The sequence below is a fragment of the Fusarium falciforme genome, chromosome 5 (assembly GCF_026873545.1).
Source record: "Fusarium falciforme chromosome 5, complete sequence".
Classification (NCBI taxonomy): domain Eukaryota; kingdom Fungi; phylum Ascomycota; class Sordariomycetes; order Hypocreales; family Nectriaceae; genus Fusarium; species Fusarium falciforme.
The window spans coordinates 2,001,857-2,540,675 of record NC_070548.1 but is presented as its reverse complement, the minus strand read 5'-3'; the positions used below and the strand labels follow the sequence as shown (position 1 = coordinate 2,540,675).

The window sequence follows — 538,819 nt, the reverse complement described above, 5'->3', positions numbered from 1 at the left end:
CCCCAAGAATGAGGCCGTCGGCGCGCCAGCGGGCGTGAAGGAAGCGACCGAGGAGGGTGGCGGCCCGGCTGGAGTCGTCGAGGGGTTATCGCCAAGAAAAGAGAATCCCGTGCCATAGTTCTGGCCCTTTTCCGGTGTCGACGGTGCCGGACTGGCGGGAGGGCTCGAGTCGGGAACAACGAATCTGAAGGCCATGATGCGAGGAAGCTAGGCTGCGAGAGCTCCCAGGGCCTCAAATGATGGGGTAGTTTGGCGCAGCGATGGCGGAAAGGTCCGTCATACGTCCAGTCGGTAAGAGCGCTGTTTTCGCATTAACGGTCGTCCTCTTGCGACGCGACGAATGGCGATGTTTGATGAGGCGTTGGATTGACAAAGTTGTCGTTGGCTGCGAGCTGAGACGCGCCTAGGATATTTTTTGGGAGCTATCGCGATAGGCAACGCATGGTCCGGTGTTTATCCGGCACAAGAAACACCTTGCCCCCGTTGTTCCACTCATTATTGTCCACCCCACTTGATCAAGGCGAGCGACAAAATCGTTGATGCATTTACATCTTTTTGGGTATGAAGACAAAAGAAGCAGTCGAAGTGGACACTGGCTGAGCTTATTTGCGACCTCACCTCTTGCTGTATCGTTGGAACGCTTTTCAGGGATGAATACGTCGTAACTCTATGGATCGTTGTTGTTTCTCAGAGGAAAAAGCATTTATGATGAAGCAGTCTGCTTGACGAGCATGACCCTCAAAAGGCCATTGGCCATTGTTCACCTCGAAGATGGGATTTCGGTGACGACTAAACTGGAATGCGAGGGGAGCGCAGAGCATCCATCATCAATGGTTAGCGTAGGCGCGCAGAGTTTTCTTCGGAGAGCCGCTCGTTTCTTCTTACGAAGCCTCATTTCTCCTGATGGAACCTCTTATCTTTAAGGTCCGGAACCGCCTCCGCTTTGCTTCGGTCTTTTGGACCAGCCACTGAGCCAAGCTACATAGTACAACTGAGGTGATCATGAACTTGCCGAATGCCACCGGGAAAAGCGATGGTGCAAGTGGGCACGGCATCAGAGGACGGGCCACGGAACCCCTTCCGACCCCGTGAATGGACAAACTCCATGACACTGCAGCAATGAGAGCGCCTCTGCCTGAGTCACGCCGGGCGTTGCTGATCAAGACCGTCGGTCTCGTCGGTCTCATCTGCCGAAGCCGCAGGACTGCGCCCACTTGCGTGTCTCGCCAGTTACCCATCTTCGGGAAGCGTTTACCTCAGGCCCCGGTGCCATCTTGCAGTTCGCACCAATGGCGCAGCACCTCGGCACGCCCAGCCAACCTCCCCGCACTCTGCTCCCACGCAAATCCAGTTCCGGGAGCAATCACGGTCCAATGGGCGAGGCGCCTCTGGTCGGCACCGCGTCAGTTTTCCTATCGCAGCCGAATTGTGCGTGTGGATTTTCACCTCTATTGCGGGGTAGGTAGCAGCTTTACGGAGTTGCTCGGGGATCGGAATCTGGCGTTGCGGGTTTCCAACCGTCTACATAAACACTTTGCGCACTTGGTCGTAACTGAGAAGAATCATAGAAGCCCATCCCTCCTCCCCAATTGTCTGTCGATTTTTCTTCTCTCCTTCATTGACAGTTCAATCTTCCATCCCAACAAGACACAATGGCTTCTACTGCTGGCAAGGTATGTTTTGCTCCCACCCTATGCTACCCCTCATCTATGCCCAATACCCCACCCTGAGTTGATGGGGATGGAACCTTCGCGATGGGAGAGCTCAAGTTGACCTCATGGCGTAGACCATCACTTGCAAGGCCGCCGTCGCCTGGGAGGCCGGCAAGCCCCTTTCCATTGAGGACATTGAGGTCCTTCCCCCCAGGGCCAACGAGGTCCGTATCCAGATCTACTACACTGGTGTTTGCCACACAGGTTAGTTCTTTTGCATGCCTCGTCATCAAGCTCCGAGCATCCGCTTGGCCTCGTGAGCAGCATGAGCAGTTAGCTGATACTTTTCAGATGCCTACACTCTGTCTGGCAAGGATCCCGAGGGTGCTTTCCCCATCGTCCTCGGACACGAGGGTGCTGGTATCGTCGAGTCCGTTGGTGAGGGCGTCACCAACGTCAAGGTTGGCGACCACGTCGTCGCTCTCTAGTAAGCTCCCATCCTCAATCCCATCTGTCGTAGCATCACCTGACCTTGCCTCACCAACAGCACCCCCGAATGCAGGGAGTGCAAGTTCTGCAAGTCCGGCAAGACCAACCTCTGCGGCAAGATCCGAGCCACCCAGGGTAAGGGTCTGATGCCCGATGGCACCTCTCGATTCCGATGCAAGGGCCAGGATCTGCTCCACTTCATGGGCACTTCCACCTTCTCCCAGTACACTGTCGTCGCCGACATCTCGGTAGTTGCCATTGAGCACGATGCTCCCATGGACCGAACCTGCCTGCTCGGCTGCGGTATCACCACCGGCTACGGTGCTGCTACCATCACCGCCAACGTCCAGGAGGGCGACAACGTTGCCGTCTTCGGTGCCGGCTGTGTCGGTCTGTCCGTAGTCCAGGGTGCCGCCGCTCGCAAGGCTGGCAAGATCATCGTGGTCGATGTCAACCCCTCCAAGAAGGCTTGGGGTGACAAGTTTGGTGCCACTCACTTCGTGAACCCCCTTGACCTTGACGGCCAGACCATCCAGGACAAGCTCATTGAGATGACTGACGGTGGCTGCGACTACACCTTCGACTGCACTGGCAACGTCGGTGTCATGCGCGCTGCCCTCGAGGCTTGCCACAAGGGTTGGGGTGAGAGCATCATCATTGGTGTCGCTGCCGCTGGCCAGGAGATTTCCACCCGACGTAAGTCAATGCCCAACTTGTCAAGATGTGAAGAGACTAACACATTTCGCAGCATTCCAGCTTGTCACTGGCCGTGTGTGGAGGGGATGTGCTTTCGGTGGTGTCAAGGGTCGCTCTCAGTTGAACGGCCTCGTCGCCGACTACAAGAACGGCTCTCTCAAGGTCGACGAGTTCATCACTCACCGCAAGGTGCTTGGCGAGATCAACAACGCCTTCGAGACCATGAAGCAGGGAGACTGCATCCGTGCCGTCGTCGACATGCAAAAGCTTGACCCCAAGATTTAATGACCCAAAATGTAGTATAAATGAATGATAATTGAGTAACAACGAGACTCTTTGACCAAAGTGAAGTGAAGAAGGCGTGGAGCGGCCCTACTTATATGGATCAATCCGGCACATAGCTACCTTGATGGCCACTTCACTCACCCTGTCTTATTCGTACCAGGCAGTGCACAATGCGTACCTGTTTTACACGTGCATCCGTGACGAGTTGTTTCTGGCATTGATTCTTGATCCACGAGAACTGATAAGGTGGAGGTGATTGCTGGCAGCTCATTGACTTCTCGTGACACCACGTTGTGTCGCTGTGCAGCTTACGAAAATTGACTGGGCGTCATGTTTCAAGACTACCTTTATACCTACCTAACCAATTGGTTTTACCGATGAGGCCTCAATAATGAGCGTTATCAATCGCGATGAGTTCGTAGATGTGATTAGTTTTACCCATGACCATCCAGTTCTCACAGGAGTTCTGTTGCTGCCCAGCAACCGAAACCTCCAATAGAATCAACGGATTGGCTGCTTAGAAATTGGTCCCTGGCGGAACGTGCATCGAAATCCGGGGTATCCCCACTGTGGCCGCCGATTCGTCAGAGTGGGGGCCTTTTAACAATGGTTTTGCCACAGGAGACTTGACTCAAGAAACGCGTCTACGATTGAGCTTGATCCGAATATCGACAGCCAGTTTACAGATCACAGCTCCTAAAAATGCGGACCTCCAGGGTATCTAGAGATGCCTCGAAGCTATTCGATCGCGTATCGGACCCAATATCACCACCGAGACGAGTGACGAGATCATCACTTGCCCAATTCGCCTTTGCCTCCTCGGCGAATGAGTCCAAGCCTACGATTCGCGATATTGAGGATATCGCAGCTCCTCCCTCTCGAAAACGAAGGCGTGTCGTTGCCACGAAAATCGAATCATCGATATCTACAAGTTCCGTCAAGGCCAAAGCCGCCGGCCAAACCCTCGATGACATCCCATCGCCGCCAGCCAAGGCACCGCGACGTGCTCGCAAGCCTGCTCGCAAAACGACCAACCCATCGACCGGCGAGACAACTATAGAGCCACCCTCCGACTGGGAGGCCATGTACGACGTGGTGAGGAAAATGCGAGCCCCTGGCGGACGAGCACATGGCGCAGCTGTGGACACAATGGGCTGCGAGCGGCTGGCGGATCGAAGCGCATCGCCCAAAGACCAGAGATTCCACACACTGGTGGCGCTTATGCTGTCGAGTCAGACCAAGGACACGGTGAACGCCGTGGTCATGAAGAGGTTGCAGACTGAGCTACCGCCGTACAAACAAGGGGCGCCGGTCGGACTGAACCTAGAAAACATACTGGCCGTTGAACCGAAGCTGCTGAATGAGTTTATCTGGCAGGTGGGATTTCACAACAACAAGACAAAGTCTGTACCTGCCCGTGAGACGGTTACCACTCGTGAGGATGGTTTGGCTAACCTAGTCCAGGTACATCAAGCAAGCGGCCGAGATTATTCGCGACAAGTGGAACGGTGACATTCCCGACACTATCGAGGGACTGACATCTCTACCAGGGGTCGGTCCCAAGATGGCCTACTTGTGCATGTCGGTCGCGTGGGGTCGCACAGAGGGTATCGGCGTCGACGTGCATGTGCATCGCATCACGAACCTCTGGGGCTGGAACAAGACCAAAAACCCAGAGGAGACGCGCGTAGCACTTCAATCATGGCTACCGAAAGACCGCTGGCACGAGATAAACCACCTGCTGGTCGGTCTGGGCCAGTCAGTATGTCTCCCCGTCGGGCGCAAGTGTGGTGAATGCGACCTGGGAATGGAGGGTCTCTGCAAGGCGGCGGATCGGAAGAAGGTGTTGGAGGGGCGGAAGATCAAGGCGGAGAAGATGGAGCTCGAGGCTCTAGACGGCGCAGCAGTCAAGGTCGAGGTTACACAAGACGTCGTGGTCAAGAAAGAGGAGGGTATCGATGGGATGACAACAGTTGATCCGGCGGGGGAAGCCGCGGCCCCGCCTCCGGAACCAGCCACCCCATAATATATCCCAGCAAATGACAAGGCCCTGGTAGGAAACGATTCGACCACGTCTTTGAGGCCGACGAACGATGGCGCTGAGAGCGGGCGTTCTGAATAGACACTGAAAACGCATCAATGCCCATCGATAGATACCCTGCAAACTGATCAGTTCTCACTGCAAAGCAAACAATCCCGCGGTCCAGACAGTGGGTTCGACCAAGATGGCGCTATTGTATGCGCGGGCCAGAGCCGCTGCTCACGAGATCATTTACGCGCCCGATACGATATCGGAGATAAGACGGCGTCTCGCCCTCGTTCAGCTGGCGTTGGCAACAGGGCCCTTGAATGGAAGCCAGACCAGACCCAGACCCGGGCAGCAGCACCACGTAATCAAGCCAAGGCGACGGATCGTCAGTCCATTCTGAGTCAAGGTCAAAGTCACCGCCTCTGCAATTGTCGGTTGGTTCCGCCAGTTGGCTGCTGCTTCTGGTCTTGATTCGCACGGCTGAATGTGAATGAATGAATACTGGACGGTTCCATTGTTTGATTGTGCGAGGGTGAATCAATTCAAAAGGCTCCCCCGCCGAAATGGGGAATTTGCTATGTCCCCAAAGCCATGCATCCTGTACGCCAACGCAGCATCCTCAACTACCCGAGAATAGAAATGTACACAACGGCGGGCAACGCCTCGCAGGTCCTGTGGATGTAGATTCCACCAAAATAAAAATCAACGAAAGCCAAACCCCATCATTACGTCGTGGCCGTCAAGGATAACGCCTTTCGGTGGGCCGTGGGAGTGACGCCCGTCTCCCGGGCCGGCGCTCGGTGTTTCTTGTTGGTCGTGCTTATACACCCCGGATGACCTGGGTTCGCTCCGACTCGAGTTGCGCAGCGTTGCGTTCGTGAGACTGCTTCTTGCACTGGATGGTTTGTTAGCGAAACTGGCCTTCAAGACAATGGAGTCTGAAACTTACGTCCTCGAGACCAGTGCACTTGTGGTCTTCTAGCAGACGATGCTTGCCGCAGAAGTGCCCTTGGCAGAAGGAGCAGTCGCCGACGATGCGCTGGGCGGGCTCCCGGCATTGGGCGGCGGTGCATCGAATTCGCTTGGGAGGCATGTTTGCGGTTGTTGGTTTGGGGGAGAGTAGATGAAGACGGTGTAGTAGCCGTAGAGATGCGGAGACGGTGAGAGTGCAGATGGAGGAGAGAAAGAGTCGAGAGAGCGGTAAGAAGTGTTCGACGAGACGATATAATAGTCGGAGCCCGGAGCAGGTGAATGCGCCTTTGGAACTCGGTAGAAGAGCGAACCCGGGGGAAGGACGAGATTCACACACACGCAACGAGAGTGAGTGATCAAACAAGGCGTTCACAGAGATAACAGTAACGAACGAGCAGAGGGGGACCCAGGCCGGGCTTTATAAGGAGGCGAGGCGGCTGATGAATGAATCATGCTCGGGTGGAGCCAGCGGTCTGTCTTGTTCGCCTCTAGCTTCGCTCTCACCACATCCACATGCCGTCGACAGGGGAGGAGTACTGTAGGTGACGGACCCCAGGCGAGGCAGCGGCAGCGGCATACAGTACGAAGTAGCACACACGATACCTACCTAGGTACGGAAAGATGAGGAACGAAACAAGCCTGCCAGCCAGAGCAGGGGACCAGCCCAGGCAAGGCAAGCCTTGCAGGTACCTGGTGGTCCAGAATGCAACCCAGATTCTGCTGCTTGCTGCTTGCTGCCGCCGTTTTCCTCCTGGCTTATTAGATTCAGCAACCGCCTGGCTGCATCGACATGTACATCGTTGGCGTACAGTATTCCCATGGAGCCGGGCCTCAGTCTCGGCCGCCAAACCAAAAAACCTAGACACGGCAGAAACCCGTGGAAACACGCCCCCCGGCTCTAGCTAGGTACTCCCCTCCAACTTCTGTACTGTGCTGTATGTACACGGGCACGGGCAACGAGGGTGTTGTTGTTGTGCTGACCAAGGACCGTCCTGGCGAACCCGGACGGGCCACTTTTACCCGCGGGGGCGCTGTCCTCTGGGGGACTGGAATGACCAAGCCGGACCCGGGACTCTAGAGAGAGAGCGAGAGAGGCGAGTTGAAGGGTCACCGCGAGGCTCCGAAAGCGGTGGAGGCGATGCTGCAAAGGACTCCATGGGGCGGGGCCCCCGTACAGTACAGTACAGCACAGACAGAGACAGAGAAAAGCGTACCGTAGGTAGCGTAGCGCCAGCGTGACGTCGATCAGGTGGGCGGATAAACCAAAGCACAATTGAGGCCGACAATGACGGCAGACGGAGACGGGATGGTTTGCAATCTCTTGATTCTCGCCGGATCCTTGCTGACCACGGTGGCAGCACCACTGAAGACTGCACGACCGATGCCAATGGCTTCATCCAGCGTCTTGTGCCTCAAACGACCGCTGCCTCGGCTGGCGCTCCAGAGGGCCGACTCTCTACCTACGCCGTCCGTCCATGGACCTTGGATGGACCCTAGGCTGGCTGCCAACAACTGCTGCTAGCCTGGGCCCGTGGTAGGTGGTCTACGTACTCCAGCTTCCGCCTGTTGACTACCGTGGGCCCCCAGCACGTTCCCAGGGATCCCATCCATGCCGTGGGACATTCTGATGGGCGATAACCGGGGTAGGGGATCCATTTGCAGTCAACCCTGTCAAAAGGCCGCTACCCTGCAGAAAAAGGGCCTTCGTCAAGGTCTCCTCTCTCTCACACGCCCCCCAAACCTGCCTTGAAAGGGAATATGCTTGAATGCATGGGGATCGGCCCCCCAACAAGCAGGTTCGTCGCCTGGTGCGCCGGGAAGCCACTGCATCATGCGGCCAGCCAATCGATTCCGGCGGAGACGGTGTCCCAGTCTCTCCCGGAGTCGGGGGCGAGTCAGGTCTGGATGCGTCTCGATGCCGCGAGCATCCCGTCACCGTCGTCGTCTCTTCGGCGGCAGCGAATTTAGGCGCTTACGGTGTGCTACATACGGGCGGTGGGAGCAAGTGCGCGCGCCAAGCTGGGTACACGGGAGCAGGCATTCATTGACGACCTCTCTGGAATAAGAGTACGAGCCAATCTTGTCAGCCTCGTTAATGCCCCGACGCCTTGTCTTCAAACCCCCACAGCGGGTGGCTTCTTCCCTGTTGTTGAAGGAATGACGCGAGAGCCGTGAATCCACACGTCAAACTTCTCGTCATTTGAGAAAAGTCCACGGGATCCAAGCCACAATATTATCATTAGTGCGAGAACCAACTAGTGAATACTTGCTAGCACTATCTTTAACTACATTCTGGGGCACACATGTTGTTGGGTTGAAAGAAGTCGTCTTCAAACTGGTGAGATTGGTGGGCTGTTTGCCAAGCAAGGTCGTTTAAAAAGACTTGTCATGTCGACTGTTGATAGATCATCAACTGATGCAAAAGTCAGCTCCTGGGACGAGTTTCTCTACTCCTGCTGCATGAGAAATGTAAGGATCTGCTGCCAACGGCATGATGTTATCAATCGTATTTCCCTCATTCCGTGATATGTTCGAGAGCCCCGGTGCTCGAGCCGGCGTCCTCCGTGTCCCATCTGCCCGGCATTCCTCGCTCCGTGCGCCCCGGGGACGCCGGGGCCGGACCTCGAAAGCTGGAATCATGCCGCATACCTGACGTGAGGAAACTGTGTAACACAGTACCGTACCTGCCCCAAAGAATCGAACTTTGTTCTGACAGGCCCTTCTGGAGCTTCCCTTGTGTCTTGGATGTTTCCCTTTGGTTGCCGCTAATTTGAGTCAATCCCGCCACATCCGAAGAGTCGGGTGCTAGTGCAGCTTCCATTGACTCTTAAGTTCTCGGGGTCCCAATCTGTCGACGCCTAGTGCCTCTTGCATACCTACTTATTCGTCTATACTTGATCAATCGATCGAATTCCTGCAACAAGATCTGTGGAAGTGGTCCACTTTCTGCCAACTTGGAGATCGGGCCATGTTCCACCCCCGGCCTATAGACAAAACTAAGCGACAGGGATTATCAAGTAAGGAAAACAAGCCGTCATCGTATAGGGGTTAGTACATCAGTTTGTGGTCAAGTTGAAGCACTGAAAACGCAAGTTCGAGTCTTGCTGACGGCAATCCTTTCTTTTTTGCATTTTCCACCTCTTTTTTCCTCTGCCTCTAAAGACGGAGGCTGTCTTTAAAAGACTCTTTTACATCACCATTCTGCAACAAGGAACAAAAGCCGTCATCGTATAGGGGTTAGTACATCAGTTTGTGGCTCATGTGAAGCACTGAAAACGCAAGTTCGAGTCTTGCTGACGGCAAACCATTTCTTTTTGTTCTTGTCCACAGCTCTTGGGTCGTGATGCTTTCATTTTTGCTGCTTATACGTACTGTGGCCTCTGTCCTGGCGAGTTGCTTGGTACTAGTTGTCCACAGATGCTTGGATCTATCATTGTAGTTTGGTGTCCGCTGCTATTTACATACTTGCTTTCACACGCAAGTGCCAGTTGTTCGAGTTTTCTTGGTACATGCTTTACTACGTACTGCACCATGACCTGTTCTTTGCCCTTTCCTCCATTTCTTTTTCTCATTGTCTGCGTGCTTATAATATGCCATTGGCAATGCTCATCGTGAGAAGATGTGATCTCAGTGCCCAAAGGTGTCGTTGAATCATTACGGCTCTTCACCGGTCCTCGGCTCTCGTCCGGTTGGTGAAAATAACGTGACAGCCCGGCACCCGTATAGTTTGGTTTCTGGTAGCTTTCACTGGTACTGGCCTTATTTAATACTTGTACTTGCTGATATACCCTGATAATCTAATTGGGAGGGTTGCCTGTCGTTGAACAAACGGCTAGTTTATCAGTTATTTGAGATCCCAAACGACAAGCTCCCGGTACTAATTGCCAATAACGGAACGTGGGGTCCATACATGACGTCGACAGCCATTCACCTTTCCCGACGCTCTTTGACTTACAAATACATCGGCCTCGCGTAACTAATCACCCGTTTCTTCTCCTGCAGCTATTTTCGTCTTGCTTCCTTCGACTTTGATAAGATAGCCAGGTCAGGCTGTCGGTCTCCCATCTTTAGTATTCCTCCTATCAAGTGGCGTCTCTTCCCCTCCTCATTGGATCGACCTGTACCTCCGCCATGACATCAACAACCAAAAACCGCGGTATTAGAATTGCCATTGACCGTGGCGGTACTTTTACAGACTGTGTCGGCGAGAGCAATGGAGAGGAAATTATCATCAAGCTCCTCTCAGAGGACCCCGCCAACTACAAGGATGCCCCGCTTGAGGGCATCCGACGCATCATGAGCCATTTCCTGGGTCGAGACATTCCTCGGGGTGAGGCCCTGGACACTTCTCAGATTGACTCCATTCGCATGGGAACCACCGTTGCCACTAATGCCTTGCTCGAACGCAAGGGTGAGAAGATTGCCATGGTGGTGACCAAGGGATTCAAGGATTGCTTGACCATCGGCAACCAGTCAAGACCCAAGATCTTTGACTTGGCTATTCAGAAACCAGACGTTCTGTACGAAAAGGTTGTTGAGATTGAGGAGCGAGTTACACTTGAGGACTACGCAGAAGATCCCGAGAGAACGACCACCAAGGCAGAGGCCCAGGTTGGGACCAAGGAGGTTGAGGGAAAGACTCTGGTCCGTGGCTTGTCGGGTGAGACTGTGAGGATCCTCAAGAGGGCCGAAGAACAAGATGTTCGATCGAAGCTCAAGGAGGTGTACGATCAAGGTATCCGGAGCATTGCCGTTTGTCTGATGCACGGCTACACGTACCCGGACCACGAGGCGTTGATTGGCCGCATAGCCAAGGAGATCGGATTCCAGCACATTTCGTTAAGTCATGAGCTCATGCCCATGATTAAGCTTGTGTCTCGAGCCACATCTGTCTGCGCCGATGCCTATCTCACGCCAGCCATTCGCAAGTACATTGATGGCTTCCAGGCCGGATTTGAAGGCGGCCTTGGCACTCGCAGCGTCAAGGAGGAGAAGGGTGCCAAGGGAGCAAGATGCGAGTTCATGCAAAGTGACGGAGGATTAGTGGACGTGGACAAGTTCACTGGGCTGAAGGCCATTCTCTCCGGCCCAGCAGGAGGTGTTGTTGGATACGCCATCACCTCTTACGACGATGAGACCAAGACACCTGTGATTGGGTTTGATATGGTATGTACAAATTATCGGCCTTGAACCCGTGCTCTACTGACATCGAACAGGGTGGTACTAGCACAGATGTTTCGAGATATGGTGATGGGCGATACGAGCACGTCTTTGAGACTACTACAGCTGGCGTCACCATCCAATCCCCTCAGCTGGACATCAACACTGTGGCAGCAGGTGGTGGTTCACGTCTCTTCTTCAGAAACGGTCTCTTTGTTGTTGGGCCTGAATCCGCTGGCGCTCACCCTGGTCCCGCGTGTTATCGCAAAGGAGGCCCAGCCACCGTCACTGATGCCAACTTGGTCCTGGGTCGTCTTCTACCTGAGTTCTTCCCTAAGATCTTTGGCGAGAATGAGGATCAAGGACTTGATGTTGAGGCTAGCAGAAAGGTCCTCCAAGAGCTGGCTGATCAGGTGAATCAACAGAGCGACAAGAAATTGTTGGTAGATGAGGTGGCGTATGGCTTCTTGACGGTGGCCAACGAGACCATGACCCGACCTATTCGATCTATCACCGAAGCCAAGGGTCACGATTCATCTAAGCACCGGCTCGCGACCTTTGGTGGCGCTGGAGGCCAGCACGCTGTTGCTATCGCCGAGTCATTGGGGATTCAACAAATCCTTGTCCACAGATATTCTTCTGTTCTCTCGGCCTACGGTATGGCATTGGCAGATGTTGTTGACGAACGACAGGAGCCTGAATCAATGGTGTGGAAGGACGATAAGGATGTTGTTGGTGAGCTGCAGAAGAAAATGGGGAAGCTCAAGGACCAGGCAAGACAAGCTCTCAAGGAGCAAGGCTTCCAAGATGACGAGATTGCATTCGAGGAGTATCTTAACATGAGGTACCGTGGTACTGAGTCCGCGCTCATGATTGTCAGACCTAGCCAAGAGGAGGCCAAGGAGAGCTTTGGAGGTAACGACTGGGACTTTGGGCAGGCCTTTGTGAAGCAGCACCGCTACGAGTTTGGATTTACTCTGGATGAACGGGATGTCATTGTCGACGACGTCCGTGTCCGAGGAATTGGCAAGAGTTTCCGCCACAGCGAAGAGACGGTTGACAAGCAGCTCAAGGCCCTGAAGCAGCAGGCTGTCTCTGAAAAGAAGAAGCTCAACAGCCAGCAGGTTTACTTTGAGGGGGGAAGACAGGAAACCCCAGTCTTCAAACTCGAGGATCTGGAAGTTGGTGACTCTATTCCTGGACCAGCCATGCTTGCGGATGGTACGCAGACGATCGTGGTTACGCCAAAGGCAACGGCGGTTATTCTCAAGACCCATGTCGTCATCAACCTTGAGAAGGAGGGTTCAAAGTCTGAGTGAGTGCTTTAATTGCTATTTACTCTGCTGTACTAACACACTTTAGGTCCACCAAGACGACTGCAGACCGTGAAGTTGATCCCATCATGCTCAGCATCTTCGGTCACCGCTTCATGGCTATCGCTGAGCAGATGGGTCGTGCCCTGCAAAAGACAAGCGTTAGTACGAATGTCAAGGAGCGACTTGACTTTTCATGTGCAATCTTCGATGCTACTGGCGGCCTCGTTGCTAATGCTCCTCATCTGCCTGTCCACCTTGGCTCAATGTCGACCTGCGTGCGACGTCAGGCCGAGATTTGGAAGGGAAAGCTGGAGAAGGGAGATGTCATCATCTCAAACCATCCATCATATGGTGGTACTCACCTTCCTGATGTGACTCTCCTGATGCCGGCCTTTGATGAAAAGGGGGAGAACATTCTCTTCTACGCCGCATCGAGAGCGCATCATGCGGATATTGGTGGCATCAGCGCCGGAAGTATGCCTCCTCACTCGCGAGAACTGTTCCAGGAAGGTGCCTCGATCAGGAGCGAGAAGCTGGTGAGCGGCGGCAAGTTCAATGAGAAGAGAGTTGTTGAGCTCTTCTACGAAGAACCCGCCAAGTACCCAGGGTGCAGTGGAACACGTTGTTTGGCCGACAACATCAACGACCTGAGAGCCCAAGTCTCCGCTAACCAGAAGGGTATCTCGTTGATCGAAACTCTGATTGCCGAGTATGGCCAGGAAACCGTTCAGTTCTACATGGTCAACATCCAGAAGAATGCCGAGGATTGTGTCCGCCGACTCCTAAAGGAGGTGCACAAGCGATTCGAAGGCAAGGATCTCTCAGCAGTTGACCACATGGACGACGGATCGCCTATTCGTCTCAAGGTTCATATCGACGCAGAGAAGGGAGAGGCCGAATTCGACTTTGCGGGAACCGGGCCTGAAGTCTATGGAAATGTGAATGCACCGCAAGCCATCACATACAGCGCCATCATCTACTGTCTGCGGTGCCTCATTTCAGAGGATATCCCACTAAACCAGGGATGTCTGAAGCCGATTCACGTCAAGATTCCCCCCAAGTCTATTCTGTCTCCGTCACCAGGTGCGGCAGTTGTTGGCGGAAACGTCCTCACCAGCCAGCGCATCACCGATGTCATCTTCAAGGCCTTCCAGGCCTGTGCAGCCAGTCAAGGCTGTTGTAACAACCTAACCTTTGGCTTCGGTGGTAATCAGAACGGAACGAAGGCCATCAAGGGCTTTGGCTACTACGAGACGATTGCTGGTGGAAGCGGAGCAGGCCCTGACTGGGAGGGCACCAGCGGAGTTCATTGCCACATGACAAACACTCGAATCACGGACTCTGAGATCTTTGAACGGCGGTACCCTGTGCTTCTTCGCGAGTTCTCTATTCGATCGGGCTCAGGAGGACGTGGCCAGCACCGTGGTGGCGATGGTGTGATTCGTGACATCGAGTTCCGCATTCCCCTTCAAGTCTCTATTCTCAGTGAACGCCGCGTCTATCACCCTTACGGTCTGAACGGCGGAGGAGACGGAGAGTGCGGCCTCAACCTCTGGGTTCGCAAGGTGGAAAAGGCAAACTGGGAGTCTTCACTGAAGCAGTTCCATACTCAGGAGGATGCCGCCGAGGTGGAGTATGAGGAGAGGCACATCAACATGGGAGCTAAGAACACTGCTTCGATGAAGGCTGGAGACCGAATCATTGTGTGCACTCCTGGAGGAGGTGGATGGGGAGCTGAAGGGGCAGAGAGCGTAGCGAAGAGAAAGGTCAATCACACTGAGGCATGGCGGAAGGGCAGTGGCAGCGCGCGGGAAGAGACGGCACTCCAGGCTTAGACGGCCAAGAAGAGGAGCTGGCTACCCGTTCGTTTGTGTCTAGAAGCTGGCTGTAGGCTATCTACCGTAGCAAAAGAAAAGTGCCGAATGTATCTTGCGTGAATTACGACTCGTCACATACGTCCACTGCAACCGACATGCCTCCAAAACCAGGCAGAAAAGCCAGGAATGGCCAAGCCCTGTATTCACAGAGCCTCGAATACGTTCCTCAACTTCCACCCTTCCCCAGGGATTCCGCCAAGGGAGATATCCCGGAATAGCAGCGGTATCTGAGTCAGTGTTGGGTCCAGGATTCAAATCAGGAATTGTCTGAGGAGCTGTTCAACGCCACTATCACCGATTGACACAACCGGCCTTGAACCATTGGAGAATTGATACAAGGGAGAGGGGTGGTGTGGGTTTGAGGGGAAAGACACTGCCGTGAACTGGGGACACAGATAGAGTCACCCTGAAACTTGGACAGGATGAGACATTTTGTTCCTTTCCCCGCCGTGAACCGCGTGCGTGATGGATCTACGTAGTTGCTCTTTTCTCATTCTTGACATGTGATGGCTCGCATTATGCAGTGTCTTGGCCAAAACCTTGATCTTGAAGACATCACGGCGACTCTACGGCTGAAGGCTTCATCCTCCCTTACACCCCAAGACGGCTGATTCGTACGAAAAGTGACGAGCTGGTCATCTTCTAGTCGAAGGGATGAAGCCATGATCTGATCGGATAACTATTTTGGGATAGGTGTGAACCCTTCTCTAAGCGAGATGGACGTTGAAGCTATTTTCGTCCCATCTTGAAAGCCTGATCAAGCTTGTTTTTACCCGGACGATAGACGGACCCCAAGAAATGTTTAATTTGGAATGAATTTGGAACGGCTCTAAAGATAGGTAGAGAGCAAGTACGAGTAACTGGTTTATTCTTGGAGAGCGGGATTAGATACTATCCGAGATTGTGTCCTTGGTTAGAATACGAGGACGGCTCAAGTTGAGTGCCTAAGAGAGGAAGGTACCGCCTCCTGCCTCTTTCTCGAAGCGAGCCGTCATCGTCCAAAAAGGCAAGAGCAAACGATGAACGTGAACCTGAGGACGCAATGGGAAGGCGCCAAATGCCAAATACCAAATCCCCCTCACTCTGCCTTTTTCCCCCGTGACAAAACTTGGACCTTTCAACATCCCCGAGAAACGAAACTCGCCCACCCACCACTGACTCAATCTCGCTTCAACCCCACGACGACAACCCCGACAATCTGGATCAATGGCGGCTGCGACCGACTCGCATGCATGTCCAACCTTAGGCAACCAAGATGCTCGCGAATCATGGTGCGACTCCCCCCGCGCGATCCTGGTTCAACTCGGACAAGAGGATTCTCTGCCCCAATCCAGACGGACCGAGCCTCGTTTGTTTACGAGACCAGCGAATCCTAGGGCAACGCCCAATCAGCGTCTGGCTTGTCTGCCACCCTCTTTAACCCTTGTCAGCCCTACGGGAATCAGCAGGGATCCTTGCATGGCCGCGCATTAGCTCGACCAGTGATGGACCGGGGCCGAGACATGTTTGGCCCCCAACCCCTTGGGCTCTTTCAAGCTCAAAGGATCTTCAGTCGCCCCTAGTTGCCCCGTGGACCGCGGCCTTGTTCCAGTCTGACGCGCTGCTCCAGGCTCCAAGCCCTTCTGCCTGAATAGTGCCGGTGTAGCCTGGCTCTCTGCATATCTCACGGCCAATGACGGACTGTCCGCTGCGCCGCGGATTCAGGGATGCATATCGGCGAGTCGAACCTCGCGATTTAGGAGTTTTTCGACTTCGCGACTCACCTGAAGCGATCATGCGGTTTTCAGTTGAAGACAGTGAATTGTCTCAATTCTGGACAAGTCCATTCCCCTAGCGTCTGGCTTGCGGATTGGTTGATGGCATTGACCCTCTTCCCAAGAACCAACTTTGAGTGTATCGTTGTTCCTGTGGTTCGATCTAAACGGGCGAATGTGACAACCACTAACTTGCTTGATTGGCCCATCCAGTCGAGTGCCTGTAAATCAAGAAGGAGGTTGGGAATGTGGTGACTTTGGAGCAAGTCTTCTCACAACTGGATGGCCATATCCACCGTGAAGACGAGTCTGTGGTCATTCTGGACTGCATATCCCACCGGTTTTAACCATCATCCCACAAATAGGGTCCCCATAGGGCTGAATTCAAGGCACCCCAAGGCGTCGCGTTCTGATGGACGTCTCGTGCCTTTGCTTGTACCGTCTTTGTATCTCTTGCGGTTGAGCCAAGCACATTTCAGAAGTTTCTGACCTAGATGTACAACCACTACCTCAGACGCAACGTGCCACCTGGGTTACTCCAACCCACACTTGAGGTCACATTCTCTCGGGATTTCTTTACTTTCCGCTACTTTCCGCGATTCTTCTAGGTACCTTTCACATTCTCGAGCGCCTAGTGGCGCCTCCAGTCTTGATATGGCCCCCTTTACTTGACAATTCGGACGTTTTACCTGAAGGGGTATCTATGCACACTCCGCCGTTTACGACGACGAGGTAATGACAAGACTGCCTTCGGTCGGCCGAATCAAGCTGCGGGTGTTTCTGTACTGGCACTCGTCCAGTATCCACCTGTTGAATTCGCGGCAGACTGGCATGAGTTGCGAGTGGCTCTTGGCCCAGACAGAGGCCGCGAATTGCTTGCTTTGGGGACTTCTGCCTGTGACAGATTCTCCTGGCTGTGTTTTTGTTTCTCGCCTTTGAGTCATACGGATGTCCCAAGGGCGCAGTGTCTGTACAGCTCTCTCAAGATGGTGAAGCTTGCGTCAAGTGTTCAGGTTGCGGCTCTGCTTGTACTGTTCTAAGGCACTGCGTGAGAGCCCAAGCACAGCTCCAGGATCGAAACTATTTAGACCCAGAATCCCGCGGCCTGATGAAGCCTCAGTCACACTCTTCTCTACACTTTCCTCACTACCCAAGGCATCATGATGAGAATAGCGATCGCTGGAGGCTCCGGTCTCGGATATCTCCTCGCCAAAGAACTCTCTGAAGCTGCAAACGCCTACAACGTTGTTGTATTATCACGATTCGTTAGTATCCTTCTTTCCAAGACTACTAGGCTCTTCTAACCAGAAACAGGATCGGTCTGAGTACTATGCGTCACTCGATGTCCAAGTCATGCAAGTCAACTACGATGACTACTCAAGCCTAGCATACGCCTTACACGGCGTCAACCTCGTCATATCCATCGTAAATGGAAACGAACAACTCAACTTGATCAATGCTGCTGCCCAGAGCGGCGTTCAATACTTTGTGCCACGAGAGTTTGAGGGATCCATCGAGAAGCGGCCGGGAGACCCTGACCCTCTTGACCCAACATCAACTTCATCACAAGCAAGGCAACTGTTGCGGAGATGGGCAAGATCATCACCCATGAAATGGACTGTCTTCTCTTGCGGTATCTTCATGGAGAGATTCCTGCCTCAGGGTCTCGGGAGTCTGACGATCGGATATGGTGCCAACCTCGCCGATCCAGGTTCATACTTGCTCGATGTCAACAACTACACAGCTGAGTATGTGGAAAAGAATGCCCAGGGCCGTTCTGTTCGTGTCTGCATGACTTCTGTGTATGATGTCGCCCGGTTTGTCGTTGCAGCGATCGATCTCGGGCCTGCGAACTGGCCTCGGGAGCTCACGATGCGTGGTGATCGGGTGACACTTCGAGATGTTGTTGGTCAGTGCGGAAGGCAACTGAATGGTGAGTATCAGATCCAAAGGCCGTGTCAACACAGAAGCTAACCCATCTATAGCTGCTTTCCAGCTTTCCCAGTGGCAGCTTGCCGATCTACCACAGCTGGTAACCATGTCCTATGAGCAGGGTAACTTTGGAAGAGTTGCCTTCTATCAGCAGCTCCAAGCAACAGTCGAAGGACGATACGACTTTGGACAGACCTCGCTGAATGACATGGTTGATGCCAGCCCGTCCGTCGACGTTCAACCAATGAGATTCCGTGACTGGCTGGCTGTGTACTTCCCTGGGTCCGCCTAGGGGAGTTGTGTTTCATTAGAACTCTCACATTCTTTCTTGTATTACTTAGGAATGGCGGGACACGATATGAGGTTATGTTTATGGGTATGTTGGGATGAACTCTCCTTTTATTTTCATGGCTTGAGACGCTGGTGTTTGGATAACGCTGAGCTCACGCTCGGGTTGGGACTTGGTAGCAATACAATACAATACAATACACTGCGAAGATGGCATCGCAGCTCTTTCGTTGATTCATTTTCATTCTCGTCGTCATTCTCATTATCATATCGTGCATGTATATGACTCCCATGACATGTGCTGCTGTTACACCCAATCATGACGCCTGTTGAACTCCAAGCTGTCAGTGTTGAACATGACCCCCAAAACGCATCTAAAGTGTATCCTGCCGGTGATTTGGCCCTCATGATGCTCGTCTATCACACCCCGTGTTTATGATTCTTGCGCCAACTCGGTCAACTAAGCATCCTCGTTCGCCTTTTCCTCCCCCTCCTCAGGACTGAACTCATCTCCATACTCCTCGACGATCCACAAACAAAACTTTTCCCACTCAACTTGCCATTCCTGTAGCCTCTTGGCCTTGACACTGTCACCAAGGCTGGCTTCCTTAATACCCTTGACCCACTCTGTCTGGTTCTGGTCCTCGAAGGCAGACCATCTGACACTATTCTCGGCAAGACTACCTAGACCAGCGAGGCCGAGGTTCTTCCAGCCCTGAAGCGCCTGGAAGAAGTCGTGGGACATACCCGCAGTATCCTGGCCAAGCATAGCGGGGTCATCGTTGCAGAGACTGCAGGCGACTCCGCGCGCAAGAAGAGCGGGGAGGGGGTGGGCTGTCACAGAGCCGCAGAGCCTGAGAACCTCGTTCGAGATGGGACATGACTCGATGAGGATGCGCTTCTCCTTGACCATGTCGATGAGTAGAGGATGCTTGAAGAGACTGAACCCGTGGCCGATGCGTCGGGTTCCGAGTAAGATTGCATCAAAGAGGTTTCCATCCGTGTCTGTGCCATCTCCCAATGTCTCTCCAGCGTGGAAGAAGAAGGGCAGGTTAACGCCCTCCATAGCACACTGCTTGCGGAACCAGAACAGCTCCGGGAGCAGATCTGAAAGAGGCCGGCCCAGATCTTCAGCTCCGACGAGATCGTAGCCAGCAATCAGGTCGGGGAAGTTGATCTTTGTGGCGATGCAGCAGTCCATGTTTTCGATAATGTCACGGGTGGGTAGTTGGCGGATGGTGGTCCAGATGGTGGTGAGACCCCAGAATCCCTGGCCTTCTGGCGAGCTCTTGAAGCGCGCAACCTCTTCCCGGATGACCTCGAACATGTGTGTATAGTCCTTCTCGGGCTCCTCCTGTTTGTCACGGCAGTAGTCGAGGGGCCATGTGAACCTATCATTCAATGAGATGAGCAAATCGGATACATGTTCGCTGTTGACTCACCGGAGTTCGGCCCAGCTGACGCCGTCTTCCTTGAGCGTCTCCATGAGATGACGCAGGAATACCCGGAACATGGGCTCATAGTGGATAATGGTGGCAACGACAACGAAGCATTTGGCAAACTTGACCCAGATTGCGTCAATGCCGTGATGTTGCTCGTGACTGTCTGTGACTGAGAGGACGCATCTGCCCTTGAGCCACTTGAGGAAACCAGACCTCCCGCCGTTAGGGAAATCATCGGCCACTTTCGTAAGCAGTAGGAAGCTCTCGGGCTCATATGAATCCTCCCAGATGGAGCCGTCAGTTCTCTCCTTGGCTCTGTATCGGAACTTGAGGGCTGCATCCTCCCTCGCGGCCTCGGTGGTGAGGGGCAGGTCACTCGACATGTGCATGCCCGGCATCTTCATAAGTTCTTCGAGGATAAAGTCAAAGTTGACCATGGCGTCCATGTGTGCGTGGAGGAGGGCACCCTTTGGCATGCGGCGGACAATCTTCCACAGATCCGTCCTCTCCATTCGATCCTTGGCGAGCATGAACATCATACCGGGGAAAAGACACTCATTGCCGGCCTGAGAGAGCTCCTCCTCAACCTGGGGCGTCCAGACGGTGGCATTCTCGTGGTCGCGAATGCGGTCGACGATGTCACAGGCACGCTTGGCGATGGGCGACAGAGAGGCTTTGAAGGATGTATCGGAACGGGTCTTTTGCTCCTGGGCTATGAGATTGGATCGGCCGGTGAGATATTGTTGCAGAAAGGGATCAGAGAGCGAGGGTATGTCCTGGGCGACCTCCTCCCACTCCTCGTTGGACATTGTGTGTTCTCCAGCCATGGTTGATATGTGGTTGCAGGTTCACGACGGAAATGAAGGGACCTTTTGATATTGAAGGCGGTGATCTAAAGGTTGCCCCGATTACTTGAAAGGTTTAAGAACAGCAAATATGGACGAAAACAGACGCAGGATATATATGTCGCTCCAACCCGGATATGGCAGGTCGGTGAAACCTGGATATTGCGGGGAGTGGGACAAGTGGAACGGATTGGTGAGCTTGTGATCTCACTCGAGATACAGTGGCCACGTTGTTAAGATAGGAGAATAGGTTCACGATAGGAATAGAGAGTTGAGGGAAAATATAGGTGATATCAGTTTGTGGAGGTACTATGTTTGCAAACGAAACGGTCGTGGGGAATGCATGCGTAACAGACGGTGAAGCTCTCCACACCGCAGTCTGCTAAGGTCCGCCGTCCTTTTCGCGTGCGTGGAGCAGAACAGAGGTCCCCACGTGACCGTGCACATGTCACCACCTGACACCCAACGCCGCGTCTCACCAACGTCTGTCGATCTCTCAGCAACAGACGCTGGTTCGTCGAATGCAGATCCGCTCTTCATCACCTCCAGGATCCCGCATCGTCACATCACCGTCGGCCAATCTGCGATCTGAGACAATGTCTCTGTTGGTTGGTGGCTGAGGGGCAACCCATTCTCACGACTCCTCCGCCCCATTCGATGGACTCTACAGCTGCAACCTTGCAATCTGCCAGACGCTTCCTGCGCTGTGCCTTGCAGATGGCAAATGTCATGAACGACCACGGACGGACCCTCGTCATCAAACGGCCGACCATGGCAGGGAAAAACAGCTCAGGCTCGGGCTCTAGTGCGGCCATCCTGCTAGCTCGCGCCTGTTCCCGAGCCGCCATTCGCTCTGAGTGACTCGTCCTAGACTTCTGCCCTATAAGCGCGAAACCCATGAGGCTCCCAATGAGAATCTCCACGTCCATCACTCCTGATCACTTCTCATCACCTGCACGACCCATCACAGACTCGAGCTTCAAAGTCAAGATCGACGACACCTTTTAGTGATCAATGCCCCTTCACCGCTTGCAATCATTTGCAACCCTTCGTGTCCCATCGTTGCTGAGGGGCTTGCTTTACCCCGGTCCCCATCTGTCACTTGATTCCCAACTAACCCATGGCCCAACAGCATACGCAGGTCTCGGTCTGTTGGATGCCCATTTCACGCAGGAAAGCGCTCATTTGCGCTGATCCCGACGAGTCCGAGCTTGATGTGCGGAGAGACGGGATGATCAAGCCCGTGGTCAGAGAGGTCTGTCAGAGAACTACTTAAAGGTCCATGTCTGTCGTTGTTGGTGATGACTTCTACTTCCTCATCGTGCCTACCCTCACTCGAGCCAAATAAGTTGTCTGACTCTCAGGCAGAGCCTTCTTCTACTCAACTCTTTCATCTCGCTTAAACCTGCCATCTCTGTTCCATCTTACACATCTCCAAAATGCGCTCCTCTGCTCTCCTCTCCCTCTTTTGTTCCTTGGCTCTCGCCGCGGTCATCCCTCGAAACACTGTCTGGGATAATCATTGCTGCTTTACACTACATGACGTTTCCACTGGGGCCACCGTCCAAGAGAATGATGCCAATGGCTACCTGTTCTTCAATGCGGGCCAGACCGACGGCTTCTTCTGCATCGACTTGTCCAATCCGTTGGACCAGTTGAGGGACCATCTCTACAATGCCTGCTTCATCAACCCTCCAGATGGGTCCGTCAAATGTATCGATCCTACCCCCGGCTTCCAGTCGTGGACCCTCAAGAAGGTTGGCAGCGACACTCTGCTTCTTCATGATGGGGACAGCACCTTCAACCATTGCCCCAAGCCCTCAACGAGCGCCAAGGGAACTGTGCTATACAGCAACAATCACCCCAATGTGGCCTCATGCAAGAAGACGACCCTCAAGGCCAAGAACTTTCAGGGCACATGCAAGAACTTCTCTGCTCGCTCCGAGGTAGAATAGACGTCCTCCACGTCGTGCGAGCCCGGAGGGTTTCAAATTAGCCCCACGGACTTTTCGGTTGCTGGGCTGTGGCATTGTGATGCTAGGTCTCTTGCCCGAGAACGCCTGGCTGTCATCTCAGAAGACTCGAGTACCACGTTTCACTTTGAGGTTCCAACATTTTCTGCTCCTTTTGCGTCAAGCCGCATGGCTACATGTGGTCTCTTCTTTCACCTTCCGTTTTGCAGCAACTTGCGTCATGGTTATCCATGTTACGAATGGACAGGAATGATGTTGGAATCCCTGTCCAGCTCGGCTATGGCTTGGGAGCTTGTCAGTAAGGCCGAGGAGTCCACCGACTGGGTTGGTGAGCCGATCGTTGAACCGGTTCCTGGAGACCGCGTGTTGATTGGTACTTTTGACTACACCGGAAGCACATTGGAGAGGCCCGTCCGCTACATGTCTTTTCAAGCAACAGGCGTAAGTGGCTGGAGTCTCAAGTATATCCAAGCAGGTGTGGGAAACAATTGGCAAGACGGGGTTGGGGTATTTGTTCACCTGTGCGCGTGACTGTCCAGATGGCCTCTTATGGGATGATGGAATGGTGTTTTGCTACACTTGGATTGTATTTCTTCTTGTACACACTTTCAACTGGCAGAGAGTCGGTTTCCTTATTGGACTATAATTCTTTCAAACTGACCTAAAGAACCATGACTGTGATCAAAGTTTCGGAGAGATGTCCTTCGCTGTCCCTCCGTAGACAATGCTGATGTCCCGCGCAAGCTGCTCAGCGGGTGAGGCCTTTGCACGCTTCTCAATGAGGGATCTGTTTTCCAAGAATCGATAAAAGATGTCACGCGAAACCTCATCTCCATCACTAGTCGAGTCAACATATAGCAGCACCGACACTAGTAGATCCGCAACAGCCCAGAGGATTTCTCTGGCATCTCCCATCAGATCCTTCAAAGACTCGCGTTCGATTAGGCTTCTCAAGTCTCGCCAAGTTTTCAGCGGATTCCATCCAACAGGTCTTGGCGTCTTGGCCTGGAAGTCAAAGCCATTCTTGATGAAAGTTTCAAGAGCATCTAGGGCATCTCTGCCACCCTTGGGATGCTTCAGCGCGCGGAGAAAGTCGGTGCTCAAGACGTCAGTCGTCCCCTCCCAGATGGGCAGGACGGCACAATCACGGTGGAGGCGGGCGACGTTGAGGTACTCTTGCTCCTCGTTGAGGAGATAGCCTACACCGCCGAGGGACTCCATGCAGGAGAAGAGAAGCTGAACCGAAGCTTTGCAGACGTAGGCCTTTGTCAGCTGGGTGAGGACCCGGATCAGGGGTGCTGCGTCTTTGGCCGACGGCGTCAAGGCTGCAAGAGCGGGTGACAGGCTCGAGTCAACTGGATGCTCTGAAACACCCAGGACATGGGCCGTAAGCATCGTCAGGAGCATGAGGCCTCGGTACTCGGAAGTCATCTTGGCCAATGTCCTCATGTGCAGCGAGCTCTCGGTCAGCTTCATACGAGCGCCCTTGCCGGCGCCAATCTCTCGAACTCGTGCATACGCCCTCGCGATGCCCAAGCCTCGTCCAACGTAGCTCATGGCAGCTACCGAGGAATGGACTCTGGTGAGGGTCAAAACGGTAGAGATCTCGTGAATACCACGGCCCTCCTGACCGATGAGCCATCCTCGCATATCCTCGAGAACCAGTTCGGCGGTAGGGAGAGACTGTGTTCCGGACTTGTTCTTGAGGCGTTGAATACGGACGCCGTTGAGGGCCTCCCCATTTTCTACGGGACGGCCTGTGGATGTGGTTGCTTGAGGGTCATGCTTCCTCATGGGAGCAAGGAATGTTGAAAGTCCACCCTTGGTGGTGCGGGCGAGGAGGACTGTCATTCTCGAATCCGTAGCCGAAGAGAACCACTTGAATCCGTTGATGCTCCAGGGGCCAAGAGGGATATCTTCTGTCTTTGAAGCTAGCTGAACCTTTTGAGTAGGCTCGTAAACTGCCGTGGTTTCGGTCAAGGATACGTCGCTACCACCTGTACGCTCAGTCATCCACTGGCCACTAGTCCAGGCGTAAGCTGGATCTCGTGAGGTCAAGTGACCGAAGGCGTTCTCGAGGACTTTCGTCTGTTCTTCCGTGAGCTTTGCTCTCAGTTCCGGTGTGCGCAAGTGTGTTTGAAGAAGCCGGGCGGCGCCATCCTGCATCGCTGATGGACAAGTGACGTTTGCGCAGGATGCCGTCCAGAGCTGAAGACGGAGGAACTGGTATGCTCTAGAGAAGGGACCGTAAGGAGTATCATATCCAGCGGCGACGAAGCTAACGTATTGTTCAGTATATCGTCTCTTAGACTCGGAAAGGCAACTTACCCATGAGACAGGCCAAAATTCTGAAGGCCGCGCCATCCCTCACCCGTGACTAGATCACCTTTCCACTGACCAAATACATCACGTCCAGAACCTTTGAGATAAGGCTTGTTCAATTCGGCATCGGTGATCCAGGCAAAGACTTGGTCGGAGAGGACCTCATCTCCTAAGGCTGCGACTTCAGCCTCGACCTGGCGCACGATGTGCTGCGGAAGAAAGACTAGGAACATTAGCATCTGGAAAGCCAGGGTATGGGTCTTTTCTCACGTTTAAAGCATCTCTGGTAGGTCGCATCATCATGAAACTGATTCTGCAAAACAGGGGGCTTCTGAAAGAAGCCTTTGTCTGCTCCCGACGCCTCCATGGCCGACTATGAACAATGTCCGCAGCATACTATGATCCCAATTCAAGCCTGACCTGTCGTAGTTAAGTAGGTACCTCAGAACAGTTCAATCACAAGTCGAGGGTTGCATCTCGTTAGGTGAGCCCGGTAATTTGTGGGGTACCGAGGCATGCTCCCCGCCAGGCTTGGAAGGTCACGCGGAAGCAATTCCGTGCGGAATGGCTTCATGGCTGCTGCCAGAGCGGAACGAGTCTGGGGTCATGCGCTGATCTGATATGGAGGTGGGTGACATTGTGAGAAGATGGGGAGGTGGTTGGTTGAGCTGAGCTTCCTGAACTGGGGTCTTGGTCATGCAGTTGAAGCTCGGTTGTAGGGGATCCTGTGTTATTAACTTCCGGATGAGAGAGGCGGCAGATTGGCTTGCTTGTTGTGTTCCACTGTTGGTTGTTGAGTGTTGTTGGCTCGGCCTGGTTGGCAACGACTTCACCCCTGTCTCTTCTCGTATGTCGGTCGGCTTCTTGTTGCACAATGCGCATTATGAAGATGGAATAATAATGTTGGCCACCTACACAGCTGCCAAAAGGGTACCGCCAGGTCACTGCATTGGAGTCGCAAGTCTCTCATGCAACGAGGTTACTGCAGTCTGAGGCCCTCGTCACACTAAGGAAACGGCGCCAAGCATGGAATCAAAAGCATCTTATCGCTTATACCGACAATTATACCTGGGGAAGGGGAAGTGCCGACGCAGGCGGGGCCGTTGATGTTGGATCAATAGATACCTAGTGACTGGCTCACAAGAGAGTTGCCGACGTCAAAACTGGCTCGGCCCAGCCCGATAAGTCTCCTAGGATAACCCAGATCGATGATTCTACAATATGCTAAATTTACAATCCAATGTCCGTTGAATACACAGATGCGTAACCGGTGCTCATGGCCTAGCTTGGTCATGGATAATAGTACCTTGGCGCCGCCGTGAAAGGTCCGTCATGATGCATTCCTATGATCAGTTCAAGACATACAACGGAGACTTTTTGGAGTTTGTGTTGTCTTCAAAATGCCAAGTCTTGGACACCGTCCTTTAAAGAACAGGTCTAGGAATAGTGTAAACGACGAGCGGCACCCCATGACATCAGGTTTTAGGGGTAGGGCTGTAATGCCAACAGTTACAAATTTGTCAAGCAGTGTTATCAGCTAGTTCACCCAACTCGACAATTTGATATGTCAGGAACCATCACTCTCCATAGTGACGTGCTTCGCAGCGCAAGCCAGAACATTCATGCTACAAATCAAGTCGGGTTGAAAGGCCAAGATATGTCGCGACAACTTGGCTCTCGTACGCATTACTTCAGCCAAGATCCGATGCCGGCCACGGCACTTCATGCGTCGGCACTGCTCCCACATCACTGTTACCCACGATCCTTCATTCTAGATCGATCCAGAGGCCTCACATTCGTTAGCGCAAGTCGAAATCTACGCAATCATGATCGTGGCGCAGAAACGCGACAAAAGTCTTGATGCAGGGTCCAAGAAGCGCTGTTCCACTTTGGCTGCGCCGCATGCTACACGTAGGCGGATTGCGAAATGCCCCCATCACCAACTCTTGGCCAGCCAAAAGGATTTGTTTCAAAGAGTTGTAGCAGATCAAACGCCCAGGAAAAAGATCGTCGTCGTCGTCATTATCGTCCAGTTCTTGTTCTTGGACCATGTAAGAGGCTCATGGGTTTAGCTTCTCCTTGGCGTGCAACGCATCCATTTGTCGCATCCGGCACTTGGCTCATGAATGAATCCCAACCAGAGAGTAAAGGATTATCCCTTGGCCTCGGGACGTGATTTGTCTGTCGAGCATTGACAAGAAGTGCGCCGTCGAATCACACGTCGCCTTGTCCTGGTCCGCATGACCTCATCTGGGCAACCCTGACGGGCCACGAGCCACGGCAGACGTGTCGAAGGAGCTTGAAGCTGCCAACCTCGAGGCTGTGGGAGAAGAAAAAAAAACAGGCTTCGTTTTGTTGGGGAGGGCGTCATCGTCATGTGGCATGCTCCTTGGAGGGACGCGTGAGTTGCCGTGTGAGTCGCATGAGATAAATAATCAGTGTGATCCTGTGTTGCAGCTTTTGGAGATCTCAGTGTGTTCCACCAAGAGTAACAATCTGCTGCATTGGGTTGAAAATCTACTGCGGTTAATCCTCCTTTAAGAGAGCTCAGTTAAAGAGCCAGTCACAAATCACTCATCTCACCTTTCACACCCTTTACTACATCTCACAGCCATGGCTATCGATCGCATCGTCAGCCTTGTTCTCCGCGCCGCGGAGCTCGTCTTTGCCGCCATCGTCGCAGGCGTCAACGGCGAGTACCTGCACAAGTCCGAAGGCGCCAGCTCATGGCAACTCGGCCGGTTCATCTACACCGAAGTGGTGGCCGCGCTGGGCATACTGTTCTCTCTCTTGCTGCTCATCCCCTTCTCGAGCACTTTCATCCACTGGCCCTTGGACATTTTCATGAGCATCAACTGGTGGATCGTCTTTGGCCTGCTCGTCGATGTAAGTCACACACCCTCACCCTCACTACACCACTTGAACATCATGATAACTAACTGCCCGCTACAAGTTGATTGGAGACTCTTGCGGTCGCGTGTTCAACTGGGGCAACGTCCACCCTATTCATGGAGATCAGTGCGGCAAGTTCAAGGCCACCATCGCCTTCAGCTTCCTCTCGGCACTTCTCTGGCTCGTCTCTGCCCTCGTCGGCTTCTTCTGGGTTCGCCGCCGTGAGCGCGCCGTCGCCCGCGCCGATGCCGCCCACTACAACCGCCGCAGGCACTGGTTCCGCCGTAGCCATGTCTAAGGGACCGACCGGCTCTAGACAGAGTTTGGGAGTTTCAAGACTATGTCCTGGTTTTTTTTTAATTGGCGGCTACTTGCCGAGCCTTGGCGATACTGTGTTGTAGTTTGGGACATTCCGATTTCCCGCGCTGGGCGCAGACTAATGGGGACATGTGTGTGGCTGTTTCCTTGTTTTCTTTGTCCTTTTGAGTTGGAACTTGTTGGAATTGAGTAACGCAACTTTTGGATACCCTCAAGACGATGGACGAAGCTGTTACCTAGCAATAATGAAAGCATTTCTTATGTGATCTAAACAAACCTGGTCTTGTCTGTCGATTGCGCCTAGTGAGCGAGTATTTGCCTCTTCAAAATCACATCCTGATTATCAGATGCTCCAAATTTGAGCCCTCCTGTTGCCGGTTCGACGTCATCTCTCCAAACTCGTGTAAGATCCTCCAAGATGAAACAGCCGAGACAACTGTCATGATCTGCAACTATGAAAATCAGAATACAGGGTTCTCTGCGGCACAGTAGGTTCCCGCCGTGTTATCAGTCCGTATCACTGTGACACCACGGCCAAGGCTTGCGTCGGGTATTTTCCCAACTAGAGTAACCATTGGGGAGGAAAATCCCAGTCAGCACTTGTTCACAAATTCCGTCTTAAACCCCACAACCATCGAGATTCCCCCCCTCAGGCTAAGGCCACGCTTCTCTCATGTGCTTGTGCAGGGGCACAACCAACCGCCGCGAGGTTGGTTTGGTTGGTGGAACGCAAACGGGCAAGAGGCACAGGAGCAGAAACCTCCGTCATTGTGGAACCCCGTGACCCTGATTTGCAGAGTTCTAGAACGCCCTCAGGGCTCTTGGTCTTGGCCTGAAAGACGGTCTAGTGTTTGTGCCGTGGTTAGGATGCCATGTCGGAAGAAACGGCCACCTGTGGCGTCATAGATTTCGTGGCTTGTGGGCCGTATCCAAGTTTGGAAGTGCGGGGGAAATGGGGAAGCTGACGCCACCACAGCCACAGAACCATCCCGTCGCCACACTTGCCGAGACCCACTTGCGTCACTCTTCCCGCAGAATGCCTCCTTGAGCCTCCTCCGTCATGCTTGCAACTGGCTCCCCGTATTCTCCACAACAAACCGCTTGGCGGCCTGACTGGTCAAGCAAGAATTTCCGTTTGTGATCATACCTCTGCCCTATTTACGAATCGTCAACGTCACTTCCCGTGAGGTATGACGCTACCATTCCCACTGACCGCAGAGCGCAAACCGACCCGTTGCCCAATCGCACGACAAGGACAGGCTCGGCGGCAGAGGCTTGATGGGTAGAGATCTGTGAGATTGGATTGCACTATGACGTGAGATGAGGTCGGCGGAGGGCGACAGCCGTGAGGTTGCAGAAGCCCAGGCATTGCGTGCCTTGGTTTGCGAATGCCAGGTTTGTCAAACGCGATTTCAGGCTTGAAGCAGACATCGAGATGAAGGTTCCCATACGGAGGCATTCAACTATATAAGATGCAAGACATCTCGCTGTCTGCAGATCTGATTCATTATCATCAACAACTACAAAACAACAATCTCAAGATACCCAAAACCTCTTAACTCAACCCCATTACCACAAGGTACCCATTAACTACACAACACACATTAACTACTACACAACACACATCAACCATGTCTGGTCTCATCAACAAGGTCAAGGAAGCCATCCACTCGGACAAGTCCACCGAGCAGCCTGAGGGCACACACGGACCTCACTCCTCCAGAGCCGCCAACACTGCTGATCCCCGAGTTGACTCTGACCGCGATCACCGTGCTGGCCACTCCTCCAACCTCACTGGCACTGGCGACTACTCGACTGGCACCAACTACACCACTGATACCCGCAACACCCGTGGCACCGAAGGCCCTGCCACCAGCACTGATGGCCCTCACAAGTCCAACGTGATGAACAAGATTGACCCTCGAGTCGACTCTGACCGCGACCACAGCCGCAACATGGGAGCCAACCCTCACGGCACCTCTGGTACCGGCGCCTACAACGCCTCTGATTCTACCCGAACCGGTGGTATTGGTGGCACAACTGGCACAACTGGCATTGGCGGCACAACTGGCACGACTGGCATTGGCGGCACAACTGGCACGACTGGCATTGGCGGCACAACTGGCACGACTGGCATTGGCGGCACAACTGGCACGACTGGCATTGGTGGCACAACTGGCACGACTGGCATTGGTGGCACAACTGGCACAACTGGCTACTCCAGCCGTGACACTTCTCTTCCTGAGGGCACTGCCGGCCCCCACGGCTCTCGCATCGCCAACGCCGCCGACCCTCGCGTTGACTCTGATCGTGATGGTAGCCGCACCGCTGGTACTGGTACCTATGGTACTTCTGCCACCGGCCACACTGGCACTCACGGCACTCACGGCACTCATGGCACTCATGGCACTCATGGCACTACCGGTTTCGGAAGCCGTGATACCTCTCTCCCCGAGGGAACTACTGGCCCCCACAGCTCTCGCATTGCCAACGCCGCTGACCCCCGTGTCGACTCTGACCGCGACGGCAGCCGCACCGCTGGTACTGGCACCTATGGCCAGACCACCGTTGGCGGTGGAATCGGCGGTACCACCGGCACCTCTGGCTTCTCCAGCGCCGGTACTGGTGCTCACGGCCCTTCCGGTCACTCTTCCGGTCTTCCTGAGGGTTCCACTGGCCCTCACAACTCTCGCGTTGCCAACGCTGCCGACCCTCGTGTCGACTCTGACCTCGACGGTAGCCGCAATCTTGGCAACCGTGGTGCTGGTGCTGGCACCACCAACTACGGATCTTCCACTGGTACCCACGGTACCCAGGGCACCAGCCTCGGCGGCGCTGGCGGCGCTTACGGCACCGGCCCTGCTCCCAACACTGCCGGTCCTCACAAGTCCGACATGATTAACAAGGCCGATCCCCGCGTGGACAGCGACCTCGACGGCAGCAAGACTGTCGGCCGCGACAAGACTTTCGAGCGCTCGTAAGTCAACACGACCCGGCCGCGAACTTTTCCCCCATCCATAAGAGAAGATCACTCCTTAACACTCTTTTTTTCTCCCTGTTGCAGGAACGACTATGCTGGCAAGGACCCCACAGATGCGGCCCAGGTTCCCCCCTCTGTCCTGCAGAAGCATGTGCCATCCGAGGTCCATCATGAGCACGATGAGCACGACCACACGCGACGACACAGCGTTTCCCACCAGGAGAAGCACCGGGGTCTGTAAGGAGGACGAGGATGAGGATACTGTTATGAGCTATGCATATGTACATTAGTATTTCTTATGATGCTTAATGACTATTACTCTTAAAGCATTGTCCACTTCTGATGCTATGATTGTGAACGCATAACCAATTAGAACAATGAACGAAGTTGTACAACTAATCCGAGTGTCTTGAAAATAATTGACGGACTTTTATAATTGGCTCTGATCAATATTAGCTTTCGTTGGGTCAGGACCACAAGAGTGATCACTTACACGCGATGGTATGGAGTTTACGAGTAATTACCAGGAGTTCACCCAACCATGTATATCTCGAACTTCAAGACCAATGGGGTGATTTAATGGTATCTCTACAGCCCGACATAAATGCGCTCAGACTGTTTTGTGATATTGTAACGTCCATAAGACAGACAGACCATGAGGCACGAGGTTGATCGTTGCTGCCTTATCTAATCACACTCTTCCCCTCCATGAAACCTACCCTAGACAGCTGCCTGGACCCGAAACTGGGCCTTCTTTCAACACCACCACGACATCTACTCACTCGCAGCCTCTCTTCACCGTCATCATCTCACCATGCTCTCGCCATAATGTCTTCCTCTTCACCCATCCCCCAGGCCCTCTGGAACGCCCGCATCCCACTATACGTCACGCACCCCTCATCACCGACCACGCCATTCATCACCAGCGTCCCGCGCTTCAGCTACCTCGCCCTTCTGCTGCCGCGGCTGTCGGCCTTTTTCGGATCTCCCTGCTCCAGCTTCCACTTCGAGGACGTCCAGCTGAGGAACCTGGCCGTGGGGCTGCTCGTCGACCTGTACCGCCCGAGCCTGCCGTGGAGGCTGACTGTCAACGATGGAGTGGGGTGGGATATTGCGGATACGTTTCTTAACTGTGTGAAAGAGGTGAGCTTGATGACATGTTTAGCACGCTTGTATTACCTCGATTCTATCAGTTCCGCTTTGAGATGATATCACGCAGCTGAGTTTTGATGCTCATCTTACTGCCAAGGCCTTGCTCTGACATAACCTCAGGCCGACTTCATCCGCAATGGCAACGCAAACCAAATCATGAAAATGTCCAAAGACAACACGACTCAACTCTGGAACGCAGTCATAGACAACGACTACGCCTCATTCAACCGCATAAACAGCAGTCTTCTCAACGCCCCCACAGCTCTCAAGCACATTCCGTTGCGCATCTACATCCCAACCTCATCAACCAACCCAGACTCATCCCCAACGCCCTCAGAGTCTGGCACCTTCAAAGTCGTTCAGTCGCTCGTACCTGCGTCGGGTTCTGACCGTCGGCCAAAGCTACTAGGGCAAGCGCTCAAGGAGGTGCTCCCAGGCTTGTTCCCGAGCAGTCGAGATCCCATCCTCGCCAGGGTAGTGATGCACGGTGCTGGAGTACCCTTTGCCGCACCCTTGGAGGAGTTGATGCGAGAGGCGGCATATCCTGACGGATGGCTGTGCCTTGTTGTCATCGTGTTATAACGAGTTACCGGATTTGGCTGGCATAGCAGGGCGTATGGAGGCGTTTGGGATGCACCTCGATGCTTACTGGGATATGCGTTTATGACCACACTTCTTGTAGAGCCACATGATGGGCTCATTAGATAATTGCTTTTGGATACACTTTGTTGACGCAAGTCTCTCAACAACCCGCTAACTTATACAGACGCATCGGTCAGGATGTGACAAGAATATCTTACTATGTAAAGGTAATCTTCTTTCCCATGAGACTCTTGTACGCATCGTCAACGGCCTTCCTCTTCTTCCTCCTGACTTCCTCATCCTCTTCAATTTCCTCCTCTTGATCAAAGTCATCAGGACCAGGAATCTGAGGCATCCAAGCCCGAATCTGACCGTCCATGTGGGAGCTGTATATGGCACCGACCGAGTTTCCGCCTCCCATGACGGCACCAACTTGACGCCCGCTACCGCCTGACCCACGCCAGACGATGCTCGTTATGCGATTTCTACCCATCTCTCCTCCTCGTGCACCCACGGGGTTTGTGACACCGGGACTGCGGAGTCGAGTTATCATGTTGCCGTCATGGAGATCGAGGATAAGGATCTCTTGGTCATTCGGCCAGAAGAGAAACTCGTGCCCGGTCGAAAGACTGGACGGAGACACCAACATGCTGACAGTCTTGGCATGCTGGTTCTGAATGAGCGAACCAAAGCTTGCGAGGGTGTTGGCTCCCGTGGCAGCGTCCCAGACTCGAATACGACGGTCTAGGCCAGCTGAGATGATGTATTTACCATCATCTGTCCACTGGAGACCATTTACCGCATCATCATGGGCTTGCGCAGAGGCTCTAAACCGGGGTATTTGATCGCCCATTCCCGCCGCAGCGGCATGATTCATCTTGTGGACAATCCCAAGCGAGTCTTCCTGATCGAGCTGCGCAATAACGCCGCCAGCACGCCGAATATCCCATATCCGCACTTTGCCATCTGCATGCCCACTCGCAAGGACATGCTCGTGTCGTGGACTCCACGCCGTCGACAGCACAGGACCACCATGAGCCACCAAGGCCTGCACCGCAGACCCGGACTTCAAGTCGACGAGGCGCACGTTGGAGTGCTGTGTAGCGCAAGCGACAACGAGGTGGTCCGCAATGGGACTCGTAGAATGAGAGTATATCGTCGCGTTGAGGTCAAAGACGGCCGAGAGGGCGCATCGCTGCGTCGCCCATAGCTTCAGCTTCTTGTCGTACGAGCTCGAGAGGAATGCGTCCGGATCGAACGGATAGAAGGCGAGGTGCGTGATGCCGTGGGTGTGTCCTGGGAATTTCCCGTCGTCCGTGGACCTCGCGATGCTGCTCACGGGACGAAACGTGTGGAGGGCATGAGGATTCGCGCAGGACTCGAGGTCCCAGATCTTGATGCCGCCCTCAGCGCCGCCCGAGAGGAGGATACGGCCATCAAACTTTTCAAGAGCGAGGCTGCTGACGCCTGCGGGATGTGCGCGGATGTTGTGGGCGCGCTCGTCGACGCCAGCCGGGTCCGACCTCGGGGTCCTCTCGCCGTTGAAGCGATGCTGAGGCGCGGGCGCAAACGAGCCCAGAAGCTCTGTCGCGACGGAGCGGGTCAGGTCTCGGGGGCTGAGGTCGCCCGCCTCACGAGCAAGGAGGTTGGACAGCATTCATCTGAAGTGAATCGCGCGCGCGCAAGGAGACGGGACAAAGAGGCTCGAGATGCGACGTGAATATTGAAGGTTTGGAGTTGAGGCTTCCATCGTCTGGGGTTGATGATGTCAGCTAAGTTCTGCAAGGGGACCTGCCTACCACTCGCTACCCCACAATTGACCGCTTCAAACTTTGGCTTCTCAGCCTCAAAACTTGCTCTCTTATTCTATTTCACATTATCACAGGGGATATCGGGTTTTCGGTCCCTGAAGCTCGTCAACAGCGCTGCTAGTCATTCGAGACTCACTTAAACGCCATCTTCAGCTGCAGTTCGAGAATCACAGTGAATCCTGACAGACAATGCTTCACAACCATCGATGTAAAAGTGTCACATACATCACACTTTTACCTTGAAATAAGGAGTCGCTAGATATCCGGATCAAGATTTTCATACCTACCCAGTCGGAGCCATGGAGAGCTCCAGCGGAAGCACACGCGTCGTGCCAATCCTCAAGAGAGACACATCGAATGAGCCAGAGACTCCAGAACCCGAACACACTCTCACCAAGTCATCACGACGTCGACATGCAACCGTCTATGACGCTGTAGCAGGTGATGAAACCCACTCTCACGTACATGACACAAAACTCATAGAAACCAGGCAAAGTCTCATACGAACAGGGCCCGGGGACAGAACCAGAAGAGCCTCAGTACACGCCTCGCCACCCCAAGGCCATCAGATACTCCACCAGGGACACTCCCCTGGCACCCGACGAGGTCCTCTTCCGCCGTAAGGACGCCCCAGAGCGCTACTTGGAGAACGACATCTACTACGCCCACGAGAGGCGCCTCCCTCGCGGCGGCCAGGGCGTTCTTCCAGAGAGCGATCTCCTCAAGGCCATCCACGGTTACGCGAGTGCCTTTTACGGCGCAAAGGACGGCGCAAAGGACGGCGGTCGCAACGGCGGCCCGGATGAGCGGAGCATGGACGAGACAGCGCTCATTGCGTTTGGGATCCTGCTCGAGGAGGCTGGCAGGGAAGTCCTCGGCCGTCGTGGCGATCTAGTCTTCACCGAGGGCCAGGACGACGACGGAGAAGAAACGGCGCGCCAGGATGCCCGCATTGTCGGGCACGATGACGTTGAACTGCGGAGAGGTCCCAAGCGGAGAAAGGTCGATGCCGATGACGAGTGACCTGCCCGTCTCGTCTCGGTTGACGACGGGGCGAGAGAAGATCGCCTTCAGAGTTGAAACTGGCTGGCACGGCTCAAGTGGCAGTATCTGGTACTTTTTCTGCCCCATTCGATAACCACTCACGTTGAGAAGCGAGCCCGTGATCGACATGCCAGACGTCAGGAACCCTGCCTGGTCCGTGATCATACCGCTCCCAATATCTCAGCCTATATTGACGGGCTTCGAATGGCCTGAGATGTTTTTTTTGAAGCACGATTCGGGCGAGAGGCGGTTTTTGAAATCCTGGTCGTAAGCTCAGTGGTGGAAGATATCTCACCGCGCTGACGGTAGACGACTATTCGACGATATTCGAGCTCTCTCCAACGCCAGCTGTCAAGGAACAACGGAACCCGGCATAACGCCTTGGATATGCAGCCATTGGCCCTTCTGAGACGCTGGTTGTCTTATCAGGATCTGCTCTGATATACGCGGAAAAAAGCAGGGGTGCCAACTTGGAGATGCCTTCTTGGCAAGCATCGGAAAGCCACCTGACCGATACATAACAAACGATGCGGAGGAGATCTTCAGGAGGCTGAGTCTCGGCCCAGCCTCAAGTTGTTGTTGTTTTTGCCGCGCTACTTGTGAGCCGCTCGCTTGACCAGGGATTCACCCAACCGCCTTAGTATATAGTCGGCGATGTTGAGACTCGGAGACAAGGCTCCGAGGAAAGACAAGGGCAGGGTCCATCAACAATAAACCCTAGGAGATACTAAGTATGGGCAATAGAGCCTATTTGGCGTATCCGACCTGCTACGCTCTCGGAGGAGTCTGATGATGACGAAATACCCTGTAGTCCATGACAACACAGCGTTGTACGGATAACGGGCGTCGACATGAACCCGACGGTTCATTCAGCTTTGGCCATAGTAGTACCTGGCGCGCAGCCTGGTCCGAACTGCTGGTACCTTGGCTCAAGCCTCAAAAGTTTCTTTGATGAGCGAGGTTCTATTGCCAATAGTTGGCTCTGAAATCATCGAGATAGACTTACACCCCCAAATCAGGCTAAATGCAGCCTAGATGGGGGGATCTTGTTTCAAGAGACCAGCATTGCCCATCTTGAGAATGAAAAGTTGATTGTGCGAAACATGGATCTGGGCCTGTATTGTCGGCCAACCTGCACACCATCAATGGTGATGCCCCATCACGGTGAGCCTTCAGCACGGTGACCAGCTCGACAAGTTCCCACTCTTCCCAGGTACTGGCGTGACGTGTCTTGCATCAACAGCCGTGTAAATATGAAGCTAGCAAGAGAGAGAGAGATAAAAAAAAAAATCATCAGTCAGACGGGAACGGAGCTGCACGCTCAGATCCAGCACCACACGGACTCCATCATCAAACTATAGGCAGAAAACAGGCCACTTGAGTGTCAATTTGAAACATGACCTACCATTGGGCATTGGAGGACGGTAAGAAAAGGGCAAAGAACTAGAAAATTCTCCGCCGCGACGAACAGAGAGGCCCGACATTCTAGGCTCGTTCTCAATCAATCAATCCTCTGCAAGAGAGATCCATGGAACAAGCCACCCTCGACCTTGGCCGCAAGCCTCAGCTGCCGGCACGGACCTCGAGATGACTCTGGCGTGCCCAGTTGATTGCTGGCCATGTCATGGATTGGAAGGAGGCATGACGGTGGGAGTGAGTGAAGACGTACGTCCATCGTCGCATGGAGCAATCGATCGATGGTTGAGTCTCCGCGGAGAGGAGTGAGGATGGGATAGCAGCGTGGTATCGAGGAAACCCCCCATCAGGGTCTTTGAGTTACTATTGAAGTAACGTCGGTAGTCGAATTTGTTCCTTGTGAGGCTGTCGTCAAACCAAGTTAAACTCCACGTCCGCCTTGTGATTCCACACCCCAGTCCCTTTAGTCTCATCCGTCAAGAGTCCTACCAAGTAAGACATTGGCCGCCGCCGGCGCCCTCTAAGGCTCGGCCTCTTCCAGGGCCTCGACGGGCTCGGCTTCATCCATGGCGGCCTGCCTTCTGCATTGGGGGAACGCGTGCGCGCGGCTTTTCTCCAACATCAGCTCACATTTCAAAGCCACTGGACTCGTCCTCTTGCCCACGCCCATCCCATCCCAGGATCGACACCAGTTTTTCCTTTTCCCGCCCATGGAGAAAACGCCACAGGGCGCGGTGGAGAAAGGTCTCGGCTAGCCTGCGTCGACTAGTAAGCCTCGAAGCCATCAACACCATCTTTGAGACATTGCTCCTCCAACTCTGCAGCGAGCGCGTCTTGAAGACGCCCACAGCGGGCACAGAAGAGGGGGAAACGCAGCCATCATATCATGGACTCTGACCCAGTAACCCACAGTCAGAGAAATGGAGACATGGCCTCATATTGAGTGAGGGTTCAAGAATGGGCAACAGCGTCCGTCGACGCGCGCACGGCGACCTCATGGAACCGAGACCCATGTCCATGTACGTGTTGATTGGGTTGAATGTATAGGTGCAACGGCGTCGTCGCTGTAGCGTAGGTAGCTGCTCCTACTCGACACTCTTGTTGCATCCTGAGCCCAAGTGCCTCAGAAGCCGCACGTACGCCTGCGCGCACGCCCGCGCCGTTGCTGCCCTCCCCACACGTTGACGTCGTTTCTCGACTGCGCTCAGACACTGGCATGGATGGGCGAGCGTTAAGTTACTGGCGTCGGCGCGGATGGGGGAACCTGCATCACCAACACGTGTGACGAGTGCAACACCAAACGCCGGCCGCACAACCACAGACAAGACAGGACTGGGCCGTCTCATTGGGGCTCTTCTGGTTGAGTGCGATGCGATGCATTGCACTACGCCCTAGCTTAGACGCGACACAGATGCAGACCCAGATGCCGCTTGTGAGCCTCACATTTGCCCATGTTGCATCGCGAATGGCCTCCTCTTTTTTTCCTTTCTCGCTCGGACTGTTGCAATAGTCCGACTCTGAACTACCCACGCAATACATACATATCCCACGCCGGCGTATGGATACGCCGTGTCTCGCTGCGCGTCTCGGACATCAGCTCGAGGTCATGTGGCCGCTGATCTGTCTGACAGCACGTCCAGCAATCATCAAATCGTCCACCTGCCAGGGATGAGGTCTGTATCCAAATCAACAAACCCCGCTCCTGGCTTCAGTCACTGGAGCCAGCGACACACTCCCCCGCTTCGGCTCTACCCTCTCGTGACTCGAGGCATGATAACGTGATGATGATATGCTTGCCGCTTGACTGGTTTCTGCTCAATCTCGGTAGTGTGGTGAGCGATGCAGCATCCCTCTCTGCAACCATCAGAGCCGTGAGATTCGACATGGGGTCGAGATCGGAACTTCAGGGATGGCCCAGCCTCGACTGCCTGCTTCGTGACCCCCTTCGGCCGCCGGATGCCCATTCTCCATACTCTCTACTTGTGGCTTCGGGTACCTGGGTTGACAGGAGGCACACGGATGACGACATGGTTGTCATGTCATATCATGAAACCGTCAAGGTCGTGGCCAGACCAGGCAGGTAGATAGATATGGGGAGGTCATTCTGGCTGACGTCTCTCCATGCCAAGACCATCACGCCTGGTATCGAATGAATTCCAGAACAGAAGGGCCCAATAACCAGGTAAATGGGCCATAGGCATGCTTCGCCCGAGTGAAATATGACCTCTCATTCACAATCCTCGGTTTTACGACTGCCCAGCCACCCTTTGTGGTTACATCGTATGACCATGGACCATCGATTTCAGCCGCCGAATCCTCTCGCATAAGGGAACTAGGTTCTCTCGGAAACTCAGAGGACCAGGGCGATTAGCCGAGAGGGGGTTTCACGCCTATCATGCTGACAAGGTTGGCGGCCAAATCGATAGGTTGGGTGCCAAAGCCATGGGATCCCTGAAGGGACTGCCAAAGGCGTGTCCAACAATGGACGTGCGAGCGTATTGTACTGTAAGCAGGAAGTTGAAGAAACAGATGCCGAGCTTATGCACATCTAGTCCATGATGCATAGTGACATGGTCGTCTTTGCGGTTGGCTGCCTCTTGGTTGCTTCAACTGCCAACAGGGTAGCCAGAGGCCAGATACCAAGTATCTACCTCCCTAGGCAATGCGACAACTCTGGATACTCGGCTATAGGTGGGTAAACCAGGCACGGAACCTGTTTCAGCATCTCCAAATGTCCTCGAAGAGGCAAGCGGTCTGCAATTTGAGCCGCATTCTTGGGACTTTTGGTCGACGGTGTTGATCTCTGGGATCCCTGTCGTACCCAGGTCGGCCATGATGTGAGCTACGGCCGAGGTTCCGCACACCGAGCAGTATTATGTATGCATTTTGTCAGAGTGACTCGCCCAGCTCTGATGTGCGAAAAGCTTTCCGACGGATTTTCCGATCGTAGTTTCACCATGAGGTGGTCTGAACTCTGACTCTGGGATCCCTTGTCTTGCGACGTGGTTGTTGAGATGTCAGCGACAAGGGACCAAATACTAGTTGGCAACTGTCAAGGCTTTTAGACTATAAGAACCTAGACTATAGGTAAATATGTCGGATCGAAACACTGGCGTTGAACGGGTGTCGAAATGAGATGAAAGACCTTCAGATGCTACGCAGCGAAGAGGAAGGGAAAGAGGCTGGATCCTGATGGCTGCTGGGCGGAGTCGGGCACCACGCCCGACCGTTGGCAACGCGAAAGCGGGTTCTCAAAAGCGACAGGTCATAAACCTTCTCTTCTAGAATAACACGACCAAGTGCTCGGGCTCGGGGCTTCTCGCTCGCTCTGCTGGTGAGGAAGGGAGCTCCCTGAAACCTTGGCCTCAGTGACCTAGCAATACAACGTCGGCAACCTTGCCCGTAGTTGTAGAGACCGGGTGTAAGGGATTTCCCGTGCCATTGAGCTTCCCAACTTAGGTCTCGCCAAGACCTTCCCGGTAGGTGACACAAACGAAATGGTTGGTGTCCCAAGAATGGACGAAAAAATAAAGGAGCAGTCGTCACAGAGACCTGATCAGTCCGTCCAGCTGTGGCTGAACGGCAACCCCGTCAGTCATGATTTTCTGTGCATGAACCGGCGGCTCGGAGGACGTGGGTCAGTCCTCATCAAAGTCGACCTTTTAACCTCATTCGTTTTCTGGCCAATAACTCTGGTTGGTCGGTTTAGTCTGTGTGATTGTCCCGACATGGCAGATTCAAGCTGAAAGGGACGTCATAGCCATCGTTTTCTGGAGGTGGCGATCAAGGGAGGCTGCAACATGCATGCTCAACGACTCAGTATCGTCACCGACGACGTGGACTCGGCTCCTGTAGTGCCTCGATAGGTCAGGGGGAGGCAACACACAAGTGCAAGTTTGCCCACCCCCTGCCGCCTCCGCCGCCGCCTCCTCCGCCTTCTCCGCTGAAGGATGCAGAGGACTTCCTGGGCCATGTACAGAAACAAGAGCCCAAGTGAGACACACGACTCACTTAAAGGGAACAAAAGGAGGCCCAAAGTATTGGTGGCGCTGCCTTCGTCCTGCATTTTGCTGGTGTGCGGCCTTCCATTTGCTGCTGCTCCCCCCTCCCCTGACCGATGCGGGACACTAGAAAACACCAAGAATTCGTAGCCTGGTGGCCCATGCTACCGCCACGTTTTTTTCCTAGATTCAGCTGCTTTTCCATGTGTCTGTCGGCCGCGCCGTCGTCTCCTTTCCAACGACTTAGAGCAACTCACTCGTCGTGGAAAGAAGGATGGGAGGGGCGGATGTCTAATCCACTCGGGACTGCAACGACGATACCCGTCCTTCTAGCGCAGCTTCATCCCTTCTACTCATTTGTGATGGTGTTCAACCTCCACTTGCAATTCTCTTCTAGTTGTTCCATAACAACGTCTGGAGCCAAGATAGTGTACGGAACCTCAAGAAGCCGATTCCGCGTCCGCACCGGCCCGCAAGCGGCGGCAGAAGGGAAGAACCGCGATGAAGCCAGAGCTGACTCGCTGCCTTGGTTTTGCTTTTTTTCGCCCACTCTTGTTTCTTTTTCTCGTTTGTGGGCAATTCCGCTCCAAGGGAGGCATGCAAAGAGGACATGGTTGAGTGTAGGGGCTGGCTCTAAGAGGCCCGTCTGACCCAGTCCCATGTCGTCGGTGCCATCTCGTGGCGGGTGTGGCAGCTCACCGCGACTTTCTCGGGCTGCTCGGTCAGTCAGCGTCTTTGCAAGTCTCCCCCAGAGCCGGGTTTATTGCCAGGTAGATTGCGCCCACGTTTCGTTATCTCAAGCTAGGCTCTTGGGGCACGGCCATGCGCAATCTTTGAAGTTGCTGTGGACCGCCCAGAGTTCAGATGACAACGCCCCCAGAGCAAAGTCCAAGTTGTTATCGTTGTACGCCTGGGCAACCTTAGCGATGGTGCATGCCGCAAAGATGTTCTGCCTTTAGCCAGCCCGGCCGGTGACTTTAATGGCCAATCACATCCCCAGTCACCTCCCAGGATCATCCCCTTGCTACCGTCGCTTCTGGGACGTATGACGAGCCCGTCGTCTCGCAGCCCACGACGCCAATTCACCTAGACAGACAATCTTGGTCCATTAGCGGCGTCCCAGCGATCTGGAAACCTCAGAGACTGACGGCCGCCGTCGCCGGGGTTCCGCATCTGGGCATGTCAGGGAGGGGAGGGCAGGACCAAATTGTGAGCAATCAAAAAAGCAAATGATGCTATCCATGAGCCAGGACAGTGACAAGTACGGAACGGCTGTTGAGAGACGAGACCCAGTCCAGTACCACCGATATGCTGCTCAGATCAGACGGTCGCTATCTTTATCCCCACACCTCTGACGTCGGCAACATTGCCCTTTCTCGGACGTGCGCTAGAAAGGCCTTTGGAAGAACGGGCCACAGTTCGACTTTGGACCCCAACCTGGGAACGTAGCCAATGGTGACGCAGGTCAAGTCACTTGATGCTGCAGCATGGGAATAGGTGGTGTCGTCGAGATGTTCGTGACCGAAACTTTGGTGCTGTAGCGAAAACAAACTGTTGGATAACCACTGCGTTGGTTTATCCAATGGCCTGCGTCTCCTGGGGACACCGGAGCTCGCATGAAACGTAGACGGCGTTAGGGAGCGGGTGCGGCACTTGAGCCTCGGTCTCTGGGCACCCGAGACTTTGGGCTGTGGAGTGGTTCAAGACCCTGCAAGGCTGCAAATCAACTGGACTCTTGAGTCTGATGAGAGGAGTTCTAGCAAGCCTCCATCATCGCGCGTCGATTGCTTGCTGATCGATGCTCTGAAACGTAGCTCTGAACGAGCTCTATCGAATAGACAACCGGCGTGTGCGGGGAATAGGCAAAGATGCGATGCAGCCCAAGATCCGGGCAGAGGGGATGTTGGGCACAAAGCTCTCCATGGCGATCGTCGGCGTTGATGCCAACTCGCTGGGTCCCCGGATCGACGAAACCACTCAGACTTTGTCGATTAAGCGATGTTACAAGCATGCGCTTGGCCAGGGGCGTTGACAAGTACAGTACTGCTGGTCATGTAAGGTACAGGATACAACAGCATCTGGCCGGGGATGGATGGATGGATGGATTTCTTTCGCAAAGTGCGCGCAATTCTCTCGGCCGATTTGAATATCGTGGCCGGGGTTGAGCGACTTTGCATCGTTCGGCGAGTCAGATCGAGCGCAGGTTTGAGGCCGGATGGCCTGCACCACCATGACCCATTCGTTCAATCTCTCACATTCAGTGCCCTGGGCGGATATGACGAGCGAGACATGGGTGTAGTGAGGCTGGGCACATGCATAGTGCCATGAAGATTCTGCTCTGCGCTGCGTGGGAGTCGACCGAAGGCACTATCGCCGGAGGGCGGGTTTCGCGGGCACGACCCGGAGCATCGCATCGCATGGTGCACCCCGACATCCAATGCAAGCAATACATCGGCCCTCTGCAACGGGTCCAGCCCAGCACCAAGGCACCTCTAGACAGGCCTGCCATTGCATCCATCGTACATGCCCCTTCTGGGCACCCTTGAGTCGTTGACAGTCGAGTGGATTTGTTGGCTCTAGCGGAGATGAGGCCATGTTCCAGAAGCCTTTTGGAGCATGGAAGCCGGCCATGGAGAGGCTTGGCGCTCCGAGGGACCTGTGTGTTCATTTGGCGACCAGTTCATGGTCCCTGTCCCTTCAGCGGGAGATGAAGGCTATGGGGATTGCGCAGTGGACCTGGAAAACACTAGCGAGACCGTATCGAGAGCTTGAAATTGACGGACACGGAGCGAGCGTCGTCGACAAATTTTCATCTTGTCCGGTGTCTGGTCATGTGTATCATGATGTGCTCGCCAGCAGACAAGACCCACTCACAGCAGACATTCATCGCCCGTGAGGTTGATAGAGGAAGAGGCGGTGACGGCCAACATGCAAAGTGTTCGGGGTCTGCCTCATTAGCCGGCCTGTAGTTGATGGACCATGTTGAATTGGCTGTCACGCTTTGTCGGTCAGGGCGGGAGTAGTGGCTGAATGAAGTGAAGCGGCGGCAATGGGGAAAATTTTTTGAAAAAAGATTCACAGTGAGAGCAGAGCCAGGAGCGGGTCAAAGCGTTATTGGTGGTCTTCCATGTCTTGCTTTCCATCCATGTTGTGTCTAGCACCCTGCCTGCCCTGTCTGCCATTTTGCTTTGTGATGCAGGCGTCCCGTACGGAATTACCCGCAACATGGCTATTCTTCTCGGACATCGGGTTTCATGAGAATAGCATTGGGAGGCGCGTGCAAATTCTTTTCTGGAGGCGATGGCACCCGGCAGCTGATGCGTAGGAAGCGCTGGCGAAACGGAAAATTGGCGATGCTAGACCCTGTAATCAGAAGAAGAAAAGAAAACGGCCCCGCCCATCCCCGTCGCTGTGTCCCCATGTCCAGCCAGTCGATGTGATGTCGGATGGGTCAAGATTGGAAGCTTGGAAGACCTCGTGGAAGTCGTAGAATGATTGCAATCCTGGCTGACTCGTTGCGATTGGGCCGTTTATCCATGCAGGGCCCACCAAAATCTTGTCAAGTGTTTGCCGTATCGTATCGGGTCGAAGAGAGTGCGGCCAGTGGGTGCACTTTGCCTGTGTCTGTGTGTTTTGGACCGAGATGCTGTTGTCGTCGGCCACTCCAGGAATCCATCAGGGTCTGCTTCCTTTGTAAGCCAGGATCGTGTACACGGAATAGGTCGTCATCGTGACACCGGCACATCGATGCCATCCAGTACAGGGCGTGCCGGGCCGAAAGCTTGTGTAGCAAAGCTGTTGGGCTTAATTTCGGGAGCGAGACCTCCCTCAGGCCTGCTAGGTCCGCCCAGCTGGTAGCGAGCCAACCTCAGCAACCAACCTCGAGGGTCAGTCGTCCGTCAAGGAACGGTGTGGGTGTTGGCCGTGGTAGACTGAATGCAAGCGGTCACGTCTAGGCTGGATCGCTGGCTCGTCGCGTTTCGGAAAGAAGGCAAGCGGCAGTCCGATATCAGACAGAGCTGAGCCGCGCTGGCTGAACCTGCTGCTTCAGGGCCCTAGCGTTTGCCGATTGGACGGTCAGCTCGCATCTGAGGTGCATCGGGAGTTGAAGATCACTTGAGGTATCCCATGTTAGTGAGAGGGATCGACATGGCTGCTTCCTGGGTGGTGTCTAGCGACAATTGGCATCAACTGGGACCTGCGGCTGTTGGGTTGGCCCGCCCTCGGCACCTCACGCCAGGGCAGTTTTCCTTCCCATTCAGTCAGCAGCGTCATGCTCTTGGCGCGGCAATGACTCAGTGCTTACAACGACGGATGCCGCCTCTTTCATTTCGAAGCCCGTTGCATTGTGCGACTTCAGATGACAATATGGAGGGCGCGGCTAGCTAGGGGCTCTGGCCACCAGGTGACCATGGGCCATGGTTGGATTGCCGACCAGCCATTGATAGCCTCCGTCAAGGGTTTGTCGACTTCTGAGGTGACAGTTCTCCTTTTTATTCGGCTGTCTGACTTACGGACCGACAGGATGGATGATGATGACAGCGAGGGAGGATTTGGCCGACTAACATGACGACTTACCCAAGGTTTGGAACACGGGTACCTGGACCATATTCAGCTGGGCGGTCTGGGGCACTGCCTACTTTGACCAACCAGGCGGCCTTGACCAGGCTGAGAGGCAGGATCATGTTGGACCAACCAGAGGCGCGAGAGGACAGTCGAGGCTGCCTGGCGTGCTTTTGTCCTTAGCGACGTTGCTGCTGTCCTCGCTCTCTCGGGCCCGGGCTGCTTGCTGGCCCTCGCACTCCTGCGGACAGCGTCACCTGCAACCTCTCACGTGGCACGGCAGCCTTCAACAAGGTCCAACATCCTTGAGGGATGCGAGCCAGGGGTGAGGGATGTGTACTAAGTGTCTGCGATCAGTAATGCCATCATCGTGATCAATGTCCGTGCAGTTCAGTTCAGTAGGTGGTTTTGTACTGCAGGTTTGTTGACTGGACTGTGCCCAGTTGGCGGACTCTGATCTACGGAGCAATCCCTGGGTAAATCGCGTGTGCAAAGTTGGTCATTGATACGTAGGCACCTTGTTAAACTTGGTGGAGGATCGGATGAAAGAACGGCGATGCCGCCGCATCTTGGGCAGCTTCCGAGAGCGTATTCGATCTCGGAGGGTTTGACCCCTCAAACTGGGCATTAGACATGCGTGCACTTAAGTTGGGTATCGAGATTTCCGTTATCCTTCACCTCTTTCAACGGCCCGTGGTGAGCGAGAACCGGCAAAACCTTCTTCGACATGATCTGCAGAGCGCCAGCCTCCAACTTGCCATATCCGTCCTTGTCCTAGGACCTTATCCGCCAGGATTGACGTGGTCTCCATCAACTGTAAATAGGTGTCCGGGTTCTTTTGCTGCGTCGTACAGAGTACTCCGTACCAGCAATTAATTGTCATCTGCCCGTCTCTTGGACTCGAGGGAGTACCTCCGTATCCACCCACGGTTTCGAAACCTCATCGAAAATCAAAGCCGGTGGAGAGGTTGTCCCTCGTCGCGCGCTACACGACGCTCAAGGTCCTGGGCTAGTACTGGTCTGGCTCCACGCCACGGCCACGGGGCCTCCACCACACGCACCAAAGGCCAGCCCACCATCACTCTCGCTCGACTCACGGGAGCAGGCTCCTCCTCCACAGCTCCCCCTCGTGCGTCCATGTGTGTGCTCCTCCATCTCCCGTTCCCTGCGCCCTCGTTCGGCCGGTTACAAGGCCCGCCGTCGCTGTTGCTGGTGTTGCTACTGCTCTTTCCGCCATCAGCGCCGCCTGGCCATTTGCTTTGGAAGCACACCCGCCACTTTTCACCGTCCATTTCCATCATCGCCCGAGTTGCGGTGTTGAGTTGGCGTGTCGCATCTCGCGCTTGATTGTTATCCGTTGCTTTTGATCTTGGTCTTGCGTGCTCGATTGCGTTCGCGCGATCTCAATCTTGGTCTCCTCCATTGCGTCTCCTCCATACTACAGTATTACCTACCCGACATACGTGCCGCCTCATACGAGCCTGGGCTGTCTGGCCGTCCCGCGCGTTATTGTCCACATTCGGTAGTCACCAGCCGACACGATCCCATCTTTCTCAGCCAGAAGAAAAGAAAGAAAAAGAGAGGGCCCCCGCCTGTGCTTGTACCTGTCACGTCCCGGCACCAGCACGCACCAGCACCAGCACGCACCGCACGACGTTGCGCTCCCTCATCAACCCGCTCCCTCTCCTCTTACGTACGTACGTGCCTCACGGGCCCCAGTACCTGACGGCCCCAGCGCGCGGGCGGTTCCAGGTACAGTGACCTCTGCCCACTCGGTCGGCAGAGTGGGTGCTTAGGGTCTTAGGTGCAGGTGGTGGCAGAAAAAAACGGGCAAGCAGGGGTCGGCCATCGCACGCTCCGCCGACATCATCCCCAGTCTTCGTCAAGCATCCAGGTTCTTCGGCCCCCTGGTTCTGTTAGCCTCCTCCGACTGTCAACTCGGCAGGGTCGGTTCCTCAATTGGCTCTCAGCAGCCTCTCGCCTGGCCCGCCCACCCCGGCAGACCGTCTTTTGTGCCTTGAGCCTTGAGGCTGGTCCCATCGGTCCTAGAATTGCGCTCGTCTCTCGACGGTACGGTCGACATCATACCTACCCAAGACTCCATCCACTCGATCTCGCCAAACTTGCGCCTTTCTTTCTCCCTCTCCCAGCAGCCTCTCGAGCGCGTCCCTCTCGCCTCTCCTCCTCCTGTCGCCTCCCCCCTCGCCTCTCACTCTCGTACCTCGCGCAGCTGTCGCGTCTGTGCCCCACCGTCGCCTGTCTCCAGGGACCGAGAGCTTGTCGAATCTCCATCTCGTCTCTGCCCAACTGCTGATCCCGCCGGGGCCTGGGGCTGGCTGGCTGGACTGGACTTGACTCGGCATCCTCCTGTCTCTCTCAAACCTCCCATCTTGCTGACAGTACGGAGTACTTCGTACATGTCATCATACCCAGTCGTTCCAGACACACCCACCCCCATGCCGTCCTGGTCTCTCGACTGCCACTGCTGAAGGGCCCCAATTATCACCCGCCCCTCCAGCTCCCAAGGAACTGGAAGCTTCACTCCCCCGGGGCTTCCTTTGTTTCGCCTCCGCCAAAACCTACAGTACCTATCCATGGCCACCGCTTCCTCGTGGTCCCTGCTTTTCTCTTCGCCTCGTTCCTGATTATGTGTGCAAGTAGTACCGTACATATATAGCACACACAAGCATGGATCCTGCACCTCCCGATACCAAACGCCCACGCCTCTCTTCGTGGCCGGCCGGCACACCTCAACAAGGAGTATCACTACCGCATCCTCACCCTCATCACGCCCATCCGAACCAGCTTCCACCACCGCCGCCGCCGCCTCCTCCCGGCGCCCTACATCACCCTGGGACGAGCCCGTATCAACATTATCCTCCTCGATCTGCCGAACACTCATCAGCGCCGCCGACGCCTGCTCATACTGCGCCAGCGCAACCGCATCCCGACGCCGATCGTCGCCATCATGAACAAGAGCCTTACCCTCCTGTCCAAGACTATCACCGGCAACAACAGCAGCAGCAACAGCAGCAACATCCGCCTCCGCATCAGCCCCCTCCGTCGCCGGCGCATCCAGCGCATCAGCCGTACCCGCCGTACGGTTCCCGAGATCCTCCCATAAAACGGGATCCTGGTGAGGATCAACGCCGGCCCAACTCGACGGGCCATGCGCCCGAGGGGATGCCATCGACACCACATCTCCCACCGACCTCTCACCCACCACCTCCTCCCCCTCCTGGCAGCTATCCCGACAATCCACCACGACACATGAATTACGAAAGTGCGCCTTCGATGCCCCCGACACCGGGTGGCTATCGTGCTCCTAGCTTCCCCCCGCCGACTCCCGTCCCTCACCAACCATCGTACGAGCAACATGGAGGATATCCCTCCGGCCACGAGCCGTTCTATAGCGTCTACTCGTCATCCGTACCAGCCAAGAAGAAGAACACGCGGGCATCTCAGGTATGAGTCGATTTGTACTCGACGTACGCGCAAACACTAACGAGACGCAGGCGTGTGACAGCTGCAGGCAGCTCAAGGCCAAGTGTGATGAGACCAAGCCATGCAAGACATGCAAGGAAAAGGGTGTGGAGTGCAAATACCGAGATCCGGTACCCAAAGCGTGAGTTATGACACAATTCGCTGGTTTGCCATGGGTTTGGCTAATATCTGGCGATTAGAACGGACAAGGCCCAAGCCGACATTCTGGAGGGGCTCACAGCTGTGCAGAGCTCCCTGAGCACCATTATGAGCCAAATCGGACGATTCGACCAGAGGCTGGTTAAAATGGAATCCCTCTTGCCGAAGCATGCCCCGACATTGGAATTGAAGACCGAACCTGCGACAGATGACGATTTCAAGCGCGCTCCAGCATCCCCTTACGTTTCGAATGGCGCTTCTGCTGAGACCTATTACCCGAATGAACCACACCGTGATCATCCATCAGCGGAGCCCATTCCTCTTCGCATGATGGCTGAGGATGAGATGGAAGTTGAACCTGGTCCACCAGTCCCCCCTGGAGAACCTGCCATTCCGATCAACCACACGACTCTTGCGGGCCTACTCCTGGAATGGCCGTCGATTCGTGAGCTAACAAAGCATCATCTCGAGCAGGAAGGGATTCGGTACATCAGCGAGTATCCTATCAGCCAAGAGCAGAACCGAGGTGTCTTGATCGTATATGGACGCGGCGAAGATTCTCACCCTTCACGGCATATCCGAGAGCCCGCTGACCATGGAAACCTGGATATGGCCGACGATTCATCAGACATGGCGTCTCCTTCTCCAGCGGCTGACTGGGGACAACTCGGTGGCTTGAGCCCCCCCGATCAGGTGGAGTACAAGGGTGGTGTTTTGGCGTTCGATGGAAACCCCGACTTCTCGGAGACGAAGGTGTGGTCATACGTGGAGAGTTTCAAGGACAACATCCTGAACATGCACCCGATCATCCAGCCAAAGCTCCTAGATTACTGGGTTCGACATTTTCTGGATACTCTTCCTGCAGCGCATCCACGATCAGCAAAGCCGCAGACGTCGAAGCCCGCTTTTGCCGTTGGGGGAGGTTCGCAGACGCCCGAGACTACGGGCTCAAAGCGGAAGCGATCGCCAGGGCCGGATGGGTCCGAGCCACCCACACCCGCGCCGCCCCGTGCCGGCCGGCCGGATCGGTCCATCCACAGCGCTTTAGTTCTTACGGTGCTGGCTTTGGGTAAGATCTGTCTGTATCGTGACAACGTGCCCGACGTGGTGCACTCGACAGAACCGCTTCCTCACGGCAGCCCTGCCATCCGTAATGGCGCTGTTCCTCCTTCGCCGAACCAAGGCTCCCCTCCTGGATTCTCGTCGCATTCGCATTCATCAGGACTCCCGTCGCCGAAGGAGCAGGACAGGAATATTCATAGCCGCCGGTCTTCGATTCACGGCGTGAGTGGCTTCCGCTCTGGATTTAGCCTGAAGAAGAACTACGAAGTAATTCCAGGTCTGGAGTATTTTGCCTATGCCACGGATATCCTTGGCAACCACACAGGTGCCTACAACAACATGAAGAATGTGTACGCCAACATTTTTGCGGGGTTGTACCATGGACAGTTGGGAAGGCCCATGGAGAGCTTTGCCTTTATCCACAAGGCGAGCCACAAGCTCCAGGTCATCATGAGACCGAGTCTGGACAAGATGCGACGAATCAAGCGGAATAGCGAGTTCATTCAGGAAACCAAGTACAACCAGCTCGCCCTGACGTTCTGGACCTGTCTCCAGCTTGAGAGTGATCTCATCGCCGAGATGCAGCTTCCGCCATCGGGTCTTCTCTCGTATGAAGACGATATGCCTCATCCTAACATGAGTCTTCTCGAAGGTTATGACCAGCGTATCCTAGACAGCTACCCCGGTCAGCTGTATCTCCGAACACACCTCAACAGCATCCACCGGATGTTCTACGCCCCCGAGGACCCAACCAAGGCCGGCAAGGACAAGTTTAGAAACGTCGGGGTTGTGTCTGACGCCGTCTCGGGGATGCACTGGGTGGCTCCCAGCTTTGCGTTCCGGGAGGATGATCCTCCAGCGGACGACATCCTAGCGGCAAGGCTGCGGGCTAAGTATTGGGGTGCGCAGGTCATCACATATCGACCATTTATCCGACAGATCCTGCAGTTCTCGCACTCGATCAAGAACCATGCATCGAGCCCCAACTTCCCCAACGTCACGTCCGAGTTTCGACAGGATATTACGGCACCCGTGATCCACCCGAAGGCCAGGACACACGGCGATATTGACCCGCAGGTGGTGGAATTGGCTAAGAAGGGCATCAAGGCGCTGATTGAGAGCACACGGGCCTTCCACGGTCTGGGTGAAAAGCGACCCATCATCACCAATGTGTTTGGTACAGCGCATGCGTAAGTGGCAATCGACGGGTTCAATTTTTGAGGTGTGAACTGACACTGTCTTAGGCAATGGGGCAACCTACTGGTTCTGTCGGCGGCATTCAAGGACCCAGTCCTCCATTCGTACGTGGACGAGGAATTGCTGCGAACGCTGTTCCACAAGACGATTCAGTTCCTTCGACAATCGGCAACAGCGACGAGCTCACTGAGGACGGATATGCATATCCTCGAAGGCCTTCAGCGAGACCTCTTTATGTACCCCGACCCGAGGACGACATCGAGCTTCTCGAGTGGCACGAGTGCACCGGGCTACCACACGCCCCGGCCAGTTGCGATGGCTGCACCGCCGCAGGTGCCTCACCACATGAACGACCAGGTTCTTCCACGACCCATGCCTCACCATCTGCAGCAGATGAGTTCATCGCACGGGCAGTGATGACGGACAATGGCCGCTTCGGACGGAGCAGGACGAGACGAGATGAGACGAGACGAGACTGGCGGCAGCGCTGATGACTTTTTTCATTACCATCTAATCATCATGACACGGCGTTAAGGCAACAGCAACAACAACAACAACAACAACAACCTGAGTGACTTATTTGATACACCATAAGAACACGGAGAGTCCCCGTGGTTGGGGGTGAAAGTCGACACCCAGCAAGGTACACACACACGATGGACTTGTCAAAATAGAGCAACAACGCAACACACACACACACACACACAAACAAACACAAACACATACCCGCTCTGCGCACGCACACCAAGGCATTATCTTTGGATACGGTCAACGAGATGTGCAGTGCAGAGCCAGCAGCAAGAGCGAGGGTGCCATTGATCGGTTCTAGCTGATGGAGGGCCCCTGAAGCTCTTGTACTGTACCATCAGCGACGGCGCATGACGAAAGAATAATCCTCCTTGAGGTGCAAACCCAAACAAAACTCGAACATGTCGGCATCCGCCTGTATGTATATACATGGAAATGTCTTTTTTTGATTATTATTATTTAGAGAGGTTATCTTTTGATATTTTGTGTGTTTTTTTTTTGCTTGTCGAATTTACTTGGCTCAAAAGGATTGGATTGCATTGCATGCGTGGCCTGGCATGGCATGGCCGCTTGCTTCAATTTCGTTTTATGGCACATGATTGTCTCGAGCGTCATGGATCCCATTTTCCTTTTTTTTTTCTTTCTGGAGGGACATGGAGGAGATACCACTCATGGATGGTTGCTGAGCATACTACTAGGTACATAGTATAGTACATAGGTATTGGGTGAAGGCGGGAGGGAGGATTTTTGCAAGCTCACAATCGCTATTTATTTAGTTTATATAGGCACTGCTGGTTTTGGGACCTGGGCTAAAAGAGTAACAATACAAGACATTTTGTGTCCAAGTTATGTCCAAGCTGGTGTTGTATGTGATGTGCTTGTCTTGGTAGAACTGAGGATGAGTGTTGACAACCCCCATCTCCATTGTAGATGACGCCACTTGGTATGTACATAAAAAGAAACCCACGTATGTAGACCATGCAAGACCCATCGTGACCCTGCACTCTGCTGCAAGGCAAGGCAAGGCATGGCATTAATAGTATCTATCGCCTGCAGCATCTCCGATGTACAAAAGAGCCTTGAATGCTACCATGACCCCCTCTTTACACCCTGGTAGAGTGGGGGAAGACATCACCCCACCATCTTCCATAATGTCTCTCTCTCTCTCTCTTTTTTTTTTTTCTCTGTCTTAAAAAATTTCCGCGCCATGACCAGATCGGCGTGGCCGTTTTGTGTGTGTTCTAGAAGGCTTCCAAGGGAGGGTGGTCAGGCCTTGCAGCCGGATGTCGTTCCGCGGTGTGTGGTGGCGTTTGGGGGCCAACACTCTTCGGATCCGAGGGAGTGGGTAAAGAGTGAGTGATAAAAAAAAAGGGGGGGTCTGATGATTTTGTATCGAGTGTTGGTTGGTCTATTTGTTTTATCTACTACGTACATGGTTATGTTACGTGGTGGTTACTGTGGGGAGAGAGAGGGAAAAGGGGAGAGTCATCAAGTCTTACGACGTATCTTTCAAAGTGGAACCTTTGTTCGGTCATCTACTGTGGGTAGGTGCTTTATGTGCTGCAACTGTTTACTCTTACCGATTACGAAGGATCGGGCCCCCTCGGAGGATGGTTCGAATCAAGGCGGTATGAGGTGACATGGAGGACAGCCTTACTTTTACTTGTTTGACTGAGTGAGGCGGACAAGGAGGGTGTAGCATCATCTGAGCAAGTACGCTCCAAGATGCAACACAGAGATGGTCTATAGTTGCATCCTGTTCAACCTATCCTCCAACTTTTCGTTTACCTTGACACGCTCTTGGCCGATACCTTGGAACATAGCATTACTACATAGATGCCAGCACCGACTTTTATCTGACTGGCCCAGTACTGAGCGTTCTTTGGGCTACGACAATAACAATGCAGACTGGAATCTCTGGGCTTAGACGATCGCCTTTATCTAGTAAGGCATAGAAAGCCTTGGGCTTGGGAAACCTCTTGGAGACATATTTGTCGGGACCTTTGGATACATCAACTTGTCTAGATCTGAATATGGAGTCTATTGCATGACCTTGCTTACTTGGTTCACGTTGCGAGCCTCCGGGGCGACTAGTTAGCCCTCAAGATCGCCGGATTCCTATCCTACAAAGCGTTATGATGAGATGCTGGAGGTAACACTTTCCCATATACCCTCTCTAATTCTTCAGCCATCTCGTTTCAGGTGCTCATCCTAATATGAAAGAGATACAGGGAGACATCTGGTGGCTTTCAGCATCAACGAGGTTGAAAAGATGCCAATTTGCTCGCTCCCACCAAGTCACATTAAGGCTGTGTGACAAGGAGTGAGGCGTCATGTAAAATAGCCGCGAATGTTCCTCGCTGGACTTGGACATTTCGTCACGGACAAAAGGCTCTGTTTCGAATATTTCGGCCCCGAAGAGAATAAATATCAAGAGTAACAACACGCACGACATATCATGGATTGCACCAATCCACATCCTCATGTAAGTCCACACCCACGACGACGATGTAGTATCAGATCTAAGATTCTCCATGGCCCACGGAGAGCTTTTAGCCAGTGACAGACATCTGGCCCAATATCACCTATAGACGGATCTTGTCGGCCTGCGTACCAGTAGAGGAATATCGTTACGATAGATTGCTATGCTATCTCGAGGTTGTGCAGTGATGGTCAAAGGACACATATTCACACAAGCAGTGACAAACAACTCATACTGTATCAAAGCGTAGAAAATAGATTGCTCATTTAGCTTACGCGCATGTATAAAGAGATCTGCAGACAGTCGATGGGCCATGATCAACAGCAACATCTCATGCGCACCCATTCCACCTCCTCCTCCTCCACTTCGACTTCTCTATACAAAAAAGCCTGATACATTTCCATGACTCCCAAGTTTTAAGCCACCCAAACGCCACGCGTAATGCAAATGAACCCAGCCTCGAGGGGGGGTATAAGACGTATCGTGTTCGCTCCTTTTTCCATCAGAGGGTTCCGACCATCAGGCTCTCTAGCATGCCTCCGGTCTGGCATGCCACTTGGGCTCTCTCCACCTCGGCCTTGACCCTCTTGTGGAGGGTCCGGAAGCCCTCATGCAGTTCCGCCGAGGCACCGACGAATTCTGAGTAGAGGTCTAGGAGGTGGAGGCCGACTTCGACGCATACGCTGACGTATCTGGGGTCGCAGATGTGTCCACAGACCCATTTGAGGATGGGCTGGACCGAGAGCTCGTCTCGAGACTCCAGGGCGTCTTTCAGGGCGCTTCGGTGACGGAGGGCGAGGAGGAGGGTCAAGACGTTGAGGGGTGAATGGTCGGGCGCATGCTTGTCGAGGACCTGGTCCAGAGCGTTGGCATATCGGGCGTGTCGTAGATCGCTCTGCCATGAACGCTCCTTCTTCTTGTACAGGCGAGGCTCGTTGGCGATAACAACATCGGCTCCCTCGCCAACCATATCCAGCCGCTTAGCGGCTGCAACTCTGCGCTTCCGCTTGTTCCTCTTGGCGTCGTGGGCTTCAATTGTTCCCGCCACGAGAGCAGCCATTTCCTTCTCACGCTCGGCCTCCCGATGAGCCTCGAGTCCTGTAAGACGAGTGCGCACACTCAAGACACCAGACTGCATGCCCACAGCCAGGTGACGGTCGACCGAGTCGGGATCATCACTCGAGGGGATGACCTTGACAGACAGTACAGGAGACTGATACTTGGTGCTCGACACGACGTTCCAGCCAGTTGTTTCAAACACCTTGACGTGACCTTCGAGACCAGCGCTAACCAGTCGTCGGCCATTAGATGCCAGGCTGAGCGACGTGACCGTCTTTTGATGGTTGGTGATCAGATGCAGGGGTCGTGCGGCGACAAGATCGAGAACACTGATGGATTCACCAGCCGCCGCGAACACGGTGGTTCCAGAGGGCATGGCCAAGACATCCTCGATAGGAGCCGCATGCTTGAAAGTCATGACAGCACTGTTGCTCCCTGTCCTGGGATCCCAGAGCTTCACGGTCGAATCGTAACTTCCAGACACAATCATGTTGGACATGGTGCCGGGCATAAAGTTTGCACATCGAACATAGTCAGAGTGGCCAACAAAGGTCGTGGTAGATTCGTTGCTAGGCAGATCCCACAGCCGGACCGTCTTGTCGTCGCTCGCACTCAGCAGAGTGGTCAATTCCGTGGGAGAAAACTTTGTCGTCCATACGGGCTGCTTGTGCGTCACCCACGTCTTGAGGATGGCCCTCGAGTTGACGTCAAACACCTGGATCTTTCCCGTGTCGTCACCAGCCACCAGCACCCGGCCATCCTTCCTGATCTCGCCGCTGCGCGCGACGTCGCCGAAGCGCGTGATGGTCTTGACGAGCTTCCGGGTCCGGTTCGAAAAGATCTGCACGCGCGTGCCCGTCGTGACGGCGAAGCTGTCGTTGTTGGATGAGATGTGGACGACGGGGTACGAGGTCGGCGACGGGATCAGCAGCTGGTTCTTGAACGTCTTCCAGTAGCGCTGCTCGGCGGTCACGGGCGTCGGGCCCGAGGGCAGCTTGAGCTGTGGCAGAGGTCCCACCTGAGCTGCCATTGTTAATTGTTGCGATGACGAGCTTTGCGATCGATGGTGGGTGGTGGTAGTGTTGAGCTGCAATGGGAGGTAGCGCTGTGATATTTTTTTCTGCGATAAGATAAAGTATTCAGAAGTCGATGGCTGAGAGGTGAGGGGGGCTAAGCTGTTTTCGGCCTGGTGTCATGTCCCCTGCATCATTGAACGGTACGTACCCATTTGGCGAATGGCAGCATCAACCACAACCACATACATGTAAGTCATCACGCTTTACTTCCAATGCAGGCTCTCCGCAGTCAATTCCAAGTCTAAAAGAGCCCCCGGACTATTCAAATGATGCACAAGTAGTATAAGTATCCCATCAAGTCTGGAGAAGAAGAGCCGGACAGAGCCCAATAGAGTGTACAGCACCCAATATCTATGCTTCATCCCAAGCATCGCACCATGATGACAACAATAAATTCTATTGCAAACGGACTTTCTCCCCTCCCATCACGTAAGGGTCGGTGTCGTCCCCCTTTCGCTGTCTGTTGCCCCAATTCTTCCCTCAATCAATCCCCCCAGAAAACAGTGCCTGACAACAACATCAACAACAGTCCCCTCATACACAACCACGAAAACAGAACACGATGAGACAGTCACCACCAAGCAAGGAACAAGCTGAATGAAATATGATCATCAATTTCTAATGAGTCGTCCAATATTTTCCCTTGGACATGTTCAAAACTCCCACATTTCCCTGATCGTTCCATACCTGCTCCGCACGCTAACGCCAAATCAAACCCCTTGATTGTACAGTACATTCGCTCTAGGTCTCATTACCTTCGTTCATCTATTCAATATCCTCCCCTTCGTCGGGACCTTCCTGACCCGATGTCGATCCTCTGCATTTCTTCCATCAGAGCCAACTCATTACCGGGCCCATTGGCACCGCTCATCATGAGTGGAAGAGGGATCTTGGCTGGGATTGGTGGACCCCCATACACCCCACGGTTCTCGTCTTCGAAATCCCAGGTGCTTGCTCGCGGCAAGCCTCGAAGAGAAGAGTTTCCGTAAGGGGTCCTTTCCTGGTAGTTGTCCTTGGAGATCGGCGCCAAAGGACTGGACGCCGCAGGGGAATTGCCAGCAGAAGCTCTGTTTCGCTTCTGGAGCCGAGCCCGGCCAGTAGGCGCTGGAGGCGTCCGCGGTTCTTCCGAGAATGTGTATGACGATGTGTTCACCGTGGACATGGAGTGACGGCCAGTGCGGCGGGCCCTGCGAGTGCTAGGCGGCATTGGCTGCGCCCCAGACAGTGGAGGTCTCGATCGTGGTTCTGGTGCCGGTTCCTGATTCTTCTTCTCTGGTTCCGGCGCCCAGGTATCCTCGGGAAGATGATCCGAAGGGTCGATTTCTCGCCCATCATAGGTGATGATCTTTGTCGGCTCACCACCCAGATAATCTGGCGGCGTAGGACTGGCCCCATCCTTCGAAGAAACAAGACTCGGGTTCAGGGCATCATAAGAGTCGGGTCCGAAGGGGATCTCGGTTGACCTTCGGTTCTCATCTGGAGGAGGCGCAGGGCTGACCGACTTGCGCTTGATTTTGTGCTGAGGGTTCGGGCTAGTGCGAGTGTTTGGCGAGATAGCTCTAGGCTTGATTATCTGCTGGTCGGCCGCAGAGGTATATGTGATGGCCCGTCTGTATGGCTGGATGGCATAGCTTTGATCATAGCTTTGGTCATAGCCCTGATCATAGCTTTGCTCGGGCGGTGCTTGGTTGTATCCTGACAAGGACTCGTTCCGCTGCCGACCTCGAGTGGGTGTTGAGAGACTTTGCGAATGTGGCCGTCTCTCACGTCGGCGGTCTTCGTAAATCAGATCTGTCAACTCCTGGGATTGGGATGCATCCAACCCTGGCACAAGGGCCGCTGGCATGTTGGGGAGCGCATAGTTGGAGGAGCTCTGAATGTGCTTGGTCTCCAGCTCAGACCCATGACCCGAATGATGGCTTTGGCTGCTGTGGGAGTGGTACGAGTTGTCACCGGGGCTTCTTGAGAAGCTTCGTCGGTGGGAGGAAGTCAATGCGACTTGCCAGTCCTCCGGGTTGTGATATCCATCATCTTGGTTTTGGTATCCACGCGCAGGCTGCGAGGGTGAGTAGTCGTCCCGATAGGGAGAGCCCCCGGTTGATCGCCGCAGAACCAGCGGCGCAGGGCTCGGGTTTTCCTCCAAGGCCAGCTCGTCTGGATACATCCGCGAACTACTCTGCCTGAAGTTGTTGACTGGCGGGCCGCCATTCTCGGGCGCATCCTCGACCGTTGGTTGCATTGACCGATAATGAGGATCGTAGCTGGCGTCATAGGAATTGTGTCTCGGCGCATTATCGTAGCCCATTCCGTTGGAAGACGGGACAGGGTTGGCAGCCGGTGCCGAATCGTACGCGCGAAAGGTTGGGCGCCCCGGGTAAGGTACCAGGGATTGAGACTGCGATTGTGGCTGGGGCTGGGGCTGCGACTGTGATTGTCTTTGAGCCTCATGTCTCAGAACGTCATGTCTCATCTGCGGCATCTTGACCGGTGACGTATCATAGGTGCCCCTGGGCACAAGTTCCTGACCTGTGCCGCTGTGTCGGCTCCGATGGGCAGGTGGTGGCGGTGGACGCTCGTTTTCCATGGGAGAGTACTGCCTGGGATCGTCCATGGGCGCCATTGAAGGCGGCGGCTGGTCGTAAGGATCCTGATGCGGAGAGTAGTGACCCCGGTGATCCATCTGATCCTGCTGAAGCGTATACCTCGGGCTGTAGTCCCGGTCATCATAGTGTCGGGGTGACCCTTCGTACATGGACCTGCGGGATTGGCGAGGGACTTCCGCCCGCGTTGGTGTCACATATTCTTGTTGTACAGGCGCGTGCGCTGACGGAGAATAGTTGTCTGTGTGACGGCTGCGCGTTGATTGTGACGGCGGTGTGTTGTACTCGACTGCCTGCAGAGGAGACTGGGCCTGGATAAAGGCGCCCGAGTGTGAAGTCTGCTTTGCATGTCGTGGAGGAGTGCGGTGATCAGGCCCCGCCGGTGCTGCTGAAGGGAGTGCCGGAGGTGCCGTTGTGGGAGCTGCTGGGGGAGTCGCAACAGGAGCTTCGCCGGTTACAGGATCAGATGGCAACGGCCGTCTCTTGACTGGCGTTCTCTGCTTGACGGATCCTTGCTCTTGCTCTGCGGGGGCAGGCTGCTTCGGTTTCGCCGCGGGCTTGTCGGGCTTGGGACGGGTGTCGTAGAATGTGATTTCCACCCTGATCTCGCCAGCGTATTTGCCCTTGCAGCTTAATGTCTGCCACATGTCGCTCTGTCCACCGCCGGCCACAATGATGCCTCTGAGGTCAATCCATGATTCTCCGACCAGATCTGTCCGCTTGTCGTCGGTAAAGACGGAGATCTTCAGCTGGTAATAATCTGGGCAGTCATGGACTGTGAACCGCAACTCCTGGTCCCTGTTTAAAACCAGTCAGTCCGAACTCGATTTTAGCTCTCAAAATCACTAATGCTCACCATTTGGGCGTTTGCCCGCCTCGGATATCTGTGGTTGTCTTCTTGGCCTCCTTGCCTAGCCGGGCGGCGCAGTAGGGATCTTGCTTGCCGATGGTCTTGCGATTCGGCAAGTTCTTGGCGCGATCGACGATAGCGACCAGAGTTCCAATAATGGGGCCATCAACCGACATGTCGGCAAAGATGCCCGCGGTGTGCGCCGCGCTGAGCGGGTTCTTGACCTTGGTGGCCATGATCGCAGCTCGGTGCGGGGGCGGGGTGCTCGGGATTAAGGTTGCAGGTGAGGAAGAAAGTGCTGGAAAATCGATGCTGTCGGTTTTTGTTTACATGGACGAGGCGCCGCAGTTGACCAAGGGATAGCTTGGTTTCGCCGTAGATCGAGAATAGATTGGTGTCAGGAACCGCAAACAAGGACTAGCCCCAAAAGAAGGCGACAATCGGCAATGAAATCGAGAACCCCGAAACCAAGGACAGAGTGAGAATGAACGAGTCAAGGAACAATGAATAATCCGGAAAAAGTATAGTGGGGGAAATAAAGTTTGAGAAAGGGAAAAGGGATTAGAAAGGCAGAAGTGACGGTACCGCGGATGGGAATGTGAAAGGTGCTAAGGTTTGGACTCGTGGAGGAGGAAGAAGCTGCTGGTGGTGGTGGTGACGGAAAGTAGGTAGGTATGGATGTTGAAGTGTTTGGCGCTAATGGCTGACGCACGCAATGGAGCTGTATGGTTAGTAAATCCGCCAAAGGAGGGTCGGTCGACTCGACTCCCACAAAGAACTGAGGATGAAGGAGGAGGAGAGATGAATGTCAGAGAGAGCAAGCAGTTTCTTCTTCCAAATGAGCTCCTCAGAGCTGGATATCGAAGCGTTGTATAGGACCAGCTTGCGTGTGGTTGGGAGCCGAATGCGGTAGGACTGTGGGCCGTCGTGGGACGGAGTGGACCGCCTGGCGGGAGGCTGGGCTGAAAACGGGGGGCTGGTGCGCCGCTGCAGGGGCTGAATCGAGGCTCCTGGGGCGAGCGAGGAGCCGCCTAGACGCTGCTGTGGCCGCCCATTCGTCCAGCGCCGTCGGGGGATTTGCAGGGAAACCTGCGCCAGGAGACAGGGGGGGCTCTCTAAGGTTTGGGCGCGTCCAGGGGACTGGGATTTGGACCTTGGCGAATTGGACGGGATCCGCATGAAAATTGAAATGGCCAGTCGTCGGAGCGCGTCACCACGAGACGAGTTTGTTTCTTGCTGTCGGATGGTGTCCCGTTTATTCAGGGGATCGCCCAGGAACAGATATTCGCCTAGCCGAGTCTCGGCATTTCAGGATCCAGAGACAGGGAGGGGAGAGTCAGCCCCGGCGGGTTTCAGCGCGACTGGCCTTGGATGTTGAACGCCGTCAGTTGCAATCCGAACGGAGTTCGGATAACTTGAGCATTGGATAAAGTCATCCACCAGTCATGATCGAGACTTCGTATCGTATCTGCACCGCCATGCTGCTTTCGCAACCCGCTTCGCACGCACGCACGCTGCGGGAAGACTTTGGAACGCGTGTGTTTGGCCATGCCAGGTCACAGCCACAGGAGACTTGCGTACCTAGCTCTCTACGCTCTCGGACTGACGATGTGCCAAGCCGTGGGCTGACGTTGACAGTTCCATCCCACCTGTAGAACCTTGTCTTATTACTCGTCGCCTCCCTCCGCGTCCCGAGTCCCTTGGGGCCTTGGATATTCACATCATGGCCCACGTAACTGGCCGTGATCCGTCATTGTGTGGTCTGTGCCGGCCCATAATCGCGTCCATGGGCGGCATCCATGCCACCCGACCTACTTAGCTGCTGTACTCTGATGGCTGGATGTGTCCGGCCTCGCCAGAAGACTGCTAAATTAGGTAGCGATCAAGCAGCTCTCATCCCACAAACTTACATCTCCAGTCTGCGGGGACCTGCAATGCAAACTCAACGACGACCCGAAGCCCGTCCAATGGGCCCCCGATGAAGAACCCCTGCAACGCAATTGATTGAATCTAATCAACCCACCTAACCTCTCAACGTCCAAGCAAGCTCCTGAAGAGTCCGGACTGCTGCCTCTGACCCACCACCTCGATGTCATTCTCATCTTCCTTGGCTGGCTGAGACGCCAAAAACAATCTTTTTTCTGCTCCTCCACCACGGTCCCTCCCAATCAGGTTTTTTGCGTCCAAGTTTCCGGCGGCAGAGGAGTCTTCATGGCGCCCTGTTGCCAGGGAGACAGCCAAAGAATGTCACGCCTCCGATTGTTTGGGGCATGAATTTCGAGCTAATCACTGTTTCCACCCAGCTCCGTCATCCACTGGTTTCGCCCAACGGAGAGATGTCATGCTGTAGCGCCGCGGGTTTCACACACCCGTTTCTAGAATAAGTGGGTGTGGGCAGGTGGGTGTGGAGGAATGCGCAAGCAATGCAGGTTCATCAGTCATCGGTCATCAAATATTCATCGATAGCGGCACAAATGTGAATTATCAGGGAAGTTACCCTTAGGTGTCAGCTTACGGAACGATCAATCCGAGATCAACGGGTTCATATTTGCATTCTACCAGTCACAGCCCTTGGCGAGCAGGGCGGCAAGCTGCTCCAGATGAGCCTTGTCCACCTCGTCGAAACCGTTCAGCTCCGCGCAGTCAATGTCGATGATTGCCACCAACTTTTTGGAACCATCGCCCTGCTCAGCCACGATCGGCACAACAATCTCACTCTTGCTATCTCCGTCGCAGGCGATGTGCCCCGGAAACTTCTCCACGTCGTGGACGAGCTGCGTCTGCTGCGACTCAGCCGCCGCTCCGCACACGCCTTTGCCGAACTGGATTGTCTGGCAGGCGACCTTGCCCTGAAACGGGCCCAGGATGAGCTGCGGGTCTTGAGATGACTTATCAAGGACGTAAAACCCTGTGTGCGAGGATATTTCATCAACATCAATCATGTCCCATCGCGGAGAAGGGCCCGTGACCTACCCGCCCAATTCACATCTTTGCTTGGGGAACCCAGCGACTTGTACGCATGCCAGAGCAACGACGCAGCATTGGCAAGGTTGCTATAAACCCGTCACTAAGCCGCCCATAATAGGGATGTCAACAATAGGTAGGGTTTCACTCACCAGACCTGTGATGGAGACGCCCAAAGATTAGTCAAGTAGTTTCGGTAGTAAGGGAAATATTACAAACCCAGTTGCGCTGGCCGGTAATCAGGCCTTCGGTCTGCCAGAGAACCTGTTCGTAAGCATCTTCTTTGGTGATGCCGTCGGCAAAGTTGGATGCATCAGCGTGAACCTGGTTTGGGCGTGAGTTTAGAGCTTGAAACAACGGTGAAGACTCGGCAGTTGGTTCATCCAAAACGCACCATCTTTTCGACTTGAACGACCTCTCAAACCCTCGGAGCTCTAATATGGGTTTCAAGGATATGCGTCGTGGTATGGAAAATTCAGCACAAAGTTTGTTGATGTTGTGGAGTTGAAAGCTGGAGACTCAGTCATCGATGGATGGTTGCTTCAACTGAGTCCTAGTATGAATTTGGGCTCCCCGCAAAAATGCACATATTGCGTCTCGATGCCATTTTAGCGGTACTGATGCCAACGATTCCCATGCACGGCCGCCAAGGCAAAATAAACGCCAGATTCGTTCAACGTGCATGCAGCATGCAACAGCTTGACCCTTTCGATAGTCCTCATACGACAAAGCCTCCCTAGCTATTCTATTTCGCGATACAAGAGGTCGCACAGTGGTCACGCGACCCGCCCTAGGGCTTAACTGAAGACCTAGTGCAGGATAAGAGAAGTGCACTTAAGTAAACGCTAGTCGGATCAAAGATTAAGATCAACTGCCCCGTGCATAAGATTAGTTCAACGCATTGAGGCTGGGAAAGATACCGTTGCTCAGGAACTAACTAGCTACTATAGAAGTGGCTGGTTAAGGAGCAAGCAAACTCGGACCAACGGCGTCTTGAACTATTGATTCAATCAAGAAGTTCGTCCGAAGTTTGCTATCATCCTTATCGCTCCAGGATCTACAGTAGCCGAGAAACACACTACCACGAAGTAGGACAGCAACGGCCTCCTCTTGATTCTTGGCTCGGTGTTCCTGCAGCTCCAAGAGGTTGGGGTTCCGTCCCTACCTCCTTGTAAAAATCGCCGACCCATGTCCATGTCGGAATTTCAGCTCCAATGAAAACTGGGTTTTGTTAAGCCTACACCTTTCAGGCATCTCTAATTGAAGGGTTCTTGTTTTCCTTTTTCGTCGTGAGATTGCTGCTCACCGCGTTCGCCTCACGTACAAGGTGAAGGCGTCACCGCTCTTTGGAGGATGCGACTATGACAAGGAAGAGATATTAGTAGACTTGGGAGTGGGAAATAGGAGATGACACTTCTCAGTTAACTTGCAGACATTGTCTCTCATTGAACCGGGTGATGAGTGTAATGCTCATTTGGTATGTGCCAAAGAGCACGAGCTCGAACCAAACATTTACGGACACATGTATGTGCAAAGAATCTGTGCGGTATTCATCTTGAGCCATTTATCATCCACTAAAGCAAATATTCTTCAATTGCTAGTATGAAGTCTTGATAGAAAGAATGAAAGAAAGTTTCAATGCTCAACTGTTTGTCACGGTACCTGAAGATTGGCACCGGCCCCGAATCCGCCGACGTCAACGAAACAGACCAATGACGCATCGCCTTTTAGATTTTGAGCTCTTGGCCTTGAAAGCTCATCCTCACCCCAAAAGCCCCGACCTCACCTCCGAAACCCAACCTCTGCCCCCCGGCCATGAGCTCCCGAACGCCATGGCGGCTCTGCGCCTATAGCCAGCGCCGACAGGTCCAATGCCCGCGCCATTGGACCCCTTTCGCAACGTCGTCGACGCCCTGGCAGCAGCAGCGATCCATCCACAATGACGGCCCCAAGAGCTTGAACCCCCTCGTTAACCCCCCCGATGTGACCCGACCACCGCCGCTCACCCTCCCGCGACGCAGGGACTGCGATTCGGCGCCGAAATACTACTTTGAGCTGGGAAAGGGATATCTTCGCTTCTACAAGGACGGTCTCAAGAATGTGTGGGCGAGCCGTCGTCTCCTCCGCGAAAAGCTCCAACGAACCCCCGCCGACGACCGACCCTCGATATTCAGACCATACTATGTCCCCAAGACCTTTTCCAGGGCCGATTGGGTTCTTCTCTGGAGGGTCAGGCACGACATGATACGACTGCCTCTGTTCGGGCTCATGTTGATCGTGATTGGGGAGTTCACCGTACTTGTGGTCGCATACGTCGATAGTGCGGTGCCGTACCCTTGCAGAATACCGACCCAGATCTTTACAGCCCTCGAAAAGGCCGAGCAGCGTCGCAAAGCAGCATTTGATGAATTCGAGGCAAAATACCCTAACGGCGTGCTGAGCCCCCGTGTCACCCAATCCGTTGCGCGCGCCCACGTCCTCAAGAGTCTGCACCTCAGCGGATCGATCTGGGACCGTCTAGGTTTCCTCCCACCCGGCATGTGGCAGGCAAAGGGACGATACCGTATGGCATACTTGGAAGGTGACGACAAGAACATTATTGAGGATGGCGGGCCCATGGGACTTCAGTACGATGAGCTGCGGATCACATGCGCAGAACGCGGAATTGATACTCTCGGGAAGAGTGAGACGGAGCTGAGAGGCTGGCTCGGCGACTGGCTACGGTTGACAGCATCCGATGATATTATAGAGAGGAGGCGACGCATGGCGGTGCTGTTCCTAACCAGGTACGTGGTATCAGAGTCAAATCAGTCAAGGCATGGCGGCTAACACTTTGCTTTAGACCCGAAAACTGGCCCCAGCACCGAGACTTTGGCGTCCCTGAATGGCAGTTGTAGTAAAAAGCAGGCAACCGAAAATGAAGGCAGCATATGGGAGCAAGCGATAGACATGAGCAACGGGAATGGCTTCACCTTAGCTCTCGCACATGTATAACAACACATACAATACCGGCTGGATATCCACTCAGCTCTTGGTGATGTAAGATTAGCTCAGATCCGAGTCAACGGCATTGGGGTCTAGCATGTGTATGCGCAACCAATGACACAGTCTGGTGAGGGCCTTGACAAACATGAGTCTGTCAGTATGTGCAACTGTAACTATCAACAGGTTCATCACATAAGTACGGTATTCTCGCACTGCCAAAGTTCAGCATACCGTTTTGCACGTGAAACACCCAAGCCAAGGCTCCCAAGAGTCGAGGCCTGTCCGTCGTTGGCCTCTGAATGGCTTCGGTGCAGCTGTTTCCGAGCTAGACGAAAAGCACGTGGCCACCATCTGCCGCCAACTGACTCGGCTTCCGACGCATTCGGGGGTACAACTGATCATTACAAGTCGGTCATGCTAATCTCATGTATCTTTTTCATCGTCTCTAGCAAAAACGCGACAATGTCAAGAGATCTGATGCCAGTTGGGACCCGCTTGGGGGGATTGTGGGGAAAGGCTCAGCACATGATGCAACTCCGAGGTTCACATGCAACGATCGGGGCCGACCCCAGAAAAGCCCAACATCCATCGCCGCCGTCGACAAGATCCATGACCTCTCATTCTCTGTAACCCCCCGTCGCCGTTTAAAAACCTCGGTCAATTCCCCCACACTTTTTCTCTTTCTTGCCTCCTTGCATCTTCATCTCGTATCCGTCCTCTCTCCACAGATCTCTTGCTCGCCCGTCAGTTCTCATAAACATCACCAGCAGCCATGTCTCTCAAGAACGGTACGTTGGTAGACACATGCCATAGACGAGAATTAGACCCGAGACTGACCCTGCGACAGACAAGTTCCCTTCCTCGGCCGCTTTTGACGCCATCAGCGCCGCCATCAATGCCAGCGACGCCGACCGCGCGGACGCCATCAAGCAGGGTAACGGCGTGTACGCCTTCGTCCTCAAGAACGCAAGCGGCGAGGAGGCTAGCTGGCACATCGACCTCAAGAAGACGGGTGCTGTCGGCACCGGAGTTGGCACCAAGCCTGATGGTACGTGAAGACAGCATAAACGCGATGCGCTCATCCGGACCCTCCTGCGCATTCTACTACGCGACAGCGCGGCTAACACCACTACTCTAGTCACACTGAGCCTCTCGGAGGAGAACTTTGGCAAGCTCGTCGAGGGCAAGGCCAATGCCCAGCGCCTCTTCATGGGCGGCAAGCTCAAGATCAAGGGCAACGTCATGAAGGCGACCAAGCTGGACCCCGTGCTGAAGAAGGCCCAGACAAAGGCCAAGCTGTAATCGCGAGCAAGGATCACGGTGTTTGATGAGCAGCAGTCTTTTTGTATGATATCAATTTCTTGTTTGCCCCCATTGCCTCGGCGTAGAGGCGACTACTATATAGAGGAGTATATCGCGCTCTGTCAATTGATTGATGACTTTTGTCTTACCTCAGATGGGATGAGTTTCCCTTCATACGTCATCGCGTCAGACGAGACCAGCCGCTCTCTGAAGCGCGGCCTTGGCCTCTTCCCGGACCTCGCGCACAATCTCACCAGCCGGCTGGGCCTTGTTGATGAGACCAACGCCGGTTCCCCTGTTTCGCAATTAGACAAGACGGTAAAATTATCCCGAGACACTTACGCCCAGGTGTTAATGATTTGGGTAGCATCCTCCTGTGAGTAGTCCTCCTTGAGGCTCCGCTGACATTCCTCGAGAGATACGCCAGCAATGAACTTGTTGTGGATAGGTCCGATGATGGCACGGCCGTCGTATAGAGGTCCCCAGAGGGTGCTGTTATTAATACGGTCGTTGAAAGGCGACCTATGCCTCGTAAGCTTAAAGATGCTCTCTGAATGTGAGCTGGACACACTTACTTAAGTGTGGACACTCCGCCATCAACGGCCCCAAGGACAATGTCCTTTCGGAACTGGGGATAGACAGATTCGGTTGCGACAGTGAACTAGGAAATATAAGCTTCCTTTTTCAACCATTGACCAGTAGATGACTTACTCTTGTTCCCATCACGACTCCCTCAGCGCCTGTCTCAAGTCAACATCAGCAACTTGCAACCTTGGAAACACTCACCCAAGGCCAAGGCACCGGCAACACCTCGCCCATCGGCAATGCCTCCAGCAGCCACGATGCTGATATCTTTATCCCCAAACTCCTTCTCCAGCATAGTTCTCACTTCGGGCACAAAGCTCACGATACCCGCGCCTTGACGAAACTGGTGGCCACCAGCATCAACACCTTGAGTCACGAGGACATCAGCGCCGTCAAGCACCGCCTCCCGGGCCGCCGCGACATTGCCGACCTGAACAAACACTACAGGGGGCACGTCCAGGCCCTTGAGCGCGGCGATGATGCTACGGTGCGGCTTGACGTCACCGTCCGGCGCAAACAGCCAAACCGCGGCGGGCCGGTGCTTCGCCAGGAGGGGCAGCGCCGTCTCGGTGAAATGGCCGATGGACTGGTGTCCCGTGATGAAGCTGGTTCCGACCCGGAGCGGGCCGTCCGCCGGTTGGTCGGCGCCGAGCAGGGTGCGGGCCTCTTCGAGATCGCTGGAGAGGGTCTTGATGTGCGCCGAGTTGGGTGAGAGGTCAGCCGTCGATGGGAGAAAGCCTATTAACATCAGCCTCATGGATTCAACATTCATTACATGGAAAAATGGATATTAATACCGAAACCGCCGGCTTTGGTTACCTCGGTCGCCATCTGGGCAGAAGCTGCGCCAAGCATAGGCCCATTGCTGATGAGGGGGCTCTTTGCCCACGGGAAACGGTTCATAAGCTTTGAAGGACTCATTTTTGGGAATGTCGATGACATGAGATGGAGTTGAGAGACACTGTTGGGGAGATTTTCTTTTATATGCTCCAGCTTACATGGATGCCTCCGTCGTATTGCTCAACAAATGAGCGTCACGCACCTAACGCCTAGTCCGATGGATGTACGGATATGGGGCAACGCAATTGTAACTCCTAGGTCTGATTTGTCATGATGCTGCACCGCGGAATAAGGAATCGGAATCATACAGACGTTGAAGCATCTCCGCGGACAATTGAGTGGAATGGTCAACTCGATAATTTTGCCATGTCCCTTGTTTTATTCGTTGTCAAACATAACTTGTTCTTCTCTTGTAATCATTTAGCATCGCCATACAATCTCGAGAGACTTGCTGGTAAGAACCTCGGGCGTCAACTTGTGAACCACGACAACCGTCCCGACATTCCCATCACCTGCTCCGAACTGCTCGCACTCGTTTGTTCCAATCTTAGAACTCCATTGCAGCCGCAAAGGAGGTACCAACCTACTGGTTCCTCAAGTCCTGTTCGATGCAATCGCAGTCCCATTCCATATGCCGCTCAAACGGTCTTCGCTCTATGATGTTGAGAGTACGGTCGTACCGAGCTCCCAGCCCAGTCCAGGTTGGATACTGATTCATATCCATCCACTGTGAGCTTGGTCCTGCCAATGGCCCATTGTCCCAGTCGAGTTGTTCGGCACGGTTCTCCCGGAAAAGGTAGCATGAGTTGGCCGTGGAGGCAACCGGGTCGAGCTGTGGACCAAATGCCGCGTCCTCGCGTTCCTCCAAGGCTATGACAAAGCCTATGACTGTTTCGAGATTCGTGCGAGCCGCTGCCTTGCCATAAATTCGAGTCAAACGTAATAGGTGCACTTAACCCGTCATCCTGGCTAGTGAGGATGATCAAGACGGGCATATAGGAAAGGGGACGACTATCGTAGCATCGAGAATAGACTTTGCCCTGGATGGCAATAGCCATGGCTCTGAATAGAGGTCGAGTTATGTAATACTGCTGTTTCTCGGGCTTTATCGTGGGTATCCTGCTGTCGAAGTTGGAGCAGACAGTACCGTGCATGCTCATAGTCATTTCTACCGCAGCGTCTTCGTCTTGGACTGCTGGCTGGTCTCTAAAGTCGAGGATGTGTGCGATGAACTGGCTATACTCTATCGGTACGGTAGGGGCGGAACCACCGGCGATAGAGGTAGTTGTGGAGGGTAGGCCGAAGCATTTCAGGATAGCCTGCTCTGCCTGCAGGGCCTTTCAGCAGAAAGATCGGGACGGTCTTGTTCCAACAATTCAGCCCCATGATCTCGCCGATATGTGACATATCTTTGAGGAGATGTGTATGGTGAATCTGAAAGGTCTCCAGTTGGTTGCGATGGTGCTCCTCCAGGCTCCCACGGAGGTGGTGTAGAATCTCGTGGCGCTCGAGTTTTGCTTGGCGTCTCCGGACGGTGTCGAGACCATGGCAAACTTCGTACGGCGCAAGCCAAGATGGACCTGCATTTTGTGTTGTAGACATGGACGGGGAAGTATGAAGGGCCTTGCTGGGAATAACAGTGTCGATGAGACGAGTTGGTTCTGGATGGCGCTTGTTTATACACAATGAAAAAACTCATAATATTAATCACAGCATAACAATCTTCAATCTTCAATCAAGATAATTTCTCTAACAATCAACTGTACAATGAACTCATAACAACCCTTCCCTCGACCCCAAGTGTGTGACCGACCAATGATTATCGAGACATGATAGCAAAGAAAGCAAAGAGGATAGTGTCGAGGACAACATCGGGGATAATTTCGATGATAAAGTTGAGAAAACAGCGCTGGACAGCGTCGAAGATGGCGCTATGAAGACAGCGTGACCGAGAGATAATGATCATCGAGGTAGGATACCAATGAAAGCAAAAATGATATTGTTGGGGATAATTTGAAGAATACCTTCGAGGAGAGAGCGATGGACAGCATCGACAATGGCGTAGACATAGCGACTGTCAGCTCCACATGGATCGGTAGAGCTAGTTGCTCTTCTTAGCGCCTTCAGTTGAAAAAAAATCAGGGTCCGGGCGGGTTGGAATAGGTCCCATATCGACGAGGTCCTTGAATCGTTCATGAAGCGGCTCTGGCACTATTGGAAGTTGATCGATTGGTTCGAACGTCAAGAGGTCAGAATATTCTTCGATAGCAGCAGAAACCGGGTCGTTAGTCGATGATAGTTCATCGTCACGCACTATGCCAGGGAAATTGTCGATCCAGTTTGGAGTGGTGCCTCGCTGCACGAGGTCGTTTATGGGAATCGGTCGATCGAGCTCGGTAAACTTGGCAAAAGAGTAGGCAGGCGAAAGGGCGCCAAGTCGCCTGTTTCGAAAATCCTCGGTTTCGGCCCTCGATTTGGCCTTGTGCTCGAGGTTGCCACGAAAATCCGCATCGTACCAGCCCAAGTCCCGCTTCACCTGGTCATGAGCGGCGCAGAGCTGATCTTTGTCCTCTCTATCGGCCCACCATTCATCGATCTTCGCCTCACCAGCGACGAGCTTCGCAGCCGTCGACTTCTTGACATGCGCCAGCAGGGTCTTGATGCTCCCGTGCCAGGGGATGGTGATGCCCGACGGCGCGATGGCGACACAAATCTCGCATCGAGGACCTCTGAGATCCTCCTCCCTGGCTGTCTTCTGTGCTCGACGAATGAACCTCTTGAGGCCAGAATGGAACTCTCCATTCATATGTCGTGGAAGCTTGCTTGGAACCCATAGCTTAGCCTTGGTTTCGGCATCAACGGTGTCGTCCTCCTGACAGCGCGGGCAGAGGACCATCGACCCTTGATTCTGCTTCTGCTTCGTTCCGAACTAAGATTCATCGGTGCCCACCGCGAGCCAGACTTCCATGGCGGCACGAGCTGCCGTGGCGTAATCGACCTTGGAGAGCTCCTCGGAGATGTCGATGGTGTTATCTGAGAGTTCGTCGGGGTATGCGTCGACCGCCTCGCCGCGGTCAATCTGGTCTCGAAACTGGTCCTCGGCGTCCTCTTCGTGTAGGAGCTCTTCATCTTCGGGGAAGTCAAGTTCCAGATTCACACCGACGGCACTCAATGCCCTGTCGCCCTCGCTGCTGTTTGTGTCAGACCCGGTTGCAATGTATTGCTTGGCTTGCTCGAGGACGCGGCGGTTAAACTCCCCGCCCAAGGACTGGAGATCTCTGGCCATGGCCTTACTCTCGTCAGTCGTAATTCGTCGGCGCTGCTCGTCTGCGAGATCCTTCATGACCGACTGAAGCGCAGCGCGTCGAAGGACTCGATCTCGGTTCTTCTGAGCCTTGCTATCCCCATCGTGAGGATATTCATCGTCAATCTCGCGGAGCTCTCGGAACAAGACGTTGAGCATGGGGGAGACGCGGCGCATCTGCTCTTTGTTGAGCCTGGAGAAGGCGAGGCTCCCGTCTAGGGGACGGTTGTCTGCGTCAGCGCCCGCAGCATCACCGATCGCCAGGGTGGTAAGGCCTGGCAGCATTGTTCGATCGGCCGTATAGTACTTCTCCATGACAATGGAGTCTGGATCATGCGCCATAATCGCACGGGTCATTTCTGGCCCTATCTTTTGGGACAATTCCAGAGCGGTCTTGCGCCGCATGCTGTAGAACGTGATCGATTCGGTGAGGCCTGTCTTTGTCCCTCGAAGTTTGAGGTAGTCGGTCAAGGCCCCCGCTGGCATCGGCTCGTTTTCCTGGATAGATAACCCGCGAGGCGCGCCTTTGAGGAGAACAGGCTTGTCCTTGAATTCATCCTTGATGATGATGTTTTTCTCTCGCCCTTTGAAGAGCTCATCGATGGTATTGATGCCCGAGAGAACACCCCGGCGCAAGGCGATCGTTAGGATCCGGTGAGGCGCCGATAACTCGAAGGTCATCTGGCCCTTTGGGCTGTGGAGGGATCTGGAAAGATCCTGTTAGCCCGATTATCGATATCGCTCGAGGGGGAAAAGTCTCACTCACAGGATTAGTGTCTTGTTGTGGACCTCTTTCTCGGGGTCAACCGAGTTCGTTCTGAGGTTTCTGATGGCCATCCGCACGTAAAACATGCCCTCGACGTCCGTTCTCTGGATCTCCAGGTCACCCCAGACAAGGTATGGAAGATGGCGGTCGCCTTGGTGCTTGGGCATTGCGAGAGATCCGGGGCGGACAGCTGCAACTCGACCGATTACCCAGGCTAAGTGATGGCATTCCGCGAGCTCTATACATGGCGTCTCCCGGATGTCGAAGTCCATCATCATCAATAGATCCCAAGTCCCAACATGGCTCCGGTTAAGCCGAGATGATCGCTGACTGCGAATTTTGACCTCCTTCTGCAGCGCTCGCGTGATCTCAGTCATTTTGTCGTGGATCCAGCCTCTCGATGGTGGCTCGATTTGTCTCTCTCGATACTTGCGGACAAGCCAGAACTCCATGCTGCATCGATAGCGGACGAGGGTATGGTAACTGATACAGTTGTCTTCGTTCGATCGAGGCACGCACTTCTTGAGGGCATAGACGAGGAATTGTCGGAGCTGCGATGCTAATTTCTTGAAACCCCCGTCGTCGGTCGGGGACGGGAAGCAGACTTCGTCGATATCATCAGTGTCCGAGGGGCGAAGAGAGACCTTGGCCCAACTTCGATAGAGCTCCAAGTGAGAGTTCTGTTGTAACTGAGTTTTCAAAGCCCCATGCCGAAATCCATTTGCGAGGTCGTCAAGCCGTTTGGCCTCCTGGTCGAGGATAAACAACTCGGATCCTTCAGCGCTAGGGTCATCACCTTCAGCTCGATGAAGGAAATCTTTGAACTTCTCGCTCTTGCGGCCGATCCTGCGCGCCATCGTCGATGGTCGGTGGAAATGTAAATGATGGGAAGGAAGGGTGTGTTAGGCTTGGGTGATGATGCTTGGGTGATGATGGTGATTCACGGTGGGCTCGAAGCAAGGTGTTTCAGGGCCAGAAGTTATCCATTCGACCGTGAGAGTGAAAGATGAGAATGTAAACACGGTGGTTGATGTTGATTGATCTTTGTTATGGCCATGACGGAAAAAAAGCGTTGCCAGTGCCTGACACTGCCTGACACTGCCAGGCACTGCCAACATCACCAACCGGGCTCAGGGCCGCCTCCAATACTGCCAACGCTTGGTGTTTGTTTCTACTCTCTTCTTTTCCCTTCCTTTTCCCTTGTGCCTTTCCCCTTCACCAGAGCGGTTCTACCTCATCGTTCTCCCCTCCACCCCAACTCGCATCATCGTCGACAATCCTCCTCTTCAATACCGATTACAGCCTTCATTTCATCGATTTGATCATCAAGGCACTTTATTCGGCGCCTCAATACGCCGAGAGGTAATCCTGCGGCTCATTACCCATCTTCTCTCATCGTCGAGACTAACTCTTTCTCTGTACAGCGCCCACTTCTCCATGCGCGATGGAATTCCCCGCTCTCGACTCCAAGGGGCTTTCCCAGGCCGCCGTCGATCAAGAATCGTTGAAGAGAATCAAGGAACTGTGGGATGAGCATTCCGCGAAATGGCCTGATGATATTCAGCAAACTATCATCGAGAACCTCAAGCATGTTCGCTGGACCAAGAGTAATAGCACTCAGCCAAGCAGCCACCGCATCTGGAAGGATTTGGAGTGGGACTTTGCCATCTGGGTTCTCATGGTAGGCATTTATGGTAGACCAAAGCTTGGTACCATGAAGTATGCCCTGCGAGACAAATTCCCACACATCAACTTCGACTTGATGGATGGGCCATCGCCGCCTCCAGAGCCTCCAGAGCCTCCAGCGCCTCCAGCGCCCGCGTCACGCACGACGCAGTTCGCCCATGTGAGCCAGCCTCGACGATCGAAAATCCCGTGTTGAAGAAGCTAATCAATCATCCAAGACCAGACAGCCTCGAAAGAAGCGCCGCGTCGCCAGTGCCGTGCCCGATAACCGACGCCTTGCCGGTACCGCTCAGGCACCTCCCATCGATCATCAACGCCAAGATCCTCAAGGTATCATCAGCATTACAGACGATGATAGCCTCCCTGGGGCAGAAAGCCACCACGGCCAGGCTCAAGCTGAAGGTGAGGGTGCTGTCTGCCATCGGCACGTAGCCCCTCCGGCGCAGGTCGAACATCATCGCCCAAGCTTCAAGATCTCTCAAGGCAATATATTGACGCGTGAAAACGCTCAACGGGCACGTTCGAATTCCCGTGGAGCCAACAGAGAGCAGTCGGCTGTTCAACAACCCCCAGTGCATCATCAGCCAGTCCATCAAGCGTCCTCCTTCAGCGAGCCCTTCCGACTGCCACCGACGCATGCCCAAGGAGTTGGTAGTATCGAACAGCCGGTCTATCATCAATCCTCAGTGCATAACCAAGCCCAAGCGACCTTCTTTGATGATGCCCCTCGTTCCATTCCTTCGACCAGCACCGGCGCCCATAGCCTCCCTTCCCAATCCCAGGCACTGCCTCAGCGAAGCGACAGCTACCATTATGGCTCTGACCACCAATTTGATCAATCTTCATCCCCGTATTCGACGAAAGCCAACCCGATGAACGTGAATGCCATGATCAACCAACCCGACCAGAGCGTATATGATCTTCCCTCCTCGTCCTCGCTTCGATCTCAGTCTCATCAGTCTAGCCCACTGGCTTCTTACACACCCCCGTCGGTTGGCCAATCTGCCTTCAACGCTGCTGATCCTTATCTTCGATCTCAGCCTCATCAATCTAGCCCACTAGCTTTTCACATATCGTCGCCGATGAGCCAGGCTCCTACCGAGCCTCTACCTCGATCCCCGACTATGCGCCCTTCGACAACCTTCGAGGCTACGCACACGAGACAGACAAGCGACCATGGTCAATCCAGACGTACCTCTAACGATTTCGAGACTCGCATGGTCGCCCGTCTTCGAAACGCTTTCTTTGGGAAGCTCGAGGCCATGGAGGCGAAGCACTCGAAAGAGATCCAGGCGATGAAGGATGAACATGCAGCCCAGTTTCAGATGTTCCAGAAAAAGGTCAACGATGACCTCGAGAGTGCAGCTATAGCCAGCCGTGAATCTCAGAATCGTCTAGAGGAGAGAATCGCTTTCCTGGAAGATAGCTTCGATTTTCCAGAGTAAGCATGGCTCGAGCATTTTCGAGGCTTAAGGTGCACCGAAGAGCACCAGGGGTGAGACATCATCAATGGTCATCAATTAGAGCCCTTACTGACATCTTCCTCCAGACGATCCCTCACTCGTGGTAAGAATTTCTTTTGGTAGACACTGGACCTGGACAGCGTCGACAGCGATGGGATGGAGGGGATCGGAGGCAATGATAATTTTGGAGGACAAGGGCTGGGGTAAACTTGTCATCCAGGCATGGGATATGCATGGGCATCACCGAGAATACTCTTTGGCGATATGTCCATTACTAAGAATGGTTTATGAACCATCGGTGGAATAGATAATAGTCGATGAATTCAGCTAAATGACAGACATGTGCCATGCCTAGGAAGTTTCTTTAATCTCGAACCTACGTGCCGCCTTATGCTAGGCGGGTCGACTTTCCAATACTCTTGGTTACAGTCCAGTCGACGATCGTTGGCTTTGTGGGATTAATAACCAAAGTTGAACTGACGAGTGTTCTGGTGATGGAGGCGAGACTAGGGTCCTATGTACTCCGTCACGGGGCATGCATGGTGCCTATCATCATCACTCAGGTACTCAAGAGTCACGTCAATAAGCATCGAGCTACGGGCAGTGCTTTCAGAGGCTATGCAGAGCCGAAGACTCTAATCCTCGGGGCGATACGCAACAAACAACATCTCAACCATCCACAGACGTAATCCATCACCTTGCCTTCGGGGCGATGCGCAACAAACAGCCTCTCCATCATCCTCGCCTACTCCTCTTCGATATCTTCAGGCTCGATGGTAATAGCCCGACTGGCTCGGGGCCTATGAGGGGTCTTGGGAGTACGACCGCTCCGAGTCTTTCGTGGGGAGTTGAGGTCAGTTGACTGGCTGCCATCACCTCCACGACTGACATCGGTAGCGAACCCCTCATTCACCGTAGAGGCCTTCTTCGACTTGCCTTTTCCCTTTCTCTTGCTCGCGTTGAATCGACGGCTCATGGCCATGTAGGCCTCCTCGAGCTGCTTCTCTTCGAAGAGCGACAGGTACTCGAGCATCTCGCCTATCAAGGTTAGCGATAGTAATCGAAGGAAGGCTGTAGACTTACTGGCGCGCTGTTCGCCCATGAACCCGGCGAGTTGAACGTTGGCCGCTTCCTTGAAGGCCTGGGAGGAGGCCGGGAGGTTCTTGGTGTGCTTGATCAGAGGGGTTTTGCCAGAGCTCAAAATAAAGCTCTCGAAATACGCATCGATGGTCTCCAGGCCGTCGATAAACTTCGCCAAGGCCACATCGGCTGGATCTTCGTCCTGATCCTCATCCTCGCCGGTAGCGCCACCAATCGAGGAGGTGCGACTGCCGAGCGAGGCACGACGGCTGTTCATTGAAGATCGCCGGCTGGCTTCGCTGGCAGTATCCTCACCCAAAGATCTGAGAATAGATCGAAGATCGGCCTTGATGATGCGATTATCCTCTTCGAGCTTTCTAAAATCTTGTTGAGATCGGAAAGTTAGAGGGGGCAGTGCTATAGACAAACTTGATCCGCTTTGCGTCGTCGAGATGCATTTTCTGGGATGCCTGGATGAGACCGGCGAGCTGATATAATTAGCAGAAGGTCCAGTCCTAGTAATGATAAACGTACTGCTTTCATGTTGTGATGTGTGACAGCTGTTCCAACGTCGAGCAAGGCGCGGTTATGAACAGAAACCCATGGCGTGGTGCGGGTGATATCGATCGATGGGTCTGGTACTGGATTGACTGATTCTGGCTGGTCTCCAGCATCATCAAGGCGAGGATTATCCATCCTCAGAGAAGTCGGTGGTCGATGTGCTTGCGTGAGTGCGATGATGGTGTGTTGATAATGAGAGGATGAGGTTTGTGCCCTCGTTCACCTTTGTGGTCAAGGCGGAAGGAAGAAATACCTAAACAGAAGCAAGTGGAATCTCGAAGAATAATGCACCGGCCGATGGCGTCGACGGTTCATGGGCGTTGATAATTGTCAGTGTTGACAGCTGCTTGACAGCTGCTTCCGCTACGCGTCAATTCCCGGTGGGAGAGATCGCCCACGTCCGAAGACGGTATAAATACATCTCCCTAACTACCTACCCATTGTGATGAGAGTAAACCTCGGGTTATAGCAGTATTATATGATGGTTATCATATTTAGCGAAGAGTTCATTGTAAGTTTCTGTATATGATTGTGTACATTTTATGACTATTTCCTCCTCAGACCATCAATAGACAGAGGTGCCTCCTTGGCATGGTAAACAAGAAGTAGATAACTAAACCTCCCTCTCTCTCTCTCTCTCTCTCTCTCTCACTCTCATCACCCGTTGGTTCCCTGCGTTTTATGACAAACCATCAATTGAATATGCATGGTACTTCTACCCTCACTTACCTATATAGGGAGTATTTTGTTTCACACGTGACATCGAATCCTCACTACAGTGGTTGCTCACAATCACACATCTTCCGTAGTATAGTGGTCAGTATGCAAGCTTGTCACGCTTGAGACCCGGGTTCAATTCCCGGCGGGAGAGATCGCCCACGTCAGGAGACGTGATTCCTTTTTTACTTTTTTGCCCTTTTATAATTTTTTTTGATGGTGGTTGAAGCAGAGTCAGGCCGAATACCACTGTTGTGGTGGTGCGTTCAGAGGTTCACATTCCAACTAAGCGGGCGTGTGACAGGCCTCTGAGTGAGGAACCTGAGTGCAGGCAAACTCCAGATCATCGAGTTAACCGTGTCGGACAGCTTAATATCGAGCCCAATGAAAGTCGAATTAGAGACCTAGGCGTCGGTCTATGTTCGTACTCTATTCACCATAGGGCACGCCGAGATAATGATACTCCTTGAAGGAGAGATCATGGACTACAACCTCAGATCACCGCTACCCTACATCAATCAACAAGTGAACCTCAATGCTATATATATCTACATTGCACATCGGTCTTTATTTGATGATCTATTTTCTTGTCATCTCGATGACCCAATGATTGTCCCAGTAAACAAAGTCGTGGTTGTACCTAGTCACAACTGGTGAACTGCAGACTGCCCCTTTCGCTCCATAGGACATGGACCTACCAACTCCAGTGCCAAGTATCACAGAGCACATATACACCCTGGGATCTGTTGGGACTCTGCCGAAACGAAGCACCCAACAATGATACAGACCTTCTAGCCCATAGGCGAAAGGACCGTTTATGCCTTCGTTTACCGACATGAGGTGTTTCAATTCGCAGGTCCCTGCGTACGAGTACGTAGCATCAATCCAGAGAACCTGGATGATAAGTCATGGTCGTATATCCCCCCCAAAATTCGCGCTTCACCATCGATCCCATCTTCCCCTACCCTAGCTCATAGTGATACTAGCCAGGCACAATCTTAGATCAGGTGCGTCCTATAGGGCGCGTTAGCAGGATGGCGTGTGTCAGATGAAGCCGGCTTCCATTCCCACGCGACTCCCGAGGTCGAGACGGTGTGATGGTTGGTTATGCGTTTTATCCAGCTTCATAACAAGATATTCCAATGGTTCATCGAGCAACGGCCTGGGGAATCCGGCATTGCAATTGGCTGTTGTTGTGCCAAAAAGTCAAATTGGCATCCGCATGCAGCACATGATTGGCCAAAAGGGCCTATGCATGTCTCGTGAGCGCCAAATGACCTAGCCATTCGGAGATTTACCCAATGTTAAATGAGCTTCAAATTTCCGAAAGCGAGCAGCTTGCTCATCTTGATTTCCCGCGGCTGGCATCAGAGGCGCTCAGAGACGGTACTAAAAGCAGGGTGAACACCTATGACGGGGCTCAGTTTGAGTTCGGAAGTCTCAGTGGAATGTCTGATCCCATTGGGGGCTCAATGACTTAGACAAGTGGTCACCCTTGCTAGGCAACGGATGCTGAGAGGCAGGTTCCGGTAGCACGATGGATGACCGTTTCGAGGTGAAGCATCCTCAAGGCATGTTCCCTATGAAATCTGCCCCTAGTAGCGTAGAACAGCGCGTCAACATGACGGAGTCCTCAACATGAATCTTGAGATCGACAGCTAGCAAGCAAGGCAGGCAAGATTCCATCGATGAGGGTGCCCATGCGACCTGGCTAACTGGCCTGCATAAGCAGAGACAATGCAACGTCGGCAGCAAATCCGAATTAGGCCGAGCTGGGGAACAATGTGGCGAGTGCATTAGCCATAACACATGCGTGTACGAGGTGCTTGTGAGACTCGTGCGTTGGCGACGAGCCGTCCAGGACACGCAGCGCCCATTTTAGCCGCCGAGGGGAACGCGATACAGAAAGAGGGAGGTGGACGTTTTCTGCACAAGGGGCAAAGCCAGAGCCGCCTCTAGCGGGGGCCCCTGGCCGAAATATCTCTCTTCTGAGCCGGGTGCTGTTGTTGGGGCCGGGGTAGTAAGCAACCTCGCATCCTCCCGTCCTGGACCATTGGGTAATTGAAGCCTCGTGCCCCGATGGGGATAGATGGCAAATGATGGATCAGGCGATGAGGACAAGGTCTTCGATTGCATCCGTCAAGGAGGGGATTTCCCTGCTCGATACGAAGTTCGTCCTCCAGGGAATCTATAGATGCGAGGTGAGGAACGGATCGGTTGGATGGGAGTGGCTGTCCTGGCTGAAATTGATGGACGGGCACTAGCAACGTCTTGACTCTTCTGGCGCGTTGCTGTGGCTTGTCGAAGGCTGCTTGGTTGCATCCCCGGCCATGGGACGGATCCGACCGCTATGCAAGCTATTCTCGGTAGGTACTGATGCAAGGAATAATGAATCGTTCAAGCGGAGAGGCACCAGAAAAGAGCCTCAGGGCCACGACCTTGGCATTTGCGTTTTGTTGCGGTCAAGACCGCGAGAAAAAAGCATGGCACTTTGTTGGTGCAACGCCGCACAGCTTCGACGTAGCAATGCCTGTGGTTGTAATGCCAAGCACAAGTCCTACCTGCCGATCCATCTGGAATCCATGAAAAAGGGTCTGTCGAGAGGAATTGAATTGGCCCAGATCTGTGCCCTTTCACACCGGTTGCAAGGCGCCCCCCCGATGCTTGCGAGGATAAACCACCCGAAAGAGACTGTCCCCGCTCGACGAGAACCTGAACTCTCACCCTGATTTTAACCTTGAACCCATGCATGCCCGCAGCCTTCCGTCCCCATCACCATCCATCGCAGATGATGGACGGCCCGGGTATGGAGTACCTGGCTAGAGGCTGGGAGATTGCACCGCGGTTGAAGTAGCAATACCCCGGGCCTGCCGTTGGGGACTCCACCGCCGGACGCCTCAGTGGACAACGCCGAGTCAAGAGGAGGACCAGGGGCACACCTCATGGTCCATTGGGGAGGATCCTGTGGGCACAGGCGCGCGCCCGTAGGCGTCTGTCGTCAAGACGAACGGCGCCCCGGTGGGAGATGGGCAAGTCACCGGCTCCTTGACTAAGGCAAGGCCCAAGGGGATATCTCGACTTGAACGGGGCTTGCTGTGACCGGCGACAGCTCACCGATAGATTGGGTTGATGGCTAGGGTTTAAGCCCAACATGTCGGTCCAGGTGACGACATCCACATGTATCTGAGGCGGTAGACTTTTCTTGTTTGTCTCTTGATGATGAAAACTCGCGCGACTCGAGAAAAGTGACAGGATGGATGGATTGCTTTTGCCAGTCAGTGAGAGTCTGGACCAACAGGGGAAACTATCGGATTGCAGAACGAGGTAGGGAGCATGGGGACCAGACCCGGACGGACGACGATAGGTACTTGAGAGGGAGGTAAATCTCCCCAAAGGTTGAGGTTCCCCCTTTCACGGTGCGGAGACAGCCTGTCCTCGCAATGCACACTGTCTGCAGCGTCAAAGCACCTGCATGTTTGGCAGCGGATGGCGCTAAGGCGGATGGCATCTGACCATCTAGCCAGTGCCATCTACAGTGCGTGGCTGAACCCTTCATCTGCCGCCCTCAAGCTTGAGTCCCTGAGGGCAGATACCTCGGCCCCGTGTATCCCCTAGCCTCCTGCACCCGGTTGCCCTCGTCCCAGAGCGGGTTGGCTGGCGGCTGGACTGGGCCCTTTGGAAGCTGGGGCTGGGTCCAGCCAGCTCTGGCAGACAGGCTGGGCGTCCCAATCCCATCCACTGTCGGGTCGGGTTGGTTGGCATCCAGCGTCGGGTGTGTTGGCCTCAGCGCCTTCTCGCTTGTTTCTTGTAGCGGTTGCTCGCTGTAAAGAGACTGGCTGCTGGCCCCAAGGTGCCCGCCTTGCAGTGGCCGGGGGGTTCTCTCGGGCAGTGGAGCTGGGGGTCACTGACTCTGGCTCGGTCGGGGGCCTGGCACGGGCTCTCCCATCCCCTTCTCCAGCGCTGAGGTCTCTTCCCCTTTCCTACATCCATCCCCAATCTCCCCATCAACCTCATCCTTTCCTTCGCTTTTGGGGATTCGCCTTCGACTTCTCTCCCTCGATTCGATCGCCTGCCCGAGCGAGCTGCCACATTGTATCCTTTTGGCATCTCTTCTCTGCTTCAGGTGAGTACCCGATTACACATTTCCATCTTCACACCTGTCGGGGGCAGTGCTGGTGGTCTGTTTTGGCTTCTGGAGCCAGAGAGCTTGGGGCGTGGATATTCGACGGGCTGCTGCTGCATCAACCGGTTGATTCCCTTCTCCTACGACCCGACACCGTTTCGATCGATACATCTTGGATTTGGCCCTGCCCCTTTCGACAGGCTTGATTGCTTTCTTGTCGGCATCGCCATCAGGGGCAAAGTCAGTCGTGGCCAGTGTCGTGCAGGAGCTGCTGCGCCTGCGTCCGCAGTCCTGGGCTGGAAGAGCCTTTTTGCCGCGCCTCCAATCAAGGATCCCAGCACCCGGCAGCAGCCCAGCTTGATCAACCTGTCGCCTCATCCTCCTTTGCTGTCCAACCGCACGCAGCGCCACGCCATCAGTCCCCGACTCTTTCTTGCCCCTTCCGCTCCCCGACCGACATCTTGGAATTCCATCAATTTTCATCAAACACTGACCGCTGGTTTTGGTATTTGTTTACAGGCATCGATTTTTTGCAAGCACGCTTCCATTCCAGACTCGATCCACGCCGTTGCCACGACCGAAACTTTCCGTCTCTCTGCCTAGACATTCTTCAAGGTGGTCCGGTGACCGCCTCTACCGCCGCAATGGCTTCGTCGTCTTCCAACGTGGTTGGAGTTCACTACAGGGTGGGAAAGAAGATTGGTGAGGGTTCGTTTGGTGTGATTTTTGAGGGCACCAATCTTCTCAACAACCAACAAGTTGCTATCAAATTCGTGAGTCGCCCGACGATTTGCATCGTCTGTAATCTCGATGAATCTAACACTGCTTGTTTCTAGGAACCTCGCAAGAGTGATGCTCCTCAGCTGCGAGATGAGTACCGAACTTACAAGATCCTTGTTGGATGCCGTGAGAACCATCTCATTCGAACATATAACTTGCATGATGCTAATTTCTCATTTAGCTGGTATTCCTAATGTGTACTACTTCGGTCAGGAAGGACTTCACAACATCCTCGTGATCGACCTGCTTGGTCCATCTCTTGAGGACCTTTTCGACCATTGTGGTAGGAGATTTTCCATCAAGACGGTCGTCATGGTGGCCAAGCAGATGTTGTCCAGGGTCCAGACAATTCACGAGAAGAACCTCATCTACCGTGATATCAAGCCCGACAACTTCCTCATTGGTCGCCCCGGCACCAAGGCCTCTAGCGTTATCCATGTTGTCGACTTCGGCATGGCCAAGCAGTACCGTGACCCGAAGACGAAACAACACATCCCTTATCGCGAGCGAAAGTCGCTTTCTGGAACTGCTCGATACATGAGTATCAACACTCATCTTGGTCGTGAGCAGTCTCGACGAGACGACCTCGAGGCCCTCGGTCACGTCTTCCTCTACTTCCTCCGTGGAGGACTCCCCTGGCAGGGCCTGAAGGCTGCCACCAACAAGCAAAAGTACGAGAAGATCGGTGAGAAGAAGCAGACGACGGCGATCAAGGACTTGGCCGAGGGCTTCCCTGAGGAGTTCAACAAGTATCTTACCTATGTCCGTAACCTGGGCTTCGAGGATACTCCTGATTACGACTACCTCCGAGAGCTTTTCACCCAGGCCCTGAAGACGACCGGCGAGGTTGAGGATGGCGAGTACGACTGGATGAAGATCTCGAAGGATTCGGGAAAGGGATGGGACTCGAAGAACCACAACGCCGCGTACCTGCACAACCCCAACGTGAGGCCTGGCCCCTCGCAGATGGAGCTGCACAGCGGCCACCGTCCCGGGAATACGAACTCTCACCAACAAGCGCAAAACCTTACTGTCAGCCGTTTAAACGCCGCGCAACCCCCTCCTCCGTCTCCGATCAAGCAGATGGGCAAGCAGAGAGATCGGCCAAGCGCCCCCGGCGCCTTGTCGGCGCAGAGGGGGAGCGGGGTTGGGGGTCTTCGGGACATGGCCACGCCAACTGGCTCAACTCAGGCCCAGTTCCAGAACAGCGCCCAGAACCTGCCTCAGCCGAGGACCTCCCAGCAGGGACCGGCGACGCAGCTCGCCCAGCCTAGCGACCAGCCTGCCAACCCTCAGCCCAGTGGTTTCCAGAAGCTGATGAAGACGCTCTGCTGTGGTTAAATATGGGTGGTTGATGGCTACGGTTTTCTTTCTTTCTTCATTGCTGCGGCGTTGTGCTTCAGGATCTGTGTCTCAATGACAGTCCTGAGCTTGAGGATGATGTCCCCAAACGATCACAAGGGGATGTGGTTGCTGGATAAAAACGCCCACCTGGAGCAAGTCTTGTTACGCTTGCTTCCTGGACCTTGACACCCATGGCGACCCGGCTCGGCGGGTAATGCTCCTACAACGGATGCGGCGACGTCCATTTGCTTGAGTATCGAGACTTGGCTCTGGAACCTGGATCTCCTCAAACTCGGACCGCATCATGTCGCTATCATAGAATCCCTCTGTCTCCTGAACTGATACACCGAGGTATCTTTCTAGGACCGCCCGCCAGGGGAAGCAAATCTGGTCTTGGAGTTGGGAATGGGCTTTCCTTTTTTTTTATTATGTCTGGCATTCCATCACGAAACTATACTAAACCACGTTTAATCTTCCAGCGCAGCACGGCGCAAGGAGATCGAGCAGGGCAGCATTTTGGGTCTGGTTCGGTGTTTCTTAGTCGTATTTCTCATGACGCTGTCTATAATCTCTCTCTGTGCGTAATCACCTACCCAGACGAAAGCCACTCTTGAGCGACCTGAGGGTGGTGAGGCAAAGCGAGACGAGGGCGAGCAAGCGTCTCCAGTCTTGTCTGGTGTAGTTACTAGGGTATGGTATGGTAGGGGAGGGTAGAGTAGGTAGGGGTAGCAAGAAGGAGGTGTGGGGATGATGAGTCTGGTCTTTTTTGTCGTTGTTGTTTACTTTGGAAGAAGCAGCTTGGTGATTTGTCGTGAAATGAAGATAGAGCACTCTAGGGAGTTTTTTTGTCTGAATCTTATAATGGGAAAAAAAGGCGTTGTCGCTCCTTTTTTCAACACACTGGTAGTCTTATCCATTCATTTCTTTGAATAAACTTAAACTGCACACAAGTATAAAGTATCATCACGTATATGTAACATTACACGGCATCATCTAAAGGGAGTTCATTCCCCGTGAACATCTAATGCCAAAATTTTGTTGCCACTATTCCCATCCATGGCTATCCCTTCCACACCCAGCTAGCCAGCTAGACAGACAAGGCTCTAACCTTGCATGAGCTGCAGAACCCAAATTGCACTCCGGAAACGATTAGATTAAGTGAGCTTCTGCTTGATAAAGAAGGATCGGAGATGCGAGAGCTGCCAGGCGCAGGTGACGCCGAGGACGATGAGCTGGATGACGATCCAGCGGATGACACGGGCGTTTGTAGACTCGGACTGATCTCGGAACTCGGCCTCTCGCTCCTGTATATCATGTGGTCAGCTTTCTGGTGCCTCTTCTCGACATAGTCGTATCAACCGACTCAAGGGACACTTGTCACTTACACGCTGGAAGACCTGCTCTCTTCGGATGTCGTTGAGGCGGGCGTTGAGGTCCTTGACACGTGTTGTGATGTCCTGGATCTTTCCCTTGTCGCTGCTCTCAATCTGGTTGGTCTCGCCGATGACGAGGTCGAGGGTCAGCTTGATGCCGCCGTTGGGTTTCGAGGCCGAGAGCCAGCCGGTGCGGCCAGAATTGGACGACGGCGTGAAGCACAGCTTGTGGTCTCCGGCGTCGGCGGCGGAGAAGGTGAAGCGGCCCGAGGCAGCGCCGCGCTGGGAGACGACACGGTGGTCGTTGTCGAAGATTTCCTGGTGATAGTGTGAGCATGGCTGTCATGAAGTATTTGAGGATTGCTTCAAGGAGGCCTTCAACGTACGTCGACATTGATGTAGATGCTGATGCCGTCGTGCTTGACCCAGGCGTTGACCCGATCATCCCACTCCTCAGCAGTGTAGTGTCCCACGACAAGAGTGTCCTTGGGGAGCTCCTCGTAGAAACACTTGGGGGTGACGCCGTCGATGAAGAAGTGCAGCGCATTCGCAGCTGCGCTGAGCGACAGCAGGGGCAGGAGGAACTTCATGATGGGCGGGCTCGTGAACAAGACAATGCGCCAAAAGTCGATCGGGGGGCGCAATTGGAGGGGGAGGCTCGAGAGGGCCGTCGATGTATCGAGTCGAGTCGAGTGTCGTGTGCGAGATGAGGTTGTACCCAAGGAGTCTAACACCTCTCCCCTTGAACTTTTGGCGCCCGCGAAGCTGCCACGTTCGAACATCGGCCTGTCAGGGGGGAAGTCGCTATCACGTGATATTGAATGGACAAGGATGTCTCCACTTGCTAAGGTATCTGATGCTGGCTAAACTTTACCAGACCAACGCCCGCTCTCCAAAACTTGACGCGTCCAACATGTCGATTTCCGCTCCAGCCAAAATTCAACCGAACAATTGATGCACTCGTTCCTTGGCTCGACTAATTCAAGCGCAATATAGAGCGATTAATTTTGATGTTTTTGGTGATGGAAGCCTTTGTCTAGACCCTCCCCCGACCGTCCTGCATATATCCCGACGACAAGCACACACACACACACACACGCCCATCATGACTTCCTCCGACGTCCGCGATGTCCTCAACCTGCCCGACGGGTCTTCTGGTCCCCGGCCAGCCAAGAAGCAAAAGTTCTCGGCCCCGAGGCCGAACCTCAAGGGCCTCGCGCGCGAGGTTCACAACCTGGGCGGCGACAACCCCATCGCCATCGTCCCCGAGGTCACACACTTCAAGAAGCGGCGCTTCGCGAGCCGTAAGCCCGCTGCGCGATGGGAGATGCGGCCATTTAAGAACTCGGCGCGCGGATCCTCAGACCTGACACTGCGACACTGGAGGAGGAAGGACGACAAGCCAGAGGGCGATTCTCAAGATGGACAGGGTGCCGAGGGGGACAGGACGGATCAAACCAAGGAGATGGAAGATTCCGCATTCGCAAAGTACAATGTGCAGGTATCGGTGCCCCAATACAGCGACGGCCAATACCAGCAGTCACTGCAACATGGAGATTGGACCAAGGAGGAGACGGATTATCTGCTCGAGCTGGCACGCGACTTTGACCTTCGATGGCCATTGATCTGGGATCGATACGAGTGGAATCCTCCCGCAACCAATGGAGAAGCCAACGCTGACGGCGATGAGAGCAAGGCTATCGTGCCGGCCACACGCTCACGTACCTTGGAAGACCTCAAGGCCAGGTACTACGAGGTTGCCTCGAAAATGATGGCGGCCCAGAAGCCCGTCCAGTACATGACACAACCCGAGTTTGCACTCCACGAGCTTATGGCCCACTTCAACCCGCAACAGGAGAGACTACGGAAGGAGTTCGCTCTCAACGCCCTGACACGATCTCGCGAGGAAGCCCGGGAGGAGGAGTCGCTCTTGTTGGAGATCAAGCGCATATTGGCACGTAGTGAGCGTTTCAACGACGAACGCCGCGAGTTGTACCACCGCCTCGATTATCCCCGTGCCGACACCGACATCAACGCCTTCAAATCATCCGCTGGTTTGCAGAATCTACTACAGAATCTCATGAGCGCCGACAAGTCAAAGAAACGAAAGTCACTGATGCCCGGCGACGGTGCCAGCCCTGCGCCCCCACAAACTGCAGCAGCAGCAGCCGCGGCCGCGGCGGCCGCCGCTACCCAGGAATCTGGTAGACGGGAGAGCACGGCGGCATCTACTGGCCATCGCGAGTCTATTGGACCTACACCTACGCCCACTGCTCCCAATAACAAGAAGGGTCAGCAACAACAACAAGAACGCCGCAAACTTACAAGCCAAGAAGAGGTGCTGTATGGTGTCACGCACCATGATCGACTTGGCTCTGGGCCGACGTTCCGGACAGAGAGGATCAACAAGCTGTTCTCTCACAAGTCGAACCAGCAACAGATGCGCATCACCAATGTGCTCAACGAACTGGACGTGCCTAGCAAGCTCGCCATGCCCACGGCAGCGACGACGCATCAGTACGAGATGCTTCTTGGAGCTGTCAACAGTCTGCTCGATGCTCGTAAGGTTTCGGATAAGATCGACGCCGAGATCAAGGTCGAGCAGGCAAAGAAGGCAGAGCGGGAAAAGGCCATGGCACCCCCCGAGCCGGAACCGGAATCAGAAAAGGAGAAGGCCGAAGAGAAGAAGGACGAGGATGATGCCGGAAAGGCAGCTGCAGCGAAAAGTGACGCTGCAGATAAACCCAACGGCGAAGACGTCAGATCTGAAACACCCACCAGCAACGAAAAGAAGGACTCTGCAGAAGCAGCTGCCCCCACGACTAAAGGCCCGGAGGCCTCGACCAAGGATGCAAATGAAGCCGACAAGGACGACCGTCCAGGTAGCAGCGGTGCCCCGCAGAAACGCAGTGCGAGTGTTTTGAGCGGTACAAGTGACAAGAGCGCCAAACGACAGAAGAAGTAGGACAATGTATCGTCAAAGTATCTCTATACATGGCTCGACGCGCCAGTGACTTGACGCATGCGAGAGACAGCCGAGAAACGTTCCTGCAGGAGACGCAGGGGTCCCTTCAGACGGAAATGACAACAAGAGGCCGTGCCTAGTCCGGTAGTTGTCGATTTGAGATCCGTCACACAGATGGGCCTAGGGAACGGCGAAACAGGGTCTCACTTGAACCTGTATGCAGTTTCATGTGCAGAGAGATGAATGAGATTTGATTGTGCCACAAATCAAATCTCTCAAGGGATGCCGTACCGTGTAGAAGCGCCGGCCAGTGGGGTACAACTGTGTGACTGTCAAACACCAATGCATCATCGACGTCCGAGACCTGCAATCGAGCTCGACGACAAGCCAGGCTGGAGGGGAGGATTTGAGCCATGGATCACCGGGCATGGGCGCTTCGAGCAGCAAGCAGGTGGGGAAGTGTGAGGTTACCCAGTTCATTTTGCAGGGCGGCAACCAAGGTGCTTGCTTAATAGGCTTAGCCAGGATCGAAAAGTACCACTTGAAACCATCGGGGACTCCGAGTGAGTGAAATGAATGGGCGGTGATGGCGAGGAAGAAATAGACGCTCAGGGGGACGTTGAACGGTGGAGGTGACGTCGTGTTAAAGGAGCTGCACCTCATCCACGACTGCATGGAGGCTATCGCCCAATATAGCAACCTGTTCCTATATTTATCGTTGCACATGTCTGTGGACACCCCGTTTGGGTCAGGACCCTTCAGCAAGGAGGGATGAACTGCCAAGGGGTAACAGGGCGTCTTCCGTCCTCCCGGGACGGGCTGGCCAACGTCTCGCGGCCGGCATGATACCCACTGCCGACATACCGGAATAGGCTCTATGGCGCCAATCGGCTGGTTGAGATCTTTTCAGATAATGCTGCAGCTCTGGGAATATACTCGTGCTTTGGCGCCCGGGGGAAAAGCGCATGTTGCCTGGGTCACAGGAGCCGGCGCTTCGAATCGATGAAGCCATCGCCGCGCTTCTCTCCTCGGCGAGACGCCCGGCGTTGCTGCATGAGAGCTGGTGGAGGAGAGGGGTGTGTGTTGTAGTCGGCGTCTATCGCCATCTAAACCGGACCAGAAAAGGAGACCTGACCACCAGGCCGCAACCCATGTCTTGCAGGAGGACCCCGTGGAGGAAGCGTCTCGACATGCGCGACGGATGCTTTGCATAGAACTACCGGATCTGAGATAAAAATAGCCCTGAGTAGACGCTGGGATCTTGATAGTTCTGGAATAGATGCTGCAAGATGAGCAAGATGGTGGACGACTGGGCGCTTAGCCGGCGGCTATCGAAGCCTTGAAGCTTTGTGATTGGGTGTGATGCCTGTGACAAGCTCAGTAGCAGAACTATAGATCTTGGATATTTTTAGAGCATGAAGAATGTCGTATATGTAGGAGCCAAATCCTGGAGATGGTAGTTACTGAAGGTGGTAAACGGATTCTCTTGTGGTGTTGAGGCTCTGTGATGTGACGTCTGTGTTCCTGGTTCGTTCCTGGGCCTTGTGCAGGCGGCCCGTTATTGGCCACCGTGGCAGATGGAGAGCTTCTCAAACCAACGCCGCGCCGTCATGTGACATGTCTCGCTGAAAGGGGCTTGTCCAAAACGAGTACAGACGCCCCGGAGAGGTAGGAATTGTGCGTGCGCTTGGAGGACGTTGCCTTGATACCACTGAACTGATACGATGCCTCACCCATCTGTGCACCTACCGTCCCGTCGCACCGGAATAGGCGGAGGCCGCGTCGCCCCGCCGAGTCGACGATCAGATGGAAATGGGAGCAAACAAGGCCATGAACCTCGGCATAGAGCACAGCCTAGTGACGGGACGGCTCGGCGAACTGGCTCGGCGAACAGCAACCCTCCCCTGTCGTGGGCACGTTTGGTTTGGTCGAGATTTGGCTCTTGACAGGACCCTTGTCATTCCCTCTTTTCTCCGTCTTGTTTGAGGCAGGGGGTGCCCTATTGCAGGGGCAGCGAATGCGAAGACCACCCAACCAGCACATGGCCATCAAACACACTCCACGCCGCAGCCACGCGAGAGGGACAAAAGAGAGGGTGCCGAAGGGACACAGAAGGCCTGAAGCAGGGGAATTGATGCATGAAGCTGACAGGGGACATGTACTCGACGTCCGACCCGACAGGGCAAGGAATCCGCATGCGCAACCAATTGAACATACCCAACTAATAACCCGGCGTGCCAGCCAACCAACAAGACCACCCATGGCCATGCCAATGCAATGATTAGAACAAACTTTCTGTTCCTTCTGCCGTCCATGAGATGAGGCTTTTCGAGCAAACGAAACAGGGCTGTCGGGGTGCGTCGGGTTCCAGACTCGACCGTTCCCCGTTCGCTAGTGATCCGGGGGTGCAACAGCGGCAAGCTGCCGGCAACCATGACGGCCGGACCTCCGGTGGGCATGTTCTCTTCACAGGCGCTGGGGTTCGAGGAGCAAGACGCCACTTGAGGGTGGAATCGAAGCGCCCAGCCGTGAATGGCCTGAATCAAGGCGGCCACTGGCCAACCACATCGTCTTGTCCTGGAACTCGAACCAGCATCACCAGAACAGACGTCTTTGCATGTTATATTTAGACTGACGCGACGGTGATGCAAATCGGTAGCTCCGTGGTGGATAAAAACACCTGTAACAAAGTCGTCTGCCGGCGACGAACTCAGTGTGATTGTTGGCTGCAGCGTAGCGTCATGAATCGAGTTGCGTGCCATTCCTGTGACAGGCGTAAACGTGTTGCATTGACACCATGATGGCCTTTGGATGCCATTCCTAAAGTCAAAGCCTAGATTAGATGACCCAACAGAATGACCCTTGCCTTCGGCACGTTTTGACCAATAACGCGACCGTGATGTTCTGGATTGTTTTAACCTTTCATGCGCTGGGGCGAGAAACATTGAGTAGGTAGCGGGCGATTTGACTCCAGGTGACGGTTTGCTCTGTTCTGGTGGTTGGCTTCACCAGTTTATTGCCGTATGGAGCAAGCCGGTGATGCTTGATGATGGTCATCCTCCTTGGCACACTTGAGCTGCCAGCTCCGTTTCAAGCCCCATCCTGGCAAGGCTGGGGGGAAAGAGCCCGAAATACCACCCGGAGCAGTGCATCGTTGAGGACTTGAAGCCCCAGAGGGCCCCATCCTGACGGACTGAGTTGAATGCTGCCCACCGCCCCGCGTGGGTCTCCCTTCCCCGCGGACACCCGTCGAGAGACAGCGGAATTCTGGTTAGCAACCACAGAACGATGCAGCGAGGTCGCAATCGATGCGGCGGTGTGCCTGCAAAGACGCATAATGCAGTAATATAGACCCGACTTTTGCCTCGTTGGCTATCGATTTTCCGTCAAAGGCGCTAAACACTTCATCACACGTCCCTCAGGTCTCTTTCATCTGCCGTGACAGTTCTGAATCACCACTACCAGCCCCTTCTCTTCGCTGGGTGGCCAATCACAGGCAGAAGGCCGCCAAGATCCATCACAGGTTAGCAAGGAACCGGCTGGGAGTGCACCCTACCTAGGAGCCACTAAGCCAAGACGCAACCGTCAAAGTCAGAACATACTAATGAAAGCCGTTCGGGTCAGCAGCTGGCGACAATCACATCGCAAGGACGGTAGTAACTGAGGGGATGTGTGTCTGAGCTGCTGAACGTAGAGTGACAGATAAGCTCTCTGCCGTAGACATCAGCTGGCGCAGAGATTATGAAATGAACAAGTACATCCCGAAACGGATGCCAAGCCCTTCGCCATCAAACAGAACCGCCAGGACCTTTGCATGGTTGACCGCCGACGGATCCAACAAGTTGACAAAGGAAAAACCTCGAAACCCATGTCGTCTTGTCAGATTAAACACAACGTGGTTTCTAAAAATGGGGGGATTCGTAATTACCTCATGGTTCATACTCCATCCGAGGAGGCATGTTGGCGGGATATCTCTTTGTTCAAGGACTGTTGGTGCTGCTAAATTCGATGAGAAATGACTGAACCTTCGACCCCTGATGTTCCATAAACAGTCGCCTTGGAAGGTTTCGCCGATCAATTTACGCAAGGGATGTGTAAGGCGAGCAGGGTTCTGTAACATCGAGAGAGGCCGCCAGGCGACGACAGATAGTAAGCGGTTGCCTCCCGACACGCCAGCTCTCAAGTGATTGATGAGAGAAGCGCGATTCAAGCCGGACGCCGCGCCAGCCTGAGCCATAATGCCGGGAACGAGCCAGGATGTGAAGCTGGTCAGATCCATGAGATGCTAGGCCCGTTGCGCGTCACGGCGCACGAGTCTATCTGAACGGCGTTCAGCCTAGTGGGTGGCCGCCGGTCGGACACGGGCGCATGTAAGCTTCCCAGACGCCTCCAAGCGGGCCAAGGAAGGTGCCTGTCCCCCCGGTACGTACCTGATCAGGATGCGCTCGAGGTAGGGCTCCACGTCCTGGCACAGCCGCGGACGGCGGCGGGCGATACGAGACAACAGACTTAGCGTGTTAGACGCGGCGTTAATGGGCGCTGAGCGCAGGCTGTCTCGCCTAAGGTACCTGAACGGCCACATCATCCTTGCCGAGGCCACGGTCTGGTTCTGGAATGCCTTGCGTGATTGGCTGCTGGGGCGAGGAGGCGCACAGTCCCAACACCACATCCGCCAGCTTGCGGTGGACGGTGGGCGGAGGGCGTGTGGGTGGTTGGCTCAAGGGATATTGTTCATTCTCTTTTCGAGTCGTTGCTCAAGTCCACGGGAAGGCGCTCGAGACAGTGATTGTGTTCTCCATCTGTTGCCAAGAGAGATGAGGCCATCGAGACACTGGGATTCCCCAAGAATATGATGTGACCAGCCTGGTCAGAGTAATAACGACTGATCCAAGGTTAGAGTTGACGAGGGCACAGTAGCTGAAAAGCAGCAGAGAAAGAGGAGGGTGGGGTCATGCTGAGCGGAGAGACGGGGATGATTATTTTTTTTTTTCTCCCCAGGACGTGCCTGCCATCGAAGCAAGCTACAGTGCCGCGGCAAGAGCGAACAGGCCGCCGAGGGTTCCCCACCGATGACAAGGAAGGGAAGGAGCCCGTTGAGGCCCCGGAGCTAACACATCCTAGCGTTCCTTGGTTCATTGTTGGTCTTGCGGGAGTGACGAGCGCCATCATTAGACTCGAAACGAGTCGAGGGCACTACCGAGCACGAATCGGTGCCTTGAGTGTAATCAAACCACACTTCACTTGCTTGGTCAAATGCCCAAACATTCTCCGTAAGGCAGCCATGTGTGCCTGAAGGAGCCAAGGAGGAAGACTGTCATGGGCCACATGTACGAGAGAAGGTCATGGAGACAGACACCATTGACGCGACAGGCCAGGTTACGCGCCTCAGCGTCCAAGCTTCTCAGGCGAGCCCTGATGGTAGCACAACACTGTACCAAGTGAGTAACCTGTGTTCTGTGCCTACCTATCTCTAACGGAAACATGTCATCCTGTGCGCTTGATGAATGAGTGCCGCCGCCCGCCTGAACTGCCGCCTTAGAGCCAGGCTAGAATCACAGAGGTGGAATAAGGGCGCAGCATTTCATCGTTTCGCAGGAGCGGAGAGATAAAGTTCGATAACTTCACACAGACGAGATTGCACACCCAAAGGAGGAACGGAGGCGCGCTAAGCTGCCACCTGTCGTGTGGTACGAAGAGCAAGGAGCGTCAGCAATGCTCGGTTAGGTGTTTGGAGAGTCGCGCGACAGGGCACCAGGCGTCAGTTACAGGTGCCCGACACACGAGTCTCGTCTCTGGGACCCTCAGTTGAAGGGCGCATGGGTCGCTTATTGGATCCGGATCATTACCCCAAAGACGATCTTGCGGGTACACGTTGGGATCAACCGCGAAAGGTGGCTTCTCATTTCCCTGTTAATGAGCCAGCTGGAGGTCGAGCGCTGTCAAGATCGGCCGGCAGCGGCTGTCTCGACAGGGTCTGGCGATGGCAGCAACGTGCTGAGTCGTACGGATCGAGTCGAGCATCCATTGTTGAGGCGATCATGGACGTAACATGGCAGCGTCAGTACACAGGTGAGTGGAGTGAAGAGATGGATGGGCATGGGTGATTTGCAGCTGATCCTCGCGGCACAGTCTTTCTCATTGTCGCGCGTGAGATAGACGAGGATGACTCAGACAGACGACCTAACAGGCTTCAGAATTACTTCTCGGACAAGACAAGGTGACAGGCCCCAAAAGAGCCTACGCGGAAAAGTTCTGTGCAGAAGAAGCTCGTGTTTGCCATCGATGGCTCCATCATGTCTGACGCAACCCACCGTGGCAAGGACACAAACGAGAAAAAAAAAAAAAAAAAAGGGCGTTGTTCATGCCAGACATTGTGCCGTTTCTCAAGACTGGAGGACGGCGGCAGCGCAGCAGCGCGTAGTCTACTCTGCGGTCCGTGGTCCGCATCTTGATGGAGACACGCCCTCCCTCTCTGAGTGTGTCTTTCTCTTGGGGCCACTTAGAGACCCTTGCTCGCTTCTGGACTCTAGACTCTGGGCGGCCCAGGGCGCCCCCATCGTCAACTAGGGGTCGCTCAGCCAGTCGCGCGGCCCCCATGGCTGCAAGAAAGACGCCCGGCCAGTTTTGCTCGCGCCAGAGGGACCAAGCAAGAATGTGAGAGGGAGCAAGAGTTGCGGATGAGAGGGGCTAGGAGAGGGCGCCAGCGCCAAAGAAGGGGTGCGCGCGACGTTAGTTTGGACAAGACAGGTGACGAGCGGCGGAGGGGTTCCGTTCGTCGAAGGAGGTACAAGACACAATGGGGCTACTGATCGCTTACCTGCCAGCTGGAGGAGAGCTCCCAAGGTCCAACAGGTGGAAGCAAGCCGAGCCACCAGCTGGAGACTTTTTGTCGCCCAACGCTGAGGGCAAGCCAACAGCAATTCCCTTTTGAGCAATGGCACGGAGCCCTAGGTACGCCGCGCCTTGTTCATCTTGGACCAAATGCTGCACATTCGGGCTCGGGGGACCGATCTGGGCCAATCCCAGATGGTGATGTGATATGCCTGGTCGCAGTTGGGGATGCCGTTGCAGTATCGGGCTTGAGGCTGCTCTCGGCTCTCAGACCTTGGCTCTTGAGACGCGCAAGGTGCATACCAGGGTGGTACTGTGCAGAACGCAGCAGCAGAGGTAGTCCTGACGTACCTCGCCAGCTCCAGGTACTTTGCGGTTGTCGACGAGGTACTTGGCCGAGTGACGCAGTGCGAAGCGCCATGCCGCCCCAAATTGGAGAACTCGGAGGAGATTCTCACGGCCCCGGGCTTAGCATTTGCCTTGGCGATTGAGACTCGACGCCCAGTTGGGGCATGGACAAGGCATGGCACCGGCGAGAAGGGGACGGACGGACCCTGGATTCTGGGTTAGGTTCCTCTGTTGGATCGAGACTGGTCATCTCATTCATGGCTTCTGCGAAGACTGCGCCCATGGTCTTGAGCATGCAATGCATTGGATGCCGCCGCGAACCACCATCCGCCATCCATCCATCCACCATCATCGTCATCACCATCATCTTCGTCGTCAACTGGAAACCCATCCATCGCATAACCGCACTGGAACCCGCTCCCTCCACTCCTTCGGTACCACGGGCGAGCTACCTGCTATACGACCACCACCAACACCAACCGCGCGCCCCGGCCGCTGCCCGCCCACCTTTTGGTTTCCCAGGGTCCCCGGCCCCGGCCTCTATTATTCTCCCACCCCCCCAGTGGTCGCTGGCACCGAATGCTTCACTTTCTTGCTCTCTTCTTCTTGCTGCTGTTTCGGTATCTCTCGACGTTCGAGGCTCACCTCACCTTGGGTTGTCTCGCTGGCCTCTCTGACTGACTCCTGACGGCCTTGTTTCCTGCTCCTGAGCCTGGCTAACACGAGCTGAAACGAAACCGGAGCGAGCGCTTCAGTATCACTCGAGGTGAGCCAGAGACCAGACCGGGGAATTCGAACCCTCCACTACCTAGATTCGCCGGTATCTGGCCATGCTCTTGAGCCTTTTGGTCAATACTGCTGTTGTCGATTGCCGCCGCCCTCTTTTTTAGCTTGAACCTGGCTCTCTCGCTTCTCAGATTCCCTCGTCTCGCTTTTGGTCTCTCCCCTACGCCCATCGCTTGCTTGTCTGCTTGCCTTGCCTGCTCTTCTCTTCTTCCGGCACACCCTCGTCTTGGGATCTCACCCCAATCTCGATCCTTCTTCCTTTTTTCCACTTCCTTTTCTTCCTCGTCCTCTTCTTTTCCCCTCAAATCCCCTCTCGACCAGACCAGGCCTGATCTGAGCTCCCCGCCACGAACCCCCCGCCAATATTTTGGCCGATTACAGACGCAGCATAATCGCGCGTCAAAAAAACCTACCGACGCCCCAAGCGCCGCGAAACTCGCCATTCCCACCACCTCCATCGTACAAACCGCAAACCACCTGCCGACTTGACTTGACTTGCGCCCTCTCGCCTTTCTCTCGTTTTATCCCCCGCGCGCGCATGCAACAGGCTTTCAGGCTATTTCTTGAACCTGATTCTTGGCGTGGACCATCATTATCTAGGCTAGGACCCAGCATTGGCAGAGGAAGGAGCGACTACAGTCCGGCTATTGTCTTGTCTTGTCTTGCCGCCTCAGCGAGACTCACCCGCGCACATTCCTTCAAGTCCCGCCCACTCACCTCATCTGTCAGCTCTCATCTCTCAGCTTTCACCCTTGGATTTCTCTGCGCCACCGACACCTGCGGTTCGCGCTTTATCTTTTAGTCTTGGATCCTCGAGCTTGCGGAGGAAAGGACGCCAAGAGGTGACGCTGCCCTCGCTCGCGGCCTCGAGAGGAAAGTCGGCGCGTTCACGTCGACTGCGGCTCATCTCACAGCCCCGCGCAGATTCTCACAAGTACCACGCATCGCGCCTCTTTCCGCCCACGCCGTGATTCAAGTCTCTCCACAGCTCTCACGGATACCGTCTACGATTTCGTCAATTCCCCTGCTGGGCTCCAAATCGCCAATCGCGTGCCCCGGGGTTTCCAGACAGCCACCCACGGAAGGTCCGGGAGAGAGTCTGATTCCGCCTGGTGCCGGGACGCTTCCAGCTGCTCGATACCGGAAATTCTCAGGCTTCAATCACGGATCTCATTCAATCACGGGTTCGCGCGCTTTCGCGCCCACTTGCAGTTGACACAGTCATGTCGACCTTTACCGCCCTTAATGGGGGCTCGCCTCCTAGGGCTTCTGATCCGCCCACCGTGACTGTTGAAAAGAGCTCCGCCTCAGATGAACGCGCACACAGCACGGCCGCGACTCAGCCTCCGCCCACCCCTGAGCTATCATCGAACCAAAGACCCGCCCAGGATACTGACAGACCATCATTCCAATCGCCCGGCTACCCCGACGTAGAGGGCTCTCACAAGCGCAAGCGCTCCGACTCTCTTGAGCAGCGACGAGATCCTATACCTCAGGATCGGTCTCCGGAAGTAGTGGCAGGCCCTCCCCAACCTGATTCACGCGAGCCCTACGGAACTCCTTCAAGAGATTATCGACATTACGGTGATGAGCACCGGGACAAGGACTCCTGGTATGCGCAGCAGGGACGTGATGAGCGCAGCTATGATTCTCAGCAGAACTCTGCCACCTCAGCCCACGGCCAGACGGAGGAACAGATCAGTGATGCGCTGCGAAGGGCTGCTGGCCAGATGGACCACGGCGACTATTCCAACGCCAGCCCCGAGGGCGATGACCGGTCCATGATGTATGGCGGCCAGTACACGCCCGAGCAAAGGCGCGATGGCGTCTTGCAGCACGACCCCAAGAAACGGAAGAGGAACTTTAGCAATCGAACCAAGACAGGCTGTCTGACCTGTCGTAAACGCAAGAAGAAGTGCGATGAGCAAAAGCCCGAGTGTAAGTCACCACCAACAATGCATGGAACATGGCGCTGACAATCTGATAGGCGGTAACTGTCTCCGTGGTAGTTTTGTTTGTGCTGGCTACCCTCCTCAACGGGGCCCAGGGTGGCAGAAGCCCGACAGCAAGGCCGCAGCAGTTCCCCTCGAGTCCAAGGATCCGACTTATGTGCCACCAGGAGCTTATGGAATGCCACAACCAGGCCCTTACGGTGCCCAGCCGGTGAAGCGTGAACCCCTGCCGCCGTATCGCGGCCAGGCCTTGCGGATTGACCCCCCACAAGGCCGCCCTTTGGTGACCGAGGACGACCGGCCAACGGCATCAACATTGCCCAGCGCGTCCGTCACAAGTCCCGAAAACAAACTCTCTGCCATGCCTTATACTCCCGCAAACGTATTTCCAACTCCAGTCAGCGCAAACCCTCAACCACCACCGCCTTTTGGAGAAAGGATGACCAAGGAATATCAACGCGTGCCTCCCCTGCACGATCTCAGCAGGACGGAGCCCGAGACTCCTCATCCTGGGAACCAGCTCCCGCAGATTAAGGTCTTACAACCGACGAGGACGAATAGTCCGGCTCCTCCTCCGCCTGCACCAACCTCAAATGCTCAGGTCGCAGCGCAACTGGCCCTCTCGCACTCGCAGTTCCCGCAGAGACGGACACAGAAGGAGGAGATGCTATCAGGAAGACACTTCTATCCCTTCGACAAGGAGCTTTGCCTGGAGCGTGAGCGTTGCGCCGCAGCCTGCTGGAGATTCAACAATCTCACCACTCCGCCGACCATCGGCGTGTCTACTGAGGAGCGAGCTCGACTATTTCTCGAGATCCTCAAGCCTCGCGATCCCGTTCGAGTCTCTCCAACGGAGCTCTCACCAGTCACCAACGTGGGTCGCGTGGGTAGTCATGTTACTGTCGAAACTCCCTTCACCTGCGACTACGGATACAACATTACCATCGGACACCATGTGGCAATTGGACGCAATTGCACAATCAATGATGTTGGCGAAGTCAAGATTGGCGACAACTGTGTGATTGGACCCAATGTCAGCATCTTCACGGCCTCGCTGCCCATCGACCCCAAGAAGCGCCAGGGTGGACAGGGTCCCCAGCTTGGAAAGCCCATTATCATTGAGCAGGACTGCTGGATCGGCGGAGGTGCCATGATCCTTCCTGGGCGAACCATTGGCAAGGGTAGCACTGTAGGCGCTGGATCAATTGTGACCAAGGTGAGTCTAGCTGGAAAACATTCTTGAAGCAGCCAAAGCTAACTCGTGTATCAGGATGTTCCTCCCTTCACAATTGTTGCTGGAAACCCAGCAAGGGTTCTCCGCGGCATCGCTTCATAATTATTGTACTCGGCGATGCGCTTCTCTTTCTTCGCTTCATGTCATGATACCCTAGTGTATTCACATGTATAAAGTCAAGATGATTCCTAACCTCCTCCTTTGGTGGCGGTGGAAATAAGGAATTGTCGACGATCACGAATGGAGCCAAGCGTACAAAAGTCTCGGCGTTGCGTCTTGTCTGATTGATTGGTTGATTGATGTTATTGGGAGGATATTTATCTTTACAGGGGTTATAAGTGCAGGGAAAAGCGAGTTTTACAGGAGGCGCTGGTTGTCGGATCTGGGATGCCCAAGACGGGCTTGGGAACTGGCTGAACAGGAGTAGGAGTGTAGGAGGTGGTTGGTACGACAACCTATGGATTGGGTATGATGATGGGACAAGATGGATGGAATGGTATCCAATGGGACAGGGTGGGATGGCAGGGTTCTCTGTGTTTTCTGTTGCATGTGCTATGACTTATGAGAGATAAACAAGCCGGGCGAAAGCCTGCAGTGAGATATCCATATTATTGATTGTTGCTTACAGCAGTTTAGTTGCAGTTGGTCAGAGACGATAGCTGAGAGTTTTGTTCATTGAAGTAGCAAGTCTTGTATGTGTTGTTGGTTCTATATTGATGAACATCCATGCCATCTCGCACTCGACTTGGGGTCAAGGTCAGACTCTAAGCATGTGTTCTAACCAACAGGACTTGAGTCCCAGAAGCTCTTTCAACTTCCTAATCAGGGTCAATGTAAACAAGAGTCAGGCCTCGCTTGGGTTATGCATGTAGTGTAAGTGAACGGTCTGGCCTGTATGGTCACATATGCGACCCATCCCAAGGCCACCCGTGACATCAACAAACAATTGACTTTTTTCTTTTGGCCCAACTTTGAAATCTGTATCTCGTCTCCATGGCGATGACGGATTGTGCCCACACGAGTGCATCCTCGTCAATGCAACCTCGAGGCCGCATCCTTTGTCGCATGAGATGGATGGATTGTTGAGTCGGGGGTAGACCTCGTATAACTCAGTCGAAACCAACATCCCTTCCCGGCATATATTCGGCTGTATCTTGAGGTGGTTGGTTCGTCGGGGGCTATTGGGGTTCATTCACGTTCCCAGATCGGAGATAGTGGTCAATTGATATCTGGAGTTGTCAGTCGAGAGCTTTCGGGATACATGTTTAAATAGGGGGAGGGAAACAAACCCAGTCAAAACCCTCGGCAGAACCGAAGTAGTTTTCCATTGGAAGGAACTCTTGATAATCGATAGAATACTCGGCAATCGAGATCCCGGAAAGATCAGGCATAGCTCCAGAGGTACCGCCATCGATGTAGGCATACTCGGTGCTGGCCGTCTCAAGAGTCCCGGGTTCAGAAATGGTGGTGGCGGCCGGGGCCTCGACGCGGATGAGGATGGCGTGGAGGACTTTTGCGGCATGCCGGGCGTCTTTGGACTTGGCACCGCGCTCGTTCCAGATTGCGTGTGCTCTCTGGAGGAGTTGGATACGGTGCTGGCGATCATATGGACTGGTGGTTGTCAGAAGATGAGCCACGCTTAGATGGCTGGAACTTGCCTTGTATCGGTTGACTCGCAGAGATCAAGGCACAAGATCATGGCGGCAACGAGAAAGTCATGCAGAGTCAGGCTCGAGACCATAAAGCGGTCATGGTACATTCGCCCGCCCTCACGGATGGCCTCATCAAACTCAAGATGGAGGTCCAGTATCCGCTGGGCGGCGGCGCGGCAGATGTCGCGGGACAGTCTGTATCGGGGCTCATCCTTGGCAACGCTGAGGTAGGGCCGGTGCAGCACGCAGAGAGTCTTGCGGTACGAGAGCTCGAGGATCAGGCGGTGCATGATGGTGTGGCCCTGATCCTCGGGGGAGGTGCTGTTGATGGGCCGAATGTTGTAGCAGGGGGGGATGCCGTCGTAGAAGGCCTCCAGCTCCGCCTGGAGTCCCATTGTTTCTTCGTATGGTCGCGGTTCTACCGCGAGAGTGTGTATGAGGACACGGCGGATCAGACGGCACAGATGAGACTTGATACGCCAAGCCAGTAGGGGCGTGGGATAGATTGGTGGTCTTGAAGGTGGCACATCCGTATCTTCGTCAAAGTCGTCATCGGTCAAGTTACGCGGATGATCAGCGTCACAGACTTCCTGGTATATCATGGGCGGCATGCCGAGCTGAAAGGAAAAGAGCAGGTCAGACGTCTGGACCATGAACCAAGTCCGACGACGCATCTCAGCCTCAAAGGGCGTGATGTTTGGAGAGACCCTGGCCGCGTCCAGGTGATACCCCCTGCGCTGAGCTAGACGGACAGCCAAGCCGTAGAGCGACCATATCGTGGCGTCCGAGTCTACCTTTTGGACGTTGCGAGAGTGTGCAAACATCATGAGCGCCTCGACCGAGTACGGCCTCGCGTTGAGGTACTCCCCCGTGATGAGGCACTGCGCCGAGCGGTGCATATAGAAGCTCGGCTCCGCAACCGTTTCCAGCAAGGGGCTCTTGACTTTGGCGATCATGGCGCCCAGGCTGAGGACAGAGAACATGATGCTGAGCCAGAGGAGGTTGGACTCGTGGGGCCTCGACCAGAAGAGCTCGTAACGCCGCCAGAAGTGTCGCTCGTGGGTAAAGGGCACGACGAGGAACTTTGCGTCGAAGTAGGTACGTACGAGGACGTCTGCGTCTTGGCGAGAGGGCATGCTGGATCGAAGCTCGTCGATTGTGACGGGAGTGACGCCTCCAAGGACGATATCCAAGGCAGGCAAGTTCTCGGGTTCCTCTGGCTGTTCCTCCTCCTCTTCAGTGTTGAGAACGCTTTGGATATCATGGATGCTTTGAAACACAGCCTCCCACGATGTCTCCCCATGATACGCAGCGTCCGATCCATCCCTCGGACAACTCTCCACCCTCTTCTGTCCACCAGAGGCCGCGGCGAGGCGCTTGACAATCTCCTCGAGCTTTGCGACCTTGGACTGCATCTCGCGCCTGCTACTATCAGGCGCCTCGCCGTAGACGCATCCCGCCGTCTCATCGCGCCTCCGGCAGGCGCCGCACGAGGGCCTTGCACGGTCGCACCTCGACTTGCGGCGCTGGCAAGCGGTGCACGAGACGGGCTTGCGGTTTCGCGTGATGCGGTGGGCGTCCCTGGTGCGGAAGACGCCCGTGAACTGGGCGATTTCGGGGTCTGGCATGGTCAACTTGAGAACAACTTGAGCTTGCAGGAGCAGCAAGTGAGAAGTGTCTCAAGGTGACTTGTAGAGACAAAGAAGTGATGATGCTTGGTTCAAAGCACGGAACGAGGCTTGCCGAGCCTCTTAAACTTAGATCCCAGCAGATAGACAAACACACCGTCTCTGGGCCAATGAGAACCGCAGACGCCAGACGGCAAGCTGCAGGATTGTTGATGGGATATGGATTTAGTCCAATTCTTGTTTAAACAATAGGCCCCTGTTAAGAAGTGAGGTTAGTTTCTCTGTTTCAGTAATGCTATGGTTGTCTTGGAAATGACGACTTACAGATACCTACCCTCGATATATGTCGAGGTTCAAGATGAGTAGACATCAACTAAACCTGAACTAGTTGTATAGCGTTATTGACTCTATGCATTATTAAGTCCGAAATCCCGTTAAATGCGGGGGTTGATAACCAGGTTTCTTCACACAACTCCAGCTCATCAAAGATAGTCTCTAGGTACATGAAATCTCAACACAGTATGTTCATCAAGCATTTCTTGGCTCGTAATCTCTATTCCCAAAATGACTCCTTGTCCGCTTTTTACCCCGTTCATGCCCTCTCTATCGTACAGGGTTATTTGTCCAAGAGACTTTGTGATATATATATGACGTGATTGATACAATGCCAGCAGCAAGGTCGTGTCGCTGCCCATGACTCAACAACTCCAACCGTGTTATCTTATACAACATTACCGAGCCCGATCCTGCTCCATCCGCCTCTTGTTGGCGTCAATGATCTTCTCCATCGTCTTAAGCGCCCGGGTCTGATCCCGGAGACGCGCAAATGCCTTGAACGTGTGCACGTCGGGCTTGAATCCGGCTGCCTCGAGGTCCTGCAGCGTGCCCACCGTCTGGGACAGGTTCTGCATCGAGGCGTAGCCCTTGGCGAGTGTGTTCCATGTCACAATGTTTGGCTCTAGGCCATGTTCCTGCATGGCCTGGAGTACCTGCTCAGCCAGCATCTTCTCCCCCCTCATTATCAATCCGTGGATGAGAATGCTAAAGGTGAAGAGGTTGGGAGCCGGGTGGACAGGCGCCTCGTCGGCATCCGCCCCTGTTGCCCTGTCCTCTTCCTTTGGTCTCGAGTACAGAGAGGAGCGGAGCATGTCGCCAAACACTTGCAACGCCGGCCGTTGCAGAGATTTCCGCTCGAGCATCACCAGGATCAGCGTGTCATGTATCACGCTCCCCTGATCCTTGACCACCTCCTTAGCCCAATTCCTCTCAGGTCCTTGTTCTTCCAGACGGGATTTGAAGAATGTGTAGAATGTCATCAAGTCATAAGGTCGGTAGAGACTCTTGATATATGCCCGTAGCATAATGGCCAAAGTCTGCGCGTTGGGTTTTTGCCGAGGTCCTCCGCTTGTCTCGAAGAATTCATCAACAACAGGCACGATGGTGCTCTTGAACTCCCAATCTCTCCGAGGACCAGATCTGAACTTTTCAGTACCGTCCACGTTATCCTGTCCTAAGATCAGGGGTAGGGTATCTGGCAACAGCCATTGCAGAGGCTCTAGATCAAACTTCTTGACATAGATTCGGAGCATCTGTCCGAATAGGGGGAGGACCCATGGAGCCGGGTACTTCTTTTCTCGGCATTCCATCTCTGCAAAGAAAAAGATGGAGTGGAGCGTGTTATTGAGCACGTCCACGTAGGGCACCTTTGCCGCTCGGGCGACATCAAGAGCAAGGCGCACGTTGGATGCCTTCAGGCTGTTCTTTGCGCCCCTGAAAACAGTCGTGTAGCATCGAGTATCAAGTTCAGCTCCGTTCTCCACCAGGAGGAGCGGAAGCCTGACAGCCTCGGCGATATCGCCCTGAGAGCAGAGTGACTCGATCAGAGCTGTGAAGCTCACCAGATTGGGAGAGAAGCCCTTTTCTAGAAAGTACTCCATTGCTCGTTGTGGCGAGAAGGTGTCTTCCTCTGTCTTGTTCCACGCTTCTCCTTCTTGCTTTGTGTGTAGCAGTGTCGTAATGACACTCGCCACAGGTGCAGAGTTGAGGTCGTGCCCCCCCTCGGCGATATGACGCAGGATCTCAAAAGCTGTTTCTTTGTGAGCGAGACTTTCTGAAAGCTTGCTCGCGAACTGCAGGAGGGTATAGGAGTGCATCTTGATGCCCGCACGATGTAGAATTTGGTACATCTCAGCTGCCTGCTCGACGGGGAGCCTCTTGGCAATATGGCCAAGGGTATGCTGGCGAAACGGCACATGGCCGCGTGGAAGGTCCTCTGCCAACTTAGCAAACAGCTCAAGCAACTCGTCAGCTTTTGAAACACGGTCTCGATGAACCTTGATATCTTCAAGCTTGAAGTTTGTAATGCAAAAATGTGCCACGTCGGAGGCGGCATACCCGGGAGGGAGAGGATCCAAGGTAGCCTCGAGGACCTGCGGTGCCTTTTCTGGACAAAGATGCATTGTAGACAACATGACTGTCGGCCACTTCTGCCTCCGAGTCTCGACATCGAGCTCCTGCCACGCTTTCTGCATGGCCGAGAAACTCCCCAGCTCGAATAGCCATTTACCGTCATCTCGCCACGGCCACGAGCTCGGGTTTGCGGGTGCCTCGATCAGAAGCATTTTCCGCTTCCAGAAATTGAACCGTGATCTGACAGCCACCAACTCGGAGGCGGGAGTTTGATAGCGTAGGTAGGCCCATTGATCGGCTATCGTCTTTTTTCGCTTCAGCTTCAACTTCATTTTGCGACGCTCCTCAGCCAGCTTCTTTGCCTTCTCCGGATCCCTTTTAGCCCTGCGCTGGAAGAAACTTGGATCTTGAGAGGTCCCAGAAGGGCTATTCTCCTCCCTCAATCCCTCCGTGTGCTCTTCATCATGCGCCTCTGCGTCGTCTCGACCTTGCTCGGGCCTCCATGGTAGTTCTGAATATGCCTCGGACACTAGGGTGGGCTCGGAGGGGTTCGGAGATGCATTACGGGGCCGTAATTGAGCAAGTATTGAAGGTTCGCTATCGGGGAGCGGTAATTGAGCTGTGGCATGATATCTCCGAGCGAATATGGACCGGTCGTGCCCGTAGTTGCGTCGTATTGCGAGGAAGGCCGCTCGTCGTGTCCATGCCTGCGCCGTCACCGAGGACTCGAGCCGCCTCGTGAAGCAGGCGCGGTACATGAGAGCCGTTGGCATTTCCCCCGAGTTGAGTCGGCGTCAACTCGAGGTCAGCCGTTCTTCATAATGATCGCCCAGGCGAGTTTGCTGAGGACGACGTTGAATTGTCGCGGGCTGTCAGAAGTTTCGTCGATTATCGTCTAGGAAGTTATCGGTTTCCGGGAATTTCTTCACTGGACCGTTTCCGAGGTCGCTCCTGTCGCGCTTCAGACCAACATTTTTTTTTTAGGTTAGGTTGCGCTTAGCCCCGGCTGTTTTAGTGGCGCTTGACCCTGCAGCGGCTCTGAGACGCCTTGCCACAGGCGGTTCGATTGACGCGCTCCAGGTACGTATTCACAGCACCTTTAGAGGTATCCATCCTTGAATTTACATTTTACACCCCGCCAACCTCTACCCACGATCTTCAGCCTCGAGCTTCCTCAATTGCGGCAGATCCTGCGCCGTGTTTGCGCGCATTCCCTTCGCTTACCAAATATCACCATGTCTTCGTCACACCTTAACCTCAGCGCTGCCTCGGACGACCGAAAAGCCAGGCTCGCCAAGCTCAAGAACCTCAAGCGAAAGCAACCAGGCGACGAGATCGTCGCGCCAGAGTCAGAGCGAGCCGCGTCTCCCCCCTCAGAACCCGATGTATCTCGATTACACCTCTCCGGACGCAACTACGACCCCGAGACCCGGGGCCCAAAGCTCGGTTTCGAGCAGGATCCAACACTCAACCTCGAGAAGCCTACCCTCGAGGAGCAAGCCGCTGAAGTTGAGGCCGAGATCAAGCAAAAGGCTGCGGAGGAGGCGCAGGACGACAAGGGTATCGATTTGTTCAAGCTGCAGCCGAAGAAGCCTAATTGGGACCTGAAGCGGGAGCTGGATAAGAAGATGGAGGTGCTCAACGTCCGGACTGACAACGCCATCGCGCGCTTGGTTCGCGACCGGATCACGGGGGCGCAAAAGGCTGCCTCCAAGACCAAGTCGGCCGACGGTACCGAAGGCGACGGCGAAGCTGCCGGCATGGACGGTGTGGCCTTAGTCGAGGGACTCAGAGTCAGGGAGAGGGAAGAGGCAGAGGAGGAGCGTCGCGAACGGGAAGAGGAGGCTGCGCTAGGAGCATGATGTGGATGATACTGTACGTTGGCTCTTCCTCGTCCTTTTTATTTGCATTTTGGGGGTCTGGCGCATTGCGCGATCACGGTTACACTATCTTTACAATATACCCAATAATTATCTTCCTCCCATGTTCATAGCCTGGGTCATGGCTAACCGCCTGCTAAAGGGACTCAAACTGCGCTCCCGAGGCTGCTCATTCGGAGGCGGGCCCCTACGGCCGTGTCTCCGTCCATTATGCCCCCCACGAGGATGCCTCTCTCGTCCTGGCCGAGTATCACGTCGATCTGGCCTTTCAAATCGTCGTCCCCTGTGCTCAGGTGACCTCGACTCGCGAGGGTGTTGAGGTCGAGATTCGTAGGATCCCCTGGACTCCGATGAATACCTCCTTTGCCGCCTCGAGTGTCCGTTGTCCTCTCTAGGGGGGATAGGTTCCCGAGATCGGTAGCGGTCTCGGCGGTCGTCCTCAGGGGAGCGACTGTCGCGAGACACAGAGCGCCTGTGCTGGTACTCAACTCGCGGGCTCCGACTGCGACTGCGGCTCAGACTGCGGCTCCTACTCCGACTATCATCCCGGCGTCCGCCGCGCGGCCCAGTGTCTTCATCAGAATAAGGGCTTCGCGAACGTCGAGCAGGTGGAGGTGATCGAGTCCTCTCCCTGACAGGTGAGGGCGACCTCGACGCGCCAGTCGAAATAGTAGAGACCGAGTGCGATGAAACGGATCTCGGGCGCTTGGCAGCAGACTCGATCAACTCATCATCACGCTCCTCGCGCTCACGCTTGCGGGCGCGTTCAGCCTCTGCCTTGGCGAGCTGTTCATCTGCAACACCCTGCCTAAGACTTTGTGAGTATATAGAGCTCAAGGATTCATCAATAAAACACACTTTTTCTCCAGGGGATTCAATATGTCATTGGTGAGCTTGGGGACTAGCTTTGGGTTCCGAAATTGCTGCGAGCGCGACGGGCGCGACACGTATGGCCGCTCCTGGGAAGATGCCTTGCACTCATAAGAGTAGTGGCGTTCTAAGATGGTCAGCACAGGCACTCATTGTAACGTTTCTGGAGTACATATCTCTCTTCAGACACTTTTGGCATTGCACGTTGGTGGGTGTCGACCTGGAAGGGCCGCCACGTCCCCTGTAAGTAAACATATCAGGTGTGATATGGCTTGCGCTCGCAAAATCGCTTTCCAGGGGTGAAGTGGGATGAATCGAAGTGAGACTGATGTATCTTTACTGAATATCGGGAAATATCTGGTCGTTTCAGATAAGTATGGTTGGGATAAAGGTTGATGGTCAGTGAGGCAACAGAGAGCTGAGAATGATTCTTCAGTGATGTCGGTAAGCTGCATCACGTGATTGGGCCAGCCAAGTCGCATTGCGGCTGTCCAAAGGAGCAGATAATGGCATATCAACTTGGTTATTTGGCATCCAATACCTTAAGACCAACATTAGTAACTCTTGATTAGCGTTGATTTCTTCATCTTCTTTCTCAATAGTGGCCTTACACTAGGGCGGAAAGACTCGAGGCAAAGTATGCGCTGAAGTCTGAACTACCTCTTTACTTCGGCCTTCAAATGAGCCTAAATAAAGCCCCTTCGAGTGGCTTATTGATCTAAAGGATTGTCGATCTCGGAAGCTAAGTTGCCTTTGCCGGGATGCAATGTTTAGCATATGCAAGATAATCGTAGTCTGAAAGAGCCAGGCCTCCTTAATACAACAGGCAGAGTATCTACAGGCACACCAGAACCAACCATCATTGGTTGATGACCGAATGAATTAGTTGATTCTCACCCAGACAGACAAGATGGGTCATCAGAAATTCCTCTTCTTGTTCTGCACCCATCACATGACGACGGATCTCTGGTATTTACCACTAGCTTTCACCCTAGAGGTAGGTACTCACTCATCCACGGGCTATCATGCTGCACTTCACAGTGCCAGTTGTTCGCCTTATTTTCACATACACTTGATACCAATCCCAGACTTTCACAGCCATGGCAAGCTATATCTAAGACTCTGGACTCAAACAATCTCGCCGCCGTGATCACCGTTGTTTCTTCCAAAGATCAATGAAAGTAAGAGTCAGATCTTGTGATGAGATGTTGGCGAATGAGGAAACGGACGGTGTGAAACCCGGGCGTCTCTCTGGTTGGTTGCAGCGGATAACTGTTTAACCAGCCCATGGAGACCTTCTCCTATCTCCCGCAGCAATGATCCACGATCTTTGATGGAAAAGAAAGATTTCTCTTGGTCCAGTGTCAAGATGGCGGGTCTGTGCTATTCTGTCGGCGTTCCCACACTGTGCTTAATGACCTCGGTCCGCGATTCTAGGAACACACACATATCCTTATCTTTGTAGGCTGAGACGGAATCGGTCCTGACGGGGTGATGATGTTGCTGCAGGAGAGAATCTGACGCCATGGCCGCAGAAGCGAATGGCCAAGGATTGTTGGCCTCAAGAAGCATGACAAGCATCAACCGAAGCAACATGACACGCCAAAAGCCCTCAAGAATGACAGGCAAGCGTTCCTGTAAAGACCATTTGAAAGGATGGAATTTCATCCACCTCCCAGTCATGATCCGAAACTAGGACTCCAACCCAAGCACATGTCTCCATTGTCAATGTGTTTTCAAGGAGGGATCCATTGTGAGTTGCCTGCCCGCGATTGCATCTCGCGACAGTGGGTAGCGGCCTGCGGCAAGGTTTGTTGTGCTCCGGGACACCAGAGGAATTACGACAGATGTCAGTAGGGCAGCAAGCAGACGAGTCTGGTCGTATCACCTGGAGAGGCGCTTCGAGTGTCCAGCATAATGCAATAGCTGAGAAAACATCCTGGGGAGATCCTGGGCGAAAGTGCTGCAGGAGGTCTGACCAGGCTTGGCTCAGGGTCGGGCTCAAAAATCAAAAAGTGACTGGTTACATAATCATCCTTTCTCTCGTCTCGAGCCTGCATGCACGGAAGGCACCACACAGGAGTCCCTGAACAGGGGCATATTGGAGGTGTACGGATACTCTCAGGAGTATTCCTCCTTTGCTTGGTCTCTTGATGCTTCGCTTGCCCAGAGTTTGTGCTCTCTTCGGCCCGCTTGTGGAAAAGACCAAGCGGTCGGTGTCTATCCCGAGTGTACAAACGCGAATTGTTGCACACTGATTTGCCTGCGCTGTAATTGCAATTGGATGACAGCGGCAGCTGGAGCCATACGCAGAAGAGCACAGTAGGATAATTTTCTTGGTCCCAGCAATAACCTCCACAGTCAAATCCCCCTTTGCTTTGACTGGCCGTCCATCGCATGCCGCTGGAAATCTGCACTTTCTAGTGGCCCAGGCTCCTTCAGCGGTCCTCCACTCCCGCCTTTCAGCGGCCGTCCCGTCTTCAGCGGGTGGTCATCGCTCCGTCCATTGTCAGGGCAGCGCCCGTCCCTGTCCCCTGGGTTCTAGCTCTCACTGTGCGCGGGTCCTCCTTTGTTACCTCCTGCGCTGCTGCTCCCCTCCATCCAAAACCCTTCTTCCACTAATCCTCCGTCATCGCATCGCCCCGTCTTGCGCCCCGGGCCGCCTAGGTTCCATTGTCAGATTGGCCGCCGCGTCTTTTCCTCTCCTTCGTCTTCCGTTTGCCTGATCGATCGCTTTCGCTCGCCTCCATCTCGGCCTTGTCCTCCTCAACCCTCCGCGTGCCCATTCTTCTCCCGCCGTTCGCCTGGCCTTGGGACCCGGGCGTCACAGGGCGTTGCCTCAACCTCCCGATTCCGATCCCGTCTCACTCAGTCACTGCAACTGAACTGCAAAAAAACACAGACAGCACCAGCACCAGCACCAACCGCCCGCGGCCAGAATCAGCCAAAACGGCGTACCACCACCAGCGACCCCTCCTCCTCCTCGGAAACCTCCCCCCCATCAGCTGGAGAACAATGCCTTTTACAACACGACGATGAGCACCGAGACTCCGTTTTCCTTCTGCTGGTCCTCTTCGATCGATTCTGCTTCTTGATTTTTTTTTCTCCCGATCCCGTCCTGTCGTTTCCTTGTTCCTATCCATCGCCTTGTCGTCACCGCCGCAGCCGCAGCCGCAGCCTCAAAAAGTTGCAGCCTCATCTCGCACCTGGTCGACTGCTGCTTTCGTTGTGCCTGTCTCATATCTTCTTGCCTTTCTACCCACCGCGCTCTCTGGGTTGGCTTTATAGCCCCCATCGCCGTCCATCATGGCCACGGCCCAAGTGTCTCCTGATCTTCCAAAACCCTCGTTCGCCAAGGTAGCTTGCCGCCCACTGTCTCGTCTCTCCTCGCTGTACATGGTTCTCCTGTCTCGAGGAGGGAAATCCCGTCACTTGTTTGACACGACTAATTTGTTCTCTGCAACAGGTTGCCGCCTCCGTATCAAAAGATTCCGCGCCTCCTGCGCTGCGACGGATAGCCACACCGTCAAAAGAGTCCCCCATGGCTTCGACATTGCCGCCCACATCTACCGCGCCCGTCATTGTGAATGGCCGATCAGGCAAGGCACCAACTGGGAAGACGCCCTCGCCGCAGCCCCGAGTTACTACCAATACGGTCGAGCAGAGGGGCGGTGTAGATAACGTCGCGGGTTCCTTGAATGACTTGAGCCTCAGAGAAAAGGCGCCCAGTCTTGTTGTCAACGGCAGCGGACCCCTAGCTCCTGAGCGACCGACGATCGTGACTGGCAGGGACAGCGGATCCGACGATTCTCAAAGGGCCGACTCCAGCTCTGAGCTTGGCACCAAACCTCCGAGTCTGGACGGAAAGAGCATCACCTCGGGAACAACCTTTGCACTCGACGAGAAAGAGTCTCTCAGGCCAGACGACAGCGCCAGCGTCAAGGCGGCCGCAGAAGACGACGATGCGTTCTCTATCCGCGGCTCTCTACTTGCCGGCTCACGCATGGGATCCGAGCTGGCTGCCAGGGCGCGAGGCAATCCTCTTGGGGACATCCCAGAGCGTAGGCATCCCCAGCCTGCGCCAGGCGTCGTGGTTCAGGGTGTTTTGACCCCTCAAAGCTCGTCGTCCGAGCAGCCTCCCGGCGCCCCTCTCGGTGTCGGCGGCTCTTCAGATGCCCTCAACGTCATTTATAGACAAGCGCCCGATGAAAAACTGCTTGAAGCCATGGCCTCGCCTAAGGATCGGCTCTTCCTGCTACGATTGGAGAAGCAAGTCATCGATTTTGTTCAGGATTCCAAGTGCGCTCTCATGTCCCACCTCATCTCGAGTAGTACTAACCCCCTCTTCTAGGGAACCCTATATGGACCTCCCGCCGTCCAACTCATTCTGCAGGATGCTAACCCACAAGTTGGCTGATTATTACCATATGACGCATTCCTTTGAGCCTCATGTTGGATCTGTGCGGATTTTCAGAACACCTTTTTGTCGAGTTCCTACGTCACTGGCGCTCATCAATCCGAACCCCAACACGTCCAGCAGCAGCACTCCACCACCGGCCGTGCTGCCCAGGAAGATCATGCGGCGCGGTCAGGATAGTGAGGGCGGCCCAAGTGCTAGTCCCTCTAAGCCAACCTCCGAGACTGGCAGCGACTCCAAGGATAAGCCAGCAGCTGCCAATCAAAAGTTCGTAAATCAACCCAATCCACTATGTACAGTCGAAACTAACCCACGACTACCTAGGTTGACAAGAGAAGAGCGCGAAGAGCTCTACAAGCTAGCTCGAGAACGCATTTTCGGTAGTTCAGAGGAGAATGTCACAGGTAAGGATTGGATTGAATATCATCATGCCAAGAATCGCACTAACTAAAGTCTAGAAAACGATGGCGATAACGGAGTGTCAAGGGCCAGCTCCATGTCCGCCAAAGACAAGTCGAATCTAGGCAAGAGAGGCAAAACCGGCAAGCAGCGACGTGACGATTCCGACAGCTTCGACTCAAGGAATCAGTACACAGCTTACTGGGGCCCTCAGCAACAGACTTGGGTACCGCAACCTCAGTACATGACGCCACCCAACCCTCAATATGGTGCCCAAGGACCGCCACCCGCGCCGTATCAAGGCCAGATGGGTCCCGTCTATGCTCAGCAGGGCCCTGGGTATCCCGCGATGCCGGGTATGGTGCCTAACCAGCCCTATCCTCCATATGCTATGCCTCCGGTATGTTGTCCCAACTTGATGAGACTCGTCGTTTGGGCGTTAACGCCTCTTAGTATGCTCCTCAGGCCAACCAGCCACGCTACCCATCTAATGGAAGTCCTATGACCACGTACGGTGCTCCTGTGCCCCCAACTGGACCACAGCAACCCGCTTGGCAGCCTGGGTTTGCTCCCCCCGCCCAGTATCAACCCCAACCTAGGGGACCTGCCCCAGGCGGGCCTCAAGGACACATGGGGATCCCGTATGCGTTTGGTCAGCTTCCGGCAAACGCCAACCCCAACGACCCCAAGAGCCAGCACCCAATCCCAGGTAGCTACAACCGCAACCACGCCTTCAACCCAAAGACGCAGTCGTTTGTCCCCGGAGGCGGCATGGCTCCTGTTCCGCCTCCACAGCCACCATTCACTGCTCCTGGATCACATCATGGCAGCCCTCAGGTCGGATCGCCTCACCTTGCATACCCTGGCGGCTATCAACAGCCAATGCCCCAGCCATATGGCGGCGGGTATGGCATGGTGAGGCAGGGGTCCAGCAGCTCTATGCCAGCATATCACTCTCCGCATGTGGCCCATGTTCAGCATGCACCTCCACCACCCCCCATGCCACAGAACCCGCAACATATGGCTCCTCCCCAGCCCCTCCCTCACAACCCTCCGGCACATATCCCTAACCGACCCAACATGACACAGGGGCCGAATCAGGCCTTTTCACATCTGCCGACGTACGGCAACCCGGCGACTCTACCTCAGAAGCCAGCCACTGGAATTTGATACTCATACACTACAAAAAAAAAGGAGGGGGAAGCATCACATGGTGTTCAAAGGCGGGAGACCCATTAAGGCGTACACGGCATACTTAGCATCTTGGCGTTATCGGTGGATAGGATGGATGACATGAATTTGTAGGCTGCGGCCCAATTTACTAGATGAGTCAATTCCACTTTGACATAATTCTTCTTGGCAGGGGGGTAGAGGTCATTGATTCATTCATACAGACAGACAGACAGACAGAACTGGGGGAAAAGATAGTTTTATATGACGGTTGAATTCAGTTCTATGGCCCCGGGTGCCATACCTAATTCTCAAGCCTACCGCAACGCCATGATTTTATTGTAACACAATAACCCGTGCCTTCATATCACATGCCTCTCAGGGAGGGATATCCTAGACTTTTTAGTGGTTGTCGTCGGGACATCGCTTTCTTCTACCCTGGGCTCCGATATCTAGAACCTCGACTCGACTCGACTCTTTCCTCTCTCTTCCCTCTTACCCCTTTACTCAGCGGGCTCGCGGGGTTCCCGGGGCTCACGCTGTTGACCTCCGCTGCGACCGCCGCCTCGTCCTCCTCGCTTGCCTCCCCGCTGGCCACCCTTCTCCTCGGACTTGCCCTCACCCTCCTTCTCGGGGCTGGTCAGGTTGGCAACGGCCAGTCGCTGAGAAAGGTCGATCTGGGTGCGGATGGTGTTGGCCAGGTAGCTGACCATGAGAACATCCTGGATGTGGTTGTTGAAGTCGTGCTCGATCTGCTCGGGGTCGACCTTGGGGGCCAGGGACAGGGCGTTCATGAGGTACTGGCCAATAGCGTTGTTGGGCTCCTCATCCTCATCGAGGACGCCGTTGATCCACTCGCTCGCCCGGTCGAGGAGGTTGATTGTCTGCTCGATAGATCGGCCGAGGCCCTCAATGTCGGAGACGAGGGGAGCTGTCCGTGACTCGGCATCCTTGGCGCTGGCAATGGTCTCGAGGGCGCTTCGGTCGGCATCACCGTAGAGGACCTTGTGGGGAACCTGGATGAAGAGGCAGCTGTCGGCAGCCCGCTCGGCGTTGACGGCGACGGGGGCGCTGATGTAGCATCGGGTCTGGATGTCCTCGCCGGGCTCGGTGGAGATGGTCATGTGGATGGCGGGGTGGGGGAAGGTGCCCGTGTCAGGGCTGCCGAAGAAGTTCTGGATGAGGGCGCTGAAGCTGTTGAGCTCGTGCGAGGTGGTGTACCAGCCGAGGAGGTGCTCGCGGGGGGAGGCCTTGAGGGTCAGGGCGAGCATGTTCTTCTGGTACTCGACATCGACCTCGACTTGGTCCTCCTCCTCGGTGTGAGGGATGGCGAAGCAGGAGCGGACCTCGACTTCGGTGCCATCTTCAGAGCGGGTGCCGACGAGGGCGCCGATGACTCGGGTGGATTGGGTGTCTCGGATGTCTCGTCGGACGGCGTGGTCGAGGATGGAGAGGACGGCCTAGAGGACAGACAAAGGTCCAGTTAGCCAAGGCAGTCCCTTGCAGAGGATATCCAGACGGGCTCAGGATGCATATATCGAGGCGCCGAGGCGAGAGGGGTTATCGCAATCGTACCTGAGGCTGGATGTTGACCGTGAGCGGGGCAAGGTTAGTCTGGAGTCCGACGGTATTGGGCGCCAGAGGCCTCGCGAGGTGGATGAAGCTCTCGGTAGCAGCAGCCATACTGGGCAACTGATCTCGGGGCTGGCGGGGGGTGAGGAGGAGGATTGTGGTGTAGGTGGAGAGGAGAGGTAGGAGGTTAAACCACGAGGTTCAGATCAGAGGCCGGGCCGGAGTTTCGCGATGCCGTCCAAATTTTGAAGATTTGCAGGTTGGTTTGGCGGGACGGGCGCTGGGGTTGTGCGCGCTAAGATTAGAGATAAGACCGGGCTTGTGGCGTGTGCCGAGAAGGTGATCCACATTACCCCACCAAATTGTGGCTTGTGATGGCAAGGCTGAGGTAGCCTCACAACTTTTTTTTCTTGCAACCGCGACGGACGCTTTTTGCAAGTCTCAACGGTCGAATTTTGAACCACTTTTCTTTGTTTTAAGGTGATTCGATACTTGGTTAGGCAACATGGCCCCCCGTGGAAGAGGAGGCAACTTCAGAGGCCGTGGAGGTCGGGGGAGAGGTCGAGGCGGTCGAGGCAGAGGAAGAGCAACCAGCCGGTTTGGACCTAATCGACGATTCGATGGAGCTCGACTCGCAGATAATGATGAGTAAGTCTACCAAATACATTACTCTTCTCATGCTTCCGAATAATTCTCATACTAATTCTCTTCTTCCCAGGTCAGAAAGTTCTGGTTCCGAAGCAGAGTCTGCTCCTGAAGACGAAGTGATGGAGGATGTCGATTCAGACGCCGACGACGATGAAGATGAGCAGACATCTTCTAAACCCTACATGGCTCTTCTGCAGAGCTTCACCGAAAGCAACGCACCCAAGGCCAAGCGACGGAAATTGGAACACCAAGAAGCTCAAGGACAGCCTGATGAGTCCTCAGATGACGAGGAGGAGGCCGACGAAGAAGAGGAAGAGAAGGATCTTGACCGAGCCGAGGAAGAGCTTGAGGATCAAGACGCCGAGGAGCAAATAGAAGACGACGACGACGATTCAGAAGATGAGGACAACCTAATGGATCCCTTCGACACGCATTTTGCGCATCCCGACGACGACACGGTCGCAAAGAGAGTCAAGGCAGTACAAAAGGGGGAGTGGGCGACCAAGAGGGCCTTGATACAGAATCTAAGAGCCACCGTCACATATCCCAGCTCGGATGCAGGATCCGAGGTACCCAAACCTATGGCCGGTCTGGACGGGCTCAGCCTGAAGCAGAAGCTCAAGGAGACGGCAGCCCGCAAGATTGGCGAGTTCGATGCTGCGCAGCGCGCGTTCAGCCCATTGCTCTTCAACTATAGCGATGTCTTGCATTGCGACCGCACCGTTCGGAACTCGGATTCCTTGCGAAAGTTGACATGTCTCCATGCCCTCAACCACGTCTTCAAGTAAGTTGCCCAATCACCAAGACTCCGGGCCCAATTGCTAACCCAGACAAGGACACGAGATCGAGTCATCAAGAATAACTACAAGCTGGCCAAGGAAGGACAGGATACGGAACTGGAGCTTCGAGACCAGGGCTTCACCCGTCCGAAGGTGCTCTTCCTCCTCCCCACTCGCAACTCGTGTCTCCGAATTGTCAACATTATTCGTGATCTCTGCGAGCCAGACCAGCAAGAAAACCGCAAACGCTTCGAAGAAGGCTACGTCGACAAGGAGGCCAAGTTTGGCGATGACAGGCCAGCTGACTTTCGAGATCTCTTTGAGGGCAGCGATGACGACATGTTCCGTCTGGGCATGAAGTTTACCCGCAAGACGATCAAGTACTTTTCGCAGTTTTACAACTCGGACATTCTCTTTGCCAGTCCTCTCGGTCTTCGAATGGCCATTGGATCTGAAGAGGACAAGAAGCTTGACTTTGACTTCCTAAGCTCAATTGAGATGGTGGTTGTGGACCAGGCCGATGCTCTCCTCATGCAGAACTGGGAGCACGTCGAGTTCATCTTTGAGCACCTCAACCTTCAGCCCAAGGACGCCCACGGCTGCGACTTTAGCCGTGTGAGGAACTGGTACCTGGAGGACTGGGCAAAGTACTTTAGACAGACCATCGTCCTGTCTGCCTTTAACACGCCCGAGCTCTCCGAGTTGCTTAGACAGCACTGTCATAACTGGGCTGGAAAGGTCCGCCTGCAGCCTGAATACCCCGGGTCACTGTCACAGCTCGGCGTCAAGCTGAAGCAGACCTTTTCGCGGTTCCAGTCTAGCTCGGTTGACAAGGACCCTGATGCCAGGTTTGAGTACTTTACCTCGGCCATTGTGCCTTCGCTGGCCAAGCGGGCAAAGGATGCTACTGGAACTCTTATCTTCATCCCTTCATACCTCGACTTTGTCCGTGTGCGCAACTACTTTGCGACCTCAACTGCTGTCGAGAATGTCACGTTTGGAGCAATCTCAGAGTATGCAGACGTCCCTGAGGCATCTCGTGCACGCTCCCACTTCCTTAACGGCCGCCACCGTGTTCTACTGTACACTGAACGAGCTCACCACTTCAGACGGTATCAGCTCCGCGGCGTGCAGCGTGTCATCTTCTACGGACTACCCGACAATCCCATCTTCTACAATGAGATCGCGGGCGGGTACCTGAGCAAGAGTGAACAGGACATGAGGCTTGAGCCTGGTCAGGGGAGTGTCAAGGTTGTGTTTTCCAAGTATGATGTCATGAAGCTGGAGCGCATCGTGGGCTCCAAGAGAGTGGGCAAGATGATTCAGGAGCGCGGTGATACCTTTGAGTTTATATAGATGGACGTCGGCTGTCCTTGGAGCAGGTAATTTGATAGAGCTCTGACACAGACTGTCGAGGTATTCGTCAATGGATTAAAAGCACAATGTGTCATGATATAGTAATTGGTACAGATTTTGTACAGAGTTTTCATCCCGCTCATCAAATGTTACAACTCAGCTTCATGAGCTCTTTGGTTGTTGTGTCGCCTTCTTGACTGACTCTGGCACAATGCCCGCCGCCATCTCCCTCGCCTTCTCGGCGTTCTTATCCGCCGTCTTCTCGGCCTCGACCTCTGCCAAACTGCTCTCATCTCGGGGCTTGGTGTCGCTGGCGACGTTGTCTCCTTCGACCTTGAGGAGCAGGAACTTTTGTACCATATCCTCAAAAGGCTTCTCGCCGCGGAACTGTGTCACCTTCTTGATGTTGGTCCGGGTGACGGGGGTGTGCTCCTGGCCGAGCATGCGGTCGCGGGCGACCGTCTTGGCCGTCATCATGAAGCGCGAGTCCTTGGGGCCGTCGACGAACTCGAGGATGGCGCTCTCGCCCTGGTCGTAGGTGTTCTTGGACTCTGTGCGGACGACACGGGTGTAGCCTCCCTCACGAGTGAGATATCGGTTCCTTAGCTCTCCCATAAGCTTAGGAAGGAGGGTGTGTGGTGTCTACAACGGAGATTGTCCTATCAGCATCATGTCCCTCGCAATTGATCCGACAAGAACGACCCCTCCAGTCGACGTACGTATAGGATGCCCTGTGCTGATCTCCGCGAGGGCTCATTGTCCCTCTTGGCCAGGGTAATCAGCTTCTCCGCCATGCGCTGGGCCTCCTTTGCCTTTGCATAAGTGGTGTGGATGTGTTCATATTTGACGAGCTGGGTGACGAGACCGCGCAACAGGGCCATTCGAGCCGCAGAGTTGCGGCTCAGATGCCGGTACTTGACGAGCCCACCAGCCATTGTAGCGGATGGCTAGAAGTGCAGGGCCGTAGAGGTAAACTTCGGTTCGATGCGATTGCAATTCGAAAGGATCGGGGGCCGACTTTCAACTTGTCGTGGTTGTGCACGTGGGCGGCTCCTCCGATATGGCGCTTCTCTTGGTGGTGGTGGTGGTCGTTTTGGTGGTTTGCAGTGGAAATTTTTGGCTTGGAATTTTCGGAGCCGGCACGTCTCGTCTGCCGAGAACGGCAAAGAGGGCCTTGAGATCCAATGGAAGCTACGTCAACCCACCACCAACCTTACAACATCCCCCTCCAAGGGAATTAATTGCACGCGATCCTGGGGGCAATTGAGCTCGGGCGCGCTATGAGACGTTGCATCTAGGCCTTGATCGACCATCTTGCAACGAATTGGCCAGTCTCGCGATACCTGAGCAACCCGCAAATTGCCGCATCATCCATCTCGGTCTACCGGGCACAGACAAAGCTCTAACCATGGGCTTCACCACCGGCTTTGTACGCGATTCAATTCATTTAAACAACTGGCGATTGAATGCTGACTTCTATGCAAGACCGGCGGTGTCACCCTCACCCTCTCCCTCGCCTACCTCTCAGTTCTCGCCCACCAGCGCACCCGCGAGCAACAAGGTCAGGCCCTCCGATCCCAGGCCCTCGCCATCCAGGGCCTGATCGATCCCTTCCCGCCGCTGCCACCCCCTACACGGTCCGAAGTCGCCGCCGCCCAGCGGGCCAACGCCGTCGAGGTCGCAAAGGAGCGATGGAACACCGAAGTCATGAACGCCGTGCATTGGGTGCAGCGCACCGACTGGGTTGAGGTGCGCGAGGGTCTCGAGGATACGGCGTCGCGGCTGTGGAGCCGAGCCTTTGGCAACCCTTCAGAGGGAGCCGAATCTACTATCAAGCCTATTGTGAAGGAGGAGGCTGCTAAGTTGGGCGAGGCCAGCGGCAAGGTCGCTGCGGCTGCGAAGAGTGCCTTCCAAAAGGTCAAGGCTGAGAGCAAGGAGTTTGCCCACGCGGCCCTGGATCACAGCAAGGACAAGGAGAATGTGGACATTGCGCAGGAGGACGGCAGTGTGGCGGTGCCGGTGCTATCACCCGTGGAGAGGGCGCTCCAGCAGCGCTTCGTCAAGCCCGAGGCCGAGCCAAAGCAGACAGTGGAGGAGGTGCTCAAGGAGAGATACACGCCCATGGACAAGAGGGATAACACGCAGCTGAGGGGGGTGTAGGTGCGTTTGCATGCGTGCGTGTGTGTGTTGCTGACGAGCTGGTTTGCCTGATGATGAGTGGGCGTGATGCCATGTGGAAAAAAAGTGTTGCTCGTTGTACATTGCTTGTGTACCACCATTCCCTAGAGTCACCCAAATAGAGACCAAGCTTTCATGGACGTGAAAAGCTTGGTATGAACAACCCAACGAACCCAGGCGCAGCATCACATCACGTTTGTGCCCGGGAGGCAGCTGATAACGGTCTCTAGTCATTTTCTCACATCATGGACTATATGTCGGGCAGTCTCGTCGTCAGTGAGGCTCCTTTGCATCTGCTGCAAACAAATATAGTTTCCGATACTTCTGAAAACCCCGAGGAACGCCCGTCCCTTCAACAAGACAACATCATGCCCGACAAGATGACCAAGCTCAAGATGTCGAAAAAGCCCAAGGAGAAGGAGCCGGACGAGGTCAAGGCAAGAGGTGAAGAGAAGGAGAAGAAGCAGAAGAAGAGACACTCGCAACAACCGCCGCCATCGGCACCGCCGTGGATCTGGTGGTTGGCGGGGGGCCCCAACCAGAGAAAGAAAAGGTCGAGCCATAAGTCCAGCAAGGAGAAGAGCAGCAGCAAGAAGCATTCCACGAAAGAGCGTTCCACGGACAAGAAGAAGACGACCACGACCACGACGAGGAGGAAGAAGCACAGGGAAGACGAAAGCGAGAACGAGGATGACATCGACGAAATGAACAGCGCAGCTGGTGATCTTGGGGTGGACGACGGTGAGAACGATTACGGAATGATGCTGGGTCAAGCTAAACAGAGCAACAAGAACCACACATGGATTGATGAGCACCATTCCGGTGTGGGTAGCGATCGTACAAACTACCCCATGCCCGCGCGCGACAGGACCCCATTACAGTCTTCTGGCGACACCGGCTTTACACATACTAACGGGGAGAGGGAGCTTACGACGAGGCATCAGGGGGGCCATCCCCAAACATCTCGTAGGCAAGACGATTTCCAATCTCCTACTGTGCAGGACGACGACGAAACAACCAATCGTCGGAACATTAGCCAGTCTAGCCCTACCAGTACCGCTCATCAGCAGTCTCCTGCTCCACAGAACGACTTCACAACGACTAGCCAGGAGAACTGCACGGATAATATCGATGCAGACCACGGTGCCCTGCCTACAATTCAGGAGGAAACCCCTAAGTCCACGAGCCATCAAAGTAACACCAAACATACTGAACAAGAACAAAACACTACCACAGCTGGCCGTGATACCGCCACTAGCCCGGGTGACGGGTGCGGTGTCATGGACATGGGGGGAGATAAACAAGAGTCGAAGGAGTCAGCTAGTCCACAGGCGGGTGAGGATAAGTCCAAGATACCAGAATCAACACACACGACCTCCAAGAAGGGGGAGGATCTCCAGGTCAAGGAGCAAGCTGTCGAGCCGATTGGCGAGCAGGAACATCAGCAACAGTCACGGGAGTCAGATAAATCACGAGCCAATGAGAATGAATCAACAGAGTCAGTTCAATCGTCAAATTGCACCGTAACGTAACCGGCCTCCCAGTCTTTATAGGGCGGGATCACGGTTCTGATGAGTTAGAAGACGTTGCCATCCAAAAGCCCTAGTTCAAGGGCATGCATGAGAAATGGAGAGTTGACTTGGTACTATCACAGTTTGGTGATTCAGCAGCGGACATCTGTGGAAGGCTGTGTCCTCTCTTGAACCGCCCAATGTAAATTCAGTACTCCAGGGTAAATAATAGACAGTAACTGCTATGGAGTGACAGTTCTGCATTGTGTCAATGCAGATGCTTGTGATTATTGACCCAAGGAAAGTATGTGCTCTCCTATGTCATGGAGTCAACTAGTGATGTCCATGGTAGTTCTGTGCTTGGCTCATTTCGCGATGATCTGCAACCCGTATGCATCGTGTAAGTGGCATAACCTTGACCAGCAGCTCAAGTTGACCAGATTTCCTTCTGGTAGGACTAGATATCAGCAAGAGATCGAAACGATCTGTTTAGTCGAATCGCGTTACTAGCACCAACCACAGACGAATCAATGCTGTGCTTTGGGGTTGCTGATGCAGATGCTGTGGCTGTGACTCGGGGACTTCTCTGCTTCGCGCGTCGACCAACGTGGGAGCTGATGCTTGGTTTAAAAGAAAGAACGACGCATAAGATTCACGTACTTGGATATTCGACTGAAGTGAAGATTGGAAATTGAGACTACGGCCGTTTGACAAACCTTCCACAGGCATACCTGGGTAGGTTAGGTAGCCTGCGTTATTGTCGCCTGTGAATTTGTTGAACTTGCGGAACTGGTCAGCACCACCTGGACATCAGCATGGCCAAAACGGCAGTATCTGGCTTTTGACTCATATCTCAATGCCCATACACGTGATATGAATACAAATTATTGATTCGGCATGGGCAGATTCGCACCGTGGTTGTTATAGATGGGTGGATGGGTGCCTAATCACTTATGTACTTGGCCTCAACTCTGCATAAGTGAGACAAGCACTCTTCGTCTATTCATCAACATCATGCTCTTTTCAAGCCGGCCATCAGGCCTCGAAGCCTTGATAAACAGACCGCGTCCGACCAAATGGCAAGAGTTTTGGTCCGGCCCGTGCAAGTTTATAGCACACTACATTTACACGCACCGCCGCATCGCCTACGAGACCTTGGCAAACCCGGTGTCGATTGTGTGCATATCGGACACGCACAATGCCCATTTCGACTTGCCTCCTGGCGATGTGTTGATACACGCTGGCGACCTCACACAGTCGGGCTCTCTCAAGGAGCTCCAGGAGACCATATCATGGCTTTCATCCCAGCCTCATCCCCACAAGATCGTTATTGCAGGAAACCACGATATATTACTCGATCAAGCCTGTGATCGTTCCGAAAAGGACGCGGAAGAAAGAGCGAAGCTTGACTGGGGGAGCTGCACTTATCTCGAAAACGAGATGATAACCATCACCTGTGCTAACGGCCGGCGCTTGAGGATATATGGGAGTCCTCTATCACCACGCCATGGCAACTGGGCCTTTCAATATCCTCGGCCGGAGGACATTTGGTCAAGTACTGTCCCAGAAAATACCGATATCCTTGTCACTCACGGTCCACCGTTAGGTCATCTTGATCTTATGAGGCTTGGATGCCGTCATCTTTTGCGAGAGCTCTGGCGTGTCCGTCCACTGCTGCATGTGTTTGGACACGTACATGAAGGGTACGGGCATGAAAGGGTGCAGTTTGATCGGTTACAAGACACTTACGAGCTGACTGTGTCTGAGGACGGTGGCATCTTGAACACGTTGGCGGTTATCAAGGAGGGTTTACTGTCGCTCTGCAGGGCTGAGAGGGTGGCAAAGTGTCAGCTTGTCAACCCCGCCATGGTTGGAGGGCTTCGAGATGACCAGAGGAGAAAGCCAGTGACCGTTCTGGTGTAGATAAACAGCCAAGGGCGGCCATGGAATTTCAAATGCCCAACCTGAGTTGTTGGGAAGAAACGATGTCGACTTTGTGCGCAAGCCACATCCTCACAGGCAAGACATTCTCGGCAACCGAATACGACAAACCCCATGTCTCACATACCTAGTCTGATAGCGGGGGGAACGATAAAGTAAGCAGCTCCCGGCCGAGGAGATGCGTGCAATGGGATCATTCGATAAACAACTGCTCCGTAATAGAGCATCTCCTACTCCTCCGGAAATGCTCGAATCCAACCCGTCCGTGAATGCCGTGCGGTCCTCCATCCCCACCTGTTCCACCGTCCGGCAACCGGCAGCGGCCGGCAACAAAGGCGAGAGAGGAGCGGGCGAGGAGGCGGGCACACGACCACACCAACAATTAGAAAGTCTGGGGCCGTGATTGGTCTGCGGGGACGGCAGGTTCTGACTGCTGCATGAGGGAAAAAAAGCCTGCACGTTGTGAGGGGCAGAAATAAGAGAGACAGCCTAGGAGGTGACTCCCAACACAAAACGTCTCAGTATTTATCTCAACCCCGTCCATATTTTTTCATCCCCTGTCTCAAGGGTCTCGCTCGCCTGTTACAATTGCCCAATCTGGCCTGGATGCGCGCCGGTACTCGCCGGTGCAGCGGTTTTTCCAACAGATTCCTCAGCGGAGACCTTCAGTGGCAAGCGACAGCGATTGGAGGGCGCCATGGGCGCGGTGGGTGATCTCGGCCCCTGATTGGCTGGACGCCGGACATCCCGAGGTTGACCGATCTTGTGCCGGAAAGGCGTTTCCGCCGCGCCTTCCATGGAGCGCACATGTGCAAGGAAGGAAGTCGCAGACGGAACCTGAGGAAGGCTTATGGCGACTCTGTCATTGGCAATTGCAAATCAATCCCGATCCTGGGCTGAGTCGCATCCATCCATCCCATCCCTCGGAGTTCATTTTTCACCATCCTCCTCCCTCTTCCTCCCTCACCGTTTTCTTTCCTCCTTCTCTCCCCATTCCCAGATCCTCAATTGCGTCGTGTGTCGTTCTTGCACTGTTTCGTCTCGTTCAAGAGATTCGTTCTCCGCCATTCATCCGGGCGATTCCGCTATCAGAGGCCCCTCCTGCCAAAGCTGAAAATTGGCCACCTGCCCTGCCCGCATCGTGTCATTGCTACCGTTCTTCCCCCACGCCGAAGAAAAAACCGTCTTTTTCCGACCGTCAACCTTCTTCCTCACTCAGCAATCTCTCCAATTGACACCGCCATCATGTCCTTCTCCAGCCTTGTTCAGGACCTCAGCCTCCGCGACACCAATGCCGCTCGCCGCCCTCAGATTCCAGGCCCACGCTCCTCCGTCTCCACTCTTGACGACCGAGCATCGCACATCTCGCGGGCCATGTCCTACGCCAGCACCGCCGCGACCAGCGTCAGCATCTCGGGCGACATCTCGAGCCAACTTCATGGCGGATACTTCCACCCTCTGGCCCGCTCGTGGCAGGCCGAGCGTCAACTCACCAAGGTAAGCGTTGCAATTGGAACCCGAGACAAGACATTCGCAAGGGAGAAAACCCGCTAACTTGGTGCTTCTAGTCGATGCTCATCTACCCCATCTTTGTCACCGATGGCGAAGGCGACATGATCCTCGTTCCCTCTCTCCCTGGCCAGCACCAGCTTAGCGTCGACAAGCTGATCCCCTTCCTCGAGCCTCTCGTCCACAAGGGCCTGCGCTCAGTTATGCTCTTTGGTGTCCCCATGCGAAATGGCACCAAGGACGCTCTGGGCACCGCCGCCGATGACCCCGAGGGCCCTGTCATCAAGGCCATCCAGCTTATCCGTCGACGTTTCCCCCAGCTCTTCATCTGCTGCGATGTCTGCCTCTGCGAGTACACTTCCCACGGCCACTGCGGTATCCTGCGCGATGACGGCAGCCTCAACAACCAGCTGTCTGTTGACCGTATTTCGGATGTCGCTATTGCCTACGCCAAGGCTGGAGCTCACTGCGTTGCTCCCTCAGACATGAACGATGGTCGCATTCGCGCCATCAAGCTCAAGTTGATTGAGGAGGGCATTGCACACAAGACTGTGCTCATGTCATACTCGGCCAAGTTCTCTGGTTGCTTGTACGGTCCTTTCCGAGACGCTGCTGGATCTGCGCCCTCATTTGGTGACCGCAAGTGCTACCAGCTCCCCCCTGGTGGCCGTGGTCTTGCCCGACGAGCTCTTGTTCGAGACATCAACGAGGGTGCTGACATTATTATGGTCAAGCCTGCAAGCCAGTACCTCGACATTATCAGTGACGCCAAGGAGCTGGGCAAGGATCTCCCCGTGGCCGCCTACCAGGTCAGCGGTGAGTACGCCATGATCCACGCTGGAGCCAAGGCGGGTGTGTTTGACCTCAAGGCCATGGCATTTGAGTCGACCGAGGGTATCCTTCGAGCGGGAGCCACGATCGTGGTCAGCTACTTCACCCCCGACTTCCTGGACTGGCTCGAGAACTAAGCACGACGAACAACATATATACCATGGGCCACGGACTGCAGTGAACTGGTCGTTAAAGGCGTTGGGGGTGTTTTACTGAAAAACTTGGATGATTAAATAAGCCGGGAGCCATGGATTGATTTACAGCAAGGGATTACGGGTAATGGGGTTCGTTATCGCTCTTTTTTATGACCGGCCCTCGTGGAGAGGAGCCTTGTAAAACAAAACAAGTAGTTGAGTTTAGACGGCTACAACAACGCTCAAGCCGATAGAAGGCAAAACATGAAATGCAAAAGAATTATTCACATTCATGGGAGGCCTCAGGAGAAGTCGCGGATAGCTGCTGCTGTGTAATTTTGCGTGTTGAGTTTTGAGATGCTTGGCCTCTGGGGCCCGGTTGCGACGGTAAGGTCGGCAGACCAGATGTTTGAGATCTCAGGTTGATGCCAAGGATGTGTTTCAACTGTCGGAGACTTACGCTTCTCATCGAGGACGGCCGAATGACGCGATGAGGATGTTGATATCTTATCAGTGGTGCCAAGGAGAACCTAGAAGATTGTGACGGGAGTTGGTGAAGCATAATTCAGGTGAATGGCATGATGAAACTTGTCGTGGGATTGAGCGATGCGCACAAACAGGAACGACGGGGAGGGCCATGGAATAATGGGCATCAATGATATATAAGGCATGCTCACTCAGCTTGATGACAGAGCTATGAGGGGTATAAATAGAAGTCATGAGCCGGCAGAGGACGTGGACAGGGGATGAATGGCTTCAGTTGTGGAGGTGGCTTGTATGCACGCACACCATCAAGACCTAGGATCAATGGGCGATACATGGATCACACAGCACGGTAGTGAAACCCGGGCGACGGCACTGTATGAATGTCATCAAGAAATCTGGGTCCGTCGGCGTCGTCAGCTCAAAGAAGCCGCCAGAGTCGTCGAGCTTCCCCTCCAACCGGAGGCTCCATGGCTCCAGCTGTCTTGTCGTGTGCCCGCCATGTGGGTAACAGGGCGAAGGGGTAGGGAGACAGCGCGACAGCCGCCGTATCATGGGGGGCAAGGGGAGAAGGCTAAGCTTTTCTGTCTCTGTGCTTGTGCCTCTTTGTGTTGATGGCGTGGTTGGGCTGATGGGTCCTTGGCTGGGGGAACCTCGAGGGTGATGCAGTAGCCGCCTATTAAGACTGTTAAAGGTGGGAATGTCCCCATTGATGTTCTTCCTGACAGAGGGATTCGGCCGTGTGGTTGTAGACCAAAAGGAGAAGGCCGTCTCCCATGGGATAATACCCATAAAATTTCGGCTCAGGGCGGTGGAAGTGGTGGAAGTTCGAGATGTCAATAATCATCCCTTGGCAAGGGTTGAACTAGGTACTTATCTGTACAGACGAATTGAGGCTTTTGGCTGAGCTGAACAAGGGACTTTGGGTTCAGCTGAAGGATGTGCACTTTGTTTTCAGCCTCACCGTGTGTCAACACCACTTCCGTGGTGGGTTTCGATAGTGGCTGGGGGAAACATAAACATTCACAACATTCAACACCATGAATTAGACATGACGACGCAAAAAGTGGTAACTTGCATACTCGGACTTGAAAACTTGGAAGTGCGCGCAGATCACCAAGAGTACGAACAATCCAGATGACGATGGACGTTGGGATCATCAGGGCGGCTACCCGTCCGTGTCCTCTGTGACGAACCAACAACGCAGAGCAGGGATGAGATCTGGGTGGCAGATGAAGCGCGGGTATCCAGTTGACTGTTTCTGGGAACCAAATTCATGGCATGATCGCTGTCTTTGGTCGGCCTTCTGGACAGTATAGGGAAAAAAGGGGACCTGGACTTCCCTGTACGCGCGTTCCTCCTGGGTCCAAGGTTGGAAAAAGAATGGAACCCCATGTCGGAAATAACTGGGGGTGGTGTGGGAGGACATCATGGACCAAAACAAAGAGCTTCATGGGTGGTTTTTGGGTCATTGGTGGAGAAGTAGACGTCAGTGCAAGACAGAGGCGGTATATGACGAACGATGAATATTTCAGAATCAGGTTTAAGAGATGTTCAACTGAAGCCATCGTCTGGTTATCCAATGCAAACAACTGATACAGAAACTTTGCAAGTCTATGCCAGATGAAACTCCATGTAACTCTCTCTAAACCCCCGGTCAATGGTCAGAACCGAATCAGGGACACCCACTCACCCCCAAAAAGTCTATTGCCCAGGATGCAGACTTGGCGTTCTTGGCCAATGCTTGTCTTTGCCGCCCGGCGTCCTTGTCCTTTTCTGTACACACGGCCCGGGTTCCTGGGAACTACAGGGCACGGGGCAAAACCACCACAACCACGCATAATATCAAGCCGCCTTTGCTCTGTTACAGGTCTCATAACTTGAAGCAGTTTCTATTTTATGAAACATTCATGATCGGTTATCGGCATCTCGATGCCCTCAGCTGTATGATCTGCTCCGTGTATGCGACGCAAGTCTGGAAAAAGCTGGGTTTGATGCCCACTGAGCTGCTGAAGATCGCCGCAGTCCCGCGACCGTCGCCGCAGACCGCAATCCATCCCCTGGCTAGCCCCATCCGATGGGACCCTCTACTGCGGCGCTAGGGCTCGCGGATGGGCCAGCGACAGCATCCAAGGCGTGGTGGTGGGTGGATTCGTGGTGGGTATTATCCCCCTGTGGTGGTGGTGGTGGGGAGAGACGGCACGTAGAGTTGAACCACGGCGTGTAAGAGGAGAGACAAACACAGAAGCAAGAGATCGAGACGAAACCCCGTCTCGAGTGGAAAATAGCATGTCACTTTCCGTTGTTGAGGCGCCGGGCGTGAGCTGAGAGCCAGCCATTTGATTCATGACCTGGCGGCCACCTGCATGGCACCGTCACTGGTCGGGCACTGTGATGTACTGTATATTCATCACTTGATTCATGCAGGACCTCCTCATCGTTCATTGTGTTCTTCTATACTGTCTCTTTCTTTTCAGCATAATCGATACAGCTGTGCTCCCCGCCTTGAAATACATCAAAAGCCCAGCAGAGGTTCCCCTGGCGGTCATCTCTTGGCATCTCTCCTCCTCCTCCTCTCGCTCACATCACGACTTCTTTTTTCGATGGTGGTTCAAAACATCATCCATTTGATCTATTTTGGGCCCTAGTCATTCATTTTTTGAACCGGCATCTGATCCATCTCATGAGATATCGGTTGTCCCAGTCATAGAAGCGTGGCGATCCCCAACCTCTCCTTCCTCCTTTCCATTTCCTTGCTTGCTTGGTTCCTTCCTTCCTTCCCTCGTTCAACATTTTTGCTCAGATACTTGACCGTCTCCTTCCCTCTTTCATTGGAGACCTCCCTCCCCTCTTCTCCTTCAATCTCATCTCCTCTTGGCCGATTCTGCTGGAACAATGAACGGCCACTCTCCTACACACTACAGGTCGCCCTCGGAGGAAGAGAAGATGGGCTTGCTCGACGACAGATCCATCTCTGATGTTGATAGCGACAGCGGACGGAATGACCTAGAACACAGATTCCTCCTCACAAAATGGGCCGGTCCCATCCTCGCTCCTGTCGACTACCTCCGATCAACACCCTGGAGGGTCTTCCTCGTCCGCCTCGCCTGGTTCTTCGTCCCCAGCTTCCTCCAGGGCCGCCATGCTCGTGAGCAGATCCGACCCGCCAAGCTCGCCCCTACGGCATATCTTGATGGCATGCGAGGCGTTGCTGCCCTTGTCGTCTTGTTCTGCCACTTCTTCTACCAAGCCTTTGTCATTGCCAAGGGCTGGGGCTGCAACGACTCTCACTATTATATCCTCAAGCTTCCCATCCTACGACTATGGTTTCAAGGACCACCCGCTGTCTGTCTTTTCTTTGTCATCTCGGGCTATGCCCTCTCCTATCGACCCCTGAAGCTCATCCGGAGCCGAAGCAGCCAGGACTTCTCCACTGCTATGAGCTCTCTGGTGTTTCGACGAGGCATCCGTCTCTATCTACCTACTGCAATCTCTACTTTGATGATCGTTGCTCTTATCCGTTCAGGAGCGTATGAAGGGACTCGGGCATTTGCTTTGGACCGCACTTACATGAGAAACGTCATCGAGCCTCACCCCACCAGGCTCAAGACAAACTATGCTCAATTGGCGGATTGGGCAAAGGACATGTTTAAATTCGTCCATGTCTTTGGCTGGAAGACTCATGGTGGAAGTACCAGTAAGTACTTTCAATGCTTTCTATATTTTTTCCATGTGGCTGACCCTTTCCAGACTATGACCAACACCTTTGGACAATTCCCGTCGAATTCCGTTGCTCCCTGTATCTGTTCCTCACCCTCCTAGGCACTGCACGACTTCGGACCCAGTATCGATTCCTCACCGTTGGCGGTATCATGCTCTTCACCTACCGGAACTCTCAGTGGGAGTTTCTCATGTTCCTTTGCGGCATGGTCCTTGCCGAGATGGATCATATTAGAGGTGCCCACGTCTCGGCCCCCGCCCTACCCATCGAGGAAAAGACTCAACCCCCTCGCCGCCGGACACTCCAGGGCATTTTATGGGCTCTCCTTAGCATCCTGGGCCTTTACTTCATGAGCCAACCTGACCAGGGAGGCGATACCACCCCAGGATGGATCTACCTCACGTCGTTAATTCCTAAGTGGTGGACGGCCGAGAAGTATCGATACTGGCAGTGTACGGGCGCTGTCATATTCGTACTTTCTGTGAGCCGCTCGGCTAACTGGCAGCGAGTTTTCAACTCGGCTTTCGTCCAATACCTGGGCAAGATCTCTTACGCCCTTTATCTAATGCATGGACCTGTCATCCATGCTGTCGGATATCGGTTTGAGATGTGGGCTTATGGCCTGACAGGCATTGAGGGCAACTGGTTCACAGCTGGCTTTGTCCTGAGCTCGTTCTTTGTCATCCCAACCGTTTTCTGGTGGGCCGACATCTTTTGGCGAGCCGTCGACATTCCCACGGTCAAGTTTGCCAAGTGGTGGGAAAGCAAGCTTATTGTCAAGGCCGAGTAGGGGCGGCCAACTTAAAGTACACTGGTTATGACATGTGGTTTTTGGCGTTTAGCGGTACACAGGTTGCGACATGCGCAGAAGGTGGGCTCCAGGATGCGAGACCCAGCACACGGCGTTCTAGGTGGATGAATTTATCATGTTGCGGGATAGAGGACAGGAAAGTCCCCGGACTTTGTCCCGGCGTAGCCTCTTCGGCTCCATTTCCTTAGTCTTGGTCGCGAGGGCGACTACACTAGATAGCGACAACGTGGAAACATTGTCAGAGATTGAGGGTGAATCTTGTGTGTATGTCGGGGCAGTCAAGGAGAGCTCAGTTCAATCAGAATGCTAAGAATCAATGGAAGCAGATTGAAACAAGATGTCGTATTTTGATCTCCAATGATCTAGCCTTTATACGTGTTTAAATACCCTGAACTCCTGATTTTCCTGGCTGATGTCTTCCAACATGTTATTCCGAACTGGGGCGCTTGTAGACTCTCTTGCCTGCCACCCATGTCTCTCTCACCTTGAGAGTTCGCAAATCTTCAATGTCCACCTCCTCAATAGGATGATCCAGAACAACCCAGTCGGCCAAGGCGCCCTCACGAATGACACCAGCACGGCCATCAAGAAAGGCTCCATAAGCAGGGGCGCCGGAGAAACCCCATAGAGCCTGATCCAGACTTAGAGCCTCTTCTGTATGCCAGCCATCAGGGCTATCATCAGTGCCATGGCCTGTGTGCGGATTCCGGCGGGCCACGGCAGCATAGATGCCCTGGAAGGGGTTCGGGGGCTCAACGGGAAAGTCACTACCCAGGATGGGCCGGGCAGGCAGGAGAGAGCGCATGCGATAGGCGGAGGAAGAGAGACGGTCTGAACCGAGGCGAGAAAGGGCGTACTTCATGTCTGATGTGGCATGAGTGGGCTGGATTGAGGGGAGGATTCCGATGGAGTGGATGCGACGTTGATCGTCTGGATGAATGATCTGGGCGTGTTCGATGCGGAAGCGGTGGCGGGATTGGCAAGTAGCGAGCGCTTTGGCTTGATCTTGAGCGATGGCATCATCTGATGCTGAAGGGGAGGCATCTTGTGCAGTGGCCTCGTTGAGACACTGCTGAACGAGTGCGGCCTCGAGGGCGTCGATGGCATTTCGGTTGGCGAGATCGCCTATAGCGTGGATGTTGACCTGATATCCATCAGCAGCCCAGCGCTTTGCAACGTCTGTGAGGGCTGAGGCGTTGATGAGGAGGGTGCCCGATGTCCAGGGGTGATCCGAGTAGGGCTCAAGCATGGCGCTTCCCCAGCTACCGAGGGCACCGTCTTTCTAAGAGTCAGTATTTATGGATTGATGACGACTAAGGGCTAGACTTACCAGCAAAGAGCTTGACGCTCTGGACTGCGAAGCGGTCGTCGTCACGGGCAAACTTGACGGCCTCGTCGGGACAATACGAGTTGCGCTGGGGACACTCGAGCATGGCGTAGACACGGACAGACCAGTCATCATCCGACGAGAGCTCATTGTAGAGTGTCAGAGTCTCTGGAGTAGCACCGGCATCGTGCATACCCACGAGGCCGACCTCGTTGAGACGCTTCATGGCGGTCTTGACAGCTCGGGTCTTGAAGTCGGTTCCGGGCTTTGGCCAGATGGAAAGAACAAGGTCCATGGCATTGTCACAGAAGACGCCCAGGCCTGGTTCACGGACAATCTCGCCGCCGGGGACTGTCTCAGGGAGGTCTGAAGGGAGGAGGTCGAGGACGGGTTGGGATACCCAGGTGCAGTGGACATCGATACGGTCGAGCATGAGATAGATGTCCTTGAGTTCTGGGTCCTCTGCAATATCGGCCTGTATGGGGTTTGTAAGGGTTTCCCAGTAGATGAGATGATATATAGGTAGTTAACTTACAGCTGTGGGCATACGGCCATAGAACGTCTGGTCCCAACCGACACCACGAACCCAGTTATCCTTGGACCCAGCTCCAGGGTTATCAGCAAGATACTTCTTAATCCTAGACCGCACCTCATCCAGAGTCTGAGCACCAAACAAGTCGACAGAGTGAAGAAACTCTCCATACTGAAGCAAGTGCCCGTGTCCGTCCCACAGACCCGGAATCACGTAGCCATCAGTCTGATTGTGCAGTTGGTCATCTACCTCCTTGTTCCATACAGCGGTGAAGACACCGTCGACGACAGAGAAACACTGGGCAGAGGGGAGCTCTGAATCATGTGTACGCACGCCTGTATAGCAGAACGTGGCTGAATTGGCCTTGTTGAGAGGCTGCTGGAGGCGGTATGCGACTGCGAGAGCGACGACAATGATGGGGAGGCCCCATCTGAGGAAGGGGACAGCCATTGTCTGTCTCCCGGATTGGCAACGGGTATCAATGAGCTTACTAAATGGATATTAGAGTGGTGGTGAGGAAGTAGAGAGGATCATCGACTGGCGGTGATAGTCATGGCAGCGAGGTCGGAGATGTTATCGATAAGGGATATTTTTGGTTTATTATTTTTGGTGGGGGAACGCCATTTCAACAAAGTCTTGGGGAAGGAAGCATCGAGTTGATCAATTGGATCATTTTTGTCCGATCTCGGTTCTCTTTGCATGTCTTCCCACTGCTAAACATGTTCTTACATACCTACGTTCTAGATGCCTCTTAGGCATCAACTGTCTCCAGGTTGAATGGAACAGTCTGACCACTAACCTATACGAACCCCACGATCCATCAAGCTTGTTCCTGGAATGACGGGGCAATTCTGCCATGTGGCCGCCCATCCCGTCCCTGCCGAAAACTCAACCCCAGGCTAGCTCTGGATCTATTTTCAACCCCCCTAGCTAATGTCACGAGCTGAAGCTGAAGCTGTTGAGCTGTTCCTTTGATGCCTAGACCATCTATAAGCTCTAGCGGAGATGCGGGGCAATTAAGAACTCCGTCCCTAACTAGGAGGGGAATGAGAGCGAGATACGATGAGCTGCTGAGCAGTTCGGGGACTAAGTTAATGACCATGTTGCACAAACGGATCTGTATTGAGGGATGCGTATCCGACGGCGTTTTGAATATCGGCCGCCTACCTGCTTATGCGACTATAAAACTATCAGCACCCGTCTGTATAGCTCATCTCTACTCAGCCCACATCCAAACGTCACTATTCTTCCACTCTACACCTCCCAAAAACCTTGAGAAACCAAAAACAATATGACCCTCTCGCGCGCAGACCTCGAAGCCCTCGCGGCAACCCACGTCCGCGACGCCATCCCCTCGGAGCCCCTCGCCGCCGCGCTATCATCCCCGCCCTTCATCCCGACCCGCTCCCTCGTCAACGTCCGCGACCTCGGCGCCGTGCCGGGAAGCGCCATCCGCCCCGGCCGCATTTTCCGCTCGGGGATGCTCGACGCCGCCGCCGCCGACCCAGAGGCACTCGCCTGGTTGGCCGCCAACGTCAGTACCGTCTTTGACTTGCGCAGTGAGCGCGAGCGCGCTGGATACCCGAGCCCTGAAGTTCCTGGTGTCAAGTTTATCTTTTATGAGCGTGATGGCTCATATCCTGGATCGCCTGACCCTGCTGTTTTCGCTGTTGATGATGGGAGCACTGCTTGGAGAGAGCAGTTGCTGGCTGTTGCGAGGGCGTACAAGCCAACCATCCGCGCTGTCCTAGAGCACGTGAGAGATAAGCCCCAGGAGCCTTTTCTCTTCCACTGCACAGGTAAGTACACCTCCTATTTGAAATACAAGTAGACAGGCACTCATGTATCACAGCTGGCCGAGATCGCACAGGTGTAGTCGCCGGTCTCCTCCAGACCCTCGCCGGCACGGAGCAGCCCGACGTGGTTTTTGACTACATGCTCTCCCGGATCGGCACGGAACAAGCTCGTGACCGGCTCGTCGTCTTCATCAAGACAGCCCTCGGCGTAGACGACCCCGAGACGCCCGGGTTCTGGAACATGGCGAGCCTGCGGCCGACCTTCTGGAAAGCCTTTGTCGAGGGGGTTGATGCCGAGTTTGGTGGGTGGGATGGCTACGTCACCAAGGCCTTGGGGTTCTCGGCTGATGATTTGGAGACGATCAAGAAGAACCTGAGGGAGTGATACCAGAAGCGACAGGGTGTTGGTTATTTTTGGATCGTTGTGGTTGATGCCATCAGCCAAGGCTTTCTCAGTTGGATTACCTCGCAAACTCAAGTGATACCAGGCGTAGCAATACCAACCCATGCATTGCCGTGAAACATCTTTTCTTGCTTCCAAAACTTACGCAACATCATCGAGCCTTTCAATCTTGGATCTTGACGTTTCACCATCTCGATGCAGTTAATCCTCCTGTTCCTCCAACCTGCGATCTCCCCTCCACCATCAAACCCCCAGCCCTATGACATCATCCCCACTTCGGACCCTGCATCTCGGTCCCCACTGAACCTCCCACCAATGAAACCACAATCCCCTCCTCCTCCAAAACGTCAAACCCGCCACCCTCAACTCCGTCCCGTTTTCAACTTCCAAGTTTCTCCTGTACAACCGTTCAAGCAGGGTCCCTTTTTCCTCAATACCGCAGATCCTTTTGCAAACCAGGGTCTTGGTATGGCATCAGAGGGCGTAATCTGTGATGCAATATCCTCAAAAACTTGCAATTCTATAGCTGTCAATCGTGTATATAACATGCTCAACTCCTCCCATAGCAGCCACTTTTAAGACAATCAAGATCAATATCACAAGCCACACAAAGCACAAGCACAATCAAACTACACCGTATTTCTTTTCCAATAAAGACAGCCCAACATGCCTCTCACAAGAACTCACCGCCATACTACCCCTCGCCGCTCCATCTTTAGCACCCGCCGTCGTGCTCCGGCTCGCTCCCACCACACTGTCACAACCACTACAACCGCCACCAGAAAGCCTCGTCGCGGCTTCTTGGGCGGCGGACGCCGTACCCATGCTGCTCCCGTTCATCATCAGCAGCGCAGGCCTTCCATGAAGGACAAGGTCAGCGGAGCCCTTCTTAAGCTCAAGGGTAGCCTTACTCGTCGACCTGGTGTCAAGGTATGTTTCCTCTACAATAAATGTCTTGCCTATAGCAACCACTGACTGATTTATCAACAGGCTGCTGGAACTCGGCGCATGCATGGCACCGATGGCCGCGGCTCTCATCGCCGTGCCCGTCGCTTCTAAACCGCCAAGAACAAGAATCAGTAGAGGATGCTAAGCATCTCAAGAGCAGGACGTGTCCATAACACACATGATGTACGATTATGATAAACGATACCCTCAGTCATGTTGAGAGAAGAACTGTATTATTATGCCGCATATCAAGCAGCTTAAATCTTTTGAACTTTCAGTCGCCAGCGACTTATCTGTTACAACTTGCAGTCAATCGAGACTACCATATCATAATTCCTAGCACTCGTGTCTTTCCCATCAAAATTCGTACAAATCACTCGTGCTCCTGGGGTGACCAAGCCGCCCAGTCTGTGCAACAAATCCTCTCATCCTTGACCATTCCTTGCCTCCGCCCCCTGATCCTCTTGGTCCCGCTCACTGCAACTCATCCACGTCATGAGGGGAAAAGCCTGGTGGGCGATAAGGCGGTGCCAGTCGAATATCTCGGTGCAACTTGAGTGGATTCTCTGATGTCAATTGAACTCGTGTCAACGGCACCATCGACGGCGAAGACCCTCTGCGGCGGTGTGTCTTCCCAAGTGGTAGTCCTGCCACGTCGTCGATGTTGGAGATCGACAGACGGTTCCAACTTCGCCTTTTCTTTTCGTAAGGCTTCATAGAAGGACTCGTAGACATGAAGCTAGTCGCAAGTTCGTCCAGGTCATCGATACTGGCTCCAGAAACCTTGAGGTCCGTATACTTTCGAAAGGCCATCTCCAAACTTTCCAATGCTTCCTTGCTGGGAGATGGATGTTTCTTCACCCTCTTAGACCCGAAAGCATCCGTTTCTCCCATTGCCTTCTCCCAGCCCTTTCGAGCCTCGTTCACAGATTCAACTAGGGTTCTCTTTCCAGAGTCAGGTCGAGCGTGCTTTGAGTGGTACGTTCCTACAAGCTCTCTTTGCCCATGGCTCAGTGACGTGCCAGCCGGTCGTAAACTGGTCTGCTTTTGTATGAGCTTTGGAGCTTGCAACGTAGGGCTTTGATCGGAGCTTGATGCCGAGACTCGCTCAACTCGAATTCGAGGTGTCGACGATCCAACTGGTGTAGTGCTCAAGATCCTATCCTTAATGTTGTCGTCGAATTCCTTCTCGGACTCAAAGGGGTTATGCGGCAGAGGAGGGATGACACTCTGATCGTTGTCCGGACCCTTCTTCAGCCGACTTTCAAAGCTTGTCGGAGTCCGCCAGCCACCACCTTCAGAAAATGGGTCGTCCAAGGACTTTCCGCTCCTTAGTGATTTGCCGTCATCTGCAACAGGCTTGCGAGAGACCTGGCCACCGACAATCCGCTGGACCTTTCTCTTGTTGAGATTGTCCCCTTCATTCAAGCGGATCTCGATCGTGCTAATTGGAGACATGTTGCTGGGTGATGATGTAAGTCCACTCTCCAGCCTGTCCGACTTGTCGTAGTCTTGTCCACTATGTGACTTTTTCCCCGGGGTCCCTGTTTCTTGGGGTGAAGATTTCGCATGTAGGCGGTCCCACGCATTCGAAACCTTGGCAAAGACTTTTGCTGGGACCATTCGAGTGAGCTTGGAAGCAGAACTGTTGGCCCGTCGAGGTGGCGAGGGCTTCAAGGCATCAGTGGCGGCTAGCATAGCGTGGAGTTTCTGGTTGATATCATCCGGGCTGTTAGGCTCCGTAGGCTCCTCAGGAACGACTGCGTTTTTCTGATCCTTCGTGAGACGGCGTCGGACGTTACCGTCAACAGTAGATAGCGGCACAGATGCTGGGGCCTTCAGGTTGTCTGTTGGGTGGAACTTTAAGGGGTCAAGGGATAGCGTCCTGGTAGGACCGAGGGATCGCTGCAAGCTCCTTTCCTTTCGCTTCTGGAGTGCATCTCTGGGTGTTCGAGCCGTGGCAGCCCGTCTTGGAGTTTCTCTGAGTCTCTTTGGCGAATGTTTGCCAACTCGCAACTGTCTAGTATGCGGCTCGGCAGGGGGTGGAGGCTGTTCAAGCGGGGAGGGTAGTTCAAGTGGCGATATAGCAGGTTCGCTTCCAGCGGGGAATGTGACGCTTGGGGTAGTAGCCCGACGTTTGTTTGGGGATGAATCTTCGCCGCGGGCTTGTAGGGGGAGAGTCGAATCATCTAGTAGTCGGCTTGCCATCTCTTCAATACTTTGCGGTTCTCCGATGGTTCTCTTCCGTGATGTTCGTCGAGGTGTGTTGCTAGCAGCAGCAGCAGCTGAAGATATGGGTGAGTCTTTATGAGTCAGTTTTTGTTCCGCCAGGCAGATTGCGAGGATATTACTTGATTTTCTTCGTGACACCGACTCCCCCAGGTACCTTTGGCGACGACGTGACCCCAGAGACCTTAACAGGCCCTTCTTCCCGTAGGTGACTGTGGCAGATGGCATATTGAGCTTTGCGTTGTAGGTGACTAACAAACAAACAAAATAAAGGAGTGAATGTGTGTTGGGCCGACAGTTGTTCACAGAGTGCCTGGATCAACTGCGGTTGATCAGCGACCTGTGCCAAAACGAATCAAAAGCGGGAGATGTCGCCCCGGAGAGGAATAACCACGAAAGCCGTCGATGACTGAGGAAATGGAATCTTCTCTGATGTTCACCAGGTGAACTCCATATCCCAGTTGAGAGCAGACTCGCAGAGGTCTGAGGCTCAGGTCAAAGTGAGGAGCGATGTGAGGAGAGCAGAGATGGTGATGACAGATGAGGGGGAGACGAGAAGGAAGGAACTCACACGTTCCGTAGGTTTTATCATTCGTGGAAGGTAATAGGCTCACCTCTCAACTTTTTTTTAGCCATCAAGGGAAAAACGGAAGGTAGGCACGCTGTAATCTTCAGGCGGCCGGTGCGATATCGGCTGGCATTTTCTACAGAGGCCTGCCAGTGCCGGGAAAGAGCTCTGGAGTGTCACTAGGCCAATATGAAATGCAACTGCAAGGCGCCTAAAGAAAGAAGATCCTAGTGCCCTTTGTTTTCCATGCCAGTATCTGTGTCTCCCTTGCAAGGGTCAAGTTGAATGCCCGTCTCAACAACACCTCTGCAGCACAAACACACAATTCTGCTGTCCTACCTCAGATCTCCTCTTCCATCTACTGGAAGAGAAGCGCCTCCTCGCTCTGTTCCGTCGCCATACCGAACTCAGCATCACATTGATCGTTGCACCGCAGTTCATGTTCCAGGTCGACTTTTCCCTTGTCGTCTCTCTGCTGTGGTCCTGTCTCCTCTGGTATACGCCGGGCGAGGTATCAACGTTGCAAATTGCGACCACGTTCCAGCCATTGACTCAAACAGGGAACGATATTGTTTTGATAGGCCTCCGACATGACGACTTGGGAGCTGAGAGCTTGGCGTGTTTCTACAACCTGGGCGAGCGAGTAAACTTTCGTATATCGTTTAAACATCTGCACATACGCATGTACTAAAATGATGGTCGTTTCGCATTTGCGGCCCATAGCAATCCTACCCAATTGCTGCAGCATATGTATCGAACTCATCGAGGGGTTCAAGTTCCCAACAAACGAATCACCCCTGCTCCCCATAAACGTCACCTGCATGCATTGATTGCAGCGAGCAGCAACCTTGGAAGTGCAGCTCTGAATGGTCTATTACACGAACTGCACAATTGGAGAGTTCCAGCTTGAGACAAGACACCTCTTGGTTCGGTGTGACCTGGTATCTACCTACATGTTGGTAAAGGGACACGACCCGAGACTTTAATCAGCCTCGAGCGCCATCGCCGTCGCATCTCAAACAATAACGCAAGTCGAGAGAATCTGAGACAATGTCTTGAAGACGTGGCACAGCAGGTATCACTTGCTGCGAACTTGTGCTTGGTGACCTTGGCATCCATCAGGGCCAACTGTAGTTGATGAGAGCCGCACGTGATGGAGGGCGCCACAGTCTGATGTGGCTCAGCATCGGCTCGTAACGGAACATCGGTCGGAGATGCAGAAGCCAGTGTGGCGCGATTTTACATCATGGTGAGCGTTCGCCGCTCGACGGTTGCCCAAAAATTTCCCCTTCTGAACGAGAACGAGCCCACGAACGACAGGGGAACGAATTGCCCTTTACGACTACGATTCCAGGAGTCACGATGCTATAGTAATGAGACTGGCTGCCCTTCTGCCTCTCCACGAATCCCAGAAAGCGACACTTTAGATCCGAAAGTCCCGGCAACTTTGACTTATTCGCCCCTCTCGTCCGTCCGGTCTCCGAGGTCGCATCACGAATTTCTCGAATACGCCCACTTCGTCAGGAACGGCTGAGAAGGATATCGGCCTGTGCCTTTAGCTGGACTTCAGCGCTCTGCGAGAAGCAAGTCTCTTTTAGAATAATGTTGCGACAACCTCTCCGCGGCGTGCGCGCGCCGCTTCGAACCTTTGACCAGGCAGCCTGGAAGGGCGCCTGGAGGAAGTTCTTCACCTCGCAGACGGGAGACAAGGCCTCCCGTCAGCTCTGGCGGTTAAAGACGGCTTCGTGGGAGAGCATGCTGGCGCGGCTGCGAAGCACCCGGTTCGGAACTGGCTCAACGACAACGCCAGGCATGATGCAAGGCCTTCTGAGGCGCGGGTTCCGGTTCACGGCGCGCCGCAAGGGAGCCAAGGGCCCAGTCGCCAGCGACGCCGAGAAGCCCATGACGCTGACCGCCCGGCTCAAGAAGCTCACCAAGGACTACGGCTGGGCAACGGTTGGCGTCTACCTGGGGCTGAGCGTTTTGGATTTCCCCTTTTGCTTCCTGTTCGTTAGGATCGTGGGGGCAGAGACGATCGGTGAGAGAAAACTTGCTGCCACAGACTCACGTTTTACCCGCTGAGGCGTGCGTGGGCGTGCGTGTTGTGTTGTTGAACCAGATGGCTAACGTGCGCCGACTGATTTAGGCAAGGTCGAGCATTACGTCGTGTCGTCGGTCAAGGCCATGATTCCCGACTCAGTTCGGGAGACATGGCACGAGTACTGGCAGTCGTTCAAGAAGGCCGAGGTGCAGGCGCTTGGCGATGACGATATTAGCGACAAGATGGAGATGGCTACCTGGAGCGTCGAGAAGGCCCAGGAGCGGAATCGCGCCGCCGATGCTAGTGAGTATTCCCCCCTCCCTTCTTCTTCCTGTTCCTGGGCGCTTGGGGGAGTGAAGGATACGGCTCCTTGTTGAGTGGAGATGAAGAGCGCTTGGAAGAGACTTCGTTCCAAAGGCTAACGACTCGATTTCCTCCGGTAGGCCTAGCGACTCAGCTGGCGCTGGCCTACGCCATCCACAAGAGTTTTATCGTCTTCCGGGTGCCGCTGACGGCAGCCGTCACGCCCAAGGTCGTCAAGGTGCTTCGGTCATGGGGCTGGAAGATAGGAAAGAAGAGCGGTTAGACTAAGAGAAGGTTGGAAGTCAGGTCGATTTAGAAGTCTGAAACTAGAAGCCGACCAAGCTTGCCCCAGTAGCACTTGGTTGAAACACCCCACACATTACCGCACCATTTCCCACCTACCCTATGGCTCCTTTACGAGTCTTGTATTTCTAGCTGTTACCTTAGTTTAGATTTCCAGAGTGTTCACTGCAGTGGTACGGAGTAGACTCGTTGTACGATATTGGATGATCCCACAGTTGCTCAAGCCGCTCGCCTCAGCACCGGAAAGTGAAAATGTGACTTGCGGTAAAACGGACCACCTCGTCTATTTTGAGCAGGTCTCGGGACATCAGACCACCAGTATCGCGAGGCTTTTATTCCCACAGCTTGGCTGCATTCGCGAGGTCAGCGGCAGCCGAAGCGACGAGGCGACCCAGCGACCCAGCTACCATGGATGAATGGATCCTTCGGCTGGAATGGGACGAAGCAATTCACATGCGAGGACCCCCGATCCAGCGGCTAACCGAGCAATAGCGCAGATCAGTCCCCCTGAGCAGAATGCACCTAAAGGGAGCTCACCGATTGATTGAGGCCAGCCACTGTTAATCTGCAACGTTTGGCTGGATGGAATGTCCCCGACTACCCCCCCTGCTTCTCACCACGGTCTCAGTTGGCGGCTGAAACCCTCAACTCAGCCTCGAAAAGCCAAGACCTTCACCGACAGGGGTAGGATACAACGTCGGGCGTAGAAGGTGTGTAAAAGCCGTTTTAGAAAGGGGAGGATGCGACACGGCGTGACTCCATAGAAGCTCCGGGAGAAGGGGATTATCCTTTGGCCTTAGACGGACGGACGACTCATGTTTGCGCTTCGGGCTGGGGACCGAGATGGAACTTTACGGTCCCGTCCCTGTTCGGTCGGGGCTCTGGAAAGGACTGGAAGGAAACCCGTCCGTCGAAGGAAGTGGAGACGGGATAGGATTGGCTCGAGATCATCCAGCCTAGGCATTTCACTTGGCCCCGGCCCCGGACGTTCTGGCTTCCGTCACTGCCTGCCCTGTCTTGTCCACTCAAGAACCGAGGGTTCTATCCCGTCCTGGCATCGGGCTTATCAGTCGGGAATAACGGCCCAAGTTTTGGATCCTAGGATCCCATGTTTCGAAGGGGGCGCCTGGCGAGGTGGAGACTTGGAAGGAAGGGGTATCATCCATCCCATCCCATCCCATCCCATCCATGCCATGCGCTGCTCGCCGCTCTGACCCATCGAGGCGAAGCATCCATGCAAAGCATTGGCCAGATTGGAAATACGGATACAGATTCACAAACTTGATCATGACCACGAGGGAAATCGACGCCAAAAGGCGGCTCCGCGAGTCCACAAGGGGTTGAGTGGGCTCCGCTCCATTGCAAGAGGGGTCAAACGCACGCGAGTCATCGTGTTGTTCATCATGACTTTTTTCTGTCTTTTTTTTTTCTTTTGCTTCTCAGGCCCGTCGTGCCGTTTAGACTTCCAAGGATCGCACGAGGTCCCCGAGGGCTGAGACGTTGAAAGCGTGCTACTGTGCATGGTAACGACAAGGGCGTCGGCCGACCCTAACTGCGGTCGGCTTTAACGAGCGAGTAGAAGTTTCGATGGGCTTGACCGGTTCAACGGCACAAGAAAAAGGTTGAGGCGACAATAGGACAAAAGGCTTGGCAACGTGCTGGAAAAAAGCATAACTGATTTTTCTTCTTCTTTTACTTTTTCTTCATTTTGGCTTCTTTTGTTTGCTCTAGTTTTGGACTGTCGATGACGAGTTTGCCCCAGAGCAACATTCGTTGGCGCGTGAGAATAGAGTTTCGAGATGAAGCGGCGGCGGACAGGCCTGGGCATTGGCGGACGGTTCGTGGAAATTGCGACTAGACGTTAGGAACTAAAAAGAGCGTCAGACTCAAGGATCAGGCCAAGAGACCATGTGGGAAGTGGGAGCCTACCTAGTCAGGTCAGCATCCCATCCGGACTCACCTAGCTAGCTGGGCAGCCAGTGGTAACGTCGTCAAGACCAGGCGGACGAGATGAGTGAGCCCCATGGCCGGCCATGGTCAAAGAGTCCGGGTTCCTCTCCGTTCGGCCAGCAATTGCAAGCATGGGCATAAATGACGCCGCCATGTAATCAATTCTGCCTCAATCAGCATGAGGTGTCACTTGTCAAGTCTCCCTCCCGTTGCCTCAGCCGCAGAGCGACCCGACCGGTGAGGTCGGCTTGCGACGTTGGCGTTTTTAGACATGGTCTATGTGCTGTGATGTGTTGTGCTGTGCAATAGGACCTCACCTAAGTTACGCGGCATGCCGCTTGCTCTTGATGGATGCCCACCGTCCCGGGCTTCCAGGTTGGCATTGACTGTTTCGTGACTTTGACACCTTGACACCTTGACAATCATCAGCATGGATTATTATCGACTACAGCAGTCGCTGCATGAGCGCACCGGCCAGCCGACAAGCATCCCCACACGCAATTCGCAGGAACTCGACTGTTTGTCCAATCGGGTTAAAGACTGGATTCGAGGGCGGAATGGGTCACCGCGGAGCGGCCAAGCAGCAAGCAAGCGATGAATACATGTGCATATGTAGGTGTAGATGTATGCGTCCATCCGCATCGGCGAACGAAAAACGATCAACACATGCCGATCTGCGGTGATTTCCCTGGCGTGATACTAATCATTATGCACACGTCGTTGTTGGTCGCCTCGCGGGTCAGCAACGGAGGGTCGCGTGTGATATGGGATGGGATACCTGGCCAGGCATGGAGATGGAAATGGAAATAGTGCCAGATGGCGACGGTCGGTGGCCCAAGGCCTTGGCGCTGAGGCACAAGTGGGTGCTCTCCTGCAAGTCACCACCACAGGCACACACTCCCGGCTTCACGGAGTCTGGAGATGTCCCCACGTGCAAAGTACACGACAAGGTTGATAGTGTGATTGCCATGATTGAACCCTGGGCGGCAACAATACCAAGCGAGGTGGGCCAGCGCAGCAGCAACGGGATAGGACCGGATACGACCAGCCCGCAACTGTGCCTCGACTGTACCCAAAAAGCTGGGAATCCTGCCCGGGGGGAGATGGGTCCCAGTATCATGGTGTTGACTTGACGATGGGGACCAAGCGAGCTCAAGATTCAGACCCGAAACAGGTACAGGTCAGGTTCGCTCGCGGCAAACAGGCGGTAAGTGATGCCGTTCGTGGAGCCTCAAGAACCTAGAAGCCCCCGGGCCCCTGAGTGAGCCCTTAGGCCGGTCGTTCGTTGGACTGTCCCAAGACAAGACTGGGTCAGGGAGAACGACTCGGGAGGCTTTGGAACACGTACAGAACCAGCGGCTAAATCGACCCTAGATGCCTCGTGGAAGAAATGGTCGAACGGGTCCAATGCCGCCTGAACTGGGTCCGGCGCGGGACGTTTTTCTGACTCTTGGGGATCATGACGTGGGGCTGACTCGAACGACGAGAAGCAAATCACCGACCAAGTATGGATAGAGAGAGTCGCAGGTAACTACTTAGCCACCTAATTACCACCAGGGCCTGTAGTTCGATATAGCACCAGGCTAGGTGGGCAAGCGCCCATATCGTCGAGGAGGCCGCGTGACCGAGACGCCGACAAAAAGGAAGGCAACAATCGAGTCGGTGAGACAATGTGCTAGACAAACAACCAAGTCAAGTCGTGCGTGAATGGAGATGATGGGGGAAACAAAGACGTGTTCGACCAGTTGTGGTGGATGACTGAGATTTAGACTTTGAGGCGAAACACGTTTGGTCTGTTGGACGGTAGAACACGAGTAGAAGTGCAGACGACTACACCCGTTGTAGGCCGCCGCGTCGGACGGAGGGTCGGAGCGTGCGAGTCTAATGAATCGGAGTCCCGGCGCAAATCGGTTTTGAATTCCGGCCGGTCAACAATACGGCCCCAGTCTTCAACACCAAAAGCAAGACAATATGCATGCATGTATGTCGCAAACAGGGGCAGAGTGCAAAGCGCCGAGTTTATTTCTGCACTGTCCCGCGAGCCAACAGTTCGGCGCATTCTTCTGCTCAATCAACCGGCTTTAGCCCCATTTCGGGTTGTGATGGAGACCCGTCACCGGAGGGCCCCAGAAGACTCCGGCATCAGGGCCGGCAGGTGGTCTGCGTTGGCCGGCTGTCTGTCTGTCTGTCTGTCTGTCTGTCTGTCTGTCTGTCTCTCTGTCTGTCTCTCTGTCTGTCTCTCTGTCTGTTTCTCTGTCTGTGCAGGGAGACAGACTTTTTTTTTTATGAACGGTCGTGACTCTCCGGGCTACAGGCGCCTGCGTCAGAGGGTTGCATTGCATTTCCGCGGTCATCATCGGGCATGCACATGGGAAAGAGCTTGTCAAGCTGCCAATGTCCACGATGTCTCTGATAGGCATGGCTGGCACCGCAATCCCGTCTTCGTTTCCACGTCGATTCGGCCTGACGTGACTATCCAGGGCTCTCCAAATCAGTACCCTTGAACGTCTGGGGTGATACGAGACCGGGGTGCTATGTATAATCGGTAGAATCGGGAAACCTCTTCATGTTGGGTGCCGGTTGATTGTTGGGTGTATAATTGGTCGAGAATAGAAGCTTGAAATATCACCTTGAGAATAGTGGAGGTCAGGAATGGTATCAATAAGAGAAGGCACTCAAAGTGAGCCACAGCTCAGAACGGCATGGGGAATATGGGGCCAGAAAGAAGCCAGAAGCATTGTAGTCATTGGGCTTGTCGCCAAAGGACGCCCACAAGACATATTCGAGGGTCTGGTGGCCGTTGTGAATAGGGCCGCCCTTGGGCATGGGCCATCTCGAGATGGAGAATTGAGGAGGAGCAGGGCGGTTGGATGCTTGTGTCCTCGACCAACAGATCCGCAGGCGTCCGGAAGAAGCAGGAAGGCCGTGATGTCGAGTCCGAGGGTGCTTCACAAAACAGGAGGCGTCATCCAGGCCAGCTTGGAACACGACGCCGGAGACCTGAATCTGGCGTACGAGGCTCTCACGAGACGCAACCTCTAGGGCTTTGTTGCGCCCGCTCCTCAGCCTAGGCCCCGTCTGCGGTGTCGGCCACAGATTGAATAATGACACAAAAGGCGCACACAACAAAAAGCGTTGCCGCCAAAGCGAAGAACGAGATGGAGGACAGCCGAGGCCGCCCCCAGGCCGCTCCAGTAATGGAAAATCAAAGGGAGCATCCTGCCTGACGGAGGTGAGGGACCCAGGTGGTACCAAAGTCTATCGCGGTCGACCAGGGCGGCCACTGCGCTGGCGTCGCTCCTTCAGGCCGTGTGGTTCGCTCCTTCTGAGATGCACCGGTCGGTGCACAAAGTTGGAAGCAGCGGCCTATTCACAGTTATCCACTATTCACACCTCTGTGTGCTCTCTGTGCGTGTGCATGTGCGTATGCGTGTGCGTGTACGTGCGCCTGCGCCTGCGCTTTGCGAGTTCTGAGGTGCCCATACCTGCCCTGCCCTGCTGCGCTGCAGACTTATGAGGAAGGCGTGATTGGCCCCATCGCTGTGAGGCTGTCGGCATCCCGCTCTTCTGCCGCGATGGATCCCACTCCTTCTCCCGACTTCTCTCTTTCTGCCCCACGGGGACTATCTGATTCAGGCAACGTCAGAATCCAACGCAAAAGGTTCGAAGAAGAAAAAAACCAGCGCACAGCACACAGAAAGCTTCCACAGGATGGGACCTGAGACATTGCTCGCATTTCTCGGCGACTCTCATCCTTGCTCTGCCTGTCTGACTAGCATGTCCTCCGGACCATTATACGGAACAAGCAGTCTCCGGCCTCCACCATCTCCGTGTTGGACCTCCGAACCACACATCAAAGCTCTCGCGTTCAAACGTTAATGTTAGATGGAGCCTGGCACGGGGAGCGACACAATGCCGTCGTCATCCTGCTCCATGCCGCCACAACTGTCATGGCGGCTGCTTTCTGCTTGTCGACAGCCCGTGTCACCAAAAGAGGAACCAGTGACTGCTTTATCGAGATATCCCAGGCGGGTCAGAGATGCGAAGCGTGTTGTTTCGCGCCACCGTTTCCCCCTTCAGATCCCGAGCAGATCTACCCCGACCAGGGGGGGGGGGCTTTGCTGTTCGTTTCGCACCCTTTCTTTCATGTGCTGGACCGACCACAAAGAATGCCTCACAGGACCGGGTCAGGCCGGACCAAACCAGGGCTCATCTCATGGGGGGCCAAGCTTGAAGCTTGTTGATCTGGCCGCCCGGTGCAAATAGACTTTGGCATCGTCGCTTTTCCCTCTCACTGGGCCCGCCCTCTTGTTGCGCGCGTACATACGGTACGGAGCAGAGTCTTGTGGTGTAGGCCTTGTTTGGCTGGCCCAATACCCTTTCTAGGCCCCACGGGCTGTTGGTGACACTCCCTTTACGCCCGAAGGAGAAATCCAAACTCAAAAACAGACCAAAACTGTCCATCATACACCCAAAGTTCCCCGACACTTGTACTCACGACCTTGGGCCTGTGAATTTGACTTTGGGTCGCACCCCCTGGTTTGATTTGATTGTGGTCCCTGTTTTTTCTATTCTCTCCCATTCTCCATCCTGCTGCCCCCTCTGCGCCATTCCGCTTTGCACCACTTTTGGCGAGAGAGCGTCTATTCACACACAGGCGCGTACACACACACACGCCCCTGCGGTCAAACCTCGCGCCCCGGGGCGGCGATGGCGATGACCTATGGCGGCGGAGGCGGCGGCTCAGGAGAAAAAAAAAAGTGGAAAAGCCAGCGGCATAGGGCCAGAGACTCTACGCTGGCGACGCGGTGAAGGGTGGACGAAGAGAGAGGAAGAGGCAAGAGGTAGACGACAAAGTAAGTTGTTTTGTGCCGGCACTACAAGCTCGACGGTTGGGAGCTTGCCGGTCCTGAAGTCGAGACCCCGTTCCGTCATGCTGGTTCTTGGGTCAGTCGTTATGCTGGGTATAAAGGAAAGCCGTTTGCTCCGAACTCCTGGGTCAGCGCTGGCTTGAGCTATCCTCATCACCTTCGACCAACATCAGCATCAGCATCAGCATCAGCATCAGCATCAGCATTGCATAGCATCTTCACCAGTGCTTGCTCGTCCTTTTCTGCTGCGCAATTGATCTGCATCGTTCCCCGGCATCCTTGTCATTTGGAAACATTTTGGACTTTTTTGTTTACATCATCTGCCCAACGACAATCATCAACCTCTGGCTACACTACACACATACACACACACATACGGATATACACGCACACACAAAACGACCCGCTCGTACAAAAAGCTCCATCCCTGCTGCCCCTCGTCACCAATCAACCAGACGAGAAAGGAAAAAGACACCCAGAACAGAGCAAGGGCAAGGCCTTGAACCAGGGCTACAGAGAAATCGACCAGGATCAACGACCGGGACCAGAACCAGGACCAGGATCAGGACCCTCGTCCTCCAAGCCCCAAGCCTCCAAAGCATCGCCATCCTATCCTCATTTTGGTGCGCTGGTGTCGGTGTAAGACATCCGCCAACTCAAAATCCCCGAGCCGGACAGAGCCCGCCCATCCAAATTATCCTTTTCCCTCATGCCCCCTGTCGCCCTTCGATCCACTTGAGACGTTGTCCCAGATCTCGAGCAGGCATCATCATCATCATCACAGCCTGTCAACCCACCCGAGCCACTCGCCGCCCCTCCCCTTCCCCATCCTCCCATCCTGTCTCCCCACTTCTTTTGCACGGCTCTATTTCCAGCTCCTAGCCTGGAAATCTCGCTGATACATGCGCGACTCGCCTGCATCAACCCCAACCCCATCCTCCTCGCCGGCTTATATTAGACATACAAGTCCTACCATGTTGTCCATCGCCCCCCAGGAATTCCAGTCCCAGCAGCCTTACTACTATATGCCCTACCGTTCCGACTCTTCGCCACGACAGCACCCTCACCCCGAGATCCCCTACTTCAACTTTGCCAACATCAGCCCTCCGCCAACCCTCGACTCGGCCACCACCGCTGCCATGGCCGCCGCTGCCGCCGTCAACGCCCGCTCCCAGCAGGATGCCAGTGTCGCCCAGGCCCTCGAGATTGCCCGCGAGAGCCCCGACGGCTCCTCAGACCCAACCATCAGCAAGATCCTCGAGGCCGCCCTCGCCCAGATCTGGGCCAAGGTCCAGGCCCATCCCGACTCGTACGTCATGACCAGAGACGAGTTTGCCGTCTTCAACTTCTTCCAGCACCGGTTTACCGGTGATAAGACGGCGGTGAAGGCCCGGAAGCGATACTGGGACAACACCCACGCTTGATCGCCCGCTAGGATCCCGTCTACACATGGCAACCCTCCCCATCCCGTGCGCTACTGCGCTCCCTTTTCACGAACTTGTTCTTGCATAACCGGCCCATTTTGAGGACCCAAAACGATTCAACCTGCTTTTTTTTCTTGTTGCTCAACCATATGACGCCCCGGCCTTCTATATCACCCGCCACATGCACCTGTTATACACCAACGTCGCCAACTCAACCACCACCCTGCTCGCCTCCGCCGCCACAAGCCATCCAGTCCAACCTCCCTAGGAATTCATGCCCGACTTTCCGGTTGCCTGCCACGTCCACAATGGCCAAGAAGCGATAGCTGAAACCCAAGGGCTCAAGCTAGTTTCACCGCAGGCCGCAGACAAAAAGCAACCCCCACTATGGAGGATGAGGATAGTGGGCTGCCAAGACAACAAAACGCAGAACAGAGGATATCCGCGGCAATAGGACGGAACAGACACGTCTGGTCTGTTACTAATTTGCGCGCCAACCTCTCATGACTTATTACACAGCACTACCAAGTCATGCGGAGCGGAGTCATGGCACTGTAGCGCGTAGTGTGAGAGAGCACCGCCAGAAAGAACCCTGTTTGATGCTCTCTCTACTCCGCGGCTACTGAACTTACTGTCTTGTCCTGGACCCTCCCCCCCCTCCTTCAACCAAGCACTTGCACTTGCACGGCAGACCCCCGGTTCCCGGGCCCGTTCGTTGAGTGGGGCTGCCACCGCATCATCCGCATGGCGCCCCGCCGTCCGTGTCGTGTGGCCCCAGTCCCAAGCGTCCCTGACGACATTTGCCTTTTTTGGAGGGACAGGGGTGCCCTCGCTTTTGGGTTGGTTTTGGTTTTGGGGGCCCTTTTCCTGCCCTGGTCCCGATGGCTGATTACTTTTTCCTGCGGCTCCCTTCCTTCAATCTCTCACAGGGCTGGGCTGCGAAACCACGGGTTCCTCGGTCGTGTCGTCTCACGGACCCTCAGACGGGGGTCTCCCCTTGAAGAGAAAGCTGGAGGCTGATCATGTTGCCCCTGGGCTTTTTGTTTCCTCGACTGGACGGAGACACAGCGAATGACTGTCTCGGTTGCTCGTCAGGACTCTCCGCCTGCCCCACGCCTTCTTGACTCGTGGCCGTGTCGTCGCATCGTCCCAAGGTTTCTTGCGACGGCGCTGTTGGCCATGAGCCTGGGCGCACATCATGCCCCCGCCCTCACTTCACACTTCACCTTCACCTTCAGCCCTGAGGGGGATCCTTGACCTTGACTTGGCTTGACCGGTTGCTGGTGCTGGTTCTCACGCATCACATACTGTACATCCGACTTGCCACTATATCACACCTTGCTATCATCACACGGCGAAGCATGTTCAACTTACCTCACGATACTACTCTGAGACATTCCATCAAGCCGAAGCCGCGACGACTCATTTATCGTCACATGGCCTCTGCGCTGGACCGATGGACCGACTCTCTGGCCGCTGCCGGCAGCCGCCTTTGCCTTGACAAAATCATGCTACCAAAGGAAAAAAAAATACGCGTCCCCATCAACTCTCGGCGGTACCAGACTTCGTTTTTGCTTACCAAGTTCTGACCATTGACACGAGATGGGGCCCAACGGCATTCTCCGCCCACAGGCAGAAAGCAGGAAACGCTTCTTGATTCCCCCTTTGTCATTTTTCTCTTTTTTAACTCATCTTTTTTTTTTTCGCCTGCCGCATCACATGGGGCCTGGGGCTACCGTACGAGGCGAGGCATTGATGAGTCGAAATTGTAGTAATCTTGTCTCTTCTTCTTTCACCCCCTTGTCATCACGATTATGATTTTTTTTTTTTTTTTTTTGGCTTCTCTCTGGGAACTACCTCTTTTGGCTTAGCTCACGACTTGCATGGCCTCTTGGGCTGTCTCTCCCATACAGCGCCACTTCACTTCACATCACCCCTTTTATTTACCAAGAATCGTTGTATTATAGAAATACCACAGAGCGTTGTTTTGGCATTTGTTTTACATTATTAGCACTGCATCACATATAGAGAAATACATGAAAGCATATGACATATATGCCCATGCTTTGAATCCTGCTAGTGATGGATGTCATTGCATGATGGCTTGATCTACCCTTGGGTATGCTATGAGGTTAAGTTACTTTTCAATGGTGAATGCCATGGTGAATGCGATTCCAGCCGTTAGACTTGGGACTGTTTCTGCCTCAGGTGACCCTGCTCGCTCTTTGACTACCAACCTTTGTCTTTTGACTTTATTGAGATGCCATATTTGACATGATTGGTAGGGTGAGGCGGGTTGGGCATCACACTCTAACAACACGTGACAACTGTCTATCTCAAGTTTACTTCTCAATTCGTTTCAGACATTCCAAGAATGGGTTTACACATCATGTCAAATCCGCACAATGACGTGTATCTTGCGATATTTCCACCACGAGGCCTCGTTACAATTGTCATTGTGAGCAATTGCAACCCACCTGGCACTATCATCAACGTCCAAGTGTAAGCCCCCTCGACCGAATCCGGACAGTTGCCTAACTTTACACCACATCACCGTCGCATCGCATTGATCGACATGGACTTTGGCAGTAAACAGGCCCCCCTCTCTAGACACTTGCTTCTTTGGAGGCGTTTGCTCGTGCGCACACCACAAGCTGAAATCCGGTCCTCCTCCGAGGACTGACCCCCGAACCTTGGGCTCCGGCCGAGTCCACATCGGCGGCGGCAGCCCCGCCGTTGCGCCGCCCCCGTTCATCACGGGACCCGGGGCCCGCCCAACTCTAAGTCACGTCTTGGAACGTGTCTAGAACACCCACGGCACCGAAAAATCGGGTGATTCTGAGCAGAACACAGAAAGCGGCACCGGCCAAACAATTTGGTCTGCGAAGCTTTCCAGACGTCCCATCTCGCTTACAGGAGCCCTCGGGGCTTTTGCGCCTGATAGCCGCTGAAGGAGGGTCGATGGCACCGGGCTGGAACGTTGTAGACTCGCAGCTCGGACCCGAGATGACCGCAGATGCACATCGCGGCAGATGCAGACAGCTGTCACATGTGCCTGCATATCATGGCAATAGCTTCGCCACGGGTAATGCTCTTATGGAATAATCGCGGTGATCATAGCGGGGGATCTGCACGGTCTCGAGAGGAATGGGATGCCGGTAGAGCGTTTGATATCGAGTGCGGCGTGCCTCGTATGTGTTTTGACCTAACCGACGGCTCGGTCTCTTCCACAAGTGTTGATCATTTCCCATTGCCCTCAGCAATAGGACAGCCAGAAGCCTAGACGAGGCACTACCTCGACTATCGCCAGCCAAGGCGTCGACAAGCCTTTCGAAGGGCAACTAGGAGCTTCCTCTAGTCGCCGCTGCTACTGGCCAGAAGGCACTGGTTAAACACAGCGCCGTCTCCAATAACGTCCCGCCACCGTCACGGCCTCGTTCAGAGGGAGCGACGCATCATAGCTTCATGTTGCACAAATCGCGGCCCTTGTGTCAGCATCATGCGGCAATAGCACCCCGAATAGGGAGTTGTGCTTGGACCAGCACCCCTCTCGAGACCCTGTTTTGGACGCAAGGGAAACAGATAGAGTTTGTGGGCGAGCCGCTGATGCAAATGCTTGATGACAGCCCCTTATCACAAATGCCCAAACAGCATCCTTGAGTCGGAGAAAGGACGTTGAGGGCGCCTGCGCCTGAAAGTTTATATCCAGGCCATGGGAGGAGCGAAGACCAAAAGGGCCATCATGCGTCGCGGCAGGGTTTCGCTCATCATGACGGTCACCGTCAATGGTTCCTCTTTTGGACAATCACGGGGCGTCGTGCATTGCAGGTTCCTGGATTGCCGCGGCAAGAGACTGGCCCAAACTTTGAAACGATGGGCTCATGCAGGAAGGCTTTGGGATTTGGTCACCGCACGCCCCCAAGTTTAGAATCAACGACAATAGCAGCAGAGGCGTTACGGGATGGGTTCGATTATTGACCGTTTGGCCGGGCCTAGAGTCGACTCTCCCTTTGTGTTCCACATGGAAATGGGGAGAGGTTGCCTCTTTGGGTACGTCTCATGATGCCGTCGACCAAACGGGCAGCGCCAGCTCTGCCATTTCTCTGTTGCCTTGCCTGTTGTAGCAGCCTTAAAGCGCTTTGGTCTTCCCCGAGGCTTGGTAAGGCCGTCGTTACGGCGACGTTGCAACATGAAACACGGCAGCGAACGGCCTCGATCTCCATCTCTCCTGATTTCCTGAGTGTGACGCCATTCCCAACAGACACAGGACCCTCTCTGCGCGATCCAGAACCGGGTTCTTGGACCCCTGTGCCAACTTGAACTGGCGGTGACTCTTTTGGGTAGCCCAGAAAGTCGGTAAGTTGAACATGTTGAAACTCAAATAGGTGGAGAGGCGTGCAATATCTTGCAATCAGGTGTGGAAGGTCGTTGGCTTCTAGAACACTGCCGGATGAGGCATCGTAAGTCACCTCATTAGGCAAGGCCGGTGGTGCCACTTCCCGAAGCATTGTCCAAAAGGGCACGGCGAAAGGCGAAGGCGAAAGCGAAGAAGGGCGTGGGCAAATAGCGTTTCGCTAGACAAACATTGTTCGGTTCACGGCGTCGTTGGGTCGATCGCCGAGAGATTGGCGCAGAGGGTGTGCACCGAGAAGTGCCCAAGTATCAGGTACATGGCATACGAGGCACCAAACAGGGCGGAAAAGAGGCTCGGAGGGTTAGGGAAGGGCGTAACCTTGGCTAAAAAGGCTTCACAGCTTAGGTTTGCGCCCAGCATGGTGGAGATGAGCGTGAATATTCCGACTCTCTGGGAGCGAGGACCCGACGGGGTGGACTGCCTCGTGTTGGCGATTCTGTCGACAGCCATTGGTTTCCTGGCAAAGGGGACCTTGAACAGAGTTTGAGCAAGAGCCGGTGGCTCGGTACGTGGAAAGCGTTCCCGCTTGGGGTCTTGTTGAGAAGCGGTGAAGAGTGACGTCGGTGTTTATGAAGTGTTTGATCATGTAAGAAGTTGTCGTGATGTTGATTCTGTAAGACATTTCGACATTGACGTTACATCCCTTGTAATTAATGAGGCTCTTCAACACCCCTGTCCATCACTGACAGCGGATCTATCCAGCAACTCCGATTTCGAGCGGGAACGAGATGACACTGACAGCTGCAACAAGGGTCATCATGTCCAATGGGGCTCAGGAGCGGTGAGCACTGCACCCTCTGGAGATGTGGGATGCGGCATCTCAAAGAGGAGACGAGGATGGTGTGGGTAAGGCATGGCGCCCAGACAGATCACCGGCGTTGCCCATGTCAGTCATGGAGCCGTCATTGTCTCTGCCAAATCGAGCTGGGCGTGTCTTCTGACATTGCCTTGTCTAGCCACAATGAGAATTCGCAGACCGACATTTCTGTGAAACCGTCTCTTGCAATCCTTCACCGCATCCCCATTCTCGGGGTCAAGTTTGATCCCGGCCTAGTATCGGTATCACGACCCGGCAGACGGGACACAATCAAGATGTCGATCCCCGAGTCGAATTGCGGCCTGTGGCAACGACACAAAGGACTCGTTGCAGCGTTCCTGACTCGAGTGACGGGCACATGGTTTCAAATGCTTGACCTTGGGATCTGTTGTTTCGACTGCCAAGCTGGGGCAAATCAGCCGTGACAGGAATTTGAGACTGGCGCAACCCGAGCTGGGGGACAGCAATAAGGTTGACTGGGCGAGCTCCGGCCGACCCGGCAGACGAACCATCCAGCACATACACCAAAGCCTAATCATCTTGACAGGCGCCTTCAGCTGGGGATGGGAAAGTTAGAGCCAAAGTCTCCTGGAAAGTGCGGCACCGTCGCTGGATGCCCTGAAGCTTGTTGACTTGACAGCTGCAGGCAATGACACGGAAACTCTCGAGTTGAGCGAGGCTTGCGTGTGTCAAGCACACGCAACACACCCGGAGCCGACGGGGCGGGAGGCAAGTTCCGTCTAGACGGATTCGTTCCTCTCATGGAAGTTTAACGTGAGAAGCGAACCAGGGATCCGGGAGAGTTTGCGATGTGACACGGGATCGTGAGAATTGGATGCCATAGGGCCTCATTGGTGGGGGAGGCTTGGGGCTGTGCCATTTCAACCCCATTCCATTGACGACAATTCTCGACCCGGCCGAGTCGAGACATGGCACTGGTAGGGCCAGAGTTTCTGGCGCCTGTTAGGGCTGGGAGCCGCGGAGATGTCGACAAGGTGATTGGAAGAGAAAGTTGAGGACAGCAGGAACAGTAGACAGGCAGGTATGCAGGTATGTATGGTTACACAGGGCAGAAGCTGTCCGTGGGCTCGACGAAACCCAGCGAGATGGATGGCGCACGGCAGTTGGCGAGTTTGGTGCCTCTTCCGGGGGAGGGAGCAATTCGATTCAGTGGATTTACGGCGGGGCGCCGGCGACGGCCGTGCGAGAGCATTTGGCGAATGCTTGACCAAGGCTTGATCAAGCCTTGCGAAGCCCTCTAGAAGATGGACGATGAGGAATGTAGCCAAGTTGTTGGGATGAAGGTTCAAGTTCCATGGAGAAGGAGGTCACGGGATCGATGGCATACTTGCAGGGGGAGGGGGCTTCTGTGTACGGGCGGAGGAGGAGGAACCCAGAGGGACGGGACCCTTGTTGCTGGTGCGGTGCAGGGCAGGAGCGGGCGGCTTCAGCAAGCGCCGTCATTGTCATTCCCGGGGTTTGGCTGGTCCACCTGCCAACGCAATCCAGAGAGGGCAGGAGTGTGGAGGGGCACATGGGCACATCAACTCATGTCAAATCTCAGGCAATGGCTCAGCAGCTTGCGCGGCGAATGCGAATGCGCGCGCGGTTACGAGAGGGAAGCATGCATAGACGTTCACCAAGTAACGGCAGCCTATCATTGCATTGCCGAGGAGCACTCCTGTTGTTTTTGTCAACGGACATGCGGCCTGTGGTCGGCCTTTGTGCTGTTTGGCCACGCAAGACAACTGAGGCCATCCCGAGTCAACTGGAACCTCTCTTCAGAACAAAAAATCAAGATGGAGAAACAAAGACTGTTTTAGAATGCGCCTGATCGAAAGAGTTCCAGAGAGGGGCTTTTTTAATGAGTGCAGGGAAAGCGAAGCCAGGCGTTATAAAAGAGTAGTCGTGGTCGCGGGTCTAATCAACCCCTCCACTTTCTGACCCTGGCTCAACTGCCATTTTAAGCTATCCACGGTTGCTCAGGCAATGCGCAGGCGCTCAACCACGATCCCATCGCCAACAAGTCATTTACCAGTCCCAAATCCCATCATCCCGTTAAACCATCTCCACATTCATCCTTCAATCGAGTCGCAGCCTCACTAGCTACATCGTCATCTTTTCTCGGGAGCTCCTCCATCACAGTCAATTGTTATAGCTTGCTGTCGATCATCACCAGCTTCACCAACGTCATCGCTCGCCCACCACATCTACACACCACCGAAACGACCACGTCAAAGTGACCCCGTCGCTTTCGAATTCCTGCAGCCCCTAAACTCTGGCAGCCCCAGTGCTGCCGTTGCCATCTTGTCAGCTCCCTTTATAGCTTGCGAACCCGCTAGCCGTTGCCCATCATGCGGTACAACCTCGTCAAGATGATCCTTCGCGGATTCGAGCTACTTATAACACTCCTCCTGACAGCTGTGACCGGCAACGTAATCGCATCCAACATCGATGCCGCTGGCACAGCGACCGCCGCCGTCAACTTTGTCATGTTCGTCGCTGCTGTCTGTTGGATTGTCTCTATTATTGGACTCGGCTCATTCTTTGCTTCGGTCCTCGATAAGCCTGTCGCACAACTGGTCCTTGACGGCAGTGTCGTTCTCTTCACGTTTATTGCCGCCATTGTTCTTGCAGCAAAACTGCGTGTTGTGGACTGCGGAGACATCAACCCCAAGGCTTTGCCAGGCGACTGGATCGCGTGGGGTTCTGGCAGCGACGAGAAGCGTTGTCGTGAGCTCCAGGCCAGCACCGTCTTCATGTGGTTCCTCTTCGGATCCTTCTGTGGCAGCCTGTTCCTCACCGTTAGGGACGTTCGCAACACCTATGGCTCCATCCGTGGCTCAAGGCCAAGCATGTCCCAGATCGGTGTCTAAGCCAACAACATGGATGGCTCAACACCAGCCAAACAACAATACAGTGATGCGCCGCCAAGAACATACATGCGCATTCTCTAGCGGGCATGGATGCTTGACGCGTCCATCATCGATCAGCTTAATTAGCTAGGGAGCGACATGCCTGCAGGCACTCGGCGACACTGGTCCGGGGTTGCTCGGAACGGGCATGTACGCCCACTACAGGATAGATGAGCAGGACCACTCATCATGATGGACGAGAGATGGATCGCGCCATGCATGCCAGAAGCAGCGAGGCCTTTTGGATGTGCCTCATTATAGCAGGAATCTTTACATGTTGATAATTTTTGTAACAAAAGCCGGGAGAGAAGCATGCACAGCCTAGGAGTTGGACGATGGGTAATGATTATGTAGTAAATTTGACTTCATGACTGCTTTCACGTGTCACCATCCGGCATAGGATGTCATCATCCGTATTGATATCCGCATCAAGGCCATGATAGATAGCCCTTGACCATTCCCTGAGCTTCGTGCAATGCCATGGTCAACGGATGTAGAGTTCCGAATCATCTATTTGTTAAACCGCACCCATATCAACCAATACCTAAACACCGTGTCGAAGCCATGCATGTTCCAAACAAGGCGAGAATTACTTTGAAACCGCCCAGCGCAGGCCCTCATCTTTTAAGGTCTCATGTCGTCTATAACGTGGCCGCCGTTTCAACAACTCCCGCCGCCTTGAAGGCCTTCTTATTTGTCCATCGGATGTCGACATTGTGCACCCACTCCATGTATCGCGACCAACCTAGGAAGAACTTCATTAGTGATCTTATTCATCGGCGTCGTAGAAGTCATCGGGGACCTACTCCAGTATGCAAACTTCCGGCCAAAGTACTTGCCCATCCAAGGGACGACCAGCATGGTCAGGATGAGTTGCAGCTGCTCAAGACTGCGCTCCCACTCTGCTTGAGCATCCGAGTCGGATGTGTCAGAGTAGATGTCGCTTGTGGATATAGATGGGAGAGAGTCGAGATCATCCTTGTCCTCCATGATGGACGCATCATGGAGGTCGACGAGGGATTCGGTGGAGGGCATGTTGGCGGTTGTGGTCCGAGATGAGGGAGAGATCGTATCGAGTATGTCCGAAGATCGACGCAAGGGAGGATTGTGGTCGAAGGAATGAAGATGTCAAGGCCGTGTCGAGGTGAGCTACGATGGTTGAGGGTGGGCGGGCTTTCGGATCACGGGTTGCTTCGGACGATGGTAGCTTGCTAGCTCCTTGGTCATGAGCCAAGCAAAGCTACAGGGAAGCAACTTTGCGGGGGGTGCCGTTTCAAACAAAGCTGGTACGAGTCCCGAAATGCTTGAAACACGACGAAACGAGAACTTGGAAGGTATTGCGCAAAGAGATGCCCGTGTCACAGCCGAGGAGTCGTCAACGGCCGGAGTCGCATCGGGGCCGGAGCTAGCTGGAGGAGCTGCCAGTAGTACCTCACTGAGGTGATTGGCTCCGAAGTCCGATATCACGTGACATAGCGCGTGACACTATCGCCAGCCGACCTGCTTGCGCCTCGCTGGAGATAGGTACTAAGATATCTGGCTCACTCGGCCCGCCCATGACGTTCGACTCACTTCCCTTTGCACTCATAAACCCGCAACAAGCTTCACCCAAGACGCTCTGAGCGACGGCAGCGACGGCGCGCAACAAGTCAGCGATCAGACTACACTCGTGACAATCGCTCAAATCCACGATCTGAACCAGGCCAGGCCAGGCCAGAAAGGAACAAGACCGGCTGCGACAACCACCACAACCGCAACCACAACCACAACCAAAAATCCGGAACAACTGCCGCCAGCCGCAGAAGCAGCACAGGAGCGCGCAGCAGGCTCACGCAACCATGGATGGCGAGGTGGTGAGTTACAACCCCCATATCCTTCCAGTTCCATCCATGCAAGCCCCAGCACCCGAGTCAAAGCCCCGAGGGCTGTCCTCTCTGGGCTTTCTACCCCTCCAAAAAAAAAACCCAGCGCCCTATCAGCTTTACCCCACCGTCACTGCGCTCTGCGTTTTGCTGCCCACTCACTGCAACTGCACACACCAAGTGCGAAAGTACCTCCGTACTGTTCTGCACCAATTTCTGGGGGGAGAGCCGGCGGGTTGACATTGACATTTATGACTTGATTCCACTGAGTCACATTTTCAAAACCGCCACTCCCCACCAACCTTTGTCTTCCACCACGACACAACCAAACCTCACCACATCCACTCTCCACCTCCACCGCGATCTATACTAACGTGAATTCTCCTTCTCTTGCTTTACAGGCTCTTCCCGAACGCAAATCCCGCAAATCAGTCGCCTTTACCGACGAACAAGTCGTAGTCGACGCTGACGGCTCAGTGACCATGGTCAACGCTACCGACGAAACGAAGGACACGGCCCAGTCCCACACGCCTCGTACGCCGCCGCTCTCTGCCGCCCTTGAATCCTTTACTGATTCCCAACCCCCAGCCGCCGAGGAGCTCCCCCCGGCCGAGGACGGTGGCCTCGACCTCTCCCTGCTCAAGAAGAAGAAGAAGAAGAAGGTCAAGGCCGAGGACGACGCCGCCCCCGCCGCCGAGGATGATGCCGTCCCCGCCGAGGATGGCGGTCTCGACCTGACCCTCAAGAAGAAGAAGAAGAAGAAGAGCTCCAAGGTCGAGAAGGACAAGTTCACCGAGCAGCTCGAGGCTCTCGAGAAGGAGGACGACGAGCCCACCGAGGAGGTGGAGGAGGGTGACATGAACGAGGGCACCGGCATCTGGGCCCACGACGAGACCAAGTCGATTGGCTACAGCATGCTGCTCCAGCGCTTCTTCAGCCAGCTCGCCCAGAAGAACCCCGACCACGCCCTCAGCGGTACCAAGAGCTACAAGATCCCCCCTCCCCAGTGCATGCGCGAAGGCAACCGAAAAACCGTCTTTGCCAACATTGCCGATATCTGCAAGCGCATGAAGCGAACCGAGGAGCACGTCACCGCCTACCTGTTTGCTGAGTTGGGTACCAGCGGTTCCGTCGACGGTAGCCGAAGACTGGTTATCAAGGGTCGTTTCCAACAGAAGCAGATTGAGAACGTTGTCCGAAAATACATCAGTAAGTCTATGAGCCTTCTCACTTTTGTGGTCCATTGCTCACATGCTCTCCAGTCGAATACGTCACTTGCAAGACCTGCAAGTCCCCCGACACAGAGCTCAACAAGGGAGAGAACCGTCTGTACTTCATCACCTGCAACAACTGCGGTTCCCGACGAAGTGTCACTGCCATCAAGACTGGTTTCTCCGCCCAGGTCGGCAAGCGAAGAAAGATGCAGGGTTAAGCAGCCCCGCGTTTCTTCGTTTCCCTTCCTTTCTGCCCCACCCGCGCTCGACAGGCTGTCCTCTGCCCTGTGGGCGCGGACGGCTACGTGCGAATCTTGGCGGTGCTATATCGCGGCTGCGTAGCTGGAGCCCATCTCTGTGTCTCCCCCGGCCGAGCTGGCTCCGGTTTGTGGCCGAATGAGGATGAGTATGAATTTCGGGTTTTTGGATTGGGCATCGCCTGCAGAGCTGCCTCCCTCCCTCCCCGCATGATATGGTCTTGGCTGGGGGTTCAAAAGGAGTGATGTCGGACCCGATACAAGATGGAATCGGGTGCCGGGGTTATGATGTGGCGTATGGGTTATGTACATAATGCCGAAATGATCAAGATTGCATCAAGTGCTGTCACTGAATATGTTGTCCATCGAGTCTCCACGTGATGTTCAAATTCAGTCTCTAACCGTCCTATGCCACAACAATCACTGAAACCAAAGGAATGGATAAAATAGTTGAACCCGCATGCCAACAGCCAGCATGCTCAGCGTGAATCTCTTTTTATTATAAACACAGCGAGAGAAAAACCGCTTTCCTTTCTCACCCCAAGGAGGCGAGTGAAGCCAGTAAACCCCTACCCCCCATTCCCAAAATCAAAAAGAAAACGATGGATGCTACCATTCAACCTCCCCCTTCCCGCAAGACTTTAACATGAAAGAAGAAAAAAAAGGATCAAAGTTAACAAGACATATGCCTTCCCCCTCCCTGAACGCAGAAAGACCATACCACTTTGTTTCTCCCCGCCAATCCAAAATACCCCTTTTTTTTTTCTGCACACGTGTATGTTTGCTTGTAGCTTGTGTTCAAGGTCCAGGAGGAGTAGGTCCGAAAGTGATATGAGTGTACGCCTGTTGTGCTGATGTCGTGGGCAGCCCGCCTCGGGTTCGTGGGCGCCGTTGGTTTATAGTACACGCCGTGAATAGTTGTAGAAAATGAGACAAGGGAATGAAATGCCACCTCTCTGAGGTCGAGTCTAGGCAAAGATGGAGGTTCCTCCGGCCAGTCCGTTGGGCTTGCCAGCGTTCTCAAAGAGAGAGCCAGCCTTGGAGTCACCCTCGAGAACCAGAGGAGCGGCTGCACTCTTGGTTGCGTCGTCCATGTTACTGTCGACTTCGGCCCGGGCAGCCTCAAGGGTGGTGCGAGCCCATTCGTTAAGCCTGTTCTTCTCGATGTACTGATGAAGGAGCTTATCCTCATACTTCATAGCATCAATCAGCTTCGCCCGGAACGAAGTATCAAAGTCACGGAACCGGCGGTCCAGGTTCTCAGTAAAGGAACCCAGGGCCTCCTGGGGCGACAGAGACCGGAAGGGCTCTCGTGCATCCTCTGTGTATAGGTTAGTAACAATTCTATATCTAGAATCAAGGTATTCGACTTACGGAAATTGATGCAGTCCACGAACATGGCATACAGCTCGGTATCTGCTAGCCTCTCCACCACCTCGCGGTCATCCTTTAGCTGGGTATCATTGATCTTGGCCCAGTCGTCACGGATAAACAACCGCCTCCAGATGAGCCTCTTGGCCTCCTTGACCTCGTCACGGTGGCAGCTGCTCTCAGCCACCTTGAGGGCCAGCCAGAACGGATGAGCAGTCTCCTCTCGCGACTCGGGCCTGAGTGAGACCAGGGTGAGCAAGTCGATGAGGGTCATGGCATCCAGAGCCTCGTGCTTGAGGAGGCGCTTGATGCCGTCCTCAAAGATCTGATGCTGTGCCTTCTGACGGCGGGGAATGTTCATGCTATGAACCTCCATCGCAAAGTTGAGGGCAGCAGCATCATCCACGGCATCATACGTGCTGGGAAGAATCTGGTTATAGAGTTGATCCTGAATCTTGATAGCGATCAACTCCTTGTCAACCTTCTTGAGCTTCTCGTCAACACGCGCCTCGTCAGAGTTGACCTTGAAGGTGTTGTTGCTGAGCTCCTTCTGTTCCATCTCGGCCAGAAGAGCCAGCTTTCCAAGACTCAACTCGATCTTCTTGTTCCACACCTGTTGCTCCTTGGTGAGAGCCAGGTCCACAAGAGTATCGGCGCCGTGACCAACATCGTGCTCCTGGGTCACGTCATTGATCCATGAGATTCGTGCCAGCTCTGGCTTGCTGCGGAGGAACTGTGTCTTGAAGCCCAGTTTATCCAGATCGAACTCCAGAACAGACTCAACACCGTGCTTCTGAAGAAGGAATTCGTACGCTGGGAAGGCAAATGCCTGGCCATAGTTGGAAAAGCTGCTTTCCAGCTTGGCCTTCTTGCTCTCCCTAAGCCGCTTAAGGTTTTGCGCTTCCAACAAAGAAATTCCAGGCTCAGCGAGTCGAGCTTCGAGTTCTTGAATGTGATCCAGCAGAATGACCGACAGTGCGCGAAGGCATTCGTGCTTCTCTGCGATAGTCGCACCCTCTTCCCACTTTCCTGATCGCGCCAAGGCAAGGGGCTTTTCGAATCGGTCTGTCTGATAGACCTTGACGAAGTGCTGGGACATGGTCTTCTGGTCGGGAGTTGTCGAAGCCCAACGGGCATATTCCAGCACAGAGGTGAGCATTCCATCGGTGACGGTAGGGAGTTCCTCAAAGATCTTGGCGATGATCTTGGGGTCTGGCTGGTTTGATCCCTTGGCAGACTCGTCTGCGCCCAGGTGCTTCATAACCCATTGGTCCGAGAGATCAACGAGGCGCTTGAGGTTGTTTGCGACATAGTGGCAGCCAGTCCAAGGCTCAGGAAGATCCTCGTAACCGTCGCGTAGAATACCCATGCGGAGTTCTTCGAATCCTAGTCCGTAGAAACTGAGGTTGTTCTTTCGGAAATCGAGAGCCGCGACGTGCGTGCAGGTGTTGACCTGGATAGCTTCGTAAATCATGACATTGACCTTGGCATCGTCGAGCAGGTGGTCCTTGTACAGGGTCTTGATCACCTCGTATGCCCAAGCAACAAAGAGTTCGAGACGGAAGACATCGTTGATGAACCAGTGGCGGACTCGGTCAACCTCGCCAATCTTAGCAACGGGGTTGTGCTTCTGGTCCTGGTGAATAAACTCGACTATCGAGCCGATGAGACTCTTCTTGTCTTGTGGAGGACGAGCTGCAGTGAAAGCTTCGTGACGCTTCCAGAGCAGAATAGCCACATGCATCTTCTCAGCATTGTAGAGCAGATTCCATCGCGTCTTACGGTCAAGGTCTGCCCCAAAGATTCTGAGCTGAGACATCAGCCTCTCGAGCGCATTCGATCTGGCGCGTAGGTTGTCCTCCAGGGAAGCCGGTAGGGTTGAGATAAATGGTGTGCTTGAGCTCAGGATCTCGTGGCTGATCTCAAGAGCAGCTTGGGCAACCTCCTCGTTGGAGAACTTGATTTCCTGTCGGCCGTCGAAGATCAGAGGGTTGTCTTGCTTCACGCCGAAGAAGACTGCCTGCTCAAGCTTGCTCTTTGCTGACACCTTTGGTGGCTGGTCACTAGCAAACTTGTCCACATCAGTCGTCACAATTCGAACCACACCAGCGCCCCGAACCATCAGAACCACAGCCGGGTTCTTGGTCTTGGGACGATGTAGTCGGTTGTCGTCGTGGCTCGACACCGCAGCCATCTCCTCGAATCCAGAGCCAATGATTTCGTGTACATCGTCTTCGCGGAAGTCGACAACGTCTTCGAAGGATGCAGGGAGCACGTGGCTGTCGGATTGAAGCTGGGAGTCGGGGGATTGTGGTGGGATAGCGATGGATGCAATGACGGTTGCGCGGTCAAAGACAACGAAGGCGACCAGCGCCGGGCGAGGGAGATATAGACGGGGTCGTGTCGCAGGTGTGATGTCGGAGAATGATATCGGTGAAGTGTAGGAGGTGATAGGACGGACCATGCCGATTTGGCAATCTCTAGGGGTCAGAATAGCTTCAACCAGGGCATAGCGGGCCGTGCTTCGTTGGGTTAGGCTGACGAGGATCAGAAGATGTTGCACCGAAGTGTCGTCAGTTGCCATGGCCTCGCTCAATCGGCTCAAGTCATGATACTTGGCCTCCAGACCCTTCGGGATGTAGGTGCAGTCAATCGCCTCGAAAGACTCTTCAGGGAACTCTCGAGAGGCGGGGTCGGTTTCGTGGAGCGCATCGATAATGCTCTCGCGTACATCTGCCTCCCCGATGATTTCGTTGTGTCCTCCTCGGTGGACTCTCCAGGCGTGAAGACGTCCCTTTCCGGTCAGCGCCACAATATTCCTCTCGCCCATGCGCGCAGATCGGTCGGCGCGGACTGCCGCAATGTCTCCCTTAAGTGACAGGTGCGAAAAGGCATGTCGGATGCTGCCAAAAATTCCACTCGACGTGGGCGAGAGGCTGCTGCGCAAGAACTGGACCGAGATGGATGGTCGTCCATAGCTGTCGCGCACGTTCATGTACGCGAGGCGTCCAGAATTAAAGGTAAGGATGAAGCCGGCGGATTCGGCGTTGGTAATGGCGACGACCGTTTCTCCGGATTGCATTCCCGAAATTGTGTACTCGACACCAGAACGATCCTTCTTGATAAAGGCAAAGGTAGCTGCGCTCGAGATGGACTCCCAATAGACGACCTTGCCGCTCCCGGCCATGACCACGACCAGGCCGGGTTCCGTCGACGCGGCGGAGGGTGACACCAGGCATCCTACAGGAAGGGGATCGTTCGGTCTAGATGCTGAAGGTAGTTGAAATGTAAAGGTTTCGGGGGATTGCGACGTCGAGGTGTAGGGCCAAACGAGGGCATGGGCAGGGTAAAGGCTAAGGGCATATCCAGAGGAAAAGATGTCGGCGGTTTGGTTTCCTATGACGACGAGAGTGAGCAGATTACTTGAGCAAGGTGCTGGCGATGCAAAAACCTACCTGACCAGTCACCGCGCGTTTTATCAGGAAGAGCTGGAAGCTTGCTGACTATATATGCATTTGTACTTGTCTAGACGGGATGATCAGCTTGGGGGCGTCAAGAGAACAATAGTCTGGCCCTTACCAAAACAAGACTGCCATCGCCTTTGTTGGCAGCACGGTCGCCATGCTTGGCCTTTTTGGCACGGACATTCAATTCCTTGCGCAGGACGGGGCTGAGGCTCTCAGCGGGTTCGATGTTGTTGTTTTTCGTAGGCAGAGTCGCGACCTTGTCGGTCTTGACCTCGATCATCTCCTGCTGCTGCTGCGGGACGTCAGGATTGACAAAAGTCTGCTCCGTCAGCGGAATCCGCGGTCGCTTCGCCTTTGGCTGCTGTGCGAGATTCTCAGAGCTCAAGGGGCGCTGGCGGCGGCGTGAACGAGTCGCCGTCGCCGGGCCACCTTCGGCGACAGACGGGGAAAACATTTTGGGCGGATCGCGAACAGGGTCTTCGTCTATAGGTGAGTATTGATGTCGTGAAAGGAGGATGTCGCGGTTGAGTGCGGCGCGGGACGTTTCGAGGGAGATGGCGATGGAATCAGCCTCGTGATCATAGAGGCATTTCGCCGCGTAAGGATGACCGTGACGAGGACCGTGATCGTTGTGAGCGGTGACTTTGAATGATGGGGAGCTAAAAAGTCGATGGAAAACTGGGATGAGCCTGAGAAGGCACTGCAGTGACGAAGCGTGCACCAGGAGCCAATCGAATAGCAACCCAGTACGGGGGTAGGACAGGGCGGTCGCCTAGCTACAGTGAGGTCTGGCGCGCTCTGATTGGCCGGAAGTGGTCTTGGGTGCCTCCTGGGGAGGTGCTAGAGATGCTGCGCTGAGCTGGCAATGCCTGGAAGCCCCTTGAAAGCTCCCGTTGCTCAGTCGCGCACGTACCAACCAGAGCCAGTATCTTTCAGCCTCTGCCCCACCTCAGATCGCGTGGTGAAGAGCCTCTGTGCGGAGGTACCTCTGAGCTTGCGGTACCTTGCCTTAGTCGGAGCTGAGGCTGGGTAAGGCTTCTGGTTGACAGATCCCTGCGTACTTTCGGCTCATCGATACCTCAAGTCAGCGACAGAACCGACAAGCCGTCAGCGATTGATTCATCGAGTGCATTCACTTGAGATCGAGAGGCAACTCTTGCTGGACATTGGCTTGACTACTTCTTTCTTTTCAGATTTGTACTGATGTCTAGGGCAGGCTGAATTACCTACCTATTCCTGTGACTGTCCCTTGGACCCTCGGATTAATTGTCCGACCTTGGCCTAGACACAATCTATGATGTATGCCGCCGCATTCAAGATCTGATAACCTCGGGCCTATATTTCACGATATCAGCCAGTTACAACGCTCGATACTTCATTCGCCTCACAACTTCAAGTCGACAACTCCGATCAACGCCCACTCTCCTCCTGGACTCGTCACCAATTGAATTGACTAACCGCCCTCTTGTTCCTGATTTCCCAATCCGGATCTAACCGATCACGTTTTCGGAGGGGGTTCCGGGACCCCCAAGCCATGTCTACCTTGGCCAGGCAAACCGCAGATCAAATAGCTCACCTCTGACAAAACCGGCGTTGAAACATGAGGCGCTTCTCAACCGCCGTCGTTATCACTGATCCGCTGGTCAAGTATCAGACTCGCGTGGCGGCTGGTCTCTACGCCCCGGACCCGGCTCAGCATCGTCTCGCCTGGCACTTACAAAAGATCTACCACCGCATCAAGGACTACTCACCTCAGGCTGAGTACCGTCAGAGACTAAGAGAGGTGGCTCGTCTCACTGAGCCGGAAAATGCCCAAGATGAAGACGACGGCAACATTCTCGCGCTCCGGAATCACTCAATATGGCGCAACCCGCTCTTCAAGCATCTCCTAGCAACGCCAGAGGGGAGAGAGAGCCTGGCGTTGACTCGGGTTCTCACCAACCATGAGACTGCTATTGAGATTGACTCTCCCAAGGGATTGTTTCTTTCGGGCGAAGTAGGCACTGGAAAGTCGATGCTTCTCGACTTGCTTGCCGATGGCCTCCCCACGGAGCGAAAGCGGAGATGGCACTTCAACACCTTTATGCTCTACATCATTTCGCAGCTCGAACACCATCGGAAATCACACTTCGGGAATACAAATAGCGAGAGCGATTATTCTATCTTGTGGGTGGCCAAGAAACTCGTCGACGAATCTCCCATCCTGTTCCTCGACGAGTTCCAACTCCCAGATAGGGCCGCCAGCAAGATTCTCAACCACCTCTTTATTGCATTTTTCCAGTTGGGCGGCGTCCTCATCGCATCTTCGAACCGTATGCCAGAAGAGCTTCAGAACGCTACTGGTGTTGACTATACGCCTGCCCCGTCCAAGGGCCTCATTCGCAAGTTCTTTGGGGCTTCGGTCCGGGCCCGAGGCGAGCTGTACGGGTCAACCAGCGACTTTGCCAACTTCCTCGAGGTATTGAAAGCCAGGTGTGACTTTTGGCAGATGGAGGGGGCTCGAGACTGGCGGAGAAGAGAGGAGACCGAAGCGCCTGTGACTTTGGCCGGAGATGTGATCGAGGGTGAGGTGGCGGCAGTGGAGGAGGTCGTTCAAGACAAGCCCGACCAAGCCATCAAGAAACCGGTCAACTACTACCTGTCGACTGACGAAGATGGCTCTTGGCAGCAGCGGATACAAGCAGCACTTGTGTGGTCTGGACCTGAGCCACTGCCCTGGGAGCCATCGAGCGTGGTCGTGTACGGCAGAGAGATCAAGACTCCCCAGCATTACAATGGATATGTATACTGGGATTTCGAGAGGCTCGCTGAGTCCTTTGGGCCTGCCGACTACATCACAATGGCTTCCACATACCACACATTCATCATCGACAACGTTCCGATTCTGACACACGAGAAGAAGAACGAAGCCAGGCGGTTCATCACACTCTTAGATGCCTTGTACGAGGCTCGGTGCAAGCTTATCATCAGGGCTCGGAACCCACCAGACACTCTATTCTTCCCCAAGAAGAAGAGCTCGGCATCTGGAAAACCTGGGAACTCTGATGAGCCTGATGATCTATACTCTGAGACCATTGCCGAAGTCTACCAGGACCAGATGTCTCCCTTCCGACCCAACGTCGCTTACTACGATACCAAATCGAGCACATCATCCTACGACCCGGACCAAGACTCGGACTTTGGGTTGCAGAAGAAGCCCGTCAACTTCAGCAACACGAGTGCTTTTACCGGAGAAGACGAGCGCTTCGCATACAAGCGCGCCATCTCTCGCCTGTGGGAGTTGTGTAGCGCACAATGGCACGCGAGGACGGGAGAATGGTGGCAGCCTCTCCCCGTCGACGCTCGGCACTGGGAGGGCGGTCCTGTCTCTCAGCGCATTGATCACCAGATTGGTGCCAGCAGGCTCAGCATGGGCGAGGGAATGGGGGAGAGCCTGGAGGTTGACGAGATGGCTGGCTTGTCGAAATGGAGCGTGGAGCAGTTAAAGTCTGAGAACGGTAAGAGCCCGTAGAACGACTCAACATCTCGTGGTCTAAGGGCGTATATGAGAGAAGCAAGTTGGATACATATAACACGACATATATAGTGCAAGCCATGCAAGAAAAGCAACAGAGATGTATAAAGAGTTCTCAAAGTAACATACTGCCCACACATGCATGATGATCTCTAGGTAGTCTATGACCGGATATCCCACCATGGTATACTCCAAACGCCATGCCTCCCATTGTATTTGTGGTCTACTCATACGCCGTCTTAACGTCGACTCAAAGACTCGTCACGCCAGGTGTCCAGCCTTCTCCTATCCTCTTCATGTCCTCTGCAAACTTGCGACTCGTAATCTTCCTGCCCCCTCGTCCACCTAGGGGCGCGTGCTCGTCCGGGTCGTAGAAGGGGTTCTGCAACAGACGCACGTAGGCGCTCTGCATGGCACGGAAGACAGGCTTAAGCTCGGCGTCGCGCAGGCCAGCGGCCGCGGCACCCCGTGAGGCTGCGGCCACGGGTGCGCTCCCATCGACGCGGCGGCCGCGCATGTCGACGACGCAGACCATGCGGACGCCCGTGTTGGTCTCGAAGCCGTAGGCGGCGAGGCGGTCGTCGACGGCGTGCAGCAGGCCAAAGTCGCCCGAGAGGCCGACGCCCGATACGGCGTTGTTGCGGGCGCGCAGGTCAAAGACGTCGATGGTGGACGAGAGGAGGAGGGAGAACTGGAGCGGGGTGCGGATCGGGGTGAAGTTGTTTGTGGCCGGGTCGTGCGAGGGGAAGATGGAGATGTGGAGGGGGTTGTTCTGGGAGAACGAAGTCAGTTGACAGTGCATATTTGCTTCTGGGGGAGTCTCTCACATTACGGCCGATGACGCCGAGGCAGGCGATTGAAGGTATCGCGGTAGACATGGTTGCGGGGTGCGATGTCGGAGGTCGGATGTTGAGAGAGGTGAAGCCTGAGAGTTGGAGCTTGCTTGGTGTGAAGCTGGCAGCTTTAGTTGGCGATGCCCATATCCATCCAACCTCATGGCTCGTCTATGCGCAACCCCACTTACACATGCTCGGCCACCGATGGACGCAAATAAATTCACCGTTTGCGAGATGTATCTTATTATTTGCGTATGTAGGTATTTACTTGGTATCTGAATTTCAAGGTCTGAAGTCGGAAATGTCTCTGTTTAGCTCCCTTGGAAGGCTGAAACCGAACATTGAGGCGGGACCCTCATTCATCACTACCCGTAACCATAACCATACCATGACCGTCTCTACCTCGATAATTGGGAGGATAACCTGATCCATAAAGATGTTATAAAAGTGCTTCGTCAATGATCCCGCCAGTTGCGTATTTTGCACGCAGCCTTTCCCTAGCGTACACCCAGAAACCAAACCCCAAAATCATGCCAAAGCCTCCCGTTGTTCGGGCCCGGTCCCAATACCTCATGAAAACGCTCCAGACTCGTACACTATCCCCGGACGTTTTGTTTTATACGTCCTTTTTACTCTGAATATTCGTCATCTTCCATGATGCCAGCAGTGTCTTCTAATCCCTTTAGAACCTCTTCTACTTCTGAAGGGTCTGTAATCGCCCATACGCCTCCTCCCTTTACTAGATCTTTACCGCGCATACCCACCTCCTTTCCGACGAGGTTGCGCCCGACCTTGCCAGGCCCCACGCCTACCCAGCGTCGAATCCGTCCCTCTTGATCGAGGTACCTGATGCTCTCCCACCAACGCACCGTGTCGAGGCAGCCTCGGGCTAACAGGTCCTTGAAGTCGGCCTTGCAGCATACGGGCCGCGCAGACACATTGCTCACTATTGGTAGCCGGCCAGGAAATGTCACCATGTCCTCGTTCTCGCGACCCTTGACCCGGCTACCCTCGTTGAGCAGGTTTCGCATCACGGTTACGGCCGGCTTCATGATCGGGCTGTGGAAAGGGCTGTCGGCCTTGAGGCGGACGGCACGGGGATCGTAGCCCAAAAACTGGCGGAGGTGGGCGATGAGGGTCTTGATGCGCTCGATGTTGCCGCTCAAGACGATCTGATTCTTGCTGTTGATGTTTGCAATCAGCACTTGTTCGATGGGCGGCACATCGTCCATGTCCTCGGCTGAGACGCCGACAAACTGGCGAATAGCCTTGATGAGGTTTTCCATGTGCTCTGGGTGCGAAATGACGGCCACCATGCCGTACTCGCCGCCGTACTGCTCGATGGCCTGACGCGTCGCCTCCGACATAGCCTCGGCCCGCTTGCGCACCAGGTACAGGCTGTCCTGGAAGGAAATGTACCCGCCGGCAACGACAGCGGCGAATTCACCGAGGGAGTGGCCCAGTGTGACGTCGAAGTGGTCTGTGACCTTGAAGCCGAACTCGCGCTCGAGGATGCGGAGGATGAAGATGGAGGTGGCCATGATGGCGGGCTGGGCGTTGGGGGTTTCGGTGAGGAGCTTGGAGGGCCCATTCTGGATGATGTCGGAGAGCTTGTAGCCCATATACTCGTCGATCTCATCGCGGAGCTGCGAGGCCGTCGAGGGGAACGCCTCGAGCCATGGCGTTAGCATGCCCACCCGTTGGACGCCCTGGCCTGGGAAGAAGAGAGCGGTCCTGGTGCCGCCTCGATGTGTAGACCTCCATCTCCGTGGTTGCGGCTGTCGCAGGAGCGGCTGTGATAGTAGCGACGGTCTCGTGCCTGTGAGAGGGCGACGGCACCGCATCGAAGTCGTCGCGAGCCGTTCCATGGCCGTCTAACGGCGTTGGGGACGGCGGGTTAGAGGTCAAGACGCACGGGTTGACGCTCTCATTCTGGGGAAGCCCGCCGTCGTGATCCAATTCCCTGAGCGGCTGAGGGATGGGAAGAGAAAGGAAGGGGAAAGAGGAAAAGGCAAGTCACGAGAGAGCCCGCTCAACAAAAGGGAATGGAAACCGAAACCCTGGGTCTGGGGTTCCGGGACCTTCCAGTTTGCGTGACGTCGGGGTCACTTACAAGTTGCACTCGCGCGCCACTAACAGCAACCAGAGGGAAGGAGCACTCTCGGCATTGGGATTGGGGGTTGACGGCAGGAGCAGGGGGGGGACCGAGGGGTGCTCCTCTCTCTTTCGGATCCTCTCTTCAACCCCCAAAATCAAAATGGAACCTCGTTGACCTCATGGAATTCATCGGAATCGGGGGCCCGGTCCCTTTTGTCCAGCGCATGTTTTGCAACGCACAGCGTCCAATAGCAAAGCCAGCGCAAGCCGCAAGCCGTTGACGCACCTCGAGGCAGTTTCCCCCCGGCCGCTGGAGATGTACCAGCAGCGAGCGGTCGGATGTCTCGCCCCACACTTAGAGCCGATGCCCCGACCTCGTGCGGCTTCGGATCTCCGTCGCTCCTTGGCGCCTCCTCCGAGATCCATTTCCACGGCGCGCCATGGGCCAACGGCTGTTTAACATTATGTGAACGAATCTACCACGGCTGCTTTTTGCTTTGCTGGCATTGGGTCACTCCTTTTCTTCCGTCTTCCTCGGAGACTAGTCCGTTCTATTCATGCAGCATGGGGGCATTCTGCTTTCTTTTTGTCTCGTGCTCATGACACCCTCTCTAGGTGCCGCCATTGGCCCGCATCCGCATGTTTCTACCGGCGGCGCTCTCCTCAACATCATGAGCCCATGCCATGCCATGTCATGCTCCACGACGCCGATGCTCCTCCGTCCCGTCTGCTGCCGCCTGCAGCACCGCCGCCTAGCACCGTATCTCCACTCCTCCCTTGCTCACTGTCAAGTACTTGACCCCCTTGTACGGTTTGACGCTCTCTCCCAGTCCCCTACTCTTGCGCGTATCGAGAAGGATGCTCTCTACCTTCAACCCGCTCGCCAACCATCCCTTGACGGAAAAGCTCACTGATGCCGACGTCGGCATCAGGATCTTGTTCTGCGCAATCTTCTTGACGTCCCTATCATCACTGGCGCCCTCTTTGTCCTTCGCCGTCTTGGCCACCGGCACGCTCTGGTAAGGTCCGTCAAACGTGTAGTCGGTCCCAAAGCCAAAACCGTTGGGGTCGAATCCGTCCTCATCCTCGCCTGTGATCGGCCCCACGACGGTACACCGGAGCCCGAAGTAGCACGTCCCTCCCGAGAGCTCCTTTGCCGGAATGTGCCACTCTAGGAACTTCTCCCCCGGGTTGAAGCTAGCGTCGCCCTTGCTAGGTCGGATTTCCGACAAGTTCCTAACGTCTGTCGGTAGTGGGATCGTGACGGTGAGATCGTCAATCAGCGGCGCTCCTGGTGATCCTGGATGTGGTCCTCCCAGTCGGCCACCACTTCCGCCTCTTCCAAATTGACCTGATGAGGACGGAGAAGGTGCACCGAGAATCTTGTTGACTTGTAACCGAACCTCGAAATCGGATCCTGTGGCCCCGAGCCCAGTCTTTACCTCCATATTGACTGGCAGTTTGAGGTTATTAGAGCTTAGGCTTCCGCTCTTCCCACTAGTAAAGGGTAGCAAGTCCACCTCGTAGCCCGCCAGGATAAATCTTCCGTCGGGTGGGATAAAGCTCAGCTCTCCTGGCCTTTCCTTCCATCGGTTTAGCCGTACGCAAGGGTGAAAGACTGGTAACTCCATGATGCCTCCGAGATTGTGCTTTCCAGACGGGCTCGTCAGAGTCAGGGTGATATCCGGGACGCCTGACACCTTTGATGTAAAGGCAATAGTGCCGTTGGCAAAGGCGGCCAGTGGCCTTCCTGAGGGCGCGAGCGTTACCGACAGAGTCTCAACGACATCGGCATACATCTCGTTGGACGTGTGTCGCACGTTGGCTCGTCTCCATGGCAAGGCGGGCGTATTCGAAGGGATCACGGATGGCGAGCTCGAGTTTGAAAAGTTAGCGCTCAGAGGCGCTTTCCTGGTAGCTTGTCAGTGTTGGGCTCTGCTTGGCGTAGATTCGGCACACGAACCCAGGGAGGTTGATGCTTCCTAGTAGTTTACCAACCCATCCCTCCTGTTCCACAACTTCTCGCAGGGCATTGGGCTCTGTCGTGCTAATAGTGCCAGAGTCGCACATCTCAGTTAATATCTGGGCGACTATGTCATAATTATTCTCGATCTTGACGGCCAGGAGCGGCGCGCCAAGGAAGTCCTCGAAGGCATCGATTACGCGGTGTAGGAACTCGAAGACGAGGAGCGGCTCGATCTCGGTCGACGAAGTGACGAGGAACAAGAGGTTCGCATGGGTCAGACTAAATACGAGGGTCGGAGGACTTGTGTTGGCGAGGTAGATGAGATTCGGCCGCGGTGAGGGATGTTCTAGGTAGAGGGGTAGAAGATGTGTTGCCGAGAGCGGCCTCCCTGCGTAGGTATGAGATAGGATAGGATTACTGGACAGAGTTAGCTAGAAGGATAAAAGCGAGACTGTAGAAGACATACCGGTTGTCATCGTAAATGTGCAGCGCCTCAATAACGCCGTTCATGGTGTCGACCAACACCTCCCTCAGGCGTTGGCTGGCACGATAAGCATGAGCTAGAGCTACTGATGTGTGTTTGCGCCAGCGCGGGACGGACAATGACGAAACTGGTTGGGACCCCGGCCCTGGATTACTCAGCCATCGGAAGGTCAAATCATCCAATCAACGTTGCTCATCACGCAACTCTCAAAAGTTGAAGCTTGTGATAACTTCCATCGCCAAAGCCAACCCCCCCCTCGATTTCAACAACAAACCTCCAAAATGGCAGGGGACGACAAGATTCCGACGGTCCAGGCTCTGGAGAGACCAGAGAAGCTCGAGGACATCCTGCGCCAGGACCGAGGCGACGACTGCCTGCCCTGCAAAGTCATTGGTCAGTTCTTTGCCATCGGCCCTCACGCCCCGACTCCTCAGCGGCCGGGACACTGGACTAACACCGTCGTAGGCAGCGGAGCGTTCTTTGGCCTCGCTGCCTACAGCTACTTCTCGGGCATGTCGCAGCTCGAGAGGCAAAAGGCCCTGATCCTCCAGAGCAAGTCCCCCTTTGGCATGAGGAGCCGGAAACTCGGCATCACCACCATCTCCCTCGGTCTCGTATGGATGGGACTGTGGAGGGCACTCAAGTGATGTTGAAACGATCTCGAAACGACTCGAAACGAACTCTACTCCGTCTGAATTAGCATGTATATTATGTCTGGCATCTCTGCGAGCAGCTCTTGCAGCGGCATTCTCTCGAGCTCATGGGCCATTGGTGGCCAGAAACCGGTGCTGGCCGAGATTTTCGATGTATCAAAAGCATTTTCTGGTTGCATAGAAGGCGTTCAGAGGTGTGGGCTGAAACGGTCTAAAGAGGTGTGGTATCTCATTTCATGTTATGTGAACCATGAAGCTACCAATCCTTGACCATTTGATCTTGAGAAAACACCACCTTTCCCAAGTCAACATTAGTTTTAACTCTTATATGAATGTTCTAGTGAATGCCTCTTGATGGCGATGGCTGATAGGTTGTAAAGCCTCTGTGATTTTAGCAGTGGTGAGCTGAGACGTTAGGAATGGATGAGGATGTCATGGATGCCAATCATAGGCAGACTGTAACAACGCACATAAGGGTGTTTATAAAAAAAATTCTAAATTCGCTATCTAAGTTATAGTTCTATATTGGCAATTGGGTATCAATTTTCTTGGGACATATTTGCTGTTATTTGTCCCTTAAGTTGCTGGCTCTCATGTGAAGCTCTTATTCCAAGCCGTTCAGCAAAGACTAAAATCTCAACCTAGAGGACCCACCTTGAACCTTTAACAAACTCATCAACCACCGACGGCACGACAGCAACAACTAAAACTGACGACGGACTACACCAGGAGATTATCATCCTGTGCTTTTGAGATCTAGATACTGAGAGTATATCTACGGTCATCTACTGGCTAAGCGGCCAGAGCAGCTGAACCTCAGCACTCCCTCTCATCTCAAAATGCCCATCACAATCCTCAAGCCTCAGCCTCCCGCGCCTCAAAGGCCACAGGCAGCGGCCAATTCAGACTCTGACTCTGATTCTGAGGGCGGCGCGGACGTTGGCGGCGATGGCATCCTCACACCAGGCAGCGTGATAACGTCGAATCCCCAGTGGATGCGGTAAGCCTTTCCATCTTCAAATCTCATCTGATACTGACCTCTTCACAAAGCGGACACGGCACCTACATCCCTTCTGGCTCATCATCAATCACATCCTCCCTCGCTGGAACCCTCACAAAGACAAACAAGCTCCTCTCGGTGCGTCCCCTGCGCGCCCGCTACACCCCCGAGATTGGAGACCTCGTCGTCGGCCGCATCGTCGAGGTCCAGGCCAAGCGCTGGCGCGTCGACGTGGCCGCCTCACAGCTCGCCATCCTCCAGATCTCGGCCATCAACCTCCCCGGCGGTATCCTCCGCAAGCGCACCGAGACGGACGAGCTGCAAATTCGCAGCTTTTTCGCCGAGGGTGACCTCGTCGTCGCGGAGGTCCAGCAGCTGCACCAGGACGGCGCTGCTAGTCTGCACACCCGTAGTCTCAAGTACGGCAAGCTCCGCAACGGTGTCTTTGTCTCCGTCACGGGCACTGGCGGAGGCGGCGGTGTCGTCCGCGCCAAGAGGCAGGTCTGGACCATGGACGTGGCCAACGCCGGCGGAAAGGTCGACGTGCTGCTCGGCGTCAACGGGTACATCTGGATCAGCAAGCACATTGAGAGCGACGTCGCTGCTGAGGCCGCCGGCATCAACCGCATGGAAGAGAGCGTCAGCAGCAAGGTCTACTCGAGCCAGAACGACCCCATGGAGGTGTCAACTATGCGTGAGATTGCGAGGATCCGCAGTGTCATCCTCGCTCTCGTCGAGAACGGGCTTAAGGTCGATGAGGATATGGTTACAAGGGGCTACAGCGAAGCCGTGGATCTGGCAAGGGAATCTACAGACGACGACCTGTATCTGGGTGGCGACAAGGGACGCCGTCTGGCAGCAACTTTGACTGGTCACTAAAACATGTTGGACTACGAGGTGGGACAAAAGGATTAAATGCAACCAAAGATACCTAGCTTTTCAACTTCTCATTTGTAGTGCCCTCCCCTGCTCGGCCAGACATCCACCAGCCTGCGTGTTATACTATAAACTTGGGGAGGACAATTTGCCGCTATTATACAACGAAACTGTACAGGTACCAACAATGAACTCGATAGCCATCGGGACAAGTGTTCGCAAAAAGAAAAAAAGTACACGGCAAAGCTCTCGTTCAACATTTTGCTTTACTCGGACGAATTGCAGAAATCAGAAATCAACTAAATCACGATCGTGTGAGCAACTGGCTCACAGTGCCTTTCTTAACTTCCAGGATCGCAGCCAATGCTACGAGGATAGCCCACCTTAACAGAGCGCCCTTTGTCTTGTTTGATCCAAGGCCGAAGGTCAGGGCGAGGATATACTTGAGACCCTTGGTCTTGTTGCCGTTGCGGTCAAAGTTGGGCTTTGGGGTGAAAGCGTTGAATCGGTTCAGGTGTGGCCACGAGTAGGGCATGTAGCGCACACGGAGAAGGAAGTCGGCCCAATACGGCACCTGGGCGATGACACGCTGATGGCTGAAGGTCTTGAACGAGTAGAAGCCGTGGTAGTGGCCCATTCCGGACTGGCCAACACCGCCCAAGGGGGACTGGGGGATCTGGCTGTGGAAGAAGGAATCGTTACAGGTGGCGCCTCCCGAGGTAACGTTTTCCAGGACTAGAAACGGTTAGTTGAGTGTTCTGCTAAATGATGAGCAGGAGGTTCATACCCTTGTTGTTCTCGGCATCAGACCCAAAGGTGTTGAGAGAAAGGGGTGTCGGGTCGACCTGGTTAGCGATCTGGATAGCCTGGTCGAGAGAGTCGAATGCCATGATAGAGAAGATGGGGCCAAAAGACTCCTCCACCATCATGCTATCCTCGATATCATCGACCAGGACAGCTGTCGGCTCCATGAAGAGCTCAGACTCATCCATAGAACCGCCCAGGACGATCTTGCCCTTTGACGAGTCAAGCATCTTCTTGAGGCGGTTGAAGTGGCCGATGTTGACGATACGGGTGTAGTCTGGGCTGTTCTTGACGCCCTTGGGGAAGAAGGAGCGCAGCTGGCCATTGAGCTCACCGAGGAACGATGACAGAACGCTCCTCTCGACAAGGATGTAGTTGTGAGACATGCAGACCTGGCCAGCACATAGAACCTTTTGCCAGAGCAATCGTCTAGCAGCAAGCTTGAGGTTGGCGTTCTTGGTGACAAAAGCCGGGTTCTGGCCACCAAGCTCGAGGAGGACCGGAGTCAAGGTCTCTGCGGCCTTCTTGGCGATGATCTTGCCGACTGTCTTGCCGCCAGTGAAGGCGATCTTGTCAAACTTTTCCTCGAGGAGACGCTGGGTCTCGGGGAGAGAACCGTTGACGTAGGTGTAGCACTCTGGGTCCAGGGAATCGTCAAAGATCTTCTTGAGGGCCATGGCGCAGTTGGGGGAAGACTCTGAAGCCTTGAGGACAACACAGTTTCCAGCGGCGATGGCGCCAATGACAGCGGGGAGGTTGAGCTGGAACGGGAAGTTGAAGGAGCCAATGTTGAGGACGATTCCCAGGGGCTCATGGCGGATGCGATGCTTCATGGCGCGGAACTCGAGGGGCACGTTGACGACGGGCTCGTCGCGGGCCCATTTCTGTATGTTCTTGATGGTATCGAGGCACTCCCGCTTGCACCAGTCAATCTCGGAGAAGTTTGCCTCGAACCTGCACTTGCGGAGGTCCTTGAGGAGGGCATCCTGCATGAGAGTGGTGTTGTCGACCAGGGCCCAGTAGAGCTTGCGCAGCTGGACGAGGCGGAACTCGAGAGGCTTGGTGCGGCCGGCCTTGAAGGACTTTCTGAGGCGATCGACCTTGGCAGGGATGTCCTCCAATGCCGTGTGCTCCAGCGGAGGAATCACAGAGGTCGGGGTGTTGTCAGCCATTGTGATTGTGGTGGATGATGTTGAGATGTGGTTGGTTGAGAGGATGATTACGGCGACAGTTCAGCTGGCAGGGGCGCGCCTCGTGGGTCCAGATAGGAAAGATGTATAAGAAAAGTAACAAATAGGATAGGGTATACGGACAGTAAAGAAAAGAAGTGTCGCAAAGGAAAGGAAAGGATCGTAGGTGATGAATCTGATGATACGAGAAGCGTGCGTGTCTCCTAATCAAGCGGCACAGTCGGAGAGTGTCGTCGCGTACAGTACAGTGAGTACGCTAACGAAAAATTACCGAATCGAAAGGATTTAGAACAAGCTTCCCCAGACCGACCGATCGATCGGGACAGATACACTTATATAATATTAAAGCCGTCGTTCGCGGGGGGGATTCACAGCAAAAGGAGGAAAGAGGGAGAAGATGAGATGAGGGGTCGAGACATGACACGGACGAACTCTTGTCCCCATGTTCGTCCGAAATAGTACTCCGTGTCCTTGTCCCTTGGGTCTCATCCTGGGATGGAACCTACTCCCGCCTCGGCAGGCGTCCACGTGTTTGAGACGTGCCGAGGCACGGGGTCCACGGGCGCCCGAGAAGATGGATGCGACTTTCAATTGTCGGTCACTTTCTGACTTGGAGGTAGTAATAGTTGAGAACGAGGAGAGAGGATAAGATTGACAGGCTGGAGTACAGTCATTGGCTGATCGCAGCAGACGCATCACAAGCAACACTTTGCCCCATTATACAGTTGCTAGAGCATCAACGCTTGGCAATGTATTCAACATTTTATATCATCAGTCAATTAAAAACCCATATTGCAGTTGCTCACTGTTCAGTCTCAATGCGATTGGATAGATACATTGGTGCAGTCAAGGTCCATCTCACTAACAAATAGCTCCCACCCGAGTAATGGCCCTTTATGCCTCTCACCCTAGTACCATCGCTCTCACACTCACCCCAGCAATTGATCAAGTTTCTTCCTTGCTCAAATGGACCTGAAATCGGTTGCATCTGAGTATGGAAATAGTCCAGCTGCATTCACTGTCAAGCAATGCGTCCAGATTAGTCGACAATTCCCACAAGCCAAATTAAGCTGACAAGCAACAGCCCTTCCAGGACCCAGCCGAAGCAAGTTTCACACAATAATGCCAATATTAAAGCTAATGAGCAAGATTAAAGTGAGCCAGAACTGCAAGAGTTGCTGATATCAAATAGGTAACCTAGGTAATAAGTCGTTCTGTGCCAACCATGGGAATAGCTTCCACCTCAGCGTCATCATGCTGACAACCGAACTTTTGAGAGCTTAGCGAGTTGCCTCCACCACTCTTCAAACACACAAACTATTACCTCTTCAAACTCTCCCCATACTTAGTGCTTCCCAACTCCCTTCCTCTCCAACACCCTCGCCGCCAACTCCTCCACCACGTCCTTCACCCCATCCCCCCAAAGTGCCGACGCAACCCCAAACTTGGCCCCCAACTGCACAGCCAGCTCCCTGCCCCCCTTGACACCCTCATCCCACCCCTCCGACGCCGCGCCGTCGGCCTTGCTCGCCACGACTGCCGTGGGCGGGACGTCGGAGCCTAGGTGCGGCGCCAGGACTTCAAGCCGGATACGCCGCAGCTCCTCAAGACCCTCCGCGGAGGATCCGGCGTACAGTAGGATCAGGGCGTCGGCCTCGGATGCGATTCGTTTGGCTTCAGGTGCCGAGCGAATAAAAGTCGACGGGATGCGCTCGAGATTGATGTTGGTTGGAATACCCGAGATGAGGGCAAGGCGACTGTCGCCGGATGATTCGGTAAGGGGATCATAGAGGTCCGTGAAGACGTCCATGCAGTACTGCATATATAATGTCAGCAGCTGAATTTCTTGCAGGTTTCGAATGGTGCCCGAGTAAACTCTCGTCTTGTCATGTCAACTCACCCGTCGTATCAGACTCTTCTTGCCCGCGGCAGGGGCCCCCAAGATGATGATGTTGACAGTCTGTTCGGCCTTCATTATGCGTATATTTCCATTCGATTATTCCTCCTCCCTTGTGAGTAAGTTATCTTGTGTCAGTTTCGTGAGAGCTAGGTTTACATGGAAGGTAATAAATCATGTGCTTCACTGAGTTCATTGTCATGATGACTCTTAGTCAGCAGTTGCTTGAAAGTCAGATCATCATGAGTTCTGGCCGAAGCTTCTATTTCCCTCGATTGTGCACCAGATTTCCTGTTTACTTGAGTTTTGAAGGCGTTGATTCGATTCAACGATCATGAACCATTGTCATGGGTAGTACAAGACTAGCTGGTGTCCAAATCAAGCTGAGATCGACCTGCCCAAACTCAGCTGCTTCAGTTTCTCAATTGCAAGGTTGCCTCGTTTGTTCCCCGAGTCACATCATCAATATCCAGAGTGGACCAGTCGTTACTCGTCATGGCTCAATGTACATGCATATCTTGTCAAATGCCCACTTAAACCTTACATCGTACAAAGCTCAACTCCCTGTACATGTCCCCGCCCAGATCTAGCGTGACTATAATACAACGTCATCCCTCGCGGGGGGACTACCCCTTACCTCCTCGCTCGGCTGCCGCCGGCGCTCTTCACGGGCGCGGCGACGAGCTCGGCAACCTTTTGCTTCTTCTGGTCCTCCAGGGTCTTCTTCATCAGGTAGTCGTCGATGGCCTGGGTGCCGTCCACCAGCAGCCCACCCTCGGCCCGCTTCACGTCCTCGATGGCCGCACGCTGGCGATACTCGTCGAGCTCCTTGCGGCGCTCGGACGACATGCGCCACTCCTTGGGGAAGCGCGGCTTAGGCTTGAACTCGTGGTGCCGGGTGTCGAGGGGAATATCCTCGAACGTTTCCTTGGGGTCCTTGGCCGCGGCGATGAGGTCGTCCACCAGGTTCGACAGGTAACGCTTGTTCTGCGCCTGGTGCTCGAAGCTCTCGCAGCTCATCTTGATGATCTCCGTCTCCGGGTTGTACCTGGGCCCGGCCAGCTTCTTGAGCTTCTCAGTTTGCACGGGCGTAAGCTTCAGATCGTCGGGGGCGAACTGCACCACCACCTTCTTCTCGGCGGGGTGGAATTCACCCATGTAGGATGTGTACCTCCATCGGAGGACCTGATTATCGGTAGGAGGGACGAATGGCTTGGCGAGTTCTAGATGGCATCAGTATTCCCAGGTCTCATACTCCGGAATCAATTCACTCACTTGAGAGGAGGGGCAACTCCCAGACAGCCAATCTGTCGTATTGTCGCATCTCTCGGATCTGATCGAGCTTTCCGTGCGCCATGGAAGTAATGTCGTCCTCATCAAACTCCTCCAGCTCCTCGGTGTTGGTCTCGGGATCCTCTTCATCGAACCAGAATGACTGCCTGTTCGGCCTCTCTCCCCTGTCATCCTTCATTATCTCATCCTGCAGCGATCTGTCTTCCGAGGCCCAACCGGGCCTACGCTCCAGCTCGGTCTCCAGGTACTCGTCGATCGTGTTGTAGCCGTTCTCCTTGGCAAGTTCATCCAACTGCTTCATGCCCTCCGGGGTAGCGGCTTCTGCAATCGCAGCCTCGAGCTTCTTGAGCTCAATTGGTCCGAGATCCTCCTCCTCCTCCTCGCCCTCCTGCTCCTGCTGCTCCCGCTCACGCGCCCATCGTATCGTCGAGGTGCCGAATGCCCGGTGGGGGACGGATCTTTGCCGAATGATCTGCTGGGAGCGGGGAATCTGTTGAAGCCGGGGCGCCCTGCGGCACGCCAAAACACATAGCCTTGCGGCAGCCGAAGCTGAAGCCATTGCGAGTCGTTCGAGGGGAGCAATGGCGGCGCCGAATTGTCGTCCGTCTGGGGAATTGGGTGGGCAAGCTTTCAAAAATTTGGAGCGCAGGCATTGGCGGGTTGCCGAAGTTTCGCCATCCCACTTTCTGGCGGCTCTTCACCTCTTCACCGTGGAAAAGCTTCGGTTAACACCGAGATAACCTCTCTCCCTCTTACACCACTTGCACTCTCATCAACTTCACATTTCCTTCACCGGGAAGTACTTTCTTCATTCAAAATCGAGCCTATGACTTCAGACTCAAATCCCACTGGCCGGTTCTGCCTGGTCACGGTCGGCGCCACCGTCGGCTTCAGGAAACTCACCGAGGCCGCCCTCGATTCCACCTTCTGGAAGTACTTGGTCTCGCAGGGCTTCACCGAGCTGCACGTACAGTGCGGACCAGATGCTGCTTGGGCAAGCAAAGAGTTGATTGCCCGCAAGGATGATGCTCCTCGAGGTCTCAATATTGACATCTTTGACATGAGAAAAAATCTCATGAAAGAGGAGATGACGCTGTGCAAGCCTCTAGACGGGAAGCGGCAGCTTGGTCTCGTCATCTCACATGCGGGTACGTTTCACAGGCGTTGTTGATATTGGGAATGTGGCAACTCACAATCTTAGGAACTGGAACTATCCTTGACGCCTGGAAGCTGGGACTTCCCATCATCGTGGTGCCCAATACGCAGCTCTTGAATGATCACCAAACCGAGATGGCAAAGCATCTGTCAAAGGAGGGGTATGCCATCATGAGCACTGGCAGGTATGCAAACGCTTCCGTCTAGCCCCTCAGAACAAACATCACCTTACAATAAAACAGTGTGGACGATCTACAGGAAGCAATGCATAAGGTGGAGCTCCTGTGGGAGGACAACAAGGCTCGCTGGCCCCCCAACAAGGTGCCGTCGGCGGGAAACGACAGACGGCGTCTCTGGGATCTTGCCCCTCATGAGGTCGCCAAGGAACAAAATGCGACCATGGCTCACGACTAGGCGTTTTGGCTTTTGAGACGCATTCTCGGCATCTAAAGTGCAGCACGGCGAAGGCGGCCAGTATGTTTATATATATACTCTCTGGGTGGCATGTTTTTGGAGTTGGGGCGTTACCCCTAAAACGGATCTTTATCAAAAGCTATATTCATCTCAAGTTAACTCCGGCTTCCCTCTGCTCATGGAAGTCAAGCGATCTAGTCTAGGGGTTTATAGACCTCAAGGCAAATTCTGGACGTTCCAGATCTTCACGTTTGCATCTCCTCCAGCACTGGCAAGCCTGCCGCCCTCGACCCAGGTAACACCGTTGACGCCATCCTTGTGAGCATTGGCAGCCTTGATTCGCTTTCCCTGGTTCCTCTTCTCCAGGCACCAAACAAAGATGTTGGTGTCGAGACTACCGCTCGCGGCATAGGCACCCGTGTCGTCCCAGGCGATGGAGGTCACCCTCGCAGTGTGGGCCGACCAGCGGTCCGTCACGAGGTCCCAGCTATCACTGTTGTAGACATAAATCTTGCCAACGCTGTTTCCGGCAGCCAGATGAGAGCCGTCCTTGGAGAAGGCCAGGGCAGTAATGGTTCCAGTAGGGTTGGTCAGGGTCTTGACCGGCTCAAGTGCACCACCAGATCCAGCTGTGTAGATGCGCACCGAGTTTTGGTCAGCTCCAATGGCAACCAGGGAGCCAGATGCCGCGATGGCACCCGGGGTGAAGTCCAAGCTCTGCTCCTTCACCAGCTTCTCGCCAGAGTAGACCGAAACACCAGAGTAGGTTGCGACGTAAACGAGACCGTTGGACGCACTCACGCCCTTTGGCTGCGCCGGCAGCTTGACCGAAGTTCCCAGGAACGTCTTGGCTGACTCGTCAACGATTCGCAGGGTATCATCCCAACCAGCACTGAAAGCCTTGCCATCAATGGTCGCAACCTGGGCGACTTGGTTTGTATGTGTCTGGCCATCAACCACACTCGCAATGCCTGACTTGACGTCCCAATGGTATACCCGGCCATCGACACTGCCAGACCAAATATCAGAGCCCCGGCCGTTAGACCCACTGGCCAGGGCAGTGATGCTCTTGCTGTGGCCATAGACAACCCGAATTGGTTCCGACTTGCCCTCGGCAAGATATGTGAGGTGACCCTCAAGGTTCAGGCTGATAATAAGTCCATCAGTCCGGCCGTGGACAAAGACGACACCGACTTGCTGGTCACCAACACTGGCATCCTCACCAAACTTCCAGCTCTGGATGACGCTGCCCGCCTCAACATCCCACAGCTTGACGGTCTGGTCGGCACTGGCCGTCACGAACTTCTTGCTATCCTGCGACCATGACACAGAAAAGATGCTTCCTGTGTGCTCACCCTGACCAATCTCCTTGGTAGGCTCACCCGTCTTGCCGTCGTAGAGCTGTATCCGCTTGTCGGCTCCAACAGTGACCAGGGTAGTTCCGTCGGGGGAGTAGGCAGCGCCGAGAACGAAGCCAGTGTGCTGAGCACTCTTGTTGTTGAACTTGTATGGGGCTCCGTGGTAGAAGACCATGTTGCCATCGTCGCCAACGGTGGCAGCACGGAATGGTCGCTGGGGCTTCATAGCAACGGCATTGACGGACTTGGAGTGACCAATGATCTCACCGACAGAGTTTCCACTGTCAGCGGTGATGCAGCGTCCAAACTGCTCGCGACCATCACCAACAGCAATGACACGCTGCGACTCGCCGTCCCAGGCAATGTCATTTAGGCGGCCCGAGATGATGCCGTACTCTCCCCTTGTGCTATCGATGGACGCGGGCTCCCACACCTTGAGCACGCCAGTGGCATCACCGCTGGCAACCTTGAAGCCATTGGGAGAAAATCTAGCGACGGTGGTCGGGGCGGTGTGGCCGGTGTACTCTTGACAGTCTGAAGGGTCGTCGATGGAGCGGACAAAGATGGACTTGGCGCACTAGATGGGCGAAGAGGAGCAGTCAGCGACAAATCTCATAGTCGTAGACCAGCTGGATATAGATTGAGCTTACGGGATAAGCTATCCGTTGACCCTTGGAGTCGGTCGAGAGCTGAGTTGGCTGGCCACGGTTGGTGACGGGAACAGCGGCGAGGATGCGGTCGAGGGTGATTGAGGGAGAAGCCATGACGGCAGCGGCGGTTGCGGCGGGATACGGGGAGTATGGTTGCAGAAGAAAGACAGTATGCAGATGCGTGAGTGTTGGAGTGGGTTAGGGGATGTCGTCAGCGTCTTGTTGTTTAGGTGGTGTTGGTGGTTATTGTGAAACGTGGGGAGTTTGCTTGGTTTGGAGGGGCAGGTTCTTAGCTACTGCGGGGCACTCTTCGTCACAGCTTGAAGCTCCCTGACACGGACTTGGGTAAAGCAGACAAGACACTGCAAGCCCGATGGTAAAAATAGCTATTCTCTATCCTATTTTGCTAACAGTTATGTATCAAATCTTTCCTGTCTGCCTGCGTGAAAAGTAGCTGCCTGGTGGATAGTGGAGGATTAGGCATCATGATGCGAACCGTTAGGCTACCTACCTACTCACCTAACCTAGAATCGGGACCGTTCCCGATCATGTCCTCACCTACCTATCCTATACTATGCCTGATCACGTCAGTTCAACACGGCTTCATGATGTACTGTGGTGATGAAACGTCTCTGTTGATGGTATCTGCTGGTAATGCTTTTGTCTAGACCTCTTCCGTCCACTGTCTTGGTGTCACCATACCTCTTTCAGCTGCATGAGGCATCGGTGGCACAACCCGATGCAGATGGATGTTTACACACCACATCACCAATATGATGCATCACGACCTGCGGGTTCATTCTGGGCGGCCCAAGTTGCGCCGGCGACGGGAGCCATGAACCAATACCAGATGCAGCAGAAGAAAAAGGCGTCGTCATCTGGCTAGATCTACAGCACACTACCGCCACCGACTCCGACGTGATGGAAGTGATGCCTTTGGGGGAGGGAACGCCGTTGCCGCGGCTCCAGTGTTCTGTAAGCCGGGCTATGGCCTGTACTTTATTTGGATACGATGAGAGAGGTTGGCTTGGCTGTCACGCTGCCGGTTTGTTGTTGGCCACCCTCCACATTCGATTCGATTGACGGGTGCATGAGCCGCAGGATCTGTCAATACGAAGTTGGCCTCCGAGGCAACCAAGATGGTGATGCAGGATACTTTGACTGTAACACAGACAACAGAAAGATTTGGCTTTTGGCCCGCGTCTGCGCGAAACCGCCCGGTCGATCAGTCAACAATGTTCCACCAAAGGAACCCCAAGCCTTTTCCACACTGCACGGGACAGCAAATGGATGGATCCATGACCGGCCAGACACGGCAGCGTGATACAGGGTGCCATGGTAATCTTCTTTTTTCTCTCTCTGTGTGATGCTTTTCAGCTTCAGCCACGTCCTGGGTTCTCACATCATCATCATCTCCCAGAGACGGTAGACTCAACACTTGGACCACCACGAGAGGAGAGGAGAGATTAGCTGATTTAGCCTCTTCCCCGTGATTGCAACGCTCGTCGGACCACGCAGGGTCCCATCCCATCACATCACCAGGTTCTGGATGGGGCCAGTGGCCAGTCGTCGACCCGCTCTCTCAAGGAAAAGATCCATGAATCTTTTCACATTGAGTGAGCACGGTATTATCAGGGGACGCGACGAGCCGGGGGACCAACAAAAGAATGGATACCCACCTGAGTTGTCGCGCCTCCCGGACCAAAAAAATGGAACGCAGGCTAATGCAATGCACTGTTACTGCGACGCATCCTAGCTGCAGCCTCGATAATAGTGCAACCTTTTGTTTTTATACGAACATGCTTTGTGATGGTGGATGGAGACATTGTCCACTTTGTGTAAACTCACCAGATTTTCACTCTCGAAACACCCGTTTATGCTATCAAGTCTGTTTAATCACGGCTAAAGAATGTAGGCAAATAAAAGAAAACACAAGAAAAAAAAACAAATAATAAACAAGCCACGCTCAAGCCTCAAACCACCAATAAACGGCAACTTGCATCTGGCGCCGCCCCCTTTGATCTCAGCCCGCCAGATTCACACAGAGGTTCAACAATCCAGACTTCCACTGGCTGGCCGGTCCCTGACTTGACCACCAAGCCCCCTGCAACCCATCCGTCCATCCCATGGGCCGTTTCCCGGGGGTGGCACGGCAAACTCGCCCGCTGCTGCATAACTGGCCCAACTAGAGTCAAGATGCTAAAACAAGTCCCTGTTGCTAATATCCCCCATCCCGTCCCCGTGCGTGCCCTCGCTCCGTCCTGGTATAATTACAACTTGACCTCCCACCCCCGTCTCCCTTTACTTTCTCCCCAGATCCATCTCTCTCGACTTCATTCCATTCTTCTCCAGCCTTCTCCCATACATCTTCACCAACGCCTCTAATCCCTTAATCAACAAACCAACCACAACCGTCAACATGAAGTTCGTCTGGTCCCTCGCCCTCCTCGCCGCTGCCGGCGCCTCCGCCCAGTCTTCCGAGACGGTCGCCGAGACCGCTGCCGCTCCTTCTGCTTCTTCCGAGTGCGAGGCCGAGTACATTGTGAAGCGATGCCTCGAGACCGAGAACGCCAAGGTACGATGGGCCCCCTAGAACGAGTTACACGCACAGCACACTAACAGTATCCTTCACAGGCCGAGGACTGCAAGGGTGACGATTGGGACTGCCTCTGCGCCGCCTACGAGGCCATCGCCACGTAAGAAATACCCCTGAAACTTTCCTCCGCATCACCGTCCAGACTAACATGACGCTGCACAGCTGCTTCAACAACTGCCCTGATGACTCCCGTGCCTCCAGCGCCCAGAGCCAGGTCCAGATCTACTGCCAGCAGGCCTCACTCTACGGCACCCGAACCAAGACCACCAAGACGGCCACCGCCGAGACCGAGAGCACCGGTACCGCCGAGGCCACTGCCACCGGTGCCGGCTCCTCTGAGGAGACTGCTTCCTCCACCGAGTCCTCCAGCCCCGAGAGCACCAACAACGCTGCCGACCTTGCCCGCAACACCGGTGGGGTCCTCCTCGCCGTTGCTGGTGTTGTTGCTGCTATGCTCTAAGGGACAAACTAAGATAGCTCGCTCGGTCGCGTCAATTGGTGGAGTTTCAGCTGGTTCAAAGCTTGGGTCAAAAGCGCGTACATCTTGGGATTTTTAGAGTAAATATATTACACGCTAATTCATTAATAAACATTGGATTTGAAGCCATCTACTGTATCATGCACTTGAACGGATACTGAGATCCGATTCTTGAACTCAAAAACGGACCCCAAAGTCAATTGCCCAGGAACGCAGCTAATGTGCAGCAGCTACTGTAGCTAAGCCCAAGCTTTACCCCCTGAAGTAACGCCACTGACGATCATGCACCCTCCCTCGGCTCCTTCAACGGCCTGAGCATGGCCGAGCATGGCCGTGCCCTTCATCACCACCATCACAAACATTCACGAGGCCTTGGGTCTCTGTTTCACCTGTTGCTCAATATTGAGCTTCTCTTGTCTTTCGTATTCAGCCTACCCACGAGCCACCTCAAATACTATGATACAAATAAGGTGACCTGAGGGCTCTCTTAACTTAACCCCATCATCATACAGCAGACGTCCACCTTCTTCTGGGGGAGCCATGTCGTTGAGCAAAGCAGCAGCTGCGAAACGGAATTGAGAACCAAGCAAAAAACACAGAACCCCAATCTCAGGAATCCCCCATCTCCCCTAGCGCCGAAGTGTAATAATCATGCATCTCTAAACGGAATCAAAACAATAACAAAACGTCTCTCAAATTCGGTAAACCCGCATGGCGCCTCAGTCCCCCCGTATTTTTCGTTCCTGGACGTACTGAAACCAGGCAGCCGTCCTTGCTCCAGCTTTCAGTCCCCAGGATGTCATCATAAAGTGTCGAATAAAAGAATATGGTTGAAAGGTGGTGGTTCAAGAAGAGAGGTGAATCCAATAAGTTTTTGGGTATTTGTGCGTGGCAATAATAACCGTGTGTGGGTGGTGTGCGCGTGCTTGCGAGTTGAGAACGCCATGTGAACCTCGTTTTCCAGAGTTTTCAAGTCAGCCTAGACTTTGCGACGTCGGTCCCGGGCGGTGTTGTTCTTGACGGGAGTCATCAGGGTGACATGTTTAGGATCGTCCTTGCCAAGCCTAACAGCACCAGACACGCCGCTTGAACCCCGACGCAGTGATCGAGGGTCTTGGTCATCGTCCAGTGTGATCTCAGCCACATCAGAGACCGACTCGGTTTCCAGGTTGTCGCTGGCGCCAGAGACAGAGGAGCCGTCGTCTGTATCGTCGTACTCTCCGTCGTCACTGACCAGGGAGGGCGCGTTGTTGCTGACCATGGTGTGAGGACTCATATCAGCATCCTCCATATCCAAATCTTCGTCTGAGAGCTCGTGCTTCGGTCCGAGATCGGAGCCCAAGTTCGCCTGCGTCTTGAAAGCAATCGGAGGGACACGACCTTTGCTGCTCGCAGGACGAGCTGACGTGTTCACCATGGTTGGATGTTGTGTGGCCTTAGCAGGCACACGCATAACGACAGGTGTCCGCACGACTGAATCCTTTCCAACATGGCCTTCAATAGGGGTCTCAGTCATCTCTGATTCTTCCCCAGAAGCGAAGTCGTCCAGTGGCATCTTGGTCTTTGCGTCTGCGGCCAATTCACGCAGGTTGCCGTCGAACTTCCGACTTTGTAGGAGACGAGAGAGGTGAGGCATATCTGGAGCTCCCTCCAGAGAAGCCGCCTTCTTATCTTTACGACCGGGAGCCTCGCTGGACAGAGAAGGAATGCTAGTCACACCAGGCAGCTTGCCTTGATGGTAGAGCTTGAGGGATTCCGAGATCCTCGACTGAAGTGCAACATAGGCTTGCTGCTCAGTCATGTCGGGTCGGGCGAGAGGATGCACAGAGGCAGAGGTCGAGCTCGGTGCCGCGGGCGCCGGAGCCTTTTCTTCTCCTACAACTCCACCTCCTTCCGTCACCTCGATAGGATGCCCACTGTGAACAGCTGCTTCTTCATGGCTCTTAAAGTCGCGTTTGTGAGCGATGCGACAGTGGTTGATGAAGCCCTGCGTGCTTGAGAAGTTCTCACGGTTACAATCCAAGCAAACCAGCTTGACTGTCTTACCATCGGCTCGCTTCAGGATACATGGACCAGCCTTGTCCTTCGGTTGGGGATAACCACTCGACAAGGATTGCAGCTTCTGGCCAGCAACCCCACGAGCGGAGCGACCCTTGAATGAGCTTCCAGATTCGGTGAAGCCATTCCTTGTCGTGCGTCCTTCGGTGAATGAAGCTCTTGCACGAGCAGCTTCCGGTGTGAACTGCCACTCAGGTTGCATGCCGTCGAAGGAAGGGTCAGGAATAAGCCACTTGGCATAGTGTCTGGCGTATGGACCGTCGACAACACCAAATGGAGGCGCCCATCTGGGTACCGCTTCTCCAGGGCGAGATTGTATAGCAGGGCCTTTCCCGGCACTGACTTTGAGCATCTCCTCGGGAGTCGGACAATTCACAGGATACGGAATGAGATGGCAGCGACGCAGCTGTTCCAGCGCGACTTGGCACTTGGCGAGTTCCTGGTTAATGAGCCTCAACTCATCATGCTTTAGTAGAATCTCAAGGCCGAACTGGTGGCGGATCTCGTCCCGGGCACTCTCCAGATCAGGGGTCGCAGGGATGGGCTCAGATGTCGAGTCGCATGCCGACGGAACACCTTGACTAGGGTCGGCATCGGTTTTCAAGCGCTTGGCAGGCGCGGCCAGATCGGGCGACGCATCTGAGCCGTCGCAGCTCTGCCGCCTCCGTTTGGGCGGCTGCACGGTGGACGATGCTATCGTCGTGGTGTTGCCGGGGAGCAGATGCGGCTGGAGTGGTTTTACAAGATCCACGATCGGCTGTGGCGCCTGGAGCGTCTTGTCACTTCCCCGAGGTTCGGATGCCCAGAATCGAAACATGAGCAGACCTTGACGAGGTGTCAAGGGGAAGAGGACAGAGGAGTTGCGAATGCGGTTCGCAACGAGGTTTTGAGGCAATGTGACAGGCAGCGAGCGCACGGCCACAGGCGCCGACGAGACGGGTGTGAAAGTTGGTGAGGATTACCACAGTGGAGCCTGAGGTTGGTGAAGAGGTGGCGCAGGCAGGGCTGACGTAACCAGGCTTGCTTGCAGGTCGGACGATCGGAGTCGGGCGCGGGCGCGCCAGGCAAAGGGGGTGATGATGTGGCCCCTCAAAACAGGCCAGAATTGGGGGAGTTCGGGTCAGCCAGCGACAGCAGCGACAAGGGCTCAAGTCGAAGAGATGAGGCAGAAGAGAGGGAAAGAAGAAGTTATCGAGCGCTAACAAAAGCCTCGACTCGTGAATCTCTGGGCGACAGCCAACAGAGCAGTCTTTTTTGCAGAGAGGGAGAGTGTGTGTACGAGAGAGATGAGGGAGCGTGTAAGAGGGAAGAGAGAGAGGCAGCGAAGGGAGAGAGGAAATGGGGGTGCAAGCACAAAGGAAGGTGCGAAAGGGAAGTCGAGACGGGGAGGGGGGAAGGTGCGTCGAGGGGGGTTTGAAGGAAGGAGGGAGCGAGCGAGGTGGATTGCAGTCTGACTGACGGACGCCGCGTCAAGGAGGACGGGATAAAGTCAAACCCAGGCTCAGGAAGGGAAAGCAAAGGGGAAGGGGAAGCAAGTGGCACTTGCAACGTGAGAGGGTGACGCTCGGTGCTGGGTTTCGCTCCCTGATTGATTGAGTGATTGACCTGATTGAGTGATTGATTGACGAAACGCAGACCTGAGGCGAAGCCTGTTGGGCCGACCGGCGGGCGGGCTAAAGCAAGCTCGGGGGCGCTGGCAGGCTAGAGGTAGAGGCTGGCAGGCTGTTGGCGGGCGCGCCGGGGGGGAGATTTGTTGTTTTGGGGGGGTGGACCACCAGCCAAGCTTGGGAGCATCCACTCTAGCACACCATCCATGAATTACGAACGGGGAGACCAGGCTCCAGAGCAGGGCAGCCATCCAGGTCCGCATCCCGTCAGCGGCCTGGCAGAGGGAGAGTCCTCCCCAGAAGGCCCCAGCACCCACTTCTTGATACTGGAACACGCTGCGACGGACCAATCCCGAGAGGGTCAAGGATGTCGTCGCTCCAGCGCATTCCATGAACATGAGGCGAGAGTGGCACTCGTCTCGCAGTTGGCACCCGCCGGGGCAACAGCATCAAGGCAAGGCAGGCATCCATCCATTATCACCTTATCAGCGCCTTTCCTGTTTGCCGAGGCGCAGTGGGCAGCCAGCAGCCTGCCCGACCGGTTAATGTTCCCATCAATGCCGATATTCACGGTAACGAATCTCGCAGGTCGCCTGCTTACAGCGCACGAGTCCTAGATGAGCAGGGGTGTGCCACCACCGTTCCCCTGCTTACAGGTCGATAACTAACGGGTGCCAAATGCCGTCAAGGATACGGCAGGAGATCCGTTAACTAATGAATGGATCCAGCTTATCGGCGACTTGCTCCGAGCCCGTGCGCCCATCTCATCCATGGCATCCATATCAAAAGTGCGACTCTCACGGATGCGAAATGAGGACGTGAGAGCTATGTTTTTTTTTTTTTTTTCTAGTCTCAGACAAGAGTCAGTCGCCTGCCGTGAGGGTGCTCACAAGAGTAGGATGCGCCGTCTCTGGCGCCTTTTTGCCATGACCCAATGACTTCCGGCAAACCATGTTTCCCTCTAAAACGTGGATGTAAAAGCATAAACAGAGGAGGAGGTGCGGGACCAGATCCATGTCACCAATTCAACCCATTCCACCATGGCTCTGATTTGGCTAATCTACAGTGCTGTACCTAAGATGATAAGTTGTGCTCAACAACAACGAGAAACATCTCGGTGTGCCTCGCCTCTACTCTCCCGTCTGACACCAACCTCGCTTCCAATTTGTCTCACGCTTCGATGCTGCCATCACATGTTTCTTCCTGCTTGTCAATCCTTCCTCTTGTTGGACTCAGGGACGAGGTACGTCTGACAGTGCAACCATCTCAGACGTAGCTGAGATAGAATGGATGTGTGGGACGTGGGGCTCCCACTCCGAGTTGCTGCAGCCACTTCCAACCAGCTCAAGGCTTGGCCCACTTGGCCCTGGACCAAGGTCAAGTTGTTAATGCGGTACAGTACCTTAACAAGACGCCAGGCTCTCATCTCCAATCCTTCTGAAGCGTGGCATCCAGCTGGGCGCCCTAAAGGCAGCAAGCCTCTCGAGGCCCAAGCTCCTTTGCTCTCGACCTGGGCACTAACATCTGGCCTGTTTCGTATCTCACTATCACTGATAGACCATGTGTCGCAGGTGAGGTACAGTGGCTAACACCCGGGGAACGAACCGGGAGGCATCTTAGCCTCAGCACATCAACTCTCGTCCAAGCTACGACATGCAAGCCCAAGGGGGAGCTTCCATCTGAGCTGGGCTGAAATGCTTCCAGCGGAACCACTCCCCGCCCCACTGATTCTCGCCCAAGTCGTCATACATGACATACGTAGAAGATAGCTCAGATCGGTTGCGAGAGGACGAGTTTTTGCAGGACCGGTGACAGAGGAAAGCCCAGTCACGGACAGGAGGAATGAAGTGATCATATCTCAAGTTAGTCGGGTCCGGGACCGAAGCCAAGAGTCATGCGCGCCATGATATGCTTCGTCCTCATCGACTCAGGCTGAGGCATGCTCAGGATTCCGAGCCACTAGCGCCGAGACATGCAGCAGCCACAATCACCCTGTCCCAATTTCAGGCCCAAGTCACATGACCGTGGCTTGGGTCCCACGTGCACTCATTCAGAGCCTCATACTTGGAAGAGAATCAATATCAGATTGGACCTTGAGATGGATCCATGCCTGCCAGGTGAGCATTAGTGAAAGCAGTGCATCAAGGCCAAATGCGATGTTCGGCCGTCGTTCTTCTTTTTATTCGTAGCGTAGCACTAGACGATACCACCTTATACTATTGTTAGTAGAGAGCAACTTACCTAACCCATTGAGATAAATACATCGAAATGGTCTCCTTGTTATTGATGAAGAGAGCAGGAAGAGTTTCCACTCGCCTCCTAACACACGCAATAGCCAGTTATTTAACTGATGATCTATTCTGTGTAGTCAAGATTCCCTTACAACAGTCCATTTAACATCCTCCCGTAAGACGACCGACTTCGGCTGGCTATGTAGCCAGTCACAACCCTCCCCCCAAGCCCCACCCAAAAATTATCCACGCTCTCAAGCTATTAACAACATCGTACACAGAACAACCCGTGTAGTACAGAGCGTCCATTCAACCTGTTTTACTAACCCACTGGTCAATTGAGATCGCCTTTGATAGAACTATGTTCTCTGCTACTTCTGGGGCGGTGCGCATCAGCGCCCGCCGCATTGCCCCCCAAGCGACCTCGGGAAACACCTACATCTCCCAGGGCCGTTTTCTCTCTTCTACAGGGCTTCTGTCATATGCTATCAACACAAACCCGAATCCGCCATTGGGTAAAAAGAATGCTTCCAACGATGTACCATCCCGGGTTGGCCTCATTGGAGCCCGCGGCTACACAGGCCAAGCCCTGATTGATCTTCTCAACGAGCACCCCAATATGGACCTTCGACATGTATCCTCTCGGGAACTCTGCGGCCAGGAGCTCAAAGGATACAGCAAGCGGAAGATCATCTATGAGAACCTCTCCCCTGAGGAAGTAGCCCAACTGGACCAAGACGGCAAGGTCGACTGCTGGGTTATGGCGCTTCCCAACGGTGTCTGTCAGCCGTTCGTGGAGGCTCTCGGTCAGAGTTCGAACTTGATCGTTGATCTTTCCGCCGACTATCGTTTTGATGGCACTTGGGCTTACGGCCTGCCTGAACTGGTGCAACGAAGCAAGATTGCTCAATCAACTCGCATCAGCAACCCTGGGTGCTATGCGACAGGGTCGCAATTGGCCTTGTCGCCCATTCTGGAACATTTGGGAGGCATGCCAACGGTCTTTGGAGCTTCGGGTTATAGCGGAGCTGGCACGAAGCCTTCCCCAAAGAACGACGTCAAGCTTCTCCATGATAATCTTATTCCTTGTAAGAACTCAGAATTCAGTTACAAGCAAATAGGAAGCTAACATTCGACAGACAGCTTGACTGGGCATGTGCATGAGCGAGAGATCAGCCATCACCTTGGTGTGCCGACATCATTTATTCCGCATGTGTATGTCATGTCTCTTTTCCCTCTTTATGTCTCGAGACTGACAACAATTTAGCGCCTCCTGGTTCCGCGGCATTCACCTGACCGTCAATATCCCCTTGAACAAGACGTTGACTTCTCGAGATATCCGTCAGATCTATCAAGACCGATATGCTGGTGAAAAGCTTGTAAAGGTTGTTGGTGAAGCCCCGCTTGTGAAGTCGATTCAGAACAAGCACGGAGTTGAGATTGGAGGCTTCGCCGTTGACAAGACCGGAAAGCGTGTCGTTGTGTAAGTATCCCATCTATGGGTTTGATCCTTGAAGGTGCTTCGGTTAATATTGGATAGTTGTGCCACGATTGACAACCTCAACAAGGGCGCTGCCACGCAATGCTTGCGTAAGTCTCTTTGATGAACGATAGCATTTCTATTTTGGCTAACAACTATAATCAGAGAACATGAACCTCGCGCTCGGGTATGATGAGTATCAGGGAATTCCTATCGAATGATCGAGCCGATCTAGAAGGACTACAGAGTTTGAGTATCCCTCCATTCCGCAACGATGCGATATCCATCACCTCAAAGAGGGGCGAAGCCTCCCTTTCGCATTAGAGAGAAAGGATGCGCCAATCTAGAGGCGGTCCCAGGAAAGGCAACGCAAGTATGTACTGTGCGACAATTTGCAGGGGGCGATAAAAGATGAACAGTCCGGTGTCCCCGTATGTTGCTATGCTAACTGCGAAAGAGGAAAACGCCGGGGGTAGTTTATCATATATCACAGCCTGTACTGAAGAGATGTATTTAGCATATAGACTTAAGCAGGATAGTTAATACCTCCTGCAACGTCTTTTGTTTCAAGCACAGCTTAGTCCAAGAATCGTACGGCAAGACTTTGTTTTTAGTCAGTTACCGGAACCTATACTCGATTCCAACTTACACTTGAGAGACGTTGGGAGGTTGCTGGGGTTGTCGGGTGCTTACGTAAGGCAGCTTGCAGTAGATTTCGTTTGGCCGAGTCTGGGTGGGTTTCCTCACCGAAGCAAAGCTCCATCATGGATGCCAGTATGCACCCATGATAATTGATTTTTGTATTTCCTGCTAGAACCGGTGCTTAATTGAGCTAAGCACGCCCTATAGGCAGTTATCCCGAAAACTCGAACCCGGGATCTCTCTGAGCCCCGTTCGTGATCGGAGCCCTCAAGTTGGCAGACGCAGTCTTTCGTCGCCGCCAAGCCAGACTCCAGACTCACGGACCGCAACTTTTCCGCCCGCCACTTTCATTCATCCTCGAGAATCGAATCTCCTTCATCCAATTCCCTCCCACACAACCATGTCCGCCCCAAGACATGGCATTGGCAAGAGGAAGCCAGATGCAACCATTTCTAAGGATGTCGGTCCTCAAAAGCGAGCCCGGAACCAGGCTCCACAATCGCCAACATCGGCCCTCATAGCTCCCCACGAAGCCATACTCGCTGAGCTCAGATCCAAGCACGAAGTCCTCGCCGCCTCCGTCATTTCGTCCACCAAGATCATCAAGCGCGTTACATCCGTCCTTCGTCACCTACTTGAAGAAAGCGAACGACCGCGACTGGTGATGCTGCACGCGCGAACCGCAGACGTCTGCAAGCTCATCACGGTGGTGGAAAAATGCAAAAAGGTCCTAGGCGAGGAGGGCAAGGCATACTACCAATACAATCAACTTTTCGACTTGCCGGAGAAGCCAAAGAAGCGAGACCTGGTCGAGGAAACGGTACTTGAAAAGGGCGCGGAGCAAAGCGACGATTCCGACAGCGACGACTTCGAGGTCATGCACAGCCGGTTTGAAGATGCCGTGCTGCCCCGTCCCTCGACACGCTCGGTCAAATCCCTGCGGGTCTTTCTCTCGATCGCGCCCATAATGGAGCTCAAGTCGAAAAAGGGAATCACTATCCAGTCTAGCGCGCAAAAACAGGCGTAAATATCCACACTTCTCGGTCAACGACTTCGGATAGTTGAACATTGGGGCGACTCAATTGGAGGGAACATGAATTTTACTCGGCGTCTGGAGGCAAGGATTCGGCATGGTTATGGAAATGCCACACATGTTTGTACGAGATACCCAAGAGGATCTAGTATCCTAACTTTTTACTTGTATTGATTCGGTCCTACGATCCAACCCAGTACCCAAACTAGACCACCGGCTTAAACGCCAAATTCACCAACAGTCCTCCAAAGAATCTATTCAACCCTATTCGGCCCCTCCCTTCCTCGATCGTTTCCTCTACAGCCCTCCATGCTGCCTTGTTGCCTCTGCTCTCGCTATCCCCGACTTAGTTGTTACCATGCTTGCTGGGCTGGTCGGTGATTCGGAGGACAAAGTTGACAATGACGGCCAAGAGCAGGATAATGGCCAGAACAGTAGGACCGAAGCGGTCGTCGAAGCCGGCCTGGCCCCTCATTCGTATAGACTTGGCTCGCCAGTGGTATGTCACCAAGGCGTACAGCATGGTCAACATGGCGACGCCGGTGAAGAGGAACGCCGAAATGAAGGCGACGCGGTCACCAAAGTTGAGCATACCAATGGCCAGGGCGCCAAGGATAACGGTGAAGTTGAGCCATGACAGGAAGGTTCGCTCGTTGGCAAAGAAGACCTTGGGCTCGACGCGGGTCGGCAGGGCGATGCGCTTGCCTATCGACAGTATTAGAAATGCGCGGCACAGGTGCGGAAATTTCTCGAGAGGCCCAAGAAGCTATGGCGATGGGTGTTCGTACCAGGAGTGGTCTGGAGAAGAGGCTGAGAAGACATGGTGAAGTTCCGCGATAAGGTCGTCCAAGGTGGTTGGGAGGTGTTAAGCTATAGCTGATGGTTGTTGCTGGGTCAAGACTGCGCTTGAATAATTATTAATACTGCCGTCAATTGAGAGCGCGGCTATCTCTGATGTAAGCAATTGGCGCCTCGAGCACTTTCGCAAAGGTCTGAGGGGATTCAAAAACAAGGTTGGGTTGTGAAGTCCAAGAGGAAAGCTTCAGCGTCTCAGAAGATGCTCGTTACGACAGTGGCTCGGTCAAGGGAGGAGGAAAGGCCCCACTTCCTTGCTTCGCAGGACCCGCAAGGGAAGGGCACGTGGGCCGATTGGTTGGCGGCCATATGCAAGGGTCACGTGCACACCCTCAGATCGCGTCGCCTGGGCGGAATGCGCTTCCGGCAGAATGCCCGAAAGGGAAAGACAATCCAGGTACGTGGGAATCCAAACAACGACAGCAGATTATTTATCAACTGCGCTGCGCTGCACGTCGAGCAACGGGCGCGTTGGAGCTGCACGTGAGTAAAGTATTGCATCGTCTCTTGTGCATGATGTAGAAGAAATTTGATACCTACGTGTTTATGATGCTAACTGGTGGTTTGTGCTTGTTAAGCCCGGATTATTCTGTTAACGACGTGACGAACTGAACGCTGTGACGCTGTTTTGTTTACCGACTCTTACTTTTCCTTATCCTTATCCTTTTCCTCCACCACGCCATCAACACAAGCGCCAAACCTCCCCCTCTCAACTACGCACCTACCTCAAACTTCAAAATGGCCACTCCTGTACGCGCATCAGGTTAACGACCCTCTATCGGTGCAGACTTGTGCTGACAGCTCTTTCCAGCCTATTCCCTTCAACCGCCTCAAGCAGATTGCTACCGATGTGCGTTGTCCCTCACGTTCCTTACCGCCAATGTCGATGGCAACCATCATCATCAGCACGCGTACTGACACCGACTCTTGCAGGCCTGCAACAGCGCCATCGGCAGCGCCGAGTTCTACGATCATGCAAAGACTGAGCAATGGAACTCGACCATCATCGTGAGTGGAACACGCCCGCAACCATCTCCTGGCCGTGTCCGCTAACCCATTCCCAGAGCTCCGTGCTGAAGGCCGTCATTTCCGAGTCGACTCCCCAGGGCGCCTCTGCTCCCTCGTTCAAGTTCGCCTGCAACAGCACCATCGTCCAGCACCTCGTCCCCACATCCGCCCTTAACAAGCCCCGTGGAGGCACCGAGACCCAAGCTGAGGAGCCTCACATTTCCACCAGCTCCGAGGCCACTGCCACCGATGGCAAGCCCCACGTCGGTCGACGAGGAATGCACAGCGCGACCGGCGCGTACTGGGATGAGAAGAAGGACGGCATGTGGACCTTCAAGTACGATGGCGGCGAGGGCAAGGGCCTGGACGTTGTTGTCATGCTCATCTGGATCGCCATCTGAGCTCCAGACGTGGCGACTGAGCAGTCTGGAAACGCCATCTGCTCCGAACTACGCGCATTTCCCCCGGGGCGTTGATGGCACTCTGATCCAGCAATGGCGTTGAGGAACCTGGGAAGCGTGACATTGGGAATACAACGGGTATGATCGAGCTTCCGGCTAAGCTATCTGCCACCGACTTTGGTGTTCTTGCAGGCCTTGGATGTACAAATGTGCTGGAATTGATAATACGAACCAGGTAGCTGGCTTCTGCCAGTGTTCTCTGAACGGTGTAGTGGACTACCTGAGATTGATACCGGAAGGACATAACTGGCGGAATAATAAAGTGTCTCTACCCTTGACGGTGCATTTCTTGGCTCGAACTACCTGGCTCGAGGACTAGGAGGGTTCATCTTATGTTGCAGTTGATCAATGGCAGATGAGACAGCCATCAGGACTGATCCCCCTTGTTTGCATCCACCGACCCCTGGGAATATGTGGGTGACGGGGAGATGACAAGACCATGGACTCGATCATGAACCTACTCCGTAGGTCGCTTGCCCATTGTAATCGTGCCTGGAGGCCCATTTCTGCTACATATTGAGGCCGCTGCTATCTATCGGTCTTTCAGTATGTGTCATGATGGCCGCTAAAGAGTACTGATAGTAGAGCCTTTGGCCTACTAGGCCACCAAGCTCAAGAGCTACCGTGATTCCCATTTTCAGATTTCAGTAAAGAATCGAACATTGTTTCAAGTCAAACTCACCACACTCGTCAATGTGATTGCCAAAGATTGGCAACAGTTCAAGTCCGCCGAGTCTCATGCCATGGTATAGGGTAGCCGTCTCCAAGTGTATAAGACAGCTTGGTTTACAATCTTCCAACATCGATATCCAGATTTCATATTTTGAGCTAGGGTCTTTTTACAGTTGATGTTAACCTTAGTGTGGCTAGTGTTATGAATTTTGATCTTTGCTGCTATGGCTGCTCCCTTCCAGCTCCCCCCTTCCACCGAGATGGGAAGTGTCAACATCATCTACACCAACACAACCGTAACCGTGTAGGCGTGAGATTAACGACTTTGGGCCAACTGGGTACTCTACCGTGAGAGATCCACGGGGTATGGTAACTCACGTGGTCTCGCCATGATCCCTTCCATAATCTTACAGGCTGTGAGTTACTACACCCGCAATAGCCACTCACGAGACAAGAATCATGGACATGGACATGGACACTCATGAACATGGATCCAGTCGTCATTGCCTACACATGAAGGAGTCCTGCCTTGGCGTGCTGTAACTCCGAATGTGTCATGAATATTATCAGCGTGGGGTATCATCCAAGGAACGACATCCAGATCCTCGGTTAGATGATCGGTAAGGTAGCACCAGAAGAAGCGTATGACCTCCATCACAACAACACAGGTACAGGGGAAGCACCCGAACCTACATGGAGAGGTAGCATATCATCTATCATCTACACTACCACATGTAAGTGTACCCGATGGCCAAGACGGCGTTTTGAGGTCGTCCGGGGTTGGATGCATAGCTAACCAAGCTGTGGGAATCAGATCATACAACGCCCGCCAATAAAGAAAAGAATCACACTGATACCGTACCCTACCCAGGAAAGCCTGTCACTTGAAGTGAGGCGATCACGAGAACAGAGCGCCCCAGTCGATCCTATTGGTTCCCAGTTTCAAGAGGAGCAGTACAAGCACAGCAGCAAACGATGACTAGGCAGCCCCGGATTCCATCGCATACGGTTGTTGACGGAATTTGTCGGATCTCCTCACTGAATCCTATAGCTATCCTGATTAGAATCATGACGCCCACGGACAACGAAGGCCATGCTGTTGTTATCATCCCACCATCTTCACCTAGATGTTACAGTGTGGCTGATCCGTCGGCATGTCACGACGAGGAACGGGATCTTGAACGCCTGATGGCACTGCCCAACTCGGTATTCCGCAAAAAGCCCCCGATGCAAGCCATCTCCGCTGCATATGAGGAGGTTGTGCCATCAACAGGCGGTCAATCTGGCGGAGCTACCTATTGTAGACATATGGCAACAATTCCATCTTGCGACGGACTGCCTCTATCCATGTAGAATGAGGCCATGGGAATTGACGCCCGTGAAGCCATACACGAGTTCTCATCTGGGGCTCATTGGTGGAAGGAAGGCGCGATAAGCAGAGTAGTTGCTTGGCACATAGCATCAGGAGATGTGGCCCACGTGACGCCAACACGAGATAGCAACCAAGCTTCAACTGACAACTGAACGACGACATACCTCTCTCTCCTTGTCCCATCCTCCATTACCCCCCTTGAGCCACATACCGGCCAACAAAGCAGATGGTGACGAAGCTTGGCGCTTGTTTCGCCCATGACTCTCTCCACCACAGCTGCATATTGGGCGTCAGTCCGCTGAAGCCATGCCCTGGCACAACACGCATGAGCCGCAGCGATGCATATACATGCCACAATCAAGGACAGATGCATGGAGGCGCCGCCAAGTTGTAAGAGAACCAAGGACTCGCATCTTTGTCTGGTCCCGACAGTTCGTCGGGTTACACGCCTACATGAAGCAGCCTGCAGGTGCCCCCTTTCACTTGCACGTGCGGCGATATACGGAGACTTGGAAACATCGACACCACCATTGATGCTCTTGCAGATTCTCTGAGGGATCTCGAATCATGCAAGTTGCTTCAAGCGTTGGACGGCTGTGCCCGTGGGGGTCTCGACCCATTCACCCCGTTATCTCATCGGATCCGAGTCGCGGGGCAGCTTGAGAAGAGAAAGGTGCAACGCGCAATCCAGGCTAGGTTCGGCACGGTCGATGCAACGTGCATATGCACATGCGACAACGGCAGCGGTTGACGGGATGGCATGGCTTGTTGATGGTGACATGTGGGCGAGAGCAGTGTGACGGATGGATGGTTGAGTTGACGAGAAAGCAGAGCAGCGGAACGGCATCTCAACAGCCTTCTTAACTGGTCCCGCAAGCCTCGCTGCAAGGCCAGGCCGCTGCGTCTAAATTCGGACTCCCGAAAAGAAGTCGGAGAAACCGATGACCTGACTAACCCCAGGTTTGGGCTGAGGGTGCAACCTGATTCGTGCTCAGAGTTTTCACTCCTGGCTCAGGGTCCAACCTATGCGCGTGCTTCCAACTGACAGCGAGCCCAGACCCAGACTCGCAGGTAGATAGTCGATAGCATCCCTCACCTTGTTGATCTCTTGCTAGGATGGGGGATGGAAACCATCTAGTTGAGCCCGCTGGACGACGACCCTGACTGGAGATCATGCCCGCTCTGGGCGGGGCTCGCCGTCCCTTTCTTTCACTGAGCGCGGTGAGGGGACTCTGCATGGCCTCCACAATGACGTTGAGCGCCGGCTTTGGTCGTTGACAACGGCCGTGGAAACGTTCGGGAACCTGAAGGCAGATCGGGACTCGCCGTTGCACAACGGAGCATTGTGTCACTCTCTTGCTGACGGATCGACTGCTTGTCAGGCTGAGCCTTGGTGTTGTGTCATTGAACGGAAACGCCCGGCGAATACGTATGTGAATTTGATACGGAGCCGAAGCTTGGAAAAGGCTCTGGAAAACGGCTGTCAGACTGGATTTGGAGGGATGTTCCCCCACATGACCGGCCACGACATCACAATCATCCGGGGAAGACGCCATATGGCCTCGCTTCTTCCCGTCATACGATGCCCATGCCCATAATGGCTTCCCGGGCCGGGGAGTCGATTTCAGGCTGTTGCAAAGCAGGTCATCCAGATAGCTCTGATCACCAGGCCCACCGGCTCCGGAGTTCCTCGTCCCTGAACATGGGTTTGCTCCGGGTTGCTCTCTGGAGTCTTGCCACCGTCACTCAAGGGTCGATCGAGTCAAGGCCCCGGCATGCGCGGCAATAGGGCCCGAGCCTGGGTACCGCGGTGCGGGCTTCGGCGTCACCACGCTTGCAGTGTCAGATGGACAACAGGGGGACCGTGCTTGAGAGGCTGAGAGCCACAGAAAGAGTGGGCGGCACACATCTCGTCCTGTGCCTCACGCTAGCGTTAGCTTATCATGGCTTTTCTTGGAGCCTTGGACGCCTTGGCCTCGAGGGACCCAACCCCTGGAGACAGAATCACAGATCTGGAATTGGCTCACGATGGGCCCGGGACCCATCACACCACCCACGGCATCCACCGCCCTCGGATTCCGACCGGCTCTTGTCTTGTCTCAGAGACTGACTGACCTGGGCGTCTCTCCATCGGCGTCAAGTTCTTTATAACCCACACAGGTCGCCACTCCTCAAGCCTTGCTTTGGCTTTGATCAACGACCGGCCATCAGCTTATACCCCCCCGACTGCTCATGAACGCGCTAGTGAGGAATTCACCTCACCAACATTCTACCAAGAGACGCCGGTATAACATTGTCAACGTAACCTAGCAACCCAATCTCAGCTTGATCACATTTCCACCTCGGTCTACGTCTCAAGCCTGAAACACATCTCAACAACACTGAACCCCTGCAAACGACTACTAGCTTCGAGATATACACGAATCTGGATTTGCAGGTCACGTCACTCTATCAATTCGACTTGACATAAACAACACCACCCCAGTCAACCAACCCACCATGGTTCAAGTGCTTCCAGACCCAGCCTTTTCCCCCGCCGGAACCCCGGCGCACGAGGGCATCGATGGCCCTCTTGCAAAGCGACCTGGTTTCGGCAGGACAGACTCTTCGGGGTCAATGTCCCGGGAGGAACATGCCCGACGCATGCAGGAACTAAACAAGAAGCGAGCGATGAGGGTTCCCAGGCGAGGATGGTCAATGACCGACTACCAGGGCGACCATGACGCCTCGCAGCCCGGACAATCGAGCTCTTCTCAAATTGACCGGCAAGCGTCTATTCCTGAAAATGGGCCCCTCCCTGCCACGGAACACTACCACTACCAACATCACCAGCATCACCAATACCAACACCAACAGCATCAGGAGCCTGAAGCTCCGGTCCAAGACAAAACGACCGAGCTTCCTCGTCGGCCCAAGCTGCCTCCTCCCCGCCGCTCGTACTCTGTCATGGACTACGAGCCCGTTCCTCAGACTCAGCCCCAGCCACCAAAGGATTACACATTGCTGGACCTCCCCGTAGAGCTTCACTATACCATCTTTGACTACCTCGACCCCATCGACAGCGTTTGCTTCGGACTCACAAACTCCAACTTTTACGAAATCCATCGACGACTGCACGGAACTGTTCCTCTCTCCAGCCGCTACTCGGGACCCAACGACATGGAGTGGGCATGGCGAGGGGCCGGCCCTCTTGTCCATCGCCATGAGCGAAGCGGCCACAAGGATGGCCCCATGGAGCAGATGCGCGTCAAGGGACAGGTCTACTGCAGGAAGTGCGGTATCTCCCGCTGCGAGCTTCACCGTCACCTGAAGGAGTGGATGGGCGAAGGCTACGAATACTGCTCCATCAAGGAGGTGTTTGGCAAGCCCGCCGGAGAGGATGCCAAGGCTTACTGCTACATGAAGTCGCCCAAGAATCCTTCGCGATGCGGACGTCACGGAGGAAAGAAGATTGCACTACAGGAAAAGATCTAGACCCAAGATGATTCTAGACACGATAGAAGGATACAGAAGAAAGCGATGGATGGGGGAACACACAAAGAGACCATGACGAAACGAGAGCGAAGATCGGGCAACAAAAAAAGAAGGTGTTGAGATATCCACGGAGTGCAATGACGCACATGCCGTACCTTTTTTCCTTTTCGACTGGGTTTAATTAATCCATGTATTAGCACATCATCTACTGGGAACTTTTTTATTATTTTATTTATTTATGAGCGCGGCTAACAGGGGGGATTATGGATATCCCAGGGTTTATGGGTGGGATCATGATGGAACACATGAGAGGAAAAGGAGAACTTACTCCGGTAATATGACGCAATATGACAATGCCACAACATTCCAGAGAATCTGCTGCCTTTTCTTGCCTTGCACAACACGACAGATAAAAACATGTGGATAAAATGGGTGATCAGAAGTTAATGATTTATAGGCTAAACTGGGCCTGGTAAAAGCTATGATGCAATAACAGAGGGGGCCATGCCACGCATGGGGCAACTCGCTTTGGTGTTGCAACGTCATGGGGTCTGGGTCTTTGACGAAGAGAAGCTTATCGCAGTGACAAACCTACAGTAGACAAGCGCTGGCACTTTCGGGACGGATCGTTTAAATGCACGTCTTCCCGCTGAAGATAAAGCTTAAAGCGCTCGAGTGCCATTCATCAAGTATGTGATATGATATGGCGTCACAATGCAAAAAGGAAGCAAGATGAAGTAATCTTTTTTTGCCATTCTCGTTGTCTTGTACACTCTCTTGTGATTCCTCCTCCTCATCTTTAGAAAGAAATCTTGATGCTGATTTATGGTGTATCCCCGAGGCCCTGACGTGTATCATGCTGGTATAACCTCTTCCCCGTCTGTCTGTACAACAACGGCAACAACAAAGCAAAATCCAACCACCCTGGCTGTGATCCTAAACATGCCACTTGGGCAAAGACCGCCCCAATCCGAAACACCGGAAGAAACATAGAAATAAATGTGTAAAAAAGGACTCGTCCCACAAGATGTCCTCACTCTATCCTGGTGTACAAGTTACCCAAATAACCGAAACGCCGTTTTGAAAAAGCAACACTCCCACATCCAAGTCGAAGGAGTGATTATGTAGGAATGTTCGTTATGTACCGTCAGATCAGATCAGGTCTGATCTGGCTTAGCTGGGGATCTTCCACTTGGGCTCACACTCGCCCTTTGCCGTGATCCAGTCGTTGATGCCCTGGACAAACCAACCGCTGACGGCCTTGTCCTCGGGTTTGGCCTCCTTGTGAGGCTTGCCCTGCTTGAAGCTCTTGGCGATACAGCAGATGCCCTTCTGGTAACGCCACTGGAAGCACTTGCGGGCACCATGGAAGTCTTTCTCGTTCCTGCGCTCCTCATACTTCTTTCTGATGAGGGCGGCGCGAAGTCCGTCGTTTTCGAGACCCATGAACTCCTCTTCATTGATGTCGAGTCCATCAGCCTCGCAGACCTTGGAGCAGAGCTCCTCAGACTGGTGAGCACGTCGCTGCACGGCCGTCTTCTCAGCTTCCTTCCTCTGCCGTCCCTTCTGTCGGTCCGTGGCCTTGGCCTGAGCATCGGGTTCGGGTCCGATGAAACAGGTGTCGTCAGACAAGTTGTCCCACTCGTCCCTCTTATCCTTGAGGTTGGGAGCAAAGAATGTTTCATACATCTCCCTGATTTGGATAGGACCCTTTGTTACAAGTCAGCGCACGCACTCCATAATTGCTTGGTCACAACATACCGTCTTCTCTCGTGTCTTCTCATACTGCCACACCGAGCTGACCTCCTCCGGGTCCATGTGATGCATGGTGATGAGGGGCTCACACCAATGGTTGTTTCCAAAGGGCAGAGTTACGGGCTTCTCTCCGTTAAACATGGGATGAGCCTGTCTGACCTTCTTGCCAGTCTCGTTGACAGCGAGCGCCATGAGATAGTCGCCACAGCATTCGTGGGTAGCCATCATGTCGTACTTGTGAGCCAGGTCCGGAATCTCTACCATCTTCCTGACCGTGTCGCCGTAAATGACATAGCCGCTGCCTCCGTGAGCAAAGGGTGTGCCCTTGAGCATGGCCACGCTTCCGACATATGGAGTCTCGGTTGCGTTGACCTTGTTGTTTAGGAACCAGATCAAGTTTGGCCAGAAGATGTAGCTGTCGGCTTCAGCAAACACGTACCACCTCTGGTGGGGGCGCATCTGCCAGGCGCGCTCGATCATATGGAGGAACTTGTACTTGTCGAGATCCCAGCCGCCCTTCATATCGGCTGTGCAGTACTTCTGAGGGATGGGGCAGTTCTTCTGGGCCTTGTAGAGGTCAAACTCCTTGCGACCCTTTTGGACATCCTCCTTAACATTGTCGAGGACGTCAATGATGTGGTGGCTTCCAATTTGTTGCTCCTGCACGTTTCTGTTAGTTACAAACTTATCAGTAGACTGCAAGGGACGGGCGGTCTCACCAAGTCAGAGAAAATCAACACGTCTTTAACACACTGCAGGCTCGTCAAAAGGTGGGCGGGGAGCTTCGAGAAAGCCTCAGTAGCGCCAGTCTTCATAACTAGAGTGATGCCATTCAGGTTGGGGAATCCGGCACAGATATCATTCGGGTTTGGTGGGTTGGAGGGGAACTCGATGGCCGCTGGTTCCGTGGGCTTGTCGCCAGGATTGGGGGTCTCTTGCTTGTCCTTGTTATCTTCGTTGCCCTTGTTATCGTTATTCTCGTGGTTGTCATGGTTCTCCTTCTCCTTCTCTTTATCGTTCTCCTTGGCCGGGGTTGGAGCGGGGGGCTTATGGCTCGTCGTCGTGGGCTTGGGGTCGGGGTGGACGATGAATTTGGGCGGTTTGACGGGTTGGACTTCGTCTTCATCTTCGCTGCCACCGTCGTCGTTGTTCTCGTTGTCTTCCGGGTTGCCCTGGTTCGTCTCGAGCTTCTCGCCCTCCTGAATTGGACCACCTACGCCCTGGCCGTTGTTGTTATCGCCGCCCTCAGCCTGGGGCTTGTTGTCGCCGGTCGCATTCTCGTCGCCCTGCACCTGCTGGCCCTCAACCGGCTTGCCGTCGGTGTTTTGGGCCTCCTTGCCATCCTCGCCGATGGCCTGAGCTTCATGCGCACCGCCAGGTTGTTGGCCGGTAGATCCGTTCTCGACTCCGTTCGGCTTCCCGCCAACCACCTGTTCGGTCTCGGTCTCGTTGAGGTTTGCGATGAAGCCGTCTTCGACGTCGTAGACGGTGCCTTCGTGCTTGAGATATTTGGATACTTGGTTGTAGACGCCGGGTGAGTCGCTGCTCAGCTGATGGAGGGGCACCACGAGTAGCAGGGTTAGAGCAAAGAGGGTGAGGGAAATCATCCTCCAGCCTCGAGGCGTGCTCCATGAGGAGCCCAGTTTGAGGCCCATGTTGGCAAAACTGGTATCAAAAGACCAAGAACCAAGAAGAACAATAGACAAGAATTACAAGAAAAGAGAAATAATACAAGATTGAGTGAGGGTGAGGGGACCAAGTGTTGGGGGAAGGGAAAGGAAAGGAAGGATTCCGCAGGGAGGGAAGCTGAGCGAGCGATACGAACGAATGTGAGGGCTGCCCAGATTCTTCAACCACGAGAGATGGAACTCAGCCAGCGCCAGGATCACGTTTTGTGGACGATCTCTCCCAAGAAAAAGCCTCCTCCGTTCAAAGACGGGCGACGTGTCGATAGGTAAGATACCCACATCAGCTTGCCCCTACTTCCTTGCCCTTAACTCCTTGCGATCAGTACGTCAGTCAGTAATGTGCCCGACTTTTTTTCCAGCGCGGCGCCGCGCGACACAGACTGTCCTTGGCTTGCAAGAGGCGTCCACAAAGAACGGACGAACCGATAGACAGAGTCTCCGCAGACAGCGTCAAGACGGAAGCTGAGTGGATACTCGCAGGGCTTACGACTCAGGGGTGGTGCCGCCGCAACAGATTGAGAGCCTTTGGCGGCCTTTCGAAACCCTTGAACGGTCCCCGGCGGCGAGCAAACTCGGACCACCATCAAGATCCCTCGATACCACCAGCAAGCGCCCGCCTGCCCGCCGCATTCATTCACACTGTCATCCATTCCAGTTACCATCCCATCTTGTCCTGTTCAGGCCGTTGGCTGGCGATTCTATCTGATTCAAGCCATCGTCGTCGTCCCAAGCTTGTTCCTGGAACGCAGGTACGCGGAGCTTCTGCAACCAGGCCCGCGCCGGCTTGGAATTCAATCCTCTGCAAACGGCGCAGATGGCTGACCATGTATGCTGTGGCTGACAAGAAGCTTGCTGCATTCCCCAAAACGGCCAATTTTAACATTGCTGCTTCTGCAGCATCCCATAGTCCTGTCTCCCCCTTTCCAGAACCGACTTGCCGTGTAAGCGGGCGCTCTTCAGAGCAAAGAAAAAAAAAATCAAAGCCCAATTCCAGACTTCAATAGTCTGGGTCGACCTATTGTTTCGTTTGGAGCTGACGGCATCTCTAGCCGTCGATAGTTCCCTCTAGAGTCGAGCGCCAAAAAGCCAAGCATCAGCTCAAGTGGGGGCGGCCCGTGTCTTCTCCTTTCCAGCTGCTGGTGCTGATGGCGATTGGTGGGCTCTGGCTCTGACAATCAGCCCTCTCGCGGAGATTCCCCATCCCGCGTAGCGAGCGAGGGAGACCGTCATCTCCTCGACTCGACGCGTGGAAACCGCCATATCTTTGTCGCACCCCTGAGTCTTGCAGCATCCTCCTGCACCAGATTGTCTTGGCTGACGCTAGGGAGATGCTCGTGTCGAACGAGCTAGCCGCTGGCCTGGAGCTCAAGCTAATCATGATAGAACAAAGGTCGTGATATTCGTCAGCACTTTCCTGATCTGCCGTTGCAAAGGAATGCACGTTTCAGACGGGTCTGAAACTCAAAATCTCCCACAGCCGCTCGTCAATCCGTCACGAACCCTTGTCTTGTCTTGTCTTGTCTTGTCCATCCCACCCATCCATCACAAGAGGATCCTTCAGCATGGACCCGCCGAGCGAAGTCTGGGCATACGTAGCAAGCTGCCATCTGACAAGAAGGGTGCTTCTTTGACAGACACACTTGGTTTTCTGCTTCCACATCCAGTGTAAGCATCATGCTCAACCGTCACCCCATCTTTGCAGAGGCGACGAGACCTTGATGCCACATTTTGACAAGCCGATCCGTGCCAGTGCCGGTGTGGCAGTACGTGGCTGGCTTGTAATGTGACGATGACATGCCACGATCCATGAATACCGCACATGAGTTGTGTAGTGTACTCCGTACCATGACCATTGATTGTGCCGCGGCCGCGTACTCCCGTCGTCTATTTGTGCTGGATGCTGATCCTCTGCAAGGGCGAGGTTTTGACACTGATCAACGCTCTGATGAGACATTGCGCGCTGCACAAAGTATCCCTTGTTGGGTATGCTTGTTACGACGCATCGACATGTTGCGCGTGGTAATACGACGTTGACGTTGAGGTTGGTGATGCCTGATGCCTGTCGATGCCGTGAGATTGCGCTGTCAGAGGTGAAGGTCGCATTTCTTGGGAATGCCATGTGACCCGTAGAAGATGCGGGTAACAGGCGATTGGCGAGGTTTTCGTCAATGCATATATATCGCACTCCGGAACATTCATGGTTGATTTAATCATTTGTTGAGGTTCGGGGAGACGACGAGGTGACGAGGTGAGGATCAACGAGAAAGTGAGTTTAGCGGGCAGATTAAATTTGAACCCCACGCTCCTTCCTTGAAAACCCCCTGTAAAGGCTGTATCTTTCTCCATAAAGCGTTTATTGTTTTGGCTGTTGCTACCTGGGATGCTCCTTCCTCCTCTGAACGCCAATGGCTGATATGAAAGATACTCCAATGATAAGGAGCACCGGGCCGTCAGTCAAAATAGGAGATAGACCCTTGGGCAAATAAACAGACACACACAAACGCAGGGTCCATGACGATGATGCAAGCAAGCCCATCAGCAACCATTGGGGAAGGAACGACAGAGGTTCTGGAACCTCCAAAGGCTGCCTTCTCCAACGCCACGTGCGTGTTGAACCCTCCAAACCGCCATTCGCAGGATGGGGAAGGTGCGGGTTGACAGGTACGTACTCTGCCATTTTCGCAGCCATATATCCGTGTTGTACTTCAAAAGTCGCTCTTGAACTTGGCCATCAACAATTCGTCCAAGACGGGAAGCGAAGCGCATCAAACCTCTCGCATGCTTCAGCTTGAGCCATCCAGTCATGTCTTCACCAATCCACCACCAGCATCATTTACATGTCCCGAGATAACCGCTGGCCGAGCCAAGCCTCCAAGTCTTGGTCGACTCGATCCGTGGAACTTGTCTAACATGCGGCACAAGCTAAGGATGAGGTTTACTCAGCACGGCATTCGATCGTACCGCTTGCGCCATTCCCCCAAGTGGTCCCGAACCGAGTCTGCGTTCTCTGGTTCGTCCATGGCTTCTCATTCAAGGGATCATAGACTAGAAACTCGCACAAAAAAACCCCGCCCCCGCCGCGCAAGGAGCAGCAGCGGCAGCAACCCGAGGCACCTCTCGGGGCCGCCGTTGCGCCGTGAACGGCTCGATGTTTGGCCCGAGCCTTGCGATCAGATTGATACCTGAGAATCGAGTCCAACGAGTTCGGTCGACAGACGAGGAAGTCAATTACGTCCAAGACCTGAGAAGGACCAATCTAATATCTCGCTTCTTGACTCAACCGCCGGTGACAAGAGTGGGATATGTCGGAACTCCGGATAGTCTCGGTCTCCTTATCGCACCCACTTGATTCCGCGACCATGGCCAGATCGGGCTGCTGGACTCGGTCGCAATCGATGGCACAACCAATTGGACAGGGATATGCCGCCATCTTTCCCCCAGATCTCGGATTCCAAACGTAAGCTGTCCATGACTCTGGCAAGGATCGGGCTGCATCTTAAAGACGACACCCGCCTTTCAATCTCAATTATATATGGTCCTCTTCGCCGAAGCCCGCGCTGTTCATTTGACTGCTGGTACTCCGCCAAGTCGCCAGGTCTTTGGTGGCATCGGATTTGATTCCCGAGACCATTGCGGCTTTCTTTTCGCTGCTACACAAGTTTTGTGGCTGCAACCTGCAACGACGGAACCAGCTGCTCAAACACGAGAAGCCGATGATCGGGAGCTACAGAATACTTACTTGCCAGCCAACTCGAATCGTCAGCCAACAACATTTTGGAGCGTCTAGTGGTTGTCCCGAAAACGGTGCAGGTGCACAGGTTTTGACTTTTTGCTGCTAGTCGCCACCGTGAAACCCCCAAAATTCGAAAAACCACTTGCATCTGCGCCTCAGGAGCTTCAACGACATGGCAGGCTTGCCACAATCCGGCCATGGGCCAGTACAGACGAGTGCGGTGGTTGTACTCGGGGCATCTCAATGCCCTGCGATACCACCTCCATCGCCTCCAACGCCCTCTGCTTCGCCGCCAGGCAACACATTCTGCGAACCCATTGATCCATTGAGCCTGGACCGAGAACTTCGGGGAGAATGCCAGCTCAGAAACCAACGGTTACTGGATGGGATTCACGTGCTAAACACAGAAGCCTTAGCATTGAGGAGTCTCACACGGCTTTACGAGACAGACTCTGTTGCCCGTGATGGCTTCAACCAATCAGTGGAGGCCATAACCCGACTGCAAGAGACAACAGGGAAGCTTGTCATTATCGGTGTCGGCAAGTCAGGACATATAGGCCAGAAACTGGTCGCGACCTTCAAAAGTCTCGCCATACAGGCTGTCTTTCTCCATCCCACGGAAGCCCTGCACGGAGATCTGGGCATCATTGGACCTGATGATACCCTCATGTTCATCACGTACTCAGGCAAGACGCAAGAGCTCCTTCTCATGCTGCCTCACCTGGACGAATCTCTTCCAGTTATCCTTCTCACGTCTCATACTTCCCACGAGACATGCGAATTCATCAAGCATCGCCCCGACACGATCCTCCTTCCGGCTCCGATCCCTGAGCCGGAGAAGACTTCGTTCGGTGTCTCGGCGCCTACCACGTCGACAACCGTTGCGCTCGCACTCGGCGATGCGCTTGCGGTGGCAGCTTCTAAGGAAATGCATGCGAGTGTAGCATCCGTCTTTGCGAGGAACCACCCAGGGGGCGCCATCGGTGCTGCCGCTCGACAGCCTCGAACTATCAAGGACATCTCTATCAGCTGGTGCGATATACCTGTAGCGCCTGAACTTGACAACGAAAGCCCTGGAGTTGACCTACTCCGTGCCGGTTTCGACTCTCCAACCGGATGGGTGAGGGTTCAGGATCGGATTGCGTCGCCCAGTACAATACGGGGCATCGACAAGCACGATCTCAGCAAGAGTCTCGGGGAACTCCCTGACGCTCTGGTGTCCAAGATATCAATGCTCTCACTCTACTCGGACACGACTATCCGTCAGGCGCAAGATATCTTGAACAATATGCAGTCATCACCCCTCGATGAGGACGTTGCGTGTGGACCGGAGGCGATTGTTGCAGTAATGGAAAATGGCGAGGTTTCTGGTGTCCTGGAGGTCGGCACAGTCTTGAATCACAAGTGTTGACGGGCCTCTCATTTGGAAGACTATCTGCAAAGAAGGCGTCTGGGTTCCGGTCAGGGTGGCCTGGATCATGCCTGGCAGGGCCAGGCAGGGGAATGATGACATTGCATTGGTGGTTATGGCCAGGGATAACAAATTGCTACTCGGTCAGTGGCATATTGATGCATTTTGGCGTTTATGGACTGGAACAGAGCATTGAACTCACAGGCACGGAGTTGCCCATATTGGAGCATTCATGGGTGTTATGTTTGCCAACTATATCGTGTACCACGTGACTGCCGTTGAAACTCTCAGTGTGTTGCGTTCCTTGGCATTTGGTTGGCGAAACTTCCACAAGAGACTTGAGGAAGCCCAGCCATGCCTTGGACTTGTTTGAGTGAGTCGAGGTAGGGTTGTCAATGTTGATCCTCCATCTGGCCAATGCCATACGAAGGTGAACCATTTACAACACAAAAACTAAGCACTTGACTGGCCTATGAAATTTGGGCTTAGACGCTGGATGCCCAGGCTATTCTAGATTGCATGTGCCGCCGGCTCGCGGTCTTGCTTTCCTCGCAGGGCGCATATGCATGTGTTTCTCTGATAGACAAGTGATAGATACTCGTCCTTCCCATATATTCGCCCGCTGTCTAGGAGTGGGGGTTGCGCAAGACCATTAGGTTGTTGGACAGCATCGGATTTCATACTCTCCTTCGCTAGCAACTCGATCCATATGAGAGGGGGTGGGGGGACTCGGGATCAGCAATGCAAGGTCATGCAAGTCTCTCGAGGTGCGGCAATGACTATATCCACTTGTTTGGGGTAGTCCCTTTGGGTTGCAATGCGCGGATACTCCCTGTGTCGTTGATAGTCTGCCATATCCGCATGAGACTCGTCCAATAAGTGGTCGTACAAGCACAAACCTCGACCGGTCAAGCACGGGACGTTTTTGACCGAGACCTCGGGAAAGATAGGTGCTATTATGAACATGGCAGGTGGCATCGCCATGTCTCGGAAGGGCGCCTATCATCCGTATTGGTCATTTTCCATGGTCACGCACTGTAGGTTGTTGATGTATCAACTCGACCATGCCATGGGTGCTGGCCAGCCCCCAAGTACAATCGCACGAGCCATCATTAGTCAAGGATATGCCGGCAGTTGGTGGATGGGTGTGCGTGTGTGTGTGGCCATCTCGGAGTGTCATCTGTAGATGCAGACTCGGGCAGTGGTGTTCAAGCAGGTGGGTAGCCACACCAGGGCCATATGCGAGTAGCCGTCGCTGATCTTGTGTTAGGGTAGCCACAACCCAGCCATTTAGCTTGCCCCAGGTTAGTCCTGTGCCCAATGACGGAACTTGCGTATGTGACCTCTTTTACTTCTTGTGATGACCTCCCTGGTCAAAATAGTAGCGGCAAGAAGTATAGTTCATGGTTCATGGGGTAGGGCGACACTCTGCAATCGGTATAGTGAAGAGACACAGATCTTGGGTTGCAAGTATAGGGAGTAAATAGGAAGTCTTAACATGTCAATGGTAAGTCAAGGCAGGGCACTTGAGGACTTGGCCTGTATCCAGATTCATCATGTGCAGGGATTGTGATGTTATCCCGCTCTGTGACGGCTCTGCTGCACAACAAGCCGCGTCATTACAGCCACTGAAGGCGCATGTTTGAACTGCTGGGTTGCGACACAGCACGCACCATATCGATAATGCTACCCGACACTGACCTCGCACGCTGATGAGACCCTAGGGGAACACATGTAGATCCACCAGAGAAAGTCGAGTTGAGGTGATATTGGACTGTACGCGGATAACAGTTACCCTAGGCCAATGCCGAGGCACGCCTAGGTTCTCTGCAGCCAGGATAAGTTGGATGCGAATCGACCAATGCTGATAGTGCGTCGAAAACCAGCAGGAATAGGCTGGAATTGTGTTGGAAATTAAAGATGGGGAACGAGGCAGTGCTGCTACCCCTTGTCTCAGTACGGTTCGGTGGTGACCCGTGTGTCAGATACACCTGGGTCGTCACAAAGGAAGCCTTGTCTCGTTGGCCGCTGTTGATCAAGCTTGATTCAACAAAAGTTCTGATTGGCAATTAGACTATACCTTGTCCTGATTAAAAGGTTCCATTGCGAGGAGCCTGAGGTACATGGCCATGTTTCACACCTCGTGTTGAGCTGCATGGAAGACGGGAGAGTATCGGACGTAGTGGCTCCCTCATCTGCACAAGGCTGCTTTGGGAATCACGGAGAATTTATGCTGAGCCTCGAGCTCGAGCTGGGGCTGTCATGATCTGCCAGGGCCCCTCTCGTCCTGACCGCGGCTGTTGTATCTATCGCCCGAGATTGTGCTACAACAGACATGGAAGCGATGCATGTGGTCGCGTGACCTGATGCCCGGCTCAGAGGGATCAGCACGGGCTAGGAGGCTAGGGAGCAGGGCGTTTGAACAGGGGTATCAAGCCTCGAGTCAGGGGTGACACAGCCAGAAAGGCTTGTTCTGTTGTAGCATGGGTCAGCTGAGGACCCCGGGTGTTGGTTCGCTGCCCTCTCGAGTTTCTGCCAGCGGACGCACATGAGTTGAAGCTTGTTCTACCGGCCGCCAACAACGTTACTTGTCACATCGAGGCCGAGTTATAGTACCGACTACAGGCCGCTTTATCCGCCGCGCCCCGTTCGAATGACTGCAGTGCAGATAGAGCCCAGTCCCAGTCCCAGCCCTGTTCAGCCCCGGTTGCAAAGGCCGATCTCGCAGAGGTGTGTGCGTGACCGATTGCCGGATTTGGAACGCGTATTCTCGCAACTTAGAGCCAAGCCCACGGCCCGTGGTTGACGGCACGGCATGTCGGCGCCTGCAGAACCTATCCGTGTCTGTGCAGCGGATATCTTACCAAGACTGTGTCCTCGGTGGGCCTGCATCAACTTCCTTCGGTCTTCGGCCCCTGGAGGAGAGGGCCTCGACGGTGGCGAGCTACCTGGAGCCCAGAAGAGGGCTGAGGAAGGAATCGATCCCAGGGTTCTGGAGCACCGTGATGAGACCAGCAAGTTTTGCAGCGAGATGATGGGCGTGTTGTGGATCTGGGTACAGGACGGGGATGCCCTCAAGACAGGCATCTGAACAGGCAGGGCTTAACGAGCATGAGGGGCAGGCCTGACAAAATGCAGTTTTCCAGACCGAGATCCCAATTTGGCATATCCGCATCGAGATTTACGTACAGATAGTTAGCCACCGCAATGGGTCGACCAATCGTCTGTGACGAGTCGTTTCGACGACATGTACCGTAGTCAGGTCCAGATACTGGAAGGAGAAAAGCTTGCCACTTCGTATTTTCCGTCCCCATCTCGAGGGGGTCCCTAGGACCCTTTGAACTTGGGAAAAAAAGACCCTTTGCGCGTGTAGTTGAAAGTTAGTTGCCGGTCCGACGGTTTGCGGTTCAAGTTGGTATGGTCAAGTGGATTCTGGGGCCAGTTGGAGCCGCAAACGATGGGGCACGAGATAATCTAGTCTCTCGGGTGCGCTCCGTATTTGCTTATCGGCTAACCGTTGTCGTTGCCCACCCATCCTTGGCTGTTTTGGCGGTTAAACTTGAAGCCATCTGGACCGATCCATGCGGCGACGCGTCTTCGCTCTCATCTCGAGACGAATAAGTGTCATCTCAGACTCCGCCCTGGGGCTCCGCAGCGGGGGAGCAACGCAGCAGTAAGAGTTTTCGACATAGGGCGTCTCTGCGAGGCATGGGCCATGGTTCCTGGCGTTGGTTGCTGTGATTCAAAAGCTGGTGGATGGGACGGAGAGTGGATTCATTGGGCTCACTCTCTTGTTTAACCCGGACTCCACTGGAGCGCCTCCAACCGACAAACCAGAGAAAACCTCTTCGGGCCTCTGTCACCCCCTAGCTGCTCACAGGCTGGGCATTGAGCGGGACCCTGCCAAGCTTTCCTGTCTTGGGTGCTCGGTGACCCAGAGCCAGTCAATCCAGCACATGGCCCATGCAGCCACGGGGAGTGGAGGACCTGACACGCTAAAATTCCCCGGTATAAGCAAGATGACGGAGAGCGAGATGCAGAGCCAGGTCGACGGCTGAAGACCAAGAATCAATCGATGCCTTCTTGCTGGGGTGATGAGCAGAGAACAGCTCATAATCCGGGATTAAAGACACTCGATGGGACTCTGAATCTGTACGATGATGGCAAGGACTCGGTTGATCCGGAGCAAGTAGCCGGAGAGGGCTGCCCAGACTCCCCAAGTAAACCCCAGCCCATGAAGCCATGGAGGCATGGGTCCATATACCCGTCATCCGTGGGACCCATCTGGACCCTTCTCGTCTAGGATCTCGGGGATGTTGCGGACTGGGGCCGGGCCAACTTTTGTCGAGCCGAAGCAAAGGAACGAAGAGGGGACGACGATGGAGGCTGAAAATTTCAAACCGATGCCTCGGAATAGTCAGGCTTGAGAGTAGCGCCGGGACTCGCAAGCGGTCTTCATAGGACAGGTTGCCATGTGTGCCCAGCTCTCTGACCCTGGTTGGCTGGTGGATGCTGGCTGCTGACAAAGGCTTGGAGATGGCTTCAATTCCTCCCTTCGATTGGGTTCTCCCACGATGGCTGGTCGTTGGTCTGCAACGGAGCCGTTTTGAGTGTACCGACTGCCAGTGTTTTGAGCTTGTTACGGCATGGTTATTGTCAATGACAACGGATCCGACCAAGGGCGGGCTACGTACTTGGTTGTAGTCGTGACACTCTCTGATGACTCCGGAGGTTCGGAGATGCTCGTCATACCGAAGACTGACTTGCATCTACTGAAGCCGTCGCCGGCTTTCGAGGGGGGCAGTGAGTCGTATGTAGGGTCTGGGCCATTCCTTGCAGGACGTCTCGCTGCTCATCTCTGGCCCTCTTCGCCTGGGTCGGGGTGTTTTCCATGAGCTGAGCTGCAGAGCGTAAACCGTTGGTGCTAGTTGCTTCGAAAACCTTCTGTGTGCGTACCATGTACTGTAGGTGTGTATGTTTGGCTTGCTCAAGCTCAGGCACCAGGTCCTTTCTGTCTCGGTTCGAAAAGCAACCAGCCACAGGGTTGCAGTTGATAAGAGTCAACTTCAACGACCGAATTAGCGACGGGACAGCGATGATGCATGCTCTGCTGTTGTGCTGTGCAGCTGAGGCGCTTGGCCGTGTACTGATGGGTCTGGCATGTCATGCCAGGGCCTGCCTGTGTTACACAGCATTGGATGCAGCGGATGGATGCGAGTGTCTGTGACAGAGACCAGACCCAGCGGCGTGGATCCCTTGATGAACTTTTGGATGCTGCGACACTGCAGCGCAGTATGGCATGAGTGAGGAAGGAATCACGACATTGCTCTTTCCATTCGACTCGGAACATGACAGCATCCACACATCACTCGGCCGGGCATCGGCACTTGACCCCTCATCGTATCGAAACAAGCTCACACCCTCCGACTCGCCTTCCCGTATCGGTGTGTGTACTGGGCTTGTGCTTGCCAGTGTTGTAAGCCAGCCATGAAGTGCAATCGTGGAAGGGGCGTTTTCTGCGCACGGTAGTTGGCTCGGCTGGCTTGTTTGGGTGGAAGCCATGTCATGTCACTCCTTCCCTTTTATCAGCCATTTCTCAAGTACCTACCTACACCGCAGTATCAACCACTAAAGGTAGAAGTCCCAATGGCGAAGCTTAACCTTGACATCGACGTTCGACTCGTCCCCCCTCCCACGAGATAACTGTGCTGAAGACAACCACGAGGGAGCTTTGACGCCGGGCATTATCTGGACCCAGCAGAGTGTAGAGCGTCATCTAGCGCTGGGCCGGTGCCAGGCTAGCCCGCTCCAGTTACCCATCAGGTGCAGGCGGTCGAGTGAGTTCCCTTCTTCCAGCGGATCGCTAACCCGCCTTGAGAGAGTTGCATTTACAGTTTCACCACCAGCGCAAGTTAGAGCTCAGCCAGTTGGTTGAGCTCAGCGCAGTCGAGAGCAGATGCTTGCTATCTGCTAGCAAGCAGGCCTTATCCTAGCCCTTGTACACACCTCATACCTCCTTCCGATGCAGGCGGTTGCACTTGTACCGAGGCTCAACGCAATTGAACGATCTAGACGTCTACATGCTGTGCACGCCGCAGGCATGCACCGACCGTACAGCGGGATCCTCGACGATCTCTCCGAGTCTCCAATTGTCCAATGTTACGCGAGAGAGACCACACAAGACCAATTCTTTCCAAGGGACCCTTGACACTCTCGCCCTCTCCAGAGCCCACCCGCCCCATCCGACCAGGCCCAGGCCCAGGCGTGTCAGGCTAGGCTAACCGGGGTGGCGGAAGCAAGCTGCTTTTAGCGGATGCACATGGTGCAGCAGTGCATCATGGCCACCATGTTTCTTTCTTGGTGTGGGTGCAGCCGATGCAGGCCCAGCGCGAGCTGGTGAGTGGTCGACCTGGACGAGACAGGAAAAGAGGCGGATGGTGTATGACTGAATGGCTGGGCCTTGGTTCGGATATAACTTGAAAAGCTTCCCTTCCCACGCGGCCTCTTTTTATTTTTTCCTTTTCGTCTCGAGCTTGTTTGGTTCAAGCCCTCTTGTCGAGACCGTCACGACAATCAGCCTCACGCAGCATCTTGTCAAAGATTGAAGCCAGAGAGATTGACTCTTGTTTCTGGAACCAGGAGGAGTGTCAATCGCCAATCTAAAAGACACGCCCACCTACACTCAGACACCCTTTCCGCCACACACCGTTTGTCCTGTTGACGCTGCTTTTGCTTGCTTGGAATCTCGAGGGTTCATTCCGTCTCGACTTCTTTTGCCTGCCCGCATCTCATCTCATCGCATCACACGCGTTGCATCGCCGTTGGTGTCGCGACTATCTGATAAACCAAGATTCTGCCTGAAACGGTAAAATCTCCCGAGACAATACCACAGCATCAAATCTGTGTCTGGCGCCCCATCTGGTGTGGTGAATCTTGACCGTCTCTGCGCTGCCTCTTATCTTTCCCCGGACTTGCTTCTTTGTCTGGAGCATCCATCTATCGATCGGTATCTCCATATCAGCAACTAGCCATCCTTGTCAGAGGAGAGGATTGAGTTCCTACCTACATACATATCCATTTTCTATCATCTATCCCCAGACGGATCAAGCAGTTGTTGATAAGGGACGCCATCTGTGCAGCTCCCCAAGCCAGCCAAGACAAGCCAAGACAAGCCAAGACAAGCCAAGACAACGCCCGCACGCAGGGATCTCTTGTGTTTTTGACCAATTCAAGCCGGCTTCAGCTGGCCCTCTCCACAAGCACAGACTCCCTCTCCCCCGGTCCTGCTGAGGCGGCCTCTTTACGACACCTAAAAAGTTGCTTTTGGGACCTGCCCGGCGCCCCATCGGCCGTCCTACCGGCTATCCCATCCAACCCAGTCGCCATCGTCAGGATCAGGCCTTAATCTATAAATCTCGAGGTGGGCTGTGTCTCGACCCGAGCAGGGGAAAGCAATCGGGTACGTACGTCATTCCCCTTCTCTTCCAGTTCCCTTCCAGTTTCGCATGGGCCTCAGTTGAACTCGGACGCCTTCGTTCCTTTCATCCCCTGCCTGGTCTCTCATTTTTTCCTCGCCAACCAGCCAATTGTCAACCCAATCCGCTTTCTATTTGTGCTCCTGTTTTCACCTTCGAAACAAGAGCCTATTTTACCGATCTTGTCTTGTTTTCCATCCACCGTCCATTCCGCTCACGACTCGTTATTTCTATATAGAGTATAAGAAGCAACCTCGCGCCGCCCCAGCACTCGCAGTTTGGCCCGGTGTTGAGCAGCAGACCTTCCGCTCGCTCCTCCCGCTGATCCCGACTCGATTCTCCCTCTGCGAGCTCCTCTCCGACCTCCCTAGCGCGTCGCATCCTCCTGCGATTGGATTGGGGGGCAACGATTGCGAGTAGCTTGAGGGAGACGATTTCGATCGTCCATTCGTTTATTCGAATACACCGACCCCAATTGGCCCCGACGCCTCTTGGCTTATACTGGTCCAAACATGAAGTTTGGTCAGCATCTTGAGCGGGAATCCGTTCCCGAATGGAGTCTTCGTACGTCCCCGATGTCGGCCCTGCTGTGCTTCATTTTCTAACATCGAATTCTCCCATCAGACAACCTCGACTACAACTCGCTCAAGCATGAGATCAAAGTACATACGACCCGCGACCAGGCCACCGCCATGGCCATCCCCGGCCACAAGGACGAGACCCTGACGCGATTCGAGGATGGATTGTACATGGAGCTTGGTCGGCAGCATGAGCGCCTGCATCTTTTCGTCTGCAGCAAGGCCGACGAGATCTCCCGGCGGTTAGGTATGCCCAATTGCCACCTTGTGCCATGTCTCAATGGCACGCGATCACATGCCCCAAGCTGACAGCCAACGCCAGAACACCTTGCCAAGAGCATCAACCGATGGGCCTCCAAGCCCCAAGACCAAATGACGGAGGATTCGGCCATTAAGCACCAGAGGAGATTTGCCAAGTACGAACGGGAGCTGCTTCGTTGCGGAGGCGACATCCAGGCCCTGGAGCGTTTCGTCAAGGCCCAGACTGTCGCGTTCCGCAAAATAACCAAGAAGTACAAGGTATGGCATCATCGACTGCGCCCCATGCTTCGTTTGACTTGTACTGACTTGGCTGAAGAAATGGACCGGCTCTACGACCCTCGGCGCCCGCCTATACGAGAATATCCTCTCGGACCCCAAGAGTTTTACTCGCCGCGACTTTTCTCCCCTCCAACAGCGCTATGACGAGATTACATGCACTCTTCACGCCGCCGCCCCCGTCCTGAGCGAGCCCAGCTCCCCTGAATCCTTGGCCCAATCCTATCGCCGCAACTCGCTGGCGGCCTCTTACGACTCGAACACCTATCCTTCAGAACGCCCGTCTAGCCGGCCTCGCCCCGAATTTGATGTCTTGCCGCCTCCCCAAATACCAGAGCGGGTCAAGTACTGGAACGAATATGACGATGGCAGCGAATGCGCAGGCGATGATGATGGATATGCAATTTATATTAACCCAGACGACGATACGAGCTTTCCGGGATTCGACTATTTACACAATATCTTCAAGGGCCCCCTCGAAAAGGCCAAGGGTTGGTTCAAATCCAACCGGCATGGAGAGCGACAGTCCCTCCTTGGTGCCAACCACTCGCCGAACCAGTACTCCAGTACCGCCTTCAGCAGCGAATCCGACGAGGAAGGGGGATACGCCAGCTCGGACGGGTTCCCTACGGCTGGTTACGCTACCCACTACGCCCTCCCCAGCCTCGGTCAACAGGAGGCGAGCAGATATCGCGAAAAGACCTTGTTCTGGGGCACCGTCTGCTCCTTCGCCGTATCCTATCTCCTACTCCTCATCGCCGGCACCCTTATCTCCACGGGCCGGCATAGGCTTCGTGTCGAGGTTGATGCTGGCGTCACTGTTGGTGTGGTTGCCAGCCTGTTCTCTGCGTGCAGCGCTCTGGGTATGACACTTTATCGACGTGACCCGCTATCACTCCCTTATCAGCTGCTGGTCTGGGTCGCTTTTATCTCAGCCTGTCTCCTCAATGGCATCCTGCTGATTCTTGTCGTGGGGAACGCCCCCTGACGTCGTGCTGACGTTGCGGCATAACCTTATTTCTCTTTTCTCGTCCGTTGTTGATACCGGTGCTAGAAGACTGCACCATGATTTATATACTTATGTGGACTCATTGAGTTGGTGTTTGGCGTTGAGCGCATGCCACGTGGAAAGCGTGGTTGTTGTTGATCCGTTCGAGTTCTGAACGGATTGTGCAAAAGCAGCATGCATGGGTTGTTGATGATACGAGCGTTGTTGTTTTGGCTGATGCATCGCTTTTGTTTTGTGTTGGACGAGATTTGATGGCGGAGAATAGACTGTGATGAAACCTCGCGGTGGTTGAGCGGCTAGCGGAGCGATGATGAGCCTCAGGGCGTAGCTTTAGTTGAGTTGTTGAATATCAGCGATTTGCGTGCCCATTCTCTTGGTAACTTGTGCAACAGTGAACCGCGCAAGCATGAAGGGAGAGAGCGAAAGACCGTGATGTGCGTCCGTTCAGCTATTATCAATTTAGCATATGGATGGATATAGATGTAGTTCATCTCGAGGCTGTAACTCACTCATTCAGGAAGCACCACTGAGCGCCATCGGCTTCTGCGAGGAAGAGCTCAACCTTTCTGACAAGTTGCCCTAAATAACATGGTTAGATGCTGATCTTCACGTTACTGATAAGTAGCTAGTTCTCACCTGCAACGCCCCATCTCTTGGCAAAAAAGTGCAACGACGAATAGATGTTGTGGAACCTGGTGTCAGCCTCCGGGATGAGATGCTCAAAGTGGCTGAGGACCATGAGGCAGTGGAAAGCTGAGTAAGGAGTGACAGGAGAACAGGGGCCTAGGAGGTGCGGGCGGCGGGCGAGCTGGTCGTTGAGATCGGTCGTAGTGTCGGCAATGATACGGATGGTGAAGTTGAGGCCAGCGATGGCCTTAGGGGCGATGTCGTCTGCGGCCGCAGAAGGAGAAAAGGGGGTGGCGGCGGACATGGTGTTGGCGGCACGCAGCTGACGACAATAAAGGAAGAGGAGGAGGCTTTTCAGTGGAAAGAGGGTTTTGTTAGTGTGATGTGGCGAGGACGAGGAAGCCATCGTCGGTCTGAGGCAGGCGACTTCAGGGGTAAGTGAACAAGCTTACCAAGTACAGGTCGCAAAGCACTCATAAAAGTCTCCCCAGCGAGATTGCTGCATGACCATGGCCTCGACGAGGGCACGAGTTGAGATGTCAAGCTCAACGAAGTCGTCGAGCAGGGCATCAGCGGCACCCGGCTGACTGGGGGAGAAGGCCTTGGAATAGAGCATGGCGCACTGGCAATTCCTCTGGAAGGGGCCCAGGGGCACTGAGGGCGCAACATTCGCGGGGTGGCGCTGAATGACGCGAGCGGGCTGCTGGCTTTGATTGTTCCAGACAAGGTTGGTCGTCGGGAGAAGATCATCAGCGGCCGGAGAGGGCACCTGAAGCGGCATGCGGGTGAGGGAGCAGTCGACGTGGATGAGACGGTCGAGAACGAGGAGGCTCCAGTAAACGCAGCGACGCTCCTCCTCATCGTAGGGGACATGGGCGTCCTGCTCGGCCTCGATATACTTTCCGGGGCTGATGCGCAAGGCAAGAGCCATGGTGTTTGCATCGCCGATGGTGACATAGGCTCGCAGCACGTCGCCGTGACCAAACTCGAAAAGGGCGAGCAGGATGGTGCACTGGACAAGCTCGATGCTAGGAGCAGAAAGGCCACGCAGGACGCTGAGGACGCGCTTTGCGGCACGGTAGGCAGGCATCTCCATCATATCCTTGCCTTCATTGACGCTGGTACTGGCAGCAGCGGCCTCGTCGTCGTACTGAGAGACGAGCTGCATGCAGACAATGAGGAGGGCGACGGCCGGGTCCCGGGGTCCCGCATCGGCGTTGGAGCTCGGGCCAGCCCCGGAGCCGGAGCCGGAACCAATGGCATCAGCGCGCAAAGCGAAGAGCTCCGGGTGGACGACAGAGAGCCAGGGGTTCATGGTCTGAAAGTAACGCTCAGTGGCCTCGCGCCAAGCAATGTTGCGCGAGGACAGAAGTGACATGATCATAGTGCTAGATACATCAAAGGCCGGGTCAAAGACACCAGGGCCGTAGGTATCCTTGGATCCCAGGAGATAACCCGGGTCTACGACGGCGGTTGTCGGTGCCGTGTAGATGAAATCATAGGAGCACGTGGTGGTGAGCCTATTGAATGGGTCGGGTCAGTACGGGATTCCAGAAGTGAGAGAGAGTACAGCAGAGGAGAATTGAGCGGAACAGGACAGGTCTACGCACCTGGTACAACGGGAGCATGCAGGTAATGCCTTGTCGCACTTCTTTTTGGTGCGAGTGCACTTTTCACAGGCTCGATGAGCACGTTCGGGCTCCATTGGAGATTCGGAGCCCCGTGAAGAAGACACGGAGCGAGACATGATGTTTCTCGTTTTTCGATCCGTGGTGAAGGATGAGTGACCCGTGTAGGCGGGTATAGATATGGTTCTTTGGTATGGAGGTAAAGTACCTGGACTTGGCTGGGTGTAAGTGCTGACGGGGTCTGACAGGGCGGCAGGATTATGTCAGACAAGGAGGCAGTTGATGAGATATAAGGTGGCAATATGTATAATCAGCGGTGATATATATATATTGTGAGTACAGAAGATTTGGAATCGATAGATGGATGGATGAGTGGATGAGTGGTGAACACGAGAAGGGAAGCCATGGGGACGGGGGAGGCGAGGGCTATTTGAAATATCTCGACGGGAGTCTGAGGGATGAGGCAAATCAAGGAAGGCCGGTCCCCAAGATGCCGTCTGTCGATATCGTCGAGGACGGGACCCCAGGGCCTGGCACCGCGATGGAGATTCCCCGTCCGCTGCAGATGGGATGCCAGCCCGGGAGATGGACGCCCAGGGCTCCAGCTGCCAGGACGGTACTCCGTAGTGGAGGCCAGACCAGGCCAGGCCAGGCCGGGTCCCGGGGAAGTGATTGACAGGGACGGGAATGACGTCTAATGGGTTAGTCAGCTGCTGACGGTCGATCACAAGTCGAGGCTGAGTGTGGATTTGGAAGGATGAGGTAAACAGTTTTTGGAGAGTGAAAGAAGGAATTCGTGACGACAGATAGCAGGAGAAGGAGATGGGCAGGGGTGGAATAAAAAATAGAGGTCAGGCTAGGAAGAATATGGAATAAGTTGGAAGGGGGAGAGGGATAAAAAGAAGAAAAAAAAGGGAAAATTGCAAAACAGAGGGAAAATTAATTGCAGGATAGGTACCTAGGTCAGTTAGTAGGTAAGCGGAGAGGGAAGGCTGCCACTGCATGCCGTACCAAAGGTACTTAGTGTGCGGCGATTAGGTAGGAAAGGGAAAGAGTATGGGGAGATGCGCAGCAGGCTCAGAAAGGAAGGAAGGCAGGCCACGAGATGAGGTGGAAAAAAAAAAGATATTACCCAAAACGAGCTAGAACGGTGGTCGAATCCAGCCTGATTGATGATGATGGCAGCTCTGTCGCGATAGCTAGAGCCGATTAGTTAGAGCGGTATAAGCATGGCATCATCCGACAGGATTAAGCACTTGCAGCCATAAACCCAGGAATACGGATAGCTAGTACTGTATGTAGAAGAGTCGGGTTGCAATCCATGGATTTGATGGACCACCCGCTACGCTGAGCTGCAAGAGCACGCACACGCGGTCCGAGCCAAGCAAGGTTCCGGCTCCTCCTCCCTCGTTCTCCCTGATTCCTTTTTTTCCCTTTTCCAGCAAATGGATTGCGTTTTCCCCATCCATCGATCTAACATTCCCCGGGGGTTGGGTTTGGAGGGTGGAGAGGCCTGGGTTGGCCATTGAGGTGACGGCCTCTCAGCCCAGTGAGGCCATGGGTGGATGCAAACCACTCAAGTGGGACTGGCCCTATGGCAGATGGATACGCGTAGCGAATGTGAGTGTGAGCCCAGAAGCGTGATGGATAATCATGCCTAAGCACCATGTATCCCGGCCAGGGCGACTGACAAGCTGATGACAAGATAAACCACCCACGGCCACGGCGATCGCGATCTGTGACTGTAACGGTGATCTGCATCTCGACACGTTCATTTTCAAAGCACTTATCAAGCATCCTCAAACATGACGATGTTATTCCCACGTCTTCCCCAGGTTTCGCCTGTTTCTTGTCAGAACCTTCTAATTCTTACCAGGTCGTCGGGTGCTTATGGCATGCTTGCATCATGGAAGGCGTCCGCTCTTTCGGGGGAAGCAAGCGAAAGCAGATATTAGCCCACTCATCACTGGCTACTGCACGCATGAGACGACCTCATTGTTCCTTAATCAAATAGCGACGATCAATGCATAGTCGGGTTCCGACCTTGCTTCAATTTCTCGGTTCCATCGAGTGTGTTGGCGTCTTTTTTCAGGAACGAGTACGAGCCAAACTTGATTTCATTCAAACAAAAAAAAAAAAAAAAAATCACTCTTTTTCCTTATTAGCGCATCACGTACCTATTCCACCAAACGAAAACCCTCGCTTCTTTTCTCAGCCACAAGGATTCCTACCACGATAGACCCCATGATCTTGGCATCCGGGCCGTTTTTTTACGAGCCGAGATGCGGGAAACCTCGTTTTTTTGACTCAATTATCTCCACTTGATGGAAGCGACATGACAAAGACTTCAAGATACGGGATCAACTGACGGTAAGTTCCTTGGAAACGTCAAGCTACTGTCTCGTAAAATGCAAGCTCCCTCTATTTTTATCCATTGGCCAATTGGGCTGAGTTGAGTTGCAGGAGGCTCTATCTCGATGGCTGTGTAACCATTGCGGCTGAGTCTCAATGGTACGTAACAACGATGAAACTCCATGATTAGCAGCTGAAACTTGGACTTCGAGTCAAGAGGATAGTTGTCCTCAATCATCGACAACTTTCAATTGTTTGAATTGAGTATCTCCCATTCTTCCACTTCAAAGAACTTGTGTATATTCCCTTCCTACAATATGCATCTCACACCGTTGACTCACCCGGTGAGAATCCCATCCAATTCTGGCAGGTGACAGTGGAGGCCAATCACCATCATCAACCAACCAAACCAACCGCACTCTTTTTTTGTATTCTAAATCCATCCATAGAAAAGAGAAGACGCCTTCCCGCAACTCAATTGATGGTCTAGAAGCCAATTGATTGAACTCAAGCTTTCTGACATCCATTCCAAAGACCAGCTTGTTAGCGTGACGGACGCCTCATCTTTGCAATTGCACGCGTTTCCATGCATAATATGATTATTGATCTCACACCTAGGAACTGATCAACTCATAACACGCATCTCGCAAAACAAACTCGGCTTGGTGGTTTGTGCGCGCAAAGACTCATCTACTTCCTCCAAAACCGCCCTCGAGGATATTATACAGAAACAACGCCTCGTGAGCTCTTGGCCAAGCGCTGCCCCAACCCCTCAACACCATAAATCGACGCCTCAGACCATCACCAACTCCACCCGCCAAGATGCCCTCAACGTACTGTATCCGCCCCGGAACATTCTCCGACGTCGATGACGCCGCCGTGCTCTACACCCAGAGCTTTGCAAACGAGGCCCTTCTCGACTACATGTTTCCCGACCGTGCCGTCGACCCGACCGCCTTCCACACCTGGATCTCCCGCCGCTTCTGGATGCGCTACTGGACGCCCGAGTATGTCCTCACCATACTCGATGCTTCCGACGGGAAAGGAAAGGTCAGGCCTGTGGGTTTTTCCTGGTGGCACCGCCCAACTGAATCCCTTTCTTTTCGCGAGCGGTGGCTATCTCCTTGTATGTATCGCCACTTCTCCTCCCACTCATTGACTTAAACACCGCTAACTCAACTCCACAAAGACGCATGGCTTGCTCCCTTCATGCAGTCTCTGCTCAACCTTCAGTCGTACATTGCTCCAATCCCCGGGCTCGACCATCACCGTGTCACCATCTACGACCGTGTCTTCGCCACCCTTGAGCCCACCATTCTGCACTCTCCTCGCCGTCGCTCCGCCTGGTATCTCTCCAGTCTGGGTGTTTCGCCCGAATTGCAGGGCAGTGGCTATGGTTCCCTGCTGCTCCGTGCCGGCCTGCAAGAGGCCGACCGTGCCGGCGTCGCCACCTGGCTCGTGGGCTTGCGTGGCCTGGATGATTTTTACTCCCGTTTCGGCTATGTCGAAGTTGCGAGGGCCAATGTTGGAGAATTGAAAGATTGGGATGGTGGCGTTATCATGTTCAGGGGAGAGTGAACCAAGTAAAGGGCCGCTTGGCCAGGCCCCGGGGACATCACACTAGAAGGCAACATGTACCTAGGTAGTTATCGACCGCTGACACCAAGATAATTCAGTTGCACACTTTTGACCTTTCAGGCGCTGAGAACCCGACTATCAATCCTAACCGAAGCTCTACCTCTACCTCGCCCCCATAGCAATTGGTATTGTCCCTGATCCTCTCCATCATCGGAAGCCCCTGCAAGTTCAGGGACGAACTACCATGCGAATTCCAGAGACCCCCTCAACTCCATTACCATCCATACCAGTCCCTTCCTTTACAGCCTTTCCGTTGTTCCATTGTAACCATCCATTAATTCATTGACCGTCATTCATGCGCTGAAGTGAGTCGAATACACAAAGCCGAAATGCAGAAACCGGACCCCTGACAGAGACCGCGCGAGTGCTGAATGAAAACCGTTTCCCCTTAATCATACAATTCTTAGAAATCAAAGTCTCTAGGTGGCCGAAGTGCAGAGAAAAAACCAGTTCCCTGTCGTAAGCCATGCCGGCAACCGGCTGCAGCGAGAACAAAGCAGCATGCCGTGAAATCCCGTGCCAAGTCGTGGTCGAGATGCTGTTCAAAATGCTCTCTTGCCGAGTTTCCGGGTGCCATATCAAATGTAGTATTACTCATTGTCGCCAATCGGTTCGTCTGGCTGGTAGCCAGAATGATGGCCGCGGGAATGGTTGTCGTCAAATCCGGCCATGCCACGATGCTTAAGATGGCAACCAGGGCTGTGAGAGACAGTCGCCTCTCGGCCAGGCGAGTAATGTCCCGAGCGTTGACGCAAGCTGGGAGACCCATCCTCATAGCCGTGGGCCGCAGACTGCCACGGAGCCTGGTTCACGGTGCGGCCGGCGCTGACGTTCGATCCAGCTTCGCCATGGTACCAGGCAAGATCCTGAGCCTCAAGAGGCTGCTGGTAAGCAGTCGACGGCTCTTCGGAAATCGACAAGAGCAGCAAAGCATCCTGATCTACCGCGCTTACCCGAGAGCGGGGGGGTAATGGCTCACGGTAGTACCGTTCATCCTCTTGAGCCCGTGCCGGGGCAACTCGCTGAGGGTGGTTGAAGTAGATAGGCGGGGTCTGGTATTCACCTGGTGTACCATACAGGCCATGGGCTTCACGAGTGCCAAGGTTACCGTAGCTTTCGGGATGCATCTCGTAGCCTCCCTGTGGCATTATTTCCGAAGTGTTCAAATAGCTGGAGGGTCTATCAATCAGCACAAAATCAGTTGGGCCACGTTGGCCGCCACCTGTATAGGTGCCCGGAGCATGAAACATGCTATCGTGTGATCCTCGGGGATCGCTCGCTGGAGCCTGCAGTTGATAATTAATACCGAAGTGATTCAGTGAGGGTTGTGTTGGGTTCTGACTGTCATAATAGGGGACGCTACCGCGTCTATCGGCGAACGCAGTCATGCCAGGGTCGACAAGGGGGGATCTGGCTCCGAACGCGTAGTTGGCCGTGTGGCTGTGTGCATCGTCGGCCTGCTGCTGGTTGTGATGGCCAGGCCTAAGCCCGTACTGGCGATCGTCAAAAGTTGCGGGGGGAGTGGGCGAAGAAAAGGCCTCGCTGCTGCGCTCGCTCATGGACCCTTCCTCTTGGACGGGTTCGAGGGGTGAAGAGTCCTTGACAAAAGAGATGGGAGACTCTGTAGCCTCTCCAAGCTGCCCCAGGCGGCCAGACCGGTTGATGGCTGACACGTCAACCTCATTGGAACTCTCGCGGTTGATGTGAGTGGAGAGCTGGGCAGGAACATTGGTGTAGGCGTCGACAACTTCGGGAAGAAACTCGACAGGGGGGACATCCTTCAGGATACCTTGTTGAATTTCATGGTGTAGACGTTCGACAATATCGAGGATCTCGTCATGAGTCTTTCCATCTCCGAGGCTCTGAACAATCCATCGAGGAACAAGGTCCCGCCCGTTGGTGTCAACGAGACGCTTAAGCTCCCGCTTGCGGATTGAAAATGTCCAGGATCGAATGGTAATGGCCTCTTGGTTGACTCTGTTGGCGCTTTCCAAACCTCGGCTCCAGAAGATCATGCGAACAATCTGCTCATAGACCATCCCGATCTGCGTCACGCTGAAGTCTGCACCCTTTCGATACCGCATTCGCTGGTAATGCTTGCGGCACATGCAAACCCAGACCCGTTCAGGGATGCGGCGAGTGCAGACCTTGTTGCGACCAAAAAGATGGGAAATGACCTTTCGTGGGACGGAACCTGTGGTACAGTTCTCGACTGCCATGCAAATATCGCCTCCTTCGAGAGGCTTGTTCACCTCCACCTTTCTGAAGCGGCGGCAAGCCGTGAGGACGCGATCGTTGGGGCCAGCTTGAGGCATAGCGCCGCGAGAAGCAGCTTGACGGAGTTAGTCGAGTCTCGAGAACACAGAAGTGGGAGAGCACGCACCTTGAATGTCGTTGGCGGACATGGCTCTCTCGTTATCGTGAATCTCACGTGAAGGAGACCTCGTGGCCATACTAGCAGCTGGCGAGATCTCTTCTAGGCGGCACCACTGATTGTGTTCAGAACCTGCACGTTGATGGGCGATGCTGAGGCGAGGCGATGGCGATAATGTTGCCTCGAAATGCCCGGTTGCGAGCGACGGCAAAGTCGTAGGGATGCGGGTGAAAGCTGAAGCAGAGCTTTGAGGGGGGTTGGGTGCAGATATGGTACGCTTATGGACGCGGTCCAAAGAATGCAAGAAGTGGTCTCTGGGCTTGAAGTTGCTGGAGGAAAGAAGTCAGCATGTGCTCGAGGACTCGATTTATGGTGGAGGATCGAGAGCAGACGGAGCGCCAATGAGAGGGTTTGAAAAGGGCAAACAGCAGAGCAACTGAGTTCTGTTTGGTGAGGAAGACGTTTGCTCAAAAGGGTTTCACAATAGAGGACGGTGGCAGTCATCAGGGGGTGATAAACAGCCTTCGGTTTTCCGAGGACGGCTTGTGGCAGTGATGCACAGACGAGAGTTCCCTTTCTAGCCATGCAGCTTTGACAACCCCAACTGCCAGCCCTTTACGGCAGCGCTGCAGCAGGCAGCTATTGTTCTCGTGGCAATAGAAAATAGCCCCATTCGCGATTCACTGACGTCAATAGCGGCATGTGAGGGCCAGCGGACGGTCGAGACCACTGATATGGAATTCCCGTACCTTCGACGCGAAAAAATGCCTCTCCTGCCTATTCACGGAGCATAACATCGGACGGGCCCCTCATAGCTGGGTTGTTTGAGATGGGATAAGGGGGGCGGTGTGGTCGCACGATTCTGAAAAACAGCGAGAAAACAACTCACCTTTGGTCTTGAGATAAATGGCCACGCCTACGCTTCATCATCCGAGCCTCCAAGAGTGAGTCAGATGGGCTGCTGGAGGATATTGTCCCAGCGGAAGTTGCTCCAACAGCTCGGGGCAACTGGGCTTCTGGCTTGGGAGAAGGTGTAGGGGCGGCTGGTGGCGGAGGTGCTGTCAGTCTCGGGAGACGTTCCAGTTTAGCCTCCAAGTCGGCGATTCCAGAGCCCAAGTGGTGGCTCCCATTGATGGTTGAGATAGAAGAGATCCTCGAGTGCCCAGCGGAGAAGGTCGATGAACAGCAAGACGAGAAGCTGCTACGACTATCCGAGACCTTGTGGTTTCCTGTACCAGGGGTTACGCTGTAATCGGTCCAAACACTGGATCTTTACCAGCATTAGCATACGGAAGCTCAAAGAAGGGCAGGACTTAAAAGGTTAAATAGAGGGGGACGAGAGGAAAGGCCCAAGATTATTGAGATCGCAGGTACTAAAAAGAGAAGGAAAGATACTGACCTTCTTGCGTGATGTGAAGGGCGGACTTCACTGTGATGGTCGATCTGTCAGACAAGACTACGAAATACAACGAGGGACTTCGGCCAAGACTGGCCTAAATGAAGGACATGGAACCTACTGCGTTGAAGTCCATGAATCCTGCTGAACATCTGGAATGGAATGCATCCTGAGTAACATCATATCAGATTCCATAATGTGTGGTAATAGTATCGATGGGAAGTTGCTGCGTACCGAACTGGTAAAGAGTAAGGCGTTGCGACGCCGGGAGACACTGCAGTTGTTGACGTTTCCACAGACATCCGTCGGGAGTGATAATTGGAATCATTTGATGCATCAGTAGGTCTCACAGTGTCCCTATGGTCTCTCGGTGAGAGAAAAGCGAAGGACGATCGCGAGGAAGTGTTTGAGCTGGGTTCTCTGGGTAGAGAGTAGCCGCCTGCATCCCAGGGAGTCCGGGTTCGACTGTCTGGCTGTCCACTGGCTGTTTTAGAGGGTGCACATTCTGGGGAAGGAGTTGGCAGCGAGAAGTAAGGCCCCTCTGGGCCATTCTTCGGACCAGATGGCGATGTTCTGTCCCCTTTGCTGTCCGCTCCAGGCCCTAGCCCCGTGGACTGGTTGAGGATCGATTCGATCTTCATGGCTGAAGACGATGTCGAAGTATGTTTAAAGAATAATGGATTAAGATAGAGTTGTGAGATTCTGGGGGTGTTAGGCGTGGGTGCTGTTTCCAGTTGATTAGGAACGTAACTGACACAAGAAGTCGACAAGATGACTGTAGTGTCGAGCGAGGTCTGGTTCCGTCGTAAGGGATAGTGGTGAGATGGTACAAACGATTATTGTCTCATGATAATAGCTGAAGCGTGCTAAAAACGGTTCGATCTCGTCCCGGGGTAATTATTGATTAGGTTAACAAGCACTCCATTGAACCGGGAGGCTGATCGGACGGAGAGGAATAGAGATCGATGGATGCTTGGGGATTCGATCTGAAGAGCTCCAAGGGGGTCGTCCGTTCTTGTATGCTGTCCTCGAGACTGGGATGCTGGCTCGTCGCTGGACAATGTGAAACTTGGCAGACGGGTCTCTTTCGTATTTCGATGCGGGAGTGAAGGATGGTAAAGGCGGCAGGAGCGTCAGATAAATAGAATCTGACCCGCTTGAATCGAAGAAGTCGGCTGTCGATCTGTTCAAGGGCCAGGGACTTTCAGCTCCGTACGTGTTGGATATGGTCCCCGAAGCTCTAGATCGTCGGAGCCGTTCCGTCTCGAAGATATCGACTTTAATTAAAGACGGAGTCTGACAGGGAAGAAGCCCAGAGATGAGTTGCGGATACAGAAGCGAGCAACATTCAACGGCTTTGGTTCAGGAAGAAAAAAGAAAGAGATGAGACGAATCTGCCACGACAGGAAGGCAAGTCGCCAGACGCTATGACTAGATGGACAACGCATGAAGTGGTCGGTAGGGTTCGAAGACGGTAGTCGTTTGGGGTTGGGGTTGGGGGGGGGTCGAGAACAGAGGGCTGAATGGGTGTGGATCAAGAAGACAAGGAATCGCCCAGGATCAGGGTCTTCCACAAGACGTATGGAAAAAGCTAGACTGCCTAGGGCCTGTGTTTTCAGCAAGAGGAAAAGTCGCGATCGCAATCCTGGGATGTAGGGGTCAGGAAGACCAAAGCGTTGGCCTGCAGCGGGAACCAGCATCATCATTGTAACGGGCCAGACTAAGACTGCGGCAGTCGGTCCTGTCCCGGTAGCACAGACACGGCGCCGCAGTGCATAAAGTGTCGATGGCCAGAGGAATGCCATTCTGGGGCCATCTGGTCAGCTTCTTCAGCGTGCTCTCGGGCAGCCGTTGAGCCATGGGTCGACTCGCCCTACTAGGTAAGACAGCGCCGGGACAGCCCTAGTATCGTGGCGCTAAGGAAAGACCGCAATGGAGAACTCAAGAAGCAGCCGAGCCAAGCGAGGGCCACCCAAGATTGACTACCTATTGTTTTGCCGGCAGTTTCGAGTGACGGAGCACCCTTGTTGGTTAAGCATGACGGGTCGTAGATCATGGCGTTGAAAGCCCCGTCCGAACCATGATCTCCACAAGGGAATAAATTGTCCGGACAGGGTCAAGGAGTCAAAACGAGGGAAGGGCCAACTCGGCCAGGGCCACACCCAAGCCGGGCGGGCTATTGGGCTGAAGGAATCAAAAGATGGATATCCCACATCAGCGCAGCGACAGCACCCCTTTTCCAAAGCTGCTGCACTCGGAGAGGGTCACCGAGAGGCGCAGCCGCCTATCCACCTGCAAGCCGATACGTGCTCTGATGCGTGAAACTTTTCCCAGGGGTCCTGGGTGCCTCAAAGTGTTCTAAAAGTGGTTGTGTGCCACAGGGCCGGAGTCTGGGGATGCAATCCATGTCACCAGAAGAAAGGACTGACAGGCACACGACCGCTGCAACATCACAGACAGGCCTGGGTGCCCGCTGTAGAGGACGCCCATGTACTAGTCGACAGCTGGTCGGGAGATACCGAGACTGGGCGTTGGGGATGGCTCTTGGTGGCATCTTGCGACCCGGCGGATCATCTAGGTTAATGAAGACGCGGTAGCGGGAAGCTGCACGGCAGAGCATGGGCAGCCGCTCCGCGCAGCCGTCGGCCGCGGCGGCCAGGCTTTCGGCCATTGTCTTGATGTGATCGGCTGCCGCGTCCTATGCCATGACTCCGGCAAGCGTAGGCGCATTACCCGCTCAGCTACCGTCTCCTCATGGCATGATGATGAAGACAGTTCTGACCAAGTTGAAGCGGCCCATCTAAGCATGGCATTCGAGGTAATGGTTGAATTGTGTTGAAAACGCCAAGAATAGCAATGGAGCTGTGCAAACAGCCACGCCTCCCACACACCGGTCTGGCAGGCCGGGCGAAGGCATTGCCTGTCTGGGACCAGTAGCAGAAAGCCGCAACGCCTAGGGCGGCTGTCATAGATCTGGGGGACAAATAAGGTGATGGGATGATGCCGGTTGACTTAATTTCCGTAACTCGATCGCGTTACATTGCACACCGCAGTGTGGGCTTCTTCCGGCTGGTCGAAGCTTCAGGTGACAACTAGGCCAAAGAAGTGTTCTTGGTAAGTGCCCATCACCATGGCGTCGATTAGCCAGCCGGACTGGAGAACTAGGGCTGATTGGGCCAGGCTGAGAGACTCGAAGACAACCGTGGGCCTCATCGATGTGGACCGCATCGCAGGTAGGTATGGACGAAGTACGAAGTATGGAGCACGAAACTAGGCTCGACGTTGGCAAACAATGCCAATGGTGTTGAAAATGGGAATGACGGGGGGTCGCAAGCTGCACCGGGTCGGGATAGCATGCCCCACGCCTCATGCGCGAGGTGTCGCAGGCCAGGATCCAGGACGATGCCGCCGGAGAGGTGTCAGGGATGTCATGGTAGAGATAGCAAAGGTTCGGCTTGTGGGAGAGGCTCAATGGTTGAGCAGGTTCCTGGGTCCCAGCCAAGGGCGAGGCTAGGCAAGTTTCAGCCGAGTCAGCGGCAGCAACAGGCGGTGGCGCGCAAGGATAATTCATGCGCGTGCTTGAGCTGGATTTAGCCTCTGCCTTGTCGTGCAAACGGCTCAGGTGGCTGAGAACGGGGCGGAAGGTGTGTGCTGTCTGTGTAATCCTGTCTAGGGCCGTCGTTACACGTCAGGCAGGTGAAGGAGGGCTGCCCTGGGCCTTGAGCCTTGAAGTGAGACCTCCAGGGTGAGGAGGATTCAAGGCCGTTGGTTCCTGCAGGAAATGAGCGTCGACCGTTTGGCACGAGCGCAGGCACATGTGAGATTCGTTCGTATCTGTGAGTACAGGGACAGACAGACAGATAGATGAACAGCAAGGTACATCATGTCTTGATGTCGTTGGTGTTGTCTGTAAGTGACGTTCCATTTGGCGGGGAGACGAAAATTGGTATGGATGAAAGCTTGGGACTCTGAATGATTAAGCGGAGAGCAGGGGGTAAGGACCACCTGCCAACCAGCATCATCATCCAACGGCAAGTTCCAGAAGATGATCAAGGAAGGAAGCAGCCAGCCCTAGCTACTTGCCTAACCTGACTAGCTAGCTACTGTACCTACGGAGGGAAAGAGCAGGCGGCGCTCAGCCCGGAAGTGTAAGAGCTAGAGTTCCTCGCAACAGACCCAGCAAACCTTCAATCTCTCCTCCCACATCACGAACTCATTCCCCAGACCGACCAAGACCAGGCCTCCATCTCCAAAGCTTCTTGGTGTGTGATGCAGGCGCGCCAGTCACTAGCGGGAACCAGGGCGGGACTGACTCCTAGCACGGATAGGTGCTGATACACGCTCCGACTCATTTTAGATCCGCGCGTTGATCCAACTGGCAAGTTTCGTCTCATGTGTGTCAACTTGAGTCTCGGGGCTCTTCACCGCATGCTGCTGTCGTCAGGGGTGCTGCATCATCAAGTGTCCAACACCAACTTCTCAAACACGGGCACCCCTCCCCGGTACCTGTTCGATCACGGAGGAACAACCGGAAATAGAATAACTCATGAGGTGCCTAGGGCCGGGACGAAGGACGAAACGCCGCCAGAAGCGCGGTAGACTGCGACTAGAAGTCTTCGCGGCGACACTTGTTTGATCATCACCCGTCCCATCAATCCTACCACTCCACCACGGCGACGCTATCGGCAATGCGATGCGATGGGATGTTCAAGTCCCAAACAGAGTTCCTGTGCGACACCTATGGCTTGGGCTAGCTCCTCGCAAGAATTACTTACTGCTGCTCACCCAGCTGAGTCGCTCGCACTAACGGCAGCATCATTCTTCTCGAAACGCCCCTGACACTTCTCTGGAAGTCGATCCGATGGGGGGGAGCCCTGCATGCAGCAGATTTGACGAGGATAAACAGCCATTGGCTTGAGCCCTCCCCCCCTTGTGCGCTGTCGACCCGTCCCAGCAAGGCATATCCTCATGATGGTTGATTTTTTTGCAAGGTGCATGGCCGAAACAGAGGTCAACGGTCTTGTCTGTCATGGTTCAGCCCGTTTGACAGGCGAGATCCCTTTCTTTTTCCTGCGCATCATTCGCAGATCCTCCAATCTCCCGGCCCTCCCACCTCGACAACATTCCGCCTCTGTTTTTAGAAACACCCCGGCATATCCACCCCGGCCAACCTTCCCTTCGAATCCCTGAGTTTCTGGATTCCTGGATTCCTGGATCTTGTTGACGGACCGAAGTCTAGTGTACCTCGACCACTACCACGACTTGCTTGGAGCAGGGGGCATGCTTGAAAGTGCTTCACACGCTGGTGGACCTCAACGCTCGCCAGCCGAGCCAGCCTTTCCAAAACACCCAATCGACGCCCATGGACAGCATTGTTCTCGGCCCCCCCAATCCGCCAGTTTGCAAGACGCCATTTGCCCATCGTGACTCGACCTGACACTAGTGCAGGTCCATCCATCCACCGTCCTGGGCGTTCCCGGCTCCGCGCCCCGGGGGCTCGGCTGCGTCAAACAAAATGCTTTTCTACGCCGACGGGCGACGGACACTGCGCTAGTCTGGCACCTGCAGACGAATGAAGAAATTGTTTCAGGTCAGTCTATGGAGGGAAGAGTACGAGAAGGTGAGAGGCATGTGCTACTCCAAAATAGCAGGTGTGCCACCTTCGGGCAGAGGGAGAGGGGAATGAATCCAGCTTGGTACGCATCGAGGATCGAGGCAGCAGCAAGCATCACCACCACCACCACCACTACCACCACCGGCCGGGAACCTCGAGGTGGATCGATGAGGTCAAAGAGTAAAAAATAACCACCGGTGGATCCCAGAGGCTAGACTCAATGCCCAAGGTAAGCATGCAGGCCTGATATTCATGTGGCCAGAATGCACTCCCAGGTCAGGGAGCTGAGTGAGGTTCAATCGAGACCGTGATGGAGTATCGGGATGATCAAGGTGAGGGCATATTGCTCTCGTCGGTCAGAGGTCGAGTTGCTAAATTCATACAGGACTCCAGTCTTTCGCATTGCTGTTCGCTGTTGGGTTTGGATGATATCAGCGCTCGCTGCCAACGAACCCTTGACCCCGGAGACCTGTTTCATGCGGGGGCTACCGAAAATTGCAGAGCATCATTAGATGTTATACCGCCCCTTGCCTATAACTGAGGACCCGAACTACCGTTAAGCTGTGTCTAGCCACCGCACTTAAACAAGGTCTGTAGGGTAATGCTTAGTTGAAGCCGCGGCGCATTAGATGGATGACACTTGACCCGTCCCCTTGGATCCCTATCTTTTGCATGGAGCAAGCATCGTCAAAGGAGAGAGAAGAGGCAATACTCTACCGCCAGCATAAAGTCGGTGAAGCAGACTCGAGTTGCTGCCATGGTATAACATGATAGCCTTCATGGTGGTCAGCGAGCCGCTCAACCTGAAGGACGTGCGGCATGAGGAAACAGAGCCAATTCGTTAACTCTCTGCACCCAAGCGCAAACTAACACACGGCTTGGGATGTGCAGAGACAGATGCAGAGTTAGTGCGTTGTTCAGAAGGGAGTTTGCCTGAGGGATGCGGCTTCAAGGCCTCGCAACCTCCAGGAACTCAGCCGGCTCGCAAGAAGAATCTTTCTCAACAGCCAAGGAAGGGAAGAATCTACTTGGAGACGGCTATACAGATGATGACTTTCGGGTGAGAACCGATAACAAACCGTCTCCTTGCCTAGGTAGATCGGCTCTCTCATGTCAGAGCGAAGGCTCAATCTCTGAGCCCCCACTGGGGGGTTTGACGCACAAAAGAGCCTACTGCCCAGGATGCATAGGGTAACTACAGAGGCCGAGGGCTTCAGCTTGCAGGAGGTGGCGAGATAGAGGAGGGGCCCGGTTAAGTGTCCCGTCGGTTGAGCAGATTGTCTGATCCGAGCTTCGGTGCTCAAGACGCGGCTGCAGCGGCCTCTGACGGATACCTAACTACAGTTACACAAATGGTGGTGACTTGACCTGGAACGAGAAGCCGCTGGTTGCCGCTCAGATTCGCCATTGTCTGTGTTCTGGATTCAGGGCGTTATCCCTGTCTCTTGATTTTATCTTGTTGAGAACGGATGGCCGTGTGTTGCTCTGAGACGCGTGTCCCGCCAGCTCGCAATACAACAAACAGATTGAGCTGCGCCCGGATCGGATCAAAGAGAGGGAAGCCTCACTCATAACCTAGTCGCATTGAAATCGTCTGTTGGCAATCGTCCAGCCTTTCATCTGGCATTCATCCCATCCCATCGTCAGCATCCTGCAACCAACCTCCAACTCGCCATGGATCTCCACTCCCGTGGAGCGTGAGCAGGCATCCATCCATCCAACCAACCAACCCCTCAGCACCGCCGCAGCGCAACACCAACAGGTGGCATCCAAGCATAACGCTCCCATTAAGAGGCAGCCTTCTTCATGCTGGGCGAGCCGCCCTCGGGCACCGTGCCACGTCCAGTCATCCCATTGACCCTCCGGCACCTGAAGGGCTCCCCTGTGTGCGCGAGGAGGCTTAAGAGCAGTATATTATGCAGAAAAGGGGCCCTCTTTAAGCGGTGTGACGCTGATTGGAAGACGTGTCATATATACAAGGATGGCTTCAGCGAGATAAGCGCTCTTGCGGATTGAAATGGAATATTGTTGGTTCATCGAACGCCAGCGAAGGGAAGAGAAGACGAATGTGAGTCAAGGCGATCGAGGCCGTATAGATGATGGCAGGGCTTACACGCCTGGCTATTATCACCTTCTGGCAGCCTTCTGATATAGCCTTGCCATCTCTTAGTGGGGGTGCCTATATTTCTTTTCTGTGTTGTTGATCAGGAACGTGGACGAAACATGTCAGAGAAACCAAGCCTTTGAGGGATCAACACGTGCACTTGAGTTGTCTCTAGACCATTGTTGCTGTTTCACTGACCGAGGCTGAAGGACAACAACTTGTCGCTTCCAAGCCGAGGCAGCAGCCAGGGGGGAGGTGCATGGCAGAGTGTTGAACTGATCTGCCCACACATGCCCCGTCACCGACCTTGTGCCCATTTCGCAGCCTGATTTCCACCACCGTGACGGATAGAAGAGAGTATAGGATCATCCAAACTAAATTGTAGAATCTCGCTTACAGTTCTGGGCGCTTCCCACGGCACAGCACGCATAGCCGAGGAGCTGTTACCCCCGCAAGCACATGCAGAAGAGGTCTCGCACACCGTTTCCTCACCTGAGTTTTCTCTGTGACAGCTCAGATGGTGGTATTGAAAGACCCGGCAGAGTTGACGGTTACAAGAGGGGCACAGACCGAGTCTCTCTTTTTAGTACTGAGCATGCGCCAAGTTGAGTTGCTTAACGCACAGTAACTCGGCACTTACTGGGCAGACATCGTGAGAAGCAAAAAGATGGGGCAAAAAACATACAACACCGGGCATTCGCCGGTCGTCACCGACCCGACTACTACTCCAGCGGTCGCCAGTTTGACTAAGGGAGAGCGGACGGGATCCCGTATTCTCTAACGCCTATGGTCGTATGTGCTTGGTTTGGTGCCGAGAGGTTCTATAGGGTTGTGTGTGGATGGAGTTGAAAACTAGGGCTGTATAGGACAAGCTATGACTTGGGTATCTGAAGTCTATGAACTCCGAGAGTTGTGGAAGACGATGGCGAGGATGATGCCCTGTGGAATAGACTCTAACTTGGTTGTCGTACGCAACTCTATATATCCGGCAAGTAACTCTCCCTCTCCCGGCATACTATAAGGCCGGCTGACAGCTTGAGGTTTTCTAGTTGACTTGCACACAACTATTCTCTCCTGTCAAGACACTCCCCAATCGCATGCAACGGTCCAAACTTGTCCATCCAACTCGACATCCCACACTGGCTGACCGACCTCGACAACATTTCCGACAGTAACAGCCGCCCTCTGTCCAAGTCCCGTCAATCTCCCCTCTCCCGCGAGCAGGAACCTCCTCGCCAGCGCAGCACCGTCATCGCCCGCCCGGCCCGTGACCAAGTACATCCGGCGCCCCGGCCGAACCTCTTCCACAACCACCTTGACGACAGACACGGCGGCGGCGGCAGACGGGACCGTGCCCTCCCAGCCCTTCACCTCCGAGAGCCACCCCTGCAGCCCGGCGGCAAGCCCGCCTGCCACATATTTTGCGCCCCGGCGCTGGGGGGAAAAGGCCGCGGGGAGGCCTTCGACCGTGGGGTCGACCTCTGCTGGTTTGAAACGCGGCGGCGGGCGAAAGGTTGGCTGTTGGGGTGCCCTGGCCTCGTCGTGTGTTGGGATGGCGTCTTGCAGACTCTCTACCGAACTCTGCGTAGGCGTGTGCTCCCTCTCTTCCGTATCTTGGAGGTTGTTGTCGTTTAGATAGTGGCGTTCGCCAAGAGGGCTTGACTCTGGCATTGGTGAGATTGAGACTCTTCGCCGCTTGGGCTCTCTCTCTTCCAAGGGAGATGTGTCATGAGGCAGATTTAATAGTTCGGGCGATTCACGTTCGATAGACCTCCGAGGCATCTCTTCCTCGTCATCTTCGGAGATGCTGATGCCGACACTACCATCCCGCGAAGCCGTTACATCATCATCTTCGACTTCGATGGAGTCGTTGAGGGGAGCATGCTTCCTCGTTTCAAGTCCTTCATCGTCTGTATTCGAAGAACTCTCCTCGACGAGATCATCAACTTCTTCTACATCCTCAATGTCGACGATAGTGCGACTCTGCGTCGGCCTAGGAACAGATGAAGAGCCAAAGCGGGGAGTCGACTGAAATCTCGGAGGACCTGTAGGAGTCTGCGACGACTGAGTGGCGCCGCGTTTCGCAAGAAGAAACCTCCTCGGCGTAGGCGTCTAAAATTTGCATCAGAAGAAAGTTCCTTCAATATGGAGCGAATGAGCATCTCACACTTGGAGGAGGGCTCATGGTCTTGTGTGAGCGTGCATGGCGGCTGCACCACGACAATGTGAGGAGCCCGTGTGTGGCTTGAATCTCGACGACGGGTTACCGCTTGCTAGTGAAAGCTGCTCCATGCGGGATCCATGCTCGATAGAGGATGCTAAGAATGATGATGTTGCTTGAGCGTGATGTGAATAGAGTGAGTGACGTTGACGATGGAATTGTGATGGAGCGGCAAAATGTCGGGTCTCACCCACGACGTAAGCAAGCTCCCATCTCAACCTCCAGTTGGACACTAACACCATCACAGCAATGAACCAACAAGCGCGACATTATTCTCCGTGCCCATCTACCGAGAATCTCACCCCAAGTACCATGTTTCGAATACACACTATACGGCAGACGCTGTTTGATCAAAAGTGACACGTGGAGCTTTCATTTCAAGGGACCATCTATCTCTATCCCTCTCCTCCCTGTATGTCTTGTGTGTCTCTTACACTTGGTACATACATTATGCAAAAAACCGACAATGGATCCCAACTCCCGCAAAACGCCCGGCTGTGCATCTCTTATTTCTCTCCCTTTCCTTTCTAGAACGCGATGCGACAGTATCTTCCACAATCATAGTACAATGTCATCCCCTGGTAGAACCGTCATTAGGGAGGGTCCAACAAGACCCTTGTGCAAGATGGTAACAAGAAGATCACGAATCATATGGCGCCTGAAAATCAGCCATAGGCCAGCTCAAAGGTGGTCTCATGGCCCTCTGAGGTTGGCTCGGTGTTCTTGACCTGGTGTAGCATGATCGGGGGCAAGCATGGGCGGCCATGCCTCTCCTCCCACTCTCGGCCACCAATACCAGTATCAACCCAGCCCATCCAGTTGTTGTATAGTCGGTTCGGGGGTATGGCTCTGTAGTACCAAGTTGAACCGATATATCTTCGCTCGCGTCCCCAGCCCATAGGACTGCCGCGGCCACCGCATTCGCCTTTTTCGCCAGGGTTGAACCACTTGTTGAGGAACTTTCCGTTCCAGTCTCGATCCATAAAGACAGGATGGGGAGCATACACTGCCTTGAGACCATGCAAAAGGGCAACTGTCTGTGGCGTCATCTCAGACGCCACATGGTTTCCGCGGAGGTTCTCGACGTGCATGATGTTGAGGAGGCGCTTGGAGACTCGAGACTGTGTGACGATCGTGGTTCGTCGGGGGACATCCTGGGATCGGTGTGTCGAATCATTGTAGCCCCAGACTTGGTTAGCAATGACCCAGTTGCTACCGACAGGGTTGAACATGGGCGAGACGGTAATCATGTCGGCTTCCTCGCCGACTCCCCATTCATAGTTGTCTTGTGAAGGGCTTGAGACCGGAGGCTTGGGCCCGATGGGGTTGATGAAGGGCAGGTTCGGGGGGCCCCAGATGGTATCATCGCCGTATCGGCCCTCGACGTCCTTGCGGAAAGCCGTGTCATAGTCGCCGTGGAACAACGGAATGTACCACCTCTCATTCCTTTCCCATAGCAACTTTCGAGGCTGAGCCTTGGCGAACTCCCCGAGCTTGTCCAGAAGGTGATAGTGGTGGCCAGTGAAGCGGAAGTCCATTTCCCAGTTCCAGACATAGTCAAACTGGGGGTAGTCTTGGCTGAACTTTTGTACAGAGAGCCACTGCGCTGTGTGGACATTTCGTGATTCCTCGTCGGTCAACTTCGGGTAGAGGTTCCAGACAACTTCATCATTCCAAAGGATCGTCATGCTGCGGAACTCAGCTGGAACACTCTGTGACAGAACCGACTGGTAAATTTCATCATCGTCGAAGATGCGGAGATTGTTGTCCTTGACCTGGACCAGCAAGAAGACCTCGTACTGGCCGCCAGTCTTGAGAGACAGCTCAGAAACAAGGGCACGGATCACCTGCTTGTCGTTCTCGGTGTAGTCCTTGCCGGTGTAGGAACGCAGAAGAATAGCAGTTCGGGCCTCTGAAACAAAGCCGGTTGTGGGGTTCTTGGTGCTTCTGCCAACACGAATATGTTTGTCCAAGGACTCGTCGAAGCTGTTCAATGGCTTGTTGGAAGTTTCATCCGCATTTTCATCACGAGAGTCGCTGAAAGACTCATCGTGAGACTCATTGGAGGACCCATCAGGAGATTCGGTTGACGACGCAGTGCTAGGCTCGCTGGAGGACTCGTTGCGAGGTGCATTAACATTTCCATCACGAGGATCGACTGACGGCTCTTCGCGAGACCGGTCCGGGGACTCGTTGGAAGCGTTGTTAGAATCCTCCTTTGATGTGGTTTCGTCGACATTGGGTGCTTGCAGCGTGACTTCGATTTGTCGCTTCATGAGGTTTGGCCGATCAGCTTGACCAGCCGGCACAACAGGGGCGACTGGAGCAACGGGCGCAACTGGAACACCGGGGGCAGCTTGCTCAGCTGGCGCACCGGGCAAAACCGGCGCAATTTGCCCAGGGACATCGGGTTGCTCAGGCAGCTGGGGTCCAATGACAGTCTCTGGGTACACATTGAGGTACTCGTTGACACGCTCTCTGTTCATGTCGAAACGTTGGGCGTTTCTGTGAAGACAGGCCCGTTGAAGATCACCCCAGTTGACAGTATCCCAGTTCAGAGGCTGCGGCTCGCCACCGACCTTCTTGTACTGACGGTGCAGACCATAGGGACCAAGTCGCGTCTCACGCTCCCAGCAGAGGTTGGGATCCATATTCAAAGCGTCGAAGCTACCAAAGCGAGGGAGCGGCCACTCGCGCGGTCGTCCCTTGAAGACGAGAAGGTCCTCGACAACCTCTCCATTGGCTCCCTTGCAGGGGAAGTACTGGGCGTAGCCAGCCTCCTTCCAGGCGGCGCTGTTGTATGAGGGATAGGGGTCGTAGCGAACTGGCTTCTCGGCACTGTACTCGACGTCGGCATCAGCGTCGAATCGCAAGTCTTTGCTAAAGTCGTCGGACCGCTGTTCCTGGAACTCGAGGTTGGCCAGCGTCTTTCCGTAAATGAGGTTCGAATTGGGGAAGCTGGAGCAGGCGCAGTTAGCTTGGAGTTGGAGTGCGTAGAGGTCATGAGTACTTACTTGGAGGTGACGGAATAAGCGTGTCTCCATTCCTTTCTCATATCCTTCTCATGTTGCAGCTTGCCGAGATCTCCGAAGCCTCTCTCCTTTCCATCAGTCTCGTAGCCAGGCTCAACATCATTGGGGTCCTCGTTGTCGGTAGGATCCCACCAATCCTTTAGATCTTGAGCTGTCAGCTCCCACAGTTCTCGTTGAATGCTAGAGTATTGATCCTCGGTCTGTTCGTTGGGTTGAGGATTGGCGCCGTTGCCATTGCCGCTCGCAGGTTGGGCCTTGGGGTCGAAGGGGACAACTTGAATGTTGGGACTTCCGCTGAACAGGAGAAAGTAGGCCGACACCATGGCAAAGGTGATTATCACCATGGACCTAGGCCGAAGCTTGACGCCAATCATGCGCCGCCCATGAGGATGCCATTTCTTCATGGTGGGCAAAAATATTCGACAGGATGGCCGATAGAGAAGACAGTGAGGGTGTGTAGTTCAGAATCGGTAGAGGTCGTCGCAATCGAAAATGAGGTAGTGGACGCGTTGAACAACGATCAGTAGCGCATCATTCGGAAGACGACGAGGTGATTGCTTTCGTTTGGTGCGACGCGAGGGATGAATGTCGACGAAAGGGAGCCGAACCGAGTCGTTCAAGGCCAAGGATCGTATGCCTCTTTTTTAGTTGGTCGCAAAATGCAAGTCCCTTTCGATTCGGAGCCGAGATCTTCTTGCAAAGGAGTGGCGCGGCCTCTGTCAAAGAAGGCCAGCAAGCAAGATGGGACGCAGAAACAGAGGACTACGTTGCAAGAAGAAGAAAAAAACCAGGCCAGACGCTACGTCTTGAGAGGACGAATGCGAATGGCAGAGAAAAAGGGAGGGACCAAGTTCTCAAGGGAGGGTGAGATGGATGGGATAGGATGGAATGGGGTGCGGATGACGAAGCGCAGATGGATTGGACAGCACATGGACCGCCGACTCTGATTAGGGGGGATATGGGTGTGCGGGCGGGCAGGAGGTGGCGCGACACTGGCGCGTACGGCGCCGTTAGTGGAGGGGACTCTAAACTCCAGCACTCCAGCTCTCTGTACATGCGCCAGGTCCATCGCTTCAACCTATCCTGAGCCGTTGGGGATCTTGTGAATTCCAAAGAACCGTCAAGATGGAATGGAAATTGAATACGGCATCCTCCCCTTAACACGAGGGCATCTCCATTGACCCTCCTGGCTGCGGAATCACCTCGCCAAGACACAAGCTGGGGTTCACATGATTAGAGCTATTGGATGGATAGACATTGCCCGCCCTTGCTGCAACGACCTTGCTTGACGAACCAGAGGCATTCGATGACTCTCTGCTCTTTACAGAGTACACATCTATCAATGGATATCAATCTGACATGAGAGCACTGCCATCAAAGGCTGAGTATCAAACAAGTCAACCTCGAATATTTCACTCCCGCGACAACCCCGAGGGGCCGGGTTCCACCTACCACTTCTCACCACAGCCAAGTTCCCCAGGCTCTCATCCAGAGGCCAAGCCTTTCCGCACAGCGCTGATCGTCCTACTTTTAGAATCCGCTTCGCTTCTCCATAACCAGAACCTTTTAGCGCAGCGTGCCCCTGCCCCCCAGTGGGAAAAAACCCTTAAGGTCGAGGCGCGTCTTTGGGCTGGACGCCAAGAATCCCTAGCTCCCGTTGCAACGGGATCGTCTCCACGCTTCATTACGGAGATTTTGGAATTTGCTTCTTCTTCTAACCCACAATCAGGACATCTTTATTTTTTTTTTCTGCCTCGGTTGATAGTTTCTAGTGGGTTATGTGCTGTCAGAGACGACTGGCCTCGGTCAGGTATGATGAAGGAGAACAGGGTCAAACTCAGTCAGTTATCAGCTATATGGAAAGTCACGAGCAATACCCTTGACTCTACCGCTTATCTCCAGGAGACGATCACGGAGAACAAGACCAAGGGAGTGTTAGAAGATCTATACACGACCAGGAAGCTCGCTTCAAACTTTAAAGTCGCCCAGAAGAGAATCACCTCCCTCGCCAATGTCTTTCTGCATTATCCGAGGAAACTAAAAGGTCAGAGGCTTGACATTATTAGGCGTCAATAATTCCTCCGGCTCCGATTTTGTCGCCTCCCTTACCCCTGAATAACGGCCGAGGGCGTCGCGTGGGAAAATGTCCAGATAAAGCAAGCCACAGCGGGACCTTGAACGACAAGCACTCTGCTCAGGGGTGCAAATTCATCCTCGCTTGACAGGCCCCAATTAGACATTTAATATCCAGTCATTGCAAGGGGGCCAGCATATCGAGAACCGCAATCCTGGTAAGAATATCAAAAGTAGTCTCAACTATAATTCAATTAGGGAGACGTCAAGTCTGTACTCATCACAATGCTATGCCGCCGAGGCCTATCCTGCCCAATGCTCATCCTGTACTCCAAATCTCCCCCATGATTGCTAGCAACGGATCATACCCATAAATCAGGACAAGAAAGCCGCCCGCACTGATGCTCAAAGCAGGTCCGAGAGGATCTCTCAATACAAAACAGTGCTTCGGGGAAGGGTTCGAAAACAATGGGGGGTATAATAACGACAAAAACGTCCACATGCCAGCTCAACTCCCCGCACAAAAACCAGCAAAAGCAGACAGAGTTATAGTATTCGCGTCCTGGACGCGTCAAAGATCAATATTACAAGACAAGGTAGTGTTCCATATAGCGTCGTAGCGTTCGAAGCATATGAGGCGAAGTATACATCAGGTCGTTACATCATGCCAAGGCGAGTGTTGCGCTTGTTCATCCGGGGTCGGGGGCCAGGGGGGCCGAGAGGTCCGGGTGCAAGGCGGTGGCCTGGCGGCGGCATGCCATACGGAGGTCGCGGGAGACCCATGCCAGGGCCGAGCCGTTGCGCGGGATGGCTGGGGAGGCCAACCATGCCGTTCGGGGGTCGGGATCCGGACGCTGACCGAGCTGGTGGTCCCTTCATAGGCCCGTTGGGGTCCATAGGCGGTCCATTGGTAGAGATCCAAGGTTGTTGGACTCGTCGCCAGGCATCCCGTTCACAGTATGACTTGCCATCCACCTCAAAGTAGCCTTCGGAAAGCGATCGGCCGCAGTCAAGGCATCGGAAGCAGCCAACGTGATACTTGATGGCAAACTCGTCCTCCAGGTATTGTCCTTCGATACCGTTCGCGCAGCTTCCGCAGAGACTGCCGTTGAGCTTGTGATAGTGGTGCTCGCAGTAAGGCTTGTCGTCGAGGACGTAGAACTCGGCCGACGTAAAAGGCTGGGTGCATGTTGTGCAGACAAAGCAGGCCTTGTGGTATTTTCCTGTCAATCTTCCATCCGCTGAAGAGATACTCTTTCCTGTAATAGCAAGTCCGCAAGCCTTGCAGTTGCCCCTAGACCTCGCAGGATCTTGGGAACCCTTTCGCATGGGAGGTGCCAGAGGGGAGGGGATGTTGTTGGCCCCACGCCCTGATTGCGCGACGGGATCGTGATGGTATGGGTCTTGCGGCGAGGATCCATAGGTTGGGAACAAATTCTGCTCGCTTGGTCGTTCCCGGGTCTCGACCTGAGGTCCATTTTGAGTGGTAAAGTCCGGTTTGTGGTCTTTCGGAGAAATTTCCAGGGGCGACTCCGAAAGGGGTGACTTGCTCCGAGAAGGGACCTGTAGTGGAGCAGGGTCCTTGGAACCCAAGCTCTCCATTGAGGTTTCCAGGTCAGTCATCAAACCATCCATAGTCGATGCATCTGAATGGTCGCGGCGAGCTTGAGATCTCGCCTGGCTAGTCTGGGAGCTCCCTCGGCTCTGATGGCTAAAAGTCGAGTAGCCGGATGACGTTGAGTCGGAAGGGGTGTGGTAGGGATTGTTGATGCCGAATTCAGCAGCAAGATCGACCGATGCTGAAATCTTGCCGGGATGTTGCGGGCGAAGCAAACTCTTCCGTGGGGGAGGTGGTCTTGATGTGTCTGGTCCCATAGATGGCCTTGATACATGACCGCGGCCATCCTCGGCCTTGACCCGCTCAGGCTTCGTTCCTGGTGCTGAAGGCGTCCTCAGGGGTGGCTCCGGTCTAAATGATGACTTGGGGAATGTATCGGAGCGGTTTATAAGTCCCAGAGGCTGAGGTTGAAGCTGGTCATCTGAATCATAAGGGTTCCCAATCCCTTCGTAGTCGTCCCTCGACGGCCGCCGCGGCGGTATAGCGTTGTTGTTGCTGTTGTTGTTGCTGTTGTTGTTGCTTCCCGTGGGAGACGTTGACATGTCGGTTTTATTCGAGATGTAGATGTCTTTTGGTGATGCACTCAGAAAATCGTCGTGCTTAGTGATCGTGTTATTAGTGCTGCCCGTTATTTCCTTTGGAAACGACGGTGATGTCGCTGAGGGGCTGCGAATAGCATCGAAAGGGCCTGGCGCGATCGTATCGAGTCGTTTGAGCAGTGTATTATTCACTCCACCGTTGGGGCTAATGGAGCGAGGTTGCATGTCCGGACCATGCTTCTTCTCACCGAAGCCTCCATAAGCGCCGGGTCGCTCGACCGGGCGCGGAGACGGCATGATCAAGTCATCTTCATGAGGTGTTGGGGCTGAATCAAAAAAGGTTCCCAATTCGCCCGGTGGTGATAGATCGCTGTTCGGTGTAAGCTGCCCTTGACGCAGAAAAGGCTGGTCTACAACATCGTCAGCGACTCCTTAACCCAATTTGCTAGACCTACTCACTGGCAGCATTGACGTCAAGTGATGGCGGTACCCGGCCATGCTTTTCGGGAGGTGGTACTGGGCTGTATGGCGTGTAAGGTTCGTACTGCTCTGGCGGCGGTGAGACTATCGTATCGAGTCAGTACCAGGCGCAAGACGAATTTTCTTTTTCATGTTCTTACGTTCAGGTTCTGCCGGGGTACAGATGTGCTCGCCCATGAGAGATATTTCTACTTGTCGACCACATGACGAACACTTGATGGTCGGTAGAAACATGGACTCTCGTGGGACAGCCATGGTGACGGTGTGTTGTGTCGCAATCGGCGAGAATATCCAGCTTTATTCGACACAGCAGCTCTTCCAATTTGCATTAAAGCGATGCTGCCCAGCTTCGCCAGCCAAAGTGCGAGAATGGCCTTATGGAATGCGCAGAACGGACGATAAACGCAGGCTCTGTTGCGGTCGTCTCAGTTGAACGCTTGATGTGAGACCTCTACATTCGTACCCCAGGCCAGTTCTGTGACCGGTGTCCCTGGGGTCGATGACGGCAGCGCAAGATGCCAAAAGGCAAAGCTGTGATGAACGTTATGACCGATAAACTCTCAAGTTGCAATGTCAAGATCGGTTTGAGCTGAACTGAAGAGTCGAGAATCCCTGTGGAATTGCCGCGTCGGTGGTCGGGGTAGTATCCAAGCGAGTCAGTCGGTGAGCGATGTCGAGGATGAGAGTATGGTTCGTCTCGAGTCCAGCCTCGTCGTTCAACTGAAAATGACTTGCAGCTTCAGTAGAAAACTGGAACGGAACGGAAAGAAAGAGGCGAAACACGACACGAACACGGCTGCGACGTGAAAGGACGGAAAGAAAGTCAGGTGTCGACTTGCAAGAAGGGGACGATGCGCATCGTGTCTCGAATGTGGAGGGCGAGTGGGCGGGTTGATGCTAAAGGGGGGGACCCTTGGCCGAACTAATGGCTGGTCGCAGGCTTATCCCAGGCTCTAATCCTGGCTCACCTCGGCGCCCTTGGTCACAGCGCTGGCCGAGAGATCCTTGTACCCCTGGTTGGTGACTGCAACGAGACGGCTTGTAACCTGACGGGTTTGCGGTGGGCGCGGTGTGGAAGAATATGATGGAGGTCGGCCAGAGCATCCGTGAGTCTCTGTCCGTGGGTTCTGAGCTTGTCTTTTTGACTCTAAAAATCATGCCCCATCCATCCCACGGCTCAGTCGTTGGTGGCGGCGCATCGATGCATCGGATCAAGTGCTCGTCCCATCAATCTCTTGTCTTTGTCCTCCCGTGGATGCTATTCTTAGCCGTCGCCTCCAACTTCGTGGTAAAGAGCATTCCAACCGTGTCCCAGCATCCAAAACTTTGTACGACCTGCCGGCTGCTTCGCCGAAGCTTCTCTGCTAGAATAGCGTTCGCACACCCTGGCGCTGGCGTGCGTGGGGAGGCGGCCTGAGACACGGCTCTGCGGCCATGCGGTCAATCTTCAGGGCGGGTTGGCGAGATGGCAGAGACACTGCGGGAGCCAAGATTGGCCTGGCATTCCTGGTAGAATACAGTACAGGGCCTCGCTCTTCGGTGATTCGGTTCGTTCGCCTCCTCAATGATGCATATGCATCCATTGCCTCTTCGGAAGACGGGGACAAGGGCAACGCTGTACCTGGGCAATACCGTCCTTTGTTCGGACTGGCCGCCCTGCACCAGTTCCACCGATACGGAAGGTTGCGTTGTGATCCGAAGAGGGTTGAACAGTCCGCAATTGGCTCTTGGCGGCGTCGATAGACGATGCATGCAGCTCACGCCAACGTTTGCGGTGCGAATCGTCCAGATGCGTTACCGTCACTGGCCACGGAGCGCTCTGCTAACTGTTGCTCATCAAACGATTCCCGCAACCGTCGACCAAGAAGCGCAACAAGAACAAAGGTCCGGCCTCAGCCGGCTCAAGTCATACGAGACGCCACAGCGTCCGTCTGTCTCCCATGGATCCATCCATTACAAGAGAAGGAAAAGGACGGATCCAACGTTGCGAATGGAACAGGCGAACGGCTACGGGTACCTTGCAGGAGCTCTGTCCAGTGGGGAAGCGCCTCTGGTGGCCCTAGTCCTGAATGGGGTCTCGGCCGACTAAAAGGGGAGCTACCTCATCAAACGCCTGGTTTTATTGCTCCTCGCGTGGTGTGAAGCGTCGTGGGGAACAGCCTGTCAAAGCTAGAATTTGAGATGGAAGCCCGCAGCGCAATTACTGAGGATGCTACAAATCAATAATCCTGCCCACTAGAGACGCGAGACAACCAACAATGCCGCTTCATCACTCGCCGGCCTCGAGACGGCATCAGCGGGCTTCTCGATCCGGTTTAGCTATCACCCACCACCCACTATGAACAAGGCTGAAAGGGGACCGCAAGCGGAGAAATTGTACATGCATGGATGCATTGGCGTCGGTTCTTGCTAACATGATGGATCCCCGTACGGAGTAATCTCTGGCAGCGGGCATGGGTTGCCATCCATTGATATTGATTGGCTCATGTTGGTGAATGGAGGATAAAATGAATGGCTTTAACACGCTTGACCCCGGCCTCTTGGAGACTGCTTCTTAATTGCTTGTCCTGTTTGGGGGGCTACGCCGTCACAGACCGTGGCTGATCTTCATCTCTACGCGCCAAATACAGCAGGTTGCTGTCTGTTAGTGCTAACTACCCCGTGATCAGAGTGACACTCGGTGACGGGTGGTTGGAGGGTTCAGTCGCGATGCAATCTCCAAGCGTCGAGAATTGTGCCGAGGATAGCGCAGCCGGATCTGCAAGACAAGCGTGTTGCAAAGGCCCGAGACAGCCAAGCATTTAATGCCGCTGCTATGGTACCCACTGTCTCAGGTATTTGACGGGATCTTCTGTGGTCCTCTCTCTCCCGGGTGAGGGCATCAACACTGGAGCGCCAAGCATCGGCCGAACATCAATAGATCGGTCACCAAGAAACGCCACGATGAGACGTCCAAGAGTCATTTCTTCGGCAGACGAGAGCTCAAAACTCCCGCCACAACAACCACACGACCTAGGGCTGAAAACAGTTCGTTTCCAGTGCCCGGGCTAGCAGACTGGAGCTACCCCTGGACGAGACCACAGTCGTGTGATGATCGTGGCTGACAAGTTCGGCATTTAGAACCATCCAAGAGAGTTTGCCATACTCTCATGACGTCCAGATTAAAAACATTTAGACGCCTTGGCCGTACAGAAGCAAATCCATCATACGATCATCTTCAACGAAGCATTCTAGGCTCCGCAGCGTCTGACATCCTCCTTATCGTTGGGACCAATGCTATCAATAACCGTATCCCTCAGGGTCGTTACCTCACCAGACCTTTGACATCTAGTGCCCATGCTAGTCATGAGTTGCTAGGAGCCCACAGCGGCTGATAGTGTTGGTGAACGTCATTGGGGGTTCCAGGCCTAGCCTCGCATGGGTCTCATTTTAAGGTGATGGCTTGGGTGGTTCACGATAACAGCGGTTTTGGGGGGGGCAATTTCGTGAATATGATCGTCGATCGGCTATCTGACACACATGACCTGTCTCGGATGCACGGGGCTGAGATGAAGCAATGTCGTCAGTTATTGCATGGCAACGAAGGCTAGGCAAGCCAGTCCCCACGATGGGCGCTTCGACTGGCCTTCTAGCTGACAGTGGCAGCGGCATATTTCTGCTTCTAGCTTTTATTGCGCCTTTTTGACACGGAAGACCATAATGTCGCCATGGCGATGAGAGACATGGCGGTTCTTGGCAGATTCGATAAAGCCCACACAAAGACCTCATCAAGAACGAGAGATCGCCCCGCAACATCTAGAACTTGACCAGAGGATGCTTTAGGTCGACCGTGGGGTCTTGCATAGTCGATCAATCCACAGGTCCATTCGAAGACTGGTTCGGATGGTGATAGGCTCCATGACAATGGACTTGATCAGGTTGCTGGGACAAACTGACAACTGTGGTCCACAGGGGGGGAAGCTTCCTCGGATCCAGCAGTTCTCCATCCAAGAAAGAGGTCATAGCTCCTAAGGCCTCATGCCTCTCCACGAATTCTCCACGGAGCAAACTCACTTGCTAACTACATTCTGGCTCTCCCGCATTTGACGGTGAAGCCGGAACCTCCGGAACATCGATTCACCCGGCGGAGAAGAGCCCATCATCGCAAACATCAGTTTGAACCGATGTGGAGCTTCGGCTCATAACATCCACAGTTACATGTGAAGGAACAAGTTCCACCTCACCGCAGGAACAATAATGAGACCCTAGAGAGAGATCTGCAGCAAACTGCGACTGGCTGGCGCTATGACCCCTGTTTAAATGGACAGAGATATGGATGCTAGGACAAGCGAATTGTTGCCGCAAGCGCTGGAGCCGTTGCGGGATAATGGTTAGCGCTCTCTTGTGGGATGATCGACAGCAGCACGACTCACGGGATGGACCAAGCGATGGAACAGTCTTGCCCGTGGTTTCTTCGTGCTCGATAGCATTCTGTTCCAGCGGTCAGTAGATACGTTATCGATCGGCGTGCACGTGTCTTGTTGTAAGTCTGCAGGACGGATTGTATCATGCTTGAGAAGCTAGGGCAAATTCAGTTACTGAACCAGAACCTTCAAAGGGCTCGTGCCAAGACCAGGAGTCCAGCTGTTTAGGTGTATGGAATAATAACTTCTTTGAGCTTGCGGGACAGTTTCCGCCGTCTTCTCTATCCAAAGGTTCCCTACATATGCGGCTGACACAGTGGACATTTTCCAGCAAAGAACTTCCGCTCCCTCGTCATAACAAAACGACGAAAAAGCGAGGCACATATTCGCGCAATCTTGGCATGCCGTGTCTCGAGCGTATCAGAGCCACATGCGAGTACGACGGCCTGTGGCAATAACGGGTTATCTGCAGCAGGCGGCTCGGTATGGTGCGACAATGTTTCTGCAAGTTCACACACACGCAAGACCTCTTGCCCGTCCAAGTTTTTCCGCGTCCTCGAAATCTCGGTTCCACGCCGAAGTCGCGGAAGCTCAACGGAATCGGGAGCGGACTTTAAAGGATCGCCGAAGGTCCCGGGTAAGGCCAATCATCGGGGATGACACCGGTAGGGACAAGACACACGACACAGGTTCATTGGCGGCGGCTAAGAGGGACGATACCTCTTGTGTGCTCTCCTGCACGAACTAACATCAAGCGAAGCTACTGTGCTGTACCGTACCGTACCGAGATGTCGAATGTTGGGAAATGCACAATGTCAGGGGCTCAGGCCACTCGTTCGGCAAGACGGGTCTTCTTGTGCAAGCACTCTGCATGATGGCAGGGTCAGCCATGACTTGACTGGAGGGCTGGAGGTGTCATGTCGAACTCAATTGCCGAGACTGTCTCTAAAGGTACCAGCTCAAGACCAAGACAAGTCTTGACGGTTAATCATGCTCGCGTGCCAGCTCTTGGCCCTCAATGAAGCTACAGCATCAATTCGAAGCCATCTCCGCCTCTCCAAGCTCTTGGCTGAATCCTCCGCGCTCCCGATCCCAACGCTGCCAACCCTGTGGGAAAGCCTGCTGCCTTCGGCTGTGCAGAAGTGTCCACAAACATACAGAAGACATTACCCAGGCCCAACCAATTGCCCCCCCGAGCCCTCCGCAGGCGCTCCGCAAGCCGCTAGATTATCGCGACTCCGCTAGCGCCGCGTCGTCAGCGCTCACCGCCCAAAACCCACAATGGGGGAACCAAACGTGGCAGTACCTGCTGCTTGTCTCCATCTCATGTGCCGTATTTGAACCCTCCCCATCCCGTGGATTTTCTGATTCTACTCTTCTGCTTTACCAACAACAACCGTCAAAACTCTCAGACACATCAAGCTTCTTAACAAAACACCTTCAACCCCTTTAACCCTTTAAAACCCCATATCACCTCGACTGCTGTCTACCCCGCTACCCCGCGACAACCACCCCGCCAAAACTAAACAAACTCTTACAAGAGGACCAAGGCACCGAACCTTGGTCACTACAGTCGTCAAGACGTTTTCCAATCTCCTTAACTCGTATGTCAAGACTCGATATCTCAGAGGACACTCCTCATGATGGTCAACACCACAGCCGGAATTCACAATGCTGACCCCCCTTCCAGGACTCACCACCCGTTCGCAGGAGCCCGCTGCTCAGCCGATTCCGGAGGCTCAGCGGACTCGACCTTTGAACAGTAAAGGTCGAAATCAAAATCTGAACCCGTCCAATCTACGCAAATCGCAAACTTCCACGTCAAAAGCCACTCGCTCACCATGGCTCCTCACGCGGAAGTCGGCACGGGCTCCTCGAACGGGGCTTACACCAACGGCCGAGGCTCTTCGGCCCACCAGGACCTCTTCACCGTCAACTCCCCCAATGTCACCTACACTGATGCGGAGATTCGCTCCAAGTACACCTACCGCACCACCAAAGTCGACGTTGACGCCAATGGCAAGTATGTTGCTACTCCCAATGAGACCCTCTACGACTTCAAGGTCGACCGCAAGATTCCCAAGGTCGGCATGATGCTGGTCGGCTGGGGCGGCAACAACGGTACCACCGTCACCGCCGGCATCCTCGCCAACCGCCGCCAGCTCTCCTGGGAGACCAAGGAGGGTCCTCGCGAGTCCAACTACTATGGTTCCGTTGTCATGGGCTCGACCCTCAAGCTCGGTACCGATGCCAAGACCCACCAGGAAGTCAATATCCCCTTCCACAACATCTTGCCCATGGTCCACCCCAATGACCTCGTCATCGGCGGTTGGGACATTAGCAAGCTGAACCTGGCTCAGGCCATGGACCGCGCTCAGGTCCTTGAGCCTACTCTCAAGGCCCAGGTCAAGAAGGAGATGGCTGAGATGGTTCCTCTTCCCTCCATCTACTACCCTGACTTCATTGCTGCCAACCAGGAGGATCGCGCCGACAACGTCCTCGAGGGTACCAAGGCTTCCATGGCTCACGTTGAGCAGCTCCGCAAGGACATTCGTGACTTCAAGGCCAAGAACGGCCTCGACAAGGTCATTGTCATGTGGACTGCCAACACTGAGCGCTATGCCGACCTCATCCAGGGTGTCAACGACACGGCTGACAACCTTCTCAAGGCCATTGAGCAGGGTCATGAGGAGGTTGCTCCCTCGACCGTCTTTGCTGTCGCCTGTATCCTTGAGGGCGCCCCCTTCATCAACGGTTCTCCCCAGAACACCTTTGTCCCTGGTGCCATTGAGCTTGCCGAGAAGCACAACGCCTTCATTGGTGGTGATGACTTCAAGTCTGGCCAGACCAAGATGAAGTCGGCTCTTGTTGACTTCCTCATCAACGCCGGTATCAAGTTGACCTCTATTGCCAGCTACAACCATCTTGGCAACAATGACGGCAAGAACCTGAGCTCCCAGAAGCAGTTCCGCTCCAAGGAGATTTCCAAGTCCAATGTCGTTGACGACATGGTCGAGGCTAACCACGTGCTGTACAAGAAGGGTGAGCATCCCGACCACTGTGTTGTGATCAAGTACATGCCCGCGGTTGCCGACAACAAGCGTGCTCTCGATGAGTACTACGCTGAGATTTTCATGGGTGGCCACCAGACCATTTCGTAAGTTGATAATTGTGCTATGATGTGAACTTTGCTAACCGGAAATAGGATGTTTAACATCTGCGAGGACTCTCTCCTTGCTTCTCCCCTGATCATCGACCTGGTCATCATCGCTGAGATGATGTCTCGTATCCAGTGGAAGGCTGCGTCTACTGACGGAGCTGCCACCACTGAGTACAAGAGCTTCCACAGCGTCCTGAGTGTGCTCAGCTACATGCTCAAGGCTCCTCTGACTCCTCCCGGCACCCCGGTTGTCAACGCTCTTGCCAAGCAGCGCGCGGCTTTGACCAACATCTTCCGCGCCTGTGTCGGTCTTGAGCCTGAGTCTGACATGACCCTTGAGCACAAGCTCTTCTAAGCGTTGCGTGCTCAATTGATGCAATTGCTTTTACATAGAATGAAAGAGGAGGAATTAGGACAGTCATTACTGAAAGAGACAACGTAAAAGAACCCAAAAAAAAAAAGGAGGAGAGACAAGTATCAACTACATATTCATAGGCTCCAAAATTGAACATGTCCATTCTTCTCATGCCAAGTCCCTTGATGCCATGACAACGCTTGATACCCATGTCTAAGTTAGGTCCGTGCCTTGTTAAAAGTGTCAAATGCTCTGAACCGCGGCAATCGACGAATGCGTGCACGGAGCAACCATCGTGACAGGGAGTTTTTATGTGGCTTTGGTGGCTCGCGACGTGCTTTACGCGGTTGTGATGCGTCGCGTATCGTCAACGCCTCTTAAACCACGCGTCGCGTAAAGCTCCCCACCACGCACTGACACCTTTTGAGAGCCACCTCCCAATTCCTCCACACCCACCATCCGCATCCACACTCTCGTCCATCAATTCATCAACATCACTCAACCCCTCCAAAACTTGACCGATTAAGCGATACATTTGTTTATATTCACATGCTGTCTCTTTCATACGATTTTTTTTTTTTTTTAATTCAACATTATAGCCATTAACCATGGCTACTACCCCTCGATCTTCGTCCCCTGCGTCGTCAGTCGGGTCACCAGAGCAACCGCAACTATCACCGCGAGCTCAGCTCAAAGCCCTCCTAGAAGCCGGGAGCAGCGACGACGAAGCCTCCCCTTCACAAGAAGCCACAAAGACCAAGTCGCCACAGCGGAAACGAGACATCGACCTCACACAATTATCTACACAAAATGAGGATGCATCTGATGATGAGTCCGAGGAAGAGATTAGACCTCGCGGCAGGCTCGCGTCGAGGATGCAGGCCGTGACCAAGGCACCACAGGTAGCAGAGGCCACGACCAACAACAAGAAAACAACAGCCCGAGACCGCGTGAGGAAGATGTTTGAGCTCGAGAAGGAGGCACAGAAAGAGCAAAATGCCGATATGCCCGATGCTCAGTCGGAAGAGGATGACCTCCCCGTTGCTCCCCGGAGATTATTCCGCCGAGCACCACAATCACCAGCTGCCAATGGCTCAACTCGAGCGTCCAGAGAACGCAGCCCGGCCCTTTTCGTATCATCACCCGTTCGTCCCTCGCCCTCCAAATCAACCCACGCCGACTCCGACTCTGAAGGCTATTTGCCCCCTAAGGAACGTCTCATGGCACTCGCCGAGCGCAAGGCGCGAGAGAGGCGCGCCGAAGAGGCTGCCGAGGAAGCACGGAAGGCCGAGCGACTTGCCCGGCAAGAGGAGCTTGCGCAGGAGCTCGAGCAAATGGCTTCGGACGACAACGACTCCGGCATCACTGACGATGAGGGTGGCCGCCGGCTTACGCAAACCGACCGGCCCAAGATCAGGAAGGCAAGCAAGAAGGCCATCGAGGAGATGAACCGGGAAACCCAGAGGATGGCGAGAAACATGCAGCTCACACATGAGGCCAAGACGAGGAAGAAGATCACCAAGAACAGCCTGTTCGAGCGCTTCAACTACCGTCCTGCTGGCGAGCCAGAACCCAAGATTGTCAGCTCGAGCAGGGGCGCCACGCCTCACAGCGATGTCGAGATGCAGGATGCGGAGACACCTCCCAGCTCGCCGCCGGCGGCCAAGCAGGTTGCTGAGCCCGTGGCCGAGGTGGTCGACGAGGACATGGAATTGTCAAACCCCGATAGCCTGGCAAAGTCTGCCAAGCTCAAGTTGGACAAGGGCAAAGGGAAAGCCATCGATATCCCTGATCGCCAGCAACCCGCCAAAAAGCCTCGTCGCCAGGTTCGCGTCAAGCTTCCTCCTGCTAGAGTCAACGTCACCATGTTGGACTCGGATGATGAACTTGAGATCACCACAACCGTTCAGGACCGGGTCAGAGCCGTTTTCGACAATGTTCCCTCCAAGAAGACCCAAGAGCACAACTCTATCCATACCTTGAAAGCTCTTGCTCAACTCAAGTCCCCTGGCAAGGAGACAAGGCGACGAGACGATCACGGCATGACTGTAGGCGAACTTCAGTCCTACCTTCAGCAGAAGGCCCGTCAGCAAGCCAAGGTGGAGCGTGAGCGGAGAATCGAGATGCTCAAGGCCCAGGGTGTCGTTATCCAGACTGCAGAGGAGCGCGAGCGCCAGATGCAGGAGGTCGATGACATTGTTGCCAAAGCACGAGAGGAGGCACAGAAGATTATGCAGGAAGAGCGAGCTGCTGCAAAGAAGGAAAAGAAGGAGAATGGAGAGGTTGATCCCCTTGCTTGGGATGACAGCGACGACGAGGAATACCAGGCGTCTGGCAATGAAGCTGATGCGGAGGTGTCAGCTGTTGAGCTGTCTGGATCTGAAGAGGAGGACGAAGAGTCTGATGAAGAGGCAGACAGCAACCCTCTACTCGAGGCTGAAGCAGAAGACGCGGAATCGGAAGCATCTGCCGACGATGCTGAGGACTCAACTCCTCTTGTCAGCCAGGACGTTCATGAAGATGCAGATGACCTCCCAGTCCTGCACAAGCGACGAACGCGGAAACCCATCGCCATTATCTCTGACGATGAGGACGAAGACATCGTCAAGTCGACACCGAAGGCCGTCAAGGCCGCTGTGCATACATCACCCACTGTTCCCAACACGCAGTCCCCTGCCGCCCCTACATCAGTGCTTCGATCAGCCAAGAAGACCTTCATCCCAGGCCTACCCGTTCAGGGGCCTGCTGGTCTTGGCCTGACCCAGATCTTTGCTGGCACTATGGACGATAGTCAGATGGACTCTGCCAATGGCCCGACCCAATCCATGATGCCCGACTTCGACCACTTCCCGGATTCCAACTTCTCAGCTACCATGGACGAGCCGATGGAAGACATGATTATGGATAGTCAGAAGGACGACACACAAAAGACAACCCAGGGCGTTGCACTCAACTTTTCCCAATCTCAGATGCGTGGCCTTGACAGCTTGCTGCGAGAGGAGAGCACACAGCTTTCTGAGATGATCGAGCTATCCCAGGATGGTGGTCTTCAGGACCACACTCCCCTGAAGGACAGATTCATTGAAGTCCCTGTCTCAACTGTCGATACTGTGATGGCTGATGCTGAGGAAGCTGGCCCAGACTCGCCTCTGGTTCGCCGCGGACGTCTTCGTCGCAGGATGGAGACTCCTCTACGCATCGAAGAAACACCGGAGCCTACAGCCGCTGAGAAAACCAACACTGCCTTCAGCAAGCTCAAGGAGGGCGCGGAGAAGGAAAAGAAGCGCAAGGCCCAAGAAGCGTTCAACCACAAGAAGAGCAAGGCCAAGGAAATGGTTGAGGAGCAGGCCGAGGAATCTGAGGATGAGTACGCTGGTCTCGGTGGTGCGGACGGTGAGGATAGTGACAACGAATCTGTCGCCTCGCTCAAGGAGATTATCGACGATGCTGCCGGAAACGACGTCGACGAGGCCAAGCTTGCCGCTTTCTATGCGTAAGTGTAATCTGACTCTACTGGGGAAGCATATTCTAACATTTCATAGTGATCGCGAGCGTGCAGAGGATGAGAAGCAGGTTGAAAAGCTTTTCAAGGACATCACGACTGGCATGCTTCGCCGCAAGCGTGGTGCAGGCTATGATCTTGATGATTCGGACGACGATGGCGAGGCCCGCAGGCGCATGAAGCGGCGCCAGTTTGCAAAGATGCAGAAGGCACTGTTTGCCGATGAGCGTGTGAAGAAGATTGCCGAGAACCCTGGTAACCAAGCGTTCCTGCGAACCATTGAAGATCGGGGCAGTGACGATGAGATGGACTTTTTGGATGCCCCAGAGGAACCAAACGAGTCATCACAGCAGTCCCAGTCTCAGGAGGAAGACAGCAACACATCCAACACTGTCCCTGATAGCCAGCCACGAAAGACACTTGGCTCTGCGGACAACCGACCTCCTGCCCACATGCGAAGAACCAAGGATGGCAAGAAGCCTTCTAACATTGGCGAAGTCCGTGAGACTCTTTCCAACCTTCTGGAGGAGCCTCACGGGTCGGTCATTCCCGCTACCGAGGTTGGGTCGGACAGTGAGGGTGAAGAAGAAGCTGCTCCTCATGGCCACAGTGAGAAGGAGAATGATGGACCCAATCCCCGCCGCGGCCGCGTTGCCGTCGTTGACAGGATTAGTCTCAAGCGCAACAACTCATCGTCGGTCAGCACTGGGCGTATGGCATTTGGGTCGTCCTCGACATCTTCATTCAAGGTGCCTGCCCTACTTCGCCGTGCGACAACCAACTCGCTCGTTTCAGGGTCAACTTCCACAACAAGCTCTGGAACTTCTACACCAACAAGCGGGTTTGGAGAAGAAGCCAAGATCAAGAAGGGTGCCACCAAGAAGAGTGGCGTGCACGCCTTCGCTCGTGATAGTGAGAGAAGGGCGAAGCTGGAGGAGAGTGAGCGGAGGAGAGAGGAGAGAAAGGTCAAGGGTGCCGAGAGGAGAATTGGCGTTGTGGGCGGTCTACTGGGCAGAGGAACTTTTGAGTAACATGGCATTGGATGAAACGGAGTTTGGTGTATCAAACACAAGGGCAAGGGAATGACTGTTTAGAGACTAACCTATGTAGATATCCTGGCACGGAGTTGGGGCTGTACAGCGCATGAGGCATCATGATATGCATGGCATTGTACCTGATAACGAAGAGACATATTGATTCAACAAACTGGTGTTCAAACTGATATGCATGATTCAGCTTATGACGACTGTAGTAGATACTTGACAGCATATGACATTGAGTGTAGCTAACGCCCCTGAGCCGCATGTTCCGACAGGTGTTTACAGCAAAGTCCCGAGCCAAAGAACATACTACCAACAAGCACATTTCAATATAAGTAGTATATATTTGGAAAATCTCATCCTCTAACACACTTCATGCCCAGTCACGGGTTATCCGCTTTGAAATGGAGTTGTCAAAGACTTGGTGAAGTTGATTGTGAGTTCCGAGATATCGTGAGACCCACAACCCGGGTTGGCGTTTTAGTCTCGAGTTGCAAAAAAAGACTCAACCACCACCAAGCCACCAGTCCTTCAACCACTTCTCAACAAGCAAGGAGAAGCATCCGAGAAGTCTGCGAAGTATTTACGTGTGAGTTATGGGCCAGGAGAGCAAAAAGGATGGTTCCGCCCGGGATCGAACCGGGGACCTTCTCGGTGTTAACGAGATGCCATAACCAACTAGACCACGGAACCCGTTTTCTTGATGACGTCAAGAAGTGCGTATGCTGGTCAAGAGCCTGTCGAGTTGGAGTGGAGGAGGTGAAAAAAAGAGAAGCGTGGGGTTGTGGGTGAGTTGAGGGTTTTGGTGATAGTTGTGAAGGAGTGCAAAAAGAGTGGTTCCGCCCGGGATCGAACCGGGGACCTTCTCGGTGTTAACGAGATGCCATAACCAACTAGACCACGGAACCTCTGCTTGATGGAAGGCCAGGAGCACATGCAGAACATGTGCCGGCGTGTTGGGAGGGAGAGAAAGGAGAGGAGGAGAGAAGGGTTGTGGATCGGCTAGTTTTGAAGCCCCGTTGTGAAGTGGGTCTCACAATAACAGTCCTCTTTCCCTCTGGTGAATAGCCTCCAATTTCGAATCGGTCTTCAACAACAAGACACGGTTCCGTGGTCTAGTTGGTTATGGCATCTCGTTAACACCGAGAAGGTCCCCGGTTCGATCCCGGGCGGAACCACTCTTTTTGCCGTTTGGAGGTCTTATTCTCTTGAAGATATTGCTGCCCTGGGGTTGTTCGTGATGGTACTTCCTTCCATCAAGGATTTCCTGGTATACCTTTTGCCTGACTAGAAAAATGATCCTATAGATGCTGCTTGGATTATTAGTCTGATCAGCTCAGGGGAACTGGTGTACAGGTCAAGGTAGGAAGACAATACAATGCCATTTGCGAGAAGAGCATAGGAACCCGGACTCTAGCTGGTTGCCTCAACTTGCTGCTCCTAGACCTCCTCCTCTTTAGCCTGCCCCCCCTTCTTCCTGTAGTTGTGGTCAAGATAGTCTCTCAGACCCTTCGAAATCCCCGTTTGCTCGTAATTCATGACGTAAAACATCAACTCCTCATAGTACGTCGTTGCCAGGAACTCTTCAAAGCCGAGGCTATGCAAGACGAAATCGTTCTCCATGGCATAGGTGACCGGAAACCCCATCCCCCGAGCCCGGTCGATCTCCTCCTGCGTCGCCCTCCCTTCCTTCAGGAGCTGACTGGCCGCCTCCTCGGGATCGCAGTTGGTGTCGCCAGGGCTGCCCAGCACGGCGCAGCCCCCAGGGTATATGTACAGGCTCCAGACCCAGCACCACTGCTGATCAACAAAGAACCGGATGATGTAGCCCCCTAGGCCGTTGTCTATCTTGTCGGGGCACTTGCGGAAACCGTCTTCCCCGAGGAGAAAGAATGCGGCCTGCGCAGAAGGGATCCGGTACTGCAGCTCTTCGCTGCGCATGAACGTGACGAACCCAGGCGGAAGCTCCAAGCCGAGCTTCTCGGCGTCGGCGATGAGTTTGTCGATGAGCTTGGGATCTCCAGCAGCAGGGCCCTGGTGATGCGGCTCCATCCTCCTCGCCGTGTGCGGGTCAAGTGGCTCCATCCAGAACAGGTCCCCATTGAGGTTCATGTATTCCACGCTGGTAGGCCCGTCGGGGATTGATATCTCGTCGACCCCGTCAAAGCCCAGCTGCTCTGCTATATCCCCGCTGAGCTTGAAGAGGTGACTCTGAGTATTATAGGTACCGAAGCACTCCTTCATGCGCTTGGAGTGCTTACGAGCGGCTATGCGCTTCGTCAGGAAGGGCATGCATGTGGCGTGGATGCGCCTGTTGAAGGTCTGAGCCAGGGTCTCGACATCTGCGAGATGAAGTTCTTTGACGACTTTGAGCAGCAGCTCCTGAGGTAGAGAAAGGAGGACCATCCTGTGCTTGTTAACTAAAGTTGTTTGGAGGGAAAGTGATCAAGTTATCGTCTGTTCTGCAGGGGTGAGGCTGCTGTTATATATGACATGTAATTACACCGCAAGAATTCACGGTCAGACTTGGCTTTATTAGCGCGGGTGATGCCTGGAGCTGAACGAAACATTCTCCATCTCGGTTGTATCAATGAAACTCTGTAACGCTGAGAGACGCCTCTATACCCATGTATACTTGGCTGTGGCCGTTAACTCTCCTTGTTCTCAAATCCTTCTCTGCATGTATAGAGTTGACAACAAGCACATCCAAGACAACACCAAAACCATGACCAACAAATGCCATCCATCCAAGAGCTCGTCTCTATTGCTTGAAACAGCTAATTATATGTGCAGTTCTATAACTGATATATCGTCTAAGTCTTTCTTGTATTCCCTTCCCTTTTTACAACGCCGCCCCCGAAAACTCGACGCTCCGCAGGCCCAGCATCCTCTTGGCAAACAACCACAGCTCAAACGCCTCCAGCTTGACCTCTACACGCATGAAGCCCACCCAGGCGGCGAACACCCGTATGGCGTTGAGTGGCCAGAGGAAGGAGCCGTTCCGGTGGATTTCTTCGAGCTGCTCGTGGAAGACGGTACGGGTGCAGTACCGAGCGAGGATCATGAAGGAACGGATGGGACCCTGTCTCGTCTGGAGGTTCTCGTCCAGGCTGCGGGTGAGGTCGTTGGTCTTGAGGATTAAAAGGATGATGCGCGGGACTCGGCTGAGGAGCTGGACGAGGTCCACGATGAGACCCTCCTGAAGAGCACCCGTCATGGTCTTTTCCTCATCGGCTGTGCGAGTCTGAAGAATAGAGCCAGACTTGCTGACGATGCTGTAGTCACGACCAGTGATGGCGGACGCAAAGAGGGGAAAGTCCTTGTCCTCGATGCCGGCCACCTCGTGGGCGTACTTCTTCATGCGGTCCATGTCACCATCAATGACTGCGAGCCACATCTTGGCGTATGACCTCCGCAGGGGAAGGTCAATGTCACGGTAGAGACCGTGGTCGTACAGGATCACATCAAAGTTGGGACCCCGTCCTAGAGACCGACGAGAAGTGTTTTTGCGGATGGCAATGTTGCCACCGTGAGGATCGCAGTGCAAGGGTGCGCCGTCGCCAAAGATCATCTCGTTGAAGATGCGGGCCAGCGTAGCTGACACTTCATCACGGTCAATGCCGTTGCTGTCCAGAAACTCCAGGTCGTCAAGACGTCGTCCAGACTCGCAGGCCATGACCAGGATCCGCTTCTTGGCCCATATCACCTCTGGGATAACCAGCGGCAAATGGGGGATCTTTGCAAAGTGCTCCTTCATCCGCCGGGCATTGTTGGCCTCCTCTTGAAAGTCCAGCTCCTTGGGAAGAGAAACGTCCATCTCGGAAGACAGCCATTCGAGGTCGTACTCGGGGAAGAACCGCTTCAAGGTCGAAAAGGTGTACCTGGTGAGAGCGAGATCCAGGGGAGCCCAGGCCTCCAGCTCCGGATGCTGAACCTTGACGGCCACCTTTCGACCCGAATCCTTTATCGTTGCAAGATGCACCTGGGCGAGAGAGGCAGCGCCGATGGGCTCGGAAGCGAATTCGGAGAAGTAGTCCCACAGTTCCTCTCCCGTATCCTTGCGAAACATTTCCTCAACCAGCTCAAACGACGACACGGGGCATTTATCCTGTAGGGGTATGAATGTGGTGGTCCACTCGGGGGGTAGGAGATAGTTCATGGCGCTCTGTACATGGTGGTGATTAGCGCGGCTTTTATTGAGAATCGTCAAGTCGTTCGTACCAAGTGCTGGCCGAGTTTGATAAAGATACCGCCATTCTTTTCTAGTACAACAAGAGTTCGTTCGGCGCATCGTTTATGGCAGGCGTTTAGCAGGTTATCTTGCTCTTGCTCGTCTACGGTCGTCTCTCTAGCATTCAACGTCGTTCGGTAACTGAAAAACCCAATTAGCCTCAAGCCTTTGTTGGAGCGTCAGATAGTCGTTTACTCATTGATACACACGGCGAGCGCAACTGCGACTCTGCCCGTCCGCTCCGCTGCCTCGTAGCCGCTCTTGATCTCGTCGGTAAAGGCGAGGGTGCTCACGCCCACAGTCGCAGCGCCAGCCGAGGCATACAGAACAGCGCGGTTGGGGCCTGTTCTCCGGCCATTGGCACCTCGCGAGGACCTCCCCGAGGCGAAACCCTTTGCCCTGACGTTCTGGAAGGCCTTACTGCGGACCAATTGGCTCCGGCAGGTCGAGCAGGTCCATGGTCGAGCGGCGACACGGGTCGCAAGGGTCGAGATGGAAAAGGCCTTCATGGGAGCACTGGCACTGAGCAAGGAGGACAAGGTAGCGGCAGGGCGAGGGTCCTCATTCTAAGTCGACAGCCAACATAAAATTGCCAACCAGAAAGAAACAGCAGAGATAGTAAACAATTTGCCTCAGGTCATGTCGTCGAGGTCACCACCCCCAAGCCAAGTTTTTTGCTCGGTGTGCCGATTCACCGATTCACCTCCGTCTGCCCAGGCCAGGCCAGGCAGTCGAGGGGTGGCTAATTCGGCTGGGGCCGGGTGCGACTCGGGTGGGTACATTGCACATTACGGAGTCCGATGGGATGCGATGGTCGGAGGGGGGACCCCACTTTAATTAACACGCCTCAAGGGTTCGCGCTCTATCACGTGACGGCGCGATTCGCGTCGACCGCGTTGAGTACTTGACTTCAGGAGCTGGACGCCTCTTTACACGACCCATCCCACTCTCCATCATCCATCCACTTCTACTTCCCTCAACACATCGGATTCTTGAATTCTATGCAACGGAGAAACCAGAACCAAACAGCCGACAATATGCTGTCTTTTGCTCCTACTCCCATCTTCTCCGGTTCCTGGGACCATCACCCCAGCGTCCCCTCGCCGCTCTCTTCCTCCCCCATTCGCGCGTCATCGCCACTGTCGCCCATTGACAGAAACTCGCACCCCCAGCGCCAGATCCAGTCATCACCCATTCAGCCAATCAAGTTCAAGTTTGCATCACGTCCCACGCGGCCGAACCCCGTTGTGCGAAAGCGGGAGGATGTGCAAGAAGGCAGGCGACGCCTGTTTCTGAACAATGTGCGCCAGAAGAGTGAGGACAAGGCCTGGCAGAGACGGGACATCGAGGGACAGGTATGCTCCTTCTTCTGACGTGATACACGCGACACTTACTAACATGTTACAGTTCCTAAAGACAAACTACCTCGCAGACCGGGGACAACTGGCCCGTGACGCTCCCGAGTTTACCGACGCAGACATCGAAGATGCCATGGCATTCCAGCAAGAACAAATTCAAACCCCAGAGGAAGATGACATGATGATGGATGAGGACGACCAGCTCGAGGCTATGCTTGCATCCTACCAAGATCAGACATCAACATCATCGCAGCGGCCACCCTCGCCAGCACTGTCAGACGAGGACTATGACGACATCTTTGCTGAGCTCATTGCTCAAGAACAGTCACAACAGAGCGCCAACCCTGGGTCACTATACCGGATAGACGAAGCTGGGGATACTGAGATGCAGTGAACGAGAATCTTGGTCTGTTTTATGAGGGTTGTAATTGCTTTTCATTTTGGAGTTGGGGCTATACGGACTACCTTGGCAAGGCGTTTGGGCGATACCAGTGACATAGCATTGTGCGTGTACAGCTACTGTTCGGGAAAGGGTATATAGATGACTTGGAGGGAATGTCCAGGTTCGGATCTACTGAGGATTGCATGCTTCATCCGAGGGGTTGAGAGCGTCCTGCGCGGATGCCATGTCTCCAACCAGGTCAGAGGGAGGCGATCCCGCTGCTTGCATCTGGGCAGGCAGTCAGTGACCAGAGTCACGAAGAAGAGACAAGAGAATACACATACCTTTTGCATCCTGTCCACGATAAACTCGCGATCCGCCGCGTTCGAGTCCGAGTACGTCTTCTCTTCAAACTTGGCCACAATCTCGCGCACGACGGACTGCTGCTCCTCATAGCGCTTCAGGTCCTCCTTTGGTGTCGAGTTGCGGTTCTTGGCGAGCCACTCAGGAAACTTGTCGTCAAGCTCCTTCATAGGCTCGTACAGAATCTCCTTGTTGGTGAGCTGCTCCATCATGCCCATGAGCATCTTGGAGAACTCTTCCTCGCTGCCGTCACCGCCGAGGGCGCCCAGGTCACCAGATGACAGCTGCTTCAGCATCTCGGACATGAAGTCATCGGCAGGGCCCTCGGCGGCTGCGGCCGTGGCCTGGTCACCTGATGCTTGCATACGCTCCATGGTCCGTCGGATCGTCTCCTGAAAGGAAGCATCCTCTGCTGGTGCACTAGGCGCGGGTCCAGCCGAGGCAGAGGCCGCCGCGGGAGGAGGAGGAGGGGCGTCACCAGCCCCTTCTGCGGCGGCGATGTGCTTGAAGATGTCTTCAAACTGTGCCTGCATATCCGGCTAGTCATTTTTAGTACCTGTCCACAAGACATGTAGTATAAGAGCATCTTACGGATTTTTCGAGTTCGCCAAGCAAGTCTGCCATTCCAGCCTGAAGCTGCTTGGCAAACTCTTCTTCTGAGAAGGCATCATCAGCTTCTGGCTGCTTGCTGGAAGAAGCGGGCTCTTTGGCAGCCTGGGTCGAACTGGGACCAGCAGGCGCCGCTGGCTTTTTTGACTCTATCTTGACAGCAGAGAAATCATCAAGCATGTCTAGTGAGGGGGTCAGTAAGAAAGTACGGCGGTTTTGAATATCATCAAGATGAACACACCATCTAGGTCGTCTAGGTCGTCCTCATCGGGGTCTGGGACATCCTCAAACTCCTCGACAGCCGACGGTGCAGGAGGAGCAGCGACCTTCTCGGCAGGCGTCTCGATAGGTTTCTCAACGGGCTGCTTGACAACCTTCTCAACAGGCTTCTCAGCCGCCTGCTCGACAGGTTTATCGGCGGCCTGTTCAACGGGCTTATCGATAGGCTGCTCAGGGATCTTCTCAGTGGGTTCTTCAATAGACTTTTCGGTAGGTTGCTCAGCAGGCTTCTCAGCAGGCTCCTTGGTAGGCTCTTGGACGGCCTTCTCGACAGGCTTTTCGGTAGGCTGCTCAACAACTTTCTCTATATCAACTGGAGGCTCAAGAGGAGCGGTGGCTTCTTCAGTGGTAGCCTTCTCGGCGGCAGCCTTCTCTACTGCGGCCTCTGTCGCAACGGCAGCCGTCACCGCCGCAGCGGCAGTGACAGCTACGGCGGCCTCCGAGGGCTTAGTCTCTGGAGGAGGAGCTGTGGATGACTCTGCTGCTGGCACAGGAGTGATGCTCGAGGGAGTAGGGACCGGAGGATCGGCAACCGGAGCGTCGGGCACTGGAGTATCAGATGAAGAGGTAGCGGCTGGGGGAGCGACAGTCTCGGCCTTGATATCGGCCTTCTCCTCCTCTTTCACCTCATCTCTCACTTCCTCCTTGACAGCCTCCTTGAGCTCTTGCTTGACCTCCTCCTGCTTGGCCGTTTCTGTGTCCTTGGTTGCGTCCATGATGGTCACCGGCTCCTCTTTCTCTGAGACAACTCTTCTTCACAAGCTCACAAACCCCACATGCGACAGGCCGTGCCAGTAGATATGAGATCGAAGATGACGCAAGTCTTGATGCCGTTAAATGAGATGCAATAGATGAGATGCGAAAGTCGCAATAGATGTCGTGGATAGATGAGGCTCGTCGTTGCGAGAGTTGGGTAGTAATTTCATCCACACCAAGGCAGGTACGGTCTTGATGGAAGCTCATGGACTCCAACCAGTGACCTGAGCCGAGGCGACGATGGCCGCGCTACCGTGCCTACCTAGGTAGCTAGGTGAAGCCCCTCACTGACGGGTTGGCGGTCACCCCGCCAAAGAACAGCGCTGTCTATTCACTAGAAATGGCGGGTGGCCCCTACGCACAGCGGGGTTTCTCGGCTCCGTGGGGACGTGCTCTCAGCGCTGGCGCCACATTTGGACCAACCCGACCCGATTCATGGCTGCGACTTTTGGGCGGTGCAGCCATTCATCGAATCATCCACCGACGTCCATCGCTTCGTGAATTGCATTGGATGCGCAAACACCGTCAGGCTCCAGCCTCGATCTGATCCGTTCATCTCGTTCCGTCACCTCTTTTTCTGGTGCAACAACTTACTCCTTGCAACCGCAACCTGCAGAGGCTGAATCATCTCCACAACTCTCTGATATTTTTTCCATCGTCGTCAACGACCTTTACACATCAGCGAGGCCTCGTGCAAGCTGTCGCCGCAACTCTTAAGCCCGCCTTTCTTTCACCCGCAGTCACCCCTCCTTCATCCGCGCACCGACCGACGTCGAGAACGAAACCATGGCTCTGTGTCAGAACCGATTACAAGAAGAGAGGTGAGACTCTGCATGATATTCGCGAGTCAGAAGATGATGCTGAGACTTGGATAGAAAGCAGTGGCGGCGAGACCATCCCTTTGGGTTCTATGCCAAGCCCCAACGTACCAAGGAGGGTATCCTTGATGTCAAGAACTGGGAGTGCGGCATTCCCGGAAAGGACAACACCATCTGGGCTGGCGGACTCTTTAAGCTGACCATCGCTTTCCCTGACGGTGAGTGCAAATATGTCCCTGGACTACAGCCTTGCTCTCGTGACCTGTGCTAACTCGCCTTTGTGCGACAGAGTATCCCACAAAGCCTCCTAAGTGTAAGTAACAAGCGATCAACACGCAGTCTAGGCCTTGACTAAACGCTCGCAGGCAAATTCGTCCCTCCGCTGTTCCACCCCAACGTCTACCCCTCAGGCACCGTTTGCCTGTCTATTCTCAACGAGGAGGAGGCATGGAAGCCCGCCATCACCGTCAAGCAGATCCTGCTGGGCATCCAGGACCTCCTCAACGACCCGAACCCCGAGTCTCCTGCCCAGGCAGAGGCGTACAACCTGTTTAAGAAGGATCGCGCCGAGTACGAGAAGCGGGTTCGCCGTCTGGTCCGCGACAACCCCACTCCCTGATGAACGACCGAGAGGCGCTGGTTGAAGAGGCGTTTTAGACACTTTTTATTTGTAAGGGATCTCAGGCTACGGCGTTTGGGGAAATACCAAGGCGGATATTCACTTGGGAGCCCGTGGTTGAAGACCACGGCACGATATGGCTCGCGTTGACAATGAGCAGTGAGCTGGGTAGTTTCGGACCTCGCAGCCCATGAGAGGGGATGTGGTCGGTCGAGTCACGAAGACAGCGTTTTCCTTGGAATCTCAAGCAAATGTTTTATTCTTCTTTGATGAGTTGTCGTTGTATGTCAAGAGCCGTTGTCGGTTGAAGCGATCGAGATCCACGTCGGCGTGAATCATTGCGGCTGCGTCTTCGGACCACGCCCACCAGCAATGGATGGATGTCTGGGATCTGCCCCACCATTTTTTTTTATCATGGTGGATGTCCTGAATGGCGATACAACCGAAGGTGGCGGCGTCCAACAGCCGAAGAAGCCACGGGCTGATGGGTGTTATCTGGCTGCTGTATTTAGTCAAGGAAATGCAGATGAGAAATATTGTGTGCACCAAGAATTTGAGTTGTCCACCGGAACGTGGTGTGAGCACCTCGCCATTGGCTCTTGGTATTGCCCCTCCATGAGCACCTTGTTCCTACATTCGCTTGACCCCCATCCATGGCTGGTCACGTTGTGACGCAAAGGAACCAGGCCAGGCCAGGCACATGGCCGTCCCATTTCCTTATCGAACAATCAAGGGGTTCTCGTTAGATTATTCGGCCGCCAATGAACATGGCCGAATTACCATCCGAAGTCGGCCATCCAACTCTCTCTCCGACCTTTGATAGAGACCCTCGCCGGCAATGAGAATCCATCCAGATCCTAGCGGCCTTTTTATCCCGTCTGCAGGTGACGGACAGACCTTAGACAGACATACAGGCTGACAGAAAACAAGACAAGCAGCCAAGGGTGATGTGACCTACCGGCTAATCATGCTCCTATCAACAGTGGAGAGGCCAGAGAGAAGCTCGTCCAAGCAGCTGGCAGCCCGCGGGCGAGACCCATTGAGGCGGCGGAGTAGATGTATCGCGTGTGGATAACCTTTTGACCTTGGATTCGACCATTACCGTCGGTAGCCTTGCGCTTGTTTTTTTGCCCTCTGCCTGTACCGGCGGAAGGAGGGTGGAGTTTTTGCTATGACTCCTCCCTTCCCTGCCCGCGCCCTCTCGGACTTGGGCTGGGCGAGGCAGGGACTAAATATTAATCTTTCCATCCCGTCCCCATTTTCGTTCCCATCCCCTTCCCTCCTCTGTATCACCGCCACACTTCTTCTCCAACCGTTCACACTCGTCGTGCGCAACCGTAATCATGTGTGGCATCTTCGCCTGTCATCGGTACGCTCTCAAGCTCCCCCCCTGCGCCTCTCTTTGCTGCGAACATGGATCCTCTGCGCGCGCGCGGTGCCTGGATGATGAGTTTTTGGAGGGGCACACGAGGCGCGGGCATTGGGAGGAACCCCGCCATCAATTCATGCCATGACCCCGCGGAGGGAGGGAAAAATAAAAAATGATCATGACGGGACTGACACAGCGCCTGCTCACAGTCACCCCGACGTTCAAAAGTTCAAGCCGACTGCGCTTAAGCTTGCCAAGCAGTATGTGTCCTCCCACCGAGTCAATTGACAGAGATTTTCGAAACTGACCTCCTTGGCGCAGGATCCGACACCGTGGTCCCGATTGGAGTAAGTGAACTGGCTGTCCGGATCGTCGCCCGAGCGCAAATACTAAGTCGCATGTCCAGGCGGCAGTATCATTTCCAACCACACCAGTAAGTCAATTGGCCTCCAGACTGCAGATTCGTACAATTCTAATCCTTCTCTCTAGTCCTCTGCCATGAGCGTCTTAGCATTGTCGGTGTTGGTGAGTGAAACCATCCTGCGATCTCGGAATATCTTCCCTGTTAACCGCCTCATACAGAGTCTGGCGCTCAGCCCCTGACCAACGCCGACGATAGCATCATCCTCGCCGTCAACGGTGAGATTTACAACCACCGTCTGATCCGAAGACACCTCAAGGAGCAGTACCACTTCAAGACCACTTCAGACTGCGAGGTCATCATCCCCTTGGTAAGGAACCTGGACTCAAGACAAGCTAGGAACGACGGACTCACAGCGCTCCAATTAGTACACCGAGTTCGACACCGATGCTCCCAACCACCTCGATGGCATGTTCTCTTTCGTGCTCTACGACAAGAACCAAGATCGCACCATTGCTGCCCGCGACCCCATCGGCATCACCACCTTCTACCAGGGTTGGTCCTCCAAGGAGCCCGGCGCCGTCTACTTCGCCTCTGAGCTGAAGTGCCTGCACACCGTTTGCGACAAGATTGTCGCTTTCCCTCCCGGCCACGTCTATGACTCCAAGACCGGCGAGACCACTCGCTACTTCAACCCCTCGTGGTGGAACCCCGCCAAGGTGCCCGATACCCCTGTGGACTACAAGGTCCTCCGACATGCGCTCGAGAAGGCTGTCCGAAAGCGTCTCATGGCCGAGGTTCCCTTTGGTGTTCTTCTGTCGGGTGGTCTTGACTCCAGTTTGACTGCCGCTATTGCCCAGCGTGAGGTGACAAGACTGCGAAAACAGGCTCTCGAGGCCAACGGCAACGTTTTCCCTACCGAGAACGCCGACACTGGCGAGGGCCTCGTCGGTATCGACGATGACGACCACATCGACACCCTCACCTACCTTCCCCAGCTCAACTCCTTCTCCATCGGTCTGCCCGGTTCTCCCGATAACAAGGCTGCCCTCGAGGTCGCCAAGTTCCTCGGTACCAAGCACCACGTCATGACCTTTACCATTGAGGATGGTCTCAACGCTCTTTCCGACGTCATCTACCACCTCGAGACCTACGATGTCACCACCATCCGAGCCTCTACCCCCATGTATCTGCTTTCGCGCAAGATCAAGGCCATGGGTATCAAGATGGTCCTGAGCGGTGAGGGTAGCGACGAGATCTTTGGAGGTTACCTTTACTTCCACGCTGCCCCCAACCGGGAGGCCTTCCACGAGGAGACTGTCCGCCGCGTCAAGAACCTGCACCTGGCTGACTGCCTGAGAGCCAACAAGTCGACTTCCGCCTGGGGTCTTGAGGCCCGTGTGCCTTTCCTCGACAAGGAGGTGAGTTGATGACACGGCGATGAGATTGTGAAAACATGCTTACAAGATAACCAGTTCCTCGAGACTTCGATGAACATTGACCCCAAGGAAAAGATGATCACCAAGGACAGACTCGAGAAGTATATCATCCGAAAGGCCTTTGACACCAGCGACGAGCCCGGCGAGGAGCCTTACCTGCCCGACAAGATCCTGTGGCGACAGAAGGAGCAGTTCTCCGACGGTGTCGGATACGGCTGGATCGATGCGCTTAAGGACAACGCCGAGGCCCACGTGACGGACGAGATGATGAAGAACCCCAAGCCTGAGTGGGGCGACGACATTCCCGACACCAAGGAGGCGTATGTTTTGCCCTTTTAGACGATGTGACGGATGTGACTGACAGTTGATGCATAGTTACTGGTACCGATGCATGTTCGATGAGCACTTCCCTCCCCACTGCGCATCAACGGTTATGCGCTGGACGCCCACCTGGTCCAAGCAGTCGGACCCCAGTGGCCGGTAAGTGATATCCCTGTTGTCTAGATGCCAGGGAATGAAAGTCGATGCTAATGCCCAAGTTCAGAGCCATCTCCATCCACAACGCCAAGTACGACAACGCGGCTTAATGACATAGCAAATCGAACAAGCAAGCAAACTTGCTTACCCATTCATTGTATCTTACATTATATCAGGTACCTTTCATGGACCTGAGCTAAAAGCATATCTGGTTGCCATTTTCCTGGACCAAGAAAGGGCGTCTTGGGTTATTGCTTAGCATGATGAATATTGGAAAAGGGATGGATGAGGAGTATGAGAATGGAAAATCAAAATGAATAAAGACAAAAAGATTCAACGGTGATTTATGTGAGAGGACATGGATGGCGGTGAATGCATTGACATGATTTGACACCGTCGAGCAGTGGAAGTCTTGTTCCCAAGGTCATGACCGGTTCCTTGACGCAGGAAGGGTCGCGGGCTACGTAGTAGGGCAATGATTGGCACCAACTGGCCAATAGGCTGGCCATGTCACTGGACGTGGGCGCGTTGATGCAGTTCGTGGGTGCGCGAGAAGCGACGAGAAGGTGTCAATGTTTAAGAAGCACCCGGGCAAGCGCGAAATTGGATTGCATCAATGGCATGACGGATGATGGCTTCTTGACGCGGGCGAGAGGGAGGGACTTTTCTGTGAAGCTAGTCATTCTCTGAGTTGGCTTGGCTGGTGTGTCACGAGGACGAGGTGTTAGTCTCATTTTGTGAGTTTATGCGGTACATACGAAATGAAACGAAACGCCGGCTACTGGAGTTGAGAGAGAAATTTGAAAGAGTCACAGCTCTGATGCAAGTTGAACTGGCTGGGCTGGATTGGACTGGTGGTTGAAACCGGTTGGTCGTCTCCTGCTTGGCTGGGCAGTTTTGCATGATCAGATCAAACTAGCCGGCCAAACGCTTCATGCATCCATCAACCCATAGAGGTTGGGATTTTCTCATCTCAGTGAACGAGGCCCAAGATGGTGGAGGATGCTACGTTGGGTGTTGCGACCTGCGTGCTTTTTTCTTGATGAGTCGTGATGGGAGACGACGTCCCTATGGCAGCATGACCCGATTCGGCAATCGTATCGGTAGCACAGCCGAAGAAGACGAGCAAGAGGCCGCAGATTTGTGATTGAAATTCTAGGCTCATCTGCTGGTCCAGTCCAACTTTGCTTCTCCACGTGGGCCAGGCCCCCATGCTTCTGGTTGCTTCTGGGGTTCGTTCGTTCGTCACCTGGTGACGAGACAAACTGACACTGGACGGGCACCCGGTGCCAGGCCCCCAGACGCCGTCCAGCGGTTGCCCGACATCAGCCGATCCATGGGCGACTGAGGTTTCCAGGGCTCGGGTGGGTGCCAATCCCGCCGCACAGGGCTGACCACGGCAGCCAGCTTCAGGGCCCCTCCTCCCCTGTGGCCGCTCAGCTTCGCAGTGGGGCCTCCGCTGGCCTCTGCTGGCCCTATGCTGTGGCCCCCCAACGAAAAGCCCGGTGCGCATACGGACCCCTGTGTCAATTGGGTTTCCCCCCTCCTCCCCCCCAAACATTTTCCTTCCCGGCTCCTCTCATCATCTCCCGTGAGGCCCCATCCGCTTGCTCATTCTCCTCCTCCTCCATCTCCCATTTTCATCTTCATCCTCTCTCGAACATAATCTCATCCTTGCTCGTCTCTCCCCGTTGAAAAAAACCACCGCAATCATGTCTGTCCCCGCCTTCTCCGACATTGCCAAGCCGGCCAACGATGTATGATTGATGTCTCCCCTCCCCGGTGTTGTTGCTATTTGCTCTGTTTTGGTTCGAGTGTGGCTCTGAGCTTGTTCCAGCTCGTCCATTCTTGTCTCTCCGGCAATGCGCCGAACGGAACGAGATTGGAAGAAAAGGATATAGCTCCGATCGTCAATTGCTCCAAAGCTTGTTTTTTACCCCTCGAGAAGCTCTGCTAACCGTTGCGCCTCTTTTTTTGCGCCGTTTTGTAGCTCCTCAACAAGGACTTCTACCACCTCTCGGCCACCACCTTCGAGTTCAAGGATACCGCCCCCAACGGCGTTGCCTTCAAGGTCACTGGCAAGTCCAGCCACGAGAAGGCCACCTCTGCTGCTGTTAGTATTCAACCTCTGCGAACCCGACCTCAATGGCATCTCCCTCGGGGGTTCGGAGGCTGGTGCTCGGGCAACCGCGGCTCTCTCAGCCGTCTACGCCTCGCGTCTTTCGAGCTCCCCCACGAGACCTGCCAGCCTCGGCAACGCTCAATGCCGCGTCCTTTGGATACAGATGACTGACCTGGCCCATTGAGCTGCTATAGATTGAGGGAAAATACACCGACAAGCCTACCGGTACGACACCGTCATCTCTTTCATCGTCGTCTTCTTTGTCACCATCTCCGTCTCCGTCACCACCGCCCATATTCAAGCGCAAGCCCCCGCGCAGAAAATCAAATCTTCCCACCCTCAGCCTCTCGCGAATCCTTGGGCCCGCAACCGGCTGGCCGATCGGATTCTCGACGCTGCTCCAACCCGGCTTTGCTCAGCTGCTAATGTTCTACTCGCACGCAGGCCTGACCCTCACCCAGACCTGGAACACTGCCAACGCCCTCGACACCAAGATCGAGGTCTCCGACTCCCTCGCCAAGGGCCTCAAGCTCGAGGGTCTCTTCAACTTCCTCCCTGCTACCGCTGCCAAGGGTGCCAAGTTCAACCTTCACTTCAAGCAGCCCGGCTTCCACGGCCGTGCCTTCTTCGACCTCCTCAAGGGCCCCGTTGCTAACGTCGATGCCGTTGTCGGCCACGAGGGTTTCCTCGCCGGTGCCAGCGCTGGCTATGATGCCAACAAGGCTGCCCTGACTGCCTACAGCGCCGCCGTCGGCTACGCTGCTCCCCAGTACAGCGCTGCCATCACTGCCTCTGACAACCTCAGCGTCTTCGCTGCCTCTTACTACCACAAGGTCAACTCCCAGGTCGAGGCCGGTGCCAAGGCTACCTGGAACTCCAAGACCGGCAACACTGTCGGCCTCGAGGTTGCCAGCAAGTACCGCATCGACCCCGTCTCCTTCGCCAAGGTACGTCTATGCAGGCTGATCAAGTTGGAGAGGATTTGGACTGACGCGCATTGCTACACAGGTCAAGATCAACGACCGGGGTATTGCTGCCCTTGCCTACAACGTCCTCCTCCGCGAGGGTGTTACCCTGGGTCTCGGTGGCTCCTTCGACACCCAGAAGCTCGACCAGGCTACCCACAAGGTGAGACTCTACATGCTACAAGTTATAGGTAACAGGAGACTGACCATTCCACAGCTCGGTGCCAGCTTCACCTTCGAGGGTTAAAATACTCCCCCTGCTCGCTGAACTCTACTAGCACCGCCCACCCGCTAGATCCATCCTCTCGAGAGTTGTCCCACTCTCCACAGCTATTGTATCTTACAGGCTTGCATTGCGGTGGTCTCATGGATGTAGATTATCTCAAAATAAAAAAAAACATGAAGAATAATGTCTTTTTTTCAATTCAATTGCAGCATGCGCCTGCAGAATCATTGCCTGCCGTGCTCGGTGGCCATCCTCCCTCTAATACTTTCTCCCCTGCCAATGAACTCCGTCAACAAATGTACGACCTGTCCCATGATTGCTCTATGTACCATGGCCTTCCCTATGACATAGATATCCCACCTCTTTGAACCGTCGGTTCAGTATTCCCCGTTCTTTTTCCGCCGCCCCACGCTCATCAACTGGATGTAGATGAGCGGTGCCAGTATGGTGGCGGCTAGGATACCAGATATGATGAAGAAGTGGCCCGTGATGCTCGTCTGCGGCTCAAACTCGATATCATCATCGCCTACGGCACGCCTCTGCCTCTCCTTGCGGCGCTGGTCCTCCCGTCGGTGCGTCCGCGTGTGGCCCGCCTTGTCAAAGTGCGGCACCTCTTCCTGGTGTCCGAATGGATCATCACCAGGACCCATGCCGCCGTGAGAGGACTGGTGATGACTGAAAGGGTTTCCCCATGGACTTTGGTGATGCTGTGTTGAGGATGATGCGCCGCTGTGTTCGTGAGGCGCACCACCACCGCCGCCGCCGAAACCAGTCGACTCCTCATGCGCCTGGCGCCGTTTCTCTTCCTGGTTCCCCCACCCTCCGCTGCGATAGAAGCTAGGCGGAGGACCACGGAAGGTTCCTCTCCGGCGGCTCAGACCCGAAGGCGAACGGCCGCCGGCCGGGTTGGTGGAGTGGTACGAGGCTCGGGGGTTGTGATGCCCGTGAGTATGATGGTGGCCGTGGTGCACGCGGAGGACGTCGCGGTCGTAGGCGGCGCGGCGGGCCGTGTCGGAGAGGACGGTGTAGGACTCGGAGAGGAGGGAGAAGGTGTGCGAGGCGTTTGGGTCGGTGGGATTGGCGTCGGGATGGTGGGTTTTGGAGAGGGAGTAGAAGGACCTGAGGAGTTATCTGTAAGCGCAGTATCCTGTTGTCTTTGATAGGAACATACTTTTTAATCTCGGCGGGCGTCGCATCGTGCCGCACATTCAGCCGCTCATAATGATTCTTGCGCGCAACCTCATCATGACGACCTCTTTGCTGCTGCAGCTGGAATCCGGCCCGACACCGGAGGAGGGTCCACCGGGACGCGGCGGCGGCGGCGGCGAAGCACGGCAGCTCAACCGGCGACGGGCGCAGCCTATGGAGGGAAGTTGGACGCAGCGGCATGCCTCATCACGACGGGGGAAAGAGGGGAGAAGAAGAAGAAGGCAAGAAAAGAAAAGTAGTTCGGGTGGAAGCGGGAAATGTGTAAGTGGTAGGAAGGGATCTTTTTTTTGTTGGTGGTGATGTAATCTAAGGCGACACGGTTGTATTCGTCCGGCGGGGTCATGCTTGTAGCGGGATGCCTGGTGAGCCATTGGGAGTCACAACGGAGACGATAAGAATCAATGACATCAGTTGTCATACCGGATTGTATGATAGATTTCTCTCTAGGGAAATTGGGATTGTCAAGGGCACCTTGAAGAGTTTCTTGACTGAAGTTCATATCTTGTCCTGAATCTCGGCTTGGACCCTTGACGCGGGGACCTCGATCATCGTACGACAGCATCATGGGTAGGTAGTCTCATCGCCCATAAACAGCAAGTCTTGTGGATTAAACATGTACTCAAAATCATTATTTTACCCCTTCATTATCCCTGGAAGATGCCTCTTCTTGCCGTACGCACGTTAGTTACCCGTCATTATCCCAGAATCTCAACCAGGCCCAAAAAACCCCAGATCCAGAAACCCGTGCCTATCCGCCGAAACTCCACCACGACTTGCCCTTCTTGGTCTCGACCTCGTACGGATCCTGGCCCTTGGGGCGCTTGAAGGGGTGCGCCTCGGTGTTGAAGACCCATTCGTCTAGGCTCAGGACCTCAGAGTCCTCAAAGATGAGGTAGAAATACTTGATTGTCTCGGACAACCAGAATGTCTGTCAAGAGTCAGCTTCATTCTCCTTGCCAAGTGGTAACTAAAACTCACCTCCATAGAGTCCTGCTTTTCTGACTTTCTGTCGTTAACATCACTTATCACAGCGAAAGCGTCTGCCGTCTCCGTGGCATCGGTAATCGCCTGCCACATCCGCCACGCAGCTTCCCGCCAGACATTATCACCGGTGATACGCCACATGTAAAAGACACTCTCAATGGCTTCAGGTCGGAGCCGGTATTGCGCGTCTCGCACCCGGACAAAACCCTCTGGGAGCTTATCCTTCTTCTCGACAGGCTTGTCCGCCCAGAGACACTTGCCATCAATGGTCTCACAGGGCTCGAGCTGAGCAATCTCGGGCATGATGCCAGTAGCAAAGGCATTATACGCCCAGATACAACCGTTTGTCAGGCGCACGCCAAGGTCCACAAAGTCGGTGCGGGAGAGGAGCTTGCCAGCAAGGGCATAAGTACCACCGACAAAGCATGTCAGATGCTGCATCTCAGCGGTGAGCTCAGATTCACCCCTCTCGCCCGCCACAGCATTACCCGCCAGCAGAATGTTCAGGTCCTTGGGGTTTCGTGGCCGGTAGAGCAGATGCTTGGTCGCCGTGTCGAGAGCGGTTTTTGTCATCTGAACGTATTCGGGGTCCAGGCCTCCCAGAAGAGCGTGCATCTTGGGCAAGTACTCGTAGAGAGAATCCGCGCCAGCTCCCAGGGTGAAACGAGACTCGTCAACCTTCTCATCCCTGTAGTTCATGACATGTGGCCACAAGCCGGGGATCTTGGTGTTCATCTGGTTTCGGTAGAAGAACTGCTTGATACGCTCGGTGGCATCATAGTACTTGGGGTTACCAGTGATCTGCGTCAAACGAGTAAACTCGAGACACATGGAACCGCCTGCAGCGCCCGACATACTCTCATCAGCCTTTTGGGTGCCCTTCTTGGCATCCTTGAAGTAGAGCCAGTGGGAAGGCAGCCGGTTCGGTGTATCGAAGGTGGCGTACAGCATCTCGCCCAGCTCAATGGCCTTTCCAAGCAGGACGGCCTCGTCGGAGAGCTCGTACGCAGAGATGAGGCCACCGAGGTGACGGATGGCGACCTCGAAAAGGTTGATGTAATCATCATGGGTGTGAGCCCAGTCGATCATGGCGACAACCTGGACGGCCTCGTGGAATTCCTCCTTCATGTCGAGAAGCCAGAGGGTGTCGAGGGCATCAATGATCTGGGCGGCCCAGCCGGAAAAGGTGGTCTTGCCCTTGAGGGATAGGGGCGCAAGCTCATCCCATCCCCAGGCATGCTTCTTGTACGTGTCCCAGCTCTTGACAAAGGCCTTCCTGATGGCCACCTTCTTAGAGAGGGTCTCATGGTCATCGGCGGCCTGAGAGCGGTCGAACTGGACCCGGGGCAGGATCTTGGCGGTGGCATTGGGAGGTGCCGTCACATTCCCCGGGGGATGGAAGACCTGGGTCTTGCTCCAGTCATAGCTGCTGGGGAGGTAGTTATAGGTTCCGATCCTGACGGTGCGGTAGCGCTCGATGGGCCGGAAGTTGTGGACAAGGAACCATGTAACGGCGATGAAGACGAAGAGGATAAAGTAGCGACGGCTCAGACCCTTGAGTTGACCGAACATGATGGGCGCATTACGGGTTGAACCGCCTCAAACTGTCTGGATGGAAGAAGAGGTTGTACTGATTGCACGTGACGAAATATTCGCTGTGTCTCAACTTTCAAGAGACTGAAGGAGCGAGTGAGGCACTGGAAGTCGAGGCACACAAGAATCACGCGCACCCAAAAAGATCCGAATGGTAGCGAGCGAAGAAGAAGAAAAAAAGACGAGATCCTCCCAAGGTCGCGGCGGGTTGTGGAGGAGCGAGAAGGAGAGACACGCAACAAGCCACGAAAGAAGAAGTGAGAGGAGGGAGAGATGGGATGGAGAGGGATGTGGGTTAGGAACAAGCCAAGGGAAAGCCAAGGGAGGACGGATAAGAAATGTCCCCAAGTATTACATATGCAGCCTCAGGGGGTGGGTGAGAATAGAAGACTGTGCGTGTGTGTGTGTGTGTGTGTGTGTGTGTGTGTGTGCTGAGCCGCACAGGACTTGTTGCTATTCTGTCCAAATGGAGCCTTGCAAGCTGGATACTCTCACTTGCCCAGAGACAAGGAACCTACTGCTTCCAGCTTTTGTCTTCCATGTCCTGGATCCAATGTGTTTCGTGGATGGCCCACGAAGTTGCGACGGAGAGTGACGTAGAAATTAGTAGATCACGTCCAAGCTTCATCCCAAGACAAGACGCGCAACTTTGCCTGGTCCATTTAAACCGCGTTATCCCCCAGAAAAAATTGGCCCTGACCCGGACCCAAGCCCGGGGCCCCTGGACCCCTGACGCTGCCTACAGTGCATCATAAGCACTATGTGGGAATTCCCTAGTGCTGCAACCCCCTGGCACAACGAATACCCCTCTGCGTTGTTTCCCGTCTCAGCCCAGTTTGGCTGCTCTGCCCTGGGAATGTCTGGCCTTTCATTGGAGGTTCATCCTGGCTTATCACATTTGGAACATCTTTCCCCTGAATGATCGGGACGTGGGGGCTGTTGTGGCTTGCCCTGGCGCTCTGGCCATTTGTTCTCATCCTGACTGAGCGTATGAACCAACATGGATGACACCTGAGCTGAACATCCTCGAGTCTAGTGTCGAGTAGACTCGGCTCAAGGGCAATCCATTCTTGCGTGATGGCAGCTTGGTTCGACATGAGGCATTATCATTACATTACTCTCAAGCCTCCAACTTGGTACTCTCGCGCCAGCACGTTCACCAGAGATCAACAACCATAAATAAAGGAATGACTCAAGTTAATTGTCTATCTATCTTGAAAACGGGTGACTGCGGTCGGTTAAAAATTCAACTTGGTACTAATAGCACCGCATAACTCGACTACCAGGCGGTCAGGAAGTCTTGAGATGTGGATTTCGCCATCATATCATGCTTATGAGGCGTCTCCTCCATCATCACAATCGACGGCCGCTTAACGTCAAGCCGTCCTCTTCGACCATCCCTGCCCTCTCCTGCCCTCTGCTCTCCTCTACTCGCCCCTTCTGCACACTCCTCTCATCCTCGCTCCAGCCCCTCCGCTATCACTATTCTTTGAAGATCAAGACAATCTGCACCTGCCGGGCCTGCTACGACTCCATGGTGGTCGTCGTAGGTCGAGCCGCTGGCAACGCGATTTCCATGTCTCTGTCCTGGCCTGTCGAGCCGGCCGGCGTCCAAAAGTCGGACACGACACGGTCTCTGCCGTTCACGCCGGCCTGACCGCGTTGAGTCTCTGACTGACGGGAGCCCCTGACGGAAAAGGCTTCTTTCTGAAGAACCACAACCATTTGCCGACCGCTCTTGGTGATCCGGCGGTGGCAGGTCGTGCACCAGAGCCCGTGAGATGCAAAATTGGTGTCATCATCTGTTCGTAGCACTCACGTCCTTCTTCAGTCGTAGCCACCGCCAATCTGGCTGTGGAATGCCGTGCTGATGCTCTTCTCGTCGTCGTCGAAACGTCGTCCATAACCGTTACCTGGAACCATACGTCCACTGCTCTCGACGTACTGCTTCAGTCGATCGCTCTGGCTGTATGAAACAGGCCGCATTCCCGTCACGACATCGTGGAGCCCTGCTCCGAGGCTAACACCGCCTTGGCCAACACCCTTGCCGCCGATCACGCTCGAAGTTGCATCCGTGAATTCCGAGTTGGCCACGCTCTCGCCTGCAATGCTTTCCGTAGCACGGCTGCGGGCCTTTCCACCACGGCCAGGAGCTGCGACACCGGGCAGGCCGGGCCATTGATCGGGAGTAAAGCTCGAGAACATAGGAGGGAACGCGCTGTTGAGTGAAGCGCCGCCAAACGCAGAACCGTGAACAGACGAGACATCGTCAGGGATGTACGACACCATAGAGCCCAGGTCGAAATCTCGGCCCGCGGCGGGTGGTGGGTTGAACCGTCCGTTAGGATAGCTGCCAGCTCCGAACTGCGGCTGCTGGTTCTTCTGGCGGTAGCTCACCTTGGGGCGGCTGAACTGCAGCAAGCAGGCCTGGAGGTTGGTCAGGGGACCTTCAACGAAACACTTGCGATCCTTGAAGTGAACCAGGAGGTTGTGCCAGAGCTCGTGCTTGGACAGGACCTTGGGGTTTCCGAGGATAACAAGGCCATACTTGGCTCGGGTCAAGGCCACGTTCAGACGACGGGGGTCAGACAAGAAACCAATGCCCTGGTTGTCGTTGGATCGAACACAAGAGAGAACGATAAAGTCCTTCTCACGACCCTGGAAAGCGTCGACTGAAGCCACCTCAACTTCTTTGTAATATTCCTTCTTGTAAGTACCTGAGTTCTGCATGGTAGTCACAATGTAGCTTCGTTGGCCCTCGTACGGAGTAATAACACCGATATCAGCGGGCTTTACGCCGGCCTTGAAGAATCTGGTGACTGCCTTCTCAACATTGGATGCTTCCGTGCGGTTGAGGTACGATGTTCCAGAAGCCGAGATTTCCTCATGGCCCAGGTTGGACCAGAACATCATGGGCATTTCCGCAACGGGCCAAGGGAAGTCCACATCCTTTCGCAGCCGGTTCTCGTGGGTAACACCGTTTTGCAGAGTACCTTCGTAGAACATGTTGGACGGGAACTCGGACAGGCAAGGGTGCATTCGGTACTGAATGTTGAGTCGGATGGGCGAGAGCTTCAGGTTAACCAATCGCTCAAAGAGAGACTGGTTAAGTCCAGCCTTGGCTGCCTTCTTGTTCATGATGACTGGGCCAAGTTGCTTGTGGTCACCGACCAGAACAACTTGCTTGCAACCGAGGACAAGGGGAATCATGCATTCGGGCTCGGCCGACTGGGTTGACTCGTCGATCAGGACATTGCGGAACTTCATCTTAGAAAGACGAGGGTCACCAGCACCCACGCAGGTGCAGCAGACAACATCAGCGTTGTTAAGGATGTCACGCTCTGCGACCTTGGTGAGCTGCTTGTACTTCTTCTCATCCTGGCTCGACAGTTCGCCCAACTCGTTCTTCAGCTGCGAGAGCTTGACGAGCTCACTGTTGTGCTCCGACATGCGCACTTGCTCGTGCAGGGCGAGGAAGCTGACAGACGATTCGACATCCTCGCGAGACTTGGCAGTAAGACGAACAACCTTGAGTCCGGTACGGTGAACTCGCTCGCACAGCTGGTCAACAGCAACGTTAGATGGCGCACAAACCAGAACCTGGTTGCCGCTCATCTTGGCGAGGTGGTAGATGATGGTGGCAGAAGTGACCGTCTTGCCAGTTCCAGGGGGACCCTGAATCAGACTCAGTGGCTTCTGGAGAACAGTCTTGATGGCATTGACCTGGCTAGGGTTGAGATCAGGGAGGCCAGGGGCAGACCACTTCTTAGGCAGGCTTGTCTTGAGAGGCTGCAACTGAACTTCGTGGCCCAGCAAGGTGTGGAAGATGTAGCCAGAAACGCTCATGTCATCGACGGCGAACGTCTTCATAGCTAGCTGCATACGGTCGTAAGAAGTGGCCTTCCAGACGTAATCAGCCGAGAAGTTGTGAGATAGATCAGTAGGAACCGACTTCTCGTTTCCGGTCTTGCGCAACTCGAGCGTCACCTCGTCCGACTGGTTGTTGGGGATCTTAATCACGTAGCCAACACCTTCCCAGGGGGATCGGAGCTCGCCCTTGTAGCGAAGTCGCATCTCATCACCAACGGCAAGCTTAACATCGCCAGACTCAATCTTGTGCAGGTTGAAGCTGACAAGGTGCTTGTTGTTCAGACCATAGTCCCAGCGAACGATGAGGCCATCCTCGGACTGCGCCTCCTTGAGCTTCTTGTCGTAGTCGGACTCCATCTTGACCAGGGGGCCGAAGATATTCTGGTAGTGATAGGGATCGTCGTATTGCAGCAGGACGGGGTTAGGATCGTCATCGATGCTAGACGCCTTTTCAAGGTCAACCACCGTCGCCTTGGGCTCGATCTTCCACATCTCTTCCAGCTTGGCAATCATGTTCGGCGTCAAATGGCGAGCTCGGAGCTGCTCGGAATCAGAAGGGGTCGCCACCAGCCAGGGCAGGAAAGCGCGTTCTTCGATGAGGGGTTGCCATCGCGAGGTATCCCAGTTCATGTCCTTGTTCGATGTGTTGGCAGCACATGGCTGTCGGCAGAGCAAAACGACGACCGTATCAGACTTGGCCGGAATGAAACCCAGGAGGAACGCGTTCTTTGTCCCGCAGTTGTAGCACTCCAGCACGGTATCGCCCAGGGTCGACTCGGGGTGTAGCTGAACCTCCTTGTGGCGAGCTCGAACAAGATGGTTCACAATGTGGGTGGAAGTACCATTGCCTCTGGCACTGCAGAACCACTTGTTGCAGGTGAGGCACTTAACGACGCATCCTGGGGAATGAATTCCGCAGTATCTAAGCCCATGTCAGCCTGGCCCAGGGATAAATCCAGACGGGAAGAAAACCTACGCGCAGGCATGGGCCGGAAGCTCCTTCTCCTCCTCGGGGCCCTTGAGCTTGAGTCCAGTCAAGCCATCGATCGGAACACTATTCAGACTATCGTTGTCGTCTTCTTCGAAAGCCTCGGTTTGGTTGTCGTCATCATCGGCTCGGCGACGGCCACTTCGATCTCCATATTTGCCATAGAGCAAGCTCTCGTCGGGGTCGATCGCGGACAGGTCGTCGGCTCCAGCCTTGATGGCGGCAGCGGAATCGGATATCAAATGATTCCCAACATGGGTAAACGCGCCCTCCATGTTGGTGTTGTAGTAAAGTTGTTGGCGGCTCGTAGGGTTTTCCTTGGCCAAAGAATCAACATCAGTGCCCCGCGCAATGGTGGCGGTGACGCAGTGAACGAGGGCAGCGCCAAAACGCCTCAAAATCACCCCAAAGCGAGCGCGACTCACCTACAGCTTCTATTCTTTCGGTACGGGACCCGTATGGAGGCCCAGGGGCGACTCGGGTCGGAATGGGAAAGTGATTGGGAGTTGCAGATCGCTGGTAAGGCTCACATCATCGCGAGGAAGAATGCGCCGGGACGAGAACGTGGCAGGGTGCGGGAGGAAGACTCAAAGTCAAGCAAGACGGTCGGGTGGCACAAAACCTTGCTAAGCACGCTTCTCAAGGTTTCGGCGACAAATTTGTTCTCTTGTGAACCAGAATTATATCGATGGGTGAACAGTTGGATCCTCTTTGCCGGCGGAGTTTGGTGGGACATTTTGCGCCCACGTGATAGGGCGCCTTTGTTATCGAGTAGTGGCGGCAGGCCGAAAGGCTGATAAGGAACTTTTTCGCGGCGGCGCTCGGGAAATTTTATATCAACCGCCAACTTTGAAGAAAGCTTCCTCACAGTGGGCATTTGTTGTTTCTTCATCATGATTGTAAGTAATTGAAGGTTTGTTTATTGAGCCATCATCAGCTAATACTTGGACTTCAAGCGCAAGCAAGCGCGCCAACGGCGCGACTACCTCTACCGACGAGCTCTCCTCCTTCGAGACGCCGAGATCAGCGAAAAGCGAGCCAAGCTGAGGTCTTCGCTGGCCTCGGGAAAGCCATTGGATCCTTCCATTGCCAACGACAAGTCTCTGCGCAAAGACTACCAGTACGATGAGTCGCGGCCCGATCTCACCACGAACGAGCAGCTTGACCTCGACGACGAGTATGCCCAGCTTTCAGGCATTGTCGACCCCCGTGTGCTTGTGACGACTTCCCGCGACCCTTCTGCGAGGCTGGCAGCTTTTGCGAAGGAGATCCGACTCCTCCTTCCCACGGCTGTCCGTCTCAACCGTGGTAACCTCATCTTGCCCGACCTCGTGCGATCCGCCCAAGCTGCAGGCCTCTCCGATGTTGTTCTTCTCCACGAGCATCGCGGTACTCCAACTGCCATGACCTTGTCGCATTTCCCTCACGGCCCGACGATCTCGTTTTCTTTACACAACGTGGTTTTGCGACACGATATTCCCGGCAGTGTGCGAGGAACTGTCAGCGAGTCGTACCCTCATCTCATCTTTGATGGCTTCACGACTCGGCTGGGAGAGCGGGTTGTCAAGATTCTGAAGCATATTTTCCCTCCAAGGGAAGCTATCACGGCAAAGAACAAGGTCGGCAACCGAGTTGTGACATTCAAGAACATCGAGGACAGCATTGAAGTTCGACACCACGTTTTTGTGAGGACGGGTTACGACAGCGTCGAGTTGGCCGAGGTTGGACCACGCATGACTATGAGAGTGTTTGAAATTCGAGGCGGTACTCTGGAAAACAAGGATGGTGATGTTGAATGGCATCTCACGCAATATACAAGAACGGCCAAGAAGAAGAATTATCTCTAAACTGGCCGAGCCACACCAACGATGCTTGCAGATCTGCTGCTACATTGCAGCAAGCTAAGTCAACCACCATCATCTTGGATCAGGCCACAGGCAGGCTGCATGCCTATTCTGGGCCCGGCATCGTACCTGTACAAGTTATCCGAGACACTCGGTTCCACGTGGGATATCCGAACTATGTGCTCAATTCATGTCGAAAACGAGATGGTGGAGTGTCAACCAGCAGCGGTGACGTGGCGGGGGAGGCCTAGGTCGGGAAAATCGGGAGTTTGGAGTTCTTGGTTGCAAAATGCTAGACGTTAAGGCGATGATTTTGAGCAGACGGTCAACATTTTATGGCGAAATGGCCGTTATGGTTCACAAGAGGGGAGAGTGGCTATTGGTTGATGACGACCAACATCAGCACTTGAATGTGTGTGTGTATGACGGTGACTATAACAGAGATCATAAGGAAGGAATATGCTCCATTGCTACCTACCTAGGTACCCAGTCATTGACTGCAGCCTGATGTGAAAGAAGCCGACTAGTTAGACGATGCACCGTCTATGGAATCTGTGGCTGGACTACGCCATGGATGAATTGAGTGCATGTGGAATCGACATCTCGGTCTTGGCAACTGCCAATCGGTCTCATCAACGGCCAAGCCACACCCAGATTCTGGCCTGGACTGGCTTGGATGTCCGACGGACACGGGCCCGGGTGGGCTAGCTGCAACTCTGACAGGTCGGACCGGGCTCAAGCTGGGGAAGAAAGCAGTTCGCATTTCGCAGGCCGAGAAAAGCGGTCACAGCCTCAATCGCTGACGACTAGAATGGAATGGCGAAGACGAGCGGGCTGAGCAGAGCAAAAGATAGGCCCTTGGTTCGTCCAGACAGTGGACTCCATCGCCATAGACCTGCCCAGGTAGGCAAATCGGCAGGCAGTGCTTATTTTTGGAGACCGGACGACTGTCCCCCCGCCACTTGCGTACGCAGCCTTCGACTTTTCTTCGTCTGGGCTGCGGACGAGCTGCTAACGATTCTTGGAGTGGGCCCGAGGCTGCCGAAAGAGAAGGGAAGCATCGTAAGCGTCCATCCATGGCTGGGTCATAAGCAGCGCAGTTCCGAGTATCATTATTTCCATCTCTCCCTTTGTTTTGTTCGCAACATCCATTCCTGATTAAACAAATCAATCTCCCCTGTCCAATCTCACGCGATCGTCTCTCGTGTTTCTTGGACCGAGCTCTCCTCCCCTCAACTTAATTACTTTTACGGGTCTTGTTTCTCCTCTTTCATCTCCAAAACCTGGGTCGTGGGCCCCCTACGTCACGTTTCAGCGCATCCATCCATTCCCTCCAGCGCTACCCGTCCACTGAACGGCCGCCCGGCCCCCGTCGTCCGACCCTGCGCCGTCTGCCAACCTAACCGCTGAGAGAAAGAGAAAAAAAAAGGGCCGCGCCACCTACTGACCACTGGCGTTCGGCTTGGGTGTCATAAGCACTTCCTCCCTCGCCCAGCAACAGGCCCCCCCCCGGCCGCTATTCCTTCCTCCCATCCACAGCCCGAGCCAAGGCAGCGCCCCCAGAGAAGAAGCTCGGTAGCCTCATCTCGTCGCTCTCACCACCAACGGCCCGCCCTCCCCCAGCCTTTTTAGCCTCCTCCTCCTCCTCCCATCATCATCCATCCCTCCCCGCCATTGCTACTTCCACCCAGCATCGCCGTTCACCATGTCTTACGGCCAGTACAGCCAGAACCCCTATCAGCAGGGCCCGGCCGAAGAGTCTGGCTATGGTCAGGTAAGCAAGCAAGCGAGCGCAGCTTCATTTCCCGCCGACAACCGACAGACCACAATTTGCTGACTCGGATGCTGCGATGCTTCAGGCCAATCCCTATGCGCAGAACGCGCCGGTCCAGGGAGACAACCAGTATGAGATGCAGGACTACAACCAGCAGCCTCCCGCTTCGTCAAGCCTCTCACAACAGGAGTTCCTCAACCGCGTTCAGAACCTCCGCAACGAGATCAAGGCCCTGACCAACGACGTCGACTACATCGGCCAGCTCCACCAGCGCACCCTCAGCAGCACCGACGGCACCGCCAACCAGCAGCTTGAGCAGTATGTCTCTCAGACCCAGATCCGCAACACCGCCATCAAGGACGGCATCAAGGGCCTCGAGCGCGACCTAGCAAAGACCACCGACAACTCCCGCACCACAAAGAACACCCAGCTGCAGTCCCTCAAGACCTTTTTCAAGTCGGAGCTCGACAAGTACCAGAGCATCGAGCGCGACTACCAGCAGCGCTACCGCGACCAGATCGCCCGCCAGTACCGCATCGTAAACCCCGATGCTTCCGAGGATGAGGTTCGCCAGGCCACCGAGGCCGATTGGGGCAATGAGGGTGTTTTCCAGACTGCTGTTAGTAATCTCCGCGTTGACAACCACACCCTGCCGTGATCCCCGAGCTAACGTGTAACCCCAAACAGCTGCGGACGAACCGCACCGGACATGCCAGCTCCGTGCTTGGCAACGTCCGCGCCCGCCACAGCGAGCTCCAGCGCATTGAGCAGACTCTCTCCGAGCTTGCTATCCTGTACCAGGAGCTCGCCACGCTCGTTGAGCAGCAGGAGCCCGTCATCCAAGCTGCCGAGACTAACGCGATTAACACGGTTGAGAACATCGAAAAGGGTAACGAGCAGGTCAAGGTCGCCAACGAGCACGCCCGCCGCCGCCGCAAGCTCAAGTGGTGGTGCGCCCTCGTCGTCCTCCTCATCATCATTGCCATCGCCGTCGGTGTTGGTGTCGGTGTCAGCGTGGCCAAGAACAGCACCTCATAGAGGAAGCGGGCATCGTCTTCGACTTCGACAGCGACGCCTTTGCCGCTACCACCATGATGATATGCTGTTATCTTGTTACGCCGTTTTCTTCCTTCATAGATATCTCCATGACTGTTGTTCGTCTTGTCGTTTCTTGACCCGCAAGACCAGAGTATACGACATATTTCATCCGTATACCACACACACCCCGATACTTACTTAATTTTTACTCTCCCCGAAGCGCCCGAGCGCTAGGGACCTCTTTATTGTTTGAAGGCGCGGAGGGCTTGGCGGAGGATTGACCAAGAAAGAGTTCTTTTGATGAAAAGGGGGTTCATGAAATGCTTCTCGCTGGGAGGGTTTATCTTGGTTGTTTTACTGGATCGGTGGTTGTTTTTTTACACCCTTTCGCTTCTCCTGTAGGAATACCTTTTGTTCTGCTCGCATGATGGAGGACAGAGTGGGATGTGAGAGAGGCACTGGGGTTGCTGTATGTATCTATTCATCTGAGGGAGGTGATCCAGAAAAGTCTTGGATGCATGAGATCCATGGTTTGGAAGAGCTCCCACGCAGGTATAATAATGTCCAAGCCTTTGTCGGCCGCCACTCTACGTCATCACGGTAACAAATTCAACTGGCACAGTAGGCATAACGAAACGACCGTATTTTGTTTTTAAAACTCTCCGTTCACCAAACGATGCCCAAATCCCCCGAGTACCTGTTGCGCTTCCCGTCCGTCCGTCCTCACAATTCCGTTATGCTGAAACAAGACATGAGAGAAGTGCTTATTATATACAGTACAATAGGGTTCGATTGTGCGCATTACAGTCCCAACTCCAGAGCATTGGGCCTCACTTCCCTGTGAGACGACGAGGCAGCGCACCCATCCGGACGAGCTCCCTCGGAAGACGGAACGGCGGGCATATCATGCCAGTCCCGCATTCCGTCCGGTTTCGACATCTTTCCGTTCCCTCCCTTCCTCTTGGTCACGTCGTTGCTCCCAAATTTCGTACACGTACACGCCGTTCCGGCCATCTTTTGTCATTTATATCACGTTCAGATTTATTGGGGACCCATTCGGAGTCCACCGGGACCACCACCCGCCAGCTTGGCTGCCAGCTTGGGGTACTTCTCGGTGACCTGGACTTGTGTTCGGGTCGCCTCAGCATATGACAAGGCGTTGACGATCTCGCCCTCGGTTCGGGCAAGCTCTGCGGCGCGTTCAAAGTACTTGAGGGCAGCGGGCACGTTGTTCTGCTGAAGGAGGAGCTGAGCCATGGTGGCGACGGCAATATCACACTCAGGGTCGACTAGATGACAGTTAGATCATACTCAAACCGACATCACTAGGGGTACTTACTGATAAGGGCCTTCTGGCAGAGAGCCTCAGCCTCCTTAAAGTCTTGCTTCCATTGGAAGAGGGCGAGGGCCTTGTTGATGAGGGGCAGCACGTTCATCGACATGGGCTTGGTCTGCTTCTCCATCTCCATGGCAGTGTCGAACTTCTCGACGGCTTCCGAGAAGTTGCCCTGGTCGAGGAGCAGCTCGCCGTAGTAGTTGTAGACATCGGGCACCTTGGGGAAGTTCTTAATGCATCGTCGGAACGTAGCCATAGAGGATGCGATTGAGCCCATCTTGTACTGGGTGACACCGAGCTGGATGTGAGAGAAGATGAAATCCTTGTCGAGATCAATAGACTTCTGGTAGTCCTTCTGGGCATCGGCAAGGTCGCCCTTGATGAAGTGAGCCTGAGCACGGTGGTAGTAGACGTCGGGGTCGTTGTTATCCTGCTCCAGGGCCTTGGCGAACTCGGCCTCGGCCTTATCGGGCTCGCCAAGCTCCAGGCTGATGCTCGCCCGCTTGATATAGCTCTGGGTCATGGAGGGGTCAAGCTCGATACTCTTGTCGAAGTCGTTGGTGGCATCGGCATGGTTGCCGAGAAGAGTGCGGAAAGTACCCCTCATGTTGTAGGCGAGCGCCTCATACTCGCCGAGATCGCCAAGCTCCAGAGCCTTCTCGAACGCCTGTCGCGCCTCCTCGTAGCCATCGCCAGTCTTCTTCTCCAGGGCCTCGAGTCCAATCTGCATCTGTCCCTTGCCGGTTTCGGGGTCCAGCTCCTCCGACTCCTCGAGGCCGGCAGGTCGGGGCTTAGGGCGGAAGCTCTGAAGGTAGTTGCCGACAAAGATGGGGCTGGGCAGCTTAGGCGGTCGGGAGGCCATCATCTCCTTGGCCTTTTGTTCGGCAAAGGTCTTGAGAAGCCTCTCGACGGCCTGGGCGGTGGACTCGCTCTTGAAGTTGTCGATGATGCATGACGCAGTGAAGTCGAGCAGGGCCTCGGAGTACTTCTTCTGGTGCTCGTAGGCGGTGGCGCGGCGGTTGATGGCCTTGACGTACTCGGGGTCCATGCTGATGGCAGCGGTGGTATCCTCAATGACCTGGTCCCATTCGCTCATGGCGCTATGGCAGGCGGCTCGGTTGGAGTAGAAGACGGGATCGGCCTTGCAGAGGATAGCCTTGGAGTAGAGGTCAATGGCCTTGTTATAGGCCTTGTCGCCGTAGGCCTTGTTACCGGCCTGCTTCAGCTTTGCGGCATACTCATCACGCTGCTGCTGGGTGAGAGTAGCGACTGTCTCCTCATTGATCTCGGGCAGCTCCGGCTCGCTCTCGGCAGTCACGGGCTTGGGTTGAGATGCACCGGTGGAGGGGGTCTCTTTGGTCTCAGCAGCCTTGCGCTCAGCCTCCTTGCGCTTTCTCCTCTCCTTCTTGCTGAGCTTGGGGGATGTGTCTTTGGAGGACTAGAGATTGGGGCGGGACGTCAGTTTGAGATTCATCATGACGAGGAAATGGTTCGATGCTACAGCCAGCCAGCCCGCACCAACTAGTGGGCGGGAGCAGCAGCAGCAGCAATGTCGAAGCGGGGTTGACAAGACATACATCAGAGAGGTAGTAGACGATACCGGCGCCCGTAACAACGACGGAGACACCGGCAATGGTGTAGACAACGGCCTTGTTCTCTGAGACCCAGTTTGTTATCCGGTCCCAGACTCCAGAGGAAGGGTCGACAGGGATAGCCGTGGGGTTGCCCGGAGGCATTGACGGAGTCGGAGCCGACATGACGAGGCCTATGGACGATTAAGGGGACCGGCGGGAGGTGAGGATGGAATCGAGGCCGTCGATGCGGTAGAAGCAGTCGGGAAGCCGATGATGTATGGGCGCGGTAATACAGGCAATGGAGTGGTAGCTACGGCGAGCTGGAGCACGCGCAAAAAAAGCTGACGGCCGTCTTTGAAATTTGGCGCTGGCTCCAGCAAGACTGCGGGCCGGGGCCCACTGAAAGTTTTTCCGGTTAGTTCCAGCACCTGCTGAAGGATGGATGGTGGATGGATTGACTGACGTATGCCTGAGGCACTCGGATGACGCCGGCTTTAAGAACCTACCAGACCAGAACATCCCACCAAGTCAGAACATAAACACCACACGTCCTATACACACGGACCTTGTTCCTTCTCGGCTCAGCCGACATGGGTTCTTGAGACGGCCAAGAGATTGCATCGTCTGTTTGCGGCCCCTACCGCCGGCTTCAAGCGGTCTGGCGATTTACGTCAAGAATGAGGTGACTTGTTGCGGGGGGTTTTGACACGATAAGATACGTGATGCCGCCGCACTGGTCTAGAGCCGATCCGAGCAATTGCGATCCAATCGGCTAGTTGAGCAAGTAGCGACTGATCTAGTCCATCTAGAGGATGGGACTTGGCCAATGCCAATTCGATACAGCTGCCAGAACTTCAATAGCGTCATCATCATTGAGAGGGGTGTGCCGTACGGATAGTCAATTGGTGCCTAGGGCACAGAACCCTCGGACTTCTGTCACTTGCAAGCTGGATTATCTGCACATAGGTGTAAGTACATACTGTATGTTTCAGTTAGATAGCCAATCTTGTAGTGATCCGCCTAGTTTAGCAGGTTACGAGTTTTCAGAGCCCAGATACATGCCCACCCACCTCGTACTAGACCGGAGGTTGAGTCCCGTCGCTAAACTTCCGAGTACCTGACTAATGTTAACTGAACCGCATCAACCCCACCTCATCAAACAGCAATCATCTATCTTTGAAGCCAGTTCTCGGGCAAGTCATTGACAAAATGAGTGACGAATTTTCCCTCTTCACCTCAATGAGGTACGATCCAAAGCTTCAAAAGCTTCGACAACATGGGCTCAATGGCGAAGGCTGGAACTTTGAAAATGAGTCGCCGCTCTATATGCTCGACTTTCATCGTGATCGTCTACTCAGGGCAGCAACACATTGGAACTGGCATCCAGCCATTGATCGACTGTCAGGTGTCAGTGGACTTCAGTGCCTTGCTCAGTTGATAGACGAGGCCGTTGGGTCACCTCCAGGGACCGCTCTGCGACTGAGAATTGTGGTGTCTCGTGAAGGGGACATCAGGGTCGAGAAGTTCAACGTTCCCGAGGCACCCTTGGAAAACTTGTTACCACGCCGACTGCCCGCCCCGTCCTCAAGTTCGTCGGCAGACGAACCGAGAAAATCCCCCAACTATGCTCTCCTCGTAGATCAGGCCTCAACCTCAAGGTCCGAGTATACCCATTTCAAGACCACGAAAAGGGCCATGTACGACGCTGCCAGTCAAAGAGCTGGCATTTCTCCAGCAGATCTCGCAGAAGTACTCGTCATTAATCAAGATGACGGGTCTGTGATGGAAGGGACTAGGACTACTCCTTACTTCTGGAGGGATGGTCGTTGGGTTACACCTCCCATCTCGTCCAAGTTTAGCTGGGATGAAGGTAGTGGTGGCCAAGATGGAACCTCGAGGCGTTGGGCATTAGAGAGGTAGGCTTGCCCAGCCAACTGACTATTTGGTACTGACATCGCAAACAGAGGATTGGCAGTTGAGAAGGCAGTGAATGTCAAATCTCTTACCGACGGCGAAGAATGCTGGCTCAGCAACGGCGTCAGAGGCTTCATGTCCGCAACTATCAGCCTACGAGAAAGAGAATAGAGGTTGAGCAACATGATAGGGACGACAGCCCCTCTCGTCTTGGCTACGATCTCCATCCGGACGAGTTGGTGGCGTGTTGGGCATAAATCCAATCCAGCTGTGTCACCATTTGTGCATCAGGATATTGGCAACTGTCCCTTCTCCGGCTTGTGTGACATGGCTGCCCCTCACCCCGCAACCTTTCGGTTTTCCCCAAGTTTCTTCGTTGCTTTTCGGGACAACTTCTCTCGGCCACGAAACATTCCGGTTTCTGGTGGCCGATCTCGACATGGAAACAACACACTCTACATACACGTCAGACGCCATGGTTGAGAATCTGCCACCGGAGGTACGGCATGAACTCCTCACTACGCTTGACCTCTCCTCTCTGCGCAACGTGGTCCACGCTTCTCCAGTCTTTTACCGCCAGTATGTCCTGGAGCGTCGCTCTATCCTATCCCTGTGTCTAGAAAGAACTCTTGGGAGGACTGTCCTGGATGCATATTGGGTTTACCAAACTGCCAGGTCATCCAAGTTTCCCAGTATTACGAATGACGAAACTATCTCCAACTTCAGTCAGGCCTACATGCATCAACCGGCGTCCGGTTCCTACTCAATCCTCAGGAAGAGTGTCACCGAGAACCTAGCTGTCGGGATCGCCGCATTCCATTATTCTACTGTCGAACCCATCATGCAGCTCTACATTCGACATGTCCTAGAGGTCCTAGATGAGCAGACGGGCGGGATTGTCGGTCAAGAACCACTAAGCCAGGTCGAACAGGCTCGATTGATCAGAGGACTTTACCGATTTCAACTGTGTTGCAATTTGTTCACCATGGCAAACCTTCCAGAATCATCTACTTTGAGCAGGAACGGGCGAACGATGCGTATCCTGACCGACTACATCAGTCTGCTTGAGCCATGGGAGATTGAAGAGATGGGGTGCATTTACTCGTTTGCCAACGAACGGTTTGAGCGCGTATTTGAGGCTGTTTGGTGGTGCACCGCTGGAGATGGTGCAAAAACAAGGCCACGAAAGGTACCGGATCCAGAAGACGGTTATGATCTGGGCGATACTGGTATGTTGGTGCCGTCTTCTGCCTCTAAAACATCCTGCTAATACCTTACTATACTCTAGCAATTAGGACCGCCCTCTTGAAGAGCACTATTTCACAAGGTCTTCCCATCCTTCACACTATCTTGACCAGGGATGATGAGTATCTCTCCGTCCTTATTGGGAGCTCAGTTGTTTGGTTTGGGGGATCATTTCTTGAAGACGCAATCCTGAGCAAGGCTGCTCAGAAGAGGCGGCATCGAGAGGATGCTGCGTCGCGCGACGATAACCAGAAGCGACGGGATCATATACCTTTTCTAGGGGACAAAGAGTTATGTCCTCCGTTGGCATGGACGATGCTATGGAACGAGTCCTATAGCAAGCTGTATGGAGACTATATCCCAGATGAGATCCGACATTGGGGATATGTGATGTGGGATGCAGCGCGGTTGGAGACAGTGGGGGCAGCACGTCTTCTCGAAAGACTGTGGGAAGAAACGTGGGCAGACCACGATCCAAGGGATGAAATGCTAGATTAAGTCAGTGGCTTGGGATTATCTGCAGCTCCGAATACGAGAGCGCGGGATGAGGCTTCGAGAGTTGTGAAGAGCGTGATAGTGTTATTAAGGGTGGAGTTGAGGCTTGCTGATCATGCCTGGCATTGTCTTAGTGAATGATTATCAGCCTTTTCAATGTCACCTTAGGCACCAATATTAGGATGACCTGTTTAAAAGAAACAAAAGCAAATACGCAAGAAAGCCCGAAAAACGTGGTGGCACTGCGGGATGGTATTTGGAGGTAGAGCTGGTGGTGATGATCGTTGGTGTAGGGTAGGTAGGCGAGGAGAAAAGCGGGGCCACTTGATAGGTGCAGCGCGTTGCTGAGCTACCTTACTGTACCTTCACTCCATCGATTTACACACGCGAAAGAGAAGCTCAACAACGAGATCAACTCTCCTATTATCGTCACCCCATGTAAAGAGCCAGCGCCATCACCCAAGAGAGGAAATAGCAAAAGTGACAGCCACGCGCGACGTAGGTCATTTTAGCGCTTCCTCCCTCGTGGCACGCACGCCGATCGCGCCGTACCAAGTCAAGCTCCCCCATGCCCATCACCAGGTGAGACAACCCTAGAGCCTCTAATGGCAACGACCTCGCTCCTTGTCTTGGAAATATCGTTGCTCGGACATTCCATGACCCAACCTCGCCACTCGGGTAGCTTGAGATATACAGTATTTATGGAGAGCTTAGGGACTTGAGTTGACAAGCAACGCAGACCTGGTCCTTGGATCCATTCGGCCACTTCGCCAAGAGCTGCAACTGCATATCTGGTTCCTCCTTCAATGAAACCTTGAAACTTCTACAACTCAGCTGGCAACCTCAATTGGGTTGGTGTGGCTTCCGATCCCGGACTACGTCGCGAAATCATGGCTTCTGAAAACCCCAAAACACCAGAAGCAGCTATTGCTGCAGGTCGCCAGCACTATGGAGCCAAGCGCTTCAAGCCCGCCCTCGAGCAGTTTACAAGAGTGAGAACGCCGACTACATACAATCCAATGTAGCTGCTGACCATCCCACAGGCAATGAAGCTGTGTCCCTGCAGCCGTCAGACGAGGCGGGAGCGCTGCAGCTGCAAGGACTTCGAAAAGGTGGCCCAGGAGGGCGGCTCCATCTTCAACGAGGCCATGTACACCTGCAAGTGCCCCGTAGGCAAGATGTTCAACAAGTGCGACAACAAACACCACATCCAGGCGCTCGACTACCGCGCAGCCACCTGGGAGGCGCTCCAGGAGCTTGACCGAGCGCGGAGAGATGCTGAGTGGATTCTTGAGCTGGCGCCTCGTCTTCCAGATGTAAGAAGCTGACGATCTTGGTCTTGCTGGTTATTGACATGGGCAGGGATATCTGCGGCTGGGCAAGATCGCGCGCCTCCAGAAGAAACACGAATTCGCATGGCATGTCTACACTGCTGGCATCGAGGTTGGAAACAAACATCAACTCGCAGAATCGCCAAAGTTCCAGGTAGGATTCCGCTGCAAGAGTGTCGTGCAAAAACCGACTGTTAACCGGATCATAGAAACTCCATTCTGCAAGACAACCGCTACATGTTCGGTATTATCGCCGGGATCCTCTAAGGAACCCCAGGGAGATTGTGCAGCGCATCTTTCAGTATCTCGACTTCGCTACCATCGTGCGATGTCTCCACGTCTCAAAGGGCTGGCGGCAATACCTCACAAGCCGGGGCAACGAGCGGTTCTGGCGGGCTTTGCTATTCACAAGACAGTTTCCTCACCGATATGCTCCCAGTACCGCCTCTCTCAAGAAACTCATCTCCTACTCTGGAAACGATGTCCGGCAAATTGTCATTGATAGCGTGCTGCGATTCCGTCTCACACAACAAAAGCTTAATACTCTCCTGCAAGGGTCAAAGAACCTCGAGTCCCTTGTTCTGCGAGGCAACACTGAAGAGGACCTGCAGATTCCGATGGTGAACGGATTCTTCAAGAAGATCAACCGCGTCTTCCTTGACGAAATACTCGTTGGAAAACCTCACATCCTGGAGCCACTGTTAACACAGGCTTCTGAGAGCATACAGAACCTTCACATCCGTGGCCTGCCGCAAGTCGGAACGACCACAACATTTGGGTTTCCAAGCCTACCCAACCTGCAATATCTGCGAATCGAAGAACAGAATAAACCCAACCCTATTCGATTGGGAATTGTAAGCTCCCCGATCACCGTGAAGATACCTGGCTAACAATACATAGTGGACCATTGCAGCTGGGGCACCACGTATTCGGCAACTCTGGCTCAGCGACGTGCAACTGTCAGGGCGTCAGCCTGAAGACACCGAGCTGGACCAATTTTGGCCAAATCTCAACGTGGTTATAGTGAATGGCTCCACAGACTCTGACCCTGAAACGGCAGAAACCATCCAGAAGCTAGCTTCGATACGTCAGGGAGACACATTGCAGTACGTCGACTTCGACTTTCGCTGGAAGTACGACGAGCATGGGCCGCTTGGTCTGAGGATGCTGTCCAACATGCTAAACCAGGAGCCCGCGACAATGGACAGTGACGAGTTCAACCATGGTAACCAGTACAAAAACCTGCACTCTTTGCGACTCACTCGAGCGCTGATCCCGCCCTCGAAACTCCAAGCGGTCCTCAGCGATGCCATCGAAGCTCGCAAGCTTCACACACTTGACATAGTCTTCCCGCTCGAGCCCTTTGGCACCCCCCAAGGATTAATAAGTGTCGAACATCTCCGCAAACATGCATGGTTGCGCAGCGCCGGGTCTATCAGGTGTCTGGGCATCTTTGAGTTCAGATTCCGTTCATATCCAAAGAACGATGACGACCTGCCTCTACCAAGCTTCCTGGCTACCTTCCCCAACCTCGAGGTCATCGAGATCAACTCTGTCCACTACGAGGGACCCGAATTCGGCACCGTGATTGAGGCCATCTTGAAGGTCACGCACCTGCGGAAGATTTACCAGACCACAGTGCAGGGTATTGCGCTGGACCAGCTCCGTGGACTGGCTGCCAAGTACAACGTGGAGCTTGTCTGGGGAGAGAGACCACGACAATGGCCTCTGCCAATCGAGGAATAAGTTTGAGTGGTTTTTGTACCGGTCAAGAAAGTCGTGTTTGAAGATACCCCTATGAAAGGGCTGTACGGAGGAATGTATGGATTATGAGAGGATTGGGCCGAGAAGAGCCCCTGACAGCACAGTTCCTGGCTCAAGTTTGCGAGAAACTGGACTACATGCGTTGCGTGGTAGCTACGCTTCAATTGGATGTTGGGTTTGTTAGCCTATCTTATAGGAAGAGCCCTGTCTATTACAACACCACCCATGAGTCTGCCCTGAGCAACTGTTTTGTTTGAATGCTTTTCTAGGCCGAGCCCCCAAATTCTATACCAGACTTTTTTTTTTTGTGTCCGAGTCTAATAATAACGATCCCAACGCCTCCCCGTATATCTACAACCTCGAACGGACATGTATCATTATAACTCGGATCTCATGATATGGTTGGCTCAGCGGTGCCTAAGCAGGACACTCACGCCCTACCAACCTTGAATGATAAAATCTACGAATGGTTAGCACAAGCTCAGCAAGGCTAAGAACGAGATAGACCTACGTCGTTCTTCCCCACAGCCACGACATCGTCTTCAGATACTCGGATGTTTCCAGCACCTTCGACAAACGCAATGGGCGCATCACCCATGATCTTGCGGGCCACATCGCCGACGGTGCTGCCTTTCTTGACAAGAACACAGTCTCGGAAGACGAACTTGGACTCGGAGGCGCCAGAGGTGAAGGTGGTGGTGTTCCTGACCGGAAAGACGGGCACCAGACCCAGCAGCTCGGCAGCCTTTGACAAGACTTGGACGACACCCGTGGATCCGAATCGGTAGAGGACCATGTCCTTGAGGTTTTCGATGCGGTTGCGGTTCTTCTCGTCCAGGTCCTTGAGGCCACCGCCGGTAGGGTCGCCCTGCTCAATCAGGTCCTCCTTGGTGTCGATGAACTCACTGCCCTCGACATACTTGATGTAGCCCTGCTTGGCCATCTTTCGTAGGAAGATCTCTGAGATGGCTGAACATAGCACGATGGTGTTTGGATCCTGCTGCTTGGCGATCTTGGCGATGTTCTTATCGGCGTCTGGATGATCAATCTTGTTGAGCGCGATGACTGTCGGGAACTTCTCGTCGATGAAGGCGTTGACCACACGCTCGACCGTCTCATCGCTCCAGTCTTCCAGAGGCTCCTTGATCCCGCAGCGATCCAGCGCCCTGTTCACGATAGTCGACGTCGCACCGTATCCAGAGAATTGGGCTTGTAGCGTCTCTGTCGCCGTTGCCTTGATAGCTTGATGCCTTCGCCGGATTGATCCCCATCGCTGCATGAGGTTGCCGAGAACCCAGGCCACAATCTCGCTTCGTAGCCATGCAATATCTACCGAGGGATCGTAGCCTCTTGTTTCCTTGCCCTCAGCATCAACTGTACCGGAGGCGTCAACGACGTGGATCAGCGCATCGGCATGGCGCAGGTCGTCGAGGAACTTGTTGCCCAGGCCACGGCCTTCGTGGGCGCCGGGGACGAGACCGGCGACATCGAGAAGCTCGATAGGCACAGAACGTCGGCCATCAACGCATGCGCCGTAGTTGGGCTTGCATCTATCTGATACGTGGTGCCGGGCGCAGGCGCATTCGATCTGGAGGTAGCCAATCGCTCGCTGAGGATCAATAGTAGTGAATCTGAAGACCAAGGTCAGCTTCCAGAGAGGAAACAGCTTACACAGAAGGCGCGGGCTTCATGAAGGAGACATACGGAAAGTTGCCTATGTAAAAGTTGCGATCAGCGCCGAGCTGCGGCAGCTTTGGCTAGGGTCTTTGTACCAACCAACTTTAGAGGAGGCGTCGGTCAAGCTGTTGAGCGTCGAGCTCTTTCCAGCCGAGGGCTTTCCCACGAGGCCGATAAGCGGATCGCGAGGCATGACGGAAGAGGAGAGAGGGAGGATCGGGAACCAGGTGTCCGAGTCGAGCGAGGCTCAAGTAAGAAGCAGGGGACGTAAGACCGAGTCTCCGAGATGCAAGACACGGCAGCCGGCGGCGAACGGGCTTGGTCCGGCGCGCGCTTGAGGGATCAAGAGCCGAGGACAAATGCTAGAGGAGGGCCAAGACCAAGAACAAGGCCCAGGCAGCGCGAGTTTTCAGTTCCTGCCGCTGTACAAGCGCTTCCAGTGCGTTCTCGCCCTTGTCTTGCCCGAGGTTACAGGCTTGTGCGGGGATTGTTTGTATGTAATAGGCAACGCAGCAGGGCCATGAGGCGGCGATGCCATCGAATGGAAGGCCTCTTGACGCAAATTTGGTGCTCAGCCAAGGAGGCTGAAGTGGGTCGGAATATCGTGCCCGGCGGCCGTAAGCGGGACATAACCGCCGGACATCAATCTCCTCTACGTACCTGCCCGCTCAGCCATTCAAGTCATTCAACCAAGGTGCAAGGAAGAAGCCACGATAAGGTGCGCTTGTTTTATTAAGAGGTTTTTCCCGCCTTGATTCTGCTTGAGCCTCTTTTTTTTTGCTCTGCTTCTTGCCATGGCATCGAGCCCGCCACTATCAATTACGTCCTTTCCCGCCTGGGCGCGACTTAACGATGTGGATTTCACCAATGCCGAGCTGAGGGAGACGGATGTGAAGGGAATTGGTTTGGTGGCAGCGAGGGACTTGAAGACGACAACGACAACGACAGCACAGCCAACCAAGGAAACGACATCAAACGCCAATGGGAAAGGAGAGGGTTTATCAACTAGAGATGGAAAAGACGGCGAAAGAGCTAGGACTGAAACCGCAATTGGAGGTCAAGATGAGGGCAAAGACACCGATCACGACCCAGTACAGCTGCTTCGCATTCCCCACGACTTGGTCCTATCAGCAGCTGCCATTGAGGAGTACACCAAGGTTGACCAGAACTTCCGTCAACTTCTCGATGTTGCAGGACATCAGGTAACACCTTCAGCATCTCGAGCCTTTCCCCAGGAAGAACAAGAGAGGTTATTAGTGGTGTAGGCAACTGCTGACACTGCCAAGTCTACGAGGAAGGACATCCTATTGTATCTCCTGACGCACCTCATTCTCTCCCACAAAGGTCCCTCCGGATCTCGGGGACCTGCTTCGACGCCGTGGACCGAGTACTTGAAGTTTCTGCCTCGCCATGTCCCCGTACCAACAATGTGGTCGGAAGTTGAGCGAGCTCTCCTGCAGGGCACATCGCTAGAGGTGAGTGTTTCCCCAGACTTGCGTTGACGCCTAGCCTCTTTGATTGCGGAACCGCAATCATTTCATGGCGGATATGATGATTGTCGGAGAATTTCCCCATGGTTGGACAAAAGGACCCTAACGAATTGCTCCAGGCTGCGCTCGAGGCTAAGCTTGCGGCACTTAACAGCGAGTTTGATGAACTCCGCGAAAAATCCTCGGGGCTGGCGTTTTGGAACTCGCTTTTTTGGGAGAAGGAGACAGCCACTATCCAAGATTGGATCTTGATCGATGCACTGTATCGTTCCCGTTGCCTGGAACTTCCCCGAGCTGGGGACGCCATGGTCCCTGGTCTCGACATGGCCAACCACTCACATAATCCGACTGCATACTATGAGGAGGACGACAAGGATGATATCGTGCTACTGCTGCGGCCAGGCGTGGAGGTGACAGGCGGGGAAGAGGTGTCCATCTCGTACGGAGAAAAGTCCCCTGCAGAGATGCTCTTCAGCTACGGGTTCATTGACCGAGACTCGGCTGTCCACGACTTGACCCTGCCTCTGGAGGCCCTCCCCGACGATCCGCTGGGAAAGGCCAAGCTCCACATCTTCAAGGCACCGCCTACGCTGAAGCTGTCTCGGTCAGACGGGAGACTAACCTGGCGCAGCCCTTTTGCTTACCTCATGTGTCTGAATGAGGAAGATGGTCTCGAGTTCAGGGTGCTGCAGGGGAAGGACGGAGAGCGGGAGCTAAAGCTGTTCTGGCAAGACCAGGACGTGACGGCACGGGCGGACGACTTTGAAGTTCTCATCGAGCAACACCCCCTCTGCCAGGTGTTTAGGCTTAGAGTGGTGACGGTCCTGCACGAGATGGTGTCTACCCAGCTGACGCACCTCCCCTCCGAGATTTCCCATGATCAACTGGACCCGTTGCGCCGGGCCGGACTTGTGAGAGAGGAGTGTATCCGAGCAGCGGAAACACTCTGGGAGATTGAGGCTAGTGTGCTTGAGAGCGCAACCGAGGCATTGGAGCAACAGGTACGTGTCAGAGAGTCTGTTTCATTCAGCCCTACTGGAGTTTCGACGTTGAAGCAACACCGGGTGGCGAAATTGCCGGATCGAGTGATGATGGCAATACTAGGAAATGGCATTCTGGGAATTCAACTGACGCATGCCAATTCTCATTCCCCATGGCCATGGTTCATGAACAAGGTCAAAGTTGGCCACTCGGCAGTTCAGTGAGATCTTGGCAGCCTTCCCCAGATTTCTTCCCTTCACCCCCGGATGTTCCCCTCAAAAGCCTAAGGAACTCCTCCGCATTTTGGCTGGCGAGTCCACCCATCCCGAGGCCCAAGAACTGGGAGCTCGGTGTGTGACCGAGCTCCCTCCACACATCTCAACGCTTTTTGGCTGCCATGAACCACAAACAGAAGACACAACTAACAAGTGCGTCATCGGATGTTATAGAGGACCCACCTTTTCGCGGACGACCACGTGGTGGCATATCTCGGATCGATGGAAGTTTCCGAAAGCGGACAGGCGCCTGACGCTCCAGCCAATGAGGAGGACGATTTTAGCTGACCGAAGCACACCTTGGCCTCCGCGATTCGGCTTCGGTTGAGCATTGCCATGTTGGGTCGGCTATGCGAGTTGTGGGGCTCCGCATTTACCTTGGCCACCTTCTACGGGTTGCCGATTTCTTGACATTTGGTTCTTTGATATAGCATTATGACGATGCCATCACGGCCTCTTGCTTCTATTCGCAGTCCATCTGTGATCGGCTTGCAACTAGTTGCCCTCCTGACGGTTCCTTCGACGTTGACCGCCCCCACGATGGAGAGACTGCATGTACCGACCGACAACACCGTCTCGCAAAAGCAACAGGGGACTCCCACATTCGGACGCTACTTCTGCACTCAGATTCCGGTGCATTCTCGTTCCGTCAAGTGAGGTGTGATTTGGCCAGCTTCTCCAACTCTCCTCTCCAACAAGCCAACCGAGAACCCCAACAACGGAATTGACGTCTGGCCGGAACGGTTACGGCACCTATCGTTTCGGTCAGTTTCCGTTGTGCCTGCAAAGAAAGGCCTTGGACTGCATCAATTGAATAGGCGCGGTATGCACAACGACCTATTTTACAGTTTCTCAACTTCCGCTTTTCGGAGGTGCCAAAATCGCACCAAGATTCGGCTCCGGCGACGGACCGCACCAGTGTGCTCGCCAGGTAACCTCAGCAGCAGTTGAGCAGCAACATTCGGGACAAATCACCAACCGAGTTGCGCCATGTCATCTGCCGCAGTCGGCTTGATCAGAATCTATCCGAGTGGATGAGAATGCGCGTCAAGGATCAACCATTCTTTTTTCTTTTGCAACGAGATGGGCGGCGGCACGAGAGCGATCCGATTGATTAAGTGTCAACCACTGAATCTGCTCCAGCGCCGGGCACCAGCGTCAGCAACTGCTGCATTGACAAGAGCATGGATCAGGGTTGATTATGCCGGAAGAGAGGCCGGGCTGTACTGTACAGGACAACGATACAGCACCCTTTTGGACCTGTGCGGAGGATTTTGCTGTTGTTTCGTTGGCCGCGACGTCCTTTTTCCCCGGGTGGTTCTCGTGAGGAAAAAGGATGAGATGCAGGCACTGGGCTCACACCCTTGGCGCTAGGCGCACACCCCAGTTCTCCGCCAGTAGCTGTGAGACCCAAACACGATCTTTGCGACGGGATTTATTTCCTTCACTAATTCATTCACTCAATCGCTTGCACATAAGGATCGCTGCGAGGGCGCGGAAGCGGTGGGCGCCAGGCGCTAATCCCCACTACCGACCAGGTGATGCCAGCATTCTCCTTTCGCGGATCGCTTGGAAAAAGCGAATTGCGTCAGGACGGAGCCGTCGTTGAGGATGGGACGAGCAGGAGGGCGCGCTACTGCGTAAAGGGGATGCCTTGCTGTGCTGTGCATTGCGGGAGGTAGACGGAAGTCGGGGATTCGTCTACTGGCGTCGCGCTCGCAGGGTTTCGTGTCGATGAAGATCGAAGGCGCAGGCAGAGAGTCAAGGCTTGGAGCGGACTACAGTACAGTTTGCACTTGATCAAGGCCAGTGGAGATGATGACGACCAGCTCGAGCTTCTAGTTTGCGCCTCCTGATGCACCAGAGCCATCTCCCAGGTTGTGGGAATATAATTACGTGAAGTTACTGTAGGTACGGTATAGTGCATGGCAGGACAGGAGAGTTTAGATGCGATGCGAGTCGTGAAGGGTTGCGATATGATGGGGCAGAGACCTGAGACTCGGGACTTGGGGCTGGATGGTTTGAACCCCTGGAACGCACAAACCCCCTTTGATGAGAGAAGGAGGGTCATGAGAAGTGAGAAGTGAACAGCTAGCGAGAAAAAAGTAAGCGGTGTTACCTACAGGACAGCAACTAACACGCAGGTCGAAATGAGAAACGAGGCTCGAGACTCGAGACGGCGAGTTGTCAATTCCAGGGCCCAGACAGTCTCGGACTAGCTGCGGATCAGTGATCTGCGTCCGCAACGATTGCGGCTCCGAAGTGGGTCCATTGCGGCTCCCCCAGGATGAGAGGCTTAGGGGGCGCTCGAGGGCTTGAGGGAGGCGGCGGAGCTAGCAGCGTTTGACAAGTTGAGATGGGGTGGACGGGGTTGAGCCTAGCATGGCACGGACGGTGAGAGCAGCTGGATATGCATCCATGAATCTCATGGAGATTTGGCCCTTTGCCTGCCTGCTCGCGTGAGCGAATCCGAGAATCCGTGAATGAAATTTGCTACGACTCTGTCGTTGCATCTTGGGGATCTGCGCCCTGAAGGATACGAACGAGAACGACGACGTGCCCCCTTGGCCAAGAACGACACCTCCGGAACGTCGTGTCCCACCGCGGTGAGCGTGCCGTGTTCCTTGATCTAATCCGCGCCAGCCCTGCGGATTTCATGCACTAGCTACGGTGTAGCTCAGCTCTTGTGCTTGCTGACCTTGATTCACCTCAGGCAGGGCTGGTTGGCTAGTATACAGTCCTAGACTGTACGGTTCGAGGTAGCGGGATCCGTGCGGACGGGATTGGGAGTAGAGTTAGTGTAGTTGAGTCAGGACTTTGAGACACACAAGAGGCGAGGGAGAACGGCATGATGCTAAAGCATGATGCTAGATCTGGGTTGCGGGGAGGACATGGTCACAGCATGGCGGCCGTTTGTAACCCGGGATGAATATTTCTGGGGACGGACTCGAGATGAGATGCTGTGACGCACGACTAATGGCCAGCTCACACAACATGGGCAGTTCGCTTGATGATAAGCTGGGGAAATCTCGAGATCTCGGATGTTTTGTGCTTCTGGGTTCTGGGGTAAATCTGCCATGACGGGCTCAGAGCATGGACGTTCGTCCCGCGAGTGGCATCACATCACCCCGCGTACTGTCTGTCCAGTGAGGGCATATGCAGGTCAGGACAGGGTGCGTACGACGGCTGGTTTGGGAAATCTGGGTGATCGCACAACGGATCTCGACGCCCAGACGGGGAGCGGACGAGGAGAAGGGGGGCCGCAGAGCGGCTCCGGGGTATCTGGGGCCCCAAGGTCTGAGGTGCAGATGGTGATTGGCAAGTTGGCTCGACGGTTGTTGGTCTAATCAGCGGCAGCTGCAGCAGTAGCATCGTGATTCTCGACGACACTAACAACCAAGGATGGATAGGGCGGCATGGCAAAGGAGGAGCCTTGGACCTGGTCAGCCATGTGCTTGATGGCTTCAGGACCGGCCCCGGAATAGATCGAAAAACAAGCTCTTCCTGGGGGTGGGCGAGCAGCTTGGGTGGGGTGACTACGGACTGCGGTGCAACGAGGTGGAGCGACGAGGTGAAGGTGAGGGCCGCAGGGCAGAGATTGGACCCGACGCGTAGGTTAAGCAGTGGGTTAAGACGTATGTAGGCACACGACCTTGGCTCGTGGCATCCAAAGTCGCAGCCCTGGCTAATATCAAGAGTCTTGGCTGGCTGGCAACGATGCGAATCAACACGTCGGTGGAACGAAGGCCAAGAGAAGAAGCAACAGAAAAAAGTCAAAACGATGATGCGGCCGCGACAACTTTCCCCGCACCGCACAGAGGAAAAAAAGGTTCTTCGAGAAGGAATCCGGGGTAGAGACGAAGGGGAGGGGGAGGTGACGAGAGTTGCTCTGGCTTCAGCGGCCAAGGCCGTGAGGGTGTGGCATGGTGGGCTGTTATTCATGTCCTGGGGCGTTCTAGAGTTGCGAGGGTGGTGTCATTTCGTACGATCAAGGCAAGCGCTTGTCGATGGCCACGAGCTGCTGCTGCTGCTTTGGAGCTGATAGAATGGATGTATCGGCGCGTACTGTGTGTTTCGTTACGTCTAGGTTTCATTTTGTCATGGGCTGGGCTGTTTGGTTTTGGAAAGGATATCCAATGCTAGGCTGCGTTGGTTGGGGGGACTCGTTCCATCATTTGCCGGCCGACTTGTTTTGCCAAGCTAGCTTGTAAAAAGACAACATTGGAACTCTGACAAGGGAAAAGAAGAGGAAGTGGGAAGGATTGGGACTAGAGATGAGATGAGAAGCTAGGAGGAGAGGAATAAGACGAAGCAACATGCGCCGGCCGCAATCCGCAGTCCGCGACTGGATTCTGGATAGGGAGCTTACCTTCCTATCCCCAAGAGTCGAAACTTCCATGCTTTGGGTTGCAGTCAGGAGGGAGTGGGTTATCCAATGGATGGATTAGATGCAGACTAGAGGGACTACGCCTCTTGACCTTTGTGCAGACCGCCATGATTTGCTTCGGGTTGACTTATACCAACCTCTTGAGATGATTCTAGCGAGTAGTTAGCATTTTGGATCCTTTGTTGATGCTCTGTTCAGCACTGAGAGAATGCGCTGCCGCGAATTGAAGACACATTTCTCCGTGTCCTCCGAATACTCCGTTCTCCGTAAAACAACACGACAACTCCCCACAGCTGAGAAGAGAAGGCCGGAATCTCTTTCTCTTCTTTCCATCTGAGTCTTTCTTCAATCCCCACACACCTGCACTAAAACAGAATGGAACCGTCCATCGCACGCCCCTTGGCGCTCGCTGCGGACGTGGCCAGGGCATGGCATGCCACACCTCGACACCTGCTGCGGCTGTACGTACCTGAGGTACCGACTGGACTCAATCGACGGGCTGGATTTCGACTCGACTCGACTCAGAGCACAGCGCTCCAGCTAGAGGGATCCCCCCACTACCCCAAAGGGAGTTTAGTGGCTCTTGCCAGGAAGCGTGGTTTTGCTTGCGTGCAGCAGTAGCCTTTTTTCTCCTGTCCTTCTCGGGGTGAGCCAGCGAGGAAGCCAGTCCGCCAACGGGCGAGTCGGTTTACCCAGTGGGAGCCGCTGCTGGATCCGCACTGTACACCTGGTACCTCGTTCTGGGCCTTTGACGTGCTGCACACACCTTCTGCTGCTCTCCTCTCACCAAGGTCATTCATCTCGCCATGCTGAGTGAGGGTTGGTCAAAGGCGCCGCCGGTCCCTGGCGACTCTGCCAGTGCCATGTGCACCGCACCAGCTCTCTCTCCGTCTCCGGCACTGTACCGTACCATGCCGGACCGTGAGCGCATCCCGTCGCCGTCATGACACACTCCCTTCCAGTTGCACACCCTCACACTCACCCTCGCCCCCCTCGTCCACGCCCTCAGATGGGCGTCCCCAGATTTCGTGCACTAAGACGGTACCTAGAGCCAACCTTGCTCTTCCGCCGTAATCCAAGGTACCCTCATCCTCAGTGGCTCTTCGCACCTGGCGGTTGGGCCAGCAGAGCGTGCACACGGGCTTGTCCCCGGGCTCCCCCAGGATTTCCCACTTCTTCTCCACAATCGCGTCCAAGGCCTTGACCCCCGATTCCTCATTTCTACTAAATCTTCCTCTTTCCCACCCCGAGAATTCTAAAATCTGCCCTGTTTTCACTGATCTTTCCCACCTTTTTTTCTGCCCTTTGCTTCTTTATCTTGTCTCGTGCCCTTATACCTATATCTGTCCTCCCTTCCCCTTGGCTGTCATCACTTACACCAGCCTTCAAACCTTCATCTTTCAGAGATACCCATACCTACACTACAGCTGCTTAATACCGCGCGCCCAAAGGCTACCCCCACCATCCACCACCATACCTTATATACCCGGCCCTGGCGCTGCTGATATCACACCCGAACAAGACCTCGATCTACACACGAAATCGACTCACTCTGTGTGACCTCTTACTCTTCAACTGGACGATTTAGCTGATGACAGCACGGACGACACAATATCCCAGGGAGCAACGCCGGACATAAAAACAATCGCTTCTGGCGACCATAATTCGGCAACCTCTTTTTCCCTCGGCAATTTAGCCGCCCACCCATATAACCGCACATACACACATACATACACACACAACCACCAAAATGCCCGGAATTCTTCCCATGAAGGTCATCAAGGTGGGCACCAGCTCTCAGAGCAGGATTGCCCAGGCTTGTGATCGCTGCCGGAGTAAAAAGATCCGTTGCGACGGAATCCGCCCTACCTGTTCCCAGTGCGCCAACGTCGGCTTTGAGTGCCGGACAAGCGACAAGCTCAGCCGCCGCGCCTTTCCCCGTGGCTACACCGAGTCCCTGGAGGAGCGAGTACGACAACTAGAGGCCGAAGTGAGAGAGCTCAAGGACCTGCTGGACGAGAAGGATGAGAAGATCGACATGCTTTCCAAGATTCACGGCAACCGGAGAAGCCCTTCAATGCCCGCCAGCAGCCCGGCGGCCATGGACACCCGGAGTGACGCCCAGCCCACAAAGGAGGATACATTCAGAGTTCAGGCCGCGCCGTTGTTGCTCGGCGTTGAGAACTCTGATTCTTACTTTATGGGTGCTTCTAGTGGCCGCACATTTATTGGTAATTTTCACCACAGCCGTTTTCACAAAAACATCTACTGACAATTCCGACAGAGCAATTCAAGCGCAAGATCCAGGAGGCTGGCAAGCCCAGCACTGAGTTCAACCCAGAGGCTTTCCTGCACATCCAGGGCTGCAAGTCCCTCAGCCCCAAGGCTCCTGAGCAGTCACTCAAGGTTCCTCCTCGTCTGTTCTCTGACCGCTGCGTCAACGTCTACTTCCAAGAATGGGCTCCCCTCTTCCCTGTCCTTCACAAGCCCACCTTCCTGCACGTCTATGAGGAGTTTGTTGCCGATCCCGAGAAGGTCAAGAGCAATCACAAGCTCGCCCAGCTCTACCTCGTCTTCAACATTGCCGGCCTCTCATCAGATGCTCCTGATCTTCCTCAGCTGGCTGCCTGCGAGCAGCAATGGCGCAAGGCCCTCGACGCCGTCCTCATGGAGAACACCATGAACACTCTGCAGTGCCTCACCCTTGCTCTCCTCTACTGCACCATGCGCGCCGACTACAAGCGCCTCCAGCACTACAAGGGCATTGCCATCGGCCTGTCGCACCGCCTCGGCCTGCACCAGAGCCAGAAGCGATTCTCGTTTGGTGCCCTGACCATTGAGACTCGCAAGAAGGTCTTCTGGACTCTCTACACCCTTGACTGCTTCTCGGCTGCCATCCTCGGTCTTCCCAAGCTCCTCAAAGAGGAGGATGTCCAGGCCGAGTACCCCTGCGACACTGACGATGAGTACGTCACCGAGAAGGGTTTCCAGCCCACTCTCCCTGGCGAGTACACTCGGCTGTCCAGTGCTCTGGCCCTGTTCCGCGCTACCCGCATCCTCGCCAAGGTGCTTGAGAAGAACTACCCTGCTGCCACCTCTTACGAGATGTCGCTGCAGCAGATGGCAGCCCTCGAGAGCGAGCTTGATGCCTGGTACGACCAGCTGCCTGCTCATCTGAGACTCAACTTTGTCCAAGACAAGCCGTCTACAGATGTGACCGGCAGCCGCTCACCTCTCCTGGTATGTCACTAAAGAAATCCTTGAGGTATTTTTGTGGACTTTTCCCGCTAACGAACTACAGGCCCTGGCTTACTACTACATCCGCACACTCATCTACCGCCCCGCCGTCGGCTCCAGCCTGGGACCCAAGGCGGCCTCGGCACTCATCTCGATTGGCACCTCGAGCAAGCACATTATTCAGATTATTCAGCTGCTCGAGGAGCGCAGCATGACATTCTCATTCTGCCTGAACCGGTCCGACCTCCTGGTTGTTTGCGGCATGACACTGCTGTACCACTCAATCGACCTCAAGCACGACAGCAAGCTGATGCGCGACAATGAGCGGCTGGTGAACTCTGTGGTCCGGATCCTGGACAAGACCAAGGCCACTGGCTCGGTCGACTTCAAGCGTGTGGCTAGCATGCTGGTGACTCTGGATGAGACTGTCGGCTCGCCCATGCACACTTCACGTGAGGCGTCGATGCCGGCCGCCCCCGCCTCCAACCGAGGGTCGCCGCCTGCGGGTGTGGCCCCCAAGAAGAAGAGCGCCACCGCCTACCCCCTCGGTCAGCTCCCGGGGGCCGCGGCTAGCGACAGCAACTTGATGGACCAGCAGGAGAAATTGAGGCGCATGACGATGCCCACCGGTGCCGGCCAGCGACCAGACTTTTACCGTTCCCGATCCCGCCAGTCTTTTGACAACCTGCAGACCGAGGTTCCCATGAGCCACCGAGACCACCGCATGTCCCTGTCGCAGATCTCGCCGAACCCCGGCCACAAGGCTTCACCTCTATCCCGACCCAACCTGGACTTCATGCCCTTCGGCCACCCCTCGCAGTCGCCGCAGCCTGCATCGCCCCAGCAGAACCGCGCCCACTCCCACTCTGGACAGACACCCCAGGCCAACCCCATGATGGCGCACTCCCCTGTGGCTTCGGCAAAGATGCACGGAGTTTCAACCACCGAGTGGGAGACGCTCCTGGGCTCGTTGGATGGTGGCATGAACAATGTCTACGATGCCATCTACGGTGGACAGGGACTGGTGAACGAGGCATCGATCGCCGTCAGCAACTGCGGTGACTGGCCCCCGGACAACTGGGACCTCAGCGGCTTCAGCATCGGCGACTTTGGCAACAACCCCCAGCCCCCGCAGAGCGTTCTCAGCATGAGCGACGAGAGCCTCAGCTCGGGTGAGGAGGTTGGGCCCTCTGAGCTCGGCCTCAGCGTGGAGAATGTCGACTACCGCAACCAGATGATGGCACAGCAGCAGCAACAACACAACCCTGAAGGATACATGCTTGATAACCGGATGGAGGCGTTTCCCATGTAAGGATGGAACCAAAAGGAAAAATGATACCTCGGGCGGGTGCTTTTGAAAACTCTTACGGCTGGGCATGACTATGACTTTTACGGAGTTGTTTGACAGGGAGTTTCACGGGAGTCTTTGGAATGATTTGATGATTTGGTTGGGAAGAAGACAGTTCGGTTATCTACCGAAGGGAGGTAACTGTCGCTACTTTTGGCGGACCTGAGCGATTGCTTTTATTCTTATTGTTGCGCCTGGTGTTGGCACTATGTAATCTGGGACCGGCAAGGCGGACACCAGCAGTTTATTGTTTGATTTTTGAAGGAGTTGATTGACGGGTTGGATTCTCAGAGAGGACATGAACAACAGAAGAGAATGACGAATGATGGCCAGGGTCCAAGGACAGGCCTTGCAAAGCGACGAGAGATTAGAAAGTCTGCTTGCTACTTCGTACATAGCTGAAAGAAAGAAATTCAAACAAGACTCTGAAGCAATTCGGTGATGACGCCTCGGCTGAACAACATGCCCCTATCCAGACTCTTGGATGAGTGAAATGTGAGACAGGCAGCAGCAGGTCACCGGCCCTAGTCTCGAGAACCGGCAGGCGGGTGGGATGGTCTCTGGGAGGATGGGATGCGTCCATGTGCAGGCATGTGTACGCCAAGTCGCCAAGGATGCCAGGGCGCGTCAAGAATTGCGGCCGGCTAAGCCAAGATATTTCACCAATTAATTTAACCTGGCCAGGCAGCCAATTCCAGCAGGTGTCTCGGCACTGTCTGACGGGGGTTGTCCAGATATCCCCATGGCATGTAGATAATCTTGTCCGTTTGACGTTCTACGGCTTACTAGTTTCTTACACAAGATGCACCCACGCCTTTCCCCGGGACTCGCCTACCCCGGGTTTGAAGAATTAAAAACAACAAGGGAAAAAAGAAAGGAAAAAAGAATGGCAGCCTCGACCGGGCCTGGCCAAGTCCAAAGGTGTTGCCGGTGGCCTGTGAAGGAAGGGGACTGGACCGCGCCGCCTATAGCAGGGACCGGGGGAGGAATAATGTTTGGAGAAAAAGGACGGGGGAGGGAGTGGAAGAAGAAAAAAAAAGAAAGGAAAATGGGAGGCGGTCCGGATTAGCACGAGATTGGTCGCCGCTGTCATGTTGTGCATGCGGGCTCTATGGCTTGGGTGTCGCGTGAGCGGGAGGGAGGCGTCGTCTTCAGCTCAAGGAACGGGCAGTACATACATTTACGATAAGATGCATCAGGGGGAGGGGCCCTCCATCATGCTGCTGCTTAGTGTGCCCCGGAAAGCAAAGCCGGGTCTGCCATTCATCATCCCCATGATGGTTGCTGCTGTTGTTGTTATAAGTGTGGTGTTTTGGGTCGAGACCGTCGATCAGGAGCCAGAGTGAGTCGAGAAGAGTCTCTCGCTTAGCGATAATAGCACAAGACAAAGAAACAGGTTTAAGCATTGAATGGTCCCGTGACTAAGAAAAAGATGACGGGTTCTTTATTGTGTCATGTTGGGTTGAATGTATTAGTTGTGCGTATTAGTTGTCTGTTTTTCCATCATGGAATTCTCTTGGTAGACCGAGGTCAATAGCCGAGGTTTAACTCTAACTGGCTGCCGCTAGAGAAACCGAGCTCTCGGAGTCTCACCGATGCAGAAGCAGTGCGCAATGTACTGTGTCTCTGAGTGATGAATTTGACACGCGCGTATTGCGTTTCCCCTGCCTTTTAGTCTGTTTCTGTAATAGCTCCCACGCTGCAGGAATCCCACGTTGTTTCCGAAAGTTGAGCTTCTACCGGGAGGTTAATTCGGGATAGTGAGCGATGCCGGATGTGGCTGAAACGACATGTGGCTGATAGTGGCTGTGCAAAACGTTTCTTCTCCAGAGGTCCCTTTTGGCTGGGGTTAACGACGTAAACTCCGTCATCTGGACCAGGGGGACCTTTCAAAAGGTGGATCGAATCATGGAGCCACTCCAGCCGGAAGCCTTGGGATGAAGACGAGGCTTCTCTCTACGACGACGACTCTTCCATTTTCTGTTTCTTTGTCATTCTGCAGAGTCCATGAACGAGCGTCTTTCCTATCGCGCGCCTGTCCTGACCGCCAGTTTCTCCTCCTCCTCCTCCGATATATCCGAACGACGCATGAGGCTGCAGCAGGCCCTTGTTTCCTCTTCAGTCACCAACAGCGACGCTCTTTTGCAGTAGTAACATCAACAGCAGTAGCAGTAACAGCCATGTCACACGAGAGACAGTCCCTGATCGATAAGGATGCCCAGAGCGAGGCCATTCCACGGGGTGAGTATTTGCTTGTGCTACCTACAACAAAGACAATGGCGCTTACACGGCAGGAAGCACCCTGGGCAGCTGCCCGGCCGTCCCTCCGGGATCCATCCCGCCGTCTCCCGCAGGCAATCGCACACCGCGGTGCCAAGGCCTACTTTCCGGAAAACACCATGGCCGCGTTCCGGGGCGCACTCGGAGCCGGATCCCATGCCATCGAGACCGACGTCCATCTCTCGGCCGATGGTGTCGCCGTGCTGTCACATGTAATCAACCATTTTCATAAAAAACTAACCACCATCACTAAGTTTCAAATCTTGTAAAACGGGCTGACATGTGCACGCATGTGAATTTCGCAGGACCCAACCTTGAAGCGATGCTTCGGCGTCGACGTCCGCATCGCCGATTGCTCGTGGGAGTACCTCAGCACCATGCGCACCCTCAAGGAGCCTCACGAGGCCATGCCGCGGCTGCAGGACTTTCTCTCGTGGCTGGCCCAGCCGCGCTTTGACGAGATCTGGGTTGTGCTAGACATCAAGGTGAGTTTCAAGATTGACATGTGTAAGACATGTACTAATGCTGCGACTACTAGCTTGATGATGACCCTAACGATCTGATGCTTGCCATCGCAAAGGCTCTTGATAGCGTACAGGGGTCGGTGCCATGGGATCAACGTATCGTACTGGGGTGCTGGAACGTAAGTCTTGTTTGACTTATACACCCTCCACTAGTCACCATGTGGTCAACTCAGGGCCTTTACGACACTCTCACTACTTACACCCCTCATACTCACAACGGTTTCACTCCATCCTCAAAGAACTTGATTAACCCTAGCATATAGGCATCCTTCCTCCAGGCAGCCCGCCGACACCTCCCGACTTTCCCCCTCGCCCATATCAGCGCCTCCCTGCTCTACTCGCACCACTTCCTCCGGGTCCCCAACCTCGGCTTCAACCTCAACCAGAAGAGCCTCGTGGGACCCCCAGGACGCATGTTCCTCCGCGAGCTCCAGCGTACCGACAAGCTCCTCCTGACCTGGACCGTCAACGAGCCGCGCTGGATGGAGTGGTGCATCCGACAGAACCTAGGCCGTGGGAGGAGTTCCCCCAGTGCTGGCCCTGCCCTCATCGACGGGGTCATCACCGACGACCCACGGCTGTACCTTGATGTGTGTGAGCGCTTCGAGGATGAGATGGACGGCAAGGTCATCGGGCCCAAGATGGGACTGGCCCAGAAGGCGAGGGAAGAGGTGAGAGCTGTGTGCTCGGTGCTCTTCTTCCAGGTCCTAGTCATGGCCTACCACATCGTCAGGAGAGTCCAGGGAAAGTTTGACTACCTCGAGGATCGCAATAGTTTGGATAGACGGTAGGAGGTTGATGAGCGAGGTGCTACTAATGAATGGGATATAGATCGCAAGCCAGAATACACGAGAGAGAGCTCATGAGAAGAGACACGAGTAGATGTTTACATGTAATACTTGGGATAATTTAGTTGAAATACACCGCTTTCCATCTATGAACATAAGCCGAGAATAAGATGCAGTTTTGGCGTGAACACCCAAGTATTGCCCCTGACCACACTTGATCACTTATAAGCCACGATAGTACTTGGAGTGTTCACTCGGAACCCCATGGGGCCACAAACTACCACGAAGAGTGACAACTCATCAGATGGAGGATTTAAACTTAATAGTAATTTTGTTTTGCTCAAGCCTGATCTAATGCACATAGCAGCCCTGGTCCCTCGCCTGTAGCCTCCCCAGGTGATCAGTGAGAACCTGGAACGTATCATAAAATGCAACCCACGCCCTGCCCTTGATTCTAGTCCGTAAAGCAATGATACAACGCAATTAATTACCCGCGCTTTTCGTAATAACGCTGCCTCCTCAAATCTCGACGTCAATGTCCAGGTCCAGGGACCCGATCACATCGTCGTCCATCAGGGGCTTGTGGATTGTGGGAATGCCCTTCTTCTCCTGGTACTTTTCCTCTTGCAACTTCGCCAAGTGTGACGATAGTTGAGACTTGGCCGCTGGCTTGGGTGTGCTTGTTCCTGGCGTGCTGGTGCCGCTTCCGTTGGCCGCTGGCTTCTTGTCCACCGACTCGTTGACATCGTAGACGAACTTGGCCTTGGTCCTCAGTCGTCGTGACATGTCGCCTTGATACGCCTCGCCACGCTTAATGGCCATCTCAATCTCGCGCGACTTCGCCTTCTCCTTCAACTGAGCCTTTCGCACTGCCTCGGCGTTGAGACGTCGATTCTCTCGGTTGCGCTCAGCCAACCGGTCTTGTTCTGACTGTCCCTTGGGAGTCTCGGAGAGCTTGGACGGCCCCAGGCTTGTTCTAAACGCCAGGCGCTGCGTACCAAGCTTGTCGAGTTCCTCTTGGAGCTCTTCAACCTTTGCGTCGTCACCACGCTCTCTCGCCTCCTCAAGGATTCGGGCCACACGTTCTCGTTCTGCTGGGTCAAACCGCCGCTTCAAGTCCTTGATCCTCTTCAGCCGGCCCTTGATCTCTTCGCTCGTCCACGAGTGGTTGATCAGCTTGTTGATCTCGTCGATCTTATCGAGGAGATAGGCTTTTGTAGGCAGCGTTACACCCTCATTGTGACAGGTAACCTTGTATCGGTTGAGCTCGGCCTATCATTCATCCGTCAGTGACCATATCGAGAAACCGAGACATGTTATACGTACATCTGTGAACTTTCCACTCGAGGCAGCGATGAAGGGGAACTCTTTGATCGCCTTTCCATGTGCTGCCTTTACGTACTGATCCGTCACAAACGTACCATTGGGTCCGTTGAGAGCGTATGGCCGGCTGGTGGTGAAACCTGCACATCTTGTCAGCGTTGTCTGATATATATCCTCTTCCATACGCACCCTTGATCAACGCCATGCGGTACTGTTCAATCCCGGTTTCAGGGTGTGGTCCAAGAGCGATGCGGATATAGCATCCCGTGATGGCATGTTCAAAACCAGGCGTGAAGCAGACCTGGGCGAACTCGTTTCGTCCCAATCGTACTCGGTCATAATCCCGTAGTTCAGCTGGCGGCTGGTCACGAGGTTCATCGGCTTCGGGCGTTGGTGAGCGTCTGTGGCCAAAGTCGTCGTCGCTGTCCTGGCGATCAGAGTCGCGATCGCGTGGGGAGTAGGCATCCTTGCGTCTCTCGTGATCTTCTCGCCGACGTGCCTTTTCCGCCCTCGCTCGGCGCAGGGAATCCATTGCTGATCCGCGATGAGAGTCCCCTTGAGACTCTCCCTTATCGCCTGTGCGTTGCCGTGATGCCTTCCCCTCACCACCCTCAAGCTCAGCCGTGTCGGCGCTGCGCTTCTTCTTACCCTGCGTGCGCTCCTCATTCTCGACGCTGCTAATCATCTGACGAAGTAGGCGATTCTGACGTTGGCGCTCGATTTCCATCATACGCTCAGCGATAATCTGCTCTCGTTCGACTTCCCGCATGGCCATGATTTCGGCCTTCTCCGCCTGGCTCACGTACATACCCTCAACGGGGTACTTGTCGTCATCATCATCGTCCGCAGCAGCAGCCCGGTTTCGCGACGGTTCGGCGTCAGAGTCGGATTCGTCCATGGGCGCGGATTCGAGAGAGTTCGGGGTGCCGGGTCCAGAGTATCTGTGTCGCGCGTCAGCATTTGGTGGATTGGTGGTGGCGATTTGGAGAAGAGAGTAGCCCAGCCGCTCACTTCGCGCGCAGGGCAAGAACAGCTCCTTGTAGTACAGGATGGCTCTTTGCGAGAAAAAGGTCACTTACGCTTCGCCTTCCTCTTCAGAGTCGTCGCCTCCTCGCCCCGACTTCTTTCCCGATCCCTTCTTCGAGCCACCTCTCTTGGCAGGCGGCGGCGACGCCGAAACGCCCCTGCTCTCGTTGCCAGAGCCCTCATCATCGGAATCTCCACCCGCGAGGGCGAGAAGCTCGTCGTCGATATCGGCCATAGCGATTGCTCTCGGGGATTGGTGATGACCTCAAGCACAGTGCTCTCAGGGGGAGGCGCAAGCTCGTAAAGCTATGGCAGCCGCAGCAGGCGCGTCGCTCGCGTCTCGAGACGAAAATTTCGGACCGTGTCGAGATGAAAGAGAGCCCGGAAGGATGGCAGGGCAGGCGCGAAAGGTTTGCGGGGATGAATGAGGTTCCGTTTGATGGAGAGAATGTGTTTGTGCAAGAAATTGAAGGAGCAGAGTCGCTCTCTTCCACAACCTGTTCTGAATTCGTCGTCTGCTGGCTTGCGCTTGATTGGCCAAGGCTATGTCATTTACTGCACGTGTATGGCTGGTCCGTGCCCCGGCGAAGCTTTAGTCCGCCCTCGGTGAGCTGCAGCCAATCGGTGAACTCACCGAGAGGACCCGGAGCTCGATCGGCGCCGTCATAGTTTATCGTTCGATTTCGGGACTCCGTGAACCCTCGAGCCACCGACCCTCCAATTGACGGCTCAAAAGAGGCAATCTTGACGTCCAAGGTTTTACAGTGACCATGGCCTCGACTCGAGCTCTTGTACGGCCTCTGTGCACTATAGGGGCCCGGCCAGTTGCCTCTTTCTACGGACCATGCGTCCGTTCCATTGCGACAACCTCCAATGCCCAGGCCTCAGTGACCGCCGGATCCTCTGGAGCTCCCAAGAAGCGCAAGCCACTTACCAAGGAGCAGAGTGACTTCCTTGACTCAGCTGTAAGCACAGGCGACTCAATTGCACCCGGTGCACTGCTAACAGATCCTCAGCTTCGCGTCAACCAAGCCGGCGAGCTCGCTGCCGTCCTCATCTACGCCGCCCAGTCCCCCGTCATCCTCCGCTCAAAGCCACACCTCCGCAAGCTGATGGCGCACATGTACGACCAGGAAGATGGCCACTTCAAGACCTTCAACAGCCTCATCCACAAGCACCGCATCCGACCTACCGCTCTCTACCCCCTATGGTCCGTCATGGCTACAGGCTTGGGCTGGTCAACTGCCATGATGGGCTACGAAGCTGCCATGGCCTGCACTGAAGCTGTCGAGACCGAGATTGGGGGCCACTACAATGAACAGATCCGAACGCTGTTGGAAATGATCACTCAGTGGGAGGCCGAGGGTTATGAAGTCGGCGAAGAGCTATCAGAACTCGTCAAGACCCTTCGAAGGATCAGGGACGAGGAGCTGGAGCATCTAGATCATGCTGTCGAGCACGACGCAAGAAAAGCAGAGCCTCACTGGCTACTCACCGGTGTCATCCGAGCAGGCTGTCGAGGTGCCATTTGGGTGAGTGAGAGGGTGTGAAGCATCAATTTAGTTGTATTATACATGTAATATAGAAATACTTGCGTCTGCTGGAGTCAGAGAGATGTATACATGAGACTCAGTGCACAAAAGAAACTTTCTGCGTGTGCTATAACCAGCGCGCCCAATGAATGCTCCCTTATTCCTGGAAACCCGAACGCCTTGCCATGCTTTTGTGCAAACTCATGTTCAAACACGACTTCAAACAAGTTATGATTAATTGCTGCGATCTGTTAGCACCGTCGTCATCCATGCGGAATGAGTTACTTACTAGATAGCCAAGGGGGCAACGCCATCCACTTGGTAGCCCCAGTTTCCGTTCTGCTCCTCGGTAAGAAGCCAGTCGTAAGGGAACTGCACAATGTTCCCCTGTACCATATTCAAAAGTTCCTCGGCTTCAGTGCGCGACGGCATATCGTCAACGGTGAACCCGCCACGCCGGCTGTTCTTAGTGGTTGCGCGGCGCCTACGCTTCACCGAACCAAACTGACCAGGCGGGGGAGCGTTAGTCTCTCGCGAGGACGGCTTCTCCAGGGTTGAAAAGGTCGTTCGACGCTCCCTGTTCTTGGTACTTGTCTGCGGCTCCAAGAACCTTCCGTTGTTGCTCTCAAAAGCAGGGAATGGCACATCTCCCACCGAGTAAACGGGAGAAGGCGCCTCTATCGGCCGTTGAGTGTCAACGGCACTCTCGCTGTCCAGGCCTGTGTTTGGTCGAGATGAGCCTCCCTCACCATCATGCAATGCTTGCTTCTCGTCCATAGCCCGCGGTCCGTCGTCAGGAATAACGATCTTGATTCTATCATCATCGTGATGTCCAGAAAACGGCAGCTTCTCAGTCAGCTTTCCAGCTGCCTTCTCGGCTTCCGTCTGAGCAGCCTTGGCCAACACCTCCGGTCCTGGCGCGCCCACGCCGGCACCAGCAGAGGTGGAACCACGGTGTCGCGAAGAAGGAGGGAATTCGGAATCTTCGCCCCTTGACCGGCTTCGTCCCTCCATGCTTGAGCGGAACCTTTCGCCATAGGCCATGTATTCGCGATACTCGGCCCAAGTGCTCACCTCAGAGTCAGGCATGCAGCGGAAGACGCGGCGGTAGAGCTTGGTGTTGTTCTGAGCAGCGCGGTTCCAAATCTCGTCAAAGAAGTTGGGGTTGACCGGATCTTTCATACAGTCCTTGTCGATGTGGGCAGGGTGAATGTCTGCGGCCATCGGGTGGAACGCGCCATTGGTCAGCTTTCCAGACTCAGGGTCAACATGTAGTGCAGGTCCTCCAATGTCAGTGTCATCGCTGATCGGCAATGAAGGCAGCTGTGCTGGTCGAGGCAGTCCCAGTTGGTCGGTGGTCCGTCGATTCAAAGCGGGCACAGGAGGAAGTCCATCGTTGTTGGCGTGGCCGGGCTCGAGATATCTGTTGTCCGCCAGAGGAGGATGCTGGTGTGCTTCCCTGGGAGACTCAAGCGTGCCCTTGCCCTCGTTGCTAACGTTATTGACAAGGACTTCTCGGCCATTGACAATGACGGAGTCACGACCTGCGTCCAGGCCAGTTTTCTCGGCACTCTTCCATCGGTCAGGGCCGTATCCAGTAACATCCAGCTCATGCTTTCTCTTGCCTTCAGCCTGGGCAATATCTGGCGTTGCTTCTTGGTTGTCACTGGTACTGGAGGTGTCGATCTCGCGGGCAGTAGTAACATCAAGGTCGTGGTTGAAGCTGGGGATCTGCAGAGGCTCTGGGCGCTTGGAGTTGGAGGTAGAAGATTCGGGAGAGGCAACATCCTCGTTGTAGATATCTTCCATCTCCTTCTCAAAGTCCTGGCGATCGAGTTCCTCGCGGCGCTCCTCCTCCAAGATCTCATCAACATCCAAGCCAAGATGTTCTCGCATAAGACGCAGACGGAGCGTGTGAGCGAAGCGGCCGACCTGATACGGCTTTCCAGCCATTGTCGACATGATCATGTCTGTGTCGCGAACAATGGCAGCACACTCGGAATCACGACTGCCAAGCATGGATCGCTCGTTGATGTTGGCAGAGCCAATAAGGGCCACCCGGTCATCGACAATGATAGTCTTTGCGTGGATGTAGAGCTGCTCAGTCACGAGCACATCGTTGCTCATGATGCCCCATTGTCGAAGAGAGTAGAAGCCAATGTAGTCCTCTGGGTCAATGCCGGCGGCTCGGAGTCTGCCAAAGATGGATTGCTCTCCTCTACAGATACTCGCGAACTGGCACATGAGAATGAGGCGAACACTTGTGCCCTCCTGCTCGTCCACGGTGTTCTGGAAACCGGGCATCAAGGGGATGACAATGGCACATCGCCAGTCTTCGTCGTTTTCGTGGGCCCGGATAATACGCTCAACCAAGGCATCTCCAATTCGGTTCACGATCCGGGTATTATATGCCTCAGTGCTCGTGATGAAGAATTGGTTTTCCATATAAACAAAGTGATCCGAGTCCTCGATCATCTTGATGTAGGCGTTTTGGATGCTGTGCTCGGTCTGCTCAATTCCCAAGGACCAAGTGGAGGCTGATCGAAGGATCTGGACCTCACAAGTGCCAGTGAGTCCGAGAGCCTCCAACTCGTCCATTTTTGCGTCAGGCGGAGGCAGCAAGAAGGGCAGAGGACGAGTGGGCTTGCGTCCACGGCGTAGGTAGTTCCATCGCTGAACGAAATGGCGCGTCAGATCTCTCGCGGGCTGTCCAACAACCTGCATGGCCACATCGTGCCAGGGCATTCTGGGGACCTTGCTTCGATCGTACATCTCCTCATAGGGCTCATTGAGCCTGAAGAAATCCTGGACTCGAGGGTTGGAGTAGTCCTTACCAGGGAAGAGCTGGCAATGCTCCGCGTCCTTGGGGATTTCGGAAACCTCGAAACCAGTTGGCTTATCATCGACAATCGGGTGCTGGGGGCAATCCCAACGTCCAAAACACAAGTCTATACCTCCCACGAAAGCAACGTCGTGGTCTACAATGCAAATCTTCTCATGATGCGCGAAAAAGAACTGGTTCTTCTTGAACTGGTTCGGTGATCTTTGAACAAAGATGTTGGGATGAAGGTTGAGCAAGGAAAATTTGGTGTACTCCGAGTCGATGGGGATGGCGGCCTCGACATTTCGGTAGACAATGACAAAGACCTTGACGCCCTCTCGGGCCTTCTTTTGCAAAAGTCTGTCCAGTCGCCACTTCTGACTGATAGCTGCTGGCCTTCTCATGTAAAGCTCGGGGCTCAGCCACCAGTCGTGGATGTAGATGACGTCGCGGGCCATGTTGATGGCTCGAGAGACATTCCACATGTAATCACGGCCGTCGACAAGCCACTGAGCAAACACGTTTGTGCGTACAGGGGAGAAACTGTCGAACCGCTTCTCCTGGAACCAAGGGGTCTGCTTCAGCATCTCATTGATCGAGTCCTCAAACTGCTTCATGACGGACTGGTTGCGCGAGAAGAATCGCACCTTACGCTCGGATGTGCGGAGGGTGAGCGTATGGTGCTTCTCGGGAAGCGCTTCCACCGTCAAATCCATCTCATCCTTCTTCTGGCTGGAGCCGATTGACTTCATTTTGTTCTTCTTTGAGGCAATGCTGAACTTGGAGTCGACGAGATATACATCATAGATGTTCATGTTCTCGGGAGACTCGACACACACGATGTAGCTCTGTCGGACAAGGAACCACTTGCGGCTGTGACGAGCGATTACCTTGGCTGGTGTGAGAACGCGGCGGAAGTCCAGGCCCTTGGAGGACTGGATGTGTAGATAGCACTCCTTTCCATGGTAGCTACCCTCGGCGGCGAGACGAACACCTAGCGCTGACAGTTCCAGGAAGCGGCAGAGTCGGTTGCTGTCCGCTCTGAACATGAGCCATCTGATCATCTCGGAGAGGTACTTCTCCAAGATACGCCGTTGTTTCTCAACATAGCGCTGCCTTCGCGTCGCCACATCCATACCCGCGCCCTCAGCACTAGACATCTCGCCAGGATCAGTAATACCCGTCGATCTGCGTCTGGGTCCCATGCCCAAAAAGGTACGAGACCTTCTTCTCTGGGCGCCGAGCATTTCCGGGTCACTGAAGACACCATCTCCAGCTGCTTCAGTGGCGGTGCCCTCGCCTTGGGTCTCCTCGCCCCGGCCGCTGCCCTGTTCCTCGTCGTCGCTTTCCTCGCCCTTCTTACGGGAACCACGAAGATAAGGGAAAGCAGAGTAAGGGAACTTGGGCTGTTTCGGACGGCCACCCAGGTCTAGACGTCCAGGCATGTACTTGTCGTTGTTGATAGCGAACTTGTATCGCAGATGCAAGTTATAGATGTCTCGGAGGGTCCTTGTGACGGTCCAGCTCATCCTGCTCGGGCCACTTCCATATTCCAACTCTATCGTGAACATCCAGTGTCTATCCTTGTCGTCATCCTCCATGGGGCAGCTGTCAGTGATGCGAAGCTTGAGCTGCTCCAGGAGAACGGGGATCCTCTTGTTACCGTGCTCATCTCTCTGAATCATACTGGCGAGCATGAGAACAGCCGGGGCTCCAGCTCTCAATTCAGCCATCAGCTCCGCTGATTTGAAGTAGTCGAATCTATCTTCCTTCTTCTGTCGGAGGAGCTTGAGAGTGTTCTTCACTTGTTTCCATTTCTGAGCACCAAAGGTGGAAGCTCTTTCAGATGTGAAGAATGGCCGTCGAGGAGTAATAGCATCGCCGTCCGACACACCTCCTCCGCCAAATACAGTGATTCGGCGAAGGTGGCCCATCCGTCGTCCAACAGCACCAGGGCTTTCCACCTCATCGGCCTCCTCGCCAGGGGGTCGCATAGCAGGTGTCATCCACGAGTTCCCTCTGCGATATCCCCTTCCTAGACGATCTCGACCTTCACCTTCAGACACTCCGTATTCGGGAGCAGATGCGTCGGGCATGCTCGCACGGCGCCTAACCATGCGATCAAAGGAGTCGAGGTCGTTTGTGTCGTGAGCGAATCGCTTTGGCGTTCCGGGTGTTGAACCATTTGTCCTCTTCATGCGACGCATTCTTCTCTTCTTCTTCTTTGACTTGGTACCCTCGGTGTTGCCCTCGTCGGCCGTGTCCTCACCGTCGGCGTCGGCATCAGTATCCTCCTCTGTCAATGTGCCAGGGATACCACGGGGCGGCCGTGAACCAGTAGGAGAGCTCGCCATGGATTGCATGCCCTGCTCGGAAGACGCAGAGGGCAGGGTCGAGGACTTTGATGTCTGTAAACCACCCGTGCTAGTGAGAGCCTTGAGCTTGGACATCAAAGAGACACCCTTGGACTTTCCAGGAGTATCAGGCTCCTCCCATGAATTGTTTCGAGTATGTGTTGGAGGAGACTCTACACCCTCAGGCCGGGTGAACTGTACACTGCGTCTTGAGGGTGCCTGGCTGGTATCCTGGCCCTCTCCCTCAGGTGCAAGTCCAAAGTCTCGGTCGTTGATTCCATGGTCCTTGAGCGACTTGGTCGAGGCTGGGGTAGATCTTGGTATAGCCGACGTGGGCGCTGAGTAGGAAGCGTGCGGGGGCTCAAATAGAGCGCCTTTGGTCTCGATAGGCGGAGGTTGAGTTTCTGGAGGACGAGCGACCTTGAGGTCAACGGGAGGAAGGAGATTGTTGGAAGCTTGTTTAGGAGGAGGCGGAGGGGTGAGTGTGAACTCGGGATTGGAGGGCGAGGCGGAACGAGGAGTGGCATCCATGGGCGAGACGGACTCGTCCCGTTTATGCTGTGTCATGACGATGCTTCGAACTCGATTCGAATGGTTGCGGTGTTGAAAGTCCTAGATGCTGATGACAGCAAACGAGAAGCGACGGGACAGGGATGGTTGCTCAGTTGACGTAGTCGAACATAGCATGCTGAATAATGAACAAGCGAGCGGACACGACACGAAACGAATCTAATATCGCCCAAGCCAAAATAAAGTCGAGTCGATATGCTCGTCGTGGAGGAACGAGGCTGTAAAAGGGGCGGGAAGCGTTGCAGTCGGCGCACGTTCGCTGCGCTTGCGAGAGGTGGTGACGAAGAGTGAGAGCGGTCGACGTTGGACGGACGAGACGGATTGGAATAGACACGGGGGTCCGGAGAGGGCGATTCCCGAGGCCACGGTTCGTCGATGGAGGATAGAGGTTCGCAGCGACGTCTCCTGTCACGAGACCCTTTTGAGATGGGAAGCTCCAGGGAGAAGTTCACAGTGGAGGACTCGTATCATTGAGCTCCCGAAATTTGGAGAAACCCTTGTCAGGTCGGTCGCGGTAATGGACGATCAGACGGGGCTCCCTCTATCGGTGACCTGCGGATTTGGGAAGGATCCTGGATGGATGGAGTCCGCGGCGGCCACCTCAAGGCGATGACACCCACAGCCCGGGCCCCGTCGGTCGGTGGGAGATGGGGGTCTCTGCAGGGGAATGGCTCCCTGGAATTGCTCCCTTGGGCCCCTAACTTAGGGCAGTCAAGGTCGGGGAGATCCACTGGCCCCGAGCGTCCATCCATCACGGACAGGTGAAACGGGTCCGCCAGACGCCCGCAACGCCTCCCGCTCAACTCCAGATTCATTGCTCAGGCGTTTCAGAGAGAAATAGAGATCTACATGGTTCGCTCAAGTAGCCGACATGTCATGCACGCAAGCGCCATCGTGGCCTTTTTAATCCACCGTTTCTACGTCTCAGCAAAGACCCGATGCGCAGGAGGGTCTACTCTAACGGTGCCATGATGGATTTGCCCAGTGTGTGCCCCAAGCTCGCCCAGGTTCAAGGGAAATTACCTGCGGAGGTTGGCTGACCCAGAGAAATCATTGATATTGGATGGATGGAACTCGCTGACAAAGGAGGCAGCCCATTCAATCATTCCGCGTATTGTTGACCGCAACCACTGGATTTCCTGTTCAAAAGTCGTCCGCCATGTTCTACTCGCGCACATGGGGTCGGGACTGGATGTGATGGGATATGGCCAGCAAAGGGTGTGGAATCAACCTTCATCAGCTGATGTAAAATGCACTCGTCAAAGAAAGACTTGCGATCATGTGCGTAGACACTACATAGTCCTACTCAAGCTCGATATTGAGATTTATATGGGAAATACGCCTGTACTAGTGATCCATGTCTTGCGGAATATGTCAAATTACTTGGAAACGTAGCAACCGGAATGTCGATGATGCTATCCTCATGATGCGGTCAACATGGGACTGATTTGGCTGCACGGAATATCCTACACTATGATGTTTTATGTTTCTTGAAGTACCTAGCCCCCAAAGATTGACTCTGTTTAAGTGAAAGAGAATATGCCGGTTGTCCCGGTGCTTGCAAACCTGCCTGCATACATCCCCTTCACATGATAATGGTAACACAACACTAGGCGCAATTGAACGAACACATGGCGGTGACATAAGCTGACCTGTTGCTGTTTGAGGCGGATGCCATCAGCTCCATTAGGCAAAACGTCCAGCCGTGAATGATTGAAAGCAAGGGTTTCGCACTATCGACCCTTTTTCAGCAAAATACGGTAGTCATCACGGCATCCACGAGTTGTGTACATGGTAACATTGTAAAATTCTTGGAACCCGCACTCGAAACTGATAGTCACATTGAAGAAACATGTCGTCCTCGACCAGCGACTTAGCCGCCGCACAATGTATGGATCCCATGGGGTGTCATGATGATTTCAAGACGCTACGATTGGAGCTAAGGGGATTCTCTGCGGCGAGCGTCCCTCGGCTAGGTCTGGAACGCAGGACGGACGGGGCGGCGGGAAACAAGGGGGTGCATCAGAATGTGTGTGGGAAGAACCAACGCCAACACTGAAAACACTGAAGACAACGAGACACCCTCTTAATTGATAAATCCCATCATTCTAGTTTCTCATCCTCTTCTTCATCAATTTGTTGCTGTGCGCAAACTCTTATCTTATCTTAATCAAGTCGCAATCTTACTCTTGACACCTATCTGACGGCCTAGATTCGACCAGCGTCATTGGCGCAACTCAGTAGCATCTCGGTGAAAACCACCAGAGACGCTGCCACGCCATGCAATCGGTCCTGATCCTCATCGGCGCCGCCCTTGCCTATGCCGTCTACACATACATCTCTAATCTGCGACAAAACATCGCAGAAGCAAAGCGTAGCGGCTTGCCCTACATCATCGCCCGTACGCCTGTCCTCCCTTGACTGCCACCCCCATAACTCACATCTGACCAATCCAGCGTGTTCACCCATCTTCCTACCATGGCAGTTGACGTTCAAATTATGGACGCCAATCATTAAACTATTCCCTAAACCATGGTGGGAGAGGTGGCTCGAGTATGTGTCTCTGCCCCTTGACTGAGCCGTGACTGACAACTACCAACTGGGTAGAGTCCTAACGCCTGGCTTCTCATATCGCACGCGCCATGATGGGTTCGCAAAATACGGCGACATCTTTATGGTTGTCTCGCCGAAGCTCATTATTACCATGGTCTGCAACGCCGAGGCCATCCACCAGATCACTGCTAGACGTGAGCACTTCCCCAAGTATGTCGAGACTTATGAGATTCTCCAGCAGTTTGGAGACAATGTCTTGACTACCGAAGGTGCTGTTTGGCGTATGCACCGTAAAGTCACATCGGCTTCGTTTAACGAGAAGAACGCAGCCCTTGTGTTCAAGGAGTCCATCCACCAGACCAAGGGCATGGTGAAAATGTGGATGGGGTCCAACGACGACAGTGGCACTATTCACACTCTGGATCAGGACACCATGAGGCTGGCCCTCAACATCATTGGATACGTGGGATTTGGCTTCCGGTCGCTTTGGCCTGGCGAGACCCTACCTCCAGATGTGAACCCGAGGTTGGCCAAGTATAGTTCGCTTGAACCTTCTGCTGGGCACAAACTAAGCTTTGTGAACACCGTTGCTATCCTCTTGGAATACATCCTAATGCTGTTACTTATACCACGCTGGCTGTTGAGTAAGTGGTAGCATAGAAATTGTCGAGATGGTCGCATGCTGATCCAACTTTCAGGACTGATGCCCTTCAAAAAGGCCCATCTCGCAGCTGACGCGCACGAAGATTGGTGCAAGTATATGCAGGAACTGATGGATGAAAAGATTCAGGAAGCCCAACGGGGCGAGCGTGTCGAAGGCATGGACTTGATGGGACAACTGGTCAGGTCAAGTTACGGAACAGGCGAAACCCAAGGGAAACAGGGGGCTGAGCCCAAGAAGGGCTCACTGACGCGTGACGAAATCCAAGGAAACGCCTTCATCATGCTCGTGGCTGGGCACGAGACAACAGCCAACGCCATGCACTTTATCCTGCTAGAGTTGGCAAATAACCCAGCATCACAGAGGAGGCTTCAGAAGGATATCGACGATATCCTTGGGGGCAGAGATCCGAGCTCATGGGACTACGAAGGCCTAGTCAACCCAATGATGGCCAGCATGCTCGGCGCATGCATGAACGAGACGCTTCGAATGATACCTGCCGTGGTGGAGATACCTAAGAAGGTAACTCCAGGTCAGGATCAGGTCATCACGGTCGATGGGAAGAGACACCTCCTTCCGAGGGGCACGGTCGTGTCTCTGGTTGCAGTGTCGATCCAGCGAAATCCTCGATACTGGCCTGCGAGGCCAAGCAAACTGCACCCGGGCGAAGGCGACGTTAATGACTGGGTCCCTGAGCGCTGGTACCGCAAGAGCGAGGACCCAATAGCCAAGGAAACAGATACGGAAGAGCCAGAAGCAGAAGACTTTGGAGGCTATGGAGGCTCAGACATAAGCTCTCAGCTCTTCCGGCCGGAGAGGGGGGCTTATATCCCCTTCAGTGACGGCCCGCGGTCATGCCTGGGTCGTAGGATCGCGCAGGTCGAGATCATTGCAGCGCTTGCCGTCATCTTCCGGGACCATAGTATCGAGCTGGCCGTGGACGAGTGGGCAAGTGACGAGCAGGTTGAGTCGATGGACCGTGAGCAAAGACGCGAAGTATACGCCAAGGCGCAAACCACAAGCCGTAACAAGCTCCTAGGCGCTACTTCAGTGCTCACACTGAAGATGAACGATGACCATGTGCCCGTCAGGCTTGTTAGAAGGGGGCAGGAGAGGTTTACGAGTTGGATATAATGACCGAGGTACATGATCCAATAGACAATAAGAGCTGCCATTGTCGGGAAACACTCGTGAGTAGTCCTTGAAGTGATCGGGCTCGTGATTGGTAGACCTTGAACGGGCGATATTTGATCAACCTGAGGGCAGCACCGATGTTACACCTGATTGGGTCGATTGATTCGAGTGCGATGTGAGCGCTTAGCTTGACCAACAACAGTCTGGATTCATCGGTCGCGTCCCAGACGCAGAACACGTCACGCGTCGGGCCAGAGGCGGTTGAAGTAAACATCAGGGATATACTGTATGATGGGGTTTCCTGTGGTGCGGGATGAAAACATTGAGATACTTTTCCACGTGTTATTGGGTTAACGGACCAATATGTGTCCAAGTAAAGACTTCGGTTAGTATTGAGTTGTTCGTCTTGGTGTTAGTCGTAATAGGACACGCACATCCTCTTTCGACTGGAAGCCATGACCCATGAAATGCCTTGCCTGGCCATTATTATATCTGTTCTCGACATATCAAATACAATAAAATAGATTCACCCAGTTAAGTAAATACTGTCTGTAAGATACCTAAGTTAGTCAACAGAGCATTAAGCAGACATCTAATGTATGGCCTATAAGGTCTCATCGTGATAGAAAGCAAGTCGTGTCACGGAGTTTGTTTGCCTCGTTCAACCGCATTCAAACGTTCTAGCGCCGATGGAACAAATGGATGAATGTCATCATCCGAAAGCTCTCCACCGGAAGCTGGAGCTCCAATGCAAGCAGGCACGCTGTGAGGTCATGGCCGTTTTTAGAGCTCCAGTGAATCAAGCGCCTATGATTTTAGTGGCCAAGCACCCGGCTCCAACTGTAACGAATGCAGACAGCTCCGGGCAAGCACAACACGGTCAGGCTGATCTGCGGGACCTCAGCTCCAGGCCAGAAAAAAAACATAAACAACGCAGGACCCGCTGACATGGGCCCTCTTGCTCCGCGCGCCGTCCACCTCCATCTCCAGCTCCAGCTCCATCACCCACCCAACACCGTCGCAGGCGAGATCTCCATCATCGTCACCATCGCCAACATCATCATCGCCCGCCCACTTGAAGCAATTCCCACGGCGCCACCAGCCCTCGCTAAACACAAAGGCCATTGAAGCCCTTCCGCCTTCTTCTCTAGTATCGCCTATTATTGGCGACATCCTCATATTATCGCCATGTCCAACCACAGCTACAACTCTTGGCTGAAGACCAAGAAAAAGCCCGAGCTTGCCCAGCTCGCCCAACAGTTCGGCCTGCAAGAGTACGTTTGCTTCCCGCAATTGCGCTTTCTTTGTCTACCCGGTGCGCGCAACAATCTTCAACAAGTCGCCCTCGGGCGCATTCTTTGTTTGCCCATTGTTTGCGCCTCGCCTCGCCTCATTCATACCCCAGTCCGGGCGTCATCGCGACGCGCCCACTTTCCATCACGACCCCTCGATGCGACAAATAAGCCCCTCAACGCGCTGACTTTAATTGATATAGCATCGCCGGTTCCAAAAAGGATGACTTGGGTCTTGCCCTCGACACATACCTCTCGGAAAACTCGTCGCGTTACCTCGCCGATCCTGAGCTGGCGGGCTACTTTAACAGCCGCTCCAAGGCTCTCGGCTCGCCCGTCAAGAGAGAGTTGATGCGCGACGAGGCCGACAAACCCCTCAAGGTCTCCCGCCGACGGACGACAAAGCTCTCTGAAGAGATTACCCCTGAGTGAGTCGCCATTCCGAGCTCCTTGGTCCTCTTGTCGCGTTAAAACTGCGCGTTGCGCAAGCGCGCGTCTTGTGTTGACCGAGAGAGGAGCTTGCGCCTTGCTCTCTGGACCCCCAAAGCTGACCAGGCCTTCTTTGGCATGTACAGGAGCGACGATGCTTCTCCCCAAGCTGCATCTCCTCAAGCAGCTTCTCCTCAAGCTATATCAACGGCGCTCGTCGAGACCCCCGGCCGGGCTCTCTCTCAGGTCGCGGCGCGCATCCCGCTGCCTGCCACACCGGCCGACGTGGCACTCGCGGTAGATCGCTCGACCAGCGCCGTGCGCCAGCGCGTCTCGTCGATGTATGAGGAGAGTGGTATCACCGAGGTTAGCCATGCGACGCGCGACACTCTCAGCACTGTCACGAGCGTCCTCTTCTGCGTCGCCGCCTGGGAGCTGTGGAACGTCCGTCGCGAGGTTCTGAGCAATATTTACGCCTTCACCATCCCCGCCATCCAATTCCTTGGCACCTCCGACTACCCTGTCTACGTCCCCGACATGTTCCTGCTCCTCTCGTCCAGCTTCTGGTCCCCGACCTTGACCTGGATCTTCACCAGCGTCGCCGTCCCCAGCTTCATGGGCTACTTCTTCAACTTGAGCGCCACCAGCACGCCACCCACCCGCGGCCGCCTTCGCTCCAACACGGCCGAGTATGTGGTCGACCCCTTGACCTTCAGCATTGTCAAGGCCCTCATCTCGTTTGTCGTCTACGGACAGGGCGTTAACTTTGGCGGTCTTCTCAACGATACGTCGATTGTGCGCCTCAACAACGCCATCTATGGCGGCTACAAGGGAATCTTGACTGGCACCGCCATCACTGGTCTTATGAGCATCTACGACGCGGTTCTGAGGAAGTAGAAGGTGACAATACTTGGTTCACGATGTGTGGTCTTGTAACTGCTGCGTGGACCTCTGACTCTTGCTACACCCAGAGACGATACAATGACAATAACAAGAAACGGCTCTGAGACGCTAGCACGTTTCTGACCACATCAGAATCAAGCTTCTGGGTCACTTTGGCCCAGCTAGTATTTCTGCTTGTTCTTTCGGGGGCCTCGGTCGCCGTGGCGTTCAAGGTGTTGATGGCGTCTTGGGGGCGTTTGATACCTGGGGGTGGACTCTATTTTTTATTCTTCAAACCGCGTCTACTGCATCTAGCGTTCTCGGCGGTGTTTTTGGTTGATATGGATCTCGAGCTGTGCTCCCCAGCTTGGTTCCTTGGCCTCAAAAGCCTTGGTTTGCGTCACAAAGTCTAGCTACCCACAAGGGTAGTCCAGGATGAAGCGGACGGGGGACAGTTGGGCTACCTGTGAGATGATTGGATGTGAAATCTTGTGTTGTTTTTTTTTACGGGTAAACGGCCAACATGGGACTTCGGTTTGGCTGGGATGAGACACGGAGGCCGGCGAGAGGAAAGGCGTCATTGAATGAGTGAACGACGACTAGGCAGGGAGGGTTGGAAGGATTATCTCGTATATTGGGAACGAATGACTACATGCACTTTACGCGTTCATGCTGGCTCTCAGGGCTTGTGTCATGAGTGTTTTTTGGTCCACTCGATTCGTAGAGCTACACCCCGCTTGTTGAAGAGCATCAGACCAGTGTCTATCTATTGCCTTTTGTCTTCCTTGGTTCGAGTAGAAGCGGATAGGCGCTATTGAGGTGGCTGGTAGTCGCAAAGGTATCCGCTGCCTAGCATCCATGGATGATGATACTATGCTGCATTGGTAAGAAGCTAGCTCTCGAGGTAGTAATCCGCCTTATCTTTGATATTCCCCAAGAGATTGTTGCCCTGAAACTTGGCCTTGACCAAACAAGCCTCTAGAAAATGCGGTGAGTGATGCTCACCATTTGAGCCTGTTCTGTTGACGCCGGTGGGATCCCTAGGTGCAGATGCAGATGGTACTTTGGTGCTAGCTTGGGTTAGGACACGGTTACATCGAATGCAATCGCCGTTGCCGGCTCAACGCCGAAAGGACGTGGCCACAACTCGAACAAGTCCACGCCACAGGGAGAAAATAACTGATTAACAGGAGAGAAACTCGTTTCAAACCCAGGTAAATTTCACACCTAACTACCACCTCTTCTAATACTAGATCGAATCTATACAAGTAGCACCGTTGTTCACATGTGTCTTCCCAAATGTCCCCCATCCCAAACGCCCCGTAGCATGGGCGGAGAACCTTTCCGCTCCTGGTCCCGGATGCCTCGTACCCAGAAACAACATGCCACACAGTTAAAATGACAACAACAGTCGGGGTTTAAAAAAAACAAGAAGAAACAGTCGAATAAGGTTAAAAGAGTTTTTGTTTTGAAAAAAGGCAGACAACCTTTGATTCCCAGCGGAGAGGGATTGATTAGGACGGCGTTCTGGAACCCCTTGCTGGCGAAAGTACCCAAACGTGGAAGTGAAGAGATAAAAACGAGGTTCAAATAATAAAGTGTCTAGGTAGGTCTAGGCCGAGTCCGCTGGTTGGTCCGTGAACAGACGGAATACAAGTCGGGTCGAACAAGAATCGGGTAAAATGGATGCAGAGAATTCGCGTCGTCTCCCCTCTCATCATGGCTGATGCGTTCTGCGCCGCGCCGCGCCGCGCTGGTCTCGTCTCGTCTCGTCTCGGATGGATGTCTGGCGGTTCGGGTGTCGTGGGTATATTTGTACAGATGCTCCTGCAAATGCGTATGTGCGTGTGGTGTCTGTCGTGTGCGCTGGTCGAGGGGGGGAGAGGTGGCGTCGCCTTGCTCATGACGGCGACATGGTGAGGGAGGTTCTCATTACGGCTTCTCCGAAGGATGCTCGAACTTGATGGGATGCACCAGCATACCACGCAGACATAACCGGCCGCTGCTGTGCTCATCCATTTCCTCCGTCTTGCCACCTCGTTCCCGTCCCTCGTTGGCACGACCACCGTGCTTTCCACGACCATCCATCTGCGCATAGCCCAGCCATCGACGCCACAGGAGACCACCGAACTCGCTGTTGAAGTACCAGCTGGTACCCTTGTGGTTGTGCTCGTTGAGCTGATCGAAGGGGCTGCCAGGGCCTGATGTTGAGTGGTCTCGGCCAGCGTTGAAGGCACCGTCAATCTCGCTGAAGGGGTACCAGGCTCGGTCCAGGAAGACAGGGTGAGGCGCGTACACACCCTTCATGCCGTGATGCAGGGCGACGGTGGGAGGGAACATCTCCGAGAACATGGTGTGGTGGTATCGCCACACCTCCTCGTGCATCGACATGAGCAGGCGACGGCTGAGACGAGAGGCAGTGATGATGGCGCATCGTCGGGGAGGGGGGGCCTTGTAGCCTGTGGCATCGTCCGAGAAGACCCAGCCAGACTGCTCCGTATCGAAAAGCGGGTTGAGGGTGATGATATCGGCGTCCTCGCCAACACCGCACTTGGATCGATCAGGGGCATCAGAGCTGCAAGAGGGAGGCATCATGGTCTGACCCCACTCATCGTGTCGAAGCTGCTCCTTACCCTCAAAGGACAAGGGACCGAAGATGGGGGCACGGCCAGAGGCAAGAGTGTCGTGCTGGACGCTCTGGGAGAAGTTCTCCCAGGTGCCGTGGTAAGGAGGAATGTAGTAGCGAGCGCTGCGCTCCCAGAGAAGAGTGCGAGGCTGCTCCTTGGCCCACTTGCCAAGACGGTCAAAGAACTCGTAGTAGCTGCCCAGGTATCGCATGTCCATCTCCCAGTTCCAGTAGTGCTCGTACTCGGGATGTTGCATGGCAAAGACTTGGAGAGGGAAGTGAGCACTGCGGTAGATGCCGTGGATATCGGCACCACTGGGGTTCTCAATGGTCTCGCCGAACCTGCCGGGGTACATGAGCCTCATCTGGGGCTCGCTCCAGAGCGAAACGAGGCCACGGAACTCGGCGGGGACGTTGTCGTTGATGATGCGCTGCACAGTCCACTTGTCGGACCAAATGGGCTCATCAATGTTGCGGACCTGCATCAGGAAGTGAACCTGGTATTCGCCACCGGATCGGAGAGACAGCTCGTTGATCAGGGCGCGGAAGTTCAGGACAGCAAGCTCAGTCCACTTGAAGCCAGTGTAGGTACGGACAACGACAGCAATGCGGCCCTTCTTGGTCGAGCCTTCCTGAAGCTCTTGAGTCTCGGGGCTGACCTGCTTGAAGCGGTGCTTGTTGGCCTTGTAGCAAGCTTCCTGGGCCTCAGCCCAGTTCACATCGATGTAGTTGATCTTGCCAGTCTCGGCCCAGATGGCCTCGTTGCCGGAGCTCTCGGTGTCGAGTCCAGTATCCAAACCACCGTGGGCTCTGCTGTAACCAAGACCGTAAGGGCCGTATCGGCTGAAACGGTCAAAGCAGACATCATCCCGAAGACCCAGGAGCTTGTAAGAGCCAATGGCAGGGTCAGGCATGTGCTGAGGAACGCCGTTGTAGGCGTACAGATCCGGAGCGGGGACAGTCTTCTTCGAATCGAGGTAGCAAGTCTTGATGTCGGCAGACTGCTCATAAGGGCTGTACTTCTTAGGCTTGGGAACATGGTCGTTCATAGCGGGAGAGGGCAGGGGAGCCTTCTCAGTAACATTGGGGTACTCGGGCTGCAGGCTGGTCTTAGGGACGAGGGTCCGGAGGCCATGGAAGTAACCATCCAGGCTGGGAGAGAGGTTAGCAATGCGGGGGGGAAGACAAGCTAAGGGGCGACATACTGAGGGAATCTCAACCAGGGCATCTTCTGAAGCTGCTCGGCAACCTCCTTCTTCTGATCCGCCGTGACATACTCATCCTCGGGGACCGTCTCCAGCTTTCCGTCACCGTCCATGTCACCAGTCAGCATCACAACGGGCTCGCCGTTAGTGTTGATGACAGTGGCAGTTGCGACGGGCTCCTGGGTCCTGGTACCACCGATGTTGTAGCCACCATATCCGGATTTTCTGGACTTGACGAAGATCAGAGTGACGAGGAAGGCGATGCCGATGAGCCAAGTAAAGACTCTTCGGTAATGGCAGTGGCCGAAGAGGGAGCGTAGACGAAGCCGGGGCTTCTTTGTCTTTTCGGAAATAATTGAGTATGGAAGCAGGGGGTCAATCTTCCTGCCCAGAGGGACTCGCGAGCTGTTGTTGCGGGCGGCCATGGTGACTGAATGGCGCCGCTGCATGCTAGGCTGGGAAGTCTGGCACGCTTAGGCCTTGGGTCGATCGAGTCGCAACGGTGGGTGTTGTTGTGTGCGTGTGGCAAGTTGAGGGTGATGTGTTGTTTATGTGAGATTGAGGTTGAGAAAATTAGGGAGCCTAGGACAGAGCGAATGTCGAGGTGGAGCCGGCCGTCATCGAGGAATTAAGTCAACGGGTTGCGGAAACTGGCGAATTTTGCCGGAAAGCAATTCAAGTAACGACTGGCAGTCGTCGAGACAACCTATGAAGGGAACCGACGAAAGATGAAGTCCGGCGAGGAGCGGAAGTTGGTGGGCGATGTCGCTACCTCGTCATCAGACGAAGGCAGGTAGATAAAAGAGACTGAACACGACTATCACGCGACGCAACGCAAAAGCAAACGAAAAGCAGCGCGAAGCTTGATGAGCAGCGCGGTGCCTTTGAATTCGCGATTGAGAAGAGGAAAACGACGGCGTCGAGGACGGCGATGGACAGGCCGGAGAGCGAAGGGCGTTGACGGGGGGTGGAAGAGAAAGGAGGGGGAAGGGAAGAGGAAAAAGAGTCGACCAAGAAGAGATAGGAGAGGGAAGAGAAGAAAAAAAAAACCGAAGCCAGGCCAGGCCAGGAGAGGCACGAGCAGGGGATTACGGACACGGGACAAGGGATTGGCATCCCAGGGTCAGGGCCTTGCAGAGAGCGATAGGGGGACGGGGTAGGCAAGAACCAAGTGTGGCCAGGGGAGGGGCCCGCTACGGGGTCCGCTAAGGGGTCCTAGGGAGGGAAGGGGGTGCGTAGTCGCATCTACTCTTCTCTGCCAGGTACGGTGCTATTCCTGAGCTGACCTACTGTACGGTTTTAGCCCTTGCGTGCCCTCCGTCGTGGTGGCGGCGCGGTCGGCGAAGCGCTGGAGAGCACATCTCAGAGGGCAACGTAGCCATCGGCAGGCCCGGGACACACAGTGGTTGGCGGGAGGGAGCGCAGTGGCTTGGCGACGCCGATGGAATGGCTGTGCTGAGATGGAGGTTTGATACGATGACTGTGGCAGAGCGAGCTCGGGTTGGTTTGCACCCGCGAGAGACGAACACAGCTGACATTGTAACTGTGAGTCTACTAGTGTCTGGACAGACTCCAGTCTCTCGAGTCCATACTTAGAAACCCGAGGTGAGGGCTGCAAGATGCCCACTACAATCATGGGCGTGTTGCAACAAGGTGTTTCCCTTCTCCGCCTGGATGGATTCTAACCCGAAGCTGACCCCCAGCAAGGCATGTAGAAAAGTACATTGGCAGCCAAGTGTCGCCGCAAAGATACCTCTGGCATTTGGGAGAAAATGATGGAAAGAAGTCCAGTCCAGCACCCGCAACAAAACACGACCCCCGTCCCGCAGGTTCAAGCTTTGGCAAGATGGAACCTGGAGGCTCCAAAAACAGTAAAGGGTGGGGGCTGGTCACCACTCAATTCTCTCCCCAGGCCCCTCGACGCACCAGGGAATCACCTCAACGAGCGCTGTGAATGGCCCTTGAGCCAACGCCCAATGGGACGGCGTTGCCGGGCGGAGAGCCCATCAGCCAATGGGCGGTGCCAGAGACACATGCTGTCCAACGAGAGTGCGAGCGTGAGAGGCTGTCGGGGGAATTGCTGGCCTGGGTTGGGAGAGGACCCGGTCCAATCCACGCTGATCTGACATGGAACGGCCATCATCAATCATCAATGCTTGTCAACAACAAACCATCGGCCATTTCTCATCCCCCATCGATAATGTCATCGCAGCGTCGTTGCGCGTTTTTTTGCCTTTGAAGACGGGCGCCTTTTGTTCCGCTGCCGTGGAAACGCAGTAGAGTTGACGGATCCATTGGTTGCTTCACTAGCTGTTGCATCTCCTGTACGTTGAGGACAATCACTGACAATCACAACCAGCAACAGCAGCAGCAGCAGCAACAGTATCAGCTTCACAAGCCTTGACCCGAGCCTTGCATCCCCTGTTATTGCGCCATATCCCAGAAAGTCTCCAGGCCTCATCCCAGCCAGAAGCGAGTCGGGGGCTCGTGGGTCTGTGGGTCCACGAGCGAAGCGTCAATCCACCCCTTGGTTCAAGCCCCTTTCGTCAGGAAAGACAAGAGGCTCTCGTGGATCTCTGTTGCTCCAGAGGCTTCAGACATAGAGGCGGACACTCACTACAGTACGGTGGTTGCGCGTCCCGAACTCCTGATCGACACCTGAGCATCAGGACCGCCGCACCTCGTGCTTTGAGCCGCCTGTCAATCGCCACCTACACAACACAGCGCGGCTGTTTGAGTGGGGAGGCGGCCACATCCCGAAGAATCGGCCGTAGGACTCGTAATTGTCGGGCGTTGGTCGTTGTTTCCAGAAGATGGAAGGCAGGCGGTCCCTTAATTATGGGTGCTCTGAGCGCCTGCGGATCGGTTCAGACGGTACCACAGACGCGACGACCTGCCCTGGAAGGCTGGAACGAGGTCCTCAGCAAACTTGGGCCCTTGAAGTTGAACGAATGAGTTACCGACGCGACCCTCCTCTTCCGCCTTCTCTATCGACGGGACGCTTCTCAACGTTCCCTCCCAAGCCTAGACAACCAGTCTCGGATAAGCGAACCCCCCTAGCGGACAGCGGCCGCACCCCCTTCGGTCTGTGGGAGATCGTCGGTGGCCCTAAGGGCCCTGAGAAGAGGCTGTTGAGGGTCCTCCCGCCACGCGTCCCTCAGTATCAGCTTTCAGTTCGTTGCGCTTCTCACATATTGGGCTGGTAACCCGATGCTGGGGGATATTGGGACGGCCGAACCTGGGGATGTCGTTTCCATAATGTCGTGCCGGTGAATGCCTGGCAGAAATCTCCATGCTGGACGTGATTCTCACTGCATCTTTCTCTCCACCGCCGGTCTCACTCTGACCAGGTTGCATGGCGTATCAAGAAGTTTGCTGCCTCTTCCGGCCTAGGCTACAGAGCCGTTGGCTCTATTCTAACTACCAGCGGGCCTCTAAAGCTGACACTTTTCCTTCAACCGCCTCTTGCAACCTGACAAGAGCATCCCGCTAGGGCGCATTTGGCCAAGATATCACCTTGTCCTCTTGCCTCGTAACAGACGCCACAGGTGGCACCCTTGAGTGAGGGCCAGCACCAAGGGACGGCCCCACGAGCTTGACATTAATAAACAGCACATTGCTCGACGCCCACAAGCAGATGGAGCCGCCGTAACGGCGAGATTGCCAAGGGGGTCAGTCACTGACTGACACGAACTAGAAATGGGCCCTTTGGAGGCCAAGGGAGCAGGGGATGAGGCCTGCCAATTCGCAGCTTGCCTGGCTATTCCAGGCCAGGAAGCAAGCCGGTTGCTGACATAGTGCAGGTTCGTTATTAGCTCATCATCGTGTTGGAGGAGACATCTGGATCTTGCTTGCTGTGACCCCGACGAGGCTGGGCGATGGACCATGGCTTTTCGTATCGGCAACTTTGTTTTTTGGGTTCATCGATCCAACTCCTCAGATACGGGTTCGGGTAGAGACAGACCCTCCAAACGCCTCTTTCAAACGACACCCGGCGACGGCCAGGCCGTTCCACGTCATGATCCCCGTGGTCGTGTTTCGGCCGTGTAACGTGTCGCCGGCGATTCTGCTGGCAAAACCGGTGGCCAAAAGGTGATCCTTGACGAGCATCTCATCGCATCGGAACGTCTCCCACCTTCACTGCCGGAGAAGCTTGTTGTCGACGATGTTTGCTCTCTCTCCCCAGGACAGGACCAGGGCGCCTTGTTGTTCCAAGTTTCTCGCCATACCTGAAGACGGATGGGTCTCGTTCATCTCCTGACCCAGCAGGTCAGGTCCTCACACATACATGCATATCGAAGCTAGGCGGGACCTGCGGGCGGCGCCATTTGGCTGGGCTTTTGCGAGAGTGAGTAATCTCCATGTCGTGGGATAGCTCCAGAGTCATTTTGAACAAGCGGGTCTCGCCGTGACGCCAATGCTCGTGTCCACCAGTCACCACGTCGGACCTGGCAGCCCTGCATGCCTCCCATGCCACAACGCGAAGCATTTCATCTTGTTTCGACCTTTAAGCCCAAGAATCTTCATCTCACCCCCTCAAGATTCCCGGCCCGGATTCCCCAAATCTGTCCCCAGCTCCGCCGTGCCCTATCGCATAGCACCACAATGTGACACTGATTGACTGGAGCCGCGGATCGATGCTTGACGCACACACATCCATCCCGTATGGTTATATGAGATGGGTGAGAGCGGTTTGCTCCCGTCATGGCCCATGTTGCTTGCCCATGCATTCACTCTCAAGTCGGCCGCTCTCTCTCACCTGCGACAGGCGTTTACCTCTCCCGCGCCGTCTTTATTTAGCAACGCCACAGCTCGCCTCCCACCGGCAGCCCACTTCTGGCGGCCGATTGAGACGCTCCACGCGCGGCACCAGCGGCATTGCAGGGTGGTGTCAGCAGCGCCATCACCAGCCACAGGCCACAATACTCCAGAGCCGGAGCCAAGAGTTCTCCCACTCTGAGTAAGATAGATTCAAGGCTGAATGCAACAGTCAGACAACGACACATCGGAGTGTCAGCCCAAGTCCGTGGATGGCGTTCAATATTGCGTACCACGTAGCATCTCTGTTTAATTGATCTTGTCTCACAATTTCAGCATTTGCTCTTGTTCTCCCTGACATAGTAGGTGTCAAAAAAGAGTGTGGCACTTGCATCCCGTCCTGAGATGGTACCGAGCTCCTTGAGGAAGCCCGAACAGTTGTAAATCAGGCATTTACTACCCAAGGGGCATATCTCACACGACCTTATTCCGGTCTCAAGGGCATAAGTACACACTCCAAGAGTTTCGCATTCCAACACTGATACCTTGCTCGACTGCTTGTCTCATTCAGTATATACTCATTCGGCCAATTATACTGCATCAGGACGTCACCAGAGGACAATATCACCACTCTCCCTCTCTAAACTACCTCGCAGCCAATGTCTCGGTCTCCTTCATTTGACGGGCCTTTTCTTGGCTGTCCAATCCTAGCTCTTCCTCCACCGCCTCAACGCCCTTGCCTTGGTGCTCTCCTCCCTCGGCCTTTTTCTGCTCCCTTCGACCCTCGAGCTTGGCCTGCATGCTCTCTCGCCATCCCTTCCCCCATCGGATCGCAGCCATCGTGGCCAGAGCTGAAGCAACCAAGTACGCGGCCGTGATGGTTGAGAACCATCCGATGCCAACCCCCTCGACTGCTGGCAGGACCACAGCCGACGCCACGCAACCGATCAAGTATCTCATGAAGAAATTGGTCGCCGCCACCTCTGCCCCTTGCCCGGGCATCACGTCGATGCAGTACGTGTTGTAGGAAGGGAAGCAGAACAGCTGCGCAACACCCTGCACAAACATGGCAATCACAGGCACCGGGATGCCCCCAACTTCCTGATCCACCGTCCAGCCATACACCAGCATGCTTCCAGGGATAATCACGCCCATGAAGGGCAGCGTGGACCGAAGTCGGTCCTCCGGTATCCGGACGCCTCCTCGCTTCTTGATCCACTGCTTCACGGTGTAGTCAGCCCAACGACCACCGAAAAACGTCCCCAGCAGGTATCCGAATCCCGGTGCCAGATAGAACAAACCCGACAACAGCGGGGATTCCAAGTTGAACCGCGGGTTCAGGACGTATCGGATCGGGGTCAGAAGACTGTACATATTCCATGTCAAGGATGCGCTGCCCACGGCTACCAGCGCAACATTCAAGTACCTGAAGAGCCTCAGCACTCTCATGGGACTGATCATGCTGAGGATCGCAAAAGTCTTTTCCTTTCGTGAGAACGACCCCAGGTCGTTAATCTTCAAGTGATGGGCTGTCTCTGGTACGACAAAGTACACTCCAAGAACTCCAGCACCAGCCAGCGCTGTCTGTAGCCAGAAGATGGTTCTCCATGACGAATATGTCACAATGATACCACCCAGGAAAGGACCAAATGCAGGCCCGACCAGTGTGCCGGTCAAGAACCAACCCATGGCTGTCCCACGTTCTGTTGGGCGATAGATATCCCTGTTCGACTGTCAGTGCTGTGTTTGTTGTTTATGGTTACGAAGGAGAGCAGCCAAGCCGATAACCACCAGGGTATGAAAGCAACTGGGCTACAACCCCGATGTGCCCCTCGAGGAGCCATGCTGTTCTACTCCTATACGCTACTTGTCCAAGACTGATCAAGAAGATAGATCCGTGATGAGGCAATTGACTGAAAGAAACACGCAAAACACTTACCCGACACATGCAGGCCCAATGAGAATAAAGGCCGTTCCACCAAAGGCTGAAGCGGCTCGGAAGACGATGAACGAGGCCAAATTAGGTGCCAATGCAGTTGCGAGACTTAGCAGAAAGAACATTGCGGACGAAGCCAAAGATACCTATATGCAATGTTAGCATATGTCTCCAAGGCATGTGGGACCATCACAGCTATCAGAGCCCTTCGGGATATGTTCTATCAAAAAATTGGAAAATGGGTACTCACAACTCGTCTTCCAAACACCTGGCTCATAGGCCCCCAAACAAGAGGGGACAGTGCCATGACAACCATGTATGCGGCATTGCTCACGTTGATGATACTGCCGGTGGTGTCATAGTCTTTGGCTACCTCTGGTGTGGCCGCCAGCACCGACGTGCTCGATATTGGCGACAGAAACGCCCCGAATGACAGCACAGCTACGATAGCAGCCTTTCGCGTCCGCGATAGCCGGTCGTATATCTCATCGCCCGCCTCGTGGTACGGAATCTGACTATCTGGAGCACCGGTCTGGTCCGGCTCGAAGGCATCGTGGCCCGAAACGTGAGAGGCTGCGTGGTGAATGTCCACCGAGGTTGCGGCGTAAGTGATGTGTTGTGACTCGACATCTGTTTCCGAAGACGATGACTGCCTCCGGCTGCTTGATGATTCCTCGTCCGCTGCCCTCATGATGTCGATACCCTGCTGGGAAGTATACTGGGTTCTGTGTGATACTAAATAGAGGATTGGGTCTTGGACCAAGGTGTCTCAAGACAGAACTGGGCTCTGGCAAGTTCTGTAGGACATTTCAACCCCAGGAAAGCTCGGATAATATTCCGCCAACTCTCGAAAGACTCTGCAAACCGTCGATAAGCAAAAGAAATCACATCCATCCATCACACATCCAACCCCACACATAATGCGAACCCCAGGCCTTTTTGAATCCCTCCATCCGCACCCTCCTTTAACCCCCGGCGTTTTTTCAGTTCCCCATTGATCAATCACAGGCGGTTGAGCACGAGATCCACATCCAAGATTGGTGCGTTGCGTTCCCTGGATATCCACTTGGGTTCTGTTCGTCTTGCACAGATCCGCGCCACACCCGGTCGCCGACATCCGGAGTCCGGGGAGGCGAAATGTCTACAAACACGTTGTTTCTATACGATATCGATATCCACGGAATGCCAGTGACAAACAGGATCCAATCGGTCCTACATTTCCTCTAAAATCACACGTATAGCGCGGAAAATCGCAATGTTTTCGGCTCATCGGTGGAGGCCGCGGTCCGCCGGCGCGGAACCTTGCTTCCGTCGGCCGATAAATTCAATGCCGGAGTCCCACTTTTTCGGGGTGGGCGACCGAATATCAATCAGAAAGCTCGGTGCATGATTGCACAAGCCGATAGGCGGAATGCCCATGACTTAATGCAACATTTCATATGGGAACCGAAATTGATTAAAATGCGTATTCGATTTTTTCCTTCTCCTATCATGGATGTCTGTCTCTATACACGAGTGTGAATGCGAATGCGAATGCTCAGCGCAGACTAAAAACAATATGGTATGCCGCAACGCCAACTCCATCCAATGCGTGTCAAGATGCACCTCGATGCAATGCCATGCCTACCTGTCCATGTCCATATCCCAAATCAGGGAATCGCAGTTCTTAACTCCTTCAGTGATGTGCAATAAAGCAGATCCATCCTCCACGGGGTATTCTCTCTCAGATAAACACATGTCTCGGCCGACTTTGAATCGGCCTTTCTCAACCCAGTAGCTTCTGTACCCGTTCCTGAATGACTCGATCCACTGGTTGGCTATGCCGTTGCACCACAACGTTCTCTCTGCCTCCAATAGTGACAATGCGAAGCCACTCGGGAGCCACCTCGCTGGCGATGAGCCGGACACAAGCTGCACCCTCCTCCTTGGACACAGGCATGCGAAGCGAATCCTTCAGCTTCTCGAGAATAACAGCCATTGTAAAAGCCTGACGTGGCAGGGACATGGGGTTCGAGAGGCTGAGCATGGATATGGTGGCCGCTACATCCACGACACGGTTGAGAGCTGCGCGTCGCTGAAGCTCAGGGCCAGAAGGTGGTAGCGGCTCATTAGCCTTGGCGAGCTGCTTCAGTCGAAGTCGGTCGAGAAGACTCATTTTAGTACCGTCAGGGTTGAGAAGGGGGTTGTTGGCAACCGCAGCTTGTTTGGCCTCCTTCTCCTGCTGCTTGGTGGCGATGCCGCTCTTGAGCTCTGACAGGGCGCGTTGTCCCTTGCTCAGGAGAGGGTTCGCCCTGGCACCAGTGTCCATATTCGTGATGGCCACCTGGGGAAGATCGTTGAGCGAAAGGCTGTCCAGTGGAAGGTCGACATCCATGTCGTCAGCGGATCGCTCGGTGCACAGTGATCGAAGGTTCGCCTCAAACTGCTTGAGCAGTCGCTCTTCATTAATTGGGTTGTTGTCGTGGGAGGCGAGCTCAATGCAGATCTTGTTGCGACCATAGTCAGAAATAATGAATGGTGACACAGTCTTGTTCTGTGCCGAGGTCTCAATGGCGATACATCGCCGGATGTCCTCCATCGTGACTTGTCTCTTGCCCCAGGCCTGTGCGATGTGAGGAGCAACAGTCCGAACATCGATTGGCGAATTGCTTCCATTGTGAGCGAATTGAATCATTATTGTCTTGACGAAGGCTCTGTGAAGGTCGACCATCTCAGCCAGGTGGGGAGGAAGGCCATTTCCGGGTTTGCTCAACTTCTTGAAGACGCCGTCAAGCTTTGTTTGCACCGTCTTCCCTTGCACCCTCGTCTTGGAAATGATGGTTGAGTTGATTGGCTTGTGAGCAGCCTCAGCTCTCGAAGGCGTCGTCCTTGCTACTCGCTTGCCCTTGGCAACGGCGACACTCTTGGCGGGCGAGTTGATGACGGGTTCCTGGCGCCGACAAGCGCGTTTCTTGGGCCCGGAAAGCTCATCGTCGCTGCTGGGAGGAAACGAAAATGTCCGCGATGTGGCTTTGGGGTGGGGATCCTCTTCGACGGTGGCCTTTCGTTTCCTTGTGACTGTGGTTGACTTGGTATCGGCGATGACATTCTTGCCGGTGGCATCGCCAAGACGGCCTTTGGAGATTCGAGTGAAGCTGCTGATGGACTGGGTGGTAGCAGGCGCAGCTTGGTTGCGCCTGGCCGGTCGAGGCATCTTGAAAGCTTTTCTCGGGGATAGGGTAGGAGCGGTTGTGAGGGGTGACGGCGACAAGATACCTCAAACACACAGAAGGTGCGAGGCCGTGGTAGTTTAGAAAGGGAAAGGTGGAAGGAGCGATGCAGTTGTTTACACAAACGGAAAGATGCTAGCAGAATCGAAGAAAGAAGCAGACGCAGATGCAGAAGGCGCAATCGATCGCAATGAAAATGCCAAAGTGATGTCTTGCAAAGTGGAAGCCATGGGCAAGAGCCATGGACCATGGGGGCCCGCAAAGAAGAACAGGCATGTGCGCCGTCGCCAAGGGGAACGTGAAGCGTGAAGTTCTAAGCGGGACCCAAGACGCGTTTAGACGCGTTTCAATCCGTGTCGTGGACGCGTAAAGTGGCCCGCAACACCGCGACGCACAAGCCGAGCTCGGTCACGCGACAGCAGCACTGCGGGTACATGTCCGCTGTACTTTATTTCTGCCTTCTCCCCTCCTCCCGAGGAGAAGAGGCTCGAGCTAAACTCACCTCATCTCCACGTCACTCCAGCTTTAACCGAATTCGCCAGCGTCGCAGTGCGGCCGCTGCCCTTTGTCTTTCCCTTCCAGGTGGCTTGGCTTTCCCCGGACTGATGCGGTTACGATTGTGAAGGTGGCTTGCGGGGTGGCCCAGCTAGAACAGGCGATAGTTTGCGGGAGCTCATCCATCCAACCCGGCCGGCTGGTAAACAAGCTTCCTTCGATGCCGTCGCTCCCTGGGCTGTAAGAAACGTTTCTTTTCCCGCGGCTGCGAAGCCGCTCATCCGGGGAAAACCTTGGGAGTTCAGCTTGTGCAGAATTTTCCCCATGGACAGACCTGATACGTCGTGACTGTCAGCACCACCATTCACAGCGTTGTCGAGACTTTGGGTCATGCCATGTTGTGCTACACACCTCGGCTTCTGTTGCCTGTGCCTGATATGACTTTGAGCCTCTTGCTGGGTGATGTCTCATTGACTCATCAGAAACACGCCCAATAGCTGGGAACATGGTGTTGTTGGCTCACCACCATTCCCCCTCTTGGCCAATATTTCACCCACTCAGCTGAAGAATAGCTCGAATGGCGGTCTGGCCGTCTGTGCCCTGGGCACACAAGACAAATCAATGAGCATCAAACGACTATCCGTGCTTCCCGAATGGCATGGCATTTGGCTTTAATAGCTGCAACATGTTTGCTGCCTTTGGTGTACTTGACCCCAAGTACACTGCAAACCCAGCACAACTCTGCAGAGGTACCACATTAGGGCACCTCAATTCCAGACAGACCGCTCGCGGCCTTGGCTGGGACGCACAACTGGGTAATTTTCTTTCACCAGTGTGCCAATGAACGCCTGTCATTCATCATCAGCTCCCAAAGGCATCGTATTCCAAAGATCATAGAGTACACACGAGTCTTGGTGACTGCTATTCACTGTCTTGGTGGAAAGTCATCTTCCCATAACTGTAAAGGCTACAACATACACACAAACACCTCCATCTTGTCTCCTGAAAGAGACCACATGAGAACCAACCCTAGAAACTTTTGCGTGTTCCCGTACCGAACCTGTGCGCCCTTGTCCGAAATGTGCAGCCCCCTATCATGAAGGCCTGCGTCACAAAAGCACAATCCTCCATACGACCATTAGCAGCTTCGCGCTGACCCAGACTCCAGACCGTTCAAACAGGATATCGCAATGTCAAACGCCAACTGTACAAGAAAACAAGCATGGATCCATTACTTCCCAGCCCCCAGCAACTTGATACGTGTGGGGTGCATTGGGGGAACAGGGCGCCGCCAATGCTGTGTGACGCCTCCGTCCGTGAGACTTGCATCTCAGCGGCGGATTGACGTGGGCCAATGCTCAGGCCTGAAGCTTACAGGGCTGGGCGGGGGAGGCGCGGGAACAGTGTAGTCGTTCTCTTGGATGTGGTGAACAGGAGTTGAAGGGCGGTTGTCCTTGGAGGTGAGGGTGGCGTTGATGCTGGTATAGAGATCCTGTGAAGTAACCAGCCTCATGCTCCGAGGGGAGGACTGGATCGAAGAAGAGTGAGAGCCAGGCATTTTGATGAGTGATGAAATCTGCAAAGTGAACTTGTCAGAAGAGTTCTTTCTTCAGATGAAGTGAGGATGCCTTATAAGCTATAGAAGACATACCAGAATAGAACGGCTTGCGTAAACTGTGGGTATGGGATGGAGACTAGCCCCGTAGTGGTGCCTTGGTGATAAGCGTTGGGGATCGGAGATGTCGGCAGATACGAGGGCACGACGGTGGAGAAGAGCAGAGGTCTGTCGAAAGGTGTATTCTTTTTTTGGTATTGCTCGAACCGAGTCGGTTATTTGAAAGATCGTAGCGAGGCAAATATGGACAGTGAGGATTTTGTGCTGGTAGTGGAGGGTAAAATGTTCAGATGGAGCTTGTTTGCTTGGGTGGAGTTTGATAACGATCGAAGACTTGGAAGATGGTGCAAAGGGCAATCAAGACCAAGCAGGATTAATATTTCAAGGCAGGAGCGTTTGTGAAGAGATGAAGATAGAGTCCGGGGAAAAGGGAAGGAGGAAGGGAAGGCAGGATCAAAGGGAGGAGGATGGTTATAGCTTATTTAAAGGGAAGGAACCGGAGGGAGATGAGATGAGTCCAGTCCCATCGTCTCCCCTCTCCCGTCTCACTCGGAAGAGACAGCCCAACCTGGACCAGAATGAGCCAGTGCCAGTCCCAAGATGGGGCAAACAAGGGCGGCCACAACGACGACGGGCCCCACGAAAAGAAAGGCCAATGCCAATGCCAGTGACAACGCCAACGCCAGCGGCATTGACAGGGCGAGCCGATTTGCGTGCTCCTGTGGATGGGATGGGATGGCCTGTCTGCCTGGTCGGCTCTGGGCTGGTAAGCCGGCGGTCGCGGCGCTGTGAGACGGCGACCTGCAACGACTCAGAGCAAGGGCCTCGGAAGCAAAAAACCTGGGGAACAGGGCGGGAGGCACGTCTTGGCTCTGGTACTAGCAGTGCAGGTACTTGTCGCAGCCATACTCTGTACACACACTACCGCGTACACTCACCCGGCCCAGGCATGCACCGAGACTGCACCCCCCGGCTGCACTCCCACGATTTCCTCACCCCCGGTACTCCCGCGGTCAAGTTGGACAAGGAGCCTTGTCTGGTGTCGGTCGTCAGGGTATGTACGGAGCAGAGCTCGGCACCTTGATCGGGATGGTTTCCGTGGATCAGAGACCAAAGTGCCCATTCTCTCGATGTGTCTGGCCATGAGCTGCAGTGGCCCACGGCGTGCTGCGACGAGATTGCGAAGAAGAAGCTGCAGCATCCTGTCCCTTGCTCTAGGGCCGCATTCTCGATAGGCCTGCAACCAAACCAAGGCACGTCCATTCCCGTCAGAAAGCCAGCCCAACAGCAGCGTTCCGGGGTATGTAGCGTCCCAGGTCCACCACCAATAGTTGCTTCATCTGCAAACTCGCTGCATCACCCCAATATCATTGGAAGAAAAAAAATCGACCATCGAGTGATCGCGCAGCTCAGCTCCCTCCCGAAGAAGCACCGCGCTTCTGACACGTCGTCAGAGATTTAAGAAAAGAAAAGATAGCAAGCAATATTGAGTGAGGAAGGGGGGAAGAGGGGAGGGGAAACGTCAAGCTTGTTGGGCCGGAGCACTACAGGCAAGCCCAGCGCCATACTACTGACGGTCGAGAAATGATATTGAAGCTCAGGGCAGCTGGCGAGCACGTTGGGCACTAGGGGGCGCACAAAATACGGATGGAGAAAGACGTCAGCCAGCACTTCCAGTGAGAAGCACCATTGCAAGCACGAGCTCGGCCACGAGGCTCTGAACTATGGAGGACAAGTGGGCAACAGAAGGAATGGAGCACGAGCACACGAAGGTCCCAAGCAAAGAACTTAGGGCGTGGGGGACCAGCCGTACCGGGGCCTTGTTTCCGAGCAAACATGGGTTGCCGGTTAAGATGGGTCAAGAGTGCCATGGGTGCACAATGGAGTCGTTTTCCTTTTCCTGATGCCTTCTGGAAACTCGGTTAACAGGGCCTAAAACTCTGCCCGAGCTAATGCGCTCCCATCGGATTCAAAGCTCGTGGAACCTCAGGCCGTTGTCCGCCCAATGCCGCCGCATCGTCAAGGGTGACGGCTTCAAGCCGGAGAAGACGGGCGGTGGAAAAAGCAACCACTCAGGATTTTCATGAGAATGGTTACGCAACAATGAAACTCGAGCGCAACCCAAAAAGCAACCTGGAAGATTTTTTTTCTCGTACAAGGAAGCTTTCGGCACTTGTCTCCGTTGAAAACGACACTGCTCCATCGTGATGGCCTGATTACCTCAGGGCCAAGTTCGCCTAAGCAGTCTTCATTGGGCTCTTATCTTGGGTTTCTCATCTAACTCCAACTATGTTTGGCCCAAGTATGGGACCGATGGGACTGATGGGTCCTGTTCTGTTGGCTCACGCATCGGTCAAGCCACAGGTTAAACGGACTTCAATCTTACCCGTCATGAAACCCTCGGGTCAATCGACATGTGTACGGTCTAGGGAGTGAGCAGGGTGACTGGACTGGTACGAAGGCTTTCTGCTGTGCGAGGTTGCTGGGAGGGAAACGACACAATATCTGCTGCCTGGTTTGTTCTCGCCAGCTATCTCCCCCCTTGCATGCTCACACATATTGTGAATTACATACAGGAATGCTTGTGTAACAGGCAGGGTGGCATGGCGGCTTGCTCTGCCAAATCAGGGAGGCAGATACAACAGTGAGTCAGTGCAAATCCAGATAGAGAGCACGCACATCCAACAGCAAAGGATGCAACAACGACGCAACGTCAAGACGGGCGGAATAAGGGGAAATTTTGTCCGAGGTCCAGGATACCCAGCGCACATCAAGCGGCTTCTCCCACACTCAACCCACAGCCTGCCTCCGCCCAAGAAGCGGATCTAGGAAAAGGGTACAAGAAGCCAAAGTACTCTTCTTATCTGAGCTTGACTCGGTGGTGCCGCATGTTCCCCAGTATTTTCTTCTGGAAACTTGACAAAGGCGAGATGAGACCAGGGGTTGGGAAATTTATGCCGGGGGCCATTGCGAGCGGTCCGGGCGGAAGTCCAAAGGGGACAGACACGGTGCGTACCCGGGTCTCCGAGGGAGCTTGGGTGGGACCCCAGGGCTCTCAGGGTAAGTAATAATGACGATGGCAGCATAGTCCCTCTGGGTGGCATCTTCGAGACATCCCACGCTTTCTGGCCGCGTTGCTCACCGACAGACGGACTGGAAGACTGTCCGACCAACTCTCACCAACAGCGAGTGGCCGGCATGGCAAGGACGGATAGGACGGCGCGAGATGTATGGGTGCTTTGATACGATACTCAGTTCAGGCACTCTCGCAATGCTGCCTCCCGCCGGAAGCCAGACAACTGAGTCTGGGGGTGGAGCGCAAGACCGGTCTTCATACTCCGCCAGCCGCTTCCCGTTCAAAGAGGCTTGTTTTTTTGAAGACGTGTATGTCACACAAGACTCATCGGTGCGGATACTCTGCTGCGACACCATGGCTGACCATGACGAGATGGGTCAGGTACAGCATATTCCCCCACGTTGAGCGATCCATTTGGTGAGAATGCACATGTAATCGACTTGGCAGAAGACCGGTCAAAGATGAAGGTCTCGAAGACACCTGATTATCAGCATCAGGATACCCCAAATGTCAACCCGCGCAAGACGCCGGTCACGCAGTTGCAGCGTCGAGCCCATGTCACCGCATCTGGGCCACCAAGCTAACTAGCGATGAATGTCCGATCTCTCACTGTAGCATGTTCGCCCAAGCAATAAATACCAACAGCAAACAACACGGCAGAGTGGCGACAGGAGAGCAAGCCATACAATCCTGGCAAAGGACATAAACAGCCACCCGCGGAAGCTGTTGGCACGCGGCCGTTTCACCGTTTCTTCTGGCTCACGTCGCCCTTTCTCCCTCTCTCTTCTCATCCCTTGTTTCCAATGCTGGGCTGGGCCACACCCCTGCTACCTTTCATCCTGAGAAGCACGAGGTTAATCCAATGCTTCAAGCTCCCGCCTTTTCCCCGGTGCCAGATCAAAGACGCAGCGCCGGGCGCAGACATGGGGACCATGCTTGGTGTCCACTGTCCCTGACTCTTATTCAGCAAAGAGTCTCAGGGAACATGATCCCCACAGTCACTGCAGCCCCTTGTCCTTCTTCAGCGTTCTAGCGCTTCGGCGGCCCCCAGGTGCCCCTGTTGAGTTGCCCCGGTCCGACAGCTGGGCTGGAGAGGCGTGTGGGGCGCCAGAAGATGGGAATATTGTGTGGGGATAAAGCCAGAGCCGAAGCCAAGGCAAAGTCCAGAAGGAGAAGGGGAGTGAGTGGGAGTGCGGAGACGGACGGGCCATGGATCATGGCGGGACGCCGCGTCCGCGTTCCTGGATTCCGGCCCTGTTGCGCCTAAACTAGCCACCCCCCGGCACTGTCCAACAAACAGGGAAGGACAGCAAGCAATTAACTACCAATGGACAGGTAAGGCGGAGGAGGAGATTTGACAAACATGACCAGACGGATTCGGTCGTTCGTGAAGCCGCTTGAACAGCAGTATGTTATGTGGGGGAGGGCGGTACGGCATGACGAGTCAGGGTGCACCCGGGGACACAGGCACGAGGCGGTGTTTATAAGAAATGACAATCGATGGTTTTGCTGAGAATCGACAAGACCACCAAGAGCTTGCATCACACCCCGGATGCAGTCCGAGTTAAATTGGACCCTGAGCTTGCTTCAGGTTCGTACACGCGACAGAGTTGACAGGTCGAATCCATCCATCGTCTCGAGTTGCAGAGCAGCTGCCAGAAATAGGGCGGGTTTACCCAACGCACGCTCAGCTACTTTGCCTCAAACTTGTCAATCTCGGGCATTGCGGCCTCTACTCTACGTGAGGCATACTATGAAGCTGCCACGTAGCAAGCCTCAAACTGTCCGACGATCACAACCTCTTCGGCCTGTACTTGATGGGGCGGGACGCGTACCTGCTTGAGAGGAGCTTTCTGGAACACCAAGCAGCCTCGTGCTTTCTGGCTGGACCGCCGACATTGGATAGGTGGTAAGATGGGGACCTTGTCGGCAGATACCCGTAGCGGTCTGCGAGTTTGCCCTGTCGATCTTTGGCGGACTGGGACGCGATTCTCATGCACGGCTCCAGCTTTTTTTCCTGCATTCGGGGACGCCACGTCGCCGGGGTTGTTGCTCCCTGAATTTACCCCAGATCATCGTGCGTAGCGAGCCGTTTCGGCAGTCCGTGGTGGCAGCCATTCTGCACATCTTGGTGTGTTTATCGAGGACGTCTCAGTTGTTGAGGGGACAGTGAGCTCTATGTCTTGGATACACTGAGGTTGGTTAATCAAGTTGCGTTTGCTTACCACTTCCTCCTGGATCTCGGACCTTGCAGGCAGATCCTCCAGGCGCTTTCGACATATCCTTGATACGCATATGCCCTGTGCCTAGGGTCGGGATGTCATGCACGCCATTTGAGTTTCCGTTGATGACCATGGCGTCTCAAACATTACTGGAGCGTTTCTGTTGCTCCTCTGCCGGGGAATTCCCTGGTGGTGATACGAGCCATCTCAGTGTACGCAGCCAGTGTCAGACTGCTGCCGTATTCAGGCAAATGGCAGATCAGCAGCTCGCCCTTTTCACATGGACCCGTTGGCCGATCACACTGTTTGACTCAGTTGTCGAGGCAATACCCTCCGGGACAGCTCTTATCCCTCCTTCACTACCTGCTCGATAGGGTTAAGATAGTTGGGGGTAAGCCCCCGACACGGAAAAGTAAACGGGCTTATCTCCTTTCCTTACCTATCCCGCCGGGTCGATAACACCGGACGTTGACAGGGGGGAGCCTAGTTCAACCGGAATTCTGAGTTGAACGTTTGTTATCTTGAGCAATCCGTTATCTTGAAGCCACCAGCTTACGTTCGACTATCGAACCCTCCTGCCCCATGGGGCTTCTCTCCCTAGCCAAGCCATTACACGGGGAAACTCCACGGGCGGCTAGCGAGGTTATTTTCATCTCATAAGTGGCCTTGGACGGATTAAAACGGGTGTGCTCGGATGCGAGTTACCCTGGATACACTCAGGGTCCGACGACTACCCCCAACTTGTTCTACTGTATCTGACACAGCTCTTCTAACTTTGTCTTTATGGTTGCCTCATGACTTCGTCGGTTGATACCCGAGCACGTGGCATGGCATCATGCGATGTTGGGGCTCCCGTAGACCCTTCAACATCAATTTCAAGTTGACGAGTCAGATATCACTCGCCTAACATTGGGTGAGCTGGCAACAAGGCGTTCTTGACTCATGACTTATCTGATTACCCTGGACCACCATCAAGAACCTCAAATGCGATGGAGATTACACGAGGCTCTGGCCCGCCAGTTGGCAACTCTATCATGCATAAGGTTGGGCCTCAAAGATACCATAATAGCAACACCAAGACTGTTGCCTGCCCCGAGAACCAACTAGACCAGCCTTGCCTCCCGTTCACCAAGGTGACAAGCCCTGGGAACTAGCTCGAATCCGTCAAAACATCACAAGGGCATCGGAAGTGTTATACCGGCCGGCATTGCGCCAAATAACATGTGTATTAACTCCGGATTCCCGCAGACAAGCATGATACCCATCGCTATGCACTCGGCGATTCTCCAACTCGTCGAGCCACGCCCAGCGCTCGCTCGCCCACGCCCAAACAAGAAACCCCCCTCAACCCCTCGATGCTGATGCACTGCGCGTCGCTGTTGAGGAACCCGCAACCTTGGTCTTCCTCCTCGTAGGCTGGTACACGTCGTTGAAGTTCATGGCAACACCCAGGAACCGCATGTCCACGTCTGGCTGGTACGCGAGATCGCCAAGGAGGATCTGCAGGCGGGTCCTGAATGATACGCCCAGATGCCGCAGCCGCTCCCGCAGGACGGGAAACTCGGACGTTACAGCCCCCGAGCCTGCTGCTGGAGTGTCGTCGTGCTCGTCGTTGAACCGCGTGGTGCTCCGTACATCGGCCTCCTGTCGCCGGGTAAAGTCCGACACACTCCAGCTGTAGAGCCCGTCAACTGAGTCTCGGTAGCTGAGCATGAACCTAAGGATCTCTCCGAGCTGCATCATGTAGGTTGTGCGGTCATCCTCATCTGCGCTGTGCGTTCGTCGCTTAGCGCCAAGTAGACCCTTATGCGTGATGTCGTTGAGATAGCGTGTATGCGCCTTGATAAGGTCGTCCAGAGTGCAGTCCTCCTTCTGGATGCGCTTCTGCAGTTCGCCCCACGAGGATTCAATAACTTCGAATAGGATGTAGTACTGTAGCTGACCAACAAAGTGAATCATCTCGGCGAGAACTCCACGTGTCGACTTCCACGCCTGAGCGACGGCAGGGTCTGAGTTCTGGAGCACGCCACGGGAACCTGTCATGCACTTGCGCCAGGTTGACAGCAGGGCAAACTCCACACGCTTGATGCGCCAGAGAAAGTTGAAGACCTTGAGGTACTGCCGGTTGCCCCATTCAGTCACAACAACATCAACAGGGGCATCGATCTTGTACTCGAGTGTGAAGCAATCCCATCCGATATCACCGTGTGACAGTTGGAGCATTCGTGCATCCAGACGCCGTAGCACCTCGGGCGAATCGTACTGAGCATTTGAGCCTCGAATGGCGTGCTCCAGCTGCGCCGTCAGCGTATGTCTGTACTGTGCTCCAGCAGGACGATCCAGGTTGGCAGCCAGTGACTCCATCAGGAGGGCAATGAAGTCTCCCTGTCCCAGGAGAATGTAGTTCTTCAACGCCTGCAGATGCTCAAACAGATGGAACTTGTTGGCCATCAAGTCAATGAGTCGTTTCATGGTCGTCTTGTAGGCTTCGTCGATCCAAGCCTCCAGCGTGGCCGTGTCACCATACCGGAGCTCCTTGGAGGCTGCCTTGGAGTAGTCTTCAACCCACATTGCATCACCGCAACTGTGTCTGATAAAGTTGAGCGACTTGCCGATCAGAAACACCTTTTGGGCGAAATCCTGGGTGATGATGCTCGGAATCATGTCTGTTGCGATCTCGTACTTGTCCTCCCAGACGTTGCCCGCCCCCTTGGCCTTTGAAGGGTTCTTGTTGGCAGCCTGTTCCCTGACAAAGAACTCTTGATATGGATCTGATAGTTCACCGTCGTATATCCAATGGCGCAGGATGTCGTAAAACGGCCGTGTGAAGCTCCCCAGGAGTCGCTCTGCGAAGGCAGCCACGACAGGATCTCCATGAGACGATGAGAAGCTGTGGATAAGCGAGACGAGCTGGCCTCCCTTCTTCTTTTCAGATTCTTCAGCGATGAGACTCATCAGCCTGAGTCCCATGGTTGCCTCGCGAGTCCAGACCACGCATCTTTTCAGTGTCACGCCGGCTTTCCCGATGCCTGCCCGTGGCGCTTCCTCATCCAAAGAGGCTAAAGCTCTTCGAATCTGCCCTTCTAGCGTAGCAATCAAGCTAAGATATGACTTGAGCTCACTGCCAATGGCCGCTCTCAAGCTCTGGCCAAGAAGTCCCTTGGCAGGAGTCTTGCAGAAGCCATCGAGGCCGCGATATAGTAGCGAGGGCTCCGCCAAAGTGTGGAGTAGAGAGACGATTGGTAGAGGTAGAGTTGGAGGTAACCTTATGGTGTCTGATTTGGGAAACGGTAATGTCGTGGAAGATAGGCCTTGGAGTGTAAAGGGAAGGTCTCTGAGGATGACTGATTCCGGAGGTTCGATCTCTGAATAGTTGCTCGCTAGCAACGTTGACTTGAGAGAGACGTCTCTCTTGGGCGCTTCAGGCCGTGGGTCCCCATCTTTGCCCGACTTTTTGGGCTCTTTTGGTGGAAGCTTCTTGAGCCCTTCTGGCTGAAAGGCCTCTTTGAACTGCTCTTCTTCTTGTCTAGATGTCTTGGTGGCACGCTCCCGGCCCTGACGTTTTATAGCATCGCGGTTTATGGCGTCTCGGTAGTTGGGCGCCGACGGCTTCACAGGGCTCAGTGGGAGGGGCTCGCTGGGGTCTGGAGAATCAGCCAGTTGGTAGAGCAAGTAGAGGATAGCCCACTTGTGCTCGAGCACAGGTAGAGAGAGCAGACGAGTGTAGAGGTTCGAGAATCGGAGGGCTTGGGTGGGATTGCTCTGGATGAGCTTTCGCTTTATGAGGTCGGAGGCATGGTTGACGTCGGAAGAGATAGCGGGGGAGGACGGGCTGTGGAGGGCCTGGTTAGCGGTTGATGGTACAGGATTAATAGGCAAGGCAGTTGGTTACCTGTCTATGATGGATTTGACAATTTCAAAGCAAGTATCATGGCGCTCCTGGGCGACTTCTTCATTGTCGTTGGGGTTGCTGGGCACGAGGTGGGTTATCAAGCTGTCGATGGCATTCGTTATGCGGTCGGGAGCCATGACGGCATCGTCGCAAGCGACCTAGGACGAGCAGGTGCAGTATGAGCGTATGGATGAGTTTGTGAAGCTCGCAAGAGTCAAAAACGGGAAGAATTGGGCTTGCGCAGGCAGATTCGCCAAATCTGGTATATTTGTGAAGTATAGTGTTGACTTGGTTCAGACGCGCCAGACGCGACAGTGAGAGTTTGGTGGTGGTTCAAGGCTGTTGGGTGAGAGGGTGCGGGAGCTAGAAAGTAGCGGTGACTCGGCACAGCTCACTAATCTGTGTGCACAACTATGTACCCACTACCTCGGCCATGCTCTGATGTCCGCCTCTGTCAGGCCTCGCGGCAAAAAAAGGACTACACTCCAACCATCAACCCTTTACCTCACGTCAACAGTTAGAGGGTGCTTCATCAACTTAGACACCGCAGAATGCGTTTCCCATCGAATTAATACCTCCATCGTGATCGCAGAGTTGCAGCCATTCGTTCTATCCAACTCATGCGTCTTTTCTCCGTGTCGCGCCGCGCTACACTGCCGCACGCGACGCCGCCGTCGCCTGTTCGTCTCCTGTCAAGATGCCCGACATCGACCCCGCGGCTCTGAGTCGCCCATCCATCAGCCTCTCGACTCCTATCCTCTCCAACAAGACCCTCGCTGGCTCTGGCACTGGGGCGCCCAAAATCGCAAAGTCGAGCCAGATCATCCCTGCGCGAATTGACCTCGAAGCCCCGTATGCCGCCCTCAAGGCCGCCATCGGCAACGAACAATGGCCCATTTACAAGGCCTCCACCAGCGAGTTCTTGACCGGTAGGTGTCGTGCGCATTGCATCTACGGTTGCGCATACTGACCTCATCGCCCAGGACGCTTAAACCAGGCCGAATACTCGGAACGAATCGACCCCATCCTCGCAGGCCCCGGCGACAAGGAACATCTACATAATAACCTTATAGCGGCCATCTACGGAAATGTCACCCGTGAGATGCCCGACCAAGGGCTGGCTCCCTGGGTCAGCGCCAACGACAAGCCCGCAGCTGCCACCGGGAGCAAACCAGTATCAGGCGATGCCGCCGAGCGCAGGTTGAAGGGAGATGTTATGCAACTGCCTGCGCGAGACCGACGGCGCATCAAGGACTTGGTTCACAATGATGTTTGTGCATCCCAGCCCGCTTTGTCGCACCCACTAACATGTACCAAGTGGGATCCTCACGAGAGTATATCCCATGTTTTTACAGATGCCCATCGCAAGCCGTCCATGGTGATGGATGCTACCCCTAGCGCAGGGGTCATCAATAATATGAGTAAGTATCGGGCATGTTCGCGCATTCTACGAGTGTCCTAACGATAGCGCAAGACTTTGACCTCGAGATTCGAAAACGATATGCCCAACCCTTGGCGGTCGAATCCGGCGAGTTCCCCGATATCGGTATGATCTCAGGCCGGATGTTACCATTTTGTTATGAGGCAGGCCTTGTCAGCGGACACGCTGGAGATGCTCCTCAGTTCATGTCGGTTGCTGTAGAGACATTCATCAAGGAAGTCTTGACACAAGTGTTCAGTCGCACACGGAGTAACGGACCTGGCGACTCTGGCAGTGCCGGATTTGGCGTTGGAACGACGTGGATACAGACGCACAAGTATAAGCAACAACTCGAGTATGAAGAAGATGCGGCCATGCGAGGCGAGATATCCCGGGACAAGAGCGGGCTTCTCCCGATTGAGTCCAAGTCGGCGAGCGAGAGGGGACCTCTGGGCATGGCAGACCTGCGCCTGTCGTTGGAAATGGCCGATACAGGAATGGCACAGTTCCCGGTACTCATGACACAAGTTCTGTACGGGTACCGAGAAGGCGAGCTGGAGAACTGGGACGACTACACCTGGATCCACGATCAGGGTCCAGAAGGCTACGTGGAAGAAAACCATGTGGCAGGGATCAACGGCGGAAGAGTGTACGAGCTCCCGAACGGCCACCCCGACGCCATGGACATTGACACAGAAACATGGTGGGAGGGCGCAGAGAACCAGGATATGGATATGCTGGATGCAGTCTTGGACTCATGCCTTGCGGTTGGGTCATAGGACATGAAACCCACTTGGCAGAGCCCGAATGGTCGTCCTGATATTGATATAAAAACATGGTGGGAGGGTGCGGGGAGTCAGGATCTGGAGATGCTGGACGCAGCCTTGGACTTATGTCTTGCGACTGGGCCACGAGATATGAAGCCGACTCTCCAGAGTCCGGATAGACCCCCCCACACCGTGGAAATTGGCTTAAAGAGCCATTGGGAGGGCACAGAGAGCCATGACATGGATATGTTGGACACGCTCCTGGACTCGTGCCTAGTGGTGGGGTCCTATGGTGCAGGGCCAACTATGCGCAGCTGCCAACCATCAGCAGCTGGGGATTTCGATCTGTTGAAAGGCATGTCTGATGGATTATTTGATGTTACTGCAAACACACTAAAGGGTACGAGACAAGGAGTTCAAGCTCCAGGTCGCGTCCCAAGGTGGACACTGGATATGGGATTTAGGAAGAAGGATGGAAAGGCAAGGCGTGCAAGGAGCCGGCGTTTGACAGGCACACGGGCACGGGCACGGGCACGGGCACAAGCGTGAGGCCGCGTTGCTGGCGCCAAGCTTGGATTTGGGGGATCAAACGAATGCATTTGCACCGGACGGCTTTATTCTTTGGCGCAGGGGTTTCTTGGGGGGTTTTGTTTATGGTTGCGATTGCGGCGGCCTTGTCTTGTTATCTTTTGTTGTATATTTGTACTTGCTACCGAGCAGGGGATGATGATGGACGCTGAGCAGCGTAGCTGGATGATGGGGGAGAAAGACTTGGGGATGCGTGATTGAGAAGATGAGCAGGAGGAGGACTTTTGTACTTTATCATTGCCAGCCAGGAACGATACCCGAGCAGCTTTTGAGGGACAGGAGCTGCTGTGTTCAATGATGGGTGGAGGCTTCACAGAGGCCAACCATGTATTACGTATGTAGCGCATCGTTGGCTCAAGAGAAATCAGTTCAAAAAGGGTATAATGTTTGCAGAGATGAAGACGTGTGGCGTGATGTGGGGGATACGGCAAGGAGAAGAGTGACACGGCAGCTTCTTGCTGTGCAGGTTGGAGGATGGTGCATATCGGGATAGCTGCAGTAGCAGCAGTAGAGCAAGCCGCGAGCTGGAGGGACAAGTGCCGAAGATATGGTGTAGCAAACATGACGAAGAGAGTCATGCAAATAACTAGGTAGCAGGCTGCAATGCATCTACGGACGGAGGCGGTCCACTCGATTCATTCATTGTTCTTGTTCAAAGTGGTGTAGTTGGCCGCCACCATCCGGAATGAGAGCTAGGAGCTCCCGGGGAGCTTACGCGGGGGCGACATGGACGGTCCCAGGGCTGATCTAGCAGCCCGGCGCCGTGGAGCCATCCGAGTCTGATCAAGTAGTCGCTCCCAGATGATCGAGCATGAGACGAGCGAGGCACGGGTATAACACCGCCGAGCATGATCTCTAGGGAAATGGCATGCAGCTCTGGTCAAGGGGAGAAAGGTGGCAAGGAGCTAGCTTGGAGCCAGCGCCCTACCACATACCAGAGCCATCGTTTGGGTTCGTCCGCAGAGGATTCAGTAGGAGGGCGGCTCCACCGACGGGGGCCCGAAACATGCGTTGATTCTGCTTCCGGACGTTTTGCTGAAAGGGTAAAAGCCTTGGTGATGGAGCGATCACCTACTGTACCTAGTCTATGCGTCCATCTCTGCGGTTGGCATCACGGCGCATTAGAGGTCAATAGCAGCTTCCCAGTCCGGGAGCTGCATCGAAGAGCAGCGGAACGGCCTGTGGAACAAGTGCCCGAGGAGCCCGTGCCGTCGACTGGCCCGTGCGCACTCGTTCTAGAAAGCTTCCCTGGGCGGCAACCATCTTGGGAAAGTCTCTCGCTTTAACTAACAAGATTCCCCTCTCACCTTCCCCTTCACTTCCCCCACTTCTCCCCATTTCGTCAGTCAGTCAGGTCTCTCTTGCCTTTTGACTCTCTGCTCGCTCATCTCTTCCTTCATCGGCTTCTCCTTTTACTCTCTCTCTTTCAACATCTCAAACTCCATCTCTATAACCTGCAGCCTTTCTCCTCGACTCCCTTGTTCATTTGACGACCACGGCAAGGCGGGGAAGCAAGCGCAAAAGAACGGACGTCAAGCAAAGCAACCCAAGCTCAACCCCACTCGCCTTGCGACTTGCTCTCTTTCTCCTCCTCCTCGGTTTGGCCGCTCCAGGCCCATGTCATGACCCCTCCTCTCTCTTACATCTCGCCTCTTCATCTTCGCCTCCAGCTCTCGGACCTCTCGACTTCAGTCCGCCGCCGCCTACAGCTTTGATCCTTCCCCCGCCATCCTGACCCAACCCCGGTCCGGCCCTCGTCGGTACCTGATTTCTAGAACACTCACGGAATACCTTCATCCTTCGGTCAAATCCGAATTCCTGGGGTCTACCTTGCTAGGATTGAGCGTGAGTTAACCCTGTTTTCCTGCTTCCCTGCGCCGTCCCGCCATTCAGCTTCGAACGCATCTCGCTACGCCACCCCTCTTGGGTCATCTCATCATCACCATTCGGATACTTCTCCCCTCGGCCTCAGACCTTGAAGGACTCGTTTTCAAGCGCTACAGCCACCATCTGCCCTCCCTTCCACTTCCTTTGTCGTTGATGCTGCACGCCAAGAGTATCTTGTCTTGCACTTGATTCATCACTTCACCCTTTTGAGCTACGCATAGACTTTGCAACAGGGTCCTGATCTAGGCCCCGCCACAACACGTCACTTTCAAGCGCGGATTGCAGCCCGCGTCCAGCTTCATCTTTAGCGCCCAGACCCCGGAGCTCCCTTTCCTGCACGGCACCCACCCCCTTGCTGCTTCCAAATCGCCATTGATTTTATCCCAGCTTCACCTGCAGCTTGTGCTGACCTTGGCCTAGCTTGTCTGCTCTGAAGACCGTCTACGAGGGTGCTTGGATAGCTGTAGGTTGACCTCCATCACACTTCTACCCCTCGCCTCGCTTCACCTGCCGCCGTCTCGCGAATCACTACAGCTTCACGCCCCATCTGCGATCGCCCTCGGACTACCAAACTCTCCGTTTTCCCGGAAGCTTACCAAGAGGACATAGGAGCCTGAACAACAGCCGTTCCCCTTCCCTTCGATCCCTCCAAATTGGCGCCGGCCTCTTCTTTTCTCGGCTGGAAAGTCGACAGGCGTCGTCTCGCACAACACTCGACGATATCTATATAAATACTTTCAGCCTCAAGTACCTTGAAACCATGGCCGGTCCCTTTTCTAGCCCTTTTGGGGAGAATAGCAACCCCTTTGGAACAGACAGAGGGCAAGCTTCGAACAACTTGATGCATCGTGTTATCGAAGAGGATGAGACGGACAACATCACATCACCCACAAACCGCAGCTTTGGCGCGCAAAACTCTGGATCGCTGTTCTCAGGACCCTTTGGCGGCGGCTTCGGCGGCGATGCCCCGGGCGATGTACCTCCCAGCTCTCGAACACCCCCGAACCCAGATAGTTATCCTGCCCAGTACAACTTTGGGCGCCGGACTTCAGTGTCTGCCGAATCTCTGAAGCCCGGCGCTGATTCTAATGATAATTGGTCTCCCCCCTTCCATGAGAAGTCGGCCGACCAGCTTGAGCGTCTCAAGCGTGCCATTGAGGGCAACTTTCTCTTTAGCCACCTGGAGGATGAGCAGAGTGCTCAAATCTTGGGCGCTCTGGTTGAGAAACCGATACCTGCTAAGGGAATCAAGGTAAGCTGTGCTTAGCCAAAGATGAAAGACGTCTTATTGACCGTCGTACAGGTGATCAGCCAGGGTGATGCCGGCGACTACTTCTATGTCGTCGAGAAGGGATCCTTTGATGTTTATGTCAACCCTGCGGGCACTCTCCAGCCCGGCCCAGACGGTATGGGTAACCAGGTTGGTAACATCCAAGCTGGCGGCTCGTTCGGTGAGCTTGCCCTCATGTATAACGCGCCTCGAGCCGCAACCGTTATCTCTGCGGAACCTGGGTGCACCCTATGGGCTCTTGACCGTGTGACGTTCCGACGCATTCTTATGGAGTCGACGTTTGCTCGAAGACGGATGTACGAGAGCTTCCTCGAAGAGGTGCCGCTGCTGGCGAGTCTGACACCGTACGAGAGGTCCAAGATTGCAGATGCTCTGGAGACCAAGAAGTTTGCGCCAGGACAGATCATCATCAACGAGGGAGACCCCGGCCATTCGTTCTACCTGCTGGAGAACGGTGAGGCAGATGCCTACAAGGGCAGCCCGGAGCACACGGTGCGCCATTACGTCAAAGGCGATTTCTTTGGCGAGCTTGCACTGCTCAATGATGCACCACGGGCAGCTAGTGTCGTGGCCACGTCGGACGTCAAGGTGGCGAGCCTGGGCAAGAACGCGTTCCAGCGATTGTTGGGGCCTGTGGAGGGTATTCTTCGACGGACCAAGTACGAAGGCGTCAAGTCCGGCGTCGAGGAGATGGATCCTCTGCATGCTGGGTAGATGGGTAAACAACAAGATTGGTACGGATGTGTGTATGTTTATGGCAGGAGGGTGGATGAGCAGAAGAACCTCTCGGTGTATGAGGGCGGTGTTTGGATCAAGCAAGTGTAACCTCAATTTGCCTCGAGTGGACGGTCTGGATACGATTGTATCCGAGTTGAGGGGTTGACGTGATGTGAAGTGATGCATGGAGGAAATGGACTTGTGGTTGGCGTTTTGTGAGGTTCTTCTCCCACCTTCGCTTTCCTGAGACAGCATGGCTAGGTAGGTAGTGATCAGATACCTTGGTCGATATCAGCATCATGATTATGCATGACTCGCCGCTCAATTGCATGATAAAAGTATATGGTAATATGACTGGGACAACGATGAGCGTGCATATGTGTTTGACTCCTTGGAATAGCGCCTGTGATATTGTTTGGCTCTTCAATTGTGTCTAATATGGCCATGTCCAAAACAGAAAAGAAACCCTTTGGTATCAAAACGCCTACGAAGTGAAGGGTCAATGCTGATCTCTGAGCATTCCCATGATGTACCCCGTGAAGTGTCATGTAATATCAACCCCAACTTGAAATCCTCACATTCTACTGCTCCTGGCCTTGGGCCTGCTCATCGCCCTGAGTCGCCCTCCGCGCCAGCTCTTCCCGGATCCTGCCCCTCAACTCCTCGACGGCGACCTCGGTCTCGAGCACCCTGCCAACACCGGCACGCCAGGTATCGTCAAGGGCCTTGATCTCTGCTCCCACGGCGCCTTGGCGCTTCTGTCTCTCGAGGTTGACAATGTCGACCTCTCGCTTGGTGGCGGCGAGCTCGCGCTCAAGAGCCTGTAGTTCGGCCTCGAGGGCGTGGTTGCCGAGAAGCCAGGCATTCTTGCCCCATCGGTCGAGCAGTTCGAGGTTGGTGAGACGCGACGAGAGGTAGCTGTGGGCAACGGCAGCCGAGGGGAGGGCCTCGGCAGGGGGTGCGCTCGGGGAGGGCGCCTCGTAGCGGGAGAGATCAAGGGGAGCGAGGGGCGTCGAGTTGGATACGCGGGCGAGCTCGGCGGCTATGGCGGGGGAGAAGGAGGGTTCTGGGTGGGAGGAGGGTTTGGGGGGTTGTGTAGCTGCCTCGGCGGTTATAAGGGCGCGGGCGGCGGCGAGAGCTTCGGGAGAGGGTTCGGGGTCGACATCTGGGAGGATATTTGTTAGCCTTGTTTGGACGAGTGACGGGCGAGAGAGTCTTACAGGGGAGGGACTCGTGATATGCTGGGGGGACGGCCATGGTGATGGTTGGCTTGGTGTTTTGGCAAGACTGCGCTTGTGTTGGCCGTGCAAGACAGATATTGTGTAGCGTTTAGCCCAAATGTATTGCGAAATAACTCGTTTCTAGAGTGGCCTCCCAATTGTTGCCTTGTATCGCCTCGAGCCGTCGTTGATTCTTGGTCGCGTCGCAAGCTTGAAGCTCAAGCATCACAGCCTCGCAAGCTCTCCTTGGAAATTTCGACGGTGCCAAAACGCACAGACCACAGCTCAGCCTCGCCCCCCAGCCTTGGTGGCTTGACCCAGCGCCCGGGCCAACCACGAGGAACCCGCCACCCCATCCGGGTATCGCGGGGTTCTTGCTAACCCCCCTGTAAGTTTAGGGGTGTTACAGCGGGCCATCGCGATGCAGGTCACATCCGCAGGAGGGTCAATCTCCACTGTGGTCATGTATGGCGATAGCGATAAGGACGACGACATGGACGATGACTTTAGATGGGTAGAGAGTGATAGAGAGATGCTGGTAATCAATTGGTATTGTAATGTATGGTACATTACCCAGAGAGGCCAAAATACAGACATGCTTTAAAAAAAAGCAACTTTCAAAACACAAGTTCCAGCAGGACCCAGCATCAGCATCACCATGCCGACACCCACCAACCACCATCTACGGGCATCCATACATTCCCGTCGCAGCAAATGGGACAACTCCCCTGCGTACATTCCATCACGGTCGGGAGACGAAAGAGCACACACAGTATCACACAGGAGCACTGTGACGCTTACCCCTTCCCAGCACTAGCAACCTGGGGATGGGCGCAAGCGAGGGATCGACAGCGCCGTCGTGGCTGCTGCTCCTGATACTGTGTTGGAGGGGAGTTTGAGGGAGCGGGGTAGAGAAAAGAGAGAGAGAGAGATGAAGGGGGCTTTTTTGTCGAGGATAGACAGGGCAACCCGCTTTGGTTATTCGCTCAATGGGTTTCTGGGCATGTCCCTATCCGACTCTCATTTGCTGCAGGTGAACTCGTGATGGTCTCGGGTCTTGAGGCCCGGCAGCCCAGCTGAGTTAGTGGTTCCCGGATTTGAAAGACCGCATCTTCATCGGATAGGTATGCATGTTGTAAGAGGGGCATTTGATGTTAATGAGACAAATAGTCATGACAAGACATGGAACTCATGCAAGGAACAGTAGTTTCGGCTGGGCTCATATGAGCATCTTTCCAGCCTTGTCGTCGCTTTGTTGATAAGCTAAGCTAGTGATACAGTAATACATCTGGCCGCGAGGAAAAGAAGTCTTCACAGGCGGTCCATAAACCATGATCCACGTCGAGATCAGTGAATAGCCACGAGGGTCCGTCAACTCCGTTCAAAATTGCCGTTCCGATTCCCCCATCCGTTTGATCAAGTATTCATCCCCTGATAATTCTGTTGTTTCATTCGTTTCATTCCATGTCGTTTCATGCTTGCATTAAGAAAAAAAGATCAAACCTTGCCCCCCCCTAGTTCCTTGTACAGTTGGACCCTCAAAAAGTTGCTGCTGCCAAACATGGCAGCGAGCGTATGACTATCGACCTCTCGAGGAGGATGCGATATGCCGATTAGGAGGAGGATCGGCCGCTCTCGGAAGAGTCGGTCTTGGTGAGGTCCTCATGGTCCTCCTCCTCAGGGCCATGGACCGACTCCTCAAAGACGGGCTCGGGCTCGTTGACCTCGAACTTGGTCTTTAAGTCCGAGACGTGGTGTGAGAAGCTGCTGCTGTTGGAGCGGCGACGAGCGTTGGTAAAGGTGAAGTCTTCGTCAGCGATGTCGTCGTTGACGGTTCCCCTGGTAGCCGTGTTAGTGCGCTGTTGTATAGTCAAGAGATTTCCAAGTCACATACCAGTTACCTCGACCAGAGCCGTCCTTCTTCACCTTCTTGGGGTCGACATCGGCATAGCCGTGCTTGGCAAAGAAGCGAGGAAGATGCTCGGTGGGGAGGGCGGTGCCCTCAGCGAGACCCTTGTGGTCACGGTCGTTGGCCTTGTGAGAGCGAGTCACTACAAGAGATGGAGTCAGCATGAGGTTGGAGGCAGAGGGGCAGACAACAAGCTAACTTGTGAGAGGTGTAGAGGGGAAGACGCTTGGTGGTACAGATGGAGGAGAGTCGTGCTGATGCGAAGATACAGGTTGTAGATGACAAGTGATGGATGATCAGGATGATGAAGGATGGGAAAGAGGGGTCAAGAGGCTCGAGAACGAAGGGGGTTTGGATGGCTTTTAAATGGAGGCCCGGCCGAACGTCACCAGACAGACGCAGACACGAACGGCAATCGCCAGGGAGCCCCTTCCCCGGGTGAGCGAGTTTGGGTGCTCCATGCGGGTGCGGGGTGCCGGAGTCTGTACTGGGCGGCGAGGCAGGTACTCCGTGTATACCTCGACTCCGGGAGACGGAGGAGGGAGGAGGGAGCAGGGGGACGAGGAAGTGGCGGGAGGCGGCAGGGAAAAGGAGACTATAAACTTACTTTTGATGAAAGAGGTGTGAGGGACTAGTTGGGAGGCGATGTTATGCTGATGAGTGTGTGAGAGTAAAGTGTTGCGATGCCTTGTGTAGATGTTGCTCAGATGCTCTTATTCAAGGCAGACGGGCACGTGTTGGGTGATGGCGATTGAGCGTTGGTTGATTGTGTAGGCAGTGGATGTAGACAGTGAATCAACCGTTGGCTGGATCCCTGTATTATGTGTGTGTTGGAGTCTTGTTGGAGAGGTGTGATTGAGACGGATGAAGGTGTTGGATCTCAAAAAGAGATGTTGTTGTTGGTTCGCAATTGGTTGGCGTTGATGGTTGTTGATGGGCAGACAGATGCTGGATGGGATAAAGCGAGATGCAATCCAGGGACAGCCCCGAAGCTTTATATCCCGAGAGTCACGCGAGGGACGCTGGGTGATGGCATCACCTCGTGCCCAATCAGGTCATGGCCCGGCCGATGTTCCCTAGGCAAGACGTCGACGAGGGGAAGCTCCCAAAGCTCCTCCCCTGTCTGCTACAGTACATAGGTAGGTACCTGTGTAGGCAGATTACCAGGTGAGCTTCGCATCTCCCCCCAACAAGATGGAAGCGAGCGAGTGCCGGCCCCGGAGACTGGGATGGATCAATTGACCAACACATACGGAAGAGTCATTGCAACCAAGGGCCCAGTTTCTTTCCCCATCATTCATGATGATGATGGTCCATCATGGGTCTCGGTGCAAGCAGCGCCTCACTCTGGCTCCACCTTCTCAACTCAGTGGGGAGGGGATCTTGTCTTGGTACAGTAGCGGGCGGGTCTCGTCCCCATCCCGTCCGTTATCGCGTGACCTGACGCAAGCAGCCGCCGCCCCAACTCTATGCCTCTCACGACCGAAGCTCTACAAGCACGTTACCACTACGGGGGAAAGAGTCACAAACATTCCAGCCCCTGGGACAAAGGAGACGGAGAGAGATTGCGAGCAATTGCAGAGACAATTGAGGTGATTTGAGCACAGGCCGTGATGCAGATTGTGCAATTCGAATCCCATGACGATGCTCGTGCCATTGCCCGTGGTCAATGGGCTCAATTGAATCTCGCCTCCCCTTGGCCCTCCCAAATCTAGTACAGCACTGTACTGTAGATTCTTTAGCAGGGTTTCCTTGGCCGTCCCTCCCCCGGCGCTTAAACGACAGATTAGCTATCCCATCCATGGCCAAGTTTGCTGTGCTGTCCTCTCTGACTGGCGGCACCTACACGCCATCCGCCCTCTTGTCTTGACCAAGGCGGTGCGTGCGTTTGCAGCAGCAACATGTTACGCGTGAGCAAAAGCTCCTCTTCCCTCGGCGGCGGCGCGCGCGTGTAGGACCAGGTGACCTCGTGGTGAGCAGAGCAACTGACGTCGGTGTGTCTCTCAAGCTGCAGCAGGGGTCTCCTGTTCCCTGCCTCCTTCCCTTTCTCTCTTCGGCGGTCGGCGGCGGGCGGTCCGCCTGGCCACAACTTAGGCAGAGAGGAGGATCCGCTAAATTGCGGGGATCCGGGGTACGCAGGTACCGGCGTACGCCCTAGGAGAGTGCCGCTGATAGTGACAGCTGAGCAAAAGGTCGTCAACAGATACGAGGGGTATGTGAGTATGCTTTCATCATTCGAGAGACTCAATTGAGATCCAGAAGTGCCTGCATCGTCTTGTTTCGTCTCGAGATGCAAAACAGAGGACTTGTCGCGGATATTGGCTGATTCTTACTACTCCCAGCGTCACATTGACCAATTCCAACGAGCCGCATCTGCCGGGGAACCACCCGCCAAATCTACCTTTACCTACCGACGAGCCTCCTTCCCAAAACCAACGTGTGGGTCGCCATTCTTCCAACGTAACGAGAACCCGATCTCATCAAGTGTTCCCCATCATGATAGGATAGCCAAGTTACAAACTCCCCCCCAAGTCCGATGCCGTTCTCGGAGTTCGAGCTCTTGCCTGGCCGACATTGACATCCATCGAGTGGGTCCCCGAAACTGGAACTGACTCAGCGGGCCACGCGCTCCTGTTCGTCAGGCGCAGCGGTGCACATGATCTCATCGACCCATTCCCGAACGACACCTGGAACAACAGAAAGCACTCGAGCAACTTCTCAGGGGTTTGAGCCAAGTTGGGCTCTAATTGCCCAATTGCAAGCTTCAATTGAGCTCGAGATCTTTCCAGCTAGTTCTCGATTTGAGCCTCATGGAACCAACATAACCCATGAGATCAAACCGCGGCTTTGTGACTTCAGCTTTCCCCCCTCCGCGATCGCTCATGCATGAGCCACACGTCACAGCTCGCCACTCATGGCGCCTCTTGCGACGACCACGCCCGAGGTATCCGCTTCGTTCCAGAAGCAACGAGAACCAGTAGACTCCAAGAGAGGTCCCATGATCGTCCCTATGCCCCATTCTTATCGCAATCACCGACTCTTTGCTTCAGTTGCAGTGGACAAGTGTTCAAAACTGTTTGGGAATTACGCAACTCGAGACCGAGTGCTTGTGATATCTTCAGATGTGCCATTATGCTCAGAGTTGGCAACATTAGCGCGTGGCTGGCTTCGTGACTTTCCTTTGACTCCCCCCTCGAGAAGCACCTTATCAGCCCATCTCGGCCATGGCGACCGTAATCATGGTTCACCTCATGGTCATGACTACCTGCATACGCTTATAGATATCGCGATACTCTATCTTGATCGTATCATCTCCTATCAAGTTTAACTCGGTTGCCTTCCGAGGTTTGAGTTGTGATATCGCTCTTCAAAAGTTATCAGTCTATGGCGCAACATGATACGCAATCATGCTCATCCATGAGATTGTCAACTAGGCACAGTGAGTCAAAGGTCAGTTCGAGATAGGGCGAATGGGTGCCTATCATCGGCCTTCATCTCACAGTGTTGGCTTTCTCGTTCATGTGAATGCACCCCTAGGCAAACCGCTTGATATGCGTCAAATCATGTCGATTAAGCTTGGTTTTGGTTCTCATTTTTCCCTGCTGCCATAGCTCGCCTCTATCTCCTCGTTTCGCAAAAGAAAACTCATTAACTTACGCCTAAAGTACACTTGCAGCTTCATCCTCATTCCAAGTCTAATCAAACATGTGCTTCCCGCTCTCCCCCTTAGCCCCTTAGCCGTCCCTTCAGCCTGCCTATCTGGCTGCCGACCTACCGACGTCCCATCTTGGAAAACTCGTTCTGGTATCGCAGCTTGAAACCGTTGCACAGTGCTCGCATGTCCGGGTACTGGTAACCCTTGAGCTCAAAGCCCTGCGGGATCGTTCGCACCGGCAGCCCTATCACCTTGGCCGTCCGGCTGGCCTTGAAGCACAGCCAGAAGTACCCAGGGTGCTTGGTGTCGATGCAGAATGCATACGTTGACTGGTTCGGGTTGGCGTTGATGTATGTCGTTAGCCAGTTCTCTGCAGCCCCTTGTTAGCATCATGTCCCCTGTCTAATCCAATCCATCTTGTCACACTTACCCGTCTCTCCCCGAGATCGGCTCTGGAACTTGTCGTGCCGCATCATCTCCTCCACCTTGCGCACCATGGCCTTGACGTGCTCCACGATCAGCTCGTCCAGATCACTGTACGTGTACTTGCCGCCAACGCGCAGCAGCTTGCCCACCGAAAACTCCGTCTCCTTCTGCATCTCCAGCACGTCGATGTGCTGGTAAACGCCATCTGCAACCTTCCACGTGACCGCCAGATGATCGTTACCCTTGGATGAGGGACGGATAATCACCTCACCGTTGGGTTGCGATCCGAGGTACTCCTCGGCCTGGATACCGTTGAATGGCTTGAAGTTGGGATGCTTGACCACACGCTGCGTTCGGCCCGTGGTCTTGTCCTTCTCCCGCAGCTCCTCCTTGTCCGCCGCTTCAAGGGCGTAATCCCACCCATCACGTCCAAAGTTGATTGGTCGCTTGTACGGAATCCGCAGCGAGTCTTCCCGCATTGACAACTTGGCCATGAAATCCTTGTAGTTGATGTCCAGGATCTTGGCCTGCGCCGTCTGTCCAACGCTGAGCACCTCCTTGATGGACGCGCGGTGGCTAGCTTCATGAGCCTCGACTCTGCCCTCGATACCACAATCAAGCTTGACAATGGCAAAGTCATCCTTGACAATTCGTACGTTGACGGGCACAATCATGCCGTCGCAGAGAGTCAGCTTGGTTTCGCCAGTGAACATGGTAAAGATCTCCGAGGCCGTCAAAAGGCCAAAGTTCCTTCGCAGCTCCTCGTAAGGAGCCTGGAGTTCGGCACGAATCGTCTCCAGAGTGGCTCGCTTGCGTTGGCTGTAGTTCCTCTCGAGCTGCTCTGCATACTCCTCCAGAACAAGTTCATTGACTTTGTCCTGTTCATCTTGCTTAAAGAGCTTCCGCACGATTGCACCCGGGCCGTTCTCGTCTGTCTCAGCCTTGACGTCTTCCTCGTCAAGCTCCAGAGCGTCGGCCGCCATCTTGCGGCCAAGTTCGTAGTCTTCAGGGTGCACACGCGTGTTATCCAAGGGATCAGAAGACGGGTTAGTGGCCTCGTATTCGATGAAGAGGAAACTCGCGCAGTTGTTCCACACCCTGGGGCCCACGACTGGCAACTTGCCGCTATCGGGATCGCCAACGAGCTCATCTCTGGTATTAACAGCGCCGCCGTTGGCATTGATCGCCTTTATCACGCTCGAGGCTTTTCGTGGTCCCAGGCCCGAGACATACGGCAAGAGGTTGGCAGTGTAACTGTCGGTCATGGCTTCATTAATGTCCACACCACACAGGTTGACCATGTCGACCATCGCCGAGTCGAGGTACTTGGCCAACTTCTCTGGGGGGAGGAGGTTCTGGCACGGGTGGTAAGAGAGAGAGGTAACATCCCTACCGAGGGCCGCGTACTCCTTCATGGGGTTCTGCATGTAGCGTGCCAGAGCAACACAGTACCTTGTGACGGGGTTGAGGCTTGGGTGCTCGGCAAGCGCTCGGGGGCTGTCCTTGTACAGGCGGGCCACCTCGTCGTTCACCACCACAACCTCCAAAGGCTCTGTGCGGTAGTCGTTTGTGTCTGGGTCCTCAAACTCTGGGCCCATGAGGCCCTTCTCGGTAACCAGAGTCTCTAGGTCACGCACGAGCTTGTTGGTATCGGCAGACCAACCGCTGACACCAATCACATCGGGTCGACGGCGGTTGACAACTTCAACAAAGTCCTCTCGCTGGCGCTCGTCTCGAGCAAGATTGCCAAACTTTCCTTGCTCAATCACTCGTCCATCTTCCTCGACCCAAGCCCAGCAGACGGGATCGCGAGCAGGGTCGCTCATACCATTGGAGAGAACCAGCACACGAGGAGTGGTACCCAAAATCATGCCCTTGGGCTTGTAAGGCGCCTGGTCGAGTCGCTTGGCGTACTCTTCTCGGCACATCTTGAGCACCTCATCCTGACAGAACGTTCGGATGACTTCCTTGACGTTCTTGGCAATGATCTTCTCCAGTTTGGGGTATGCGAGATCGAGGACCTTCTTGCGTTCTTCCCGCCATTGTTCCGCTCGATCGCTGAAGTTCTCCGACTCGAACTCCTGATAGAGCTGCCTGCGGAAGTCGTATCTGGTGGGCATATCAAGCTTGATGCTGACCAGTCCTTCCTCCTCGGCCTTCATCATCTTGAGGAAGAGCTCAGGCTGATGAACAAGGTCGGCGATGGCCTGGTTCTGCAGGTACTTCACCTCATAATAAGGATGGGTCTCGTCGATCCTGCGCAGTCCCTTGTCGGTTCGTCGACAGCTGATCTCAGCAGCCTGGTAGTACGAGTTTCGGAAATGCTTGCGCATTCTCGGACTGGCAAACAGCTCCTCTGCATACATCTGTCGTGCCGCGTTCATGACCTGATCGCCTGTGCTGAAGTTATCATCAATCAAGCTGTCGGCCAAGTCCATAGGATATTGAGCGTCATCGTCAGGAGACACCTTCTTTCCCTGTCGCAAAGCATTCTTGGCGAGCTGGTCCGCGGTAATGCCATAGGCACGAACAAAGTTGTACGCCTTGCCCTGACGGACTCGCTCCAGCAGATTCGACTTGGAACCCGGCCGCTTCGTAAGGGAAAGGTTGCCAGCCATGGCGGCAAGGTCCTTGAGCTGGGGCCCATACTGGAAATGCAAGTAGTCCTGCAGATCCTGGAGTTCCTCCATGGTTGTGGCCTCGGGAATCATCTCCTCCACAATTGAGTCGTTGATATCCAAACCTCGAAGGTTCTCAAAGGTCTTTTCGAGCGAGTTTCTCTTGTCCACAAAAGATCGGAACTTAATATCCAACTCCAAAATCTTCCAGAGATCATCTTGGTTCAGTAGCTTCTCGGCACTGATGACATATTCAGGGGCATCGGGATCGTCGCGGTTGGGGTTGCGCGTCTTTCGAGTATGAAGCAGGTAGTCTTTGCGGTGTTGGAAGACGTAGGGCACTTCCACCTCATCGACAATGAAGAACTCGAGGACCTTGCCAACAGCTTTGCCGAATGGGCTCTGCAGATCGGGAGCTAGGCCCTTCTTTGGCCACAGCTGGTTGGTAATCCATCGTGCCTCCTCTCTGAACTGCTCGGCGGTGAGCTGCAGGTTCTTGAAGTTCTTTCGGTCGAGTTGGAATCGTTCAGGCTCGTCGGTGAAACGGATCTCGTTATCCTCGTCGGTCAGGAGCTTCTCCTTCAGCTGGGACGGTTCAAACACATCCTTGAGTTCGATGGCCTGCTCCTCCCTTTCACGGTCCTCTTCCTCCTCCTCCATCTGGAGTGCCCAGTCATAGTCCTCACCATTGCCGAAGATAGCCTCCATGTCGTCCAACGCGTCCTTGTCCAGATTGGTGGTGTCGATGACATGACCAACACCGCGATCTCTGGGTCGAGCGACTTCAGCATCTTCCATCTCCCGTGCTTTCACATCAGGGTCGTCGGGGAAGTCCTCTTCGATGAAGTCCTCAAACTCGTCGACCTGTCCTCGGTATGACCTGCCATAGTTTCGTTGCTCGCCCGCGTCATCTTCGTCGTCGGAAAAGATTTCTTCTAGGCCGCGACGCTCGGATGCGCGATCTTCACCACGATGGCCGCGCTTAAGACGTTTGTACTGGGACTGGGGTCAAGGTTAGAGGTGCCAAGGGGTCGAGGTCGCGCAAGCTGCCGTCATGAAAACTCACCTGACTCTGAGGCTTAGGTCGCTCGCCAAATTGTTCGCCGATCAGCTCTAGATCATCTTCATCCAGTTGCTCTTCCTCTTCGCGGTCGCGATGCTCTCGCTTTCTTTTGACCACGGGTCGCACATCAGCGTCATCCTCGTCAACGTCGTCTTCGTCCTCATCTTCGTCGACGATGAAACCTTCGCGAACCTGTAGAATCGGCGCATAAGCCACGGTGCCTTATTTTAGAGGCTTGAGACCAAAAACAAACCTTGCGAGCTTCCTCTTCATCGTCATCGTCTTCCTCCTCCTCGCTCGAGTCTTCGACGGCAGGTCTCCGTCTACGGTCGCCACCATCATCCTCGTCAAAAGACTCGTCGTCCTCCTCGTCGTCCAACTCGGCCTCCCCAGAGATTAAATCGCGCATGCTGTTGCTCATGTTGACGATTTGCGATGCTGCCGCGCAGGCAACAAAGCTTTCTTGGTCGGCTTCGGGGGTCGATTGCTCGAGAGTTGAGCGAGAAAGTCGGTCGCGAGCTTTTTCCCAGGCTCACTGGACTCGCGTTTGCAGAAAAGAGGAAATAAAGATGGGAGAAGTTTGATGATGAGCTTTCCTGGAAAGCTTCTGGTATTTGGTATTTTTTTGGACATGCGCTGGAAGAGCAACACACGTGCAGCGTGCAGCCTTGTCGCGACTGGCAGGGGTGCTCGGAAGCGGTGATGTTCCGAGCCGAAGGAGTGCAGCCTGCCTCAGCTTTGGCGTCTACAAGCTCTTCACTGCCCTGACATTTACTCAAATAGAAGTACATCCTAAGAGCGGTCTCTCGAGGTTTCTAGAATCAATTCTTACAATATTCAATTCGATTTCTTCATTCTACTCTTTACTTTAACTACAATATTCGTTCAAATATCTTAGGATCAGCCATGAGAGCACACACGACAAAGAGTGTGGCGTTGTGGCTGGAACTTCCCCTTTCGTATTAGGCATGGTGCTATGCAGAGAATTCGGGGCGCCGAGGAGGATTCCTGACATAATCATTCATCCAGTGATCCATGAAAGTTGAGCCTCCTCATTGATGCTGGTCTGGATAATAACCTACCTACACAAGGACAAGGCGTTTGGCTCCATGCGCGACACCGATGGTGAATTTCTTAATGCAACCTCACTCTCTTGCAAACGGAGCTGGATTCAATTCGTCAAAGTCTCCAAAATCTCACTCAAACCTGGTCCAAGTGCCGACCTCGTGATAGTGCCGAATCGACCGGCGGTTGCAGGAGCGTCTGGTCTATCATCCCTTTTTTCATGCTCAACCGCGGGACAAAATCATGCCTGTCAAGCCTCGCCTGAACCTCCTATCTGAATGGATGCCGCGTATTCTTATTCTACCAGTGTCGTGATTTACGGCAGTCACGGATGTCGACCAGACGGAGCCGGGAGATGGGGGGTTGGTTGACCTGGTTGACCTGTCGTATGAATCTAATGTAGGACCTAAATTATCACACAGCTCCCATGTTACCTCGTCGCAATCCTGAGTCGATGCGTGCACCTAGCTCGAGGCGTGGAGTGTCTCAAATCCCTACCTGGCCAGTCTCCATCCCCAATCGCCAACCAGGGGCATCACCTCCTGGGCTTGGGCTGGGCCTCAATCAGCCGCTATAATTACTCCGTGTTATAAGCCTTTACTCCGTCCCGTCGTCTTCTCTCCCCTTACAGCGAGTGGCCCACCAGATCTGAGGTACATAATTTGGATGACCGCCGCTGCTGGTTTGTAGAGACGGTGATTGTATCGCAAACCCGTCTTGGCCCCCCTTTCCTTGATGTGATTTGTTTGCCGCCTTGGTTCTCTCGACGTACGGTCCTTTGTTGCGCCTGCGCCTCCAGCTCGCTCAGCGCACCTCCAGCCACTCCCGTCACGTTATCGTTGGTCGAACCCCGCCCTCCACTGGCCACTGTCCTGCCTGTCCGCGCCTAACCAGGAGCCGTGATAGACGACACCCCGTGCAATCTTCAGCGACGCTTTGACCAGACCTCTTAATAAGTCCACGGTCGACGGATACTCTTGGTTCTTTGCTTCGCATTCTGTCAAAGAACTCTTTCTTCTCCTTGGCGACGGCATCCAGTCATCTTCTGCTGCGACCTAGTCACAGTGTGCTCCGACGCCATCTGGACTCCAGATCACTTCACCGAACAGCAATTCCAAGCGAGAATATCATCACGGCCCTCGACCCCCCCTTCGATCGACGCGGCTCTTGTTCTGGTCGCTGCTTTGGTCGATACTCGTGCATCTCAGCACTTGTCATCTTCACAGGCTCCCGTGAGCTGTCGTTTTCCTCCGTCCTCGTCCCCGATCTTCCGTCGCGGGGAGCACCAGCCAGACACTGGCTGTGTCTGACTGAACTCGACTTCAGGCCTCGCTACGCCCAACCTCTACCTCTCCTCTACCCTCACTCGACGAGCGCGATCGCTCACCCGACGTAATCATGGCCGATCCCTTTGCTCCGCGCTCCATGAAGCGCAAAAATGTCAAAGGCCTTGCCCTCAAAGCCGCCGCCCCTCGACCCCCACCAACCGCCGAAACCAACCGACACGACTACAACTCGGGGAGTCAAGATGCGGGCAGGGACGAGCAGTTGGAGATTGGAATCGAGTACAAGCTGGATCTGAGACCCGAAGACCTCGAGATCGTCAAGGAACTGGGTTCTGGCAACGGCGGCACCGTTAGCAAAGTCAGGCACCTCACAACAGGAACTGTCATGGCTCGCAAGGTAGGCTCACCACCACGGCCCCAACTTTGCAAGACACTAATGGTTTCAGGTCATTCACGTCGAAGCCAAGCGAGAGATACGGAAGCGAATCGTTCGAGAACTCCAGATTATGCACGGATGCCACTCTGACTACATCGTTACATTCTACGGTGCCTTTTTGAATCCCAACAATGATGTTATTATGTGCATGGAGTACATGGATGTTGGGTGAGTATGGTTTGGCCTAGTCACAGGGGATGCGATGGTTGACTTGATTTTTAGTGCTCTTGACCGAGTCTCGAAGGTGTTTGGCCCTGTCCGCGTCGATGTGCTGGGAAAGATTGCCGAAGCCACTCTTGGCGGCTTGACATATCTCTACACGAAGCATCACATCATGCATCGTGATATCAAGCCATCCAATATTCTTGTCAACTCGAGAGGTCATATCAAGCTCTGCGATTTTGGTGTTTCGGGCGAGCTCGTCAACTCCATCGCCGACACCTTTGTTGGAACCTCTACCTACATGGCCCCCGAGCGAATCCAGGGAGAAAAGTACACGGTCAAGTCGGATGTTTGGAGTTTCGGTCTCAGCATTATGGAGCTTGCCATTGGCAAGTTCCCCTTTGCGGCGAGCGAACAGCTGTCAGATGGTGACTGCGCCCCTGCTGGTATTCTGGACCTGCTCCAGCAGATTGTCCATGAGCCGGCGCCCAAGCTCCCCAAGAGTGATGCATTCCCCAGCATCCTCGAGGACATGATCCAGAAGTGTCTTTACAAGGAGCCTGAACTTCGACCAACTCCCCAGGAGCTTTTTGTAAGAGATGCAGCCCCCCAGCCTGTCTGACATTTACTAACGGAACCAGGAACGCGATCCCTTTGTTCAAGCCGCCAAGAGAACACCAGTCGATCTTCGAGAGTGGGCTATTGGACTGATTGAGCGTGACAACCGGAAATCCCATCTTGCCCCTCAACTTTCCCCCGCGACTCAGGAGCTCCTCCGGTCGAGCGATTCCCCTACTCAGAGCCAGCCGCAACCCGAAGACCGAAGCCATACTCCCACCTCTGGCGAGATCCCCATTGCTGGGGCTGGAATCATCTCTCCTCGGGATCAGTACGGTTCGAGCCACAGCCGATCGCCACCTCGCAACGGCTATGGCTCTGCCCGCACGCCGGGTTCGGCGCATCCTGGACTGCCCCGTGTCGCCACGACAAACTCGATCCCCAAGGTGTCGGGCTACCCTGAGAGCGCTGGCCCTATGAGCGCAAATGCTACGACGTTCAGCCTGCCGGTCCGACCAGCTCCCCCTGGTGGCCCTCTTCCCCCTCCCCCACCTCGAAAGGAGACTCCCGACGAGCTGCGAAGGGAGAACCGAAGATTTGGACTGCCGCCAAACCCGGGCTATGGCGTATAGAGCGCCTCAGACCGTGTGATGCCCAAAAGCTGTACACTTTTACACCCCTCTTCCCGCACATATTGAAAACAGCGGCCCAGCCCCCCCTGATACTCGTTTAGCATACCTCGGCGCACTGTTTTGAACATGTTTATCGTGGTCTCTAGACAGACCATCATCACACTCAAATCACTACATAGCTCGTCTAGAACCAGGGGCCTGATCACATCTATCTCTTGAGGAGGCAGCGGATCTGGTTCGATCTCGGTTCTGGGGGTTTTTTCTTCTGTATCTAGCCGTGTAGGAGGAGGGCCCTCGTACAGGAATTAGGACCACGTAGGAAAGCCAGATGAAATGAAATCAGCGTTTGAGTAGGGATCTTTCTTTTGCTTGGTGAAGAAAAAAATTGGTATCGTTCTTGTTCAGCGGTTAGGTGATACATGTCCTACAGAGCGCCGTGTTGTCTTAGTTTTTCCCCCATTTCATTCATCATCCATTACCCGTCCAACAAAGCCATGCTCGAGAATATCAACCAGCTCATCCAGCGTGCTGATGACCAGGTCCGTGTGGACGTGTTCGGCCAGCTCTCGATTCACGTCATTGACCAGGAGTACCGTCGCAGCACCGGCCTTCCTCCCAGCTGTCATGTCATCGATGGAGTCGCCCACCATGATGAGTCCGCTGGCGTCTCCCTCGCCGGTCCCGTCCTGCAGGCCCCAGTCCTTGGCAATGTGCAGGATGCCAGCGGGGTCAGGCTTGGGTGGCCGAAAGTCACGGGTGATGACGGGGTGAAAACGAGAACCCTCGAGGAACTTTTCAAGGAGGTTCTGCACGGGGACCTCAAAGTTGCGGGTGCAGATGGCCTTGGGGATGGAGTTGGCGTCGAGGTAGGCCATGAGGGTCATGAGGCCTGGCTGCGGGGTCTGCGACTTCATGGCCTCGCGCTCGATGGCGCGGATGGACTCGAGGGCCTTCTTTTGCTCGTCATCTGGGAGGGTGTCGATGTGCTCGAGGATGTCTGTTGTCTTTGGGATTCCAAGGACTTGCCTCATCTCTCCAAACATGTAAGTCTGAGGTTGGCTGTGAGGGGTTAGCACTCATATTCAGTGTATGACAACCCAATTGAATGGTAGTCTGAAGTAAAGTGGTACAACAACAGCCAAGAACCATCCCAATTCCAACGCTGCAAGCCATTATCCTTCAATATTCCACCTTCAAGGCCTCTTGAACCAGGTCCTACGCCTCGGTGTAGGGTAACGAGCCGAGCCGGGGGGACTGGCTGGGGTAAAAAAACCTCCGAGGCGCATAACTAGATAAACGAAGCAAGGGGAAGCGCCGATCTTACCAAAGCGTGCCGTCCATGTCAAAGACGACGCCCCGGAGAGCGGGAGTGTCACTGGGAACGTCATGGGGGCCCTTCTTCAACGGGACAAAACGCTTGGGGGATGACGATGCCATGATGGAAAAGACTCGGCGTAGCATGCCGAGGGGGTTGAGTATGTGCGGGGGAGAAGCAGCTTCAAGGGAAGGGTTGAAGCGTGTAAGGTGACACAGAAACCGGACTGTTTCCTCCTGTCGCTGACCAAGCTTGTAAGGTCTGCTTCTCTAGGAAAATGAGTGTTATTGTTGATTTGGACGATGAGGGCATTGACTGAGAGATGACGCTTTACTACTAATTTAGGAGTGGGGGGACGAGGATAACCCGCGGGCTACTAAGGTTAGTTGCTGGCTAATAAGCCACGCTCTGTCGTTATTTTGACGACCTGAATAACCTCATCCTCTTATCAATCGCCCAGGTCCCAAATATGGCTAAGGAGAAAGCACTGGGATATATAATAAATGAATAGCTATTGCGACAATTCTCGAGCAGGCGATTGAAGATTGGTCTAGAACAGCTGGACTATTGCTGACTATCGTGCACTATACAAGCCATCTCTACCCCACGGCACAATCACAGTCACAATCACAGTTCGGTAACTACCCATACGCCCTCATCTATCAATACTAAAGATGACTCAAATAACCCACAAGCAAGCTTCTGCATACAGTCTTGATTGGCGAAACCTGACTACCGTACTTGAGGAAACCCCTTGTTCCCACCCCGGAAAGACTCGAGCTGAATCCATTCATCCCCTCGCGGCTGTCTAAACTCCGATTTAAAAGATTATGCCATTCGCAGCAGCCTTGACTGCTGCCCTCCTGTTGCACTCGACGGAACGATCCCGAACGTCCCAAACGCTATCGATCTTGGACATCTTGGACATCCTGGAGTGACTGCTTTATTGTCCTTGGACGCAAAGTCTATGAACCAGACCCGCCTTTCGGTCGCTTCCTCTGTATTGAATTTGGGGTGGCAATGCGCTCTGAAATGGATGAATTCATTCGTAACTGGTGTCGGGGAGAAGGCGATTCGTTGTCCCCATCAAACGGTAGAGTATAAACCCGAGATGACTCGCAAATTCGAGATGCAATCTCCGTGGGCCATGGTTCATCGCCATTCCGAGACCGTGCTCGCTAGGCCTGGCGACTCTTCATCCCAATCCGTAGAATCGCCACTGGAATCATTGTTGCTCTTCGCTTGGGTCACTAAGCCTGGGCAGGTGGTGGTGGTGGAGCAGCAATTGTAATCGTGGAATGCTTTGGAATGACGGAACCGGCACTGAGGGGTGTAGGGCCTCCCATGAATGTACCGGGTCCGTTTATCCATATTCCAATGCTAGGGGCGCCATCGTCGGTTCCCTGAGGCATTGTGAAGCAATTTGTAAGGTGTGCCGGTGTGCGAGATAGGTAACCAGGAGTAGTCGCACAGTTATCTGGAGATGTTAAATGCAGCGCTCAAGTGCGCTTACTATGGGCTTAAATAAACAGAAAATGTACATTGTGGTGTGGCTCATAAAGCCAACCACTGGATTCTGCCTTGGCTGTAAATCGGGCTGGAGGAGGCCCAATAGCTGGGAGCCCAAACCAATGGCTAACTTCCATATCATAAAATGTGAAACAGTTGGGTAGGCGATCTCTTCAGTTGCTACTCTACGCTTGGAAATCATTAAGAGCCACTCTAAAATAATCACTAGAGCTGAGTTAGGTTGGCGTGGTTACTGGAAGACTCATGAGAAGATCACTTTTCTGTTGGGTAACTGAAGATTAGGTGTTATCCTTCGGGGCAGAAGATTGTAAGACAGAAGAATCCCGTAAAAAGGGAAAACAACAGCAAGGGTGGGCTGTGTAAGTGCGCCTCGAAATGGAGTTCCCGCATGGCTGTCTGTTGTATCTCTGCACCACGCTTGAACTGGACTTGACGTGGATCAAGCCTTCATCAGCCTGGATTGATACTTGGTATACATGGGCTTAATAGCATACAAATGACCAATAAAAGTCTGCCACGCTCTCGCGCAGTTGTGAAATTACAATTACTATTACTTCCGTTGTAGCTTAGTTACTCTGGCAGGCCTCCCTGGCCATCCTGTTCGCCTTGTTAGGTTTTGCATCTGCAAGGCTCTCTTGGCTGCGTCTGTCGCAAGAGAAGCACAATGGGTGAAAAACACATCGAGTCCAGGCCCAGGCTTGAGAAAAAGACCTCTCTGGCGTCTGAATGCTTGACCCTAAGCTGAAGTATCTGATTCTGATCGTGCCCCTTAACTTCCAGAACCTTTGACATGTCGCAAAAAGCGTCGACGCACACCCGTGTTTCTTCAGACACGCAACCATGCGCGACAATTCAGACCCAATCTGGACATACTCAAGATACACCCCCTTCACAAGAGGAAATTTAGCACAAACCGTGGAAGTTCATCGGCTACAAAGGATACACCGAGTTTATATCATCCGAGGATGACTGGTTTGTTCTTCGGCGCTTCGGTACACTAAATGTCCGAGTCGCTCTTGCACTACAAGATGAGATATCGGCCATGGAGAAAAAGCTGAGGGAATTGGATGAAAACTATAGCCAACGCGGGTCACTAGACCGACACAATGGGAGATTTCGAGGGGATGTAGAAGACCGAAGGGCCTTGATGGAACGAATATCGGACAAACTCTACAAGTACAGTGAGTACATGAAATCATAATCAGTGAATATGAAGCTGATGAATCTTGCCAAATCAGACGCCTTTGTACTTCAGCAGTCTAAGCTCCGAAGCTATCCTGAAGCACCTAATCGGGATATAAACAGCATCAGAAACTGGCACTACAACCATGACTATGTTGCAATAGCACGCGAAGAACAAGAATACCTGGAACACGACAAGGACCTCATCTGCATGGTCCAGAAAGACAAGACGCCTTTGCGCCGCCTCATCGGCTCTTCTTTAACCATCCGGACGTTGCCAATCTGGAGGCACAAGGACAAGACGGCGCCGAACTATGACGCCGAACACGTCTTCTACTACTCGGATAGTCGCATGGACACGTTTGCCTCTGCCGTGATTGCCGTGATTGGTGTCGTTATGCTCATCACGCCCATCTGGGTCCTCCAGGCCATGAATGGGTTGCGGGCCAAGCTCGTAGTCATCACGGTGTTTGTGCTCATATTCCTTCTGGTATTGTCGTTTGCAATAGCTTCGAAGCCATTTGAGGCTCTGGGGGCGACTGCGGCGTAAGAAAACCATGACATTTTAGACGAGTTGCTCTGACATTTTATAGGTACGCGGCAGTGTTGATGGTGTTCACCCAACTGGGAGCCCCGGATCGATGAGAGAGTTTATTTTGGAGTGCTATCCTTTGGTGCAATCCTTGGTGGCTTCCCGAGATGTTGATATCAGGATCTTAACCTTTATTGATCTGTTTCTTCCCTGTTATCTTTAACACAGCCATCATCTCATATCCGTCCAGACCAGCTTCCGCCCCTTGCATCTTCTCCAGTTCCGCCTGGTGCTCGTCTTTGGCTACAAAGCAAGTCTCAAAGACATCCCAGTCAGCCATAGGCCCTAGCCAGACAATCGTCTGTATGCCGAGATGCTGCTCGGCAATGGCTTTGAAGTACTCGGTGACTAGAGTAGGCTGTCGTGGGTAGACAAACATCAATGCTGTCACATCAGCATCTTGCAATCTTGTGACGACGTCCCAGGTGCCGCGAACTGTGTAGATGGCTTGCTCGGGAAGATATCTGTTGACCGGGGGCTTCCCACTCAACTGCTGGACTTCGACACCTTCCACATTGAAGCTAGCTACCCCTGAGTCGTCTTTGGCCTCAACATGGGCGAGCAAGAGGGCCTCGAGTAGTCCTGAGCCGCTTCCGATGGAGAGCACAGTCGATGTTCCATCCGGATTGGCGGTGCTGGAGAATATCCGGGTCAAGATTTTAATAAGTTTGGATGAAAAGCTGAGACAGCAGTTTGGGTGGCGGACAGGGGCATCATGTAGGCTGGGAAGCTCCAGTGTTGGATCCATGATTGTGATGGATGTAAGAGAAGACAAGATTGCAGAGGATTGAGCTAGTGCGAGGTGGGTTATGAAGTGGATCTGCTTCCTAAATCGATTATATAACGAATTTAAAGAGGCTTGGAGCAAATGAAGCCTGCAATTACTGTCTAACCACCACATAGTCACAATAGACCGATATCCATAACATGGATGCTATCAGTGCGCTGTAGCGCCCAACTTGTCAACGAGCCTCCAGTAACTCTCTGCCGAACCTTGCCTCACAGACTTGCCAATGAGGATCATGACCAGACACATGCACCATAGTACAAGACCGAGAACCGCAATCAAGATGAAGGCATTCTTGAGGCCCAGGTTCTCAATCATTGGAACAACTGAGTAGGAGAAAGCAAAACCTGGGCAGCGTGAGAAGAAATCCCTTGAAGAGGAGGTGAATTTTTGTACTTACCCATGAGGTTACGGATCAAAATAGAAGTGACGAGACCCTCACCTGCCACTTCCTTGTAACTATCCAAGATGTAGTTGAAAGCCAAAGCCGATCCGATGGGTAGAGTCACGCTGATGAGGCCAAGCCCAAAAGCGATTCCTACCCAGTGGAGGTGGTATGCAGCACCGATTCCATAGAGCAGACAACCAGCTGGATGTGCCACGATGCACACTAGCCAGAGCCACAGGCGTTGCTCTGGCTCCATGATGCCCCCGTTTCTCCTGGCAAACCACAAGGCCATTCTGTCGCTTGTTGTGCTGCAGAGAACACAGCCAATGGAAACGCCAACAACAGCTGCAAGATAGAAGAGACCAATCGTGTTGGTTCCAAAGTTGTATGGCTCATTGCCGAGGATGAGAGCCAAGGAACCTCCGACCACGTTGTACCACGAGAGAATGCCACCGACGAGAAAACCACTGAAGACGATGGTCGGATATCGCAAGAGTTGGAAGGGAAGGAGGATAGCGCGCTTGGTCGCTGGTCGCGGCGACTGAAATCCCCACAGAGCTAGCTTTTGCACAATCGTCTTTGGTTGAGCCGGGTAGTCAACTTGGCGCCCAGCAGAGATCGAAGCAGGTCTCTGCTCTCCATCCTTGGACTCTGACTTTTCTGACGGTTTCTCCGGCGCCGCTTCCATCAACCCAGGGGTATCCTCGCCCTTGGTGCTGATCTCAAGAGCTTCAGCAGGCACCGTTTCTGGACGACTGAACATGGTCTCCTCAAAGAAAAGAAATGTGAGAACAGTAAGAACTCCACCGATAATGGAAAGAATGTACTGAATCCAACGCCAACCATGGGCTTCTGCCACAAAGCCAGAGGCAACAGGGCAGAGAAAGGCGCTACACCAGAGATTCCAGGAGTATATTCCCATATACAGGCCTCGCTGGTGGATGAAGAAGATGTCGCCAATGATGACCTCGATGAGAGTTTCCATGGGAGACGAAACAATACCGAGAATTATACGGTTGACAAACAGCTCGGCTCGTGATTCGACGTAGGCGGACCATAGGGTGACAAAGGTGGTGAGCAGGATCGAGGCGACCAAGGTGATGCGACGGCCATAGGTGAGGGCGACGTTTTGAGTGATGAGGGTTCCCCAACCTAGGAAGAGATATAGCAGGCCGTTGCCGGTACTGAGGTCGGCTACGGATATACCCGTGTCGGCCTCGATCATGAGATACGCAGGAGACAGGCCCGAGATGATTGCGGCAGCCAGAAAGCACCAGGTCATTGCCCAGAAGATGTTGAACAACTTTCGTCTGTGAGTCCAAGCCAGGGGGTCATCCGGGTGATCACTGGGTTGAGGGATGAGGACGATGTCCTTGTGGCCCTCGCCGTGCTTGGCGTGGACCACGCCCTGTATGTCGACGAGCTGGACGGTACCCGGAATGGGAGTGGAACTCATCTTGTTGTGGAAACAAGAAGATTGAGACAAAATAAACTTGAGTTGAAGATGATCCTTTCCGATGGATGGTTGCTGTTGAAAAGATCGACGAGTTGTCGCAGGTTGAGCTGGTTCTTATGGACATGCCATCTCTAGCGGCCGAAGCGACTAAACCTTGAGAAAAGCCAAGATAGAGGCGATCGAGAAAGTCGATAGACTAGCTGCCGACACGAGGACTAGGGGTCCAACCAGGGCTATACCGTTCCAGGCAACAAGATGGGCCTCTTGTCTATCCGAGGCCAAATGGGCCTGGCTAGGCGTGGGACATGGCACATGTCTTGTGGCGCGGGAGGCCATGGATGATGGGTCCGAAGGATTAAACTACTCGGGTTGATCGATCTTGGTTAACGTTATCGCGGGGATCTAGCCTCTGGATTTGACTACCTAGTTTGGTATCGTGATTGCGACCTTGATGCGTGGAACATGCATGTCCTTATTTGCACTACCTACCGATAATCAAGGGGGATCGCGATGCCTGATTAAGTCATTGCCAAGCCGTAAATCTGGCTCTTTTGGGTCATCCGTTATGACGGTTTATTTCTTTTCTCACCTGCCATGCCCTAGGACTACTGCTTACAAAGACGAGATAGAAATGCCATCCGACTTGAGCTACGTGATGATTCAGAGTCAACATGGAATGGTTCAGTGGCCCCCCCTTTCTAAAACGAGAAAACCTGGTCCTCCAACTTGCTCACAGCTCGAGCTTTCTGGTATCCCAAGCTCTCAGTCACCTTCTTCAGAGAACCAACCATTGGAGGCGGGCCGCAAAGCAATATCTTTACATCCGGAGAAGGGGCAGGAAGCCATTTCTGTTCACCGTTAGCGGTGGCCCCTGAGAAAGCGAGACCTTGCTCGGCTTCTTACAGTGATCATATCGGCCGTGATGTAGCCAACTCCCCCTTTCCAGCCCTGGGGAGGCTTGTCAAGGACGTATCGGATGCGAATGCCCATGTCCTTTGCGAGGCTGTCAAGTTCATCCTTTAGGAGGATGTCTTGCTCCGTGACATTGGCAAAGATAAAGTCTACCTTGGTCCTATCCCCACTGGACCGGCCTCGGACGATGGCTGTCATGATCTGGAGCATTGGCGTGATGCCTGTACCCCCAGCAATCATTCCAAACCGGCGCACCATGTTTGGGGTGTATGTGAAGGCTCCCTTAGGACCTCGTACCCGGATGGGTTGACCGATGGAAAGTGAAGCCACGAACTGGGAGATGTTCCCTTTTGGGTACGCCTTGATGAGGAGATCAAAGTAGCCAGGCTGGTGATCGCCCGAGATAGGGGTATAGGACCGTATGATTTCCTTGACGCTGCCGTCAGGCTGCTTGATGGCTGCTCCGATGGATATGTGCTGGCCGATAGGGAGGCCAAGGATCGACTTGGGATATGGTAGCTTGAAGCGATAGCTGAATTTGATGGTGAGTAAGGAAAGAGTCCCATGATGGAGGAATGATGCCGTACGTGGCTACATTGTGGCTGACGATGGTCTTTTCGGCGAGTTTGAACTCTTGGAAAACGTCGGGTTTGAGAACAGTTCTGTGTCTTGGGCCTGACAACGATGGATGTCAGCAGCAGCTCTATGTAGATAGGGGCCGAAATAGAATGTTCTTACCAAGACCTAGATAGAAGGCGCCTCCAAGGAAAACAATTGCGGCTAACAAGGAGAGAGACTTGTCGACTTCTGTCGAGAACGAAAGGCCGATGGCGACAACCCCTGGCAAGATGAAGCAGAGCGCCAAACCCTTAGGTAGGCCGCAGTCAAGCTCCCAAGATACGGGCATGTTGTTGGATGTTGCTTAAAGAGAGACCAGTGGGCAAGATAAAAAAGACTAATGGACGATTCGACGAATTGGTTGAGTAGGAATGCTCCGAGATTTCGTCTGAAGATAAGGGGTTTTGACTTGGGGAAGTCCATATGAAGAAGACAGGGGCTTCACTCTACTTCGACCAAGAAAATATCCAGATTAGATGCAGACGATGAAAAAAAACAAAATGTAGGATCCATTTCACTGCAGTCCTCGTCCTGGCTATGAGTGACTGGAGTATCCATCGTTATCTTGGCAGTTGGCCGCACAAGTTGCCATATCTTGTAACAGATTTGGCAACCGGGCACGAGCAGCAAGATGGTCACAATAGCGAAAGATCCATCAGGCAATTGACCAGCCAAATGTCTAGATGTGGAATTATTGATTCCAAATCAAGGCCTGTTGATGGGCTGCCTGTACAATCACGCTTCGCCGTATGGCTTCTCTTCTAGCCCCTTTCGTGGCATATATGAAATAAATCCTCTCGTTGCATCTCAGAGGAATAACTACCTCCAAGAAGTTTATCATCACGCAGAAATACTACCATGGCAACATTCACATTGCACGATGTCGCTAGCAAGTCGACACAATCGTCCGGGTATATCGCCATTGACAACAAGGTGTACGAAATCACCGATTACATGACAAAACATCCGTCAGTAACTCGCTCTCTCTGTATATAGAGTTCGGCTGACCAAACATTGTCAGAGGCGGCGATGATATCCTAGCTGAAGTGCTCGGGACGGACGCTACACAGGCCTTCCATGAGGTGGGACATAGCGAGGAGGCGATGGAGCAGCTGAAGCCACTACTTGCTGGCGACCTGCAAGTTTCCAAGAAGGAGGATACGACCACTGTGAAGCGAATTTCAGGTCTGTACATGTGGGTGGTGTCAGTCTTTGGAGTTGGATTGCTGTCCATCCTGGCTTTCTTTTATGTGAACATTGCTTCGGTACAATAAAGTCTTGACCGTTTATTGGCGGTAGAGTGAGTGCTTCTTGTCAGATCGCTAAATATCGCTCGTGAATATCAAGATATCGTTACAGTGAGTGCCCCATTGTGTATTATCTTTGTAGTTACCGCCGAGTATCGACGGTATCTCCATGATGGATGTCAATGGCCCCGCGGTGGAGTTTACGTACATATGCATCGCTTCCCAACCGAGACATCCGCCGTGAACGATAGCCGGACTTCCCAGTCCAGATCCAAGCCAACCGGGAAATAGGATAGAAAATCTGGTTCGTGGATAGGAAGGCCCCGAGTCAGTGAGATACTTACCCGGGCACTCGATTCAGGGCGTCATATGTCACCCCGCCTGTTGCGCCAGGATCAGCGGTGCGTCTTGAACGCTAAGGATGTGGTCACTGAAATTACTGGAATAGGCAAAGGAATCCTTGGGGCGGTTCTTGGCGCTTGCATTGCGCCAGCGATAGTCAAGGTAACTCAACCCACTTGCAGTGATAAGAGCCGAAGCTTAGCTATGGCGGACAGCTACATAAACCCATGCTCTGGGCCTTGATTGATTCAGGGCTGAACGTTTTCTGTCATATCTTTTTCTAATTCTTAAAACGACCCCATCCCGCCACGCAGCCCAAAACCTCTGAGAGATGGCCATGGGCAGCCTGGGGGTAGCTGGCGATGGCATCATCGTCATCACACTGCTTCTCGTGGCGCTCACCACACTTGCTCTGGTCCTGTCCTCCCAACCACATGATGGGGATAAGTTGGAGGTCACACAGGTAATCCAAGAACCATTCGTCTCGATAAAACTCACAACTGACTCTTGATCAAGCTCTATGTCTACCCAGTCAAGGCGCTTCGAGGCTCGCCGATGAAAGAAGTCCGTATTGGCAGGTACGGAGTTGTCGGAGATCGCACCTTTAGCCTTCAAAAGGTCCACTGTGATGAAAAAACTGGCGAGACAAAATACGAGACTATGCTGGCAGGCTACTACTTGCAATTGATGCTGTTCCAGGCATCGATTGACTATAACCAAGTCCAGGGCCCGGAAGTGGTAGTGACTTGGCGTGGCCGAGGCACTGAGTTTGACAAGGATAAGGACGTAAAGACGGCCGACGAGATTCGATTTCCGCTCCATCCTTCAACAAAAGGACGCAAAGAGTTTGAGACGAGCCTGCATGCAAGTAAGGCGATGGCCTTTGAGATGGACAGCAAACTGTCGACTTGGTTCTCGGACCGTCTCGGTTTCGAAGTCCTCCTCGTCTATATCGGAGACGGATCCAGGCCTGTCCTTGGTTCCATGGCACCCAACAGTAAATCGGGTCTCACAAGAAGCCGCCTCACACGCCGTATACAATCTCTACTTCCAGGATTGGGTCATCCGCCAGAGTCTCTCGTGTTCAACGACATCGCCCATTACCTCGTCGTAACAGAAGAGTCAAATGACCAAGTCACATCGAGACTAGATGAGGGGTATACCATGGACGTGACCAAGTTCCGGCCCAACATCGTCGTACGAGGTGCATCGGGCGCCTTTGTCGAGGACTACTGGGGCGAGCTGACATTTGACGGGGACATTCAGATGCCTTTGACGGCCAATTGCTACCGTTGTCAGAGCATCACTGTCGACTACGACACGGGCAAGACGGCGACTGATGATAGAGGCATGGCGTGGAAGAAGCTCAACAAGGACCGGAGAGTCGACAAGGGAGCAAAGTATAGTCCCGTGTTTGGACGCTACGGATACTGCTTTGGCTCTTCACTGGGTAAGAAGATTCGTGTTGGACAAAAAGCAAAGGTGACGTACATCAACAAAGATCGTACTACTTTTGGTATGTTTCCTCATCTCGTTCCCATTGGCATAGTCTAACACCAGATGAATAGATTGGCCGCATCTAACGTCGTTTGGGATCACTCAGACAAAGAAGTAATGGACACAGGCCCTGGCCTGGCCTACCTATGTAAAAGGGGGGGGATGGTAAAAAGGCGTTATAAAAACAAACATACGATAAAATGTCATTTTGTGCGTTGCTATCCCATAAGAGATAAATAAACTATGTTACACTGAAGCCTTGAATGGTTTTCGTATTGAAACAAGAAATGCTGCCGCTGAAGGTAGGGTGACAGAAATACTGATAACAAGGAAGTTCGTAGGGCCTAGGCCTATTCAACGATAGGGCGGTCGAATCACATGAAACTAATAACATCTGGACTGGCGCCTATCTCAGCTGGTTTCCACTCTGCAGGGGATAAATCAGTACTATTCACTACCTAATTTTCTAGAAAATGACTATGAATTACTTACATATTTATAGATGGAGTTTAATAGGAGCCAAGAAGTATGTATGTAAATACTTTAGCACCTATCAACAGCGAGTAATAGGCTCCCGCCCGTCCCATCAACGTGGCTTCGCACTAGACGGCGCTAGGGGGTCCACTTGGCAGCCCAATCCCCACTCGAGCTCAGGTCCAGGGCTTTTCATCATCGTCATCCTTGGCTTTTATCCAATCCGATTCCATCCATCTATTGTTTGCTCCAATCCATCCAATCCAACCACGGCAACGTCAGCTTGCCATCTTCTTCGAGCTTCAACACCATTTCTAGACTATTTCGTGATGGCCGCCGCTTCGTCCATCGAGTTTTAAAGATTTGAGAGAATGAAGCACCTCGGAACAACTGTCCACGACTCCAAAGACGACGACGTCGACGCGAACCGACCATGAGCTCCGCCACGAGCTCTTCCACCGCCGCATGGCCACCCAAGCGCCCTTCTCAGCGAATGGTACGTATACAGCTACACATCATATCAACGCCTTTGATTTTGTCTAATGCATTGGGTAGAAACTGAGAAATGGCACCTTTATCATCCCTCGAACTGGCGAACGTTCGCGACAAGAATTCTCGCTGCGCACCTCGACCAACGCGACATCCAACAGCGACAACTCCAACGATACTTCTGGTTATCGCTCATTCGACACGGCCGAATCGAACAAAGACCGTCTGCGCATCGTATTTCACAACATCAAGGTCGCCTTCGTCCTACTATGGGCATGGCTGAACACAGACGAGGGCCATGGAGTCCTCAAGTGTGTGCTCGCCTATGTGCTCGGTAGCATGGGCACCTTTCTGTCGCCTCTCTCCAACTTTCTGGGGAACAGAGACGGAAAGCATGTCACAGCTACCATCACCGTCTACTTTCATCCTGCTCGAACCTTTGGGTCCATGCTCGAGGCTACTGTGATAGCCTTTGTCGCAGTCTTCTACGCAGAAGTGATATCGTTGCTGTCGATGGGCATAGCCATTGCCATGAAGACCCAGTTCGGCCTGACTGCTACTGCACACGCCCTCATCCTGATTATTTGCATTGGAGGAGGTCTGGGCTTTGTCGGTTGGGTCAAGCAAAAGCTTAACAATCCCTTGGTCAACGTCGGCTGCACCTTGACCTCGATTGCTATCATCTCAGTCATCACCAAAGAAGAGGGTGTCCACGGCGGTTATTTTGACGATGACAAGATTGTCCAAGTCCTGAAGATGCTTGTCATTGGCATATCTTGCACCTTGGCAGTCAATGTATTAGTCTGGAAGGTCTCGGCGAGACGGGTGCTTCGAAAGTCCATCATGTCCGCCACTACGGCTCTGGGCGACAAGCTCTCGACCATCACAAAGGGCTTCCTTAGTGGCACCGAAGATGAGCTCTGGTCAGCAGAGTACGGTCGTGTCTCAGCCAGGTATAACACTGCTTACGCAAAGATGAACTCGACACTCCGCGAAGCCAAGTTTGAGCACTACTTCTTGGGTCGCGAATCTGTTTATCCACTTGACAGGCGTTTGACTAGATCCATTGACACCTTGTCGCAGGCGATTGGAGGATTGCGGAGTGCACTGGAAACCCAGTTCGCCTTGCTTCGAGAGGTTCCGATTCTGGAAAACCAGCCTCTTGCGTCCCCAACTGGCATCTCGCCTACTTTGACTCGTGCCATATCTGACTTTATGGATGAAGCTAGGGAGCGTTTGGCTGTCATCGATGAGTCTGGCGAGAGCGAGGAGGAACGTCAGACCAACAACAGAAACAAGTCAGACAGCGCCCTTGATACTACAACTACATTCCAAGTGCCCTCGGACATTTTTGCCCTCTTCATCGACATGCTTGGTCCGTCGATCAAGTCTCTGGCTCATACTTTGTCTGAGATCCTCCGCGAACCTGCCTTTGGCAAGGACCCTAACACGGATATTGCCGTCAACGAGCAGTTGAGAGAGAGTCTGCGAGATGCTCTCAGCCTCTACAATAATGCTAGAGCAGAATCCCTGCAGGAACTCTACCGCGCCATTGAGATGGGGCGAACTCGATCGGAGAAGATCCAAGCCGATATCGAGGAGGTAGCTGCGGCTTGTGGGCATTTCTCATTCAGCTTGCAGGCTGTTGCCGAAGAGACTGATGCCTACCTGGATGTTCTCGAAGACTTGAAGTACTCTACTGAGACCGGCTCACGATCTTGGAATTGGCTCAAGATCTGGAGATACTTCAAGTGGGCTAGAGCCTCGGATAAAGCCCCTGTCGACGACCCTGAACGAGAGAGTCTGATCCCCAAACCGCCAGTCAGGAGACTTCGCAAATCTCAGCTACCAAAGGGTATTCCTGACACAATGGTGAAGCGACGTGACACTTTCAACTGGGATGCTGCTCCTCAATCTAGTAAGATTACGAGGAGGTTCGCTCAGAGAATACTCACGATTTCACGGTTCCTCGTGAGAGAGGACATCCTGTTTGGTCTCAAGGTTGGCATTGGAGCACTGCTCTGGGCCATGCTCGCATTTATTCCCTCGACACGACCCATCTATCAACGATGGCGAGGTGAATGGGGTCTCCTGTCCTTCATGATTGTCGCGGCCATGACAACTGGCGCGGCAAACACGACGGGAACCGCCAGATTCAAGGGCACGCTCATCGGTGCTGCGTTCGCTATAACTGCTTGGACCGTCAGTCGAGGAAACGCCATTGCCTTGGTGTTCCTGGGTGGCCTCGTGGCGCTATTCAATTTCTATGTGATTTTGGTGGTCAAGAAGGCTCCCCTAGGTAGAATCGCCCTGCTGGCGTACAATGTCAGCACTCTGTATGCGTACAGCATATCCCAGAGTGTCGATGATGACGATGACGATGAAGGAGGCGCCGACCCCTTGATCTGGGACATTGCCTTCCATCGAGTTATCTCGGTTACTCTCGGTATCCTTTGGGGTATCATCTTCTGTCGTCTCTTTTGGCCCATTTCTGGGCGAAAGAAGTTCCGAGAAGGCCTTTCTGTTCTGTATCTACAGATGGGTCTCATCTGGAAGCGTGGTCCTCTTACCGTGTCGCTCCACAGTAACAATACACTCGACTACATGCGCGAGGGTGAGCAGGCCGCTCTCCAGCGGTATGGTAAGTGTATTCTCTCTCACACCCCTAAACACTAGCACTAACTCTGCTGTAGCTTTCAAACTGGAAAGCCTCCGTTCTTCTGCGAAATCTGAATTTGAACTTCGCGGACCCTTCCCAGATGCAGCTTATGGCCGCATTATGCGATCCACGAGAAACATGCTTAATGGTTTCTACGCGATGCGTCTTATCACGTCGAAGCGAAGTAGCCTTTCCGACGGTGAAAGAGCTCTGCTCGAGTTCACAGCCACGGAGAGAATGCTGCTCTGCGAACGCATCTGCCACGTCTTCCAGGTCATCGCTTCGTGCCTGATGCTGGAGTATCCGCTGACCGACGCCATCCCAACTGTCGAAAATAACAAGGATCGGCTCTTGGGGAAGATCTACCAGTTCCGAAAGGAGCACATGGGGTTGGATCTCTTGGGCAACGAGTCACCGGTCACAATCGAGGAGAGTGACTATGCGCTGCTGTATGCGTACACCTTGGTGACGTTGCAGGTGGCGGCCGAGCTCAACAAGGTGAGGGCTGAGATTGAGGGTCTGTATGGTGTTTTACATGAGGAGTCTTTGCTGTTGCAGTAATGGGAGAGAAGGTTCATGGCGTGTTTATCGGTCGTTTTGCATAGCTATCTCCGGACAAAAACTGGTTTCATCTTGTTAGGAGAGGTATTCGGCGTGTTCACGGATATTATCACGATACTTATACAGGAAAGACACAGGCAAGGTATATACGATTATAAGCTTTTGCGTTTTCAACTTGTTCTTGTTGGTGATTCTCAAGTCGCATGGATTATCTATCTATCCCGTCCCTATAGTCATGACCCAGATCACAGCCCTATCCTTGACGCCAACTCCTTTGCAAATATCCATGAACTGTATGTGGCTCAGAAAGCGCATTCCCTTAGTCGGCCCAACCGACCAACTTCATATTCCACCCACCGTCCAACGCCCTTGCGTCCTGGTACGAGTACACTGCCAGGATTCATAACATGGCACCCTTCATATGTGACACAGAAGGGTGGTGCCGTCGTGTCAAGGAGGACCATGGCCGTAGGTAGCGGATACAGGTGCAGCGATGAGGCGTAGTCCCAGTGGACAGGACGGATGGTTTGTCGGAAGGGCGCAAGGTAGCCTTGATCGAGGAGGGTCTTGACGAGTTTCTGTGCGGCGTGGACATCATGGGGAATTTGGGGAGTAGCCGGAGATGCAGTGTCAGTGGTAGTTGGGTCATCATGGTGGGCTGCATCAAGATCCATAGGTTCGGAGGGCTGTCTCTCATCTCGAGATGCTTCCGGGGGTTGCTGCGAGTCGTCGGCATTGGCATCATGAGCCTTGGGCTTGAGTCGCACGGATGTTCGACGCAGGCGAGCAGACACGTCGTCTCTGAAGAGGACGAGCTCGTGGTTAGGACCAAACAAGCTGATCCTGCTGGGATTAGACGTCCAGATGGCAGAACCGTCAGACTTGCCTCCAGCCTCGGCATTGGCCGTTGCAAAAGCGCGGCGGATGCGAGATGTGAACATGTCCGGGACGGGCTTCCGGGGTATGGGCACGGAGGCACCGGCAGTAAAAGCAGAGACCCAGCCGTCGTTGTCGCCGGGGACAAAGACAAAGGTGGATGACTGTAGGAGGGTAGGGTAGTCGGAGAGGGCAGAGGCGAGGGCGTCAAAGTATTCCTTGTATTCGATACTTCCGCCACTGCCACCACGCGCTAGAACAGAATGCTGTGTGAAGTTGCCCATCAGGACAAAGGTAAGGGGTGCCGAGCCCTCAGGCTCGGATGCGTACGTGGAGAGGATCTTGCGCAGAGCTTGGAGAGTCCGCGGCTGGTCAAGGTTCAGTTCGCCGATGATGACCACGCGGCCACGAGGTGGCGCATCATCCTCTTCATCTCGGGCGCGAAGGAGACGCTGCTCAAGCCTCCTCATCTTGGTACCGCATGCGCGCTCGCTGCCCACGCCGAGGAAGTCGATCCAGCCGAAGCCGCCTCCTATGGTCTGCTCCTGGCCGCCATCAGGGCCACTGATTCCAAGGGTGGCTTTGCGTCTCTCACACGGAGGCTGGCCGATGAAGAAGCCTTGAAATCGGCCACCAAGTGTACCTCCAACACCGCTGCTGCCGCTGAGACCCTTGCCAACAGACTCATCTTCCTCTTCATAAACACCATCTACTAGGACAATCATACCAGGGCAGAACCAGGCAGAGTCCTCGGGGATAGCCACGGCTTGAGAGAGATCCAGGGCAATAGTACCCGTCAAGTCGCTAATAGCAAGATCACCAGTAGGGAGGATGACCAGCAGGCCTAGCAACATGTGACTGCTACCATGACGACCCAGCAGGTTGGCAATCGGTGTGAGCTTGAGGGACTGTTGGTTGGATAGAGAACGCTGAAGAGTGCGCTTGCGAGAGGAGGAGACGGCCGAGGTCTGGAAGGATTCGTTTCGGAGGAGACGCTGGTGGATGACATTGTAGCGGTTGCGGAAGACTGTGGTTTTGTGTGATGCTGCTGGTAATAATGAAGGTGACGAAGTGTCTCTGGAGAAGAATTAGCAACAAGCATGCTTCCAGTGTGCCAGTGTACCGACCTTTCAAAGTGTTTCTTGCTGACGTTGTATATCAGCCTTGGCTGCTCATAGGCGTTGATGATCTTGAGCCATGCCCTGGGATCCTTTGTATTCTCTTCCTCAGGCTCTTCTTCCACACCCAACCCCGACATTCCAAAACTCTTGTTGCTATCGTCCGTCGTGAGCTCTGCCGGCCGTAGTCCCAATCTCGTGTTCAGCGCTTCGTTATCCTTAATATCGAGCATGCTATCACCCCGTGGGAGTCCCCTCGCTGGGCCTGTGATTCTGCCACCACTCATGTTCCCCTCGAGCGCCTTGAGGATCTCCTGCAGCTCCTTGCTCGTCCCTTCAACGATGACACCTCCATTTCGGTTCTTCCAGCTGCGCGCCACCTCCTCGAGCACCCTCTCAGCCAGACCCTCTTCTCGCCATCCTGAACCGCAATGCCTCCCGATGAAGGACGCAAGTTCTTGAAGAGCGGATGATGTGAGGGTAAGTGAGTGCTTCTTTGTAAACGTGCGAAAGGCAAGAGGTCGTAGTGTAGGCGGCGGAAGGATGATCGGGAGGATGGCGGCCTTGGGAGCGTTGACGGCAAAGGGCTTGAGAGGATGGACAGGAGTGCCAAAGGCGGGAGAGGATGAGGGTATTGCAGAAGAAGGCGGAGCGCCTGGTCGCTGTTTGCGAAATATGGGAGCTGGTGTTTTGTCCATTTTCAGGTTATGAATTCGGCATTATAATCGTCAAGGTTGATATTGGTCAATTCATCAATGTCGACGATTTTACATGTGCTCCCCATGAAATTGTCTGGGGCTGTCGAGGGGTCGCGTCCAAGACCGCGTTGACGCGTTTAATTGAATCCGCATTAGTGCATAACACGCCTAGAGACATGTCCCGCGTTGAACTAGTGACCTCATCCAACGTGGGGCTGGTTCTCAGAGCTCGGAGCTCGAATGCGACGAGTCGAGAGAGAACATCAAGTCTTGAATCTCCAATTGGCAACGCAATGCTGGGGACAACATTTCGTTTTGTGGCTCGCCAACGGGCAGTGCCATTCCGGGCAATCTCAAGCCTCTCGAGCAACCCCAAAATCGTCAGTATACACCACCGCCCTCAGCCATACCCTGAGTGTACCAGGCACTGACTGGAATAAGAAAGTCTTGAGCAATCCCAGTTCTCCCTTCACGCACATCCTCAGCTATCTCGAGACCGAACCTCCGTCTGAGCGCCTAGCGATCGGAACCACCACCGAAGTGCCTCCCACGCCCCAGTCCTTCAACGAGAACCACGACTTTGTCAAGATCCTCAACGAGGTGGTGTCCGAGTACGGCCACGAGGATGAGGACCTGATCAGCCAGGCGCGGGCATTTGCCAGCCCCGGAGGATTCAACCTCGGATCGGGAGGCTCCTTCTTCTCCTCAAAGCGGCCTAATCGAGGCAGGTCACGGAAGCAAGGTGCCGGAGGTGGCGCCGGAGGTTCCGGTGCTGGTGGCGCAAGCGCTCAGGGAGGCGCCGGCGGGGCAGGACGGGGAGGATGGGTGCACCTCAGCGACCGACGAAACCCCCCAGACTTTGGACGGATAGCCTGGCCGGAGGATATTCTGGGGAGCGTCGAGGTGGACGGCGCTGGGACCATCATCGGCAAGGTGCAGCCCAGTGGGACATACCGCATCCTGACCAATGCTGGAATGTGAGTGAGCTTTACAACTGATCTACAGAGGTGTTGCTAATCAGGGGAACAGCTTGGGACTCAGTCCATTCTTGCAAGGAAAGTTGATTGAGAGGCTGAAGCAGGAGGAAGCCAAGCAACGTAGCGGTTGAGCTCGTTGAGGGAGTGACGTGTCGGTGTACGTATTAAGAGATGGAGTACGGAAAACGGAAAAATGAGTGGCTTGGGGTTGGGACCGCTCTTGAAGACAATGTATCATAGCTGTAACAACTATTGTGCGAATATCATTGCATTTGTTGGCCGGGATGAGTCAAGTAATGGGCGTTTGTGCGATGGATACCTAGGAGCGTATGTTTCGAAACTCTTTAATGGTTACATGATAAGTGAAATCGGATTTCCCGGCCAGGTTTATTCTGAGTTGTTGGGAGGGTATTCGGGTTACTCATGAATCGGACGGTAAGCAAAAAAAGTTGGTGGGAAGCCAGCCACGAGCAGTCTCAACTGATGGATTGTATGAGGCCAGAGGTGCATATGAATCATGGGCTGATTAACACGACGACCAACAAGGCACGAACGAACGAGTGGTTTCACCAAGAATTTTCCAGGGAGACGAGGTAGGATAGAGGAAGCCCAACAAATTCGAGCTGAAAGAGCACGTTTTCGGTTAAAGAGTGTATTCGGATGGGATCTTGTCGGTCGAGACTGTAATGATAACAAGCATTGTGTTTTTGAGCTTGGAATCAATAGATACAGTATCAATATCAATGTCAATCAATGGTCCACATTTCACGTCTCGTTTGCTTCCAACCACCCATATCCAATCCAATCCATGGATCAATGAACCACCTTGGCTGGGGTTCCACTAAAACCCGACCTCACCTGGTCGGAGGGGCCCCTCCCCGGGCTGCCGGGGCACCCATCCATCCATCGTCAGTGACTCCTACAACGAGAGACTGGAGCTTTTAGAGCGCACCACTTCCCATGTGCTACAGCACTAATAATTTGGGCGCCCACCACCACCACCACCACCACCAAGTCTCGCATCCTGTCGTCTCATCCTTGTGAACGCCCCCTCCCCTCCTCCATCTTCAGACCGACCATATCGCACATATCAGGACTGTGTCGTCCTCGCCCATTGTCCTGATATTCGCTGTTAGCACCCGATACCCAGCGGGCACCAACATCCACCACCGCTAGGTACCTACCCATCGAGATCCCTCCAACCCCGCCGTCGCTTTCTCTCGTTCCTGGCCCTTGGTCAAGGCTCTCGACACCCCTCCTCCGACATCACCATGGCTCCCCGAGGCTTCGAGGACGAGGAGCTGACCATCTCCTTGTCCTCATCCCACGTTCGTCGACCTCAGCAGCAGCAGCAACCCCAGCCACAGCAACATGCTCCTCAACCTGGCTCCCGCCCTGCCGATGCGCCGCTCAAGGAGAGGATCAAGACAGAGCAGCGCATCGGCGCCTACAAGGTCCTCCGCACCCTAGGAGAGGGCTCCTTTGGCAAGGTGAAGCTTGCTATTCACAACGGCACCGGCCAGCAGGTCGCCCTCAAGATCATCGCCAGGAAGAAGCTCATCAGCCGTGACATGGCTGGACGCGTGGAGCGCGAGATCGAATATCTCCAGCTGCTGCGTCATCCCCATATCATTAAGCTGTACGTTACACTTGCGACCATGTAACCTCCAGACCATGACTGACCCCGGCTCTCTAGTTACACCGTCATCAAGACCCCCAACGAGATCATCATGGTTCTCGAATACGCTGGTGGAGAGCTCTTCGACTACATCGTCCAGCACGGCCGTATGAAGGAGGCTGAGGCCCGTCGCTTCTTCCAGCAGATGCTTTGCGCAGTAGAATACTGCCATCGCCACAAGATTGTCCACCGTGACTTGAAGCCCGAGAACTTGCTCCTTGACGAGAACCTCAACGTCAAGATTGCCGATTTCGGTCTCAGCAATATCATGACGGACGGCAACTTCCTCAAGACGAGTTGCGGCAGTCCCAACTATGCAGCCCCCGAGGTTATCGGTGGAAAGCTGTATGCTGGTCCAGAAGTAGATGTGTGGAGTTGCGGCGTCATTCTCTACGTCCTCCTGGTCGGCCGTCTTCCCTTTGACGACGAGCACATCCCCAGCCTGTTTGCCAAGATCGCAAAGGGTACCTACAGCATACCTCAGTGGATGCCTCTTGGGGCCGCCAACTTGATTAAGAAGATGCTGGTGGTCAACCCCGTGCACCGAGCCACGATCGAGGACATCCGGGCAGATCCCTGGTTCACCACCGATCTTCCCGTCTATCTCCAGCTTCCCGTCGAAGAGTTTTTCAACACGGGGGTGGATCCGAACAAGGCCATCCGAAAGAACGACATCGCACCCAATGCTCCCGAAAAGGTTCAAGAGAGACTTCACAATGAAGTCACGGAAAAGATCAGCAAGACCATGGGTTATGGCAAGAACGATGTCGAGGAGGCACTTCAGGCATCCGAGCCTTCTGCCATCAAGGATGCTTACATGATCGTGAGAGAGAACAAGATGATGCAAGTGAATCGTGAGTCCCCCTCCAGTTGGCCTGGCCCCATGGTGTATTGAAACTGATGTAGAACACCCTGAAGCACTGCTAGAGCCTGAAGGGTCAAGCCCCATGCTCAGCATGTCTTCAGCCCGGTCGGCGACTTCAACCACGACCACGACTACCCCCCGCCCTTATGTGAGCAAGGTTGGCATTCTGCCTTCAAGTCTTCCAGCCTATCACAAAGATTACGTCGAGCGAGAAAAGGCCGGCGCCATCAACAACTCGCCTCCTCAAGTCCTGATCAACGACGAGCTACCAGTCGCCAGGACAGATGCTGAGAAGGAAGAGACATCACGCCGCCTCAGACCGCATTCGCGAAGCCAGCTGCGCCTTGACGAAGCCAACACAAGACCCCAAGGCATGACACCCATCAACCCTCCAAAGAAGACGAAGCCAGTGCGGTGGCAGTTTGGTATTCGATCACGTAACTCGCCATGGGAAGCCCTTCTGTGCATCCACAAGGCCCTGCATAAGTTGGGAGCAACCTATATCCCTGACGAGGAATACGAGTCACGACATGCAGAGGAGCGTGCTGAGGCATCAGGTGACGGCAGCTTTGCCGATTCCTATGATGGCAGCCGAGGCTCCAGCTCAAGCATTGATCCTATGAAGCGATACAGGCTACCAGCCGACCCATGGCACATTAATGTCCGTTGGGATACGTCAAGTAAGTCCGGTGCGCTCCTCTCGGCTTCTTTGTCACTAACAACAGCATCAGCCCTCAGGAAAAAGCTGGAGGAAAAAGCCGGCACCACTGATGGACGACACGCCCATGAGCCGTTCGTCGCCCTGCACCTGGATATCCAGATCTACGAAATGGAGCACGGCGTCTACCTAGTCGATTTCAAGTGCTCTGGTTACGAGACAGCCCAAGGCCGACTGCTCGAGGAAAAGGACGTCACCAGTCCCTTCCCTTTCTTGGACATGGCTGCCAAGTTGATTATGCAGCTGGCGGAAGCGGACTAGAGGAGGAAATCGTTTGATATTGGTACCACGATCATTCACGTTCCTCGGACGTGCCGAATCACACCATGTTGCGTACACAGAACCTTGCTGAGACGCACTCACCACCCGGAATCGCGCGCTACTCATGCGCGTTTGGAGGAAGACGTTCCAATTCCAAAGGATCCTTTCGAGGAGGCGATTACGGAGTGGATGCTCTTGGGATCGATAGGTCTTGGCAGCCGGCGCCGTGACCGGGCGGACGGACTCGGAAATGCCGAACCTCGGAGTGGGATCGGAACCGGAAGCGCAAGAGGGGGTGGGATTTATAGCCATCTTGCACAGATTGTGTTAGCGACGTCTTTTTTTTTATCACCACGGGCTGGGTCCAATCACTCGAGAGATGATGTTGATACGAAGTTGCAATGCCTATATGCAGTATGATGGGTTCAAGGTGGAAGGGAATAGGGCGCAGGAAGGGTAATGGCACGGATTACACCACCTAGATAGACTTGGGCGGGAGGTGCCGGCGAGCTCACATGATTTCACACATATTTAACAGATGAAACGTCAAGATTGAAGATGAAATCTTTTAATTCTAGTGACCAGACGTCCTAGTTTGTACATGACTCGTATGGTAATAAGAGAGCAGGCGACGTTAATGAAAACAGAAACAAACACCATTTCCGCGGTATGATATCAAACGTCCAAAACATGATGGCTAAAAGCACATTGTCGCCGCTTCCCTTCTGTGGACCAACAACCCTTGGGTCCTTTTTAGTCTACTGTACTGTACTCTTCCTCGCCAATGCGTCCTTGAAAGTCGTACTCTTTCCTTTTCGTTGTTTTCATTAGGCGTCTCCCAGTTTATTTGAACTGGTCCTCAGTCACACCAGCACCCATGGCAGCGGTAGAGCTGATACCACCGGTGACCATCTTCTGGAGCTCGTCAACATAGGTAGCACCACTCCACTTCTGGTGCTTGACAACGTCAACCTTGGTGTCCATCTCGGGCTCCTGAACGAGCTCTCCGTAGGCGCGCATGCCGACGGTGCTGTAGGCCTTGGCGAACTGGTCGCTGATGAGGGCAGTGGTGTGCAGACCGGCGAGGGTGATGAACTGCCAGCAGTAGCCGAGCTTGGCGAGGCGGCGGATGTAGGTCTCCTGCTCGTCGCGGGGCATGGCGGTCTTCCAGTTGAAAGAGGGAGACAGGTTGTAGGCGAGCTTCTTCTCGGGCCAGACAGCGTGGACACCGTCGGCGAACTCCTTGGCCTGGGCGTAGTCGGGCAGCTTGGACTCCATCCAGATGGCGTCGCAGTAGGGGGCGTAGGCGATGGCGCGGTTAACGGCGCAGTCGCAGCCACCCTTGAGGCGGTAGTAACCCTCACGGGTTCGGGGGGCGTCCCAGTCGAAGAAGATGTCTCGGCCGAGAATCTGGCTGGCGATGGCGCGAGCCTCAGTGTTGCTCTTGCCCTTGGCCTTGGTGGCGTAGTCGCGCTTGAGGCCGGCCTTGTCAGAGTAGGAGCCGGCGTCAATGGCGGCAGCGACGGCGTCGTCGAAGCGGCTGAGCTTGGCCTGGGCCAGCCAGTCGTCCTCAATGCGCTGAAGGTCGGCACCGCTCTTGCCAGCCTGCTCAGCGGCGATCATGAGATCGTTGAGGGGCTTGAGGGAGGGGTTGGTGGAGCCGAGGATGAAGGCATGGTCGCGGGGGTCGATGGTTGTGGTGATGAGGGTGGCGGCCTCGGCGTCGGTACGGGCGATAGCGAGGAGATCGGAGCCTGTTGATATCACATGTCAGCGTTCAACGTTCACATGTGAGATTTGGAGAATCTGGGGTAAATAAACTCACCCATGATGTCAGCCTGCGCGCGAATGGCAACCAGGCGGTTGATGTGCTCCTGGATGGGGACAAGGACCTTGCCAGCCATGTGGCCGCACTTCTTGGTTCCGGGGGCCTGATCCTCAATGTGGATACCGGCAGCACCCTTCTCGATGAAGAGCTTGGTGAGCTTCATGACGGCAGTGAGACCACCGTGACCGGTGTCAGCATCGGCGACGATGGGACGGAGGTAGTCAATGTTGAGGAGGTTGGCACGCTGAGCCTTGGGGACGCTCAGGCGCTCCTGGCGCTGCTTGCGGTCGTGGAAAAGCTGGGCCATGAAGAGGTGGCCGACCTTGTTAGGGACGGTAGTCTAGATTTCGAGTCAGCAAACTGAGTCGCGAGTGCAATTGAGTGAAAGCCATGCTTAGTAGATGGCAATGGCGTTGGGCGCAAGACTCACGTAGGGGTAGTCAGCCAGATCGGGACCGGGCTCGTCAGAAGCAGAGGCGGTAGAAGATGATTGCCATCCAGAGACGTAGACGGTATCGAGGTACTTGGCCATCTGAGTGACCATGGTAGGCTCCAAGCAGCCATAGGTGTAGCTGGCATCTCGGGACTAGGCAATGCGTGTTAGTGGTCTGGCGTTGATCAAGCATCCGGCGTCGCGCAGTTGCTCACCTCGAAGCGCTGCTCAAGAATCTTCCACAGCTTCTTGGCCTGGGCGTTGCTGGCGTAGTTGATGGGCAGGTATCCTCGCTTGGAGACGATCTGCTCGGCGGTAAAAGGTCGCTTGGTGTGTCGCCATCGCGAGTCGGACCACCAGGCCTTGACAGCCTCAACCTCCTTCTGGAAGAGCTCGTCCTCGTGATCCGGGTTCACGGAGGGGTTCGCCATGTTGTTGGCCGCCATTGTGACTGTTTGTGATGAGGGTTGGAGGTGAATTGGGTTGAGTTGAGGTGGTCGCGTGTGTAAGTTGAAGGGGTCGGAAGCGGAGGAGGGTATCACAAGACAGGAGTGAAGATGAATGAGAATGGAGAAGGAATTGGAGACTTTTTCGAGTCAAAGGACGAGGGAGGAGGCTATATTAAGTAGAATCACGACCGGGAATTCCAACAGCTTGAGTCACTCGACCTTGGATCTCTTTCTCCTGTGCCCCGTCCCCCCGTCGGGCCCATTCCCCATGGTGGTCATTGTTCTCCGCACCCGGTGTTCAGCGGGTGCCCCACCGAGTCAGGACGGGCAGGATGCACGCCCAGGGTATCCACAGTGATTGGAGAGAGGCAATGATTGGGGTCGAGAGTTGGATTTGGTCTGGTCTGGTCTGGTCTGGCCTCTGGTTAGCCGTGGTTGAAAGGCGAACAAGAGCTGGGGGAGTGGAAGTTGTAAGTGGAGGGTGGAGGTGGACATGGAGATGGAGGTACCGTAACGAAATAGTGGACCCGCCCTCCACGAGGAAAGAGCCAGCCACGAGAGCGGCAAACAGGGCCTGGCCCAGAATCACAAGGCCAGAACAGATCCGTCAGCCTAGCCAGATTGTCTCTTTTTTTTTTTCTGTGTATTTTTGCCATTGAGTTTTGCATGTGTCTTGACGACTCGGACGAACGGGTAGTTCACAATGGTTCATTCATTGCAACTCGACCCTCAAAAACATCTGGATGCTCTGTATAGCATCACATACGTAACCTAAGTACCTAGCCAGGTACCAGCGCTTCAACTGCGGCTCAAGAATAGTGGCCCGCGCTCGGAATCCCACCGAGCAGGAACCAAATCTAAACCCGCCAGCCCTTGAACAACAATTTTTTGCACCTCGGCCCTGGAGAAGGAAATCAATGGATGGGATGCCACAGCCGCCATCCTGTCGTCACGAGCAGCCGCAAAAGCAGGGGGGGCGTCTAACCCCGTCCAACCGGCCGGCGCGCGGGCATGATCCGTGGAACAAACTGGGGTAGACGAGCCGGACGGTGCGGGTACGTACCTCCGGACAGTCACCGAGGGATAACGTCGAGGCCATCACGGGCGAGCAGAGACACTGGACGGTAATCCTCCGTCGACGGTGATGGATTCTCTGTCGAATCAACGGCCGCAGCGTGATCGCGACGGGTAATTGGGCTTGCAGAGACGTATGTACACACTCCGTATTGTGCAGTACATACCGCCTGCAGAACAGAGCAGAGTAAAAAGAAAAACGGAGCTCGGTACATGTCCATCCCCTGGCCTTGCAGAGCCGTCAGAATGTGCGCCCCTGGGGAGAATGAACCTGCATGACGTCTTTTCCTTCCTCTATGTTTCTTCTCTACACAAAAGTCAGTCTTGCGTATCTTCGGCTCAAAGGCTGGTACAGCCTGACACCTCACACCTTGCCGCACATGGCGGATCCGGGGATCCGCTGGCCAGGGCTTCTTTTTGCCGCCCATTGACCGAGATGCCGAACGCCGTCCTTTCAATACCTAGGTAGGTAGGTGTCCTTGATCTGAGGCCTCTTGACCAGATACTACACCGGCTATGATACCCCATTTCAGACCTGATCTGACTGAATGCCAAAGCCAATTCTTCAGCTGCTTCACAATAAAAAAGTCTCATGACCCTTTCCGAGTCGCCGACGAGACAGTAAACTTCGGCCAACAACGGCTCTAAAAGATAATGTACAGTGCCCTGTGTAAAACTTGCCCCCCGCCATGTGCCTTTTCCCCGACGAGCGCCAAACCGAGATCCCATACCCCAAAATCTCAGATACGGTACTTGGCCATCTACCGTACCGCATCTAACCTGATCCATGCTAGATGAAGTAATCCTCCTCGAAACCTGGGGTACACACGTCTCTCCCTCTCACCTTGACTCACCTCGACTGTCCCTCTTCACCGGCTGTGACCTCATCCCTCTAGACCGGATCTAGGTTCTTCTAGTTGAACTAGATCACGGCTGAGAGGATCAGCCATCACCACCAACATCACGACGATGCAGCTCATGCTGCACAACTATGCAATTCCAATCAGCATATCAGTAAAACAACCAGGCTTCAATCTTTTTCCTTCTCTACACCGGCACAATTGCTCTTGCACGCACGCAATCTGCCCTTCTCGGCCTTCCTCCGTCCCTGCCTTGCCTCTCCCCGTCCCCGGAACTTGGCCGAGGCCGAGTCCCGCCCTCACCGGAGCAGCGGAGGTCTCTGGCATGTGAAGCAGCCCGCCGCACTCTCGCTCAGTCACCGAGAAAAGCAACCGTCTTTTTTTTGACAGTTTCATCGGTTCTCCGAGCATACTTCTCCGAATCTCACGGTCTTGATACTCCCTCGGAGCTGACTTGTCCGGGAATTGAATTCCACCCCTCCCACCCCCTTCTACCACCAACAGTATCTATTTCCTGCATCTGTTTTCCCCTGCTTTTAGAAGCTGTCCCCTATCCTTACGTTTCCAGATACCTATGAGAGGCCAATGGCATTCATCAACCCCACGCCTTGCGTCTCGAGGCACAAAACTACCTCGGCCTTCTGTTTTCTTTCTACCGAGAACCCCAAACCTCTGATACACTTCGAGCTTACCTCCTTGCCCTCTGACGGCAGATTCCTTTGTTTCATGGATCTCACGTGCCCTATCAGCCGTCATTTCTCTTCGGTCACTTCCCGAACTTGACACTACCAACCGACGGCCCTCGTCATATCGACCACATCGTTATACTTACACAAGTCATGCATTGCATGCATCACATGGAAATCTATCCACTGTCACTCACTTGCACCGGCTATTCAATTCCTGACTCAATACAGTACTGCATTCTATCAAGCTCAACTCAGCTCATTCAGATCTCGTCAGCTCGACACCGACAGACTGGACTTGGGATAGGCAGGTGGACTCAGTCTTGTGAGCAACCTGTGTGCCCTGACCTGAGCTGATTCCATCCTGTCCCATCAACTACTACCACAGCCTCTCACCCCTTCTCCCGTTCGACGGTGCTGCTGCCTCTAGTATCGGTCTCCCCCATTACACGCTTTTCAACTTGTCGGGGTGTCCTCAGCCTGCCAAACCTACCCAATATCACCACATACTGCCGACATACAATTCGTACTCAAGTTCAACTCCGAACAAAGACCTTGATGCGACAGAACAAAGACAAAAACCAAGATGGCGTATCATGGCAAAATGTCACTCCCCTCACGGCGTCACCTAGTGTTGCCTTCAGCCCACTGAAGCATTCCAACTCTCAGCGCGTTATTCAAGGCGCCAGCAGGCCAGCAAGCGCCTTTTCGTTGTTCTGCTCAATAGCCTTGATCAGTGTTGGGTAAGGTGTGAGCGCTCCAAGAGCTCTCCTCATGTGCGCGTTGACAATCTGCAATCCGTAGACGTAACTCGCGTTAACCCATGCGAATCTGCGTTGATGGTTAGCAAACCGTCCATGCCTCGTGTTGACACCAGCAAACATACCCTTCTTTGTTGACGCCCTTGAAGCCCAGACCTTGGTTGCCATATTCGGCGTCCACTCGGTGGGGATCAACTGGCTGCGTCACATCATACTTCTCGACAACCACGCCGTGGAAGTCGACAAACGCCTTGGTCACCATAAAGAGCCACTTGTAAGCAATCCGCTCCGCCTCCTCGGTGAAGCTGTAGCGGATCAATCCAGTCCACGCCAGCATCTGCTGTGGTGGCCAGCCGTACGGGAAGTCCCACTGCCGGTTAGGGCGGTTGAGGCCGATCGCTCCCCGCGACTCCTCTGTTCCTGAAACGAGACCGCCGTATACCTCAAACTTGGGGAGACCCTTGCGCACCATCTCGGCGGCCTGCTTGGGTGTCGCAATACCAGCCCAGAGGGCCCAGAAGGTTGTACAAGTCTCGTATGTGCAACGCTCGCGCTTCACCGTGTCGTAGTCAAAGAACATGCCCTCCTCCTCGTTCCACATCAGCTTGTCAACTGTCAGCTTGCGTCGCTTAGCTCGTCGGTCCCAGGCTGCCGATGAAAGGATCTCTCCGGGCTGGTATGGCGTTCCAGCGCAGAACTCTTCGGGCATGGCAAGCTTGTCGTTGAAGACACTGCGAATAGTACGGGCAATATCGGTCTCATATTTGAAAAGTAGAGAGTTGAGGTCGATGGTAGCCAAGTTGGCGCACACTCCCTCGAGGCGGTACGAGGTGTCGTGGCCAGACTCTCGCACAGCGCGATCGTGCATGAAATACTCATCAAGTTCAGGCTCCTTGACCTCGCCATGGTTGTAAGCGCGCACAAACTGCTCGAAGGTCATGTTGTGCTTCTTGACGTATGGGTCAAGAATATGCACAAAGTGAGTAGCCTCCGTCTCAGGAGGCACACCCATACCCTCTGGTCGGTATCTCGAGAGACCAGTGGTAGGGTCCAGTCGAGGCTCTGACATCCACACACTGTGGTACTCCTTGACGGCCGCCAAGATTGAGCGTCGGAGGAATTCCTTGGCATCTGGCTCATGCTTGATCTTTTCGTAGACTCGAAGAGCCATGTCGGTCAGGAATGGAGGCTGCGATCGACACAGGTAGTATGATCGAGTAGCATTGAGGATCTTCCCATAGTGCTCGATGCAGAAGCAGAAGTTGGTGACCATAGACTTGGCCAGATCAACTCGGTCGTTGATAAGAAGACCCAGAGACGCCATGTAGCTGTCCCATCCGTAGAGCTCGTTGAAACGACCACCAGGGACGACAAACGGCAAGCCCTTGAGAGACCATCCACTGCTGTGGTTTGGGTCTTCCACCTCCTCAACATCTACAGCCAGCAGACCAGGCGCATCGTTCATATCACGGACCAGCTCTGGGGTAATCTTCTCGGGCAGGAGCTGAACATCCAGTCGCATGTCGGGTCTCTCCTCGGCCACTCTCTTGTAAAACTCGTACTGCTTGGGACATCCGTGTGGGATGTAGATACGCGGGCGAGGATCATCGGTCCAGTCCTTGGGGTCTCGAGCGGCGATGTCAATGGTGGATGCATCGATGCGTCTGGTCAAGCCCTCCCAAAAGTGATCGCGAATCATACGAGACAAGCGATCAACAGGGTTCTCGTTGAGTCGTCCCTCGTCGAGCACGATCTGTTTACGTCCGTACTCTTTGGCCAGAGTCAACTCCTGGAGAAGGTTGGACAGCATGTATGTTCCTCGAACGTCGAACCGGTTGTGGCCAGCAGAGGCAGCGGTCCGCAGCGAGATGACCTTGGGACCGTTGTCCTCAATTGTGATTTGCATATTTCCATCGGTATCTTCCTGCAGCTGCAGGCTCTCCAGGGTCGAGTCCACCTGGATGAGGAAGCGGCGGCTCTGCTGGGTGTTCTCATCTGGGGGCGAAACGTCAGCTTCAAAGCCTCGCTGTCCAATGACGTCTTTAGCTGCTTACCATGACTACCTCGTCGGAAGGGCTCACGAAGGCCAACTCTTTCGAATTGGCGCATCAAACTGTTCTAAATGCATCGTGTCAGATAAGGTTGCTGCACCTGCACCAGGGACACCTCACTGCTCACCTGCGAGTATGTTCGGGTGCGAGGGCCAGCACGATTGGTGTGGCGCTCCTCGGTATAATATGTTCGGGCATCGTCAAAGACGCCATCATCAGAACCGCGCGAGCGGTGGCTGGGCGCGGCCATGGCGATAGCAGGATTGAAGCTGTCGTTGTCAATGGGACAGAGCGGGGTTGGCCAGATGGGTGGATGGTGGATGGATGGAGGGACGGGAGGCAAGTGTGAAGCTTTGCAGATTATATGGCACAGACGAATTGAGCTGACAAGGTTGCGAAGTCAGAAGAAAGGGGCACCAGACAATCAGACGTAAATAGGGACAGGTCACGAGGAGAGGATGCAGGAAAGCAAAACAAGTAGCTGTGGAGGTCCGGTCGTGAAGGAATTGTAGGGGATGACGGCAGGGTATGGATGGGGCTTTTTGAGAGGAGGAGAGGGCGGGAGGAGCAAAGAAAGTGGCGGAGAGCTTGGGCCTTTTTTTTCTTTTGGATGAGGTGGGATGGAGGGAGGATGGAATGGAGCCAGGCCTGTCCCCCGGTGACGAAGCCAGCTGGAGCAAGAGAGAGAGATCCAGGTAGGTTGTTAGCAAACGGCCTCGGTCTCGTTGACCGAACTTCCTAACCAGGGAAGCGGTGAAGAGGCAACAGGGGTCACAGCGGGGGTCAATTGATGCAGAGTCGTTCGGTGAGGGCGCAAAGAGCAGGGCGAAGAAGCAGTTGCGCAGCCTTTGGTTCGCGGGCTTCTTCTGTTTCACCTCTCTCCCAGATCCGCCTCTGCTTTTTTTGGTGTTTGATGTGACGATATCACGCAGCAGCACCAGCAGGGGTGCTCCACCACAGGGGCACAAACATCAAGAACCGCCCCATACCTGGCCTCCCCGGCAGCGCTGTTGCTGCGCGTTGCCCGCTGTAACCCACTGCTGTGTTACCCCCAGGACGCACCTCGCCCAGGCCCCCCATGCAAACGGCTCCCCCCACCATGACATCCCGCGTGCCCAGCACACCCATCCCGCCCATCCATCCACCCATCCACCTCAGCCCTTTACCAATCCCAGGATGCTGGACACGCATGTTCAGGCCTGGGATATTCGGCCGATACCATCAGACCATTTCAAGGTCACTCGACTGCCGGACACTTGGATGCAAACCCCCCCCTGAACCGCGGTGTCTCGCATACCAGGCCCCTGTGCTTACGCTTGTGCTTGTGCTTTGACAAGAGATGTAAACTGGGGATCTTAGATGACCTGACATGACCAAACGGTTAGGTTGGCATGGACGTTTGAGCATGATTTTGAAGCATATGGGATACCCCAACAGGCAACTCCGCTCCAACAGTCTGAACGACATGTTGCGTGTTGTCCAGCAGAGGCAGCTCCGAGTAGAGTCACCTCAAGCGATATGTGGAAACTCTTGTTCACGAGGCTCAAGATCATCATATTAAGACCCGTTCTTTTCACATTGAATAGTCTACATGACAACAGGTCGACGTCAGTATGTTCAGATTCCTCAACGCCCAACCGGCACCGGCTCGGCAGCGGTCAAGATTGAAGGGGGGACGTCCCAAGACATGTTGCTCCGCCAGACAACGTGCAGGCATGCCAGATTGATGAATGACACGAGGTGGAAATAATTCCAGAACCATTCTTGCCCGTTACCCCAGTATCGACACGAGCAACTCCACGGCCCGGATAGTCTAGACGTTGAGTTAACCATAGCCACGAACGCCACGGTCACATTGGCTCTGTTATTTCCACCAGCACGCGAAACATATTTTGCATCCCCCGAGTATGGGGTAGACAGCTCAGTGACTTGAGTGGTTATAATTACTAGCAATTTCATTCCGTCATGTTTCCTTCTCTTGGGTATTTGTCCTGTCCGTGAGCCATCCTGGTCTCAGTATTCATCCATCCCTTGACGCCATTGCAATGTTTCAACTAACCCCAGATCAAGGGGCATTCGCCTCGAAGCACCACAGCAACGACGACTTATTCGTTCCCGGCACGACTTGTTCGTGCAACCATTCGGCTCCGCCTCCTTCCCACTACTTCAGGATCCCAGGTCCCCGCGAATATGTCCTCACATTCATCCTCATCGTCCGAATCAAACACAATCTCATCTTCGTCATGCTTGTCCAATTCGGGGATGTAGGTGATATCGTCGTCGGCAGTGTCCTCCCAGCTTCGATATGTGACGACTCGCTCTACCTCCAGGATGAATTTGCCCACTTTATATTTTTGCCCTTCTTCCTTGGCGTCGACGTATTTCCAACCCAGCTTGGTTGAGCAGATCCCACAGGTGATGTCTGCCACTATATGCCAGCCCGTCACGAGTTGCCGGTTCTCGCTTTTGCCAACTCGAATATTGTTCAGTGTTTGAGGCGCCGGTAGCGCAGGCGGAGCAACGAGAAACGCGCGACCGTATCGGCCAGTAAAGCCCTTGGATATAATCTGGGAGGCAAAGGCAAGATCGGTCGAGCACCCAGCGCAGCGTAGAGTATTCGGCGCGGTTTTGGTTAGCCGAGAACCCTTTTCGGCATTTGTCAAGGGTCCATGGTTCGGAGGTGAGCTTGCCGGTGTCGTGACAGCAGAAGAAGCGGTCGAGTCGGTGGCAGAACTTGAAGAGGCAGAGTGGCGGCGAGAGAAAGGTAGTCTGATGCTAGACAGCAGGTAGGTGGGAAAGATGGGCTTGGTAGCCGAGATGCCACTCTCGCGAACCATCTCGGCGGTCGAGGCTGACGTCTTTGTATGATCCCAGATCTGATATTTCGCAGTGAAATAAATATCTTCAAGTGTGACCGTTTCTTGGGACTTTTCCAGTGGTAGATTCAAGGGTCCGATAAGGTGTGGTTAGAGCGGCGTTGAGTTCCACTGCCAGAGTCAAGCACTCCACCAGTGGCGTACAGTCGGGTCCTTGTAAGACCTGGAGAGTCTTGGACGTTGAGGAGCTCAACAAGGGATGCGCAGGCGAGACAAGAGATGTTACAGTCGAGTATGTGAGGCTGCAGGTGAGGAAAAGACGAGTATCGCCCGCGACCTCCGGCGATAAAAGCAATGCAGCGGTCACTTGGCCATGTCGGCGGCGGCTCAGCCGGGCAGCGATCACCGGACCTGTCTCATCAGTCAACTAACATGGATGGACGGATTGGATGGGTGGACGGAAGGGCGGTGGAGGGGCAAGAATGGATGGCGGTTGGAGCGGACTGGTGCCAGAACTCGAAGGGAGGGGTTCAAGGTACGTACAATGTGGGGCGGCACGCGGGAACGTGCAGATGGGAAACCCTCGTTCCGAAGGCTTCATCACGACTATCACCAACTGGTATTAATCAACAATCCCTTATCAGTTGGATCTTTTGCCAGTCAGAGAATAGTGTATAATACTATCGCGTAGAAGTGAGTTCTTGTTACTCAGCTTACAACCACAATGATTTCATGGCCATCATTAACTTTCCCAAGGAAGTGGGGGCCGTTTTGCTATGGATGGCGTAACATGCCAAGAGCACGTTGGTGACAGGGGATCCGACATCATACTCGTGCTCACAAGGAGCATGAAGGGAGCTGGGATCACCTCCAAACCCTCGCTCATTGGAGCCCTGTCTACAAACACACCAAACATGTCACAGAACTCCAAGCTAGGATATCATATCACGTTCAATCATCGACATTATTATGGATGTAATCTTAGCTTAGGCCTTGGGCTCCTCAGCAACGTAGTGCAGGTAGGCTCCTAGCAGCTTGATGCCCTCAATGTAGTTGCGCTTGTCCAGCTTCTCGTTGATGGAATGCGCACCATCGGTCGAGCTACCCATGGGAAGCAACAAAACGTTCTTGCCAGTAGCCTCCTCAAAGGTTAGAGTAACGGGGATACTGGCAAGGATCATTAGCATTCAACACATATTCTTTTACATCAGGGACTCTTACCTTCCACCCTCGCGAGTAAAGTCAGGCTGAACACCCCACACACGCTCAACAGCCTTGGCAGCGGCCGAAAAGTTCCAGTGCTTGGGCGACGCCACCCACCACTTGCCAGTGTGCTGTGCGTACACATTCAGGGTGTTCTTGCTCTTGAGCTTGGCAAACTGCTCCTTCACGTACTTGTACACACACTCATTGGTTGTGTCAATGTCCATATCGGGGACTGTTCGGATCGAAAACTTTCCAATGACCTTGGCAGGGATGACCGTCTTGGCTCCAGGAGCGGAAAAGGCACCCTCGATGCCGTGGAGAGACAGAGAGGGGTATCGCCAGCGGCCCATAAGAGTGCTCTTCTTGTCCTCAAAAATAGTCGTCGTGCTACCGAGCGACTCGTAGATGTTGTCCATAGTGAAGGAGATGCCATCGTAGAGGCCCTCCTCGTCGGCGGTGACAGGGGCCACCTGCTCCATGATGCCGGGAATCTGGATCTGACCATCAGTGTTGACCAGCGATCCCAGAACCCTGACGAGATCAGTCATTGGCTCCTGGGCTGTGCCACCAAAGACACCGCTGTGAAGATCAGCGCCAGGGCCAGAGATCTCAACCGAGTAGTAGTTGCAGCCACGAAGACCATAGGTCAGGCAAGGCTTCTCGGTGCCGAGCCAGTAGTTGTCAGAAATGCAGACAGCCTCGGCATCAGCAAAGTACTTATTGGCCTCCTCCTTGATGAGGTCGTCCAATCCCTCAGAACCATATTCCTCCATACCCTCGAAGCACATGAGCAGGTTGACGGGGAAATCGACACCCGCCTTCTGGTGTGCCTCGATGGCATTCAACCAACCCAAGACAGGGCCCTTATCGTCCGTAGATCCACGTCCGAACATACGACCCTTCTCGTCAACGGTAAGATCGAAGGGCTCGGTGGCCCAGCCGTCGCTCTTCTCGGCAGGCTGAACGTCGTAGTGACCATAGACGAGAATAGTTCGCTTGTTGCTGTCGTTTCCGTATCGAGCGAGGACGACGGGAGGGAGCTCGAGGTACTCCTTGTGGGGCTGCTTTCCCAGCGGTCGAAGCTCTACCGAAGCTCCCAGGTTCTTGAGCTCTTCGGCGAGAAACTCTCCCATGCGGACGACATCGGGGCGGCGAGCATCCTCGGCGGAGATGGAAGGTATAGCCACAGCCTTGCGCAGGCGCTCAATGAAGTCGTCAGCAGAGCTGTCGACCTGCTGGAAGAAACCGTCAAGCTGAGGGGCCATCTTCTTTGCTTGGTGAGCGCGTATAGAGTCGGTGAGGTATGGTCGAGAAAGAAATTTGGGGGATTGTGAGGAGATCCGGGAGACACGAGATGATATAAAGGGCCTTTTGGGGAGTGCTGTTACTCGAAAACAACACAGAGCTGCCCTATTGAGGAGGAAGGTGCGGGGCATTACGCCGGACCTGCTCTATCGGGCTGATAGTGATGCAAGACAGCGCCGTGCTCACCTTATGGCGGGGCAGCTTGAACGCAAGCAATGAGAGAGCAATGGATGAGGCCGGCTAGTAGCGGCAACCAATAATGATTAGGCCGAGTAGTGATTAGTAAGGGGAAATGGGCAACATTTGCGTTGAACAAAAGAGCACAAAATGCAGCCAGCCTTTACGTCACATGCCAGCCAGCAAGTGGCTGAGTCATCGGGGGGAAAATCCTTTTTGCGGTCACCCGACTCCGGAATTCTCGAACGCATTCCCCCTCCCAGACATCCGGCCTCCTCACGTCGAGATGCTTACTAACCCCAGGGGCAGTGCTTTTCCTCCCTCGCAGACTCTTCCTCTCCCCACCCGTCTCGACACTCATACATCGTCGCTGCTCATTCCGCCCATCGAGTATTCAGTTCGCGACACCAGAGCAGTCGCTTGGCTGCACTCCTTTTTCGCCTGCGCGCGACCTTTTCTTCTCCTCACTCTTGCTCAACGATTACCGAGCGCCGTTTGGTCCACCTGGCAACGCGCGGCTTCCTGACGCGATCTCGCCGACCTCGCGCGAGCCCGATCGTTCGCATCCTCGTTGCTCGATATACCATCGTACTCTATCGCTAGCCTTCTCTCGAAAGGGCGTAGATCCTAGGACGACTTGCTAACTCTCAAGGTCTCTGGTTCAGTGGTTTAACAAACGTGGTGACTGGAAATTGAGGTGGAGTTTCAGGGCTGTCTCTCTTCTGGCTGTTTTCTTTGGCCAGCTGTACTCCTTTATTCATTGCACCTTTTTTTGACCCTTTTGCCACTATTGTTCCCTCCAAGTACAATCAAAATTGATTATTTCCGTTCATCTCGAGAGTTGAAAGAGGCACGGCAGTGCAAGAAAGAAACGAACAAACAAAGAGAACAATCAGAGTTTCCTCTGCAAACACAAAAGAGGCAATCAATACTCACATAGTGCTCTGTGCGCCCGGCCACTTCGACTTGGAAAACTACTCGACCTCCGCTATAACACAACCTCTTGTCCCTCTGTGCTGTGGTGTCTTGATTCCTTGTAGGAAAACACACAGCACACATCAATCAACATGACGTCTTCCGTCTTCTTCAAGTTCAAGTCCCAAAGGGAACCCACTAGAGTCGAATTCGACGGCACCGGCATCTCGGTCTTTGAGCTCAAGCGTGAAATCATCATCAAGAGCGGACTTGGCGATGGCTCTGATTTCGACCTTCATATTTACACCGATGATAACAGCGAAGGTAAGTCTACATCCCAAGCGCAACACATGAGCGCTGCTAATCACTGCTCAGAATATGATGACGACACCACCATTATTCCCAGATCAACAACGGTGATCGCTCGGCGTCAGCCAGCCATCAAGCAAGGCGCGGGGCGTGCTGCCCGTTATGTATCTGGCAAGATGCCTTCAACGGCCAAGAATGCTGGTCGCAAAGAGCAAGCAGCAAAGGCCTCGGCATCGAAGCCTAGTTCTGACGCAATCAACCAAATGAACAATGCCATGACTGAAGAGGAGAAGATGGCAGCCATGTTTGCAGCGCAGACCGAGCAGTGGTCAGCCCAGCAGGAAGAGATGTCACAGTAAGTATCGCCTACCCGTAGCAAGTAGATCAATCATTAACATGCCATAGCCAAACACCCGTCTTCAAGCCCGGTGCGAAGAGGCCAGCAAATGTCCCAGACCATGACCCCCCGAATGGCTACATTTGCTACCGATGTGGCAACAAGGGTCACTGGATTCAGCTGTGCCCTACTAACGACGATCCTGAGTTTGACAATCGCCCGAGAGTCAAACGAACTACTGGAATTCCCCGTTCGTTCCTGCAAAAGGTCGACAAGTCTGTTGTGCTAGCTCAGACTGACGGCGACGAATCCAAGCGCCCCTCGGGCATCATGGTTAACGCTGAAGGAGATTTTGTCATTGCCGAACCAGACAAGGCATCTTGGGAACAGTTCCAGGCCAAGGCCAAATCTTCCTCCGCTGCCAAGGCACCCCTGGCCGAGGACAAGGAGGTTCAAGAACGGGGCTTGGAGTGTTCGATCGACAAGAAGATGTTCATAGAGCCAATGAAGACTCCATGCTGCCAGAAGACCTTTTGCAATGATTGCATAACCAATGCTCTCATCGAAAGCGACTTCATCTGCCCTGCCTGCCAGTCAGAAGGCGTGCTGATTGATGACCTCCTACCAGATGAGGAGACATCGAAGAAGATTCAGGATTATCTGAAGGAGAAGGAGGCAGCCAAAAGCCCTCCCCCTCCATCACCCAAGGCGTCAGGTGAAGCCAAGGCCGATGGAGAGAAGGAGGACAAGCCTGCTGTGGAGGCTGACAAGCCGGAGCAAAAGCCCGAGAGCGATGCTGCCGACAAGTCCAAGGATTCACCAAAGGAAAAGTCAAATTCACCCGCCTCTCAAAAGGCAACTGTCAAGTCTCCACCAACTGGCCCCAAGAGCCTCGTCCCCGCTTCACAAGACGCGGACAAGCAGGTCGACGGCGCCAAGCCCACGGATGTCAACTCCAAGAAGCGACCTGCAGACGATATTCTCGACAATCCCCGGATTCCCAAGGGCCCCAAGGCGATGCAGAACCAACAAAACATGATGCCCAACATGATGAACGGCATGGGTATGAACATGGGAATGAATAACATGATGTTCAACGGCATGCCCATGATGCCAAACATGATGCCAATGCCAAACATGGGCAACATGAACATGAACATGGGTATGATGGGTATGCCCAACATTATGGGCATGCCAGGGTTTCCCGGTATGAATGGCGGCTTTGGAGGCATGAACGGCTGGGATATGGGAATGAATGGTATGAACGGCATGAATGGCATGAATCCGATGAACGGAAACATGGGTATGAACGGAGGCATGAATGGAGGCATGAACGGCTTCCAGAACGGCAACTTTTCCCAGGGCGGCAACGCTGGTGACGAAGACGCCTACTTCCGCAAGCCCGTCAACCCCCATCGACACCAGAACAAGCAGCGAAGAGTTCGACCCAGCGACTATCGAGAGCTGTGAGCCAGATGCTCAGCTCCCGCACGACTATGATTTCCACCAGCGGCTGTTTCTTGTTTTCTCACCATCTCGACATCAAGGGTACCACGCCCTACATACAATGAGGCCATCAACGCGAGCTTTGCAGAGCTGTCATATTCTGGATTGTTTAAGGGGTTTGGGGTTGCTTTCACATGTTGCATGATTCCGTCAAGCCAGCGGAACGGCGTTCGGGGTGTAGATATGGATCTTGGAAGGGTTTCACGGCAGTTTATGCCACCGGTTGGGGGTTCAAGAATTACTTCATCAGACTTTGGCCTCGGCAGGGAGGCATGACTTGACAGCGAGGCGTCGCTAGTCTACGAGGCAAACATGAAGCAGAAATAAAATAAATAATAAACAAACTTGCTGAAATTGTTGGGTATTTTCTCTCGTGACTGTGTGTGCGTATAACCAATAAATCATTGTGTATTGTCATAAACCATCAACCCCTAACGACAACTCCACGCCCTCTTTGCTCCTGTATGTGCTACATGACCTTTCTTTTTGTCTTGCCCATTACATCTTGCGCGGTAATCTTCAAAGTGTCCATGTCTTGCGCCTGGTTCTATAGACCTGCTTACTCCGGGGGAACGTAAGGGGTGACGAGCATCTCGCTAAACTTCTCGAGCTTCTCCTTGCCCCGAACCTCCTCGACCAGCAGGGGCATCTTAACAACGTTGAAGTCCTCGGCGTAGAGCTCCTCGTACTGGTCCAGGTACTTGCGCTGCATCTTGCGACGAGCGTTGCACTGGTCGCAGTCGCTCGCCTTCTTGGGGAACAGGAGCTGGTTGACGACGATGGAGTGGGTGTCGATGCCGTAGCCGGCGAGCTCCTGGATCATGCGCTCCGTCTCGTACAGGCTCAGGAACTCTGCGATGCAGACGCAGACAAAGGTGGTGAGCTCGGCGTCCTGGAACTGCGTGTTGACCTCGGAGATGGTCTCGCGCAGCGACTCGAGCTTCTCGACCATGTCGTTGAGGTTCTGGCCGTTGGGGAGCTGACCACCCGAGCCGAGGAAGCTGTTGACCAGGGGCCCGTACTGCGACGAGAGCTGCGACACCTTTGCGAGGGCCTTTTCAAGGACGGTGGGGAACTGGAGGAAGCGGAGGGTGTGGCCGGTGGGGGCCGTGTCGAAGATGATGGTTTCGTAGGAGAGGGACTTGACCTGCTTGAGGACCTCTGCGAAGGACATGGCCTCGTCGATACCAGGGATCTGTCACGTCAGCAATAGGTAGAGAGCTGTGAGGTTTCCAAACTCACCGCAAAGGCAAGGTCCTGCATCATGCCTCCCAGGCCACCAGCAGCGGCATTGACATCGTCAGCGTCGCCCTGGCCAGCCAGCATGTCCTGTATGCTTCCGTTGGGGTCAATCTCCATGGCGCTGAGGTTGTCGAAGCCGTTGACGAGGCGAGCCTCCTTGCCAAACTTCTGAGAAAAGGCATCGGAGAGGTTGTGTGCCGGGTCGGTAGAGATGAGGAGGACGGAGCGACGGACGCGAGCGAGCTGGATGGCGAGGGAGCACGAGGTGGTGGTCTTTCCGACGCCGCCCTTGCCGCCCACGAAGATCCAGCGGAGGCTGCGCTGGTCGAGGAGGGACTGGAGTGACGGCTCGAGGGCGTCGTCAGCGGAGATTACGGCGGCCATTATGAGATGGTGATTCGGACGGTCGGTAGAGGGTTTGCGATAATGGGGGTCGGGTCGGGCTGGAGAAGTGGCTTTGTTGAGAGGTTGTTGTCGAGTTCAAGATTTGGGCATCTTCTAGAAGCTCCCGTCTTCATGGTGGAGTTGGCGGTTTGGAGGGGTACATCTAGACAGAATAGGAAGTCCACGTATAGGTAGCCTCATGACTGTTTCATTTTGTCAAGCAAGGACGTCAAGACCAGTCTCTTGCCACATGATACTCTCACCCAGAACAAAAATCATGACTTCTTTGATATAGAATTTATCATGTTTGTGACTGCTATTTCCTCATTCATCTGAACCGCATAAACACCGCTTGACTTGTCTCTGGATGTGTCAACTATCTTGAACACACACCAAAAAAGAAGCCAACTGAGCAGCAACCGCAAAAAGAAGCAAAAAAAAACCAATCGACGCGGGCCTGATTCGAACAGACGCCTCCGAAGAGAATAGATTTCTAGTCTATCGCATTAGACCACTCTGCCACCGCGCCTTTTGTTGGTGATGGACGACTTGAGATTGGGGTCCACAAGGGTCGAGACCTGATGGCTAGACGCAACCTCAGGGAAGACAACCACCACGGGCACACAGTATTCAGAAGGCCGAGTACATATGAGGTACTGTATATATGTATTTGTTTTGTTTTATTTCATACTCATAACTTCTGAATTCTCCTGGGTAATTCTCCTGGGCTGTCACCGACTTGCTCTTGAACCCTTGTCTAGGGTATGTGGCAGAAGAGTGCCCAAGATAACCTGGCTTCCTTCCTTCCTTCCTTTGTCGCTAATACTTCTGCTTCCTGGCAATGGATATTTGCATGCCATTCCTCGTTCTTCTTTCCGATGGATGAAGTACCTTTGGGATGGATATTCACCAGTCTTACACTGTTTTCGTGGTGACGGGTAGAATAGTACGGGACACAGACGTTAAGTAATGCACTTTCCTATACGGATCATCATCCATGAGGCCATGCTGCATTCGATCATTTAGATCCAATGACATGGGTTTATGGAGAGTGTACTAATTTGTGTCTCTGGGGGTCTGGGTCAACATCTCGCTAGATAACTCCCATGAGTTCAGGGAAATGGATATCTTGTCCAGTACGGCGTGTGACTTGGGATACCCGTGAAAGAAGGAGGTCGGCCGCCCACTATGGTCTCTGATTACATAGGTACCCTCAATGCTTTTCTCATATGTGGAAGCATCACAAATAGGCGCCTCCCTGGACGCCATGTCGCTCTGCCCACCGAAGTTATTCGCGTGAGATCTCTGCATGCTAGAGGAATCCCTCAAGATTTGCTCAAGTCAAGAGTTTGGGCGCATTCGATTACATCGACACTTCTCAGACTCACATACAGGAAGCCAGTTCAATGGCTGGGATAACACACGTGATATAAAGATCATCCAAGACAACCTGTAAAAGGCAACGATGCAAACTTTACCATCCAAACAAGCACAGCACAAAGTGTTTAGTTTCGCTGATCAAAGCCAACGTGAAACTTGAGCTAAAGAGCTAGCGAGTGCCGATAGGGCATGATCGTCTCGACGGCAGACGGGCGAGCTGCGTGGTCTGCTGGATCCTTCTCCACAGAGATCTACTAGAGGCGGGAATGCCGATGTCAAGCTGTACAATGACGGGCTTTTACTCTTCAGCCCAAGGGTAAAGATTTGCTCAACGGGTCGTTCTGAACCGCCCTTGAACCCAGCAAGACGGCAAACGTGCCGCATAAGCGCTCGATGGCTGGACGATTCCGTGTGTTCCGCCTGCTGTACGAGTTGCATGCTTCAGGTGGCCTCCGCCACACTAGCCGGTACGGACTGGCCTATCAAGAAGCAGCTTCCATGGCGAGAAATCTTGAAGTTGACGGAGCATGGGAGACCTTGGATGGCAAGCTATCGTATTCTTCCAACCGCCCATTTGGTCAGCAACACACTGCCTAGCCTACCCCTCAACCAAGCCATTGGCAGAGTTTGAGAAACATTGGTCACGACAATGCATCACCTGAACAGCCAATCACGGTATGGTACAGGTTCGACATGTCTACTCGACCTTCTTGAATAGGCACGTCGATTCGGTGACCAAGGTCTTGACCGCTCATGCAGCCAAGAGTGGGTTTCAGACATGTTCAGCCAGCCGAGGTCGCGGATAATTGCCAGACCAGAAGCCGAATACGTAGGTCTTGTGCTCTGCTCTGTAGCTCTGGATAAACTCGTCGTCGAGTTTTGCGTGCTTCTTGTAGATCTGTTTTTGTGGGCTCTGAAGATCAAGGTTGATCAGGGGTCGGAATGAAGGAGCTGAGAGACGAAATTGGGAGGTAGCCAACGCCCAAACTGCCGGAGATAAGTGGAATCATGGCCCTAGCGGCGGGAAATCATTAAGAGTTTGCAATATTCTCCAGAATATTAGGGGAAGACTGATGTAATATGGATGAATTCATGCCCGATTATTTCGATACCTAGTCGTACCTTGAGCAGAGGGAGAACAAGCTGATGTAACTCACGTGATGCCGGGCCAAGAAGTACCTACCTGGCGCTAGAGTGCCCGCTTCCATCGGCGACACCGCCATCCACTGGAACTGATTTCCTGACCAGATTCTGAAAACGCCATGGCCGATTTGCCGTCTGAACAGGCCAGTATCGCCGATACATCACATCCAAGACCTTGGGACCCTAGCCATGGGGGGTTTCGCCCGCTGGCAGGACGCGGGCTCCTTTGCCGGCCACTAACGCGTTCGCCTGCGAGACACCTACTGCACGGTCCGGCCTTGTCGTCATGTGTCCGGGGTCCGGCGGGAAATGATCATCATCTGGTCCGGGAGGGACGACCTGAAGAAAAATGGGGTTGGTCCGTTCGGGGGTTTTCCCAGACTGTTGGGGAACCACTTGGCCGGCCCTCATTATCGACCATGGCTGACTGAATATCTGCATGTCTGAGTCCGCAGCACCAGCACCAGCAGATACAGAGCAGCAAAGAGGAGTCAAACTCAAAGATGTGTGCCGCCGGGGCCTTGTGATGCTGACGACCATGACGGTATAAATATCGCACAGCAACCCACTCGGACAAGGCGGCACTTCAAACATCTGCTGCCTCGGGCGTGGGATGGATGACGTTGGACAATTGTTGTCGCCGCCGTTTGTTTGCTGACCGTTACGACACACATCGGATCCTCAGCTTCTTTCGAGAGGCGCAGAGAATCGCGCACCGTTTCTGGCCCAACAAATCAGTCGCCAAGCGGACAGACGCCCCTCTGGGCTGACGACACCGTCTTGTCGCCCAGGCTCCACGGCGAGTTCCATCCGAGAGCGGCTCCATTCAGGGCCGACCGAGCCTCAATCAGCCACTTACACCAGGTGCTACCCCAGACGCCGCCGTAGCCTTACAGCGAGTAGCGAGAGCTCGCGCTTTGGATCCGGAAGAGGAAGCGTGGCATCCTCCAACGCCGGTTCTTTGGTGCAAATTGCAGGACTCGACGGACTGGACTACTCTACTGTAGATTCCCATCTTGTCTGGCGGACGCCTCGTCGATCCTCAGCTCAGTCAGGATCCTGGCTTGACACGGCCGTCTGCAGTCAAGGACACTTCTGGTAGGGATCAGGGCGTTTATCACGGTCAACTACGTGGGCACCAGCTTGGCGCAAAGTGAGTTCAAGTTTCTCGTTCTTGGGGTTTTGGACTTTGTCTTGTCTAGTTCTGGAACCACTCCACCCCCTGTCCTACACCACGCTGCACCCCTGCACCCTTGCTCGGTCCCAGTGCTTTCTGGACTTTTCTGGGGCGCGGAGCCACGCAACGACGGCGTCGTCGAGAGACTCCCTCTTGGCTGCTGTGCCGAACAGCGAGAGCCAAGCCTCACTGACTGGCTCATCTGCTCGTCACCTCGACTCGCCATTCCTCGTCGCCGCGACACAGACTTGTCGAGTTCCGAAGATCCGATCAAGCGCCTCGCCAAGCGGCTCCGTGGCCTGCTGATCGGATGCAACTCATCGTCCCAATATAACCCTGTCGTTCTGGCCCTTTGCGGCCCTGGGCCCCGTCGTCCATCCCATCGTCTCGTCAAATCTCCTCCCCCAGCAAATTCAGTTCAACTCGACTGTATCCTCCCTATCCCCTGGCGTCGGATTTTAATTTCACACAAATCTTGACGCCTCTTCCGAGTGAAATCAAATCAAATCCCCTTTTCTTCTTTCTTCGTCGAGTGACCGATCTTTTTTTTTTCTCTCTCGTCTTCCCTATTGTTATCTCGACTCTCCCGATCGATTCCGCGACTGTTCATTAAGCCTTGCCGCTCACTGACTGATACGAAAACGGCATCGCGCTTACACAACTCACTTCCATTCTGTACTTGCCCGATTCGGCAGGGTCGAGAGTGCCTCGTCAAGCTGAGCGGCTTCTCGACTCCTCATCTGCCCTGGATTCTTCAAAACAAACATTTACTCGCAGCAATTCGATGATTGCAGAGTCTAAATCTGTCCCTCAGATCGAAATCATGGCCGCCTCTCCGACTACTACAACAACCACCAAGCCTCGACGGGAGCCCCGAGACACAGGGTTCCCAGAGCCCTTCAACGATGGTGAGCCTAGAGTTCCGAGGTGCAGTAAACGGTGGCCTTGCTAACCATTGTCCAGTCCGCAACACTACTCTACCCCATCCCGATGCAGACCTCTCACCAAACGCCTGTATCAGTCAAGAAGATATCGATCCTGACCGGGCACTCACTCGAACTCGCCGGTCCTTTTTGAGGAAGAAGCGACGGACTCTCAACCACGGACGCATCACACCCACGTCCGAAGCCCTCTACAGCGTGCTATCCCTTGTTAGCACCGACACTGGAGATAACGCCAGCATTAAGCAAGCCAACCCATCCATGACAAGCATCCGACCATCCATGTCTAGCATTCGCCCATCTATGTCGAGCATCCGGCTTTCAAAGGATGAAACCGAGAGTCTCGCATCAAGGAACACGAGGAGGGACGAAGAAACGCCACCAACATCTCCTGATGTACCCTCATATCGATCTAAGAAGGGCTTCATGAGGAAGTGGCGAAAGAACTAGAAGCGGCTTGGTGAAGCCTTAGGTGTTCAAGGCAAATCTGGACACGATGACGACTGCTGTCACGACGTATACGGCCGAACCTGATGATCGAGGATGGCAACATCACTCAGACGGATTGCTTCAATTACTTCTCTTTGTGGATAGCGTGGCGTTTGATGGGCACAAGGGCATTGGCATGGGCATGTGTGGGCATGGATTGGATTCAGGATTTATCGGTGTTGCCGAGGACAAGGGGCCAAAAGTTTGAGATTACGGTCCCCTCTGGTAGGGAGAGACGGGAATGTCACTTGTCCGGCCAGTCAGCGAGGGAGCAATCAACGATTAGGACATTCGTTAAAGAATTAATAACTAGCATCATCGCTATTCTTATGATCTTTATCATTATTTATGCTGGTGTTTCCATGATAGTGACCCTTTTCGTATATCCACACATCGTTCACAACTGGCTATGCGCACTCATCATGCTGGCGGCGAATTGGTGAAAGACGACATCTTGGTCCTCCTTTATAGATATTCCACACATAATGGCAGTGTAGGTCTACCTCTAGCTTCCGCGGTAAGAAGTATAGCTATATGGGCTCAACAACAGTGGCACATGGTAGTGCTGCCCCTCTTCGACACGAAAGGTGATGGTCACCTCTGGGAAAAAGGTCTTTTCCTCGCCAAAGTAGGCGGCCGTGTCGAAGCGCAGGGTCCAGCGCGAGGGTCCCTGGCCCTTGCGCTCGTCGAGCACGTCGAGGAGGGTGTAGACGGGGATCTCGCCGGCAGAGTCGGCGGAGCTGTAGGGCAGCCAGACGAGGACGCGACCGTCGTCGTCGGTGATGGATTCGAACGTCTTGGGCTGGGGCTGGGTGTGCGGGTTGGCTCCGGGTGCTGGAGCGGGGACGGGTCCTTCGAGGCGGACGCGGACGCCGCGGGCGGGGCGACCGGCCTGGGTGTCGAGGACGTGGCAGGTGATGGGGTCCTTTGCGGAGAGTGAGGCCATCGCGACGGCAGGTTTTGGCGGGCGATGGGGGAATGCTGTGGCGGTGATGGGGGGGTTGTTTTTTATTTTGGGTGGTGCGACCTGACGTTCGGAGAGGTTGACGTCAAGGGTGGTGGGGGAGGGGAAGATGTAGCGAGAGCTTCAGAACGTTGATAGTCGGCTTGGCAAAAGTATTATCGGAGGGTTCCGACCGATATGGGCTCTACTTGTCCTTTTTTTAGACGGATGTCGTGAATATCGATTCTGAAGCACCGAACAAGAACAAGAAAGAGAAGGATTACGCGGCGCAAGACAGGGGACAGTGAAGTGAGGCACACAGCCCGGTTTATATCAGTCAGTTTCCTTGAATTCGTGCCTGACCGCAAACAGCCTTGGGCTGCTGACTTGTATGTGTAGGTCGAGCTTTGGTGGCTTACGGTCCAGTAGGTAGCTTTTTAGCGGGCTCTGCTGATGCTAAGGACTTGCAGATGGAGGACCTGATGATAAGTGAAGGTGTGCATAAGGGACGAAAGCTTTGGGGGTGGATGGAGAAGAAGGGGCAGCGAATGAAGGTGCTGGACTTTACAGATGCCGGGATGTTTTCAAGTAGGACTGGTGGATCTGAATGAACGAGTCCTAGTTGTTGCAGGTGAATATGAGTTGGTGAGGCTGGATGAGTGAGTCCTAGATTCACGGCTGGTGGTGAATGGGACAATGGGTCGATGAAAATGGGGCTGATTGCTGGTACAGAATGGGGAAGAAAAGGAGAGGAAAGCAATAACTGTAGGATGCATTAAATATAAAACGAGTTCTCAATGAATATTGTTTTCTGTTCACTCGACAGTTCATGCGATGACAGTGCTGACTTTGTGCCCCCCGACCAGTTTGGGTTAAATAAAGCAAATGGTTCGGTTACACATGGTGGGACTTCCAAGTAACAATAGAAAACAATATCAATCCGTACCACGAGAGGGTTATTCGAGACCCGAGACTGGAAATCTCTTGAATTGAGTTGACAGTCAGTCCCATTGAGTTGAGAAACGGTCCGGTAGCTGCCAATGCCGCCTGGTGGATAGACTAAAATAAGGTGTTTTGAGGCATATGCAACCACAACCTACATGCAGAGTAACTAACATACAATACAACTGGAAAAGAAAGAGAGAGATACCCCAAATATGTCTGTTTATCACATTCCTTTCCCTGTTCACACCTTCAACGAGCTGAGTACGCGCCCGGATAAAGCAAAGACCCGAAACCCCGAGCAGCACAGCCCGCAATCTGTCACTGCACAGCCACTCACCCTGACAGCCAAGCACGTCCCACTCACGCCGCAATGTCCAACACGTAACGCTTCACGGGCCAAGCCACACCTGCACTGAATCCATCCCATCAGCTCTCTCTCCCCTGGGATACGAACAGAACAACACAATCAAGCATCTCCCACCCACCGCCTCGCGCCATATCGATCTCGACGGATCTTTCATCGCGCGCCCGCGCAGATTCCACCGCCGAACTTGCCTACAATGGCCGACGATCCCCGTGGCATCGACCACACTGATTCCATCGACTCCAACGATGGCCCGAAGCAGCCGGACAAGAAGAAGAGTCGTCGGCCAGCGAGTGAGCATCCCTCGAGCCTCGCCGCCGTGCACCGCGACAAATTCGTGCTGACTGATTCGCGATAGACACCGCGTTCCGACAGCAGCGCTTGAAGGCCTGGCAGTACGTTGCCCTCGTTCCCTGCTCTTCCCCGTTCTCGATGCTCATTGCGACAGGCCCATCCTCACACCCAAGACCGTCCTGCCCCTGTTCTTCACCATTGGAATCATATTCGCCCCTATCGGAGGATTGCTGCTCTATGCCAGCGCCCAGGTGAGCTCCGACGTTGCCGCTGCAACAAGACGCATCTGACAGCCTGCTTAGGTCCAAGAACTTCGACTCGATTACACCGACTGCACAGAAAAAGCCCCCGATCTCTCCAGGGATGGCGGCGGCTACAAGTCCATGCCCGGCGACAATGTCCAGACTGCCTTCAAGAGCTCTAATAGATCCGTGAATGCGATGTGGGCGCGCGAGACTAACATCACCGTCACCCTCGACAACGGCGTCAAGGTCAACGGGACAAACCGGTGCCATCTCAAGTTTACGCTGCCCGAGGAAATGGGCCCTCCCGTCCTCTTCTACTACCACCTCACCAACTTTTACCAGAACCATCGTCGCTACGTGCTCTCGTTTGACAGCGAGCAGCTCAAGGGAAAGGCCCGCTCGTACGGCGATATCAAGAACGGTGACTGCGGCCCCCTGTACGGAGACTCCAAGCTTTCGAAGCCCTATTACCCCTGCGGACTCATCGCCAACTCCATGTTCAACGATACCTTCTACAGCCCCGAGCTTGTGACTCTTCCGGCCTCGAGCAAGCCCAAGAATGAGAATGATACCTGGACCTACGACATGAAGACGAGCAACATTGCCTGGGGAAGCGACAGGGACCTGTACGGCAACACCAGCTACAAGCCTGACGACGTGATCCCCCCTCCCAACTGGCATAAGCGCTACCCGGACAACTACACCACCAAGAACCCCCCGCCGAACCTGAAGGAGTGGGAGGCTTTCCACGTGTGGATGCGAACCGCCGGCCTTCCCACTTTTAGCAAGCTGTACCAGCGCAACGATACCCTCGCCATGTGGTCCGGTACCTACGAGCTTCAGGTTGATGATCGTGAGTTACCAAGATGTACGCTTCTGCGGAACGCTTGACTGACCTGTGCTAGACTTCCCCGCCAGCAAGTATGAAGGTACCAAGTCCATCATTATCACTACCAAGACCGTCATGGGAGGCCGCAACCCCTTCCTTGGAATCGCCTATGTGGTCGTCGGCGGTGTTTGCATCTTGCTCGGTGCTGTCTTTACAGTGACCCATCTGATCCGCCCCAGGTATGCCCCTAATTCTACAGTCTGCATTTCTTATGCTAACGTCTTGTCAGGAAACTTGGTGACCACACCTATCTTTCCTGGAACAACGCCCCCGGCGCCAAGTCCGGCCCTAGCACAGCCGTCGCTTCCGGCCGTGAACTTCGTCCTGGCGAGGCTTAGGCGGCCCGCGAGGACTCCCGCACTCTCCTCCGAGCTCCCGCGAGCCCTTCCTTTGCGTCCATCCGGTCTCCTCCCAGCACCACGGACAGTATTGTCCGCACTGCCATGTCGCCTCTGATCGGGAGACGTGAGCACTCGGGCTTCTGATCTTGAAAGCGCGAGATTGGGTCGAGGGTTGTGGGAGGAAAAGTGCAAACTTGCTTCGGTGTGTTTTTTTCGTCGTTTTTCTCACATGGTTACTTGTTTTCTGTACCATTATTCGCCGCAGCGCCCGACTGTGTCAGCTGTTTTCTGCGCTGCTGCTCTCTTGCGTTTGAAGGATGCGATTCTGGGAAATCCAGGGGTTGATGTCCCTTCCTCCTCCCCTGGCCTATTCTTGACGGATCAAAGAGACGGATGAGACGGAAGAGCAAGGATCTTGACCTTGATATCGTTATTGGGTAAGGGAGTTTGGGCGCGATGCAATTTGGTTCAAGGATAGAATGAACTGGTTTATATCATTGTCGTTTACCTGTCTATGTGAAGTTTGATGCTCTGGTGTGCTCGCTCAACACCAAGACATGTCCATCAACATCCACTTCCATCGGTGCAAGAGCCGCTCGTTCATTATGCTGAAATCGTGAATTATCTTATCTGGTACAACTGCCCTACTCTGATCCTGATCATTCCAAAACTCGATATGATATGAAAAGCCTCGCGGGAGAAGCGTCCAAGTACGTCCGAGCTCGACAGACACTTGCCCCTTCTCTCTGTTGAATATCCCCCTTTCTCCCCCCTGGGAGCATAGTGCCTGACAGCCATACAAAGAAACCAAAAGGAGGCAAGTATTTTTTTTAGTACAATCGAAGAAACCAAGCCAAAAACCAAATAAACCAGTCCCGTCGTCTTCCCGTTCACGCCAAAATCACCCTCCGCCTCGGGGGGAAGCAAGGCGTCAGTCAAGTTACCCCTTTAGCGCTTGCGCTTCTTCTTGCTGCCACGGTCCTCATCCTCCATGGCGCTCTCACGATCTCGCTTCTTCGCCTTGCGCTCCAACTCATCCCAGTCCTCACCCTCCTCGTCGCTGTCGAGTTCAGCATCCTCGTCGTCATCATCATCGCTGGCGTTGCTGCCAAAGTCGGAGTCCTCCTCACTAGATTCGGACGCCTCGTCAAGCTCATCGTCATCGATCTCAAACGCTGACTCCTCTTCCGACATGTCCTCGCCGCCAGACTCGTCCGAGTCGGCCTGGAGGAAGGACCAACCTCCATCGACGAAGAACTGGTGAGTGTCTGCTGTGACTGTCTTCATGATGGTAGGCCAGTTCAGGTTGAGAGGTCCTTCCGTATAGGCAATGTCGGAAGAGTCCAGGTAGTCCTTGACCTGGTCAAGAAACTCGACAGGGATGGTGTTGACGTGGTATGGCGCTCGTGTAAAGTCCTTGAAGACAAAGACCATATCAAAGTTCTTCAAGCCGAACTGAACACGTTCCAAGTGCGCGATTTCAACCTCCTCGATAGTGATGACCATGAAAGGAGGCTCAACAACCTGGATAAGGCAGTCTGTGGTAGGCTGGACAAAGACGTTGCTGCGGAACGGCACACCATGGAATCCAAGGTCGCGGATGGGCATATCCACTTCGATACCCTCGTTGCGACCAGCCTCGGCAATCTTCTGGGCGAAACCCTGGAAGAGTCGGTCGAGGTCGGCTCTCCGGCGTCGCTCTTCCTGCTCTGCCTCAAACTCATCCTCATCACCGTACCGGTACTTGCGCTTGCGGTTACCCGTCTCATCGAACTGGATGTCCGTCGCTTCTCGGTAGAACTGCACATCCTTGGTCTTCTTCTTGTTGCCCACAATGATGGGGTCCTTGAGGTGAATGTGGATGATGACAATCAGCTCGTGTTGGCAAGGCTGGAAGAAAAGATGCTTGACGTTGGAGAACAGCACATCCACTCTATGCTGTGCGTTCAGGGGTGAGATGTATCGAATACCGTTCTGGTGAATCTCAACCTTTCCGGGCACTCGCTTGCCCTCCATGGCAGGTCGAATGTAGACATTGTCCAATACAGCCGGTCGCCGATCTGGTCTCTGTTAGCATCAGGTCACCCATAGTAAAGATATCAACTTACTTCGAATCTCCACCAGCTTGTCCTGCTCAACGACATCCTCCATGTCCTTCTTCTCCTGCTCCTTCTTGACCGCGTCACGCTTCATGTTGGAAATCTGATTCGCTATCTCATTGTATCTCTCTCCATCAGACGATCGGAAGGTCAAACTGCGCACAAAGTGTGCTGTGGCATCTTCGAATGGCTGGTCATCTTTTCTTCCCACACCCTGACCAGGAGACAGGAAGTTGATACGCAGGAAAGAGAAGTCATTCTCATCACTCTTGCTAGCGTTCTTGATAGTGTTGATGTGGAATGGAACAGGACGTCCCATAATAGGGAGGACGACGGTGTTGTTCTTGACGTCAACAATGATCTCCTGATTCTTGATCTTGGGGGGGAACTGGTTGTCTCTCTTGTATGATTCGAATCGCTTGAACTTCTTGACCTCGCCGCCATTCTGGCCGCTGGTGGATTCTGAGAATCTCGCCAGACCTTCCTTTTGCTTCTTGGCCGCGAGCTCCTTTTGGTGCTCACGTCGCTTCTTTTCAAGATCGTCGTTGGCGACTTGAGTTGTACGCTCGGAGCGAAGTCTTGTGTTTGTGATGTTCTTAGTAGCAACGGCACCGACACGAGAGTCCTTCTTCTCCTTCTTTGGCGCAGGCTCGGCCTCCTCATCATCCTTGAAGAAGAACGAGTTTGCGTCAGCGCTAGTGGGCGCCTCGGCTGTGAACACAACGGGCTCTGCGGAGGTGACTCGGATGGTGTCGGTAAGAACCAAGGCATACACCTTGCTGTGCTTGTCCTGAGGCTGGGGGTTCTCGATGTCTTGGAATCCGGTGTTGATGATCAAAGTCATGCCGTCCTTCAGGGTCCTCTGGTTCTTGGCGTTGAGCACCAAGGTTGGGTCCTTGTTCTCCAATCCAATACCCCAGCCGACGTTCTTAAGGAAATGCTTCTCCATGTCAGGCTTCTTGCTTCGGATGATGCTCAGAGCCTTGGCGTACACATCCTTTGCCGTCATACCATCTCGGATCTCCTTGATGATGGTGTTGTGAATGAGGGTGAGGAGCTTGTAGCTGCTCTCCTGGGACTTGTTGGGATCGACCAGGTAGGTTCGTGCGATTGTCGAGCAGTACGACTTGTATCGGAGACCCATGGCGGCGATAATGATGCCGGCATGGAGATTGTCGTCGTTGGGCTCGCCCGCAAATCGGAGATCGTACTTGCCGCCGCTCTGGATCGAAGGTCCCAGGATCCAGTCCAGCTGGGTTGGGTCAAGGTCGGAGGGGAGCTTCGCCTTGCTCGGAAGTTGCACTGTCTGCCAGAACTTGTTGTCGTCGAGCTTCTTGTCGACCTTCTCGGCAAGCGCCGAATGCTTGACCTTCTTCTCGGCGTCGAGGATATTGGACATTTCATCGAGGAAGTAGGGGGTCATCAGGGCCACGCAGGCCTTGGAAGCGGTTCGCATCGCTCGGAGCTCGCTCTCGTCCTTGACAGCAAAGGCGTGAGTCGAGAGCGCCGCTGACACATCGACTTGGGTGACATCCTTGCATTGCTCCGCAAAGAGCTTCTTCCACTCTTCGACAAAGGGGCCTCGGGAGGTGTCCCTGGAGATGGTGCCGACCTTGTTCTGAAATCGCAACATGTTAAGAGGGGCTCGAGACGATGGGGATTGATTCGCTTACTCCTGCTTCCTTGATCTTGTTGGTAACCTTGATGAAGAGCTTCTCGTTCTCCGCAGCGTCCTTGCCTCGCACGAGTACTTCGATGGGGAATCGGCCGCCCTTGAGCTGTTCGAGATGCTTCGCTAGGCAACAGTCAGCTCCTGATAAATGGCGCAACGAGCGCATAGGCAGTAGTACCTTTCTTGGCTGTCGTGAGAATGTACAGCGTGTCCAAGGTGAACAGCATCAGCGTGGTCGGGAACTCGTAGCCTAGGAGCCAGAACTGTGAAAGTCGTCAGCATTTCCATCTTTCGCTTCGAATCGAGGATTATCGGGGTCGCATACGTGAATCGCATTGTTCTTGTGGAATTCGGGAATCTCCTCGACCTTGCCCATCATCACGATCATGGACTGGGCGCCGCCGAACAGGCCATCCTTGCTTCGGAGGTCATTCTTCCAGGCAGTCACAAAGTGCGAGATGCGCTCCTGGAAGACCTTGCTGTCAATCTTGATCTCGGCCATCGTTGCTGATGGACGCGCGAGCGAGAGTGACGGAAGAGCGAACGGGGAAGAGGAGGAGGAGCTTGAAGGAAGTCGTGACGACGCGAAAAAAGTGAGGTCGCGTTAATGATCCAGGTTGGGAGCTCCCTGTCACGTGACGGTGCGCAACGCGTCCCTGCGATCCAAGCTCGGATGAACTGGATTGATCTGACAGGAGGGATTGGAGCGCACCCGCGCAACTGTCGCTGTGAGGCTGGGGTATTTCGAGAGAAATGATTCGCTTTTATGTGATGTGTCGCTTTTCGAGTTTTTGCAAAATATGATTGTTTGGTTGAATATTGACCCTTCAATGGTGAACGGTTGATGAAATTGGGTGGATGTGGAGGGGAGAGTTGACGGAGCAACAAAGAATCTCAAGACTCGGGATATAGCAGTGTACATATTGCTGCCTCAGCGGTCCTAGCAATAAACGGCACGTGGTTTCAAAACGCCCGTCATATTTGAAGGGAAACTTTTATTGTGTCCTAAATTCAATGGAAAATTCATATAGTGATAAAATGCTGGGTTGTCCATGGAGATGGGCATTTCAATCAACACCTGGAGGATGTTGGGCTAGGGAGTGAATGCCCATCTTCCACTCGAAATTCCTGAATTCAAATTCGTTGTAAACTAGTAATGACTAGATCTGACCTAGCTCTACCCGCAACACTCTACAATACATATTTAAATGCATCTTCCAAGCCCATCTTGGCAACCGTCCAGATGCCGTGATAAACCTCCGCCTCTCGGCGCCGCTTTTCGGGAAGTGGAGACGGGAGTTGCGATTCTAAACCGACCCCGCGCATCCGGGAGAACATATAACCAAGGAGCGGCTTTCGGGTCTCGACATCTGTCGGGTTTATCTCTCATCTTAGATATCATTTACAGTGTCCCCTTGCTTCAATCTTCATATATCTAGCACCTCTTGCGCATACGCTGTCCTCAATTGACACACAGAGTCAACTTACACCAAACCGGCATCATGAGAATCCCTTACGTACCCACCCCTCCCCCGACCAAGAACGATGAGGAAGCCGCCATTGTGAAGCGCATCGAGGAGCGACGGAACCCTCGTCCTCTTCAGTCTTTGGACCTTGCGCTCCTTCACTCCCCACCTGTGGCAGACGGATGGAACTCGTTCCTCGGCGCTGTCCGCACAAAAACCTCTTTGAGCGACGACTTGCGTGAGCTCGCCATCTCGCGCGTTGCCGTCTGCAACAAGGCCTGGTATGAGTGGAAGCACCACGCCCCGCTGGCTGTCAAGGGCGGCGTCTCTGAGGCAGGACTCGAGGCCATCAAGCAGGACACGCTGGGTGAGCGTCCAGCCGAGTTGTCAGAGAAGCAGTGGGCCGTGTTGCTCTACACGGATGAGATGACGAGGAATGTTCACGTCAAGGACGAGACGTTTGACCACTTGAAGAAGTTCTTCAATGAGCAGGAGATTGTCGAGATCACAGCAACGGTAAGATAGAGCCTAGCGTAGTAAATTGAGCCTGAGCTAACCCAAAACCCAGGTGGCTTGCTACAACTGTGTGAGCCGTTTCTTGGTGGCTCTCGACGGCAAGTCAAAACTCATAAATCAGATCCGTCTAAAGCTAAGACTAACAACGTTGTAGTTGGGGAAAGAAACGGTACCGGCCCCGAAGCTGTCTCTGGTCATTGATGGGGGGCTGCTGTATCCTCCATATCTCCCAAGAACGGCAACGAAACATGATGGGAGTATGCTGTCAAAGTCAATAGCAAAAACAGGCACAAAACAAGATGCACCGAGACTTAAGGCCTCGGAAAAGAAAAAAAAAGGGGTATCATCCCATCTATGCGAAGTGAAGTGAAAACGAACCAAACTCCTCAATGCCCTCCAACCTTTGCCAGACCGACGCATCATTAATCATCGCTCATAACTCGCGCACCTCCATGCCTGTAGAAGATCTAGAATGCCGATGCTGTGCTGTACTGTATCGGATCATGCTGTATCGTGAAAAATGTTTGGTGGCCAAGATGGCCACACCAGAAAACGCCGTGCCATGCCCGCGCTCTGTCCGTCGCATACAATGGGCAACCTGTGAGAAAGTTTATGTCGTGTCGCTGTAACCGTGTGCCAATACGCAAGGAAAACCAGGGGAAGTCTTGATGACCAAACCGATGCTAGCAGATCATGGCGACTTTGAGTAGGACCTTGACATTGCGCGCTCGATAGAAGCGTGGCGCTGCTGCATCCTGGGAGACGTCTGAAGCTCCTCGACAACGCCTGCCCATCCTTTGCGATGGGGTTTGGAAGTGTGCTCCTGGTGGCCGACGAGTGCCTGCGTGGTCAGACTGCGGAGGGGGGGACGGTTGATGATTCCCTCCATCAGGCCTTTGGGAAGAGCTGGACGAGGTGGTGTCTTGAAGACGGGCGACTTCTCGAGGTCCCTGGGCGCAGATGGGGGTTGTGGTTTCTCAGTATGGCTGGTAGTGTTTGTGTTGAATGCGACGACACCCATGTACACGACAAGAAAGCGCATGCGCAACATATCAAGCCTCCGGACACGACCCTCCAGCCTCGATCGCTTCGACGCCCAGAGCAACCTGGCGACAGTCCTCATCTGGGTGGCGTCCTCCTCGAGCAACATGCCATTGAGGTCCTCGCGCAAATCGTCGCACGTCCTCTGTATCTCCCTTAGGAGCTGGGTCAAGCGTAGCTTCTCATCTAGACGCTGCACCTTGGAGACGTCGCGATCATACGACTCATTCTCCTGGGAGGAAAAGTCGGCCGTGTCAACGAAAGTTGCGATCTCCTGCGGCGCCACTTGGTAGGCTGTATAAACGGAGACGATCTGGGCGAGGACGATGGCGGCAAGTAAAAGAGCGGTCAGAATGAGGACGGTGGTCCACTGGAGCAGGTCGGACTCTGCCATGGTTGAGCGCGAAGCGTCTGGATGGCAAGTCAGGGCGTTGGGTGAGGCTATCGCGCATGGTCCTTGGGGTGTCTCTCTCTTTGAGGGGAGGGAAAAGGGAGAGGAGAGAGAGGCTGGATCGACGGCGCACAAGATAACTGGGCACAGAGGGGTGAGTGAGTGAATGACGACGGGGGGCAGCACAAGCGCGAAAGCAGTTTGTGTGTGCGCTCTGCTCTAGCCTCCGGGGCTTCAAGCAGCGCCGTACCGTCCAGGCCCAGGACAGGCCGAACTGCCAGATTTGTTCTGGAGCGGCCGTGTTCGGCCACTTGGCGTGGATGGCTGGGAATGGAGAAGGGCCCCTGTAGCTGCAGCTAAAAGATCCATTACGACCCAGGGCAGGGAAACCCATCACATGGCAGGTGGATGTGGGATGCGCGGATGGCGTTGTGTGTGACTGATTTAGTTTGACAGCCCCCCTCAGCCATTCGCCTCGGACGCGGCAGAGGGCCGTTGTGGCGAGCGGGAGTGCCGGGCATACGAGATCCGAGAAGAAACGGTCAGGATATGGTGATGCTGACTGTTGGTGTTTCTCGTACGTACCCTGACAAAGACTGTATTACTCAAGAGGTGGGTGGTTAAAGAGGATGCGCCGTAAGCTGTTTGCCCCTGGAGTCGCCCCCTCCCACAGCGCTAATGCTGCGATGCCGAACCGTCTAGCGGGTTCTCGATTGCATTGGCAGCGTCCCGAGTGGACTTGTGCAGTTGATTCCGGCATCGGTTGGTCGTGAGGGATTCTTCCAGCGGCACTATTACCAGGCCTATTCCAGTAGTGTCTCGGCTATCCAGGGGACTTATAAATGCGCCTCGGCCTGGACTTAGGGTTTGGGGGAGGCGCAGTGGATCAATCCTAGGGTTTCGATGGAGGTTGAGTGAACTCGGGGCTGTTATTACATGAGCGAGTGAAGGCATCTCCAGACATGAGAAAACCAATGTGTTGTCAAAACCTTGAGGGGCAGCACAACGTCGATGGCGTCAAGCTTGGTAGAAATAAACGTGATTTGACCACGGGCTGGTCGTTAGTGCAAAGAACCCGCCAGTCACGTTTCTCTCTCGTGCCCGCCAAAAAATGTTCCTAGCCGTTGCCGTCCACTCCCTTCATCGGCCCGCTGCTGACTGCACGTCTCCGTTCGATGCATGGTGCCAATCAACCTTTTTGTCTGCGTCTTCAACTGACTTCATGACCGCCCCGTACCTGCGCTCGTCTTGCAGCTCGTCATAATTGCTAGATCTTTCCCCACTGACTGATCTAATCCTTGACTTTTATTCTATCATCAACACTCAGCTCAGCTCAGCAGCTATGACGGCCACAGCGACGGCGCCGGCCACCGACCCCGCGGCGCAGCAGGCGCATCAATTTCCCCTCCCCAAGATCCTCGAATACCCCGCGTCGACCCCGCCAACCCTCATCACACAAGGCGCCGAGGGCCGCCTCTACAAGAGCACCTACCTGCTGCCCGACATCCCCTGCGCCCTCAAGTACCGCCCTCCCAAGCCCTGGCGGCACCCGACTCTCGATCAGCGCCTCACGCGACACCGGATCCTGTCAGAGGCCCGCATCCTCGCAAAGTGCCGTCGCGATGGCGTCCGCGTGCCAGCCGTCTACGCTGTCGATGAGGCTGCTGGGTGGTTGATGTTGGAATGGATACATGGAGGGCCCGTTCGCAAGAGCATCAACGAGCGCCTCGGAAGCCGCACAGAGGGCATCGAGGATGACGCCGAGTTGAAGAGCCTGATGCGACGCATCGGCACTGCTATTGGCAATATGCACAAGGTTGGAATCGTCCACGGGGACTTGACCACCAGTAACATGATGTTGGCGCCCCCTACCGATCCAAAGAACCAGAGTCCCCTTGATGGTGAACTAGTCATCATCGACCTCGGTCTTGCAAGTGGGAGTGTATCAGATGAAGACCGAGCGGTAGATCTCTACGTGCTAGAGAGGGCATTTGGTAGTACGCACCCCCGTGCTGAGTGTATCTTTCCAGAGCTGCTCGATGCGTATGGCCAAACTTTCAAGCAGGCCAAAATCGCACTTAAGAAGCTAGAAGATGTACGGATGAGAGGTCGCAAAAGAAGCATGCTGGGATAACCAAAGAAAAACAGAAAAGCCGTCTCGGCCAATTTCCCTGTCATAGTGTCTAAACTCCGTGTGTCTGATGCTCGCTGTTTTGCAAAAACCAAAGGACGAAATCCATCCACAGCCCGATATCGTGCTGTCAGATATGCTCGGAAACACCTCTTCCCTATCATCATCATCATCATCCCACTCCTCAACGGTTGCGGAGTTGCGGAACTAGGGCTCCACTAGTTCCGCTCCGGCAAAATAGCCCTTGTTCTCGATGACGCCTCGATCCTGAACAAATGCTGTGTAACGCACAACCCATTCAGGAACAATCTCCCCAGCCAGCCCGGTTCCGTTGTGGGCGGGATCGGCGAGCAGGCCAGCGCCTCGGGGGCCGTGGCCCAGGAGCTCGCGCAGAGTTCCGGGGGGGAGAATATCAGTGCAGTCGGTATGGACGTGCAACTCGACTCCCTCCTCCTCAGCCAGCTTCTTGAGCGGCGGGGGGACATCGCAGCAGTTGCGTAGGTTGATCTGGTCAATGACGGGCCGAATGGTGGCGCGCTTGATGAAGGCGCCTAGCTTTTCGCTGCCGAACTCGGACACAGCCAGTCGCTTGACAAGTCCCTGCTTGTGCAAACCCTCGAATACCTTCCAAGTCGCAAGCTCCTCCTCCAGATTGCCCTGATTAGCGTTGGCCTTGTCCGCTTCCCACTCGCAATTGCCCTCAAACGACATGCCGGGGAAGGAAACTATTAGCAGATCGATGGTCTGAATACCGAGCTCCCTCCGGACCAAGTCCAAGGCCTCCTTGGCGTATTGCTCCCGCTCGGCGACAGGCGTCCCGGGCAAGAGGAACAGTTTCACGGTGATCTCATACTGACTCGACTCCTCCCGCAACCCGGCGGCGTGCCAATTGATGCGGGGAACGTATAGCGCACTGCCCTGTCGCTCCGTCCAGAGCTCGACATCCGTCGCCTTGCCGTTGGGCGCATCACCGTTCGTGAAGCCGTTGGTGCCAGGAGCATGTGTCGCATAGTCGCGCCGAGCCTCAGCGAAGTTGTCGCGAAGGGAATTGACGAGTTCGAGGTTGGATCTGTTGTTTCCGGGCTTGCGAATCACCGAAGGGCCTGCCGACATGACATTGCTAAAGAGGGGTTTGTCAGCACGAAAGCGCCTCACAGGAATCGGGGAGTACAAACGCCGTAGAGAGAATGAGTTTCGTCATGATGGGTATATGAGAGTAAAATAGAGAATAGACAGGTATCAAATGATCAAAGAAGAAAGAAATATCAACAGCTAAAGTAGAGAAAGGCTGAGCCAAGGTTTGAAGAATGGGAGGAAAAATTTCGACGTCGGCGTCTTCAAGGCTTAAACTCGGAGACGCCAGCGGCAGGCCCAGATAGTCCCGTCTTTATCAACTCTGCGCGCCCTGGGCTAGACAACGAAACTTGCTAGCTCCTCCCAGCTGCCCACACTCCGATTGCTCGGAAGCGGGCTTTTCGAGACCATTGAGTCCCCAGGGAAACGTGGGGGAGAGCGGAGGTGGGATTAGTAATATTGCCTGGCCGCAGACGCAGACGGTAGCTTTGGAATCACAGCGGTGCGCAGTATGATAAGCGTGGAGGTTTTGTGTTTGTCACGGTTGCAGGGGAGTCGAATGATGGTCGAGGATGAGATGTGATGAAGAGGTGGGAGATGGTGGGAGATGGTTGATTCCTGAATGGCCAAGGACCTCCATCGCGACTGACATCAGAGGAAGCACATAGTTGCGTGCTTGAGGACGGGGGTGGGCAATACGATGACGACCTTTGGAATCTCGCGATCCGGATACCAATGGCTCCATCACTGACGCGGGGTTTGGAGTGTTTTGCCCAGGCAAGACTTGATCCATGTCTTGAGCCGTTGAATCATGGCTGTTCTTGTCTGAGATCGTCCACACCAGATGGATCGATGGAAGCTGGATAGACAGGCACGCCGGTCAAGAAATAAATGAGACGCCAGAGCTCCTCAAAGGATCACTTGAGTCCTCTCAATCATAATAAGTACATTTACATAAAATATAATAAAACTAGTAAAGATATCATAACAAAAGGAGTATTTTAGAGTACTTTTTATCTATCCTTAGTATACTCTATTGATCATCTTTAGAGAGTAATAAGCTAACATGCTTGCACTGGTGTCTCGTTTTTTCTTGGCCTACTGTGGACTCGCTGTAAGCGGCCGCTAATTGATCGCCCGTCACTTGCTGTAACCACTGAAGCCACCTGGCTGTCCACTGACTCGCAGCGGGGATCAGTCTGGCCCGGGCGCATTGGCTGGAGCCTGGACCGGGCACTCTGACTGGGCTGCCCGCCTGAGGCCCGACTCGTCACCAACCCGCCAAATTGCTTCCGTGTCCACCTTGAAGCCAGAATTATCTCCATCAACTCGCATCTCCCCAAACATCTCCCTCGCTCCCTCCTGCACGATTCAAAGCAGGCTCGGCAGCGTGAAACCAACATCACGATGGCGATCCAGTATGCTCCTCCACAGCTGCTCGCCCGTTCCCGGCCGCTGACCTAGAGTTAACCCCCCAGATACCTCATTCTCCTGTCCCGTCAGGGCAAAGTGGTCCGTCTGCCAGCTCCCATCAAGACATGTCGTCACTGACTAGTGCCTCCAGCGCCTCGCCAAGTGGTTCACAACACTCTCCCCCAAGGACAAGGCCAAGATCGTCAAGGACGTGTCCCAGCTCGTGCTCGCCCGTAGGACGCGGATGTGCAACTTTCTGGAGTACAAGGGTCAGCCCCCTTAGCTCCTATCTTGATGCCGGCCTATGCTGACAGCAACAGACACCAAGATCGTCTATCGCCGATATGCCTCGCTCTTCTTCATTGCGGGATGTTCCTCGGAGGACAATGAGTTGATCACCCTCGAAATCATCCACCGATACGTCGAGCAGATGGACAAATACTACGGCAACGTTTGCGAGCTCGATATCATCTTCTCCTTTACCAAGGCGTACTACATCCTTGACGAACTCCTCCTCGCCGGCGAGCTGCAGGAGAGCAGCAAGAAGAACGTACTCCGCTGCATCGGCCAGCAAGACTCTCTTGAGGACATGGAGGTGAGTAATCAGGGGTGATATCCAGCTTGGCGACTAGTGAAGTCTCGTGATGGCCCGGCAACCTGCACCCAGCAAAAGCATCGCCAGATGACAGCTAACGCCGGAATGTCAACAAGGTTGAGGACGAAGTTACAAAGATCATGTAGACCATCCTCGGCGACGACGTTTAATAGCTGCCTGGCACCAACTCGACTCGACTTGCGTTACGAATCCCCAGACCGATCGAGCGATGTCCCCTATGATACGGTTTCATACGAAGAACTACAACGCGTTAGTTGATCTCGGATTAACTTTGGATCAACAGGTCGAAGAAGAAATATTGAAATCACTCAAGGATGCGGGGTTTGTGTAATGGGGCAAGTCTCAGGCGGCTGAGCATCTCTTCAATGGGAAGAGAGGACACGCATGTTTATTTGCATCGTGGGAACCGGCGCTGGCGGTGTTTGGGGAGTCCTAGGCCTATACGGTCTTGTTTTGTAGATCTTTGACGGTGGAAAACCACCTTCTTTCATATCAAGAGATGAGGCCCAATGGCGAAGGCGTCACCGCGGCAGATGCGGTTGACGGCGCAAGGGACGGCAATCTGACGTCGACCCATTGCGGAGGGATCATGCAGAGAGTCGACTCAAGGACAGCGGATCCTCGGATGGCGAAGAGTGACGGCATTCAATGGGTGCACCGAGTTCACACGCCGTATGCCACTCGGCATGTCCCAGTTTGACACGTTGGTGTCCCTTGGGCGCTCGACAAACCCGAGCGCGAGCGCAATCGCATCACCCCGTCGGGACGCCTCGCAACCAGAATCAAGAGAAACGATTGACCTCATTTTTTGCCTTTTTTACTTGCAAACTGACATTGGACCATGACTGAAAGCTTCATCTAGTGCGCCTGGAATGCTGGAGCTGAAGCATGATGGCGCTCGACAGCGGCCCGTGGTTTCAGAGCAGTGCCCGATTCGCTGCCATGTTGCGCCAAAGGACCCCCCCTTATTTGTGGTGCCCCAAACCTAGCGATTGCGGGAACAAGTGTTCTGTTGAGCTTACAGATTGCCAGCTGCGAGCATGGGCAAATCGATTGGATTGGAAGCAGAGCTGGGCAATTGGTCAAGATCAGGGATTTGGACCTCTTGGGACGGGACCCCTGGTCTCATGAGAGCCATGAGATGAGGCATGAGATGGGCTGACAGGGGGAGGGCTCCGCCGACTTGGCTTGCTTGACCCGAATACCGACGGGACAAGTTGGCGCAGTCCCCGGAATTCCCTCTTTGGCTCGGTGTCGATGGCCGGGACCGGCAAAGCTCCAGGAGAGCTGTTGCTGCGGGTGCCAGCGTGGCTCATCCGCTGCTGCGATCCCGTGGCCGGGTGGCCGCGACCATCAGATCACAAAGCCGTCCATATTGGTTCACAAGCTGTCTTGCCTGCGTGAACCCGCTGACCTCAGACAAAAGCATTCAATCCATCAGTCCCGCAGCCGGTCATTCCCTTCCATCCACGCAACTTCAATTGCCATTGCCGCCCCTCTTCCTTTTCCTTCCCTCTTGTTGCATTCCATTCATCTTGCAGCTTACACACTTACGTACTCATTCGACAGCTTCACCATCTTGGTCGCTTATCTCTCTTCCTGACCATTGCAATCGCCGCAACTACCGGTGAATTGACCTACAGCATTAACCCCCACCCAACCGTTGGTCTCTTTATCTCCGGTCTTGATTCACGGGGTCTCTTTACCACGCCGACCGACCGCGCCCCTCCCTCATACTTCCGAACCGCAGCAGGCTCCGGCGATCATCTATCTACCCCGACTTCCATCCAGCCAAGCCATTCCCATCCCTTCCTCCCCCAAACACCAACTGTTACCGTCGTCGCCCTTGTCGCCTTTTACGATCGACTTCAATCCCACACTTGGCGACTCCGATTCCGACTTCGACACCGACTTCATCTCCACCTCTGCGCCCCATTCGCACCTTCCGCATCGCGACATCTGTCTCCTGCCGCCCCGTAGCCCGCTACTCCACGCTGACGCAATCGGTTCCCTCCCGACCGCGCTCTCGCATCACGACAATCATCGCATAGCAACGCAAAGCGACACCACGGCACCTCTATCGCGACATCGGAGCCAGATAGCTCCTCCTCCATCAATATGAAGGTAAGCAATCCCGACATTCGCGACTCTCCGTGCCATGCTGACATGTGAACTGCAGTATCTACCAGTGCAAGACTTCGAAGCGGTGACGGGCGCCCTCAACTTCAACACACCCGACTGCAACGTTACTGGCGGTTGCGATCTTTACACGACAAAGTCAACAGGCTCCGACAAGAAGCTCTACAAGAATATCGATAAGGATCTCAACTCGCAACATGAAGCCCTCCTCAAGCTCGGCGCCAGCCTGTCACCACCAGAGCGTGCGCAGATGCTGGCCACCTCACCGAGCATGCAGCTATTTTCACACTCAAGCGCCTTCGGTCCTCTATCAGAACTTTCAAGCCGTCGGACATTTGCGTACTTGATCGCGACGCTGAACGCCAGTCATCCCCATTACGATTTCTCCCACGTTCTTCGGCCCAACGACTTCAAGCGCGAGCGAAACCTGCGCCGCGTCATGGTCAACCTCGATTCGATTCTCCAAAACGTGAGGCCAAACTTTGAGCCCAAGTCGCTCGGCTCCTCTCTCGATAGCGACACAAGTTCCAACTGGGGACCCCAATGCTGGTCGTTGATCGACAAGGAAATGCACCTTAACGAGTGTACAATCTTCAGCTATCACCCCGACACCGACCCGTTTGAGGAGGACGAGAGCGCCATCTGGGCCGCCCATTACTTCTTCTTCAACCGATCCCTGAAGCGTGTGGCATACCTCTATGTGCGCGTAGTACCTGTCATCTCATCCCACAGCCCGACACTCCGGCCTACAAACCTGGCAAGGAACCACAGCAACCGACAAGAGCTCGAGTCAGCCGGTGCGCAGAAGCGTGCCAACTACTGGCTTGGTGATCGAGATGCTGAGCTGGTGCCGTACACGGAAGACGACGAGGACATGGATGACGGACTGTTCTGGAACAGAGGGGAAGATGGCGATCTTGTTGCTTACTCAGATGACGAGTTTGACGACGACATTGATGATATGGATATGCTCGACAGAAGCAACGAGAGGTTCATGAGTGAAGACATCGCCGGCCGGATGGAGATTTAGGCCAGCTCCATCGACACGGCTGTTGCGCTGTAGCTCTTGAGCTAGGCAGCTTTCACTGGCCACATTCGCATTGGATTGCTTTCTTTTCCAACATTTCAACAACACCAAACGCCGTCTTAATCTCAACAACGGTCATCCGCTTGCGAACCGACGCCACACGACACGGAGAAGGCCAAACAGTACACGATTTTCCCGCCCAACTTCTCTGTTCACGGACCTTGATTGCGTCCTAACTTGTTTTTGTTTCCTTGGACATGTTGATTTCCTATGTATGAAGGCGTGGCGCCTGGGCAGGCTTCTGGTCGGTGAGAGCGGCTGGGATTCCGCGACACGAGGCGTTTTCGGGGGCTCGCTTTCCAACGCGCGGCGGTACATGTGTGCTTTTCTTGGTTGCTCTGGTCTCTGGCGTGTTTTCTTTTTCCTTTCATTAATTCTCCTTCGTCCGAGTTGTTGACTTTGTCTGTGGCTATTGTTTCTTTCTCTCTTCTCAGCTGTGTTTTTACCGGTTCTTCTCGTTTCGATTCGACTGTCTGTATCTTTTTGGTTCACGACCCGGGATGGCTATGCATGGAATGGATGTGTCAGGGGTGGGTGGGTTATCATGGGAGGCTCCTACAGGATGGAGTCCTCTGGTCTGGGAAACGCGCCCCGCGGTGAGGGGAGAGCGGATGAAATGAAAGTGACGAAGTCAATGAAACGGGCAGGGACGGGACCCTTGATGGGCAGGGTCGAGTAAAGGGGTCAGGCCGGTTGATGCTTTGCTCTGACACGGGGATGGACTCAAAAAATTCACTCCATTTCAAGTTCCAACGCTTCCAACTCAGTATTGTGACACGATCGACCCGTATCCTTGACGTCTATCTCTAACCTAAGCCTTGAGGGTTTAAAGTAAAGAAGATGGAAGAGGTTAGTCTAAAATGTCCAAGGTTCAAGGTCATATATTCGATATCCAGAGACCAAGGCATCATCTATCAAAGGCGCAGTGCATCATAGTGCAAAGTGCATATTGAAAGTCAAGAAAGTAAACCGTTCGATAGTTGTTCATCCTTCATCTCAGTATTATGCGCATACATATAGTTACATGAATATATATAGACGCTCCCTTTCCACCCTCTTCCCTTGATCCCTTCCCTCCATCTCTCTTTCAATTCTGCGCGCTCAAATCTCACTCTTCATCTTCTACCCACCCCCTCAAGGCAACCATGCCTCTGTATCGCAGTCGCAGAAGAAAGAAAAAACAATGACAAGACATATGTACCTATACGCGCTAATCCGATCGTTCGTGTTGTGTGAGTGTCAAATGGCCAGAGAAGCGAAAGAGAAGCAAGAGCAAAGTAGTAGTAAAGACTTGTAAGGGTGGGAAAAAAGGACCAAAAGACCCGCGATGTGAAGGGAGAAGAAGGAAGATGACATAACCAGAATGAACCGAACCCGTGACACCCGAGGGGCTTTTTGTTTTATCGCCTGTCCCGCGCCCTCCTGCAAGAGAATAACAAATCAAGAAACACAAGACGACCAAACGCCAAAGACGAGGTTTCCTCCCGCTTGAAACTTTTGTTGTAGCTTGGAATGAGGAGGTAGGATATGCAAGTTGGCAGTAGTAGTGGTAGTAGTGGTAGTAGTGGTAGTGGTAGTGGTAGTAGGAAGGGGAAGCAAAGGTTGTGTTGCTGGCCTGATCCCCCAGTCCATATCAGTCGCCCCCTTGCAAGGTCTCAGAATGTAGGTGGCAGAGATAGGGTTTGGCTGTATATGCAGTACGAGGTCCTCTAACGTGGGACATGTAAGTGTTGTAGTAGTATAGCAGGTCATTCATCTGTCATGTCGCGGCCTGTTCGCGACTGTTCTTTGGCAAAGACTTTTATGTATGATGTGTGTGAGGTGGAGTTCAGCCCTCCTTTTCCTTGAGAGTACCATTTTGACCCTCAGTGTGTGGCTGGACTGCATTCCCGTTTGTCCGTGTTGACGGCTTGACTGAAGGGGAGCGCTTCTCATTCTCTGGCTCCTCCGGAATTGTCGCAAACTTCTTGAGAACCTGCTTGAGGGCCGGCCGTCGGATAGGCTTGGCGAGGAACTCATCCATACCAGAGTCAATGCACTCCTTGACGTTGCTCTCCTCGGAAAAGGCCGTCAAGGCAACGATAGGGGAAGTGTATCCCATCTCGCGGATGAGACGGGTACTCTGTAGACCGTCGAGGTTTGGCATCTGGACGTCCATAAAGATGACATCAAACGCCTCGTTCCTCTCCATGGTCGCCTTGACCAGGTCGTAGGCTTCCTGACCATCCTTGGCAATGGTCACGTCGTAGACATCCTCGAGCTTGAGCATCCGGCTGACGACCTCGATGTTGGTCGAGTTGTCGTCGGCGACCAGGACACGCAGCTTTCCTTGACCATTCTTATTGGCCAGTGCTCGATCGATTTCAGCCATCTTTTGCGTCGTGCTCCTCGGAGCAGGAGGGTCAGCAGCAAAGTACGGTTGGCTTAGACCGACCAGTCGGGGTTGAGGATTCAGGACGCTGGACGACTTGGTGTCGGTTGCGGGCTTCGGGGGGTTGGGATTGCGCGGTGGCTCCATATCGGCGGTAGCATCGACACTTGTTGGCCGAGATTTCACGCTGCTCGAGGCAGTGCTAGGAGTCCTAGATTCAACAGTTAGTCACGCCCATCAAGACTTGCCCAAGAGGACGTACCTGTTCTTGACGTATTTAAGAGGAATCTCCATCGTGAATGTCGTGCCAACGCCCATGGTGCTTCGTAACGTTATCGATCCTCCCATGAGGCCAGCTAGTTGATGGCAAATACTCAATCCAAGGCCAGTTCCGCCAAACTTTTTGCTCAGGCCGAGATCTCCTTGAACAAACGGCTCAAAGACCTTTTGTTGCATGTGCTCGGGAATACCGGGGCCTGTATCCTGGACTTCAAACTGGAATATGTAGGCCTTTGCTCCTGGTGGTGGAGGCGTGGGAGACCGCTCACGGACTTGCACATGGGGAGTCGCCTTGGGGTCCATGGGGTTGATAGATAGTGCCGTTCCGGTGCCGTTGAAGCGCTGCCCCGAGTCCTTTCGACCAGAGCTGCTAGAATGCGTCGGGCTGGTCGCTCCACGGTGACGAGTGCGTCCGGTTCGCGAGTTATTTCGCGAGTTCCTCGAGAGCGATGATGTGCGGCTCTCGTTCTCAGCAATGACTTCAGCTTCTCCAAGACACTTGATGCGTACCGAGACGCTGCCATTGTGGGGAGTGAACTTCAAGCTGTTGCTCACCAAGTTGATGATGACTTGAAGTATTCGATGTTGGTCGCCCCAGAGCCACATATCCTTAAGACGTCCCGTACCTTGAGGTCCCAGTGCTGGCAACTTGGTCTCCCCGCCGGCTCGATCCGGGCTCGTACCAATCTCGACATTATCGGAACTAAGGAACTCGACCGAAAAGTTGATCTTTCCTTCTCGCACCTGCTTGTCAAAGATGGTGAGGATCTGTGACCGGATCTCGGCCAGACTGAACTCTCTCAGCTCGAGGCTAAGTTGCTGGCCTATCTGGTTCTTGGAGAAGCTCAGGAGATCCTCGAGAAGATGCAGCAGCAGATCGCCCGACTTGTAGAGGGTCTTCAGGGATTGCTTAATCCTGACAATGTCGTTCTCTTCCATGCAGACGGCGCACATGCCGAGAATTCCGTTGAGAGGGGTCTTGAGCTCGTGCGAGATGTTGGCGATGAAGAGCGTCTTGCTCTCGTTGGCAGCCTCGGCCGCCTTTTTGCTCTCTTCGAGCTCCCTCGTGCGCTCAGCCACCTTGACTTCAAGTGAGAGATACTGCTTCACCAGCTCGTCGCTCATGTCGTTGAACGTCCGTGTCAGTTCGGTGAGTTCATCAGTAATAAAGTGTTTCCGGTCGTCCACCTTGCCAGGAATCTTGAACATCCGACGGGCGACATCTCGATTGGAGCTCGGTTTGGTGCGCTTCCCCTGGAGTCGCCGCTTCAACTTGGACCAAAAGCCCCTCTTCTTTGATCTCTGGGATATTCCACCCGAGCTTGGCAGTTCCTCATCATCCTCATATTCCGAGTCAATGAAGGACTCCTCATACCCAGGGGGGTTGACTGATTTCTCAGTGGCGGCCTTGAGCTTCCGGATCGGCAGGACGCTGAGGTGAGCGCATGGGACGACTAGAATGACTATGAAGCCGACTGTTCCGAACACAGTGCCGAGGAGAATGTTTCGCAGCGTATCGATTGGCTTGTAAGCTTCCCACTTGGCCTTCTCAACAATGACAGTCCAGTTGACCAGGGGGGTCTGGGTACGCGCAAATCCAACAGCGACCGGGACGCCCTGTTCGTTGTGGGTGTTGATTATGGCGCTGGCGTTGTTGACGGAATTGTACCGCTTAGCAAACGAGTCAAAGGCGGCTGGGTATTTCTCAACGGGGAATGCCTTGTTGTCGTACTCCTTGTCAAACTGGTAAACGCTGTGGCGGTCGCTATAGCCCTCGGGCGTCTTGGGAGGGAGGATGAATTTGACCATAAGGTTGCCAAACTGTTCTAGGTCAGGGAGGTAGGTCGCGTTGCTCGCAGGGAACGACGAATTGAAGCGATTTGAACGATCGGTAGGTCCTATGAGCAGGACCGAGCCTGTTTTCCCTAACCCTTCACGAGACTCTTGTACGAGGGTGAGGGACTTGGCCAGTACGACGACGGTCATGTAACCGAGTATGAAGGTGTCGTTGTTGCTTCGAATGGGTATCGATACGGACAGGAGAGACGTTGTCTCATTGAGAACGAGCGGGCCCAGTAGCAAACCCCCATCGCTGTAGATGCGCACGTCCTTGAAGGCCTCTGCAGACACAGCTGTAGTATTGTTCCTGATGGTATTTGGGTGGCCGAGATCGACGTAAGTGATGTTGGGGTAGAGGCTCGGGGGGTAGCCCGGACCATCATGACCAAGGAGGACCTCATTGCCAGACGAGTCCCTGTAGGGCAAGGTGATCCTGGGGACCGCAGGAGATGTGACATTGAGCAGACCACCTTGCGAAGCACCCGTCTGATTCCTCGAGTACAACCTTATCTGCAACAACCCCGTAGACGCGCTGACGGCGAGAGCACTCTCGAGATCCTCCTGGGCGGCATCCCAGTCCCGACGGCCAGTGTTGTAAAAGTTAGTAAGGGCATTCTGGAGGAGGATGCGAGAGGCGATGGTGATGCAGCTAGTCTGGACGAGATTCAGCTCTGCGGAAATGCGCGAGGCCTTGAGCGAGGCCGTAAGTGTCAAGCCCTCGCGCTCGACGTCGACAACGAAACGGTTGACATAGATCCAGGTAGGGATAGAGACAACAGCGAGACCGACGAGAACAGCAAAGACGACGAGGGCTGCGAGCTGCTCGCGAATGGCGATCCTCATGTTAGGCAGGCTAGAGAGAAGAGATCGAGGGCCGAGCACGACGGCGCGGCATCGTTGTGTCGTTCAGATCGGTCGGTCGAAGGCGCGGACAGGGCGGGTGCGAGAATTCGTGCTTAAAGGTAGGAGACAGACGACGACCTTTTGCTGGGGAGTGAGAGCTTCGATGAACCTCGTCTCGCGTCCTCGTCTCAACACCCACAGTCTCTTCGATCGTGGTGGTTCTCGGCTACGTCTAGGTCGTCGATCTGGTCGGTAGCTGCGGTCGCGGAGGAACGTTGCGGTTTGTGGATCGATGATCGGCAAGACGGCCAAGGGAGGCGAAGAGTCGAGGGCTGTCCCGTGGTGTGCTGACTCGGTCGTCCCGAGTCGGCCGTCCTCAACAGCGACGATGATGGATCTATCTAGCAAACGGGGAACGGATTGGCCGACTCTGATGCCTATCTTTGCCTCGTGAGCATTCGGGGTCTCCCAGCAAAGTTTGAGTCCGAGAATTGGCAGCAGCTGCAGCGAGCGGAGATGGGGGGACTGGGGGACGGGGAGAGCTGGGGGATGGAGAGGAAGGGAGGGAGAGAACAGAGCGAAAGGGTAGCGATCGACAGAGGTTCTGGTACTGGCTGGGGCAGCGTGGGACCGAGGCGTGGCAGTAAAGCTTGGCTCTCTTGGGCTATGGAGAACGCGTGGAAGGTGGATGAGGAGATGGTACCTTGAACTCGACGTCTAAGAAGGGAAGAAACGGCGATGAAGGAGAGAAGGGAATGAATAGCAGAGGAGAACAACAGAAGCAAGAATTTGCACAGAGTAAGATGCGGAATCCAAGTGATCCATCCATCCACCGATGGTCAATAGATGGGCAAAGCGTCCAGCGTGGGCGGGCATCGAGGCCGACCTAGAACACGGTGCAGTCGCGGTGCTGGGCCAGTTGCAGTCTAGCGCTGCACTCTTAGTGACCTACAGTGGAGGCGGTGGTAATTGCTCAGTGGACAATTGCGACAACAAGGCGTCGGCCCACCAGCGGAAAAGAAACATGGATGGATCCATATCATTCATTGCCAGGGCAGTTTCATGTTATGAAAGCAGCTGGTTGACCGTGGGCGGGAGGTTTCTAGATTCTCTCGGTCTGGCAGCTTCCGCATGCAACTCTCGCCATGGATGTCCATCGCTTATTTCCAGTAATTACCTGCTTACAGATGCGAATGCTACGCCCGACAAACAAGCTCAAAATCTGGGTTCAGTTCGTCTGCGGGTGATGAGCGTCCATAACCCAGCAAGAGGAAATGATCGGCCGGCCATTTCGACCAGAGGGTAAGAAAAGCACGGGCCCAGATCAAAGGTCGCTGACAGGCACATGGGTACCCGTACAGGAGGTTCAGGTTCTTTCTCGGATGGAATGGATTAGCGCCGCCATGGGCGATGCTTTCCGGGGCGACGACGCCGAGCCTTGGCGGACCTGACAATGGGCGGATCCATTGTCTTCAGCTCTGCTCTGCAAAGGTGACGAAGACGGATCGTTCGGTATTTACTTTTGAGCTGTGAAAGACTGCCGTGATGCTTTTATGCCGGTCCACTCAGCTCCACGGCAAAAGTCAGTCATGAAGTTTATACGGGCAGTCCGGGGGATGGAGACGAATGCCCTTGGAAAGGTTAGCCGCATATGATTGGGGGCACGCTACGCCAGGGGTTTTTTTCTTGATGGCCCTGGTCCTGAAGCCAAGATAAATAAGAGCATTAAAAAGGACACGGGTAGTTCCAAGGAAGATGGCGCCCTCGGTGTCAAGTCAATATCTAGAAACAGGCTATTTGCTACCCGGGCCCGGACTTTTTACTTGCTCCGTTAATCTCGACAACGGAGCAAACAGCCCAAGAAACGACCCTGCTCCGGAGTGGAATAGCGGGTCCTGCCAGGGCCAAGCTTTCTCCCATTTCCCTTGCAGATCTGATTTTGGACGGGGGATCGACGTCTGCTCGGGTCCCACCATGGCGATGCAGTAGAGCCTCACGACGGTTTCAATGGAAATATTTGCAAGAAATCAACAGGTCCTTGGTCTACCACGTATATTGAGTACCTAGAATAGACGTATCAATCCTGGAATGCTCCTTGCAGGCCGTTGCACCGGCTCAAAGCCATCTTGGAGACGACTCATTCCGCGGCCCCCAAAAGGAACCAATTGCCAGGCAGCATCAACCATGCACATTCTTACGGCAAAAGCCTATCACCAGAGTCAAGGACAAAACGACAGATTAGGATAGACTTTTGAGGTTATTTTCCCCTAAAGATAATTAGCAACATATAATAAGAGTAAATAAAAATACCTGAATTTTTATATAATTTTATACTCTTTTTATAAATTTACTTATCATACTTATAAGGAGTTAGGTAACTTTTTTAATCCTCTGGCGTGCGAGTTGCGATTCATCTATTGGAAGTCGATGATATTATCAATCCAATGTGACGAGCTTGATTATAGCTTCTCCCCCTATCTAGTCCGCGCACTTTTATTAACCTCTTACCCTTACAGCTGCTCCATTAATACCGCTCCATGATCCATCGAGACCGCTCCTCGTCATCCATCTTCTCCAACATGTCCGTCTCAGCCTTCTTGACATCGAAATACCTGTGCACAAGCCCCGACCCCAGCAGCCCGCACAGCTCCGTGTCCTGCATCAGTGCCCCGAGGGCCTCCTTGATGCTCTTAGGTAGCTTCACCTTCACATTAAGCCTCTCCCTCTCCGAAAGTGACAGCTGCGACGGGTCTTCGACACAGTCCCCCCACGCCATCTTCTCCCCGTCGGCCACGCCCTTGGTGCCCGCCAGCAGCACCGCCGACAGCGCCAGATAAGGGTTCGCGAGGCCGTCGATACACTTGAGCTCCCAGTGGCTATCCTCGATCTTGCGCAGCGGCGCCTCGCGGTTCTGCGTGCCCCAAGCCACCCAAGTACCACCAGCCCAGCAGCCGTCCAGCACTCGTTCGTAGCTGACCATGTTGCTGTATGTAAAGGCGGTGATGGCACGAAGGTGCTTCAGGACACCAGCGTAGAATGGCTCATACACCTCCTTGTCCGAGCCCTTGGCCGATGAGATGGACATATGTACATGCGCCGCCGTTCCACAAGCGATGGCGTATGGCTTGGGGTGGAGCGTCATGCGGAATCCTCGAGCTGTAGCACAGCTGTTGATGACGTCCCGTGCGTAAAGAAGAGTATCTACCGCCTCGAGCGCAGGCGCCTTGGGCAGGATAACCTCGTACTGCCCATTGGCGCTCTCCGGGTGTACCATCTCGATGTATACACCAGCAGCGTCGAGCTGTTCGATGGCGTCCTCGAGGACTTCGATCGCCTCGTGCTCCATAGCTCGTCCCACTGACCATGCATGCCCATCACCGTTGAGAGTCTCGTATTTGGTCTCTTCTCCACGACGGAAGAGGACGAGCTCGATCTCGAACCCAAGGGTGAACGCCAGACCTTGTTCAGCTGCCTTGGCAAGAGTCTGCTTCAATAAGGTCCTAGGGCAGAGAGCAACAGCTGAACCGTCCTTCTCCTTGAAGTCTCCCATGACGGTCACATGACCCTTCCGAGGACCGAGGCGTAGAGTGTTGAGATCCGGATGCAGTCTGTACTCTCCCGTCGGTGTGACATTTGGCGCTGGCACATCAACCTGGAGAAGACCAAGACCAGCCTTTGTCACGCCAAAAGTAAAGTCCTCGCCGTTTCGAAGCAGAGACCACACCCTGCGCATCGGGATAGCCCTCATCCGGGGCATCGCAGTGAAGTCATTCCAGTACACCCGCAGGAACCTCGGCTCCTCCTTGTTCTTCAGGAACCGGGCCAGTGTTGCTATGTTGTTGTGCTCGGAGCTCTCAAGCCTATAGCTGGAGTCCGGTTGCAGAGGTCGGAACTCCAATCTAAGGTCATAGAGCTTGTTCGCGTTGTTGAACAAGACATCCTTGACCAGCTGGCCTGCTTGCGACCAGGTCAAGTCCCCCTTGTAGACATAGTCGACGAGGACGGTGTCCAGGACTTCTCGGAGCTGGTCCACGGCCAGAACGTACGTCTCGGGGAACCAATGTCCATCTGTGCTCCAGAGGATCTTGGACACGGGGCAGAGTTCCAGAATCTGGCGGACGACCCCCTCCTGTCCATCCCGGCTCAGGAAGGGGAACACCTCGCCAATGTCTGCGTACACATTACTGTAGACTGTGGCCAGATACCCTAGCTCGCGGGTGAAAGGGTAACCGGCGTGGAGAAGTACGATCGGCACTTCGGGGTATGTCTTGATAAATTCCTGCAGATGGGCAGGCGACGACTTGGTCAGAGTTATGTCGTTGTCGCCAAGGCCTGTATGGAACTGCAGAGGCTTCTTGTGCTCGTCCTCGCTGTTTTGGATCAAGCCGGCCAGGATATGAAGGAAGTAGTCGTTGAGAGGCTCATGCTCAAGTCGTGTGAACTTCTCAGCACCTTCTGCCTTCCTTTCGTCGAAGACAGCCTGGAATTTCGACATGAGTAGCTCCAGGTCGGTGATCTGGACCACGTCGAGGCCGGTCCGATAGCAGATGACGGACTTGAAGCCGACAACCTCGGGGTCGTCGAGGGCGTCGTAGATGGCATCCATAAAGTTCTCGACAGCTCCCGAGAACGCCTCGGAGGGGTGGGAGAACTGAGCACATGCCCGTTCAATACAATCAGCCGCGACCTCTTCAATGCGGAGGATACGCTTGTTGGGGCTTCTCGTATAAGCGTCAAACGTGTTGTAAGGCTCGACATCAGCCGAGTTGCCCAGACCATCGTCGACGAGGATGTTCTCGATCCCCGAAAGACATGTCCGGACCCATTCCTGGTAGTTTCCTCCTTGCTTCTTCACGATGGCTGCCTCAACAGCTTCCCAGGTTGGTTCAGTGCCGAGAAGTCCGGACAGATGCTTCACGGTACGGATGTGAGCCAGACTGGTGCGTGAGGAGTTGAGGGCATCGCCGTTAGCCTCGGTAGCGATAGATAGAAGCGAATGCTTCCTTATCGCGCCGAGCTTGAGCAGCGGGTGTGCGTGATGGTCGATGATGGGAGTGGTCTGGATGACCCGCCGAAGTGCCTCTTCGGTGTTGACCTGATCCACCGCCATCTTTTGCTTGTGCAGGAAGAGATTTCCCTTCCCCAAGCTGCAATTGAGAGACTTCTGGTGGGGGAGAATGTGTTGGGCGCTGACGTGCTCGCTGGTGTGGATAGTTGAAGTACGGAGTAGCGCGAGTCTATAATCTCACCTCCTAGGAACGGCAAGTTGAAGGTCAGCAACGGAATCAAGGGCCAGAAAGACGAAGAGAAAAAAAAAAAAAAGAGCACCCGGGCAGATCGCTAGTGATGACACGACACGGTAGGGCGAGTTGCATCATCGGGCGTTGCCGCGTATGCCCTGGCAGGGACTGAGACATGGAAGGCACGGAGAGAAGCAATTTGCGACTTGCAGTTGTTAATGGGGCACTGGTTGACCTGCATATGTACCTTAGCTTAAGATCACCAAAGGGTAGGTATAAATTAAAATGAGAAAAAAGATATATTATCTTAAATAAATTATAGTATTATTTTTCTGTATTTATATAAATTTAGTTCTAAGTTTTCCAAAGAGTTAGTCTAGATCTTTGCCGTTCTGGTGTCTCAGCGGCTCTGAGACACGGGCATATAGAGGACTGGATGAAAAGCCCGCACTTGGCGGAAACATATGTGATAGTTGCAAAAGGGGCTAGCCGTGCCTGTTGATTCACCAGTGCCAGACTGATACTACCCAGTGACACCTCGGATGCCGTGGTACCTGCTTTGAGCTGAGCTTTGCATCTCCAGCTTCACCTCTGAGGCGCGTCTGTGACATGTCGTACAATTCTTGGTCCGCAGAGACGTGGACGAATCCCTCGGATTGAGAGTTCGTCTTCTGGGATGGATCTTGTCTTGGACCTTGTTCATGCGGCTGGCGTGGAGATTGACGACCTGAGTTGTGGATCAAAACATGTCCATCATCCAGATCCTCCAGGCACGCGAGCGAGTAAATAATAGACATTTAAAACATGAATATTATTAGTATTCTTTTTCTTATTTTTTGTGTATTTTAGATAATTTTTCTTATCATAAACCCCATCATCTTTGAGAAGAGTTAGAAGCGCTCTGTGGTTCTGTTTGACCGCCTGCTAGAGTACAGCTGATCGTTTGGGAGAAAACAACCTCTTCTCTGATTCACAACCACATAATTACCTATCTACAAACTTTCCACGTCTCGTCCCATATTTCTGGTCATTAGCAGCCTCCGTGGGACTATCCATGTCGCCGTAGCTATCCCGAAAGCCACCAGCATCCCCAGGCAAAAAGGCATGCCAATCCACGTCTTCAACCCGACTCCAAACAGCGCTCCCATGCCCATCTCACATCCCAGAAACCCTAGCACCTCCCAGACCGCCAGCAGGCCAAACATGGTCCCGGCCCGCTCCTGTCCCGTCGCACCGACCAACATCGCGCGGCACAGCATCGGGATGCCCGAACCCAGCGCTGAGACGACAAGACCTGTCATGACCAAGGTTTTATCAGACACCATCATCATGCACGTACTCCCGGCGAGGAAGAGGAGTGAACTTGCTCGAGCGAAGATACGATCTCGCTGGTGAGGGAATGTTATTGTCGACAGCTTGGTCCAGAGGTAAGAGGCGGCTGGTAGTAACACACAGAGTGTAACAAGCATAGCCAGACTACGTAGAGAGATGAGGAGTATAGACTGGTCCAAACGCCAGTCGAACTGAATGGGCATCAGGCGGATAGAAATATCAGATTGAATAGTCGCGAGAGGAATTGTCAAAACAGCGCCGGGCAAGAGCCAAACCATCGGCCTCTGGAAGATGAATTTGAGCGTTGCCCAAGTAGCAGGGTTGCTCGGGTCCAGGTTGAAGATGTCTGGAGTCTGTCCCCTCCTCAGCGTCTCTGGCGTAAAGACAGCGAGAATGACGCCTCCAAAGGTGATCAAGCCGAGTGATATCCAGAGCGGTAGCCATATTGAGGGTTGAACGAGAACACCCGCCAATAGAGGCCCAAGGAGTTGCCCCGAAAGTACAGCCGCGACTATCCACTGAAACCATACTGCACTGGCTAAGTATCAGCAGCCAATCATTGACTAAACGTGATGGGATATACCGTTTCTTGTCGGGGACCACGTCTGCGATGATGGCAAAGACCATGGCTTCCGCAACGCTTCGTCCACCACCCAGCAGCAATGGAACACCAAGGCCCCAGAGTGCTTCAACTGGTATCTTCTTTCATTGCCAGCATATGACCATACCGTATGCTTGAGATAGTAGCATGCTGAGGATGCTCAAACTGAGGATGGGGACGCGGCCGACTCGATCTGCGATAATACCAAGAGGAAAAGCCACAAGAGCGCCTATTTCTCTGTTAGAATCCTGATCAAAGTTCAATTTGAACGACGTACTGGACACAGTCAACGAGATGAGAATCCCCATCACGATGGTGTTGAGCTCCTGCTGTACATCCTCTCCCCGACACTCTTCCTCCGAGAGTAACTCATCCTTCGTGATTTCGTAATGGCGCTTGCAGACGATGTCTTGCATCAGCCTTATCGAAGGCAGGTCTCCCAGAGAAAGACCAAGCTGGATGATGAAGAGAAAGACTCCTAGAAAGGGGAGCAAACAGCTTCGCGAGACCTTGCATGAGCGAGACCACATGGTGACTGGAGGGTGAAGTTGGTGAATATTATTTCAAACAACGGATGGTTAATACTCTGGTGCTTCTAGGTCTTTGGCATGATAGATTGAATATCCATTTTGGTCGCCATGAGTGTGCTCAATTGATGGCCATGCTCTCAATAGAACATATCGGCTCTGTTGTCTAGGGTGGGTATGTGCAGTTGATTGACAGTGCCAGGGCAAAACTGGAGAGCGCCATTAACGTACCTCTGTAGGGAAGTAATTATATTTGGAAACAGAAAATAGGATGAAATTTGATTTGCATCTTAAATATAACAATTTTATTATCTAGCATGCATGATGCTTATGTGGACGAGCGCGCGCGGTGGTTGTCGCACCCTTGGGTCCTGCATTCTTCCTCAGTAACTCGAGGAGAACTGCAACATCGAACATGATAGAATTAGAATATGCTCCGAATGAATCTAATAATACAGGCCTATGATAGATTATCTGATGGCCAAGTTGGTATGTGTGCAGGGCACCATAAGAACCCTGAACCGATCGATCTGGCTGAACTCAAAGAAATCACACACATACACACACCCTAGAAACTTTCTTTTAACTCAATCATTCTGTTTCAGAACTCCCATGTTTTCTAGACTTGGCGTGCGGGTGCCTTTGTTCCGACAGAGATAGTGGTTGGAACAATTGTGATACAAGCAGGAGTCGACGGCCGCTATCAAAGAACCAAGACGACAAAGGAATTATGCAGGGTTAATGCCAGTTGTGAATTAAAAGGGCTCGAGTCTGCCACGCGAGGTGTTTCTGATGAAAAAATTTTGGTCTTCCGACTTGCTGCCTTGGATGCTGACCTCCCTTGAATATGGCAACCCTCACCGGAGTTGACGGCCATGGTCGTCCAAGGTTGACGACGACAACTAAAGCACACAACATCAAACGTACATGATGACAAGAACTTACTATTGGCTCTATATTAGTCTATCCCAAAGACTTTGGCATCGGGCCATCTATCTTCACCATAGTCGAAACACGCACCGGAGTTGACAGCCATCTCTCAGGTTGAAGACGGCAAAGAAAACACAAAACATCAAACATCCATAACGACATGAAAGATATTAATAACGGTTTTATATCATTCTATCCGAAGGGCTTTGGCTTTAGCTCATCTCTGTTTACAATGGTCGAAACCGGCCGCGACCTCAAGTTCCTTGGCCCGATGCCCCGGCGACACTGGTTGGCCATGTTTTTACGGCCGACTCTTTGTCCCTTCTCCTCATGTTTTACTCTTGTTCTAGAAACAAAAAAACACTAGTCCCAAGCCGAAAGGCGCGACAATGTTTAGTTTCACCTCGTCTCAATGAACAAAGAACAAGGGGGGTTTGCGGCTCAACAACACGACCTAGCCTGATATCGAAACACGACGAAAATAGCAACTTTCTATCTGAAATTTCGAACATTGCTGAACAAAACCTAGGAGCACTTGTTATAGACAATGGACCTTGCGAACAAACCTTTTATAACCTTCAAATCATGGCTTTCGACCTTTTTGCGGCGTCACCCCCGAGTGAAACTAACTGAACAGAGTGAACTGAACAAGCACAGAACAACTGAACAAACCGGAAAACGCAAGATCGACGAGAGTACATTCACCGAAGTCTTCCATATATAAATGGTCGGCTGATTTAGGCTTTGGAACTGATCCTCACCATCATCGGATTCGCAGTCAAAAGCAATAACTCGAGCAACTCGACAGCTTTCACCGACAACGAAACCACCTTACGGTCATCAGTCAAGAGCGAGGACAAAAAAACATCATCCTCTTGAACAACCCCCAAACACAGAAACCATGTGCCAAGGCGTGTGGGTTCCTTGCCCTGTGTGCGGAGCTCGTGTCCCTCGGATCGAGCAAAAATGTGGCCTGGCTAACTGCCAACCCAAAATTGAAGGGTTTCCATGCGGTATGGACCACATTTGCAAAGCGTGTCGATATGGCCGCGGACGAGGTAGGATCGCAGTAGAGCTTTTCAGAAGTACAGCCACTGACAACCGCGGCAGAAGGCCGCAGAGGTTCACTCCAGACCGACGCAGGCCGAAACCCTTCGACCACGGCCCAATGTGCCGCACCTGGCCACGTCTGAGAAGAACATGGTCAGAGATGCCAGTGACTAGGCGAATTCCCTCCCTACGGAATGAGGTCAGTCTGTAGGCGTTGCGAGGCGCCTGAACAGAAACAACATACCCAGAGCCTTGAGCCTGGAGGAGTGGCAAGGACTCCTATGAAAGCCGACAGAACTCGGCAAGAAAGTCGCAACAAAGTGCCACAGGCCAATGACTTACTTTGGTAGAGAAACCAGAGAGTGTCTACACATGGAGGGGACAAGAGGCTCCTCCGCTATAGAGCCTACTTGGGCGAGACTGTAGAAACCGTGGCTGGGTGTATATAGCCGCAAATATAATATATTAATTCACCCAATTCTTTCTTCGTTCTTGTCTTCTGAATGTGTTCATGTACTCCTTACGCTTATACAAAATATGTACTTGCAAGCATTGACCTGATACCCGTATGTCCTTGCTTGCGTACTGAGCAGGGATCTAGACCAATTCTGATTAGTGTCTTCCTATACTCACCAAAATTGAGATGAGGGATTAGCCTATTATTGTATTATTTTTGTAGAGTCTTAGATAGTGCTCTAATAGTGGGATGAGTATGCTCTGGGAGTCCCCGCGCAAGCAAGGAGATAGTAACTAGACCTTGTATTACATAAATCGTCCTAAATTGTATGCTCCTCCGTATAGATCGATTAACGGAGAAGATGGAAGACTGGGGGGAGTTGTCTTCGACGCAGTGACTGGCTTGCCGCTTTGCATTCCTTTCACCACGGGTCTCGACCAGGCTTCAACGCTATTGTGCAGATCCTCCTTGTACTTCAAAGCATGGCAACCTGCATCAGAGGCGCTATGCACTGCCCACCCGGCTCTGTTGTTTCTAGTTTTAGCGCCATCGACCAAACAATCGAGCAAACAGCGCCGTAAAGATGCGTATTGATGGCAGGGTAGGTTATTAGTTGAGGCGCCGATGAGGACGCCTAGACTTCGGGCCGAGCCAGGTAGTCACCACGATTCCGGAGTAGGCAAGAATCCCACGGGCTCTGTTCCGAGGGTAATTGCTTTGTTTCTGATGGGAGATCAGCCTTTCCCGTCTTGATGTGGATGGGAATTGCCTAGCCATAGAGGGAAGACGGCCTGAGACGAGCCCATCGGTTGATCTCTGGCCTCATATCCCTTTCAACAGTGGACCAACTCTCCAAGACAATGCTGGGGAGCGGCGAAATGCTCGGTATCAAAGAAGCCCTGCCCTGTCTGGTGCGGGAGATCCGCGACATGTCTCAAAATAGTCCATCACAGTTTGGGGGCACAGAGACGCTGGGCAGGGCAAACAAGGTGGTCGGCAAGCAGACTGGCCACCAGACGAGGCAGGATGCAGAAAGCCGCATCAGCTCTTCGCTTGTCGTGCCCAAGCCGTCAGGCATGTCGTTTTCTATGACAGCGCAGCTGTGGTTGGGGATCCTGGTCGGTTGGTGAGAGCCTGACAAGAGCGACGCCAATTAGCGCTCTGGGCATCATCTCCACTAGCTCCAAACGATCCAGAGATCTCGAGCTGCGACTGGTGCCAGCCGATATAGCGCCGCCACTTGTTCCAGATGTGGCTGCTGGCCAGATTGACAAGCCGCAGGGGAGAAAGTCAGTGGAGAGCTGAGATGTCGATCGGGGTGACGACACGATATGGGCGACAAACGAGAGCCAGTAGTCATCACCAACAAGCCGATGGGCTCAAGCGCGGCGGTATCTGAGCCATGTTAGAGGTGAGACCCAGCAGCTGTCTGAGACACTGCTCTGTGACGATCACACCGTGTCGGAGACCCAGCAGCCAGCCCAGTTCTTTGTCGTATCCCGACCCACGGGACTGGGTGCCGTCATGTGTGAGTCGTCCTTCGGCCGGCACTGGAAAATATCCGACCTGCCACCAGCCCAGCTTGTATGCAGGATCGTAGATTGAGCAACCTCAAGCGGTCGGTTCGGAGCCAATCACCAGCCGGAATGGCTCTTGGGACGAGATAATCAGGGCGTTTCCAGAAAGCCCCGTTGGGCTGGAACACGAATTTGACTTTGCACCGGCGCCTTCGCAATGTCTCGTCGAGAAGCTCTGGACTGTCTCTTACAGCGGGAACCGAGCCTGCGGACGCTGGAGTGCTCCATGAGGCAAGCTGCGGGTGGCCGCATTTCTATCTTCATCTCGAGCGGGAGCTGGCCGAGCCATTGCCTCTTCTGAGATGATTGTGTAACGGCGCCTCTGCGGGTGATGACCATGGGCTAATCTCCCATGCCGCTCACTGCCTGAGCCCGTTGTTGATCAGTTTTGCACGGATACGTACCGCCAAGGGAACGAGCACAGCACATCTGGCTGGCTGAGCAAACACGCAATCGTGCAAGTCAGTGCACGGTTTGAAGAATCAGGCAGGTGGTTGCCCTGCCCTGTGCTGTGGAAACCATCTGGTTTCAAAACAGAATGACGAGACAGACACCGCTTCTCTGTCAGGGAACAAGACAACGTGGTGGTGGTACCCGAGCCTAACCCCTGATTTACCGTTGGTGGGATGGATGTACGGCCGGGGGCAGCGATCCAATGTCTGGATGCAAGTAGGTATCGACAACCTCTGCGAGCCTCTGCAACGTCCCCCTGCCTGCATCAAGCCGGAGAGAAGTGCCGTTGATTCTAGGCCTGAGGTTCAGTCGGCAGTCTTCAGGAGAGGCATGGCCTACCCATGCTGGGGATCCTCCTCGAGCTCCAGAACGTGCCGGCTGGACTTGTTTGGCCGGCCTAGACTGCAGACCATGCGTTGCAGCTTGTGTAAGTCGGTGCGCGATGTGACTTGGCCTCATCCCGTCTCGCCGCCTCCCGCTCGCCGCGGCCTCCTGAGGTGTTCCATCCGCGTCGAGCTGGGTGGGTGGCAGCCCAGCATTCCATTGACCCGCGTGGCTTGTGGAGTAGACACGGACTGAGCTAGCGGGGGGTGACCGGCCATCTGCGAAGCTGAGAGGGGCTGCCACGCCGCGCGGGTGGGCTTGGCTCATTGACCATGGAGACTGGACGGAGCTGGGCGCCTTATGGCGTCCGTCTGTGCGAGTGGATGATATCAAATCGACCAGAGACGGGCTGATGGAGAGCGAGCGCAGATGAGATGAAAGCTGCCGCCCTTTGGACGAACGGCCCAAGAGGCAGTGGAGTCGTCAAGAACCCTGCTTGGCCATGCCTCCGGCTACAGAATCCACCATGTAACCGTGCCATACATAGAAGGTGTTAGGATGTGCATATCGTCTCAGCAGAATGGAGTCGTGAAGCACAGAGAAACAGGGATTGGCACGGCCCATTATGGCGATCGAATGTTCAACGCAACGGGAAAAAGGAAAACACGGGAGAAAAAGTTTTGTGACGCACAGAGAGAAATGAATACATACGGCTTCGGTCAATACTATGAAGCCACGGGCTGTTGTGCATCCATTCACCAGGTGGTCTGATGGTCACGGAAGAAGATCACAACAGAGCGAGCGCCCCAGCTGAGTACGAACAATCGAACTGGAACTGGACGGGGAAGGAGACAAAGCCGCACAGATCGCTCCTTCTTTCCTTCTATGTGGATGTGGATTTGGTGAGCGAGCGACGGGGACCTCAGACTCTCCGGGCAAGCGCAAGTCGAAATGACTGTGTGTGATGACGAAAAATTGCACCGTATACAAACCCTTCTCCCCCATCGTGCACTGAAGGTACTGTGGTATCGAAGTGTCTTCAACACCAACCACCGGGGCGCTGGACAAGCCTCCAGCTCTAAAGGAGGCCATGCCTAAATAGACTTACCACGACGGTGCATTCAGTGGCAGGACACGCCAAGCTCCCTTTCACTAACCGTCCTAGTCATGACGAGGAGCCGCAAAGGCGGCCTTGCCGAGTGCCCACGAGGCTAGCCGTGATCGTAATGAATATCGCGGAGCAAGTGCTGCTAGAGGAGGGAGATGCTAAATTACACATGGGCATCGAGGTTGTAGCCACTCGGCCGTGTCATTTACCTCTCCCAGCCTCTGTTCTGTATTCTCGGTATCAAAGTACTCGTACAGTGCTCCTGGCTTTCTGGGTACCGGCATAGCTCACTCTATCTGCGAGAGTCCTCCCCCCGTTGATACACATCCCATCCGCAATTAAAGCAATGCACAACACCACCAAACTCCTGATCCCAAGTGGTCCCCCGGCCCCTCCATCTCCATCTATCCCAATCAAAAGCGAAGCCCGTGGCCGTCCACAGTCCCTGACTCGAACCCTGCGATCCTCCTGGGCCCTTGTCCAGGAACGGCCTCTCTGTGGAGTTGCATCTAGCGAGGTCTCTGTGTCTCACCCAGTCGCAGCCAGGCCTGCCATCCCAGCCCGCCCCGGCCGCCGCCGTGGAAACATCCCATCATCCCCGTCAGGGACTAGACTGACTAGACCCCTTCAGGGCTTTGTCGGGGATCCGTCGCAAATCCCATTATCTTGTGTCGACTATTCCTCACCAAGCCGGGTCCCTGGCTTTGCGCTCCGTTGCGTTGCGCTGCGACGGGACTTTACTTTGCGGCCTGGCCAGCGACTCTGGTACCACGCTACCTGCTGCCGTACATACAATTAACTGCGTGGCCCATTAACCTGCTGTCGATTCCACGCGCCGCAGGGTCCATCCCCTCTCCCTCGCTCTGAAGAACCCCGAGTGTGTCGGCGCCAGAAGCTTTCCAGGTCCTTGCCCGGGTCTAGATCCAGGGGCTGCACACCAACCTACGATCCGCCGCCCGAGCGAGACCACCACCACAGCCCGCGCAGACAAAGAGAAAGGGAAACGACGACACGCTCACGCCTCCTCCTCCGCCTTGACTTCTACTGTACCTACTTCCTAGTCGTATTCTATTCCATTCTCAGCTCTTGTTTTCTCCCAACCCCATCCGTCGCTCGCTGGTATTCGTTTGTTTGCTTTTGCGGTCGCCATCTCGGCTGCTTCTTTACTATCCAATCTTGGCTTTCGAGGTGAGTCCATTGGTCATCCCTATTCTATCCGTTTTACCTCCTCTTGCCCCCTCAAGCCTCAAGACGAGACGAGACGCACGGCGAGCCACCTTGGATGTGCAAACATCCCCTCGGCCTCGCGCTTCTGTTGGCATCCTGCGGCAATTGCATTGGTGCGATCGGCGCCCTGCAGCCGTCTTGCCTGTGACGTTTGGCGCTCCCGTCGTCATCAGCTGTCTTCTCCCAGATGGTGGTCGTGTTGTACAGTCTTGCAAGTGTGGTTACACATGAGCATCTCTCCGCTCCCGCTATCCGCTCTGCTTCCGCGCTTGAGACCCTATGAGGGATGCGACTGCGACCCCAATCTCGCTGCTCCAGTGTTCCATCTCCATTGCGACAATTCCACTAATAGAAATCAGCATTCACCCGCAAACGCAGCCTGCAGCCGTCCAGCCACCGTGAATCGCGACCCTCAACACTTTGCCATCTGAGCCTGCGTCTGTCCGGGCCTCTCTGGGCTCGCCTCGCACAAGACAAACGAAAGTCCTGCCGTTAGCGACCGGAGCCCGGTCGATAATAATTCTTGGGAGGCCTGTGTAGGTCTACCCGTCGATACCATATAGACCGCCATCATGGCAGCCCCAAGCCCCGATCTGGCCATGTCACGGCCAACTTCGGGCATCGTTTCTCCCCGTGGTGTGAGATCTAGGACACAGAGTATTTCCAGCGACCGACCGTCCACCATCGCCCACAGCCTCATGTCACCACCACTCTCTGTTTCACCCGCAGCGGCCTTCATCGCTGCCTCGGCCGCCTCACAGATTGTCACCAACGATCACGATAGCCATGCCGATACCTGGTACGATCAGCATGGTATTGAGCCAGCTGGCGAGACTGCGCTGGTGTCAGCTGAGGCGCTTTCGCTTGTCAACAGCTTCCTCGATCAGCTCCTCTTCAATTTCCTGTCCATCTCTCGCGCTACTACGCTCGCCTCTCTACGACCCGCCGTTTCTGAAGTTTTGAAACCTAAGCTCGCTAAAGATGCTGTTAACAACGCTGACGAAGAGCTGCGCGAATACCTCGGCGAAGGCGACGAAGAAGACTATGTCCAACCCCAAGGATCAAATTCGTCACGCGATTGGGACCTCGAGCTGGTCTGGAAGCGCACACGACTGCGCTGTATGGTCTACTCGTCTCTTGGTGATATGGAGGAGGAAGATGAAGATCTCTATATGGAACAGGATAACCTCGAAATCGGCGCCGATGAACAGGTTTCCGACGTTATATCCCCCGCCGTTGCCATTTTCCTCACTTCTGTTCTGGAGTACATGGGTGAGCTCACCCTGACTGTCGCGGGACAGGCCGCATACCACAGGTTGCGGACAAGATTCCAGAAGGAGATCAAGGAGGGTGTCAGAAACCCCACTGATATCGCCGACCGCATTGTCGTCGAAGAGCAAGACATGGAGAGAGTCGCCCTTGACCGGACGCTAGGACGTCTTTGGAGGGGATGGAAGAAGCGGATACGATCGCCCGTTATTGATTTGAATGGCCGCCCCTTTTCAAGGGCATCTGACTCACCTGCCCTCAGCCGGGTTGCAACCCACAGCGACGCAGAAGCCGAGACCAAGAAGAGCGAAACCAAGGCCAGTAGCCACGAGCTATCACCGTCTGAGATTGCGCTGCCTATGGGAAGTAACGATGTAGATGAGATCGAAGTCCCTGGTCTTGCAATCAATAGCGATGACGAAGATGAAGAAGAGATTGCGGAGGAATCTACAGGGCGACGACCTAAGAGTCTGTTGATTTCGCCCCTGGGAATTACCCATGGCCTTCCTACGCCGACTCTGTCGCAACCCAATACGCCTGACTTTGCCGGCCGAAAGCGATCTAATTCGCTCCCAACTCCTGGTACATCGCCATATAGAGCTGCGCTCAAGCGCTCAAAGGAGACCGGTCCCACCGAGACGAGCACGCCCGAAGACAAGCAAGAATTTGAGGACGCCAAGGAGGAACAAACCAACGATGTTCAGATCAAAGTGGAGGAAGAGGCGACGACCAAGGAAGAGGCTACCGTGGAGCCTGTGAACTCGAAGAACAAGAGGTTGGCCAAGATTATCACAACTGCCCCAGACGCAGCTCGATCGCAACATGGCGTGGACGATGACCTGACATACGAGAAGGCCGAAATCTTGACTTCGGCTCGGGTGTCTGTCGCTGGAAGCTCTTCACCTGCCCTCTCTGACACTGGCGGTCCTTTCGCAATCAAAAGATCATCGAGCGTGCACTCGGCTCGCCTCATCGACGTTGCAGGTCCCAAGAGCCCTAGCGGATCTCGTTCGCCTTCAGCCGAGGCTGCAGATCGAATCCGCCGGGCCAGTCTCACGACTACCCCTAGCAGTGGGCTTTCCAACCAGGTCAGCGTGGAGGACGCACAGGTTCCCAAGGTTGCCGCCAACATTTCTCGCCCCATCGTCACAGCGCCCAAGAGCCGATCACCGGTTGATGGCAAGCGAGGTTCGATTTCCAATGCTGCCACGATCTCGGAGTCTGAGGAAGAGCCAGAGCGAGAGCGACATAGGGAACAGAGGATCCCCAAATATTCCGCATACCAACCCTCGACACCTACTGTGCCAGAGGCTGTTTCGCCGACAGAACGAAGACGGCCTCAGCCCATCATTGCATCCCCTCACCATTCGCCTACTATCCACCAGTCATCCTCCGGAACCAAGGTGACGGCTCTTCGCTCGACAGGCGTGACGGAGACCGTGCCCGAAGAACGATCCACGGATGTTTCTCGAAAAGGCCCAGGTCACTCGAGCCGACATGCTTCTCGAGGCGACAAGGTGCCAACTTCCCCGACCCAAAGCATCGGCATGGTGTCTATCGAGCGATCGAAGACGAGGGATTCAGACGAAGATGCTCCTGTCCCTCCTCGACCAATTCACACTTCTGGCTCATCGGCTTCCTCTGGTACCAGTCGTCTCAAGGCTGTCCGAACTTCGGAAGAGAACGCTTCGAACCGCACAAATGTGGCGCGCAACTTTGAGGAGCTGATTCAGAGCAACCAGACCATCACATACACGCTGACGCCTGAGAACATGCGTGATATTGACGTGAGTCACTGACTACTCCTGGGAGGAAATACATGCTAACAATCGCAGGCTAAGCACTCCCTCGACGGCTCTGGTGCTAAGGGAGCACGCAAGAGCGAGGATACTCGTGCTCACAACCGATCTCGGTCATCCTCTGCTGCAACAGACATGAAGTCGTCCCCGCACCAGCGATCAGCTGGATTCAGCGATGACAGGATGAAGCCATTGCCATCCCCCAACTCTGGCAAGTCCCGAATGTCTGCTGCTCCCAGAGATGCACGTGTTCCTAGTGAGTCGACTGCGGACTTTGCAGAGTTTATCAAGTCGACTGGCCCTACGGGAGATAACCGACCGGCGCCCCTTCGAAATGTGAGCAACCCGCCTACCCCCACCAAAACCAGCCTCGATACGCGTCGTATTTCGTCGGCAAGCAACCGGAACCGCTACATGCCTCGGGATGCTGTCACGGAGGCCCGGTCTGGCAACTCGGATCTAATCGACTTTATCCGACAGGGACCGCCTGGTGCGAATAGGAACCGCATCCCGCATAACATTGCGCCCTTCCGTGACTCTGAAGAGATGTCTGGAGCTGTTGGTGGACGGGCTATCGACGCCAATATCCCCGATATCCGATACAGCCAGGCTTCGACTCACGGTACCGACACATCGATGCCTTCAATCCACTCTTCGGTGAACTCAAATACGGCCCTCCTGAAGAACAAGGGAGCTCCAGCACCGACTAGCAAGATGTTTGATGATGAGGACATGATGCCCAAGCGCAAGACCCGTCGCGTCAAGGATCCATATGCCCTCGATTTCAGTGATGAGGAGGACGAGGATGATTTCATCACAACCCCCAAGCCTCCCGCTAAGAAGGAGGAAAGCTTGGCAGACTTCTTGAGGAACTACGAGCCTCCACCGGAGCCCGTTACACCACCGATCTCGAGCAAGGTGCCCAAGAAGAAGGCCAGCGCACCGAGCCTCATTGGACGGTTCACTCGAAGGGATAGCAGCCAGTCTAGTGCCGTACCACCGCCGGCTATCAGCAACGATACCCGGTCCCTCAACAGTCGCAGCGGATTCAAGGGTTACATCCCTATCCAAGTCAACATCCCGCCGGGCTACGACAAGTACGGACCTATCGACTCGGGCTCGTCTCGACCTTCGCAGCCGGCCTCATCATCGTCTTCAGGGCGCGTGCCGATGAAGAAATTCGAGCCCCGAGATGCAGTGTCCAACGTGTCCCGCACGTCTGACCTCGCTGCATTCCTCCGAACTTCAGAGCCGCCGCCCGAGCCCGTCATCACGGGCCCTCCCAAGGAAGAGAGCAGTGGCAGCGGTCTATCAAAAATGTTTGGGCGTCGGAAGAAGTAGTTGAGGGACGGAAGCGTCCACTTTACGATGTGATCTATTGCATGCGAATGTTTAGCTATGTTTTGGACGAGGATATATACGCCCATGAGCTCATGTACCTTCTAATACCTAGTTTTTTTTTTTCTTTTTTTTGGATTCAAAATCTGGCTATGCTAAATAGCCTGGTCTAGGGGACTTGGAACCGCGCGTCATGTTGTTTGGGGCCGCCGTTGAGCGGCCGCCTTGTTGTCTTTGATACATCGCTGGCCTGGGTGATAGATGGTATGATCAGGGCACACGAATTGAAGATATTCCCAAGACCATGCAACGTCTCTGAAGATTTCTGAAGGTCTGTGGTGTGTCAACCCCGGGTCAGCTCTCATGCAAGGCGGTGATGTTCACGTTGTCAAGAAGAGGGAGTTACGGCATTCATCACTTGGAGAGAAAAAAAGATGTGAAAGGTGAATGAATTTAGGTGAGAGTGCCAATGCTACTCTCCTATGCCATGCCAAGTCGCAACTTAGGGTATCATGTTCTCATCTCGTGCTCAGCAACATCCTCCGCTCATCGCAACGCCCAATCGTGTCATTGCTCTACTTCTGCTCAGCCTCAGCCTTCTTCTGAAGGTCATGCTCGACACCGCGCTGTCGGGTCTTGCCCTCGGCGTGCAGCTGGTCGTAGTGAGCCTCGTCCTGCTTGTCGCCGGTGATGTTGGAAACGGCGCTGCCGACGGTGCCCTGGACGCGGTCACCGATGCCAGAGCCAAGGTCGCTGAGTTGACCCTTGGCCTCCTGCTGCTGGCCCTCGAGGTTCTGTTGACGGCCGGTGTTCTTCAGGGACTGTACCATGTGTGTTAGTAAGAGAATGTCTGAACAACATCAGAATCAACTAACCTCGCTGCCGATGAGTCCACCGATAGCCTCCTTAGTGGCGCCTGCGGTCTGGTTCCAAGAACCCTCGGTGCGGTCAGAGCTATCCTTAGCGACGGCACCCGAGCCGGAGAGGGTGGCACCGGGGAGCTTGGCAGTAGTGTGGGAAGCCTCGTGCTCGGCCTCAGCCTTCTGCTTCTTGGCATCGCCCTGGACCTGGTCGCCAGTGCTGCCGGTGAGGTTGCCAATGGCGTTCTGGACGGCGCCGGTGGCGGAGTCGACGTAGGACTTGAGGGTGGAAGAGTTGTTGTCGGCCATTTTGACTGGTGTGAAGGTGTAGATGGTTTGGTTGTTGGGCTGATGGATTGTTGAGGCTGGAATGGTGTGTTTGGTCTTGAGGTTTGGTTTGTAGATGGAATGGAGAAGAGAAGATGGGAGGGAGACGAGGAGAGGAAGGATCTTTATAGCTGAACAGAGGAAGTTGTTCACGAAGGCAGGCAGGTGCAACAAGGCAGCTGCAGGCGCGATGAAGTTTCCAGTTCCATGGCCATCGCGACCGTGAAACGGGATTTCGGTGATGTCATTGCAAACAATGGGGATGTTGGTGACGCAGTTGCAGCGTTGAAAGGGTGCGGATAGTGGGCAGGAGGCGGGGACATCATGACGTCAATGGGAGACACACAGCGCGTTCCAGATTCGGCGAGCGACCTTGACTGCAAACAAGCGCCTCAGACGCTGACAGCAAATGTTTTGTGCGTACGTAATTACAGGCTGCAATCCTTTACTGTAGAGGGGTGAAGAAAACGTAATGGCATCTGATCCCCCCTGTCACTTGATGCGTCGAGATCGAGATTTGGGATGAATGTTGCGCGCAAGTGGTGTTGACATGTGATATCCCATGCTTGCAGCACCTGCAGAGCGCGCGCGCAGAGCCGCACACAAACGACGCAACGTGATAGAAGGGACGGAAGACGCAAAGATGTGCAAGGACATGGACAATTGCGTCAGGGATGGCACCATTTTAGTATCGAAAGCGTTGTCAAGTGAAACAACACATGGCTTTTTGCTCCTTTGTAGAACCAACTCGAAACCAGTCGCTCAACTGGGTTGATGATGCTCGAGTGAAACAAATTATCACCAGACAAGAACCTTGGCTGCTTTAACATCTTTTGGATGGTCTTAACCCAGATTCGCCGACTCACGGCCAGAGCTCAGGTTAACAAATGAATGGTCATGTCTCATTCTGCATGAATCCTATCCCTGATCTCATCCCCCAGTCCGGTTGGAATTTCCATGACTCCCCTCCCATTTTCATCCTCTCCAAGTCCAAAAGAAAGAGGTATCTCTGATATTACAGTATGCTGTACAGACACGGCTGAGCCTCGCTCCAGCCGGCCATCCCCCTCAAACAACCCCATACGCCCCCTTATATGCATTCATCATCATCAACAGTCACAAACTTAGTGCTGGCTCCACTGGATAGTGTCCAAGTCGATGCCTTCCTGCACCAGCTCCCACAGAGGGCTCAGCTCTCGTAGGAATGTGACACGCTCTTGTACCGCCTTGAGGACGTAGTCAATCTCCTCCTCAGTGGTGAAGCGACCAATACCGAATCGGATACTGCTGTGAGCGCTCTCGTCACTGTTGCCCAGTGCACGCAGAACGTAGCTAGGCTCCAGCGAGGCTGAAGTACAAGCGCTACCCGAGGACAGCGCAATGTCCTTGAGAGCCATCAGGAGGGACTCGCCCTCGACGTAGGCAAAGGATACGTTGACACAACCCGGGTAGAATGAGTTGGCGTCGCCGTTTTGTGTGGTGTGCTCCATGGCCAGCAGACCGTTGAGCAGACGGTCTGATAGGTACTTGATACGCTTTGTGTCGTACTAGGAACAGGTCAGAACCTTGTGAAACAGAAGGCGGACGAGTAACAAAGGCAGAGTAAAGCAACAGAATCAGACAAACGCTTCAATCAACAGGGCCGGCCTTGTCACGGGCCATTCAGAAAGCCATGCATGTGTAGAGCAACTCATCACGTAGAAAGGACACGGGGAAAGAAAAGAAATGAGTGGTACATACCTGCATCTCTTGCTTGGCGATTCGGCACGCCTCGCCGAAGCCGGCGACGAGGGGCGGTGCGAGGGTTCCACTTCGGAGACCTCGTTCCTGACCACCACCGGTGATTAGCGGGTCCAGTCTGACCCTGGGTCGTCTTCGGACATAGCAGGCGCCGATGCCCTTGGGTCCGTAGATCTTGTGTGAGGAAATGGACATGAGGTCAATGTTCATGGCATTGACATCGAGAGGGATCTTGCCCACGGCCTGAGCGGCATCGGTGTGGAAAAAGATCTTCTTTTGTCGGCAGAGCTTGCCGATCTGCTCAATCGGCTGGATGACACCGATCTCGTTGTTGACGGCCATGACACTGACGAGGGCAGTCTCGGGCCGGATGGCGGCCTCGAGGTCTTCCATCTTGATGAGGCCGTTGTTCTGAACGGGAAGATATGTGATCTCGAAGCCCTCATCCTGAAGATGGCGACAGCTGTCGAGGACGCACTTGTGCTCAGTCTGTGTGGTGATGATGTGCTTCTTCTTGCCGGAGCGGCCAAAGAAGCGAGCGACGCCCTTGATGCTCATGTTGTTGCTCTCGGTAGCGCCACTTGTGAAGATAATCTCCTTGGGGTCGGCGCCGATGAGGGCGGCGACGTGCTCTCGGGCCTCCTCAACAGCCTTTTCACTCTCCCAGCCGTAGGCGTGTGTTCGGGAATGGGGGTTGCCATAGACGCCGACGTAGAAAGGCATCATGGCATCAAGGACTCGAGGATCGACGGGGGTGGTAGCTTGCATGTCGAGGTAGATTGGGCGTTGGCCCTCTTCCATGACTGCTGCTTGCTTCAACACCTCTGATATCTCTGTGTCAATTTTCCGAAGCTTGCAAAGGCTGGGAGATGGGCAAACTCACCGGCCATGGGGCTGACCTTGGCGTTGGAGGGGGTCTCCATCGCAGGAGGGATATCGACAAAGTCCTTCTTGTCGAGCTTGATGGCTGTCTCGACCTGGGCATTATCCCTCTTGGACTCGGAGACGTATCCGCGGCGCGACGTCCGGTTCGCCACGACGGCAGCTGCGCGGAGACCTCGCAAGGGAGCCGCCGACAGACGGGCCCTCGAGGTCAGAGACACTCGGCCCGCCGAGCGCAGAGCGCAGGATGCAATGTTGCTGGCCATGATGGTCAATTTGCTGGCAGTTGCATGGACGAGAAAAGCGTCGAGCAAGAGCAAGCAAGAGCGGAAGGGAAGGGAAAGAAAAGGGAATTTTGAGTGGAGGAGGAGATGTGAGCTCCGAGTCAAGAATTTGTCATTCGCCGCTCGGCATCGGTGTTAAGACTGGGCTTTCGGCAGATCTGGCCCGGCTATTGGCTGAAGCGGCTGGGGGGCCGGACATGGCGGCTTTTTAGGTACATGACGGGGTATTTGGCGTGGGAGGGGGAAGATGATGGAAAAGTCATCGAGTTGTGTCGAGTGGCGAGAAGCTGTAGAAAGACCCAAAGAGGCAATTTGACACAAAATTCTGCGATGAAACTGGTTGGTGTTGTCGTTGTGCCAGAGATTGGTTTTTGCTGCAGGGCCTCGGTCATTTCCAGGAGAGCTCCCTTGAGAAGATCTACCCCAGCACAATCCTGCCTTGTTCCCTGCGAGGATGGTCGCTCCCGTTGCGGAGCTTCGTTCTCAAAGGTACGTACCCTCCCTTACAGCGCAGTAGGTGTTCGCCTGGATGCCCTGAACGAGCCTGTAGACGAGGTGCTGTGCCTTGAACAGTGAGATTGATGGATCCATGGATGCCTGGGTCCCAGCAGAAGTGACGCAACTCTCCTGTGACACAGTGGCACATTGTGGCTTATGACGGGTCCCGGAGACCCTCTAAACCCCGTGGAATCAGCGCAAACTCCCCCAAAAGCGATTCCGAATAACCGCCTGCGCCACACAGCAGTAGCTTGGCAGCTGGGCAGGCTGGGCAGGCTGGGCAGCAAAAAAGCTGGGCGAGGACGCTGAGTGCTGAGGGCACAGCCACTTCAAAGTCGTCACCGTTCCACGAGTCGTCACATTGATCCATCCACATGCCTTCTTAATTAAGGTTGATGCCCTTTCGTTAACTTGGCGGCCTCGCGATTCGAGGTTTTCCGCGATCTTTTCTTCCTTCTGCTGATCCATCCGCCGAACCATCAAGTACCTGCCTGACACCATCGCGCCCTCGCCATGAGCTTCAAAGGCTTTCAAAAGAGCCTCACCCGGGTAAGCCGTACCTGCCCCTCATCTGGTGGCTGGATTGTGGAAGCCTGCAGACGCGCGCAGAGACACCTCGCGATGCCGCGCAAGCTGGATACACGGGAGGATCAACAGCCAGCTGGATCGTCATGCGACAGAGAGAAGCAATACTGACACCTCTGGATCATCTAGGCGCCCCAACAATTTAAAGCCAAGTTCAACATTGGCGAACACACCAAGGACGCTGTCTACATCGACGCCGAACGCCGCTTTCAGGAACTCGAGACCGAGACCAAGAAGCTCCACGATGAATCCAAAAAGTACTTTGACGCCATCAATGGCATGCTATCCCACCAGATCGAGTTCAGCAAGGCCATGACCGAAGTCTACAAGCCCATCTCGGGTCGTGCCTCTGACCCCGACTCGGCCATTGTCGAGGGCAACCCCGAGGGCATCGCCGCCTGCGAGGAGTACGAAGCCGTCGTCAAGGACCTGCAAGAAACGTTAGCGCCCGAGCTGGATATGATAGAGACTAGAGTTATCCGTCCCGCCAACGAGCTGCTCGACGTCATCAAGGTGATACGCAAGACGGCCGTCAAGCGCGAGCACAAGAGACTCGACTACGACCGCCATCGCGCCACCCTCAAGAAGCTGCAGGACAAGAAGGAGCGCACCGCCAAGGACGAGAAGGCCATGTGGAAGGCCGAGGGAGACGTTGAACAGGCCACTCAGGACTTTAACTACTTCAACGACCTCCTCAAGGATGAGCTGCCCAAGCTGTTTGCGCTCGAGCGCGAGTTTATCCAGCCTCTCTTCCAGTCCTTTTACTATATGCAGCTCAACATCTTTTATACCCTGCACGAACGGATGCAGCAGTGCGATATTGGATACTTCGACCTGACGCTCGACATCGAGGAGGCCTTCCACCAGAAGCGCGGCGATATCCAAGAACAGGCCGAAGCCCTATCAATCGTTCGCTTCAAGACAACCGGTCGCCCCCGACCAGTGAGATATGGAGCCAAGCCCGCACTCGAGGGTCCCAAGCAGCCTGCGCTGCTCACCCAGGGCGAAGACTCAAAGACCCCGACCAGCACTATCACCAGCCCCAAGATTGGCGGATACCAACGTCAAACTGAGTCCAACGAGGCCGCGCCACCACCATATACTCCCCCAACTGGTGCCAATGCCGGCCTGGCTGCGATCGCCGCTGGCAAGAAGAAGCCCCCGCCTCCTAAGCCCAAGCCTAAGCCCAAGCGCCTAACAGCGCCTGCGACCGAGACGGTCACGGCTCTTTACGATTACGCTGCACAAGCCGAGGGCGACTTGAGTTTCCGGACGGGTGACGTGATTGAGATTGTACAGAGGACGCAAAATGACAATGAATGGTGGACGGGACGTCTAGACGGCAAGGAGGGACAATTCCCTGGTAGGTTTTCCCGGGCAGTTATCAACTATAAAGCTAACCATGATGCCAGGCAACTATGTACAACTTAACGGCTGAAGAATCTGACCATGACACCATGTACGGCGGCAGTCCGGTCCGCGACAAGGCTTTCACTTACCTCGATACCACCACAACGAAGCGAATCATGTCATCGCAACGCGCCCACGATAGACGCTCATAAATGCAAAAGAGCAACACCGGAGATGTGGAGCTCTAGGGGTTCTAGGCGTATGGGAGAAGCAAAGGGAGCGGACAAGAAAGAGGAAGGGTGCGTGACTGGTGTAACTCGGGAGCGATATCCCGGAGCCCTCTTGTATCTGGAGATGTGGGCGAGCCTCTGCGGTCAAAGACGGGCATTCCTGGCGTTATGGAAGGACATTTGCTTGACGTCTGCAGAAGCAGATAATCTAAATCATATTGATATTTGAGGATAAGGGTAGAGCCATAGGCAGAACTCGCTGGGTCCTTGTGTTGCCCGAGGGGCTTGACCTGGATCAGAAGAGACAAGATTATTTCATATACTTCTAGGCTTGGGGGTGTGTCCAATCATTTCGTATATCCGCTATATTGAGCAGGACAGCGAAAGTATTATCTGGCATGACCAAGTATATACCAACATCCATCAGGAGCAAATGTCTGACAACAGCCAGGATAGCCAGGTGCTTGGCATTAGAACAGCCCTACGAGTATATTTTCGTCTTTCGATATGATAGCAATCCTAGTTAGGTTATGGGGGGTTAATTCAAGGTACCTAAAGACAAAGCTTTTGTCATATTGTTGGCAGAGAGTCATATTCCCTTATCATTATTATAGTAAGGCCCTATAGGTCTTTAGGTCAGTTATGACGAGTATGAGTAAGAATCATCCTTATCTTAGACTGAGTGACACAGGTCTTGTCGTTTCACTATACCTCTAGCTAGAGGTCATTCAATCCTTCGAGACCTTTGAGTGCAAATTGCCTCTGTTCTTCGGCTGTGGGGACAGCCATTCACTAGGCCAGTTAGAATGAGAAAGACCTCCACTGCCGTATCAATTTTGACTTCTTACACAAACGATAACGAACTCTCACAGGCTACGATCAAGGACATCCCGGCTCAAGTGACAGTTATCCGCCGATGTATGATACAAGATGGCTGCAATGTCTCCCGAGGAGCTAAGCCGTCCCTTTGGGGTAGACAGGTTACTGGAGATCCGGACATCGAGGATGAAAAAGATGCCAGGTCTTGAGGTCATGTCAGGAATCGACAAGAAAATGTGTCTAGGCCCAATGAAAGTCAGCAAGCTTGGTCTTGAAGGCGATGAGCATGATCCCACATTTCACGGTGGCCCAGACAAGGCCATCCTCGGATGTGAGTACCTATGTTCTTCTAATCTGAGCATGAGAATATCCGTTTCATATGCTTATTCAACCCCATTACTGACCCGGCCCAGACTGTTCATCTCATTATCTCGCCTGGCAAGCATCATATCCAGAACGCCAAGATCGCTTTGTTCCTGGCGGGTTCGGTGAGAACTTTGTGACGGCCAAGATGAACGAGCGCAACGTCTGCATTGGCGATATAATCTCTGTTGGCCCCGAGGTTCTACTGCAGGTCTCTCTGCCCCGTCAGCCATGCTTCAAACTGAACCACCGGTTCTCACTCAAGAACTTTGCGCCTGTTACATACCAGACGAGCCGCACCGGATGGTACTACCGTGTGCTACGTGAAGGGTTCGTCAGTGTTGGAGATGAACTGAGGCTCGTGGAACGTCAATGGCCCAAGTGGACTGTTGAACGGGTGCAGGAGTACTTGCATCGCAACACGGACAATCTTGAAATGAATGAGGAGTTGTCGACTTTGGAGGTCTTGGGTCAGGAGAGTCGAGGACAGTTCCTGAAGAGAGTTGCCAGGGCGAAGAGAAAGAACAGGAAAGATGCTTGGAAGGATTACAGGATCATCAACCGCAAGATGGAGACTGCCAGAGTAGTTTCACTAGTTTTGCAGGCCGTCACTCCCGATCCAGAGGCGGAGAAGTTTGTTCCCGGATCTCATGCACGACTGAAGCTCCCGAACGGGTTCACACGGTCCTACTCGATAGTGTCAACGGCAGACAAAAAGGACAAGGCGAACGTGGGGAACTTGTTTGAGCTGGGCGTTGCTCTCGACGACAAAAGCCGCGGAGGCTCCCGGTATCTACACGACCACGCTCAGCTGGGAAACGTTATCCAGGTCGGCAGAATCACAAGCGATGTCGTCCCGGCCAAATCAGCAAGCACACACGTCTTCATCGCAGGGGGGATAGGTATCACTGCATTCATGGACCTGCTGAAGAGATATCACACGATCCATTGGGCGCTAAAGCTGCACTATGCTGTACGTTCAGTCGAAGAGTTTCCGTATCGGGATCGGTTAGAGGCTCTAGGGGATGATGTGGTCGTCTATGATGGGAGCAAGGGAGAGAGGATGGACATTGAAGCGATTGTCAAGGCACTCCCCTGGAACAGCCACCTTTACGTGTGTGGGCCAACCAGGATGATGGCAGCTGCCAAAGAGGCGGTCCAGAAACACAGGATTCCAGCAAACGAGGTTCACTTTGAGCGATTTGCGGCTGAGGTGTCGGGGGATGCATTCGAGGTGCAGGTGGTCAACCGGGGCGACAAGCTAGTCCGAGTGGACGGGGAGGAGAGCCTGCTGGAGGTGCTCCGCCGGGAGTTTGACGATGTCCCATCATCCTGCGAGGTTGGGAACTGCGGCACTTGCAAGGTGAAGGTCGAGAGCGGGCGCGTGGAGCACAGGGGGACGGCTCTCTCGGAAGAGGAGAGGAAGAGAGGAATGCTCGCGTGCGTAAGCCGAGGCATTGGTAGAATAGCTATAGAGCTCTGATGACCCCAGGAAAGGGTTCGTTCGTGAGAGCGGGGTATGCCTTCAATTTGGGGCATCGGGCAGGTCGGACAGGTGAAGTCTAGGAGGCAGCCGGGGTCGAGGTCACCCTGGGCCCGGGGAAGCCTTCCGGGTGACTATTGCTTGGGCTAGGGTGACTAGGAAGGGCGTATTTTTGCAGACGAGTGCTGCAGCACTGCCCCAGCCCAGAGCCTGATTTCAAAAAGCGGTTAGAGAGTGCGGTGGGAAAGAAATGAGGCTCTGCTGAGCTTCCTCTCGTGATGCGGGGCTAGGAACGTTGGTGTTGAGGAACAATAGCATCGGACGCTAGTAGAACATTGGCATCAAATGTAAGCAGGCAGACGTGTATGTGAGAATAATAAATTATAAAATAATACATAAACCTTATAAAATAATGTCTATTCATATGATGATCTTTGTAATTTTTTTTTACTATTTATATAAACCTCCTCTATTCTTGTGCTGAGGTCTGAGAGGAGTTAGACAGGGATGTGCAGTTTATCGATCGGTGTGCCAGGCCAATAGCGACATATGCAGAGAGGCATTCTTGTAACATTGTTGGCTGTAGGTAGCCAGGGAGAGCGGAAAGAGACGCCCGGCCAAAGCTAACACAGCCGGGTAAAGAGGACCTCATACATAAATCAGGCTCCGAGCTTTGATGTTTTGGTGACTGAATCAGACCACGGAGGAGCATCAATGGCTGATTCTAACGCAAATAAAACGCATCTGAAAAACTCTAAATGCTCGAATCGTCAGTGAAAATGACTTGGCAGTTGAGGCTCTTCTGTTATTGACACATGTAAGTTGCTCAGTGAAAAACAAACCCTGCAGTGGCACGCCACCACGCAGAGCCGCATTCACCTTCTGGGCCCGGTTTTGACCCGTGTTTCTTAGACACTGGCTCTCTTGTGTGTAACCTCCTTGTGAATGCTTGTGCCCTGCTGCGCCTCAAAATCTCGGGGAGACAGAGACAAACAAGATTGTTGGTTTACCATTGAATCGGAAATGGCACGAATTGGATGAGATGAGCATCAGGCCGTGACACATCCATGACGCCTCTAGCCGAATGAGCGCTCAACCAAGGGGCAAGTTCAACACCATGAAGTCAAGATAGTGGCACCACGAGATATTCAGCAGTAGCTTTCTCATGATTCCTGGCTGCTGCATGACAGTTTATGGCGTAGCACACCCACTTGGAAGTATTACTAGAAGTTTTGATCGCGTGCGAGGGAGAAAAAATAGCCGTCAGCATCACCACCATCCTCTGTCGTCTCACTTCAGAGAGCCTTTTGGGACTGCTCGTTCTTTGTCCAACCCACCAGGTTAGCCCTGTTTTCCTCTCCCCCAACCATTCCTGAACTAATTAATTTCGGTGGTATTAGCATGAGTTTAGCTCATTCACTGGCGTCTAGGGCGGGTGAAGCAGAGCCTCAATGAGCAGGGAGTGAATCAGGCTCTCGAGGAACCGAACAATGCGGCTCTGCTCTGGCTTTCGTTTTATAGGCCTGTTTGCTCTAGCCCTTGGATAGCCTCTCGCCATTTACACATTCCTATACATGGTGACCATGTTATGACGTCGTTATTGAAAGGGCCCCTTTCTCTTTCTTGGACCTCGACTCCGTCATGAGCATCCTCCGCCTCCCAGCCGAAATTGTCGCCCTCCTCGTCGAAAACCTCGATGTAGAGAGCATCTTCAACCTCGGATTGACCAGCCGCTGCCTCAGCTACATTCTCTATGATCGACGCATATGCCGTCTTGCCCTTCTCAAGGTCCGTTCGTTCAGCTGCGCCTCCTTGGCTTACAAGTCTGCTGACGAAAGCTTAGAAGGCAGACCACTCGGCCGAGGCCAGAGAGGCGCGTGAGACGGGGGATTTTGCGAGGGCCTTTAGGCGGCTCGTCAAGCGACGAATGGCCGTTCGCTCTGCTGAGCCCTGGACGGCAGCCATCGTGGCCATGGCGGATCGTTTCGTGTATACGAGCGGGTACCTGTGTTACACGGTGAACCGCGAGCACCTCCGTGTCCTCAACGTCCGTCAAAATCCCTCAGAGGAGCTCAAGGTCAACGTTCCCTTGCTCCTGCACGCCGTCCGCGACTACGATCCGCTTCTGCCGTACTCCTTTGAGCCCCTGTACTGCGCCGAGGGTGTTCTGTCGTGCCTAGCCACTCAGCTCCAGGGGGGCACGACGTGCTGCTGGCTCATCATTTTTGAGGTGAGGTCAGACTTCCAATGGGTTGTCGTGAAGCGGTTGTGTTCAGAGCATCAGGTCTTGATCCGGAACGACAAGAACTACCTGTTCTGCGTCACAAAGTCGCATGCCAGGATTGACGGCACCTACAGATGGGGTGTCCAGCGACTCGATCTTGCAACTCGGCAGTGGTCAGATTCGCATATTATCCTGTGGGAGTTTGAGGGCTCCAAGGTTGGATCCGACATCTGTTTCGAGATCATCGACGACCATTTTTACTGCGTTTCGAACAAGTTGAAGACGCAGACTAACTACGAGATCCCAAACTGTTATTACCAAGCTATTAGGTTTCCAGTGAGTGAAGCAACGCATGAGAGTTGCGAGAAGCCCCTGAAGCGCAACCTCTGGCGGCGTCATGATTCAGAGGGCGCCCTCGATGACCGCTGGACGTCACTCCAACTCGCCAAGGATGAAGATACAGGAGAAGTCTTCATCATCGAAGTCCGTCGAGAGTGGTTCCCGGGAAATGCGGGGAGCCAGAGGACTTGCTACAAGAAAAGACTCCGATTCGGCCACGATCCTGTCGAACATTCTTTACTTACACCGCCAGCCACTGCCGAAAACTCACCTATCGAGACGACTTGGGATTGCGAGAAGCATTTTGAGGAGCGAACTCCTGGGGACATCCATGTCGGCGACAACCCAAGCGACACCCTCACCTACACCCTCGGCGAATGCCCAGTCCGGTCTTACAATCCGTCTTGCGAAGCATTCGTCGATCTTGTGTACGAAGCATATAGCGCCAATCCGCTGCTGCAGCTCAGGGTGAGGCCAAAGAGGGAGGCCGTCAAGCAGGAATTGGGGCATCCATCTTCATGGAGCCAGCACGGCATAGAACAAACAGTCGAGATGTGGCCGCCAGAACCAAGCCCTTCTCAACCCGACGACGCCTTGGCCCAGCTCCATGAGGTCATTAACCCCTCACAAAGGTTCGACGGCCTCGAATGGAGCATGGACGAGAGAATTCTCGTCTATTCGCCCGCACGGAGGGAAGGACAACTGAGGCCCGTCACCCTCATCTCATTCGACCCGAGCCTGAAGTTCCCCGGGTTTCCGAAATATTCCTTCGAATCTGCAGCAGATGCAGCCCGCCCGAGAGTTGTGCTGCCCAACACACCTCCACACTCACACTCGCAGGAGTCCATCTGCAGCATCGATGATATAGCCCGGTCTCCTCGCAGCCCGGGCGAGTGGCTTACATCTCAGGTTAGACATGAAGGCCCCTCACTGTTCGTCACGCCAGGCCTGCCGTTGTATCAGACAATGAGTATGGGGAACGGAGCTGCGCATGGCTTCGACATGTCATATTCCTCGTCAACGGGTTGAGTTTCTGAGGACTCTGAGGCCTGCCGTGCCTTCAGCGGATGGTGGATAGAAGCACATGAAATATCCAAGCCAAGGCACTAAAAACATCAATAAAACACATTGAATGACCACCCTCAGGCCAGCCTTTGTAACATGTCATCGTAATGCACGACCTGGTAACCCGTTTGAGCTGTATGTCCACACAACAGACTTTTGAGGCTCTTCTTTTCTTGCCTCAAAATTAACTAGCTACGCGAATTAAAGACTAGCCTGGAGGCCTCAAGGCGTGCTTCTGATCTCGCGTGTCTTAGCAGCAGGGCTGTGCACATAGTCACATGGCCAAAAAGCAAGTCCAGGGACGGCAATGACAGAAGAACTGCTTACTGGTTGTCTCGTCTCGAACGAACTGGTCTAGAAGCGGCCCTGACTCGAGTTGATTTGCGCAACGTGGGGCAGAGGGTGGTTCGCCAGCGATCATCGCAAGGCGCCTGCTTGAACCCCTCAAGTACGCTACACTACGACCGGGCGAGACAAAAGTGCTGTAGATGGGGCTCAGGTGGATTTTAAGTGAGGGACTAAACCCAGACGATGAATTCCTGCATGTGCTATTTGCTATTCCAACTGCAACACTGGCCATGGGGAAATGGAAAGGAGATGGTTGATGCAGGAAGCGGATCGATTTGACAACACATACATATCAAACATGCATTTTGGCGTTCGGGACGGGTTTCAAAGTGCAAAATATGCTTCTGAAAACGAGGCTGCGAGGAAGTGGTGTGAGGGAATGTGAGCATATCATTGATACATCAACTCGGCTACTTGCTTCATATGCAGACGATACTTTTCAGACTTTTTACTGACCTTGAACTGATTCTTATTGATTTATGATGATCATATTCTTGAATTCATAATAAACATCTTGCAGAGTAATCCCAGTTGCTTATGAGGATATACCTAATATAGCCGAATTAATGCTATCACAGAGCAAAGTTGCCCAAGGCAACGCTCGGCTATTGCGAATCTTTTCAACTCATTCGAAGCAGCCTTGGTTATAGAAGTGGAAAATACCTAAATACAATAGTCGGAAGCTCTATAATGATGTTGATGTCCCCAGTCCCACCCCACAACTACCCAGTTCGGCAAATACGAACTCGGCTGCAACGTATGCTGGGATCTATTGGTTGCACTTTCGGTTACACAAGCTCTGTAAGCACTGGGGTCATTGAAAGGTGCGATGGGCTTCGTGGTATAGGATAGATAGCATAGCTCCAATAGGTTGTAACAGGAGAGTGCACCTCCTCCACAAACCAATGAACAAGTGAGCTGTAGTGTAATAGCGTCCTTTATACATTTTAATTCAAACAGAGTGGACGCTCTCAGTCGATCATTCGCGTTCGGCCTGTTCATCTTGCTCTTTCAAGCATACCCTGCTTAAGGGCCAAGCCGAAGGGGTACGGAGAGAGTATGTGACTAGATCTGACGGGCTTGAGACAGTATTTATATTAAAACTTCTGTCGATAGAGGCGAGTACCGTTTAATTCAAACGGATAATATTAAAGGGGTACTTAGTTAAGTACGGCCACGTTCTATCACGTACGAAGAATAATGGTCATCTAACCTTAACAAATTCTTTATAAATAAAGATCTCAGGGTGGAAGAAAATGGTCTTAGATAAAGATGAGTCCTTGCAGGGTCCCCTCTCACCACTTACTAACTCTTATGACGAAGATGATCTCACCCCTCACAGGCATCTCGTTGCACTACGAGAATATCATGGATATGTCCAGAGTGGCGAATCCGTCTATTCAAAGCCCGATGTCCCTAGATCGCGCTCTGGATATCCTGGTAGCTTTGGAAGAGGAGGTTGAGGCGAACCTGCAGTTGTGGCGACGTCGTTCTTCAGTTTTAAGGAGGCGGACTCAAAATTGCCGATTTTCTATTCATAAATGGGAAACAGGGAGCAAAAGATTACATACTGCTCACGTGCTCAATAAGCATAGTTCCAAGAGATAGATAAACCAACTTTCCCTCTTCAATCTTTCGGCAACTGGTCTTCGCCTATTGGATTCACCATTACGAACGGTTGGTTGAACTGTGGTGATGTTCTAGCATAGGTAACGAGAGATCGGGAGGGCAGATTCCCACGGTTGACAAAACAATGTTTTGGTCTTGGCGTACGAAGTAATGAGTGAGAACTAAATCGACAGTGATGCACAAGACACTTTAATCTACAGTTTCTCCTTGCCGGATCTGATTTTGCTCCAAGCAGCCGACAATCCGGCTAATATCCGTGAAACGTTTGATGAAAGGGGCCTTCGGGGGGGTCAATGGAGTGATATTTCCTGGCCTTTGTCGCGTGCTGGGATATAGCCTTTGCTTCGACAACATTGTTGTTCTTTGGCAATCGCTTAGGATTGACTTGGCGACAGGTTTAACGTGACGTTGCTTCTAGTGGCTTTGAGTCCTTAACTTCTTAACCTACTTTTCGACTATCTATCACCTCGTTATAACGACGAACGGTGACTTAGGCAAGAGTTAATCGCCAAAGCTATTTCTCACTGGCAAGGGGCAGCAGGTAAGATAAAGTCTCGAGGCATTGCCCGAGAAGGCGGCAACCGAAGCCAATCGATGGACACACAAGAAGGCGAACTAGTCAGTCTGCAAATAGAAGACAAGGAAGCCATGAGAAGCGTCCCTAATGAGGGGAGGAGGTGAGTGAATACTGGGCAGCATGGAAGGTAGCTGTTATCAGGATGGGGTCACATTCTGGGAATCCCCCTTGGATGCGTGTTGGGATCCCCCACACGCTGGGCGCTTTCTCGTGGTGATCAAAACACCAGACTTGGCTCGGCCACGGTGCTCTGGCAGCGAGTTCGATGTTTTTGGTCACCAGCTGCCAGGCCGTCGAACGAGCCTTCAACCCCAAACACTACGGTCTCGAGGCCACTTAACACACCGACGCATCCCAGCCTCAAGAATGAGTTTATCCGACAGTTCGCGAATACGAAAACACGAGGCAATGTCAGGTAAGACCGTAGCAGAGACGATAGGAACGTGGGAGCTGACGAAGAGTCGAGAAAACCTTGCGCCCGAACGAGAACCTAGGACCTTTCGTTATCACCTGTCGAGGAGGTAGCCACACATCAACACTACGCCGGGCATAGAAGCACGACGAGTTTGAAGCAAGCATCCGAATGTTGCAATCGGGACACCTCGACTGTGAATATGCAAAGCCGAGGTGTGACATTGCTGTGTACTTCATAATACAAAAGCTCTAATCATCAATTCAGATCGTCACAGCGCCATGCACTCGTATCACCCCGCCGCAGCCATAGAATCATCATGGTCGTTGGCCAGACTTCTTCGAGGTCATCTTCAGAGAAACCTTCACCGCCAATGCCTGAAGAAGGCGAGCTCGCAAAGTACGTCCACAGTTTTATGGGAAGCGAAGGGTCAGGCGCTGCTAGGAAAAAAGGGAGACGACCAACAAAACAATGAACATGTCAACACGACGATATCAGGCTAAGTTCCAACCACCAAGCCGCTCATGCTAAATACTTGTTTGACAAACTTGCTAACATCATGAGTTAACGCAATGAATGGGGTTCGGAATGGCCGGTGGAGCAATGGAAAGAGATTCGTCCTGGTCAATAACAGGGCGCAAGAGGAGGATGAATGATATACCAGCTATCCTTATCCCATACATCCTATCTCATGCGCGTGAACGCAGGGAACCAAGGCCCGTCTCTTTTCGAAAATGGCGTCAGACTTCTATCAATACGAGTCATATCGCTCTATGGCCTCTCGGGGCATATCCCCGTGGCGCGACATCCTTCTAATAAGACTCAATTTAACCGACAACGAGTCTCCGACCCTTGGAATGACACTACCATGATTGAGGAAGGTGACCCACAGCCTTTTGATGGCCGATATGGCTTCAGACGGTCTTCAAATTGCTTAACCGGAGGTGCGAAAGGTGGAGATGATAACTCATGTTCATCATGTTGTCGCCGGCTAATTGGTGTAGTCGAACTTGAGCCTGATGTCAAAACACCACCAAGTATAACGAAACAGCCTCGCTAAGTATTTGCAAAATCAGACAATGCGAGATGAAATACAAGAGACAAAGTCGGATATTAGAGAAGGGCCATGAGACGTTGTTTGTGGAGTTGAGAGTGATTGCCATGGCAGAGGAGAAGGGGAGGGAAAGCAGATCGAAACGGAAGGAAGAGAGCAATAATGGAAAGGGTGAGACAGACACAGAGGGAAAAAAAAGAAAAACATTGAAGAAAAAAAGGAGGAATTTAAAGAGAAGGCAGAAGAACAAGGTCCGGAGAGGGCCAAGCAAATATTCGAGGAGAGCGAGGAGTGGGCGACAGCCACAGCAAGCTTTCGGACGAGGGAGCTGCGGAGAGAAATGGCGGAACAAAGAGGAGTGCCTTCAAGGGTAGGTTTGCCAGGCGGAGAGAAAGTGAGGACTCATTCACAGTGTTGCTTCACTAACAGCTGAGCAGGGCATAAGAAAGGGGTAACAATCCAAGGGATGTCGCAAGATATTCGCAGGCAGGAGACACTCGAGGTTTTCACATTTCGGACAGAGCTAACGCAGCTCCAGCGCCAGAGGATGCGCCAGTGATCGGTGAATAGATACAGGGAAAGTGGATGGAAAAGATGAGCCAACAACCTCTCCTCTTTCGCCATCTCTAATCGAATTCCTTCTGATTAAGTCGAGACCTCAATTCGGCGTCACATATCAAGCAACTAGTCAGCGTGGCACTCCACCCATGGCTTTTGAACGTGACAAGACGAATGGTTTTCGACTACTCTTGCTCAACACGTGTCAGCCATATGCGTGCTTGGTGTTGCCCTCAACACGAGGGACTACCTCGACAGCGATCAGGAGAACGGCCTGCCCTTCGCCTCGATACCACGCCCGTCATATCTAGGAGTCTCGACTCGCGTCGCTCGGATGTCAAGAAAGGCAGCGTCACCTTAAACGGCCTCGCCTATGACGAAAACACCAACTGGCCAGGGAAATGCAATGATCAAGGTACCAAGAAGTGCAAGCTAAACAGCGAAACACTCAGGGAAGCGGGGGATATCAAGTCACAGGATAACACGGCTATCCGCGCAGGTTCTATTAAGAAAAGGTAAAGCCATACAGCTTGAACTGCGACATCGTCCGCGGAGAGGCTGATCACAACAACACCAAAATCACAACCAAAAGCGTAAGGACTAGGGACACAATTTTTATCATTCTTCCATGCTATTAATTAATTGCGCGTTGAGTTTACTGACTGCTTGCACTGCGCGCAATCAGTACACCCACTTTTTTATAATATAAATAACTCCTCAAATCCTGGAGAGCTTCTTCTTTTCTTTCTCCTCCCTATCAAGATGCCTTCGCTCGCACAACTCTCCCTCGACGACGAGGGGTCTAAAGACACCCACACCACCAAATCTATCCATACCTTGCATCCACCTTTCTCTCACTCGTCTACGTTTTGTCGCCTTGTGTCTGGCCTAAGATGAAACAAAATTCTTATGAAGTCTTTTCTAATTATTTATTAATATTTATGATGAGAGCCAAAGGACGCGGCAGCTAACTTCTCGTCCTGGGACTTCTTGGGGCAGTAGCAGGTCATCTCTTGTCTGTTCTGCTTCTTCTAGTATAATTAGACAAAAGCATCTAACACAAGGCAATGCAAAGTTGAGGAGCAAGAGAAAGGTGGACGCAAGGTATATGTATTCCCAGCGGAAGAGGTATGGTGGGTAAGCTTAGGTTAATCCCGCCTAGACATGTCACCCTTGGGGGTACAGCCCTCAAACTCGGGCCGGCCAGCGAGCTGGTGAGTGAGGGCATCTTGATGAGTGATGTGTGAGGAGAGGGAAGAGAATAATCGCTGCAGGAAATGAGGGGGTATTTATAGTTGAAAAGTTAGAGCTACTGATTCACGAACGTATATAATCAGTAAATAAACTGTAAATACGCATTCAATGGGAAAGGAAGTTGCGTCTTTAAACCTTGGGTTTTTAGTTGTGATTCTGGGATTGCTGCGATCAGCCCTACCAAGCTAGCGGCCTAGATGGCCGGGGTTGTGACGGGAATCAAGAAAGAGGCTCGTTATGAAGTTAGCCAACTGGCTAGGGCTGCAACGGGGCTGTGGCTTCCTTTTTTTCTGCAAGGGCCTGGGCAAATGAATGGCTCTGACACGGGGGGGGGTATTGCGGTAGACTGTACAACAGGTCTGTCAATGTAAAAAGCAGACGAGCGAAGCGAGGACAACCCTCCGCAGGAGGCCCGCGGCAGGGCCCCTAGAGGGACCCCCGGTTGGGACCTCGAAGAGCCGCCGGAGGCAAATTTTGGTTCCGACCTGGAACGGAGCCGGGCTTCACAGGTTAGTTATTTCTTGATTTCATCTCGATTGGTCCGGGTTTCGTCGACAAATGCTGACTTATATCCAGCAACTTCTCCCCCAAGGCTATGTGTGTCGAGGGAGATAAATAGGGATTGCCTCTTCACTCTTTTTAGGTAGAACAAACATCTTTCCCAACTACAACATGGCACTCAGTAGGTCATTTTTGGAAAGAACGAGTTCCAGCCGAGAGAGGTGTTTGTTTGCCAATGACGATGGCTCGAATGTGCCAACTAAGCAAGAAATGACAAAGGTGCATGCAAATTCCCTCTAAGTATCCATACTTCCCTCACTACCGAATCAATTGTTGTGGGAAGTATCCCAACAAGTGGAAATAATACTACTTCAGACCAAGTAACTCTGCCGCAACCCATCGCGCTTTCCCTGGTGGACTGTTGATCAATGAGAGAAGGATGGCGGCTAGTGGGTCCCGCATCTGCAGCCGCTCCCGTCGGCACGAAAATAAATAACCTTATTTCCAATCATAGAATTTTGCGGGGGTAGCGGTCTGCTTTTTCTGTCAGGCTGGAAGGTGCGGCCGACCTTTGTGAGAACTTCATCTCAGGAAGATATATTATCGCCCAACGAGTGAAGGGTTATAGTTGGGTACCAAGGCTAGCAAGGCACAGGGAATGGCGTACTCTTTGGTGGATACAAATACTTTCCCGAGGCTGAAAGGAGAGCTCAGTTTCATCGAGATCAGTGGCGGAAGAGAGTTTCAACCGCGTTCTTCTCTTCAAGGTTGACGCGCCAACGGTACGACACCCTGAAGAGAGGGTGTAGTTAACAGTTCATAGAGCCTGTCGGGTTTGACGAAATTGCCGCCGGTAGCGTCACATAGACCGTGTTCAGACTTGAAGCTGGCTCCCGCCCCTGTTCCTTTTCAGTTCAATCTCACTCGGATTGATGCCCAATTCCAATTCCGTTGGACTGTCAGTGGGCCTGTTGGACGCCCGATGAGTGCTTTGGTTGAGCCCCCGCTAAGTGGGACATGCGGGTTGAGCTGAATAGAGTGAAAAGAGCATGCATGATATTCGGGATCGTGCATTTGAGCCCTGCAAGGACGTCAGAAGATAGTTGTGGCATTCAGCGGTTAAGCGTTTGCGCCACGGCCGGTCACGGCCATGGCCATTCTTCACAGATGACTGGGGGGAACGGTGTAAGTGTTTGAATCAGTGATCGTTGAAATTACTGGATCTCGCTGGACCAGTTGTCATGCTATCTATGTAATAGTATCCCAAACCTCACGCCATTAACCATGTAAGACGAAGTCGTCGTAAAAATCTTTTCACAGAAACGCTTAAGCCATAGAGAACTGAAGGAGAACTTTGGTGACCCGATAAGGATCGGCGTTGGAGGCAGGGCGACGGTCCTCGAAGTAACCGTAGCCCTTGGCTGCGGTTTCCCGAGGAACTCGGATACTTGTGCCACGGTTGGCAACGCCCCAGGAGAAAGAGTCGATCGAGCCAGTCTCGTGGCGACCAGTGAGACGCTGGTCGTTGTCCTCGCCATACTCGGCGATGCACTCGGCGTGGTGAGGCTCAAGCTTCTTGAGGGCCTCCTCGATAACCTTCATGCCACCCTCTTCACGCATAGCCTTGGTGGAGAAGTTGCTAGGTATAAAAGTCAGCATTTGTCGACGAAACCCAGACCAATCGAGATGAAATCAAGAAATAACTAACCTGTGAAGCCCGGCTCCGTTCCAGTCACCAGGGATAGGCTTGGGGTGCAGAGAAACCTTTGCGCCGAACTCCTCAGAGATACGGGCGAGGAAGAATCGCGAAACCCAGAGCATATCACCCACTGAGAAAATTTGGTGGTTAGCGACGAAATGGGGTAAAACGGGGAAACTTCGGACATACTCTCAATACCCAGGCAAGGGCCGACTTGGTACTCCCACTGGGCAGGCATAACCTCAGCGTTGGTGCCAGAAATCTTGATACCGGCGTCTGGGTGATGTTAGAATTGGGGTGTCACGTGACCACCATCGCGACTAGATTGAACTTCCACGAATGACAAATGCGATGGCATGTCGCAAATCATCATTTGTGGGATATTTCAAGCGTGCAGGTGGCTTCGGGGTGGGTAAAACTTACACAAGCAAGCCTTGTAGTGAGCCTCGACAATATCACGCTGGACAACCTTGCCAGTGCCGACACCGCAGTAGTACTCGCCCTGACTTTGAGGATGTTAGAGACGTTCATACAGTGAGTTATCAGACGACTTACGGAGCGGGGAAACCACCGGAGGGCCAGCCGTAGGGTCGGTTGTCAAGACCGAGGAGAGTGTACTCCTGCTCAAGACCGAACCAGGGCTCTTCATCGGCGTAGGTGTCCATGACCTTCACGCAGTCATGTCGGTAGTTGTACTTGTTGGGAGTGCCATCGGCGTTCCAGCACTCGGCGAGAACAATGATGTTGGGAGAGCCACGGAAGGGATCGGGGTAGACGGCGCAAGGTCGGAGGTAGACATCGGAGTTGTCACCGGGGGCTTGGCGGGTGGAAGAACCATCGAAGTTCCAGACGGGGAGGTCCTCGGGCTTGTACTCCTTCTCAGGGAGAGTCTGCGAGAATTGTATCAGTATGACTGTTCTTCGTCGTCGTTTCTTGCTTCCTTCTCAATCGGGCAATGCCGGCTTTATCCAGGCCGACGGATCGGGACCCGCAATACCCCACAAAGTGGGGTATGCGGGCAGCTATTTTTGGTCTCATTGGCCAGAAGGCAGGCGCGACGCCGGAAAGAGCGAATGCACTGCTCAGCCTCGGATGAAGACCCTGCGACGTGATGACGCTGGGTCCGGCCGGGTGGCCAAAACTTGCCGATTCGCCATCACAACAGGAGAAGGCAGCCCGGACAAAGGAGCCCGGAAAGGAGAGAATGAGTAAGACTTACTCGGGACTTTGATCGAGTCTCGCCATCGGCATCAACCCAGACGTACTCGGCCATGATCTGGCCCTTCTGGTCGAGCTTGAGATACTTTGCGAGGGTCTCGGTCCTCGAGGTGACAGGAGCTGAAGTCGCCTGTGACATGTGGTGTTAGTGGGCGCCGATAACAGGAGGGGCATATGATAAGCCTCACCATTGTGAAGGTTGTTTTTGTGAGGAGAGGGGGGAAAGATTAGAATTCCAAGCGAGATCCGGAAGAAAGAAAGTGAATTGATACTAAACGTATCACACAAATAGACGGGAATGTGAAGGATGACCAAATTCAACGTTTGAAAGTCCGGGGCGGATGAGGGTTTTATGTTGACGGATTTGAGCGCCGCCGTCTCCAAGCACAGCTTGACTCTTTCGCCCACCAAAAGATAAGACTTGCTGTGGCCGGATGCAGGGGTGTGGCTGCTACCGGCCATGGTGGGTATTTCGCCCATCACAGGGTGCGATTGGCGTTCGGCAGGGCCAGAAGGAGGGGGGTGGCGTAAGGATCCTCGCAAACCGCACGCACATGGAAGATACATGAGCTCTACATAGAACACCTCCTTCTCCAACATGTACTTGTCGCGGGAGAGGGAAACCATAAGGTAACGACGTTCCGTTCAGGGATTACTCTCGCCACGCCCCGAAGCCAGCCCAGCCCAGAACCCGAGCAAGCTGCTAAATTGAGCGCATTCAAGAGTCGGCTCGGAGTCAGTTTCTCTCTGTCATATCCCATCTCGTTGTGCGCGCGACGGGCAGCATCCCACCGCCCGCTCTCATCATATCCGGTCCTGCGGTCTTCCGGTCAGCCAAGGGGCCCCCCCCCATCCCCCAACCGGTTTTCAAGAAAGAATGGGCTGCGTCAATGCTGCTGCCGGCAGGACAGCTGCTCTCTTCAGGGCACCGCCGCCTCGTGATGACACCGAGGCGGGTAGGGGAGTCGCTGAGTACCCATATGACATAACGGGCGGCGGCCTCGGCGGAGCTCTGCTCACGAGGGGGTGTGTGCGCCGGGTCTGATCCATGTACCTCCGTACTCGCACAGCCGCTCGGCGGAGATCGCCAGCGGCATATGGCGGTGCCCCTTCGAGGTCCCTCCCCAGCCACCACCGGGCCGGGTTGGCTCAGCGACCTCTTGTTAACTGAACTGTAATGCTGTAGACGCAGTGAACAGTGCCGATTCGGCTTCTATTTTGAAAAAGAGTCATCTGAAAATTGACGACCACGGATGGAGATTCCTCTAGAAGCGCCCTCCTCCGACTCGCTCGCCCACGGAGTCCCATCCCCGACGACCAGGCCAGACCAGAGACGCAACGCAATCAGTTCCCCCCATCCTCGGCCAATGCAAATGCCTATCCAAGACCCCAACCCAACGCGCGCCAGGGCCTCTTATCGTCAGAAACTGTTAAAGAGTCGAGTTAGCTGTGGTGCGTGTGTGTGCCCGCCGCATGCCCGCAAGGGGCAAGGTGGGGTGACAAGTCGAAGCCCTTTCCGCTCATTGATCAGCCCGTCCACTCGGCGTGTGCCAATTACTCTTCCTCCAGACCGAAGCCATCGCGGACTGCCCTGTGAAGCCTTGACAGTTTGTGATTACACTTTGATCGAGTCAGGAGATAGCGATGCTATCTGATTGACCTCTCCTCTCTCCCCCATTCCCCATCCCCCCCATATTGTGTGTGCCCCCCAAACCCTCCCACCACGGCGTCGAGGCTATCAATGGCTCCCGCACCCGCGAGAAAGACTCTGGGGTTGAAGTGTGGGACAGGCAAAAAGACAGACTTTGACGCCCTGAGGCTGGCTTGTGCGGCCAGAGACGACGCAACGGTACCTTGAAATCCTTGCGCGGTCCCCAGTGTTCCCCAGGAACCAGTGATATTCCTGGCCTCGACGAGAGATCCAACTCTGGACCCTGTTTTTTACCCCTGGCCCACGTCCCAATGTCATGTATGTACATACATGTAGCGAAAGGCGCAAGCACGCGGCATCGCAGATGGCAGAAGCCTGCCATGGCCAACAAGCGCCCTGTTCGAGCCCCTCCCAGATGCGAGCCATGGATGACTGGCCTTGTAAAAAATTTGCCCTGTCGTTTTTCTTTTCTTTCCTTCTGGTTATTTTCAGAGTCCGGGCTTCTTTCACTTGTTCCTATGACTCTTGAGAACGTCTGAGCTCGGTGGTTCCGGTTTGTCCCCGTTCTGTTACCAAATCGTTTGCTTGAGCCCCAGACGGTTTATACTCGTTTGGGTAAGAGGCCCTGTTTCTTTGTTCGACATGTTCCAACCTGTTCCCAACCCTGCGCCGCATCGCCATAGGCGGAAGCCTTGTGCCGCCGCCTCTTGGTGCTGCTGGGCGACAAGTCGGTGTCTCTCCAAGCACACCCAAGACCCAAGAAGCCCAAGTACCACACCGAGGAGACACCAGTACAAGAGGCTTAGTTTATGCTCCCCTAAGAACGGCTATAATGATGTGAAAAAAATTTTTGGGAAAATTGCAGATAGAAGATTTAATGAATTTGATGAGTTTTATGATATTTTTAGGTTAATTTTAGAATCTTCCCATCTCATTTCTATCCTAAAAAGTCATCAACTTTGACATTCGAGGTACACCTCCAGCTACGTGGATCCTGCAACAAACGCCACCCCAAAAAAAGCATGCTCTGGAGCCAGAGGAGCCACACCAGGACGCAGGACGCAGGACGGACAGCAGAATCTTATCGTCGGCCCTTGATTGGTCCCAAGGATGTTCTGCATAATGCCTGTTATCTCACCTTGGGCTGTCACGGCCACGGCTGCCAGCCGTTGGAAGCTCCTGGTTGGGTAAAATCGCTCAGCGGGCTGAGCAAATCTGAGTTTTTGGGTGAACCCCCAGTCTTTTTTTTCCGTTTCCCCAGACCGTCTCCGTACACCTTGACTCCAGATTGTCAGGTCCCAAAGCTTGCTCTCCGGCCTCGGGGAAAAAACTTCTTCTTCTGGTCCCGTAGCTCCTAGTTTAATCCACGATCCCTTCATCTAGAATATCTTTCGGGTTGTTGACCGACCTCCCTTCCCCCTTGGCAACTCATCTAGAAGCCCCTCCGTTTTCCCGGCGTCGAGATTTTATTCCCGAACTGGGCCCGGCTGCCTGTAACGAACCGTTCATCTTGCTTTCTCCTGTGGGCACGAGACCAGGGAAAGAGAGTGACTTGGTTGCAAGGGTTGCAAGTCGCCCTGCACATTTTGACTCTCAATTGACACATCCTTGAGTGTCTGACAGTCATGAGAATTAACAGGGGAGTTAACAACGCGCATGCATTCATAATGAGCCACGTTTGCCTTTTCCTACCTTGAAAAATGCAGGCGAATATACATTTCTAAAACATAATGACTTGGTACACGGACGCGTTATACATGCACGTAGCTACGTTTTCGTACCCCGGCACCTACGAAGTTCCCCATCAAAGCCAGGGGTACGTACCGAATGACCCACGCAGATGCAATCGACACAATTATCTACACATGTTTAGGACGGCAACTCATCATAAAAATCGTGTCTTATTTTAACCACCATTTCCTCTTTGGCCATTTACATACTGTGCGGTCTTTTTCGCCTTCACCGTCGTCTCGGACACCTGGGAGATCTGCGGCTCCCCGCAATCGTGTAACTCGTCTTCCCAGAAAGAGCCAGGGCCAATCAGAGGCCTGTGCGACGGTATGACACGACGAAATGAGTAATGAAAGTCCGCTGGTCTTTGGTCTTACCCCAGGTTTTACTGTTGATATCTTTCCCTATCTTTGCACGAAAGAGCAAACTGATCGCGATCAGTAAAGGCTTCGTGTCTATTGGATCCTCGGATCACGGGTGCGGTTCCCTTTCCCTCTTCCCGTTCTACCGGGCGCGACAATCCGGGGAAGATTGGGTGATGGAATCACGTCTCCAGAACCCCCGCGCGAATGAGGTCGTCCTGACTTGTTGAGATATCGTGCCGGTTGGAAATCCTAATCCGCCGGCTGCGCATTGGATCCCGGCATCTGGGGTAGATGCCGAGATGCTCGGGATCCCATTCCAGGGTGCTGGGTTTCAGAGCTGCGGGCGTAGGTGAGTACGGAGTCGTAAGCAAAGGATTGTGGAAGAGGAGTAGCGAGCCTCTTAGACAAGTTGAAGAATTAGAGGAAGTAAGCACACAAGTCCGAGACTGAGATCAGCACGATACAACCTGTTTCATATTTCACGACAGGTCCAATCGTGTGGATCTAAGCTGCTGTGCCCTCGTGGCTCTTCATTGTCTTACTGCACACCTCCCTAGCTACCACACCATGTGCCATTCGTGCGCCCGGAGGTCCCTCCGGGTTGCCTCCCGAAAACTCTGCGAAACACGCCGAGACCCGGGCGGGGTGGGCGGGGGTGTGACGGGGCCTCACCGGGGTTGACCTTGCCGAAACCTAGGCCAAGTGCTTGGTGCGGCTCAACACCACACAAGTGGCGACGGGTAACGCTGGTCTAGTTGTCATCATGAGCCGAATTTTATGGCAATCAACGGGCGGGTTTATGGGTCAAGTTCTACAGCAGTCGACAGCGGGTTGTTTCCACGAGATTTTCATTGGTCTTAGCAGCGTACCCCTGCACGCACCCGGGTCGAGGAAAAAACGAGACACCAGTATAAACCCATTAGCTGATTCTCCCTTAAAGATAGTAATAAGAATAATAATAAAAAAGGCTCTAAAATATTATCATTATTATGATATAAGTTTTAATTTTTATTACATTTTATATAAATTTATTTATATAATTATGAGGAGTTAGGTCACTCTCTTTCTCTTCTGTTGTCTCGTTTATTTCTTGACCCCCTTGCCTTGGAGGGACGGGAAATGCACCAGAAGCTCTGATGACGTCGCTTTCAACTAGCCCTACACACCCATGACGCTCTGAATGGGGACACCCCAGTACCAGCTTGCTACCGCCATGCCGCCAACGCTCATCGAGACGGCCATGAGGAAGTTGACATCATTGTTGTCGAGAAGATCCCATCCACTTTCAACCACACGAGAAGGCCGCTCGTCACCAAAACTTGCCTTGCGGTGCTTGTCCCGAGGATCGTAGACATCAGCGTCAGCTTCACCATCGTCATCGTCTGCAATGGCGGAGCCGCCCAGCTTCGCAGTCGCCCTCTGACCTTCCCCATGCAAGATGGCCGCCTTGATGTCGGCCCTCTTCTTGGAGTGCGCTGCCATGGCCTCGGCAGACTCTGCCACGAGCACCCGGTTGCCGCCCTCCCCTTCGACGATCTTTCCAGACCGGACGTCCTTGACTGATCGCTGAAACATTCCGCCCAGGAAGCTGTCGAGCACGCTACCCAACGTGCCCCAGATCACCATGAAGCCCATAAACTTGCGTCGTTCGAGCACCGACCATGGCGATCCACCCCCAGGTTTCTGTGCCGTCTCCTCGCTGCATGAAGGTAGGAACATCATGGCCGCAGTGACGATGATCATGGACCCCAAAAGTCCCGCGCCAAGACCCATGAGAGTGACCCCTCCATTTGTTCCGCGGGGCACCTTTCGCAGTGTTGGCGACGTGATGAGGCGGGGCTGGCTCTTGGACAGGATGCCCAGTTCAGAGCTGAAGGTATCGGCGGCGACGGCGGCGTAGTTCGCAATGATTCCCACGACAAGGAGATCACCACCCCAGGAGAAGCACAGTGAACTCTCGGGGTCCGGAGTATTCGGGTCGACAAAGGCGGCTTCCCGTTTGCGCAGTTGGTTCGCGTGGAGGATCGTGAGGACTGAGGCCATCAGGCTGTTCGCGAGGACTGGCGAGCAAGAGTTAGCTAGCCCCCATTGGGGACAGCGCTTGAGGAACTTACCTTGAACATGCGTTCTAGGTCCTTCTCCGCCAGATGTTCCCTTGGAGGGAACTGTGTAGTGCGACTTGACATCTTCCTTGATCTACGGCCACGTCAGGATATTAGGGTCAGTCCATGGCGGCGGGCGCAAAAGCTCACATGCGTCACGCGTGTTCCTGCTAGAAAGAAGACACAAAGGAGGACGAAAGGAAGATTCCATGGGTGGTAGGCGTGCGCGATGGCTGTCAAGGTTGCGACGGCTATTCCGGCCGGGGTCAGCGAGTTCCTGCTCCACGCTCGGTAGACGAGCGCGCAGGTCGCGGGGACAGCAATGATCGGTTTCATGGCCGTCGCTGTCAGAGCTTGCGGGATGAGAACGAAGCTTAGAGGGGGGAGAAGAAATGTGCGTTGGAGCTCCTGATAGATCCAACTGGCATGTCCACACTGGATTTAATTTTGGAGTGTGAGCTCAGATTATCAGCTGACGTCAGCGACGGTGGCTGCTGAGGCCAGAGCACGTGGGTGAGCGAGCGCTACCTAGGTGTGTGAGATGGACAACACCAGCCATTGAGAGAATGCAAGGAAGCATAATTCAAGTACGGATTATGAACCTCTCAGAGAAAAGGAATGAATTCCTAGTTGTTGTCATCATTTTTAGTGTTTGACACTTGTTTGTAATGTTTGTGAATTGACAGTTCCGCCCTGTAGGTTAAGGATTGGAGGGCTACTGACATTTATCAGCTTACACCGTGTTGAAAGAAGGTTTATTAAATGCAAATGGTGCGAATTTCGCATTGCTATGCGATTAAAGACATGGCGGTTATGTTATCTACTATCTCTCAATTTCAACATTGGAGCTTTTGGGACATTGTTCCTATCTCATCTCTGCGGGGTTATTTTGATCATATGTGATATCATGGCAAGATAAGAAGCTTGAGCACCAATTAACCCTAGCCTTCATTGGACCCTCGCTTCACTCGCCTCAGAGCCGCAGGGTGGTGTGGTGCGCCTTAACAAAGCTCTTGCACTCTCGGCATCGACGCCGCCCCGTGATTTGCTCGTACCAGGCTGTGACTTGTCTTGGGTATTCAATCGCGTATCAGAATTCCCTCAGGGAGCGAGCTTACATGGACACTTCTCCCGACATAAAATCCGGTCGGCATCTCGCCATCGATCCCCTCCGTCCCACATTGACAACGCTACCGATTCGATTTCCTAAAGAGGACGCTCCCGGACCGGAAAAGTGGGTCAGGCACCGGACCTCCGGGCCGATTCTCAAAGGGCCGACACCAAGCGACTCTTTCAACGGTGGCGACATTCGGCATGCGCATGTTCGCGGCTGATAATACAGGTGACGTTTATTTTTAGCCTAGACACGGCCCGGTCCCATATCATTGAACATGAAGCGATACCGGTGCTCAGTAGAGGTCAGATGGACGGCACGTCAGGTGAGGACAACACGACGTTGAGGCCATTACGGAACTGTAGATAAACAAAACATCCCCGGCATTGAGCTTTTAGCGAAGCATTATCTTAAAGAGCTAAACGACGATATGTGTCATATACAATGACTAACTCTCCAACCAAGCATTCCACATTTGAGGCATAGGGTAGTTAGATATGGATACCAATGAGTAAGTGCAAGTCATGCCACAATGGATGCGATCCATACGGACATGATTCTAACGTATGCTGTGTAGAGGTCTAGCTCATCTTGAATAGTATCATCCTGAAATTTTACTAAAAGGCTTTGGCATTCTTAATACCCTGTCGCCCTGGTACAATTCTGGGTGCATAGTTGATTGCTCGAGTTCGACTACCTTGTGTAGCCTCTTTCCTATGTAATAATCACAAGGGACACACGCATCGCTTTACAACTAATCTAGGATGGTTTAAGGGACAGAAATTCAGTCGAATGAAGAGACAAAGGCGGGAGACCTTAAGATCGAGATCCGGACCACAGATCCTAATATTGCTCTCCACGTTCAAACTCGGGCGTTTCCAGTCGCTATCATTCTACCTACCTTAGAAACTTTAATTGAGCTGCTCGTGAGCTTATAGACACGATTGATGACTAGGGGAAAGATTTATCGACATATTCTCATATAGCAGAAGTGTATACCCTCCAGTCATGCACAAAGGCACATCTGTTAGCACACTAAACTGGGATTATATGCATTAATTCTGGCACCTAAGCGTCCAGATAAAGCGATGATGCGTGTTCCCTGTGACGAGTTCTTGACACTCTACCTGGAGAAAACTAAGTAGACCACCTCTGAGAGAGATATCGACGGTATAAAACGCTGGTAGGTCCATGGACTTTGGCTCAGCTTCTCGATAGTCTCTGGACTTAAATACACTCCTGGGCTGACGTTTTCTAATATTGGTTTTGCCATTTATGCGTTGTTGTTTGAGCTGGGAGTCTCCGCTGTGGTTGGAGACGAGGGGACGACATTGGCTGTACTTTCGCTCCTTGATTGAAGAGGAGAAGGGAGGTTGTTGCGTTGAGATGCCGCCACCATGGCAAGCGCTGTCTGTCCCCGAAGAAATGTCAGCCATGGTGGCGGCAATGTAGTTTGTCAAGTCCTGGAAGGCAGCATGACAGTGTATTTTGGATGCCAGATCATCAAAAAGTTAGGCTTGTGTCGCAAACGACATACCAAGTCAGTGTTGCCTAATCAGCCTGGGGTTAATACCGACCCCTTCATCGACAGTCACTGCCTTCTCCGCGGACAATGTCGTAGTTCAAGATGTATGGCTTTGTCTCTTCTTTGTGGAACCTGGCCAAGAAACCCGCGGATAGTCGTATTATTCTGCGACTTGATCTCCCTCGCTTTCTTGAGTGTTTCGTTGCCCAGCTTGTCCTTTTTCGTGGTTCGGTGCGGTGGGCACGTGACTTCTTTACACCGGCCCCGGTGCAGGTATGACTCCCCAGAAAAATATCTTTGCGATATCGCTACATTCCTCCCCCTCTAACCTCTCTCACTTCCGTCAATCAATTCACCCAGTGAACATACAGAACAGATAAAGACACCATGTCGACATTCGGCAACTACTTTCGCGTGACGACGTGAGTCCTCTCCCTCCACTAAACTGCTAGGAACGCAAGACAACAGCCTACTGACCTGCATCGTCACAGCGCCGGCGAGTCCCACGGCAAGACCGTCTCCTGTATCATCGAGAACTGCCCGCCAGGCCTGTCCCTCACCGAGTCCGACATCCAGCCGCAGCTCAACCGCCGGCGCCCGGGCCAGTCGGCCATCACCACCCCGCGCGACGAGAAGGACCGCGTGACTATAGGATCTGGATGCGAGTTTGGGCGCACGTGTGACAACCCTACAGGAAGTCATAATGTTTGCCATGATGCTAATACCCTAGGGTCGCAGATTGGGCACACCCATACTCCTGACCGTGCCTAACGAGGATCAACGCCCTCACGACTACGGCTCCAAGACCATCGACCTCTACCCGCGCCCCTCCCACGCCGATTGGACTTACCTTGAGAAGTATGGCACTAAGGCCTCCTCTGGCGGCGGCCGGAGCAGCGCCCGTGAGACTATTGCCCGCGTCGCCGCCGGCGCTGTTGCCGAGAAGTGGCTGCGCGAGGCCTACGGCGTCGAGATCGTTGCCTTTGTTTCCTCGGTTGGCAACATCAAGCTCTTTGAGGACAGGCCTATAACCGATAGCGACGATATCGACACCCTTAGTAGCAATCCTAAGTTCCTCGAGCTTGTTGACTCCCTAACCCGCGAGAAGGTAGATGAGTTCCTTCCCGTGCGCTGCCCTGATACTACCGTCGCGAAGCGTATGGAGGATAAGATTGCCGAGCTCCGCGATCAGCACGACTCTACTGGTGGTACCGTAACCTGTATTATTCGCGGGTGTCCCTCCGGCCTCGGCGAGCCGTGCTTTGATAAGCTTGAGGCTCTCCTTGCCCACGCTATGATGTCTATTCCTGCTACTAAGGGCTTTGAGATTGGCTCTGGCTTCCGCGGCGCCGAGATGCGCGGATCCCGCCACAACGACCCCTTCGTGTCTACCGCCGCCGCCGACGATGCGACGCCGAGCGCTGGCGCTGGCATTCCTCCCTCCCGCCTGCAGACCAAGACGAACCACTCCGGCGGTATCCAGGGCGGCATCTCCAACGGCATGCCCATCTTCTTCCGCGTTGCGTTCAAGCCCCCCGCTACAATCTCCCAGGACCAGACTACTGCTCGCTACGACGCTTCGGGCGAGGGCATCCTGACCGCCAAGGGCCGTCACGACCCTAATGTTGCTCCTCGCGCGGTTCCTATCGTCGAGGCCATGGCCGCTCTGACTATTGCTGACGCCCTCATGGCTCAGCACGCGAGGCAGATGGGCGTGAAGATTGCCGCAGCTGGACGGTAGTACATTTCGGAGTACCAGGGCTTAATTTACTATGAGTGAACGTGGAGACTAAGGGGGAACACTAGCAGTATAGAAACGGTTAGGATCAAGGTGCTCGCAAAAATTTAAAGCGTTAAGAGAATACATCGTTTATTAGACTTCGGCCCTGTCCATGTTCTGTCCTTCCCTCATGAAACCGAAAATGCCTTCAAGCCCGGGCCGGAGGGACGGGCCTACACTACAGTGATGGTGATTGCCATAGTACTGTTCTGTTCTTCCTCTGCCTACTTAACAAGTTCCTGCGCACGACCAGGAGCAGCCTTTCGACAACGCGTGGCACACCATTGCGCTGGTGGCAGAGGGCCCGGAGATGTTTGAGGCCTCAAGACATCCCCGATTGGCGAGCACAACGAGATCAGCATTCTCCTTACATGGCCGAAGGAACGATTAAAGGGCGGCCTCGGTAAGCGTCGGCGCTCACGCAAGAGGACGCGAAGGGTATTTCGTCAGCGACGATGAGAGAATCCGCTCGTGCGAGGAAGACAAAACAGACACTGGTAGATAGTGAAAGATCAAGCGTCGGCGCGCGTCTCGAGGGAGTACAGATGCTCGGCTACGTCCCTCCCGCATTTTGGTGGCTTTGAGCTTTTTGTGGTAGTGTCTCCTGGCTCTCGCTCTGTGCTCTGCCAATCGGCATGGTGCATATCTCTTCGGAAGCTGACCTTTGATGCCAGCTTGTATATAAATAATAAGTAATTAAGGTAAATTATGAATACGTATTTAATAGGAAAAGAAGTTACGTCCTTAAACCTTGGGCTTTTTATTGTAATTCTGGTGTTGTCATGATCAGCCCCGTCAAACCAACGCCATTGCACTCATACCAAACTGCGGCGGAACTAAGCGGACAGGGAAGATCAGACGCAATACGTAGTATTAAAATGACACAGATAGTGAAGATTTTCAAGTATCTAACATGTAGGTGAATTTGGAGAAACTAATCTCGATCGCGTTCATTCCATCATTCTTCGTTCCTTTGTTTTTCTTGCAAGACGTGCCAGTCTCGGTTGTTTCGTTTCGTACGTACAAGTCATGAATTGCCAAACCCACGCCCGCGCTGTACCCAAGATGACATCCAGTAACTCCATGGCCTAATGCCGCCGGCGGCAGAAGCATCCCATGCTATATGATATAGTCTATGCGTTGAAAGCAGGCAAAGATCATATGGTGGGTAGCCTCCCCCCTCACAGAAGCCTTGATCCTAAACCCCGCCTCAACCTTTCGTCTTTTTATCAAGATTTTCGCAAGCTCTGTCCCAATCTTAGCCCTCCTGGCTTATACCATCTTTCCTAAGCTCAATCTATTCCGGAGCCTCCTCCATATCCAAGGCTTGGAAGGAGAGATATGTAGCTTCCTCAGAGCTCGTGGGCGGCCAAACCCATTGTCCAAGCTGGATCGAGACCGGGCCCGCGGGCTCGAGGTCCATCATCGGAGGTTGAGAGTACCACATGTTGCTCATGGCCGATCCATTGGTGACGCCATGCTGCATGGCCGGAGGAGGGCTAAAGGTGCTTGCGCTCAGCATATCTGGAGAGAAGCCACCATCGATCGGCCATTTGGTCATTTGCTCGAAAGGAGTAAACGGTTGAGTAGAAGCACTCGCCGATGAGCCAGATGACGATTGCATAGAGGAAGATACTCTAGAAATATCCTCAATGCATGAGAAGGGCGACGGAGCGTCACCGATCGCTTGTGGTGTGGCAGTGAAGTAGCCGGGCGCCTGAACATTGTGCTGAGGAGAATGTGAAGCTGAGCGCATGTTGTTTGTGTTTGCTTCAGGCACGCCCAGAGAGTTCGAGGCACCAGCTGCCCCAAAAGCGCGGGCACAAGTCTTAAGTTGCTTCCTCACGGAGCGAAGCGTCGACCCCTGATGGAAGCGGTCGTCCTTGCTCATGTTGTACAACCGAGTTGCAAGAGGATGTAGTCTCCCATCCCATCCCTGATGAAAGTAAGTCTCGTTCAGACTGAGACCTAGGTTGGCACGGATAAAGTTGAAGGCTCGGGAGCAGGTATCAAGGAGAAGGCACAGAGCCTTTGGGAGGGACTGGTGGAGGGAGGAGGTGATGGAGATAGGGTCGCAAGGCTGCTCCGGGGTCAAGGAGAGGAATCGAAGGATTTGATCCATCGACGTACAGAACTGATCAACAGTATCTGGAGAGACGGTTGCCTGATCCCGAAAGGCTTTTGGGAAGAGAAACTGGGCAGCCATGGTATGGTGGAATGCAAGCAGCAAATGTCGTGAAGCGTCGTCAGCTTGCCTTCCAAAGGGCGCCTTGGGCTTCTCTTCTGCCCTGTTTGCTTCACCAGAGAATAGGCGGATAGCCTCTCGACAAACACCCACTCCGTGTCTCGCTGCCGCCTGGTCGGAAGTGTGAAGGAACAGATAGGCAACAGTGCTGGAAATGTGGGCGAGAGGCCACATCTCGCGCATGCTGCTCTTTTGCTTCTGCAACGTGCTGAAGTTCTCGGACACCAGGTCCAGTTGAATGATGATAGAGGAGGCCTCCGTCACGGGAAGGGAATCAAGGGTGAAAGTGGCGGGGGTGGATTCGGGCAAGAAACCTGTCTGGACACAAGTCCAGAGATTCAGGGAAAACGTTGTCCACCAGAGATAGGTCACAATCTCTCTCTCAACATCTAATACATCGACTCCGTTGATACGACTGGAGTTTGGTGGAGACATATCCCTCGCCATGCATTCTTTGATCTCCGTGACCATCTTGCTAGCCAGGTCGATGTAGCAGACTGCCCGGCGAAACTCATAGGAGGAGAGGGCGTTCCAAGCCAAAAGGACCAAAGCTTGTGCAGTGGTGACTCGCTTGTATACCCTCGTGGGTATGTTCGAGTGTATAGAGTTGTCTTCGCTGGATTGTTGATGACGTCGACGGTTCTGGAGTTGTGCTTCGGCCCACTTCAACAAGTCGCGGCCACGACCAACACTGATTTCGTCTCCAAGGACGAAGCTGGCCTCGGCGAGCATAGTAGCTATAAGGACCTCGTCACAGGTGCCGTCGCGAACCTCCCGAAGAAGAAGGGTTTTGGAGATGAGGAAAGACAGGGGGTGGACAGAGTACCAGACATCGATCAGTTGCGTCCGCTGTCGTTGGCCATAGTCGGAAAGGGGGTTGCTTCCCTGGACAAGGTTGTCGAACATGTTTTGGGTATTATCGCTGGCCAGGCCGGACCGGAAGAATCGACTACTATCCTCTTCATTGTGGTAGCATCCCAAGGAGCCAAATCTGTCAACGACAAGCCCGACAAGGTCGTAGGCCAGGAGGGAGAGAAGACCGGTGTACCTGATATCCTTGGGCTTGGACTTTGGCTGAGAATTGGATTGCTCTTCGGAGGTAAACTTGACAGATTTCAGAGGAAATTTCTCCCGAAACATCTGCTCTAGAGATGCGGCGATGCTTTCGAAGGCTTCCCCTGGGGGACCCTGATCCTCTTGGTTCTTCGGGGGAGTAGAAGGGGTGGAGCTAGCAGAGCAAGACCTTCTCCTCTTGCTATCCGGAAGCCCATGATCGCTTCGAACATGCAGCAGGTTGGACTTTGTACTGTCAATGCTCGGGTTCCGACCCTTGGACCGTGACTCAAAGTCGTAGATGCAGTCAGCGCCCTGCTTGCGGCAGGCCTCGCAGATGGTTTCGTTGGAACACCTGATCTTCCTCGCCCGGCAAAAGGCACACGACCGTCTCAATGGGTGTTTGGAGGCCATGGATGCTGTTGTTGAGTCGCGGTGTACATAGGCGTTTGTGGTGATGAAGCCACAAGAGAGAAGCTGCCAAAGTCCCCAGGGCGCCAAGCGAATAAATGTATGAAGCAGAACCGGGTCTCAAAATAAACATCAAGCCAGACGGCCTCTAGGCTCGAGCTGGTTGCCTTGGCCTTTGAAACAAAAGTAGCATCTCCCCCCACACTGTACGGTAGGGTTCGCGAGGAAGAGAGAAAGTGTAGACAGAGCAAGACGGCCTCGAAAAAAAAAGGGCGTACGGCCAACCTCATTGGAAGGTAATCTTAGAATCGGCGGGAAAGCCTCTCAAGCCCGCACGTCAAGAGCCGTCAAACGCCTGCATCATTTAGGGCTGATAGCCTGGGAGCGTGGCAGTGTTCCGGGTTGAAGGCGCACCACCCGGACGGTAACATGGGGGGAAACGAGGCCCGGCCAAGCCATTGGGTGCCGCAACCTGCACGGCTGTGAATGACACATGTGCCGAGAGGCAGTGCCTCCACGCGTGAGATGCTTATTTCGAGGGCATCGTGAGTGAGGGCACAGCTTGGCGAGGCAGTCTTGGTGGAGGAGCCGTTGCAACGCTCACACACCGCTCATGGCTATGCTTCCGTGTTGTTTGCTGTCCGAGACAGCTTCAAAGTTGGAGTATATCGGACACCCCGGTCACGCCCAGGGAGGCGCAAGTTTTGGTATTGTTCCCTGTATTTCTCCTGTTAAAGGTTGATATTGTCTGGTCCACAGGCCGCAGTTGCTTTTCATCAAAGACGAGGTTAGTGGTCCCCTAACGGGGGCTCTCTCATCGAGATTTGACAAGGGATGCTCTAGCAGCGAGACAAAATCAGCCACCAACCTGATGTTTCCTCAATGGTTGGCCCAGGGTCGTTGTCGACAAGATTCTGCCAGGCCGTCTTGCGTTGCATGGAGCTTACAACCCGCAACCCTCAACCAAGTCTTGAGTATCGGCCATGCTGCCTAATACAAGATAGACGGGAGAGAAGCCAGACTCCCACAACAACAGGCAGAACGTCCGGCAGGGCGTCAGTACAAGGCCAGGGACATGCACTGTACGGAAAGTTGCGTCGAGGCGCATTGCCTAGGCTCGTTTCGTCCTGGTCCCGTCCATGCAGGAGCCGACAATGTGGCTCACCGGCGAAGAGTCCTTGGCCCTCTATCCCCCACCACGATAGACAAGAGTCCTGGCTGGTGGTTAGGGGAAAATGTGGTCGCCGAAAGGGGGATCAAACGGGCGCCGTCTGTGTGGCGCCGAGCCATTGGCTCTGGTTTCCTTAGTTGAGTTGGGCTGAGTCTTACATGGCTTTTTCGTGGCTACCTCTTTGCGGCCAATGACAGCATCGAGATGCAATCGTCATATGCCACAGAATCCTCAGCTGAAACCAAGGTTTTTGTGCGAGAATAGCGGCAGACATTTTACGATTCGAGCATGTCTCGCATGAAGTTTCGCGAGTTCCGCGGGAGATGCCATCATTGATGACAGGGAATTGTAACAAACAAGCAAATCTTGGTAACTAAGTTGTATGACTAAGACGGGAATTTAAACTCGGCAGCTAATCCGAGCAAAAACCACTTGTTTCTCGTAAAGACGATATCGTCGACTGCCGACCATCCAGCATGTCTCACTGCATTCCCCCACCCGGAACGTCGTCATGCCGGAGGCCCCTTGGTTCCAGACTCTTGGGCAGACAGAAAGCGGGAGATGCCGAATGCTGTGAGGGCCAGGCCAGTGCAGGACATTGAAGAGCAAGAACGAAAATGGTGGTTGAGAGTCTGGGCAGACACACATTCCCAGATCTTGGGGCTCTGAGGGGTGGCAGTGCAGCAGCGCATCAGAGCACGAGATGGAAAACTCCGTCGACTCGCAGGACGGGTCCAATCGAATTGCACCGTCTCCTCCCTTTGGGTCACCGGGCCAAGGCATGTTTCGACGACAGCCAAGGCAGAATCCTTTCTTTTTGGCCCGCGAGGGCCTGCATATGGAGGGGGAAAAATGTGCAACCACAAAAGCCCGTAAGCTATAATGGGGTGTTGAATACTGCCGTATCCTCGCATGCAGTAAAAAAAGACATTTCTTTTTTATTTATGGGCATTGAGGAATTGATAACACTCTTTCCAGGACGCAAGCATGCGCTCTTTGATGCGCAGTTATCATGTCGCTCTGCAACGGCTACTCGATGGGCTGCGCCTTGAGGTCAATGTTGCCTAAGCGGCTTTATGCTCTTGCAAATTTCCTGTTTTCTTCCATTGCACTGTGTGTAGATGTCTCACTTCGGGAACCTTACAGTCATGATATGAGAAGACGAGCAAAGGGAGCGATCCTTCTCTGCTCCTGTTCTGACGTCGACGTCAGAATCTCATAAACCAGGGGCCAACAGCTGAAAAGGGGAGAAGAAAACACTTGCTCAAGGAGCAAGGAACGTGACCTCTCAGCCCTCTCCGTTGCCCGTCCTCACATCCTGGGCCGGTAGTGCCAGCCACCGACTGAAGCAGCTTGGTGCAAAGCCTTGTACGTTTTTAGGTCATCTTGCGAGAGAGCGACAGGAAGACACCCATAAATGACAGCATGGCAATGACATCTGAAACCGCCCTGGTCTGCGGGCGTGGGAGTGATCTATTCGGGGTTGGCTAACCGCAGCGCGGCAGATTCTTGGACCCGCGATGGTTACAGCTTTCCAGGCAAGCACCGATCACGGCCGCTTATTGCGGCTCGCCCTTATCCAACACCCCTTGAGGAGCTCAGCCGTACCTAGGCCAAGGTTGACACCGGGGGAAGGTTGTCTGAGATACTTCAGCTGGGAGCATATTTGTTCCGTTGCTGACAGCTTCGTTGTCGTACAGACAGGGGACTCCCTACAGGACGCACTCCACGTAGCCAAGGCAAGATCCCATGGAAGGATTCACTCGTTGCATCTTGATAAGAGCACCAGCTGACGAGTCTCCTCAGGCCGAGGGACACATCTTGCAGGAACTGGGCATCTGCTGTCCGGGACAGGGGGGAGTGATCCGGTTCGACGCCATTTCTCAGCTAGGCAACTGACAGCTGGCCCGGGAGTAAATATGGCAATTTTTGTTTCATAAACGAGGGCTTGACAGAGTTATGGAGATTGTTCAGGGGTCCTGAGGCCGTCATGGGTAGAATCTTCTGCCTGGTGCTCAACAAATGCTCATGAGAAGCGAGGACCTTGTCAGTGAAAGCTGAGGATGGATTGGAAGATGCATCCTCTCTTGTATTTTTCTTCTTTTTCTTCGTTATACACCGCTCTTATTGTTCTTTGATGCATTATCACTGTCAGACTACAAGACCTTGTTGTTTAAGTGATATGCTGTTATCTGATAAGGTGACTTTACCACCAGAAACAGCTGTTATCTGTTATGCTGTAAACTTGCCTTGATCTCTGTCGCAGTCAAGCAACAATACAACATGAAATGGAAAAGTACTCAGGAAATACACGAAATAAATCATTTCTAGGTCAATTTCGATTATCTATCTGACTGTTCCAGGCTGGAATTCGTCTCAACTCCCATTGTCGTGCCTGGCGCGCTTGTTCGTTAATGCTCCCGGATCTAAGCCACAACAAACCCCGCCGGATCCCTACAGATGCCACTTTACCTCTCCACCAGCCACGCGCCCATTCCCTGTTTCAAGCCGACCATCACAGGCCAACAGGCACCAACATTTCCTCTTCCATCTGCCACGCAACCTTTTACCTCTTTTTTCTTCACTATCGACGACAGCTGTCTCGATAGGAATTGCCATGACCCGAGTCTCCATCTACACATCGGCCCTGGTGGCCTTTGCGGCCGGTACGTTCGCCCCATACTCCCCCGCCACACGCCATCCGCGATGACGTCGTTCGAGACCCTCCACTCTGTGAAACATCACCAGGAAAAGAGCATCACTAACGCGCGACAGCGACCGTCATGATCGTGACCTCGATCTGGCTGCCCAACTGGGTCAGCTACTCCGTCACGACCGCTAGCGGCGAGACTGTCGAGAAGCACATCGGCCTGCACAAGAGCTGTTCGACTCTGACGGAACCGCAATGTCTGGACTTTCCCCCCAAGGAGCTGTGTCAAGGGGAGCGCTACTTTTGCTCCCTGTGGAGGACGGTTGGATTTATGGCTTCGTTCGCTACCATTCTCTGTTTGGGAGGCTTGGTGACTTTCGCCGTCATCATGAGCGGTGGCAAGTACAAGCGGGAGACGGGATGGCCTTTTGTTGGAAGCATGATGACCTTGGTCGCTGTTGTTGAATTCATCACTATCTCCATCGTTGTAAGTCTACTGGGTCCAAAGACGTGGAAGATATGCTAACTGGGCCAGGCTTACCTTTACGATAACGACGACCAATTCACCATCCCCGGATGGAACCTGGACGCCTCCTTTTATCTGAGCACAGTCAGCGCCATCATCTGCCTCCTCGGTGCCGCAGGACTTGTCCTCTCGGCGTATCTTCTTCCTCCCGAGGAAGGCTACGATTTCTTGGCGGACCCGCTCGATGCATGAGAGGGCATCTCTACCCAACGTCCCTGGACGGTTTTTTATTACTCACATTATTGTCTGGGTCACTATAATCAGAAAAGGCATGGCGTTTCGGTTGGATTCTTTGCATAGAGAGAAAGACATCTAGTATTAATACATCATGATTGTGTACATTCAACTAATGGCCCAATGGCACCTACAAGCGAGCACATTTACCTTTCTCTATCCAATACTCAATACAGCATGCAACGGGCCATGATATACGGCCGAGGTCGCCGAAGATGAGGGACCATGAAAATAGAAGCGGCATCCTAATTATCAGGCTTGGTGTTCTCGCCTCGTCCATATGGAAATATGCGTGTTGCGTTCATGAACCAGAGTGGGGACCCGGTGCGCCAAGCCCTCTATCATGAAGATTACGCCTATAGTTGGAGGAAAAAGTGTCACCTTGGGTGGACATCTGATCACTGTTCCTACCTACCTTGATGCGTGACAAGTGAGATACTGCATGAAGCCTTAATAAGATTGTAGAATAACTATCACACGTATAGAAGAGAACATTCATTGTGGAAAGCAGTGGTTGAGGAGGCATACTGAACGCCAGCACACACGACAGCAGGACTGTAAAGAAGACTGTTTGAACTAAATAATGCCTATAAAACATATATTGGATGTTCCAAGTCTATGGTCTCTAGGACACACAGTTTTGGGAAACCGACAGAATTGTGGCTACGAGATGATTCGTAGTCATTTGCTTCACAACGAGACTGATTCTCGCTTCAAATGCCCAACAAGAACGCCAACGAAAAAAACCCAATAATACGCCATCCATTCTGAATTTATCTCTTCGCGGGCTTCTTAGCCACGGGACCTTGGTCGCTAAAGTCAGCGTCACTGAGACACTCTGAAACGACAGGGTTCTCAAAGATGTGCTTCTGCAGATGCCCACCAAAGATGAGCTTCATCATGTTGATTCGAGAGGAGAGCGACCACGAGTCGATCACGGCAACATAATTGCCGAGGCGGAGCTTGTGGCGGTATCCAAACTCGACAACACCATCCTCGTTGGTCTTGTTGGTAGGTCTCTTGTCACTCTTCTGGGGCGCATATCCAGCGGATGAGTATCCGGGACCAACTCCCTTCTCAAGAGATGTGATAGCGCTAATGAGGCTGTCGCGAAGGTCACGACGGTCCTTCTTGGAAACAGATTTGGAGCTCTGCTTGGCGAGCTCTGACATGCGACCAGTAAGCTTCTCGGGGTTGACGGGCAACTCCCAGGTCTCTCCAGTTTCCTCTTCGTGGTTTCGCGCCGCTTCAAAGATGAGAGCGATGCATGCTGCGGCGTTGGATTGGACTCCAACGTCGACGCTGTCTAGCTGGTCATAGAATCCGTCCAGGGCCATCAGCGCCGCGTAGGAAAAGTCATCAACATGACTGGCCACAAAGCCCCACCCCTGCAGGGCTGCTGCGACAATGAAGCCGTTGTCATAAGCATCAATGTGTTCACCATCGGACTCGATGATGGTGTTCAGATAATCAAGTAAATCCAAGGCTTCATTCTCGCCACCACCACCGTAGAGCGCTGTAAAGCACAGAGCGTAGATGCCATATGCCTTGCATTCCTCGTCGTCATCGTCGGCCACAATCTGCTTGAGGGTCGCTTCGGCATGCTCGTAAACGTCGGCGTCTTCGGTAGTGCTCAGGGTCAGGATGTAGGACTGCAAGTTAAGCAGGCGCTCCCTGGCTTCCAGACCACGGTTGGCGCCTCGAAGGAAAAGCTCGGCGAGGGCATTGGCCGATTCGTCAAGCCACTCGTGCGTGGATGGGCCGTAGCGAGTTCGGAGAACCTTGATGTACAATTCCAATAGCTGGATTCGGGTGTCGCTGTTGTTGTGTTTGCGATCCTGAAGCTCCTCGATGAGCTGCTTGGCGTCAAAGGTGCTGGTACCATCCTCGTTGGTTTCGACTAGAGAGCTTCCGGAATGCGTGCTAACAGTGTCGTCAAAGTCGTAGTCGTCCTCGCTCAGGTCGGAGGCGGCCCTGCTCGGGGCTGTGGAATGCGCGGGTGACGTCAGAAGTGAGGCGAAGGGGGAGCTTCGAGGGGTCTGGCTAGCAGAAGCGCGACCAGACTTGATGGCTTTTTTGGAGACGGTCTTGCCGTCACCCTTGAGGGCCTTGACTCGGGCGTGGTTCATCATTTTGTCGGTGGTTGCTTGGCAAATCGATTAATTAGTGCTCGAGGAGTGGGTTCGCTGGGATGGTCCGTGGACGAGTCTGTTAAGTGGTGTTCGAGAGTTGTGTAATGTATATGCCGACGAGGAAAACTTGCAAAGGGCGTAGCCAGAGTATAAGCAAGTTTAGTAGCGATTCAGCAAGTCGAAAGCTGTGCGGCAAGTGATCCTCGTCGTGAGAGAGTCTGACAGGCTCTGTCACTTGGGTATGGCTTTCGGTCTGGGTCGACTGAGATGGGAACAATAGACGGGGGCTTGGACAACTTTATAAGCGTAGCGAGGCATAAAGTCCATGAGGGTGATTCGATCAGAGTTTCGGGGATAGGTGTTAACGAAGAGGCGCACCTTGTGTGGGTTGAAAAGAGAGAGAGAGAGCAGAGGAACAAGACTGGAAGCGCACAGCGATGAATATTTCTTAAATCAAGGAGAACTGGGTTGTGGCGTGGCGGAGGAACGTGAGCTGGTGTGGCGACCCTGGCCTGGTCCGGGAAGGGGGGCCTGGGTCAGGGCCCGGACCATCAGCCAGTCAAGATCAGCCGCTGAGAAATGTCAGGGCTCCAGTGGCGAACCCCGGCGAAGCTGTCTGTCCACGTCTGGTTGTCATGCAGCACTGGATGCAATCATGCACGACAGTTAAGAGCTTGGTAATGCGTCTAGATAAGCGTACCTGGAGCTTTCTAGATTCCCTTAGATCTCGGGTGATGACTCCCAAGCTGCTTGTGAGATCTTTTGCCAGTGCTTCTCCTGCTCAAGGCTTCTCAAGCCGTTGTTCCTGGGCTTGACCTTGGCCCCATCATGACAACATCCAACGCCTGTCCCCAGAAAAAGAGTTAGGGAACCGCTAGAGACATCCGGCAGCCCCCCGCTGTTTCGTCCCACTCGCCCGCTGCTCCACTCGTTAGCAAGTGCCTCCCATCAACAACCCTTGTCTTGGACAGCGTCATCGATCATCACTTTACGCGACTGGATCCCTGGCTGACAGATTTGTGCGCGTCTGCTACCTACCGAATTCCCCTTGTCGCTTATGAATATCCTGCGATGTTTTGCGGGCTTGTCCGGGCGAGAAGGAAACTGACGATGAAGGCGGTGGTGTGACTGCGGGCCGCTAATTGTTGGCAAAAGACCACCTGAACAGCAGAAGCAAGCCCCGGGAGGAATAGGGTTCTAGGCCGTTGTCACGACCAGCCGAGATGGGTTTCTGCTCTGATTCAGGGCGGAAAAGCCGACGAAAAAGCACGGGACGATGAGACAGAAAATTGCGCCCTCTTGGCCAGTCGATGAGCTCGTGTCTGTTCTCGGGCTGTCTTGTTGGGTCATCAGGCAGCGTTGCTCCGCTGGCTCGTCAGCCGACATGTGACAAGCTTTCTCTGGAAGTGAGCTGAAGTCGCTTGCTTTCGGGCCTGAATGAGTTGGCATCCGTGGAGGAAATCGGGGCGTGTAGCTTTTCAATAGGCGACCGACAAGAAATGCCACAGGAAACAGGGGATAGGGAAGCAAGGGGCTTGCGATTCATGTTGGTTGTGCCTTGTGAAACTGGTCATAGAACGGCTCGAGCACGTAGGCTTCAATCCGGAGGCCGCATCGAGTTGTCTGTTCAGGGGCCAGGGTTTGCCGTGAACCATATTCATTGATTGCGGCTTTATGCCGTGTGTGAAAGCATGTCGTTTTGCACGGTCATGCTCGCTTCACTCAACTCAACGCAAGGGAGCCTCACTGCCTGAACTATTGCAGCCTCTCCTCTCAAATTACGCAAATAAGCGGGCGAAACGTGGTAGCCGCGGGTGCCTTGGTCCTGGCGATGCCTATTGCGATTATTGCGAACCATATCCCCTCTCGGAGCCTGATTCACTGACCAGTGGTCGAGATGGATATGTGTTGTGGTGGCGCGGCGGGGGAGGGAGTCCACTTCAGATAGCAAGCGAGCATCAGGTGCTCATCATCTACAGTAGCATTATTGATGAGATGGCTCCAAAGCGACCTGCCATGCCGCATTTATGTTAGCTTGAAATCCGTAGCCTACCTACAGATACCACCCATCCTCCTCGGTGATCCATTTGCATACTGTGCTGTATCTCTGTCCTAGACATCCATGGCCTGTTTGCTTCGTTACCGTCGGTCCGACCCTCGCATCAAGGCGATCATGTCAGTCAGCTCTGGTTGCTCGCCGAGCTAAAATGCAAAGGCCCGCTTACTTGAGCCGAGTCCTGTGCTTTGTACTCGAAGTTTGTAGTTTGGGAAGCCTCGTACCCTGTGTATCCATCCAGGTAGATTGCAATTCAAGGCCGAGTGAGAGAATCATCCATCTCCTGGTCCGTCTAAATCGAGGCTGTCTCGGCAGTCCGTGCTGCCATGTACAGTGCGCCCCATGCACACGCCCACTCACCAGGCTAATAGGCTTAGCTGCTGAGACCCTGAAACCACTTAAAGTATGAACTCCCTGCCCTGAGAAGCTCCCAACATTCGGGCTCTTGAACGACGGGGCTTCTTTGTTTAAGCCTCTCAAAGAAAAGGCGGCATGAACTCTCTTCTTGCAGAGTCATAATTCTAAGAATAATTTCTCCGCGCACTGAATGCCAGCTTACCCGGTCCTAGGAGCTGTAGCACTTTCAAGGCATCCAGGTGCTCCGAGCCAGGGACATGGGTAGGTAGTCTCCGTGTGAAGGGAGCTCCCAAGTAGGCTGTTTACACTGTACCATACCAGTCGCATCTCAGAGAATGTATGATGTCAAGCAATAGCAGTCACTGCTTGCACAGGCTTGTGGCAAAAACGTATAGCTATTGTATGTTAAAGATCTACCAAGGCCAATTTATCATGATAAAATGTTATTACTTTCCATGGGCCAAAAGCAGGACGTCGTTCCAGCATCCCTCGACAAACCGTGTGCCACACTGTGCGCAATCACCCCTCCACCCAACTACCTCCCCCGCCGAGCTCCGATAAGCCGCTTATCGCTGCCTGCGGGACCTCCCTCAGTCACCTGTCTGCCTTCTGCCTGATACCGCAGCACCTCTGCCCCACCTCGATCGGATTCACCTTCGACCCTTCTCAGCACCTCACAAGTCACCTATCCGCTCGCCCTCTCTTACTCTTGCATTCATCTTCACTGTGCTTTCTCTTCTCATCTTCTCTTCATTCTCTCCATCTTCATCTCCGTGGCCTCTTCTTCTTTCTTTGCGCATGGTTTCGGCTTCATCCTCCAGCCTACTCTGCCTCACCTGCCCCATCCTCGGCCCCGCTGACGTCGTTTACTGTACGCCTCAGCGGGAGACGCCTGCACTGCACTGCACTGCGCCGCGCCGAGATACACCCCTCACCACTTTGATAAATCAACCACGTCTTGACTTCTTGTTCAAGGCTGCCTCGCACGCCGAACTTGGTCAAAATGGCAGTGCCTCAGTATCGCGACGAAGGTATGATGAAACTCCAAAATCTAACCCCAATATCCTCCAGTGTCGGCCAGCTCCTAACCCTTGCCAGTGCTGGTCACGCTCGAGAGCATCGACCCCCCATCCGACTTCGCCTTTCCTGATCGCCGCTTCTTCCTTACCAAAGAGAAGCCTACCATTGCGATCGGGCGTACGAGCAAGCGAAACTCGTCCTTTGAGGCTGCGAAGAATAATGCATGGTTCGACTCGGCTGTCATGTCCCGCACGCATGCTGAACTCAAGCTTGACGTCGACAAGCAGGTAAGCTTTTCTTTTAAACTTTGTGGTTTCCTATGCTGATGTGGCCTTTCAACAGAAGGTGTACATAAAGGACAACGGATCTCTCCATGGCACCTTCAAGAACGAGCAGCGACTGCTTCGAGGCTCCTACTCAGTCTTGGCCACCGGCGACATGGTAAAGTTTGGAATCCCTATTGAGAGAGGCATGGAACGATATCCTCCCTGTACGATGAAGGCCCGACTAGAATTCGGCACCGTCGAGTAAGCTTTGCCCCTTCCCATTTACTCCGAAAAGCTAACCATCGCCTCAGCCCTGAGGATCGACCCAAGGTTTTCAGTGTTCCCGATGACACTGACGTGGAATATTCGGACAGCGAGAAAGACGAACAAGTCCGCGAGAGCTACGAGGTCCTGCGCACCATGAAGATTTTCCCCGCCGCATTTCCTGCATCGTCTCCCAGCGAGTCCCCAATCGATCTGACGACCAAGGATCAATATCCCCTGTCCAACGTGAGGGATGAGGTGGATCACCAGGCTTTGTTTTCTCCCAGCACAAAGCCTGATTCAGATACGACGAGAACTCAGGCTCGCGTATCTGTTCCTATCCCGATGGAGGATTCTGAATATGATGCTCCTCACTCGCCCCGTGACCCCTGGCCATTCTCAAACGTCGACAATATCAACCTGACACAGTCGACGGATATGGACACGGAGAGTTTGCCTGGAACCGAATCTGATGACGAGAGCGTTGGATTCTCCCCTGTGTCTGCCATCATGCAAGACGAAGATGAAGATTCGGATGATATGAGCGAGCGAGACTTTGAGGAGCGTGATGAGTTTGAGGAGGATGAGTGTATGGACCACCAAGAATTCGATACTCTGGCCAGTATTGACTTGTTTTTAGACAACTGCGAAGACCCTCTGGACGAGTCGGATGAGCCGGAGGACCAGGAGGACCCAGAGGACGCCGGCCATATATGGGAGTTTTCGCAAGTCGGGAGTCGCGTAACTGTGCCTTCCTCACTCCCCAGCTTTGCCAAGGAGATTCAGGCCACGCCCATTGGAGCCCCGGCACCGGAACAATCTCAATCAGTCAACCGTGGAACAGCCAACCCTCAGATGGATTATCTCTTGAACCCCTTCCCCGTCGCCGTTCTGCCACGGAACCTGGTTGTGCACCCAAGGCTGCCTTCCATCTCGGAAACTATTCCCCAACAGCCATTGTTCTCCCGTCCTTACCAGGAGGGGCTGTCGGGAGCCGAGATCCTGGGCTTGAAGACAGGAAAGCACGAATTCTTCGCTGCTCGCGAAGCAAACAAGGCCGACTCGTTGTCCATGGCAAGTAGCTCGCAGCTACCTCAGCCCCGTTTCCACACACCACTGCCAGTCCCCCAGAGTCCTTCTCTCTCCAGCCCAGATTCCCGGAGGCCTCCCCGCAAGCATGCTCTAGAAGAGGGTTTGCATCCAGTTCCGTCTTTCTCCAAGCGGAAGAAGGAAACGCACAACAACGACACGAGCGAAGGACTCCAGCTGGTTGATTCTGACCTAGCAAAGTCTGGTGCCGAGTTCCTCAACACGCCCCCTCAGGAGCCCGAGGTGCCTTCTTCCGCAGAAGAGCCCGCCCTGGATGCATCATCAGCCTATGAGTACGCTCTCAGCAAGAAGGACAATGATGGTGCTGCTGATGGTGCTGTTGATAGCGCCGATGCTGTCGTTACGGATGCCACTGCCGCTACTGTTGATGCCACGGATGATGTCGATGGTGGTCTTGATGCTAATACTGCGGACAAGAGGGAAGAGAAGCCCTTGGAGTTGACTCAGGGCGGCAGTGAGAAAACCGACGAGAAGGCCGTGCCCTCCAGCGATATCGCTGAAGAACCAGCTCACAACATTGAGCATACTGAGTCCAAGCTACCCGAGGCGTCACACGACTTGCCAGAGACTCCTCGATCTTCGAAGAGAAAGGCCGAAGACATTTCTCAGCTTACACCGGAGGAAGAGAAGCACGCCGAAGTGCTTCCCCGGCCCGACCGATCGCACTATGCCCGTCTTCGGTTCAGACGCCGTGCCAACAACACGGCTCGCTCTGCAGTTTCTGCGCCAGCGGCCGCCCCTCCGAGCAAACGTCTTCGCCGTGTCGCCGAGGTGGTCGGTTACGCAGCACTGGGCGGCGTCGCTGTCATGTCTGCTCTCATTGCCACGGCCCCCACGCTGTAGAAGGAAGAGGGATGGTTCTACTCACTGACTGGTATTGGAGTTAAGGGAGAATTGGGGCTTTGACGGATGGATCTTTATGCTACTACTGGCTTTTGATGTGAACATGAGGACTATGCAAAGCTGGAAGGGAAGGGACAAGCTATCTTTTACAAATGCGCCAGTTCTGAGCTCAGACAGACGGAGAACAGGCGCGGAGGATGATTTTCTTGTCAAGTGTTATTAGGAATTGATGATTACGTACCCATTGAAGCTCAACGTGACGCCAGTTCAAAACTAATCACATAAACAACTCTCAGTTTCTGGGGGCAGGGGAGGCATATAGACAGGTGTTGTATTGCCAAGAAACTAGCTGAGTATCTCAATATCTAGATATACAAACTTCCGTCCCGTATCATGTCATTGTCTCATGCATTAGAGAACTACATATTTGACTGGCCCCTTATCGATGAGCCCACGCAATCCCCCTTTTACACCAAACGCCAGACCAATGTTTCGTTTCGCTCCAAGCTTTCCCAAGGATATCCCAGGCATACACACTCGTAGCATCGTCGTCATCAACACATGAAAACCCTTTTTTTTCTCGTTTCCCATCACTGTTGCACCTTTCCTGTGATCAAGCTCTCTAGCTCCCACGGGCTTAGTGTACTCCTCCGCCGCGAGGCCGTCTTGCTTGTTCGTCGTTCACGCCGTCTCTTTTCAGGCTTGAGTTGATGCTCCTCTGCTGGTGGCGTGGGATCCCTCTTGACGGGATCCACATCCTCGAGCCCGTTTCTCTGAGAGTCTTGCTCTTGTGTTGTCTGCTCTGGCTCTGGCTGTGACCTGGTGATGGTGGGCTTCTTGACGCCGCGGGTACCACGAGCAGCACGGAGCTTAGCCCGTACTCGGGCAGCATCGGCCTCGCGCTCGGAAGCAGCCAGCTTGGCAGCAATGGTGGCCATTGTGAGCGGGCTCTGTTGAGGGGCCGGGTCGATGTTTCGAGGCAATGGGAGGCGCGAGGCGGTGCGACGTGGGGAGCGGTTGGGAGATGGCGGCGCAGTCCCTGACCGAGAGTCGGGTCGATCTACGCTGCGTCGAGGGCTGTCTCGGTGAGGCGTGGAAGCCCTCTCGCTTCGCCGAGGACTCTGTTGCTGAGGAGTAGATGCTCTGTCGCTGCGGCGAGGGGTTTGTTGCTGGGGCGTAGACGCTCTATCACTGCGTCGGGGACTTCCTCGGCGAGGAGTAGATGTCCTTGTCTCGCTCATCTGAGGCGCAGGCTCAGGGGACTTGACCAGGAGGACTTCTTCGAGAGATGAAGCGGAGGAGACACGGTCCAGAGCGTCCCGGTTGGCTCGGATTGGTAGAGGATCAGCCAATCCGGCCATCTCCCAGGTATCCTCCTCAACAATGGTGGTATAGTCACCATGCTTCTTGGGATGTCTGTTGAGTCGCGCAGAGCCACGGTTGCCCGCTGATGAGGAATCTCGTAGAGGCGTCATCTGAGGAGGTTCTGGTAGAGGTGAAGAAGAGTTGGGCTCATGTTGCATGAAGGGCACCCCTGTTGACTGCTGAAGGATCTGGACGTTGGGCTCCTCCACATCGTACTCTTCCACGGGTACATGGTCGTCAAAATCGGATTCGGGGTCGCTCCCGTGGTCGTCGTGGTCATACTCGTCGATGGTCTGCATATGGGGAGAGCGGTGCGCCGATGGACACGGCGAGTTCATGACATCCACATCGTCCTCGGGCTCCTCAGCCACAGCCGAGAGTCTCAGTCCAACTGCCTGTCTTGTCTCTGCCACGTCTCTAACGCGCACAGGGCTGAGTCGCAGTCCCATCTGGAGCTCCTCCTCGCAGATAGGTCTGCCGTTGGCTGCCATTCGCTTGCGCCAGCCGTCAATGAGGTGGACGGCCTCTGTCCAGCGGCTCTCCATCTTGACCCAGCCATCCTTGAGACGGCTGATTTCCTCCTCACGGACCATGACCTCCTCGATGGGCACAAAGGACGGGTTGGTGAGAATCGTCCGCATGTGGTCCAGCACAGAGTCCAGCTCTGCGGCCATGTCCTCCCAGCCCTTTTGCTTAACAACGAGGCCATCCTCATTCTCGCTGCTCCACCCGCTCATGTTGCGTAGCTGCTTCATCGTCCTCCTCATTATGGTCAAGATGGCCTCGTTCTCCTCGCTAAGGTTCTGGGCCAGCTTGGCCAGGAAACAGTTTGTTTCGTTGCGCAGATCATAGTCATCCGATTGTGTGCTTCCTCCTCGTGCTGGGGACGGCTTTTGCTCGCCAACATCCCCTGTGACTATAATCGAGGTCACGGCAGGGTTTCCTCTCGCTCCTCGAGCGCGACCAGCTTCGCCGAGCTGCTTCTTGAGGGTATCAATCTGTCGATCGCGACGACGCACATCGGTTGCGCAAGCAGCGCGCGCCTGGGCGACCAATCCCTTTGTGCGGGCAACCTCTTCTTTCAAGCCGCGGATAGCAGCATCAGCCGACTTCATCTGCGATTTGAGGGAAGCCTCGGACGCCTCGGCGATGTCGAGCTTCCTCTTGGCCTCGGTGTGCTTCTCTGCTAGGCGCGCAATGTCGTTTGTGTGCTTGAGGTTGTCGGCGCGGAGGGTTCGCATGGTTGCAGAGAGCGATTCGCGATGCTCGGCGTCGCGCTGAGCTAGTCAGTAGACGTTCAGCAGAGGAGACGGGGTTACATACATCGCGCCGTAGAATCAAGTCGTTGAGGACGCTCACGATGCGTCCCATTGTCGCGGCAGCTTCATCATCAAACATTGCCGGACTGGCAAAATCAATGCTCTGGCCATCGCGAAGGAGTCCTCTCGAGAGGAGCTGATTGTTGATGTACAGCGATGCTGTACGAAGGTTGTCGGTGTCGATCATGCTTAGGGAAGAGTCTGAAGCAGTGTCGGGGCGTCGATACTCATGTCCCTGATCTAACTTCGATGTGACCTTTCTTTTGAGAAACTGTCCAACGATCGGGAATGAATGCGCATATAGCAGAAAAAGCAGAAGCTCCTGGTCGCCTTTGTTTGGGTTGGTTGCTATGTGGGGTTGCAAAGTAAACAAATGGAGTGGCCAAGCCATTGAAGAACAAAGGAAGTGGACGGATGACTAAGGCAGGGGTCGCATCAAGGCCCCAGCTCCCAAGGTCCAGGCCACGCCTCTACCAGGGTCCTCTTTGGCGGGACAAGCCTCGACAGTTGGCACTGCAGGATGAACATGATGCTCTATTTGCTCCCCTCGAGCCGCATGCCCTTGGAACTGGAGTATGGGGTCTTGCCCGCGGGCCGTCGCCTGGGTCGACAGGTCCACTCGTCCGACTAGAGCGCCATGTTGGGCAACAAGACCGTCGGTCAGATCACAGCGTTTCTACGGCAGAGACTGGGCCATATGCAGCAGACACAGCTATTACGTGCGTCTATGGGCGAGCGGAGGGGTCAATGGGTCGAGGCGGTCAAGACAACAAACATTTTTTGCTGCAGGGGACCCGTCCATCATGACGTTGTCCTCACATAAAGGCCTTGACTTGAGACGGCCAAAAGACACGACAACAGAGACACGAAGCAATCCAGAAAAAGAATTGGTACAAGTGGTCAATGCAGGGGCTTATATTGACGTCTACACACCATTCCAGCTGTCAATGCCCGATCAATCGTCGGATCCAATCGAAGCTTCCCCCTCACTTGTCATCGTGATGGGTCCACACGAGCCTCAAGGCTAACACCCGAGCTGCCGGAACGGCTCAACGGCCTCAAGGGTTACCCTGATAACCGTTTCTCCCCACCTAGGGCTGCTGGGGCTCCTGGGGCTCTTGGACCCCTATGTAGCATTGGAATCCCCTCATGTGGGCCGTCGTGAGGATTCTTCTCGGTTGTTGAGGAGAAGCCTGGCAAAGGAGTTCGTCTCTGCCTCCATCCGTAGTGGAGGCATCTCAGTCAAAAATTTTGCCTCTCCACAGCGCGGCTCTCGCCTTGCAGATGGAACCAAGTCGTCGTCCAGAGGACATATGCAGCTCACCAGGCAACTTGACCTGAGCATCGGTACCGACCAAGCCGGTTTTCTGCTGTGCCCCCCAGTTAGCTCCTATCAGGGTAGAAAAGCCGGCACTAAAGCGAAGAAAAGCGAAAAGATTTCAGACAAGTTGAGAAGATTAAAATATCGCGGTTTTTTTCGGCATCCAGAGGGGAGCTCGAGTTGCCTCAAACTTCCCTCATGCTTCGATGGCCCCGCGACGTCATCATGAAAGATCAAAGGGCAAGTCAAAGGACAAGAAACACACCAGGCTGACTTACTTGATTCTCTCTCGACTCGATGGATTTCATGTTTCAGGCCGGAATTTCCCCCTCTTCTCCCTCATCGCATCTACCTTCTTCTTATCCTCCTGGAATCTCTTGAGCAGAGCCACCTGCTCAGCCTTCCGCCTTTCTCTCATCTGGAAGCGGTAGAAGTCCTTCATCTCTGACTTCTTCTTGCTGTCCTTCTCAATCATTCGCCTCTTGGCCTCCTCAGCCTCGTTGCGGCTAGCTGGAGCGGCTCGTCCGCCACGCGTCACTGTCACGAAGCCATCTTCGTCAGGCTCGTTGCGGAGGCGCTTGGCCAGCTCAGCCGCTTCCTTCTCCTTGCGGTTGAAGGTGTTGAAGAAGGCGTGCACAGCCTTCTGGGTGGCTGGCTTGTCGACACGAGAGAGCTGTAGATGGGAGGCAATCCATGAAGACCCGAGAGCCGGGACGTCGTCAGACACACCCTTACCCCATGATGGGTACTTCTTTGTCTTCTGAAGCTTTGCGATGGCCTTGAGCACCAATTGCACACTCTTGTCGTCGGCGAGAAGCACGATGGCTGTGCTACTACTTCGCTGAACTCGACGAGTCCAGATCTGTGGTAGCTGAGCCGCCTGCTCTTCACGGTCTTGCTCCTCTGCCTCGACTTCACCGCGCTTCCTCTTGCGCGCAAAGCCCGTGACCTTTATGGCTTGCGCGGGATCGATTGGGAGCGCCCTCCGGGTCTCGTCCTCGAAGGCGATGCTCTCAAAGCGCCCGGCGCCCACAAGCTCTGAAAAGACAGCGCGAAAGTGCGGTTCTGTGCTGTCCACGGGGATGTTCTTCAGGAACAGACTTCGCGAGTCGTTTGCCGTTGGGATCTTGGGCGCATTTCGTCGGACGCGAACCTCGTGGATGGCTGTTTCCGGATAGGATGGTGTCGCTGGGATCTTTATGGGGAGGACTGCGAATTGATCGCCAGTCTCTTCGATAGGGGCCATGTTGATTCACCCGTAGAGTCACTTATGAGGGTGAAGAAAGAGCGTGTCACGGTGATGAGAGTTGGCGTCGTGAAAGATTTAAGGCGAGCTAGAGGCATCACGAAAAAAAGTTCAGACCCACTTCAGTATGACGGTGCAATTTTCTGCGGCGCACTGTCCACTTGCACCTAGAATGTGATGCAATAATACCCTCTCAATCTTGTGTTGAATTACACATCTCATAGTGCTATTCCACTTTGTTCAAGCTTACAGACATCAAGCTATTCCAGGTCAAAGGCATTAGCTTATCCTCTTCTAAGGGTACTGATAGGAATCATCCCAAATTAGGATTACAAGAGTCAAATAGTGCGATGAGACGCTGATAGGTATTTGCCCAAGGTTAACCTCGAAGGCCTGTCAACTGAAGCTGTTCCCGTCCTGTTTACTCCACATCATCAAGTCCGCCATCCTGCTTGTGCATTTTCTCATCCCCTCCAGTGTTAGGAGCGGCCTGTGGTGCCTGAATTTCACCATGTACAGCCTCGTACCAACGGATCCAAGCCACCAAGCTCAAAACCATGCCCTCTAGTCTCTACACCTGATCGGCGAGAGATCTAGACTGAGCAGCACCCGACTGCAGTGCGGCGGTGTTCGATCGTATTCCTTGGAGTGTGTTGTTGGTAGTGGAGACTGCAGTCTCCAGGTCGCTCAATCGCTGTTTTGTTATCAGTATCTGGGAAGCCACATGTGAAGATGAGATAATACCAAGGTTGAGAGCAGTGGACTGGGCGTTGAATGACTTTGTTGGGCAGTTGGACTGAACGTGACCAAACTTGTGAAGTAGTGGCATTTCAGCTGGCTCAGGTCTCTCTTCTACTACACAAAAGGTTAGATACAACATGAGGGCAAGGCGAAAGGACATACATTGTTGGTGGCGGGGAGAGGGCATCCAAAACAGAACTCCAAAAAGAACCAAGAGGAACCAAAACAAAAGGAACCAAAAAGAACCAAAACACAAGGTACCACGAGCCAGAAGACAGCAAAGCCACAAATATCGAAAGGAAGAGATGTAGCGGGTCGGTTGGGAGGATGAGTTGGATGAAAGATGGTGGGGATGAAAGAGGAACAGAGGAGGGTAGGGACGAAGATAAGAGGAAAAGTTGTATGCCCCTAAGTCTTAGGATCCCAGGGCAAGACACAACCTTGCCCGCTCCTGGGTCCTAAGACTTACCTAAAACCAAGGTATCTAGGTTAGGACCGAGCCTCCCTCACTTTCCCAAGTAGCATCGATGACGAGAGCTGAGCCAATGGCCCACGCATCTATTAGCTGGCAACAGCGCCTTAAACCCTGCGACTGAAGAGAAGGAAGGGGATACTCTGATCGGACCAAGGATACACAACTGCGGCTAGCTAAAAGAAATGGCCCTCAAGAGGAGCAAGTTGACAGTTTTTCGAAGTGTCCACGACTAGGCTAGCGATAGGACTAGTTATCAAGGACGATATGCCGTACATAAACATGAGCCATGACGTGAGCCTCGTCGCCTCACTCGTCCACAGTCCGAGCTCGAAGGGGCTAGGTAGTGATGATGGCCGCTGCAGAGAGGAAGACGCAAGTGTAGATATCAAGGGTGACAACTGCGATGATGAATGTCTCTTAAGATCCATCCGAACTCAAGTAGACAGTGTCTTTTCAACGGCATCGACCTTTCGAACCAAAGTGGCATGGCTAGCGAGAGCATGTACTTGGTACACCAACTTGACTTTGACATCCGTCATACCTTTGAGGCCAACCTTGGACAAATGCCTATCAGCGTCTCCTCATTCAATTTGACTGTTGCAATCCTACTTTAGGGTCAAAAGACCAAATATTTAGGATAATTCCTATAGAGTATCTTTTAGCTCTCTATGTGATGGTTCAGTGAATATTGTGAATGTGCATCATACTGGATGCCTCATTTATTCACCCAGTTGCTGGGTAGGCTTTTCTTGAAGACAAGTACTAGTGTGAATAGATATAGCTTCGTATTGGGAGGCCTCGGCGTTGTTTGCCTTGGTGTGAGGCATCCAAGTGATGATGCAGGCGGGGTTGACCCCTCCCCCACCTTGTGTCACTCACAACCAAAGATATCAACTTCACTTATCGCCAACCTCATCTCAGCACCTACAAATCTATCAACAACACTTGCCTACTGCTTTCGCCAAATCCCCATTTCGACTTGTAACATCACGGCGTATATCAACAGACATTCACAATGGTAACTAAATCAACGCCTGGACTCTCGGCCGAGCAGCTTGATGCCTTCAACCGCGATGGGTATCTCATCCTCCCAGGAGCCCTCTCCAGCTCGACCGTCACCTCCCTCCTAGACGAAACTCATCGCCTCCTCGACTCCTTTTCTCTCGAGGACCACCCCTTGACCCGGTTCTCAACCGGCGAGAAGCGCGACCACGTCGGTGATGACTACTTCCTCACGTCTGGCGACAAGGTCCGCTTCTTCTTCGAAGAGGACGCCTTTGATGACGACGGCAAGCTCGTCAAACCCAAGGCCCGGGCCGTCAACAAGATCGGTCACTATCTGCACGCTCTGTCGCCGCCTTTTGCCCGTCTGCTTGACCACGACGCCGGTAGCGTCAGCCCGCCCGCTGTCGCCCGGAGCCTCGGCTTCAAGGATCCACGATGTCTCCAGAGCATGGTTATCTGCAAACAGCCCGAGATTGGTGGTGCCGTGCCTCCTCACCAGGACTCGACTTTCCTGTACACGAAGCCACCTTCGGCTGTGGGCTTTTGGTATGCTCTCGAGGACGCGACGCTTGAGAATGGATGTCTGAGCTTCCTACCTGGATCGCACCGCTGGGCGCCTGTCGAAAAGAGGTTGGTACGAAAGGCCGGTAATGTTGGTACCGAGATGGTGGACAATGACGGTCCGCGGTTCCCGGCAAAGGAAGGATATGGAGGTGCTGCGCCGGAATCCCAGGCCGAGTACGTTCCGGGAGAGGTCAAGGCTGGCGATCTGGTTCTTATTCATGGCAACTTGCTACACAAGAGTGAGAGGAATACCAGTCAGAAGGGGAGGATCATTTACACATTCCACATCATCGAGGGGCAAGAGAGGGACTATGACGAGAGGAACTGGCTCCAGCCGCCTGCAGAGGGCTTCACGAAACTGTACAGCTAGGTTCACTCATACAATAAATGCCAGGTGCGTCAATGCAAGCCCGTTATCAAAGTGCTCGTTGGAGCATCCATCTATGTTCCATCTTATCCAAAAGTAACTAAGCCACTACAAGCAGAGTGACAAACAGGTTCCGCGGGTATCTAACAGGGAACTGGTATCCAAACATAATTGTTACAGCCTGTCCAATCACACCACGCCGACACTCATCATCCCTCATTATCATGGCATGGTGTCCTGGTATCATCAACTCTTCACTCGTCGTCTGACGAGTCCTCGCTCGAGTCCTCCTCCTCCGAACTGGTGTCGTCTGAAGACGATGAAGAGTCGCTCGAGTCCTCTTCACCCGGACGTCGGTAAGGCCGAGCAGGACCCTCATTCTCCGACTCAGACTCGGGTGACGAGCCTCCACTGCTGCTGGTATCAGAGTCGCTGTCTGAATCAGAGTCAGAGTCAGATTCCGACTCAGAGCTGCTGGTATCGCTGTCGTCCATGTTGACACGCAACTTCCGCTTCCGCTTTCCAGTGCCGTCATTGAGCTTGACACGCTTATCAGCATCTGTAGTCGTCGTGGCGTTGTTGTCGCTAGCGGTGATAGTGTGAGAAGATGTCGTGCTGGTCTCGGTGTCATCGCTGTCGGACAGCTCCTCGAGGATCAGCTCAGCTCTCATGCGCTTGACAAGCCGCTGGATAATAATGGCGTCATCGTCTGAATCAGAGAGGTAGTCAACCTCTGTGAAGCCCTTCCTCTTGGTCCCTACGGGTTGGTTCTCCAAATACTTGGCAAGTACCGTCTCATATCGTTGCTGAGTGGCCTCGAGATCCTTGGTTCCCTCGGGGAAGGCCTTTGCCCCCTCGGACTGGTCCTGGTCCCTGATCTCCCGAGCAGTATCTCGCAGGCGCATCCTTCCGAAGCCCTTCAAGTCTTGGATGTAGTCGTAGAAGGCGTCGATGTCGGCGGCGGGGATTTTGTCGGCATCGAAAACGTGCTTGACGAGGTTGTTCTGGTGGATCTTGTTGAACTTCCAGCTATCACGAGCCGTCTTCCAGAGTCTCAGGTGCTCCAACGCAGGCTTGAGGTCCGTGGGAGCCTGGGGCTTTTCCTTCTTGGCGGGGCCTTTGCTCTTGGCCTTGCTCTGCTTGGGGGTCTTTGTCGGGGTGTTGAACTTGGAGGCGACGCCGGCGTTTGTGCTCCTGGAAGGTGTGTCGGCAAAGGTGACCGACTTCTGCCTCTTTAATTGTCCATTCCGGTCTGCCGTGGTCTCATGCTGGCGTGGTCGCTTAGCAACCTGGGAGGAATTGGAAGGCTGCGGGGCGTCGAGTTTTCTCTTTGTGGCCGAATGGGTGGTGCTTGGGTGCCCAAAGCTTTGGCTTTGGGTGCTTGCGGGCTCGGATGCAGCAGATGGCTGCTTGAGCTTGAGGCCCAGTCTCTTCCACGCTGGCACCTGCTGCGCTGGCGCGTTCCCTGTGGACGAAGACATTGTGTGTGGGAGATGGTGTTTCTGAGGAGCTAGGGAACGAACGGGAGCGAGAGGGGAGGAGGATGCAGCGTAGAGACCCAAGCTCTGACCCCGAAAGCCAGTCTTTTTTTTTCTCTGCTCTGCGCGTCCTGGACTGGACCTTTTCTCGCGGTTGCCGGGGTCTTGAATTTTTTCTTCTAGCTGCTGCTGAGCGGTGGACTTGTTGTTGACACAGGCCTATGGGAGCCAATAGCAGCGAAGCACGGGCAAGGAAACGGTTTGTACGAATTGTCAATGGTTGCAGGACCTCTAGCGCAAGTGCAAGGTCGATATGCAGAGTGTCGTGTTGTTGCGGGCCGGATTTCCTTGGATGTTTGTTGGCTGCAACTTTTTTCTCAATGGATCGGGAAGATATCGCGAGTGGAGCCGGATGGTCGCTGATAAGATAAGAGCTAGGACGACATAATTATAGAGGGGAGTTATATGTTGATGGCTTTCATTAGCTGGTTATACTGCCAGCCTTATGATGAAAATATTATAAAGTTAATAGATATCTGATATTAAAAATTGATGAAATGCACTTTTTTTTGAAGGTTGTGGAATGCTATATCCCGAGACATGGTGCTCACATATCAGAATGATGGTGGTCCCTTATTCTGTCACCTGCAATGTTCTGCCTGAGGCTTAAGTAATGTGACGAGGCATCAACTCAGCCTTCCCACTGAGCTTGCTTGCCTCGTGTGCTCTAGCCTCTAGGCAAGCTCCTGCTAACGCGTCGACTACCATCTCAACCAGCAACAGCTCCCCTCCACCACCACATCGTCAACCTCCACCTTGAATCTCCTCAGCCAGGACTTGTAGTGTTCTGCTTGAGCTTCGCAGTCTAATTTTGTCCGACACCTACATTCACAACCCATACAATCCTCCACAATGTCGGGTACGTCAGGCTATCACCTACCCGCAATCCATCCATCATGAGCTTCAGCTAACCTTCAATTATCACAGCCGGCGCATACGACCGACACATCACCATCTTTGCCGACAATGGTCGGTTGTACCAAGTTGGTATGCGAGCTCCCCATCGATCCCCGAGCAAGGCCAACCCCACGATGCTCCCTTGTTCGATGACGTTGACGAGCGCCTGTTCCCGAGACTGACATGATATCCTGAACAGAGTACGCCTTCAAGGCGATCACAGCAGCCAACATCATGTCTGTCGGTGTGAGAGGCAAGGACTGCGCCGTTGTCCTGTCCCAGAAGAAGGTCCCCGTATGTTGGAAATGTTCGAATGAGATGTCGAGATCAAAGACTGATGCAGGCAACAGGATAAGCTGATCGACCCTGCCTCCGTCTCCCACATCTTCCAGATCTCGCCCTCGGTCGGATGCGTGATTACAGGATCCATCGCAGATGCCCGAGCTTTTGCTCAAAGGGCCCAGGGCGAGGCGGCCGAGTTCCGATACAAGTACGGCTACGAGATGCCAGCTGATGCCCTGGCGAAGCGCTTGGCCAACATCAGCCAGGTCTACACTCAGCGAGTAAGCATGCTCTAGCGGTCAAAACAGAGTGGCCAATCATGTGCTGACATCATCCCCAGGCATACATGCGGCCCTACGGCGTCGCGACGACGCTGATTGCACTCGATTCGGAATATGGTCCCCAGTTGTTCAAGTGCGACCCTGCCGGATACTACATCGGCTACAAGGGCACCGCGGCGGGCCCGAAGCAGCAGGAAGCGCTGAACCACCTCGAGAAGAAGCTGCGCAACAAGGATCACGCTGAGGGTTCCTGGGAGGATGTGGTTGAGCTGGCCATTACGACGCTGAGCACCGTCCTGAGCATGGATTTCAAGAAGGGGGAGATTGAGATTGGTATCGTGGGCGGCCCGCGAGCCGACGGTGAGGAGGGAACCTACCCAGGGTTCAGAACCTTGACCGAGGAGGAGATTGACGACCGGTTACAAGCTATTGCCGAGAAGGACTGAGCGGACAGAGAGAATGATGATATCATAGAAGAAGCGCCGCCTACGATGAATGGGACGATGGACCTGGTCTAGAAGGGCAGAAAGTTGATTCACAGCATGTAATGCAGCAAGCAAGTAGACACGACGTGCGTGCTGCTTCCAAGAACGTGGGCCATGCAGGGGGATGGATGATGGGGATCAGGAACTTGGATGCCGTCGTGGTTGTTGGCGTGGGTCCTAGTTCAAGGTGTCTGGCTGGGTAGGCGTCCAAACCATGTGCAATAGATTCTGACGAGGTCTTCATTTCGGATTGAGCAACTGACAAGTGAATGGGCGCGCCTGATAGCCCAATGGTGGGCGAGTATGCCTTGCGCCAAGGACTAGCAGCCCGAGACCTTGGAACTAGGAGGGCTCCCGAGTCGCGTGGTGGGTCCAGGGTGGACGATGGCTGGCGTCGATTCTGCGCTTGGAAATGGTGCGGGTGTGATGGATGTCGTGAGTTACGAAAAGAGGCTTGAGGGGGCTTGAAGAGGAGCATCTGAAAGGCATTCCAGTCGATCGGATCTGTCTACAGGGGGGCCCTGGCCAGTCTCTCGGTTGGGGGCTGGGAGGGCCCTGGGAGGCAGTTTGGCTGACTCCGGTAAGCGCCGATTTGAGCCTCCCGAGGGGCGCTGAGAAGAAGATTTCACGTCCAATCCAGGAGGAGAGCGAAGCACACGACGAGACAATGGGGGAAGCGGGAGCGGGAGCGGGAAGGGGAGCCGTGATGAGGCCGTTGGGAGGCGAACGGTTGAAACAGCTAACATTAGTTTCAACGGGTAAACGAACTGTTGGCGGAGGCGAATGGCGGCAGCAGAGACGTTGAGAGACAACAAAAAGAGGCGGCCTCAAGAATAAACGGCGCCATGCAAACAATAGAAGCGTGACGCCACAGTTTGGCGGGCGGCTCTTTGACGTCGATGGAACCAGCCTAGATCACAGACAAGATGCAGGGAACGGACGATTATGATCTCGGACTTTTGTTGAAAGAACCCGGCCGAGCTGGAAGATGGAGAAGGATGGATGATAAGCAGTAAGATGCATGCATGCAGTGGTGTAGTAATGTTTCAGGAGATCTAGAGATTGCGCTCGAGCTTGTGTGTGCCTGCGCTTGAGCCTGCGCCTCACGAGGCCTGCATCGAGAGTTGAGCCGACGTCAGGACACTTGACACCTACCCGATTCGGCAAGTACAGCATCGTGATGGGAGCTGTCTGTATCACTCGTGCCTCCATTCATGACCCTCAACTCCATCATCATCGCCTGTAATTTCTCACAATCGGTGTCACCGCGATGGATTTGACTCAGCCTGCTGGCCCCCCCTGACAGTGCAGTGCAGCGCAGCGAGTGTTTTATTTCTCTCAACCTACATTTTTCTTTTGAGTGTCCTAGGGTTACATTCCCTCTTGTTTTCAGACGGCCTCTTTCTCGTAGGCTTGACCAGATCTAGCGACACGACCACAACTGACCAATCAGACGCCTCCAACTTCTTCCAAACTGCTCCTCCTCAGCTCGCCCCAAACCGTTGCCCTAGGCGTCATCCGCGCGCCTATTGGTCCCGCCCAGCCGACTATCCCGCAATAGACCCCCAAGCCCTTTCCTCTTTTGGCGCGACTAGTGGTGGCTCGACATAGCTGAGCCGGCGCCACTACCATGAATACTCCACCCACCGCAGAAACCCACCACTACCACCACCACCACCACATGCACATGCACTTGCAGTCAGTCCGCGCCGGACTGCGGACTATCAGGCACTGAACCGACATACCCTGCCTTTCAACTTGTACCGGCGACGTTT

At 54.1% G+C, this 538,819-nt stretch overlaps 156 protein-coding genes and 3 pseudogenes across 159 annotated transcripts in view, besides 3 other annotated features; 82 read left to right on the top strand and 77 right to left on the bottom strand.

The window, feature by feature from the left end:
- Positions 1–195, bottom strand: part of NCS54_00699300 (Nuclear pore complex protein Nup85) — a gene marked incomplete at both ends in the record, with an annotated part of 3,331 nt that extends 3,136 nt beyond the window's left edge. The window contains one exon of the mRNA XM_053152432.1: positions 1–195. This exon is cut by the window's left edge and continues 2,187 nt beyond it. Coding sequence (XP_053008407.1) covers positions 1–195 — 195 coding nt within the window.
- Positions 196–1,652: 1,457 nt separating this feature from the next.
- NCS54_00699200 (S-(hydroxymethyl)glutathione dehydrogenase) lies at positions 1,653–3,122 on the top strand (the record flags this gene model as incomplete). Its single annotated transcript, XM_053152431.1, has 5 exons — positions 1,653–1,673; positions 1,787–1,916; positions 2,004–2,139; positions 2,200–2,837; positions 2,890–3,122. 5 exons carry the CDS (start codon positions 1,653–1,655, stop codon positions 3,120–3,122), a joined length of 1,158 nt encoding a protein of 385 aa, XP_053008406.1.
- Positions 3,123–3,824: 702 nt separating this feature from the next.
- NCS54_00699100 (Endonuclease III-like protein) lies at positions 3,825–5,148 on the top strand (the record flags this gene model as incomplete). The annotated part of the gene is made up of 2 exons (XM_053152430.1): positions 3,825–4,525; positions 4,587–5,148. The coding sequence occupies 2 exons, from the start codon at positions 3,825–3,827 to the stop codon at positions 5,146–5,148; spliced, it is 1,263 nt and encodes a 420-aa protein (XP_053008405.1).
- An 823-nt stretch (positions 5,149–5,971) lies between these two features.
- On the bottom strand, positions 5,972–6,523 carry NCS54_00699000 (Hypothetical protein; the record flags this gene model as incomplete). The annotated part of the gene is made up of 2 exons (XM_053152429.1): positions 6,101–6,523; positions 5,972–6,046 (listed from the first exon to the last, which is right to left on the bottom strand). The coding sequence occupies exons 1-2, from the start codon at positions 6,242–6,244 to the stop codon at positions 5,972–5,974; spliced, it is 219 nt and encodes a 72-aa protein (XP_053008404.1). The 5' UTR covers positions 6,245–6,523.
- Positions 6,524–10,212: 3,689 nt separating this feature from the next.
- On the top strand, positions 10,213–14,434 carry NCS54_00698900 (annotated as a pseudogene). Its single transcript has 3 exons — positions 10,213–11,289; positions 11,340–12,598; positions 12,646–14,434.
- Positions 10,213–14,434: a sequence feature.
- A 2,917-nt stretch (positions 14,435–17,351) lies between these two features.
- NCS54_00698800 lies at positions 17,352–18,454 on the top strand (annotated as a pseudogene). Its single transcript has 3 exons — positions 17,352–17,495; positions 17,545–18,163; positions 18,216–18,454.
- Positions 17,352–18,454: a sequence feature.
- Positions 18,455–18,910: 456 nt separating this feature from the next.
- NCS54_00698700 (A-deaminase domain-containing protein) lies at positions 18,911–20,719 on the bottom strand (the record flags this gene model as incomplete). The annotated part of the gene is made up of 2 exons (XM_053152428.1): positions 18,911–19,841; positions 19,893–20,719. 2 exons carry the CDS (start codon positions 20,717–20,719, stop codon positions 18,911–18,913), a joined length of 1,758 nt encoding a protein of 585 aa, XP_053008403.1.
- A 1,457-nt stretch (positions 20,720–22,176) lies between these two features.
- On the top strand, positions 22,177–22,692 carry NCS54_00698600 (Hypothetical protein; the record flags this gene model as incomplete). The annotated part of the gene is made up of 1 exon (XM_053152427.1): positions 22,177–22,692. The coding sequence occupies one exon, from the start codon at positions 22,177–22,179 to the stop codon at positions 22,690–22,692; it is 516 nt and encodes a 171-aa protein (XP_053008402.1).
- Positions 22,693–23,391: 699 nt separating this feature from the next.
- NCS54_00698500 (Hypothetical protein) lies at positions 23,392–25,399 on the bottom strand (the record flags this gene model as incomplete). Its single annotated transcript, XM_053152426.1, has 3 exons — positions 23,392–24,988; positions 25,039–25,255; positions 25,303–25,399. The coding sequence occupies 3 exons, from the start codon at positions 25,397–25,399 to the stop codon at positions 23,392–23,394; spliced, it is 1,911 nt and encodes a 636-aa protein (XP_053008401.1).
- A 2,246-nt stretch (positions 25,400–27,645) lies between these two features.
- NCS54_00698400 (MARVEL domain-containing protein) lies at positions 27,646–28,222 on the top strand (the record flags this gene model as incomplete). The annotated part of the gene is made up of 2 exons (XM_053152425.1): positions 27,646–27,918; positions 27,986–28,222. The coding sequence occupies 2 exons, from the start codon at positions 27,646–27,648 to the stop codon at positions 28,220–28,222; spliced, it is 510 nt and encodes a 169-aa protein (XP_053008400.1).
- Positions 28,223–29,873: 1,651 nt separating this feature from the next.
- NCS54_00698300 (Hypothetical protein) lies at positions 29,874–31,463 on the top strand (the record flags this gene model as incomplete). Its single annotated transcript, XM_053152424.1, has 2 exons — positions 29,874–31,219; positions 31,307–31,463. 2 exons carry the CDS (start codon positions 29,874–29,876, stop codon positions 31,461–31,463), a joined length of 1,503 nt encoding a protein of 500 aa, XP_053008399.1.
- Positions 31,464–31,930: 467 nt separating this feature from the next.
- NCS54_00698200 (Autophagy protein 5) lies at positions 31,931–32,956 on the top strand (the record flags this gene model as incomplete). The annotated part of the gene is made up of 2 exons (XM_053152423.1): positions 31,931–32,365; positions 32,495–32,956. 2 exons carry the CDS (start codon positions 31,931–31,933, stop codon positions 32,954–32,956), a joined length of 897 nt encoding a protein of 298 aa, XP_053008398.1.
- A 217-nt stretch (positions 32,957–33,173) lies between these two features.
- On the bottom strand, positions 33,174–34,613 carry NCS54_00698100 (Hypothetical protein; the record flags this gene model as incomplete). The annotated part of the gene is made up of 1 exon (XM_053152422.1): positions 33,174–34,613. One exon carries the CDS (start codon positions 34,611–34,613, stop codon positions 33,174–33,176), a length of 1,440 nt encoding a protein of 479 aa, XP_053008397.1.
- Positions 34,614–35,066: 453 nt separating this feature from the next.
- On the top strand, positions 35,067–35,790 carry NCS54_00698000 (Hypothetical protein; the record flags this gene model as incomplete). The annotated part of the gene is made up of 2 exons (XM_053152421.1): positions 35,067–35,208; positions 35,258–35,790. 2 exons carry the CDS (start codon positions 35,067–35,069, stop codon positions 35,788–35,790), a joined length of 675 nt encoding a protein of 224 aa, XP_053008396.1.
- A 12,689-nt stretch (positions 35,791–48,479) lies between these two features.
- On the top strand, positions 48,480–52,109 carry NCS54_00697900 (Zn(2)-C6 fungal-type domain-containing protein; the record flags this gene model as incomplete). The annotated part of the gene is made up of 4 exons (XM_053152420.1): positions 48,480–49,256; positions 49,307–49,416; positions 49,475–51,685; positions 51,740–52,109. The coding sequence occupies 4 exons, from the start codon at positions 48,480–48,482 to the stop codon at positions 52,107–52,109; spliced, it is 3,468 nt and encodes a 1,155-aa protein (XP_053008395.1).
- Positions 52,110–55,204: 3,095 nt separating this feature from the next.
- On the bottom strand, positions 55,205–56,791 carry NCS54_00697800 (Hypothetical protein; the record flags this gene model as incomplete). Its single annotated transcript, XM_053152419.1, has 1 exon — positions 55,205–56,791. One exon carries the CDS (start codon positions 56,789–56,791, stop codon positions 55,205–55,207), a length of 1,587 nt encoding a protein of 528 aa, XP_053008394.1.
- Positions 56,792–57,606: 815 nt separating this feature from the next.
- Positions 57,607–60,523, bottom strand: NCS54_00697700 (C2 domain-containing protein; the record flags this gene model as incomplete). Its single annotated transcript, XM_053152418.1, has 2 exons — positions 57,607–60,235; positions 60,294–60,523. 2 exons carry the CDS (start codon positions 60,521–60,523, stop codon positions 57,607–57,609), a joined length of 2,859 nt encoding a protein of 952 aa, XP_053008393.1.
- A 2,319-nt stretch (positions 60,524–62,842) lies between these two features.
- NCS54_00697600 (Free methionine-R-sulfoxide reductase) lies at positions 62,843–63,648 on the bottom strand (the record flags this gene model as incomplete). The annotated part of the gene is made up of 5 exons (XM_053152417.1): positions 62,843–63,195; positions 63,261–63,340; positions 63,404–63,408; positions 63,471–63,575; positions 63,646–63,648. 5 exons carry the CDS (start codon positions 63,646–63,648, stop codon positions 62,843–62,845), a joined length of 546 nt encoding a protein of 181 aa, XP_053008392.1.
- A 1,385-nt stretch (positions 63,649–65,033) lies between these two features.
- On the top strand, positions 65,034–66,148 carry NCS54_00697500 (Letm1 RBD domain-containing protein; the record flags this gene model as incomplete). The annotated part of the gene is made up of 2 exons (XM_053152416.1): positions 65,034–66,037; positions 66,094–66,148. The coding sequence occupies exons 1-2, from the start codon at positions 65,067–65,069 to the stop codon at positions 66,146–66,148; spliced, it is 1,026 nt and encodes a 341-aa protein (XP_053008391.1). The 5' UTR covers positions 65,034–65,066.
- Positions 66,149–67,008: 860 nt separating this feature from the next.
- On the top strand, positions 67,009–67,538 carry NCS54_00697400 (SCP2 domain-containing protein; the record flags this gene model as incomplete). The annotated part of the gene is made up of 3 exons (XM_053152415.1): positions 67,009–67,024; positions 67,084–67,284; positions 67,375–67,538. 3 exons carry the CDS (start codon positions 67,009–67,011, stop codon positions 67,536–67,538), a joined length of 381 nt encoding a protein of 126 aa, XP_053008390.1.
- A 186-nt stretch (positions 67,539–67,724) lies between these two features.
- On the bottom strand, positions 67,725–69,053 carry NCS54_00697300 (NMO domain-containing protein; the record flags this gene model as incomplete). Its single annotated transcript, XM_053152414.1, has 6 exons — positions 68,921–69,053; positions 68,325–68,861; positions 68,250–68,278; positions 68,114–68,199; positions 67,881–68,060; positions 67,725–67,833 (listed from the first exon to the last, which is right to left on the bottom strand). Exons 1-6 carry the CDS (start codon positions 69,042–69,044, stop codon positions 67,725–67,727), a joined length of 1,065 nt encoding a protein of 354 aa, XP_053008389.1. The 5' UTR covers positions 69,045–69,053.
- A 548-nt stretch (positions 69,054–69,601) lies between these two features.
- On the bottom strand, positions 69,602–70,565 carry NCS54_00697200 (Hypothetical protein; the record flags this gene model as incomplete). The annotated part of the gene is made up of 2 exons (XM_053152413.1): positions 69,602–70,162; positions 70,206–70,565. 2 exons carry the CDS (start codon positions 70,563–70,565, stop codon positions 69,602–69,604), a joined length of 921 nt encoding a protein of 306 aa, XP_053008388.1.
- Positions 70,566–82,533: 11,968 nt separating this feature from the next.
- On the top strand, positions 82,534–84,784 carry NCS54_00697100 (Casein kinase I 1; the record flags this gene model as incomplete). The annotated part of the gene is made up of 3 exons (XM_053152412.1): positions 82,534–83,436; positions 83,500–83,569; positions 83,625–84,784. Exons 1-3 carry the CDS (start codon positions 83,308–83,310, stop codon positions 84,782–84,784), a joined length of 1,359 nt encoding a protein of 452 aa, XP_053008387.1. The 5' UTR covers positions 82,534–83,307.
- A 1,157-nt stretch (positions 84,785–85,941) lies between these two features.
- Positions 85,942–86,906, bottom strand: NCS54_00697000 (Hypothetical protein; the record flags this gene model as incomplete). The annotated part of the gene is made up of 3 exons (XM_053152411.1): positions 86,547–86,906; positions 86,173–86,478; positions 85,942–86,091 (listed from the first exon to the last, which is right to left on the bottom strand). The coding sequence occupies exons 1-3, from the start codon at positions 86,748–86,750 to the stop codon at positions 85,942–85,944; spliced, it is 660 nt and encodes a 219-aa protein (XP_053008386.1). The 5' UTR covers positions 86,751–86,906.
- A 359-nt stretch (positions 86,907–87,265) lies between these two features.
- Positions 87,266–89,125, top strand: NCS54_00696900 (SWR1-complex protein 4; the record flags this gene model as incomplete). Its single annotated transcript, XM_053152410.1, has 1 exon — positions 87,266–89,125. One exon carries the CDS (start codon positions 87,266–87,268, stop codon positions 89,123–89,125), a length of 1,860 nt encoding a protein of 619 aa, XP_053008385.1.
- Positions 89,126–98,313: 9,188 nt separating this feature from the next.
- On the top strand, positions 98,314–100,378 carry NCS54_00696800 (Zn(2)-C6 fungal-type domain-containing protein; the record flags this gene model as incomplete). The annotated part of the gene is made up of 3 exons (XM_053152409.1): positions 98,314–99,028; positions 99,078–100,258; positions 100,313–100,378. The coding sequence occupies 3 exons, from the start codon at positions 98,314–98,316 to the stop codon at positions 100,376–100,378; spliced, it is 1,962 nt and encodes a 653-aa protein (XP_053008384.1).
- A 1,076-nt stretch (positions 100,379–101,454) lies between these two features.
- Positions 101,455–103,556, bottom strand: NCS54_00696700 (Zn(2)-C6 fungal-type domain-containing protein; the record flags this gene model as incomplete). Its single annotated transcript, XM_053152408.1, has 3 exons — positions 101,455–101,505; positions 101,566–101,887; positions 101,935–103,556. The coding sequence occupies 3 exons, from the start codon at positions 103,554–103,556 to the stop codon at positions 101,455–101,457; spliced, it is 1,995 nt and encodes a 664-aa protein (XP_053008383.1).
- A 731-nt stretch (positions 103,557–104,287) lies between these two features.
- Positions 104,288–106,738, bottom strand: NCS54_00696600 (Hypothetical protein; the record flags this gene model as incomplete). Its single annotated transcript, XM_053152407.1, has 1 exon — positions 104,288–106,738. The coding sequence occupies one exon, from the start codon at positions 106,736–106,738 to the stop codon at positions 104,288–104,290; it is 2,451 nt and encodes an 816-aa protein (XP_053008382.1).
- A 462-nt stretch (positions 106,739–107,200) lies between these two features.
- Positions 107,201–107,827, top strand: NCS54_00696500 (Hypothetical protein; the record flags this gene model as incomplete). Its single annotated transcript, XM_053152406.1, has 1 exon — positions 107,201–107,827. The coding sequence occupies one exon, from the start codon at positions 107,201–107,203 to the stop codon at positions 107,825–107,827; it is 627 nt and encodes a 208-aa protein (XP_053008381.1).
- Positions 107,828–107,991: 164 nt separating this feature from the next.
- NCS54_00696400 (Hypothetical protein) lies at positions 107,992–108,970 on the bottom strand (the record flags this gene model as incomplete). Its single annotated transcript, XM_053152405.1, has 4 exons — positions 107,992–108,296; positions 108,379–108,653; positions 108,704–108,839; positions 108,892–108,970. The coding sequence occupies 4 exons, from the start codon at positions 108,968–108,970 to the stop codon at positions 107,992–107,994; spliced, it is 795 nt and encodes a 264-aa protein (XP_053008380.1).
- A 3,051-nt stretch (positions 108,971–112,021) lies between these two features.
- On the top strand, positions 112,022–114,701 carry NCS54_00696300 (Hypothetical protein; the record flags this gene model as incomplete). The annotated part of the gene is made up of 6 exons (XM_053152404.1): positions 112,022–112,072; positions 112,182–113,014; positions 113,067–113,399; positions 113,457–113,536; positions 113,591–113,931; positions 113,985–114,701. 6 exons carry the CDS (start codon positions 112,022–112,024, stop codon positions 114,699–114,701), a joined length of 2,355 nt encoding a protein of 784 aa, XP_053008379.1.
- Positions 114,702–115,204: 503 nt separating this feature from the next.
- NCS54_00696200 (Eukaryotic translation initiation factor 3 subunit F) lies at positions 115,205–116,384 on the bottom strand (the record flags this gene model as incomplete). Its single annotated transcript, XM_053152403.1, has 2 exons — positions 115,205–116,161; positions 116,277–116,384. 2 exons carry the CDS (start codon positions 116,382–116,384, stop codon positions 115,205–115,207), a joined length of 1,065 nt encoding a protein of 354 aa, XP_053008378.1.
- Positions 116,385–116,778: 394 nt separating this feature from the next.
- Positions 116,779–119,056, top strand: NCS54_00696100 (U3 small nucleolar RNA-associated protein 25; the record flags this gene model as incomplete). Its single annotated transcript, XM_053152402.1, has 3 exons — positions 116,779–116,921; positions 116,992–117,705; positions 117,757–119,056. 3 exons carry the CDS (start codon positions 116,779–116,781, stop codon positions 119,054–119,056), a joined length of 2,157 nt encoding a protein of 718 aa, XP_053008377.1.
- A 162-nt stretch (positions 119,057–119,218) lies between these two features.
- NCS54_00696000 (Hypothetical protein) lies at positions 119,219–119,991 on the bottom strand (the record flags this gene model as incomplete). The annotated part of the gene is made up of 2 exons (XM_053152401.1): positions 119,219–119,698; positions 119,776–119,991. 2 exons carry the CDS (start codon positions 119,989–119,991, stop codon positions 119,219–119,221), a joined length of 696 nt encoding a protein of 231 aa, XP_053008376.1.
- Positions 119,992–120,464: 473 nt separating this feature from the next.
- Positions 120,465–121,216, top strand: NCS54_00695900 (MICOS complex subunit MIC12; the record flags this gene model as incomplete). The annotated part of the gene is made up of 2 exons (XM_053152400.1): positions 120,465–120,485; positions 120,542–121,216. The coding sequence occupies 2 exons, from the start codon at positions 120,465–120,467 to the stop codon at positions 121,214–121,216; spliced, it is 696 nt and encodes a 231-aa protein (XP_053008375.1).
- A 263-nt stretch (positions 121,217–121,479) lies between these two features.
- NCS54_00695800 (Hypothetical protein) lies at positions 121,480–122,766 on the top strand (the record flags this gene model as incomplete). The annotated part of the gene is made up of 1 exon (XM_053152399.1): positions 121,480–122,766. The coding sequence occupies one exon, from the start codon at positions 121,480–121,482 to the stop codon at positions 122,764–122,766; it is 1,287 nt and encodes a 428-aa protein (XP_053008374.1).
- Positions 122,767–125,715: 2,949 nt separating this feature from the next.
- Positions 125,716–127,163, top strand: NCS54_00695700 (Delta-aminolevulinic acid dehydratase; the record flags this gene model as incomplete). Its single annotated transcript, XM_053152398.1, has 2 exons — positions 125,716–126,183; positions 126,255–127,163. The coding sequence occupies exons 1-2, from the start codon at positions 125,932–125,934 to the stop codon at positions 127,161–127,163; spliced, it is 1,161 nt and encodes a 386-aa protein (XP_053008373.1). The 5' UTR covers positions 125,716–125,931.
- Positions 127,164–130,538: 3,375 nt separating this feature from the next.
- On the top strand, positions 130,539–132,154 carry NCS54_00695600 (Acyl-transf-3 domain-containing protein; the record flags this gene model as incomplete). Its single annotated transcript, XM_053152397.1, has 2 exons — positions 130,539–131,340; positions 131,394–132,154. 2 exons carry the CDS (start codon positions 130,539–130,541, stop codon positions 132,152–132,154), a joined length of 1,563 nt encoding a protein of 520 aa, XP_053008372.1.
- Positions 132,155–132,602: 448 nt separating this feature from the next.
- NCS54_00695500 (Hypothetical protein) lies at positions 132,603–134,484 on the bottom strand (the record flags this gene model as incomplete). The annotated part of the gene is made up of 3 exons (XM_053152396.1): positions 132,603–133,453; positions 133,506–133,977; positions 134,038–134,484. 3 exons carry the CDS (start codon positions 134,482–134,484, stop codon positions 132,603–132,605), a joined length of 1,770 nt encoding a protein of 589 aa, XP_053008371.1.
- An 841-nt stretch (positions 134,485–135,325) lies between these two features.
- NCS54_00695400 (TYR-PHOSPHATASE-2 domain-containing protein) lies at positions 135,326–136,215 on the top strand (the record flags this gene model as incomplete). The annotated part of the gene is made up of 2 exons (XM_053152395.1): positions 135,326–135,833; positions 135,887–136,215. The coding sequence occupies 2 exons, from the start codon at positions 135,326–135,328 to the stop codon at positions 136,213–136,215; spliced, it is 837 nt and encodes a 278-aa protein (XP_053008370.1).
- Positions 136,216–136,899: 684 nt separating this feature from the next.
- On the top strand, positions 136,900–137,292 carry NCS54_00695300 (Hypothetical protein; the record flags this gene model as incomplete). The annotated part of the gene is made up of 2 exons (XM_053152394.1): positions 136,900–137,163; positions 137,224–137,292. The coding sequence occupies 2 exons, from the start codon at positions 136,900–136,902 to the stop codon at positions 137,290–137,292; spliced, it is 333 nt and encodes a 110-aa protein (XP_053008369.1).
- A 363-nt stretch (positions 137,293–137,655) lies between these two features.
- On the bottom strand, positions 137,656–139,389 carry NCS54_00695200 (Hypothetical protein; the record flags this gene model as incomplete). The annotated part of the gene is made up of 1 exon (XM_053152393.1): positions 137,656–139,389. The coding sequence occupies one exon, from the start codon at positions 139,387–139,389 to the stop codon at positions 137,656–137,658; it is 1,734 nt and encodes a 577-aa protein (XP_053008368.1).
- A 2,191-nt stretch (positions 139,390–141,580) lies between these two features.
- On the top strand, positions 141,581–142,605 carry NCS54_00695100 (DUF1279 domain-containing protein; the record flags this gene model as incomplete). The annotated part of the gene is made up of 3 exons (XM_053152392.1): positions 141,581–142,016; positions 142,125–142,322; positions 142,463–142,605. 3 exons carry the CDS (start codon positions 141,581–141,583, stop codon positions 142,603–142,605), a joined length of 777 nt encoding a protein of 258 aa, XP_053008367.1.
- A 7,743-nt stretch (positions 142,606–150,348) lies between these two features.
- On the top strand, positions 150,349–150,870 carry NCS54_00695000 (Hypothetical protein; the record flags this gene model as incomplete). Its single annotated transcript, XM_053152391.1, has 1 exon — positions 150,349–150,870. The coding sequence occupies one exon, from the start codon at positions 150,349–150,351 to the stop codon at positions 150,868–150,870; it is 522 nt and encodes a 173-aa protein (XP_053008366.1).
- Positions 150,871–158,455: 7,585 nt separating this feature from the next.
- Positions 158,456–158,977, top strand: NCS54_00694900 (MARVEL domain-containing protein; the record flags this gene model as incomplete). Its single annotated transcript, XM_053152390.1, has 1 exon — positions 158,456–158,977. One exon carries the CDS (start codon positions 158,456–158,458, stop codon positions 158,975–158,977), a length of 522 nt encoding a protein of 173 aa, XP_053008365.1.
- Positions 158,978–159,657: 680 nt separating this feature from the next.
- On the bottom strand, positions 159,658–160,051 carry NCS54_00694800 (Hypothetical protein; the record flags this gene model as incomplete). The annotated part of the gene is made up of 2 exons (XM_053152389.1): positions 159,658–159,761; positions 159,823–160,051. The coding sequence occupies 2 exons, from the start codon at positions 160,049–160,051 to the stop codon at positions 159,658–159,660; spliced, it is 333 nt and encodes a 110-aa protein (XP_053008364.1).
- An 803-nt stretch (positions 160,052–160,854) lies between these two features.
- NCS54_00694700 (EIF2B-5 domain-containing protein) lies at positions 160,855–162,310 on the top strand (the record flags this gene model as incomplete). The annotated part of the gene is made up of 4 exons (XM_053152388.1): positions 160,855–160,869; positions 161,280–161,412; positions 161,467–162,087; positions 162,141–162,310. 4 exons carry the CDS (start codon positions 160,855–160,857, stop codon positions 162,308–162,310), a joined length of 939 nt encoding a protein of 312 aa, XP_053008363.1.
- A 1,007-nt stretch (positions 162,311–163,317) lies between these two features.
- Positions 163,318–167,641, bottom strand: NCS54_00694600 (Hypothetical protein; the record flags this gene model as incomplete). The annotated part of the gene is made up of 4 exons (XM_053152387.1): positions 163,318–163,670; positions 163,724–167,116; positions 167,176–167,245; positions 167,300–167,641. 4 exons carry the CDS (start codon positions 167,639–167,641, stop codon positions 163,318–163,320), a joined length of 4,158 nt encoding a protein of 1,385 aa, XP_053008362.1.
- Positions 167,642–168,787: 1,146 nt separating this feature from the next.
- NCS54_00694500 (Hypothetical protein) lies at positions 168,788–170,698 on the top strand (the record flags this gene model as incomplete). Its single annotated transcript, XM_053152386.1, has 1 exon — positions 168,788–170,698. One exon carries the CDS (start codon positions 168,788–168,790, stop codon positions 170,696–170,698), a length of 1,911 nt encoding a protein of 636 aa, XP_053008361.1.
- Positions 170,699–170,951: 253 nt separating this feature from the next.
- Positions 170,952–171,579, bottom strand: NCS54_00694400 (Hypothetical protein; the record flags this gene model as incomplete). Its single annotated transcript, XM_053152385.1, has 2 exons — positions 170,952–171,473; positions 171,529–171,579. 2 exons carry the CDS (start codon positions 171,577–171,579, stop codon positions 170,952–170,954), a joined length of 573 nt encoding a protein of 190 aa, XP_053008360.1.
- A 587-nt stretch (positions 171,580–172,166) lies between these two features.
- NCS54_00694300 (Hypothetical protein) lies at positions 172,167–176,110 on the bottom strand (the record flags this gene model as incomplete). Its single annotated transcript, XM_053152384.1, has 4 exons — positions 172,167–173,207; positions 174,420–175,545; positions 175,598–176,017; positions 176,067–176,110. 4 exons carry the CDS (start codon positions 176,108–176,110, stop codon positions 172,167–172,169), a joined length of 2,631 nt encoding a protein of 876 aa, XP_053008359.1.
- Positions 176,111–176,365: 255 nt separating this feature from the next.
- On the top strand, positions 176,366–176,731 carry NCS54_00694200 (Hypothetical protein; the record flags this gene model as incomplete). Its single annotated transcript, XM_053152383.1, has 1 exon — positions 176,366–176,731. The coding sequence occupies one exon, from the start codon at positions 176,366–176,368 to the stop codon at positions 176,729–176,731; it is 366 nt and encodes a 121-aa protein (XP_053008358.1).
- An 845-nt stretch (positions 176,732–177,576) lies between these two features.
- On the top strand, positions 177,577–178,616 carry NCS54_00694100 (ECR1-N domain-containing protein; the record flags this gene model as incomplete). The annotated part of the gene is made up of 2 exons (XM_053152382.1): positions 177,577–177,737; positions 177,788–178,616. The coding sequence occupies 2 exons, from the start codon at positions 177,577–177,579 to the stop codon at positions 178,614–178,616; spliced, it is 990 nt and encodes a 329-aa protein (XP_053008357.1).
- A 301-nt stretch (positions 178,617–178,917) lies between these two features.
- Positions 178,918–180,589, bottom strand: NCS54_00694000 (Aldehyde dehydrogenase; the record flags this gene model as incomplete). The annotated part of the gene is made up of 2 exons (XM_053152381.1): positions 178,918–179,348; positions 179,401–180,589. The coding sequence occupies 2 exons, from the start codon at positions 180,587–180,589 to the stop codon at positions 178,918–178,920; spliced, it is 1,620 nt and encodes a 539-aa protein (XP_053008356.1).
- A 1,363-nt stretch (positions 180,590–181,952) lies between these two features.
- On the bottom strand, positions 181,953–182,582 carry NCS54_00693900 (Hypothetical protein; the record flags this gene model as incomplete). Its single annotated transcript, XM_053152380.1, has 2 exons — positions 181,953–182,423; positions 182,508–182,582. The coding sequence occupies 2 exons, from the start codon at positions 182,580–182,582 to the stop codon at positions 181,953–181,955; spliced, it is 546 nt and encodes a 181-aa protein (XP_053008355.1).
- A 555-nt stretch (positions 182,583–183,137) lies between these two features.
- NCS54_00693800 (MRP-S28 domain-containing protein) lies at positions 183,138–184,356 on the bottom strand (the record flags this gene model as incomplete). Its single annotated transcript, XM_053152379.1, has 2 exons — positions 183,138–183,727; positions 183,780–184,356. 2 exons carry the CDS (start codon positions 184,354–184,356, stop codon positions 183,138–183,140), a joined length of 1,167 nt encoding a protein of 388 aa, XP_053008354.1.
- Positions 184,357–184,596: 240 nt separating this feature from the next.
- NCS54_00693700 (UDP-N-acetylglucosamine transferase subunit ALG13) lies at positions 184,597–185,366 on the top strand (the record flags this gene model as incomplete). The annotated part of the gene is made up of 3 exons (XM_053152378.1): positions 184,597–184,945; positions 184,999–185,137; positions 185,195–185,366. Exons 1-3 carry the CDS (start codon positions 184,624–184,626, stop codon positions 185,364–185,366), a joined length of 633 nt encoding a protein of 210 aa, XP_053008353.1. The 5' UTR covers positions 184,597–184,623.
- A 216-nt stretch (positions 185,367–185,582) lies between these two features.
- Positions 185,583–187,488, bottom strand: NCS54_00693600 (ANAPC4-WD40 domain-containing protein; the record flags this gene model as incomplete). Its single annotated transcript, XM_053152377.1, has 2 exons — positions 185,583–187,301; positions 187,375–187,488. 2 exons carry the CDS (start codon positions 187,486–187,488, stop codon positions 185,583–185,585), a joined length of 1,833 nt encoding a protein of 610 aa, XP_053008352.1.
- Positions 187,489–189,694: 2,206 nt separating this feature from the next.
- NCS54_00693500 (Hypothetical protein) lies at positions 189,695–190,430 on the top strand (the record flags this gene model as incomplete). Its single annotated transcript, XM_053152376.1, has 3 exons — positions 189,695–189,949; positions 190,009–190,070; positions 190,133–190,430. The coding sequence occupies exons 1-3, from the start codon at positions 189,794–189,796 to the stop codon at positions 190,428–190,430; spliced, it is 516 nt and encodes a 171-aa protein (XP_053008351.1). The 5' UTR covers positions 189,695–189,793.
- Positions 190,431–191,427: 997 nt separating this feature from the next.
- Positions 191,428–193,323, bottom strand: NCS54_00693400 (Hypothetical protein; the record flags this gene model as incomplete). The annotated part of the gene is made up of 1 exon (XM_053152375.1): positions 191,428–193,323. One exon carries the CDS (start codon positions 193,321–193,323, stop codon positions 191,428–191,430), a length of 1,896 nt encoding a protein of 631 aa, XP_053008350.1.
- A 3,382-nt stretch (positions 193,324–196,705) lies between these two features.
- Positions 196,706–198,045, top strand: NCS54_00693300 (Semialdhyde-dh domain-containing protein; the record flags this gene model as incomplete). The annotated part of the gene is made up of 5 exons (XM_053152374.1): positions 196,706–197,432; positions 197,484–197,559; positions 197,612–197,827; positions 197,885–197,934; positions 197,990–198,045. The coding sequence occupies 5 exons, from the start codon at positions 196,706–196,708 to the stop codon at positions 198,043–198,045; spliced, it is 1,125 nt and encodes a 374-aa protein (XP_053008349.1).
- Positions 198,046–198,866: 821 nt separating this feature from the next.
- On the top strand, positions 198,867–199,493 carry NCS54_00693200 (Hypothetical protein; the record flags this gene model as incomplete). The annotated part of the gene is made up of 1 exon (XM_053152373.1): positions 198,867–199,493. One exon carries the CDS (start codon positions 198,867–198,869, stop codon positions 199,491–199,493), a length of 627 nt encoding a protein of 208 aa, XP_053008348.1.
- A 352-nt stretch (positions 199,494–199,845) lies between these two features.
- On the bottom strand, positions 199,846–200,321 carry NCS54_00693100 (Hypothetical protein; the record flags this gene model as incomplete). Its single annotated transcript, XM_053152372.1, has 2 exons — positions 199,846–200,204; positions 200,288–200,321. 2 exons carry the CDS (start codon positions 200,319–200,321, stop codon positions 199,846–199,848), a joined length of 393 nt encoding a protein of 130 aa, XP_053008347.1.
- Positions 200,322–201,092: 771 nt separating this feature from the next.
- NCS54_00693000 (Hypothetical protein) lies at positions 201,093–201,763 on the top strand (the record flags this gene model as incomplete). Its single annotated transcript, XM_053152371.1, has 4 exons — positions 201,093–201,104; positions 201,166–201,204; positions 201,288–201,362; positions 201,419–201,763. The coding sequence occupies 4 exons, from the start codon at positions 201,093–201,095 to the stop codon at positions 201,761–201,763; spliced, it is 471 nt and encodes a 156-aa protein (XP_053008346.1).
- A 4,603-nt stretch (positions 201,764–206,366) lies between these two features.
- NCS54_00692900 (F-box domain-containing protein) lies at positions 206,367–207,341 on the top strand (the record flags this gene model as incomplete). Its single annotated transcript, XM_053152370.1, has 1 exon — positions 206,367–207,341. One exon carries the CDS (start codon positions 206,367–206,369, stop codon positions 207,339–207,341), a length of 975 nt encoding a protein of 324 aa, XP_053008345.1.
- A 1,173-nt stretch (positions 207,342–208,514) lies between these two features.
- On the bottom strand, positions 208,515–210,751 carry NCS54_00692800 (Hypothetical protein; the record flags this gene model as incomplete). Its single annotated transcript, XM_053152369.1, has 3 exons — positions 208,515–209,051; positions 209,103–209,756; positions 209,816–210,751. The coding sequence occupies 3 exons, from the start codon at positions 210,749–210,751 to the stop codon at positions 208,515–208,517; spliced, it is 2,127 nt and encodes a 708-aa protein (XP_053008344.1).
- Positions 210,752–214,689: 3,938 nt separating this feature from the next.
- On the top strand, positions 214,690–215,928 carry NCS54_00692700 (SIS domain-containing protein; the record flags this gene model as incomplete). Its single annotated transcript, XM_053152368.1, has 1 exon — positions 214,690–215,928. One exon carries the CDS (start codon positions 214,690–214,692, stop codon positions 215,926–215,928), a length of 1,239 nt encoding a protein of 412 aa, XP_053008343.1.
- A 7,987-nt stretch (positions 215,929–223,915) lies between these two features.
- On the top strand, positions 223,916–225,506 carry NCS54_00692600 (Hypothetical protein; the record flags this gene model as incomplete). The annotated part of the gene is made up of 4 exons (XM_053152367.1): positions 223,916–223,967; positions 224,028–224,228; positions 224,304–224,500; positions 224,559–225,506. 4 exons carry the CDS (start codon positions 223,916–223,918, stop codon positions 225,504–225,506), a joined length of 1,398 nt encoding a protein of 465 aa, XP_053008342.1.
- Positions 225,507–225,971: 465 nt separating this feature from the next.
- On the bottom strand, positions 225,972–227,901 carry NCS54_00692500 (Zn(2)-C6 fungal-type domain-containing protein; the record flags this gene model as incomplete). The annotated part of the gene is made up of 5 exons (XM_053152366.1): positions 225,972–225,975; positions 226,037–226,106; positions 226,164–226,504; positions 226,607–227,674; positions 227,765–227,901. 5 exons carry the CDS (start codon positions 227,899–227,901, stop codon positions 225,972–225,974), a joined length of 1,620 nt encoding a protein of 539 aa, XP_053008341.1.
- A 3,055-nt stretch (positions 227,902–230,956) lies between these two features.
- Positions 230,957–231,712, top strand: NCS54_00692400 (N-acetyltransferase domain-containing protein; the record flags this gene model as incomplete). The annotated part of the gene is made up of 2 exons (XM_053152365.1): positions 230,957–231,260; positions 231,324–231,712. The coding sequence occupies 2 exons, from the start codon at positions 230,957–230,959 to the stop codon at positions 231,710–231,712; spliced, it is 693 nt and encodes a 230-aa protein (XP_053008340.1).
- Positions 231,713–232,362: 650 nt separating this feature from the next.
- On the bottom strand, positions 232,363–234,225 carry NCS54_00692300 (Hypothetical protein; the record flags this gene model as incomplete). Its single annotated transcript, XM_053152364.1, has 2 exons — positions 232,363–234,104; positions 234,156–234,225. The coding sequence occupies 2 exons, from the start codon at positions 234,223–234,225 to the stop codon at positions 232,363–232,365; spliced, it is 1,812 nt and encodes a 603-aa protein (XP_053008339.1).
- Positions 234,226–244,337: 10,112 nt separating this feature from the next.
- NCS54_00692200 (Hypothetical protein) lies at positions 244,338–245,445 on the bottom strand (the record flags this gene model as incomplete). The annotated part of the gene is made up of 2 exons (XM_053152363.1): positions 244,338–245,372; positions 245,428–245,445. The coding sequence occupies 2 exons, from the start codon at positions 245,443–245,445 to the stop codon at positions 244,338–244,340; spliced, it is 1,053 nt and encodes a 350-aa protein (XP_053008338.1).
- Positions 245,446–246,146: 701 nt separating this feature from the next.
- On the bottom strand, positions 246,147–248,917 carry NCS54_00692100 (Hypothetical protein; the record flags this gene model as incomplete). Its single annotated transcript, XM_053152362.1, has 2 exons — positions 246,147–248,439; positions 248,496–248,917. The coding sequence occupies 2 exons, from the start codon at positions 248,915–248,917 to the stop codon at positions 246,147–246,149; spliced, it is 2,715 nt and encodes a 904-aa protein (XP_053008337.1).
- Positions 248,918–251,243: 2,326 nt separating this feature from the next.
- On the bottom strand, positions 251,244–253,478 carry NCS54_00692000 (Hypothetical protein; the record flags this gene model as incomplete). The annotated part of the gene is made up of 3 exons (XM_053152361.1): positions 251,244–253,153; positions 253,203–253,307; positions 253,364–253,478. The coding sequence occupies 3 exons, from the start codon at positions 253,476–253,478 to the stop codon at positions 251,244–251,246; spliced, it is 2,130 nt and encodes a 709-aa protein (XP_053008336.1).
- Positions 253,479–259,467: 5,989 nt separating this feature from the next.
- Positions 259,468–261,141, top strand: NCS54_00691900 (Inositol-3-phosphate synthase; the record flags this gene model as incomplete). Its single annotated transcript, XM_053152360.1, has 2 exons — positions 259,468–260,783; positions 260,832–261,141. The coding sequence occupies 2 exons, from the start codon at positions 259,468–259,470 to the stop codon at positions 261,139–261,141; spliced, it is 1,626 nt and encodes a 541-aa protein (XP_053008335.1).
- A 608-nt stretch (positions 261,142–261,749) lies between these two features.
- On the top strand, positions 261,750–265,674 carry NCS54_00691800 (MRC1 domain-containing protein; the record flags this gene model as incomplete). The annotated part of the gene is made up of 2 exons (XM_053152359.1): positions 261,750–264,634; positions 264,684–265,674. 2 exons carry the CDS (start codon positions 261,750–261,752, stop codon positions 265,672–265,674), a joined length of 3,876 nt encoding a protein of 1,291 aa, XP_053008334.1.
- A 1,449-nt stretch (positions 265,675–267,123) lies between these two features.
- On the bottom strand, positions 267,124–268,089 carry NCS54_00691700 (Hypothetical protein; the record flags this gene model as incomplete). Its single annotated transcript, XM_053152358.1, has 1 exon — positions 267,124–268,089. The coding sequence occupies one exon, from the start codon at positions 268,087–268,089 to the stop codon at positions 267,124–267,126; it is 966 nt and encodes a 321-aa protein (XP_053008333.1).
- Positions 268,090–268,525: 436 nt separating this feature from the next.
- Positions 268,526–270,423, bottom strand: NCS54_00691600 (ABC1 domain-containing protein; the record flags this gene model as incomplete). Its single annotated transcript, XM_053152357.1, has 3 exons — positions 268,526–269,848; positions 269,905–270,055; positions 270,110–270,423. 3 exons carry the CDS (start codon positions 270,421–270,423, stop codon positions 268,526–268,528), a joined length of 1,788 nt encoding a protein of 595 aa, XP_053008332.1.
- Positions 270,424–270,873: 450 nt separating this feature from the next.
- On the top strand, positions 270,874–271,666 carry NCS54_00691500 (Hypothetical protein; the record flags this gene model as incomplete). The annotated part of the gene is made up of 2 exons (XM_053152356.1): positions 270,874–271,269; positions 271,322–271,666. Exons 1-2 carry the CDS (start codon positions 270,916–270,918, stop codon positions 271,664–271,666), a joined length of 699 nt encoding a protein of 232 aa, XP_053008331.1. The 5' UTR covers positions 270,874–270,915.
- Positions 271,667–271,843: 177 nt separating this feature from the next.
- Positions 271,844–273,621, bottom strand: NCS54_00691400 (Hypothetical protein; the record flags this gene model as incomplete). Its single annotated transcript, XM_053152355.1, has 4 exons — positions 271,844–271,942; positions 271,999–272,556; positions 272,609–272,808; positions 272,868–273,621. 4 exons carry the CDS (start codon positions 273,619–273,621, stop codon positions 271,844–271,846), a joined length of 1,611 nt encoding a protein of 536 aa, XP_053008330.1.
- An 826-nt stretch (positions 273,622–274,447) lies between these two features.
- NCS54_00691300 (Hypothetical protein) lies at positions 274,448–275,098 on the top strand (the record flags this gene model as incomplete). The annotated part of the gene is made up of 4 exons (XM_053152354.1): positions 274,448–274,482; positions 274,537–274,697; positions 274,769–274,792; positions 274,845–275,098. The coding sequence occupies 4 exons, from the start codon at positions 274,448–274,450 to the stop codon at positions 275,096–275,098; spliced, it is 474 nt and encodes a 157-aa protein (XP_053008329.1).
- A 1,343-nt stretch (positions 275,099–276,441) lies between these two features.
- NCS54_00691200 (Hypothetical protein) lies at positions 276,442–278,854 on the top strand (the record flags this gene model as incomplete). Its single annotated transcript, XM_053152353.1, has 10 exons — positions 276,442–276,467; positions 276,677–276,727; positions 276,789–276,814; positions 276,874–276,900; positions 276,957–276,992; positions 277,050–277,198; positions 277,257–278,249; positions 278,304–278,587; positions 278,643–278,747; positions 278,812–278,854. The coding sequence occupies 10 exons, from the start codon at positions 276,442–276,444 to the stop codon at positions 278,852–278,854; spliced, it is 1,740 nt and encodes a 579-aa protein (XP_053008328.1).
- Positions 278,855–280,456: 1,602 nt separating this feature from the next.
- On the top strand, positions 280,457–282,078 carry NCS54_00691100 (Hypothetical protein; the record flags this gene model as incomplete). The annotated part of the gene is made up of 5 exons (XM_053152352.1): positions 280,457–280,501; positions 280,735–280,857; positions 281,061–281,813; positions 281,875–281,994; positions 282,049–282,078. 5 exons carry the CDS (start codon positions 280,457–280,459, stop codon positions 282,076–282,078), a joined length of 1,071 nt encoding a protein of 356 aa, XP_053008327.1.
- A 356-nt stretch (positions 282,079–282,434) lies between these two features.
- NCS54_00691000 (J domain-containing protein) lies at positions 282,435–283,446 on the bottom strand (the record flags this gene model as incomplete). The annotated part of the gene is made up of 2 exons (XM_053152351.1): positions 282,435–283,176; positions 283,229–283,446. The coding sequence occupies 2 exons, from the start codon at positions 283,444–283,446 to the stop codon at positions 282,435–282,437; spliced, it is 960 nt and encodes a 319-aa protein (XP_053008326.1).
- Positions 283,447–284,014: 568 nt separating this feature from the next.
- On the bottom strand, positions 284,015–285,822 carry NCS54_00690900 (Alpha-1,2-Mannosidase; the record flags this gene model as incomplete). Its single annotated transcript, XM_053152350.1, has 2 exons — positions 284,015–284,194; positions 284,245–285,822. 2 exons carry the CDS (start codon positions 285,820–285,822, stop codon positions 284,015–284,017), a joined length of 1,758 nt encoding a protein of 585 aa, XP_053008325.1.
- Positions 285,823–287,670: 1,848 nt separating this feature from the next.
- Positions 287,671–290,976, bottom strand: NCS54_00690800 (Regulator-nonsense transcripts 1; the record flags this gene model as incomplete). The annotated part of the gene is made up of 2 exons (XM_053152349.1): positions 287,671–290,635; positions 290,690–290,976. The coding sequence occupies 2 exons, from the start codon at positions 290,974–290,976 to the stop codon at positions 287,671–287,673; spliced, it is 3,252 nt and encodes a 1,083-aa protein (XP_053008324.1).
- Positions 290,977–291,594: 618 nt separating this feature from the next.
- Positions 291,595–292,548, top strand: NCS54_00690700 (Brix domain-containing protein; the record flags this gene model as incomplete). The annotated part of the gene is made up of 2 exons (XM_053152348.1): positions 291,595–291,600; positions 291,658–292,548. 2 exons carry the CDS (start codon positions 291,595–291,597, stop codon positions 292,546–292,548), a joined length of 897 nt encoding a protein of 298 aa, XP_053008323.1.
- Positions 292,549–294,250: 1,702 nt separating this feature from the next.
- Positions 294,251–295,357, top strand: NCS54_00690600 (T-SNARE coiled-coil-like proteiny domain-containing protein; the record flags this gene model as incomplete). The annotated part of the gene is made up of 3 exons (XM_053152347.1): positions 294,251–294,319; positions 294,405–294,938; positions 295,007–295,357. The coding sequence occupies 3 exons, from the start codon at positions 294,251–294,253 to the stop codon at positions 295,355–295,357; spliced, it is 954 nt and encodes a 317-aa protein (XP_053008322.1).
- Positions 295,358–296,398: 1,041 nt separating this feature from the next.
- NCS54_00690500 lies at positions 296,399–298,456 on the bottom strand (annotated as a pseudogene). Its single transcript has 3 exons — positions 298,271–298,456; positions 296,697–298,131; positions 296,399–296,646 (listed from the first exon to the last, which is right to left on the bottom strand).
- Positions 296,399–298,456: a sequence feature.
- Positions 298,457–299,476: 1,020 nt separating this feature from the next.
- On the top strand, positions 299,477–300,352 carry NCS54_00690400 (Hypothetical protein; the record flags this gene model as incomplete). The annotated part of the gene is made up of 2 exons (XM_053152346.1): positions 299,477–300,183; positions 300,232–300,352. The coding sequence occupies 2 exons, from the start codon at positions 299,477–299,479 to the stop codon at positions 300,350–300,352; spliced, it is 828 nt and encodes a 275-aa protein (XP_053008321.1).
- Positions 300,353–300,620: 268 nt separating this feature from the next.
- Positions 300,621–301,924, top strand: NCS54_00690300 (Hypothetical protein; the record flags this gene model as incomplete). The annotated part of the gene is made up of 2 exons (XM_053152345.1): positions 300,621–301,410; positions 301,470–301,924. 2 exons carry the CDS (start codon positions 300,621–300,623, stop codon positions 301,922–301,924), a joined length of 1,245 nt encoding a protein of 414 aa, XP_053008320.1.
- An 887-nt stretch (positions 301,925–302,811) lies between these two features.
- NCS54_00690200 (F-box domain-containing protein) lies at positions 302,812–304,998 on the top strand (the record flags this gene model as incomplete). The annotated part of the gene is made up of 5 exons (XM_053152344.1): positions 302,812–302,913; positions 302,965–303,237; positions 303,284–303,406; positions 303,462–304,106; positions 304,153–304,998. 5 exons carry the CDS (start codon positions 302,812–302,814, stop codon positions 304,996–304,998), a joined length of 1,989 nt encoding a protein of 662 aa, XP_053008319.1.
- A 448-nt stretch (positions 304,999–305,446) lies between these two features.
- Positions 305,447–306,886, bottom strand: NCS54_00690100 (Putative GTP-binding protein; the record flags this gene model as incomplete). Its single annotated transcript, XM_053152343.1, has 4 exons — positions 305,447–305,476; positions 305,528–306,647; positions 306,721–306,730; positions 306,793–306,886. The coding sequence occupies 4 exons, from the start codon at positions 306,884–306,886 to the stop codon at positions 305,447–305,449; spliced, it is 1,254 nt and encodes a 417-aa protein (XP_053008318.1).
- Positions 306,887–307,472: 586 nt separating this feature from the next.
- NCS54_00690000 (SET domain-containing protein) lies at positions 307,473–309,727 on the top strand (the record flags this gene model as incomplete). The annotated part of the gene is made up of 4 exons (XM_053152342.1): positions 307,473–307,895; positions 307,980–308,168; positions 308,303–309,184; positions 309,614–309,727. Exons 1-4 carry the CDS (start codon positions 307,488–307,490, stop codon positions 309,725–309,727), a joined length of 1,593 nt encoding a protein of 530 aa, XP_053008317.1. The 5' UTR covers positions 307,473–307,487.
- A 5,849-nt stretch (positions 309,728–315,576) lies between these two features.
- On the top strand, positions 315,577–318,375 carry NCS54_00689900 (Transcriptional activator protein acu-15; the record flags this gene model as incomplete). Its single annotated transcript, XM_053152341.1, has 3 exons — positions 315,577–316,057; positions 316,111–317,066; positions 317,128–318,375. The coding sequence occupies 3 exons, from the start codon at positions 315,577–315,579 to the stop codon at positions 318,373–318,375; spliced, it is 2,685 nt and encodes an 894-aa protein (XP_053008316.1).
- A 1,907-nt stretch (positions 318,376–320,282) lies between these two features.
- NCS54_00689800 (Hypothetical protein) lies at positions 320,283–322,006 on the top strand (the record flags this gene model as incomplete). The annotated part of the gene is made up of 5 exons (XM_053152340.1): positions 320,283–320,652; positions 320,710–320,903; positions 320,997–321,176; positions 321,230–321,334; positions 321,479–322,006. Exons 1-5 carry the CDS (start codon positions 320,349–320,351, stop codon positions 322,004–322,006), a joined length of 1,311 nt encoding a protein of 436 aa, XP_053008315.1. The 5' UTR covers positions 320,283–320,348.
- Positions 322,007–322,522: 516 nt separating this feature from the next.
- NCS54_00689700 (Hypothetical protein) lies at positions 322,523–324,587 on the bottom strand (the record flags this gene model as incomplete). Its single annotated transcript, XM_053152339.1, has 4 exons — positions 322,523–323,275; positions 323,330–323,466; positions 323,516–324,267; positions 324,406–324,587. The coding sequence occupies 4 exons, from the start codon at positions 324,585–324,587 to the stop codon at positions 322,523–322,525; spliced, it is 1,824 nt and encodes a 607-aa protein (XP_053008314.1).
- Positions 324,588–325,122: 535 nt separating this feature from the next.
- NCS54_00689600 (5-demethoxyubiquinone hydroxylase, mitochondrial) lies at positions 325,123–325,902 on the top strand (the record flags this gene model as incomplete). The annotated part of the gene is made up of 2 exons (XM_053152338.1): positions 325,123–325,317; positions 325,369–325,902. 2 exons carry the CDS (start codon positions 325,123–325,125, stop codon positions 325,900–325,902), a joined length of 729 nt encoding a protein of 242 aa, XP_053008313.1.
- A 216-nt stretch (positions 325,903–326,118) lies between these two features.
- Positions 326,119–331,626, bottom strand: NCS54_00689500 (Phospholipase D; the record flags this gene model as incomplete). The annotated part of the gene is made up of 2 exons (XM_053152337.1): positions 326,119–326,125; positions 326,174–331,626. 2 exons carry the CDS (start codon positions 331,624–331,626, stop codon positions 326,119–326,121), a joined length of 5,460 nt encoding a protein of 1,819 aa, XP_053008312.1.
- Positions 331,627–333,909: 2,283 nt separating this feature from the next.
- Positions 333,910–335,977, top strand: NCS54_00689400 (Hypothetical protein; the record flags this gene model as incomplete). The annotated part of the gene is made up of 4 exons (XM_053152336.1): positions 333,910–334,030; positions 334,086–334,182; positions 334,237–334,826; positions 334,881–335,977. The coding sequence occupies 4 exons, from the start codon at positions 333,910–333,912 to the stop codon at positions 335,975–335,977; spliced, it is 1,905 nt and encodes a 634-aa protein (XP_053008311.1).
- A 1,188-nt stretch (positions 335,978–337,165) lies between these two features.
- Positions 337,166–338,595, top strand: NCS54_00689300 (Hypothetical protein; the record flags this gene model as incomplete). Its single annotated transcript, XM_053152335.1, has 3 exons — positions 337,166–337,251; positions 337,473–337,697; positions 337,785–338,595. The coding sequence occupies 3 exons, from the start codon at positions 337,166–337,168 to the stop codon at positions 338,593–338,595; spliced, it is 1,122 nt and encodes a 373-aa protein (XP_053008310.1).
- Positions 338,596–340,512: 1,917 nt separating this feature from the next.
- NCS54_00689200 (Hypothetical protein) lies at positions 340,513–342,860 on the bottom strand (the record flags this gene model as incomplete). Its single annotated transcript, XM_053152334.1, has 2 exons — positions 340,513–342,358; positions 342,412–342,860. 2 exons carry the CDS (start codon positions 342,858–342,860, stop codon positions 340,513–340,515), a joined length of 2,295 nt encoding a protein of 764 aa, XP_053008309.1.
- Positions 342,861–347,814: 4,954 nt separating this feature from the next.
- Positions 347,815–349,796, bottom strand: NCS54_00689100 (Hypothetical protein; the record flags this gene model as incomplete). Its single annotated transcript, XM_053152333.1, has 3 exons — positions 347,815–348,892; positions 349,109–349,251; positions 349,356–349,796. The coding sequence occupies 3 exons, from the start codon at positions 349,794–349,796 to the stop codon at positions 347,815–347,817; spliced, it is 1,662 nt and encodes a 553-aa protein (XP_053008308.1).
- Positions 349,797–350,870: 1,074 nt separating this feature from the next.
- NCS54_00689000 (CDT1-C domain-containing protein) lies at positions 350,871–352,298 on the bottom strand (the record flags this gene model as incomplete). The annotated part of the gene is made up of 1 exon (XM_053152332.1): positions 350,871–352,298. The coding sequence occupies one exon, from the start codon at positions 352,296–352,298 to the stop codon at positions 350,871–350,873; it is 1,428 nt and encodes a 475-aa protein (XP_053008307.1).
- Positions 352,299–354,139: 1,841 nt separating this feature from the next.
- Positions 354,140–355,375, bottom strand: NCS54_00688900 (Hypothetical protein; the record flags this gene model as incomplete). Its single annotated transcript, XM_053152331.1, has 3 exons — positions 354,140–354,385; positions 354,461–354,483; positions 355,363–355,375. 3 exons carry the CDS (start codon positions 355,373–355,375, stop codon positions 354,140–354,142), a joined length of 282 nt encoding a protein of 93 aa, XP_053008306.1.
- A 5,691-nt stretch (positions 355,376–361,066) lies between these two features.
- On the bottom strand, positions 361,067–363,751 carry NCS54_00688800 (Spindle pole body component; the record flags this gene model as incomplete). Its single annotated transcript, XM_053152330.1, has 2 exons — positions 361,067–363,554; positions 363,615–363,751. 2 exons carry the CDS (start codon positions 363,749–363,751, stop codon positions 361,067–361,069), a joined length of 2,625 nt encoding a protein of 874 aa, XP_053008305.1.
- Positions 363,752–364,311: 560 nt separating this feature from the next.
- Positions 364,312–365,813, top strand: NCS54_00688700 (Hypothetical protein; the record flags this gene model as incomplete). Its single annotated transcript, XM_053152329.1, has 4 exons — positions 364,312–364,543; positions 364,598–364,884; positions 364,933–365,035; positions 365,083–365,813. The coding sequence occupies 4 exons, from the start codon at positions 364,312–364,314 to the stop codon at positions 365,811–365,813; spliced, it is 1,353 nt and encodes a 450-aa protein (XP_053008304.1).
- Positions 365,814–369,036: 3,223 nt separating this feature from the next.
- On the top strand, positions 369,037–370,281 carry NCS54_00688600 (CAMP-dependent protein kinase regulatory subunit; the record flags this gene model as incomplete). The annotated part of the gene is made up of 2 exons (XM_053152328.1): positions 369,037–369,528; positions 369,580–370,281. 2 exons carry the CDS (start codon positions 369,037–369,039, stop codon positions 370,279–370,281), a joined length of 1,194 nt encoding a protein of 397 aa, XP_053008303.1.
- A 584-nt stretch (positions 370,282–370,865) lies between these two features.
- On the bottom strand, positions 370,866–371,541 carry NCS54_00688500 (Hypothetical protein; the record flags this gene model as incomplete). Its single annotated transcript, XM_053152327.1, has 2 exons — positions 370,866–371,449; positions 371,505–371,541. The coding sequence occupies 2 exons, from the start codon at positions 371,539–371,541 to the stop codon at positions 370,866–370,868; spliced, it is 621 nt and encodes a 206-aa protein (XP_053008302.1).
- Positions 371,542–373,117: 1,576 nt separating this feature from the next.
- On the bottom strand, positions 373,118–373,577 carry NCS54_00688400 (HABP4-PAI-RBP1 domain-containing protein; the record flags this gene model as incomplete). The annotated part of the gene is made up of 2 exons (XM_053152326.1): positions 373,118–373,343; positions 373,399–373,577. 2 exons carry the CDS (start codon positions 373,575–373,577, stop codon positions 373,118–373,120), a joined length of 405 nt encoding a protein of 134 aa, XP_053008301.1.
- A 3,607-nt stretch (positions 373,578–377,184) lies between these two features.
- Positions 377,185–381,596, bottom strand: NCS54_00688300 (Transcription elongation factor Spt6; the record flags this gene model as incomplete). Its single annotated transcript, XM_053152325.1, has 4 exons — positions 377,185–377,438; positions 377,499–381,114; positions 381,179–381,367; positions 381,429–381,596. 4 exons carry the CDS (start codon positions 381,594–381,596, stop codon positions 377,185–377,187), a joined length of 4,227 nt encoding a protein of 1,408 aa, XP_053008300.1.
- A 2,042-nt stretch (positions 381,597–383,638) lies between these two features.
- NCS54_00688200 (Hypothetical protein) lies at positions 383,639–385,314 on the top strand (the record flags this gene model as incomplete). The annotated part of the gene is made up of 4 exons (XM_053152324.1): positions 383,639–383,923; positions 383,973–384,130; positions 384,185–384,716; positions 384,766–385,314. The coding sequence occupies 4 exons, from the start codon at positions 383,639–383,641 to the stop codon at positions 385,312–385,314; spliced, it is 1,524 nt and encodes a 507-aa protein (XP_053008299.1).
- A 461-nt stretch (positions 385,315–385,775) lies between these two features.
- NCS54_00688100 (Hypothetical protein) lies at positions 385,776–386,775 on the bottom strand (the record flags this gene model as incomplete). The annotated part of the gene is made up of 2 exons (XM_053152323.1): positions 385,776–386,373; positions 386,639–386,775. 2 exons carry the CDS (start codon positions 386,773–386,775, stop codon positions 385,776–385,778), a joined length of 735 nt encoding a protein of 244 aa, XP_053008298.1.
- A 2,594-nt stretch (positions 386,776–389,369) lies between these two features.
- Positions 389,370–389,986, top strand: NCS54_00688000 (Hypothetical protein; the record flags this gene model as incomplete). The annotated part of the gene is made up of 2 exons (XM_053152322.1): positions 389,370–389,887; positions 389,935–389,986. 2 exons carry the CDS (start codon positions 389,370–389,372, stop codon positions 389,984–389,986), a joined length of 570 nt encoding a protein of 189 aa, XP_053008297.1.
- Positions 389,987–390,057: 71 nt separating this feature from the next.
- NCS54_00687900 (MFS domain-containing protein) lies at positions 390,058–392,564 on the bottom strand (the record flags this gene model as incomplete). The annotated part of the gene is made up of 3 exons (XM_053152321.1): positions 390,058–390,568; positions 390,941–391,067; positions 391,121–392,564. The coding sequence occupies 3 exons, from the start codon at positions 392,562–392,564 to the stop codon at positions 390,058–390,060; spliced, it is 2,082 nt and encodes a 693-aa protein (XP_053008296.1).
- Positions 392,565–393,262: 698 nt separating this feature from the next.
- Positions 393,263–394,383, bottom strand: NCS54_00687800 (NADH-cytochrome b5 reductase; the record flags this gene model as incomplete). Its single annotated transcript, XM_053152320.1, has 4 exons — positions 393,263–393,412; positions 393,468–394,008; positions 394,064–394,151; positions 394,215–394,383. The coding sequence occupies 4 exons, from the start codon at positions 394,381–394,383 to the stop codon at positions 393,263–393,265; spliced, it is 948 nt and encodes a 315-aa protein (XP_053008295.1).
- A 569-nt stretch (positions 394,384–394,952) lies between these two features.
- Positions 394,953–395,368, top strand: NCS54_00687700 (Cytochrome b5 heme-binding domain-containing protein; the record flags this gene model as incomplete). Its single annotated transcript, XM_053152319.1, has 2 exons — positions 394,953–395,062; positions 395,116–395,368. 2 exons carry the CDS (start codon positions 394,953–394,955, stop codon positions 395,366–395,368), a joined length of 363 nt encoding a protein of 120 aa, XP_053008294.1.
- A 646-nt stretch (positions 395,369–396,014) lies between these two features.
- Positions 396,015–397,298, top strand: NCS54_00687600 (MOSC domain-containing protein; the record flags this gene model as incomplete). Its single annotated transcript, XM_053152318.1, has 3 exons — positions 396,015–396,146; positions 396,200–397,199; positions 397,252–397,298. The coding sequence occupies 3 exons, from the start codon at positions 396,015–396,017 to the stop codon at positions 397,296–397,298; spliced, it is 1,179 nt and encodes a 392-aa protein (XP_053008293.1).
- Positions 397,299–398,087: 789 nt separating this feature from the next.
- NCS54_00687500 (Hypothetical protein) lies at positions 398,088–401,363 on the top strand (the record flags this gene model as incomplete). Its single annotated transcript, XM_053152317.1, has 3 exons — positions 398,088–398,150; positions 398,210–400,784; positions 400,837–401,363. 3 exons carry the CDS (start codon positions 398,088–398,090, stop codon positions 401,361–401,363), a joined length of 3,165 nt encoding a protein of 1,054 aa, XP_053008292.1.
- A 302-nt stretch (positions 401,364–401,665) lies between these two features.
- On the bottom strand, positions 401,666–404,055 carry NCS54_00687400 (DNA polymerase epsilon subunit B; the record flags this gene model as incomplete). The annotated part of the gene is made up of 2 exons (XM_053152316.1): positions 401,666–403,316; positions 403,367–404,055. 2 exons carry the CDS (start codon positions 404,053–404,055, stop codon positions 401,666–401,668), a joined length of 2,340 nt encoding a protein of 779 aa, XP_053008291.1.
- A 239-nt stretch (positions 404,056–404,294) lies between these two features.
- NCS54_00687300 (Hypothetical protein) lies at positions 404,295–405,163 on the top strand (the record flags this gene model as incomplete). The annotated part of the gene is made up of 3 exons (XM_053152315.1): positions 404,295–404,435; positions 404,497–405,032; positions 405,085–405,163. Exons 1-3 carry the CDS (start codon positions 404,349–404,351, stop codon positions 405,161–405,163), a joined length of 702 nt encoding a protein of 233 aa, XP_053008290.1. The 5' UTR covers positions 404,295–404,348.
- A 1,140-nt stretch (positions 405,164–406,303) lies between these two features.
- Positions 406,304–408,554, top strand: NCS54_00687200 (Non-specific serine/threonine protein kinase; the record flags this gene model as incomplete). The annotated part of the gene is made up of 4 exons (XM_053152314.1): positions 406,304–406,671; positions 406,729–407,564; positions 407,617–408,255; positions 408,307–408,554. 4 exons carry the CDS (start codon positions 406,304–406,306, stop codon positions 408,552–408,554), a joined length of 2,091 nt encoding a protein of 696 aa, XP_053008289.1.
- An 843-nt stretch (positions 408,555–409,397) lies between these two features.
- On the bottom strand, positions 409,398–411,261 carry NCS54_00687100 (Isocitrate lyase; the record flags this gene model as incomplete). The annotated part of the gene is made up of 4 exons (XM_053152313.1): positions 409,398–410,308; positions 410,380–410,722; positions 410,813–410,968; positions 411,031–411,261. The coding sequence occupies 4 exons, from the start codon at positions 411,259–411,261 to the stop codon at positions 409,398–409,400; spliced, it is 1,641 nt and encodes a 546-aa protein (XP_053008288.1).
- Positions 411,262–414,561: 3,300 nt separating this feature from the next.
- On the bottom strand, positions 414,562–416,946 carry NCS54_00687000 (Trehalase; the record flags this gene model as incomplete). Its single annotated transcript, XM_053152312.1, has 4 exons — positions 414,562–414,715; positions 414,771–416,640; positions 416,700–416,763; positions 416,824–416,946. The coding sequence occupies 4 exons, from the start codon at positions 416,944–416,946 to the stop codon at positions 414,562–414,564; spliced, it is 2,211 nt and encodes a 736-aa protein (XP_053008287.1).
- A 1,855-nt stretch (positions 416,947–418,801) lies between these two features.
- NCS54_00686900 (Yippee domain-containing protein) lies at positions 418,802–419,533 on the bottom strand (the record flags this gene model as incomplete). The annotated part of the gene is made up of 1 exon (XM_053152311.1): positions 418,802–419,533. The coding sequence occupies one exon, from the start codon at positions 419,531–419,533 to the stop codon at positions 418,802–418,804; it is 732 nt and encodes a 243-aa protein (XP_053008286.1).
- Positions 419,534–420,498: 965 nt separating this feature from the next.
- On the bottom strand, positions 420,499–422,154 carry NCS54_00686800 (Hypothetical protein; the record flags this gene model as incomplete). Its single annotated transcript, XM_053152310.1, has 2 exons — positions 420,499–420,679; positions 420,734–422,154. 2 exons carry the CDS (start codon positions 422,152–422,154, stop codon positions 420,499–420,501), a joined length of 1,602 nt encoding a protein of 533 aa, XP_053008285.1.
- A 1,113-nt stretch (positions 422,155–423,267) lies between these two features.
- Positions 423,268–425,231, top strand: NCS54_00686700 (Hypothetical protein; the record flags this gene model as incomplete). Its single annotated transcript, XM_053152309.1, has 3 exons — positions 423,268–423,439; positions 423,491–423,779; positions 423,830–425,231. 3 exons carry the CDS (start codon positions 423,268–423,270, stop codon positions 425,229–425,231), a joined length of 1,863 nt encoding a protein of 620 aa, XP_053008284.1.
- A 595-nt stretch (positions 425,232–425,826) lies between these two features.
- Positions 425,827–426,893, bottom strand: NCS54_00686600 (ATPase GET3; the record flags this gene model as incomplete). The annotated part of the gene is made up of 2 exons (XM_053152308.1): positions 425,827–426,462; positions 426,510–426,893. The coding sequence occupies 2 exons, from the start codon at positions 426,891–426,893 to the stop codon at positions 425,827–425,829; spliced, it is 1,020 nt and encodes a 339-aa protein (XP_053008283.1).
- Positions 426,894–431,377: 4,484 nt separating this feature from the next.
- NCS54_00686500 (Hypothetical protein) lies at positions 431,378–431,984 on the top strand (the record flags this gene model as incomplete). The annotated part of the gene is made up of 2 exons (XM_053152307.1): positions 431,378–431,501; positions 431,557–431,984. The coding sequence occupies 2 exons, from the start codon at positions 431,378–431,380 to the stop codon at positions 431,982–431,984; spliced, it is 552 nt and encodes a 183-aa protein (XP_053008282.1).
- Positions 431,985–432,528: 544 nt separating this feature from the next.
- NCS54_00686400 (5-hydroxyisourate hydrolase) lies at positions 432,529–432,969 on the bottom strand (the record flags this gene model as incomplete). Its single annotated transcript, XM_053152306.1, has 1 exon — positions 432,529–432,969. The coding sequence occupies one exon, from the start codon at positions 432,967–432,969 to the stop codon at positions 432,529–432,531; it is 441 nt and encodes a 146-aa protein (XP_053008281.1).
- A 1,364-nt stretch (positions 432,970–434,333) lies between these two features.
- On the top strand, positions 434,334–436,041 carry NCS54_00686300 (Hypothetical protein; the record flags this gene model as incomplete). The annotated part of the gene is made up of 6 exons (XM_053152305.1): positions 434,334–434,568; positions 434,634–434,670; positions 434,724–434,820; positions 434,872–435,667; positions 435,720–435,882; positions 435,933–436,041. The coding sequence occupies exons 1-6, from the start codon at positions 434,472–434,474 to the stop codon at positions 436,039–436,041; spliced, it is 1,299 nt and encodes a 432-aa protein (XP_053008280.1). The 5' UTR covers positions 434,334–434,471.
- A 951-nt stretch (positions 436,042–436,992) lies between these two features.
- On the bottom strand, positions 436,993–440,317 carry NCS54_00686200 (FACT complex subunit; the record flags this gene model as incomplete). The annotated part of the gene is made up of 5 exons (XM_053152304.1): positions 436,993–438,104; positions 438,153–439,761; positions 439,817–439,938; positions 439,994–440,078; positions 440,141–440,317. The coding sequence occupies 5 exons, from the start codon at positions 440,315–440,317 to the stop codon at positions 436,993–436,995; spliced, it is 3,105 nt and encodes a 1,034-aa protein (XP_053008279.1).
- A 1,000-nt stretch (positions 440,318–441,317) lies between these two features.
- On the top strand, positions 441,318–441,998 carry NCS54_00686100 (CMD domain-containing protein; the record flags this gene model as incomplete). Its single annotated transcript, XM_053152303.1, has 3 exons — positions 441,318–441,797; positions 441,850–441,895; positions 441,952–441,998. 3 exons carry the CDS (start codon positions 441,318–441,320, stop codon positions 441,996–441,998), a joined length of 573 nt encoding a protein of 190 aa, XP_053008278.1.
- Positions 441,999–442,488: 490 nt separating this feature from the next.
- On the bottom strand, positions 442,489–443,232 carry NCS54_00686000 (Hypothetical protein; the record flags this gene model as incomplete). Its single annotated transcript, XM_053152302.1, has 1 exon — positions 442,489–443,232. The coding sequence occupies one exon, from the start codon at positions 443,230–443,232 to the stop codon at positions 442,489–442,491; it is 744 nt and encodes a 247-aa protein (XP_053008277.1).
- A 1,339-nt stretch (positions 443,233–444,571) lies between these two features.
- NCS54_00685900 (EKC/KEOPS complex subunit BUD32) lies at positions 444,572–445,363 on the top strand (the record flags this gene model as incomplete). The annotated part of the gene is made up of 1 exon (XM_053152301.1): positions 444,572–445,363. The coding sequence occupies one exon, from the start codon at positions 444,572–444,574 to the stop codon at positions 445,361–445,363; it is 792 nt and encodes a 263-aa protein (XP_053008276.1).
- A 204-nt stretch (positions 445,364–445,567) lies between these two features.
- On the bottom strand, positions 445,568–446,561 carry NCS54_00685800 (GCS light chain; the record flags this gene model as incomplete). The annotated part of the gene is made up of 2 exons (XM_053152300.1): positions 445,568–446,480; positions 446,536–446,561. 2 exons carry the CDS (start codon positions 446,559–446,561, stop codon positions 445,568–445,570), a joined length of 939 nt encoding a protein of 312 aa, XP_053008275.1.
- A 1,280-nt stretch (positions 446,562–447,841) lies between these two features.
- Positions 447,842–448,588, top strand: NCS54_00685700 (AP complex subunit sigma; the record flags this gene model as incomplete). The annotated part of the gene is made up of 5 exons (XM_053152299.1): positions 447,842–447,852; positions 447,913–447,946; positions 447,999–448,116; positions 448,168–448,442; positions 448,559–448,588. 5 exons carry the CDS (start codon positions 447,842–447,844, stop codon positions 448,586–448,588), a joined length of 468 nt encoding a protein of 155 aa, XP_053008274.1.
- Positions 448,589–450,581: 1,993 nt separating this feature from the next.
- On the top strand, positions 450,582–451,632 carry NCS54_00685600 (Repressor of RNA polymerase III transcription MAF1; the record flags this gene model as incomplete). Its single annotated transcript, XM_053152298.1, has 2 exons — positions 450,582–450,587; positions 450,643–451,632. 2 exons carry the CDS (start codon positions 450,582–450,584, stop codon positions 451,630–451,632), a joined length of 996 nt encoding a protein of 331 aa, XP_053008273.1.
- A 1,885-nt stretch (positions 451,633–453,517) lies between these two features.
- NCS54_00685500 (Hypothetical protein) lies at positions 453,518–457,021 on the bottom strand (the record flags this gene model as incomplete). The annotated part of the gene is made up of 2 exons (XM_053152297.1): positions 453,518–454,271; positions 454,323–457,021. The coding sequence occupies 2 exons, from the start codon at positions 457,019–457,021 to the stop codon at positions 453,518–453,520; spliced, it is 3,453 nt and encodes a 1,150-aa protein (XP_053008272.1).
- A 2,524-nt stretch (positions 457,022–459,545) lies between these two features.
- On the bottom strand, positions 459,546–462,131 carry NCS54_00685400 (Gln-synt-C domain-containing protein; the record flags this gene model as incomplete). Its single annotated transcript, XM_053152296.1, has 1 exon — positions 459,546–462,131. One exon carries the CDS (start codon positions 462,129–462,131, stop codon positions 459,546–459,548), a length of 2,586 nt encoding a protein of 861 aa, XP_053008271.1.
- Positions 462,132–463,253: 1,122 nt separating this feature from the next.
- NCS54_00685300 (Hypothetical protein) lies at positions 463,254–464,724 on the bottom strand (the record flags this gene model as incomplete). The annotated part of the gene is made up of 4 exons (XM_053152295.1): positions 463,254–464,127; positions 464,177–464,285; positions 464,322–464,423; positions 464,472–464,724. 4 exons carry the CDS (start codon positions 464,722–464,724, stop codon positions 463,254–463,256), a joined length of 1,338 nt encoding a protein of 445 aa, XP_053008270.1.
- Positions 464,725–472,419: 7,695 nt separating this feature from the next.
- On the top strand, positions 472,420–476,256 carry NCS54_00685200 (Hypothetical protein; the record flags this gene model as incomplete). Its single annotated transcript, XM_053152294.1, has 2 exons — positions 472,420–474,903; positions 474,952–476,256. 2 exons carry the CDS (start codon positions 472,420–472,422, stop codon positions 476,254–476,256), a joined length of 3,789 nt encoding a protein of 1,262 aa, XP_053008269.1.
- Positions 476,257–476,828: 572 nt separating this feature from the next.
- On the bottom strand, positions 476,829–477,695 carry NCS54_00685100 (CsbD domain-containing protein; the record flags this gene model as incomplete). Its single annotated transcript, XM_053152293.1, has 2 exons — positions 477,129–477,695; positions 476,829–477,074 (listed from the first exon to the last, which is right to left on the bottom strand). Exons 1-2 carry the CDS (start codon positions 477,420–477,422, stop codon positions 476,829–476,831), a joined length of 540 nt encoding a protein of 179 aa, XP_053008268.1. The 5' UTR covers positions 477,423–477,695.
- An 869-nt stretch (positions 477,696–478,564) lies between these two features.
- On the bottom strand, positions 478,565–480,328 carry NCS54_00685000 (Cysteine desulfurase; the record flags this gene model as incomplete). The annotated part of the gene is made up of 3 exons (XM_053152292.1): positions 478,565–478,987; positions 479,181–480,013; positions 480,064–480,328. 3 exons carry the CDS (start codon positions 480,326–480,328, stop codon positions 478,565–478,567), a joined length of 1,521 nt encoding a protein of 506 aa, XP_053008267.1.
- Positions 480,329–481,357: 1,029 nt separating this feature from the next.
- NCS54_00684900 (Hypothetical protein) lies at positions 481,358–482,867 on the top strand (the record flags this gene model as incomplete). The annotated part of the gene is made up of 3 exons (XM_053152291.1): positions 481,358–481,393; positions 481,559–482,792; positions 482,842–482,867. 3 exons carry the CDS (start codon positions 481,358–481,360, stop codon positions 482,865–482,867), a joined length of 1,296 nt encoding a protein of 431 aa, XP_053008266.1.
- Positions 482,868–483,939: 1,072 nt separating this feature from the next.
- NCS54_00684800 (Hypothetical protein) lies at positions 483,940–485,674 on the top strand (the record flags this gene model as incomplete). Its single annotated transcript, XM_053152290.1, has 2 exons — positions 483,940–484,159; positions 484,242–485,674. 2 exons carry the CDS (start codon positions 483,940–483,942, stop codon positions 485,672–485,674), a joined length of 1,653 nt encoding a protein of 550 aa, XP_053008265.1.
- Positions 485,675–487,315: 1,641 nt separating this feature from the next.
- On the top strand, positions 487,316–489,266 carry NCS54_00684700 (F-box domain-containing protein; the record flags this gene model as incomplete). Its single annotated transcript, XM_053152289.1, has 2 exons — positions 487,316–487,462; positions 487,518–489,266. 2 exons carry the CDS (start codon positions 487,316–487,318, stop codon positions 489,264–489,266), a joined length of 1,896 nt encoding a protein of 631 aa, XP_053008264.1.
- Positions 489,267–496,961: 7,695 nt separating this feature from the next.
- On the bottom strand, positions 496,962–498,743 carry NCS54_00684600 (Glutamine synthetase; the record flags this gene model as incomplete). The annotated part of the gene is made up of 7 exons (XM_053152288.1): positions 496,962–497,274; positions 497,344–497,464; positions 497,524–497,610; positions 497,758–497,840; positions 497,890–498,224; positions 498,554–498,682; positions 498,741–498,743. The coding sequence occupies 7 exons, from the start codon at positions 498,741–498,743 to the stop codon at positions 496,962–496,964; spliced, it is 1,071 nt and encodes a 356-aa protein (XP_053008263.1).
- A 4,714-nt stretch (positions 498,744–503,457) lies between these two features.
- NCS54_00684500 (Hypothetical protein) lies at positions 503,458–504,737 on the bottom strand (the record flags this gene model as incomplete). Its single annotated transcript, XM_053152287.1, has 3 exons — positions 503,458–504,359; positions 504,414–504,495; positions 504,552–504,737. The coding sequence occupies 3 exons, from the start codon at positions 504,735–504,737 to the stop codon at positions 503,458–503,460; spliced, it is 1,170 nt and encodes a 389-aa protein (XP_053008262.1).
- A 2,690-nt stretch (positions 504,738–507,427) lies between these two features.
- On the top strand, positions 507,428–508,781 carry NCS54_00684400 (Chorismate synthase; the record flags this gene model as incomplete). The annotated part of the gene is made up of 3 exons (XM_053152286.1): positions 507,428–507,462; positions 507,532–507,745; positions 507,771–508,781. 3 exons carry the CDS (start codon positions 507,428–507,430, stop codon positions 508,779–508,781), a joined length of 1,260 nt encoding a protein of 419 aa, XP_053008261.1.
- A 1,336-nt stretch (positions 508,782–510,117) lies between these two features.
- On the bottom strand, positions 510,118–512,532 carry NCS54_00684300 (Zn(2)-C6 fungal-type domain-containing protein; the record flags this gene model as incomplete). Its single annotated transcript, XM_053152285.1, has 1 exon — positions 510,118–512,532. One exon carries the CDS (start codon positions 512,530–512,532, stop codon positions 510,118–510,120), a length of 2,415 nt encoding a protein of 804 aa, XP_053008260.1.
- A 3,722-nt stretch (positions 512,533–516,254) lies between these two features.
- Positions 516,255–517,068, top strand: NCS54_00684200 (Hypothetical protein; the record flags this gene model as incomplete). Its single annotated transcript, XM_053152284.1, has 3 exons — positions 516,255–516,366; positions 516,476–516,837; positions 516,886–517,068. The coding sequence occupies exons 1-3, from the start codon at positions 516,318–516,320 to the stop codon at positions 517,066–517,068; spliced, it is 594 nt and encodes a 197-aa protein (XP_053008259.1). The 5' UTR covers positions 516,255–516,317.
- Positions 517,069–517,883: 815 nt separating this feature from the next.
- NCS54_00684100 (IFRD domain-containing protein) lies at positions 517,884–519,242 on the bottom strand (the record flags this gene model as incomplete). The annotated part of the gene is made up of 1 exon (XM_053152283.1): positions 517,884–519,242. The coding sequence occupies one exon, from the start codon at positions 519,240–519,242 to the stop codon at positions 517,884–517,886; it is 1,359 nt and encodes a 452-aa protein (XP_053008258.1).
- Positions 519,243–522,658: 3,416 nt separating this feature from the next.
- Positions 522,659–525,158, top strand: NCS54_00684000 (FHA domain-containing protein; the record flags this gene model as incomplete). Its single annotated transcript, XM_053152282.1, has 4 exons — positions 522,659–522,686; positions 522,754–522,962; positions 523,018–523,202; positions 523,253–525,158. 4 exons carry the CDS (start codon positions 522,659–522,661, stop codon positions 525,156–525,158), a joined length of 2,328 nt encoding a protein of 775 aa, XP_053008257.1.
- Positions 525,159–525,748: 590 nt separating this feature from the next.
- NCS54_00683900 (Hypothetical protein) lies at positions 525,749–528,029 on the bottom strand (the record flags this gene model as incomplete). The annotated part of the gene is made up of 2 exons (XM_053152281.1): positions 525,749–527,800; positions 527,847–528,029. 2 exons carry the CDS (start codon positions 528,027–528,029, stop codon positions 525,749–525,751), a joined length of 2,235 nt encoding a protein of 744 aa, XP_053008256.1.
- Positions 528,030–529,080: 1,051 nt separating this feature from the next.
- NCS54_00683800 (Hypothetical protein) lies at positions 529,081–530,409 on the bottom strand (the record flags this gene model as incomplete). The annotated part of the gene is made up of 3 exons (XM_053152280.1): positions 529,081–529,212; positions 529,442–529,456; positions 529,516–530,409. 3 exons carry the CDS (start codon positions 530,407–530,409, stop codon positions 529,081–529,083), a joined length of 1,041 nt encoding a protein of 346 aa, XP_053008255.1.
- Positions 530,410–532,640: 2,231 nt separating this feature from the next.
- NCS54_00683700 (Hypothetical protein) lies at positions 532,641–533,564 on the top strand (the record flags this gene model as incomplete). The annotated part of the gene is made up of 1 exon (XM_053152279.1): positions 532,641–533,564. One exon carries the CDS (start codon positions 532,641–532,643, stop codon positions 533,562–533,564), a length of 924 nt encoding a protein of 307 aa, XP_053008254.1.
- Positions 533,565–533,815: 251 nt separating this feature from the next.
- NCS54_00683600 (Hypothetical protein) lies at positions 533,816–535,042 on the bottom strand (the record flags this gene model as incomplete). The annotated part of the gene is made up of 1 exon (XM_053152278.1): positions 533,816–535,042. The coding sequence occupies one exon, from the start codon at positions 535,040–535,042 to the stop codon at positions 533,816–533,818; it is 1,227 nt and encodes a 408-aa protein (XP_053008253.1).
- A 909-nt stretch (positions 535,043–535,951) lies between these two features.
- NCS54_00683500 (Hypothetical protein) lies at positions 535,952–537,005 on the top strand (the record flags this gene model as incomplete). The annotated part of the gene is made up of 5 exons (XM_053152277.1): positions 535,952–535,958; positions 536,027–536,086; positions 536,196–536,290; positions 536,347–536,559; positions 536,619–537,005. 5 exons carry the CDS (start codon positions 535,952–535,954, stop codon positions 537,003–537,005), a joined length of 762 nt encoding a protein of 253 aa, XP_053008252.1.
- Positions 537,006–538,819: the final 1,814 nt, after the last annotated feature.